This window comes from Mytilus californianus, unplaced genomic scaffold, assembly GCF_021869535.1.
Source record: "Mytilus californianus isolate M0D057914Y unplaced genomic scaffold, xbMytCali1.0.p SCAF_3, whole genome shotgun sequence".
NCBI lineage: Eukaryota > Metazoa > Mollusca > Bivalvia > Mytilida > Mytilidae > Mytilus > Mytilus californianus.
In genome coordinates this window covers 63,176,322-63,665,603 of record NW_026262679.1, presented here as the reverse complement: position 1 = coordinate 63,665,603, position 489,282 = coordinate 63,176,322, and the positions used below count along the sequence as shown (strand labels likewise).

General features: G+C 32.8%; 12 protein-coding genes and 2 long non-coding RNA genes across 21 annotated transcripts; 5 read left to right on the top strand and 9 right to left on the bottom strand.

The window, feature by feature from the left end:
* The first annotated feature begins 5,169 nt into the window (after positions 1-5,169).
* Positions 5,170-303,606, top strand: LOC127733159 (serine/threonine-protein phosphatase 6 regulatory ankyrin repeat subunit B-like). Of its 3 annotated transcripts, none has more exons than XR_007996808.1 (6): positions 5,170-5,269; positions 7,689-7,923; positions 8,777-8,891; positions 10,187-10,313; positions 10,813-13,717; positions 303,159-303,606. XR_007996808.1 is itself a non-coding variant. In XM_052242501.1 (5 exons), exons 2-5 carry the CDS (start codon positions 7,690-7,692, stop codon positions 11,309-11,311), a joined length of 975 nt encoding a protein of 324 aa, XP_052098461.1. In that variant the 5' UTR covers positions 5,170-5,269; position 7,689; the 3' UTR covers positions 11,312-15,445. The 3 variants fall into 3 exon arrangements, 1 of the variants encoding a protein (XP_052098461.1); XR_007996807.1 differs by lacking the exon at positions 303,159-303,606 and adding an exon at positions 13,871-15,445; XM_052242501.1 differs by lacking the exon at positions 303,159-303,606 and having other exon boundaries at positions 10,813-15,445.
* Positions 30,474-40,010, bottom strand: LOC127733167 (probable serine/threonine-protein kinase irlF). Its single transcript, XM_052242518.1, has 5 exons — positions 39,903-40,010; positions 35,209-35,254; positions 33,872-34,009; positions 32,371-32,637; positions 30,474-31,298 (listed from the first exon to the last, which is right to left on the bottom strand). The coding sequence occupies exons 2-5, from the start codon at positions 35,228-35,230 to the stop codon at positions 30,859-30,861; spliced, it is 867 nt and encodes a 288-aa protein (XP_052098478.1). The 5' UTR covers positions 35,231-35,254; positions 39,903-40,010; the 3' UTR covers positions 30,474-30,858.
* LOC127733124 (tripartite motif-containing protein 59-like) lies at positions 88,695-90,697 on the top strand. Its single transcript, XM_052242432.1, has one exon. It carries the CDS (start codon positions 88,833-88,835, stop codon positions 90,675-90,677), a length of 1,845 nt encoding a protein of 614 aa, XP_052098392.1. The 5' UTR covers positions 88,695-88,832; the 3' UTR covers positions 90,678-90,697.
* LOC127733123 (tripartite motif-containing protein 2-like) lies at positions 90,721-93,683 on the top strand. Its single transcript, XM_052242431.1, has one exon. The coding sequence runs from the start codon at positions 91,286-91,288 to the stop codon at positions 93,251-93,253; it is 1,968 nt and encodes a 655-aa protein (XP_052098391.1). The 5' UTR covers positions 90,721-91,285; the 3' UTR covers positions 93,254-93,683.
* LOC127733557 (uncharacterized) lies at positions 190,400-222,693 on the bottom strand. The gene is made up of 5 exons (XM_052242902.1): positions 222,456-222,693; positions 216,903-217,145; positions 215,291-215,653; positions 193,027-193,174; positions 190,400-190,493 (listed from the first exon to the last, which is right to left on the bottom strand). The coding sequence occupies exons 1-4, from the start codon at positions 222,691-222,693 to the stop codon at positions 193,164-193,166; spliced, it is 855 nt and encodes a 284-aa protein (XP_052098862.1). The 3' UTR covers positions 190,400-190,493; positions 193,027-193,163.
* On the bottom strand, positions 227,331-239,098 carry LOC127733219 (uncharacterized). Its single transcript, XR_007996920.1, has 4 exons — positions 239,028-239,098; positions 238,265-238,387; positions 237,950-238,030; positions 227,331-227,390 (listed from the first exon to the last, which is right to left on the bottom strand). It is a non-coding gene; the product is annotated as an uncharacterized LOC127733219 (long non-coding RNA).
* On the bottom strand, positions 240,451-252,455 carry LOC127733168 (uncharacterized). Its single transcript, XM_052242519.1, has 9 exons — positions 252,261-252,455; positions 251,767-251,862; positions 251,378-251,499; positions 250,571-250,771; positions 249,724-249,762; positions 247,106-247,263; positions 246,725-246,901; positions 241,074-241,211; positions 240,451-240,633 (listed from the first exon to the last, which is right to left on the bottom strand). Exons 1-7 carry the CDS (start codon positions 252,307-252,309, stop codon positions 246,760-246,762), a joined length of 807 nt encoding a protein of 268 aa, XP_052098479.1. The 5' UTR covers positions 252,310-252,455; the 3' UTR covers positions 240,451-240,633; positions 241,074-241,211; positions 246,725-246,759.
* LOC127733556 (zinc finger protein 862-like) lies at positions 242,446-244,354 on the bottom strand. Its single transcript, XM_052242901.1, has one exon. It carries the CDS (start codon positions 244,352-244,354, stop codon positions 242,828-242,830), a length of 1,527 nt encoding a protein of 508 aa, XP_052098861.1. The 3' UTR covers positions 242,446-242,827.
* On the top strand, positions 263,387-469,267 carry LOC127733126 (TNFAIP3-interacting protein 2-like). The gene is made up of 8 exons (XM_052242436.1): positions 263,387-264,120; positions 275,960-276,250; positions 276,841-276,918; positions 277,661-277,825; positions 278,490-278,747; positions 279,491-279,598; positions 283,558-289,098; positions 465,995-469,267. The coding sequence occupies exons 1-7, from the start codon at positions 263,695-263,697 to the stop codon at positions 283,924-283,926; spliced, it is 1,695 nt and encodes a 564-aa protein (XP_052098396.1). The 5' UTR covers positions 263,387-263,694; the 3' UTR covers positions 283,927-289,098; positions 465,995-469,267.
* LOC127733158 (casein kinase I) lies at positions 306,123-323,819 on the bottom strand. 4 transcript variants are annotated; one of them, XR_007996806.1, is made up of 9 exons: positions 323,571-323,819; positions 323,372-323,478; positions 321,681-321,807; positions 320,576-320,674; positions 318,819-319,046; positions 314,455-314,529; positions 311,344-311,563; positions 309,398-310,626; positions 306,123-309,097 (listed from the first exon to the last, which is right to left on the bottom strand). XR_007996806.1 is itself a non-coding variant. In XM_052242496.1 (8 exons), exons 1-8 carry the CDS (start codon positions 323,694-323,696, stop codon positions 310,619-310,621), a joined length of 990 nt encoding a protein of 329 aa, XP_052098456.1. In that variant the 5' UTR covers positions 323,697-323,819; the 3' UTR covers positions 306,123-310,618. The 4 variants fall into 4 exon arrangements, 3 of the variants coding, with proteins under 3 accessions (XP_052098456.1, XP_052098459.1, XP_052098460.1); XM_052242496.1 differs by having other exon boundaries at positions 306,123-310,626; XM_052242499.1 differs by having other exon boundaries at positions 306,123-310,626; positions 311,350-311,563.
* Positions 335,444-437,496, bottom strand: LOC127733110 (tudor domain-containing 6-like). 2 transcript variants are annotated; one of them, XM_052242392.1, is made up of 23 exons: positions 437,353-437,496; positions 408,587-408,695; positions 405,629-405,677; positions 404,623-404,714; positions 391,398-391,536; positions 389,279-389,377; positions 388,031-388,077; positions 387,443-387,531; positions 382,790-383,347; positions 377,142-377,210; positions 368,631-368,727; positions 367,779-367,848; positions 366,102-366,219; positions 365,000-365,178; positions 364,079-364,180; positions 360,403-360,618; positions 355,307-355,569; positions 353,115-353,318; positions 348,647-352,236; positions 345,083-345,196; positions 344,584-344,754; positions 342,890-343,105; positions 335,444-337,250 (listed from the first exon to the last, which is right to left on the bottom strand). In XM_052242392.1, the coding sequence occupies exons 2-23, from the start codon at positions 408,685-408,687 to the stop codon at positions 337,180-337,182; spliced, it is 6,654 nt and encodes a 2,217-aa protein (XP_052098352.1). In that variant the 5' UTR covers positions 408,688-408,695; positions 437,353-437,496; the 3' UTR covers positions 335,444-337,179. The 2 variants fall into 2 exon arrangements, with proteins under 2 accessions (XP_052098352.1, XP_052098353.1); XM_052242393.1 differs by having other exon boundaries at positions 387,506-387,531.
* On the bottom strand, positions 397,592-401,536 carry LOC127733196 (uncharacterized). The gene is made up of 2 exons (XR_007996888.1): positions 401,244-401,536; positions 397,592-398,383 (listed from the first exon to the last, which is right to left on the bottom strand). It is a non-coding gene; the product is annotated as an uncharacterized LOC127733196 (long non-coding RNA).
* On the top strand, positions 437,910-469,267 carry LOC127733118 (protein FAM184A-like). 2 transcript variants are annotated; one of them, XM_052242414.1, is made up of 18 exons: positions 437,910-438,110; positions 440,440-441,312; positions 442,596-442,716; positions 444,087-444,268; positions 444,778-444,984; positions 446,846-446,968; positions 447,503-447,514; positions 448,499-448,660; positions 449,534-449,655; positions 450,871-451,021; positions 451,570-451,782; positions 452,355-452,508; positions 453,238-453,365; positions 453,738-453,922; positions 457,404-457,550; positions 459,344-459,461; positions 460,226-460,333; positions 462,150-469,267. In XM_052242414.1, the coding sequence occupies exons 1-18, from the start codon at positions 437,970-437,972 to the stop codon at positions 462,312-462,314; spliced, it is 3,312 nt and encodes a 1,103-aa protein (XP_052098374.1). In that variant the 5' UTR covers positions 437,910-437,969; the 3' UTR covers positions 462,315-469,267. The 2 variants fall into 2 exon arrangements, with proteins under 2 accessions (XP_052098374.1, XP_052098376.1); XM_052242416.1 differs by lacking the exon at positions 447,503-447,514 and having other exon boundaries at positions 437,912-438,110.
* A 13,452-nt stretch (positions 469,268-482,719) lies between these two features.
* On the bottom strand, positions 482,720-489,197 carry LOC127733135 (potassium voltage-gated channel subfamily B member 1-like). Its single transcript, XM_052242453.1, has 2 exons — positions 488,505-489,197; positions 482,720-487,078 (listed from the first exon to the last, which is right to left on the bottom strand). The coding sequence occupies exons 1-2, from the start codon at positions 488,943-488,945 to the stop codon at positions 486,050-486,052; spliced, it is 1,470 nt and encodes a 489-aa protein (XP_052098413.1). The 5' UTR covers positions 488,946-489,197; the 3' UTR covers positions 482,720-486,049.
* Between the last annotated feature and the right edge of the window lie 85 nt (positions 489,198-489,282).

The following is a 489,282-nucleotide window of genomic DNA, read 5'->3' as shown; positions in this document are numbered from 1 at the left end:
ACTAAGAATTTGATTATTTTGAAACATGATGCAAAAGGAAAAGTAATTTATATAATTGCCAAAATGAAAGAAAAGAAACATTATCAAATGCATTTTTTTTTTTAATTCAGAAGTAACTTTTTGAAATCATTATCTTAATGGTATAAAGTGTGATATTAAAAATTTAAAATTCATTAAACACAAAATTGTTGAAAACAAGATGCCAGAAAATACACAGATAGACGGTTACACAGACATCAAAACAGAGACCACCGCCAACTTAGCAGATACTCTAAAACATATTCTTTCTTTTCGCATTCTTTCCTTAATAAACTATAATTTCAATTTCACCCATAGGTGCCGATATTTGAGAAGCAAAGATCGACAAATGAATGGGAGAAACTATCCTCAGTTGTATTTCCCAGAGGTGTACCTTCTTGAAGGAGGATACAAAGCTTTCTTTCAATCACACAAGGTATGTTTTGTAACTAGTCTGGGCTTTGAAATTTTTATCATGTTTTTTACATGTTCCGTCTTCGACAGTTATTTTTAATGCATTTGATTTGGATTGGCAAGCAGAATTTAAACCAGAGCCAAGTTGTTCACTTTAGCTTAAATGCAAAACATTATATTTTTTTTTATTTTAAAAAGTATGTAGAAACAACTTGTTGCACGACCAGGAATTAACGTTAAATTCTATTTTTGTTCGAGATCATGTTTAGCTCATTAGCGATTTCAATTTTGTAAGTTTTTTTAAAAGGCCATTTGTGGTCGTATTTTTTTTTTATTTCTATATAAATATTTGAAACATATATTGCTTGCTTATCACGCATATCTCATGCCCAGAAGTTTATCCGACCGTCTTGGTAACTGCTGTACAGTGACAAATTATAACTCCATACCCGTTATGATAGCTTATAAGTAATATGTGCTTAATATTAAAAAAATAACTCGTATAAAACTAGAATAATTGTAATAAACAAACAAGACCCCTTCACTCACAATATAGATTATTTATGATAACATATTTTTGAAATACCTGGACACAAGACAATTTGACTCTGTTATAAATTATTGACTGATCTTTATTTCAGTATTTCTGTGAACCCGTTGACTATGTTCCGATGTTGCACGACGAGTATAAAGTGGACGTACGACATTTTCGATCCAAGACCTCAACCCTTAAAAGGAACTGCTCACATGTAAAGAAAGTGGAACATTGCATTGCACCGCAAAAACTCCTTTTTTCTATGTGCTAATGAGCTAATGTGTCACCTTCTTACTGTATATCAGAAACAATCTAGTGCTATTATATATGTTATATTTATTTTGTTATTCGTTGAAATCTTATGATATATTTATTATTCATTTATTGAAATTGGAATACTTTACGTGATTTCATTAATAAATATATGTTCATTTATATAAACTTGAATTTGCCTAGTTGATATTCCTAGAGCCGTATTTTGCCAGCCTTTCGTATGTTTAACGAACAACTTTTATTTTCGAGACTTTGTGTGAAAATGCAAAAGTTTTTATCAGTGCGACATATCCTTAACCGACAGGACCAAATCAAAAATGATTTGCACCACGAAAACGCTATTGTTCTAACCATATTTGATTAAACCTTTAAAGCCCCAAATGTTGCAAAGCACCTGTCCTACCTCCATGACAAATATGTTGTTGTCCCCGCAGATAAATCCCCAAACAACATCGTTTTTATGTGTAAATCACATTACATAAACTGCTTGATAAGGGCATTAGGTATCTACAATTCACTTGGAATCTCAACATATACCCCGAGACACTTAAAGAGGAAATCTTGAATCATCATAGTTCTGTTCTATGTTCCTTTGAAATTTCAACCAAAAATGAAGAACAATTTCTTTCTTCATTGTATTGGATACCTAAATTACATAAGTATCCTCACAAACAACGTAATATTGCTGGGTCTTCCAAGTGCTCCAGGAAACCTCTTTCTAAATTATTAACTTCAATTTTATCAGCAATCAAAGCCAGGCTTCAGAATTGTTTTGAAACTACCAGCTCTAGGGGCCGAGAGAATTAATCGGATGTGGATACTAAAAAAATCCGAAGATCTGTTAAGAGTACATACAATCTAAGTCTATTTCCTCTTACACTAGTATTAAAAACTTAACTTTTTACCCTTTACACAAGTATTCTCGATTCCAAATTATTAGACAAATTGAAAAATAATAGTCCTGTTTTGTTTTTCATAAAACATGGACCAACGTAGAAACAAATGTCTTGTTTTAGGGAGGGATAATTGGTACTTTCAAAAAACATACTGATTCAAACACAAAATTATCTGAAGCTGACATTACCAAGACGCTCAACTCCTTTCTTGACAACATATTTGATACATTCGGAGGACTTTTTTTTTTTAAAAAGGCATTCCCATTGGAACAACTGTGCTCCTCGTTTTGCCGACTTGTTCTGTTATTAGGCAGACTTCATACAATAGCTTCTAAGGAAGAATAAAAAGAACCAAGCATTATCCTTTAAGGTAGATAGGGTGTCTTCCTCCATCTTGGATTTTGAAATACCAGAAAATAATCGGTCTAGATCTTTAATAAAATGTGCAAATTTTGAGAGTAGTTGGTAATTCATGTGTAAGAATTTTCATTTTAATATAGAAAATGACATGTTTTATTATATTTATGGTTGTATTTTACAAAAAACAGAATACTTTTGTTTGATTCAATTTTTTCCAACTTTGCCACATAAGGGGAGGCAACTCAAATGTAAGGGCAGATAATTCAGATAAAGTTACTTTTACAATAGAATGTGTTAGGAATTTACCTATTTTATTATGTAGCAAGAAAACGGGTCCCGTGACCCCATTTTTTCTTTTCTTATCTGAAAGTATAATATTAGAGCTATCTTCTCATATTTTATCTCGAAATTCTATGGTGTAGTTTTCGTTTTATTGCAGAAAATTGCGTTTTCCATGCATAATCTATACAAAATCTGTCAATTTTGCACAACCTGTAGCGTGAAAATAAGCCCCGTGACCAATTCTTTTTATTATTTTTTTTAAAAAAGCATGATATAAACTACATTTTGACAAATTATTAAAAAATTCTATGGATTATAATTTCGAATCCCCATCTGCCTTAACCTCACGTTCCGCTAAACAGATTATGCCCTCTCACTGAATGATACAAAATTTGGTACCTGTAACTATGTTGAACGCATCTATCCTATTGAGAAAATGATACAACAGATACAGTTAAGTCTGCCGCATGACTTTCATCTACAAATTGACAATGAAGGTCAGTTGAGAACAAAATTTTACAACAATAGAGATGATTTCCGCTTCTCAATTGCAAACTTTCCGTTTCATTATATCTAAAATTCAGCAGCGCCTGCATTTGCGTGGAGTACATATCTCTCAGTTGAAACGATATTCGGGAGCTTGCATTTCCTATCATAATTTCATTGACAGAGAGTTGCTGCTCACAAGGAAGCTATTAAACCAAGAGTTCCAAATGGTGAAGTTGAAGTCATCCCTTTGAACATTTTACGGACGCCATCACGAGTTGGTTGACCGTTATGGAATATCTGTTTAACAGATGACGACGGATATGTTCCAATTGTAACCATAATCCCTTCCACTTTTCCTCGAATGTGACCTACCGAATTAGACTTATCACCGGGGTTGTATTAACATGAGCAACACGACTGGTGCCACAGGTGGAGCATTACCTGCTTACCTTTCCGGAGCAACTATCATTACCCCTTGTTTTTTGGTGGCGTTCGTGTTGCACAGACTTTGTAGTTTAATATGTTGTGTTTTGTAGATTGTTGTTTGTATATTGTTCGTTTTTTTACCATGGGATTGTCAGTGCGTTTTCTACTGATGAGTTTCACTATCCCTTTGACATCTTCCGCCTCTCTTTTATGTGAACCTTGAGACTGTGCAATGTAATGATGAACTTTATGAATTACATGGTACAACCCTGAAAGTAAGTTTTTATGAAACATTACGGAGAAACGACGGTAACTGTTTTGAACGAAAGAATCGTGATCAAGTCAAGCCTGATGTAATCAGAAGTGATTTGTAGCAATTCACTTCATTTATTTACACCATTTTTGCTTTTTTCGGTAGGCCAATTATCCTGCTTGGCCTTAACAAATACTACATACACCAAAAGAATAAAAATATCAAGAAACGTTGTCCAAAACGGTAAGCTGCTGTTATAGGAGCACGGGTAAAGCTCAGTCTAGATGGTCTCGGTTTGACTATGAAAAAGGTTATTGCTACAAATAGAGTCCAATAAATGTAAACCACCATGGATACTACAATGTCACAGTTATAGTAAATCGCAGGGACATTCATGTAGACCCTAATATTATGGTTTTTGTTTGTTCTCGTCGTAAACAGGCATGTGATATTGATCTCTGGACATATAGTAAAAATCAATCCTTCTTTCATGATATGAAAATTCCATATGGTCACATAGAAATTGTACAAAATTATATAAGACCAAATATCACACATCTATAATGTCTTAGACAAATTATGATATATCAACATGAAACCCTCAGGCCTTGTTATAATCCGGTCCATTGTGAGTGTTGTTTTTTTTTTGTCAGCTGCATTTTTTCACAAAATGGCAACTGTTTCTTTCGTTCTTTATGATGATTTTTAAATATTTTGGTATTTTGCTTAACTTTAATGATGACTTTTACAATTAAATCAAGAAAAATATTGTGGAACAAGAACAGAAAGCACTATATTCATTATATACTATACTACGAAAAGTTTATCTATAGGTTTGCAATTAAAGCTATTTGATGCATTAATGTACCCAAAATTGAAATATTCATCTGAGTTATAAAGGTTTGAAAATGAAACATACAAGGTTTTGAAATAGAAAATGTGTATATGTTAGGAATGCAGTGGAACTGGGACTAATCATCAATGAATACATTAATTTAGTCCCAGACTGTAACAAGCACGCCAACCTTTAAGGTGTGTGGCGAAATTGGGCGATCATGATCATTAAACACCTGGCATTCAAAGTATGACCATGAATTAGGGGTTGGCTGCTTATATGATGTCTCTGGTTCTATATGGACTAGGGGAAGTAACAAAGGAAAGGAATACAAAAACGGAATATATTTCGTATCCATTCCGACGTATTAATAAAATACTGGTGTCGACATCTGGTGACAATTTAATAATGAGCAAAATGTTTGTCAATAGTTGACAGAAGGATCTACACCCTTTTATTTATATTATTAATTGAATTCGCCCGTTCAGGTATTTATTGCATACGCCCTTCTTTACCTTTGTATCTTCGGGCTAGATGCTGACAATGACAGGTGCTGCACATTTTTAATAGACATCGCATTATGACGTCGTTTTTTGCCATATTTTGCCTTTTCTAAATCGTCTGAAATTATGGTCGTGTTTTAAGGAAACGCTTACCCATAGTAATGAGGGAACGAATAATGAATTTGTCAGTTTTTCGGGAAAACGTGTAGCTGAAAATTAAAGAGATCTAGGTATGATCATGATGATAATTTGTGCATGTTAGTCTTGCATTAACAATAACATACCTGTTCATTACGGTATCTTTATCAAATAAAACACCGATGGTTATACAGTGTAATCTTTTTCTTCAATGGGTATCCAATGTAACATTACCAGGGAGTGACAACATACATCAAAGGATGTCACAGTTGGCATTGTGACATCAAAGATGTTCAGCTGCTGTATAATTTTCTGGCCAACGAAATGCAACCAGATTAAAAAAAGCAGCAGCAAGAGGGTTTAAGGCAAACAGTTTCTTCTCTTTGATTTGAAAATTAATTCTGTGTGCACTTATGAAATTTTAATTCTCCCTACAACTGAAAATTCTAGAATGCTCAATGTCATAAATATTCATATTTGTTGCTTACAAATGTTGATGCAAACACATATACATCCAATTGTGTATGAATGTTGTCTTGTCTGTAAATTTCACCCTTCCAGATCGTTTTGTTTTTCGTTTAATCATAACTTACTATTAAACAACAAATCAAGGCTTCATCACAATACAAAGGTTTTATTGTGATTAGAATTGTCCCCCTTTTCCCAGTTTAACAGGAAAATTCAAATCTACAAGATTTCAAACGATTTGTAAAAAAACCCAAATAAATTACTGATATAATGATATTGTTCTATTTCCGAATATAGAGCTACAGTACAAGTTAGGACATATTATGAAAAATGTCTGACTCAGACAAGTCAGAAATGAATAGTCCGACAAGATTATGGAACACAATGCAATGTATTAATCTCAGCTGCAAGATGAGAAAAGAAGATTTGTAGTAGATGTGAATCGACTGTAAGACAATTTAATAGGCATAATATTGTTCTACTGGTTGAATGCAAGAATGCTTTCTAAAAATCAAGTTCACTTGTTGCATGCTCACACTGGCATCTAGTCACAATTTTCTGTATTAAATATGATAAACAATGATAAAATATGGTTAGCAAAGTTAGTCACCTGCTTTTTAATATGGTTGTTAGTTTCCCCAAAATTTATTCATCTGCTAGTCTAAAGATGGTTAGTTCAGTGAGTGTGATAATAAAAAATTTAAGAGTTCCAACGATATAAGCTTCTAACATACAGATTAGCTTGAGTCCGCCTCTATCAGCATGCATGGTACAATATTCTTAATATTTCACGCAGTTATACATGTTGTAGAGAGTTATGCAAAGTTTTATTTCCTCCTCAAAATATTTTGAGTAGGAGTTTGGGAACAACTTGGCTTTCCCACTGCTTTAGAAAAGGGTAGGGTAATTTTTTAAACAGAGTGCAACTGATAATGAAATCCGTCAAAATGGCACTTATTAAATTTTGATTGCAACCAAAAAGTAGATAACAGTACTGATCATATATTACCACAGGATGCTTACCAGTTAGGGCAGAGTGATAAACAAACAAGTCAAATACATATATTTACTGGGAGCCATGTCTTTCCAAAATCTCATCCAGTAAAAAATAAACGACATTGTGGTGTTCCTATAAAGCTGGAATTTTCAGACAAATTTGAAATTCTGTAAAGTCCTGCAAATATGACCATTTTGGAAACTATATAAAAATAAGGAGGTACATGTATGGTATGATTGCCAATGAAACAACTATCAACCAGGGACTGTTCAGGACAAGGATGTAAACAGCTGAAGGGCACAGTGAGGCCTTCAACAATGAACAAATTTATACCATATAGTAATCTACAATTAATGTACATGTACAATGTATGATAGGCCCCAATATGACAAAATGACAAACAAGTAAAAAGAGAAAACCAATAGCCTGAGGTTTGCTAAAAAACAAAGGAAAAACAAGTAAGGCAGACAACAAATTGCAATAAACATGAATTACAGGCTCCAGACTTGGGACAGGCACATAAAGTATGTGGCAGTGTTCAACATATTTGTTCAGGTAAGATATGGTTGGGAATTGTGTTATTTTCATGACCAGCAGGTAAAAATGTGGTGGGTTAAATAAGAAGGTCTGTCAGGTAACCATGATAACCAAAAACACAGCATATTCATTGCTTGCAGCCTATGATGTACATGTTGTGTATTTTATGCATGTGTCATTATTTGAGTGTGAATAGACATTGGTGCCAAATGTTATGACTTAATTTTCTGTTAATTATACTGACTAATTACTTGTTTTTCAAAGCATGGGCAATTCAAAATCCACAAAATGTGCAGAGACAGTTTCTCTTGGGATGCCTCAGAAGGAAAGGGATCTCCATCTGGCTGTGATGGCTAATGATAAAGAGGGAGTAAAATTATGTGTTACACATGGAGCTGATCTGAACTATCCCTGGAGTAATCCTGATGTACCTAGTGTTAAAGATAGTACAACACCTCTGTTGGCAGCTGTTTCTCTAAACCATGTAGAAATTACTGAGGTATGTATCAAATTCAAGATTGTTCAATTCATACAAAGATCTTTAAGATATAACTTGTAAAAATTCCATTTGTTTTATCACGTTTGTAGTCACTGTTGACTAACAGACGTACTTGTGGTCACTTTTACTTTGAATAGAACAAGGTGAGTTGCTTTATACTATACTTTTCTTCTGATATATTTTGTAAAATATAAACATGTTCATTGTTATACTGTCATTGCCTTAACAGATCTAACGAAATAACGATCATTTTCATTTTGTGGCATTCTGCGTAAAAATTGAATATTCTATATTTTTGTCAAACATGGCTCCCACTTAAGTTGTTTGAACATTATCTTGGTAAAGTTTAGGTGAACTGGTTCCCTTCTAGATTTTCAAGTACATTAATGCCCTTCAGTATAAACCAGTATAGCATTAAGCTTTACATTAAGTGAAACAATTTTCAAACAAAAATTTATATGGTACAATTAATTTGATAGATTTTGGCAGGAATAGTCTTACAGTTGTCCCTGTTTGAAATTATTTGTGATAAACATATTGGACATCCAATTAAAACTCCCAACTCTGTATGTTGGTTTACTATAAAGCATGATTCTTAAATATCTAAATAAAAAAGTTCTTGTCTTGAATAGGACATGACTGTCTTCAGAAGAGAAAATGCATATGTGATAGAAATTACAATTTATATATGCCTTGCTAATACATTCTGTTAATATTTCAGCTGAAGCATAGTTCAACTTGTTATTTTAAACTTAGAACAATGGATTTGTCAGACAGTGTATGATATTTTACTTCTCTCTGGGTTTTGAGGCACTTGTATTCACATGTGTTGTCTAAATTTGCTTTATTTCAGATTTTGATAAGAGCAGGGGCAAAGATAAATTTGACTGATAGAAATGACTGCACACCTCTGTATAAAGCTGCTTTCCATGGGAGACCTGTCCTGCTAGATATTTTGTTAAAAGCTGGTAAATTGAATATATTTTTGAAAATAACAGTTATGAACAAGTTTTTTTTTAGTATTGAAAAAATTTTAAATCACAAAAATTTTCTACATTTGTATTTTCCCTGTCAGTCAAAATAATTAAAGCCTGAAGAATTTATCAGAATTTTGTTTGATTTTAAGATTTTTTTTTACATTATTCACCAGTAACTGCTACAGATGTTTAGCTTCATCATCATATATCACATATCTACAAATCATAAATAATCATCATACATGTGTATATCATGTTATGAGAGAGATCATATGATTATTTCCATGCACACATCATATTTTTCTGGAAATCACCTTCATTAGGTACTCTCATAACCAAATGTTTGGAGAGTCGAAAACTTTAATGTTGGAGGGCGCAAAACCAAAAGGTCCTAACCAGAACAGCCCAAACCTTTTCAGGTCAACATTGCCTGAGGTAGTTACAACCTTAGCTTTACCATAATTGCATAATTTTAGGAATTTGAATTTTAGAGACAAAATGTGTAATAAGAATCATGCATATACTGAAGCACTGGGTACTTGATCAATGGTATCTTTGGGGACAAATAGTCCCCCACACAATGGCACTGACCCAGTGGTAGTGATATAAAGGGTGATATGATTTCTGTGCACACAGCACATGTTTATGAAGTAACCTTCATCAGGTGCAGTTCAGACAAAAAGTTTGAAAAGCCAAAAGTATAAAATGATGGGGAGCAGCATGAAAACCAAAAAGGTATAAATAGAATAGGGAAAACCGTCAAACATCAACTTTGCATGAAGGAGTTGCAATCTTATAAAATAATATTTTAACAAAGAATTTCCTGACAAAATGTATCATAATCAGATGAGGCCTTTTCTAGAAGTTTGTTGTAAGCAAGCATAGTTCATAGTATTTAAAAAATATATATTACATTAACAAATTATAAACAATAAACATTGAAACAATCATTGGCGCAGTCAAAAATATTCCATGGATATTTAAATTAAACAATCTCGATACATGATATTAAAGAAAAATTCTGATTTTTATTTCCAGCCCAAGATAGTAAGACAAGGGGACATTGTGTTTTCCGATCTATGTGTTCGTCTCTTATCTGGGCTTAAAGTTTTGGTTTACCATAAAGATATTGTCCCATCAACTTGAAACTTGCTACACATGAACTTTGTAAATAATATGACCCATATTTTGGGGTGCATCAAATCTGATAGTGCAAGCAGGTTATGGTGTCCTATTGACACATTTTCTTGTTTTGATTTATTATCAAAGTATGATTTGGATTTCAGGTGCCGACATTAACAAATGTGACAAAGCTGGACAGACTCCATTGTATATATGTGTACAGAATGCAATTGTACATTCCAGTTATAGAGCTGTAGAAAGACTTCTCAGTGGTGGGGCATCATTACAGTTGTAAGTCCTAGTTTCTGATTGCATGTTGTCTTCTTTAACCCTTGACCTCTTCAGAAAGACGTGATTGATAGATCTCTTTTTACCTTAAGGTCTTGTAGCAAATATTACATGCATATTTAGGATGAAAACATATGTAACAATGAGTCAGTTAGATAGGCTAGATGTAAAATTAGTTGATGAGATGAAGGTGTACTGCTGCTTGAAAAAGGTGGTATGTGTGGTACAAATGTATGGTAAGTACTTTTTCCATCAAAAAAGATCATCTACAGGTCAAAAGAAGAGTTAATGCAAGGGTTTTTTCAAAGGAAATTTTTGAAAAAATGCAATGATGCCGATATAAAAAAATCAATAGAAAAGATATCTTTATTTCTTGATTTTTTATCTTGTGACTATTTGTTTCATGAGTAATAATGCAAGAATATTGAGAAGTAAACAGCAATTCCAACAAAAAACCATATATGTATAACTTCTTTTGATGATATGTAGTTGTATTTTGCAGGTCTGACAATGCTGGTAAATCTCCATTGCATGTAGCAGCCCACTGGAAACTGAAAGATATGATTAAAATTCTTCTCAGAGCAGAAAACGATGTTAATAAACTTGATAACAAGGGTCGTACCCCTCTGTATGTATGTGTCAGCTCGCTCAGTACTGGTCTATACAAGGAAGATTTGAAATACCAAGTTCCATGTATCAAGGTCCTGTATTCTGCTGGGTGTGATATGTTGAACTTGACAGACTGGATCAAATGGAAGGGGCCCGGCATTCCAGAGGAACTGATGGCTGATGATCCAGCATTCCTGGAATGGTACAAAAGTAATATGAACTCGCCACATAGTCTGGCTAATCTTAGTCGTCTAGTCATACAAAAGAGACTTTACCAGCACCGAAAAAGAAATATTGTTCAACTGGTTCCAAAATTACCAGTTCCTTGTAAAGTGAAGACTTATTTGAGCCGAGCTATGTTTCATCTTCCCACTCCCACCACATCTATCTAGCCTACAACATATAACAATGTTTGAAAACATTGTCAGGCCAGTGGTCAAATCCATTTTTTGCACACATAATGCATAAGAAAAGAAAGTTTATGTTGTAAATTCTCAGTATGAAATGGCAAGGATTAGCAGTGGCCAGAAGAAAATAGACCTTTCGACATCAGATTCGATTAGATATCCTTTCATTTTAACTATTTTGATGTGTAAACTTAGTGTTACAGGCAGTTATTTTAGTGCAAAGGTTCTTTTTATGGAAAACCCATGATGGAAAATAAAAAAGCAGTTTCGTTATCATGATTAATATTAAATCAAACTAATTTCTTTAAGGTTTCTTATTGTAAGATTTATGTAAGGATATCGACGAAATATTATCCAGTTCTCAGATAAAATGGCATAAGGGAAAAAATTTCACTGGCTGTGATTTAATGGTGATTGGAATTTAACATAAAATTGTGTGTATTTAAATTTTCAAATTCTAAAATGAGAACCAAATGTTGATGTAATGCTGGCTCTCATTCTTTGTTGTAAAAACATATATCTCAAAACCATTATGAAAACTTTTATCATGTGCAGGAGGTTTTTTTGCAAAAAATACTAATCAAGAGAAGCTAAAATTTCTGGTGAAGGAAATTTTTACGTAAATCCCCCTCCTGAACATAATTTATCTGTTTAATTACACTGAATATCAATAGCAATGGTTCAGTTAAACATTCTTAAAACTTAATTCCATTATTCTTTCGCTATCAACATTTTCAAGACATTAGCAAAACAGTCCCATTTAAAAAAGCTCACAAATGTTCAAGAGTCTCAATGAAGGTTAAAAAAGGCATATATTGATATGGCAAAATCCACCTAAGAGAGGGGGTTAAACATGTAAAAGGCATATCCTATGAACAAAAATTAATAAGATGATAAAAAATTACATGAAAAATGCACTAGCTATCAACCAATCAAAATCTAGGATGCTGAATGAATTTCAGTTTGGCCTTAGAAATAAACAAAAGAGAAATGATATATTTTACATCAAAGCTGTTGTATTCTCTAGAATTAACTAATGTTGCAATGTTAAAAATCAGACTATAGGATCTTTTGTGATTTTGTAGACCAGAAATAAATTATAATGTAAAATTGAAAAGAGGCTGGTCCTCTTTTGCTCTAGATCTCTCTCTTTTGCCAAAAAATTTTTATTGACAAAATTCTGATAAAAAACTCAATGTCAACTTGCATAAACATAGTTTTTGTTGACAGTTTCTTAAATAATTTTGGAAGATTTAAAAGCTTTGATGTAGAATGCATCATGCAGATTTACTTGCAGCCTTTTTCTAAAAATAGATAGATTCAACTCTAACGCAGTAAGATATATAAATTGCTATGGACATTTTAAAACATAGATTTTTTCATTGCCCATTTTTTTTCTTCAAGTCGATGAGTTTATTTTTAGTCACTGAATCAACTACCTTGTATGGATACATTCTATTAAGCTGATTTTTGGGTTTTTTTTTAAAGTGCTTAGGGCTATTCCAGGAAAAAAATTATTCCATCAGAGATTAAACCCTGGGGAAAATACAACAGAAATTTTACACTTGTGTACTTCTTCCAAAAGAAAAGGTGTATTGATTAATGACTGTTTCAATTTCATGGCTGAAAAATTACTGTAAATTCAGAAATTATTGTGTGACAAAAATGCGAAATTTATTATTGCGATTTCAGGATAATCTGCATACAGATATATACATCAGATATCAGAGTGCAAGTTCTTATTATTGCGATTCTCACCCAGTCACATTTTTCGCAATAATAAAAACCTCCCAATAATTTCTGAATTTACAGTACCTCAAAGTAGTGAAAGCAAGAAACTTTTTCTGGTTCATACTATTTATGGAACATTGTTTAGGCTGAAATCAAAATTTTTTTTTCATTTGGCATTGTTAATGACCTGATATATAAAATTTTTATTTCCCTGTAATTTAAATATTGTGAAATTTAATATCCCAGGACTGAATTCATCGGATTTTGAGCAGTGAGTAGCTATAATGTTTAGCCTCAAAGAGTTAAAAATGATTCGTAAATATTAACTACATGTATTATATTGTTTGATTTTAAAAGTGACGATTTTTGCATTTTTATACGACCGCAAAAAAATTTTTGTGGTCAAATATTGGTATGACGTTGGCCTCGTCGTCGTCGTCCGAAGACACATTAGTTTTCGCACTCTAACTTGAGTTTAAGTGAATGGATCTCAATGAAATTTTACCATAAGGTTCAATACCACAAAAGAAAGGTGGGGATTGATTTTGGGGGTTATGGTACCAACAGTTAAGGAATTAGGGGCCAAAAATAAGCATTTTTGTAACTTCCAGACATAACTTGTGTGTAAGTGTATGGATCTCTCTGACATTGTACCACAAGGTTCCATATCACAAAGGGAATGCTGGGATTGATTTTGGGGGTAATTGCCTCCAAATTTTGGGAATTAGGGGCAAAAAACAAGCATTTTTCTAGTTTCATGACAATAACTTGTGTGTAAGTCTATTATGGATCTCTCTGACATTGTATCACAAGGTTCCATATCACAAAGGGAATGCTGGGATTGATTTTGGGGGTAATTGCCTTCAAATTTTAGGAATTAGGGGCCAAAAAGAGACAAAAAACAAGCATTTTTCTAGTTTCATGACAATAACTTGTGTATAAGTGTATGGATCTTTATGAAATTGTACTACAAGGTTCCATATCACAAAGGGAAAGCTGGAACTGAGTTTGGGTGTAATTGCCCCAAAAGTTTAGGAATAAGGGGCCAAAAATAAGCATTTTTCTAGTTTCCAGACAATAACTTGTGTTCAAGTGTATGGATCTCTCTGAAATTGTACTGCAAGGTACCATACCACAAAGGGAAGGCTTGGAATGATTTTGGGGGTAATTCCCTCAAAATTTTAGTAATTAGGGGCCATAAAAGGGCAAAAAAACAAGCATTTTTCTAGTTTCAGGACAATAACTTGTGTGTAAGTGTATGGATTTTTATGAAATTGTACTGCAAGGTTCCATATCACAAAGGGAAAGCTGGGTTTGAGTTTGGGGGTAATTGCCCTAAACGTCTAGGAATTTGGGGCCAAAAAGGGGCCAAAAAACAAGCATTTTTCTAGTTTCCAGACAATAACTTGTGTTCAAGTGTATGGATCTCTCTGAAATTGTACTGCAAGGTACCATACCACAAAGGGAAGGCTGGGATTGAGTTTGGGGGTGATGAATCATAAGGGGGTTCAAAAAATTTTGGGGGGGATTTTTTTTTCTTTTTTTTTCTTTAAAATTTTCCATTTTAAATTGGTTATTTCTGATTTATATATAAAAGCAAATAATAATGATATGGTGTGAATAGGTAGATTAAAAATTTTTAAGTTCTTAGACCACTTTCATTCTGTGTCAGAAACCTATGCTGTGTCAAATATTTAATTACAATCCAAATTCAGTGCTGTATCAAGCTTGAATGTTGTGTCCATACTTGCCCCAACTGTTCAGGGTTCGACCTCTGCGGTCGTATCAAGCTGTGCCCCAGCGGAGCATTTTATTTTATCAAGATATTCATTATTGTGGGGGAAATATTTGCATTTAAATTTTACATGCTAATTATATAGATGTGTACTTTGTATATAAAGTTTGGATTGTTCCTAAATCTTCAAAGTGAGTTGACTATCATCCATAGAGAATCTCATTAAATTTATTCCCTTCCATTTTTATACAACTGCAAAAAATTTTGCGGTTGCATATTGGTATCAAGTCCTAGTCGTCGTCGTCCGAAGACATTTGGTTTCAGGACAATAACTTTAGTAAATGTAAATAGAAATCTATGAAATTTAAACACAAGGTTTATAACCACTAAAGGAAGGTTGGGTTTGATTTTGGGGTTAAAGTCCTAACAGATTAGGAATTGGGGGCCAAAAAGGGGCCCAAATAAGCATTTTTCTAGTTTCCAGACAATAACTTGTGGAACGGTGTATGGATCTCTCTGAAATTATACCACAAGTTTCCATACCACAAAGGGATGGTTAGGATTGGCTTTGGGGGGTTTTGGCTCAAACCATTTAGGAATTAGGGGCAAAAAAGTGAGAAAAAACAAGGATGTCCTGGTTAATGGACAATTACTTAACCCTTTCCTCCATAATGACGCCTTTTGACGCCACCCCCTTTACTCCATAATGACGCCTTTTGACGCCTCTGTATAGTACCTCAGTTGAAACACTTTGACTACGAAATGTCTGTATCAGACTTAATAAAATTTGTATCCAATATAAAACGGATATTCATAAGAATATCTGACTTGAATTGCATTGATGAAATATTTGTTTTCGCAATGCATTAATACTTTAAACGTGCCGATTTTTTTTATAAATAGCCGTCGCCATTTTTTCGAGGTTCTTGTTGACAACCAAGTTTCAGAACACTGACATTGTCACGTTAACTACATTTATTGTTGGTTATTAATACCAACTGGTTATAAAATACCTAATAATCAATGTTTACGATACAGTTTGCGTAAAAAATTATTTTCCGTAAGAAAAACTTTATTTTGAAACTCCGATCGAGTGTTCACTGCCGCTTTTCTCGCTTTGGATTCGTACATTATTGCAACAAAAGCATTTTATTTTTAAACTTACGTTGAAATATCAGAAATTTAATGAACAACGCGGAGATATGCAGTCGAGTCCATACAATTCTTTTCTGACCCATTGAGTGAACAAATATAGCAACTTGTAAAATGTAAACATGTGTTTGGGGAATCCCATTATACGACTTCCGGCGAGTCATTAAGTGGGCGGGAACATACAAATTTTAATGACCACAAAAAAATCATTCAACGTACAATCTTTCAATGTTTTTGCTTATAGAAAGTGACATTTAAGTTTCAATCATAATTATTATAAGTTCTTCAATTAAATTAACGAGAATAGCGAATTATGCAACAATATTCAGTATCCGTAAGTTGTGATTATAAGCCCCGCCCACCAATAGAATTTACCGTTTTTACAGTGATGTTTACACAAACAAAAGATGATGAATATTTTTTCCGCGATGTTTATTTCAACAATCATGAAGGCATATGGTTCCGTGAACCACTTTGTTTTAGTAGTAACAATTTGACTAACAAATTACAGAGCCTTAAATTTGCGGTTCACTTCCCATTTATAAAATATGTCAGACTAAAAGAACAGACATACGTGCATTTTTCTCTTCACGATTTTCGCCGTATTTCGGGTTTCAGAGAATCAAAATGCGAGATAGAAGTAAAAATGTAGTTACTCGTTTGATTAAAAGCTACCTTAAATTTAAGCAACCAACTGATCAGCACATTTTATTATTAATGTTTAGTAGAGGAACAAGAGGGATATTAAATAATATTAGTATCCTAAACTTTGATGAAAAAACATGTCATGTTCATACATTGTATGTTGCAAATTTTTTTCAAGTTGATTTTTGAGGAACTTGTTTTCTACTTCCACTGGCTGTTACTGACTAATATTTTGTTAGTCTGGGAGAAAACAAAATACCTATTGATAGTTATAATTAATTGGCTTTAAACTAGCTTTCAGTAACTGTGTACTCTTAGATCAATACTCACTCACTCACATGTTTTGTTTTTTTAATTTTTTTTATATGTACTTCTTGCCAATCTAATGAGTCAAGTCAGCCATTAAAGAGCAGGAGTTTGGATGGATGCTTAGCACTCCTATCGATTCAAGCCATTCAAAGCAGACTTTTACATTTTATTCCTTTTTTTATGCCCCTGCCATAGCGGTGGGAGCATTAAGTTTTAAACTTGTCCGTCTATATGTATGTACGTACGTACGTACATCCCAAAATTGGTTTCCGTTCTCTAACTTGAGTTTGCCTCAACCAAATGTTATGAAACTTATACACAATGCTTATTACCACAAAACACAGATCAAATTTGAATTTGGGTAGTGTCACTTTAACCATTATTGAGTTATGCTATACACAATATTCATTACCACAAAACTAAGATCAAGTACAAATTTTTTGTTTCCGTTTTCTAACTTTATGTTGCCTCAACAAAATGTAATGAAACTTATACACAATGCTTATTACTACATGATACAGATTAAGTACGAAATTTGGTGGCGACACTTTTACCATTCTAGTGTTATGTCCCTTTATTATCATAAAAATTGCTGAATTTTTTAGTTTGTCTCAACCAAATGTTATAAAACTTATACACAACCGTTCTAGAGTTATGCGTGTTTACAAATAGAAAAATTGCTGAATTTTAGTTTCTGTTCTCCACTTAAGTTAGCCTCAACCAAATTTTATGAGACTTACACACAATGCTTATTACCACAAAACTCAGATCAAGTTCAAGTTTGGGTAGCGTCACTTTTACCGTTCTTCAGTTATGTCTCTTTATAACTATATGATATGCAAGCGGGGGCATCATCTGTGTCCACATGCGGGAATTTCTCGCTGCATTGAAGACCTGTTGGTAACCTTCTGCTGTTGTCTGTTCTATGGTCGGATTGTTGTCTCTTTGACACATTCCCCATTTCCATTCTTAATTTTACTATCCACATTTATTGTCTATTTGAATCACTGCCCAAGTTTGTGTTGCTCAGTCTTAAGTTTTCTATATTGTGTTTTGTATACTGTTGTTTGTCTTTTTTCTTTTTCGTTGTTTACCATTGTGTTGTCAGTTTATTTCGACTTATGCGTTTGAAAGTCCCTTTTGCCTCTCTTTGGGGAGTAATGTGCGCTCATAATCATAATTAACACAACCACATTATGTATGTTTCTGTCCAAAGTCAGAAGCCTATTATTCCGTGGTTGTTGTTGGTTGCTGTCTATCATCTTTTTGTTTACCCTTTTAGCATAAATCAGGCCGTTGGTTTTCTAGTGTGGATTGCTTCACATTTTGTCATAACATGCATAACACATAAACTATGAATGGTCATTGTCTTACATCCACATCATTTGGACTGTTGAAAAGTTGTCACATTGGCAATCTTACCACATTTCCTTATTTCATTATTGTATGCAAAACAGTCTACAGAAAGGTCTTTAGAAGACTAGCATTGAGAAGAGGTAAACAAATAAGGATTTATAAGGACCTCCTTCTGAATATGCATGAAATATTTGCCACTGGACGTGAAACAAGGAAGGGGTTAGCTGAATTCTTTCAAGTTAATGTATTGTTATTTCTGGAGGGGAAGGGGTTTGCCTTTATAGGAAAAAACCTAAATTGAAATAATGTTTTTTTTTATAAATTCAAATTGTGATGAAACGCACAGCAGGATATCAACATAGGAAAAAGTTTAATACCCTTCTAGATTTCAGGATTGATGTTACATTTTCGAGAGGACTTTACAAAGAGAAACAGGCATATGCATAATCAGCATGTAACACCATTAACAATAACAGTGTCAGTGTTCCATTGAACACAACTAAAACCAGATGCAAAATGGTGTACAAAAATGTAATAAAAAGAAACTATACCACATGCTATTATTTTCATATTGCCTTTTCAAACTGTGATATTTATCACTACTAGTATACAAAAAGGTCTTTGTTAAACAACTTCACAAACATCATAGATTTTCTTTTAGAAACAAGATATCTGATAACTAATAATGCATTTTCTAATTTGTTGGCCTAAGCACCTACTTTTTAGTCTGATTCTTGGGCCTTATTTGGATGCTAGGAGCACACATATGATAAATCTTTTTCAAGTGCAATGTTGTGATAAAAAGTTTCCATTTGTTATCATCCAAAATATCTAACTGTCAACTGTTCATTTTTTACTTATTATACAGGATTTCAGTTGGTTGCTATGAACAGAAACTGTTGCTAGGGAAAAATAATGTACAATATTATTTTCCATAATATATTCCAATATATGAGTCATCTTGATTAACCTGTAAAAACCTTATTTTTAAATATTTTCACCATTTTTTTTTAAATTCAAAATTTAATCACAATTTTTTTTTGGTTGTTACGGAAATACTTCTGTTGCTATGAGGAAAAAAATAGACAATTTTTAAAGAAAATAAAGTTTCCATTCAGATTATTTATGTACATTCAATTCTCTCATTGTTACTTAGAAACAAATTGACATTACAAGATTTAACCCAAAATTTAACCATTTTAATTTTATATTTGGATAAATCTCATTATCTGTTACCATGGCAACAATATTAAAAAATTTTTTTTTAGTAAATTTTGAAGATCTGACTTAAATGTATAACTGACAAAAAATTTCAAATGTCTAACTGGTCTATTAGAGGTACAGTTAATATTTCATTAAAGTAAGCATATTTTCAGCATTTTAATGAAAAATGCTATGCAAATCAAGTATGTAAAATAAAAATTTCCATGGAGGAAAGGGTTAAGTACAAATTACAGTGTAGGGGAGGTAATTCAATGTTGTGTTTGAATTACCTCCCTTACACTGCTTTTAAATTATGTATACAAAAATGTTGTATTGTCTTGAGGTGATTAGCTGTCAATATTTTGATAATTTTAAAAATGCTGATTAATGTAAATTAATTTTAGCCATGATTATGTAAGTCATTTTCTATTTTAAGACTTTTATGATGTATTAAAAAGGTTAATCATGGTTGCAAACTCCATTGGAAATTTGAATTGAGATTATGACCATATTTTGAGGGGAAGAATTTTTTTTTGGAAAAGGGGGGGGGGGGGGGGGTTAAAAAAGAAATGGGGGGGGGGGGGGGTGGGGACAATTTTTTCTCCTCAAGATTTCAGAAATCAAAAAGAAAATTTCTTCAGATATTTATTTTTGGAAAAAGGGGGGGGGGGGGGATTGGTGGTGGGGGATGGGGACAATTTTTTCTCCTCAAGATTTCAATTCGCAACAGCATAGTGTATTGCACAAAAGCAAAAAATTGAATATAAATTCAAATCATATAACCAATTCTAAGTTCTTTGACTACAGTTATTCTGTGTCAGAAACCTATTGTGTGTCAAATATTTAATTACAATCCAAATTTAGACCTGTATCAAGCGAGAATATTGTGTCCATTTTTGCCCCAACTGTTCAGGGTTGGACCTCTGCGGTCGTATCCAGCTGTGCTCGGCGAAGCAATTTATTGTTTTTAAAATAGGTTTTCACATAAAGATCTGCTGTTAAATTTTATTCGTATTGATAAATGTATCTGTTAAGAAAACGGTTTGTAGTTCTGTTGATAGGTATGATTTTTGTAGCTTTCTTAATTATTATATATTGAAAAAATACCATGTTTTTTGTATTTAATATTAAGATAAACTTAGTTAGCTTAATTGGTTAGAATAATTTTAAAAACTAGATTTGATTTTACTATGTTTAAGGTGATTCAACTGTGGAAACTAACTGTGTTAAAAACTACTGTAGCTTTTTTGACACAGGTTAATGTACTCTGAAGTAAAAAAAAATAAAGCAGCAGGTAAAATTCTTGTGAGATTCATACAATTTGATTTTTTTAAATGTGTCTATATGGGTAAAGACCAAATTTGAGGTTTTCCATGTTTGGATATGGGATTTTTTTTTATCCTATTCACTGGACAGAACTGTTTTATTATGTCTGAAAATACATTGTATTTTTATTTTTTACAAACTTGAGAAATTCCTGATTCCAGTGATATCCAGTTTTATATAAGTATCTTTATTTCAAATCATAGATGATATTTGTACAATCCTTGTATTTGTATTTCTTTTACTTGTTTTGACAGGTTTCACTGTAAGTGTAATGGTTTTTCTGTTTGTTTTCTTTTTATGCCCCACCTACGATAGTAGAGGGGCATTATGTTTTTCGGTCTGTGCGTCTGTCCATTTGTCCATCTGTCTGTTCGTCTGTCCAGCTTCAGGTTAAAGTTTTTGGTCAAGGTAGTTTTTGATGAAGCTAAGTCCAAATAACTTGAAACTTAGTACACATGTTCCCTAAGACATGATCTTTCTAATTTTAATGGCAAATTAGAGTTTTGACCCCAATTTCACGGTCCACTGAACATAGAAAATGATAGTGCGAGTGGGGCATCCGTGTACTATGGACACATTCTTGTTTAACTCATAAAATGACAATGCTTTACAGTAAAACAATGTCTTATGGTAACTATTTTTGAATATCTAACATCTTCATGATTAGGAAGCTACAAGGCTTCATATTCCTAGAAATATATATTTTGACATATGATTTTAATGGTAACAAAAACATCGTTCATTACTGAGCTCTATTTTGTCATCAAATGAAAAAAAAAATTCATCCAACAGGGATAACTAATATTAACTGTTACAAATTAGTATTGTTTGTTGATAAGCAGCCCCTGGTCCAGTTTCTTCTCTGATCAAAAGGGATAACTAACATTAAATGTAACAAACTAGTATTGTTTGTTGTTAAGCAGCCCCCCGTTCCAGTTTCTTCTCTGATCAAATGGGATAACTAGCATTAACTGTTACAAACTAGTATTGTTAGTTGATAAGCAGCCCTTGGTCCAGTTTCTTCTCTGATCAAATGGGATAACTAGCATTAACTGTTACAAACTAGTATTGTTAGTTGATAAGCAGCCCCCCCCCCCCCCACCCCCCGTTCCAGTTTCTTCTCTGATCAAAAGGGATAACTAGCATTAACTGTTACAAACTAGTATTGTTAGTTGATAAGCAGCACCCCGTTCCAGTTTCTTCTCTGTTCAAATGGGATAACTAGCACTAACTGTTACAAACTAGTATTGTTAGTTGATAAGCAGCCCCCCGTTCCAGTTTCTTCTCTGATCAAATGGGATAACTAGCATTAACTGTTACAAACTAGTATTGTTTGTTGATAAGCAGCAGGTCTGCTTTGTAAGCCAAGTTGGCGGAAAGAAGAATACTTTATTTTATTGCACAGTTTTAAAATGTTATATAACCACATAAACTTATATATTTTATATTACTTTATTAATTTTACATGATTATGCATGGCCTGCACAGCTGCCTAACAGGATGTTGCAAATCACATTTTCATACAAAATTTTGTTTTATAAATGCTTGTATTTGAAAAGAAACATGAAAAGTAATTATTAATTTCGATATCTTTGTTGTATCACATTATTCTCTATCAAAAAAGACAACATTTTGGCATAAATTTTTTTTAAGTGTATTCTAATTATTGTAAAGATGAACAAGGATATGTAAAATGATCAGAAACCAGTTTTAAAATCCATAAAGTTCAAATTTCTTTGATAGAAACCCCTTTCAATGAAGTAGCTGTGTTAGCCATGTGGGATTAGGTCAAACTAATAATGTAATATTAGAATTCCATTTTCTTCCAAATGTTGAACAGGAATATATTTGCATGTTCTAGTGGAGAATTTCTGCTTTAGGTTTACTAGATAGACATATCCTTTTCATTATCTAGTAGAGGATTTAAGTGTTTTTTACATCAAAACTTGGTGTTGTTTAGAAGGCAACATGAACAAGTTTGATTTTTATATAAAGAAAACATTGATGAGGGCTTTTGACCTATATAAGTCTATCATGCAAGGAATTTCTTGTAACACTAATCCAAATAATTCAGTCATTATATTCTGCTGCTCTGCAATGGCTACATTAATGCCTGAATGCATAAACAATGAAAAATCGTCTGTCAATCTATTGGAATTATCTCAGGATTTACCTATCTCTAAAAAAAATTGAGCTGACTGCTGATTGGTCACCTCTCCAAAAGAGCACCAATCAAATCCATGATTTGTGAAGAGTCTTTAGAAAGTTTAGTGTAAAAGGAATTCAGGCCTTCAGAAGTAGGAGAGATTGATTACGGGGAGGGACTGAATTAATGTAACATCTGCTAAGAATTCATGATAGACTAGTAGAATTTGGTACATAGTTGTGTTAATATCTGTACATCTTTTTTGATTGGATGCATTTCAAATTACACTTAGGGATAACAACATAATAGGATACAATTTCCCATATATCATGTATATAGATCAATAGGGTACACAAATGAACCCAAAAATTGTAAATAATTATTTTTAAGTGGAAACAAATATTTTTCTAAAATGCCATCTAAAGATAAAGATGCTTTGGAAATAAATGAAATTCCACGGTATGGTTATAAATATATATACTACGTATACCATTTCTTCAGTATTCTTCATTTGGTTGAAAGTGGAATCATGTTTTAGAAGATTTTCATACTTTTAATTGATATAATATATTACTGAGCACATTGTTATGCTTTATGTGTACTATTAAAGAAAATTTTGATGGATAATGGGTATTTATTGCCCTGTTAAATCCCCATATTCGGTGTACCATATGCATTTTTCCTTATTGTTAATTTCCCATTCCTGATACTACATGTTACAAGTTGTAAATGTTGTTCAGAATATGAATTGATTGTATTATGTACATGTTATTTAAATATATCTCATGTTTTTCCTAGAATTCTGAATTGGATTTTTTTTCATTGTTACATTAGATTTCCTAAGAAGGTAAATATATGAGAGAGTTGAACTCTATTGAATCTTGTGTATATTTTTTAAACAAGCTTGAATTTTGCATTTTATAACATTTTGGCTTTATGCAATTTTACATTTTTATACGCCCGTTTACGGGACGTATTATGGTATACCTCTGTCCATCCGTCCGTCTGTCGTCAACATGTCGGACATTAACTCAAAATTGCTTTAACCAATTTGCATAAAACTTTGGTGAATTGTTTATATCTATTGACGTGAGCTCCCTTTTGTTTTTTATAAAATTTAGATTTTACGTTTCCGAGTTATGGGGTTTTATTCATTAAAAAAAAGGGGGATTTTCCAGTTTTCAGACAATAAGTCAAGAATGCTTTCAGCAACTTGCAAGAAATTGTGGTGAATTGTTCATATCTATTGACATGAGCTCCCTTTCGATTTTTATAAATTTTAGATTTTACGTTTCCGAGTTACAGGGTTTTATTCATAAAATAAGGGGGGATTTTCCAGTTATCGGACAAAAATGCTTTCAGCAATTCTTATGAAACTTTGGTGAATTGTTTGTATGTATTGATGTAAGCTCCCTTTAGAATTTTATGAATTTTACATTTTACATTTCTGAGTTGTGGGGTTTTATTCATTAAAAAAAGGGGTGATTTTCCAGTTTTCGGACAATAACTCAAAAATGCTGTCACCAATTCTCATGAAACTTTGGTGAATTGTTTATATCTATTGATGTAAGCTCCCTTTTTATTTTCATAAATTTCTAATATGACATTGAGAATTAATTGAACTTTATTTGTTTATAGTCTGACAACAGATTTACTAAGTATTGCACAACAGCAAGAAATCTTTAATTGAACATAAATTCAATTCATATAACCAATTTCAAGTTCTTTGAATACATTTATTCAGAAACCTATAATATGTCAAATATTTAATTACAATCCAAATTCAGACCTGAATCAAGCTTGAATATTGTGTCCATTTTTGCCCCAACTGTTCAGGGTTGGACCTCAGTAGGCGTATCTAGCTGTGCTCAGCGAAGCAGTTTATTTTTAAGGATATATATTGCTTTTTCTTTGTTGTTTGTTAATCATGCTAATCCTTCCAAATTGTTTATTTAATCCTTACCAGCCAAATATTCTAACGAGGTCTGGTAAGACATATCGTTATAATTTTTATTCTTCATCAAATTCCAGCATTAATAAATCTTGTAGCAAGTACAGTTCAAGAAAAACTATCCAAAAAGTATATGATAAGTCAAATATATTTTATGCAAAAATTTAATTAAGATTTGTGAAAACTGGATTAAGAGTAAAATAGATTTAATTATTCTTTTTAATTAACTGTATACAGAATTTCTCTTGCCATACAGATTTGAGAATTTATCAGCTTGGTTGTCTATAAATGGAAAATCTTTATATTGAGGTGCAGTTTTGAATTTTACTTTATTGTTATTCAATTTATCAAGAATCCAGTTCTGCTTTATTTAGTTTTGTAATGTAAAAATGCATACTTTCAAATAAAAAAACTATGAAATTATTTTATCAAAATTGGATATTTGGGATCAACACAAAAAATGTATTTTATTGAGATCATGGAACTTTCTTTGGAACCAAATATTGATATAAAAAAGTCTTGGTAATTTCTAACTTAATGTTTTTGTTTTACTGCAGACCAAAAATAGAATATTTATCATGCAAATAAGTGAATATGATGTGGCTTATGAGATGGGCAACACATCTGCAACAAAACTAACTTTGATTTTAAATGGCACAAAAATAATTTCTTACCAAAAAGGACTAGTTTCAACTTAAAACTGCTGAACCTTCAGGGATCCAATGGCCCTATATAGACTAAATTGTATAATTTTGGAATAACTTAAGAAAGTTGGTAAAACTTACCGCTTTAAAGCAGGTCACTTTACTGTGTTAATACCAAATGGATGTATAAAGCATGTGAAAATAAAAATCATTGAAAAGGGCATTACAGTATTTCAAGTTATTTTCACATCAGGTTTTGTTCACGTTTTTAGCTTTGGAGGGGACAGTTTTGCTCTGTTCATTTTTTGCATTTTTACAGCCTAAATGGGCATTGAAATATTTTGGTAGTATAAATTTTGATTGAAAGGCGTACCAGGAGTATAGTAAAAAATTACTGATATATACAATTGCACTAGCAATTGGGTGCAACTTTTATCACAAGATTAAGAATAAATTATTTTGAAGTCAGGTGTGCATCTAAGAAAATCATGACAGCTATGAGAAAATTCCTTTTATATCTATTAAAAACAGTTGATCTACACTGGCTTGCCCATAGGTACCATTTAAGGAACATCTTTATATCTAGAATACTTTTGTATGAAAGATTATTTCAAATATGTTGTTAAAATTATGCAGGCTTATTAGTTATTAAATATTGCTTCATTTGAATCACTTTTTCATGTTTTAATATATGAAATACAGTTTTATAGTATCAGAGTGTCAAAATTATGAGGCCCTTGAAGAATGAATAATTGGTGACCTTGGTTTTGTTTGAAAGACAATGTAAAGTACCAGGTACCAGTTGAAGTTATTGTTACAGATACCAGTTATCCAGTAGATCTGGAACAGAATGGCAGAAATGTTGAATTTGAAGTTTTTGTGTATCCATTTCATGTTTGTTTTTTAACTTGATAATGTTTGTTTTTTGCCATTTTTGCATTTGTTGATTGATACCATGTGCTTGTTTCATTATTTTTTAAAAAGTTTTAAATATCTATTGCTGTTGATATATATGTGTGTGTACTAATTACATGTTTTAAGTGAGTGGTATTATTGGGTAAGTTTTGTGTAATTATGTCTATTTCAGTACAGTTGTACACTTTGAACTTTACTTTCATGATAATTAGTCAGTTCACTTTCATTATATACACATATTCTGAGCAATTTTCAAAATATCAGCAGTGGAAATTCTTGAAATTACATTAAATTGCTAAAACTACTTACATGTTGTTGTATTATTATCATCCTTACTGTAAACCCCCCTCTTTTCAGAAAGCAAGTAAAAAGGAGATAAACATGCTAACAGGGCAGTCATAAACCAAATTACCAAGAAAAATAGACAATGTCATTGCCAAAAGAAAAAAGATGAAAAAACAGAAGTGAACAAAACACTTCACAGAAAACTAGACAGAACAGCATGAACCCCTCCAAAATCTTGGGCAACTTATATGCTCTAGAATGGTAAGCCGAGTTCCTGATCCACTAGTAAAGTATTTTTTAGATATTTATGACAAGCTATGACCCTTTATTTATCCTCAGCTGTTCTGTGTAACTCATCAAACACCAGCAATTGTTTTCAAGGATACTTTGTTCTTATGTTTTTATTAACTTAAAGAAGTACCTAACACATTGGGTAAAAACTTCCTGTCAATTAATATTTCTGACTTTTTCTCTCGTCCCAGGATGAAAGTTGAATGTGAAACATGTGTTTGCTAATATAGAGACAGCAACCGTGTAAGCTTATTGCATAAAGGTTTATATTTCAGAAGATATAAGAGTTAAACAGCCATATTTTGTATATAGGTTGCATATTCTATCTAAAGCTATAAAACGTTATGCATAATGACAGGAGAAACTTTCTTTGGATTGGAGTCAGTCTTGGATATTTGGTCATGTATAGTAAGAGAAAAATCCTTGCCAATATTGATGTCAAGTTGTTGATAGTTAGGGTCACAGATACCAAAGATAGACACAAATTACTTCATAAAGGAGGTTTCTTGATGATAATTCAAGAGCCCTTGTTGTTGGAATTGGAATGAGACTTGTACATGTGGTCGCATGTAATTTGAGGAATATCCCTACATATAATGATGTCAAGTCATCTTTGGTCAAGGTCACAAATACTAAAATTAGGCTTAAATCAGTGCAAAAAATATGGTTTCTATATGAAAAACTTAGAAATGGAACCAAACTTTGATATTTGGTCACTTATAGATAAACTAGTATGAGAAAGATTCGAAATTCCCTATCAGTTATAGTCAACAGGTCCAGGGTCAAAAGCTCTTAAAGATGCAAAGACCAAATCAAGTTAACGGAGAAATGGGCTCCAGATCACGAACCAAGAACCTAATTTTAGAATTTCGCCAAATTTGAATATATGGTAACATTTTAAAAGAGCAGTAATTTTTATTATGAGAGCAATACATCCAAGGTGACAGTTATTAAAATAGTGCAGAAAATTGGGTTATAGATTTTCAAAGTTAAATTTTAACTCTAGTTTCTTACTTGGTATTTGAATCCAACTTAAGTAAATGGTCACATGTAATGAGAAGATTCGTATTGACTTAGAGGTTAACTCCTCTTTGATGTCACACTTGTGTGCTCTGTCTGAATTCTCAGAACTTTTCTTTTTATTGGAACCAAACTTTGATATATAGTTGCATATATTAAAAGGAAGATTTGATAATGTTTAGATCAATACCTCGAATGTCATGCTTATAGAAAGAAAAAGTAGTCATATGTGCAAATTAAGCATTTTGAGATTGGTCTCTGGCGGACAGTTGTCTCATTTGCAATCTTTTTTCTTCTTATATTTGATGAAAAGAATGAACTCACATAAATGTTATTGTATACGTAAGAGCATTGATGTATAAACGTAGGTTTACACACCCATAGTTAGAGTGAGAAGAAGGCTTAGGAAAAATTCAATGACCTTTGAAGTAAAACTTTCGTATTTTAGTCAGTTTCTCGAGTACAAAAAGTAATATGTCAACTTTATTTGGTCTGTAGAACGGTTTAAGATGTTAGTTAGTGCAAAGATCAACATTGTGTTCACACTTAGGTTACTTTCTCATTTACTATGAATAGTAGATCAACTATATTTGGTCTGCAGAAAGGTTCGGTGATCAATGTAAATGTTTAGTGTTTAGGTCAGTTACATAAGAACTAGGTTACTTATATTCAGTTCATATAATCGCTGTGACTTGCTATCTATGTTGGTAAGTTTTGAATTGAACGAACGATGACTGCGTATTGTTCAGCGGCAAATATTACATGCATAGTGTAGGACCGAATAACATACTATTTGCATCTAATCACTATTTTTTAAATAGCAATTATACTTAAATTGTGGAATTTTTCTTTCGACTTTTGCTAGAACTACTTCTTTCAGTGTTCAAACCTGTATCATACCTAATAAAAACCCTTTTGGGTAACACTGCCGAACGAATCAATCAATCAATTTGTTATCAAAGATCAAAAGGAAATAACTCTAAAAAACTGAGATATTTAACAATGTACTAAGTTTTATGTATTTACAATGGGAGTTGGTATTGTGCAGTTGTTGTTGTTCAAATGCCGCGTCTTTTGTATTTTTTGGATGGATATGGATACTAGTATGCAAAAAGCTTTGCTATAGAGAATATAGCGTAACCCAACAACATTTTCATGTGTCTATCTCAAGTCAGGAACCTCGTCAGCAGTTGTATGTTATTTCTTAATGTTTTTAGTTTATTAGAGAATTGGGTCTTGAAAGGAGATCTTCGATTGCTCCAATTCAATTCATTTTTTATTGTTATAGACTCGGGACGATTTGCAGCTACCAGTCTATTGTTTAAGCACTCTAAATATCTTTTGGTTATTTGGTTGCTGGCTAATTGATGTATAGCCCACATCTCCTTTCATTCATATTAGTTCTCATACTTAGTATATTCTACGAGTTTTATAATCATATATAATTATATGCAATGATGCATCGAAACGAATATTACAGCAGCTTACAAAAGAAATACATATTGATGCCTCCATTGCTAAATATCAGCTACATTTCATGCTTTTCCATAAAGATTTAAATATCGTGACAATTTTAATGACTATTCGAAAGCCATTTTGGAAAGAGACCTTTGTAGTTAGATTTTCAATTACTAAGTTAATTTCAATATCGATAGCAAAAACTATATATCATAGATAATAGTGTACTTTAAAATTCATCCTATTGTTTATTATAAATTGTTGTGAATACCTCGAGAAGAATCAATTGTAACTATTTATTAATTTATGGAATAAAACGACATTTCCACATCGTACACAGTTTGAATGCAACAGTTGCATTGGCAAATTGCCTGCTCTGTAGAGATGGCTTTAGAAATTTGATTTGAAATGTGTGAAATGATTTTCGACATTTATAAATAAAAAATTCCAATATTGTGGGAGTAGACAATACACCTCCAAAAGATTAGTTGAAATCGATCTCATTAACATAAAGATGTGGTACGCTTGTCAAGAAGAAAACTATCCGGCTACAAATATCAAAGAGTCGAGAAAGAGAAGTCTATGGCTCCAGACATGTCAACGCATTGCCCTTCGCAATAGACAAACAACCTTATCATTAGGTAACCTGGCGGACAACCAAACGTTAAAAAATGAAAATTAACTGACTTGTGTATGCAAGTAGAAAAAGACAAAAACTGGACATTATGTATGTGGCGAGGTTACACATTTGTCGGCACTCTTAAATAGCTTCGTCATAGTCAAATTACTAGACATGAATATTCAAATACACATATTAGTATCAATGGAAAGGAAGCTTTGATGTGTGTGTGTGTTTATCAAGTGTTTCCTTTACTTTTTCTTGTGTCAGTCATTCAAGGGAATCATTTATATAAATACCAAGTCATGGGGTTCATACAACACAGCCATAATGATAATTAAAATAAAAAAAAAAGTAGCCGTTTTAAATAAACAAATTGTATAATTGTGCTTGCAATTTCATATTGTTACAATTCATTTACAACAGAACAAATAAATGCGTAGTTATCACAGCTCTCAAAATATATCACAGAAATTATAAACCATGATGCGTAAGATAGCTTATTGCATTTGAATATACATTGATTTGTAATGCTTATTTAAAAGCAGGTGGTTTTTATTAGCACCAGCTGGTGAAGACAGAAGTCAAATCTACAGCACCATATCAGTTTCTTTTACATACGTAAGGATTCCATTGAAAGATTCCCATTTAAATAGTTATAGTGTTTCCAGGCCCCCCTAAAACATCAATATTGTCAATGTATTTATCCTGAATTGTTTAAAAGATACCAACTGATTTCACTTTTTTCAAGAATCAGTTTGTTCCGTTTTTTGAGTTTCTGATTGTTCTTCTTCAGAGTTTTCGGTTTTTTGCTGTTCAGTTTGTTCTTCTGAATTTTCAGTTTGTTCTTCTGTCTTTTCCGTTTGTTCCTCAGTATTTTCAGTTTGTTCCTCAATTTTCTCCGTTTGTTCTTCGGTGTTTTCTGTTTGTTCTTCAGTATTTTCAGTTTTGTCCTCGGTATTTTCGGTTTGTTCCTCTGTGTTTTCTGTTTGTTCTTCAGTATTTTCAGTTTGTTCCTCTGTATTCTCTGTTTGTTCTTCTGTTTGCTCTTCAGTAGTTTCGGTTATTTCTTCTGTAGTTTCGGTTTGTTCTTCTGTAGTTTCGGTTTGTTCTTCTTGCGTTTGTTCCTGATTTTCTTCTTCTGCTTTGACTTCCTGACATTGTTCCGTTAGAAAGTTTGCAAATTCTAAAAAAATACATATTTTTTTACAATTTGAGCAAAAGAAACAAACTGTGATTCAAAGAACTTTATTGCATTTGAACAACGGCACAAGGCCTTACTTTTGTTTGTTTGCAGATTTCTTTAATTTACACCGGCTGTGGATTCGAAAAAAGGACAGTTCGATTTATGTGATATTAGTCTGAAGACAAGTGTGACAAAAAATGACAGCCTTTTAATCTCCGTAGCACAATATGATAAGATGTCAATTTGTAACACTTCGATTTCTAAAGTGGAATATCTAAAACAAATCATTTGGATCAAAAATAAGTGTGAAATTTATAGACTGTCTTTTCATACTTTTGATAGCCATTTTTATGAAAATTAAAAGGAAACCCAGATAAAATCATACAAAATGGTCTTTTTGTATCATGTTACTGTTCCTCTGAAATGAGTTCAATATTATTGCATAATTTACTTAAAAGTCAACGTTGCGTATTTAAAAAAAACAAACCTGCAGTAAATATAAAGATAAGAAGATGTGGTATAATTGACAATGCGACAACTCTCCATCAGAGACCAAATGACAAAGAAGTTAACAAATACAGTAAAAGAAATAGAACATTAATATAATGGAATATGTAGACAGCTCTCTCACAAGCAAAAACCTAACTGTAAAATATAAAGACATACACTACAGGCACGGGACACATTCTACTGCATCCACACAGCACGAGTAGCACACCCTGCAGTAAATATAAAGATAAAAAGATGTGGTATAATTGCCAATGAGACAACTTTCCATCAGAGACCAAATGACAAAGAAGTTTACAAATACAGTAAAAGAAATAGAACATTAATATAATGGAATATGTAGACAGCTCTCTCACAAGCAAAAAAACCTAACAGTAAAATATAAAGACATACACTGCAGGCACGGGGACACATTCTACTGCATCCACACAGTACGAGTAACAAACCCTGCAGTAAATATAAAAATAAGATGTGATTTGCATATTTTTGCATACTTTTCGCTAAGAGTCACCTGTCCATGTTTTTGCACATTCACTTGAAATCATTATATAAAAGTTTCATATACCTTCTCCATCGATGAAGCCGTCTTCGCTTGTGTCAATTATTTCCAGTTCCTTCTGAAATATTTCAGCATCTTCATCTGATAATGGTTCACTCCCTCGATTTTTTAGTACTTCAACTAAACTTGCAATGCAGCAGCGTCCATCAGAATCTTCGCTTTCAGCAGCCAAAATTTTAAATGCTTCTACAATTGCCTGACGTGCCTGGGCTACCGGAACCCAACATTTATTGAACCACTCATCAAATTCGTCCTTTGATAACCCGGTTGTTCCTAAAGAGAACATTATATCACTGAATAAATAATTGTGACAAAATATTTGCGAGCGGTACTGCAATGCTTGTATATTGGACATAGAGGTTAATTTTCGGGAGGAGAAAAGCGGTGGCAAATTTGATTGATATGTAGTGACTATTTAACTATGATATTGTTGCACTTATTATATTGCTTTATACATCAATACCCACAAATTGCATATCTTTTTTATCAATAATTGTTATTGCTATGTTAATGTATGTTTTCTGTTGTTTACCCACATGCAAAGATTACTATAGAAAAATCGACTGTTCTGTTTAAGCCTGTTGTTGTTGTTTATATATATAATTGTCATGCTTAAAAACGTATCATATATATAGCTTTCCAAACTTTTGGTCTTGAGCTTAACGGAGGAGGTTTATTCCAGAAACTCGTTTCATGCGCACATACATTTTTATAATTTTTATAATACGTTAATTTTACCAGGAAGGCTAGTATGCTGGTGTTGTGAATGCGACCATTTTGAGGTAAACTTCACAATCAGTAGTGTAACCTACGTTTGATTGCTTTCACCGTCTTACAAATTACGGAAGTTACCAAATCGTGTAAAACAATTGTATTTTTTATTATTATAGTGTTGACTAACACCATTAAACAAATTGTATTAATTATAGTCCTCACCACCATTGTAAAGAATGAATTTTGGATTATTTTCTTTGATCAAAAAAATTTCAAATTTGGCAGGTTTATGGAAAGGAAAATTTGCTTTCATTCCACGGCACAGGTTTTATATGCGGGGTGGAACCCTTACAATCGTGGTGTTGAACACCATTGTGTTCTGAATGCTTCTGTCCACCGCCAGGGGCCTGTTCACAGAGATCGACATATTCTTCCAGTATTTGTTATTATTCTAAATGCTATTAGTTGCCACTGTATATTTGTTATTAGTTTCTATTTGTATATTTTAACTTTATGTCATTCCGTATTTATTGGAGGAAATAAACTGACAATAAAACAATCAATCGATATACCAAAATCGTAAAAAAATATTAGCTATAAAATTGATTCATTCCATGCTCAGGTAAAATCATCTGTTTTAATTTTGTGGTAGATTTTTTAATGATTCTAATCTGACAGATTGCAGATCCCTACTTTTAATACATTTTTCAGGCTTTTTTCTATACAAATTAGGCGACAGACACTAGTGAATTATCTCCTCTTAAAGTTAAGAAATTGCTCCCTTGAAACATACCATCAGCATCGAAGTTTGCGAATACTTCGTCAATGGACTCGTTAGTTGGATTGTTGCCCATGCATTGTAATATTGTTTTAAACCCATCTCGTATGACTACACCGTCTGTACAGTTTTCCGAGAACAACACATCCAACCCTGAAAAAGAAGACAATCAGTTACCGAGATGTGTCTGTGGGAAATTTGGGATTTCAATTTTTGTATAAACTTTGCTTATTTTAGTCACATGCGCTTGGACATCAACCCCTTCTTTCATAATTCTTATCTATTCGTATTAAAAATGAAGGACAGCACACGTTAATTGATTGCGTAAGTATCAACAGGAATACTTTTATTAAATGTAACAAAAGTAAACTGATATAAAAAAGAACTTTATTGAAAATAGGTTTCACAGAAAAAACCTTTATAAAGGGTCAATGTCTACGCGTCTGATTTTATCGCCTATTCACACAAACGTTTCTTGCTCGTTTTGCCACAGCTTTATGATAATATATTGTTCATTATTTGATAGCAATAGGTTTACTATCTGAATCCAAGAATAGATCACAAACAAAAGTATTCTGGACAAAGTTAACTAGAAATTCAAGTTCAGTTATGCGCATTGAAAACATATATAAAAAATGTTACGAAAATTTAAATAGATTTATGTTATTCCAAGATATAATCAGGACTGTGGCATTGTTTTCATTAAATCTGCATTAAATCTGACTGAGTTGATTTCTTAATAGATTTGCAAATAGATTTTCATATCAGATATGTTTTTATATTAAACAATGAAAAATAATATATAAGCTTTATTTTAAGTCGGCATTTTTCAAAATAAACCCGCTGCATTTGTTTGCACCTGTCCTTAGTCAGGAACCTGATGTTCAGTGGTTGTCGTTTGTTGATGTGGTTCATAAGTGTTTCTCGTTTCTCGTTTTTTAGATAAATTAGACCGTTGGTTTTCCTGTTTGAACGGTTTTACACAAGTCATTTTTGGGGCCCTTTGTAGCTTGTGGTTCGGTGTGAGCCAAGGCTCCGTGTTGAATTCCATACTTTGACCTATAATGGTGTACTTATACAAATTGTGACTTGGATGGAGAGTTGTCTCATTGGCACTCATGCCACATCTTCTTATATATCTATCTAGACAAAATATTTTACATTTTTTTTTGGTCAAATGAAATAGGGAAAGTACTAAAAATCGTTTAAAACTGGAAAGACAATTGTAATTTAAATTCACCTGACCCGCTTTCTTAAAAGTAACGATACATAATTTCCTTTCAACATCTAGGTTTTGATAAATAGAACAATAAATGGGCATACATGTCCTCCTGTACTTTAGTGTTACTTACTTTGTCTATCTTGTTCTTCCATTTGTGATTATACTGGTGTCTACCTCTGAAATAAAGAGCACCACTAATAACAGTAATGAAGTTTTAAAAAAGCAAAGACAATGATTTTGGTGCTCGTCCCAATCTACCTTTTATTTGTTTAATTGTTATTGGTGTTTTTCGTGGTTTGATTTAGATGTACGAAAAAAACAAAGAAAAAAATCACTGATTATGCGTATAATGGTTAAGATAAAAGAAATGCAGGCATATTCTATTAGTCATATTGCCCGACCTAAATATATTGATGATTTACTGTTGGATGCTTTACGTCCAGTGGCAAGTATTTCATGCATATTCAGGGCGAGAACAAATTAACAAAATACAATAGGTGGGTCCTGTAATAGAGGCCATAAGGGATTAAGGTCGGGGAAATTTTGACTGCCAGTGGAAAATGAGGGTATATTGGATAGGGACATACATTTTGCATTGCAAGAGGCCACTTACGGACCCTCAAAGAGTTATTGCACGGGTTCTTAACGTGCAGAGAGCGAGGTACTCTCCTTACACGAGGCATCGGTTTTAAAGTCCTTATTCTGACCGGATGTGGCTGTGTACTTGTATATCCCGCACAGCCAAAAGAACGCCATACTTCGACATGGGTTTAACTGCCGGTCATCAGAAGATCAAACTGACCATATTTCTACTCCCCAGTCACCCTTGGGACCTATATAGTATCGACACTCCCATTATAAAAAAACCATGTGTTAAGATTGTATGTGTGATCAAGCATACACACATGCATACATTTACAGTGAACAAGATGCAAACTGGCAAACTGAAGCTGTAATAACATTTAAAGATATATCCTCAATTTGGGTCACACATTTAGATTCTATTGATCTTTAATCTGTTTTATAAGCCTTTTCGGAGCATATCTCCTACGAAGAATAATGTAATCTATACGCGTAAACAGTTTTAGGGTCGCCATTCTTCATAAAACAATGCGTAGTAGCTATAAAATAAATTAAACAATTACGTTATTTAAGCTACGCGTTATGGTTCTGAATAGTTTGTGCATCTGATTTTTTTTTGGTTTACAGGAAAGGGTTAATTCTAATTTTATTTGTCGGTAAAAAAAAACGTGTTAAATTTTATAAGTGCACAATACAAATTTACATTTGGATGAACAGAGCTTACCTTAAAATTAAATCCTTACTTATCTTGTCGTAAAAATGTCGGTGCTTAACTTTCTAAATACTTCACTTTATTATAAAACTTTCAATTAACGCAATTTTAACATATTCAAGTGCCTTTTAAGTTCCTTGCACGGGCGTTACATTATTATTAAATCTTACTTTGAATTTAACCCCGCAATGCAAATATTTATTCAAGCAATGTATATTTAAATGTACATAGAATTTAAATACCAGTGCCTCCCCTTGCAAACAGATTTCATCGTCAATAACTACAAAAGGTTTGTTTATAAAATGTTCAAACATCTACAATTTAATAAAAGTCAACAGTTAATAAATAAATTTAAAATTATTAATTTCAATTTAGAAACATAATTCTTTATCACAAGTTTTAATTAGGATTTTTAATAAGAAATTATTTCGCTTTTTGATTTATTTTATTGATCTGATAAAAGTTGCTACAAACAGACAGGTGAAATAGTATACAAATATTTAAATATGTCCTAGCTAAGTGATACTTTAATGGGTAACACAAAAACAAGTCAGGAAACTTCTAATCTTCAAATTTTTAGGGGGAAAGCATTGAATTTGGGGATATAATATATTTTTTAGGAGCCCTATAAATCCACGGCCATTTGGTTCTTGGATACAGAATTCCTCTTTTTTTGAAAGTTCGATTGCCATAAAGACCCCCCCCCCCTTTTTTTTTCCTCAACCGACAAGAAAGTGAATCTATATAGCTGTTTTGTCGAAGAATTCATATTGTTCATCAAAGCTTTTTTGTTGTTTTTAGCTGAATGTGTGAATATGGTTAACTGACCGGTCCAATGTGAGCTATTGCTGCCACCTGTAATCCCTCTCTTCATCCCAAAGAGCAAATTGGGATGATATATGAACCATGACTCTCCTTATTAAAGTATCAAAACTATATCAAATATCTGCGTTTATACCAACTCATTTAACTGTCATCACAACATTATAATAGAACTATAAAGTTAAAATTAGTTTTGACCATATTAGTGAGCATATTAGGACCAAATGTGTGGAGGAAGTACTTTGATTGACTTATCTTATTAATATGACGAATGAACCCCGTCGCTTCTATTTGATCAAATGAATTTAGGAAATGCATATTTTTCAATCTGAACAAAATATTTTTTTTTTTTTTTTTACTTGGCAAAATTACTCATTACTGCTGAAGTAGCTGATTTTAAAAGTAATATCACACAACCCCAACCGGCATCCAATTCTGGCCTTCTACACGGAACATAGTTTGTGTATAAAAAAAAATAACGAGACTGCACGTAAAAAAAAATTATTGAAAAATGCACTTCACCCATTTAAGCAAGACATGAATCATTTCTAGGTTTCTTATCGAAAGTTACATGGCCTCCGTTACAATATAAAAATTGATGATTACCACTTATGATAAATTTCCTTAGTTATATCTGGGATTTCCATCATATTATTTTATAGAGTTGACTCAGGTTACATGCAACTGTAATGACGAGACGTGGAGTTATGTATAATCATTGAGTAAACATGTTGGTTTAACCCATCGTCCATTTAAAGACATAACATGAAGATTCACTGAAGATACTCCTGATACGCATTGATAAAAAAACTCATAAAAGATACCAGGCTTTTAATTGTGATTGCCAGACCCACGTTTCGTCTACAAAAGACTCACTAGTCATGAATGCTCGAATCAAACAAGTAAAAAGGCCAAATAAAGTACGAAGTTGAAGAGCATTAAGGACCAACAATTCCAAAAGGTTTTACCAAATACAGCTAAGGTAATATATTCTTGGGATAGAAAATCTCGAACAATTCAAAGTTTTGTTTTAGAGTTTTATATTTAGGGAGATCATCACAGAAGGTTTTTTCTTCAAATTTCAGTACCTTAACCTCAATCTTTTTATTTCGTTATGGAATCACAAAAGATATACAAACAAAACATATTCGACAAAAATATCTTACAAATAACTCACAAAGGCGTTTTAAGAATCATTACAACTGTGTATCGTTTCTAAAATAATATATGTTGATATCACCAACGAATCAAATTGGCCATTTAATGATAACGTACCGTAAATAGAAAATAATAGAAAATTTGGGGAAATTACTTGTTGAAATAATTTGTCTCCTTTATAATCTAATAATACCATTATTTCATTCTATTATTTGGTCGTTGCATTACGACTGCCTTTGCTGTACATAACATGTTTAATACAATATGATTAAGACAATAATTGGCTACAAGAAAACGAAATGTGGACACAAGATTTGTATTTCAATCATGGTAACGTAGAACTTGGATTTCACACAAGTATGTTCTGTCTTTTAACCGAAAAACACAAATTTTAATACAAAATTTCTTCTTTTTTTGAAAAATATATGTCATGATCTCAAGTTGGGACCTACTACAAGAGAACATAAACTGACATTACTGGAACTCAAACCGAGTCGGTGTAGTGCACATGTCCCTCGGTGAGCGATACGAGTGCCTCTAGTTACCAAAATTAACCTTGTTTGGTATAGATCGGTACATTTATTTTAAATATAATAATGACGAAAGATCTACTTTTTGTTGTATATCAAGTGAGCAAAAAGTTAAAGAAAATTATGATATGATAATACGAATCATTACCAACGGAAATTAATTTCATTTCTATATTGGGCGTATTCTTCACACCCAAACAAATCATGAAAAGAACAAAAGTATCCAAATATGTTTACCAAATATATCCTGTGCGATGATCATTATTTAAAATATTTGCAGGCTTGAAGCCTCTAAACTATTCCTTCTTTCACCATTTTTCGTCTAAAAACCCGTTCAGAACAATTTTCGTCGACTTTTTTTCTGACTGTTTGTGAAACTGAACCTTAGTAATAAACATGGTTCTAACGGCGGCTTTGTACATTTTTGTATTATTATTGATGGAGTATTAGAAAAGGAACAACTGAACATATTGTCAAATCTGCCTAATATTTGTTTGAGTGATAGGATAATGCTACAACTATGAAAGCAACAAATGTGTGGTTTTATTTATCAAACCTATCTATTTACCGCAAATGCTTCAAACGCTTGTAATTTTTAAAATGCACAGAATTGCGAGACCAAGAGCGCTGCAGTAAGTCAACTCATACTACTAAAAGGAAACAAATACATGAATAAAAAAGAAACTACAACTGTTTGAAAATAAAGAAAACGAGGTCAAATATACTTAAATTGTAAATCTTGAAATCGAAATACATTTAAGAAGCCCGATATACTATTGACATATCTTATTTCAAATACCGTTATGTAAATCGTAAATTTTGTCTATTTAAATTTCATTTGACCCGTTTCTCGGATCATTTTTCATTGATATCTGATAGACAATTACATAAAAAAAAAAACAATTAAAATAGCTGCTCAGATTTCCATTTTCATGTGTGTTACATTTTACTTTAACAATAATTAAAATAATACTAATTAACATAAAAAATTAATAGAAAACAATATTTTATACAACCTACCGTGAGATGAGTTTTCCGTGGTTGGTAAGAGAGGAGAGTGTTTTGACAACAAAGAACGATAATTTATTCATATTATCTACATAGTTTCGCTTAACTAACTCCTAAAGTAAACTGTGACGTGGGGTAAGATTTAAAAGGGACTAAAGGCGTCAAATCAGATAGCCCACAATTGAAATTTATTGACTTTTTATTAGAAATCGGTGATCGAGTACTTTCAAAATGAAATGTTGATTTGACTTTTTAAATACCCCCTTTCGCCTCTGGTTAAGTAAAGCGTTCGTAGCAACCACATCATCCTTTCACAGAGAAATATTTAAATTATTTAAACTTCTGTTCAGTTAGTATTAAATGAATCGACGTGGAGCACTTTCATTCGAAAATTTAATCATTATCTTTACAAGTTTCCACGTACTAATGTAAACAATAACACAAGTTCTTTAAGAAGAAGTGCCTCTACTTTGGTCTAATTTATTTCAGTAGTATGATGCTATTTTTTTAATTTAAATAATTTTATTTTTATAGACTCACCCACTGCATCTTTTGAATTTCAATTACATAACGCAAATAATTTATTGATGGTAATTTAATTGTAATTTTACCATGGTCATTGAAATATTTCTTTGTACACCCAACATATTTTATTACGAATAAGGATATTGATAGTAATACCAAATCATAATAATTTAGTAATTAAGGGATAAAAATACTATATTTGAAGAGATGCTACTGTCAAATACCCAGTTGACGATGGAAATTCTTCAAATACAGTAGTATTGTTCATATTCTAAAGCAATACAAGAAAATGAGGAATATACCAGATACTGGGGAACACTGTCTGATGCAATTCCGCTTTTTAATTTTTATTTGTTACTACTAGTTTATAAGTAGAAGCATTCTGACAATACTTGCATATTGAGTACCAGTATATCTCTATCAGATCATACAATATTACAGAACTTGTGCTTCTTATCTAAACTTCGTTGATATTGGTTTGCTGTTTACAGGGAATCTACTGACCAAAAGTTTCCAGTGGTAGAGTTAAAGCAATGACTTCAAAATATTTACTGACGCCATGATGAATTGATTGACCTTACGGATTATCTTCATCATGTGTACCTAATTTCAAGGTGATGTGTCCATGCCTTCATGGTAAACTATCTTAAACCAGGGTCAACTGATTTCACACTATCACTTTTTTCATTAACAATGTTATATTCGAACATGTGTACTAAATTTCAAGTTAATATAAACATGATACCATGGTAAACTACCCCTTCAACCAAAACTTTAACATGAAAATGTACTTACATGTATTTCTTTCTGTTAAGTGAACCGCTTAAATTTTGGTCAAAGCCCTAATTTTGCATATTTTTTTTTAAAAGTTCACATCATTATGAACATGTTTCAACTGATTTTTATAGTTTGATTTATGCTGTGCTGTTATGCCACTGTCCAAGTTTTGAGCGCCCGCTAATATGTTTATTCCAGTGTTATTCTGTATATGTCTGTCTCAAATCAAGATCCTGAAATTCAGGGGTCATCGTTTGTTCTTGTATGTCATATTTGTTTTTCTTGTTTTGTATATAAAAAGGCCGTAAGATTTCTCGTTTGAATTGTTTTAAATTTGTTACTTCTGGGCCTTTTAATGCTTGCTATGCGGCATGGGGTTTGCTCATTATTGAAGGCCGTGCGGTGACCTATGGTTGCTTCTACGTCATTTGGTCAGTATCGGGTGGAAAGATGTCTTATTGACAATCATACCACATCTTCAAATTTTAAATGTGTTTTAAGCTTTCAATTGATGTGACCTCAACTTCATGCCGGGTAAATTACCTTTAACTTAAATCTTAACCAGAATGGGACAGCCAGCCCAAAAAGGGAGAAGACTTTATTAAGTTATTAACTTGCATCTCATCCCTTTTGCATTTTAAGCAAATAAAATATGTTTAAACTAAACAGACGAAAAATACGGATTAATGAAAGAATAGATGGACACACAGACCGGGAAACATGATGCAACCTTTATCATAGTAGGTGGGGGAAACAAAACAACAAAACGGATATTAAAAGGACAGTAATTGTATGTAGTGTCGACGGCTGCCTTCCTTGTTTGAAGTATATGAAGAAAATAAAAACGATGTGCAACAAAAACCATTACGTTCAGTACATGACTAAGAAAGAAAAAACAGAATATCAGAAATTGGTGCCATCAAAATCGCTTTGCTTCCAGCAAAAATAAATAAGATATCAAATCTTATATTGGACATGCAAATACAGCATATCCAAAACGTAGACGAAAAGACAAATAATGGTTCATAGAACATTAAACAGAAACTTATTGGACAATACAAACACTGCTCAAAACCTTTGCATAAACTCAGCTGCTATGGAGGAATTTATAATGAATAAAGCTTTGGTAAAAGTAGGAAATTTATCACTAGATCAATCAAGTAACACTGGCAATTATCCTTGTTAAAGTCCAGACAGACAGTGATATAACCATGAAAGTTCTATGTTGCCTTTTATGAATTAACCGATACTTTCAAAAATTATAAGTGACCCTAGAACTGTGCTGATAATATAAGATGATATATATTATTTATGATCAGGCCTAACTCCATTAAAAAAGAGGCGGACGACACCAAAGTATATTCAAACTCAAAATTCGAAGACAAACTGACAACACCGGGGCAAAGAACTAAAAGACAGACAACAGTCTAAAAAACACGAAAACTCTAAAAAAATAATCATCGGAAGCGACTTTTCAATGAAATTTTACTTCTAATTTGCAAAAAGACGGGCATTAGAGCTGGAGCGGGAACGGTTTGCTCTTTCCGAACACCTTAGTTTACTTAGTTCAATCTTTAGTTTTCTGTGTAGTTTGTTTTCCTTCTTTCTTTCTTTCGGCCATGGTCTTTGTCTTTCTTTGATTTAGTGTTTTTTTTTTCATTTCCATATGGTATTTTCTTGCAGTCTTTTAATGATTATATAGATCTATGCCAAACCATACGTTTTGATGTTCAAAACGAAAACCTTTATTTTCATCGACTAGTTCAATATCAACAAATACACTCTTTTTCGTAAATCAATGAATTAAGGTTCTTTGACTATTAATACTGCATCGGTCTCTAAAAACACCGCAAAGGACCTCCTTTGTGCACAAAGGAGCACAAAGGACCACAAAGGAGTATGATAAGTGCACAAAGGACCTGAAATTGTTTCACGAAAAAATATTAATTTTTATTAAAATACTCGAGTTAAATCGGTGTAAATTTGAAGATTTACGAAACCGTGTTCCGTAACCGGTACGGATATGCATATGATTACGGCCATTTTCGATAAGATGTTAGTATACCTATAATTATATATTGAAAAGTATTGAGAAAACATGAACATATAAATAAAGACTGGACATTAAACCGGAGAGAAAAAATTAAGCTAACACTGTTTGTAAAGATTTCAATTTCACAATTAATAAGTTTTGTATAATGAGGACTTGATTGCGCTTGGGATGAACAAAGCGTTATATATTCTTTACAGTTAATTATCAGCGTTCAAAGACCGTCTTTAAAAACAATAACATTGTTGAAAAAACAATTAGATGAAATATAAACCATTTTACTCAAAATTTTATCAGAAATAAAATAATATAAAATAAGAGAGTTCTTCACTGAAACATTCAAAGCTATACAAATTCAACATGAATCACTCTCAATACGACTACGTGTCAACTCTAGGTATATTTTTTTTCAAGTTTGTTTAAAATTATGTTTAATTTCAAACCAATTTATGATTTTTAAATTAAATATTTTATTTTCATCAGCATTGCTTTAAGGAAACTGAACTCCTTCTTATTTTTTTTTTATCAATTATCTCAATATATGATAAATCTAATTAACAAGCTACTTAGCGTAGATGATTCTTTATACGGTATTTATTTCTTTTCGTATAATTATTTTAATAGTTAACCATATGCAAAATATCTACTAGCTATTGCAAAAAGTCTAAATTTTATTTCAAATTTTGATTATCCATTAATCAGGCTGATAAAATACAAATAAATGAATTGAGAAGATGTATATATGTCAGTAACAAGCAACCCAACGACACAAATAACTAAATGACAGCTCTACAGACTTTTCTTCATTGTGCTGTGTATACATTTTTGTTCTGATTAAGATTCGTCAAGTAAGAACATTTCGGTAAATACTTTGTTTTTGTGCAGAATAAAATTTGATAAAACAAAGTATATATTGAAATTTCTGAAAAACGGATAGCAAAATTCAACCCCATTTGCTACTTTTAGAATTACTGCCATACCGTTCCCCTTGGTGCCTTTAGATTCTTTCCGTCATAGCACTTTAAGATTCGTCAAGTAAGAAAATTTCGGTACATACTTTGTTTTTGTGCAGAATAAAATTTGACAAAACAAAGAATATATTGAAATTTCTGAAAAACGGATTGAAAAAATTCAACCCCATTTCCTATCTTTAGAATTACTGCCATACCGTTCCCTTTCGTCATAGAAATATATTATTAGTCAAGTAAGAAAATTTCGGTAAATACTTTGTTTTTGTGCAGAATAAAACATTAAAACACACTTGCAAGCTAATCCTAGTACAGTCCTTGGTGTTGGCAGAACTTTCAATTTAGGTTCAGTTTTTTTTACAAACTTTGTTTATAAAAACAAAAAGGTCATTTCGAAGTCAACTCGTGACCATCCAATATTCATTGGGCCAGTGTTTTTCCATTGGGACGGTTCCATGGAGACTTACCACACTTTCTTTTCACACTTCAAAGCTCGGATACTAACGGAAGTGCAATGTTTCGACGTCAAACTTGGTAGCGACGATGAAGGTGGTTTGACAGTTGCATAAGACAGCGTATTTTCAAAGCCGGACAGATTACTCTGCACAAAGCACATAAAAGACAATGTAACAGATTACATAAAAAAACAAGCTGCCTCTAACATCTAATCAAAGATCGCAGATTATGTCCGACATTTTTAACGACAATGGCATAGCAACAGCTGATGACACCATAGATTTCGACACCAAGTCCAATGAACTTTGTAACATCTTTCCGTGTTTTGCCAATTATTATGAGATAAGACTTAAAAACCGCTTGTTCATTTATGTTATGGTCAACGTCACCGGCCAAGGACAGCTGCAGTGAGGACAAAACCAAAATTTTAAATGTTATTGTTAAATCATATGTATTTATTTATCATGTTTGTTTTATCTTAATAAATCATAATTGGAAATATAAAGTTTTGACTTTTTTGTTATAATGCAAGTATTCTTATACTTCACTTAAAAATATCATCATACGTAAGAAAACAAAGTGATGATATATGAGACAACAAAAAACAACAACAACACATTGCTATCCTATATAATTTTCGAAGTTTTGGTAATGCTTTACCCTTGAAAAATTACAACAATAAAATATCAAGAATAATAATTGACATTTTTATCATTTATGTACAATATCTAAACTATTTAAAAATTCACATACACGAACTTTCACTTAACCCGGATATAAAGTCGGTTCCAAACCGATACCGGTGATAACTAAAAATCGTACATTATTAAAATCGCAATTTTTTATTGAAATTGATTTTTTTTTTTACATTTTTCTTCATGAATTATATTTTTATGTTTTGAAATGAATTTCAGGTCCTTTGTGCTCATATCAAACTCCTTTGTGGTCCTTTGTGCTCCTTTGTGCACAAAAGAGGTCCTTTGCGGTGTTTTTAGAGACCCTTGCAGTATTGCATTTCCCTACTTACCAAACATTTATTATCTACTTAGAACTTTAGAAGGAATTTTATTTGATCGTATACTATACTGCCTGTTAAGTGCAGATCTAAGCGTGTATTTCATTTGAACATTTAGGGTTTATAGGATGGTGGAATAAAATTTGAGAACTCCACTACATATATCACTACAAAAGTCAAAAAGTCTGAAAAGACCAGTTTTTGTCTGAATTTGCATGAATTTTTACTCGACATTCTTAATTTGTCTGAATAATTTTTAAAAATTCTTGACATAGTATGAATTTGTCTAATAAGGTTCTTGATTTTTCTTGACAAGTGTCTTGACAGTATGAACATTGTCTTAAAATTTCTCGACACTTCCTGTATCATCTGATAAGAGTCTGGATTAGTCTCGACCAATTCTTGACTGTCTTAAATTTGTCTAGATCTGTCTTGACATATTCTTGACATTCTTAATAATGTCTGAAATTTGTCTCGACATATTCTTGACATTCTAAATAATGTCTGAATATGTCTCGACACATTCTTGACAGTCTTAAATATGTCTTGACACTATCTCAACAGTATAAATTTCGCCTGAAATGTGAACAGACTTATTCTGCACTGTTTATGACATTCTATTGCTGTTATATACTCCTTTTTATTATGGCTAAACTAAACTTTGAAGAATCAAGGATTAATTTGGTATAGTAAGATACCCTTTTGGTGCAACTAAGTTGGAATACCCTGAATAATCCCCCATGTAGTTTAATTTTGATTTTTTTTAATTAAACATTTAAGTAATTTTTTTCACTTGGAATATAAGTCGAAGCGGTACGTCTAAACACTGCTAAGGAGTCCTTAGTGCACTAAGGACGTATACTATGCCACTAAGGACTAGAAGGGGTGCTGTTACATGTACAATTTTTCCATTTTAAGTTAGAGATTGATTTTTAATGCATAAATTTAAAATTTTATAGAAAAATTATCACAAATAAACGAGTTATTAAGCATTGTTTAAGCACGTGCCCGTTTTTCTTTGATATGCCGAAAATCAGTGAACCGATTGACACGTGCCATATAACATAACAACTTATTAAACAATCATAATCTTTTTATTTTAAGTAATTAACAATTGTATCGTAAAGATTAATGCTCAATAATTTATAATTGAATATGCTGTTCTTATTTGCAATGATTAAAAGGACAAATAATTTTATTTATTTTCTATTTCTTTATCGACAAAGTTATTTGCCATTTGTGCACGACTTTGATGTGCGCCAACTAATAAGTTACGGGTGTGGTCAGCTTGTTAAATGTTTATGTAAGAGCATGGAAGTAATATTTAGAGATACCAAGACAAAATGAATAGAAATATTTATAAGTTTTTTGTTTTAATTTTAATTCCGACAAAGATGGGTGTAAATACAAATGGTTTCACTAACAAATATGAGTAAATTCTGCAAAAAAAATATCAAAATCTGGTGTTTGCTTTTCCACTTTCTATTACTGCTTCATACTTAGTACGAATTACGATTGAAAAAAAAAAAAAAAATCATGTGACGTCCTTGGGGTTATTCAAAAACCACTAATTTTCAACCAGTTTGATAGCTGTTTACAAAGGCTTCATACCGTACTTATTTTTTTGTAATTGTTCGACATTTGTTTTTTTCCAAAAGTATAAGAAGTTTAAATATCATTTATCGAACTTCGAAGTTTCATTTTCAAATATATAAAGGAGACAAATGTTTTTTAAATTATTTACGAAAATTATCTCGTATGTGTTAATTTAGAGCTTTAGATATAATTTTGACATAAAAAGGTTATGCTTCGTAAGAATGCCTTGAAATATTTTCAAATACAATTTCTTTAAAATCTATTTTTCTTTAAGAAGAACAAGTATGTCAGAAGGAAATCCGATTTGTATTGTTTTAACCAAATTGTCTGTTTAAGATATTGTATGAAATAATGACTATGTGGTTGGTATGTGCTTTATTCATTTTTGAAGGCCGTACGGTGACTTATAGTTATTAATTTCTGTGTCATTTTGTCTCTTGTGAAGAGTTGTCTCATCGCCAATCATACCACATCTTCTTTCTTATATTAGTTGCATGTAGTAAAAATTTATCATCATATTGAATTCGTTTTTGTCCAGAAATATATTGCTCAAACGTGTTCTTCATATGATAAAAAAATTGAAAATGAACCATAGAAAACGCAAAAGATATAAACTCTGTCCAAACTGTTCATGTTTTAAATACGTCTGTTTACATGTAGCTTGCTTTAAATAAGTTTGATATTACGTAGTTAATATTTTTTATCATATTGAATTCGTTTTTGTCCAGAAATATTTTGCTCAAACGTTTTCTTCATATGATAAAAATTTAGAAAATGAACCATAGCAAACGCATAATATAATCTCTGCCTAAACAGTTCGTATTTGAAATTAGTGTGGTTGCATGTAGTAAAGATTTATTATCTTATTGATTTCGGTTTGTCCAGTAATACATTGCTTAAAGTCTCCATATCATAGTTCATATATGAAAATAAATTAAGATATATTGCTCTGGAAACAAATCTATTATTTACAAGAAATAATTACAAAAAACTCTTGAGAATCTGAAAAAAAAACATGAATAAAATTTCAACAACTTATTCAGTGCGAAGTCAAAGCAAAATTTATCACTGAAATATAATCTGAATAATAATTCATGTACAAGTATCCAACCTTTCCAATATTGTCGATTAAACACAACAGATAACAGGATTCCCGTGTAATCAGTTATGTAATTTGACACGTGTCTAACGGTTCATTGAATTTCGGCATATCAAAGAAAAACAGGCACGTGTCTAAACAATGTTCATAAACTCATTTATTTGTGATTATTTTTCTATAAAATTTGAAATTTATGCATTAAATATCAATATCTACCATAATATGAAAAGAAATTACATGTAATAGCACCCCATCTAGTCCTTAGTGGCATATCATAAGTCCTTAGTGCACTAAGGACTCCTTAGCAGTGTTTAGACGCACCCAAGTCGAAGGTATTGACAAACAGCATTTAGATTTTTGCTGTTCGCAAAACTGCCAGTCAAATTTGCTTTACTAAAATAGGTGTCTTGTATCTCTTTTGGACCCCACAATTCATCTTTTGGGTTCGTGTGGCTAAAAAAAGAGGGGGGGGGAGGGGCTTTCGTTTAGGTCAAAGAATTTGTTCCCATCTTGATTCAAAAACCTTATTCATTTTTTAGAACAACCCAAAAACATTTTTTTTTCAAATTTGAGTGTTGAATTTTATAATTTTTTATCAAAAATAAATATTTGTGATAACTCCTTCCTGAAAAGAAAAAAATGTTTAGATCTATATTATGCATGTCTGTTTGAGAACCATTTCATAAGACCGATGATTTCTACAGAAATCATTGATGGGACCCATTATAAATACATTTTTTTATTATTCCTGGAGTAGATAATAATTTTCTTTTAATCTTTGGAAATTATTCAATTTGTTTTTATGTTAAAATAATTAACTTCATAATTTTGATGAAGAAAATCCATTTCAATTCAATTTTTTTCATCAAAATGATGATTTCCATTTTCATCTATCAACAAACTTTTTAAATTGTAGTGGCATGGTCGGTCAACTGATAAGTTGTATGGCTGATTACAGGTAAAGCAATAACTTCTATTTGACAGTTGCGTGTACTCTGGGGTGTGGAATACCTTAATTTTATGGGGAACATCCTGTCCATGTGTAAAACTTAATATATTCCAACAGATGACATTACACAAATTTTTCTTCTGTTAAATGAATGATTTGTATATCATCATAATTTGCTATTTATATAAACCACATTTTGGTATAATAATTATTTACCATATCAACATTGAATATTATGAATGTAGAATGAAATATGTCTACAGTATGATTGGTTTGAATCATTTAATTTATAAGATTTAGGAATCAAAATTTGTAATTATTTAAAAACCCACATTGAAATTGTTTTATATCAACACACCCACATTTGAATTATTTTATACTTTAGATTTCATAGCCATATTTGCATTTGTAAAAATATTTATATACCCAAATTTTCAATTATTTTACATGCCCAACTTTTATTTTTGTTGTAAAGAAGTGTAACTTGAAACAACAGTATATCATATAAAGAGAAATAAAGATTAAAGTTATATCATGAATATTGGTCATGATTTGTAAAACTCAGAACTGTCAAGTAAATTTAAGACACGATTCAAAATGTTCAGAATATGTCAAGCCATACTGAGAAAAAATAAGAATGTCGAGAATATGTCGAGAAATTTCAAGACAGTATTCAAATGTCAAGAATTTGTCAAGAAATTTTAAGACCATATTCAGAATGTCGAGAATATGTCGAGTAAATTTCATACAAATTTAATATAAATGAGAATTTGTCAAGAAAAATTAAGACACAAGTCATACTTTTGGAACATGTCGAGTAAAAGTTCATGCAAATTAAGACAAAAACTGGTCTTTTCAGACTTTTAGACTTTTGGAGAGTATCAAAACATCCATTTTTTTTCGCGAAATATCCTTTAAGTTAACAACTGAAAAGGTTTCAGGTTTTAGCCAAACGTATATATATATATATATCGTCTTAACTGTGAAGTGTAGTGACGTATAATGCAATTTGTTTCTGCGTTAAAAGTCCGTACGACGATGTCAGAAGTCGAAGGAAAGACAATAGCTTGGTAAACGGAAAAAGACGAAAATACTAACAATAATCTCCAAAAATTATACAAAAAACTAACGACTAAGCAACAGAAAACCCATTCAACAATCCAGTTCCATCCTCAACAGTGATGAAGCCTCAAAAGAAAAATACACAAATGAATATTAATTTTCGGTATGGCTTAGGTAAAAAGGCAACTTCGAATCGAAAAAGACTAAATGTTGATAGTAATAGACAAAAAGCCGCGTGGCACCTCGTGTGAATCAGAACATTGATGTGGAGGCTACTTCTTCTACCCAAGGTAGCTGGAATACAAGCAGAACTGAGTGTATTGCTTCCATTCAAAACCAAACTAATCATGCGGAGTTTCACCCAGAAACAGAAGTCAATCCAGGACAGGCGCCAAATTGTGAGATCTCATGTCGAGGATAAATTCTCAGTGCACAGAATTCCAAGATGTCACTACAGTGATTCGCAGTAGAGCAGTTGATAGCGATAAAAGGATATTTTCTCAAGACGAGATTGATTCGCCGATTCAGCAAAAATAATGGTATGTATATCCTTACAGGAAATCAATAATTCACCCCCCCCCCCTTTAATCAAATAAACATTTCTCTACAGTATTGAGTCACGTTCCGAAAAGCATTCCTAGTATATTTGATCCAATTGGGGCTCATATCCCGGGAAAGATTAAGGAAAAACTGGCTTGGAGAGTTTATTTATTTAGAAGTATTGACTATTGTCAAAATCGGCTAAAGATTTGGCTTCCGATTCCTTCTTGGATGGTGATTGTGTTTTGAAAGGAGGTGTTCTTACAGTGAATAATGAGAAACCAGTTTCTTTAAGCTATATAGAAACTTGGACTTCTGCCTTTATGATTTACTTGGCAATTATTTTTGAAAATGGCCGTCAAAAGCCCAAGAGTATTTAAAATATATGCGTTTTGAGGGACATTACGCTTTTTTCAATTTTACTCAGTCGTTGTTGCTATTCAATTGTGGGGCCGATAAAGTTATAGTTTAAATTGACAACCAATCAGTTATAGTGTGTGTACATCAATTTCGAATAAATCCTGTTACTTCAGAAATTTTGCGCAAGATTATACAATCAGGTGAGCTCACGGTCGTTACTAATATGATATTGGAGTCCAACCAATTTTTATTAACGATTTGTCATTTAATATTTCACATAATATATATAAATTGCATTTGCAGATTCGAAGTTTGAAAGCTGACCAAAGAGGTATCTTTTACGACTTTATTATTCCTCAAGGGGAGGCAGATCTTTGTCCTATGAGCATGTTACGTGCCTTTTTCAAATTAAATACCCTTTTACAGAAAAACCCCTGTTTTACATTTTAAATGGGTCTCCTTTGACTCGTTTTTCAGTTTATTTCCATACTTAAGAAATCCCCTCCCTTTTTGTGGCGTTAAAGACCAAACACTTGCACATTCGTAAAGAATTATAGATGGAGCATCGCATTTGAGCAGAATGGGATGTCGGATACAGAAATTAAAGTTGGGTGTCTGGTGCATACACGAGCTACATTCGTATTTGGTAAATTATAATAGATACGAAGAGCATGAAAATATATTCTATATGCTTTGTATCAACTTTAAGCAAAACTACATTTTTGTCGAGCCTGCGACTTTTGTCGCAGAAAGCTTGACATAGGGATAGTGATCCGGCGGCAGCGGCGGTTTTAGCTTACCTCTTTTAAAAGAGCTTAATATTTCAGAAGGTAGAAGACCTGGATCCTTCATACTTTGTATATAGATGCCTTATGTTATGAAGTTTCCGTCTGTCATGTGTCCATTGTCCTTGACCTCATTTTCATGGTTCAGTGACTACTTGATAAGAATAGTTAACATATTTAGTATTTTTAATATTTCTCTTAATAGGTATGTGCGTACCTTGCAAGGTCCTCATGCAGTCAGTTTTCGTGGTTAAGTCCATATCTCATATACTAGAAGCAATAGATCTACTTTATTTGGTGTATGGAATGATTGTAAGATGTACATGTCCATCTGGCAGGTGTCAGCTGACCTTAACCTCATTTTCATGGTTCAGTGGTTAAAGTTAAGTTTTTGTCTGTTTTTATACTGTATGCAATAGATCAACTATATTTGGTGTATGAAATTATTTTTCGATTTACATGTCAGTCGGGCATGTTTTATTTGACCTTGACCTCATTTTGACGGTTCATTGCTCAATGTTAATTTTAGTTTTTTGGTCTGTTTTTCTTATATTATGAGCAAACGGTCAACTGTATTTGGTGTATGGAATGATTGTAAGGTGTATATGTCTGTTTGGAAATTATCATCTGACCATGACCTCATTTTCATGGTTCATTCGTCAATCTTAAGTTTTTCTTGTTTAGTGTTTCTCTCGGAGACTTTATGTAAAATGTCAACTTTATTTAAAGCATGTTATGATTGTAAGGTGTACATGTCAGTCTGGCAGGGTTCACCTGACCTTGGCCTCATGTTCAGGGTTCATTGATCAATGTTAAGTTTTCCTGGTTAACTTTGTTTCTTCGATGCACAATAGGTCAATTATATTTAAAGCATATTTGGTGTATGGAATGTTTGAAAGGTGTACATATATTTCCAATTGGGTTTATTTGACCTCGACTTCATTTTCTTGGATCATGTTAAATTGTTGTGATAGTTGTAGCAAAGCTTAAAATTTAAAACTATTAACATAATATCAGTGGTAAGTAAAGCAGGTGAGACATTTGTTTACATTTAGTGTCATTGTAGAACTGAACACTGTCGTATTTAGGTCGTGAGATCATAAATTGTTTATCGGACGGCCAGAAATGTTTAGAGAAGATTTAGGGGTTCAAAACTTGGAATACAGTCGAAAGGTTAGGTTTTTCATTTGTATTGCCAGCGAGGGATGAAATGGAAATGTTTTGGTACTTTCAGTCGAAGAGAATCTTGAACTATTCGCCTCCTCAAATCATTTGGGTTCACACGATTAAGGTCTTATCAAAAGAAAGGCGCTTATGGAATAAATAAGGTAAGATATTATTCGTTTACACGTGTTAATGCCAAATTTCTCCTTGGTTTGGAGTGACATTGCCCCGTAGCTATTGGCACTTGGCAGATAATCAGATGGCTATCAATTCAACTCAAAAGAGTTAATCTAGTTGATTGTATTATTATTAAAGATGAAATAAATCATGGCCTTGTCATTTGCCATTCTAATATAACAGCTCAAGAAAGAGATTTGTTCAGCGGCTCAGGAATGATGGAATGCGCTTGTCAGTCAAAGGTAATGATGCTTTCTTGAACAATGTACAAGGAGCTTGAGTCTGAGTTCAGAGTTTGCAAACTCTGTTCGTCGAGTATTTTTTAATTGATCAGCATTACCATCTACCATGTAGTAAACTCGTTTTGTTGGGGATGAGTGTGTATAGACCTACTCATTTTGGCGGGATCTGGCAAGATGACAGGGGGGTCATGACCCTATAATTCTACGTTAGACCATATGCTACAATATTTTTTTGTGGTACCACAGCGAAGTTGTGTTTTTTATAAATGGTTTTCTCTTGTTTACCAGAGCGGCCGGTTCATTTCTGGTACCAGTTTTGGATTATTTTATCCTCCGAGTACCGGGGAAGCGTTCAATTCAGGTTATGGCCTAGCGTCAGTGAGGGGTCGTGCTCCTCGTTCACTCTAATTCCATTAGAGGAACTTTTGTCACTTCTGTTACCAGAAGAACACCTACTTGCCAATATTACAAATGCCGGCGGTTTGTATCGTCTTGCCAGACCTCGTTTACTGTTTTTTCCTGCGGCCGATATTATTCCACATAGTATTTCTTGAATTATTTAAATCTTTGATCAGAATATAGGAGATGTGGATTGATTGCCTATGAGACAACTCAACTGTATAAACTACGTGGGTGTAGGCACCCAAAGGTGACCGTACAACCTTCAATAATGAGCCAGACCAATACCACATGAGGCCGATTTTATTCCACACAGTATTTCTTGAATTATTTAAATCTTTAATTAACCAGGCGTAAACTCAACATTGATCATCACATAAAATGTATTGACCGGTATATTCAACTATAAGTCATATGCCTCACAATGATGTGAACTTTTCAAAAATATATACCAAATAAGGGTTTTGACATATCAAATCCCGCTACTTTTGTGAGTTCATGCAAACATTCCTTCAGTTTTTGTCTGTAACCTTAATTTGCCTTCTTAATCGATTCATGCTATTTAAACATCGTTAAATTGCGTTTGCCTTCATTTGATCCAAATTTTGCAGCTCTCTGAACATGGAAATGTGATAGTGCGAACGGGGCATGATGTCTAGTGGACGAATGATCTTGTTTTTTTTTTTTGATATCTGATATCCTGATTTTGGCTTTACTTATTATCCTTTTTTTGTTTTATAAGCTCTTCAACGTTAGTCTTTAAAATATTGTGGTCTTGAGCATCACTGAAGACACATTAACTGTCTGGTGCAATTCAGTTTGTACCGTTGATTTTATTAAAATTTAAAATTGTATTATACAAATAAGAAGATGTGGTATGAGTGCCAATGAGACAACTATCCATCCAAGTCACAATGTATAAAAAGTTAACAATTATAGGTCAAAGTACGGCCTTCAATACGGAGCCTTGGCTCACACCGAACAGCAAGCTATAAAGAGCCCCAAAATTAGTGTAAAACAATTTAAACAGGAAAACCGACGTTCTAATCTATATAAAAAACGAGAAACGAAAAACACCTATGAACCACACCAACAAACGACAATCACTGAACAACAGGCTCCTGACTTAGGACAGGTGCATAAAAATGCTGCGGGTTTAAACGTTTTAACAGGCACCAACCTTCACTCTAACCTGATACAGTAGTGTAACATTACAACATAAAAAGACACACTATAAAATATCAATTGAAATGGCTTAACTCGATCAAAAAGACATTAAAACAAAAAACAAGTAAACATACACTAAACGAATAAGCTTGATCTATGACACAATATAAATACAATTTTAAAACGTAGGTGCCTATATAACATAGACGTTACAGGTATTAATAAAAAAAAAAGATGAATAAAAGTGTCAATAAGCCTACTCTAACCTGGGACAAAATGGCGTTATTATTATGTCCATTTGGGTTATGATGCTCTTAAATGTCTTTGTGTATTTGACTATAAACTTATGGTCCTTAGTGTATTGTAAGAATGTTATTGAAGAAAAATGTTTCGTGCGAATTTTGTTTTCGAAACTCCAGTTCTAATGCCCATGTATGAAATGTGTGCAATGCCAATAAAGTAAAGAGATGACTCAAGCTTAAAATGTAAGCCATGACGAGCCATATTATCCAAGAATAAAAGAATAAATGTCTTTTAAAAACACAATAAGATTATTTTGTAGTGACAGAACGTAATACTAGTAGTGGAACAGAAAAAAAAGCTCCAATCATAAAGTCTTTTTCGCTTTAAATCATTGTAACTCGAAGGCGAAATGCATCAATATTTTCTTCTTGGTTCGAATTTATATTCCCAACGACTTATCATAAATATTTAAATTAGCGTGGGCATAGCTGGAAAATTTCCAAAAGCACCAAATCCATAAAGGGTTGAAAAAATCATAATCATTGGAGTAAAGATATCTAGACATCAAATTATCTTATTGTTATCAAAAAATGTTAATATGACTTTAGAAATGTCAAAAAAACTCTGAACAAACTGAAGACGAATCTATTATTAACGATCTCCGTCAATCACATAGATTGCAATTTCAAAAAATAAATAGTCCTAGATTCAAGTCTACAGACAATATGATTATCTTATGAAGTAAATAAATGCAATAAATGACCCATCGAAACAACATCTGATACAAACATTAAAAAAAACTTTTAGATATTTGGATGATATATTGGCTCTCAATAATGACGACTTCAGTATGTATACTAAAGAAATTTATCATGTTGAACTTACTTTAAATAAAGCTAATACTAACAATGACCACTGTCCTTTCCTCGATCTTGATATCTATATCATTAACGGGAAGCTTAATACAAAAATTTATGATAAAAGAGATGATTTTTCATTTCCTATCGTTAATTATCCATTTTTAGATGGTGACGTTCCCTTGTCACCATCTTATGGTGTTTATATATCTCAACTTGTACGATTCGCTCGTGTATGTAACAACGTATTAGATTTTAGCGAGAGAAATTTATGTATTACTGAAAAATTATACCAGGGTTTTCGATATCATAAACTAGTCAAAACATTTACTAAATTTTATCATCGGTATAAGGACATCATTCGTAAATATAACTCAACAATGCAGACATCTTATACGTTCGGGTATTTCACATCCAATCTTTTATGGTAATATTCTTTACAAAGCACAGAAATGTCAGTATTCACCTCAAAAGCTAACAAAACCTTTAAACAGACTTATTAAGAAGGGATATAGTTACGATACTGTTGTCAGGTCATTAAAGATTGCATATTTTGGCTTTAATATTGATTCACTTATAGGGTCTTTGCATCGGAATTAAACATATTTATTCTAAAACCAGTTGTTGGCATGACACGGGTTATGTTCTTCTCATATATTTAATGATGGTATAATACTAAACCCCTAACAGGAGGGATTGTGCCTGATATTCATATGATGAAGACATAATCTTTCAATCAGTTTAATTGAGGTCTGGGGCTGGCATGTCAGTAACTGCTAGTAGTCTGTTGTTATTTATGTATTATTGTCATTTTGTTTATTTTCTTTTGTTTCCTATTCTGACATCGGACTCGGACTTCTCTTGAACTGAGTTTTACTGTGCGTACTGTTGTACGTTTGTTTTTTCTACATTGGCTAGAGGTATAGGGGGAGGGTTGAGATCTCAAAAAACATGTTTAACCCCGCCGCATTTTTGCGCCTGTCCCAAGTCAGGAGCCTCTGGCCTTTGTTAGTCTTGTATCATTTTTAATTTTAGTTTCTTGTGTATAATTTGGAGTTTAGTATGACGTCCATTATCACTGAACTAGTATACATATTTGTTTAGAGGCCAGCTGAAGGACGCCTCCGGGTGCGGGAGTTTCTCGCTGCATGGAAGACCCATTGGTGGCCTTCGGCTGTTGTCTGCTCTATGGTCGGATTGTTGTCTCTTTGACACATTCCCCATTTCCATTCTCAATTTTATTTAACAGAACACAATTATTAAAAAAATGTTGTTACAAACTTTACGCTCGAAGTCAAATAGGATGACTGTCGTTGAGGGAGCGGCAAGTTCATACATATCAATGGTTATAAAAAACTTTAATTGTTTTTGTGGCTTCATTTTATGGAATGACCTCCAGAGTCCAGTTGTTATGCAGTGAATTTTATTACCACAGTCAGTGAAGCCTTAAGATTTGTGTAAATCATTATAGAACAATTGTTATACGTAATAACGTTGGTGGCTTAGAGATTAAGTTTTCGAAGAATTTAAATAATGATTTCAAGGGAAAATCAAAATTTGTGTAAATAATTTGTTATAGCTTTTAAAAACAGGAGTGATAAAGCATCGAAATCCAGAAGAAATACAGGAACAGGGCAAAGCAAAAAAACAAACAAAAAAAACAACACCAAACGATAGATTAAGAACAGCAGACACAATAAAAAAAGAATGCATTGTGACTCCAATGGATATCACATTTTCAGAATCACTAAAAGTGGAATAAAGGGTTCTCCTGTGACTGTTTATCGCCATAACACAATAGTTCTGTAAATAGTAATAATTCTGTACCGTATCTTTATCTATGCATATTTCTTTCTCATATAACTGTGTAATATGTACAGCCTTGGATACCTTATAGGACATGATTTTTTCAGATATTGATTTTTTTTGTAACCCTGTCCTATATTCTATTTTGCAATGGTCACAGTTTACTGAAGAGTTGTTTATATAAAAAAGAAGATGTGGTATGATTGCCAATGAGACAACTCTCCACAAGTTTCCATTTCAATGAGCCCCTAGTTATATCATGACAGAAATCGTATCTAAATATTGAAAAATGTAAATATCGAGAAAATAATTGCTGTCAACTGATCCATAGCAAACAGGTCAAATGTTAATATTAATTTTCATCAATATTAACAACCCAATATAATGTTGCTACTCTTGTGTCAATTATTTGATAAATATTTTATTGGGGATAACATGTCTTCAAAGAGGATTTTTTTACTCTTTAACTTCAAATATCATTTAGGTAATCCGTGTGAAACGAAACATACCATAACAAACTACGTTATTAATGAGTCTTCTGGAGCCTTTTAAAATATATAATTGATAAGAAAATAATATCTTAGATTTTATCAAAAAGTGCGTTGTACAATTTTAAATACATTAAGACGCGATTGCCTTTCCATTCGTTCCGTTGGTCGATAAAGTTTATTTTATCAGATTTTATGGACTTCCCTTTTTTGAATTTACCTGGAGTTCAGTATTTTTGTTATACTTTTTAACTTTCAACTTTAGATGACCAGAAGTAATAATTAACATAACATTTGGACGATTTGGTTAGTCAATAGAGTGTTATTTTTACCCAGTACTGAACATTAAATAAGATATTTAATTATTTTTGTATATTTTATTGGTTTTTCCTCTATTAAGACAATGAACTTTATTTTTCTTCGTTAAATTTATATCAAAAACATAACTGCACCATTGGCAGGCTTTCTCCAAAGAAAATTCAAAGCCATATATAAATAATCACAGAAATTTGGCATTACTAGTGTTGAACATATTCTTCTAGGAAAGATTCTTTTTAGTCATATCTGCCAACCGGTTTGTTCTTCTTCTAAGTTGGTTGTTCATAAATAGTTTTGGAACACAAAAATGTGAAAGGAACAGAGTATAACAGTCAAACCGCCCGAGGTAAACTTTGCCTGAGTAAGTATCAATCTTAGTTTAAGAAGATTTCCAGAATAAAATACTGTCAATTGCAGTAAAATCTAAGTTAATTTCTAATCGTATTGTGGCGTTCTAAGCTGTATCGCTGTAGAAGTGCTTTAGTAAAATTCCAAAGGTTGCCAGACATGAGTGACAATTTGAAAGTTATGAAAAGAAAGTTCACGAAAGAGTTGTAGAAGAGAAAAATGAAAACAGCACGTTATAAAATTCATGCTTCTGAAGCGTTTTTCTGGATTTACCTTCATCAGGAGCTCAAAGCCGAATATTTGAAAGCCAATGATGTATAAGAACCGAAGCAGTTGAAGAGCTATATAACCAATAAGGACCTAAAAAAAATAGCAGTTGGAAAAAATAGAAGGCATTAACAATACCCTCACACAAGTGAATGGACTATCGTATTTAGCATGAATACAGATCCAAACGAGACGGATTTTTTTTTTTTATTTAGTGATACAACCATTTTCCAATTGAATACACTAGAATTACCGTGCTTATGGTTGTGTCGTTTTTACACGTTTACATATAATATGACGTCACAATCATTTGCAAATCAGAAAGAGGATTTTGATTGAAATCATTGGTACTCTAGGGCAAAAAGAATTCTTCCTAATTCGTCTTTTTTATTCTGAACAACGTATTATAAATATTTGTAGACATAGCTCGAAAATATTTGAACACCAAATCCTTAGTGCGCAAAAAAAAATAGATAATGATTTAGACATCGCAATATTGAATTCATTTCAGGAAATGTCAGTGTTATTTCGTTACCTTCAAAATATCCTCGACAAGTTGAAGATGAATCTGTTACAGATTGAAAGTGGAAGGGATTATCATGGGCTACTATGGCTTTTTTGTGTGTTGGACGAGGCCAAAAAGCTGTGTTGATATGAACAATGCGACGTCATTTGTATTGCAGATGCTGTTTTATCAGTATTAGAAATAAGAAGATGTGGTATGAGTGCCAATGAGACAACTCTCCATCCAAGTCACAATGTGTAAAAAGTAAACAATTATAGGTCAAAGTACGGTTCAATACGGAGTCTTGGCTCACACCGAACAGCAAGGTATAAAGGGCCCCAAAATGACTAGTGTAAAACAATTCAAACAGGAAAACCAACGGTCTAATCTATATAAAAAACGAGAAACGAAAAACACCTATGAACCACAAAAAACAAACGACAACCACTGAACAACAGGCTCCTGACTTAGGACAGGTGCATAAAAATGCAGCGGGTTTAAACGTTAGGATTGGTTTGATCATTGCAATCGCATTAATACAGAACAAAACAATCTATATGTTTGTGCCTTGTCGCAGTACCACACTAGGACATTTATATCGATTTAAACTATATCGGTTCACTTTAGATCGGTTTAAGGACTTATGCGAACGGTTTGAATCGATCTTCAATCGGTCTTAACTAAAACACCAAAAGAGGTAGTTTAGTTTGAATCGATCTAAAGTGAACCGATCTAACTTTAAATGTGAACGCAAAGATCGGTTTAAACTAGTACGATTGAATAGAAAATAATATATGCGCATGTATAGCGACAAAGCTACAATTAAGTGTAATAACATAACACCCCAGTATATATCGGTGGTTCGTTGTTTAACCAATATTTCTCTGTTTAAAAACAGACCTTTGTGTACATGCAAGTAAAAACAAACGGAAAAAAAGTTGTCTTCGCCGTACCATAAATTTGTGTGCCTTCTTTTCTTCTGTTGTTTTTGTTGTTTTTTGTTTTTTGGTTTTTTTTTCAGAACCGGAGCATTTCTTCCTTGCTACAGTTTTTTGTTTCAAAATTAATGAAAACTACAAGAACACCAGTATAAAAATTTGAACTTGTGATTCAAGAGAAACAATAACTTCATCCATTTTTTTAAGAGTGTGTTTCAGTGCACGAACACATAAATTTGATTAATTATTTCTATTTATACACAATGTTTACAGTTTTACGGGTAATTAGGTCAGATCGATGTAGTGTGAACGCAGTGGTTCAGATTAGACCGATAGAGATCGTTATGGTTAAAGATAATGTGAACGCTAACTGGTTTTATTTAGATCGATTCAAATTAGAACGATAAAAAACAAATGCTAGTGTGAACGGGGTCTATGATAGCGCACAGCCTTTTATATATTTATTGTCCTCTGTCCTGAATGTTCTTGCATTTATTTGTACTGTATTCCTGTCACGTAATGTTGTCATTTTGGCGGTATTTTTAACATTGCCGGCATATAAGCGGGAGGTTTGGCTAGCCATAAAACCAGGTTCAACCCACCATTTTTTCTTAAAATGTCCTGTACTAAGTCAGGAATATGTCAGTTGTTATCACATAGTACGTTTCTATGTATGTTGGCGTTTGTTTTTGTAGCAGTTTAGTGTTTCTGTTGTTCCGCTTTGTTTCCTCTTATAGTTGATGTGTTTCCCTCAGTTTTGGTTTGTGACCCGGATTTGTTTCAGTTAAATCGATTTATGACTATTAAACTGCGGTATACTACTATTGCCTTTATTGATGACAGTTTATAATTCATAGAAATATTCGTTATTCAGATATATGATCGCAATTTTCACAGTTTGCGTAGGAGCTCCTACCTTTTCAATGAAGACTTAGCACTTGTGTGACTACCAAAAGTAACGCATCTCAACTCAATATACAGAAGCAACGTAATAGTAAAGGGGTTTTGCCTCTCACGTTTCGGACATTCCACAAACATTTTGAAACTTCCAGTCTTTTCCCGCGTATTAAACAATTTGACCTAGCAACCCTTACTTTTATCATTTTTTTTAAAAGCTTGCATCTCAAATGCAACGTTGATAAAATGTTTGGAAATTCGTATTTCAATTTAACCTTCATTTCTATTTAAAATACTGAAAAATACCCCATTTATTAGAATATTGTTATATTGTATTTCAGTAGCACTTATTTCCAATAGTCCGAAAACCTGGTACACATGCAGCCTTTATTTCGTCATCTAGTATCTCATTTCCTGAGCTTTTCACAAAAAAGTTTCAGTTCAGATATGATCAAGTTGTTTTTACGTTAATGAATTTTTGCCATCACATTACAGGTTTTAAAATAAAATATATAATTCAATCATGTGTGCATCTCATATTAATTAGAGTTTTTAACATATATAACAAAGATCCATCTCCAGAAAATAAATGCTGATAAACTCTTTATCCTCAGCAATCAAGTAAAATGTAAAAATGTATTTGCTTCATCATTATGAATATCCCCATATGTTATGTTGCTTCTATCGTTTCAAGTGTTTGATAAATTTTTAATTGGGGATATTATTTCTTCATTGAGTCATAATTTGTCTTGTCATTGTTTATTTTTAATCAGAACTTTTTAACTTCAAGTATCGTTTAAATGGGTCTTCTTGTGACTTGTGAATTAAATAGTTGATAAGACAACAATAGCCTAACTTAAACTAAAATGTACACTTGGCAATTACTTATACCTGAAAACGCGATTTCCATTAAACTTTTGATGAGCAGAAGTAATAACGGATATATCATTAGAATATAACCAATAATTTTTACTTTAATCAATAAAGTGTAATATTTACCAAGTACTAAACATTAAAACAGCAATTTTATTATCTATGTATGTTTTATTGGGTTTTTTCTCTATCATTACAAATGACAAACCAACACGTCGAAGTTGTAAGTAATAGCGAAATCACAGATCTTATTTTGGTAAGATTGACCCTTCTGTTTTCTTCGTTAATATTGTGTGACTGTATACTTCTTTCTGTACCAACGACATGCTTTAAGCTTTAGTTACCCAATGACGAAATTTTAATATGAAAACAATATAGTCAACCATATAGAATCACCGTAATTAATTGAACGTGTTCATCTCATATTAATCATAATTAAAAACGAATTTGTAAAATACTTTTGCATCATACTTGCCAACATTTTTGTTCTTCATGAACAGATGAAGGTGATGACAATCAAGTATAACACTGTGTAAACGTATGGTACCTATACCTTTTTTGCGGCATATTTTCATCGTGTTCTCTGGCGAAAAAAGTTTGGAAAGACAAATACATAAAGCGTTTGAAGTTTCTACAAGTTATGAATGATGTATGTTTAAAAGTACATAATAATACATGAAAGAAATCTTAGTTATTGAGGTGGCTTGATTGTACAGCTGTTAACACAAGTGAAAAAATTCTTGTATCTTATAGAAAATTGCAAAAACTCTCAAAATAGCCTGACTTTAGATCATGTCATAAGTATTTAGACTATTTTCGAAAACTATCAAAATATGAAATAAGTTTTACATAGGTTTCAAAGCCTTATATCGATTTCCAAAAATTACAAGGAGTCTATTTTACCTTAAACAGTTGGCCATTTCTTGATTCCATTTAATAATAAAGTTTTGTGTGAGAATTGCTTTATAAATAATGTGTTTTATTAATATAAAAGTTACAAATATAATCCAAAATGTATGTTTGTTAAAATATGTCATTTCTAATTGCACGTTATGATAAACATTCAAGTAGAATATTGAAACCAAAACTGTTGATCAAATATGCCATATTTGAAAAAATACCACAGTATAATCATAAATGTTTACATTACATATTTGTTTCATAAGATTCCGTAAATTTGATTGGCCTTGATTTAACTCATATTTTCACTGTTATATCACATAAATGTAATTGTGAGATTTGACTGTTTCTTTTTTATTATTTGTATAGGGAGTGTAACATTTCAAAGAGAAGCATTCAGTTCTTTAAAAACACTTTGAATTTATCTTAAAAAAGAATGATATATAAAAACTTCTCTGCTAAAGTATCTAAACGTCAACATATAGTCTTCAAACAGATGTTCAACTCATCATCATTTGGATACAAAAAGTTGGTATCATTTTACGCACAACCACAAGGAAAAAGAAAATAACCATTAAAGTTACTTTCCGGAGCACCTGAGATCACCCCCAGTTTTGGGTGGGGTTCGTGTTGAACTATAATTCAAAACATATGCTTAAACAAAATAAGATATGAAGTATGTTGATATCAAAAGTGATCTCATCTTTTTCGTGGAAGTTTATATGTTTATGTTTTCTTATATTTGTGTCAGGAAATGCATTAAACGTTTAAATGTAGATCAAATATGTTTAAAGTGTGTTAGTAGCTGGTGCATTGCAATGGTGAATTATAAGCAAATGGAAAAATTCTTCTAAATTTTTGTACATTTAAACAATGAAAATAAATTACATCTAAATAGTTGAATCCAGAGTATATGAGCAAATAATACCAACAGTATATTTGATGCGCACTTCACTTATTCATATAGCCTAATAGTTACAGTCGGTGTTCAATTCATACAAATGCCGATCTTTTAATGGCTTACAAATTTATGATTTTTATTATGATTCCGTCATATACTTTTATTTCGTATGAAAACAACCCATGCCGTGTGAAAGCAGAAACATATATGTCTCCGATGAAAGCAACCTATGATTATAGAATTATAAGCTTCGCCTCCCTAATTTATCAGTATCGTGGTAGGTATAGTGTCCGGCGGAGATCGTGTTTTTTCGAGTGAATCGGTCCACTTTTTAGCTCACCTGGCCCAAATGGCCAAGTGAGCTTTTCTCATCACTTGGCGTCCGTCGTCCGTCGTCCGTCGTCCTGCGTCCGTCGTCCGTAAACTTTTACAAAAATCTTCTCCTCTGAAACTACTGAGCCAAATTTGACCAAACTTCACCATAATCATCATTGGGGTTTAAAAAATGTGTCCGGTGACCCGGCCAACCAACCAAGATGGCCGCCATTGCTAAAAATAGAACATAGGGGTAAAATGTAGATTTTGGCTTATATCTCTGAAACCAAAGCATTTAGAGCAAATCTGACAGGGTAAAATTGTTTATCAGATCAAGATCTATCTGCCCTGAAATTTTCAGACCAATCAGGCAACACGTTGTTGGGTTGCTACCCCTGAATTGGTAATTTTAAGAAAATTTTGCAGCTTTTGGTTATTATCTTGAATATTATTATAGATAGAGATAAACTGTTAACAGCAATAATGTACAGCAAAGTAAGATCTACAAATAAGTCAACATGACCAAAATGGTCAATTGACCCCTTAAGGAGTTATTGCCCTTTATAGTCATTTTTTTACAATTTTCATAAATTTTGTAAATTTTTGTAAATTTTTACAAAATATTTTCCACTGTAACTACTGGGCCAAGTTCATTATAGATAGAGATAAGTGTTAGCAGCAAGAATGTGCAGTAAAGTAAGATCTACAAACACATCACCATCACCAAAACACAATTTTGTCATGAATCCATCTGTGTCCTTTGTTTAATATGCACATAGACCTAGGTGAGCGACACAGGCTCTTTAGAGCCTCTAGTTTCGAGTGTAGATCAAGTTTTTTCGAGTGATATTACATGCGATCAGATCAATTTACTGCTATTTCGCGTATATAATAATTTTATTTATGACTGTTCATCTTATTCTGAATACTTAAACATGTGTTGAGCACAAACGACGTACAATTTCCTTGTAGTTCACTCATAAATCAGTGTTTTACATTGTCCGTGTTTTTTCGAGAGCAACATTTAAAACGTCCGGGTTTTTAGACAAATGGTCCGGGTTTTTCAAAGAAAATATGAATAAGAAAGAAGGCATTCTTGGGCTTAAAAACTAACTTTTTCTAGTTTGTAACTGTAATTTAGCGAAGGGCAATATTATATATTCCTAATAAGTAACAAAAGACATTACTTTGTTGATCAGATTTAACCCTTTTAAATTCAATGATAATTTTCTGTTCTGAAAACATTCAATCATAACCTTGCAGTACCAAGATATATTAGAAATTACTGGATTCTTTGTAAAACTGTCTTTAGAACCGAGAGCAGGGGACTCATACATAGTCTTCATGCTACAATATTTTTACAATAAATAATAGTTTATGATTTATATATATTACATTGGTTAAGAAAACAAAGGGACAGAAGTTATAAATTCAGTAAAATGCAATATGCCAAAAAATATTCTACTAAGAGAGGCCTGGAATAAGCCACGCCCTCCACCCCCACCCCACCCCTAATACAAATCACTTAATCCACCCCTGTACTATTTCCGATTGACAATAAATTTTGAATTGAATGGAATATATAATAAACAATGAAATAAATAATCTATATGAACTTCAACATGATCCTTTTGAAATAACGATAGGAAAAATTTGTATACAATAGCGTACACTTCGTGTATTTAATTCAAGTCTTCGCAGAGTTCCGTAGATATACATTAGTAATTGTAATGTCTAGATAGAGATCCGTATTTTCATTTATTAAAGCACTGCTAGCTGATGGATAGGACGCTATCATGGTGTTTTATTGCTGTGTGACCAATTATAGCAAACGCTTGATCATACTCCTCATCACAGTAGTAGCATTTGAAATATTCGTTTGTCATCAAGGCAAATGGTAAATGAAACATTTAGGATGTATTTTCTGTTAAAAAAATAAACATACCCGCTTAACACACACAATGTACGTTCGTCTCAGTCCAACATTGTACTGCTTGATACTTTAGTCTGGGAAAACATGATTTATTTATTAGTTGTAACTGGCTTTGAACTAGCTTTCAGTAACCGTGAGTACTCTTATATCGATACTTTGTATCTATTGTTTTTATGTTAGTTGGTTTGTTTGTGCTTCGTACCGATCTATTGAGTAAAGCCATTTGTAACTGATTTTTACAGTTTGTTCTTAATTTGTGCTGTAACACCACTGTCCAAAGTTATGGGAGGGTTGAGGGCACACAAACATGTTTAACAACGCCACAATCTTTATATGTCTGTCCCAAGTCAAGTACCTGTAATTCAGTGGTTGTCGTTGGTTCATGGTGACCTATATCTACTTTTATCTTCGTCATTTGAACTCTTGTGGATAGTTGTCTCATTGGCATTCATATCACATCTCCTTTTCTTTGTATATATATGCCTGTGCTCACATTAATATTGTTTACAACACGAATATTTACTGTACGATATCCATATTTGGTTGAATCGACATCGATATAGGTATGTTTGGATCGATACAACATGTGTACCTGTGCGTTGACTTGTTGGATAGCTCCACCATATTTAAATAGGCTAAGACATGTTTGATCTATCCAAATATACCAATGCCGGTGTCCATGCAATTTATAAGATGTGGCAAACAATAATATAAACAAATATACGATGCTTTTTACGAATGTACGTGTTACGTACTACATTATTATCAAACTGGTTAAATGCATTGGTTTCGTACTTTGAGAAGTACTTAGTTTATTTGAACCTTTTTCATTGTTTTTAAACGTAATTGCACTGACATATAACATGTTACGCCATTGTAATTTTTGTTTAATCACTCGATCAAAACACATATATCATTATGTACAATATATACAAAATGGGGGTTATGTTATTGCCTAGAGAACAAATGATTTATTTATTTTGCGTATAAATCTGCATAGTTTTTCTAATTTAAACTTGTTTGTACAACTCATAATTTCTTTGAATTTCAAAATATTTGGTCTTTGCCACACATTTTTATCTTTAAGGATTTTTCTGTCAATTTCAAATGTTTTACATTCCGGAATATTATGATATTCATCACCAAAACAGTTATTATTACATTTCAAACATATTCTATTTTCCCTTTCTATACCATTCCACCGTCCTGTGTCTATAGGTAGTCTATGATTTGTGTGGTTCTGACCTTACAAAGCGTATAAATATCTTTATTATATACTTAGTAGTAAATACAGATAAATTGTATGTGTTATACAATCATTGGCAAGCGTGCTGTATCAGCCACCCGTGATTATATCGATATCAGCACGGTTGCAAAGGCTTTATCACACCTTTAATCTGTATGAAGTCATGTCATCGATTGCAGTTACTGTTGCAAAGGCTTTATCAAACCCCTTATCTGTATGACGTCATGTCAAACCTATAATCTCTATGACGTCATTTCAAACCTCCTTATCAGTATGACGTCATGTCACATAAAAAACATCTAGGGGAAGTATATGTATATAATAAAGTGTATATGATATGGCTTTTTCAATATCACACACCGTATCAACCCTCAACCAATATAATCCCTCGAGCAGAGCTCTTGGGATTATATATATTGGTGTCTCGGGTTGATACGGATGTGATATTGAAAAAGCCATATGATATTCTCTATTTATTATCTTCCAATATATTCAAAAAGTTTTCAAACTCAAATGTTTCTTTAGATAATCTTTAATTTATAGATTTTGGTGAATTTAACATAAGTGAATGCCATTCCTGTCTAAATTGATCATGTAGGCGCATCATTATCGAAGAAATAAGCCAATTTGAGCTAGGAAAAAGCTGATCTGTCCAAATATAGGAATAGCCAGTATCATCAAACACTTTTCGTATGAACTTTAACCATGGCGATTCAAAATGATTGTCGACCGACAATTTGTATAATAATTGATACGCCAAACAATTATGCCTTTAAAATTTGCATTTGAAAAATGAAGTTGACAATATATCTTGTAAATATGGATAATAGATAAAAATATATATATATATATAATAACACTTTGTAGATACTGTGCGTCCGATGCGTTTTCTGGATTAATCTTCATTAGGAACGTTCAAAGCCAAAAACTTTAAAGACCAGGGATTTATAAATATGTAGAAGCGATAGGAGCTATCATGTATTACCCAAACGTGCATAGAAATAACCAAATTCACATTAGGTCAACTTTGACTGAGGATGTTGGAACTTTTGTTTCCTAATAATTTCTTTATTTATCAACAGGGAAATTTCGAACAGTATGTTATAAATCATGTCAGTACAGAAGCACTGACTAAGAGCTGATGAAACCCTCTGAGACTAATAGTTTACCATGCAGTAGTGGTATCGACCCAGTTCTAATAAAAGAAAATAACACATAAGTAATTACTTGCGTCCGAAACGATTTTCTGGATCTATCTTATTCCGATCGCAAAAACTTTAAAGGCAAGGGATGTATAAATACAACAACAAATGAACGACTGTATAAGTAGATTTACTGTGCAAAAAAAAATAAATTCTAACATGCATGAACAAGGCTGGTTGTTTGTTTGTACTACTTGAACAGTTTAACAATATCACGAGTGTTTTCTTTGATCTATTATATTTTGGTAATACATGGCTTGTCTTTATTTCTTCAATCAATTAATCCAAAGACTGTCAAGTAAATCAGTCTATTTGATATGCGTTTTGACTCGTTAAACTCGTGTAAAAATATTCACGGTGTCTGCGTAAGATACCTTTCTATGAGCACAGTTCAGCATTAACACGTTCAGGAAGCCTGCAGATCAAGAATTCTGAAAATAATGAACAACTATTTTTAGTTTTAACCATAGCTAATGTTTAAAGTTTGGAATTTCAGCTGACAACAAGGGATGTATATGATTCAAATTATGTCGTTTTAAATGACTTTTTAACAAAACTTTGTCAAAATTGGAAGAAAATATATGCAATATACATGTTAATATTTCATGGTTTTGTTTTCTTGATGTAATAGTTATACACCGAGGGATAGGTGTGTCTGGATAAGAAACCCCGACGGCCGGAGGCCGGAGGGGTTTCTTATCCAGACACGCCGTATCCCGAGGTGTATAACTAACTTACACCCAATGCTAAACCCTATATTTGTTAACATTGATCATTGAATGAAAAAGAACGGATAGCATATTTATTGACAAAATCAAACCACGATTTATAAGAAAAACATTTTTTTTTTACATGAAACCCCACTAGTAACCTTACTTTGGCTATGTCCGTTCAAACTTTGACAAGTGAGTAGATTTTACAAATGTCAAAGTTGCTGTTTTGCATATTCCCATTAAATCCTGGTGCTAATATGGATCAGCAGGTCAAGATTGACCGTTTCGTGCATTCTTGTTACAAAATAAATACATCATGCTCCTTGTATGCAGTTGTCAATATGGACGGATATAAGACGGACGACATTTTGAGTCAAGCGTTGAATTTGGTAGAAGAGACTAAAGATAAAGGCAATATCATTACCCAAAGTACTTACCTGTATCAGTTTAATGAAGGTAATCATAAAAGTATTTTTATATAACGATTTCAGTATAAAAAAAGGAGCCCCCCTTCTCGAGAATAAACAAACATACATTCATATTCGGACTCCCTTTTTGGGGGCACTCCAGGGGGGGGGGGGGGTCCGGGAGTTAGAATCCCCGTTTTTTAAAGATCAATGCTTTAGAATAGAGACATATGACTGGGATCAAACATTTTACCTTCAAGCAAAGGAGTATTTAGGGAGCAACCATTTTTACTTCAAAAGGGGGGGGGGGGGGATGGTTTTTTTTGTCGGAGTCAGAAATTTTTTCTCTCTCGCAAATCGCGAACAATTTTATTTAGTTTTTTAAACGCTATTAATCAAATTATTTTTCCCTTAAAGGATTTTTTTTATTCAAAATAGATACTTAATATTTTTTTCGCTATTGGAATTTCCTAAAATGTGTTTTTTTAATATCTTGAAACAACTTGTAGTGAACACTATTAGTAATTTCTTATGTTCATGCTATTTAAAAAATAATCAATTTCTATTGTAATGAATAACAATGGACTTTGTTTTCGGGATGTAGAAGCAGGGGTTTCCAGAAACCCCGCTCGTCACACCCTGTGGTCAAAATCCATTGTTATTCGTAACAATAGATCTATTCAATTTACACTTGTTTCAGAAATAGAAACTATGAAGTATAACAATAGAACTGGGGTGTAAGCAGTTGATATTCGTGCAATTCATGCATTAGCTTATAAAACCATTTCGTTTTGATAATTTCTGTAAAGTATCCGTACATGAACCTATTCACTAGTGCAACATAATTTTATACGTTTCGACATCACATCCAATGAAATTCAAAAACAAAAACTTTCCGCCTCTGATTTGAATTGGTAAGTGTTGAAATGTAAATTCCATATTAATTATTCAATATCGAAAAAGATAATTACCTGTTTTTGTAATTACAATATTTCATTGTTCATTTGTTATGAATAGATTTTAGAATTGTTCAGAGATTGAAAATAGGAGACAACGATTAATGTCGAGACACTAGCGATTTATATATTTTTGGTAATAAAAAAAATAAAATATTTTCTTGTCACTCAATAACTCACATGTCAGTGAGTGCTTACATCTCATATATCCAAGTGAACTAAAAACTCATGATACTACCGAAACTATAAGGTATGCTTCATATCTTGGTCTTTTTCATGATATTGAAACATATGGACGACTTCCGACTAGAATCTATGACAATCGTGATAATTTCAGCTTTCAAATTGTAAACTACCCATTTTTCAGCAGTAACAGACCCTCTGGCCTATCGTTTGCCGTTTGTATATCTCAATTGATACGTCACGCTCGTGAATGTTCACGGACTTTATTAACAGAGATGTGGCTTTCCATGCACTATAAAATGCTATACATGAATGACTTTTCATTGTAGATTTATTATGAAAGTGAACTCTCAACTGCAATAACGAAGTGTATTACAAACTCTTGAGGCAATTTCCATAGAAAAACAGCAAAAAAAAATCATGAGTACTGTTGTTTGTCAAATTATTTTAAATGAAAACAAGATAATAGAATTATAGAACATCTTAACTTGAGTTTTGAATATTGCAAAAGTTATATAATGGTACATATATAGAACACACAAACAATGAAAAGGGGTTAAAGGTGTAGGTTACATGATATTTAATCAAATTTTTAAACGAGACCTTAAAGTCAATGATTTGTAAGAAACAATGACTGTTGATCTATGAGGCAAAGACAATTTTGTGAAAACCAATACATTCGTCAATAGAAAAGTAAACATTTGATTTTGGAAGGATAGTGCTTTTATCTATTTATTAAGTTTTATCATTAATAGACAAATATACAATTTCCGAAAAGGTGATTTTTATAACATTATGTGCTTTTCAAAATGAAGGAATTTGAGATATAAAAAGGTATCAAAATTTACCTGAAGCAGAAAAAAACTCCATTTTTGAACAATTCATCCTATTTGTCATAAAAAAAACTATTTCAGTGCTATTACATTGCACCTGTTGAAATGACCATTAAATATATGATTTACATACCTTTAATTAACCATGTTAACTATTAAAGTGAACTCATATTAAGGTCTGATTATTACAATTAGAAAGGATGATTTTTTTAAATGTCACTTGCAGGATTGAATATGTTCTAAATTGGCCAGACAATACTTGGTCATGTTTTATGAACATTCAAAACCCTCGGCTACGCCTCGGGCTTTAAATATTCATAAAACATGACCAAGAATTGCCTAACCTATACATAATGAATTGGTTGACCGATACGATATGTCTGTGTTGCAACTCATTATCGACATTTCTCGCGGTCTTTAGATACTAGAAAATGCGTCTGATCTAAAAATATACCGATTTTGTCCGGTTTCCCTATTTCTTTATTGTGACATCTTGACTGAGTGAATTAGCATGGCATTTGACGCGCGCATGACAGGTGATGTCCGCATAGCAGGAGACGCTTACCCTGTCGACGCACCCGGACTCGCTCATCATCAGTTTGAGTTTATACAATTCCCTCAGTTTTTGTTTTTATTTACTTTGATTTGTATCATCTAAAGACTTGTGAGATTTGAACAACGGTAAACTATACTGATGACTCTATTTCAAAAATTTTGAAATATCATTTTTTGCTTCTTTATTTTTTGTGAACTGTGAAAGTCCAACCGTTTTGATGTACTTCGTCTCACTTGTTAGCTCACCTGGCCTAAAAGACCAAGTGAGCTTTTCTCATCACTTGGCGTCCGTCGTCCGTCGTCGTCGTCGTTAACTTTTACAAAAATCTTCTCCTCTGAAACTACAAATTTAACCAAACTTGGTCACAATCATCATTAGGGTATCTATTTTGCTAATACCAAAGCATTTAGAGCAAATTTGACACATGGAGTAAAATTGTTCATTAGGTCAAGATCTATCTGCCCTAAAATTTTCAGACAAATCAGACAACCCATTGTTGGGTTGCTGCCCCTGAATTGGTAATTTTAAGAAAATTTTGCAGTTTTTGGTTATTATCTTGCATATTATTATAGATAGAGATAAACTGTAAACAGCAATAATGTACAGCACAGTAAGATCTACAAATAAGTCAACATGATCAAAATGGTCAATTGACCCCTTAAGGAGTTATTGCCCTTTAACGTCAATTTTTAACAATTTTTTGTAAATTTTTGTTATCTTTTACAAAAATCTTCTCCTCTGAAACTACTGAAACTACTGAGACAAATTTAATGGCCACAATCAAGTAACTTTTGAATAGTGTAACATACAATGAGCTATTGAATTATTAAAAACCAATGACGACTCGGAATGATAATAAAAAGCATGACTTATAAAAATATACAAAATCTTAAAAGTGAACTTTGAACGAACAATTTTCGGGTCATATAAAGATGAGGAGATTACAAACCATAAGGACCACTTTAACCTTTACTTTAAGTCGCCTTTGCATAATAAACCAGTCATGAATTAGTTTTAATTATATTTCGGGATTGTCAGTCATGAATTTTTCATGCGGTTTAACTTCATGCTATCTTTTATTGGTAACATAGTTAGAAGTTTTATACATTTTTAGAACAATGGTATCGTTCGATGACTTGAAATTTATCATTGAAAATAAAATATAAGACAGAGAGTCTAAAATTCTGGTTCTAAGGATTATTTGTTTATTATTTTAAATTCACACCGCGTGAGACTTTACCTATCGTGCAATAATTTCTATATTTATGAAAGAGCATTATCTTTCGGAATACATAAGATGTAAAGTGTACAGGATACGAAAAATCCCATAAGCAAATTTTATCATGTAATCCATTAGTACTTTTATTATTTTTAGAGAGCTAAATGGAATTTACTGCTCAATGGACACTTCGTTATTAATTTCACGTGAAATAAATGCACAGATACAGTGCATAAAAATAGAAAACACGTATGCTTTCTTTCTTTGACAAGTCGAATGCTGAAGAAGAGAGGCGAAAGATACCAAAGGGACATTCAAATAGATATAAGAAGATGTGGTATGAGTGCCAATGAGACAACTCTCCATCCAAGTCACAATTTGTTAAAGTAAACCATTATAGGTCAAAGTACGACCTTCAACACGGAGCCTTGGCTCACATCGAACAGCAAGTTATTAAGGGCCAAGTCGAAAATAAACTGACAACGCCATGGCTGGAAAAGAAAAAGACAAACAGACAAACAATAGTACACAGAACACAACATAGAAAACTAAAGACTGAACAACACGAACCCCACCAAAAACTGGGGGTGGAGCTAATGAACAATACTTTTAATATCTGAGCATGCAACTTGAAGATTATGTTATATACATTACATGTCTTACAGTAGATGAACAAAAAAAATTAAACATGAGATTCCGAGAAACAATACCAAATGACACATTTTAACTAATTCCACGTCTTACTAAGTGATAGTAAACTCGTAATAGCCCACAATGCAGTATGGTTCATTGAGTCGATTGGCCAATTTCTCAGGGCCATGTTTTCATTTTGTATTTGGGAACACTATCAATTTATGAGTTATTGATTTATGGACCGAAGTTTTGTCAGGGGGGGGTGGGGAGGGGTTTTGTCGTCTTCCTGGAAAATTCATCGTATAATACCATGAACAGATAAATATTTGAATATATTCATAATTTTTATAGGTCGAATTTCATACAATTTTACATAAGTATTTTTTGTTCAAATTGCTTAAGTCACATGGCAAAATGTCACCTTAAGAAGCTTTCTGTTCATTGTATACATATAGATTATTACATTGGTACCAGTGGAATATCGGATTTATTGCACGGCGAGGACTTTAAAATATTCGATAATTTAGCTATCGGGATTGATAAATTCGATAATCCACGAGTAACCATGTAAGATTGATCGCCCTGAAGATCATAAAAAACATTTTATTAAAATAAAGTATGTCAATAAAGGTTTTGATTTTGTAAATATTGCCGGTATTTTTAACGACCATTCTGTTAAAGAACAAATTCCTGGATATTTTGATAATACTGAACTCCCTCTTATTTGTTATATTTACAAGAAATCTACCCGAAAATTTGTGTTTAATTATAGCCAAGTCTGTAAAGATGTAAATATCAGTGAAAATACACCTACGTCATGTAATTGTAGTAATTCCGAATACACTTATGGCCCCATTTCCCATGTTATAACAGGAGACCTTAACATCGTTCGCGACCGCGAGTTAAAATCATTCCTCAGTAAAGGACCTAAATATCGTCCCCCGTCAATTATTAATTGGAATGAGTGTCGTAATATCATCCACGACTCATTTCGTGCTTACTGTTTGAAATTGATAAAACGGGAAAAAGCTGACAAAAAATCTTTGGACTCTTTTTTTAATTCAGTAATGAAGATAGTTGATATACGTATACAACATTTTAAAGAACATTTTACTCTTAACAACAACCATAAAAATCATATTTCTCGTATCAAACATAAACTAAAAGAACTAGCCAAGGAATTTGTTTTTGTCCCGGCTGATAAAGCTGCTAATAATATCATTATAGTTTGACGTAAATTTTACATTGAGGTTCTGCAAAAGGAAATCACAAATTCACCAACATTCCAACTGACTTCATTTTCAGAAAACGATATCTGTAACAAACATTAACTATTAGCTACTTCTTTACAAGCAGAACCAAATACAATGAAAGTCCCAACTATGTACTGGCTTCCACAGCTACACAAATCACCTTACAAATATAGATTTATTTCGTCTTCAAGTCATTGTTCCACTACTAAATTGTCTATTATATGCATATATTGGTGATTTTGAATCTGTTCAAAGTTTTGATTTTTCTACCCTATATACCACTTTGCCTCATATTCTTATTAAGAAAAAATTCACACACCTAATTAAATGGGCATTTAAAAAGTCGGAATGCAAATACATATGTTCAAACTCTTTTAGGTCATTTTTTAGTAGCAACAAACAAAAGAACTATGTCAATTGGACATGCTTTGATACTATATCTGCTCTTGAATTGTTACTTGATAACATTTTTGTTCGCTTTGGAGATTCCGTATATCGTCAAGTTATCGGAATTCCAATGGTGACTAACTGTGCACCACTTATTGCGGACCTGTTTTTGTATTGTTATGAGTTACAATTTCTGACTAAAATCAGCAAAGATCCATCGAAACAACATCTGATACAAAAATTTATCAATACTTTTAGATATTTGGATGATATATTGACTCTCAATAATGACGACTTCAGTATGTATACTAAAGACATTTATCCTGTTGAACTTACTTTAAATAAAGCTAATACCAATCGAATTTTTACATCCTTAGCATTTAAACTTTTGGAGTATTAGGATTCCAGATGTTGGTAAATACAGAAAAGCGATTTGGACGCACCAAATTCATAACGCGTTATTTGCATTTTCAAGTAAATGAAAGGTTTTTTTTTAATTCCGCAAGAATTGAAACGGATAACAAATCTACCAATAATGATAGCAATGTATGTGACTGGGTAGGAGATCAGATAGGATGCAAGGACCTTCTAAGCTTTTCTCAAATAAACAAATAAAACGTGTTTGTCCAAAAGGGACCTGGATGTCTATCATATATTTCTTTTTATCTTTAAATCTAAGATAAAGTGTACTTAAAATATTCATCAATAAAAATCGGCTACTGCGTGCTTAGATTAAAAAAAATGTAATGAAACTTAAAGACGGATACCGTTCATTTTTATAGGTGTTATAATAGAACTGAACATAAACCCGTGTCAATCCAGTTGATTTTGATCCACACATGAATAAGAAGATGGTGTATGATTGCTAAAGTAACAACTAGCCACAAAAGACAAAATGACGAAGATGTCAGTAACTATAGTTCACCGTTCACCGTTCAGCCTTCAGCAATGAGCAAAACCCACACAGCAATAGTAAGCTATAAAGAAATGACATGATAAAATGTAAAACAATTCAAACGAGAAAACCAAAGGCCCAAATTTATGCACAAAACAATAAACGAAAACCAATTAAGTTAGACAGCGACCAACAACAACCACTGAATTGCAGACTACTAACTTGGGACAGGCACATACAATATTTTGCAGAGTTGGTCCAGAATTATTTAGTTGAAATTAATGAATAAATACATATATATTTTAGGGAACGGTGTATTTGAAGAACTGACGAATACCGTGATGAAGATTAAATGTCAATGTGGTATGTAATTTTACAAATTTAACATGTTTAAGCTCAATGCAACAGTTCAATTTTATGTACAAAATGAATTTAAAAAGTATAGCACTTCTACCTTAGTGCATAGAATTTATATGAAATTTAATACCAGTGTCCCTGTCGAAACAATTATTCTCCATTCGTCATAGAAACTTAAGACTGAAAGCTTTGTTGTTACTCACAAGAGTAAGATATTACATTCTACACATGAGTTGAAATTGTACTAGTCGATGACCTTTTCAATTTGCCATTACTTTGTATTTTATAACATAACGGGAAAAATTGAGCTACTGTTAACGTCAAACAAACATCACTAACTTCATTTGTGACAATTCGGAATTGTTTGATTTGAAAATGGAAAGCCGAGTTTGCTGCCTATAAAACGCGTTAAAACATCATAGCGTTATGAAGATCTTGATCTTTTGCATTTTAGACAAAGTAATGTTCAAGGGCGCTTCACAATGCTTTTTCTATCAAAAAACTAAAAAGGTACATTGTATACAAATCTCAAAACTGAACTTTATGATCCCTTTTAGTAGTACAAGTGACAGAGATTTCTGACTTATTTAGATTTAGAATTCAAAAAATAACGGACAGAAGGCGTACCGTGTTTGGTTTATTTTATGCACCTTCTTCTCTTCTTGATACATTCTAGTAGTAGGGAAATGTCATACAGAAGGTTGAACTAAGAGACAATATCTGTCATTTGATGTATATAGCAGCATTTTGTCCAAGGTTATGGTTGTTCTTCTGATATTGTTTTACATCTAACCCCTTGTTTTATTAATTTTGTATTTACATTGTGTCATAGATCAAATTTATTCGTTCAGTGTATGTTCACTTGTTTTTGTTCATATGTCTTTTGATTGAGTTAAGCCATATTAATTTTATAGTGTGTCTTTCTATGTTGTGATGTTACACTATTTTTCAGGTAGGGTCAAGGTTGGCGCCTATTAAAACGTTTAAACCCGCTGCATTTGTTTGCACATGTCCTAAGTCAGGAACCTGATGTTCAGTGGTTGTCGTTTGTTGATGTGGTTCATAAGTGTTTCTCGTTTCTCGTTTTTTATATAGATTAGACCGTTGGTTTTCCGGTTTGAATGGTTTCAGATTTTACACTAGTCATTTTTGGGCCCTTTATAGCTTGCTGTTCGGTGTGAGCCAAGGCTCCGTGGTGAATTCCGTACTTTGACCTATAATGGTTTACTTTTACAAATTGTGACTTGAATGGAGAGTTGTCTCATTGGCACTCATACCACATATTCTTATATCTATTCATAAGTGACGGCCACTAGTCCTCCTAACAATAGAATATCACGCTTATGGCTCCAACTAGACTTGATGTAGAACAACAAGGTGGTTGTAAGGAGTCATGCTGTTTATGCTCAGGTTACGTCAGGATCGCTCCAAGCCATCCTTGAATTGCAGAAAGGCGACAGAATATATATCAGCCATCCGCATAGTTCGGGACGACTGAACGGTGACCATTATACGATGTTTTCTGGACATTTAATGTAAATAAGATATAGATATCTAATAAAAAATATCTGATGAAATCATTAAAGACAAATGTAGTTCAATAAGGAAAAGAAAATGAATCTTAAAGTCAAATCAACACCTAAACCAACATTATTATTTATTTATTTTTTTATGATATTTCTCCACTTTGTAATATAGTGAAGTAAACGTTTAGTACTAAACCCAAAATGATATTTGTTGGCAAATATTTATATGGTAATCACAAGTTACATAACTTGTCAATGGTTCTCGATATTTGTCCAATGTCCAAAAGATTTATAAGACGTATATTCTATTTATAAAAGGTGACCTAGGTAGAAAGCAAAGCGTCTGTCTATTCTTGCCGTATTTCATGTCCGAATCACTATACACTTGGTCGACCTTTACATTCTAGCAAACAAAGTTTGGGATATAAAAGTTATATTTTACGTCTGTCTATTCTTCCCGTATTTCATAAAGTCATAAATTTTTAACGCAGCCAATAAGCGAAGACTCTATCATGATATGTGTCAGTCGTGGATACGACAAATAAAAATATTAAAACATAAGTGGATTTAAAGAAATAGCAGTTATACTTCTGTCTTAAATATCAAGTAATAGTGTTCCAAGAGCAAGAATATGCCGATCGATGCATAATAAAGGAAATTTTTAAAACCAACAAATATTCATGATTAATTGTTACGATCAGACATCTGCCCGTCAGTCCGTCATTAAATTGTTTTCAGTATGATTGCGCAAATTTGTATTGCGGCATGCAAAGCCATTCTACGCACATGTCTCAATCTGTAATAGTTATCCCACTCGGACTTGGTGTGTCAGTGTAAGATCACTCCGACGGCCGGAGGCCGAAGGATGATCTTACACTGACACACCAAGTCCGAGTGGGATAACTATTTTACATCCCAGCTCTTCTAGACTATATGAAAAAAAACATTTACGCTTCATAACATCTAGTTCAGAATGCCATACAATAATTTTGATATACTTTATATATTACTATATAGTATATACCCTTTATGAACCCCGGATACAATGTTTAAATATGTTAAATTAACCGTCAGTTCGTATCCAGTCGTCATGGTGTAGGGGTATGAATCGTGGCTTCATATGCTTACGGTCTTGAGTTCGATTCCCCGCATAGGCACTGGAAATTAAGTGGATTTTTTCTTCATAAATTTAGAAAGTTTGTCTTTAGTTCTAAGTTTTATTGTGTATTCGACATTCCCGCCAAAATGTTACAGAACAAAGGAAAGAATGCAGAACAAAGAAACTCAAGGTAGGGTGATCTGGTAGGGATGATCCGACTCAGATCATCGGAGTTTTGAAGTTAAGAGTTGATGCGATTCTGATTGTTGTTAATCTCATATTTTGCTATTCAAATTTTTTTCCCAGCAGAAGTACTATCTTCATATTTAAGTTAAAGTATCGATGCTTGTAGATAATGCAGCTGATTAATTTAGCAACTTTAATCATTCAATTTAGGTATAAGTGCAATATTTTTGTTTTAGTTTAGAGGTTTTTGAGCCTAAAAGCCCTGCAATATATTTGAACTTTGTTTTTTACACCTTTGTTATTTGATGGTTGTCCATTTGTTTGTATAAAAATAATAAGATGTGGTATGATTGCCAATGAGACAACTCTCCACAAGAGACCAAATGTAGTTTGTTTTTTTCGGACACAGTTTTATTTGTCGGTCTTTTATAATATCCTATATAAAAATTTGGGTTCCAGCTTACCGTATAAAGGTTATTCCTGGAGCACGTATGTACACTAGAACTGCCATCGGTATCATACACCTATACTTGTTTTCCGTTGATTGTATCAAATTTAGAAGGGGGCCGTCACTTCATTATCATTTATCCATTAGTCGACGGATTTGGCTATTTTTTTACGTACTTAAAAGTCTTTTTAGTCATATAGCTCTTCAACTGTTTATGCTCTTATTATACATCCTTGGCTTTCCAAAACTTCGGCTTTGAACGTTCCTGATGAAGGTAAATCCTGAAACGCGCTTCGGACGCATGGAATTTATAATGTGTTGTTTACATTTTTTTAGTGTTACCATTTATTCATGTTTTTTTTTTTCTCTCCAATGACTAATGATCACATTTTTTTATGTGTACTTCAAGTTTAGAAGATTATATTTTGCGTAATTTCATTTTTACTGTATTTTGATTAAGTGTTGAAGCTGTTTAACTATCACTAAAATGAAAGACTATGGTTTATATAAGGCGATAGTCAACGATTCAAGGAGATTGTGTTCTTGTCAGTATATACTTGTAGTGTAGTAAAGTAAAACTAGACAAAAACTACTTATAGCCATGATTTTAAGGTCATTGTATAAAATAAAATACTCCAGTTATTTTGATTTAGATGTTTCTTTTCTTTTCGAGTGATACTCTACAGAGTATGTGCGTTTCTATTTTGGAAAGACATTATCATTAACGCATTTGAATACTAATATACTGTTTTTATTTATATTCCTACTTCGTCAACAAACAAATGGTAGATCAGTAAACACCTTGAACCTTCTTAACTAAAAAAGAAAACAAATGAATTCAATAAAACATGCAAACAAAATTAAAAAAAATTAAGTTCGAAATTTTATTTACCTACCTTGCTTTTTCCTAAACGGAAGACAAATGCTTAAAACAGCTTTTGGTGACATACTTTAAACAAAACAAAATAATGGAAGGTGAATAACAGAAGAAAATATATTGGCAACGTCAGATTACCACATTTACAATTCCTGTTCAAAATTGAAAGACGGTATGGGATTATTTAAACAACCACTAGTACTCATTCCCTGCATGCTGACAACATACAAGTAGTTAGAAGAAGAATTTGGGCATGGTTTACTTCATGTGTCAGTTACGGTTAGTGCTAGGTTTTAAGAGTAGGGCTAGCAGTAGGGTTATGTTTTAGTATTAGGACTAGTGGCAGGATTATGGCAAGGTTAAGAACAGAAACAGTATCAATTTTACTGTACCAGATGCGCATTTCTTTTCAATGATGCTCGTGGCCAAAATATTTGAAAAAAACAAAACCCTAATACGAACGTTGAAGTGCTGATAAAGCCAAAAAGGACCTGAAGTATAGCCAGATCCGGACAAGGAATCAGAGATTTGCATGAGGGGATATATTCCTTAATTTAAAATGATATCCAAAAATTTTATAACAGGAAATTTCAATCAAAACAATATTCGTATTAAGAGTTAGGGTTGGCCTAGTGTAGCTTAATATATTGGGAGAGGGGTGGGGGTAAAGAAAGGAAAGGCCTGTATTTGCACTGTAAATACCGTTACATGTTAGCTCCACCCATAACATTTATGATTTTGGTGTCGATCATATCTCTAGATTAAGTATAAAAGGTCAAATCATAAGAAGCATATATTCGATGAAATCATATGGTATAAACTTCGTCAAATATTTTCACTAAAATACAAATATAAGTAATGTCTCTTTTAAATAAAATTTATATGCCCTCTCTATGTTATTTATACAAGTTTGATGTCCCGTAACTCGCTTTTGGTTGGTTTTTTTTTCAAGATTTATGATATTCCAAAAAGATAGAATTTGAGAAGAGTAAAACTCCATTCAAAATAAATGGGTATCCAACATGCGCTTTCCATTGGAGTCGATACGAAAAATCGCTAGTCATATACCAAAAGGTGCTTCAATGTCGCAGATTTTCACGACAGTTGAGTTCAATCATGATTTATAATACCGTTACTTTCAATGATATGGTAAGACATGAACATTAGTCGCAAAAAACGTTGCACACATCATAATTTTTGCAACTTTGATACGTGTATGTACAATGAATTTCGATTTTACTACAACATATATGTATGTTAAATGATATAATTATACATGAATACATAGATTTCATGCAGATGTACTCTTACCATGTTTGTTTTTACCATACAGATGAAATCCACCAGGGTATAACTTTCCTGCAAAGTTCCCTCTTCTTGATTGGAATGTACCAAAACCAGCTGATCCCGAAACCCCAGTTGCTCTGGAAAGTCGCATAGGATTGTCAAAACGACTGTTAGGACTAGGTGCAAATATGTTGTTTCCAGTAAATTTTCTCGTTGGACCCATCTGAAACCTGTCATTGCCGATTTGGTCTCCGCGAATCACTGGAAAAGGTCCAAGTCGAGCAAGACCGGGGTATCTTACCGTTTCGACATCAGAATCAATTCCTCTAAATGTGCTGAATGGTTCATTTCGATCATTTGAAAAGGCTCCAGATGTAAATGGAAATCTGACAGAGATTCCTAGAAATTGCTGAGATCTAGATATCGGTGACATATCAACGGTTCCGGGAATGTTTACAAAAGGATCATTTACTCTAATGCGCCTTGATGGAGATGGTAGAGCAGACATTAAGCCACCAGTTACCATATTGCGATTTGGCAGAGATGATAGAGATAAGATGCCGCTATCTGCACTGAAGGCATTTCTTACATTTGAAAAGCCATTAAACGTAGGCGGAAATCTGACAGAACTACCAGGAAAAAGTGGTTGAGATCTACCCATTGGTAACAAATCAACATTTCTGGGAGTGTTTCCATTTATTATAGATGTTTCAAAAGGATCATTTACCATATAAGGACTGTATATAGACGGAAAAGATGATCTGGCGCCATCCGGGTTGAAGTCCCTAAACCTGTAACTTCGACCAGGAACGTTGTATCTTCCTATATCGTTTTCCGTGTAAAGATTTGCCCTGTGCATCGCATTTAGATTTGGACGTGAGTTTCTAATATCGGAACCTGAACCAAACCTTGGTCCATTTGACATTGGAATTCTAGAACCAGTAAATGAATTTGTACGATCAAAACTATCAAAATTAAAAGACGGGCCACCAACTGGATTCAATCGTCGATCAGTGTTAAAACATACTATTTCATTTATGATATTCATTAATACCAAAAATAGTACACTAGATCGTAACATGGTGAAAATCATCTGAAATATATTTAATAAGTTTATTAACAAATAATATCAAAACGACATTTGATAATCTTAAATAAATTGGAAATTTGAGGGGTGGAAACAGAAAAATAAACAATATTTTAAGAGAAAGGTGGACAAAGAAAGGAAAATAAAATGGTTCAAGACATTTCAGTAGACTCGTGGACATAATGGACTGACTTACAATAAAGGTTCCATCAAACGTTTTCGCATTTGTTCCTTCTAATATTCGGTTTTAAATTTGATTAAAATGCAAAAGCCATCAATATTTTTTTCCTGGTACTTTTTATTGGAATTTCTTTCTCTAAATTAACAAACTGGTCCAAAATTTCGGCTTAAGTTTAAGGAACAATACTTCAAAATGCTGGTTATGCTCTGTTTAAATTGAAACTAAACTGTTAATAGAAATATAAACAATATCAAAACAGTAACTAATATTCTGATAATTATTACAATTTGAAGATATTTTGAAAAAATGTGGTATAATTGCCGATGAGACAACTTTCCATTAGGACACACAGCAACCAACGACAATCTAGGACAATGGTGGAACAGCAAAACATAAGAACAATCTGTAAAGATTAGTTGGAAAGTGTACTTTTTTCCCTCCAAAATTTGAGTTTGGTCTTACTCCCAATGATATTTTTTACACTTGCGATTTATTTTTAAAAAAAGTCCTTCAATCTTTCCTTAATGTTCCGAATGTGTATTATAAGGTTGTAGCAAAATTATGTCGTATTTCGGACTCTTATAATCAATTGTAAATGCACACGGATGGCTTAGATAAATCTTTAAACAAAATCTGGATGCTGGTTTTCTCTTTCGAATAGATTACATTTTATCATGCCGGTTGCCCTCTATATCTTACTATATAGCTTACTATACGATCTTGCTCATATTGTAGGCCGTGCCCTGTAGTTGTTTACACCCTCGTCACTGGTAGATAGTTGTCCTATATATAGGCAACCAAATCAAATCTCTTTATTTCTATATCAAACTGCAATCTTGAATGATTCAGGCAAGTTTCGAGTATTAATCCAGGAAATGAACGAAAAGAACATTCTTAGCCAAAACTAAAACTATACAAATAGTAAAGCTATATATTGTTTTATCAGATACAACTAAAAATGTCAAAAAACACATTAATTTTCAGACTCTTTTTTTTCGATTTGGACTAGGTTTCAATGACTTTCGGGTTTACAGTAAAATTAGCTATACTTTCGATCAGTATTGGAATATGAGTAACAGTATGACCCAACAAGGCACTTTGAATAAGACAATTTTTCCTTAACTAGTGCTGACAAAGTATGATTTCAGAGCTCACGGCGTTTGTTTCTGGAATAGCCTTTATCTGCAGGTAAACTCTAAACCAAAATATTTAAACGTTTAAAAACATAAAAGCCAACAAAAGCCTTAAAAGAGCAGCATAAACTCCTCAAAAACCAGGGGAGTTGCAATTTTAGTTCTGATACATTTGCTTTTATTGGAAATTTACAGACATCATTTGAACCACTCGTTCGGTTCTCTCGGGGATTTACTTTTCGTGTAAAGATAATTTTCATACCAACTTACATGTGAAGTTTCATGAAAAAATGTACATAAATGACCCTTTCAATGTAAAAAATATTTAACCAAGAGTAGATATTCCATAAACAAATACATCCATGCAATCAAATGACTGGAAAACAAGTACAACTTTTCTAAATACTCAAATACTTAGTTAGCACATTTTTTCCGGAGTTTAGTTGACATTTTTTAAGATTTCATTTCAACTTCTATCAATTTTAAAACCTCTTATAGAAATTGAAAATAATCTTGTCAGTTGCAAATATTGCAAGATTATAGTATTTATGATGTGAAGATTTTCTTTTGAAAATATAGCACTCATAAAACTCATACCTTGATGCTTATTTTAGTTTTCTAAAACTTACTTGTCAAGACTGGAACAATGTTCAAATAAAAATAGATGTGACGTTTAACTCATGAAAATTTCTATATATAGCAGTTCTCATTTCCATTGTGGTTATGTGTTAATTGTCAAATACATCGAATACATCCAATAGGTAACCAAACTTCATTTTTATGTGGTCTTTTATATATTTCATCAATCATGAAGATAAAAGAAAACTTTATTTTTTTTAACAATTTTACTTGTTAAGTAAGCAGATTTAGTACTGAAAAAAATATGTTTCTTCTCAATACACCCAAGCAATTAATCATCGATTAGTCATCGACCAAATTCTACCAAAAAAGTGCCTGTTAATGATTACCAATTTTTCGGTAATCTATATTTTGTAGATATTAACAATTGGTAAAAAAAAATAACCACTTCTAGTTTTGAACGTTTGAACTAAGGTTTGAACTACTCATTCAAAGTTGACCTTACATGGTTTGGCTATCCATTTAATTCCTCTTTTAGTCATATAGCTCGTCAAGTATTTGTACTATGCTATCATATCAGTTTTCAATAAATTATCTGTTCTTACTTGTCGTAAATTATAGATTAAAAGAGGAAATGGAATTGTCTTCTAGGGCGTTACAATATGTTCAAAGTCTTAAATCTCATAGAATTTTTCAGTATGTACCAGTTTCTATCGCTTAAATGTGATCCCTTATTCGAAATGTATAAATAAGCTTTTTATGTTCAAAGTTTTGGATAAGTGCGTTTGGTTCAAGGTTATAACTTTTCTTTTCTTCTTTTCTTTGTAACCTTGAATAATACTAACAACTAACATAAAAACAAAAGACAAAAAGCATTGATCTAAGAATAGTCGCAGTTACTGAATTACTGTTTGCACGATACACGAAATATAAGTAAAAATATTTGTGATTTATTGGGTTGGCGGAGAAAATAATTTTATAATCACAGGTTTTTATTCATACAAATTGGTTATTTATGAAAATCGAAAACATATGACGGAATCAAATGAGTCAATAAAAGATCAGCCTTGATAAAATGTAATCTATTCGAAAACCTACTGTAATATGTTGCAGTAACCTATCATCGTCCTGAGTACGCATGTAATAGTTGCCACTGGACTCATCATAATCATCTTCATCATCATCATCATCATCCAGAAAGTTATTCTTCCATGTAACAGTTTAAGATGCATCACATATATGTACGTCGCAGTGAAGCAATGGACAAAATATTCCAAGAAATAAATAAATAGATAATAGTGAAAACAATATTAAGTGGCCATTTACCAATCTATAGGAGCTCATATTTGTCTTTTGCCGATTTAAGACCCCCACTAAAGCTTTATAACAATTCAAAAGAAAATGAAAGGATATGGAGTAAATGTACATGGGACAAAATCGCACACAATACATAGAAAACATAGAAAATTATCAATGAACAGGGCTTTTATTCCTGTTCTTCATCTTGACAGTTGATGTAGGGTCTTCAACAATGAACGAATCATTCATACCCTACAACAAGGTCAAGACGGCCCCTAGCGTCGACTTAAGCGGTACTATTGATTAAAATAAACCACAGTTCACCTTCTTGCTCCCCACCTGCCTCGGAGTGCCAACTTGTGCTATGCTTGTGTACGACAGTTGTCCAGTCGAACGCACCAGGGATACAAGAAAAGTGCAGTAATTTTGAATGACATCGATCGCCGCTAAAATATGCCTTGAAGTTACACATGTCGGGAGCGGTCAATGAATTACATAATTATAATTACGGGCTAGGTTTTTCAACATATATTTGTCATACATTGCCCAACAAAGAACCAATAATTTCGAAACAACAAATGATAGACAATACATATAAAACTGAAAAACAAATGATAGACAGCACGGGGCACATCGAAATATATGTAAGAAAACCTAGCAGTTTAAAATAGTATGAAAGGGCAATATACAAAACAGATGACCAGACCAGTATTTTGAAGAAATTTAACCAAACATGAAATTTTGACGGTGTATTAACATTAACAAAGTTGACTACAAATCCGGAAAACAGACAGGTTTCATTTCAGAGAATGATACATTAACCCCGCGTCCCTAGGTTCTGAATTATCCCTTATATTTGCAGTATACCGTTAAAAAGTAAAAGTATTAAAGCCATTCCATAAATTGATACATGGAAAATCAAAGATAACCTTGAATGTAAAAGGAAACAGCTTATTGACTAAAAAGTAAAGATAAAAATCGCTGAAAATTAAATATATATCCTGCGTCATATGTTGCACTTATGGTTTTGACACATGGTTACATTCAATAAACAAGAAAGATTCACAAATGCCCAAGAGAAAACGTAATATGTAGGAAAGTCAGAAAGAAACCTTAAGCTGTTTAGAATAAAAATAATGATCTTTTATGAATTATTAATTAAAACTCATTTTACGTAGCTAGTATCCGGTAAGTTCTCAAATGCTGTTTGGTTGAATTCATTATTTCAATGAAATATTGATATTTGAATTTAAATTTCGTAGAAAATCATTATTTCAATGACATATAAATATAGAATTCAAGTTTCTAAGAAAAACAAATTACAAATCGTCCAATTCAGAAAGCATGTTCAATTACCTAAATGAATTAGAGAGACGTCATGTAGTGTTTCCAAAGAGGGTATATATGCATGACAAAAACGGTATTTCGCTATTTTTTAGTCATTTGGTGTCATTTTAAATTACATCTCACTTGTTGAGACATGGCGTTGTCCCGATTTTCAAGAAGTTTTGCCGATCTTAGCTGTTCGATATGTATATACGATTTTGATGACCCTCGACTTCTTCCATGTTTTCATACTTTCTGTAGACGTTGTATTGATGGCGTTATTGCAGCTGAGTATAAAGATGGGAATTTAAAATGTCCTTTATGTCAGGAAACGACCAAAGTCCCAAGAAACGGCTCCAAAGGATTTCCCATCAATACATTCTTAGAAAAGGATTTTAGACTTAGAGATATACAATGCGACGTTTGCGACGAAAGAGAGTATGCTGTGTCTAAATGCCGTGAATGTGATCAAAACTTCTGCCGCAAGTGTATAGATATACATGAAAAAATGCAAGGTTCCTCTTCACATATCGTCCATCCAATCCAGTCAATATCAAAACCTCGTTTACCGTCCTGCAGGCAACATGCTAATGAAAAATTGGAATATTTTTGCGATTCTTGTAATGTAGTCTTATGTGAAGTTTGTATCAAGTATGGTCACAAATCTCATTCAATCCAGGACGTTTCTTCCGTAGCCGACATGTATAGGGATAACATCAATACATATCAACAAAAATTGCGAGAATTGCCTGATTCAAACAATTATAAAATACAGGTTGCTAGACAACAAAAGAAACTAGATCGTGATGAAAATGACGTAATGGACGCAATAAATGAACAAACAGAAAAGTTTAAACGTGTAGTTGATGATGTCCACAACGATTTTGTCCGTCAGCTTTTAGAAGCTCTCTCTGACTATAAGAATGAAATCAAAGATAACACAGGTGTTGTTAATAAAAAATGTGCAGCGGTTAATCACTTAAACCAATTTGCCAAGCTTTTCATAAAAAATGCCAATCACTGTGATGTCATCAAGTATGGGCCTTTCTTAAAAGAAAAGTTATACAATTCAGAGTACGGTAATACTGGTCTACTTAATTTAAAGAAGATTGAATTTATACCGAAGGATGTATCACTAAATGATGTTAAGAGGCTCTTCGGATTCTTTAATCCCGCAAAGTACGATGTTTCATTCACTGGTGGTGTTAATATCGTTCAGTCTTTCCACAGCTCTCTAGAAGACTGCACTATAACATCTTTGGAATTCATGCCAGACACCAGCTTGTGGATTTGTATGGGCAACAATGGTGTCTTAGAACGATACAGCTATAATGGCCAGAAGAAGGCGCAAATTCGATTGGAACACAGAATAGACGCAATTGCGTCAGACAGTCATGGGATCCTCTATGTAACATGCAATGCGGAAAAGAAAATAATAATGTTTAACAAGAAAAAATCAAACAAAAGAGAACATTTTATTGACACAGAAATGTGTGTTAGAGGAATATCAATAGATAAGAACGACCATATTGTTGTAGGTTTGACAGAACGTGATGTGTTTTTTGACTCCACCTATCCTCAGGTATGTTCTGTGACGCTTATTTCACGAGAGAAAACCGTAAACAAGTTACACGGTGACGATGTTGTGCAGTATCCAGCTCGTGTAGCTGTCAATCATACTGGTGCTATTGCTGTATCAGATTGGATAGGTCTGTGTGTCAAAATTTTCAAGAAAAATAAAACAGTTGGCTTTTTTGATGGAAAAAGAAATGGTTTCCGACATTTTCTTCCCAGAGGAATTTGTTCAACCAACGATGGAAGTTTTATAACTGTTGATACCTCTTCTAATTGCCTTCACTGGATAACCGAAGATGGCAACCTTCAAAGAACCGTAGAAAGTAAAGGTAAAATGGGTGAACCGTACAGCGTCACGGTTGACAACCATGACGGGATATGGATAGGCACTAAAGATGGAAGAATTGTACAGTTGTGTATTTGATAAACTTGAACACATAAAAAAGAATAAAAATCATTAGAGGAAAAAATCATAGTAATGATTAAAATAGTGCACCCTTTTAACTGCTTTAATTACTTATCGATAGTGTTTTAAATAACATATCCGTTATTACATCTATTCATTAAGTACTTGTTTGTTGTGCGATGCAGTTTTAATAGAATCATTTTACAATAAACTTCAAAAAGCTTCAGTAGAATAACTTAAAACAAAAAAACAAGCAAAGACATGTTGTTAGTAACAATATGTTTTGTTGTCATACGGGTTGCAAAACCACTTTGAAGTCCATTACTTTTAATTGAGGATGAACGATGAATATGAATATTCCATACGAGAGCGATAATATTCCCCATTTAATATTGATTAAATCCTCGTAACGAAAGAAGATAAATACTATTGGGTTATTAATATTGATGTAGTATGTTAACTTAAAGTTGATTTTATGAATGACAAAGGCGTTTTAATTGGGTCAAATGCCAAGTATATATTTTCCGGAGATAGTTTTTTGTTCGTTATTCATGTTGACAAGTCTCTAGTGATATCAGATGCACAATTGAATAATTTTTTATTACGTTAAAACTGCATGTGGTAACATGGATTCATTAACTTTAAACAGTATGAAATTCATAGGAAAACTGAAAGCAGGTGTGAATAAGCGACGGACGAGGATGAGTTACTTTTGTACGCTGTGTAAAAGGGACTTCAAGGATCCTCGACTCCTCAACTGTTACCATTCTTTCTGTAGATTTTGTTTAGATGAGTATCTGATGGTCAACTATGAGGATGGAAACTTCCCATGTCCACTTTGTAAAGAGATGAACATTGTTCCTGTCAATGGAGGTAGAGGTTTACCGAAAAACCAATACATAAAGATCAGTGACAGTAGCTGTCCAACAAACTGTGACCTTTGCGAACATAGAATAAAAGCAGATTCGGTATGCAGAGATTGCAATAAAAATTTGTGTAAATCTTGTCTTATAAACCATATAAGTATGCAAGGATCTAGATATCATAATGTCATAAGTCTAGGGAACGGACGAGAACAGATAAGGACATGTTCTATACACACAAAGGAAGAACTTTTATACTATTGTGATACATGCGAGAAACCTATTTGTAACTCGTGTAACACAACGGAACACAAAACTCATCGCAGTAAAGATATTGCAAGTATGGCTACCATTTTGAGAGAGCAACTTGGAACATCGCTGAAAAGGGTCACATCGAATACGGATGCGACTGACTTTCAAAATAAAGTTGCTGAACAGAAACGAAAAATCAAAGCGTATCAAGAAGATGTTATCGCCATGATTGATGAACGGACGAAAGAATTACATAGACTAATTAATGAGATACGCGGCGAATTTGTAAGGAAAGTTGTTAACGAAAATGAAGAAAACATGAAACAACTAGAAGATAATATGAACACTCTGAACACGAATGTAGCTGCAATTGAAGAACTTCTAAAGTTGGGAAATATATTTTTACAACACGCCTACAATATAGATATTGTAGTCCATACACCGAAACTTCAGAGACAATTTGAGAAATTACAGAGAATGGACGTTCAAATTTCGGAAATTAAGCTTAAAAACTTTTATCCATCGCAAACTGGCATTACAGATTTTGAAATAGAGAAAATATTTGGAATATTTGATAAATTGAATAAAAGACCAAAACACATTCAATCCATTTCCAGGCTTTCAGAATTTCGTCGTTCCTACTCCGACGAAGATCACCGAATTAATTCAATTCGCTCACGTCGTTCATTTGATGTGTCATCTTCTACACGCAGTAAAAAAGCATTCTGGTGTTCAGAAGGTACAGTTACTGGCCTGACATTACTACGAGACGGGTCTGTTTGTGTTTGTCTCGGAGGTGAAGGTATTCTTGAAACCTTTACCACAACCGGTCTTCGAATTGGACACCAGAACTTCCATCATCCAATTGACGATTTAGTTGCAGCCAGAAATGGATCTCTTTATATTAGTTCAAACTCAGAGAAAAGAATATTCAAACTTGTAAAAGAAATTAAGGAGACATTTGCTGAGACACGTTCTTGTGTACGGGGACTTGCAATTGATTTCGACGAGAATTTGATAACTGGAATGACAGAAAAAGGTACTTTCTTCGACAGGCACCAAGTTGGATATGTCACTGAAATATCAAAGACACATAAGATTAAGAGAGTAGTTAAAGACAGCAAAATCAGGTATCCAGCTAGAATTGCGATTGGTCAAGATCGACGCATTGTCGTTTCTGATTGGATACAACTTTCTGTCTTTATCTGTAATGGGGACAGAATTATTGGAAATTATTCTGGTAATGTTGACTCAGAAAAGGAATTCATACCACGTGGAGTTTGTTGTTTTGAAAATGGTGACATAGTTGTTGTAGACATTTCTACAAACTGTCTTCACTGGCTTTCACCTGAAGGAAGACTTCGACGGGTTGTGTCCCTTGAGGATCAAGAGGCTTGGAGTGTAACAGCCGATCAAAATTATACTGTCTGGGTAGGCACAAACAATGGTTATGTTTTCCCGGTTGAACTACTAAGTTAATACTTTAAGGGGAAAAAATTGAACTCAATATATACATGTATTACTATAAATTTTCACTTCGTACTATGAACATCAAAATTATATATTTTGTAAAAATATTTCCTTTCTCTATTTGAACTGTACACGTATACCTAACAACAAAATTATTTTCATTTACCTGTGTTTAAAGTAATTGCAAATGGCTGATATTTTTGTTCGAGCATATTGTTTTTCTTGAATTGTAAATGGCTGATATTTTTGTTCGAACATATTGTTTTTCTTAAATTGTTTAACATTTCACAGCGGTATAACATGTTACTTTTATTATTCTTCCCTTAGCTTATTTATTTTGTATTTACATTGTATCATAGATCAAATTTATTTGTTCAGTGTATGTTCACTGGTGTTAATATGTTCTTTGAGTGAGTTAATAAAGCCATTTCAGTTGATATTTTATAGTGTGTCTTTCTATGTTGTGATGTTACACTATTGTTTCAGATAAGGGTGAAGGTTTGGTACCATTAAAACGTGTAAACCCGCTGCAATTGTTTGCACCTGTCCTAAGTCAGGAATCTGATGTTCAGTAGTTGTCGTTTGTTGATGTGGTTCATAAGTGTTTCTCGTTTCTCGTTTTTTATATAGATTAGACCGTTGGTTTTACACTAGTAATTTTTGGGGCTCTTTATAGCTTGTTGTTCGGTGTGAGCCAAGGCTCCGTGTTGAATTCCGTACTTTGACCTATAATGGTTTACTTTTATAAATTTTGACTTGGATGGAGAGTTGTCTCATTGACACTCATACCACATCTTCTTATATCTATGATATGTAAAAGCTTTTTGATTCATTCAGACACTTTTTTCATAAGCCTTTTTCCTTGTTAATAAACTTTATCAACTTTGTCATTTGTCGTTGAAATGAATTTTAGAAGGATGAAAATTGTTCTTGCTCTTTGTCGCTATAGCATCAGTATATCCATAGCGAGAACATGAGAAAACCACACGTTACCTTTAAAAAAACAGAGTTCTCTTTATTTCTACAAATGATCAGCAATTAATATTATTGAATCGGAATTCTTTATGTAATCACTAAAAAATAACCCGAGCTCAAGAGGGTTAATGAAGAAGTTGAAAATTTACTTCTAAAGAACTAAACAGTTAAACATCTGAGTTGTAAAACTCTATGTTGGAATTGCCGGAATGTTTTTCTTACTGGGTGTTAGTATGATTCAACAGATTTGTAAAGGAGAGACTCGCATTGCAGATCAACATCTTCATTACATTAATATTATTTAAATGAAAAAAGGGCTATTAAAATTTTGTAATTATGGTACGCCTGCCCAACATCCCTTTGAATGGATAGAAAACCCGTATAATCTATCACGGTCTTGATAAACGCCGATGATGGTTTTTAATTTTGAATAATTCATGATCAAACCAGTGAAATTTGGAAACATAAGCAAACGTCTAAGGCCTTTTTCAACAACCAGCCTCCTTATTACATTAACTATGATATCTTAGGACTCTGCTTTATTCATAAATATCTATTGAAAGTGTCCTTAATAATTGTGGCGAATGCTAATCATCACGACATTATAGCTAGTGTCATTTGCGAAGTAATTATTTGGTCCTTGTTTGATGCATATTTGTATTATTTGTGTGTATTGCTTTTGTCCATATGGACAGAACACTGTACTGGCCATTGCTTTTCTTTTTTCGACTGTTTCGCACTTGATCACACCGTGGCATATTATGCTAAGGGTTTTGCTAACTGTTGAAAACCGTGCTATCTGCATTTTCTCACATCTTCTTTTTACCTCACCTGGCCCTATGGGTCAAGTGAGCTTTTCTCATCACTTGGCGTCCGTCGTCCGTCGTCGTCGTCGTCCGTCGTCGTCCGTTAACTTTTACAAAAATCTTCTCCTCTGAAACTACTGGGCCAAGTTTAGTTTAATTAAACTTAGCCACAATCATGATTGGGGTATCTAGTTTAAAGAATGTGTCCGACGACCCCGCCTATCAACCAACATAGCCGCCATGGCTAAAAATAAAACATAGGGGTAAAATGCAGTTTTTTGCTTATATCTCTAAAAATAAAGCATTTAGAGTAAATCTGACAGGGGTAATAATATTCATCAGGTTATGATCTATCTGCCCTGAAATTTTCAGACGAATCAGACAACCCGTTGTTGGGTTGCTGCCCCTGAATTAGTAATTTTAAGGAAATTTTGCAGTTTTTGGTTATTAACTTGAATATTATTATAGATAGAGATAAACTGTAAACAGCAATAATGTTCAGCAAAGTAAGATCTACAAATAAATCAACATGACCAAAATTGTCAATTGACCCCTTAAGGAGTTATTGCCCTTTTAGTCAATTTTTAACAATTTTTCGTAAATTTTTGTAATCTTTTACAAAAATCTTCTAATCTGAAACTACATAGACAAATTCAACCAAACTTGGCCACAGTCATCATTAGGGTATCTAGTTGAAAAAATGTGTCCGATGACCCCGCCTGCCAATCAACATGACCGACATGGTTAAAAATAGAACATAGGGGTAAAATGCAGTTTTTGGTTTATATCTCTGAAACTAAAGTATTTAAAGTAGGGATGTCAACGAGTACTCGAGTATTCGAGTATCGCTCGGTAGTACTGAGTATCGAATACCAAAACGATACTCGACTAATCGGTTTCCTGTTAGAATGTTGCTGTCTTCTTTATATAAAATTGATCTTCTTGAGAACTTCTTTCGGAAAATTAAATAGGCATCACTGAATAATCATACTAGTAAATAAATATATTTGTTTCGAATGCTTGCGCTTAATTATCATTTCCGTCTACATTTGTTGCATACAGACTAATAATCGTCAAAAACAGGAAAGGGTCAATAAATATGACATTTCCGAGATAACGTTTTCAGACATAAAACTTATAACGTAGATAGAATCTGCTTCTGAAATGACGCATTCTCACTATCTCTTCGTTGTAGATGTTGATATAATGTGAGATATGGGGTAAATATCCAAGAAATGACCAACCCGCCACCCACAAAATTCACAAGATAATAGAGGGTTCTGTAAATTTTAACTGAATAAACTGGCTATCATAATGTATGAAAAGCTTTAACCCCCCCCCCCCCCCCCCCCCCCCGTTTCCTCATAAATAATGGTTTACTTTAGAAGTTAATACAATAATTTACAAAATAAGACGATGTGGTATGATTGGCAATGAGACAACTTGTCACCAGAGACCAAACGGACGTGCATGGTGGAAAGCAACTATCAGTACTGTATGGCCTTTATTATGTTTATCAATGAGCTAAACCCATATCGTATAGGTAAACGGACAAAAGGTCACAGGATAAAAAGTGAGCGGAAAAAAGTCACAAGAAAATAAGTAACAGTAAAAAAATATATGATTGAGTAAAATTAATAATAAGAAGTACGTTGGAATGCACTTGAAAAAAGTCACAATGAACGTGTATGAAATAAAAAATTAAAATGGAGTTTTTTAATGCATAGAAAAAAGTCATAATAAACTTGGTTTAATATTGGCCCCGTAATTTAATTAATAGCAGAATGCTTTTGTAAAGTTTACAGAAATTACCAATAAATTCATTGAAATTGTAGAAAATGACTTTATAAGGACAATAACTCCAACAAGATGTCAATTGACAATCCATTTAGTTCTTCTCTAAAAGAAGACAGTTGTATGCATTTCACATACTGTCCTATGTTAAACTATGTCCCTCTCTAGCGGCCATCTTGGATGATGCATCGGCTTCACAGTAACAACACTCGGTCAGCACCTCATGAGAAACATTCATGCCATGTTTGGTTTCATTCCATTCAGTGGTTCTCTAAAAGAAGACATTTGTATGTATTGTCCATATGGTCCTATGTTAAACGAAGTCCCCCGCTGGCGGTCATCTTGAATGATGGATCAGCTACAAAGTAACAACACTTGGTCAGCACCGCATAAGGAATATTCATGCAATGTTTGGTTTCATTCCATTCAGTGGTTCTCTAGAAGAAGTTCAAAATGTAAAAAGTTAACGAACGACGGACAACGGACGACGGAATGACAAATCAGCTACAAAGTAACAACACTTGGTCAGCGCCTCAAAAGAAACATTCAGACCATGTTTGGTTTCAATCCATTAAGCGGTTTTCTAGAAGAAGACATTTGTATATATTTCCCATAGAGTCCTTTGTTAAACTAAGTCCCCCGTTGGCAGTCGTCTTGGTTGATGGATTTGCTACAAAGTAACAACACTTGGTCAGCACCTCATAAGGAATATTCATGCAATGTTTGGTTTCATTCCATTCAGTGGTTCTCTAGAAGAAGTTCAAAATGTAAAAAGTTAACGAACGACGGACAACGGACGACGGAATGACAAATCAGCTACAAAGTAACAACACTTGGTCAGCGCCTCAAAAGAAACATTCAGACCATGTTTGGTTTCAATCAATTAAGCGGTTTTCTAGAAGAAGACATTTGTATATATTTCCCATAGGGTCCTTTGTTAAACCAAGTCCCCCGTTGGCAGTCGTCTTGGTTGATGGATTTGCTACAAAGTAACAACACTTGGTCAGCACCTCATAAGGAACATTCATGCCATGTTTGGTTTCATTCCATTCAGTGGTTCTCTAGAAGAAGTTCAAAATGTTAAAAGTTAACGACGACGACGGACGACGGACGCCAAGTGATGAGAAATTATTTTCAAAGCTCACCTGGCCCTTCGGGACAGGTGAGCTAAAAAGGACACTCTCCAACATTGTAGACGAGAATAGAATTCATGACAAAAATCTCGGTTTTGCTGATCTTGTAATGCTGATCATTTAGTCTGTATAGTTTCGCTCTATCTTCTTTAGCTTTTGCTCAAAACACAAAATAGGGTAAAAAAAAAACCATTTAAGGGCAAAAATTAACTCGTCAAGAGTGACAGTCTTCTAACTATATCGGCAAAACTTGACTTGTTAGTAGATCTTGCCTTGTTGATCATTTTTGTGATTTAAAGTGTCTATCTATATATCATAATTTTTATCATGTAAGACAAAAGGCCAAAAAAATGGTGAAAAATCGTCATTAAAGGGTAATAACTCTAATAAGGAGTCGTCTGAAAATTTTCGCCATATTGTCTTAAATGTAGATCTTGTCTTGTTGATCATTTTTACTTATTTAAGTTTCTATCTATCTATTATAATTGTTAAAATATCAGGCAAAAACGCAAAAAATTGGTAAAAATTGTCATCAAAGGGCAATAACTTTAATAAGGAATCGACTGACGATTTCAAACATGCAGACTTGTTTGTAGAACTTATCTTGCTAATCACTTTTGCTATTTAAAGTTTCTCTCTAACTCTTATAGTTTTCAAGATAATAGGCAAAAATGAAAGAAAAAAAAATGGTAAAATTTGTCATTTAAGGGCAATAACTCCAATAAGAAGTTATCTGACACTTTTGAAATATATGAACAATTGGTATAGAGCTCAACATTTTGAATATTTATTCTCTTGTCAGATTTTCTCTATTTATAACGGTTTTCAAAATAATAGACAAAACTTGTATTTTACCCCATGTTCTATTTTAAGCCATGTCGGCCATCTTGGTTAGCAGGCGGGGTTAATGAACATATTTTCTAAACTAGATACCCCAATGATGATTGTGGCTAAGTTTGGTTAAATTTGGCCCAGAAGTTTCAGAGGAGAAGATTTTTGTAAAAGTTAACAGACGACGGATGCCAAGTGAGGTAAAAAGGGAAAGGTACGGTGTCATCTTGGTTTGCCCACATTTAATTGCAGGTTTATAAAAACATAGGGTGTTTTGTTGTTTTAACAATTATAGTTTATTTCTGAATTAAAGTCATATTTTAATCTTTATTTTACCTGTAAAATTTTATACAAGATACTTAATTTTACTGTTAAATCAAGGAAAAGTTGCAAAGATATTTTATAAATTTACCAGAAAATTGTATTGAATTTGACAAATATTAAAACAAAAATACAAAAAAATGTTTATAAGTTTGACAAATTATTGACATTTTTTTTTAAATTGTTGGTACATTCCGAAACAAAATATGTAAAAAGTAAATAAATGAAACTTGACAATAAATAAGTGTCATTTAAAATTCTTTTTATTTATTCACTGTATTTATTTTTTTTGATTTGAATAAATACTTTGTTCTGAAACTTACATCCAAGCTGTTAATAATTTCACACACAGAAGTAGCACCATGCTGCATAAACAAAGAAGCTTGCCCATTGCCAGAGTGCCATAACTGAACATGCTAAATCAGCAATAGAAAATGACAAAAAAAAAGGAAATGTGGACACTGTAAATTAGCTGGACATTGTAAATAAAAAAATAGGAAAAGTACATGCCCAGCACTGCCTCAACAATAAATTATGAGGATTGTTAGATATATATAATTATTTCAAATCCTTTACTTCATTATTTTTTAAAAGAGATATGTTGACAGGGTATCATTTCTTTTTGTTAATTGTTTAACCTAGATATATCTTTTATACATATATATATAAATAAGTCTAAATTGAAAACAACGTTCAAACGTATGATTGCTTTGGATAAAAACCGCAATTTTTATACGTGTGCATGCAAAACAAATTTCTTGGTAGAGGGGTCTAAATACAGCACAAACAACATTTTCCAAAAGAACAAAAAAGTTAAAAAGTATATTTTAACAAAACGCATTTGACAAACAGGTCTCAAACCCTGATGACTGCCATTGGCGATTGCCAAATAAACGGATCACAAGATGTAACAAAAAGGATCTTTATTATTAATTCAATACCAAACAGAAAACAATAAACTTGCGATTTTATTTCAATTAGACAGATGTAATAACAAACACAGCTGTTGTATTATGTGTTTTTTTTTTAATTTTTCACCAAATACCAGAAACAAGGGCAAAATTGTTATTTTTCACTATTGAGATAAAACATTTGTAGCAAAAGGCTATTTCTTATAAAACTCGACCGTATTACTCTTAAAATTTGCAGTAATGTTTCTCTTACAAATAGGTACTTATTGAAAATAAATCTCATTTTGCACCATGGACCTCATTTGGACCCAAAATTTCATGTTTGGTCACATATAGTGCCCCTTATTACTTGATTTTTACCATAGTGCTTAATTTATTTCCTTATGCAATGCATGTATAAATTTGATTCATAAATAATATAAATTATGTCTGCAATAAAAGACAATTTTATCATATATTGGTGTATTTATATTATAATTGTTTTGTTATTAGTTGTATGTCAAATGAATCACTTGAATTGATATTAAATTATTGAGAAACAAATGTTCGATTTATCTATCATTTATCTATAGAAATATAAACTACAAAATGAAAAATACCTGAATGAAAACACAGATAAACTATAAACCTATTAAGTTGGAACAGACTATACAATTGTATGCTCATTAAACCTTTTGTCTTTTTTGTTTTCTTTACTAATAGATAATTGGTATAATTAAATGTGGGCAAACCAGGAGTAAACCAAAGGTACCACAAGAAGCCATCAATTAATTTCAACAGACTCTATCAATAATTGTTGTAATTACTTAACTATTATTAATGGGTATGATTTGTTTGTCTAACACTAAATTGAAGGATTCTCATGTTATTGGTAAAAACACAGCTATAGCAAAAAAAAATTCAAAATAACATATGGTTAAGCCATATAATAGAATTTCTAAATTTGACTCCAATTAAAGTAAAACGTTGACATGTCTACTTCACATCTCCTTCAAATATTTGTTTTGTATGAAATAACTATATTATACTCCAGTATGAAAACAATTGTATGTCCTTTGTGCTCTTATTAAACTCCTTTGTGGTCCTTTGTACATAAAGGAGGAGGGTCCTTTGCGGTTTTTAAAGAGACCGTATTTATATGTGACCTTATAACCATTTTCATACAAAACATATAATGTTACTTTTTTTCCTATAAACATGTATATGTGTAGACCTTTTGACAATTTACATACAAAATATATACTGTGACTTTTTATCCTGTGACTTTTTTCCTGTGACTTTTTCCCTGTGACTTTTTTCCGTGAATTTTTTTCCTACATGCATCGTATAGTAAGCTCTTAGGATAGAATTGAGAATGGAAACGGGAAAGAGACAACAACCCGACCAAAGAGCAGAAAAAAGCCCAAGGCCACCAATGGCTCTTCAACGCAGCGAGAAAATACCGCACCCGGAGGCGGGTTTCAGCTGGCCCCTACACAATAATGTATACTAGTTCAGCAAAAAGGACACCACACCAAACTCCAAAACATATAAAAAAATGAACCAAAATTTAAAAAACACTCAAGACTAACAAAGGCTAGAGGTTCCCGACTTGGGACAGGCGCAAACATGCAGCGGGGTTAAACATGTTTTGTGAGATCTCATGTTAAGTTTTGAAACAATTAAAACGAAAAAAATAACGAACTGGTTTGTGCTAAAACAATAACAACAAGAAAATAAATATTTCAGACAGCAACAAACGAGAACCACATAATTACAAGTAATTTGTATATATGAGAAATATAAACCATGTTGCGGAGTGTTCAAACCTATCTTAATCCCACTGAACCTGGGGCATAACAGCACAACACAAGGCCAAACTGTTGAAATTAGTAGGAAAAGGCTTCTTTGTCAGATGGGCACAAAACTTAAAAAAAAAACTCTACAGAAGACAAAAGATCTAAAATACCGATCTGAAGATAAATTATCTACCAATACACATCCAACATACATATAAAAATAAGGTGATGAAGTGGATGTAATCATGCAATTAAAGGCAACCGTACAGCATTCAACAATGAGAAAAACCCATACTGTATAATAGTCGGCTATAAAAGGCCCCAACATTAAAAATATGAAACACTTCAATTAAGAAAACTAACGGCCTAATTTATAACAAAACAATTTACGAAAAACAAATATGACAGACATGAACCAACAACTGTCACAGTTCACTTAACTCGAGGAAATGTGCTGTTATCCTCAATTAATGTATACTGTTCAATTCAATAATTATGAACTGTCAATGGATGTTTGAAATTAAATAGTATGCCTGACAGACATTCCGAATTCTCGAGGTACCAGTTTAATAAAAAAAAAACCAAAAAAACCGTAAGACAACGACTATTTGGCCAATTATATGTGAAATATTTGAATTAAAATTTCAATTACATTTCTATCAGTTTTATGCTCAATTCATCTTGAATAAGAATATCTATTTTTATTTATTTGTATTTTTCATTTACTAATTTGGGTAAAACATCTCGCGCCGTTTCAATGTTTTAACTGGGACTGATACATTAATTCAGTAGTCCGAGGTTTCAACAAAGATCGAACAGGAACTCCGGCCTTCAATTAATTTTACCATGGAAGTATTATATTGACAATATACAAGTGTGGACACAGATCAGTGTGGATAGTATGTTTGGATGTTTGACAGTGTTTTCTGACAAAGGGAGTTCTCTGGTTTTTCCCAAGGGTTCCATATTATTAACTGTGTTGCACAATGACAGCCAACCTGACCATAAGGAGTATTGTTTATTTAATATTTAGTTTTTTATGTTCAAGACTGTCATGGAAGAGACACTTACTGCATTGCCTACCAAATTATTATGATAGAATATGTTCCACATCTTTGATTTTGGATACATTTTGTAGATAGGAGAGGAACACATATTAGTTTCAATTATCATGATGTAATTTTTTTATATGGGAGATGGTATCTGAGAACATGTATTTGCGTACTATTTGTATGGTTCTATTTATGTTACTTTGAGGTGGATCTTCCCAGTTTCACAAGTAAAAAAGTTCGTTTAAATGTCGAAATTGTTTCTCAGATTAGAAGACATTTAATGGTTTTAAGTAATGGCAATGTCTGACATAATGCTTGGGGCTAGATGAGCAAGAAAGTAAACTTCTGTGTTATTTTTTTTAATTAATTCTTCAAAAATATCTTCTCCAAAGCCTGGTGAAAGCAAAAAAAGTTTTGACCAGTATGAAAATAATATCAACCTTAACTTTGTGAGCATGCTTCAGACTCATAACTGCTACAGAAGTCATCTGACAAAATTTCTAGTGGATATGAACATCTACTTAATATGTCTAAATATCTAAAAAGTTATAGTATTCAAAATGAAAAAGGTGTTGCAAAAATATTCTTGTTTTCAATTTTTTTTTATATATATAGATACAAATATAAGTGATACCAGTACAGTAAGGCAGTATTGTGGTATGAAAGTGCAGTAAAACATTTACTGTTAATTCACACAAATTAAGAAATAAACGAATAAATGATAAATGTTGAACAATGAAATATAATTTTAGAAATCAATTAGGCCAGATAGGCCTTATGAATTTTGTTCTTTTTTTGTTATCATACTGAATGACCATTTACACTCAGGACTGAGTCGTCAGAAGGTAGTACAGATGTATAAAAAAAGTGTAACAAAACCACAGAGCATCATATTGCTAGTAGCACGAGAAGCATTGTTTGGTAAATTTGTGCTTATTTTTTAACTTGGCTTCTGGACAAAAAATGTTTGGTTCAAATCTAAATAAAATGCTTTAATCTCCCCATTACTACTTACATTGTACACAGAATGGATACTTCTTTGACAATTCCTTGTGCAGATGAGAGTTGTCTGTCAAATCTTTATTTCACAAAGAATGAAATGCATAACAATGAACTGAGCTCAAAGCAAAGCACTTTAAAAACACACTTAGACAAAGAGCTCAATCCAGTGAAATACTTTGTACTACAGGTCCTTCATAAACATCCATCCGCCATAACCACATCTCACAAACATTCCATACCACATGGTTGGATCAGAAGTCCTGAAAAAGACATGAATTTTTTTTATCATATTTTCAGTATATACATACACCGGTTAAAACTTTCACAAATTTGTGGTATAATCAATCGGTATCTAGCAAGTAACAATCGCTTCATGCGCAAATTGATATTGGTTGAGTGCCCCTCTGTCAGAAATAAGAACATACCTCCACCTAATCTTAGTTAACAGTTGAAGAAACATTCAAAACTATAAAATGTTATTAGACTTCGTCAGTGTCTATTTACCATCACCACTGAATCAATAATATATGTATACATATATAAGACTAAAATTGACTCCGGCCTTTACTCAAACTTCATTCTTCAAGTCGATGTTCAAATCTTACTTCATAATAAAATAAGATTTCAAATCTACAACCAATGAAATACCCCTCTAATAGACTAGCCGCAAATAAGTCACAGTTTTCTAAAATGGTAGGTGGAACCTAAAACTCTAAAAAAATTTAAACAAAATATTTCAAATCTTGCAAATACATGTAATAATTGCTCTATATGTCTTTCAGTTACATCCAGTTTGTTGGGTTGATGTCTGATTGTTGTACATGTAATATATTGACGTGGGATTTGTTATTATAAATAACAACTATTCCCTTAAATTAAAAAAAATGGATGTAAGAAATTATAGGCAACCATACCACCTTCAAAATTGGGAAAACCCCAGAATGTATATTTGGCTGTCAAAGAGCCCAACATGTTTCTATTGCGATACAGTTTTAAACTTTATATTGATAAGATTTAAGATTTATTAAATAAATGTGGATAGTGTCCACATGTGGACACAGATGATGCCCCCGCTTGCATATCATATAGTTATAAAGGGACATAACTGAAGAACGGTAAAAGTGACACTACCCAAATTTGAACTTGATCTGAGTTTTGTGGTAATAAGCATTGTGTGTAAGTCTCATAACATTTGGTTGATGCTAACTTAAGTAGAGAACAGAAACTAAAAATTCAGCAATTTTTCTGTTTGTAAACACGCATAACTCTAGAACGGTTGTGTATAAGTTTTATAACATTTGGTTGAGACAAACTAAAGCTAGAGAACGGAAACGAAAAATTCAGCAATTTTTATGTTTATAAAGGGACATAACTCAAGAATGGTAAAAGTGTCGCCACCAAATTTCGTACTTAAAAAATTATGTAGTAATAAGCAGTGTGTATAAGTTTCATAACATTTAGTTGAGGCAAACTAAAGTTAGAAAACGGAAACAAAAAATAGTTTCATTATGTTTGGATTGGGGCAAACTTAAGTTACAGAATGGAAACTAAAAATTTTGCAATATTTCGATTTATAAAGGGGCATAACTCAATAATGGTTTAAGTGACACTACCCAAATTCAACTTGATCTGTGTTTTACCAGTGGAAGTCAAAATTAAACATTGCATTGATTGTAGCTGATTCAACTATAATCATGAACAAAGGAAGATAACTCCAATTTTAAAAATTACTTGATATTTAGAAGAAAATAAAAATTTTGCCATTTTTCCAATTACAAAGGGGCATAACTCTAGAACAGTTAAAGTGACGCCACCAAAATTCCAACTTCATCTGTGTTTTGTGGTAATAAGCATTGTGTATAGGTTTCATAACATTTGGTGGAGGCAAACTTAAGTTAGAGAATGGAAACTAAAAATTTTGCAATTTTTCCATTTATAAAGGGGCATAACTCTAGAACGGTTAAAGTGACACCACCAAAATTCACACTTGATCTGTGTTTGTGGTAATAAGCATTGTGTGTAAGTTTCATAACATTTGGTTGAGGCAAACTTAAGTTGGAGAACGGAAACTAAAAATTTTGCATTTTTTCCATTTATAAAGGGTCATAACTCTAGAACGGTTAATGTGACGCCACCAAAATTCAAACTTGATCTGTGTTTTGTGGTAATAAGCATTGTGTATAAGTTTCATAACATTTGGTTGAGGAAAACTCAAGTTGGAGAACGGAAACCAATTTTGGGACGTACGTTCGTACGTACGTACAGACGGACAAGGGTAAAACTTAATGCCCCCACCGCTACGGCGGGGGCATAAAAATCAAATTTAACTATTGAACAGGACACTTAACACTATATTATGGTATTATGTCTAAGAAACTATGATTACTGATCTGCAAACCTACAAACAGACACAGAAATATCATAAAATAGTGAAATATAAGATTGATTGCACCTTGTTAATGTATGGATAATTCCGACACGTGTTACATGGGGAGCCCGTTTGTTTACAAATAATAATGTCACGTGTCACGCACTGACATCACAAATTTATATCGTCCGCCACAATTCACACATACATTACCCATTTATCTTGCAAACTTGCAAATGGTATGTGCACGGTTATCAAAAAATACAATAATATTGCATGTACAGTTAATGAAGAAATTATTCCATCAAATAGATGATCATGACACAATGATCGACTGGGTTGACATTTCTGTCATCGCGGATAATTGATAAATGGGATTAAACTGACCGTCAAGAAGGTCTAGAGAACCACCTCTGGCCGAGAACCGTAACATTAATAAGTAATACTTACCAAAATTACTCTATACTAAACGCTATTTTCTATTGAGGGGGGGGGGGGGGGGAGTCGGAGGGGTCCTGATCCCGAAATCCCGGGCTTAAAAACATGAAATCCCGACATCCCGTAATTCGAAAAAAGAATTCCCGGATCCCGAAAGGATCAATCCCGAAATCCCGAGCTTAAAAACAACCGATCCCGGAGTCCCGATAAAGGTCCGACCCCCCCTCTCTTTTGGAAATGTCGATGTACTATGTCTATGATTAAGTACTGTGATGCAGGTTATTTTCTTGTTTTGGCGCGAAATATTCTTACTCCTATTGATTGACGTAACAAAATTTGTATAGAATTAAATTTAACTAAAGTTCAGCGTAAATAAAAGTAAATATGTAGAAGCATGACAATACATTAATGATAAAATGTGTATATATTTCTGTAAAAGAATATACTTTTACTTTACCAGTATATTTTACTTAGAATTACATTTGAGCGCAAGAAAATCTCTGTTTGTGAATCGGTTTAACCCCGGTTGAACCCGGGGTCGTAGTTCATCAACATATTAACGGAAATTTTTGCGTTGCTTTACATGCTACAGCTTTTCAACCAATCGGGGAATGTTTAGTTGGGGCATACATCATACATCTATTTTTACTGCAGGTTTTGAAATATTTAAATCGGAATTATAGAAAAAGGAATATTGTTAGAAGATACAAAACAGAAAATGATGAACACTTGATCATTTTTAGCAAACGATAAATTAGATCGGGGGTCTGTGTATTCACATAATTTGTACAAATGTATTTATTAAAGTTGAGCATACACGTGTTTTCTATTATGTAAACAATCACACGTGATTGTGTGTCCGCATAGTGGTCATCTATATGGTGTTTATATTGGATAAACAGGTTTGTGTTTTAAATATATGATATTTCGGATTGGTCAATATTTGTCGCGTTGCGTAAATATATTGAGTATGATATTTGTTATGTAAATAGCACGGGATTTTTAAAGCGCGAATAGTTGTCTTGTTTAAGTAATTTAAGATATATGGTCATTCGAAGCTCGTATACCGTTTAGTAAGGCAGCTTAGTTTAGGTTAAGACCGCTCCCCCCCCCCCCCCCCCCCCCCCCCCCCCCCCCCCCCCCCCCCCCCACCCGGATTAAGATGCTTGTATATTTGAAATGTTTTCACGCATAGATAGATAGATATTTATACTATCAGTAGGACATTGTTTGTTTGATTATTAAGTTTTATATGTATATATGATTTCTGATTTTGTTTTTCTATTTTGTAGGCTGTCGTGTACTACGCAGCGGTGTTGCCGATATCATGACATCGGGACTCAATATTTTGTTTTAATAAAATTTAACAGTAAGCTGCACATGCTGGCGAGCTATTCCTATGTAACAAGTGTTTGTTTTTATTTTATAAATACTTTATATGCGTTTGAGGTGACGAATTATAATATAACTCTCCTTATTCTTGTGAAGCGTACATGCTTTACATCGAGCCTACTTGCGTTGCTTTACATCGACGCCACACTAGTTCAACCAATCGGGGAATGTTTATTTGGGGCATGTGACCTATTTTAACTGCAGGTTTTAGAATATTTTAATCGAAATTATAGAAAAATGGAATGTTGTTAGTACATACAAAACAGAAAATGATGAATACTTTTAGCAAAAGATAAATTGGATCGGGGTTCTGTGTATTCACATCATTTGTACAACCATAGATATAATAGCCTATGGTACAACTCTCCTTACTGATGCCATATTTTGGAATTTCTGTGACCTAAATGGTTCGCGAAAATTAAATATTTTTATATATAGTATAGTAAATACTTCCGATGATTTTACCATGGAAGTATTATATTCATTTTACTTCCATGATTTTATAAACTGCACTAAAATACAGAAAACATTAATCTAAATTATCTTATCGATAACATCTGGTATTGGTTTTCACTGAAGTTATCTTTACAGATCAGCGGGTGTTCAACCCCTTAATTGTGCGTCTTAACGCATATGTCAAATTACCAATTAAGTGACTCCATATGGAGCGAGGACGGGTTATCGTCCTTGTCGATACAAAGAATTGTTTCAAATTGGTCTATCTCCCTTAAACCGGACAGATTCTTGGAATTATTCGGCTTTGAGCGTTCCGGATGAAGGTAAATCCAGAAAAGCGCTTCGGACGCATGCCATTTGTAACGTGCTGTTTTCATTTTTCTAAGGATTATTGCATGAATATTGATGCATATTGTCCCAAGTATATATTGTAGGGTTTGCCTTTTTGTTTTACTCAAAACTCGTCCTGCCTTTTTGTTTTACTCAAAACTCATCCTGCCTTTTTTTCAAATTTCATCCTAGCCCCCCATAACAATCAAATGGTAGCTCCCTTAGTGATATAAAGTACTTAATCACGAAGAAAGGTATTATCATTCACATATTACCTATTACCTGTTACCTGTTACCGGTCTGGTATTTTCACCCTTTCTAAAGATCCACATGTATTTGTACCTACCACAATCGACTGTTTTGAAAATTTGTCTATAATTTAAAAGTTTACAAATATCTTGAAGCTCCATACCACAATTTAACTAAAAACACATACACAAGACGCAAAAAATCTTAAATTAGGCACATTCATTAAACTTTTTAAGCCCATAGAAACAGATGTAAACATTCAAATTTACCAACTTGGCCTTTTTTACCTTCTCTAACAAAGAGTTCCATTTCTTTTGTTTAATTTCAACTGTGTTTCCGCCTGTACCTGTGCAGTAACACCATTATTATACCCAACCGAGTATCTCCATTGTATTGTTGTTATTGTCTATGATTGTCACATAAATTTTCACTTCTTGCGTAATAGTAACGACGACCGTTTGGTGTGTAGACCATAACAAAAAGATCTTGTAAGGCATTCTAAGTCCCTTATGTTGTCACACTTTAATTTAACTATATGATGTAACTTTTGTGAGGATGAATCAAGTATAAATTGTAGGAATAAGTCCTCTTTTTCAAGTCTATCAATTTTACTCCCACTGTAGTTGTTTCTTATGTACTGTTCTATTTTGAGCAGATGTTTTTCTCTAATGTCTTTAAGTGCAGTACATTCTAATAGGAAGTGCTTTGTGTCTTCTTTACATAGGCTGCATAAAGTACACAGATCAGATTCTTTGTGACCGGTGAATTTTGATTTGTCATGTTGGAGCGTATATGTTCTTGTCACTAGTTTCGCTTCAACTTCAGCCTTTTTTACATCTAAAACTGTTTGAGAACATTTTCCAGATTTGATGAGGTTTTCCAAATGGGTTGTGCTTTATGTCCAAAAATTTCATTGTTGATTTTTCTGATTTTTCTGAATTCCATTTCGTTTCCCCAAATTTTCCAATTGCATGTTTAATTGTTTTTTTCATTTTTGTAGGAGCTGTTTCAATCAATTTATCAGTTTCAAAGCAGTTCGTAATCTATTAATAAATGAGTTTGATTGTTCCTTTGACATAACCAATTGTCTTTCGATAATTTTGAATTCAATGCTACATTTATCTTGAAGTATACCTCCAAAAACAGCCTGTATTGGCTCCATTACAAGCATGACATATGTTGTGGCATTAGCTGTTCGTGCTGGTAAGCTCTTATTTATCGACATATTTGCAGCTGAAGTCGCTCTAATTTCAGAATATCGGCAGGTGTATAATTAAGTACGTCGATACCAAAGAGACTTCTAGGTAGAGCATATGTCTGCCAAAGCTTAGCGGCTAAAAGTGGTGACATTCCCTTACGAGCATGTAGTCCTGGTCCAAGAAGTGCGTAGATAAATCGTCTTGCAGTCCTTATTGCCTGTCCTCAATATTTAGGTTGTTTCTTACGGTGCGAATTAAACCAAGATGTTTTGTTTCTGTTTTTTGATCTATTTTGTCATCTCCAAAGTAAATGTTGAATTCGTGATCAGTTTTTGTAAGTGGTAGAATGTCACACTTAGTAGGATTGATAGTAACTAGGTCTTGTGCAGTTAGGCTATGGGCAATATTCAGAAGTGCCTGAGCTTTATGTTCTGTGTCTGTAAGGATGGCTAGTATATCGTCAGCACATGTAGGGGCTGCAACATTGATATTTCCTATTGATGCGCCTAATTTTGATCTCTCTAAGGCTTGTAGAATAGTATTATTGTACCTTTTATAGTACAGTAGACATTTGTTTACTGATGTAATATAGTAAGAAAATTAGTGCGAAGGACATTTACACCATAACTTCTGGTGGTGCTCCTAACGAAAGGAGGCTTATACGTAGCTAGCATAATTACATACTTTGCCCCAAGCACCTATTTTCAAAGCATAACCTATTCACTATCCGATTTAGTACATACTTACAACTCGTGTTATCTAACAATTGATCTATTGACCGTTAATTGAAATCTTATTATTGATCTATTGATCGTTAATTGATGCTGATTACTTTTTTCACACGTGGTTTGTTAAAAGAAGTTTATAAAACGAGACGTATATATACATTCACTAAGTTTCATGTTTTGTAAAATCTACTCACTAATGCAATATGTGTAGTATCTATGTAACTTGTGACAGTCATTTAACTGATATTGAGTTTAAAAATGCAGGAGACTCCGATACGAAACTTGACCGTTATATGCCAGTCAAACATAAACATTGGGGATTCTAAAAGGCGCCCGACTACAGAACATGCAGAATGAACAGTATGTTAGCTACTGGTGTATGTATGTAAAGTATATTAATATAACTAGGTGTATATTTCTTACACATTTCGAGAACAGAACACATAGATATGCGTTTTACATGTTTTGTTTTGTTTTTCTGATTTTACAGTAAAAGTAAAGCTATATAGTAAAATAGTGATATATGTTAATTGCCCTTAGATAATCTAAGTGTCACGAAATAGAAGTTCCTTCATAATATAAGTTCCAAATGGAAAATATATTCTGGAATATTATTTCCACAGGAATAAGTACTACAGTATATGTTCCTAACGGAATAAATAGTATAGAATATTTGTTCCAACAGGAACAGGTATTATGAATTTGTTTATAACAAAGTTTCCACTGGAACTTCTGTTAGGCGGAACAAATATACGTTGACATAGTGGCATAAGCATTAAAATCAACAACGTTACATATAAAAATAAGAAGATTGCCAATGAGACAACTCTCCACCAGAAATCAAACGACGTAGACGTTAACAGCTTTAGGTACAGCCTTCAACAATGGGCATACGAATAATACGAATACGAAAGTTTTATTTTGATTCGGTTCACATATAACAGTACAAAAATAAACTCTTGAGAGCCTTTTACCGAATATAAATAACATATACATAACATTAAAACACAACATGCAGATAAGATATATGAGCAGCAATTATTTCATGTATGCATAGATACAGCAAAGGCATATTGAAATAAATGCAAAGCACTACTACACTACACATCTTAAACATGCCAAACCTGAAGCATAACTAAAATTGAAGCACAACGAAAAAAATGTCAAAAAATAATTTTAAGCACAAATAAAAAATGAAGCACATATGCAAAATTTAAGGCATAATGCAAACATTTAGAGCTATAACTAAAAATGATTTTATGAAAAAGTTATCTACATGCAGAACACCGGCATTCCGATCCATTCCAGGACTGTTTAAGGCTCTTAAAAACTATTTTCAGTCCTTAAATGGTCAGGTAGGCTGTTCCACAGAGTAGCAGCTGCAAGTATCTATCCCCTTCCCTGTGGTACTGTGGGCAAAACTCATACCGCATATTCAGCTTTAAAAGGCCCCGAAATGACAAAAGTAAAACAATTAAAAAGAGAAAACTTACGGTCTGATTTAGGCACGAAACAATGAACGAAAAACAAATGTGATATACAGCAACAAACGACAACACCAGAATTACAGGCTCCTGACTTGGGACAAGCACATACAGAATGTGGCAGGGTTAAACGTGTTTGCGGGCGCCCAACCTTCCCCTAACACGGGACAGTGGTGTAACAGTACAATATAAGAACAAACTATGAAAATCAGTTGAAAAGGGCTTCTTAAATCTACAGATCAATACAAAGCAGAAAAACAAATAACAAAAACGCAGACTGGACATCTTTTTAAATTTTTATAGTAAAACAGAAGCTATAATTTATCAAAACAAAATAAAATTAGCGATGGTCGTTAATATCACAAAATAAAACCGATGCACTTGCACAAGTTTTAGACATGTCCGTGAATAAGATACACATGCATTTTATGTTCCAGAAAATTAAAAAATCAACTAGATTTTGATGTTTGAGCTTGTTCGACTTATACCGAATTACCCAATGATACATTATGTAAGTACACCATTTTCTTTCATCTTGTAAGTATATACCCCCTTCCCTATTATATAAGTATCTGTCACCTTCCCTGTGGTACTGTAAATAACTGTCTTTTTCCCTAGGGTACTGTAAGTATTTCCCCCCTTTCCTATGATACTATAAGTATCTATTTCCTGCGTGTATGTATATCCTTCCCTGTGGTAATGTAAATATCTATCCCCTTTCCTATGATACTATAAATTTCTATTTCCTGTGTGTATGTATATCCTTCCCTGTGGTAATGTAAATATGTATCCCCTTTCCTATGATTCTATAAGTATTTATTTCCTGTTAGTATGTATATCCCTCCCTGTGGTTATGTAAATATGTTTCCCCTTTCCTATGATACTATAAGTATCCATTTCCTGTGTGTATGTATATCCTTCCCTGTGGTAATGTAAATATCTATCCCCTTTCCTATGATACTATAAGTATCTATTTCCTGATAGTATATATATCCTTCCCTGTGGTAATGTAAATATGTATCCCCTTTTCTATGATACAATAAGTATCTATTTCCTGTGAGTATGTATATCCTTCCCAGTGGTAATGTAAATATGTTTCCCCTTTTCTATGATATTATAAGTATCTATCCCCTTCCCTGTGGTACTGTTAATATATTTCAGTATCCGTATGGTACTGTAAGTAAATATATACCCTGTGAGTATATATATCCTTCCCTGTGGTAATGTAAATATGTATCCCCTTTCCTATGATACTATAAGTATCTATTTCCTGTTAGTATGTATATCCCTCCCTGTGGTTATGTAAATATGTATCCCCTTTCCTATGATACTATAAGTATGTATTTCCTGTGAGTTTGTATATCCTTCCCTGTGGTAATGTAAATATGTATCCCCTTTCCTATGATACTATAAGTATCTATCCCCTTCCCTGTGGTAATGTAAATATATTTCAGCTTCCCTATGGTACTGTAAGTAAATGTGCCCTTCCTTGTGGTAAAGTAAATATGTATCCCCTTTCCTATGATACTATACGTATTTATTTCCTGTGAGTATATATATCCTTCCCTGTGGTAATGTAAATATGTATCCCCTTAACTATGATACTATAAGTATCTATTTCCTGTTAGTATGTATATCCCTCCCTGTGGTTATGTAAATATGTATCCCCTTTCCTATGATACTATGAGTATCTATTTCCTGTTAATATATATATCCTTCCCTGTGGTAATGTAAATATGTATCCCCTTTCCTATGATACTATAAGTATCTATCCCCTTCCCTGTGGTACTGTAAATATATTTCAGTTTCCCTATGGTACTGTAAGTAAATATTACCTTCCCTGTGGTAATGTAAATATGTATCCCCTTTCCTATGATACTATAAGTATCTATTTCCTGTGAGTATGTATATCCTTCCCTGTGGTACTGTTAATATATTTCAGCTTCCCTATGGTACTGTAAATAAATGTGTCCTTCCCTGTGGTAATGTAAATATGTATCCACTTTCCTATAATACTATAAGTATCTATTTCCTGTGAGTATATATATATCCTTACCTGTGGTAATGTAAATATGTATCCCCTTTCCTATGATACTATCAGTATCTATCCCCTTCCCTGTGGTAATGTAAATATATTTCAGTTTCCCTAGGGTACTGTAAGTAAATTTTACCTTCCCTGTGGTAATGTAAATATGTATCCCCTTTCCATTGATACTATAAGTATCTATTTCCTGTGAGTATATATATATCCTTCCCTGTGGTAATGTAAATATGTATCCCCTCTCCTATGATACTATAAGTATCTATTTCCTGTTAGTATGTATATCCCTCCCTGTGGTTATGTAAATATGTAATGTATCCCCTTTCCTATGATACTATAAGGGAGCTACCATTTGATTTTTAGGAGGGGGGGCTAGGATGAAAAATTTTGTCCTGCCTATTTTTTTTTTCCCTCTATTCGGTCCTGCCTTTTATTTTTCACTCTATTCGGTCCTGCCCTTTTTTTTTATTTATCCTGACTTTTTTTTTACATAAATTGTCATCCTGCCTTTTTTTTTTGCAAATAATCTCGTCCTACCTTTTTTTTTACTAAAAACTCCTGTCCTGCCTATTTTTTTTTGAAATTTCATCCTAGCCCCCCATAAAAATCAAATGCTAGCTCCCTAAGTATCTATTTCCTGTGAGTATATATATATCCTTCCCTGTGGTAATGTAAATATGTATCCCCTTTCCTATGATACTATAAGTATCTATTTCCTGAAAGTATGTATATCCTTCCCTGTGGTCATGTAAATATGTATCCCCTTTCCTATGATACTATGAGTATCTTTTTCCTGTGTGTATGTATATCCTTCCCTGTGGTAATGTAAATATGTATCTCCTTTTCTATGATACTATAAGTATCTATCCTCTTCCCTGTGGTACTGTAAATATATTTCAGTTTCCCTATGGTACTGTAAGTAAACATTCCCTTCCCTGTGGTAATGTAAATATGTATCCCCTTTCCTATGATACTATAAGCATCTATCCCCTTCCCTGTGGTAATGTAAATATATTTCAGCTTCCCTATGGTACTGTAAGTAAATTATACCTTCCCTGTGGTAAAGTAAATATGTATGCACTTTCCTATGATACTATAAGCATCTATCCCCTTCCCTGTGATAATGTAAATATATTTCAGCTTCCCTATGGTACTGTAAGTAAATTTCCCTTCCTTGTGGTTATGTAAATATGAATCCCCTTTCCTATGGTACTATAAGTATCTATTTCCTGTTAGTATGTATATCCTTCCCTGTGGTAATGTAATTATATATCCCCTTTCCTATGATACTATAAGTATCTATTTCCTGTGAGTATATATATTGCCTTACCTGTGGTAATGTAAATATGTATCCCCTTTCCTATGATACTATCAGTATCTATCCCCTTCCCTGTGGTAATGTAAATATATTTCAGCTTCCCTATGGTACTGTAAGTAAATTTTACCTTCCCTGTGGTAAAGTAAATATGTATGCACTTTCCTATGATACTATAAGCATCTATCCCCTTCCCTGTGGTAATGTAAATATATTTCAGCTTCCCTATGGTACTGTAAGTAAATTTCCCTTCCTTGTGGTTATGTAAATATGAATCCCCTTTCCTATGATACTATAAGTATCTATTTCCTGTGAGTATGTATATCCTTCCCTGTGGTAATGTAAATATGTATCCCCTTTCCATTGATACTATAAGTATCTATTTCCTGTGAGTATATATATATCCTTCCCTGTGGTAATGTAAATATGTATCCCCTCTCCTATGATACTATAAGTATCTATTTCCTGTTAGTATGTATATCCCTCCCTGTAGTTATGTAAATATGTAATGTATCCCCTTTCCTATGATACTATAAGGGTGCTACCATTTGATTTTTAGGAGGGGGGGGGGGGGGGGGGGGCTAGGATGAAAAATTTTGTCCTGCCTATTTATTTTTCCCTCTATTCGGTCCTGCCTTTTATTTTTCACTCTATTCGGTCCTGCCCTTTTTTTTTTAATTTATCCTGACTTTTTTTTTACATAAATTGTCATCCTGCCTTTTTTTTTTGCAAATAATCTCGTCCTAGCTTTTTTTTTACTAAAAACTCCTGTCCTGCCTATTTTTTTTCAAATTTCATCCTAGCCCCCCATAAAAATCAAATGCTAGCTCCCTAAGTATCTATTTCCTGTGAGTATATATATATCCTTCCCTGTGGTAATGTAAATATGTATCCCCTTTCCTATGATACTATAAGTATCTATTTCCTGAAAGTATGTATATCCTTCCCTGTGGTTATGTAAATATGTATCCCCTTTCATATGATACTATGAGTATCTATTTCCTGTGTGTATGTATATCCTTCCCTGTGGTAATGTAAATATATTTCAGTTTCCCTAGGGTACTGTAAGTAAATATTCCCTTCCCTGTGGTAATGTAAATATGTATGCCCTTTCCTATGATACTATAAGTATCTATCCCCTTTCCTGTGGTAATGTAAATATATTTCAGCTTCCCTATGGTACTGTAAGTAAATGTGCCCTTCCCTGTGGTAATGTAAATATGTACCCCCTTTCCTATGATACTATAAGTATCTATTTCCTGTGAGTATGTATATCTTTCCCTGTGGTAATGTAAATATGTTTCCCCTTTCCATTGATACTATCAGTATCTATCCCCTTCCCTGTGGTACTGTTAGTATATTTCAGTATCCCTATTGTACTGTAAGTAAATATTCCCTGTGTGAGTATGTATATCCTTCCCTGTGGTAATGTCAATATGTATCCCCTTTTCTATGATACTATAAGTATCTATCCCCTTCCCTGTGGTACTGTAAATATATTTCAGTTTTCCTATGGTACTGTAAGTAAACATTCCCTTCCCTGTGGTAATGTAAATATGTATCCCCTTTCCTATGATACTATAAGTATCTATCTCCTTCCCTGTGGTAATGTAAATATATTTCAGCTTCCCTATGGTACTGTAAGTAAATGTGCCCTTCCCTGTGGTAATGTAAATATGTATCCCCTTTCCTATGATACTATAAGTATCTATTTCCTGTGAGTATGTATATCCTTTCCTGTGGTAATGTAAATATGTATCCCCTTTCCTATGATACTATAAGTATCTATACCCTTCCCTGTGGTACTGTTAATATATTTCAGTATCCCTATAGTACTGTAAGTAAATATTCCCTTTGAGTATGTATATCCTTCCCTGTGGTAATGTAAATATGTATCCTCTTTCCTATGATACTATAAGTATCTATTTCCTGTTAGTATGTATATCCCTCTGTGTGGTTATGTAAATATGTATCCCCTTTCCTATGATACTATTAGTATGTATTTCCTGTGAGTATGTATATCCTTTCCTGTGGTGATGTAAATATATTTCAGTTTCCCTATGGTACTGTAAGTAAATTTAACCTTCCTTGTGGTAATGTAAATATGTATGCCCTTTCCTATGATACTATAAGTATCTATTTCCTGTGAGTATATATATCCTTCCCTGTGGTAATGTAAATATGTATCCCTTTTCCTATGATACTATAAGTATCTATCCCCTTCCCTGTGGTACTGTTAATATATTTCAGTTTCCCTATGGTACTGTAAGTAAACATTCCCTTCCCTGTGGTAATGTAAATATGTATGCCCTTTTCTAAGATACTATAAGTATCTATTTCCTGCTAGAATGTATATCCCTCTCTGTGGTTATGTAAATATGTATCCCTTTTCCTATGATACTATAAGTATGTATTTCCTGTGAGTATGTATATCCTTCCCTGTGGTAATGTAAATATGTATCCCCTTTCCTATGATACTATAAGTATCTATTTCCTGTTAGTATGTATATCCCTCTCTGTGGTTATGTAAATATGTATCCCCTTTCCTATGATACTATAAGTATGTATTTCCTGTGAGTATGTATATCCTTCCCTGTGGTAATGTAAATATATATCTCCTTTCCTATGAAACTATAAGTATCTATTTCCTGTGAGTATATATATATCTTTCCCTGTGGTTATGTAAATATATATCCCCTTTCCTATGATACTATAAGTATCTATTTCCTGTGAGTATATATATCCTTCCCTGTGGTAATGTAAATATGTATCCCCTTTCCTATGATACTACAAGTATCTATTTCCTGAAAGTATGTATATCCTTGCCTGTGGTTATGTAAATATGTATCCCCTTTCATATGATACTATGAGTATCTATTTCCTGTGTGTATGTATATCCTTCCCTGTGGTAATGTAAATATGTATCCCCTTTCCTATGATACTATAAGTATCTATTTCCTGTGTGTATGTATATCCTTCCCTGTGGTAATGTAAATATATATCCCCTTTCCTATGATACTATAAGTATCTATTTCCTGTGAGTATATATATCTTTCCATGTGGTAATGTAAATATATTTCAGTTTCCCTAGGGTACTGTAAGTAAATATTCCCTTCACTTTGGTAATGTAAATATGTATGCCCTTTCCTATGATACTATAAGTATCTATCCCCTTTCCTGTGGTAATGTAAATATATTTCAGCTTCCCTATGGTACTGTAAGTAAATGTGCCCTTCCCTGTGGTAATGTAAATATGTACCCCCTTTCCTATGATACTATAAGTATCTATTTCCTGTAAGTATGTATATCTTTCCCTGTGGTAATGTAAATATGTATCCCCTTTTCTATGATACTATCAGTATCTATCCCCTTCCCTGTGGTACTGTTAGTATATTTCAGTATCCCTATTGTACTGTAAGTGAATATTCCCTGTGTGAGTATGTATATCCTTCCCTGTGGTAATGTAAATATGTATCCCCTTTTCTATGATACTATAAGTATCTATCCCCTTCGCTGTGGTACTGTAAATATATTTCAGTTTTCCTATGGTACTGTAAGTAAACATTCCCTTCCCTGTGGTAATGTAAATATGTATCCCCTTTCCTATGATACTATAAGTATCTATCCCCTTCCCTGTGGTAATGTAAATATATTTCAGCTTCCCTATGGTACTGTAAGTAAATGTGCCCTTCCCTGTGGTAATGTAAATATGTATCCCCTTTCCTACGATACTAAAAGTATCTATTTCCTATGAGTATGTATATCCTTTCCTGTGGTAATGTAAATATGTATCCCCTTTCCTATGATACTATAAGTATCTATACCCTTCCCTGTGGTACTGTTAATATATTTCAGTATCCCTATAGTACTGTAAGTAAATATTCCCTGTGAGTATGAATTTCCTTCCCTGTGGTAATGTAAATATGTATCCCCTTTCCTATGATACTATAAGTATCTATTTCCTGTTAGTATGTATATCCCTCTCTGTGGTTATGTAAATATGTATCCCCTTTCCTATGATACTATAAGTATGTATTTCCTGTGAGTATGTATATCCTTTCCTGTGGTAATGTAAATATATTTCAGTTTCCCTATGGTACTGTAAGTAAATTTGACCTTCCCTGTGGTAATGTAAATATGTATGCCCTTTCCTATGATACTATAATAATCTATTTCCTGTGAGTATATATATCCCTCCCTGTGGTAATGTAAATATGTATCCCTTTTCCTATGATACTATAAGTATCTATCCCCTTCCCTGTGGTACTGTTAATATATTTCAGTTTCCCTATGGTACTGTAAGTAAACATTCCCTTCCCTGTGGTAATGTAAATATGTATGCCCTTTTCTAAGATACTATAAGTATCTATTTCCTGTTAGTATGTATATCCCTCTCTGTGGTTATGTAAATATGTATCCCTTTTCCTATGATACTATAAGTATGTATTTCCTGTGAGTATGTATATCCTTCCCTGTGGTAATGTAAATATGTATCCCCTTTCCTATGATACTATAAGTATCTATTTCCTGTTAGTATGTATATCCCTCTCTGTGGTTATGTAAATATGTATCCCCTTTCCTATGATACTATAAGTATGTATTTCCTGTGAGTATCTATATCCTTCCCTGTGGTTATGTAAATATATATCCCCTTTCCTATGATACTATAAGTATCTATTTCCTGTGAGTATATATATCCTTCCCTGTGGTTATGTAAATATATATCCCCTTTCCTATGATACTATAAGTATCTATCCCCTTCCCTGTGGTATTGTAAATATGTATGCCCTTTCCTATGATACTATAAGTATCTATTTCCTGTGAGTATATATATCCTTCCCTGTGGTAATGTAAATATGTATCCCTTTTCCTATGATACTATAAGTATCTATCCCCTTCCCTGTGGTACTGTTAATATATTTCAGTTTCCCTATGGTACTGTAAGTAAACATTCCCTTCCCTGTGGTAATGTAAATATGTATGCCTTTTCTAAGATACTATAAGTATCTATTTCCTGTTAGTATGTATATCCCTCTCTGTGGTTATGTAAATATGTATCCATTTTCCTATGATACTATAAGTATGTATTTCATGTGAGTATGTATATCCTTCCCTGTGGTTATGTAAATATATATCCCCTTTCCTATGATACTATAAGTATGTATTTCCTGTGAGTATGTATATCCTTCCCTGTGGTAATGTAAATATGTATCCCCTTTCCTATGATACTATAAGTATCTATTTCCTGTTAGTATGTATATCCCTCTCTGTGGTTATGTAAATATGTATCCCCTTTCCTATGATACTATAAGTATCTATTTCCTGTGAGTATATATATCCTTCCCTGTATTTATGTAAATATATATCCCCTTTCCTATGATACTATAAGTATCTATTTCCTGTGAGTATATATATCTTTCCATGTGGTAATGTAAATATATTTCAGTTTCCCTAGGGTACTGTAAGTAAATATTCCCTTCACTTTGGTAATGTAAATATGTATGCCCTTTCCTATGATACTATAAGTATCTATCCCCTTTCCTGTGGTAATGTAAATATATTTCAGCTTCCCTATGGTACTGTAAGTAAATGTGCCCTTCCCTGTGGTAATGTAAATATGTACCCCCTTTCCTATGATACTATAAGTATCTATTTCCTGTAAGTATGTATATCTTTCCCTGTGGTAATGTAAATATGTATCCCCTTTTCTATGATACTATCAGTATCTATCCCCTTCCCTGTGGTACTGTTAGTATATTTCAGTATCCCTATTGTACTGTAAGTAAATATTCCCTGTGTGAGTATGTATATCCTTCCCTGTGGTAATGTAAATATGTATCCCCTTTTCTATGATACTATAAGTATCTATCCCCTTCCCTGTGGTACTGTAAATATATTTCAGTTTTCCTATGGTACTGTAAGTAAACATTCCCTTCCCTGTGGTAATGTAAATATGTATCCCCTTTCCTATGATACTATAAGTATCTATCCCCTTCCCTGTAGTAATGTAAATATATTTCAGCTTCCCTATGGTACTGTAAGTAAACATTCCCTTCCCTGTGGTAATGTAAATATGTATCCCCTTTCCTATGATACTATAAGTATCTATTTCCTGAAAGTATGTATATCCTTCCCTGTGGTTATGTAAATATGTATCCCCTTTCATATGATACTATGAGTATCTATTTCCTGTGTGTATGTATATCCTTCCCTGTGGTAATGTAAATATATTTCAGTTTCCCTAGGGTACTGTAAGTAAATATTCCCTTCCCTGTGGTAATGTAAATATGTATGCCCTTTCCTATGATACTATAAGTATCTATCCCCTTTCCTGTGGTAATGTAAATATATTTCAGCTTCCCTATGGTACTGTAAGTAAATGTGCCCTTCCCTGTGGTAATGTAAATATGTACCCCCTTTCCTATGATACTATAAGTATCTATTTCCTGTGAGTATGTATATCTTTCCCTGCGGTAATGTAAATATGTTTCCCCTTTCCATTTATACTATCAGTATCTATCCCCTTCCCTGTGGTACTGTTAGTATATTTCAGTATCCCTATTGTACTGTAAGTAAATATTCCCTGTGTGAGTATGTATATCCTTCCCTGTGGTAATGTCAATATGTATCCCCTTTTCTATGATACTATAAGTATCTATCCCCTTCCCTGTGGTACTGTAAATATATTTCAGTTTTCCTATGGTACTGTAAGTAAACATTCCCTTCCCTGTGGTAATGTAAATATGTATCCCCTTTCCTATGATACTATAAGTATCTATCTCCTTCCCTGTGGTAATGTAAATATATTTCAGCTTCCCTATGGTACTGTAAGTAAATGTGCCCTTCCCTGTGGTAATGTAAATATGTATCCCCTTTCCTATGATACTATAAGTATCTATTTCCTGTGAGTATGTATATCCTTTCCTGTGGTAATGTAAATATGTATCCCCTTTCCTATGATACTATAAGTATCTATACCCTTCCCTGTGGTACTGTTAATATATTTCAGTATCCCTATAGTACTGTAAGTAAATATTCCCTTTGAGTATGTATATCCTTCCCTGTGGTAATGTAAATATGTATCCTCTTTCCTATGATACTATAAGTATCTATTTCCTGTTAGTATGTATATCCCTCTGTGTGGTTATGTAAATATGTATCCCCTTTCCTATGATACTATAAGTATGTATTTCCTGTGAGTATGTATATCCTTTCCTGTGGTAATGTAAATATATTTCAGTTTCCCTATGGTACTGTAAGTAAATTTAACCTTCCTTGTGGTAATGTAAATATGTATGCCCTTTCCTATGATACTATAAGTATCTATTTCCTGTGAGTATATATATCCTTCCCTGTGGTAATGTAAATATGTATCCCTTTTCCTATGATACTATAAGTATCTATCCCCTTCCCTGTGGTACTGTTAATATATTTCAGTTTCCCTATGGTACTGTAAGTAAACATTCCCTTCCCTGTGGTAATGTAAATATGTATGCCCTTTTCTAAGATACTATAAGTATCTATTTCCTGCTAGAATGTATATCCCTCTCTGTGGTTATGTAAATATGTATCCCTTTTCCTATGATACTATAAGTATGTATTTCCTGTGAGTATGTATATCCTTCCCTGTGGTAATGTAAATATGTATCCCCTTTCCTATGATACTATAAGTATCTATTTCCTGTTAGTATGTATATAACTCTCTGTGGTTATGTAAATATGTATCCCCTTTCCTATGATACTATAAGTATGTATTTCCTGTGAGTATGTATATCCTTCCCTGTGGTAATGTAAATATATATCCCCTTTCCTATGAAACTATAAGTATCTATTTCCTGTGAGTATATATATATCTTTCCCTGTGGTTATGTAAATATATATCCCCTTTCCTATGATACTATAAGTATCTATTTCCTGTGAGTATATATATCCTTCCCTGTGGTAATGTAAATATGTATCCCCTTTCCTATGATACTACAAGTATCTATTTCCTGAAAGTATGTATATCCTTGCCTGTGGTTATGTAAATATGTATCCCCTTTCATATGATACTATGAGTATCTATTTCCTGTGTGTATGTATATCCTTCCCTGTGGTAATGTAAATATGTATCCCCTTTCCTATGATACTATAAGTATCTATTTCCTGTGTGTATGTATATCCTTCCCTGTGGTAATGTAAATATATATCCCCTTTCCTATGATACTATAAGTATCTATTTTCTGTGAGTATATATATCTTTCCATGTGGTAATGTAAATATATTTCAGTTTCCCTAGGGTACTGTAAGTAAATATTCCCTTCACTTTGGTAATGTAAATATGTATGCCCTTTCCTATGATACTATAAGTATCTATCCCCTTTCCTGTGGTAATGTAAATATATTTCAGCTTCCCTATGGTACTGTAAGTAAATGTGCCCTTCCCTGTGGTAATGTAAATATGTACCCCCTTTCCTATGATACTATAAGTATCTATTTCCTGTAAGTATGTATATCTTTCCCTGTGGTAATGTAAATATGTATCCCCTTTTCTATGATACTATCAGTATCTATCCCCTTCCCTGTGGTACTGTTAGTATATTTCAGTATCCCTATTGTACTGTAAGTAAATATTCCCTGTGTGAGTATGTATATCCTTCCCTGTGGTAATGTAAATATGTATCCCCTTTTCTATGATACTATAAGTATCTATCCCCTTCCCTGTGGTACTGTAAATATATTTCAGTTTTCCTATGGTACTGTAAGTAAACATTCCCTTCCCTGTGGTAATGTAAATATGTATCCCCTTTCCTATGATACTATAAGTATCTATCCCCTTCCCTGTGGTAATGTAAATATATTTCAGCTTCCCTATGGTACTGTAAGTAAATGTGCCCTTCCCTGTGGTAATGTAAATATGTATCACCTTTTCTATGATACTATAAGTATCTATTTCCTGTGAGTATGTATATCCTTTCCTGTGGTAATGTAAATATGTATCCCCTTTCCTATGATACTATAAGTATCTATACCCTTCCCTGTGGTACTGTTAATATATTTCAGTATCCCTATAGTACTGTAAGTAAATATTCCCTGTGAGTATGAATTTCCTTCCCTGTGGTAATGTAAATATGTATCCCCTTTCCTATGATACTATAAGTATCTATTTCCTGTTAGTATGTATATCCCTCTCTGTGGTTATGTAAATATGTATCCCCTTTCCTATGATACTATAAGTATCTATTTCCTGTGAGTATGTATATCCTTTCCTGTGGTAATGTAAATATATTTCAGTTTCCCTATGGTACTGTAAGTAAATTTGACCTTCCCTGTGGTAATGTAAATATGTATGCCCTTTCCTATGATACTATAAGTATCTATTTCCTGTGAGTATATATATCCTTCCCTGTGGTAATGTAAATATGTATCCCTTTTCCTATGATACTATAAGTATCTATCCCCTTCCCTGTGGTACTGTTAATATATTTCAGTTTCCCTATGGTACTGTAAGTAAACATTCCCTTCCCTGTGGTAATGTAAATATGTATGCCCTTTTCTAAGATACTATAAGTATCTATTTCCTGTTAGTATGTATATCCCTCTCTGTGGTTATGTAAATATGTATCCCTTTTCCTATGATACTATAAGTATGTATTTCCTGTGAGTATGTATATCCTTCCCTGTGGTAATGTAAATATGTATCCCCTTTCCTATGATACTATAAGTATCTATTTCCTGTTAGTATGTATATCCCTCTCTGTGGTTATGTAAATATGTATCCCCTTTCCTATGACACTATAAGTATGTATTTCCTGTGAGTATCTATATCCTTCCCTGTGGTTATGTAAATATATATCCCCTTTCCTATGATACTATAAGTATCTATTTCCTGTGAGTATATATATCCTTCCCTGTGGTTATGTAAATATATATCCCCTTTCCTATGATACTATAAGTATCTATCCCCTTCCCTGTGGTATTGTAAATATGTATGCCCTTTCCTATGATACTATAAGTATCTATTTCCTGTGAGTATATATATCCTTCCCTGTGGTAATGTAAATATGTATCCCTTTTCCTATGATACTATAAGTATCTATCCCCTTCCCTGTGGTACTGTTAATATATTTCAGTTTCCCTATGGTACTGTAAGTAAACATTCCCTTACCTGTGGTAATGTAAATATGTATGCCCTTTTCTAAGATACTATAAGTATCTATTTCCTGTTAGTATGTATATCCCTCTCTGTGGTTATGTAAATATGTATCCATTTTCCTATGATACTATAAGTATGTATTTCCTGTGAGTATGTATATCCTTCCCTGTGGTTATGTAAATATATATCCCCTTTCCTATGATACTATAAGTATGTATTTCCTGTGAGTATGTATATCCTTCCCTGTGGTAATGTAAATATGTATCCCCTTTCCTATGATACTATAAGTATCTATTTCCTGTTAGTATGTATATCCCTCTCTGTGGTTATGTAAATATGTATCCCCTTTCCTATGATACTATAAGTATCTATTTCCTGTGAGTATATATATCCTTCCCTGTATTTATGTAAATATATATCCCCTTTCCTATGATACTATAAGTATCTATTTCCTGTGAGTATATATATCTTTCCATGTGGTAATGTAAATATATTTCAGTTTCCCTAGGGTACTGTAAGTAAATATTCCCTTCACTTTGGTAATGTAAATATGTATGCCCTTTCCTATGATACTATAAGTATCTATCCCCTTTCCTGTGGTAATGTAAATATATTTCAGCTTCCCTATGGTACTGTAAGTAAATGTGCCCTTCCCTGTGGTAATGTAAATATGTACCCCCTTTCCTATGATACTATAAGCATCTATTTCCTGTAAGTATGTATATCTTTCCCTGTGGTAATGTAAATATGTATCCCCTTTTCCATGATACTATCAGTATCTATCCCCTTCCCTGTGGTACTGTTAGTATATTTCAGTATCCCTATTGTACTGTAAGTAAATATTCCCTGTGTGAGTATGTATATCCTTCCCTGTGGTAATGTAAATATGTATCCCCTTTTCTATGATAATATAAGTATCTATCCCCTTCCCTGTGGTACTGTAAATATATTTCAGTTTTCCTATGGTACTGTAAGTAAACATTCCCTTCCCTGTGGTAATGTAAATATGTATCCCCTTTCCTATGATACTATAAGTATCTATCCCCTTCCCTGTGGTAATGTAAATATATTTCAGCTTCCCTATGGTACTGTAAGTAAATGTGCCCTTCCCTGTGGTAATGTAAATATGTATCCCCTTTCCTATGATACTATAAGTATCTATTTCCTGTGAGTATGTATATCCTTTCCTGTGGTAATGTAAATATGTATCCCCTTTCCTATGATACTATAAGTATCTATACCCTTCCCTGTGGTACTGTTAATATATTTCAGTATCCCTATAGTACTGTAAGTAAATATTCCCTGTGAGTATGAATTTCCTTCCCTGTGGTAATGTAAATATGTATCCCCTTTCCTATGATACTATTAGTATCTATTTCCTGTTAGTATGTATATCCCTCTCTGTGGTTATGTAAATATGTATCCCCTTTCCTATGATACTATAAGTATGTATTTCCTGTGAGTATGTATATCCTTTCCTGTGGTAATGTAAATATATTTCAGTTTCCCTATGGTACTGTAAGTAAATTTGACCTTCCCTGTGGTAATGTAAATATGTATGCCCTTTCCTATGATACTATAAGTATCTATTTCCTGTGAGTATATATATCCTTCCCTGTGGTAATGTAAATATGTATCCTTTTTCCTATGATACTGAAAGTATCTATCCCCTTCCCTGTGGTACTGTAAATATATTTCAGTTTCCATATGGTACTGTAAGTAAATATTTCCTCCCTGTGGTAATGTTAATATGTATCCCGTTTCCTATGATAGTATAAGTATGTATTTCCTGTGAGTATGTATATCCTTCCCTGTGGTAATGTAAATATGTATCCTCTTTCCTATGATACTATAAGTATCTATTTCCTGTGTGTATGTTTATCCTTCCCTGTGGTAATGTAAATATATATCCCCTCTCCTATGATACTATAAGTATCTATTTCCTGTGAGTATATATATCCTTCCCTGTGGTAATGTAAATATATTTCAGTTTCCCTATGGTTCTGTAAGTAAATATTCCCTTTCCTGTGGTAATGTAAATATGTATGCCCTTTCCTATGATACTATAAGTATCTATCCCCTTTCCTGTGGTAATGTAAATATATTTCAGCTTCCCTATGGTACTGTAAGTAAATGTGCCCTTCCCTGTGGTAATGTTAATATGTTACCCCTTTCCTATGATACTATAAGTATCTATCCCCTTCCCTGTGGTACTGTAAATATATTTCAGATTCTCTATGGTACTGTAAGTAAATATTCCCTTGGCTGTGGTAATATAAATATATATCCCCTTTCCTATATACTATAAGTATCTATTTCCTGTGAGTATTTATATCCTTCCCTGTGGTTATGTAAATATATATCCCCTTTCCTATGATACTATAAGTATCTATCCCCTTCCCTGTGGTACTGTAAATATATTTCAGTTTCTCTATGGTACTGTAAGTAAATATTCCCTTCCCTGTGGTAATGTTAATATGTATGCCCTTTCATATGATACTATAAGTATCTATCCCCTTCCCTGTGGTAATGTAAATATATTTCAGCTTCTCTATGGTACTGTAAGTAAATGTGTCCTTCCCTGTGGTAATGTAAATATGTATCCCCTTTCCTATGATACTATAAGTATCTATTTCCTGTGAGTATGTATATCTTTCCCTTTGGTAATGTAAATATATATCCCCTTTCCTATGATACTATAAGTATCTATTTCCTGTGAATATATATATCCTTCCCTGTGGTAATGTAAATATGTATCCCCTTTCCTATGATACTATAAGTATCTATGCCCATCCCTGTGGTATTGTAAATATATTTCAGTTTCCCTATGGTACTGTAAGTAAATATTCCCTTTCCTGTGGTAATGTAAATATGTATCCCCTTTCCTATGATACTATGAGTATCTATTTCCTGTGAGTATGTTTATCCTTCCCTGTGGTACTGTAAATATATTTCAGCTTCCCTATGGTACTGTAAGCAAATGTGCCCTTCCCTGTGGTAATGTAAATATGTACCCCCTTTCCTATGATACTATAAGTATCTATTTCCTGTGAGTATGTATATCCTTCCCTGTGGTAATGTAAATATGTATCCCCTTTTCTATGATACTATAAGTATCTATCCCCTTCCCTGTGGTACTGCAAGTATATTTCAGTATCCCTATTGTACTGTAAGTAAATATTCCCTGTGTGAGTATGTATATCCTTTCCTGTGGTAATGTAAATATGTATCCCCTTTTCTATGATACTATAAGTATCTATCCCCTTCCCTGTGGTACTGGTAATATATTTCAGTTTTCCTATGGTACTGTAAGTAAACATTCCCTTCCGTGTGGTAATGTAAATATATATCCCCTTTCCTATGATACTATAAGTATCTATTTCCTGTTAGTATGTATATCCCTCCCTGTGGTTATGTAAATATGTATCCCCTTTTCTATGATACTATAAGGGAGCTACCTTTTGATTTTTATGGGGGGGGGGGGGGGGCTAGGATGAAAAAATGTTTCCTGCCTATTTGTTTTTCTCTCTATTTGGTCCTGCCTTTTTATTTTTCACTCTATTCGGTCCTGCCTTTTTTTTTAATTTATTCTGACTTTTTTTTTACATAAATTGTCATCCTGCCTTTTTTTTGCAAATAATCTCGTCCTGCCTTTTTTTTACTCAAAACTCCTGTCCTGCCTATTTTTTTCAAATTTCGTCCTAGCCCCCCATAAAAATCAAATGGTAGCTCCCTAAGTATCTATTTCCTGTGAGTATATATATATGCTTCCCTGTGGTAATGTAAATATGTATCCCCTTTCCTATGATACTATAAGTATCTATTTCCTGTGTGTATGTATATCCTTCCCTGTGGTAATGAAAATATATATCCCCTTTCCTATGATACTATAAGTATCTATTTCCTGTGAGTATATATATCCTTCCCTGTGGTAATATAAATATGTATCCCTTTTCCTATGAAACTATAAGTATCTATCCCCTTCCCTGAGGTACTGTAAATATATTTCAGTTTCCATATGGTACTGTAAGTAAATATTTCCTTTCCTGTGGTAATGTAAATATGTATGCCCTTTCCTATGATACTATAAGTATATATTTCCTGTTAGTATGTATATCCCTCTCTGTGGTTATGTAGGTCTTATCTTTAAACTAACGAAGAAAGGTGATCTTGGGATTTGTGACAACTGGAGAAGTAAAACATTACTCTCAATCCCAAGTAAAGTGTTTTGCAGAATACTGTTAAACAGGATAGACTCCGAACTGGATGACGGGTTAAGACAGGAACAAGCTGGGTTTAGGAAAGGGAAAGGATGTATTGATCAGATCTTTGCTCTAAAGAACATCATTGAGCAGTGTATAGAATGGAAGACACCTCTATATATCAACTTTATTGATTTCAAGAAAGCATTCGACAGTTTACATAGAGACACTCTTTGGACAATCCTTATATCATATGGAGTACCACACAAGATCGTAACACTGAGAAAATGCTTTTACACCAACTTTGAATGTGCTGTGATACTTAACAACAAGAAAACTGACTGGTTTGAAGTAAAATCTGGAGTACGACAGGGCTGCATCATCTCACCCATCTTATTCCTGGTTGCCATTGACTGGGTGCTGCGGAAGACCACCAGTGACAAAAAAAGAGGCATCACATGGTCAATGTTTACAACACTAGAGGACCTTGACTTTGCTGATGATATAGCACTTCTTTCATCAAACCAAGACAATATGCAGGAAAAGACAAATCGGCTCAGCCATTTTGCAAGCCAAATTGGACTTGAAATGAACGCAAAAAAGACTCAAGAAATGCGACTTAACACAACATCAAACTTAAGAATAAAAGCTGAGGGCACAGAAATCCAACAGGTAGATACATTTACTTATCTAGGAACTGTGGTTAGTACAGAAGATCCAACACAAAAAGATATTAAAAGTAGGCTAGCCAAGGCAAGATCTGCATTTCAAAGACTACGACCCATTTGGAAGTCCAAACAATACAACAGGAAAACAAAGATAAGGCTATATAACAGTACTGTTAAATCTGTCCTTCTGTATGGAAGTGAATGCTGGAGAGTAACGAAAACAGATATGAGATCGCTCTCAAGTTTCCACCACAATTGTCTGAGGCGAATCTGCAAAATCTTCTGGCCAAACCGTATTTCAAATGAACATCTCCTTGAAATGACTAAGTCCTCATGTATTCTGAAAGAAATTCGACAGAGGCGCTTCAGATGGCTGGGGCATGTTCTCAGGATGCCTGTATCCAATATCACCAGGATAGCTCTAAGATGGATGCCCCAGGGAAAGAGACCAAGAGGGAGACCCAAAACCACCTGGCGTCGAACGATTGAAGCAGAACTGAAAGAGCTTGACATGACCTGGGGAGTAGCCGAAACAAAGGCTAAAGACAGAGTTGGATGGCGAAATCTTGTGGCGACCTTATGCTCCGCCAGGAGCGAAGAGGATAGGTAGGTAGGTAGGTGGTTATGTAAATATGTATCCCCTTTCCTATGATACTATAAGTATGTATTTCCTGTGAGTATGTATATCCTTCCCTGTGGTAATGTAAATATATATCCCCTTTCCTATGATACTATAAGTATCTATTTCCTGTGAGTATATATATCCTTCCCTGTGGTTATGTAAATATATATCCCCTTTCCTATGATACTATAAGTATCTATCCCCTTCCCTGTGGTATTGTAAATATGTATGCCCTTTCCTATGATACTATAAGTATCTATTTCCTGTGAGTAGATATATCCTTCCCTGTGGTAATGTAAATATGTATCCCTTTTCCTATGATACTATAAGTATCTATCCCCTTCCCTGTGGTACTGTTAATATATTTCAGTTTCCCTATGGTACTGTAAGTAAACATTCCCTTCCCTGTGGTAATGTAAATATGTATGCCCTTTTCTAAGATACTATAAGTATCTATATCCTGTTAGTATGTATATCCCTCTCTGTGGTTATGCAAATATGTTTCCATTTTCCTATGATACTATAAGTATGTTTTTCCTGTGAGTATGTATATCCTTCCCTGTGGTAATGTAAATATGTATCCCCTTTCCTATGATACTATAAGTATCTATTTCCTGTTAGTATGTATATCCCTCTCTGTGGTTATGTAAATATGTATCCCCTTTCCTATGATACTATAAGTATCTATTTCCTATGAGTATATATATCCTTCCCTGTATTTATGTAAATATATATCCCCTTTCCTATGATACTATAAGTATCTATCCCCTTCCCTGTGGTATTGTTAATATATTTCAGTTTCCCTATGGTACTGTAAGTAAATATTTCCTTCCCTGTGGTAATGTTAATATGTATCCCGTTTCCTATGATAGTATAAGTATGTATTTCCTGTGAGTATGTATATCCTTCCCTGTGGTAATGTAAATATGTATCCTCTTTCCTATGATACTATAAGTATCTATTTCCTGTGTGTATGTATATCCTTCCCTGTGGTAATGTAAATATATATCCCCTTTCCTATGATACTATAAGTATCTATTTCCTGTGAGTATATATATCCTTCCCTGTGGTAATGTAAATATATTTCAGTTTCCCTATGGTTCTGTAAGTAAATATTCCCTTTCCTGTGGTAATGTAAATATGTATGCCCTTTCCTATGATACTATAAGTATCTATCCCCTTTCCTGTGGTAATGTAAATATATTTCAGCTTCCCTATGGTACTGTAAGTAAATGTGCCCTTCCCTGTGGTAATGTTAATATGTTACCCCTTTCCTATGATACTATAAGTATCTATTTCCTGTGAGTATAGTATATCCTTCCCTGTGGTAATGTAAATATGTATCCCCTTTTCTATGATACTATGAGTATCTATCCCCTTCCCTGTGGTACTGTTAGTATATTTCAGTATCCCTATTGTACTGTAAGTAAATATTCCCTGTGTGAGTATGTATATCCTTCCCTGTGGTAATGTAAATATGTATCCCCTTTTCTATGATACTATAAGTATCTATCCCCTTCCCTGTGGTACTGTAAATATATTTCAGTTTCCCTATGGTACTGTAGGTAAACATTCCCTTCCCTGTGGTAATGTAAATATGTATCCCCTTTCCTATAATACTATAAGTATCTATCCCCTTCCCTGTGGTAATGTAAATATATTTCAGCTTCCATATGGTACTGTAAGTAAATGTGCCCTTCCCTGTGGTAATGTAAATATGTATCCCCTTTCCTATGATACTATAAGTATCTATTTCCTGTGACTATGTATATCCTATCCTGTGGTAATGTAAATATGTATCCCCTTTCCTATGATACTATAAGTATCTATCCCCTTCCCTGTGGTACTGTTAATATATTTCAGTATCCCTATGGTACTGTAAGTAAATATTCCCTGTGAGTATGTATATCCTTCCCTGTGGTAATGTAAATATGTATCCCCTTTCCTATGATACTATAAGTATCTATTTCCTGTTAGTATGTAGATCCCTCTCTGTGGTTATGTAAATATGTATCCCCTTTCCTATGATACTATAAGTATGTATTTCCTGTGAGTATGTATATCCTTCCCTGTGGTAATGTAAATATGTATCCTCTTTCCTATGATACTATAAGTATCTATTTCCTGTGTGTATGTATATCCTTCCCTGTGGTAATGTAAATATATATCCCCTTTCCTATGATACTATAAGTATCTATTTCCTGTTAGTATATATATCCTTCCCTGTGGTAATGTAAATATATTTCAGTTTCCCTATGGTTCTGTAAGTAAATATTCCCTTTCCTGTGGTAATGTAAACATGTATGCCCTTTCCTATGATACTATAAGTATCTATCCCCTTTCCTGTGGTAATGTAAATATATTTCAGCTTCCCTATGGTACTGTAAGTAAATGTGCCCTTCCCTGTGGTAATGTTAATATGTTACCCCTTTCCTATGATACTATAAGTATCTATTTCCTGTGAGTATAGTATATCCTTCCCTGTGGTAATGTAAATATGTATCCCCTTTTCTATGATACTATGAGTATCTATCCCCTTCCCTGTGGTACTGTTAGCATATTTCAGTATCCCTATTGTACTGTAAGTAAATATTCCCTGTGTGAGTATGTATATCCTTCCCTGTGGTAATGTAAATATGTATCCCCTTTTCTATGATACTATAAGTATCTATCCCCTTCCCTGTGGTACTGTAAATATATTTCAGTTTCCCTATGGTACTGTAGGTAAACATTCCCTTCCCTGTGGTAATGTAAATATGTATCCCCTTTCCTATAATACTATAAGTATCTATCCCCTTCCCTGTGGTAATGTAAATATATTTCAGCTTCCCTATGGTACTGTAAGTAAATGTGCCCTTCCCTGTGGTAATGTAAATATGTATCCCCTTTCCTATGATACTATAAGTATCTATTTCCTGTGACTATGTATATCCTATCCTGTGGTAATGTAAATATGTATCCCCTTTCCTATGATACTATAAGTATCTATCCCCTTCCCTGTGGTACTGTTAATATATTTCAGTATCCCTATGGTACTGTAAGTAAATATTCCCTGTGAGTATGTATATCCTTCCCTGTGGTAATGTAAATATGTATCCCCTTTCCTATGATACTATAAGTATCTATTTCCTGTTAGTATGTAGATCCCTCTCTGTGGTTATGTAAATATGTATCCCCTTTCCTATGATACTATAAGTATGTATTTCCTGTGAGTATGTATATCCTTCCCTGTGGTAAAGTAAATATATTTCAGCTTCCCTATGGTACTGTAAGTAAATTTGACCTTCCCTGTGGTAATGTAAATATGTATGCCCTTTCCTATGATACTATAAGTATCTATTTCCTGTGAGTATATATATCCTTCCCTGTGGTAATGTAAATATGTATCCCTTTTCCTATGATACTATAAGTATCTATCCCCTTCCCTGTGGTACTGTTAATATATTTCAGATTCCCTATGGTACTGTAAGTAAATATTCCCTTCCCTGTGGTAATGTAAATATGTATGCCCTTTCCTATGATACTATAAGTATCTATCCCCTTCCCTGTGGTACTGTAAATATATTTCAGATTCTCTATGGTACTGTAAGTAAATATTCCCTTCGCTGTGGTAATATAAATATATATCCCCTTTCCTATATACTATAAGTATCTATTTCCTGTGAGTATTTATATCCTTCCATGTGGTTATGTAAATATATATCCCCTTTCCTATGATACTATAAGTATCTATCCCCTTCCCTGTGGTACTGTAAATATATTTCAGTTTCTCTATGGTACTGTAAGTAAATATTCCCTTCCCTGTGGTAATGTTAATATGTATGCCCTTTCATATGATACTATAAGTATCTATCCCCTTCCCTGTGGTAATGTAAATATATTTCAGCTTCTCTATGGTACTGTAAGTAAATGTGTCCTTCCCTGTGGTAATGTAAATATGTATCCCCTTTCCTATGATACTATAAGTATCTATTTCCTGTGAGTATGTATATCTTTCCCTTTGGTAATGTAAATATATATCCCCTTTCCTATGATACTATAAGTATCTATTTCCTGTGAGTATATATATTCTTCCCTGTGGTAATGTAAATATGTATCCCCTTTCCTAAGATACTATAAGTATCTATCCCCATCCCTGTGGTATTGTAAATATATTTCAGTTTCCCTATGGTACTGTAAGTAAATATTCCCTTTCCTGTGGTAATGTAAATATGTATGCCCTTTCCTATGATACTATAAGTATATATTTCCTGTTAGTATGTATATCCCTCTCTGTGGTTATGTAGGTCTTATCTTTAAACTAACGAAGAAAGGTGATCTTGGGATTTGTGACAACTGGAGAGGTATAACATTACTCTCAATCCCAAGTAAAGTGTTTTGCAGAATACTGTTAAACAGGATAGACTCCGAACTGGATGACCGGTTAAGACAGGAACAAGCTGGGTTTAGGAAAAGGAAAGGATGTATTGATCTGATCTTTGCTCTAAAGAACATCATTGAGCAGTGTATATAATGGAAGACACCTCTATATATCAACTTTATTGATTTCAAGAAAGCATTCGACAGTTTACATAGAGAGACTCTTTGGACAATCCTTATATCATATGGAGTACCACACAAGATCGTAACACTGATAAAATGCTTTTATACCAACTTTGAATGTGCTGTGATACTTAACAACAAGAAAACTGACTGGTTTGAAGTAAAATCTGGAGTACGACAGGGCTGCATCATCTCACCCATCTTATTCCTGGTTGCCATTGACTGGGTGCTGCGGAAGACCACCAGTGACAAAAAAAGAGGCATCACATGGTCAATGTTTACAACCCTAGAGGACCTTGACTTTGCTGATGATATAGCACTTCTTTCATCAAACCAAGACAATATGCAGGAAAAGACAAATCGGCTCAGCCATTTTGCAAGCCAAATTGGACTTGAAATGAACGCAAAAAAGACTCAAGAAATGCGACTTAACACAACATCAAACTTAAGAATAAAAACTGAGGGCACAGAAATCCAACAGGTAGATACATTTACTTATCTAGGAACTGTGGTTAGTACAGAAGATCCAACACAAAAAGATATTAAAAGTAGGCTAGCCAAGGCAAGATCTGCATTTCAAAGACTACGACCCATTTGGAAGTCCAAACAATACAACAGGAAAACAAAGATAAGGCTATATAACAGTACTGTTAAATCTGTCCTTCTGTATGGAAGTGAATGCTGGAGAGTAACGAAAACAGATATGAGATCGCTCTCAAGTTTCCACCACAATTGTCTGAGGCGAATCTGCAAAATCTTCTGGCCAAACCGTATTTCAAATGAACATCTCCTTGAAATGACTAAGACCTCATGTATTCTGAAAGAAATTCGACAGAGGCGCTTCAGATGGCTGGGGCATGTTCTCAGGATGCCTGTATCCAATATCACCAGGATAGCTCTTAGATGGATGCCCCAGGGAAAGAGACCAAGAGGAAGACCCAAAACCACCTGGCGTCGAACGATTGAAGCAGAACTGAAAGAGCTTGACATGACCTGGGGAGTAGCCGAAACAAAGGCTAAAGACAGAGTTGGATGGCGAAATCTTGTGGCGACCTTATGCTCCGCTAGGAGCGAAGAGGATAGGTAGGTAGGTAGGTGGTTATGTAAATATGTATCCCCTTTCCTATGATACTATAAGTATGTATTTCCTGTAAGTATGTATATCCTTCCCTGTGGTAATGTAAATATGTATCCCCTTTCTTATGATACTATAAGTAACTTACTATAAGTATCTATCCTCTTCCCTGTGGTACTGTAAATATATTTCAGTTTCCCTATGGAAATGTAAGTAAATATTCCCTTCCCTGTGGTAATGTAAATATGTATGCCTTTTCCTACGATACTATAAGTATCTATACCCTTCCCTGTGGTAATGTTAATATATTTCAGCTTCCCTATGGTACTGTAAGTAAATGTGCCCTTCCCTGTGTTAATGTAAATATGTATCCCCTTTCCTATGATACTATAAGTATCTATTTCCTGTGAGTATGTATATCCTTCCCTGTGGTAATGTAAATATGTACCCTTTTTCTATGATACTATAAGTATCTATCCCCTTCCCTGTGGTACTGTTAATATATTTCAGTATCTCTATGGTACTGTAAGTAAATATTCCCTGTGAGTATGTATATCCTTCCCTGTGGTAATGTAAATATGTCTCCCCTTTCCTATGATACTATAAGTATCTATTTCCTGAAAGTATGTATATCTTTCCCTGTGGTTATGTAAATATGTATCCCCTTTCCTATGATACTATGAGTATCTATTTCCTGTGTGTATGAATATCCTTCCCTGTGGTAATGTAAATATGTATCCCCTTTCCTATGATACTATAAGTATCTATCCCCTTTCCTGTGGTACTGAAAATATATTTCAGTTTCCCTATGGTACTGTAAGTAAATATTCCCTTCCCTGTGGTAATGTAAATATGTATCCCCTTTCCTATGATACTATAAGTATGTATTTCCTGTGAGTATGTATATCCTTCCCTGTGGTAATGTAAATATGTATCCCCTTTCTTATGATACTATAAGTATCTATTTCCTGTTAGTATGTATATCCCTCTCTGTGGTTATGTAAATATGTATCCCCTTTCCTATGATACTATAAGTATGTATTTCCTGTGAGTATGTATATCCTTCCCTGTGGTAATGTAAATATGTATGCCCTTTCCTATGATACTATAAGTATCTATACCCTTCCCTGTGGTAATGTAAATATATTTCAGATTCCCTATGGTACTGTAAGTAAATGTGCCCTTCCCTGTGGTAATGTAAATATGTACCCTTTTTCTATGATACTATAAGTATCTATCCCCTTTCCTGTGGTACTGTTAATATAGTTCAGTATCTCTATGGTACTGTAAGTAAATATTCCGTGTGAGTATGTATATCCTTCCCTGAGGTAATGTAAATATGTATCCCTTTCCTATGATACTAGTATCTATCCCCTTCCCTGTGGTACTGTAAATATATTTCAGTTTCCCTATGGTACTGTAAGTAAACATTCCCTTCCCTGTTGTAATTTAAATATGTATCCCCTTTCCTATGATACTATAAGTATCTATCCCTTTCCCTGTGGTAATGTAAATATATTGCAGCTTCCCTATGGTACTGTAAGTAAATGTGCCCTTTCCTGCGGTAATGTAAATATGTATCCCCTTTCCTATGATACTATAAGTATCTATTTCCTGTGAGTATGTATATCCTTTCCTGTGGTAATGTAAATATGTATCCCCTTTCCTATGATACTATAAGTATCTATCCCTTCCCTGTGGTACATTTAATATATTTCAGTATCCCTATGGTACTGTAAGTAAATATTCCCTGTGAGTATGTATATCCTTCCCTGTGGTAATGTAAATATGTATACCCTTTCCTATGATACTATAAGTATCTATATCCTGTGAGTATGTATATCCTTTCCTGTGGTAATGTAAATATGTATCCCCTTTCCTATGATATTATAAGTATCAATCCCTTCCCTGTGGTACATTTAATATATGTCAGTATCCCTATGGTACTGTAAGTAAATATTCCCTGTGAGTATGTATATCCTTCCCTGTGGTAATGTAAATATGTATACCCTTTCCTATGATACTATAAGTATCTATTTCCTGTGAGTATGTATATCCTTTCCTGTGGTAATGTAAATATGTATCCCCTTTCTTATGATACTATAAGTATCTATTTCCTGTTAGTATGTATATCCCTCTCTGTGGTTATGTAAATATGTATCCCTTTCCTATGATACTATAAGTATGTATTTCCTGTGAGTATGTATATCCTTCCCTGTGGTAATGTAAATATGTATCACCTTTCCTATGATACTATAAGTATCTTACTATAAGTATCTATCCTCTTCCCTGTGGTACTGTAAATATATTTCAGTTTCCCTATGGAAATGTAAGTAAATATTCCCTTCCCTGTGGTAATGTAAATATGTATGCCTTTTCCTATGATACTATAAGTATCTATCCCCTTCCCTGTGGTAATGTTTATATATTTCAGCTTCCCTATGGTACTGTAAGTAAATGTGCCCTTCCCTGTGTTAATGTAAATATGTATCCCCTTTCCTATGATACTATAAGTATTTATTTCCTGTGAGTATGTATATCCTTCCCTGTGGTAATGTAAATATGTACCCTTTTTCTATGATACTATAAGTATCTATCCCCTTCCCTGTGGTACTGTTAATATATTTCAGTATCTCTATGGTACTGTAAGTAAATATTCCCTGTGAGTATGTATATCCTTCCCTGTGGTAATGTAAATATGTATCCCCTTTCCTATGATACTATAAGTATCTATTTCCTGAAAGTATGTATATCCCTCCCTGTGGTTATGTAAATATGTATCCCCTTTCCTATGATACTATGAGTATCTATTTCCTGTGTGTATGAATATCCTTCCCTGTGGTAATGTAAATATGTATCCCCTTTCCTATGATAATATAAGTATCTATCCCCTTTCCTGTGGTACTGAAAATATATTTCAGTTTCCCTATGGTACTGTAAGTAAATATTCCCTTCCCTGTGATAATGTAAATATGTATGCCCTTTCCTATGATACTATAAGTATCTATTTCCTGTTAGTATGTATATCCCTCTCTGTGGTTATGTAAATATGTATCCCCTTTCCTATGATACTATAAGTATGTATTTCCTGTGAGTATGTATATCCTTCCCTGTGGTAATGTAAATATGTATCCCCTTTTCTATGATACTATAAGTATCTATCCCCTTCCCTGTGGTAATGTAAATATATTTCAGCTTCCCTATGGTACTGTAAGTAAATATTACCTTCCCTGTGGTAATGTAAACATGTATGCCCTTTCCTATGATACTATAAGTATCTATCCCCTTCCCTGTGGTAATGTAAATATATTTCAGCTTCCCTATGGTACTGTAAGTAAATGAGCCCTTCCTTGTGGTAATGTAAATATGTATCCCCTTTCCTATGATACTGTAATTATTTCCTGTGAGTATGGATATCCTTCCCTGTGGTAATGTAAATATGTATCCCCTTTCCTATGATACTATAAGTAACTATTTCCTGTTAGTATGTATATCCCTCCCTGTTGTTATGTAAATATGTATCCCCTTTCCTATGATACTATAAGTATCTATTTCCTGTGTGTATGTATATCCTTCCCTGTGGTAATGTAAATATCTAGCCCCTTTCCTATGATACTATAAGTATCTATTTCATGTGAGTATATATATCCTTCCCTGTGGTAATGTAAATATGTATCCCCTTTCCTATGATATTATAAGTATCTATCCCCTTCCCTGTGGTACTGTAAATATATTTCAGTTTCCCTATGGTACTGTTAGTAAATATTCCCTTCCCTGTGGTAATGTAAATATGTATCCCCTTTCCTATGATACTATAAGTATCTATCCCGTTCCCTGTGGTAATGTAAATATATTTCAGCTTCCCTATGGTACTGTAAGTAAATGTGCCCTTCCCTGTGGTAATAAAAATATGTATCCCCTATCCTATGATACTATAAGTATCTATCCCCTTTCCTGTGGTACTGAAAATATATTTCAGTTTCCCTATGGTACTGTAAGTAAATATTCCCTTCCCTGTGATAATGTAAATATGTATGCCCTTTCCTATGATACTATAAGTATCTATTTCCTGTTAGTATGTATATCCCTCTCTGTGGTTATGTAAATATGTATCCCCTTTCCTATGATACTATAAGTATGTATTTCCTGTGAGTATGTATATCCTTCCCTGTGGTAATGTAAATATGTATCCCCTTTTCTATGATACTATAAGTATCTATCCCCTTCCCTGTGGTAATGTAAATATATTTCAGCTTCCCTATGGTACTGTAAGTATATATTACCTTCCCTGTGGTAATGTAAACATGTATGCCCTTTCCTATGATACTATAAGTATCTATCCCCTTCCCTGTGGTAATGTAAATATATTTCAGCTTCCCTATGGTACTGTAAGTAAATGAGCCCTTCCTTGTGGTAATGTAAATATGTATCCCCTTTCCTATGATACTGTAATTATTTCCTGTGAGTATGGATATCCTTCCCTGTGGTAATGTAAATATGTATCCCCTTTCCTATGATACTATAAGTAACTATTTCCTGTTAGTATGTATATCCCTCCCTGTTGTTATGTAAATATGTATCCCCTTTCCTATGATACTATAAGTATCTATTTCCTGTGTGTATGTATATCCTTCCCTGTGGTAATGTAAATATCTAGCCCCTTTCCTATGATACTATAAGTATCTATTTCCTGTGAGTATATATATCCTTCCCTGTGGTAATGTAAATATGTATCCCCTTTCCTATGATATTATAGGTATCTATCCCCTTCCCTGTGGTACTGTAAATATATTTCAGTTTCCCTATGGTACTGTTAGTAAATATTCCCTTCCCTGTGGTAATGTAAATATGTATCCCCTTTCCTATGATACTATAAGTATCTATCCCGTTCCCTGTGGTAATGTAAATATATTTCAGCTTCCCTATGGTACTGTAAGTAAATGTGCCCTTCCCTGTGGTAATGTAAATATGTATCCCCTATCCTATGATACTATAAGTATCTATTTCCTTTGAGTATGTATATCCCTGTGGTAATGTAAATATGTATCCCCTTTTCTATGATACTATAAGTATCTATCCCCTTCCCTGTGGTACTGTTAATATAATTCAGTATCCCTATGGTACTGTAAGTAAATATTCCCTGCGAGTATGTATATCCTTCACTGTGGTAATGTAAATATGTATCCCCTTTCCTATGATACTATAAGTATCTATTTCCTGTTAGTATGCATATCCCTCCCTGTGGTTATGTAAATATGTATCCCCTTTCCTATGATACTATAAGTATGTATTTCCTGTGAGTATGTATATCCTTCCCTGTGGTAATGTAAATATGTATCCCCTTTTCTATGATACTATAAGTATCTATCCCCTTCCCTGTGGTAATGTAAATATATTTCAGCTTCCCTATGGTACTGTAAGTAAATGTGCCCTTCCTTGTGGTAATGTAAAGATGTATCCCCTTTCTTATGATACTATAAGTAATTATTTCCTGTGAGTATGTATATCCTTCCCTGTTGTAATGTAAATATGTATCCCCTTTCCTATGATACTATAAGTTTCTATTTCCTGTTAGTATGTATATCCCTCCCTGTTGTTATGTAAATATCTATCCCCATTCCTATGATACTATAAGTATCTATTTTCTGTGAGTATATATATCCTTCCCTGTGGTAATGTAAATATGTATCCCCTTTCCTATGATACTATAAGTATCTATCCCCTTCCCTGTAGTAATGTAAATATATTTCAGTTTCCCTATGGTACTGTTAGTAAATGTGCCTTTCCCTGTGGTAATGTAAATATGTATCCCCTATCCTATGATACTATAAGTATCTATTTCCTGTGAGTATGTATATCCCTGTGGTAATGTAAATATGTATCCCCTTTTCTATGATACTATAAGTATGTATCCCCTTCCCTGTGGTACTGTAAATATATTTCAGTTTCCCTATGGTACTGTAAGTAAACATTCCCTTCCCTGTGGTAATGTAAAGATGTATGCCCTTTCCTTTGATACTATACGTATCTATCCCCTTCCCTGTGGTAATGTAAATATATTTCAGCTTCCCTATGGTACTGTAAGTAAATGTGTTCTTCCCTGTGGTAATGTAAATATGTATCCCCTTTCCTATGATACTATAAGTATCTATTTCCTGTGAGTATGTATATCCTTCCCTGTGGTAATGTAAATATGTATCCCCTTTTCTATGATACTATAAGTATCTATCCCCTTCCCTGTGGTACTGTTAATATTTTTCAGTATCCCTATGGTACTGTAAGTAAATATTCCCTGAGAGTATGTATATCCTTCCCTGTGGTAATGTAAATATGTATCCCCTTTCCTATGATACTATAAGAATGTATTTCCTGTGAGTATGTATATCCTTCCCTGTGGTAATGTAAATATGTATCCCCTATCCTATGATACTATAAGTATCTATTTCCTGTGAGTATGTATATCCCTGTGGTAATGTAAATATGTATCCCCTTTCCTATGATACTATAAGTATGTATCCCCTTCCCTGTGGTACTGTAAATATATTTCAGTTTCCCTATGGTACTGTAAGTAAACATTCCCTTCCCTGTGGTAATGTAAATATGTATCCCCTATCCTATGATACTATAAGTATCTATTTCCTGTGAGTATGTATATCCCTGTGGTAATGTAAATATGTATCCCCTTTCCTATGATACTATAAGTATCTATTTCCTGTGAGTATGTATATCCTTCCCTGTGGTAATGTAAATATGTATCCCCTTTTCTATGATACTATAAGTATCTATCCCCTTCCCTGTGGTACTGTTAATATTTTTCAGTATCCCTATGATACTGTTAGTAAATATTCCCTGAGAGTATGTATATCCTTCCCTGTGGTAATGTAAATATGTATGCCCTTTCCTATGATACTATAAGTATCTATCCCCTTCCCTGTGGTAATGTAAATATATTTCAGCTTCCCTATGGTACTGTAAGTAAATGTGCCCTTCCTTATGGTAATGTAAATATGTATCCCCTTTCATATGATACTATAAGTATGTATTTCCTGTGAGTATGTATATCCTTCCCTGTGGTAATGTAAATATGTATCCCCTTTCCTATGATACTATAAGTATATATTTCCTGTGAGTATATATATCCTTCCCTGTTGTTATGTAAATATGTATCCCCTTTCCTATGATACTATAAGTATCTATTTCCTGTGTGTATGTATATCCTTCCCTGTGGTAATGTAAATATCTAGCCCCTTTCCTATGATACTATAAGTATCTATTTCCTGTGAGTATATATATCCTTCCCTGTGGTAATGTAAATATGTATCCCCTTTCCTATGATACTATAAGTATCTATTTCCTGTGAGTATGTATATCCTTCCCTGTGGTAATGTAAATATGTATCCTCTTTTCTATGATACTATAAGTATCTATCCCCTTCCCTGTGGTACTGTTAATATTTTTCAGTATCCCTATGGTACTGTAAGTAAATATTCCCTGTGAGTATGTATATCCTTCCCTGTGGTAATGTAAATATGTATCCCCTTTCCTATGATACTATAAGTATCTATTTCCTGTTAGTATGTATATCCCTCCCTGTGGTTATGTAAATATGTATCCCCTTTCCGATGATACTATAAGTATCCATTTCCTGTGAGTATGTATATCCTTCCCTGTGGTAATGTAAATATGTATCCCCTTTGCTATGATACTATAAGTATCTATTTTCTGTGAGTATATATATCCTTCCCTGTGGTAATGTAAATATGTATCCCCTTTCCTATGATACTATAAGTATCTATCCCCTTCCCTGTAGTAATGTAAATATATTTCAGCTTCCCTATGGTACTGTTAGTAAATGTGCCCTTCCCTGTGGTAATGTAAATATGTATCCCCTATCCTATGATACTATAAGTATATATTTCCTGTGAGTATGTATATCCCTGTGGTAATGTAAATATGTATCCCCTTTTCTATGATACTATAAGTATCTATCCCCTTCCCTGTGGTACTGTAAATATATTTCAGTTTCCCTATGGTACTGTTAGTAAATATTCCCTTCCCTGTGGTAATGTAAATATATATCCCCTTTCCTATGATACTATAAGTATCTATCCCGTTCCCTGTGGTAATGTAAATATATTTCAGCTTCCCTATGGTACTGTAAGTAAATGTGCCCTTCCCTGTGGTAATGTAAATATGTATCCCCTATCCTATGATACTATAAGTATCTATTTCCTTTGAGTATGTATATCCCTGTGGTAATGTAAATATGTATCCCCTTTTCTATGATACTATAAGTATCTATCCCCTTCCCTGTGGTACTGTTAATATAATTCAGTATCCCTATGGTACTGTAAGTAAATATTCCCTGCAAGTATGTATATCCTTCACTGTGGTAATGTAAATATGTATCCCCTTTCCTATGATACTATAAGTATCTATTTCCTGTTAGTATGCATATCCCTCCCTGTGGTTATGTAAATATGTATCCCCTTTCCTATGATACTATAAGTATGTATTTCCTGTGAGTATGTATATCCTTCCCTGTGGTAATGTAAATATGTATCCTCTTTTCTATGATACTATAAGTATCTATCCCCTTCCCTGTGGTACTGTTAATATTTTTCAGTATCCCTATGGTACTGTAAGTAAATATTCCCTGTGAGTATGTATATCCTTCCCTGTGGTAATGTAAATATGTATCCCCTTTCCTATGATACTATAAGTATCTATTTCCTGTTAGTATGTATATCCCTCCCTGTGGTTATGTAAATATGTATCCCCTTTCCGATGATACTATAAGTATCCACTTCCTGTGAGTATGTATATCCTTCCCTGTGGTAATGTAAATATGTATCCCCTTTGCTATGATACTATAAGTATCTATTTTCTGTTAGTATATATATCCTTCCCTGTGGTAATGTAAATATGTATCCCCTTTCCTATGATACTATAAGTATCTATCCCCTTCCCTGTAGTAATGTAAATATATTTCAGCTTCCCTATGGTACTGTAAGTAAATATTCCCTTCCCTGTGGTAATGTAAATATGTATGCCCTTTCTTATGATACTATAAGTATCTATCCCCTTCCCTGTGGTAATGTAAATATATTTCAACTTCCCTATGGTACTGTTAGTAAATGTGCCCTTCCCTGTGGTAATGTAAATATGTATCCCCTATCCTATGATACTATAAGTATCTATTTCCTGTGAGTATGTATATCCCTGTGGTAATGTCAATATGTATCCCCTTTTCTATGATACTATAAGTATCTATCCCCTTCCCTGTGGTACTGTAAATATATTTCAGTTTCCCTATGGTACTGTTAGTAAATATTCCCTTCCCTGTGGTAATGTAAATATATATCCCCTTTCCTATGATACTATAAGTATCTATCCCGTTCCCTGTGGTAATGTAAATATATTTCAGCTTCCCTATGGTACTGTAAGTAAATGTGCCCTTCCCTGTGGTAATGTAAATATGTATCCCCTATCCTATGATACTATAAGTATCTATTTCCTTTGAGTATGTATATCCCTGTGGTAATGTAAATATGTATCCCCTTTTCTATGATACTATAAGTATCTATCCCCTTCCCTGTGGTACTGTTAATATAATTCAGTATCCCTATGGTACTGTAAGTAAATATTCCCTGCAAGTATGTATATCCTTCACTGTGGTAATGTAAATATGTATCCCCTTTCCTATGATACTATAAGTATCTATTTCCTGTTAGTATGCATATCCCTCCCTGTGGTTATGTAAATATGTATCCCCTTTCCTATGATACTATAAGTATGTATTTCCTGTGAGTATGTATATCCTTCCCTGTGGTAATGTAAATATGTATCCCCTTTTCTATGATACTATAAGTATCTATCCCCTTCCCTGTGGTAATGTAAATATATTTCAGCTTCCCTATGGTACTGTAAGTAAATGTGCCCTTCCTTGTGGTAATGTAAATATGTATCCCCTTTCCTATGATACTATAAGTAATTATTTCCTGTGAGTATGTATATCCTTCCCTGTTGTAATGTAAATATGTATCCCCTTTCCTATGATACTATAAGTTTCTATTTCCTGTTAGTATGTATATCCCTGCCTGTTGTTATGTAAATATCTATCCCCATTCCTATGATACTATAAGTATCTATTTTCTGTGAGTATATATATCCTTCCCTGTGGTAATGTAAATATGTATCCCCTTTCCTATGATACTATAAGTATCTATCCCCTTCCCTGTAGTAATGTAAATATATTTCAGCTTCCCTATGGTACTGTTAGTAAATGTGCCCTTCCCTGTGGTAATGTAAATATGTATCCCCTATCCTATGATACTATAAGTATCTATTTCCTGTGAGTATGTATATCCCTGTGGTAATGTAAATATGTATCCCCTTTCCTATGATACTATAAGTATGTATCCCCTTCCCTGTGGTACTGTAAATATATTTCAGTTTCCCTATGGTACTGTAAGTAAACATTCCCTTCCCTGTGGTAATGTAAATATGTATCCCCTATCCTATGATACTATAAGTATCTATTTCCTGTGAGTATGTATATCCCTGTGGTAATGTAAATATGTATCCCCTTTCCTATGATACTATAAGTATCTATTTCCTGTGAGTATGTATATCCTTCCCTGTGGTAATGTAAATATGTATCCCCTTTTCTATGATACTATAAGTATCTATCCCCTTCCCTGTGGTACTGTTAATATTTTTCAGTATCCCTATGGTACTGTAAGTAAATATTCCCTGAGAGTATGTATATCCTTCCCTGTGGTAATGTAAATATGTATCCCCTTTCCTATGATACTATAAGTATCTATTTCCTGTTAGTATGTATATCCTTCCCTGTGGTTATGTAAATATGTTTCCCCTTTCCGATGATACTATAAGTATGCACTTCCTGTGAGTATGTATATCCTTCCCTGTGGTAATGTAAATATGTATGCCCTTTCCTATGATACTATAAGTATCTATCCCCTTCCCTGTGGTAATGTAAATATATTTCAGCTTCCCTATGGTACTGTAAGTAAATGTGCCCTTCCTTATGGTAATGTAAATATGTATCCCCTTTCATATGATACTATAAGTATGTATTTCCTGTGAGTATGTATATCCTTCCCTGTGGTAATGTAAATATGTATCCCCTTTCCTATGATACTATAAGTATATATTTCCTGTGAGTATATATATCCTTCCCTGTTGTTATGTAAATATGTATCCCCTTTCCTATGATACTATAAGTATCTATTTCCTGTGTGTATGTATATCCTTCCCTGTGGTAATGTAAATATCTAGCCCCTTTCCTATGATACTATAAGTATCTATTTCCTGTGAGTATATATATCCTTCCCTGTGGTGATGTAAATATGTATCCCCTTTCCTATGATACTATAAGTATCTATTTCCTGTGAGTATGTATATCCTTCCCTGTGGTAATGTAAATATGTATCCTCTTTTCTATGATACTATAAGTATCTATCCCCTTCCCTGTGGTACTGTTAATATTTTTCAGTATCCCTATGGTACTGTAAGTAAATATTCCCTGTGAGTATGTATATCCTTCCCTGTGGTAATGTAAATATGTATCCCCTTTCCTATGATACTATAAGTATCTATTTCCTGTTAGTATGTATATCCCTCCCTGTGGTTATGTAAATATGTATCCCCTTTCCGATGATACTATAAGTATCCACTTCCTGTGAGTATGTATATCCTTCCCTGTGGTAATGTAAATATGTATCCCCTTTGCTATGATACTATAAGTATCTATTTTCTGTGAGTATATATATCCTTCCCTGTGGTAATGTAAATATGTATCCCCTTTCCTATGATACTATAAGTATCTATCCCCTTCCCTGTAGTAATGTAAATATATTTCAGCTTCCCTATGGTACTGTTAGTAAATGTGCCCTTCCCTGTGGTAATGTAAATATGTATCCCCTATCCTATGATACTATAAGTATCTATTTCCTGTGAGTATGTATATCCCTGTGGTAATGTAAATATGTATCCCCTTTTCTATGATACTATAAGTATCTATCCCCTTCCCTGTGGTACTGTAAATATATTTCAGTTTCCCTATGGTACTGTAAGTAAACATTCCCTTCCCTGTGGTAATGTAAAGATGTATGCCCTTTCCTTTGATACTATACGTATCTATCCCCTTCCCTGTGGTAATGTAAATATATTTCAGCTTCCCTATGGTACTGTAAGTAAATGTGTTCTTCCCTGTGGTAATGTAAATATGTATCCCCTTTCCTATGATACTATAAGTATCTATTTCCTGTGAGTATGTATATCCTTCCCTGTGGTAATGTAAATATGTATCCCCTTTTCTATGATACTATAAGTATCTATCCCCTTCCCTGTGATACTGTTAATATTTTTCAGTATCCCTATGGTACTGTAAGTAAATATTCCCTGTGAGTATGTATATCCTTCCCTGTGGTAATGTAAATATGTATCCCCTTTCCTATGATAATATAAGTATCTACCCCCTTCCCTGTGGTAATGTAAATATATTTCAGCTTCCCTATGGTACTGTTAGTAAATGTGCCCTTCCCTGTGGTAATGTAAATATGTATCCCCTATCCTATGATACTATAAGTATCTATTTCCTGTGAGTATGTATATCCCTGTGGTAATGTAAATATGTATCCCCTTTTCTATGATACTATAAGTATCTATCCCCTTCCCTGTGGTACTGTAAATATATTTCAGTTTCCCTATGGTACTGTAAGTAAACATTCCCTTCCCTGTGGTAATGTAAAGATGTATGCCCTTTCCTTTGATACTATACGTATCTATCCCCTTCCCTGTGGTAATGTAAATATATTTCAGCTTCCCTATGGTACTGTAAGTAAATGTGTTCTTCCCTGTGGTAATGTAAATATGTATCCCCTTTCCTATGATACTATAAGTATCTATTTCCTGTGAGTATGTATATCCTTCCCTGTGGTAATGTAAATATGTATCCCCTTTTCTATGATACTATAAGTATCTATCCCCTTCCCTGTGGTACTGTTAATATTTTTCAGTATCCCTATGGTACTGTAAGTAAATATTCCCTGTGAGTATGTATATCCTTCCCTGTGGTAATGTAAATATGTATCCCCTTTCCTATGATACTATAAGTATCTATTTCCTGTTAGTATGTATATCCTTCACTGTGGTTATGTAAATATGTATCCCCTTTCCGATGATACTATAAGTATGCACTTCCTGTGAGTATGTATATCCTTCACTGTGGTAATGTAAATATGTATCCCCTTTTCTATGATACTATAAGTATCTATCCCCTTCCCTGTGGTAATGTAAATATATTTCAGCTTCCCTATGGTACTGTAAGTAAATTTTACCTTCCCTGTGGTAATGTAAATATGTATGCCCTTTCCTATGATACTATAAGTATATATCCCCTTCCCTGTGGTAATGTAAATATATTTCAGCTTCCCTATGGTACTGTAAGTAAATGTGCCCTTCCTTATGGTAATGTAAATATGTATCCCCTTTCATATGATACTATAAGTATGTATTTCCTGTGAGTATGTATATCCTTCCCTGTGGTAATGTAAATATGTATCCCCTTTCCTATGATACTATAAGTATATATTTCCTGTGAGTATATATATCCTTCCCTGTTGTTATGTAAATATGTATCCCCTTTCCTATGATACTATAAGTATCTATTTCCTGTGTGTATGTATATCCTTCCCTGTGGTAATGTAAATATCTAGCCCCTTTCCTATGATACTATAAGTATCTATTTCCTGTGAGTATATATATCCTTCCCTGTGGTAATGTAAATATGTATCCCCTTTCCTATGATACTATGAGTATCTATTTCCTGTGAGTATGTATATCCTTCCCTGTGGTAATGTAAATATGTATCCCTTTTTCTATGATACTATAAGTATCTATCCCCTTCCCTGTGGTACTGTTAATATTTTTCAGTATCCCTATGGTACTGTAAGTAAATATTCCCTGTGAGTATGTATATCCTTCCCTGTGGTAATGTAAATATGTATCCCCTTTCCTATGATACTATAAGTATCTATTTCCTGTTAGTATGTATATCCCTCCCTGTGATTATGTAAATATGTATCCCCTTTCCGATGATACTATAAGTATCCACTTCCTGTGAGTATGTATATCCTTCCCTGTGATAATGTAAATATGTATCCCCTTTCCTATGATACTATAAGTATCTACCCCCTTCCCTGTGGTAATGTAAATATATTTCAGCTTCCCTATGGTACTGTTAGTAAATGTGCCCTTCCCTGTGGTAATGAAAAAATATGTATCCCCTATCCTATGATACTATAAGTATCTATTTCCTGTGAGTATGTATATCCCTGTGGTAATGTAAATATGTATCCCCTTTTCTATGATACTATAAGTATGTATCCCCTTCCCTGTGGTACTGTAAATATATTTCAGTTTCCCTATGGTACTGCAAGTAAACATTCCCTTCCCTGTGGTAATGTAAAGATGTATGCCCTTTCCTATGATACTATAAGTATCTATCCCCTTCCCTGTGGCAATGTAAATATATTTCAGCTTCCCTATGGTACTGTAAGTAAATGTGCCCTTCCCTGTGGTAATGTTAATATGTATCCCCTTTCCTATGATACTATAAGTATCTATTTCCTGTGAGTATGTATACATATATATATCAATCCCTGTGGTAATGTTAATATGCATCCCCTTTCCTATGATACTATAAGTATCTATTTCCTGTAAGTATATATATCCTTCCCTGTGGTAATGTAAATATGTATCCCCTTTCCTATGATACTATAAGTATCTACTTCCTGTTAGTATGTATATCCCTCCCTGTTGTTATGTAAATATGTATCCCCTTTCCTATGATATTATAAGTATCTATTTCCTGTGTGTATGTATATCCTTCCCTGCGGTAATGTAAATATCTAGCCCCTTTCCTATGATACTATAAGTATCTATTTCCTGTGAGTATATATATCCTTCCCTGTAGTAATGTAAATATGTATCCCCTTTCCTATGATATTATAAGTATCTATTCCCTTCCTTGTTGTACTGTAAATATATTTCAGTTTCCCTATGGTACTGTAAGTAAATATTCCCTTCCCTGTGGTAATGTAAATATGTATGCCCTTTCTTATGATACTATAAGTATCTATCCCCTTCCCTGTGGTAATGTAAATATATTTCAGCTTCCCTATGGTACTGTAAGTAAATGTGCCCTTCCTTATGGTAATGTAAATATGTATCCCCTTTCATATGATACTATAAGTATGTATTTCCTGTGAGTATGTATATCCTTCCCTGTGGTAATGTAAATATGTATCCCCTTTCCTATGATACTATAAGTATATATTTCCTGTGAGTATATATATCCTTCCCTGTGGTAATGTAAATATGTATCCCCTTTCCTATGATACTATGAGTATCTATTTCCTGTGAGTATGTATATCCTTCCCTGTGGTAATGTAAATATGTATCCCCTTTTCTATGATACTATAAGTATCTATCCCCTTCCCTGTGGTACTGTTAATATTTTTCAGTATCCCTATGGTACTGTAAGTAAATATTCCCTGTGAGTATGTATATCCTTCCCTGTGGTAATGTAAATATGTATCCCCTTTCCTATGATACTATAAGTATCTATTTCCTGTTAGTATGTATATCCCTCCCTGTGATTATGTAAATATGTATCCCCTTTCCGATGATACTATAAGTATCCACTTCCTGTGAGTATGTATATCCTTCCCTGTGGTAATGTAAATATGTATCCCCTTTCCTATGATACTATAAGTATCTACCCCCTTCCCTGTGGTAATGTAAATATATTTCAGCTTCCCTATGGTACTGTTAGTAAATGTGCCCTTCCCTGTGGTAATGAAAAAATATGTATCCCCTATCCTATGATACTATAAGTATCTATTTCCTGTGAGTATGTATATCCCTGTGGTAATGTAAATATGTATCCCCTTTTCTATGATACTATAAGTATGTATCCCCTTCCCTGTGGTACTGTAAATATATTTCAGTTTCCCTATGGTACTGCAAGTAAACATTCCCTTCCCTGTGGTAATGTAAAGATGTATGCCCTTTCCTATGATACTATAAGTATCTATCCCCTTCCCTGTGGCAATGTAAATATATTTCAGCTTCCCTATGGTACTGTAAGTAAATGTGCCCTTCCATGTGGTAATGTTAATATGTATCCCCTTTCCTATGATACTATAAGTATCTATTTCCTGTGAGTATGTATATATATATATATCAATCCCTGTGGTAATGTTAATATGCATCCCCTTTCCTATGATACTATAAGTATCTATTTCCTGTAAGTATATATATCCTTCCCTGTGGTAATGTAAATATGTATCCCCTTTCCTATGATACTATAAGTATCTATTTCCTGTTAGTATGTATATCCCTCCCTGTTGTTATGTAAATATGTATCCCCTTTCCTATGATATTATAAGTATCTATTTCCTGTGTGTATGTATATCCTTCCCTGCGGTAATGTAAATATCTAGCCCCTTTCCTATGATACTATAAGTATCTATTTCCTGTGAGTATATATATCCTTCCCTGTAGTAATGTAAATATGTATCCCCTTTCCTATGATATTATAAGTATCTATTCCCTTCCTTGTTGTACTGTAAATATATTTCAGTTTCCCTATGGTACTGTAAGTAAATATTCCCTTCCCTGTGGTAATGTAAATATGTATGCCCTTTCTTATGATACTATAAGTATCTATCCCCTTCCCTGTGGTAATGTAAATATATTTCAGCTTCCCTATGGTACTGTAAGTAAATGTGCCCTTCCTTATGGTAATGTAAATATGTATCCCCTTTCATATGATACTATAAGTATGTATTTCCTGTGAGTATGTATATCCTTCCCTGTGGTAATGTAAATATGTATCCCCTTTCCTATGATACTATAAGTATATATTTCCTGTGAGTATATATATCCTTCCCTGTTGTTATGTAAATATGTATCCCCTTTCCTATGATACTATAAGTATCTATTTCCTGTGTGTATGTATATCCTTCCCTGTGGTAATGTAAATATCTAGCCCCTTTCCTATGATACTATAAGTATCTATTTCCTGTGAGTATATATATCCTTCCCTGTGGTAATGTAAATATGTATCCCCTTTCCTATGATACTATGAGTATCTATTTCCTGTGAGTATGTATATCCTTCCCTGTGGTAATGTAAATATGTATCCCCTTTTCTATGATACTATAAGTATCTATCCCCTTCCTTGTGGTACTGTTAATATTTTTCAGTATCCCTATGGTACTGTAAGTAAATATTCCCTGTGAGTATGTATATCCTTCCCTGTGGTAATGTAAATATGTATCCCCTTTCCTATGATACTATAAGTATCTATTTCCTGTTAGTATGTATATCCCTCCCTGTGATTATGTAAATATGTATCCCCTTTCCGATGATACTATAAGTATCCACTTCCTGTGAGTATGTATATCCTTCCCTGTGGTAATGTAAATATGTATCCCCTTTCCTATGATACTATAAGTATCTACCCCCTTCCCTGTGGTAATGTAAATATATTTCAGCTTCCCTATGGTACTGTTAGTAAATGTGCCCTTCCCTGTGGTAATGAAAAAATATGTATCCCCTATCCTATGATACTATAAGTATCTATTTCCTGTGAGTATGTATATCACTGTGGTAATGTAAATATGTATCCCCTTTTCTATGATACTATAAGTATGTATCCCCTTCCCTGTGGTACTGTAAATATATTTCAGTTTCCCTATGGTACTGCAAGTAAACATTCCCTTACCTGTGGTAATGTAAAGATGTATGCCCTTTCCTATGATACTATAAGTATCTATCCCCTTCCCTGTGGCAATGTAAATATATTTCAGCTTCCCTATGGTACTGTAAGTAAATGTGCCCTTCCCTGTGGTAATGTTAATATGTATCCCCTTTCCTATGATACTATAAGTATCTATTTCCTGTGAGTATGTATACATATATATATCCTTCCCTGTGGTAATGTTAATATGCATCCCCTTTCCTATGATACTATAAGTATCTATTTCCTGTAAGTATATATATCCTTCCCTGTGGTAATGTAAATATGTATCCCCTTTCCTATGATACTATAAGTATCTATTTCCTGTTAGTATGTTTATCCCTCCCTGTTGTTATGTAAATATGTATCCCCTTTCCTATGATATTATAAGTATCTATTTCCTGTGTGTATGTATATCCTTCCCTGCGGTAATGTAAATATCTAGCCCCTTTCCTATGATACTATAAGTATCTATTTCCTGTGAGTATATATATCCTTCCCTGTAGTAATGTAAATATGTATCCCCTTTCCTATGATATTATAAGTATCTATTCCCTTCCTTGTTGTACTGTAAATATATTTCAGTTTCCCTATGGTACTGTAAGTAAATATTCCCTTCCCTGTGGTAATGTAAATATGTATGCCCTTTCTTATGATACTATAAGTATCTATCCCTTTCCCTGTGGTAATGAAAATATATTTCAGCTTCCCTATGGTACTGTAAGTAAATGTGTTCTTCCCTGTGGTAATATAAATATGTGTCCCCTATCCTATGATACTATAAGTATCTATTTTCTGTGAGTATGTATATCCCTGTGGTAATGTAAATATGTATCCCCTTTCCTATGATACTATAAGTATCTATTTCCTGTTAGTATGTATATCCCTCCCTGTGGTGATGTAAATATGTATCCCCTTTCCTATGATACTATAAGTGTCTATTTCTTGTTAGTATGTATATCCTTCCCTGTGGTTATGTAAATATGTATCCCCTTTTCTATGATACTATGAGTATCTATTTCCTGTGTGTATGTATATCCATCCCTGTGGTAATGTAAATATGTATACCCTTTCCTATCATACTATAAGTATCTATTTCCTGTGAGTATATATATGCTTCCGTGTGGTAATGTAAATATGTATCCCTTTTCCTATGATACTATAAGTATCTATCCCCTTCCCTGTGGTACTGTAAATATATTTCAGTTTCCCTATGGTACTGTAAGTAAATATTCCCTTCCCAGTGGTAAAGGAAATATGTATGCCCTTTCCTATTATACTATAAGTATCTATCCCCTTCCCTGTGGTAATGTAAATATATTTCAGCTTCCCTATGGTACTGTAAGTAAATGTGCCCTTCCTTGTGGTAATGTAAATTTGTATCCCCTTTCCTATGATACTATAAGTAATTATTTCCTGTGAGTATGTATATTCTTCCCTGTGGTAATGTAAATATGTATCCCCTTTCCTATGATACTATAAGTATCTATTTCCTGTTAGTATGTATATCCCTCCCTGTTGTTATGTAAATATGTATCCCCTTTCCTATGATACTATAAGTATCTATTTCCTGTGTGTATGTATATCCTTCCCTGTAGTAATGTAAATATCTATCCCCTTTCCTATGATACTATAAGTATCTATTTTCTGTGAGTATATATATCCTTCCCTGTGGTAATGTAAATATATATCCCCTTTCCTATGATACTATAAGTATCTATCCCCTTCCCTGTGGTAATGTAAATATATTTCAGCTTCCCTATGGTACTGTTAGTAAATGTGCCCTTCCCTGTGGTAATGTAAATATGTATCCCCTATCCTATGATACTATAAGTATCTATTTCCTGTGAGTATGTATATCCCTGTGGTAATGTAAATATGTATCCCCTTTTCTATGATACTATAAGTATGTATCCCCACCCTGTGGTACTGTAAATATATTTCAGTTTCCCTATGGTACTGCAAGTAAACATTCCCTTCCCTGTGGTAATGTAAATATGTATGCCCTTTCCTATGATACTATAAGTATCTATCCCGTTCCCTGTGGTAATGTAAATATATTTCAGCTTCCCTATGGTACTGTAAGTAAATGTGCCCTTCCCTGTGGTAATGTTAATATGTATCCCTATCCTATGATACTATAAGTATCTATTTCCTTTGAGTATGTATATCCCTGTGGTAATGTAAATATGTATCCCATTTTCTATGATACTATAAGTATCTATCCCCTTCCCTGTGGTACTGTTAATATATTTCAGTATCCCTATGGTACTGTAAGTAAATATTCCCTGCGAGTATGTATATCCTTCCCTGTGGTCATGTAAATATGTATCCCCTTTCCTATGATACTATAAGTATCTATTTCCTGTTAGTATGTATATCCCTCCCTGTGGTTATGTAAATATGTATCCCCTTTCCTATGATATTATTAGTATGTATTTCCTGTGAGTATGTATATCCTTCCCTGTGGTAATGTAAATATGTATCCCCTTTTCTATGATACTATAAGTATCTATCCCCTTCCCTGTGGTAATGTAAATATATTTCAGCTTCCCTATGGTACTGTAAGTAAATATTACCTTCCCTGTGGTAATGTAAACATGTATGCCCTTTCCTATGATACTATAAGTATCTATCCCCTTCCCTGTGGTAATGTAAATATATTTCAGCTTCCCTATGGTACTGTAAGTAAATGTGCCCTTCCTTGTGGTAATGTAAATTTGTATCCCCTTTCCTATGATACTATAAGTAATTATTTCCTGTGAGTATGTATATCCTTCCCTGTGGTAATGTAAATATGTATCCCCTTTCCTATGATACTATAAGTATCTATTTCCTGTTAGTATGTATATCCCTCCCTGTTGTTATGTAAATATGTATCCCCTTTCCTATGATACTATTAGTATCTATTTCCTGTGTGTATGTATATCCCTCCCTGTAGTAATGTAAATATCTATCCCCTTTCCTATGATACTATAAGTATCTATTTTCTCAACATTGCCAATTTTAACAGAACAGATAACAAACAGTGGGTTGAAAACAGTTAACAGTTTATATATATTTCAAATAACAGTGAACAACACCTTGAAATAGCTCAAAACAGGTTAACAGAAAAAGATATTGCTCCCCCCCTTTTAATATGTCAAAACTAGTCCAAACAACTTTATTGAAACCTGATGTATTTCAATCCATTATATCAGTGAAATATAATAAGAGCGTGTTTCAGAAAAAAAATCAACATTAAAATCAGCAATTAATGAAGTCATACAAAATGCTAATGAGTTCTGAAATAACGGCAAACCTCTTATTATTATCATATAAATATTCAATTGTACACATATACATTTGTGTACACAATAAGACATAAATTATCCTTATCAAGTATTATTTTATCTCTAAAAACAATAACAATAATGTTACCTACCTTTAACCTAATAAATGAATACATTCCTCAACTATCAATCCAAAATTTGAAAATACTTGCCACGTGTATAACTGTTTATTTACCTAGCTCGTTCAAGCTTGTGAGGTGAGTGACCCGCTTCAAAAAGGCTCACTCGATTAACATAATGTTGAGTTGAAAAGAAAAATAATATACGAACATTAATTCCAAACTAAAAGTTTCAACCATACTTTTCTCATTCTCTTTTATTTTAAAGAAACAAAATATTTAGTATGTGTTTTTTTAGCGCTTTGTAAAATCTTACAAAACATTTTTTTTCCCTTCCTTATAATATTCACTACATTTAAAAACATTCAGATGTTTCAAGCATTGATTTGCTTTCCTTTTTTATTAATGTCTATTTAACAACTTTATTTTATAACGCAGCCTGTACATTTAACTCCACAACCTGAATGACTGTACATATGTTTTGTTCTGTTTTTGACTGGAGTGATGATAGAGGTTTTAGATATAGTTATTGTATTGCTTGACCTATCGTTTTCTTGCTTAGCCACATTCGTATTTGACAATGATTAATGATCTTCAAGCTTATCGCTCGTCGATAGGTCAATTCAGTTTCTACTGTAAACTTTATTCAGTATTCTGTTGTATTTATAGCAGAATGACTTGAGTGTGTAGGTAAAGGTAAAATCTTTGGTTTTACATCCCAACTCCTTTGTTCTAACAGGGGTGATCTGAGTCTGAGTCGGATCACCCCTACCCAGTCAGGATTCTACTTCGTCAAAATTATCTCCCCATTACGCCAAAAATCGATAAATTTATCCACATAGTATCATTACGATTCTAATATGCCTGTTGTATTTTAAAAGACAAATGTATCCACTAGCTATTGAGCATCATTTAATGTACTTTTATGCATTTGTTCAACTTAAAACTATTGTCTGCTCGGTTGTCAGTGGGAATTTTCGAAAGTTCAAAAATATTTTAAAAAATTCTAACTAAACATTTAGTGGAAGGGCAGACTAAAAAAAATTCAGAGGTTGAAGACTAATTACCCTAGATAACACACACAAAAAATGAAGCTTTTTTGAAGTTATGCATTTTTAAGATTCACTTGAAAAGTCTGTCGTCAAGTACGTTTAGTAAAAAATTGTTATTCGAACACACCTACTTTGTTGTTATGACTCATTAGAAAGGTATTTCACTTGACCCATATATTTCATTTTTTAGTACTGTAAATTTTTACTGTTATTATAACAACCTAGAGCCTAAATATATAAAAATAATAGAATCTGAAGCGAGATGATGTATCAAATATTTTTCTTTAATGAAAACACGCATGAACATAAAAAGGTGTACTCGACTTTCTCTTTTCGGTGAAATTATTGCCCATTTTGGGTACTTTTCCCAAAAAACTGTCGCCGGGGGCAGAGATGCAAATTAATGCTTTAAAAAGATATATCTTATCTTTCTTTGGAATTCTTTTCGGCGGAATTTATGCTTATGCACAAAAAAGATCCACATGTATTTGCACCTACCACAATCGACTGTTTTGTGAAAATTTGTCTATAATTTAAAAGTTTACAAATATCTCGAAGCTCCATACAGTGACGTACCTACACATAATTTTTAACAAATATTTTTTTTATTAAAAAAAAAATAATAAACATTGTTATCTGTAGATGCATGTGAAGTCGTCAAAACTATGTCTTTTGTACACTATAGTCTATTATCCTTAGTGAATCAGTGGAGTATTGGAACTGCATGTCATTATATTCCACCTTATATAGAAACTAAAAACTAGAACTTTGGTTCAGATCATTTCACTTCTATCAACAAATACTTGAATGAACCTCAACTTAGATAAATGATTTTTTTTTTAATTAGTTGTTGGCCCAAGTTCAATCTAATGCCTAGTGTAGAGAGAATGCCTCGCTCTCTGCACGTTAAGAAACTTGAAACAACTCTTTGAGGGGTTCGTAGGTCGTCTACTGAAAGGCAAATTTCTGTTCCTATCCAATAAGCCCTCATTTTCCAATGCATGGCATTTCCAAATTTCCAGACCTTTATCCTGGACGACCCCTATTTGTTTTAGTCCTGAACATGCATGAACTATTTGCCACTGGACGTTGAGCAATATATCTATCAATCAACTAACTTTCAGTAACTTCGAGAACTCACAGATCTACGTGTAATGACCATAATTATTCAAATCCTAAGCAGGTAGGGATTTAACAGTACAGGATATAAGGAAATATAAATTTCTTGAATTTTGTTAGATAGTATGAACAGAACAGAACTTCTGCATGACGTATCGACTGTGTGTGTGTGTGTTTGTGTGGCCGGGAGGAGGGCGATGGTTTAAGAATCAAAAGATGAATGGTCGATGCGTAGTTCAAGAGTTAGTATTATTATGTAGTAGTCTCAGTGTTTACGTGCCTATTTTTTTTAATGTAGGATCGTCAATATGTACTGTCAATTGACGTATATATCAATTATACTCATTCAGAAACAGGTTGTGCTGCTTAATAAAGGGCTACGCTGATCCACGCTGGGCAATGCATATTGGAAATATTGATTTTTTTTATATTTCCGATTGTTCGGTTCTGCCGGTTAATTCTTTAGTCAGATGTAATTGTAGAAATATGATTATTTTTTCGACATTTTTTCATGTATATTATCATGATAAAATGGCCAGTAAATTTTGTGTTTTTTTGTACACAAAATTTTGCAACTAAAATGGCTGAAAACCGTTTTCCGTCGGGGGGCTTCGCCCCCCTGAACCCCCTACCAGGGCTCTGCCCTGGACCTGCCGGGGGCCTTTAATGGCCTCCAGATCCCCTGCCGCAATTTGTGCCTACAGTTTATTGGATACCTAGCTACGCCCCTGGCAGTGATATATTCTGCTGAATAAAAATGCTATTTAGTGTATAAATTTTCAGGAAAATGCATTTCTTTGTTGTTACATTGTTATTTTTCTAATTTTGTGTGGGTACTAAGATTCTACACATTCAATTCAATTTTTTATTTTATGTATGTTTGTTATTATAAATGTTTAATTTTTCATGAAGTTCTTGCTTCCTGACTGATGAACCTTTGTGTTCCCATTTTCAGAAATATGTAGAATATTAAAGTTGTAATTTCTGGAAATGGGAGACCCTGGCAGGAACTTCTTGCCACATTTACTGCTGTATAAACAACTTTTTTCAACCGACTTTGAACCATAAAACACACATGATTTTAAAAATACAAAAAATCTTTGTTTAGATTAATTTCTTACATTAGTCGTTTTCTTCAGAATCAGTTATTCTTTATTACCTACAGAACTAACCAAGACAGCTTTAAATGTGGCTCAATACATGTCCATTCTTGATGGCATTAGATTTGTAAATAACATCTTTACATTTCAATTAAAATGTTGTCCTGAACTTGCATGAAATATTTGCCAGTGGATGTTAAGCAACCAACAATCAATCAATTAAAATGTATTATTATCCAAAGGTAACAACCCTCAAATCTGGGCATGTATAAAATGGGTCGAAACTTTCTTGGTGATATCATTTGGAGATTTGAAGATCAAATTTGTAAATGTCTTTTACATATAACTCTATGTGTAAAGAAGACATAATTGGAATTTTAATCAATATATATTGTTTGAAATGACTACTGAAAATATGTATTTTTAGCCAGTCTTCATAAACAGCCAGTCTATCTTGAAGGTCATTCTTTATATTAAATTTACTGTCACCAGGAAGGTCTCAGGGATTTAAAAAGAATTAAATGCGAACTAGTTCGATAATTTTTTTATGCAATAAAAAAAATTATTTGTTATCCATAAATTTATGTATATATGATAAATAGAGAAAATCCAGCTAGAAGTCATACTTGGACAATGGGTGTTTGCTAACATATGATCATAAACATCATAACCCAGCTACCCAGACAATGGTCTTTGCTAAAATATGATCATTGAAATCCTAATTCAGCTACCCAGATAATGGGTGAATGCCAACATATGATCAGAGAAATCATATTCCAGCTACCCCGACAATGGTCTTTGCTAAAATATAATCATTGAAATCCTAATCCAGCTACCCGAATAATGGTTCTATGCCAACCTATGATCATAAATATCATAATCCAGTCACTCGGACAATGGTCTATGCTAAAATACGATCACAGAAATTCTAATCCAGTTTCCTGGATAATGGGTGTATGCTAACATATGATCAGAGAAATCCTAATCCAGCTACCCGGATAATGGGTGTATGCTAACATATGATCATAAACATCATAATCCAGCTACCCGGATAATGGGTGTATGCTAAAATATGATCATAGAAATCATAATCCAGCTACCTAGATGATGGGTGTATGCCAACATATAATCAGAGATATCATAATCCAGCTACCTTGATAATGGTCTATGATAAGATATGATCATAGAAATCATAATCCAGCTACCCTGATGATGGGTTTATGCTAACCTATGATCAGAGAAATCATAATCCAGCTACTCCAACAATGGTCTTTGCTACCCGGATAATTGTCTCTGATAAAGTCCAGCTTCCCGGATAATGGGAGTATGCTAACATATAATCATAAACTTCATAATCCAGCTACCCGGATAAAGGTTTTTGTTAAAATACGATCAAAGAAATAATCAAGCTACCTGGATAATGGGTGTATGCTAACATATGATCATAAAAATCATAATCCAGCTACCTAGATAAAGGTCTATGCCAAAATATGATCATAGAAATCATAATCCAGCTACCCAGATAATGGGTGTATGCCAACATATAATCAGAGAAATCATAATCCAGCTACCCAGACAATGGTCTAGGCTAACCTATGACCATAGAAATCCTAATCCAGCTACGCATAATGGGTGTATGCCAACATATGATCAGAGAAATCATAATCCAGCTACCCAGATAATGGATGTATGCTAACATATGATCAAAACAATCATAATCCAGCTACACGGATGAAGGCCTATGATAGATATATCATAGAAATCATAATCTAGCTACCCTGATAATGGGTGAATGCCAACATATGATCACAAAAATCATAATCCAGCTACTGGGACAATGATCTATACTAAGATATGGATGTATGCTAACATATGATCATAAAAAATAATTTTTCAGCTACCCAGATAATGGTGTATGCTTACATATGATCATAGAAATCATAATCCCGTATAATGGGTGTATGCTAACATATGATAATAAAAGCCTGTTGTTCAGTGGTTGTCGTTTGTTGGTGTGGTTCATAGGTGTTTCTCGTTTCTCGTTTTTTATGTAGATTAGACCGTTGGTTTTCTTGTTTGAATTGTTTTACACTAGTCATTTTGGGGTCCTTTATAGCTTGCTGTTCGGTGTGAGCCAAGGCTCTGTGTTGAAGGCCGTACTTTGACCTATAATTGTTAAATTTTTATACATTGTGACTTAGATGGAGAGTTGTCTTATTGGCACTCATACCCCATCTTCTTATTTATATAACGCAATAACATTTCTTCTCACTGATGGACTTGATGGTCGTACGGTGACCTATAGTTGTAAACTTCTATGTCATTTGGTTTCTGGTGGAGAGTTGTCTTATTGGCAATCATACAACATCTTATTATTAGCTCACCTGACCTAAAAGGCCAAGTGAGCTTTTCTCATCACTTGGCGTCCGTCGTCGTCGTCGTTAACTTTTACAAAATCTTCTCCTCTGAAACTACTGGGCCAAATTTAACCAAACTTGGCCACAATCATCATAAGGATATCTGTTTAAAAAATGTGTCCAATGACCCTGCTTGCCAACCAACATGGCCGACATGGCTAAAAATAGAACATAGGGGTAAAATGCAAGTTTTGTCTATTATCTTGAAAACCGCCATGAATAGAGAAAAATTGACGGGGCTAAATTTTCAGAATGATGCGATCTACACATTGCGTATTCACTTCCAAACTGTCAGACGATTTCTTATATGAGTTATTGCCCTTAAATGACGAATTTTACCCATTTTTTAACATTAATTATAATGAAATGGTAAATTAAATTTATTTGTTTATGATTATTGATTTCCAGGAGAAAATTTGATATCATGACTATAGTATTTGACTGAATTTGAAATGGAAAAAAGTAATGCAGAATCAATTTTGTTTAAAAAAAATTGTCTTGTGGGGAAAGATATAAATAATGAACCCTGAAGGAAAATGTTGTTGAAAATAGGAGCATTCAGTTTTTACATAATGAAATAATAATAGAGCAGTGCTGTTAGTACAAAAAATTTAGATTTAACAAATAAGTAAACAATGTAATTTAATTTTAGAAGTCAGTTAGGCCTTGTGAGTTTCGTCCCTTTACATAATAATGATGTATAAATGAATGACCATTTGCACTTGGGACTCCTCAGTAGGCAGTACAGATGATTAAAAATGTTTGTCAAAAACACCTGGCATCATACATGTATTGCAATAAGCATTTTTTGTGTATTTAATTGTGTTTTTCTTTAAATTACTTTGCTGTCTGGCAGAAGAGAATGTTAGGTTCTAATGCAAGTATTATCTATAATTTCACTTTATAGTTAATGTAATGCTTCAATAGTACCATGTGCTGACAGTTGTTAAAGAATTCATAGATTATACAAATGTTCCAACCATCTTACCTTGCAGTTCATATCATGTACATGTAGATATGGGTTGTCTGTTTTCAAATCTGAATTCCATACTTAATGTATATACATATCAATAAAACAGAGGACTATAAAACTGCACTTAGACAGAAAGCTCGATTCAGTGATATACTTTGTAATATTGGCTATAATCATGATAACTTGAATAATTTACAACTGATTGTTACCAAACTGCATGGAGATCTTAAAAAAAATTTAGAAAATATTTCTATTATATGTAGAATACAAAGGAAGCTATAGCAAAAATATTCAGTGCTAATCTAGTTGTAGTTACTACTCGCACAACATTATATGCCAAGTATTGACCATGCCTCTCATTTTGACACATAAACTGACTTCAACCTTTTAACAGTAAACACTAGGTAACAAACATTGGATTTCAATGTCTATAATTTTAGTCTTTTTTTTGTCTTTGGTTTGTTTTACTCTACGCCACAAAAGTACCAATATATATTCATTGCATTTATATAAAAAAAAATGTAGTTAATGTCTTTAAAAGGACCGCCTGACGGTTGACTAGTCTGGCAATTATGCTGTTGGGTTGAGAAATATTGGCAATTCAATGGTCTAAATGCCCAGTAAGGGAACGACTGTTAAACTCTGAGGTGGAACTCTGAGGTAAAATGAGTTTGAATATCCCTTTGGTATCTTTCGTCCCTATTTTCAAGAAATAAATATTTTGATCAAGCAGAAGGGAAAAAAATAATTGTCTGATCGGGAGATTTTGCCATTAAACTCAAAGTTAATTTCTAAATAAAAAAATTTAACTTATTGTGCATCTTGAAATTGTTGTAAAATTGTAACAAACATTGGATTTCAATGTCTATGATTTTAGTCTTTTTTGTCTTTGGTTTGTTTTACTCTTCACCACATAAGTGCCAATATATATTCATTGCATTTATATAAAAAAAAATTGTAGTTAATGTCTTTAAAAGGACCGCCTGACGGTCTGACTAGTCTGGCTATTATGCTGTTGGGTAGAGAAATGTTGGCATTTCAATGGTCTAAATGCCCAGTAAGGGAACGACTGTTAAACTCTGAGGTGGAACTCTGAGGTAAAATGAGTTTGAATATCCCTTTGGTATCTTTCGTCTCTATTTTCAAGAAATGAATATTTTGATCAAGCAGAAGGGAAAAAAAATAATTGTCTGATCGGGAGATTTTGCCATTAAACTCAAAGTTAATTTCTAAATAAAAAAATTGGACTTATTGTGCATCTTGAAATTGTTGTAAAAATTATATTCGATATCTAGACATTGCTAGAAGGAATTTAATCAGAAGCAAAATAAATGGCTGTGTTGAAACACATGCATGAAAATACCCATCTAGATATATAGTTTTATGCCAATTATGGTTGTTAATAAGTCCACAACTCTGGAATGACAAACCAGAAACTTTTCAAAATCTAAAGTTTATTTTTGTGTACATTCACCAATTCTAACAAATATGTAATAAATTTGGCAATCCAAGTCCTGTAACTGAAATGGAAAAACAGAAAGTTCCAAAAAGCGTCCTTTTATCAATCTCAACAAACTTTCAGTTTTAAGAAATCAATCCAGCCATTTTGTATTAGTGCGAGGTATATGTTAAAAATTGCTTTAATTTCAACGGTTAAAGTCCAGTAAGTCTTGAACGGAAAAACAAAAAATTACATAATCAAAACAACATTTTGCCCCAACGAATCAACTAAAACATAATAATAGAACGTGCATGCATAGATGAAAATCCAGACAACAATTTATATGGACATTGATATTCAATATATATAATGTGGAAGACGTTGATCCACTGGATCTCATTGCCTTATTACTTTCATATCTATATGGATAAAAGGAGATGTGGGTACATGTATATACATCACTGCAACAGCAACCAATGAACAACGATAACCAAACGATATCTACAAAGTGCAAAATACATGTACAGTCTTCAATAATAGACAGCTGTTTTATATAATGTGGTAATTTTTAATTGAAAGTACTGTAAATTCAGAAATTATTGCAAAGTTTTTATCTATGCTAATTAAGCGACTGAATGAGAGTCACAATCATGTTTTGTATTCTTGTCTTTCATTTTTGCTTATGTGCTTTGTCTATATGCCATTTTGTTTTTCTTTGTTGACATATTTGTTTGTTTTATAGTGATTTAGATTATAACACAATGTTGTACCCCTATTTTTTTTTACATTTTTACCTGTTAAGTCTGTTTGTTTTCTTCACACATTATTGTCAATATAATGGAATTTTAAATGACTGTCATACAAGTGAGAGGTTTGGCTAGCTATAAAACCAGGTTTAATCCACCATTTTCTACATAAGGAAATGCATGTACCAAGTTAGGAGTATGACAGTTGTTTTTCATTCGTTTGATGTGTTTGAGCTTTTGATTTTTCCATTTGATAAGGGACTTTCCGATTTGAATTTTCCTTGGAGTTCGGTATTATTGTCATTTTACTTTTTTCTTATATTTGATACATATAACTGTATGTAGATTTTCATAAAATTTTTATAATTAATCTTGCATTTTAGTCCATTCTACAAAATTCGCAATAATAAATGCACCCAATAATTTCTGAATTTACAGTAAGGAATATAGAGCTAATTTATCCAAATTTATCCAACTACCGGTTACTAAAAATATTTGGATATGACATACGATAACTCTTAAATTAGGACATGGACATAGTTAAATTGGAAAAAAAAATAACTGAAATCCCAAGTCTTCGTGTATACTTCAATATATAGCGTTATTGTCATGGCAAAGGATCAATACTATAATAGTATTTCAATTTAAATAGGTATCATTATTTGTTTATTAGATCTAATCAAATGATGGAATTGTGAAATCATATTCTTTTTTTTAAATAAGGGGCATTTGCTATCAAATTCATGTTCACCGATTTAACTCAAATTCTCATAATAAAACATATATCCAAATTAAAAACCAATTGTTCAGAGAACAATTGAAGGTCTTTCCACTCATAAAGATCTATTTTGAAATAGAACTATTAAAATTTGGTTTAAAATATCATATTCAGCGTCTAATGATAGTTTATTGTACACTGATTCCAAAAATACATGGTTTCTATACATTTTTTCAAAATAAGGGAGATAAATTGTTACTTCCGGTTTGAAAGATGTCACTTCCGGTTTTATTAGATAGTTTACTTGATACTGATTCCAAAAATATATGGTTTAATATACTTTTACATTAAATAAGTACAAAACATAGCTACTTCCGGTTTACACAAGGTCACTTCCGGTTGGCTTTTCCATGGTCAAGTGGCTTGCAACGTAATGCAAAAAGTCCTATGGCTTTATCACGTATACTAACGAGGAAAAAGCAAAGGTCAAAATCTAGAACGTCAAATTTACCTATGACCTTTAGCTCAATTTCAAGGTCATAAACCGAGGGCTTCAAATCAAAAGACCATAGGTCTTAATTATATATGGTTAATGAGTTATATCACTTTACGCCTAATTTTTAACATAAGAGGGGAGAAAACTCCAATTTAATGTTAGCATACCATTTCAACAAAAATTTATGTGTCACGACATGTCGCAACTTACAATTTAGTAAAAATATGTTGTCGATATCTTATACGGTTTTTGAAAAGAAGTGAAAATAAGCCAAAATCAAAATTTAAAATATGACCTTGACCTCTGACCTTGACCTTATTTTCTTTTTTTTGGACCAAGGACCTCAAATCAAAAGATCCTAGGTCTCTATCACTTATGGTTTACAAGATAGAAATGCATATCACTAATAACAAACGCATAAGGGGAAATAACTCTCATATGGAGTGTTCATATCGCTTCAGTCAAAATAGGACAAATCATGCGAAGGATATAACGAGCAATTTTATAAAATAAATTTGTCGCTTTCTTTTACGTTACAGAGGAGATGCAGTCACAAGGAAAACAGTGTTCGGGGAGATAACTCCTACAAAGAAAAGTATTCGGTTACGCAGGGTGAATTTCAAAGGCGCATAAACTGTTCGATATTATATACCAAACATCTAAGCGACATCTTGCGAAACAAAATTTATACGCAAGAAATAAAAGTGGCGGAAGAAGAAAAAAAATAAAAAAATTAAAAACCAATTATTCAGAGAACAATTGAAGGTCTTTCCACCCATAAAGATCTAATTTGATATAGAACTATTAAAATTCGATTTAAAATATCATATCCAGCGTCAAATGATAGCTTATTGTACACTGATTCCAAAAATATATGGTTTCTATACATTTTTGTTCTAAATAAGGGAGATAAATTGTTACTTCCGGTTTGAAAAATGTCACTTCTGGTTTTTTTTATAGTTTACTTGATACTGATTCCAAAAATATATGGTTTAATATACTTTACATTAAATAAGTACAAAAAAATAGCTACTTCCGGTTTACACATGGTCACTTCCGGTTGGCTTTTCCATGGTCAAGTGGCTTGCAACGTAATGCAAAAAGTCCCATGGCTTTATCATGTATACATATGAGGTAAAAGCAAAGGTTAATATCTAGAACGTCAAATTTACCTATGACCTTGAGCTCAATTTCAAGGTCATAAACCAAGGGCTTCAAATCAAACGACCATAGGTCTTAATTATATATGGTTAATGAGTTATATCACTATATGCCTAATTTTTAATATAAGAGGGGAGAAAACTCCAATTTAATGTTAGTGTACCCTTTCAACCAAAATTTATGTGTTACGACATGTCGCAACTTACAACTTAGTAAAAATATGTTGTCGATATCTTATACGGTTTTTGAAAAGAAATGAAAATAAGCCAAAATCAAAATTTAAAATATGACCTTGACCTCTGACCTTGACCTTATTTTCTTTTTTTTTGGATCAAGGACCTCAAATCAAAAGATCCTAGATCTCTATCACTTATGGTTTACAAGATAGAAATGCATATCACTTATATCAAATGCATAAGGGGAAATAACTCTTATATGGAGTGTTCATATCGCTTCGGTCAAAATAGGACAAATCATGCGAAGGATATAACGAGCAATTTTATAAAATAAATTTGTCGCTTTCTTATACGGTTACGGAGGAGATGCAGTCACAAGGAAATCAGTGTTCGGGGAGATAACTCCTACAAAGAAAAGTATTTGGTTATGCAGGGTAAATTACAAAGGCGCATAAACTGTTCGATATCATATACCAAACATCTAAGCGACATCTTGCGAAACAAAATTTATACGCAAGAAATAAAAGTGGCGGAAGAAGAAAAAAAAATTAATTATCAGAACAAATACAATAGGTCTTTCCACCGAAAAGTGGAAAGACCTTATTACAAAAAAATCTAAAATAAACAATTAATAATGCATGGACTCGATGATATGTATCAGCATTTAGTGTGTATTTTTGTCTTGGCGTCATCTTATTAACCACCAAGATGACCTCCGAAGACTGCCGACGGTCTTATAACCCGATTTAAACATGAAAATAAATAGAAAGCGACCACGTGCAATTGGATTTTCTAGTTCTGCTTGATTTCATATTTTTAAAAAGTATGTTTATCATCGTTTTTACCTGTATACGAATAATTTTTTTTGTGGATCGAATCAGTCAACCAAATGGTTCACCCTTGTTTCACTTTCCAGGCGTGGTTTTTATATTACTTACCATCTATGCAAATTAATTATTTCGCGTGTCCAATAAGAAATTTCTGCATAAAAAAGGGGGAAAATTAGATGAAGTCAAAATGATTAATAGAACAACACCATTGAAACGAAGACTTGCTTTTTTACTATCTCTCAAGTTTGGATTTTTTTTTCGCATGATTGTTTTACCCACATCTCCTTTTAAACATATTTTACAGTAACTGCATGGTTTGGACATTTTTGCTTTAAAACCAATGACCATTAGATTCCAAATCAACACAATGAAGGAATTCTACATGAAAATAAACAAATTAGTCTCCAAAGTATGTTGCAATTGGTGAGATTTTAATGACATCAATGCTATCTGTTTCCCGATAACGCGTGAGCTTCTTGTGGCTAGCCTCCTCGCTGGAACCCCAGGAAAAAATTACCTTAGCTGTATAATTTGATTATCATGGTTATCTCCTCCACTTTCTGGTCCATTTTTCCTTATTCGGAAGTTCCACAAATTTTTTTCTAATTTTCACATTATCAAGATGGATTGCACACGATTTTGGAAGTTCCGACCTGTTAGTTCTGCTTTGTTTAAAAAATTGTAACATGTGATATCAATATCAATAAGAAAGGTCTTGACATGTAAAAGATATGTTCATGATAACAATCTATCAAAAAAAAAGTAAATCCGAATGAAAATGTTTGTGACCCCAATCTTGTTTCTGTTGCATGCTTATTTCTCTTTACAATAATGATATTTCTGTAAAAATGGATTATAACTAATTGGGCCCCTAAATGAGGTTTACTAAAAGAAATGTTGGAATATTGGTCTGCGGACTAGATGTTGGAAAAGATTTTGGTGTAGACTGTGAGGCTTAATTGGCGGAAGACTTACTCTGCACCATCACTTAACAAAAACTAAATTGTGGAAGAACTCTTTTAAAGCAAAACAGGTCCTGTTGTTCTTGGTACCATAAGAAAATACCCTGCAGGTACTTAAACTTGATCAAATGGTACCAAGATTTATGTGTAGTGTGTAATAGTAACAGGTTAACTTGGAAGGAAGAAAAGTATCCCAATCATTTAGAATTTAAAAGATTTTATTGATTCCAAGTAATGCTTAGAGTTGAAACCGTAAGGACAGGTTCAGCTTCATCAACTTTTGAGTTACCAAAAGATTCCGAAAACAGCAACCTGGGTACGCTTTTGAGATTGAGGTAAATTTAACCTGAATACCTTTAGCAGCTTTAATCTCATCTGAGTACTTTTCCTACTTTTAAAACGTACCCAAGGTATACAGGGTTCGTTCTTATAGTACCCACAGTGCACGTTTAGCTTCATAAAACCATTATAGTTGAACTTAATAAGTTCGTTGAAAAAAATATAAACATACATCTATCCATCTATCTATCTTCGTATTTCCGCACTCAGTCACAACTTTGACTATTTCGTGCTGTTGCATGCCTGGATTATGTACAATGTAAAAGAACTAAATTGTTCAGTAATACTAGTATAACGTTACATTGGTGAACAGAAACAAAAATATATTACAGTGATTTATTTTATTTTTTTTGTATTGTTATCCAATATATATTTCTTGGTAAACTATGTACATGTTATGCAGTATTAAATTATTTTTGAAAGAGCAGATTTCTATATCTGCTCTTTCAAAAATATTTTAAACACTGCATAACATGTACATAGTTTACCAAGAAATATTTTGAAGCCGTCAACTGTTGTACAAAGGTTTGCTTATGTTGGTAGTAGGTTCCATTGTACTATTGTGTGTGGATAAAATGGGAATTTATAAGAATCTTTATTGGTTTGAATTTGTTTTAGTGGTTGGTATGTTTATGTCTTGTTTGCTGTCTGATGTAACAAGAAGATCTTTTTGGTAGATTGCTAAATGTTGGTGAATAATTTTATAGAATACCACTTGTTTGTATTCGTCCTATTTGTAATGTAGGCCACTGTAGGTGTTCGAGCATATTTGAGACAGAGTTGTTATTGTGGTATCTGTTACATTTGTAGCGGGCAGCTCTCTTCGTTGGACCATCTCAATTTGAATGTGTCGTGAGGTTCCTTGACACAAGAGCTGTACTCAAGCTTGGGTCTAACTAATGACATGTGCGCCCTTTCTTTTATTTGTTTGGAAGATACTTTTAGGTAACGTTTTCTTTTACTGTAGGATACGTTTTAGAAAATTTAGCTGTCGATTTGCATTTGCTGTTATATTATCTACACGAAAAGTAAATTTCAATGCAGATATTTGCAGACTTAAATGGAAATTATAGTAAAAATAGAATGCTTTTAGTAGATATAAAACAGGGAATAATGAACTCGTTTAGCAAAAGAAGGATTGAATCGTGGTTCTGTGAATTTACATGATTTGATTTTCTCTTCCTACTCTTGAATTTTGTGGTGGAATTTTCCGACTCAAATGATTCACCAAAACATTTATTTTTATATAAGTAACAATATTTAACTTTTCTTCCAGCTGCAGTTTATGATCTTATACATTTTTGGGATAAATACTACAAAATTGCCAAAATCAGTCAAAATTGCGGGATTGGCGTATCTTCAGGCACTTACAACTTGGTTATCTGTTTAGAAATAAGCCATCATGTTGATAGAATACCTAAAGTACACAAATTAGGTTGTGATACTGCAGAGTCGTAACTTCCCTTAAGGCAATGAGGCAATTGCCTCACCAATTTTTTTTTATAAAAAATTGAGAAGATTAAGATAGATAAAATACGTAATATGTATTCAAAACCATATACATTGTAGTTGAGAGTGAAGATGGTTCAAAACATTTGACTTCTCTATCCTTTAAGCGAGCATCCTCAATTAACTTAAAAAACTAATAATCAATTATACTTTCTGAAAAGATCAAGGTAGATACAGATTTCTTGTTTTTTTTAAACGGACAATGTAAACCTTGTAACAAAAGTGATGCAAACAAGAGATCAGAGCTGTGGAACTGACATGATGCTTGATGTTTCTTAACGTTTAATAGATGTGGCTTTCAACAGACATTTGATATTCCCATGAGAACCAACTGTTCTGCCCTTCCACCGACATGTTCCTTAATTCATATGAGCCAGGCTTTATATTTCACCCATGCATCTAGCAAACTTATACAGTTATAAGACATAGTTAAATTTAAACTTAAACATCACTGAATCTGTACAAAAGCAATTTATGGGTGGCCAACTTGCAAGTTATATGTGTTTTGATCAGTCACTGTTTTTGCTTTGAATACCGAAAATAAAAGGTTAATTAATAGTTTCATTCAAATGCATTATATGATCTTATGCACATTAGAAAATACTACAATTTCATGATATATATATATATATAATACCGAAAATTTGAATGTGCGATAGGAAAAGCTCTTGTCGACTGTTAAAGGGATCTATTTTTTAATATTAAATATTATTTTTTAATATTAATAAATCGAATTTATAATATTAAAAAATGAATTTTTAATATAAAAAAATAAAACCTATTTATTAATATTAAAAATTGACTATTTTTTAATATTAAAAAATATTTTTTGATATTAAAAAATATTTTTTAACATTAAAAATTCGATTTATTAATATTAAAAAATAATTTTTAATATAAATAAATGATTTATTAATATTAATGAATAGGGAATAAAATTCCACAACGGCTTGTCATAACTAGAGAACAGATGAAAACAAACCTTTTTTATACTAGTATGTATATATATGTAGAAGGTACTTACTATATGTTATTTCTTTGGTTCTGATGAATAGCCTATTTTTCAATTTGGACAAAATACATTTAAGTAAGGGCTTTAGATTTCTATGAACCTCTAGTTCAGATGTTTATTAAGAGCCTGGAAATTAATTGAGAGAATGTAATCTTTGTTTTTCATTAACTTTCGACCGTTAATTTCAAATTTGAACAACTTGTTCCGTAAGCGTTCTATTTGTCACCTATAAATACCATAATCTGTATAGCTAATTCAGATACCCAATCATCTGTATGAACTTTTTAAAGAAGTAAATATAATGAATGCATGAACATTTTATCATTTGTAATTTAATTTTCAATTTTCACATTTACAGATAAGGGAAAGTTAGCGAACCCTCATTTTAACATCTGAATCCGCCACTGGTTATCTTGATTTATGTATAGAAGAAGATGTAATTTAAATCAAAATGTATTCTCTCTTTTGTCTAGTAATGATATTTAATATTGGAAACCAAACACATTGTGACATTGTGCGCATGAAAAGGTGAAGGTGAATTTTTATAGGCTTTTTTAAAAGATAGACGGATTCCATCTCGTTAAATAATCAACAGGCGACAACAGTATTTGATGAAACGTTGTACTAAATTGAAACAATTCATGCAATTAAAACCTCGACATTTGATTGTCTTAATCGATTTATTGTCATAGTATGGAAATATTTTATATTAATTTACTATCTTTAATATGATGATGATGGAGGGCTGCTTAACGTCCAGCGGCAAATAAATATGCATATTCAGAACGAGAACATGTTAATGTAATATGAATATTAACCCTGCTTTGTACTAGACCGACACGCTGAGTCGGATTCGTGTGCTAGTTCACAAGATAATAGTCCGAAGGAAGACATGTCACCTTACGCGGACACTTTATTCTGACTCCGAGCCAACCAGTCTTTGCTCTTACTCCTTAATGCCGCGTGCTAAGCGGAGAAGCAGTAAATACATATTTTAAAGTCTATAGTTTGACCCGACCAGGACCTACCGCACCCGTGGCGAACACGCTACCACGAGACCACCGAGACGGTCTTTAATATGACGCCATATGCAAAACAAAAATTTTCTGACTTCAAGGGTAAAATCAAAAACTATGATTTGAAAAGAACAAGGACAACCCTATTGTTAAAAAAAAAGACATTTTCATCTTTTATAATATGTGAAAATGGTATAAGATGAACAGCTAAGGCGTGGTCTTGGGTGACGGACCAATGGGACACGGGGACGGGCCCTCCCTTGTGCTTTTTGCCTGAGTAAATTTTTTTTAAATACTTCAACTTAATTGCCCTGTCGCAACGTGTTCTTGTTCGTATTGGTTATAAAAATAAGAAGATGTGGTATGATTGCCAATGAGAAAACTCTCCACAAGAGACCAAATGACACAGAAATTAACAACTATAGGTCACCATACGGCCTTCAACAATGCGCAAAGCCCATACCGCATAGTCAGCTATAAAAGGCCCCGAAATGGCAAATGTAAAACAATTCAAACGAGAAAACTAACGGCCTAATTTATGTAAAAAATAATGAACGAAAAACAAATATGTCACACAGCAACAAACGACAACCACTGAATTACAGGCTCCTGACTTGGGATAGGTACATACAGAATGTGGCGGTGTTAAACTATTTTTCTGGCGCCAAAACTTCCCCCTAACCTGGGACAGTGGTGTAACGACACAACACAAGAACTATACAAAACAATAAACGAAAAACAAATATGAGAAACAGCAATAAAAGACAACCACTCAATTTAAGGCTCCTGACTTGGGACACGCACGTAAAGAATGTGGTGGGGTTAAACTAGTTTGAAGGCGCCAACCCTCCCCTAACCTGGAACAGTGGTGTAACAGTACAACATAAGAACAAACTATAAAAATCAGTTGAAAAGGGCTTAACTCATCAGATGGATACAAATAGAAATACATCTAACAAAAACACAGCGTGGACGTGGCAGGGTACCCATACATCCCCACATCAAAAAGACACTAAGTACTGATCTGAGAGTACTCGCAGTTACTGACAGCTAGTTCAAAGCCAATAACAACTAATAAAAAAAATGATGCATCTAAGACTAAAATATCAATCAGTACACATCCAACATCCAATGGATTTAGTTTACAGACGTCATTTACAGTCAGAGAAAAACATGACATTGTGCAATGCCAAGATACAGGTATCGACAGATTGTAGAGCCAGGAATGTGCATATGTATATAAAAATAATATTGAGTTTGATTTTAATTTACTGATAACAAAATCAATATTAATACCAATAAAAACAATATTCAAAGAACTAATTACAGTGCTGAATTGGTAACCTTTTAGAATCAGTTTATTCAAAGGATTGATAAGTTTACCCGGATTGTTTCTAAATATCCGGGCTCGGTAAACAACATCTCCGTAAAAATTAGGATGTGCTATCCCGTTTGAAATAAGTTTTCTACTGGTACAACCAAACTTCAAAACCAAATCTTTATATCTATGGAAGAATTTAGTAAAGGTTTTAAGTAATTTGTTGTAACGAAATCCCTGACTTAATAATTTACTAGTAATACATAGATTACGTTCATTGAAATCCAAAACGTCACAACAGACATGTGCATAGCGAACGAGTTGTGATATATAAACACCGTAAGAAGGTGTCAAAGGAACATCACCGTCCAAAAAAGGAAAATTAACAAAAGGGAACGAAAAATCGTCCCTTTTGTCGTAAATTTTAGTGTAGAGTTTCTTCATAACAGTACAAGAAAAAGTCTGCTATTAAAGGGACGCAATTGGTGCCCATAGGGATACCTACAACATGTCGATAAACTTTATTGCCAAAACGTACATAATTTCAATTGATATTTTATAGTGTGTCTTTTTATGTTGTAATGTTAGACTACTGTCTCGGGTTAGGGTGAAGGTTGGCGCCTGTTAAAACGTTAAAACCCGCTGAATTTTTATGCACCCGTCCTAAGTCAGGAGCCAGTTGTTCAGTGGTTGTCGTTTGTTGGTGTGGTTCATAAGTGTTTCTCGTTTCTCGTTTTCTATATATAGATTAGACCGTTGGTTTTCCTGTTTGAATGGTTTTAGGTTTTACACTAGTCATTTTTGGGGCCCTTTATAGCTTGCTGTTCGGTGTGAGCCAAGGCTCCGTGTTGAAGGCCGTACTTTGACCTATAATTGTTAACTTTTTATACATTGTGACTTGGATGGAGAGTTGTCTCATTGGCACTCATACAACATCTTCTTAATAATATATAAATATTAGCAAGGAGAAAATTAACAGCTTCAATCATCTCATCACACCTCCAGTAAGTATATCTAGCATATTTACCTTTCTCATTAGAGAAGAAGGCTTTAAATAAGTTGCAGCAAATATATTTGCATTCAGATTTACCAAACGACCAATCAATTAAATAGGAGTGTTAAGAGTTAAAAAGTCAAAAATGTCAACAGAATCAAAAGGACCATCAAAAGCACGTCATTTATTTAAAAAATCCAAACAATTTTTTACACTCGAAAAATAGTTAATTCCACTATTTTCACATATTTTATTAAAAAAGTTAATGATAAGTTATTTGATAGTAGTTAAAGAACAAGTTAAAAACACTGAAAGATTAGTTGTAGAACACTTACTAGAGGCCGAGATGAAACGATATTTTACTGGATTTTGTGTAGTTTAAGTAACCAATACATAGTAGGGACCTCAAATATAAAAATAAGGAGATGAGGTATGATTGCCAATGAGACGACTATCCACCAAAGTTCATATAAAGTGGATGTAAGCAATTATAGGCAACCGTACGGCCTTCAACAATGAGAAAAACCCATACCGTATAATCGGCTATAAAAGGCCCTGACAAAAAAAATATGAAACAATTCAATTGAGAAAACTAACCGCCTAATTTATAACAAAACAATTAACGAAAAACAAATATGACAGAAATGAACCAACAACAACCACTGAACTACAGGCTCCTGACTTGGGACAGGCACATAAAGAATGTGGCGGTGTTAAACATATTTGTGAGCGCTCAAACCCCCCCCTAACCTGGGACAATGGTGTAACAGTACAACATAAGAACAAACTATAAAAATCAGTTGAAAAAGGCTTAACTCATCAGATGGATACAAAGAAGAAAAGCATCAAACATAAACACAAACCGGACGTGACAGGGTATTTATCCATCACTAACAACAAAAAAAGACACTAAGTACAGATCTGAGAGTACTGACAGTTACTGACAGCTAGTTCAAAGCCAATAACAACTAAAATAAAAATGATGCATCTAAGACTAATATATCAATCAGTACACATCCAACATCAAATGGATTTAGTGTAAAGACGTCATTAACAGTCAGAGAAAAACATGACCTTGTGCAATGCCAAAATAAAGGTATCGACAGATTGTAGTACTGTTAAAGTGCATATGTGTATAATAAAACTATGTTAAGAAGAGGCCCTAAGCTGTGATGTGGTTATGATATGATTGTATACTATATGAATCTCTGTGGAGCGTACGGACTTGAATATAGAATTTAAAATTTCATTCTTAAGAACGTCCGTTTGTGTATAACGTCAAGGTACCCAAATTGCACCGAGTACCCAAATTGCACCTTTTCAACAAAAATAGCTGAGGGAATCTTACAAGTTTTCTTTGAGACTAAACAATTTGTATTTTTACGATTTGACATTATACACATTTTTCAACATAGGTAAATATATTTAAATATACACAAAACGTTCACAGTATATATCAACAGATGAAGCATTCCTTGGAAAAAGTAAATCTACAGAAACGTCGGCGACGTTCTCAAAATGTCATCTTTTAAAAATGAGCAAATTAAACATGTTACAAGCATCCATTTCTTAAAAAACTAATAGTAAGCATGGAATATTGTCAAATTGTTCAAAATATTTGAAGAAATAAAACAAAACATCTGGTATTAGATTTTTAAGGATGTGAATTTAAACATGGATGCAATTTGGGTACTCCTCATTACAGAATCATTAATCGTTTGGAGGTCAGTTCAAACCCATTTTTCTATGATTCAATATGAATTCAAAATTAAATTGGTGTAACTATATAGTAAATAAGGATACGTCTACAAAATAAACACAGAATGGAAACTTTTGTCTGGATCATAAAAAAAACATAGGTGCAAAAACTGTCAAAATGGGTGCAATTTGGGTACCCTCACATTACACATCTGCATGTGCTGACCCCCTTGTTTTATTCAAATTTTACTGAATTATTTCATATAGTTTAATCGTTTTCCATGTTTAGTTTAAATATCTTAAATTGCCATTTGATGATGATCTCTCCGGTAGCAGTGGGGATAAGGCTCTCGTTCACAATGCAGATAGCAATGCAGCGAAAGGGGGGTAACGGTTCGAATCCCGTGCAAAGACGGTTGATTTCAAAATCACAAGATGACATAATTTTTGCATTTTCCCTTACGTTTTAATGTTGTCTTCCTATCTTTAAACATAGGTAGAGATGATGAAAATTGTTGAACTTTTGTCTCTATAGTGTCGTAAATGGTTCTGCTCAGTATAGCATTGTTCCGAGAAACAAATGATTTTACGCTTGCTTAAGTACAAACATTCAGATATTTCTACTTCTTTCTCCGTGTTAATTGACAAATTTGTTGGGACATAATTGACAATTGAATGAATGTTTACATTAATATATTTTTTTTCTAATAAAAATCGTTTTGGAAAAATATTTTAACGAACGTGTCCTGTAAAGTTTATAAAAAGGACTTTTTGTACCTTTTTGCATGAGCTGGCTCATATCATTTTCAAAGTGACAAAAAAAAAAAAAAAAAAATTGCCGAAAAAATAGGAAATAGAAAATACTCATAAGACCTCATATCGAACGTTACAATTTTATGCGAATTTTGAAAAAAAAAACAATTATCCAAGGCAACTAAAATTCTACCCTTAACAACCACACACCAATCAGCAAAAAGTCCATATTTCCAATGAGTTAGCAATAATTTGAAGCCGTTTCCAATGGATTTGGCATCTATCAAAACATATAGTTTGCAAAAAACAAACCTAAGATATATTGATGTCAATAAAAAGTTATGGCAAAATCACTTATTTAACTTACTTGGTACTCTCGACGATATCACCTATATGAGCCAGTCCATGCAAAAAGGTACAACAACGAAAAAATTACCAAATTCTTAAGTGTGCATAATTATTGGTAGCAGTCTTGTGATCTATGAAACTCAGTAACTTTTCCCAATACCCTTAAGCTGTAAGTTATACACATCTGCATGTGCTGACCCCCTTGTTTTATTCAAATTTTACTGAATTATTTGATATAGTTTTATCATTTTCCATGTTTAGTTTAAATATCTTAAATTGCCATTTGACGATGATCTCTCCGGTAGCAGTGGGGATAAGGCTCTCGTTCACAATGCAGATAGTAATGCAGTGAAAGGGGGGTAACGGTTCGAATCCCGTGCAAGGACGGTTGATTTCAAAATCACAAAATGACATATTTTTTGCATTTTCCCTTACGTTTAAATGTTGTCTTCCTATCTTTAAACTTAGGTAGAGATGATGAAATTGTTGACCTTTTGTCTCTATAGTGTCGTAAATGGTTCTGCTCAGTATAGCATTGTTCCGAGAAACAAATGATTTTACGCTTGCTTAAGTACAAACATTCAGATATTTCTACGTCTTTCTCCGTGTTAATTGACAATTTTATGGATGTTTACATTAATATATTTTTTTTCTAATAAAAATTGTTTTTCAAAAATATTTTAACGAATGTGTCCTGTAAAGTTTATAAAAAGGTCTTTTTGTACCTTTTCGCATGGGCTGGCTCATATCATTTTCAAAGTGACAAAAAAAAAAATGCCGAAAAGATAGGAAATAGAAAATACTCATAATACCTCATATCGAACGTTATAATTTTATGCGAATTTTGAAAAAAAACTATTATCCAAAGCAACTAAAATTCTACCCTTAACAACCACACACCAATCAGCAAAATGTCCATATTTCCAATGATTTAGCAATAATTTGAAGCCGTTTCCAATGGATTTGGCATCTATCAAAACATATAGTTTGCAAAAAAACACATCTAAGATATATTGATTTCAATAAAAAGTTATGGCAAAATCACTTATTTAACTTACTTGGTACTCTCGACGATATCACCTATATGAGCCAGTCCATGCAAAAAGGTTCAACAACGAAAAAATTACCAAATTCTAAAGTGTGCATAATTATTGGTAGCAGTCTTGTGATCTATAAAACTCAGTTACTTTTCCCAATACCCTTAAGCTGTAAGTTATACACATCTGCATGTGCTGACCCCCTTGTTTTATTCAAATTTTACTGAATTATTTCATATAGTTTAATCATTTTCCATGTTTGGTTTAAATATCTTAAATTGCCATTTGATCATGATCTCTCTGGTAGCAGTGGGGATAAGGCTCTCGCTTACAATTAAAGAGAATTGTGATTCGGATATAACATTTAATGAAATTTCTGAGGCCTTATCATCTATGTCTAAGAATAAGAGCCCAGGTTCAGATGGACTTACTACAGAATTTTATTGTACATTTTATGATTCGCTTAGAGAACTATTATATAAAGTTTTTAATGCTGTTTATGATGAAGGTATTTTATCAAGATCAATGAGATCTGGTGTTATCAGTCTAATTTTTAAGAAAAAAAGGTGATAGAAGAGGTATTTCATTACTGCAAGTTGATTACAAAATTTTAGCTCGTGTCATGGCAAATAGATTTAAAAAAGTATTTCCAAAAATAGTGTCTGAAAATCAAACATGTTGTATAGTATGAAGAGATATTTCTAACAGTATTGCCAATGTACGAGATATCATAACTTTAGTAGAAAATGATGATATGGAAGGATATATTGTAAAAGCTGATCAAGAAAAAGCCTTTGATAGGCTAAGTCATGAGTATATGTTGAGTGTATTAGAGAAATTTGGTTTTGGTGAAAGTTTTATTAAATGGATTACAATTTTTACAGAGGATGACCTTGAGGTCACTCCGATGTATTGCTATCGCCTAAATTTCCATTATGCAAATTAGTTTTGGGATTTCAACCGATCTATAAAAATTATAGATCCGCGGTCATTACAAGGGAAAAAAGTGCATTTTTATACCTGCGATTCCGTTCTCCGTTCGTACGATGTTTCATCAAAAAATGGAATCATTTCAGTTGTTGATTTAGTACTGAAAATTTGACTGAATTATCTCCTTATTAAATACGGTTTTATATGTTTAATAGGTGTTTAAGAAAGAGGTCAGGTGCTCATGTTCATTCATAAAATTATCGTTCATTCATGAATTTATCGTAAAATCAAAATCACTACACAGGTCACACAGGTTGTAAAGATTACCTGTATAGTATCTAAAAATAGACAAACTTAACTGACTCCCCTTACTGTAGTGTGTGATAACATTTTGTGAGGGAATTCGATGTTTGCTATACCACTGTTCATTTCAACGCACTTTATGACGATACCACTTTATCAATATGAATGAAATTTTTTGCATTGTTTTAAGAAATAATTTTACTTTAAAATCGCGTATCATTTGTGAACTATTAAATATTTTACAAGGACGAATTTTCTGTATGAAGTCAATAATTGTGTGAACTTTTGAAGCCCAAACTTTTTATAGCCTTAAATACGCTAATGAAAGATCCGAAAACTATACCCATACAGAACGACATGTTTTTGAAATTGTAGCAAAACTTTTGGTTGACAAATTTTAATTCGTTAATGCATAAATATTAACTTGAAATATCTGTCATTTTCTCCCTACCCAGTTTACCTCTATTACTCATTATGATGTGGACTTGACATTGTTATTGAATCTTATGCAATTTGATTGGATTAAGTTATTATTAGATTACCTTCAAACTGTTCATGCTTTTTCGTACGAGTATATTGATTAAATCAGAGCGTGCATGAATGTGTACAGAAAATTAAATGACCTGCAAACTGGACACTGGACCAGTCCATATTACGTTTTATCAATGAATAGATTTTTTTTTATTTCCCAAATTACAGGGCCCATAAAGGGCATAAAATCAGATACAATTGATTTACATAATTGGTAACAACAACAATAATAGCGGCATATAAATAGATATTTAGTATATAAGCATTGGTCAGAATTAGATGAACGAAACTTAAGGTATGAAAGGTAACAATTGCCACTTTTTATCTTTTCACATAATTTTCCACATACACATTAGATAAATTATTTTTGATAGCCTATTGCGGAGTAAAAAGAGAAAGTTTACTGTATTAACGTTCTATTCCATTAAATACGCCATTTTTCGAAGATAAATGCAGAAAAACATTTATGAACGGCTACGCCAGGTAAAATTGTTGTTTATCCTAAAAAAAATACAATTTTCAGTTTCATTAGAATATTATAATAATAATAAATCCCAAATTTATGTAGTCATTAGATAAAGTCCTTATATGTCCGATCTGCCTATTTTTGGACATCAAAAGACAATACGATCGTTTTAAGGTCAATTTCGTCTACCTCACGCAATCTTGTTAGGCACTATAATGAAATGGACCTGAAATTTATTTCACATGTTTCCTGAAAATTGATAAATATCAAAGCAACATAGAGCTGTTTGTTCTAGTTCGTATAATGACAATTTAATGTCATGTTTGTTTGTGATGACCCCCCTTTTCGGGATTGCATGAGAATTATAGTTATCTCGTATCGCATGAGGATGACACATGTCAACTGAGCAATTATGTTTGGGACTTAGTTTTAAGGAATGATGTCAAAGTAACATTATGAAAATATTTTTAGTAAGCTGAAATATATATTTATTTTTTACATGTTTATGTCTTGTAAGATATTATATTTCTGTCCCGTTTTTCAACATTTGCGTCTGGAAAGTTGAAATGTTTTAACTGAATGGTTAATTTAAATTAATTATGAAAATGGTAAAAATTAAATCAATAAAGGAAATTATTGCCCAGTTACAAACACTACCAGGGGATAATCCATAATGATTTTTTTTTCAGTTATATGTTTCAGCACATGTATAATTAACCCCAACTTTAGCCTGGTAAACTTGTTGTCTCCTTGTAAAATATAAAACATATTTAAAATGATTTCCTGCTAAAGTCTTATATTGATATAAAGTTAAAACCGTCTTGCTTCTCACTAGTCAACACTCCTGTCCTGTCAGGTTTAATTCTTATATATATGGATGAAAAATAAAAGTCCACAAAACATTAACATGGCAGCAATTGCTTTTACAGCCTTTAAGACTTTGATTTTTTTTTACAGAAGAGTGTCCACCATGCACTTGCATTACACTATAATAATAGTAGAATAGTATGATATACATATAGAGAAAAATTATATATACATGCAACCGTAATATTAATATAATATATAACAACAAACCAGTGTATTCTCTGGAACTATTATTATATTAGTATAATAGTCTAAGGTATACTGATTTGTATCACTACAATATAATAGTTATTACGGTGAGGTTGAATTTCCTGTCATTTATTCATCATCCAAGCACGAACTTGTATAAAAAAAAAATCTCTGTAAATTAACCTCAGTTTCAGGTATAGAGATGTGATCTGTTTCTGTGACATGTGCTTTTGACCATCCACAAGAACCTGCGGTCATCCGATGTTCAGTACTTCAGTACTTTGATTTATAATGAAATGAATAGCTCTGTAAAATGTAATGGGGTTTTAACCAAATATTTTTCTATCAAGAATGGGATAAGGCAAGGCTATCCAATTAGTGCTCTCTTATATGTTTTGGCAGCTGAGCCTTTACAATGTATGATTAGTAATAATTGTAATATTTTCGGAATCAATATTCCAATGTCAGAAAATGTGTGTAAAATGTTTCAACATGCTGATGATACTACTGTAACTGTATCTGATAAGAAGTCAATTGATGAAGTATTTAATGTTTTTGAATTGTATGGTAAATGCTCTGGTGCTAAAATAAATAGGCAAAAGTCAGAAATAATGCCTATTGGAAAAGGTTGTATGACAGAAAATGAACAAAATTGTCATGGTCTCAAATTTGTGAAAATGAAATTTTGTTATTAGGTGTTTATATTGGCAAAAATGAACATGTATGTAATAAATTGAATTGGAGAGGAAAACTAAATAAAATTAAGATGTTATTAAATATGTGGATACAAAGAAAATTGACAATACATGGTAGAGTAAATGTAATAACCTCTCTGTTAATGTCTAGATTGTGGTATAATTTATTTGTTACTTCTATGCCTGAATGGGCTATTGAAGAAATGAAAATACTATGTGTTAATTTTGTGTGGAATGGTGGTGCACATCTTGTACAGTATAATACTATTATGTGTGATAAAACTAAAGGTGGTTTACAACTGCCTGATATTAAATCAAAGCTTTGTGCTTTTAGATTGAAGTTTTTAGCCAGATTTTTAAATGAAGATTATAATGTAATATGGAAAGACATTTTTAGGTATTTTATTTCCAAAATATTGAATATGAAATTGGCAGAAGAAATTGTATTCATGTCTTTAAAAGATAAATATTTGTCTTGTATTCCTGTGATATACAAAGAAATGTTACAATCATTTTGCTTTATTAGAGAAAATGTATCCTTTGATTATACGATAGAAAATATTTATAACCAACCGTTATTTTGTAATTCAGAAGTTTTGATATGTGGGAAAACAATTTTAATGAATGATTTTATAGAGGCTGGAATAATTCAGTTGAAGGACATTTGTTATGGGGTGATACCTGGATTTTTACCTCAAAATGCTATTGTAGAAATTTTTGCTAGAGGGAATGATGAATATGATATAGATAGTATTATAAAACGTTATCGATCACTTCAGTCTGCTTTACCAGAATTGTGGACTAAAACTGTAGGGACTGAGGTGTATCACAGAACAAACAATAGAAAAATTGACATTAATTTGAATATGAATTGTAAACTTGTTGAATTTAAGATGTGTTCATCAAAACAGTTATATTGTCTTGTTATAGATAAATTGTGTCAGCAACCAAAATCTTTTGACAAATGGATGAATATCTTTCAAGAGGATGAAAGTATTATGGATAAAGTATGGAAAATTGTTAATATGTTTTGGAAACCGTCAATAATGACGGAGCTTGATTTTAAAATAGCCCACTGTTGTATATTTACAAACGAACGTTTATTGAAAATGAAGTTGGTAGATAATGATTTGTGTGATATTTGTTGTAATGAAATAGAGGATATTATGCATTTGTTCATAAAATGTTCTGAACTGTATGACTTTCATCAGTATTTGATTACAAAAGTAGAGTTATTATTAGATACTTGCGATTCAGATCAAGTTAATTCTGTTGTATATGAATAAATATTTATGCTAGGTTTAACTGTAACAATCAATGGTGTAAATGCCAGTTTTGTTAACTTTATGTTATCAGTTGCACGTTACTGTATATTTAGAAGAAGAAATCTTGTAAAAAATAATGTAAAGGGTATTGATATTTTAAGATTTTTCCAATACACATTGAAGCATTATGTGACTTATTTTCATGAATATTTGTGTCAAATGAAGAATATGAGTAACATATTTGAAAAGCACTTCCTTCTGCATAATTCTATACTGCAGAAAACAGACAGTGGTGTGATTATATTTGATCTCTGATGTACTAAATGAATTATAATCTTAGTAAACTTTAAGATGGAATTTGTATTCTGTTATTAGAAATGTGTTGTATTGTGTAATTTAACTGTGATATTAGATACATTTTAATGATTTTATTTATGTAATGTGATGATAGATTTTAATAAAGATAAAAAAGGCTCTCGCTTACAATGAAGATAGCAATGCAGTGAAGTGAAAGGGGGGTAACGGTTCGAATCCCGTGCAAGGACGGTTGATTTCAAAATCACAAAATGACATAATTTTTGCATTTTCCCTTACGTTTAAATGTTGTCTTCCTATCTTTAAACATAGGTAGAGATGATGAAAATTGTTGACCTTTTGTCTCTATAGTGTCGTAAATGGTTCTCACGGCTCAGTATAGCATTGTTCCGAGAAACAAATGATTTTACGCTTGCTTAAGTACAAACATTCAGATATTTCCACGTCTTTCTCCGTGTTAATTGACAATTTTATGAATGTTTACATTAATATATTTTTTTCTGATAAAAATCGTTTTTCAAAAATATTTTAACGAATGTGTCCTGTAAAGTTTATAAAAAGAACTTTTTGTACCTTTTCGCATGGGCTGGCTCATATCATTTTCAAAGTGACAAAAAAAAAAATAGCCGAAAAGATAGGAAATAGAAATCCTTATAATACCTCATATCGAACGTTATAATTTTATGCGAATTTTGAAAAAAAAAAACAATTATCCAAAGCAACTAAAATTCTACCCTTAACACCAATCAGCAAAAAGTCCATATTTCCAATGATTTAATGGCAATAATTTGAAGCCGTTTCCAATGGATTTGGCATCTATCAAAACATATAGTTTGCAAAAAACACATCTAAGATATATTGATTTCAATAAAAAGTTATGGCAAAATCACTTATTTAACTTACTTGGTACTTTCGACGATATCACCTATATGAGCCAGTCCATGCAAAAAGGTACAACAACGAAAAAATTACCAAATTTTAAAGTGTGCATAATTATTGGTAGCAGTCTTGTGATCTATGAAACTCAGTTACTTTTCCCAATACCCTTAAGCTGTAAGTTATACACATCTGCATGTGCTGACCCCCCTTGTTTTATTCAAATTTTACTGAATTATTTCATATAGTTTTATCATTTTCCATGTTTAGTTTAAATATCTTAAATTGCCATTTGATGATGATCTCTCCGGTAGCAGTGGGGACAAGGCTGGTTAATTCTATTGGTCATGAACAGATATTTTTACTTGGGTTTTTGAAACGTTCACAAGTTATTAATACTTATTTTCTAAATTTTTTCTTTAGTGTAGCCCGACATTGCATATTCAAAACACGGAATTTAAGGGAGCTACCATTTGATATTTATGGGGGGCTAGGATGAAAAATTTTGTCCTACCTTTTTTTTAGTTGTAATCTCTGTCCTGCATTTTTATTTTTCACTCTATTCGGTCCTGCCTTTTTTTTTAAGTTTATCCTGACTTTTTTTTACATAAATCGTCATCCTGCCTTTTTTTAATTAAAACTCCTGTCCTACCTATTTTTTCAAATTTCATCCTAGCCCCCCCCCCCCCTCCCATAAAAATAAAATGGTAGCTCACTAAAAGTTTTTCATGACAAAGACATAGATGCACTTCGTTTATTCAAGTACACAATTAAAAAATACATTGAATACGCATACACGTATTATAAAATGACACGACAAAGACAATTATTCTATAAGTATTTTTTAAACAATAACACTTTATTGGATATTCAAAATGACAACATAGTTTTGTTTTACTAGACAGTTACTTCAATTTGATTGGTTGTTAGAACAAAAGATCACAGTCCAATGTAAAATTATCGATCGCATTTAGGTGTGTTCGACTTTTGAAAAATATTTTAGAGTTGTCTCGCTTTCAATATATAACTCCTGTTCAATTCATATACATTTTTGATAAAAGAATCACTATAAAATAAATTGGGACTAATATGCTATACTATTTTTAAAGTTTTTAACGTGTATCATCTAGATGTATTTTACTTTTTTACTAATGTAGGAGGATAACTACTAACAACTCTGTAAATAGAAAACTTCTCACCAATGAGGAATGTCTCATGGTGACAGTATGTAAATATGTAATAAAAATTTTATTAATGATAAAAAAAAAGGCTCTCGCTCACAATGCAGATAGCAATGCAGTGAAAGGGGGGTAACGGTTCGAATCCCGTGCAAGGACGGTTGATTTCAAAATCAGAAGATGACATAATTTTTGCATTTTCCCTTACGTTTAAATGTTGTCTTTAAACATAGGTAGAGATGATGAAAATTGTTGACCTTTTGTCTCTATAGTGTCGTAAATGGTTCGTTTAATGTACAAACGGGAACGCATTGAAAAGAAAAGAAAAAACAATATTATGGCTCCACATGCTCTGTGTTGATTGTTTATCAATGTAACGATGCGGTAAATTTCGGCAACAAACTTGAAAGTTTAATAGCTTGCATCCTTTATTGCTGATTTTTTTTGCTGTTTATAGTCTCTTTTTATACGTTTTCAAAATAATTGATAAAAACGTTAAATTTGGTAAACAAAATATGGTCATGTAAGGACAGCAACTCAAATAAGAAGTTAATAATGGTTTCATTAAAATTGGCAATTATGTATATATTCTATCTATTATGGCTTCCATGTTATGGTTATGATTGGTGGCTGTTCAACGTCAAGTGGCAAACTAGTTGCATATTCAGGATAAGAACATGTTAATGTGAAATGAAGATGAACCCTACTTTGTACAAGACCAGCTTGCTGAGCCAGATTTTAACATGCTATTTCACAAGTCCACAGGAAGATTATTCTGTCTCCAGGCCAACCAGTGTTTGCTCTTACTCCTAAATCCTGTGTGCTTAGCGTAAAAGTAGCAAATATCAATTTTTAAGTCTTTTGTTTTGACGCAGTTGGGGATCAAACCAAAAATCTTCTTCACTGGAGGCCATCACTCTACCAAAAGACCACTGAGGCAGTTTACAAGATAACAGACAAAAAACTAAAACTGCTAGATTTTATCAAGGTAGCCATGATGGTTAATTGGCAGAAACAACAAACCAAAAGTTTAAACTAGATACACTAATAGTTAATTCAGGCCGATTTGGTTGAAATTGGTCCAGTAGTTTCATAGGATACTAGTAAACATTTTTTAACAACTGACACTGAATGATTACAACAGCTAACATGGCCCATAAGATAAGGTGTCAAGTGAGTTAACAAAAGTAGAATATCATCAATCACAACAATGGAATCATATCTAAAAGGAAGATCAAATAAAATGAAGAATGATAAAACAAACAATTTATTTTTGTCATGAATCTGGAGATCTGTTTCTGTGAAGTTGTGGTCGTAGTGATGATAATGTGATCAAAAAGGCTTCCTAAAAAGAGAGAAATATCTTTCAGTATAAAGCATAATAATTTGTTTACATATGTTCACCTAGAAATGCATGAATTATTTTTACAAGAGCAATTACACATGTAATCAAAATATTGTTTATGTCTTGAATCAGGATGTATTGTTTTCAATGAAAATAAAAACTACCAAAATAGAAAAGTAACCAATGTTTATTAACTCTAAAATTTGCCGAAGGATTGTAACAAAGCAAACTTATCTTTTGTGCAATACTAGAAAAAGTCCCATAATTCTGGTATTGACAAACTGAAAACTCGACAAATTTTGTAGGGATTTTCAACTTTCGTAAATTAAAAGGTGAGTAAAAAACTATGGAAGGAGTGTTTTGGGCCTGTAAATATAAGAAAAAAATGAAAAAAGGTTCTCCTGAACACTTTGTCTCGTCTGGACTGCTGTTGGCAGTGTAAATTGAATGTTGACTGACAAAAAATAAGTCCTTTTATTAGTAAAATACTGAGAACAGAAAAGAAGAAAACTTTGCTTAGGATGCTATGTCTTGATTATAAAGAAGCTTCTGTCCAACTTTTGTAACATTCCATGAAGAATAGACAAAGATATTTAAGTTTTAAAATCGTTTACCACAGACTGTACCTAAATATTTAAGGTGAACAATAAGTCCATTATTTAGTTAAGTATGTAGCAAAGCGATGAACAAAATGTAAATTTTACTCTTGATAGTAACTTTTGAGTTTTGAGATGCTTCTGTAAAAAATTCAAGAAATTCTATGAAGGTTTGAAAAAGGTTATTAAAGTTTTAAAAACTTTTAAAAAAAAGGTATCTGAATATTAACTGCGAAAAAATTTATCAGTAAAACACAGAAAAGTTAAAAAAAAATGTTTAAACTTCAGTTCTGTCCAAGTTATTTGATGTCTAAAAAACTTTAACTCCAGAATGTATCTAAGTGGTAATTAAAAAATACTATTCCCATCTATCAGTAAAATACAGAAAAATAAAAAATATGATTTCAAAATCTTGTATCAGATGCTATCTCTTATTAATACAGAAGCTTCTGTTCCGATTTCATAAAATTCAATGATGGTTTGACAAAGTTATTGATTTCTACCGTAATCGGCCCTGCATAGTTTGCACTGTTACATTGTCCGCATCCCCTTCTCGTCACGAGAATTCAGGTAAAAAACTGTTTGTAACTGTTCGAAAATGTCCAATGAAACTCCGGTAATTTCAAATCGAGGTTGATCATTCGCGGTATTTTCATGGAAAAATATGTTTTCCATCATCTAATAGAAGTTGAAATTCTTGTAAATGATTCTAAAACACTTCACGAGTGTTAAAATAAGTCAAAATCACAAAAAAAAACAAATAATTGAGAAACTTGTATTTGTTTAAACAGCAACTTCGAATAGCACGTGTAAATGAAAATAAATACGGTGAGAGTGTTCAGAAAATATGTACTTAATAAATATCACTAGAATACGACTTTGAAAGTAAAACAGTTCCATCCTCAAGTAAAATAATGTTTAACATATCTATCACCTTAACGTGTGAAGGATCTTAAGCTAAAACAAACATGTGTTAGTACGAAACACCAAAACGGAACGAATAACTGATTATGTTTTGTAGTTTATACATCGTTATGCATAAGCTGGTTCCTGGCTGACTTATTACACTTTTTCGTTTTGTTAAATTTAAATGGATTCCATTTTCTTTTATGCAATGCAGTGAAAAGAAACGAGAAATTTGTAATGAAGCATTTAATTTTGAAATTTATCAGTTTATATTATATGGAATAAAAAGTGCATATTAATATGGATTAGGTATATTATTAGTTTTGAAAATCATAAGATCGCCCTCTACAATTTCAATAACAAACCTGGTGGAACTTAAAACAAACCTTGCGAAATCTATTTTTTCTCTTATTTCTTGCTTATCATTCTCTATAATCTGCACCCCTTGTGGCAGATTCAATTTTGGAGAATAAAACCGCGGACTATACAAGCCTGAATTGGGTAATAAAACTTTTACCCTAGACTATATCTATACATTGTGCATATTCAAAAGGCTGTGTCCTTTCACAATACTAATTTTCTAAAATGTTTTTCCTTATTGAAGTTTGGATTCATCTTTTCAAATTGATCAACTGATAACATATTTTAGCTAACTGATAGTAAAAGGTTATTTTTTGGGTAGCAATAACTGTGCTTTATTCTATTTCTCTGTATGTGTATGTATAAAGTCAAGGATTAGTATAATTTTGTCACTTTGCCACATTTATTGTTATATCATGTCCATGTAAATCATGAAAAGAAAATAATTAAAAAAAACAATCTTGTATTGTAAAACTCTACCCTAAAGCAAGAACCTTCTTTACTATTAGTATACTCTCTTTAACATAATAAAAACTGAATATTTTTAATCTTTTACGTTTGAATGATAACTTTAACGCCTTCTATTTTTTAATTTAAAAAAAAATTTAAATTTAAACTGCATTCTGTAAACAAAAATATCTGTTTACAATTTTTCTTTCTCTATAACTCACTTCAGTTCTGATGGTGCGACTCCCTTGACACGGGCAGGTGTTGAGGTAATGTTGGAACAACAAGCTGGGATTATCTACATTCAGCGCTTCATCTGCATCTAAACTTGTCTGTAAGCCTATAACACCACCAAATACTACTAGTGCATGTCTGAAAACAGATGTTACAAATTGTCAAAAAGCAAGTTTAAAAAACCTATATAACTGAACAATCTGCTCCATGTTCCTTTTAGATTGATAAAAACTGAACAATCTGCTCCATATCTTAGATTGATAAAAATGATAAAAAAAATAAACAAATGTAATTTGATATGATGAGCTGCATATAATGACAAAATTTTGAAAGGAAACATGAGAGCTATCTAACCAAAAGACCTAAACAACAGAAACTCTTGCTAAAAATCAATATATCTAAATGGCAGAACAATATGGTGAACTCTTAACATAACCAAACATCTTACAAATAAGACATCTTCTTTACAAAAGTCCTTGGAGAGATTGTTTAGTTGTCATGTGACCAGTTTAATACACATAAATTTAATGTGGTTAAATATCTATAATCTAAACAGAAGACATGTTTAATTTTGTACTTTTCATACTGTGTTGTATAAATAACACATAGCTGAGAGGGTGATAGAGCAGATTGTTACCCAGAGAAAACAGTACTAACCCTCTTAGGTATGTGTTATTTAATTTCTCAAACTCAATGTTCTGTCAATATTGTCTTTTAAATTTTTAATTGGAAATAATTAACTATGACGTCATGGTCATAACGTTGCAGTTATTGGAAAAACAACAAAAGTGAAGCAAGATGTATCTTTTATTTTGACAGTCTATGAAAAAAGTTCGGAGGCCAAAACATAGCAATTGAGCATTTTCTTTAAAATTATTGATGTAAATTCTATTCATTGTCCTTTATATTATCAATTTTGATTTGTCTGAATGGGAGGATAATATTCAAAAATTGAAATAGAGTAAACAAGTTAAACTGCAAGCTACTGCTAACTGATGATACCCCTGCCCAAATATTTCAGTAAACAGGAAGTTGTTGAGTGATGAATCTGAAAACACATCACACTGTATAGCCGACTTATATAAACCCTGAAACCAAATTTCAGAAATCCTTGTAGTGTAGTTCCTGAGAAAAATGTGCCGACAATTTTCAACTTGGCTATCATGTGTAAAATGATACAAGTGTTCAGTAAACAGGAAGTTGTTGAGTAATGAATCTGAAAACACATCACACTGTATAGCCGACTTATATAAATCCTTAAACCAAATTTCAGAAATCCTTGTATTGTAGTTCCTGAAAAAAGTGCGACGAAAAATTTTCATGGGACGGATGGACAGACTGACGGACTGACGATGGATGGACGGATGAATGGACAGACAGACAGAGGTAAAACAGTATACCCCCACTTTTTTTAAAGCGGGGGTATAACCCCACTTTTTTAAAGCGGGGGTATAATTATCTCCCTCATATTAGCCAATCAAAATCTGGCATTTTAACGTAACGTATAACAAATTTTATTAACATATATTTTAGCATTCAATGTTATAACCAGTAGCACATCTACATTGGATCTTTGTCTTTTTGTCTAGGTCATTGAATAGAATGACTTTCTATATATAGAATAATGGCATTTTTGTTTTTAATAATGACTTCATCAGCAAGAATATCAAGCGAGCTCGTTAGGACAAGTTGATGAAGTCGGTAGCAAAAAATAAAATGCCATTATTCTTTTTATCAGCAATTTCTCTTAACCGTATTTTTTTTTGCTTGAGAATATGAAGTAAAATGAAATAATAAGTAAAACTACTTTTTCGCATATAAAATGTTTGGATAGTTGTTCGGTTGTATGAATGAAGTCGTGTGCATTTCATTGATAAATTGAAGCGGATGGACACGAACATGTGACGTTGCTGTACTTATACATTTTGGCATTAACTAATATTTTCGAGTATCAAGTCCTGTCCATGATCTTGAAAATATTAGGCAGTAAGATCAAAGGGAAATGTAAAAATTGCCGATAATTAGACAGCACAGTGAGGAATTATCATAGTTTGTACTGAAGAATTAGAAATTTTACTTCTACTTAAAGACAAATCTTAAATATAGTTAAATAGATTTTCCTTACTGATAACCATCCAATGTTGTAAATGTATCTATATGTGATCCTTTTTCTGAGGTACCAATGGTCAGATCATAACCAGATTTTTATGGACACTCAGTAAAGCCTTTTATACCAACTGGCCCCGCTAAATTATCTTGGAAGGCACTGTGATTGTTTTCTCACCACTCAGTGTCATTCTAGAAGAGCAAGTTAAAGAATTGAAGGCCTCGGCACTGAAAAGTTGTATTTTGAATACTAGGGTAAAAATCTAGTTTTATTCTTATAGTCTTTGATCAGTTGATTGTGTACGCCAAAGAACAAAAATGCGCCGGGGTAGTCCAAATAAAAGCGTCTTGAGTTGATACTAAGGCCATTTTTTTGCTTTTGCATAGGCGGATTTTGGGAAGTTAGGGTGGCTTGGTCCCCATTCTGTGGTTAAAAAAAAATGATAGATTATATAAGGAATCACTGAAACATGACTGGTGTGGACCCCCTCTTAGACATTCAGTGGGCTCCCCTTCCTCCGTATCAGGTCTGTTCCTCCTCAAAGGCAAAACACATTCGCACCCTACACGTTCGTCTCCTGGGTCTGTTCTCACCCTATTTTTATTCAAATACCAGGTGAATTATAAGATGTCAGTGTCAACATTTTTATATTTTCATGAATAAAAGATCACTAACCGAAATATTTTGCTTAGTGAATAAATGATTAATTATTAAATTATTAAGATTACTGTTAATTGGTATTATTGGCATGTGTTGGTGTAAGGTAAAATACAAGTTGTTAGCTTGGTAGGAGTAAAAACAATGAAGATTTTAAATTAAAAAATGAAAGATAATTATTTGACAGCTTGTGACCAGTTTGATAGCCATTTGGAATGTTCTGTCTCTCTTTTACAAGTCTTGGAGACGAATGACTTTGTCTTTGATCATCATGGCAATATTCATTATCCATTTTGTCAAATTTAATATAATTCACAAAAGAAAACCTGTTTACGTTTTTAGAATGTCACTTTATTTCAAAACAATCAAAAAAACATATTTTACTAATTTTTTGTAGCAATACATTGACTAAAAACTTATTCAACACAAAATAATTGAAAATGGGTGCGAACGTGAAAGGGGCTAATGGTCATAATTATTTGGACTGGGTAGGGGGGTAGGTGGGTGGCATGGGGGTTAAGAATTTTGTTTTAACTGATTTAAGGTTTATTCATAACAAATCATGGTTCCATCAAATACATTTTTATACGACCGTAAAAAAATTTGCGGTCATATAATGGTATCACGTCGTTGTCATCCGAAGACAGTTGGTTTCCGGACAATAACTTTAGTATAATTAAATAGAAATCTATGAAATTTAAACACAAGGTTTATAACCACAAAAGGAAGGTTGGGAAAGATTTTGGGGGTTATGGTCCTAACAGTTTAGGAAATAGGGGCAAAAAAAGGGGCCCCAATAAGCATTTTTCTAGTTTCCAGACAATAACTTGTGGAACGGTGTATGGATCTCTCTGAAATTATACCACAAGTTTCCATACCACAAAGGGATGGTTAGGACTTGCTTTGGGGGGTTATGGCCCAAACTGTTTAGGAGTTAGGGGCAAAAAATGGGGAAAAACAAGGGTTTCCTGGTTAATGGACAATTAAGACAATTTAAAAGCTGTGTAAGGGAGGTAATCCAAACTCAACGTTTTGATTACCTCCCTTACACTGCTTTTAGATTATGTTTAAAGAAAGAAACTCAATTTTCCAAAGAAAAAAATTGGGGGACACAATTTATTTTGCTAATTCATTGTATATAGTCTGAAAACAGATTTACTAATTACTGCATAACAGCACAGTGTATTGCACAACATCAAGAAATCTTCAATTGAATATATTTTCTAGTTTCAGGACAATAACTTGTTTATAACTATTTTGATTGCTCTGAAATTGTACCAAAAGGTTCAATACCACAAGTAGAAGGTAAGGATTCATTTTGGGGGTAACTGCCCAAACCGTTCATGAAATAGGGGCCAAAAAGGATCTAAAACAAGAATTTATCTAGTTTTCAGACAATAACTTGTGGTTAAGTGTATGGATGTCTCTTAATTTGTACCACATTTTACAAAAAGAAAATTTTTCAAAATTGGAGGGGGTTAAAAAAAAAATTTTGGGGGGTTCAATTTTTTTTCCTCGATTTAAGAAATTGTAAATTTTCCAGAGAAAAAAATGGGGGGTCACAATTTATTTTGCTAATTCTTTGTATATAGTCTGAAAACAGATTTACTAAGTATTGCACAACAGCACAGTGTATGGCACAACAGCAAGAAATCTTCAATTGAATATAAAATATCATACAACCAATTTCAAGTTCTTTGACTACATTTATTCTGTGTCAGAAACCTATAATGTGTCAAATATTTAATTACAATCCAAATTCAGACCTGTATCAAGCTTGAATATTGTGTCATTTCTGCCCCAACTGTTCAGGGTTGGACCTCTGCGGTCGTATCCAGCTGCGCTCGGTGAAGCAGTTTATTATTCATATTTCAAGAATTAGATGCATGTTATATGTGAGCCAAGGCTCAGTGTTGAAGACCATACTTTGACCTATAATGGTTTAATTTTACCAAATTGTGACTTCGATGAGACAGTTGTCTCATTGGCACTCATACCAAGTCTTCTTATATCTATATACAAGACCAAAATTTGCTGGATCAAGTAACAAAAATGATAAGACTGCATTGATTAGTGGCTTTAATGTCACTTACAGCACGACTAGTATAAATAATAAAGAATTATGAGTGCAAAGAGATGATCACTGACTAATCCCTTTTCTGATTTTCCATTTATAATTAATTACATATAACAAATAACTGTAGTGGTAGCCTAAAGCCACCTGATGAGTACCCTTGACAGGGACGAAACAGTTTTACTAACATGTCCAAGAAAAGATAACTGCTATTTAAAGATTTGAAGATACTCATGTCTGTCTGGTAGGGTTCAACTAAACTTAAACCTCCTGTTCATGGTTCACCAGTTAATTTGAAGTTTGTTTTGTTATGTCTGTTACTCAGATACTGTAATTTATATGTCAAGTTGTCAACTATATATTTATATATATACAAGTGTGGACACAGATGAATGTGGATAGTATGTTTGGATGTTTGACAGTGTTTTATATGACAAAAGGAGTTCTATGTTTTTCCTACATGTTGTTATTAACTGTATGGCACGATGACAACCAACCTGAGCATGAGGAGTGTTGTTTATTTAATATTTAGATTTTATGTTCAAGACGGGCATGGAAGAGACACTAATTGCATTAATTACCAAATGATTATGATAGAATATTTTCCACATCTTTGATTTTGGATACATTTTGTAGCTAGGAGAGCAACACATAATAGGTTCATTTTTTCATGTGATTTTTTTTTAAATGGGAGATGATATCTGAGAACATGATATCAGGAGGCTGTAATTCAGTGGTTGTCGTTTGTCTATGTGTTACATAATATTTGTTTTTATAACATAAATGACTATGTGCTATGGGCTTTGCTCATTGTTGAAGGCTGTACAGTGACCCGTAGTTGTTAATTTCTGTGTCATTTTGGTCTGTTGTGGAGAATTGTCTCATTGGCAGTCATACCACATCTTTTTTATATGTATTTGCTCAATATTTGTATGGTTCTATTTATATTACTTTGTGGTGGATTTTAAGTATCATTAGTAAAATATTTTGTTAAAATGTCGAAATTGTTTCTCAGATTAGAAGACATTTATTGGTTTTTAGTAATGACAATGCCTGACATGATGCTTGGGGCTAGAAGAGCTAGAAAGTAAACTTCTGTGTTGTTTTTTATCAATTCTTTAATAACATCTCCTCCAAAGCTGGCAGAAGCAAAAAAAAGTTTTGACCAATATGAAAATGATATCAACAAAAAAACCTTTGTGAGCATGCTTCAAAGACTCATAACTGCTCCAAAAGTAATCTGATAGAATTTCAAGCATGTCAAGTGGGTATTATGAAAATCTACTTAATATGTCTAAATATCAAAAAAGTTATAGTATTCAATATGAAAAAGGTATTGCAAAATTATTCTCTTTTCAATTTTTTTTTTGTTATATGGATACAAATATAAATGATACCAATACAGTATTTGTTGTGGTATGAAAGTGTAGTAATTAACATTTACTGTAACAATGTTAATTCACACAAATTAAGAAATAAACAAATGAATGAAAAATGTTGAACATGTACAATGAAATATAGTTTAAGAAATCAATTAGGCCAGATAGGCCTTATAAATTTTGCCCTTTTTTTTTTAACATACTGAATGACCATTTACACTCAGGACCGAGTCATCAGTAGGTAGTACAGATGTATTAAAACAACCTAGCATCATATTGCTAGTAGCGAGTGTAGCATTGTCGGGTAAATTTGTTCTTTTTTTTAAATTTGGTTAATGGACAAAAAATGTTTGGTTCAAATCAGAATAAAATGCTTTTATCTCCTTATTACTTACATTGTACATAGAATGGATACTACCCTGACAAATCCTTGTACATGAGAGTTGTTTGTCAAATCTTTATTTCACAAAGAATGAATTGCATAACAATGAACTGAGCTCAAAGCAAAGCACTTTAATAATACACTTAGACAAAGAGCTCAATCCAGTGATATACTTTGTACTACAGGTCCTTCATGAACATCATATCCACCAAAACCATATCTCACAAACATGCCATACTACATGGTTGGATCAGAGGTCCTGAAAAAGACATGAATTTTATTATCGTATTTTAATTATATATACACAGGTTAAAAGTTATATACTCCAATGGCAGTCTTTCCTGCTAAAATGTCATGTGTAGAATGTGATATATCATTTTTGGGTCTATATGGGTACTGTTCTTTATATTTATTAGGTCATTTTGACACAGCAAAATATATAGAAAATGTTAACTTTGATCTGGAAATTGAGTTCTTTTTCGCAAAATAAACCCACTAAAACTAAACTTCGAATGCAAAAGACCCCTAAATGGCTAACAGATATTGCTATAAAGAATAGTCCATGATGATTCTTGTTATTAAAGAGTTCATGAAATGTACACCGATTCTGTCAGTTGAATGGACTAGAATGAGATAAGTTATATAAACATAAAGGTTTTTTCAACAGTTGTGGTGTAAATTAAATCAGTTTTATTTTATGGTTGACATATTTAAGTATATATGTAGATCATTGGCTTTTCAACACATTGATATTTTACAATATCGATTATCTATTTATTGTTATGTTGTTGGTATTTTTCACCTTCCTTAAACAGTTTTAACGCAACATGAACACAAGCTTGATAGGGTGTCCTCACATATTTTGACGTTGCTGAAAAATTTTGGTTGACATATGTATCCTCTTCTCATCATTTTTTGTGCTATTAAGAATGCATACTGTCGTCACAATTTCCATTGAAAAGGCATGCATAGTACAAATTCATATGATGTACGAAAACATATGATCTGACCATATAAATGTACATGTATGTATAGGTTATCAGCTTTTCTACACATATTAGCCAGTAAGCCGCAACAAACCTATTATGGCGAGTGAGCACAGGTAATGAGCTAAAATGAATCAAATTGTGTCCTCAGTGGGGGATATTTTAAGGGATCTATATGAAGAAAACCTGATCATCTGTTTATCGTTCTATTACTGGCTTTTTCACCTCCCTAACTTGGCCTGAGACAGTTTTTACAGACGAAAGGAAGCTTGATAACTACTCCTCACACACATGTATAGATTATCGGATTTTCTACAGGAGTCATGAATATCGTAAAATGTTAGCCAGTGAGCAGGCCTGCAATGAACCTTTTTAGCGAGTGAGCCCAGCTAATGAGCTAAAATGAATCAAATTGTGTACTCAGTCACAGTTGGTGATATTTTAAGGAACTACACAAAGAAAACCTGCTTATATAAATCTCAGTGGCGGATCCACAACTTTTCATAAAAGGGGAGTGGCCGCTGACTGACCCAAGGGTTGCCCACTCCCGTCATGCTTCCCCAGTGGCGGATCCAGGGGAGGGTTCCGAGGGTTGGAACCCCCCTTTTTTTGGACGATCAATGCATTTGAATGGGGACACATAGTTGGAACACAACCCCCACACCCATTGTCCTGAGTTGGGAACCCCCCTTTTTATAAAATGGCTGGATCCGCCCCTGCTTCCCTATAAAATCAACAAAATTTTCCCCACCCCCTGGATCCGTCTATGTAACTGTTTATCGTTCTGCGTAATACTGGCTTTTTCACCTCCCTTACTTGGCCCTATAGACAGTTGCTTATCTCAATATCTGTTTATCGTTCTGTCACTGGCTTTTTTTAGACTAGAGACTCCATGTGTACAAACCTGACGTCAAACTCGTGTACTATAAAAGAAGAGACAAATGATTTCACATTAAATCCTGTAACATTACATCTAAAGATAATTATAATCCAAAGTAAATTATATTACGATGTCAATGGACTAAATTCCCGCGCAAATGTCATCACTGGGATAGACCAAAACGAATTTTAGGTTTATGTATCATTCACATAAATTTTCGATCAATTTACTCAGTTACATAAAATATATGTGTTAACTATTTTTATATTGGTTTTGAATTTAGTTAATATATCAGAAAAAAAGATTTATTTCTCGCAGATAGCCCTCAATACTATATATATATACACCAACTCGACACTGAAGCTAAAAAACGCTAAAACATAATGTATATGGAATCGTCCAAACGGATTACCTAATATTGATATAGGTGAAATATGTAGATTCAGAATTGTGTACACAGAAATAAGATCAGAAATAAAGCCCTATGTAAGGTGAAAACAATAACACAACTGTATAAAATCATTGTTTATTAAATTTGCTTGCATAAGAACCATGAAGTTAAAATTTATAACGATTACGTTTATCCTGTCAACCCCTTTTCTTCATTGCATCAAGGCTTCCGTTGCTTTACATCGAGCAGCAATTCAACCAAACGGGGAATGTTAAGTTGGGACATACCTCTATTTTTGGAAGCGTGATCTTTACATCGAGGCTTGCGTTGCTTTACACCGAGGCCACAGTAGTTCGACTAATCGGGGAATGTTTATTTGGGGCATGTGACCTATTGAACTGCAGGTTTTATAATATTTTAATCGAAATTGTAGAAAAATGAAATGTTGTTAGTACATACAAAACAGAAAATGATGAATACTTTTAGTAAAAGATAATTTGGATCCGGGTTCTGTGTATTCACATCATTTGTACAACTCTCCTTACTGATGCCATTTTTTGGAATTTCTGTGACCTAAATGGTTCGTGAAAATTAATATTTTATTATATAGTATATTAATAATTTGTCTAAATATCAGCCCAACAACGTTAGATCAAATTGCAAATGTTTTGTTCTTCCCTGGCCAGGATTCAAACTCATATATTTATATATACATATATTTTGGTATATAATGTCAGAGACATATAATACATTGTATTATATGTCTCTGATAATGTGTACAAGGTTTATTGTTAATCTGTTGGGAAACATTTAACATTGACCTCGCTTTTATAAGCCTTACAAGTATGTTCAAAAGTATTTGGTTTCGTCAATAAGGTTAAGAGTAGTTTCTGATTCATTGAATGATACATAAATTTGATAAAATATATTCATATGGCTTGAACCAATTATGACACTTGATTGTTGGCTATATTCTTCTGTTTCAGTATCTTATAATTCTTGGCTGGTAGTTTTGCCTAGTTTGAACTGTAGATCTTTTATTCCACAGGGAAGACTGTTGACTGCAGGGAATGAGGAAGATACCAAAGATCTTAAGTGTGATATAGATACTTCAGATATATCTAAATGTAATTTAATATTTGCCCATCCAGAAGCCTTCTTCTGCACATCAGAAGGAAATTATCTTTTGGATTCCTCTAGGTATAAAACTATTTATATAGATATAAGAAGATGTGGTATGAGAGCCAATGAGACAACTCTCCATCCAAATCAAAATTTATAAAAGTAAACCATTATAGGTCAAAGTACGGTCTTCAACACGGAGCCTTGGCTCACACCGAACAGCAAGCTATAAAGGGCCCAAAAAATTACTAGTGTAAAACCATTCAAACGGGAAAACCAACGGTCTAATCTATATAAAAAACGAGAAACGAGAAACACTTATGAACCACATCAACAAACGACAACTACTGAACATCAGATACATATACATGTATTTATTATATATTTAAAAAAATAAGTTATTGACATATCACTTTTTTGTCCTGTTTAATGGGTCTTTAAAGCAATAATGCAATTGAAAAAATGGAATGTTGGTTTACTTCAACACAGTTTGGTTAAAAACAAACAGTCCCCATAGAGTTTAGTTTTTCAGATTTTTTTTTCTTAAGGATGTACACCTCTGAGGAGCCAAAAAATTCTAGAATTAAACTTTTTTTCTTAACCTGATTTTTGGGTTTATATGACTGTAAAAAAATAATTAGTGAAGAAAAAATCATATGGTGGTGTTCTTCTTTTTTTGCTACAGCCCTTTGAAAGTACCCAATTTTGATGATCTTCCCATTTTTCATCAATTTTTACCTATTTTTGAGCTATTATTGTGAAAAAAAACACAGTTCCACAATTAAACTTTTTTTCATACTTTCAATAAAGATGAAGTGGACCAATCTGAATAAATTTAACTTAAAAAAACTATAGGTATGTGTTAATATAAGAAAGTTTTATCATATTTTGATGCTTTTTTGTGTCAAATTAACCATGCTGTCAGTTTTGTAAATTTGTGATTTTTCTCTGTTTTAAGAACAAAATGCATATTATTTCAACTTCTTTGTTATAAATGATTGAAAAAATACATATCTAAGAAATTTGAAAAGAAAAAAGTGATATGGGATGTACATGTTTCTGGTAAAATCATTTCTGGTACCCCTCACCCATTTTCTCAAAATTTTAGCTAAAAAGACTGACTTGATTGGTAATAAAATTTGAAAAATTGATTACTCAAAAACTACTCATTGTAAATATGCAATTTTTTCACAGAGTTAAGTTTGATTATAACATTTTTTAAATTCATTGATATTTTCCACTTGTATCACATGTTTTGGAAATAATTCTAGAACAAGATTTCAACGAGACTGTATTTTATCAAGCATTGTCCATTTCTTTGAAAGTAAAGTCTGGCTTTTCACCCTTCTTACCAAATTTGTAACTTCATCTGAAGATTGTGCATTTTGATTTTTTCCAATTTTAAAAATCAATTTGTCTTATATAATCTCAATAATATTTTGTTGTTTTGTTTTACATTTAACCATTGATTTGAAGTTCACATCTTGACATGATGTTTTTTGGAGTTGATTTGATTTTCATCAGATTTTACTGATACTGTTTGAAATGTGTTAAACAGATAATGTAAGTATGAAACAGAAAGAAAGGTAAGTATGAAGTGTTATTAAGATATTCTAGCATTGGGTTGATTACACTTCTGCTGGAATAATTGTATCCATAGCCAAGTAGTTCCTGTTTTAACTGACAATGTTGGATTTTTGGTTATTAAGATGTTTTCATCATTAATGCATAAAAAGACAATATCCGTTGTAACACATTTCCATTATATATTCATATTTAATTATTCATACAAGACTTAACATATATCTATTTGTCTATTAATTATTTACAGCAACACTCCTTACAGGTGGAAATTATCTGTAACAATACATGTACCAAGACATTTCTTGAACAAAGCAATGAGTAATAAATTCCTTGTTACCATGTTCTGTCTAATATTGATCCCAAATGTCCATTTTTTTATTAATTTCTTTTCATTGCATGTCTGCATTTTAGTTTATGGTTTAATTTTCTGTTTTCATCCAATATTAACTTTTATCCTGCAGTCAGCCAACTATTGTACAAATAACAGGTACACAAATAAATTTTTGCTTTATTTGTACAAGTACAAATAAAGTCTCCTGTTAACCCTCTTCCATGTTGAGCAAGCAGTAATGTGGATATTTCTTTTTGCGTACCAGTTCATTTTGGGGTCCTCTTCCCGGTCCGCTTTTAAACTATGTCGATTTCTTTGAAAATTAGAGACAATGATTTAGATTTTAACAACTAAAGTTTCAAGTGTTGGGTGTTAATTTCAGGATAAAAACAATATATGTACATTGTCGGAAAATATAAAATTTATTTGTACTCGCTGCGAAACAGGAGAAAAGCTTGGCGAGCCTCGCTTTTCGTCCTGTTTCTAAAGCTCATACAAATAAATTTTATATTTTCCGACAATGTACATATATTGTATATCTATAATGCAGCTATAATAAGCTTATGATGTTAACATTTGATAATTAATGCTTTTGTGTTGCTTTAATCTGAAAATTTTATTGCCATTTTATTTCCACCTTACTAACAACATACATTATATAGAAGTCTGTATCTTTTGGGTAATACACTTGCTGTATGTTGGTTCAATTCCAACTGCGGACAACCAATGTATATTATTCCAGCTATTAACTTTAAACTGTGAAAGCATTTTTTCCTGATGTCTTTAACCAGTATTGTTTTTAAAATATAATAAATATTATGCATTTTTTGATATTTAGATTCAGTGATTTTCTTTTAAATTAATATCATGTTGATAACTATAAATATTACAAATAGAGTACACAAATTACAAGATTATATTTTATGAAATCAGAGTTTTAATGGGAAAAAATAATTTCACATTGCTTATCTCCCCTTTATTTGGTGGTGGTGAATTTAACCTTATTTTTGGAATGGTTATTATCAAAATGTATTACCATTACTTATTTTTATTTACTGAATAGGGGGAAATCATTCAGAAAAGCATTTCATCACTTGAATTAAGGAGCTTCCAGGATTTTTTCCGGGAATCAAGATTGGGACTCAGTGCAACCGTTACAAAGCAGGAAGAGAAGACAGTTACCACTTCCATAGGAATGAAAAATCCAAAAGTAATTCGGGAAAGTTCCGATAGGGAAAACATTTATTTAGTTATCAGACTTTAAGAGGCATCCCTTGATATTTATGAGGCCTATGAAAACATCTATAAGCCAATTTGTGACAATTTATTAGAAAATGGGGAAAACTTCCCAGTAACCTTATTATTCATGCCATTGCAATACATAGGTAATGCAGCTGCCTACTGTAAACACATTTTCAAGAAACCTACACTTGAATCATGTGTATATAGTATCTTATGCAGTGGTCAAGACGAAAGTGTCAAAAATTATGTTATTAAAGAGTTGTCAAGTGAAAACCCAAGAATAAAACTTGTGTTTTGCACATCAGTTGTTGGTATGGGGTTTAATTCTCCATCAATCATGAGAGTCATCCATGCACGGCCACCAAGGTCTTTGTCTGATTATGTGCAAGAGATTGGGCGTGCTGGTCGTTCAGGAATTGCAGCCAAAGCTGTCCTATACTACAGCAATAGGGATATTGCTGCAAATGTAGTGGATAGAAAGCCTGATATTATTGGTTTCTATAGGGAAAAGGGTTGTCTTAGAGAATACCTTCTGCAGCAGTATGGCTTTGAAAAATCAGCTGTAAAGAGTCATATTTGCTGTTACAACTGTAAACCACTATGTTCATGTATTGAATGTGAGATGCTGAGAATAGAATTGTAAATAGGCAATAACCCTACCAAACTCACCCCCCACCCACTCCCAATTTCAAAATTATTAAATAGAATTATAAAACACTTTTTCCGTATATAAATTTTATTCAAGTTTAGAGTGATACACAATAAACTATTCTGAAAACTTAACATTCTTAGTCTTACAAAGCATTGAAGTTCAACATTTATACTTAATATTAGGAGGCAATGTATAAAAATAACTTACATTTAAATGCTATACAATTGATACAACATTTCATTGACTTTTTTAAATATCCCATAAATAGAGACAAAAGTTCATATTTTTGTTGTTTTTTTTTTTTGCTTTAACCATTCAGTGGACAGGTTTAAAAGCTTACAAACGATCAATTTACTGATTCAAGTATACTAGTTTTAGTGAAATAAAATTCCAATGATAAGATTTTTGTTCTCATATCAATACATTAATATTACTCTATTGTTTTATGTAATGGTAATCTTCAAATCCTTTTTTTACCCTAAAAAAGGTATTCATAAGAGATCATCTGCCCTAAAAACATGAATTTCATGCTTTTTATACGACCGCAAAAAAATTTTTGTGGTCGTATATTGGTATGACGTTGGCATCGTCGTCGTCGTCGTCGTCCGGCGTCGTCGTCCGAAGACGCATTAGTTTTCGCACTCTAACTTTAGTTTAAGTGAATGGATCTCTATGAAATTTTACCATAAGGTTCAATACCACAAAAGGAAGGTTGGGATTGATTTTGGGGGTTATGGTACCAACAGTTAAGGAATTAGGGGCCAAAAATAAGCATTTTCTAGTTTCCAGACAATAACTGTGGAACGGTGTATGGATCTCTCTGAAATTATACAACAAGTTTCAATACCACAAAGGGATGGTTAGGATTTGCTTTGGGGGGTTATGGCTCAAACCGTTTAAGAATTAGGGGCAAAAAAGGGGGAAAAACAAGGCTGTCCTGGTTAATGGACAAATACTTTAGTACAAAACATAATTTAAAGCAGTGTGAGGGAGATAAATCAAATACATCATTGAAATTATCTCCCTTACACTGCTTTTAAATTATGTATAAAGTAATGGTTAATGAACAATTAAGATAATTTTAAAAGAGTGTAAGGGAGGTAATCCAAATACAACGTTTTGGTTACTTCCCTTACACTGCTTTTAAATTATGTTTAAAGAAATGCATATTTATAAAGGAAGACCAGTAAAAATATCTGCAAATGTTGCATCTTTTTTTTTTACAAAAAAATCCATATGAAAGATTTGACACTATATTTTAAATTCTATTATAAAATAGATTAAGTTAGCACTATGGTAAATTTAAATGGGTAATTATGGTAGCAAACTCCATTGGAAATTTGAATTGAGATTATGACCATATCTTGAGGGAAAGAATTTTTTTGGGGAAAAAAAGGGGGGGGGGGGGGTAAAAAGAAATTGTGGGGGGTCAATTTTTTCTCATTTCAGATTTCAGAAATTAAAAAGAATTATTCTTCAAACATTTTTTTTTCAAATTTCAAATATTGAAAAATTTCAAGAAGTAGTCTTTAATTGCACAGTATGACGCATTAGATTTGTAAAATCTTTGACCACATTTATTTATTTGTTATGCCGAATCTAACCGTGTATTTAGATTTTTAATTTTGGGTCCAGTTTTCAAATTGGTCTACATTAAGGTCCAAAGGGTCCAAAATTAAACTTAGTTTGATTTTAACAAAAATTGAATATATAGGGTTCTTTGATATGCTGAATCTAAACATGTATTTAGATTTTTGATTTTTGGCCCAGTTTTCAAGTTGGTCCAAATTGGGGTACAAAATTAAACTTTGTTTGATTTCAACAAAAATTGAATATATGGGGTTCTTTGAGATGCTGAATCTTACCATGTATTTAGATTTTTTATTTGTGGACCCCGCTATCAAATTGGTTCATATTGAGGTCAAAAGGGTCCAAAATTAAACTTTGTTTGATTTCATCAAAAATTGAATTACTAGTATTGGAGTTCTTTGATATGCCAAATCTAACCGTGTATTTAGATTTTTAATTTTGGGTCCCGTTTTTTTAAATTGGTCTACATTAAGGTCCAAAGGGTCCAAAATTAAACTTAGTTTGATTTTAACAAAAATTGAATTCTTGGGGTTCTTTGATATGCTGAATCTAAACATGTGTTTAGATTTTTGATTATGGGCCCAGTTTTTAAGTTGGTCCAAGTTGGGGTCCAAAATTAAACTTTGTTTGATTTCAACAAAAATTGAATATATGGGGTTCTTTGATATGCTGAATCTAAACATGTATTTAGATTTTAGATTTTTGGCCCAGTTTTCAAGTTGGTCCAAATTGGGGTCCAAAATTAAACATTGTTTGATTTCAACAAAAATTGAATATATGGGGTTCTTTGATATGCTGAATCTTACCATGTATTTAGATTTTTTATTTGTGGGCCCGCTATCAAATTGGTTCATATTGAGGTCAAAAGGGTCCAAAATTAAACTTTGTTTGATTTCATCAAAAATTGAATTATTGGGGTTCTTTGATATGCCAAATCTAACCGTGTATTTAGATTTTTAATTTTGGGTCCCGTTTTTTAAATTGGTCTACATTAAGGTCCAAAGGGTCCAAAATTAAACTAAGTTTGATTTTAACAAAAATTGAATTTTTGGGGTTCTTTGATATGCTGAATCTAAACATGTGTTTAGATTTTTGATTATTGGCCCAGTTGTCAAGTTGGTCCAAGTTGGGGTCCAAAATTAAACTTTGTTTGATTTCAACAAAAATTGAATATATGGGGTTCTTTGATATGCTGAATCTAAACATGTATTTAGATTTTAGATTTTTGGCCCAGTTTTCAAGTTGGTCCAAATTGGGGTCCAAAATTAAACTTTGTTTGATTTCAACAAAAATTGAATATATATGGGGTTCTTTGATATGCTGAATCTTACCATGTATTTAGATTTTTTATTTGTGGGCCCGCTATCAAATTGGTTCATATTGAGGTCAAAAGGGTCCAAAATTAAACTTTGTTTGATTTCATCAAAAATTTAATTATTGGGGTTCTTTGATATGCCAAATCTAACCGTGTTTTTAGATTTTTAATTTTGGGTACCGTTTTTTAAATTGGTCTACATTAAGGTCCAAAGGGTCCAAAATTAAACTTAGTTTGATTTTAACAAAAATTGAATTCTTGGGGTACTTTGATATGCTGAATCTAAACATGTGTTTAGATTTTTGATTATGGGACCAGTTTTCAAGTTTGTCCAAGTTGGGGTCCAAAATTAAACTTTGTTTGATTTCAACAAAAATTGAATATATGGGGTTCTTTGATATGCTGAATCTAACCATGTATTTTGATTTTGGACATTGGACCATAATAGGTAAATTAAAAAAATTGAAGTTCTTAGACCACATTCTTTCTGTGTCAGAAACCTATGCTGTGTCAAATATTTAATCACAATCCAAATTCAGAGCTGTATCAAGCTTGAATGTTGTGTCCATACTTGCCCCAACTGTTCAGGGTTCGACCTCTGCGGTCGTATCAAGCTGCGCCCAGCGAAGCATTTTATTGGCCAATGTTTTTAAAAATGGTGATGAACAATACATAATAGCAGAAATCAATTTCAAAAATCATTAGCAAAAACAGATGTTTCTCAAAACTTCCCATTTAAAAAAAAACAAACATATTTTTTACAATTTGCTTCAACTTGGTATAACAAAATATACATTCATTTTAACTTCTTATGATCCATTTACAGGACACATCACTCAAATTCATTTTTAAGTCAGAACTACACATTTTTTAAATCAATTTCACTTAATATATTACAAGTACTTACAAACAAAGAGGCAAACAGACTTGATGATAACTATAAATATTCTGGAATGGTTTTTTTTTTCATTCAATATACAATACAAGTCAATATCACAGTTTATATCACAGTTATTTCAAAATTGAACACTTATAATGAAAAAAAATATCACAGTCAATGTAAATTTCTCTTTCACTGAAAGAATTATTTAATAACCTATACAAAATGGCTACTTCCAGACTATAACAAATTCTCATCTAAACCCAGTCATAATAATAATTACAAAATTTTTGGTTAATGTTGTCCACAATTATTAAAAATGTATTTTTTCATTCCAATTTTTGTTTTGATATGATATGTAAATGCTTCAAATTAAAACATTTACATGATAAAAACAGCAATATTTTTTTTAGTCTAAATGCAATTCAACTTAAGTCAATGTTTAAAAATTTTATTAATGGTGCCTATATCCATTACAGTTCTTTGTTTTCTAAAACTAAATTCCTTCTATCAATTCACAACTTTTTTGAAATTTTCTTTCCATTGTAATTAATTTGGTGCTATTCTCAATTGTGTATATAATATGATAATAATGGACAGATAAAAATATAGCAGACCAGCATATGAATTATTTCAAATTATACATTCTTGAAAGCACACTCTTCAGTTCATATTTAGTTTCATAATATGATGCCTTGTTGATTTATTATCTGAAATGTATTGTTGAAAATTAATGAGAAAATGAGATGCATTCATTTTCTGGTGTGGCAAATATAAAGAACTAAAATATTTCATTTTGTACATGTAAAGTTAAATTTTAGTTGTTATTACAATCAATGAATCATGTACAACAAATACAAACTGACAATAGCAGTGAAAAAATAAACTGAAGGAAGATGTACAAGGAAATAACAATATTATATATTTTTAATATTTTATAAAAATATATTACATTGTATATTATACATTCAAAGTTTGATTGTATATCACTAGTTAGCATACCATTTGTTAAGAAATATAAGGTGATAATATGTATTATTTTATATTGATTATAGAGATGGGAATGATATTTTCCTTTGGAAACTTGAACCCTACTCATGTTTCTTTAATTAAATATTTACATATTATCATGATAATGTAGACTTTACAAGACAATTGAGTAATGTATTTTAGAAAAAAAATGCTCAATGAAGGGTCATGGAGAGACTCGTACGAAAAAATTATGTAATGTCTTTTAGAAAAAAATGCTCAATGAAGGGACATGCAGAGACTCGTACGAAAAAATTAAGTAATGTCTTTTAGAAAAAAATGCTCAATGAAGGGACATAGAGAGACTCGTTTGAAAAAATTAGGTAATGTCTTTTAGAAAAAATTGCTCATTGAAGGGACATTGAGGAACTCATACAAAATAATGAGATGAGATTTTTAGAAAAATATTAACTTGAGGAAGGGAGATGGAGAGACTGGTACAAAACAATAAGGGAAGGTCTTACAGATTAAAATTACACAATGAAGGGACATGGAGAGACACATTAAAACAATTAAGTAGAAAAAAATTAATTAAGGAAAGGATACAGAGATTAGTCATACAGGGAAAATGTATTTAATGCCAGCATTAAATTGATAAAGACTTAAATTTTGGGTGTAATAAATTATTAACATAGCTCACTATAATTTCATTAATTAACAAAGAATATTTAAATAACACAGAATGTAAAAGTCATTGTTTCCTGATATTTTAATGAAGAAGTTAAACTTAACTTTATCTACAATATCAATTCCCATTGATATAAAACATTGGGAACTAACTTATCTCCCCTTACGAAATGCCAGATTTCTAAATTTATTTGTAAAAATATAATTCTTACACTATTTTAAAATATAGAAATAAATGTAGCTTAAATAATTTTATTACTAAATATAGAAATAGATAAAGCGTAAATACTTCAACTATAAACTGCTGTTACCTTCATAACATTTGCTAATGCGGCGTAAAGCAACCAACAATCAATCAATCATAACATTTGCAGTATTAATGGAGACAAATTAGTAACATACACATGTACATGTATTAAAAAAAATTATGGTTATAATTTATATTTTATTGACATTCAGTAAGTAAGGTATTCCCATTTAATTTTTTAATAGTGACACAAAGTACAATTGATACAGGCAGATGATATTCAATAAAACCATTAATAACAGACTATAAAAAAACTTATGAATTTAAAAACAACTTTTGAATTTTTTTCTGGATGGCATGTACAAGATCTTTCTTTGGAACAACTAATTTGGGATTCTTTGCTATGGTTTTTAAACTTTAAAATTGCCTTCCCTTAACATAATTAAAAGGTTGAACTTTCTTTAAAATGTTAATTGCAATTTCAAGATCTTTGGATGAAGTCTTCTTTGCATGGCTTGTGGTAAGTTTAGGTATATTTAGCAAATGATCTATGTTGTCTCCAATTCTATGAATAATATCTGCTGAACTGCTTGCTCTCCTTGAACCATTCTCAGTTTTATTTGCTCCTAAATTATTAAAAATTAGACTCAACTATAGGATCAACAAGTAAGACAGATGTGACTGATGGACATCTGTATGCTATGAAACTGTCCAAGGTTTTGTCTGCATGTATTGCTTCGAAGATCTTACTGTTTAGAAAGTAATCTCTTTATCTTTTTTAATAGATTTAAATGATCATAAGCAATATTAGTTACACAGTGTGCAATTCTCCTAATACGAGAATTTATCGGGTCAACAAAATTCATATCGGGTTCGCCTCACCCGATATGAAATGTATTTACCCGATAAATTCTGAATTGGGACAATTGCACACTGTGTAACGAATTTATCCTGATTTTGTTCTATTCAAATTCAATTATTAGGACAATATCAGCCAAATATATTTATTAATCTAAAACTGTGAAAAATTAAAAATATTAGGACTATAAAGCAACTCAAAATTATTTTTTTTTATTAGGTCAATGGTATAAGGGAGATAATTCCAATTGGCGTAACAAAAAATTGTACTGAAATTTATTAGGACAATATCAGCCAATCAAATTGCTAGAAATTACTCTAAATCAGGATAACATGAAATATGCCACCACTAAGATTAGGTTTCCTGATCAACTGAATTAATTCATCATTTAGTAAATGACTTTGTGATCCTTTTGCTTCAACTTTGTGTGTTGTTTTTTATAAGACCATATTGGTATCACGTCGTTGTCGTCGTCCAAAGACACATGGTTTCTGGACAATAACTTTAGTATTAGTTAATAGAAATCTATGAAATTTAAACACAAGGTTTATAACCTCAAAAGGAAGGTTGGGAAAGATTTTGGGGGTTATGGTCCTAACAGTTTATGAATAAGGGGCCAAAAAAGGGGCCCAAATAAGCATTTTTCTAGTTTTCAGACAATAACTTGTAGAACGGTGTATGGATCTCTCTGAAATTGTACAATAAGTTCCCATACCACAAAAGGATGGTTAGAATTGGCTTTGGGGGTGGGGTGTGGGGGGGGGGGGGGGGATAATGGCTCAAACCGTATAGGAATAAGGGGCAAAAAGGGGGATAAAACAAGGGTTTCTTTGTTAATGGACAATCACTGTTAATTACAATGTTAAATTTGGATTACCTCCCTTACACTGCTTTAAAATTGTGGATAAAGAAACTTTGTATTGTCTTGAGGTGATTAGCTGTCAATTTATTTTTAGAAGTTACTAATAAAAATGCAGATTAAAGACTTTTATGATGTATTTAAATGGGTAATTATGGTTGCAAACTCCTTTGGAAATTTGAATTAAGATAATGACCATATCTTGAGGGAAAGATTTTTTTTTGGAAAAAGGGATGGGGGGAGGTGAAAAAACAAAATTGGGTGGAGGAATAAAAAGAAATTGGGGGGGGGGGGCAATTTTTTTTTCTCATTACAGATTTCAGAAATTAAAAAGAAAATTTCTTCAAATATTATTTTTTTTTTTATAAAAAAATAATTTTTTGCCCCCCAAAAAAAGGGTGGTGATATTTTTTTTTTTTTTTGGGGGGGGGGGGGGGGGGTCAATTCGCAACAGCATAGTGTATTGCAAAAAGAAAAAAATTGAATATAAATTCAAATCATATAACCAATATTAAGTTCTTTGACTACAGTTATTCTGTGTCAGAAACCTATTATGTGTCAAACATTTAATTTCAATCCAAATTCAGACCTGTATCAACCACGAATATTGTGTCCATTTTTGCCCCAACTGTTCAGGGTTGGACCTCTGCAATTCATTATGTTGATGTTACATTCTTTGTTTTATATGTTGTTGTTACATTCTTTGTTTTTAATAACAGCATAATAAGTATACAATATATGTACATTGTCAGAAAATATAAAGTTTACTTGTAAAAGCTTTAGAAACAGGACGAAAAGCAAGTCTCGCCGAGATTCTATATTTTCCGACAATGTACATATATTGTTTTTATCCTGCAATTTACATTCAACGCTTGAAACTTTACTTGTTAAAATCCGAATCATTGTCTCTAATTTTCCAAAGAAATCGACATAGTTTCAACGTATTCCGTGAAGTGGAACCCAAAATGAACTGTTACATGAAAAGAAATATTCACATAACCATTTGCTCAAAATGGAAGCAGGGTAACAGGCTGATTGAAGGCTAAATCTATTTTTCTTACCTAGACCTCTTATTAAGTCTTTCTGGTTTCTAATGGCATGCTCCTGCACAAGGTCTGCTTCCATTTTTTTACCATTTCCCCCTTTAGTATTGATGAATGCCCCTTCTAGCTGTCTCATTTTCATACGAGGGGATGAAAGGTGATCTACTTGCAAGATGGTATTAATGCATTCAGAAAAATATTTACTCATTGCTGAGTGGCTGTAAAAAAAGGCAGCATTTTCCTTCATATTCATTATGAGTCTCTCCATGTCCCCCTCCTTTGCTGTGTCATTCATATTCACAATTTGCATCCCCAGGTTAATAAATTTGTGAAATAGTTGTAAACATAATCGTCTGTACTGTATCCTAGACCTAAGAATAACTGTTTATCTTAATTTACATACCTCAACAATTTTATCATGTGTAACGATTCATCTTCATCTTCTTCATCATCTGTACCGATTACTGTGGATTCATTATCATTCGTTAGATACCAGTTTTCGTGGATTTAGTGGGTACAGGTGAACCACGAAATTAAATGTTCAACGAATATCAAATTTTCTATAGGCTTGTATGCAGACTTTGGCAAAACCATGAAATTAAATATTCACGAACATGTAAGTTTTCCTTAATCAACGAAAATTGGTACCCACGAAAATAAATGAATCCACAGTATCAGGTTGCCTGCATATTGATATTGTAAAATATCAGCTGCAAGCCATAATATGAAGCTTTTTGTCGAGTGAGCGAAGCAAACGAGTTCAAAATGGATTCATATTGAGTTGAGCAGCTGATATATTACCATATAAATATGCAGACAACCAGATAATTGATGTAACGGGTTATATTTGCGTATTTTGCGTGAGAGAAACAAGTGTTTTCTTGGTTTCACCAGCAAACCTGAAGATGACTTGATAAGTTTGGATCAAACTTATCAACGTCGGTTCATACATTATGACGTCGCTGATATGTTCAGGTCAATTTTATTAAGGCCGGGTCAACGTATTTGACGTCACAAAGCTGTGGTATGCAATTTTATTCAGAGCTGAACAGTGTGATATACACAGTAGGACGACCGATAAGTTTAAATATTAAGCTGATTTATGTATATGTATCCAGATATGTATATCTGCCATTTCATTCCTATAATTTATTTAGCTTGGTCATTAAGTGTACATAGAAATGCATCCAATGTTTTATTTTAGCTGTAGAAATATGTAATTTTAAATAGTGTGGACTCCTTGATTTTTTCTAGGGTACCAATTTTCATGGAATGTGGAATACTTGCATTTTCTCAAATACTTGATTTCATGGTTGTGTCAAAGTCAGCATGCATCCATGTAGAATTTGAAAATTTAAAATTCAATGAAGATAAATTTAAAATAATGTTTGCCACCGTACCAATGAAATAATTATATGAAAATTGGTATCCAACAAATAATATTGTTGGCACTGTATTTTAAAATGTATTTTATTTGATACACAACTCTATAGCAATATTCAATGTTAATGTGATGTCCTTCAGTTTTCTGAGATATGACATGCATATAAATGTAAAGCTCACGATTCTTGCTCCTTAATATGTATGTATTTAAACAAAAGGTAATTTTAATTATTAAACTCTCAATTGTACAAACCATAAATCTTTGAAAAAACACTACTAAGCACAATGTCTCTGTTTTGTTCTCTGCAGTCCTTGATTTCATCTGAAGCTATGTGAATTAATGCTTTAACAATTAGCAGAAATAGTTCTTCATGGGCTTTGTAGTTTGATTTTACATTTCCATTAACATCATTCCTCCTTAATGCTGTCTTCATGTGAAACAAAGTTCCACACTCTCCCAATGAATCGCTTTTAAATAAGGCTTTATATGCTTTTTAAAAAATTGACATAAAGACAGTGTTAAAATAACTTCAATTTTACTTTTAAATATTGGAACTTGTTTTTTTGTAAGCCTATAAATCCAACATTAAGGATGCACTTAGGTGAAATTAAAAAAATCAAGAATATAGATTTGATGCTATGAGAGAGCATTACTTAAGGAACAAAATAAGAACAAAGTTGAAGGGGACTTTAGGTTTCCATTCTGTCAAATCAGTTTTCCACACTTTTTCTTCGTGCTTGAAGATATTGATTTGATATTTGGTATATTGTTTTATCATGACAAGTTACAGATAAAGTTAGAATTTTGTTCCGGTCTAAAGATTTTGTGCAGAATTATGGTCCTTGGACTCAGAATGCTTGTTGATAACGAAATTACGAAAGGGAATAAGTATGAATACAATAAAACATACAGATAGAAGATCTTGCTTCACATGCCAAAGTTCACAAGTGACCGGGGACAAATGTTCAAATCGACCCTTTGGTGTTGGTGCTAAATATGTAATGTTTTTAGCATTTTGCAGTCTCTCCCTGGTCAGCATATCTCCTCCTAAACCCACTCCATTTTATCTAATACATCCATATTTCCTGTAATAGGGATATTACAAACATTAACACATTTTGGATTTCAATCAAATTTTGATGGCTATCATAAACAAATGCACTGCTTTTTTAAATTAGGAAAAAATCCCAAGTGCAATTAGTAATAGAAATGATACTGAAATCCAAATCAAATACAAAAAGATGTTATGAACAGTATGCAATGTAAACTAATGCCTTTATTACCATATGCCTTTGTGTGCAAATCAATTATTTGATCCTCATAGTTACCCATTATATCCAGACAGTCTTCATTTTTCGATTCATTCTTGAACATTATTTTCAACCTAAAGACCTGCTGTTTCTTTGACATGCTGTCACTGTAACTTAAAATTAAACAAATGCCAAATGAAGTATTATTATAGAAGATAAGGTACTGTATTGATATGATATTTCTATTACTTCTGTAATTCTTTTATGTAATATGTTAATAAAAGTCAAAGAATTAAAATCAAACCAGTGCTAGGGGCCATCTGATCTTATACTTGCAGTGAGGTGAGAGTGTTTGCTTCATGTTGAAGTCCTCACTGTCGCTTTGAAATGAAGAATAGCAATAAATACGTTATTCCATTGCATTTTGTGTTTTGTTGTACAGGAGTTTTGTGTCAATATATGAAAGAAGATGTGGTATGATTGCCAATGAGACAACTCTCCACAATAGACCAAATGACACCGAAATTAACAGCTAAAGGTCACTGTCAGCCTTCAACAATGTGCAAAGCTCATACCACATACTGTAAATTCAGAAATTATTGCGTGCATTTATTATTGCGATTTTGTCATTTTACACTTAAGTGCGATTTTAATTTTTACGATTTTAGAAAAATCCTGTTTAGTTCATATAAAATATTTCAAAATGCGAGTTTAAATTATTGCGTTTACAACTCTGTCGCATTTGTCGCAATAATAAAAACCTCGCAATAATTTCTGAATTTACAGTAGTCAGCTACCCATATCCTTTATTTTTTTTCTATTATATTTAACATGCAACCATAATTATCTTGGCAATAAAATGCATTTGGTTTGCAGTAAAAATCAAGGAATGTAGAAATATGTTCAACATAAACATGATATAAGATGTAATCACAATGTTCTTTTTCAAAATTTCAACTTGGATCATGAATTTCATTTAAAATTTATAACAAACCTAATTTTCACAGAATAATAAAATTTCCTTTTAATCTACATGTTACTTTGTAATAGTCATTCATATATACAGTTTATAGAAGATTGACTAGCTGGTTAAGTATTACAATCGTTAACTTGTCTCAACAGACTGTAAATTGGCACTACTTAAACCCATTCCATTGAGGGCTGGTGTAATTTCGTTTTTTTCCCTATATTTAGACTTAATTTTGTACCGATGTGGTATATGTTGTGGTAGTTTATTTTTAAGCCACTGAAATTCATCCCTGTCACAAAGAAGACGACTTATCAAAACCTTCTGTACATCATTCAGCTTCAATGTTTCACTTTCATTCAAAACAAACATTTCTGCATCTATGTCTTTCAGTCTTACCTAAAAAAAGACATAATACATGTATAATTAACCTTGCATAATGTTATAAGGTAATCTTAACCTCCACTTTGTCCGGGGAAAAAACATATTGAAATGTAAAATGGATTCAATTTTCCAATCCATCAAGAACCATAAATCTGACGATGATGAACAACAAAAATGAAATAAGTCCATCTGGAAATTTACATTTTCAACTTGACTACACTTACAACATATACTATAACCTTGAAAACTTGAAAAATTCTCTTTTAATGCACTTAATTACTACAATTTAATCATCAATTTTTTACATAGGAAAACCCATTTAATAAAAATAACACATAGTGACCACAAATTAACACCTCAAAGAGTAATTAGAATATGTAACCTTTAAGAAAACAGCAGTCTGAAAAACATAACTCAACAAAAATGGTTTGAATAACATGTTGTGTTAATATAAGTTATCTACGTTCATATCCGTAGATATGGGCATAACTCTAGAACAGTAAAAGTGACGCCACCAAAATTAAAACTTGATCTGTATTTTGTAGTAATAAGCATTGTGTATAAGTTTCATAACATTTGGTTGAAGCAAACTTAAGTTAGAGAACGGAAACCAAAAATTTTGCAATTTTTTCATTTATAAAGGGGCATAACTCTAAAACGGCTAGAGTGACGCTACAAAAATTTCATGTAAGAGAACAGAAACCAAATTTGGGACATATGTACGTACGTACGTACGTACGTATGTATAGACGGTCAAGGGTAAAACTTAATGCCCCAACCACTACGGCGGGGGCATAAAAATCAAAAATGTCATTTATCTTAATAAAATGTCTTTTAACAAATCTTTAATAAAATGAGTTATTTCCCTTTGAACAGAAATCTAGTAATTAATAAGTATTTCATTAAAAATTTAATTCTAGGGAAAGGGCTTTAACTGAACAAGGAGAAAAGCTAAAATCGTGAAAATTGAATTTGACCTGTAACTTGTCATGATAAAACAATACACCAAATATCAAATCGATATCTTAAAGCATGAAGAAAAAAAGTCTTGCCGGACTGACAGATGGACAGACAGACAGACAGACAGAGTGAAAACCTAAAATCCCATTCGACTTCGTCGGTAGGGGACTAAAAATAAACATTTCTTAAATGTTTGCAAATTGTTAATCAATCAATAGATTATGATAATGGATTTGTATTGAAAAGCACAGTGTCTAATTATATTTCAATTTGCCAAATAGATTGTTAGCTTATGGGATAATAAAAGATTTAAACATCTTGAAAGTTGTTTAATATGAAATTTATATGATTTCATCCTGCAATCGACCTTTCTACTATACTAACACAGGTGTACAGATAACACGAAGCGATAAATGTATACTAGACGTTTATAGTCTCCTTTTATCCTGCTTTTGTTGCGAGCTAATGTTTTTGTCAAATTTCTGTTGACATCACAGTTAAATTTGGGGTCCTCATTGCAGTCCTGTTTAAGTCATGATTTCATAAAAAATTACTTAACAATTGGGCTGGAAAAAAAATTTAAAATTAATTGCTTGATAAAGACACTAAACAGTTACTGTCTATGTAATTAAAGAAATCAAATGTACAATCCATGAAAAATAATACTTCAAGTGTTCAACCAATTGAAAAAGAAATTAATAAATGTGGACACAGATGATGCCCCCGCTTGCATATCATATAGTTATAAAGGGACATAACTGAAGAACGGTAAAAGTGACGCTACCCAAATTTGAACTTGATCGGAGTTTTGTGGTAATAAGCATTGTGTGTAAGTCTCATAACATTTGGTTGAGGCTAACTAAAGTTGAGAACAGAAACTAAAAATTCAGCAATTTTATTATTTGTAAACACGCATAACTCTAGAACGGTTGTGTATAAGTTTTATAACATTTGGTTGAGACAAACTAAAGTTAGAGAATGGAACATAAAATTTGGCAATTTTTATGTTTATGAAGGGACATAACTCAAGAATGGTAAAAGTGTGCCATCAAATTTCGTACTTAATCTGTATTATGTAGTAATAAGCATTGTATATAAGTTTCATAACATTTGGTAGAGGCAAACTAAAGTTAGAAAACGGAAACAAAAAATTTGTACTTGATCTTAGTTTTGTGGTAATGAATATTGTGTATAGGTTTCATAATGTTTGGTTGGGGCAAACTTAAGTTACAGAATGGAAACTAAAAATTATGCAATCTTTCGATTTATAAAGGGGCATAATGATTAAAGTGACACTACCCAAATTCAACTTGATCTGTGTTTTATCAGTGGAAGTCAAAATTTAACATTGCATTGTATAAAGCATTGATTGTAGTTGATTCAACTTTAATCATGGACAAAGGAAGATAACTCCAATTTTAATAAAATTACTTGATATTTAGAAGAAAATAAAAATTTTGCAATTTTTCCATTTCTAAAGGGGCATAACTCTAGAATGGTTAAAGTGACGCCACCAAAATTCAAACTTGATCTGTGTTTTGTGGTAATAAGCATTGTATATAAGTTTCATAACATTTGGTTGAGGCAAACTTAAGTTAGAGATTGGAAACGAAAAATTCAGCATTTTTTCCATTTGTAAAGGGGCATAACTCTAGAACTGTAAAAAGTGACGCCACCAAAATTCAAACTTGATCTGTGTTTTGTGGTAATAAGCATTGTGTATAAGTTTCATAACATTTGGTTGAGGCAAACTTAAGTTAGGAATTGGAAACGAAAAATTCAGCATTTTTTCCATTTGTAAAGGGGCATAACTCTAGAACTGTAAAAGTGACGCCACCAAAATTCAAACTTGATCTGTGTTTTGTGGTAATAAGCATTGTGTATAAGTTTCATAACATTTGGTTGAGGCAAACTAAAGTTAGAGAACCGAAATGATAAATTCAGCAATTTTCAGTTTGTAAAGGAGCATAACTCTAGAACAGTAAAAGTGACGCCACAAAATTTAAACTTGATCTGTGTTTTGTGGTAATAAGCTTTGTGTATAAGTTTCATAACATTTGGTTGAGGCAAACTATAGTTAGAGATCGGAAACCAATTTTGGGACGTACGTACGTACGTACAGACGGACAAGGGTAAAACTTAATGCCCCCTCCGCTACGGCGGGGGAATAAAAAGTTAAGAACAAGTCAACCATGCAAACAAAAGTAGCAACAGAACCTGGACTAAATTCTGGTGTACTCTCTGGAAGATTTTGGTAATTAAGTCTGGTGAAAAATGCATTAGAGGCAAACCAGTGTATATCCTGGTTGCTATTATCTGTCCTTTGGTGGTTTGTTCTGATATACATATCCAAGTTATCACCGGTTATTTTCATTAAAGGGTATGTACGAATTGCCTCAACCAACATATTGTGTAAAGCAATGACAGCCTTATCAAGAATCCTTAATTTTCCAGAACAGGAAAGGCTTAATGACATCCTGTTCAATCTTCTGATAAACTATTAAATAGAATATAAAATAAAACATGTATGAAATAGTGCTATCATAATCAGTTATTACTTATGTATTTGGGGCCAGGTTAATAATGCACCATCACCAAAAGTAGAAATAAGCACTGTGAAGCCATTTTTATCAATGATAAATGTTTTTGTTCCATTTTGTAATTGTTGAAACTCAGAAACGCTGTAAAATATATAACAGAAGCTAATTTTTCATTTATTTGCTTTTTTTTTTTTTTTTTATCAAAATGGAAACATAGGAAAAGATCATTTTTTACTTTTATATTGAATAACATTTGTTATATTTCCCATAACAAAATGTTGATAAGAATGCTTTCACAGTTTAAGTGTTAATAGCTAGCTAGACTAAGATACATTGGTTTGTCTGCAGTTGGATTCGAACCAACATACAGCAAGTGTATTTCCCATTTAATACAGACTTTCATATAATGTATTTTGTTAATGTAAAAGCAGAGTAATGCTGTAACCTAAAAGAAAAACAAAAGTATACTGTAAATTCAGAAATGATTGAGATTTTTATCAATGTGATTTATGAAACTTGGTAAGTATCGCAGTAATAACAACTGTAGTATTCTGATATCCAATACATATATCTATAAATATTAAACTTTTCCTGAAATTCCAATAATTAATCTGACTATCTCATATATTTGTTGGTCATGGGATATGTCGATTAAATGTCTGAATTTACAGTATACAATAATGGAAAACATAAAATCTATTTGTATTCATTGCTATCATAATTGGTGGAATAACAGATTTTATATTTTGAGACACAGCAAAAAGGGAAAGGTTAGGCACTATGCAGTAATAATTGTAGCAAAATAAGCATTGAGGTAGCAAAACAAGTGGCATAAAAGTATAAATTCATGTAAACCTGGGCATATCCCGGTGTAGAGTACAATTGCAATCATAAGACTGTTTAATTTACTGAGATTTAATAACCAAACTCCAGCAATAAAATGAGCCCCTACCATTAAATAATCATTACTGGGTCTCCTGCTGAAGAAAAGGTATCTTATATAACCTTTAAACAAACTATATTGCATAACATTACTTCTTACCTCATCATTTGCATCTCCTTTTACAGCTAACATGGTAATGCATCTCTGTATACCAGAGTTTTTATTGTTTCTCGCAAACATCAGACAAAGAGCATGCCACTGCAACACTGGTAATTTGCCTTAAAGTCACTTTGGTTTCATCTTTCACACATACTGATGCTAGTGTTTCAAGTAAATGTGGACATCTATTGGTATTTAAATATACAAGTGAATTAATATTAAATATTAAAGTACAAATGTAGTAAGAAAGATTAGTTCAAAGAATTTCAATAATAAGTAATGATGTCTTTGCTATATACACAAAATTGTTTTTTAAGTCTGTTTATTTATTTGACTGTGTTTCCTGCAAGACTGAAGTCTCTTGTTGTGGATTTTCAAGTATTCTGGCCTTGAGCATCAGTGATGAGACATTTATTGTCAAAATATGCAGATCTTCTTATATCTATATATTGTGTTATAAAATTGGTACCGTTAATGATTTGATCTTCATCATCAATATTTAGAAATAAAAAAACAATAATGTTTGAAATTACTGTTTAAAAAAGTAACTTTAAATTGAAAATGTATTACAGGAAAGTACTTATTCTGGTAGATAGATATGTTAAAAGTTCTGTAACCACCTGTCTCTAGCCATGAATGTGTAATAAATTAATTGAAATTTGGGTTTTTTTCTGCCACATATGTTTTTCAATCATTGATGTGGTATCTATCAGACTGCTGTGTTTTATTTTGAATGTTTATTTTATTTTCTTCATGGTACGAATTTTGCTTATTGTTGAAGGTTGTTGGATGACCCTTAGATTGTTTGTATCTTTGTCAAATTATATCTACCGATAGTTATCTCATTGGCAATCATGCAACATTTCCCTATTTTCATATTGAAATCCAATTTGAGAAAATCTGACCTCAAAATGCTATGGTGAAAATTATGATGATGTTAATAATACCGTGTTTTCATTTCTTGAATAATGCCCATGAAAATGTCTTGTTCACTTAGGTCTGTTTGACTACACATCCTTAACATGCTTGCATAGTCGTAATCTGTATTACTCTTTAAATTCAGCATTTTTAATAAATTTTTCATCCTATCATGACATAAAAAATTGACATCTTCATCATCTTCTTCTTCTTCTTCTGTGTACAAATGACAATAGTATTCATGGTCATTTGAATTTGAAGCACTAGCATTTTGTCCTTTTTGCTTGATATATGAATGATCACTGAAACAATGAACATTTAATGGTGGTAAATGTTTTTTTCATAGACATTGACTAAGTCTGCAAGAATTGCCCCTTTATTTAACCAATATATACATGTTTAAAGAAAATTTCATTTTGTGTGCAAGTAAGTGACAGATTTATAGTACAAATGACAAATTTGATGTTACTATGTATGCAATGGTTATTTTCAATCTCATAGATATGACATCTTTATTGACATAGATTTTAGTATAAGAGTTAAGAGTATTATTACTAAACTAGTGATGATTTTTACTGGTTCTACTCCTCGATTTAACTAATTAATCTATGGCAACTTAAAGAGATTCTTCCTAAACCACATATTTATTAAAAAAAAACTGATGGCAAATTTTGGTAATCTTGTATATCTAGTGTTCAAAATACTAAGCTTTTATAAATTATGAAAGCATGTACTATTAACAGTCAATTTAACAAGCATTCTGAGAGTATTGCATGGCAATACATAGTCCCCTACCGGGTAAAAATTCATTTTACTGGAACAAAATGCTAACCTGTTCTATAACTTGTCATGGTGTAAACAAAAAGTAAATATCATGTCAATATCTTCAAGCATGACTAAAACAGTGTGGAAAACTGATTATATGAGTGAAAAAAACATTAGATATGATTAATAGTTCTCTAAAATTAGATATGATGTAATACAGTGTATATCTATTTTCAAATTATAATCAAATATAATAAATAGTTCCAAATATTTTTTCTTTCATTTGTCACAAACTAATATAGATTTGTAACTTATCTATAAAATGTCAACAACTTTTATCTACCTACACAATGTAATGTATTGAAATATATACATTAATAAAAATAGATTATTATCATAATTTTTTTTTATATCTATAGCATTCAGAAAATTAGTTTATACTAAATAACAAACAAACCTGCCAAAAAATTCTTCAAATAATTTAACAAAGAATGCCTTTATGAGTTATCTCCCTTTGTACAGAAATATGGTTTAACATATAGTACTCTAACATTAGATATGGTCCAGAGTTATGGTCCATAACTCTGGACTAAATCATCAGACGGGAACAAAATTCGAACCTGATCTATAACTTGTCATGATAAAACTATAAACCAAATATCAAATCAATATCTTCAAGAACGAAGAAAAAAAGTGTGGAAAACTGATTTGCCGGACTGACGGATGGACAGATGGACAGACAGACAGACGGACGGAGTGCAAACCTAAAGTCCCCTTTGACTTCGTCGGTAGGGGACTAAAAAAAAAGTTGACAACTATCATAAAGTGGCATTAGTTCTATAAATCAGAGTAACATGAGGCATTTAGAAGATAATTTGTAAGTATAAAATCATAAATGATTTAGGTCAAGCTGGTTTATGTACATTCAGGACTGAAAATAATGGATTTGAAATGATGCAAGAAAAATTGACCATATGACCTAAACATATAAATATTATATACTCTGTAGTAGGTCTTTTTACTCCTGATGATACTTTGCCAGCATTCTCTGGAATAATTGTGTCATTAATACTGAAATAAAGTTATATAAAACTATTTATATGAATATAACCACATATGTTTATACTCATATTTTCATATTGTGTAAAAATAGTATAAAGTAAAAGGTGATACAATTTATTACATTTTTTAAAAATTCCCATAAATGACCGATATTCCATTTTTTGCTACAATTATTCTTCTGGCCATAGACTTTTATGCTAGCATGTTGCTTTGCGGAATAAATTTTAAACAATCAACTATAACATTATGTTGGTGTTTGAAGACCTTTGTTATGACACTGGATATGGATTAATGGCTTCTAAATGTTTTTGTCTTTTCTTATTGTGTACTGGGTAGCTATGTCATTGACATGTAGCCCACATTTTATGTCATGTACATGTTGTACTTTTACACCACTGTCCCTGGTTAGGGGGGGGGAATTTTAACCCCGCCACATTCTGTATGTATGTGCCAGTCCCAAGTCAGGAGCCTGTAATTCAGTGGTGGTTGTTTGTTGCTGTGCTACATATTTGTTTTTCATTTATTTTTTTGAACATTGATTAGGCCATTAGTTTTGTCATTTGAATTGTTTTACATTTGTGATTTCAGGGCCTTTTAAAGCTAACTATGCGGGCTTTGCTCATTGTTGAAGGCTGTACAGTGACCTATAGCTGTGAATTTTAGTGTCATTTGGTCTCTTGAGGAGAGTTGTCTCATTGGCAATCATACCACATCTTCTTTTATATAATATAAAATGTGTTGACATCACTTATTTAAAAATTCCTACAGATAATTACTTACTCTGTTTTGTCTATACTACCAGCATCCCTTGCTGGACCAACTGTATGTGATAGACCAGGTTCTAGACTTCAAATATATATATCATTGTATTACTTTTTGAATAAGTATAATTTTCTAGGTACAGCCACCTAAACCATAACATATGTAAATAATATATGCAGCCTTCAATATATGCCTTAGAAATAAAGGTACATTCATTTCCAAAAATGTTTAATAATTTGATTGTGCCATGATGCTCTTACATTTAAAATTTTGAAAAATTTACAGCTCTTCTATAAAAGCATGCAAAGCAAACCTTTGATCAACTTGCTTGCTATGTTTGCTTGGATGTTTGCAAACAATAGGTAGGGGGAGTTTCAGTCTGTTTTGTATATACTGGAATTTGATTAGACAATAAATAAAATGCTCCGCAGGGCGCAGCTTGATACGACCGCAGAGGTCGAACCCTGAACAGTTGGGGCAAGTATGGACACAACATTCAAGCTTGATACAGCTCTGAATTTGGATTGTGATTAAATATTTGACACAGCATAGGTTTCTGACACAGAATGAATGTGGTCTAAGAACTTAAAAATTTTAAATTGGACATTCACCTATTATGGTCCAATATCCAAAATCTAAATACATGGTTAGATTCAGCATATCAAAGAACCCCAAGAATTCAATTTTTGATGAAATCAAACAAAGTTTAATTTTGGACCCTTTTGATCTCAATGTGGACAAAGTTGATAACGGGGCCCAAAAATCAAAAATCTAAATACATGGTTAGATTCAGCATATCAAAGAACCCCATATATTCAATTTTTGTTGAAATCAAACAAAGTTTAATTTTGGACCCCGATTTGGACCAACTTGAAAACTGGGCCCATAATCAAAAATCTAAACACATGTTTAGATTCAGCATATCAAAGAACCCTAAATATTCAATTTTGTTAAAATCAAACTAAGTTTAATTTTAGACCCTTTGGACCTTTATGTAGACCAATTTGAAAACGGAACCAAAAATTAAGAATCTAAATACACGGTTAGATTCGGCATATCAAAGAACCCCAATAATTCAATTTTTGATGAAATCAAACAAAGTTAAATTTTGGACCCTTTGGACCTCAATGTGGACCAATTTAAAAACGGGGCCCAAAATCCAAAAACTTAATACACCGTTATATTCAGCATATGAAAGAACCCCATATATTCAATTTTTGTTGAAATCAAACAAAGTTAAATTGTGGACCCCGATTTGGACCAACTTGAAAACTGGGCCCATAATCAAAAATCTAAATACATGGTTAGATTCAGCATATCAAAGAACCCCATATATTCTATTTTTGTTGAAATCAAATAAAGTTTAATTTTGGACCCCGATTTGGTCCAACTTGAAAACTGGGCCCATAATCAAAAATCTAAATACATGGTTAGATTCAGCATATCAAAGAACCCCATATATTCAATTTTTGTTGAAATCAAACTAAGTTTAATTTTGGACCCTTTGGACCTTTATGTAGACCAATTTGAAAACGGAACCAAAAATTAAGAATCTAAATACACGGTTAGATTCGGCATATCAAAGAACCCCAATAATTCAATTTTTGATGAAATCAAACAAAGTTAAATTTTGGACCCTTTGGACCTCAATGTGGACCAATTTAAAAACGGGGCCCAAAATCCAAAAACTTAATACACCGTTATATTCAGCATATGAAAGAACCCCATATATTCAATTTTTGTTGAAATCAAACAAAGTTTAATTGTGGACCCCGATTTGGACCAACTTGAAAACTGGGCCCATAATCAAAAATCTAAATACATGGTTAGATTCAGCATATCAAAGAACCCCATATATTCTATTTTTGTTGAAATCAAATAAAGTTTAATTTTGGACCCCGATTTGGTCCAACTTGAAAACTGGGCCCATAATCAAAAATCTAAATACATGGTTAGATTCAGCATATCAAAGAACCCCATATATTCAATTTTTGTTGAAATCAAACTAAGTTTAATTTTGGACCCTTTGGACCTTTATGTAGACCAATTTGAAAACGGAACCAAAAATTAAGAATCTAAATACACGGTTAGATTCGGCATATCAAAGAACCCCAATAATTCAATTTTTGATGAAATCAAACAAAGTTAAATTTTGGACCCTTTGGACCTCAATGTGGACCAATTTAAAAACGGGGCCCAAAATCCAAAAACTTAATACACCGTTATATTCAGCATATGAAAGAACCCCATATATTCAATTTTTGTTGAAATCAAACAAAGTTAAATTGTGGACCCCGATTTGGACCAACTTGAAAACTGGGCCCATAATCAAAAATCTAAATACATGGTTAGATTCAGCATATCAAAGAACCCCATATATTCTATTTTTGTTGAAATCAAATAAAGTTTAATTTTGGACCCCGATTTGGTCCAACTTGAAAACTGGGCCCATAATCAAAAATCTAAATACATGGTTAGATTCAGCATATCAAAGAACCCCATATATTCTATTTTTGTTGAAATCAAACAAAGTTAAATTTTGGACCCTTTGGACCTCAATGTGGACCAATTTAAAAACAGGGCCCAAAATCCAAAAACTTAATACATGGTTAGATTCAGCATATTAAAGAACCCCAAGAATTCAAGAATAAAACCCCATTGAAATTGATCAAGAAATAAGCAATTTATACAAAGTATATTCTTTTGCACAATACTGTGCAATTGAATATTTCTTGCTATTGCGCAATACTGTACAATTGACAATTTCTTGCTATTGCGCAATATTGTGCTATTGGATATTTCTTGCTATTGCGCAATACTGTGCAATTGAAGATTTCTTGCTATTGCGCAATACTGTGCAATTGAAGATTTCTTGCTATTGTGCAATACTGTGCAATTGAAAATTTCTTGCTATTGCACAATACTTATTGTATAATAATTTACACATCCTGTTTGGTGTGTATTTCCTACCATATCATTATTATTTGCTTTTAAATATAAATCAGAAATAACCAACTTAAAATGGAAAATTTTAAAAGAAAAAAAAAAGGAAAAAAAGAAAAAAAAAGAAACCCCCCCCCCCCCCCCCCCCCCAAATTTTTTGAACCCCCTTATGATTCATCACCCCCAAACTCAATCCCAGCCTTCCCTTTGTGGTATGGTATCTTGCAGTACAATTTCAGAGAGATCCATACAATTGAACACAAGTTATTGTCTGGAAACTAGAAAAATGCTTATTTTTGGCCCCTTTTTGGCCCCCAATTCCTAAACGTTTCGGGCAATTACCCCCAAACTCAATTCCAGCTTTCCCTTTGTGATATGGAACCTTGTAGTACAATTTAAGAAATATCCAAACACTTACACACAAGTAATTGTCATGAAACTAGAAAAATGCTTGTTTTTTGCCCCTTTTTTGGCCCCTAATTCCTAAAATTTTGAGGCAAATACCCCCAAAATCAATTACAGCCTTCCCTATGTGATATGGAACCTTGTGGTTCAATGTCAGAGAGATCCATACACTTACACACAACTTATTGTCTGGAAGTTACAAAAATGCTTATTTTTGGCCCCTTTTTGGCCCCTAATTCCTTAACTGTTGGTACCATAACCCCCAAAATCAATCCCAACCTTCCTTTTGTGGTATTGAACCTTATGGTAAAATTTCATGGATATCCATTAACTTAAACTAAAGTTAGAGTGCGAAAACCAATGTGTCTTCGGACGACGCCAGACGACGACGACGACGACGCCAACGTCATACCAATATACGACCAAAAAATTTTTAATTTTTGCGGTCGTATAAAAATTACATGCAATGAAGTTAATGTTTATTGTCCAATCAAATTCCAGTATAAAGTAAACAGACTGAAACAGACTACCTACCTTTTGTTTACAAACATCCAAACAAACATAGCAAGCAAGTTGGTCAAAGGTTTGCTTTGCATGCTTTTATAGAAGAGCTGTAAATAAAAAATCTCTTATAGCTGTAATGCATATAAAAATAATTTGTAAGGGTTCCACGGAACCCAGTGTCTCGCCTACTTTTGCTGTTAGTCGCAGGCTCAACAAAAATGGGGAAAAAATTATTAAAACTTTTTCTCTAGATACTATCTTTTGATTGTAAGAAGTTCTGTTCAAGTTTGGTAAAAATCCAAGAAAGTTTATGAATCTAATAAATGTTTTAAAAACTTTAACTGCTGACTGTAGGTAATGTTAACTGGAATAAAACTAAGTCCATATAAGTAATATACGGAAAAACAGGAAATAAATTTTTACAAAATTTCCTTCTAGATACTAGCTTTTGATCATAAACAAGCTTCTGTCCAAGTTTGGTACAAATCCAGGATAGTTTAAGAAAGTTATTAAAATTTTGAAAGCTTTAACCACAAAGTGAATGTAATGTTAACTGGCAGAAAAACTAAGTCCATTTATAAGTAAAATACGGATAAACAGGATTTTTTTTTAACAAAATTTACTTTTGAATACTATCTTATGATCACAAACAAGCTTCTGTCCAAGTGTGGTACAAATCCAGGATAGTTTAAGAAAGTTATTAAAATTTGAAAAACTTTAACCACAGAGTGAATGTTATGTTAACTGGCAGAAAAACTTAGTCCATATATGAGTAAAATACGGATAAACAGGATTATTTTTTACAAAATTTTCTTCTTGATACTATCTTATGATTATAAAGAAGCTTCTGTCCAAGTTTGGTACAAATCTAGGAAAGTTTAAGAAAGTTATTAAAATTTGAAAAACTTTAACCACAGAGTAAATGTAATGGTATTGCGAACCCAATGATACTTTTCCACAGATTCACCTGCAAGTTACCTGTCGATTTAAACTTTTGTAAGTTCTTTTGTCCCATCTAATAAATACAATAGCTATTGTTCTCTGTGTAGTTTATTTGATGGGACCTTTAAATTTCTTCCAAGAGAAATCTATCACTCACTGATTAATTTACCTGAACAAAAAATTGAACTGTCAATAATGAAAATACATGTACAAATACTAAATAAGGACTCAAAAAAACTGCAGGTGGTGTTGTATTTATTCAATATCAATAATTCATTTTTAATAGTTTCAATATAAACACTGATTGTTTTTATCAGGATTAATTATGATCTGTTAACCTTTGACACATTGTTTTCTTAGCGGTCAAGTAAAGCGCCAGCATTTTGACTATATCTGGTTTATTTTCAACACTAATATATTGACTACTTATTAATAATTTTTCGTAAACAATATATATTTTTTGCATTTAAACTAATTAATTTAATAATTATTTTTTTATTTCAAATCCACCAATTTTAACAGTATTATATTATATATGCTGACTTGTTTGCCGAAATCTATTGTCTACATTCATGTACCGAATGCTTATTTACTACGTGACACGATAAGCTGTCAATCAAAACAAAAAATCAATAATCCGCTATCGGGGCAATGAAATCTCAACAGATTGATCAGTTTCCAGTCCCGTTAGTATAATAGTCCCAGGATAATTACATAATTTTATAGTCAAAGTTTTAACAATTATATTTCCAATTATAATGGAAATCAAAGCTTCGTCAATGTTGTGATCCAGCCATTATATTTATAGCTAGTCTGATATTCTTTCTGACCATACTTTTTTCAATATTTTCTTCTCTTTTCATTTTCAATCTTACTGTAAAATTTTTATGTTATTTTCCAAAGGAAACAAAAATATTAAAGCAAACATTGATATATATATTGATATTTCAATTTTAGACTCTGTCAGATTTTTTTTTGACAAGAATGGAAAGGGAAATCGTCAAATAAGTAATATATTTTTTTATATGCCATTTATAATAACTGGCTTTATAATTTCCAGAAAGAGGCCTTAGAAATGCACTTTCTCAACAACAAAAATAACAAAAAATAATAACTATTTTTTTATCTAAATTGGTGTTCATTCTTCATTAAGAAAAAATGCATTTCCTGTACTCGAATTTAAATGTACAAATACCTAATGATGAGATATTTCCAATTACTGTTTAATAGCAATATAATGGGATATAAATGTAGAACAAACAAATAAATTTTATTGCAGAAAATGCTCAGGTAAGAGTTATGCAATTTTGTATATTATTTCAACCAAATTTCTGATAATTGCAACTAATTAATTTGAACTTGATTATTGACTTATGTCAGATGATAATGACACTCTGATTTTACAAGTGAAATAAAATTTGCTTGCATTTTTGATACATATTTTTTGAATTTTTTGTCTTTTCTTTGAAAAAAAACCACATCTGATTAACCATTCAGCTAGCTAGCAAAACTAACAGAATATTTTAGTGTAGATTGAAATAAATAAATACATTTTTAGGTTTACTATTGTGAATGTGTGTATTCAGTTAGGTGTGTAAATAAATTGTGTCTTTTTAATTATGTAACAGGTCATGAGATATTAACTGTGGTGAATTAAGCCTGGGGTCGTTTCCAATTAATACTTACACCTTTGATTGTAATTATTTGAAAATCATGACAGTTGATAATCATACTGACTCTTACTTGCCTATGGAAAGAATTAGAGTAATACCATTTCAAAATAAAATGCTTCGCTGGGCGCAGCTTGATACGACCGCAGAGGTCCAACCCTGAACAGTTGGGGCAAGTATGGACACAACATTCAAGCTTGATACAGCTCTGAATTTGGATTGTGATTAAATATTTGACACAGCATAGGTTTCTGACACAGAAAGAATGTGGTCTAAGAACTTCAATTTTTTTAATTTACCTATTATGGTCCAATGTCCAAAATCAAAATACATGGTTAGATTCAGCATATCAAAGAACCCTATATATTCAATTTTTGTTGAAATCAACCAAAGTTTAATTTTGGACCCCAACTTGGACAAACTTGAAAACTGGTCCCATAATCAAAAATCTAAACACATGTTTAGATTCAGCATATCAAAGTACCCCAAGAATTCAATTTTTGTTAAAACCAAACTAAGTTTAATTTTGGACCCTTTGGACCTTAATGTAGACCAATTTAAAAAACGGGACCCAAAATTAAAAATCTAAATACACGGTTAGATTTGGCATATCAAAGAACCCCAAGAATTCAATTTTTGATGAAATCAAACAAAGTTTAATTTTAGACCCTTTAGACCTCAATATGAACCAATTTGATATCGGGGTCCACAAATAAAAAATCTAAATACATGGTTAGATTCAGCATACCAAAGAACCTAATATATTCAATTTTTGTTGAAATCAAACAAAGTTTAATTTTGGACCCCAATTTGGACCAACTTTAAAACTGGGCCAATAATCAAAAATCTAAATACATGTTTAGATTCAGCATATCAAAGAACCCCATATATTCAATTTTTGTTAAAATCAAACAAAGTTTAATTTTGGACCCTTTGGACCTTAATGTAGACCAATTTGAAAACTGGACCCAAAATTAAAAATCTAAATACATGGTTAGAATCGGCATAACAAATAAATAAATGTGGTCAAAGATTTCACAAATCTAATGCGCCATACTGTGCAATTAAAGATTACTTCTTGAAATTTTTCAATATTTGAAATTTGAAAAAAACATAATATTTGAAGAATAATTCTTTTTAATTTCTGAAATCTGAAATGAGAAAAAATTGACCCCCCACAATTTCTTTTTACCCCCCCCCCTTTTTTTTCCCCCAAAAAATTCTTTCCCTCAAGATATGGTCATAATCTCAATTCAAATTTCCAATGGAGTTTGCAACCATAATTACCCATTTAAATTTACCATAGTGCTAACTTAATCTATTTTATAATAGAATTTAAAATATAGTGTCAAATCTTTCATATGGATTTTTTTGTAAAAAAAAAGATGCAACATTTGCAGATATTTTTACTGGTCTTCCTTTATAAATATGCATTTCTTTAAACATAATTTAAAAGCAGTGTAAGGGAAGTAACCAAAACATTGTATTTGGATTACCTCCCTTACACTGTTTTAAATTATCTTAATTGTTCATTAACCATTACTTTATACATAATTTAAAAGCAGTGTAAGGGAGATAATTTCAATGATGTATTTGATTTATTTCCCTTACACTGCTTTAAATTATGTTTTGTACTAAAGTATTTGTCCATTAACCAGGACAACCTTGTTTTTCCCCCTTTTTTGCCCCTAATTCTTAAACGGTTTGAGCAATAAACCCCCAAAGCAAATCCTAACCATCCCTTTGTGGTATGGAAACTTGTAGTATAATTTCAGAGAGATCCATACACCGTTCCACAGTTATTGTCTGGAAACTAGAAAATGCTTATTTTTGGCCCCTAATTCCTTAACTGTTGGAACCATAACCCCCAAAATCAATCTCCACCTTCCTTTTGTGGTATTGAACCTTATGGTAGAATTTCATAGAGATCCATTCACTTAAACTAAAGTTAGAGTGCGAAAACTAATGCGTCTTCGGACGACGACGACGTCATACCAATATACGACCACAAAATTTTTTTTGCGGTCGTATAAAAAGTGTGGGAATCAACTTAGATATATTAATACAGATGTTGACCTACATTTCATTGAAAAACAACTTACACAAGCATAAGATCAAGGGTCCGGAAACGGTCATATTTGCCAGTCATGTCCTAAGATGAAACTATTTGTCCTAAACGAGTAATTGGGATTTAGGACAAATTTTATTTTTCTACAGAAGTAATATCGGTCATTTCATTGACTCAATGTTTGAAATCGGATTTCTTAATCGCCATTTTGCACTTGTGATCACTTGTTTTTGTTTATAATCCCTTTCCTGTAATAAAACTGCCACTACAGTATTTTGATAATCCTGAGGGCCCTCCTAATATCTATATCAATGCCTCCGGGAAACATTGGCTAATGATCGCTAATCACTTTTTACCTGAGGTTTTAATTCACACCTGACAGTGATCACAAGCTCAGAATAATATCTTTAAAACATTAAAGTTCCCTGACAAGTGTATTCATTATTTATTTACTTTTCATCAACGACAGTCATCAATTCTGATTTAAAAATTAAATCTAAATTTACGTAGAAAAAAGTAATTTTTCATGAGTAACACATGTGCTTTATTTACTATGTAATACGCATGCGTGAAATTGTCTTCAGCAAATTTAATATTTAATCGTAAAACCATTTAAATGCAAATTGATTTCATGCTAAATTTAACGAGTGCAACTATTATCTATTATATTCAAACATTTTTAAAGGTAATAAAATAAAAAAGCCATAAAAAGCCCGTGATTTCCTGTCAATTTGATAAACAAAACAAATCCCGGAAATGAATCCGGAATTATTCGTACTTTAAAATATCGCAAACTTCTAGTTTTAACTTTTGTCAAATCGAAAGAAACGTAAGTAATGTCTGAGAAATTAACCATTTTGAGTCATTAAAATCATTTTAATTTTAGACTGTTGCCTTCCCTAAACTGTCCTTCATGGTAATGGTAAGACATTTAATTAGTAAATGCGATGAAACAGCAATACAAGTTCGTCATGTTCGTTGATGCTATGAATATAGTCAAGTTGATATCGTCTTATCGACAATTTGAAAAGGGGCACCAACTTTTCAAACATCTCAAAATGACCGAAATTGTCTGGAAAAATTTCCGGATCCTTGCATAAGATACTAATATAATACTTTCAAAATTCTTATCAACTGATTCAATTGATGTACAAATACTTTTTCAAATTAATTCATAAATAGTAAATCATTATAAATTTTGATTTACAAAGGAACTATATGCAAGTGTATATCTAAAATAAAAGGGTTGTTCGACCAATCTTTTCTTGATTTAAGGACAAATAACATGATGATGATTAAAATGGAGTAGAAAGTTTCTGCAAGTCATAAAAACACATAATTAGTTTTATATCATGTCTTCAACTTAGTAGTCTTCACCATCTCCAAAAACAGAGTGATCACATAGATCCAGCATGGCTGAATCAAAAATGAGTCATATATATGTTATCAATTATTGGGTTCCAAAAAAGGTTTTGTGTGATAAATTTGAGTGACATTTTCAGCTAAGGATTAATATTTTCAAATAAAAAAGTTGATATTAGAGATTTTAAATCATAAAACAAATTTAAATATATGGATCGTCACTTTAAATATAGGTTTTTCATCAATATGTTTTGCTACAAATATCTACAGATGAAAATGAAAATGGAAGTAACAATGATATACAGTGGTTAGCATGATTTATGTCTCAGAAGAACCAGTTCAGGCACAAGCCTGTTTACTTCTTTTTCACATAGAACTTGTATCAAAACCTAAAAAAAAATAACAAGAATAATATGCTAAATAAAATACGTCTAAAATTAAGCCAAAGGAAAAAAATATCAACACAATCATTTGATTTAAAAAAATAAGAATTTCCAATTTTAACCTAACAAATCAATTATACTTTGATTTTCCCAAAGTAACAATTCTAAATATCCCTTTTAGTCTGACTTCAAATTGAAATAATAAATGAATGTTCTAGTTTTGTATATATCAACTCATTTTCTATCTACATATAAACAAGCAAGCCTCATTTTCGCAAAAGATTATTTTGTTCAAGATTTTACAATTGAATAAGAGATGAATATAATTAAAGCATACTTTTCATATGTAAAACAAATGTTATTTACCTCAGGCATAAATAAATCCGGTATAAGGTGGCGCTTTTCTACTCCAACATATGTGATCAAACTGGTATTCACAGTGTCAACCTGAAGAAGATAAAAAATACAACAATCAGATTTTGTAGCTACCTCCAAATTTATTTTTTTCTCATTTTTCAGAAACATTTGAATACAATTATTATAAAAATGATTTCTTAAAACTTTTTATTGCTGAGGTAAAAACATTGTTATCAAATGGCATGACTTTGAAGATACAAGGAACTACAACTTTTTTTATACTATTTGATATATACTGCAATAACATTAATTATTAAAACTTACAAACTCTTCTGTAAACGGACCAAACCGACCACTTCTCAAAGCCCATTTGAGTTTTCCATTTGCTTCCCTGGAAAAAACCTCTTTTCTCAGGCTGTGCATTTGTGCCACTTTGTCGACTATCATCTGAAAGTATAAGTTTGAAAACTTTTTTCACTATAATTCAATCTGTATACCAATATCACATTTCAACATGTATTCCTCTTTGATTTAGAAGTTTACATGTCAACAGAATGTTCTAATATTGAAATTTCATCTAAAATCAGTACTCTGTGGACCTTAAAAATGCCTTTAGGTGGTACATAACACTACAGGGAGATAACTCTGTAAAAATCAGATGAACGTTTAAATCAGATTTTATTGTTAAGGAAATATTTAGCTTTTGAATAATCAAAATTAGTGTGTGTCAAACTGCTATAGATCCAATGAATTTTTTTCGATAAACTGTGTGGTTCCAAGTTTTTTGAAATTTTTATATTTTTGTCAAAGGCTCAAAGTAAATTTTTTTTGTCCAAATTTTATGAAAATTAAACGAGCCAAATTAGTTTTAGTCAAGGGGTTTGGTACCACATTTATCTAATATTTCATCATCTGTAGAACTGAAGCACAAAAAAATCATATTTTGGCTATTTACTAGATACAAAAGACAAAATACATATTATTTGCATAACTTGTGTTTCTTCTAATTTTAGTGGTCATTTATAGTGGTCTGAGTCAGCATCATTTAATAAATGGTCATGTTTGTTCTTTCATAATATACACTTACATTGAAATCAATATCCAGGTCTTTAACCTGCAACTATTCGACATTGCATACTTATAATTTGTGTAGTATTCAATGCTGAAATATAAAAAAAAAATATAAGTATGCAATGTTAAATAGCTAATACAATACAAAATACTTTTTCAAAAGCCTAAAACTTATCTCTAAATGGTGTACATAAAAATAAAACCAACTTACATTCAACAAAAAATATAGAAAAAACTTTTAGAAACATTTTGGTACAATTTCCGTAAAAATGAAAGTACTAAGTATTGAGTAAATTAGACCGGATAAAGGAAGAGTTTTTTTTACCTTTTCAGTTTTAACTCTATATTTTGCAGGCAATCACATCCACATGGGAAATCATTCTGCAAGCTAAAGGCTGCTGCAGTGACACCCATGCATGTGTCATGAACCCACTGTCCACAAAGGGTACATTCCACCCAGCCTATGGTTATATCCTTGTGGTGGCTGTCCATAAAATAGCACAACCCAAGGCCAACGAACGCACAATCCTCAATACTGCTTCCATATGGTCCCAATGAGCAGACAGCTGGAACCACATGGTTGATAGATGCAAAACTGTATGAAGAAAATAATAAAAAAATTATTATACAAGTATAACTAAATTCAAAAGTAAAAAAAGTATGCATTTAGGTGTCTATAAATATATTACATTTTACTCCAAAATGCTTTTTGATGTAGTATACTTCAATGTAATTAGGTTGAATTCAAGTCAGATAAATTTTAAAAACTTCTTCAGAAAATTTGCTGAACTCCCTAGAACATAATATATTTTTTAGTCACTCCTAAGGAACATGAAAATCACACTTTACAGCAACACTAATGAAATTGTAAGCCTAAGTTTTGACATTAGAGATACATAGCCATTTCACACACTATATATTTATTGGTAAATGATGTGAGTGATGCTTGTAAATAACTTTACAAATGTAATACACAGACATTGTTAACATGATATATTTTGAGTGAATATCTTTGGAATAAGCATGATAAATATACAATATATGTACATTGTTGGAAAATATCAAATTTATTTGTATGAGCTTTAGAAATAGGATTAAAAGCGAGGCTCTCAAAGCTTTTCTCCTGTTTCGTAGCGAGTACAAATAAATTTGATATTTTCTGACAATGTACATATATTGTTTTTATCCTGCAATTTACACCGACACTTGAAACTTTAGTTGTTAAAATCCAAATCTATTTTTTTCTGAGAAATCGCAGACTGCGAAGAAGTCCCAAAAATGAACTGTTACGCAAAAAGAAATATCCCCATTACAGCTTGCTCAACATGGAAGTGGGGTAACAGGAGACTTTATTTGCACATGTACAAATAAAGCAAAAATTTATTTGTGTACCTGTTATTTGTACAATAGTTAGTTGATTGCAGGATAAAGTGAGGCATACAACTTTGATATCTTATGCATTTCTTGGATTGGCAGGCACCCAAACCAAGTATAAAGATGATGGTCTAGCTGGGGGTGTCTCAACGGTGGCAGAATCAGCTGCTGGTACTACTGGTATTTTTTGCAGTGCTGTTGTATTGGACGTGACAATAAATGGGACAATAGATGTAGATGGAAAACAGCTGAAAGAAAAATAACAAGGCTATAGATAATATACATAGGTAACAAAATTAAAAACAGAATACTTGGTCTACTATTACATACATTGATCATCAGAAAAAGTCACACAGTAATGATATACAGAACAGAACTATAACTATTGGTGCTAAATAAATATGTGCATTTTTCATTCATTATTTTGTACATAAATCAGGCTGTTAGTTTTCTTGTTTGAATGGTTTTAGATTTGTCATTTTGGAGCCTTTTATAGCCAATTATGCAATATGAGCTTTGCTCATTGTTGAAGATTGTGCGGTGACCTGTAGTTGTTAATTTCTGTGTCATTTGGTCTCTTGTGGGAAGTTGTCTCATTGGAAATCATACCACATTTCCTCATTTTTATATTAATATATTTTTTAAACATTTAAATGATAAAAATTATTTTAAGAAACATTATACTTACTTCCGTCCCTGTATGGATGTTGAATAGTCGAGACCAGCTCTTTTCGGCATCAATACTCTACCTCCTCTGCTGTTGAGGCTGCATTCACCTGCAGTAGGGTAGATTTAACCCACAGATCAGTTTTCTCTTTAAATTCTTCTACGATCTAAGAAAAATATTACAATAATATAATTAAAATAACTGTTACTTTCCTATAGGCAATTCTGTCAGTGCACAAATTTAAAACTAGAGGCTCTTAAGAGCCTGTGTCGCTCACCTTGGTCTATGTGCATATCAAACAAAGGACACAGATGGATTCATGACAAAATTGTGTTTCGGTGATGGTGATGTGTTTGTAGATCTTACTTTACTGAACATTCTTGCTCCTTACTATTATCTTTATCTATAATGAACTTGGCCCAGTAGTTACAGTGGAAAATATTATGTAAAAATTTACAAAAATTTACAAAATTTATGAAAATTGTAAAAAATTGACTATAAAGGGCAATAACTCCTTAAAGGGACAATTGACAATTTTGATCATGTTGACTTTTTTGTAGATCTTACTTTGCTGTACATTATTGACGTTTACAGTTTATCTCTATCTATAATAATATTCAAGATAATAACCATAAGCTGCAAAATTTTCTTAAAATGACCAATTCAGGGGCAGCAACCCAACAACGTGTTGCCTGATTGGTCTGAAAATTTCAGGGCAGATAGATCTTGACCTAATGAACAATTTTATTCTAGTCAGATTTGCTCTAAATGCTTTGGTTTCAGAGATATAAGCCAAAATCTACATTTTACCCCTATGTTCTATTTTTAGCCATGGCGGCCATCTTGATTGGTTGGCCGGGTCACCGGACACATTTTTTAAACTAAATACACCAATGATGATTGTGGCCAAGTTTGGACAAATTTGGCCCAGTAGTTTCAGAGGAGAAGATTTTTTTAAAAGATTACAAAAATTTATGAAAAATGGTTAAAAATTAACTATAAAGGGCAATAACTCCTTAAGGGGTTAACTGACCATTTTGGTCAAGTTGACTTATTTGTAGATCTTACTTTGCTGAACATTATTGCTGTTTACAGTTTATCTCTATCTATAATAATATTCAAGATAATAACCAAAAACGGCAAAATTTCCTTAAAATTACCAATTCAGGGGCAACTACAAACAACGGGTTAAACGATTCATCTGAAAATTTCAGGGCAGATAGATCTTGACCGGATAAACAATTATACCCCATGTCAGATTTGCTCTAAATGCTTTGGTTTCAGAGATATAAGCCAAAATCTACATTTTACCCCTATGTTCTATTTTTAGCCATGGCGGCCATCTTGGTTGGTTGGCCGGGTCACTGGACACATTTTTAAAACTAGATACCAGGGTTTCAGCTAGGATTTTGAGACCTTTAGTCACTTTTGCGGAAGACAAAAAATTACCTCATAAGCATATAAATAAATAAAAACCACATCATTATTTCATGTTTAGTATTTTATTTTCTATTTCAGTATTTCATGAGTAAACAGATACAGATATAACAATAAATCCTGAAATAAAACAGTATTCATGCATAAATAACATATATATATATTACACAATACATAAAAATAGTTACTATTTGATCTACATAAAAGCTACTATTACACTATCACATAAAAATAGTTACTATTTGACCTACATAAAAGCTACTATTAGCATAAAAAAGAGTTGCTTAACATTCTATGACAACTAGATCTAACTACATCAAACTTCACACTAGAGTCCACTAGTAAAACAAAATCCTCCTGTCCTTAGCCTTGCACCACAACTCAAAAGCCCTTCTAAACCTAAAAGACCTCAAGTCAGAAGGATGGAGACAGATCTTGAGAAGAGTGTTGACAGATGAGACCCTCAACCTGTTCCTGAGATATGTCTTAATGAGATTGTACCTACTGAAACCCCTCTCACAATCAACTGAAGATAAAGCAGAAACAAGACAGATAGAAAGAAAGTTGGCTACATTAGGATAGTCCACAGCAAAGGAATCCTTACACAGAAGTGAAGACAAAGCACTGTCCATCCTAACACCTTTGTAACCTGGTAAGACCTGCTTGAACATCAACCACTCCTCCCTGAAATGGACCTCACTAATCAGAGCCTTGTGACCACCCTTATCCTGACCAAAATGCTTGCACAGAAAATCTACCTGCTCCTTACCATAGGAAAGCAACTCCTGACTACCAGCACTGGGAACAAACTGGGGGTCAAAGATGGATAAACTCTGGAAAATCTGCTGAGAAGGAAAACGACTCTGGAGATTCAAGACCAGCTGATCAATGAACTTGACCCTAAGACTCTCAAAATTCGACCTCTGACTGGGACTGTCCTTGATAAGATTGCCACCAAATAGAAAGTTACCACTCTCCTGAACCTCAGAGGGGACTTCAGACAGAAAGGATTCCAACTTAGGCCCAGCAGTAGACTTCATACCAAGAATAGCAGCACAGGCAGGGTCAATAACATCCTTGATAACAGAAAAAGTCAGATCCTCTCTCTGAAATACACGACTCACTCTACAAGTAACAATACCCATAACATCACCCATGAAGTGAGAGACAGCTAAAAACTCATAAGTAGAAATAAACCTAACCAAGCCACCAGCAACAATGTTACCACCTTCCTCATCCACAAGCAAACAGCCAATCAAGATATCAAAGTTATGCAAAAGAGAGGAAACAGAACCTTCAAAGGACAACCACCTTGTACTGAACACCACCTGAAACCTTTTCTCTGCCTTGTCAAAAATAGTAGCCATAGCTTTTAACTCTGACATGTGTTTACATGAATGATGATAATATGTGTATACCTCATTAAGAGTACCCTGGTATTTCTTCAAATAATTAATAGAATTGGCTGCCTGTGATGATGCTAAGGCTAGCCTGTGTGCAATACAATGTGTCTTAATTATGAAAGGGTTTTGCTCTGAAAACTTAGTAGTTACACCTGACCGTATACCAGTCATTACACTAGCACCATCTGTAGAGATGGATATACACTTTGAAAAATCTAAGTCATACATATCAAAAAGCGTTTTTACAGCAGTAAATATAACATCAGCAGTACCACCAGACAGTTCAAGAACAGATAAAAATCTTGTTACAGACACATTTGATTTTATGTAACGTACATATAACATTAAAGTTTTTTCTGTTGTACGGTCAGTTGATTCATCAAGCATGACTGAGTAGTAAGCAGAGGCTTTCATGTCTTCAATAATTTCCTCGTCAACGACCTTGGCTAGTGCAATCTGCATGTCCTGTCCAGGACGGAGTCTGAGCTGGTATATTTTGCATTCTTTGCTTTCTGAATTGCAGACACAGATTCTACACCCTGAAAAAAGAAGTAGAATATTGTAAAATTATGCATAACGTAGTTATCACTAAGACATAAGTATTTTAAATAATAATTTACATTTTGTTTCTGTCTCATTGGCAATTACCACTAAGCAACACAATTCTATCATTTAATTTATCTCTTGAACATTTATACGAATTTCGGCATTTCGTCATTTGTAAAAAAAAATCTTATTTTTCTTTATTTAATCTTTCACATTTACCCATTTTCCTCATTTTCTGAATTAACATAAGTCTCATTGACAACTTACTCCATATTAAGAAAATCGCTAATATTTTATTGAGGGAGGGACGAAGGCAATTTTTATTAAAACAAAATAAAGCAGACAATCACCACATACATGGAAATCAAGTAGATCATTGACGTCGTTGTACAGTGATGTGGACAGGTTGTGTTTTGCCATCCAGAAAATGTTTGACATAGCTGCGGTAACTTCCTTCTCGTGAGTTTTGTTGGCTGTAGCAATGCCTTGGTCCCAGTCAGTTCTCATGATCTTGGTTTGAATGGCCTTCTTATGGTCGGCGCTCTTTATGTGTTTTTGGATGTTGTCTTTTAACATCGTCTGGCATCCAATCGTAAACGAATTAATCATTTTGGCTGTTTTGCAGTCTTTGCAGTACATTGCGTCGGTATCTGCGTCAAAGTAAATGCATGGGAAAATCTTTGACCATTGTGGTTTAAATTTTGAATTCTGAAGACGATCTGATCTAGATTTCTTGTTACTGGTTTGAACTTTGGCCGGAACCTTTGACCCCGGGTCATGTGATGAAGTGAAGAAGTTTGTAATCATGGCGGATCGTAACGTGACAATCGTGAATAATTGTGGAGTTCATAATGTTTGGCTATTTATCACAACCAAAGGCATTTTGAGAAATTTGAGTTGTTTGTCTAACTATGAGCAGTCTATTCATGATAGCATCCAAGCGGACTTTAATGTTCCCGTTGATTGAATGATTACTTAAATGGATTATTTATGAGAACCGTTAATGACCCAATTATCGGATTATCTATACCAACAGTTTATGACACCTGTTGAAACCATTAATTAGCTTGGGGTCATAAACTTGTCTGAAACATGTAACAAGGTAACTTTAAGTGAAAATTTTATGGCGAAAATTTTTATACTTTAAAAATTTTAAGTGACGAAATTGATTTGAAAAACTTTCGTCATTTCGAAAATCCTTTCGTATTTTGCGAAAGTGACGAGCGCTAGCAAAATCACTGCTAGATACCCCAATGATGATTGAGGCCAAGTTTTGTTAAATTTGGCCTAGTAGTTTCAGAGGAGAAGATTTTTTTAAAAGATTACAAAAATTTACGAAAAATGGTTAAAAATTGACTATAAAGGGCAATAACTCCTTAAGGGATCAACTGACCATTTTGGTCAAGTTGACTTATTTGTAGATCTTACTTTGCTGAACATTATTGCTGTTTACAGTTTATCTCTATCTATAATAATATTCAAGATAATAACCAAAAACGGCAAAATTTCCTTAAAATTACCAATTCAGAGGCAGCAAACCAACAACGGGTTGTCCGATTCATCTGAAAATTTCAGGGCAGATAGATCTTGACCTGATAAACAATTTCACCCAATTCAGATTTGCTCTAAATGCTTTGGTTTCAGAGATATAAGCCAAAATCTACATTTCACCCCTATGTTCTATTTTTAGCCATGGTGGCAATCTTGGTTGGTTGGCCTGGTCACCGGACACATTTTTTAAACTAGATACCCCAATGATGATTGTGGCCAAGTTTGGACAAATTTGGCCCAGTAGTTTCAGAGGAGAAGATTTTTGCAAAAGTTTACGGACGACGGACGCAAAGTGATGAGAAAAGCTCACTTGACCTTTCAGGTCAGGTGAGCTAAAAATGAATTAACATTGCCAAGCACAATCAAAGATAACCCCTTAATGGTGATTAACATAATTTTGTTAATGTATGTCCTTTTTGTCTACATTTATGTGCTACTCTTTTATCATACTACATTATAGTGATATTGATTGTAACACCAGATTGTGATCATATAAATGGTTTGTGAATTGCAAATATAAAATCTTTTCAAATAAACAGGTCTTATGGTTGAATTTTTTACTTGCTTTATAATGATTTTACATATAGAACCGTTTAGCAAACAAAGATTTCCAGTAGGGAACCTCATTAGGTTGGATTTTAAAATTTAAGAGCAACAAACAATTCTATATTCTATCTGTAATAGAATGGTATAAAATGATGAAAAAACAAATAAATGAATATATTGTATTCTTACATATTTTGAAAATGGTACTATATCGTCCACCATTTTCAGCACTGAAGCCAGCGTACCACAGCCATATCTTCATTTCCATAGAGGATAATGGACACTGCATTATAAATGCAATTTCCATTTGCTGTGGACTGGTAAGCTGTACGTTCCCCTATGGAAAGTGGTATTAAGTCTTTATACCTGAAAAAAAGGACATCTCTAATATTACCTGATTTTCAAAGAATATTAACTGTAAACAAAGCAAGATAAACAAGGATTTATTTCTAATCTTGATATAGGATTTAATTCAGGCTATATTGAAAAATTATTTTAAAACCAGCACTTACATGTAGGTTATCAACTCAAATTCTATGCCCACTAGATGAAACTTGATTAATAACTTACTTTTTGTTGGTATCTATTAAGGTGTTGGGCCTCCAAGTATTTGACAGGGTGTCTGGAAAAACAGGAATGTATTCCCAAATAACTCCTGCCAAACCCCACAAATCATCCCACGACGTAATCAAACACCTCACTTTTAAACATTTTTCTTCTAATGTAATCTAAATAAATATAAATGAAAACAATTGTTAACTTAAGGAAACAAATTTTAAAAAAATAAAATGCTCTGCTGGGGCGCAGCTTGATACGACCGCAGAGGTCGAACCCTGAACAGTTGGGGCAAGTATGGACACAACATTCAAGCTTGATACAGCTCTGAATTTGGATTGTGATCAAATATTTGACACAGCATAGGTTTCTGACACAGAATGAATGTGGTCTAAGAAGTTCAAATTTTTTAATTTACCTGTTATGGTCCAATATCCAAAATCTAAATACATGGTTAGATTCAGCATATCAAAAAATCCAAAGAATTCAATTTTTGATGAAATATAATTTCCAATGAAGTTTATTAAACTAAAGTTATTGGCAAATTTCCAATGGAATTTATTAATAATAAAGTTTTTGGCAAATTTCCAATATACATAATTTAAAAGTAGATTAGGTGAGATAAACAAAAAAGCTTCATCAGCAACATTTTATATTGGCAAATTTCCAATGAATTTCATTAAACTAAAGTTATTGGCAAATTTCCAATGGAATTTATTAATAATAAAGTTTTTGGCAAATTTCCAATATACATAATTTAAAAGCAGTTTAGGTGAGATAAACAAAAAAGCTTCATCAGCAACATTTTATATTGGCAAATTTCCAATGAAGTTCATTAAACTAAAGTTATTGGCAAATTTCCAATGGAATTTATTAATTATAAAGTTTTTGGCAAATTTCCAATATACATAATTTAAAAGCAGTTTAGGTGAGATATTCAAATGAGTTTCAATTACCAACCTTACACTGCCTTTTAAATTATGTTTTGTACTTAAGTAATTGTCCATTATCCTGGAAACCCTTTTCCCCCCTTTTTTGCACCTTATTCCTTAACAGTTTAAGCCATAACTCCAAAGACAATTCTTACCATCCCTTTGTGGTATTCCAATATCCAAAATCTAAATACATGGTTAGATTCAGCATATCAAAGAACCCCAAGAATTCAATTTTTGATGAAATCAAATAAAGTTCAATTTTGGACCCTTTAAACCTCAATGTGGACCAATTTGATAACCGGGCCCAAATATCAAAAATCTAAATACATGGTTAGATTCAGCATATCGAAGAACCCCATATATTCAATTTTTGTTAAAATCAAACAAAGTTTAATTTTGGACCCCGATTTGGACCAACTTGAAAACTGGGCCCATAATAAAAAAACTAAGTACATGTTTACATTCAGCATATCAAAGAACCCCAAGAATTCAATTTTTGTTAAAATCAAACTACGTTTAATTTTGGACCCTTTGGACCTTAATGTAGACCAATTTGAAAACAGGACCAAAAATTAAGAATCTAAATACACGGTTAGATTCGGCATATCAAAGAACCCCAATAGTTCAATTTTTGATGAAATCAAACAAAGTTTAATTTTGGACCCTTTTGGCCCCTAATTCCTAAACTGTTGGGACCAAAACTCCCAAAATCAATCCCAACCTTCCTTTTGCGGTCATAAACCTTGTGTTTAAATTTCATAGATTTCTATTTACTTATACTAAAGTTATTGTGCAAAAACCAAGAAAAATGCTTATTTGGACCCTTTTTTAGCCCCTAATTCCTAAACTGTTGGGACCAAAACTCCCAAAATCAATCCCAACCTTCCTTTTGTGGTCATAAACCTTGTGTTAAAATTTCATAGATTTCTATTTACTTATACTAGAGTTATTGTGCGAAAACCAAGAAAAATGCTTATTGGGCCCTTTTTTGGCCCCTAATTCTTAAACTGTTAATTGGGACCAAAACTCCCAAAATCAATCCCAACCTTCCTTTTATGGTCATAAACCTTGTGTTTAAATTTCATAGATTTCTATTAACTTATACTAAAGTTATAGTGCGAAATCCAAATGTCTTCGGACATCAAAGACAACGACACCAACGTCATACCAATATACGACAGCAAAAATTTTGCGGTCGTATAAAAACTGTTTGTTACTATATATGTGATGAATAAGTTTTAGCAATTAAAAACATTTCAGACATTTCAAAATAAAAACAAAGGAATTTTCTAGGCGCAGCAAGAAACAAGGAAATGTTTTACAGTTATACACAAATGACTTTTTCAAATAGGTGAAGTGCTTCTAAGATCTCAGAATATACATGATAGCATTTTTCAAGTGTGTCTCTTATAAACATGCATCATTTATTATATTTGTCATTTATTTTGTCATCCTGAACATGCATGAAATATTCAACACTGGATGTTTAGCAACCAATTTTCAATCAATCAATCATTTTTTTGTGTTAATGGTGTTTTTTTGCATATACCCAACATTTATGTTTCAACTGACCAATTTACAGCTTTCTTTGTACATTGAATTTAGTTAAAGTAGAAGGCCATAAAAGTGGCCTCTATGTGTTTTTGTTTAAAATAACCTTAAATTTGTGCATTATAAAAAATTCAAGTTATATTTTACCTCTTCCGTGAAAATTGAGTGTATTCTTTCTCTTTTCACCTATAAAATACACTTCAATCTTAAAATGTTTTCAGTGCATCTACTTTTATATAAAAAAAAAACCCACACATTTTGTAATATTAACAAAAACATAATAAAAAATAATGAAAAATTTTCCTGCTACTTAATATCTCCTGTTGCTGAAAAGTTAAAGACTTCCTTAAAAATAATGTGACTGTTCATATTGATTTTCCTACTATACCATGTTGTTTACCGAGCCTGGAAAATTTAGGTATGCTCTGGGTGAAGTTATCAATCGTTAAATAAACTTATTCTAAAAGGATAACAACTTAACACTGTAATTAGATCTTTAAATATTGCAGTGTTTATATTGGAATAAATATTGACTATTCCATCAGTAAATTAAAATCATACTAAATCTATTCGCACATCTGTTGATACTTGTATCGTGTTATTTCACAAGGTCATGTTTTTCTCTAAATGTTAATGACTGTTAATGATGTATTTACACTAAATCCAGTGTAATTCATTGGTTGTCTTTTGTTATCATATTTGTATATTGTTTTGTACACGAATCAGGCTGTTAGTTTTCAAATTTTATTTGTTTAACATTTGTTATTTCAGGGCCTTTTATGGCTGGATAAGCGGCATGGGTTTTGCTCATTGTTGAAGGCTGAACAGTGAACTATAGTTGTTAACTTCTATGGCATTTGGTCTCTGGTTGAAAGTTGTCTCATTGGCAATCATACAACATATTTAATTTTTTTTTTAATATATACAATGAATGACTTTAATTATATATGAAAAATTAAAAGTTCCTAAACATAAACAGACATAAAAAAAACACCTGTATCGAATGATCTTCATATCTAACGTGTGTTTCCCCCTCCAGCTTTTGCCCTTTCTCCTGTCCCGTCTCTTGAACTATTACTCCCCCTTGTTCTTCGTCGGTCTCCTGCACTACCTTGTCCCCTTCTCCTGTTTCCTGAGGCTCTATTTGATCATGGTGGCCAGTTTCTATACATTCTTCTTCTGTACCATTTATATACTAAAAAAAGATATTCAAAAGCAAGTTGCATTACAACTGATTTAGGAGACTACAAAATTTGATTGATGGTGTAAAAGATAAGTAAAATAATGATTGTTAATTTTAACACTGTTCCATCAAAAGATTATGCCCATGGAATACACCAATTTTAAAATAGTTAAGTGTGTTGCTGAAAGAACAATTAAACCCAAAGAGCTGTATCTTAAAAGAAATATGTAAATAACATAAATATGAGCAAAAGGCATTACAAAGGATTAACTGCCCAAGGGAAAAGAAATGGGTCAACATGCTGATGTTTTCTAAGCCAAAGGCTTTCAATATCACAATACACAAGACCAATAATCACTGTACATTAATAACAAAACACTGTTATACAAAAATGGCATAAAATAACAACAAGTAGATAATTTAAGGAAATAAATGTAAATGACTTGAACACTTCTTTTTCGGTTATGTGGCAGTTACTCTGACAACCCCATTTTGAAGGGAGAGGATGCTTCCACATTATCTAAATATATCATTAATCTTATGATATAAATGTTGTGAATGAAAATTATGATTCATTCTTTATTTATACAAAATGTAAGCTGTATTATAAATACTTACACGAAAACGGCTAGCAAACATAGATTTATTAATTTTCTCTGGTCTTGTAGGAGAGATTCCCTTCTGGTGTTGAAGGGATTCAACCAGGGTCATCAACCCAATTTGCTTTATACATTTTTTGCCTAAAAATTATAGAATGTATATAAACTGCAGCCAAGTGCCAAAAATGTCATGGAATTTTTTATTTACTCAGTTCTGATTTATTCATTTGGATATTTTATCTGTTATCTATTCTATTTATCTTGAAAATAACATATTTATATATACATGAATAAAGAAAAACATTGTCAAATTCTATTATCTTTCTATCTTGAGTTTATCATTTGATATATCAAAAAAATTGCCAGAGACAATTTTTCTCTCATATCAATCCATCTTTGTTATCTCACCATCAGACTGATCTACTGAAACAAATGGTAAGCCAGTTTCTTTCCAACAAGATGGACAATTTTCTGGCTTATACCAATTTCTTCTTCCATCTTTATCTGTAATGTTGAAAATAAATAAATAAAAGTTCTATCAGAGATGAGATGTAATGACATAGGGCTTGCAATGATGAAGAAATTTCTATAAAATATAATTTGTAAGAATTATTGTATATAATACAATAATTACACACTATACATGCTATAGGGATATATATACAGTAATCTGATGACAAGTCCATCAAAGTTTTGATGTATGACATGTCATTTACTCTTGCATCATAGCCCCTTTATCAAGGTTAAATAGAAACTTACTATATCCTATCAGTAAGTTATAATGGTAAACCATTAAGAATGTGCTATTATAAATGTTTTCAAGTTACAAGGATATAACAATGGAAACCATACGTTATTAATATTAAAGAAAGGAAAATACATAAAAATATATTGTGTCATACTAGATAGAGAAGTCAGTGGTCCAGCTGATTGGGATATCAGCAATCTCATGATGCCAACATCCAAATCATAGACGTGAGTTTCCAGCACAGAAGAGGATGGTATTGAAACAATATTATTATCATCTGGAGCCTAATCTGGAGTGTTGTCTGCCTCTGAAAAACAAACACTTTATCAGTATCATAAAATTATGGTTTAACAGCTCTAAGTTACATTATGCCACTTTTCCCTCCCACTAAAAAGACTCATTTCCCTAACCATAAACATTTATGCATCTATTTTTCTATTTGAAAAATATTGCAACATGTAGCCATATGTGCATTATGCAATAAAATCCAGCCAATAGTTTAAAAGGGGTCCAGTTGTTGTAAACAGTGAAACATAACTTGTGTAAGAAAATAAATGTGGAGCAGAAAAAAAAGGAAAAAATTACACATGTAGATGGATATATTATATATATAAAGAGACCATGGCATGTTACTTACAGTCTAATTGGTCCACGGTCTTCTGTTTCATTGTGATCCAGGATGTGTTAATAGATAAATAAATTATAAGTCCATGGTCTCATGTGTAATATGTATAAAAGAGACCATGGAATGTAACTGACAGTCTTATTGGCCCTCTACTGTTTCTTTGTGGTATTAGATTCCATGATATGCTTATAACAGATATATAGGTCCATGGTCTCATGTGTAATGTGTAATATGTATAAAAGAGACCATGGCATGTTTCTGACAGTCTAATTGGTCTTCTGTTTCATTGTGGTTTAAGAGTCCATGATGTGTTGATAACAGATATATAGGTCCATGGTCTCATGTGTAAAATGTATAAAAGAGACCATGGTATGTTTCTGACAGTCTAATTGGTCCATTGTCTTCTGTTTCATTGTGGTATAAGAGTCCATGATGTGTTGATAACAGATACAAATGTCCATGGTCACATGTGTAATGTGTTTAAAAGAGACCACAGCATGTTACGGTCTTATTGGTCCATGGTCTTCTTTTTCATTGTGTAAAATGCATAAAAGAGACCATGGTATGTTTCTGACAGTCTAATTGGTCCATGGTCTTTTGTGTCATTGTGGTTTAAGAGTCCATGATGTGTTGATAACAGATACATAGGTCCATGGTCTCATGTGTAATGTGTATAAAAGACACCATGGTATGTTTCTGACAGTCTAATTGGTCCATGGGCTTCTGTTTCATTGTGGTTTAAGAGTCCATGATGTGTTGATAACAGATATATAGGTCCATGGTCTCATGTGTAAAATGTATAAAAGAGACCATGGTATGTTTCTGACAGTCTAATTGGTCCATTGTCTTCTGTTTCATTGTGGTATAAGAGTCCATGATGTGTTGATAATAGATATATAGGTCCATGGTCTCATGTGTAATATGTATAAAAGAGACCATGGTATGTTTCTGACAGTCTAATTGGTCCATGGTCTTCTGTTTAATTGAGGTATAAAAGTCCATGATGTGTTGATAACAGATACATAGGTCCATGGTCTCATGTGTAAAATGTATAAAAGAGGCCACACCATGTTACTATCTAATTGATCCATGGTCTTATGTTTCATTGTGGTATAGGAGTCCATGATGTGTCAATAACAGATGTATAGGTCCATGGTTTCATGTGTAATATTTATAAAAGAGACCATGGTATGTTACTGACAGTCTAATTGGTCCATTGTCTTCTGTTTAATTGAGGTATACAAGTCCATGATGTGTTGATAACAGATACATAGGTCCATGGTCTCATGTGAAATGTGTATAAAAGAGACCATGGCATGTTTCTGACAGTCTAATTGGTCCATTGTGTTCTGTTTCATTGTGGTATAGGAGTCCATAATGTGTTACTAACAGATCTATAGGTCCATGGTCTTATGTGTGATATATATAAAAGAGAAGGCCACAGCATATTACGTTCTAATTTGTCCATGGTCTTTTGTTTCATTGTGGTATAAGAGTCCATGATGTGTTAATAACATATGTATAGGTCCATGGTCTAATGTGTAATATGTATAAAAGAGACCATGGTATGTTACTGACAGTCTAGTTGGTCCATTGTCTTGTTTTATTGTGGTTTAGGAGTCCATGATGTGTTGATAACAGATATATAGGTCAATGGTCTCATGTGTAATATGTATAAAAGAGACCATGGTATGTTACTGACAGTCTAATTGGTCTATGGTCTTCTGTTTCATTGTGGTTTAAGAGTCCATGATGTGTTGATAACATATGTATAGGTCCATGGTCTCATGTGTAATGTGTATAAAAGAGACCATGGCATGTTACGGTCTAATTGGTCCATGGTCTTATGTTTCTTTGTGTGTTGAAAACAGATACATAGGTCGATGGTCTCATTTGTAATGTGTATAAAAGAGACCTTGGCATGATACAGTCTAATTGGTCCATGGTTTTATGTGTTATTGTGGTATAAATGTCCATGATGTGTTAATAACATATGTATAGGTCCATGGTCTCATGTGTAATATGCGTAAATGAGACCATGACATGTTACTGACAGTCTAATTGGTCCATGGTCTTCTGTCGCATAGCTTTATAAGAGTCCATGATGTGTTGATAATAGATATATAGGTCCATGGTCCATGGTCTCATGTGTAATATGCATAAATGAGACCATGACATGTTACTGACAGTCTATGGTCCATGTTTTTATGTTTCTTTGTGGTTTAAAAGTCCATGTGTTATAAACGGATATATATGTCAATGGTCTCATGTGTAATATGTATAAAAGACACCATAGCATGCTACTAACAGTTTAATTGGTCTATGGTACTATTTTTCATTGTGGTAAAAGAGTCCTTCATGTGTTTCTAACAGATATATAGATCCATGGTCTCATGTGTAATTTGCATAAAAAACGGAAACGGCAGAGTCAACGATATCTAGTCTGATTAATCATTTTACAGTCTTAATAAAAAAAAAAGTGCAAGAAAAGGGGGGGCGTACGCCCTCTACGCCCCCCTCTGGATCTGCCACTGACCAGTGCTGATTATTCCCTCTCAAGGTTATAAACTGTTTTTTAAATTTGAAAAATGTTATCATCATGATTATTCACAATCCCAAGCCACAGCCCAGTAAAATTTTCCTCAAAAAAGGCCATCATTAATTTATAACAGACAAATTTTCTGCGTTTATTCATTCTGGATCTTACAAACATTTTTAGGTGTTGTGATTAATCATCTTACATAGAAGATATATATAACTGCCCTCCATTAGCTATGCTTACTTAACTCAGTTTGTATAGCAGTGGCTTACTATGCCAGGGGTGCTAGGTTCAAATCAAGGCTGAATCAGTAATTTACTTTATCAGACAAATCATGCTTTCCTGTTACAATTGTTGTCTAACTAAAAAACCAAGTGTGTTTAAAAGTAAAACCTACAGCCAGAGTAAGTGATGTTGATATTGCCGGTATGTCATTAGGTATGTTGACGTGGGGGAGTGTAGCCGTGCTTCCCCTTCGGTACCTCGAATGAGCAAATAACACCGTTATTATCCGAGTAACACTTGTAAAGACCGAATAACACTTGATTATTAAATAATATTATATTATAAGTGTATTTTATAACTTAAAAATGATTTACATAAAGCAGGTAAGTTCATAAAGATCATTATAAATATAGTGTGTACATCCAACATGGTGACCAAGGAAATCACAATGGGAAGAATAAAAGAATGATTGCATACGATCCCTCAACGTGTTCATTTTAGACCACAAAAGTGGAGCCCTCATGCCACTTCAAGGCACTACCCCTTCCCCTTAGTCTCACCTTGTCAATACTTAACCATGTGCTTGTGGATTACTCATTTATCTGAGTTGGTAGAGCAGTGACTTTCTGTGCCAGGGGTCACAGGTTCAAATCACGATTGGTTCAGTAATTCATTTTTGAAATCAAATAATGATCTCTGGGTTACGTATTATTCCTATTAAGGGGATAGAAAAATCAATAAAATTTTTTTTAAATCGGGAAAAATTCCCAAAATTTTCATTCTATTAACTTTTTTGTTTTCCCGCATTAGCGCAGAAATCTACTTCCTTTCTCATGTCTCTTTGCATGAGTCTTTGAGTAAAATATATATTTATCAGTCTAGTAAAATATAGGAAGGAACGCAATTCCAATTTCATTTTTAATAATTCATTGAATGGCTTGATATGAAAAACCGTTACCTGATGATAGTGTTTCTTTGATTACATTGAATATGACGTCATAACATAAATAACGTCACAACTAAAATCCATAACAACAGAACCGAAATCGGAAACGTTACAGTATTTCCGTTTCTTTTTTAACAGATTTTGAAGTTAAAATATGTTTGAATTAAAAAAAAAAAATCATACAGACTTCGTCCCCATTCACAGGTTATGCCTGCCTCATATTAATGACAATCATAGTGAAGTTAATCATATTAAGTTTAAAGTCATGCACAGCTGTGGGAGCGGTACAGCCTCTTTAAAAGGCAAATCCTATTTATTGTCGCGCGATCTTTTTATGTCTTATCCTAGTCTTTTCTTATATTTCATCAATTAATTTCTGTCATTGTTTGGGGTATCTGTAGCCGTAGATAACTTCAGTAGGCGACGGTATAAAACTATGCTAATAACTTTTGTAAGTGCTTTTTAGAGAAATCCAATTGAAAATAAATTGCTTCGCTGAGCGCAGTTGGATATGGCCGCAGATGTCCAACCCTGAAAAGTTGGGGCCAAAATGGACACAACATTCACGCTTGATACAGGTCTGAATTTGGATTGTAATTAAATTTTTGACACATAATAGGTTTCTGACACAGTATAACTGTAGTCAAAGAACTTCAAATTGGTTATATGATTTGAATTTATATTCATTTTTTGGTTTTGTGCAAAACACTATGCTGTTGCGAATTGACCCCCCCCTCTCCCAAAAAAAAAATTTTACCCCGGTTTTTTGCTTTTGTGCAATTCACTATGCTGTTGAATACTAACCCCCCAAAAAAAAAATATTTGAAGAAATTTTCTTTTAATTTCTGAGCTTTCCCTTATTCCAAAAAAAATTCTTTCCCTTAAGATATGGTCAGTATTTCAATTCAAATTTCTAATGGAGTTTGCAACCATAATTACCCATTTAAATACATCATAAAAGTCTTCAAATATAAAATGACATACATAGACTTAGTAATGGCTAAAATTAATATTTATTAATAGTAACTGCTAAAAATAAATTGACAGCTGATCACCTCAAGACAATCATCATTTCTTAACACATAATTTACAAGCAGTGTAAGGGAGGTAATCAAACATTGTTCTTTAAAATTGATTTGGATTACCTCCCTTACACTACTTTTAAATTGTCTCAATGTCCTTTAACCAGAAAAACCTTTGTTTTTCCCCTTTTTTGCCCATAAATCCTAAATGGTTTGAGCCATAACCCCCCAAAGTCGATCCTAACCATCCCTTTGTAGTATGGAAACTTGTGGTATAATTTCAGAGAGATTCATACACTTTAACACAAGTTATTGTCTGGAAACTACAAAATCAATCCCAACCTTCCTTTAGTGGTTATAAACCTTGTGTAAAAATTTTATTGATTTCTATTTATTTATAGTTATACTAAAGTTATTATCCGGAAACCATCTGTCTTCGGACGACACTGACGACGACGACGACGACAACGTGGGGTCCCGGTAAAGTGAGAAACGGAACAGAAACGAAACAGAGCGAAACGAAACGAAACATGGCGAAACGAAACGAAACACAGCGAAACGAAACGAAACACGACGAAACGAAACGAAACATGTAAATTGAGAAACGAAACACAACGAAACGAAACAAAATCTGTATTTTGAGGAACGACCTATAGAAAATCTTCCTGACATAGCTGAAGATCAATGTGGGTTTAGAGGGCCCTTTTGATTGATGTCATCTAATCGTTTGCTTAAAAATCGTCAAAAAACAACATTGGTGGTATGTTTATCTTTTTGGACAATTATGCCTCCCCCTTTCCTTAAACTCTGGATCTGTCTCTGCTTTTTTTTATATATGTATACAAAAGATCTCGTTTAATCCAAAGAGAACGTGTGATTAACGGTTTATTCGAACACACATTACACACTGGGATTAACTTCACTGATTGCCGCACTAGAAAGAACGCATTACATACCAGTTCTATTGTGCTTTGTATTTTTCTATGCTTTATAGTCCCACACATTGTTATCATTAATAATATTATGATATATTATTATGTATAACTTTTCATTCGATCACGTCTGTGAATATCATTGTATATGCAATAATCTGCAATAGGTTTTTATCATTTATTGTTTATGAGTTTGTGCCAAGAAAGGTATTTGATTCATGAATGAAACACTTACATGTACGTATCCCAAGTGAAATAACAATAGCCAAAATATGTAAATGGTATGGGCACTTTGCCATACATAACTTTAGGTAGTAGGATCCAAATGTTCAAGTTGGATGCATTCACCCTATATGTGGCTACAACATTGTCAAGTCCGACCTGGGACGTCAAAGGGGGGGATTGACCACGTTGCGACCTGACGTCTCTTTTGAAAGTACATGTGACTTTTCAAATGTTTAAACCGAGAATCAAATCAGTTTAGAACTGAATAGTTTGCTTAAAAGTGACCTGGTGACCCGAGGCAATTTTTAATCGTGACCTTGTGATCTAAAGTGGTACTGGAGCACAGTCACCTTTCTCCTTTTATTCATACAATATTGTATGTTCGACTCGTCATGTTCTACTTTCTTTTTTAAACTTACGGTACCGAATATTGTGTTTTGTTATTCGCCATTTATCTTGACAGACGCGTGTTACTAGGTATAGTATCTACCACATTTTCAAAAGATAAGCTACGAAGTACATACGGCATCTCCATACAGTTGAAGTCGATGGTACCTGTTGTAAGTAGTTTAAAAGGTTAATATGAATTGAACTTGTATCAAACGAGATTATGTCTTGCCTGATTTGCAACAAAATGAAAGAAGAAGAATGTCATCATGGTCATGGACTGCCATAATAAAAAATCTTTGAAACTTAAAAACAAAGAAGAAACGAATACAAACTAGAATATGTTATAGTGACGAATTAGAAATGGACATGTTGTGTAGATACCTATCTATTGTTGAAATTATACTATATGTTGCCTTCTAGATGTCCGTAGTTTGTTCTTGTCGTTTGGTTGCTGTCTTATTGACGTGTAACCTACATTTCATACAGTTTTAGTTCCGTTGAGTGTACTTTAGAATCGGTGCATGAAAAATCATAACTAAACTGGTTATTGTGTATAGATTAATTGTCTTTCATTCCCTCAATAATTCTAGGAAGATGAACCAAAGAGAGATGTACACAGACACTTGTTTCTATTAATATATAATATATATGAATAGTCGACCTTCCCATGTGGAGGTGTACCTAAATTAAAAATATTAATATGTAAACAGAAAATAATGTTACACTTTTCAATCTTTAACTTCCCCTCCCTCCATTTTTTTTACTGTATAAATTTTAAAGACATGTCGCTTCTAAACAAAATCCGATTGATCTGTAGCTTATCCCCCAAACCTGCTTTGATACAAACTTGAATATGTTCCTCATTCAATTCGATCCCAAAACTTAAAAGGCATACATATCTAAATAGTCGTAATTAATTCCATTGAGCACGAAACTATAATCAAAATCAGATTTTATTTATTTGGATATTCTAAAGTACATTTCTTTTTCGGCAGAAATTACAAAAAAAATTATTATTATCTGGTTTGACTGGGAAACACTGATTTCAGATGTACATTGTACACAAAATATTATAAAATATTTTATGTCCCACCCTTTGAGTGGAAAACATATCATGTTTTAGCATAAAATCGTCTATTTTGGAGTGAAAAAAATTGGATGATTTAAATAAACTAGATGTTTTTGATGGTCTTTTGGATTCTGTTGACAGTTTTGACTTTTCTACTCTAATTAAATGGTCGTTTGGTAGATCTGAATGCGAATTTTCTACTCTTTGCACTACACCTCCACACAATCTTATCAAACAAAAGTTTTCTTATTTAATTAAATGGTCGTTTGGTAAATCTGAATGCAAATATATTTGCTGCAATTCATTTAAAGCCTTCTTCTCTAATGTGAAAGGTAATTATGCTAGATATACTTACTGGAGGTGGGATGAGATGATTGAAGCTGTTAATTTCCCCTTGATAATATTTATGTACGTTTTGGCAACAAAGTTTATCGACAGGTTGTAGGTATTCCAATGGGCACTAATTGCGCCCCTTTAATAGAAGACTTGTTTTTGTACTGTTATGAATCATAGTTTATGACGACACTAAGTAAAGACCCGTCAAAATTGCATTTAACTGATAAATTCAACAACACTTACCTTTATCTTGATGATATTTTTTCGTTAAAAAATCAAGAATTTTCTAAATATACTGCCGAAATTTACGACAAAAGGGACGATTTTTCGTTCCCGATTGTTATTTTTCCCTTTTTGGATGGTGATGTTCCATTGGCACCATCTTATGGTGTTTGAATTTCACAACTCGTTCGCTATGCCCGTGTCTGTTGTGACGTTTTTTTATTTTAACGAACGTAATCTATGTATTACTGGTAAATTATTAAGCCAGGGATTTCATCACCACAAATTACTTAAAACCTTTACTAAATTCTTCCATAGATATAAAGATTTGGTTTTGAAGTTCAAATGGGATAGCACATCCTAATTTTTATGGGAATGTTGTTTACCGTGCCCGGAATTTAGAAACGATCCTGGTAAACTTGTCGATCCGTGAAATAAACTTATTCTAAAAGGCTACCAATTCAACACTGTAATTAGATCATTGAAAATTGTTTTATTGGTATCAATATTGATTTTGTTGTCAGTAAATTAAAAGCAAACTAAATATTATTGTTATATAGTTCATATACACATTCATGGATCTACAATCTGTCGATACCTGTATCTTGGCATTACACAAGGTCGTGTTTTTCCTCTAACTGTTTATGACGTCTGTACACTAAATCCATTGGATGTTGGATGCATACAGATTGATAATTTAGTCTTAGATGCATGATTTTTTTATTACTTGTTAGTGGCTTTGAACTAGCTGTCAGTAACTTCGAGTACTCTCAGATCAGTACTTAGTGTCTTTTTGTTGTTGGGATATACAAGTACCCGGCCACGTCCACTCTGTGTTTTTGTTAGATGTATGTTATTTGTATCTATCTGATGAGTTAAGCCTTTTTCAACTGATTTTTATAGTTCGTTCTTATGTTGTACTGTTACACCACTGTCCCAGGTTAGGGGGTATCCCGCTAATATGTTTAACCCCGCCACATTCTGTATGAATGTGCCTGTCACAACTCAGGAGCCTGTAATTCAGTGGTTGTCAATTGTTGAAGTGTTACATATTTGTTTTTCGTTCATTTTTTGTATATAAATTAGGCCGTTAGTTTTCTCTTTTGAATTGTTTTACATTTGTACGTCATTTCGGGGCCTTTTATAGCTGACTATGCGATATGGGCTTTGCTTATTGTTGAAGGCCGTACGGTGACCTATATTTGTTAATAACTATGTCATTTGGTCACTTGTGGAGAGTTGCCTCATTGGCAATCATATCACATCTTCTTTTTTATATTCGCTACATGTACACTCGATGATATTTTTAAAATTTTATATGGAATTACACTCCTTTCAAAATCGAGGGTCCGCCCCAAAAGGTAAGAGTACTTTTGAACTGTGCAGTATATCTGAGGTAGTAAATGCACACATTTGCTGTGCATTATCCAGATTATAGCACAGTAAGAACAAAGAGATTTTACTTATGTCATGTGTTAAGTATCCATAGGACAGTATGACTCGCTTAAAATATCAAATTTTCATGTTCATTGAATCGCAAATTATGGTTCAAATTCCTAATTTGGCATACATTTCAAAAAGAACATGTCATAATGAACATGTGTAGATTCAAGTTGACATGAACACAACTCCATTGTAATTTAATCTATCTTAACAAACAGAATAAACCTAGTATCGGACGGACGGACTGACGGACGGCAGCACAGACCAGAAAAGATTATGCCCCACTACCGTAGGCGGTACATAAAAATCCTAGTCACAAAGGTAAGAATGGCCAATTTTGTTTGAGGCTGATATTCAGACGATCCCTGTAACAGTAACAGCTATTCTAATTTCAATGTTCCCTCATTGTTGCACGTGACAAGAAGCCTTGATATAAGAACAGGCTCTGTAGCATAGCTGACGCACCTAAGCCTCACATTTAACAAAACAAGTTGACTAATTGCAACTAATGCACGAAGATACCAATGTAAATGAAGAGTAATTTTTTCAAAGTTGAATGGAATATTCGGTGTCTTCGGCTATGCACATATCTCGTCAGGAAGATTTTCTATAGGTCGTTCCTCAAAATACAGATTTTGTTTCGTTTCGTTGTGTTTCGTTTCTCAATTTACATGTTTCGTTTCGTTGCGCTGTGTTTCGTTTCGTTTCGCCATGTTTCGTTTCGTTTCGCTCTGTTTCGTTTCGTTTCGCTCTGTTTCGTTTCTGTTCCGTTTCTCACTTTACCGGGACCCGACAACGTGATACCAATATACGACCAAAAAATTTTTAATTTTTGCGGTCGTATAAAATTATGACTGTTAGTTTCCTCTGCCACTAAAATACCTTATTGTTCTCCTTCTGATGACTTGGCACCGCTAAAAACCCCAGGGGTTTCGATGCAGGACCGTTGCCATCTTAATTACAGCTTCACCATAATGCATAAGTATCTGCATCTCCGATTGGCTCCCTGAAAGTGACGTATTAGATATCCTTATTTGGCATTTGCAGGATATTTCCCAACTATCTAGTGCCATACTGTATTCGTCCTGAAGAAAAATTGATATTGTCAATCATTCTTTTTTTTTGCACTCGATTATTGTATCAATTGGGGCCACATTCCCCAAATTTCAACAATCGTAATTTTCTTATTTTCATCCTGTACGGAAGTTTTGTTGTCGCCAGTAAAATTTCTGTAAATTCCCGTGTTTGTCCTGTTTACTGAAATATACTATACCCCAATCATTTATTTAGAATAGACTATTGGATAGACAAGGGGAATTCCCCTGTTCTAATTAAAGGATTGAGAAAATGAGTGTGCAGTTGTTCATACCTTTTCATGTGTTGATACGTGTTTATGTGTGATAAAAGAAGTATACTTAGAAGAGAAACTGCGTGCTATTCCCGAATTTTAGTGGAAAAAGGAAATTTGCGAAGACCTTAACTTAAAAAGTTGGTATATCAAGTTGTTGAATATTGACTTATTGTATAGGAGTGTACGGTTGTTATGAAACGACTTTCGAGAATTAGAGTTATTAATTTAAATTAATTATTTATTATTATTTATCATCAATCACAATGAGCCAAAAATCTTCGTCGCCAGAATCGTCACTGATGACGCTTAGTGTTGAACAAGAACGGGATTCTTACAAAGAAAAAGTTGAGCATATGAAACTTATGATTCAAAAATATAAACAAGAGATTCAAGCTCAGAAAATACGGAGAGAAGGAGTAGAAACTGTATCCAGATTATTGCATGAATCCAGAGAAGAAAATGCCGCTTATCAGAAAAAGAATATCGCTCTTGAAACGGTTGTGAGAAATTTGCAGTCGCGGTTATCTATGAATGGAATTTCAGACGGAATGACCTTGGGAGAAGGGGACGTTTTTATTCCAGGCTCATCTAAACAAGTTTTGGACAATTTAGCTCGAGAAAATAAAAGACTGCGTTCTCTTTTGCAAGGGGCTTCTACAGATCCGGAAGAAATAATTAAACTGCAGCAGGTTAGTATCTTTTATTTGATTGGCTAATGAGGTCACCAATCAATAGGCATAAAAAGTATTTCCTGGTCTAGGGGTTTTCTCACAGGTTCGGTTTTTGGTGTTTCTATAATTTACTAGGAAGACCTTCCCCTTTTTTTGTGAATGAAATTTTCAAAACAAAATATCTTTCATGAGGATATGGATGGGGTTTGCAGAATAGAGAATAATGGGCAAAAAAAATAAAGAATAGAGAATAATGGGGTGCTAACAAATGTAAAATATAAAGAATAACTGCAAAAATTTAAGAATTGGGTAAAATTATACTGACTGATTACAAAAGAGGACAATGTCCAGAACACAGTTATCAAGTAATTTTAGAATGGCTATTATTTTTAAAGATAAAGAATAATGAGTGAAAAAATTAAAGAATACAGAAATCAAGGACCCCCCCATCCACACCCTCTTTCATGTTGCTCAACAATGTTCATGTGTCTTATCATGGAAGTATCTTTCATTTTACTTTCATGGTCTTATCAAAAGAGGAATTGTTTATTTCTTTCTTACTTTTCCAAAATATTATGAAAATTATTTTTTGTCGTTTGAATTTCAAAATAAATTCCCCTACAAAATTTAAAAAATAAATTCCCCTACAAAGATATGTATATTTACAAGTAACAGCTTTGCTTAGTCAGTTTTTTTATTTATTTTTTAAACAAGAAAACTCTCAAATAACTGCTCATCCCTCAATACAACTATTTAACCATTGGTCATTATGACAAAGTTAAAAAAGCTAAATGTCTTTTTTTTTAAATCCTGTTGAAAATTTGCATGGTATAATTTAAGCTATTGCTGAATTTGTATTTTTGTTCTGTTATTTGTATTCTACACTAAAGTTTTATGTAGGTCAGTAATAATGTCCTGTCATTTTCATAGTAATGTCCTTAATTACCAGCATGAACAAAGCAAACACATTTTATTCATTGTCTTTGTAATTTTCATTTGGCAGGCGACATCGTATTTGTTTTATATGTATCTGATTTGGCTTAAAATATACTGTATTGATAATCTTTTGTTAAGTCTGCATGTACATCTTTTTTTTTTCTCTCGATTTTTATAAATTTATTTGTAATTATTAAATGCAAAATAGATGTGGGGTAAATGGGTATGAGACAGCAACCCAATGAAACAAATAAACGAAAAATAGGAAACAACAAGACCTGTGGCTATATCATATATATTTCAAGCTTTGAATTTTTTCTGACATGCCCAAGTCTAAAAAATTAATTAATAAAAATATATGCAAAGACCAAATTCACCCCAAAAATAAACAAGAAATGACATGAAACAACAACTGATCAGGTATATATATATATACACTTGAAGAAAGTTACAAAAATGTTTTTATTAACAAATTCTTGTTACCTGTTTTTTCTACAGTTTGATTGTGTTGCACAGATTTATTATGGGCATTTGCTTTATTTCATATTCTAAACATATTTTAAAAAACTATGTAAGTGTATGTCATGTATATTTCTACATGAAAAATTCATTTGGTTTTTAGATGCATAAAAGTGTCAAAATAATGATTTTTTTTATACTGAAAAGACTCATTTAGCCCACATACACATGTAACTGTATTACTGTTAGCATTTTTATGCCCCCGCCGTTGCGGAGGGGGGCATTAAAACCCTTGTCCGTCCGTACGTCCCAAAATTGGTTTCCGTTCTCTAACTTTGGTTTGCCTCAACCAAATGTAATGAAACTTATACACAATGCTTATTACCACAAAACACAGATCAAATTTGAATTTTGGTGGCGTCACTTTTACCGTTCTAGAGTTATGCCCTTTACAAATAGAAAAATCACTGAATTTTTCGTTTCTGTTCTCTAACTTTAGTTTGCCTCAACCAAATGTTATGAATCTTATACACAATGTTTCTTACTACAAAACACAGATCAAGTTTGAATTTTGGTGGCGTCACTTTTACCATTCTAGAGTTATGCCCTTTACAAAAGGAAAAATTGCTGAATTTTTTGTTTCCGTATTCTTTCTTAAGTTTGCCTCAACCAAATGGTATAAAACTTATACACAATGCTTATTACCACAAAACTCTGATCAAGTACAAATTTGTGTAGTGTCATTTCTATGGTTCTTGAGTTATGTCCCTTAATAATGTTATATGCAAGCGGGGGCATCATCTGTGTCCCATGGACACATTCCCCATTTATCTTTTTGGAAACAGTATTGGTATTGTTTAAAAAAAAATTTATGATGGTATGTTTTTGTTGTTGGTGATTCAACTATCAAATTCATGGGTTTAATTTTTAGCTCACCTGGCCCAAAAGGGCCAAGTGAGCTTTTCTCATCACTTGTCGTCCGTCGTCTGTCGTCTGTCGTTGTCCGTTAACTTTTACAAAAATCTTCTCCTCTGAAACTACAGGGCAAAATTAAACCAAACTTGGCCTAAATCATCCTTAGGGTATGTAGTGTAAAAAATATATCTGATGACCCCGCCCATCAACCAAGATGGCTGCCATGGCTCAAAATAGAACATGGGGGTAAAATGCAGTTTTTGGCTTATACCTCTGCAGCCGGTTGTACGGACGTGTCATTAGTCTAATAACTCATTAAGTCTTCATTAGCCTAATGCATCATAAAGGCTTGATGAAGACTTAATGACCCATTAGGCTAATGCAACGTTCGTACAACCGGCTGCTGAAACTAAAGCATATAGAGCAAATTTGACAGGAGTAAAAATGTTTACCAGGTCAAGATCTATCTGCCCTGAAATTTTCAGATGCATCAGACAACCGGTTGTTCGGTTGCTGCCCCTAAATTGGTAATTTTAAGGAAATTTTGCAATTTTTGGTTATTATCTTGAATATTATAATCAGATAATAGATAGAGATAAACTGTAAACAGCAAAATTGTTCAGAAAAGTAAGATCTACAAATAAGTCAACATGACCAAAATGGTCAATTGACCCCTTTAGGAGTTATTGCCCTTTAAAGTCAATTTTTCACAATTTTTCGTAAATTTTTGTAAGTTTTTACAAAAAATCTTCTCCTCTGAAACTACTGGGCCAAATTGAACCAAACTTGGCCTAAATCATCCTTATGGTATCTAGTTTAAAAATGTATCTGATGACCCTGTCCATCAACCAAGATGGCTGCCATGGCTAAAAATAGAACATGGGGGTAAAATGCAGTTTTTGGCTTATATATCTGAAACTAAAGCATTTACAGCAAATCTGACATGGAATAAAAATGTTCACCAGGTCAAGATCTATCTGCCCTGAAATTTTCAGACGCATCAGACATTCTGTTGATGGGTTGCTGCCCCAGAATTGGTAATTTTAAGGAAATTTTGCAGTTTTTGGTTATTATCTTGAATATTATAATAGATAGAGATAAACTGTAAACAGCAAAATTGTTCAGCAAAGTAAGATCTACAAATAAGTCAAACATGACCAAAATGGTCAGTTGAACCCTTTAGAAGTTATTGCCCTCATAGTCAACTTTTAACAATTTTTTGTAAATTTTTGTAATCTTTTACAAAAATCTTCTCCTCTGAAACTACTGAGACAAATTTAACCAAACTTGGCCACACTCATCAACAAGGTATGTAGATAAAAAAAATGTGTCAGATGACCCCGCCTACCAACCAACATGGCTGACATGGCTAAAAATAGAACATAGGGGTAAAATGCAAGTTTTGTCTATTATTTTTTGAACCGTTATAAATAGAGAAAATCTGAAAGCAACAAATATGTTCAGAATAATGAGTTCTACCAATTGTCCATATATGTCAAAACTGTTAGACAAATTCTTATTGGAGTTATGGCCCATAAATGACAAATTTTACGTTTTTTTTTTCTTCATTTTTGCCCATTATCATGAAAACTATGATATTCAGAGAGAAACATTTTTATGCCCTCGCCGTAGTGGAGGGGGCATTAAGTTTTACCCTTGTCCGTCCATTCGTACATACTTACGTACGTACGTCCCAAAGTTGGTTTCCGTTCTCTAACTTTAGTTTGCCTCAACCAAATGTTATGAAACTTATACACAATACTTATTACCACAAAACTCAGATCAAGTACAAATTTGGGTAACGTCACTTTTACCATTCTTTAGTTATGTCCCTTTATAACTTTATATGATATGCAAGCGGGGGCATCATCTGTGTCCCATGGACACATTCCCAATTTATTTTTCTGTTATGCCTCATATGATTTAAATTATAATAGAAAAATAAACACTTTGAAAAACAAAAATGATCAGCAAGGCAAGATCGTTTAATAAGTCAAAAAAATGATCAGCAAGGCAAGATCTTTTAATAAGTCAAAGAAACTAAACAGACTAAAAGATCAGTAATACAAGATCAACAAAATAGAGATTTTTGTCATGAAAAGTCTATTCTCGTCTACAATGTTGGAGAGTGTGCTTAATGTTTGATATTCCCATAGACCAAGGTGAGCAACACAGGATCTTTAGAGCCTCTAGTTATAAGCTTTTGAACAGTTTGTCTTTATGCCTTTTTAAAGGTTTAGAATTTGGTTTTTATTGAACTGTCATCTCACGAGGGTAGGGATGGGATACTTTATCAGATTGATATTTGCTAAAAATTTGCTAAAATAAGGTAAACACAGTGTTCTCACTAAGGCATTTTGAAGACAAGTCCAGGGACTCATCATTTTCGGCCATGGTGAGTCCAACAGTGAGAAGATGAAACTTTATTGCTATATGATTTATCAATTTAGTCCCCATGACAAAATAAAGCAAGGAAAAGACATGAAGTTTAGATTATTTTTAAACTTTTGTCATAAAATGATGATATTTGTGCTCAGTTGATACAACATTTTACAATCTTGATGCATCTTTGGACTGGCTTGTTTTGAAAATGATGAGTCCAGAGACTCCAGACAGATTTTCATGAGTCCAAGATTCATGGACTCGCCTTAGTGAGAAACCTCTTAAACAATTAACTTTTTTCTCCATGGTAGCTCAAAAAGACAATGTGATGAATGGCAATAAATTTTTAGGCTCACTTGACACTAATAATACTGTTGATTGATGATAACTTCTTATTTACTACTTGACTCCACTCTGAATGTTTCATGTTTTCAAGTTTGTGTGTAGTGTTGTCCATCCAAAAGTCCATACAGTAGCCCCTTTTAGTGTGTTTTCTACTGAGTTGTGTAGTTAAGTTGTTGTATTTTACTCCATATCTCCTTTGTGTTCATAATTACTGATATTTTGATAAAAAAGTATATATATATACAATTGCATATGATGTATATGCAAATTTGAACAAAATTGTATGTACGTTATGCATGTACATACTTCAAAACTTACTCTCCTCAATTCAGTCGATTGAGTTTCAGGATATATAATTTTTTTAAAGGACATCCTAAATATAAATGGAATTTCATAGCATGTGAAGAGGGAAATAATGCAGAAATATTAAAGAGGGGCGGTGAAAGATACCAGAGGGACATTCAAACTCATAAATTGAAAATAAACTGACAACACCATGGCTAAAAAAGAAAAAGACAAACAGACAAACAATAGTACACAAAACACAACATAGAAAACTTAAGACTAAGCAACACGAACCCCACCAAAGAATTTCTATATTAATTTTTGTATGGGTGTAAATCATGATAAGTTTAATTATATTAAATGTTCTGATATCCTGGATATAATTTTTTTGATTAGAGACAACGGTTTGATATTGTGAATATTCTGAATAGAACTGAAAAAATATTACCCTGCACTAAACAGGATCCAGCAGAATGCAGGAAGTAAATGTGTTCAAAAGTGCATAAAATAAGCTATAGACTCTCTAAATGAAATTTTTTTATTTTGTCAGATAAAAAACCTACCTGTCCCCTCCTCCCCGTTTTTTTGCCCCCCACCCCTCCCCCACTCATGGAATATCAACTGTTGTCTCCTAAGTGTATAAACTTAAGTTGGGTGAGGGGAATTTTAGGATGAATTTATACCAGTCATTATATCAGAAGTCAGACTTGCAAATTTTTAAGGGGTTTTAAAACCTAATTTCCAATTTTTAAAATGATTATCAAAAAATCTGAAGAAAAAAAGGTGGCAGAGTGTTATGAAATGGATCTGCTAATGAATTCAATTAGTGATACTGGCATCATCTTCACCAAACATTGTTATTATAAAAGAAGCTATTTTACAATTTTATTTGGGTGAAAATACAGCAACATAGTTTTTTCTAATATTGTCTTAGTGGGAAGGATTAGATACTCTTTGTTGCAAATTTGTTTATTCCAAAAATCTGTAAGGCATGGGCTAGAGCATGGAAACCATCGTATTGTCTGGACAAGTCTGGGAATTTATATTCTCAATCAGTTGTGCTGAGTCTGAACCGGACATTGTCATGAAGCTTGGGTTTGCAATTAAAACATAATTCAAAAAAGAAATTTGAGGTTTATGTGATCTTTTTACCTGACCTTTGCCTCCAACAGCCACACATTTCTGGTCATAATATTGACCTGATGAATAAGTACTATAAAAACAAGCCTTATAGCTTCCAAAATAAGTATCGTGACTCTATATTTTATAAAATGTGTACAGTTGTGTCATGTATAGATACTTATAGAATAACTAATCCAAGAAGTCAAATATAGAAAAATATTCACCGAGTGACAGAACAACACATTAATTCACGAATATGCATGGCTCATGAGTAAATTATCAATGTTGTTTTGTCATTAGTTGAATATTTTTTCTGTATTCTAATTCTTGGATTAGATATTCTTTTTATTACATTGACCATGGACTTTTTAATGGAAATAAAGAAAAAAAGGAACTACATGTATATCTTTCTCTATGCATTCTTAATTGTATTGATTCAACGTCATTGACAGCATCTTGACAACACCAATGTTGTATGACATCAGTGGAGTGAAATTATCTGATATACTTCCCATGTACTAGAATATATAGGTATTGGGTAAACAGGAAGTTGACAAATGCCGTTTCAGAATCTAATGCTTTCTGGGTAATATTTTCAAAAGCATACACCAAAACATTGTGATTGGTTTAAAACGTACTAAACAATTGAAATTCAACCAATGATGTAAAGTTATTTTCATTTTGGTGTACGAGCAATGAGATTACCCATATATATAGTCCTTTAGATTCTGAAAAGGCGAATAGATGAATCTGAAACTGAATCACACAGTATAGCATGTTCATATGAAAACTGATAACAAATTTCTTGAAGCTAAGCTCAATTAGTAGTTCCTGAGAAAATTGTGATTGAATTTCTTAAGACAGATAGAGGTAAAACAGTATTACACCTCCTTCAGAGCAAGCCTCAGTATTGTTACCCCATGATTGACCTTCTGGGGACAGGAAATGAGAGACTTTAAAGAGCATGTGTTGCTCAACTAGGTCTATGGATGCTCTCCAACATTGTAGACTAGAAATTAATTCATGACAAAATTCAATTTTTTTGTTGATCTTGTATTGCTGATCATGTTTCTCTCTTATCTTCTTAAGTTTAGTTATTTCACTGGGAATCACTGTAATTCATTGCAACCAATGTAATATTAATGTTATAATACCTTGTTAATAAGAAAGATAATCTGACATTACTAGTAAACAATCAAATGTGGCCTGCCTCCAGTTTATTTATTTCCTTAAATAGATATTAAATACTATATTGTATTGTCAATGTGGTTAACTCAGCTATGCAGTATCTTGCCCGTTATTTGTCTAACTTCCTTATCCAATAAAATATAAATATTATAAGTGATGTAAATTAAACTTACATCACACATATTAAACATATTTTAGCCCACATGCATGACATTATCATTAAATATATAACTGTAGCAAAATGTCATATGATATTTATAAGCATTGAGAATGAGACATTGTTACAGGAGAGAAAATTCTAATGACTTCTGAGAACATTCTAGCACTCATTTCCAAATTTAGCTGTACAGTAAAGAAACTAGTATTCAACATATCTTGGGTGTGTTTGATTGTAAGGGAAATCTTCCTTTCTTTTTAGACTACACATATATTAAACCGTTTTATTTGATTAAGGTTAAAACAGACCATTTGAAATAATTTTTAGGATAGTACTGTCATTGCACATAAACAACTTTTAACAGGTTTTGTCCAGAACTAATCAGAGCTTTTTATACGACCGCAAAAAAATTTTGCGGTGGTATATTGGTATGACGTTGGCGTCGTCGTCCGAAGACACATTGGTTTTCACACTCTAACTTTAGTTTAAGTGAATGGATATCTATGAAATTTTACCATAAGGTTCAATACCACAAAAGGAAGGTTGGGATTGATTTTGGGGGTTATGGCACCAACAGTTAAGGAATTAGGGGCCAAAAATGGGCCAAAAATAAGCATTGTTGTAACTTCCAGACATAACTTGTGTGTTAGTGTATGGATCTCTCTGACATTGTACCACAAGGTTCCATATCACAAAGGGAATCCTGGGATTGATTTTGGGGGTAATTGCCTCAAAATTTTAGGAATTAGGGGCCAAAAAAAGGGCAAAAAAAACCCCATTTTTCTAGTTTCATGACAATAACTTGTGTGTAAGTGTATGGATCTTTCTGAAATTGTACTACAAGGTTCCATATCACAAAGGGAAAGTTTCCAGACAATAACTTGTGTTCAAGTGTATGGATCTCTCTGAAATTGTACTGCAAGGTACCATACCACAAAGGGAAGGCTGGGATTGATTTTTGGGGTAATTGCCTCAAAATTTTAGGAATTAGGGGCCAAAAAGGGGCAAAAAACAAGCATTTTTCTAGTTTCATGACAATAACTTGTGTGTAAGTGTATGGATCTTTCTGAAATTGTACTACAAGGTTCCATACCACAAAGGGAAAGCTGGGTTTGAGTTATGGGGTAATTGCTTTAAAAGTTTAGGAATTTGGGGCCAAAAAGGGGCCAAAAAACAAGCATTTTTCTAGTTTCCAGACAATAACTTGTGTTCAAGTGTATGGATCTCTCTGAAATTGTACTGAAAGGTACCATACCACAAAGGGATGGCTGGGATTGAGTTTGGGGGTGATGAACCATAAGGGGGTTCAAAAAATCGGGGGGGGAGGTTCCTTTTTTTTTTCTTTAAAATTTTCCATTTTAAATTGGTTATTTCTGATTTATATATAAAAGCAAATAATAATGATATGGTTTGAATAGGTAAATTAAAAATTTTTAAGTTCTTAGACCACATTCATTTTGTGTCAGAAACCTATGCTGTGTCAAATATATAATCACAATTCAAATTCAGTGCTGTATCTAGCTTGAATGTTATGTCCATACTTGCCCCAACTGTTCAGGGTTCGACCTCTGCGGTCGTATCAAGTTGCGCCCAGCAGAGCATTTTATTTTCTATTGGCTCCTTTTGACTAGCTTTCTTGCTGCAAATAAATATTTTTCCTGGTGAAAAAATTTCTCAACATTTGATACTTTATTTGCCAATTACAACGCCCAAAATGACCAGAATAATTACAATATAATTTTCAAACATAATATAAAAGTAAAATAAAAATAGGCTGAACAAAGTACAACATAATTAGTTTTGATTTTATTGATTAACATCTAATATTATACTGAAAAGTTCATTACTTTAACTTGCAAATATTTTTTCTCTTAAAAATTATACTTTTATAGTGAAATGAATTTTTTAGGACATTAAAGCCTTATTTATACAATAAATATGTGCCCATCCATGCCAATAACTTTATCCTGATTTTTGTCATTGATTCATTTCAATTATAGCCATGTAAACAAATTTTTATAATAACTTTAATCTGAAAGCTCAGTTCATTTTCATACAAGATATAGAAGAAAAAAAAGAAGAGGAAAACTCCCTTATTACATCCATTTAAGAAATGATAAGATTCTAGAATTAGGATTTTTGAAGACCTAAGGTACTCAGTTCCACTTAAATACTTTAAGGTAGCAAATGTATGAAATTGAAATTTGTGAATGAAAACTGTTTCTTTCCAAACATAAAACTTCCTTTCAACTCTGAGTTCAGGAAGACAAAAATGAAACAAAAGAATGATAAATACATATTGATTGCTTAATAATGGGAATACCAGGTAAGTCTAAATTAGGCAGTATTTATCTATTTTATAAAAACATAACTTATTAAAAATATTGGTACATTCCCTTTAAAAAGTAAGATATACTCTCATGTATAAATTAAGAAATTTATTATTGGAAATATCTAATGACTGACAGACAATGACAGATTTATGAGGTTATCAAATATTATGATTGTACATGATAAATATTCATTTAGTACATATTGTAATTAAAAATACTAAATTATACTACAAAAGTAAAATTGTAAGTTTTAAATAATTCATTTCTTATCCTAAAGCTTTTTATACGACCGCAAATTTTTGCGGCCGTATATTGGTATGACGTTGGCGTCGTCGTTGTCGTCGTCCGAAGACACATTGGTTTTCGCACAATAACTTTAGTTTAAGTGAATGGATCTCTATGAAATTTTACCATAAGGTTCAATACCACAAAAGAAAGGTTGGGATTGATTGTGGGGGTTATGGTACCAACAGTTAAGGAATTAGGGGCCAAAAATAAGCATTTTTGTAACTTCCAGACAATAACTTCTGTGTTAGTGTATGGATCTCCCTGACATTGTACCACAAGGTTCCATATCACAAAGGGAATGCTTGGATTGATTTTTGGGGTAATTGCCTCAAAATTTTGGGAATTAGGGGCAAAAAAAGGGGCAAAAAAAACCCATTTTTCTAGTTTCATGACAATAACTTGTGTGTAAGTGTATGGATCGTTCTGAAATTGTACTACAAGGTTCCATATCAGAAAGGAAAAGCTGGAATTGAGTTTGGGGGTTAATTGCCCAAAACGTTTAGGAATAAGGGACCAAAAAGGGGCCAAAAATAAGCATTTTTCTAGTTTCCAGACAATAACTTGTGTTCAAGTGTATGGATCTCTCTGAAATTGTACTCAAGATACCATACCACAAAGGGAAGGCTGGGATTGATTTTGGGGGTAATTGCCTCAAAATTTTAGAAAAAAGGGGCAAAAAACAAGCATTTTTCTAGTTTCAGGACAATAACTTGTGTGTAAGTGTATGGATCTTTATGAAATTGTACTACAAGGTTCCATACCACAAAGGGAAAGCTGGAATTGAGTTTGGGGGTAATTGCGTAAAACTTTTAGGAATAAGGGGCCAAAAAGGGGCCAAAAATAAGCATTTTTCTAGTTTCCAGACAATAACTTGTGTTCAAGTGTATGGATCTCTCTGAAATTGTACTGCAAGGTACCATACCACAAAGGGAAGGCTGGGATTGAGTTTGGGGGTGATGAATCATAAGGGGGTTCAAAAAATTTGGGGGGGGGATTTTTTTTTCCTTTTTTTTTCTTTAAAATTTTCCATTTTAAGTTGGTTATTTCTGATTTATATATAAAAGCAAATAATAATGATATGGTTTGAACAGGTAAATTAAATTTTTTTAAGTTCTTAGACCACATTCATTCTGTGTCAGAAACCTATGCTGTATCAAATATTTAATCACAATCCAAATTCAGAGCTGTATCAAGCTTGAATGTTGTGTCCATACTTGCCCCAACTGTTCAGGGTTTGACCTCTGCGGTCGTATCAAGCTGCGCCCAGCGCCCAGCTGAGCATTTTAAGATGGTTTCTAACTTTTAATAACTTTTTATTTTGAATATGTTTTTTTTTTCATTGGAACATTGTATTCACTATTGCTATTACATGTTATATTTTACAATGATTTAATTAATGAAAATAAATATATAATAATATTATATTTTATTTGTTTTTGAATTACAGCTCCTAGAAAATAAAAACATAGAGATTGAGGACTTAAGACATACCATTGTAGGACTTTCTGAAAAATTACAAAGTACAGGAAGACTAATGAAATCGAGTGATGACGAAAAACTATCTGAAATAAAAAAGTTACATGACGAGATCAGTTCAATGAAGAATGAATGTGAAACTAGAGACATTTTGTGTTCATCACTTGCGGAAGAAACAAATACGCTAAAACAGCAGTTACATGATGTAGCAGTTCATTGTCAAAAGCTGGCAGTGAAGCTGGAACGTAGTGAAAAAAGTAAAGTAAGTATGCTAAAAAAATTCTGTAACGGTATCAATATAAAAATAAGATAGTATGATTGCCAATGAGAATCTTGACTATTCCACCAGGATGAGGATGTTAACAACTATATCTCTTGGTGTAAACATGGCAATTTGAATAGCCAGTCATGCTCCATTATTCATAAACTGAACAGATTTGAATATTCATCCTTCCAATTGTTTGGCAAAAGACTGGCATTTCTAACTGCTTTTAAAATTTGGTTAAAACCCATTTTTTCTGAAAAGCAAATATTTTCAAGAATAGGAAATTTAAAATCAAATGTCAAAGAAATGATGAAAAATCATTGACATTGTACATGTACCCAATCTGTTGCAAATAGTCTAACATCATATATGGATTAAAAATCGCCTTTAGGACACAAATACAATGTATTATCAAAAGTCAAAAGCTCAATATTTGAAAGGTTAAGTATACACCAACTACATTGCCCTTCATTCATGTCCTGAAAATGCATGAAATAATATGCCACTGGATGTTGAGAAATTAGCAATTGCTCTTTGTGTTTATTACACTTATCATACAGGGAGATAACTCATTGTATTTATTACAGGGAGGTATCTCATCAGGTCAAACAGATGTAGAGAAGTTACAGGAGGAGAATGCTAGTCTGAAAGACAAATTAAGTGAGGTGAGTTGTATAAAACAACAACAACATAGGAATGGTACATGATAATTTTTTGTACTTTAAATCATTATCCATATAACTTTGTTGTAGCCTGTGTTCAGAAGTATAATTTTTATGCCCCCGCCGTAGCGGAGGGGGCATTAAGTTTTACCCTTGCCCTTCTGTACGTATGTACGTCCCAAGTTGGTTTCCATTCTCTAACTTTAGTTTGCCTCAACCAAATGTTATGAAATTATACACAATGCTTATTACCACTAAATACAGATCAAGTTTGAATTTTGGTGGCGTCACTTTTACCGTTCTAGAGTTATACCCCTTAACAAATGGAAAAATTACCCTTCCTAAAAATATTTCAAAGTCTTCTTTTTATAAATTTCCGTACTTAGAGTTACTAGGCATATTGGAAGAAAACCTTATTAGGTTTCCGGTCTCTGGGTTTGTGTAATTTGCTTTCTAAGTGATTTTCCAAATTGAATGTAAGAGCCTTTCTGATATTTGATTCACATTACTTTAAGTAACATAAACTAGACAAGGATTTTTTTTTTTTAAATCAAGAAAAACAAAAGGGTTATAACATGGCTAATACAATTTTAAAAATGCCAAAGAAAATTTGAAAGTTTACTAAAATTATTGCCATGTATCAAAAATGAGACAAAATTTTTATGAAACAAGACGAAATAAAACAAATAATGAAGGATTCTTACTTAAATAAGGTGTAAATTTTAGTTTCATTATATATTTTCAGTTAGTGAAAATGAACAAGAGATGGCAAGAATATATGTCACAAAAAGAAAGATACTGGCAACAAATAGAGCAAAATCATGTTCAGCCCGATAGAATTCAGGCAATAAATGCTGCTTTGGAAGATGCTAGCAGACGCCTACAAAAATTGGAACGAGAGAAGAAACAGGTAAAAAGAGGAAGCATCAGTTCTGTTATTGTATAGGTCACATGCTACTATTGAATTCTTTTAACTGAGGCCACCATAAAAAATTCCTTGTTTGATGTTGATTTCCCATTCCTTGTAGGGTTGGGTAGGTAGGTAGGGATTTATGTTTTTTTACCAACAAAAACAAGTTACATGTTTTACACAAGAAAACTCATTAGAGCAGGAAAAAATCTTTTAAAAAAAAAATTTTAAACGATTTGTGTCATAAATTTTTTTTGGTAGGCTGCTTTTTAGGTGGGTAGGTAGGCAACATCAAACAATTTCAATTTTATTTTTGACCTGAAGTTAATGACATTTTGGTATTATTTTACCAATAGTAATATAATATTTATTTCCTAGACAAGGCAAAATATTTCATACCAAAGAAATATTTCAAGATGATATACTGTAACTAAGTAATATGGACTTACTAGTTCATCTCACTGAAAGCTTGACTCTTGTGTAGGAGGTCATTGGTTTGATTCCTAGCTGGTCTTAACTATCCAAGAATTAAACCAATGATATATTTAAGACATCATCTTTGGAAATTAAAATACCTCAGAAACAAGATTCACAATGTGCAATGCATGCAGAAATTTAGAGTCATTTAATACATTATGACAAAAAAACTTTAAAAATATTTTAGTGCCAAGAAGAACTAGATGAAAGAAATCAACAACTCATAGCAAAGTCATCTGAACTGACGCGACTGCAAAATGATGTTCAATGCGGTAATTTAGGACATGATGATGGCCACCTACGTAGTGATGTAGAGACAATAAGTGCATTGAAGGCTCAAATTCAAATCTGTACTGAAGACTTTGAATCAGAAAGAAAAGATCGAGAGAAGGCGCAAAATAGAGTGGCTGAACTGGAAGCTGAAGTCTCTCAGTATAAAAGAATGGTACAGTGATGATTCTTATTCAATAGATTTTGTTAAGAAAATAAATATTTAGCATGCTTGTGTTTAAATAAAGAAATATGAATAGTTTGATTCATGAATTTTCCTAAAAAAGGTAAAAGTGTAAGGAGGAAAATAAAACTATTTTATTATTCACATTGATTTAACTTAAACAGTAAACATAGATCATTTAGGAAATAAAAAAAAAACTTACTTATGAAATGAAGCAGCATACAGGGTTTTTTTTAACATACAAATATCTTTTATTGATGCATGAAAAATAGTTGTCTATCTTGTCATGGCAACCATATGAATTTCATATATTTATAACAAAGGTAAAGAATTATCATGCCTTCATTCAAATCAAAAACCAGCAAATTTAATTATTACACATGTATTGCATTTTTAGCTCACCTGGCCCAACAGCCATTACTTGGCATCCGCCAACTTACACAATAAACCCTTGATGTGGTAACCATTTTTTTGCAAGTGGTAAATTTTATTTAGGTTGTTATAGAAGCTGTTCAAATAGGAATTTTAGGTGGATTATATAAAGGTAAAGTTACCTGAATTGAGCTGTTTCTTGTGTGCATGTTTGATTTCAACAACTAACAATTTTTTAGAGAACTGTTGTAACAATTTAAATTAAATTGACCACTTTCAAGTAAATAAATTAACACTATAAAAAAAAATAGGTTAACAGATAAATGATCTATGGTTTAAATGGTGACTTTTATTTTCTGTAGAGGCCAGATGATGGACGACTACCTCATCAAAATTTGTTTGAACCAAGAAACCCTAGCTCACCTGAATTATATGGAGGTTTCAACCTTCAGGGACAGTATAATAGAGAGGTCAGTAGCTTTTTTGGTAATGTAATTTATACCACTATGGACTTTGAATTAAAGAAGATGTGGGGTACACATCAATGAAGCAACAACCAAACAATACACAGATAAATCACAGAAGATATTTATCAGTTTTTGATACATCACAAAACAAAGCATGCTTGGTTTAAATTGCAAGATAAATCATAATTTGATTCCAAATAAACAAATATTTCATGCCATACGAGAGCAGATGGACTCAGCATATTCTTACAAAAAGGGTTTGAACTGAAATGAAGCTGAGGTTCATATTTTATTTGGAAATGACCAAATGGTCCATAAACTGCCATTTGGCATCGTAATTTTATGATGACGATGATGATGATGATGATGATGATGATGATGATGGGTGACTGTATAACTTCAAGTGGCAAATTAAATGCATGTGTAGGATGAGAACATATTAATGCAATATTATTATGAAGCCTGCTTTGTACTAGACTGACATGTTTAGCCAGATTTTTAACATTCTGACTCCAAGCAGACTTTGCTCTTACTCCTTAATTCTACGTGCTTAGTGGAGATGTTATTTATCATTGATTCTAAAATATTTAATTTTTAATTCACAATCCTTTGAGTTCTTAAGAAATCGTCATTGTTTAAACATGGAATGCAAATGGAACCCAAATTCCAATATTACTGTTTACTCAAAATAAAAGCAGATTACTAGAAAACAATATCTGTATACATCTTTTACTAAATGTATGTGTATACTTTTTATTTTTACAATAGTTTGCTGATTTCAGCATAGAATATTTGTTAAAAAATATTGATGAATTTTAACATTTTTAATTTGTCCAATTTCAGTTTGATACCTATTTAATCTTTCCCTATTAATTGTGATTCTAGGAGTAACAATATATTTAGTTGTATATAGTGGAACATGCACAAACAATCAGTTCAGAAAAAAATCCACTTAACTCTATGGGAATAACAAAAGATATAATTATTATACTAATGGTTGATAAAACATGTTAACAGATTCATCAAATTCACTGTCATCTACTATTGTTCATGAACAAACACTTATGGAAAATGACAACTTTTCATTTACAATAATGTTAATGCATTTGCTTTTGTTATTTGATTCCCGTTTATACTGAAAACTATTTCAATATCAGATAATGTAAATTCATTTGACATTCATTTGGCCTCAATTTTTTAGAAGTTAAAAGTTAAAATCCTTTTGAAAATCCAATAAACATAATTCCATGCATGTATGTGTCTTTGAACAAGATCAAAACTTGTTATTCTATTATGTTTTAAAATACCATGAGCAGATCCTCATTCCTATATTTCTGTTTTTTTTTACAGAAGTTAAGATACAGGTTGTTCAAAATGATTCTGTACCACATAGTTGTCAGATATAAATTTTGTACTGGTCTTTTTTTAATCTGTACATGAATATATTTTAATAAAAAAGGGTATTGATTTGAACAGTATTACTTCCCAACAGTATACAGACCAAATGGAATGATTATGATTCTGATTTTCTTCTTTTCAAAAATCTATTATTAATGCTCTTAGATACTGCTACTGCATACCATGGCATTTTTGTGTACAAAAAAGAAATTTTGTTGATTTATTTATTTGAATTTTGGACAACACTTTTAAAGTACTCAATACAAGGACTTACATTTTTAATACCCATAGCTTATTTAACTCATAAACACCATAAAAATAAGAAACATAATAAATGGTATAAAGTGAATGAAATGTTGAGAAACTGAAATTAATTATAAATATGGATTACTAGAAATTTCTGTAGAGGCTTTATAGACTTTATTATTAGCATAACCAAATATTATTAGTGATCAAAGGGAGATAAATCTTTAGTTTAAAGGTATTGCTTTTTATATCTGAATTATTCAGTAATATTCAAATTAAGAAACAATGTTTGGAAATAAGCTAGCATGCATGTCAAAATTCTTAATAACATATTCTGATCATATTCCTTGATCAGTTTTAGGTCGATTGTCTTTGATCATTTATTTCATTATAATAAGACTTTTGGATTGTATATACAAGTGATGTTCTGATTAATTTAAATGACACTACTATATGTGCAATAAGATTGAATTCGCTGTCATTTTGACAGCCTCTTGTTAACCTTGGTTGGGGTGTAATTTTCATTATATGTACTGTTATGTTCAATAAAAAAAGTTGTTAAAATTCTGATTGTGGTAAGGAATTTTGACCCGTCAGGCATTTTTTTTCAGACAGCCCTCCTATTATTTTCCGTCCTATTCCCGTCACCTATAGAAAAATGCCAAATTTTTAGTCCCCTACAACGAAGTCGAAGGGGACTATAGGTTTGAACTCTGTCTGTCTGTCTGTCTGTCTGTCCGTCTGTTCATCCATGATTGGTATATAGTTTTACCATGACAAGTTACAGATCAAGTTCAAATTTTGGTCGGGTCTAATAATTTTGTGCAGAGTTATGGCCCTTGGACTTAGAAAATTCACTCAAATAATCAGTTTTCCGCACTTTTTTTTGTCATGCTTGAAGATATTGATTTGATTATTGGTAAATAGTTTTATCGTGACAAGTTACAGATCAAGTTTGAATTTTGTTCTGGTCTGATGATTTTGTGTAGAGTTATGGTCCTTGGACTTAGAAAATTCACTCAAATAATCAATTTTCTACCTTTTTTTTCGTCATGCTTGAAAATATTGACTTGATATTTGTTATATAGTTTACACCATGACAAGTTATAGATCAAGTTAGAATTTTGCTCCAGTACAATGAATTTTTAACCAGTAGGGGACTATGTATTGCTAGGCAATACTCACAGAATGCTTGTTGTTTTTGATACTGACTTTTATTAGCAAGAATATGATATCAAGTGAGCCCACATTATTCTTTATATTGGCAATTTGTCTTAGCCATATGTGTTTTTGTTTGAGAATATAGAATAAAATGATTTAGTTAGTAAAACTTTTTTTCACGTTCATAACAGTGTGATAGTTGTTTAGTTGTATGAATGAAGTTGTGTGGTAAATTGACGCTATTAGACATGAACGTGTGACGTCAGTGCATTGATACATCACACCATTGCCTAGTATTTTTCATGTATCAGGTCCTGTCCATAATCTAAAAAATATTAGGCAGTTAGATCAAAGGGAAAAGGTACAAATTGCCAATAAAAGTATATATTATTTAAAAGATCATGTTGATATACAAATTTTATTAACCTTAGCCAGATGGATGGAATGGGGTTGACAAACTCTACTCAATTCTTGGTGGTGGTACCCCAATTGAAGAAAGTAGTTCCCTCCCCTAAGGTATTTTTTTTAAGAAGGCCCTAATAAAGAAAAGATCATAGCTGATAATTAAATCAGAGAATGCTGTCCTTTTATTTTCCAGTCAATTCCAACACTAGTATATACTAAGTAAAAGATCATGTTTACATACATATTAATCAGAGTTGACTTTCCATATCATGCCAAATAGATCATAGAACCAATATTAAATGGTGTGATATGCTGATACATATATCAAATATGCTTTATAAATTGGTATTTAATAAACAGTTCATGCCTACATAAGCACTAGGAATCCTTTTTATATCGTTCCATTTCGCACATAAGCCCTTGAAAAGTTAATGATTATTTTTTTTAAATAATAAAAACTTTGACTAATTTTTTTTGTCCTGAAAAGAAAAAGGTTCAATGTGGTTTTTGTCATTATTGAATTTCAAATAAACGTATTTACACTTTTGGTATTTAGCTATATTTTGCCTCCGAATGACCTTAGATCTACTCCGGATCACCTTTTGACGTCAGACAACAATCACTTTTTAATTGTGACGTCAAATGTTTTGAATTATGATGTCAAAGTTTACGGGAACCTGTGTGATTTTACGTAATGGCGGACAAATTTGCATACAAGTGTAAATACGTCTATTTTGTACATTTAATTTCAGTCGCAGCTTGCAGCAAGAGGTCCAATGAGAAGAAGGGAAGAAAATGTTTATGATATGTACAATGTTGTCGATGCTATACAAACTGATTCTGCACACATGTCAAAACACGACAAAACAGACAAGGAAGGAACAAATCTAGCCACAAAATTAAAAGTGAAAAAAACGGATACAGACCCAGATAATTTATTAGATACCGTTCCAGATTTAAATGACTTCAACTCTGTGGACAGTGATACTGAATTAGCACTTGAAATTACTATGAGAAAAGTAGACGATATTAATTTAACTCATTGTCCTCGGTGTGATCACAGTTTCGAACTTGGTCATGACCAGGAAACTAGAGAACATCTCGAAAAATGTTGTGATTAAAATTTTTTGTAATGTGATAGCTATGTTTTACATTGGTTTGTTATGCTTCCTCTTTCATAAATTACTTCCCTTTTGTGGGGGATATTTAACATTTTGTAGGTTAGATTTTGTATTTACGTAAAGAAAGACTTTAGTCACGTCACTGCCAGGGCTTTATAATGATCTTCTTGCTATAAAAAAAAAAACATGCTATTACTGTGGGGTTATTGTTTTTGTTTCATTTTCTACTATGTATAGACAAAATTTCTTTTCATGATTTGAAAGGAAGTGTTTCAAATCAGTTAATCATCATCTGATTCAAGTTAATGTCAAATACACTGTTTTCATAAAAAATAATCATATTAAAGAATTATGTCAATTATTTTTAATGTATCGGATAATATTATAAGGTGAATATTTTATGTAAAAAAAAAATAAAATGTTTTAAAGATATGAATTGTGGAAAATATCCAATTATATTAAAAGTATTAATTTAAAACTGCATATCTGCTCCTTTTTAAATGTCCAGCAATTCAAACAAAGAAAGAAAAAAAAAAAGAAAAATTCATTTCTGAAATATTTGTAACAAATTGATGTTTATCACTTTATTGATGGTAAAGGTAAAATGTTTTAATAGGGTCAACTCAATGATTGGGGAAATGTTTACTGTTATCTTTAAATTATCATTCATTGTGTAGCATAACTGGTATTCTAAAGTATATGCACCCTTGTAAAGAAAACTTTATTGTTCAGTTGTTTAACAGGTGTATAAATTTGCATAACTTTTTATATAAATTTAATTACTCTGAAAACTACATGCATTAATTAATTCAAAATGTTGTTTACAGTAATGTACCCAAGTACATTACAAAAAATAAGTACCGGTATTCATACTAAATCTCAGTTGAAGGTTGAAGTCAAAATAGGTGAAAGCACCTCACAAAAGGGAAGTAATTTATACTAAATAAAACTAGTGTTTGTATAGGAGAGTCAATGAAAGGGGAAGTACCTGGTATTGCTGTGAATTCACAATTGAAAAAGGATAAGATTTTTGTTATTATCAATAGTTTAAGTCTTGTGATATGTAAAGTTTCCCATTTCAAAACAGCTGCAATATTTATGTCTGTTTTCATGATATAGAACTTAACTTTTGTTAAAGTACAAGTGTTATTACATTTGTCTGTTACCTTGGTGATAAGTAAATAATTTCATTCCATGAGAGTGATGAGACTACTTTTCACTTCTTTATCAATTTACATAGTTTACCATTATTTCTAATTGTTTATCAAAATTACTGTTTTTGAATTAAAATTTGGAAAAGGAAAATTAATCATTATTTGCTAAACTACCATCTGAATTTTTTTACCAAAATTCATGAATAACACTATCTTTGTTTTGACCTCCATATTAAAGGTCAGTTTGTTTCATACCTTTTCTTATCTGAATGTCATTGGAATTTACTTCATTTTTGCCAGACATTAAAATAAACCATTCTGTTATACATTTTGATGAACAACAATGTACTACAATTTATTACATTCCATAGAATTCAAAATGCTAAATTCCAAAATACCAGAAGCGGGAAGCGATTACCAGAATTTTGGAATAACACAAATTGGAACTAATATTGGTCTTAGTATTCCTAATGGTGTTAAGGTTCAAATTTATTTCTGACGATCCTGGCCACCAACCAACATGACTTTAATATTTCACATAAAATATATGGGAAACACCAATTATGCCTCCTTTATTAATCAAATCAGTGAGTATTAAGGGAATATTGTATTTTCATGGATATTTGTTTTTGTGGTTTTACAAACTTGTATATAAACCTTTAGATTATTACTTTGTTGACCATCTAAATTTGTGGTATATCTATACCCACAAAATTTGGTAATCTACAAATGATAAGAATCCACAGTAGTATAAGAATTTCAATCCTTTCCAAACTATGTCAGTTTATTGATAAAAGTATAGGAAGATATAATCGGGACACTTCAGTACAGAAATGTAATTTTTGCTGTCACTATATATGAAGATATAACCTGGTGGAAATAGACATATTTGACATAAAATGTCAATTTTATGCATATTATTTTACAGAATGAAATAGTTGGTTTATTGAATTGATTGTCTGTGTTTAACATCACTTTCAGCACTCTTGGCTATATCATTGCAGCCAGTTTTTATAGGTGAAAGAAGCAGGAGTACCTGGAGAGAACCACAGACCTTCAAGTGTAAAACTGGCATTGCTAGTCAATTGAGATAAAAGTCAAACACACCTGCCAACAGCTGGGTTCTTATCCACAACCTTAGTGTTGACAGGCTATTGATCACTGTAGATGAACTACTTAGACCACTTGGCCACCAAGTGTCCCAAAATTAAATTTCACCCAAAGGATTACCCAAAAAAGATAATTACCCACATCAACATATCTATACAAGATGTCCTATAGCAAAATATCTTTTTGGGTAAGGCTTTGACTCATATCTAAATGTTGTTTATGTAAGACCAAAATTTAAAAATAAGATTACTGATATCAGACAGACTAATAGCTTGTGAACATCTGCAGAATTTTAATTGTTAGATTTATGATACTATTTTATTTTCTAATTCAATGGGCCAGAAAAGTGACCTTATCATACCTTCTTCTTTGTACAGTGTATATATTCATATGGACATAATGTATTTGCTTTAAAGGTATGCTCTTAAAATGTAAATCGCCAAATACAAAATAATTTTTTTTTAAATATGTTCATTGTACATAAAACATCCCCTTCTGTGAATGTTTCATTAACTCCATCAAAGCAGCAAACATTTATATATGATTACTTTCATTTATGCATCACACCCAGGGCTGGTTTCAACAAATAACACTTAAAAACAAAAATACTCTTAAAAACTATTAAATTGGTGTTTGACTATTAAAGTCCCAGTGCCACGATTCCAAATGAACTCTCTTAGAGGCATCCTTGCTACAGGCCTGGGAGTAAACTCAATGGAATGAAAATGAGGATATTGTGCAGAGAACCAATGTTAGTTTAGATTGTTAAAAAGTTATCATGGTGTAAGTGTGATGGTTGTGTGTAGCTCAAAGGGCTATTTATTTTTAACTTTTGCTATCATTTGGTATTCACTATTGTCTTTTATTAACTGCCAACATTTTCATCTGAAATCACTAGACCAGTTTGAAGCAAAATTGACTGACAGAGTGTTTAGAAGGTCCTAAAATAAAATTTAACACAATAAATCACAACTGTATCTTATCTGAAACTCCGATGTATGGAAGGTTCTTTAAAAAATATCCTGAATTTCTTCTTACAGACAAATGAAAAACATTTGATTCTGATTGGTCTACAAGGTCTAATCTTTTCCAATCTAATTAAAATTAAATCAATTAAATCCTTTAATTGTTCCCGTTATGTTGCACCAATGTTTTGGTAATGCACACAAATGTGATGCACCGTCTCATTTTGTTACTTTTAAATAATTCTGATATCATCTTTAGTTGACAGTTGACTAATAAATTTAAGTTTATCTATGTTTTTGTTGAGTACTGTTTAAAATTGAAAAAAAGAAAAAAAAACAGTAGACTATTGTTACAATAAAAAATATTGTCAAAAACATTTTTTTCTTTTTTAAATGACAGGCTGAAGTTGTGTTTTCAGATCACATGGCCTAATGTGAGCTATTGTCAGCACTTTTTTCTGTCCTCTGTAATTGCAATCCATCTGTTTGCAAACTTTCTGTCCTACATCTTGTTGATACTTATATTTTGCATCTTTACAGAAATCCATTGGATGTGTACTGATTGATGTTTTAGTATGGGAAATATGATTTTAAAATTATTTGTAATCGGCTTTAAAGTTTGAAATAGGTTTCAGTAACTTTGAGTACACTTAGATTAGTGCTTTGTGTCTTTTGCAGTTTTGGTGGTTTGTGTAGATCCTTTTTCAACTGATTTTTACAGTTTGCTCCTAAACTGTGCTGTAAAACTTCTGTCCCAAGTTAGGTGGAGGGTTGAGTGCTCACAAATATGAATAACCCTTCCACATTTTGTATGTGCCTGCTCATTATATAGTCACGATGCATGTAATTCAGTGGTTGTAGTTAATTGCTGTCCATCATATTTGTTTTTCGTTTTCTGTTTTGAACATAAATCAGACTGCTGTTTTCTTCATTAAAATGGTTTAACTTATTGTTTGAAAGGGCCTTATGTTAGTTGCTCATTGCTGAAGGTCGTAATTTGGTCTCTGGTGGATATTTGTCTCATTGGCAATCATACCCCAGCTTCTTATTTTTATATTGTTCAAAAATCTTCTCCTGGAAACACATGTCAAATAAAACTAACCTTGCTCACAATCTTCCTTAAGGCATCATGTTTCAGATTTGTGTACCTATCTTGATAAAATTGAGCTGGAGGTTGATTATTACTCTCTCCCAGAGGGTGCCAATCAAAACCAAGGATTCAACAGATGTTTCAATTGTATAAAGGGTTCAGGCCCCTCCAAATAAGAGAGGTCGATAACAGGGAAGGAATGAATAATTCAGGGAAGGATCAGGCCTGATCCTATAGATTAAATCAAAATTTGATGTCGATTTGTTGAAGCAGTATGTCTGTCGGTCTGTCATAGATTGGTATGGTGACTGGGACCTAATTTTAGTGCTTTAGAGGTCAGCTCCTTAGAAATTATACATGATAGTTATAGGTCAACAACACTTGGTATGTAGTTTAATTGGAACAAGCAGATGTCTATCTGACAAATGACATCATTTCCAGACTCAAACAATCAGGATAAGTTTTTCAGTCATTTTTATACGACCGCAAAATTTTTTTGCGGTCGTATATTGGTATGACGTTGGCTTCGTTGTCGTCGTCCGAAGACACATTGGTTTTCGCACTCTAACTTTAGTTTAAGTGAATGGATCTCTATGAAATTTTACCATAAGGTTCACTACCACAAAAGGAAGGTTGGGATTGATTTTGGGGCTTATGGTACCAACAGTTAAGGAATTAGGGACCAAAAAGGGGCCAAAAATAAGCATTTTCTAGTATCCAGACAATAACTTGTGGAACGGTGTATGGATCTCTCTGAAATTATACCACAAGTTTCCATACCACAAAGGGATGGTTAGGATTTGCTTTGGGGGGTTATGGCTCAAACCGTTTAGGAATTAGGGGGAAAAACAAGGTTGTCCTGGTTAATGGACAAATACTTTAGTACAAAACATAATTTAAAGCAGTGTAAGGGAGATAAATCAAATACATCATTTGAATTACCCCCCTTACACTGCTTTTATAAAGAAATGGTTAATGAACAATTAAGACAATTTAAAACAGTGTAAGGGAGGTAATCCAAATACAACGTTTTGTTTACTTCCCTTACACTGCTTTTAAATTATGTTTAAAGAAATGCATATTTATAAAGGAAGACTAGTAAAAATATCTGCAAATGTTGCATCTTTTTTTTTACAAAAAAATCCATATGAAAGATTTGACACCATATTTTAAATTCTATTATAAAATGGATTAAGTTAGCACTATGGTAAATTTAAATGGGTAATTATGGTTGCAAACTCCATTGGAAATTTGAATTGAGATTATGACCATATCTTGAGGGAAAGAATTTTTTGGGGGAAAAAGGGGGGGGGAATAAAAAGAAGTTGTGGGGGGTCAATTTTTTCTCATTTCAGATTTCAGAAATTAAAAAGAATTATTCTTCAAATATTATTTTTTTTTCAAGTTTCAAATATTGAAAAATTTCAAGAAGTAATCTTTAAGTGCACAGTATGGGCATTAGATTTGTAAAATCTTTGAGCACATGTATTTATTTGTTATGCCGAATCTAACTGTGTATTTAGATTTTTAATTTTGGGTCCAGTTTTCAAACAAATTGGTCTACATTAAGGTCCAAAGGGCCCAAAATTAAACTTAGTTTGATTTTAACAATAATTGAATATATGGGGTTCTTTGATATGCTGAATCTAAACATGTATTTAGATTTTTGATTTTGGGCCCAGTTTTCAAGTTGGTCCAAATTGGGGTCCAAAATTAAACTTTGTTTGATTTCATCAAAAATTGAATTATTGGGGTTCTTTGATATGCCAAATCTAACCATGTATTTAGATTTTTAATTTTGGGTCCTGTTTTTTAAATTGGTCTACATTAAGGTCCAAAGGGTCCAAAATTAAACTTAGTTTGATTTTATCAAAAATTGAATTCTTTGGATTCTTTGATATGCTGAATCTAACCATGTATTTAGATTTTGGGTATTGGACCATAATAGGTAAATTAAAAATTTTTAAGTTCTTAGACCACATTCATTCTGTGTCAGAAACCTATGCTGTGTCAAATATTTAATCACAATCCAAATTCAGAGCTGTATCAAGCTTGAATGTTGTGTCAATACTTGCCCCAACTGTTCAGGATTCGACCTCTGCGGTCGTATTAAGCTGTGCCCAGCAGAGCATTTTATTTCAGATGTCATCACTATTTTATGTGGAAACTTAACAAGTCAGTGAATCTGGTATTTGACCACAGACATTCAACAGGTGTCTGTAAAATAATGTTTTTTTAATCAATGTTTGCTTAATTTTACTAGCAGTAAAATTTAGTTATGTAGGCATTCCAATAGAAAATTGTATTTAACTTTTACTAACTTGGCAGGAGGATTTTGAAAATAAATAACTCATCCTTAATAATAACAAAAAATGAATGGTTAGTTTGAAAGTTTGAAAATAAATAACCTGACTTACAATGTATTGAAAATAAATAACTCGGCAGGTCTTGTAAGCCATTTCATAAATGCTATTCTAAAGTATGAGATGGCACCAGATTCTTCCAAAATTCGTCTTTTTTCATATTTTTTTCGGGAAAAACTTCCCAAATCTTTTAATAATACAATGTATAAATATTAATGTACTTGAAATGTCTGAAAATAGGTTTCATTTAACTTGAGGTATATTGTCTCAGGAACATTTACCTCACTTTTAATACAGGGCCGTAACTACATTGAGGCAAATGCCTCATGTAGGAAATTTAAAAAAAAACAAAAGCTTGTCTTCAAATCAAATTGTTTTCACGGCGAGTGTCTTGCAAGAAGCAAGTTCTGTTCACCCTCTGACGTAGCCCCCGTTTTTTGGGATCAATGTTTCTCATTTATTTTTAGTTTTCAGTGTTGTTTGTCTATTGTTTGTCATTTTGTGTTTTATCTGTTCCCGGGTTTGTCTTTTGTTCCTTGATTGCCCTTCTTTATTTTATTAGTGTTGCATTCCATTTGTAACTTAGTCATTTTGTTATAAACTTGAGTTTTATTTTATTTAAGGACTTATTATCTAATTTTACAAACTACTTTAAATGGTATCCCAGTTAGGAACTACATCAAGTTGTAATTGAAATGTGTTATAAAAACTCTCTTGACATAGTTATATCAATGATAATTAGCCCCCTCTTAACTTAATTTGAAAAAAAACACATAATTGACAGGTATAAAAGATTTTCTGCAAGCCGAAACACAAAAAAAAAACAAAAAAAAAACAGCAGCCACATACTTAACTATGTGAATTACATGTTTTGCTTTATCCTACATATTGGTCTTTTAATGTTGTCCCTAAAAATTAAAAGTTTTACACTGAATCTATATATTTTGCTTTGAGACCAAAATATTGTCGAAAAAATAATTAAAACAGAACTTGCGTTTCAGATTAAGAAAGGGTCTGGGGATGCACGATTTTGCATCATTTCTTCTATAGCTTCTTGGGGCCTTCAGCGGCCCCCAAACCCTTCGCACTACTTTTAAAAGAGGCTAGTTAAAGCCCAACTTTAATACCTTGTACATATGCAATATATGCAGTTTGAAATTCAGAAGATTCACTTCCAGAGGATGATGATTAATTCTGATTAATTGGTACATAATGACTTGACTATACATGTATTATTTATTTAAGAATAAAAAGATGAATTTAACAAGAGGCTGTCGAGTGACAGCAAACCGGATTTTCCTGCAGAGGTGGAACCTTGAACAGTTGAGCAAGTATGGACACAAAATTTAAGCTTAAAACAGCTCTGAATTTGGATTGTGATTGAATATTTAAAATAGATTATTATCTAATTAATAATGAAAATGATATTTGCAAATCTGAACCCCAAACAGGATCATGAAAAAATTAAACATTAACACACACAACAAAAAATAAAATACCACATAACAACTGTGACATCTACCTTCAGAACACACATGACTTAAAAAAAATAGTTATAAAGAAATTTTGATGTTATCATTACTGATTCATGGAATAAGTTTGAGTTTGAACAGAAATATGGTTTAACATAGTACTCTAACATTAGATATGATTTAATATAGTTCTCTAAAATTAGATATGATGTAACACAATGTATATCTATTTTCAAATTATAATCAAATATAATCAATAGGTCCAAATATTTTTCTTTCATTTGTCACAAACTAATATAGATCTGCAGCTTATCAATCAAAGTCAACAAATTTTTCTACACAATGTAATGTAATGAAATATATCCTTTAATAAAAATAGATTATTATCTAATCAAAGGAGTTCACTTCATAAAAAAAAAATTATACATATAGTATTCAGAAAATTAGTTAATACAGAATTATAAACAAACCTACCACAAAATTCTTCAAACAATTTATCAAAGAAAAGAAAAAAAAATCCAAAATGTCATTTATCATAAATACAATGTCTTTTAAAAATCTCTTAAAAAAATGAGTTATTTCCCTTTGTACAGAAATGGATTAATTCATCAAAAATAGAGTTCTTGGGAAAGGGCTATAACTGAACAACGAGAAAAGCTAAAATCATGATAATTGAACTTGACCTTCATTTAGTCACAGGAAACAACATATCTAAATTTGAAAAACATTCTTCAAAGCGTTTTCATGTAAATGACTGTTTGGCAGCCGCCCGCCCACCCGCCGTACATCCCCAAATCAATAACCGATTTTTACTTCGAAAATCCGGTTAAAATTGCATGTTTTCAAATAGTATAAATATAATTGTGAAAATAAATAATCAGTCCCTTGTTTTAATGAAAATGAAAAATCATGCTTCAACAGTGCAGAAAATAAATAATGTCCTTTTAGTCCACAAAAATAAATAACCAATCCAAAACAAATCCTCCTGCCCCCCCCCCCCCCCCCCCCCCCCCCCCCCCCAGAATATCAAATGGTTGTCCCCTTAAAGGTGATGATTTCTAGACAAAGTAGCGCAAGTTCCAACTTTATATTGTTTACTTCTATGGTTATTGTGTTGTATCATAACAAATGAAAATGAGGTCAAGGTCAAATGAACCATGCCAAATAGACATGTACACCTTAGATTCATTCCATTGATACACCAAATATAATTGACCTATTGCCAATAGTACCAGGAAAACAGACCATACCACAAAAAACTTAACATTGATCAATGAACCATGAAAATAAGGTCAAGGTCATATGAACCCTGCCAAACAGACATGTACACCTTACAATCATTTCATACACCAAATATAATTGACCTATTGCTTATAGTATCTGATAAACTGACAAAACCATGAAAATGAGGTCAAGGTTGAAACCTTCCTGACAGACACGCACCTTACAATTATTCCGTACACAAAATATGGTGGCCCTATTGCTTAAAGTTTCTTAGAAATAGACCAAACCACAAAAAATAGACATTGTCCACTGAACCATGAAAATGAGATCAAGGTTAGATGAAACCTGCCAGTCAGACATGTACACCTAACAATCATACCATTCACCAAATATAGTTGACCTATTGTTAATAGTATTGGAGATGAGGCCTTGATCCCATAAACTTAACCTTGATCATTGATCCATAAAACAAGGACCACTTCAGGTGAACCCTGTCTGACAGACATGTAGACCTTGTAAGGAAGCCATAAACCAAATATAGTTATCTTATTACTCATAAAAACCGAGTGTTTCATATGACAAAATAAATGGGGAATGTGTCCATGGGACACAAATGATGCCCCCCGCTTGCATATAACGTTATAAAGGGATATAACTCAAGAACTGTAGAAGTGACGCTACCAAAATTTCTACTTGATCTGAGTTTTGTGGTAATAAGCATTGTGCATAAGTTTCATAACATTTGGTTGAGGCAAACTAAAGTTAGAGAACAGAAACAACAAGAGGCTGTCAGAAACAGTTGAGCAAGTATGGACACTACATTTAAGCTTAAAACAGCTCTGAATTTGGATTGTGATTGAATATTTGACACAGCATAGGTTTGTGACACAAAATGAATGTGGTTTAAGAACTGAAATACTTGAAATTGGACATTTAAATACCTATTATGGTCCAATATAAAAAATCTAAGTACATATTAGAATCAGCATATCAAAGAACCCCAAGAATTCAATTTTGATGAAATCGGACAAAAGTTTAATTTAAGACCCTTTGGACCTCAATGTGGACCAATTTGATAAAGGAGCCCACAATCCAAAATCTCTCAATACATGGTCAGATTCAGCATTTCAAAGAACCCCATAAATAATTTTTTTGTTGAATCAAACAAAGTTTAATTTTGGACCCTGATTTGGACCAACTTGAAAACTGGGCCCAAAAATCTAATATTTAAATACAGGTTTAGATTCAGCATTTGAAAGAACCCTATATATATTTAATTTATGTTGAAATGAAACACAGGTTAATTTTATCCATACTATTTTCTGTGCAAAGGAAAATGACTCAAACTGGATAAATAGTTCTCTAAAATAAGATATGATGCAATTTTTCAAATTATAATCAATAATATAATAACAACCAGTGATGACTAAGTTCTCTAAAATTAAATATGATTTAACACTCAAACATTGCAAGAATCAGCATATCAAAGAACCAAAGAATTCAATTTTTGATGAAATTAATCAAAAGTGTAATTTAGGACCCTTTGGACCTCAATGTGATATTATCTTATTAATAATGAAAAGAAATACAGGTTTAGATTAAGCATTTCAAAGAACCCTATATATATTCAATTTATGTTGAAATCAAACACAGTTTAATTTTGGACCTCAATTTGGACCAACTTGAAAACTGGGCCCAAAATCAGAAATCTAAATATATGTTTATTAATAGACAATATAAGCTTAGTTTTTAAAGGAGTTTACTTCATCAAAAAAAAAATATATATAGCATTCAGAAAATTAGTTTTTACAGAATAACAAACAAACTTGCCACAAAATTCTACAAACAATTTACCAAAGAAAAGAAGAAAAAAATCCAAAATTTTATTTATCATTAATACAATGTTATTTCAAAATCTATAAAACTTATCAGTAACAAGAAATAATTGTAACAGAATGCTGTTACGAAGTCTCCAAAACAAAGCTCCAATAATTCGTCATTCCCATTGTCGCTTGACATTGGGCAATGTCCAGTACAAATTGGTTTATGATATGCATTAGTGACGCCTATGGATTGACCCTGTATGTCATTCAAATCTTCTTGAAATTACGAACAGGAATTTATATGGTTTAGGGGTGGATATCTCTACCGTTTACAAGTTCTCAAAAAGGGGGGGGGGGGGTGATCCCCAGGGGAATCTCCCTTTATTTCATATGATTTGTTTTTTTGTCCTGTACAAGAATATATATGGTTTAGGGGTAGGGATCTTGACCGTTTACAAGTTCTTAAACAGGAGGCGGTTGGGGTGACCCCAGGGGACTCGCCTTATATTTCATTAGATTTGTTTTATGGTCCAATACAAGAATATATATGGTTTCCACATGGGGATCTTGACCGCTTACAAGTTTTCAAAAAGAAGGGGGGTAGGGGATTTCCCCTTAATTTCATTTGATTTGTTTTATTGTCCCATTCAAGAATATATATGGTTTAGGGGTGGGGATCTAGACCGTTTACAAGTTATCAAAAAGAAGGGGTGGGGGTGACCGCCATGGACTTCCCCTATATTTCATTTGATTTGTTTTATTGCATACAAGAATATATATGGTTTAGGGGTGGGGATCTCGACCGTTTACAAGTTCTCAAACAGGAGGGGGTGGGGATCTCGACCGTTTACAAGTTCTCAAACAGGAGGGGGTGGGGGTGACCCCAGGGGACTTGCTTTTTATTTTTTATTTGATTTGTTTTATCGTCCCATACAAGAATATATATAGTTTTAGGGTGTGGATCTTGACCGTTTACAAGTTTTCAAAAAGAAAGGGTGTGGGGGTGACCCCAATGGACTTCCCCTATATTTCATTTGATTTGTGTTATTGTCCCATACAAGAATATATATGGTTTAGGGGTGGGGATCTCCACCCTTTACAAGTTCTTAAACAGGAGGGGGTGGGGTGACCCCAGGGGACTCGCCTTGTATTTCATTTGATTTGTTTGATTGTCCCATACAAGAATATATATTGTTGCAGGGTGGAGATTTTGACCGTTTACAAGTTTTTAAAAAAAAGGGGGGTGGGGTTGACCCCAGGGGACTCCTCATCAATTTCATTTGATTTGTTTTATTGTCCCATTCAAGAATATATATGGTTTAGGGGTTGGGATCTCGACTGTTTACAAGTTATCAAAAAGAAGGGGTGTGTGGGTGACCCCCATGGACTTCCCCTATATATCATTTGATTTGTTTTATTGTCCCATTCAAGAATGTATATGGTTAAGGGGTGGGGATCTCGACGGTTTACAAGTTCTTAAACAGGATGGGGTGGGGTGACCCCAGGGGACTCGCCTTTTATTTCATTAGATTTGTTTTTTTAGTCCCATACAAGAATATATATGGTTTCGGGGTGCGGATCTTTACCGTTTACAAGTTTTCAAAAAGAAGGGGGATGGGGGTAACCCCCATGGACTTCCCCTATATTTCATTTGATTTGTGTAATTATCCCGTACAAGAATATATATGGTTTAGGGGTGGGGATCTCGACCGTTTACAAGTTCTCAAACAGGAGGGGGTGGGGGTGACCCCAGGGGACTCGCCTTTTATTTCATTTGATTTGTTTTGTTGTCACATACAAGAATTTATATGGTTTCAGGGTTCGGATCTTGACTGTTCACAAGTTTTCAAAAAGTAGGGGGTGGGGGTGAACCCGGGGACTCCCCAAATATTTCATTTGATTTGTTTTATTGTCCCATACAAGAATATATATGGTTTAGGGGTGGGGATCTCAACCGTTTACAAGATAAAAGCACATTCTCAAATTGAAAGGGGGTGGGGGTAAGAATATATATATGGTTTAGGGAGACTTAATTATCTACAAAATGTCTAATAATGAACAGTAAATTTCAAATTTCATTTATACAGTCCTACTAGTAAATTTCAAACTTTATATATACAGTCCTACAGATCTTATCAGGAAACAGAAAATTTTCAAATAAATCTGTCACTCCAATGATATTATATGCTAAGATTTAACCCAGATATAATTAATAATTAATAATGTCATTAACTTCAAAATGTCTAATAATATAGCTTACAAGTTGCTTTCTTTAAAAAAAGAAATGCAGTCGTAAACCCAAATGCTTGTTTGGCATTAGATATAAGATAATTGTTTAAAAAAAAGATTTATTGTTTTATATCATTTTTGTTATATAAGAATTAGAAACTGACAGTGACTGTTTACTTAAAGTAAATACTGTTCAATGTGGGGTGAAATATTCTTGTTAAAGGAATATTTTTTTCTCTCCTCTCTCCCAAAAGACATCATGTTAAGTCACCCACTTGATGTTCCATTCTAAGATGCTGGTTTTTGTTTTTAAATTAGAGTTAGTTTTTAGGCTAAAGTTCAAATGCAAATGTGAAGAAATTTAATCAATAATTATTAATGATTATATGTGTTGAAGAAATGCAGTACGTGAACCTGTAAAATAGCCGTTTTTATTGGAATTTGAGATATGTTCATGGTTATTTGAACAATGGCTTGATATTGATCAATATTAAGATCCTTACACCTGCTCTGCAAGGTTTTTTTATGCTTAGGGTAACAAGCATTGGCAATTTTAAGTTCTGTGCTTTGTGTATGCTCTTAAAAGTTTCAGATGACAAACCTCTTTTGTTAAAAACAAACACTTTTAAAACCTTTAAGTCGCTTTGAAGATATTTTCCGGATGTCCCTTTTTATTTTGATGTTTTCTCATATTTCAAATTGTGGATCATGAAAAAAGGCCTGCAAGTTTTATTGTAAATATATACAATTTGAATCGCACTGTATCCTCTTCACCTTGATGACCGAAACCAATTCATTAAAAAAGATATTTATAGCCTAGACAAAACAGCTTACACCTTGTACTTATAAACAAACAAACAAAATTGAAAACAACAAAAAAACTAACATGGTCAAGCCTGAAATTACCACTGATCAGTATACCCATCACCTAAATATGAGTTTGTTTAAAGGTCACATTTATGAACTGTTGTAAGGTGTTCCTTTTTGTCGAGCCTTCGACTTTAGTCGAAAAAGCGAGACAAAGACGTTACGCACGATATTGCGTCTCAAATGGTAACGTCATTTTTTTACGTTTTACGGCGATTAATGATTATCATGATTATATTGGGGATATTTATTTTATTTCACTTGCAATTTCTGTTTTGCACATCAATATTGATACTTCTTAATGTTTGGTTGTACTGAATATGCATGAAATATTTCCCACTGAAAGTAACGTAAGCAACAAACAACAAAATATATCGTATTTGGGTAATGTATATAAGTCTATATGAAAAAAAAGATATACGGTATGATGAGTGCCAATGAGACAACTCTCTACCAGAGACCAATTGACATAAAACGTAATAAAATGCAATGTTTCCCCATTTTGATCCGAAAAAGAAGAAGATATATATTTTGATTTAATTAAAAAATGTTTGTCGGGAATTACAAGTTAAACGGGTCTTGCTTATAAAATTCACTGTACTTTCTTTAATGATTAAGAGATGAAACGATTTTCAGAAAAAAGGTTAATTCTATTCATCTCATATGTTTACAAGCCTTGTATATTATGGAGAGGTATATAGCCACGCTTCAGGTCGAATTTTATTTTTACTTTCAAGTTCTATACATATGAATCTTATTGCAGAGAAATAAAAAAAATCGCAGTTTTACGCTCCCCAAATTTGAAAATTTGAAAAAGATAATTTTTTATCCTCTCGTAATACACAATTTTTTCACAACTAAAGAACCTCATCTAAACGAACAACCCCAGCCATCGGATTTTTTTTTTATACTTTGTGGTCTTTTTGATAGTATCTGACTATCAAGAAAATTCTATCTGAGGAAATATATACAGATGATCCACCATAAATAGCGTCCCGAATTTACAACGTTCAAAACGTATCAAAATCGTCCAGTGGACAAACTTGCAAGACATTTCATTTCTTTGAAAACGAAGTCGCTTTGACTACGCAAATTATCAAAAAGTATGTAGCTGTTTCGTAGAGTTAAAGTACAATTACGGAAAAGCAATATTTAGCATGCACCAAATCTCAATTTTCAATAATAACGTCGCAAATGACAGTTTATTTGTAAAAAGCGACGAAATCCGACATTGGACATCTTGCAAGACATTTGCCAGAAGCCGTTGCCTTTTTATATGTGGTGTGAGTGCTGCAAAAATTCGATTTTGATATGGTCTATATATGTACTTTTGTGAGCATAATTTACACAAACGAAATTTCATATAATCTTACATTTTGAAACCTATAAATTTTGATAACTTAAGATTTTCCTAAATCTGACCATAATGGACACTTTTTGTTTTTGCCAAAAAATAACGTTGGTTGTTACAGGAACGCATATTCAGTAATATTGTAATACTTTATATATAAAGCATATCATTCGTTCAAATTTTCGCGGATATAACACTGTTTTGAAGAACACAAACACCCCTGCTAAAGTTATTATGCGTATAGTCTGTTACGTCTGACACGCATATTTTGTACGTTTTGTCAATATGTTGTCCTTATTTTAGACTATTGTAAAATATGATAAAACAGTTTGTATTTTTTTTTTCGGAATAGTTTTTACTAGTCTAGTCTATGGATAAAAAATTTATATAACTTCACTGTTATGATTTTATAGAAAAGCTGTTTATTAGTGTGGTTGCTAATTTGCTGGTTGATTACACGGTATTGACGCAATAACGTGCGTAACGTCAATTTAGCAAATCTACATTCCGTCGGTGTCGTCGGCGGTGGCGTCCACAAATATTCACTCTGTGGTTAAAGTTTTTGAAATTTTAATAACTTTCTTAAACTATTCTGGATTTGTACCAAACTTGGACAGAAGCTTGTTTATGATCATAAGATAGTATCCAGAAGTAAATTTTGTAAGAATAAAATTCCATTTTTCCGTATTTTACTTATAAATGGACTTAGTTTTTTCTGCTGGGAAACAAAACATTCACTCTGTGGTTAAAGTTTTTAAAATTCTAATAACTTTCTTAAAACTATCCTGGATTTGTACCAAACTTGGACAGAAGCTTGTTTATGATCATAAGATAGTATCCAGAAGTAAATTTTGTAAAAATGAAATTCCATTTTTTCCGTATTTTACTTATAAATGGACTTAGTTGTCTGCTGGGATACAATACATTCACTCCGAGGTTAAAGTTTTTTTTTTATTTTAATAACTTTCTTATACTATCCTGGATTTGTACCAAACTTGGACAGAAGGTTGTTTATGATTAAAAGCTAGTATCTAGAAGGAAATTTTTTGTTAAACTGTTGTACCTGTTTATCTGTATTTTACTTATAAATGGACTTAGTTTTTCTTCCAGTTAACATTACATACAGTCAGAAGTTAAATTTTTTAGATTTATAAACTATCCTGGATTTTTACCAAACTTGGACAGAAGCTTCTTAAAATAAAAAAAAATAGTATTGAGAGGAACATTTTTATTGATGTTTTTCCTCATTTTTGTTGAGCCTGCGATTTACAGCAAAAGTAGGCGAGACACTGGGTTCCGCGGAACCCTTACGATTTTTTTTTTTATCTGAACACGATTTTTCATTAAATATAAATAAAAGGGTGTCTTTTACATGGTAAAATTACACTACTGTCTTATGGTATGTATGTAAATCTTTTAAACCAGGTTTATTCATAAGCACATGCCCCAAGTCCGAAGCATGTTGTTTAGTGGTTGTCTTTTTTTGGTGCAGTTCATATTTGCTTTTTGTTTCTGGTTTGAAGTTAAATTAGATCTGTTTGTTTTTTCCTGTTTAAATTGTTTTATAACAGTGTTTTGGGGCCCTCGGTAGGATGCTGTCCAATGTGAGCCAAGCTTTTGTGTTGAATTATAACCTTCTTACACTATTCTACATTTACGTACTTAATATATTAAAACCGAAAATTCATCATCTGATCGTCTTTATGAAATAATAATTATTTATTTTTATTTTGACGAACATTTTGAAGAGCATTAATTACTACAGGCCGAACACATAGTTAGATAATCTGTTCCCTGACCAAGATAACTATAAATAGAAATTATTTTTTCTTATCTCTGCCTGCATCTGTCATCACTCGGTGTCTATTAATTAATAAACATTTGATAAGGAAATAACGTTGCAATATTTAAACAAAGAAAATTGCAATTTTAAAGAAAATAAAAACTATTCAAGGACGTATATCAATTTAGATTATATACGTCCTTGGTCTATCCTAGACGTAAAATTTCAATAAAGTGCAAGAAAGACTTCATTTTAATTTCAGTATTGTCCTTTAGTTAGTCCCACAAGGACGTTGAGGTATGGAAATTATGAAATAGCCTGCTTCGTACATTATGTACATTTTCCCTAGACTCGGAATCTTAAGTGAAATGCTAGTAATACTTCTTTTATAGATTTTAGTTTAACAAATCTCGTTTCGGATATAAATCGCATTGTTTACGTGAAATCTTATCTCATATCTAAACACAGCTGGTTTCAACGTTTGACTCTAATTAGAATAACTACGCGTTTATGTTAGCAGCTTGTAATTGCGTGCAAGGAAGTATTCAAATGCTTATTAAAGTAGCTTGCGTCATAATAAATTTCGCATCATATGTAACATATCTCTATAGCAACTTAAGATGCTAATGATTCAACAGGTCAAATAATTAGCTATTGCGCATGTATATGAAAGGTGGCCATAGAAAGAAACAGATGTATTCCGAATAACATTCGGTGTTCCGAAAGACTACGGACATCGTCCAATATATACTGCGTAAACCCTCAGGGGTTTACGCAATAATCATTACCACTTAGGAAATAGATAATTTTCAAATAAATCTGTCACTCCAATTTTTATTGTGAGATAAGACATTATGCTTAGTCATAAAAAAGATAACAAGAGTATAATATTTAAAAATTCCACTTTTGGATATTAAAAATGGCGATAGCTCACAACGGAGATATACTAATATATTGAAAATTGACCTAGACCTTCATTAAGTCCCAGGAAACAACACATTTAAATTTGAAAAAAAATTGTTAAAGCGTTTTCATGTTATTGTGCTGACACTGTTTGGCAGCCGCCCCTAGATCCGCCCAGCCGCCCGCCGTACATCACCATTTTAATAACCGATATTTCCTTCGAAAATCCGGTTAAATATTTCAGGAATTTTTCCATTTGTAAAGGGGCATAACTCTAGAACGGTAAAAGTGATGCCACCAAAATTCAAACTTGATCTGTGTTTTATGGTAATATGCATTGTGTACAAGTTTCATAACATTTGGTTGAGGCAAACTAAAGTTAGAGAATTGAAAGAAAAATTCAGCAATTTTTCCATTTGTAAAGGGGCATAACTCTAGAATGGTAAAATTGACGACACCAAAATTGAAACTTGATCTGTGTTTTGTGGTAATAAGCATTAATTGTGTATAAGTTTCATAATATTTGTTTGAGGCAAACTAAAGTTAGAAAATGGAAACGAAAAATTCAGCAATTTTTATACGACCGCAAAAATTTTTGCGGTCGTATATTGGTATGACGTTGGCGTCGTCGTCGTCGTTGTCGTTGTCGTCATCGTCCGGCGTCGTCCGAAGACACATTGGTTTTCGCACTCTAACTTTAGTTTAAGTGAATGGATCTCTTTGAAATTTTACCATAAGGTTCAATACCACAAAAGGAAGGTTGGGATTTATTTTGGGGGTTATGGTACCAACAGTTAAGGAATTAGGGGCCAAAAAGGGGCCAAAAATAAGCATTTTTGTAACTTCCAGACATAACTTGTGTGTTAGTGTATTGATCTCTCTGACATTGTACCAAAAGGTTCCATATCACAAAGGGAATGCTAGGATTGATTTTGGGGGTAATTGCCTCAAAATATTAGGAATTAGGGGCCAAAAAAGGGGCAAAAAACAAGCATTTTTCTAGTTTCATGACAATAACTTGTGTGTAAGTGTATGGATCTTTCTGAAATTGTACTACAAGGTTCCATATCACAAAGGGAAAGCTGGAATTGAGTTTGGGGGTAATTGCCCAAAACGTTGAGGAATAAGGGGCCAAAAAGGGGCCAAAAATAAGCATTTTTCTAGTTTCCAGACAATAACTTGTGTTCAAGTGTATGGATCTCTCTGAAATTGTACCACAAGGTTCCATATCACACAGGGAATGCTGGGATTGATTTTGGGGGTAATTGCCTCAAAATTTTAGGAATTAGGGGCAAAAAAAGGGGCAAAAAACAAGCATTTTTCTAGTTTCATGACAATAACTTGTGTGTGTTAGTGTTTGGATATTTCTGAAATTGTACTACAAGGTTCCATATTACAAAGGGAAAGCTGGAATTGAGTTTGGGGGTAATTGCCCGAAACGTTTAGGAATTGGGGGCCAAAAAGTGGCCAAAAAAACACATTATCTAGTTTCCAGACAATAACTTGTGTTCAAGTGTATGGATCTCTCTGAAATTGTACTGCAAGGTACCATACCACAAAGGGAAGGCTGGGATTGAGTTTGGGGGTGATGAATTATAAGGGGGTTCAAAAAATTTGGTTGGGGGGATTTTTTTTTTTTCATTTTTTTTCTTTTTTTCCTTTTTTTTTCTTTTAAAATTTTCCATTTTAAGTTGGTTATTTATATTTAAAAGCAAATAATAATGATATGGTAGGAGATACACACCAAACAGGATGTGTAAATTATTATATAATAAGTATTGTGCAATAGCAAGAAATTTTCAATTGCACAGTATTGCACAATAGCAAGAAATCTTCAATTGCACAGTATTGCGCAATAGCAAGAAATCTTCAATTGCACAGTATTGCGCAATAGCAAGAAATATCCAATAGCACAATACTGTGCAATAGCAAGAAATTGTCAATTGTACAGTATTGCGCAATAGCAAGAAATATTTAATTGCACAGTATTGTGCAAAAGAAGATACTTCGTATAAATTGCTTATTTCTTGACCAATTTCAATGGGGTTTTATTCTTGAATTCTTGGGGTTCTTTAATATGCTGAATCTAACCGTGTATTAAGTTTTTTGGATTTTGGGCCCCGTTTTTAAATTGGTCCACATTGAGGTCCAAAGGGTCCAAAATTAAACTTTGTTTGATTTCAAAAAAAATTGAATTATTGGGGTTCTTTGATATGCCGAATCTAACCGTGTATTTAGATTCTTAATTTTTGGTTCCATTTTCAAATTGGTCTACATTAAGGTCCAAAGGGTCCAAAATTAAACTAAGTTTGATTTTAACAAAAATTGAATTCTTAGGGTTCTTTGATATGCTGAATCTAAACATGTATTTAGATTTTTGATTATGGGCCCAGTTTTCAAGTTGGTCCAAATCGGGGTCCAAAATTAAACTTTGTTTGATTTCAACAAAAATTGAATATATGGGGTTCTTTGATATGCTGAATCTAACTATGTATTTAGATTTTTGATTTTTGGGCCCCGTTATCAACTTTGTCCACATTGAGGTCAAAAGGGTCCAAAATTAAACTTTGTTTGATTTCATCAAAAATTGAATTCTTGGGGTTCTTTGATATGCTGAATCTTACCATGTATTTAGATTTTGGATATTGGACCATAATAGGTGAATGTCCAATTTAAAATTTTTAAGTTCTTAGACCACATTCATTCTGTGTCAGAAACCTATGCTGTGTCAAATATTTAATCACAATCCAAATTCAGAGCTGTATCAAGCTTGAATGTTGTGTCCATACTTGCCCCAACTGTTCAGGGTTCGACCTCTGCGGTCGTATCAAGCTGCGCCCTGCGGAGCATTTTATTCCATTTGTAAAGGGGCATAACTCTAGAATGGTAAAAGTGACGCCACCAAAATTCAAACTTGACCTGTGTTTAGTGGTAATAAGCATTGTGTATAAGTTTCATAACATTTGGCAAACTAAAGTTAGAGAATGGAAACCAATTTTTGGACGTACGTACCTACAGACGGACAAGGGTAAAACTTAATGCCCCCTCCGCTACGGCGGGGGCATAAAAAAAAAAATGTTTTCCAAGCAGACACTGAAGCATGAAAATGAGGTCACTACAATGGACATATGACAGACGGAAACTTCGAAACATAAGGTATCTGCATACAAGGTATGAAGCATCCAGTTCTTCTACCTTCTGAAATGTAAAGCTTATACAAATAGTTTACACTGCCACCACCAGATTGTAACCCCTATGTCTCTCATTCTGTGACTTTCATGGCAAAAAACCACAAAAATTGGTGAAAACTGTCTTTCAACAGTGTTAACTCCTATTAGAAATCAAATGAAGATTTGGCCAGGTATAACTTATTTGCAATCTCTTCCCACTGATCATAGTTACTAATTATAGTTTCTCTCAATCGACTATTGTTTCCAAAAAACTAACACAGAAATAAGCAAAATCCGGAGTCAACTGACAAAAATAATTACCCTAGAAATTGCCAAATTTAAATTGAGCAAATATAAACCACTTCATAGTATCAACCTTATAGATAGATCATGACTGATTTTATGTGTATGGCCATTGGGAGTACTGCAACTTATTCTTCAAACAAAAACACAGAAAGTACAAATTATTCTCTCTTAGTAGATCTTTCAAATCAAATTGTAATCTAAACAGCACTTGACCACTCATCATTTAAAAAGACCACAGGACTGGCTAATCAGTGAGTTTTACTACCCAATAGCAGTTTCTATTTGTCTGGGCAGGTGGCTAAGTGTTAACTTTTATCCCTATAGCTAAATACTAATGGACAGCTAGTACAATGCAGTTCAGAATGGCAATATAAAGTCAATTAAAAAAATCTTTAAAAATTATTTTATTCTGAACTTTCAAGTTCATAAAATGGCAAACAAAACAAAGGATATATAAATTAGTGATTTTTTCAAATACATTGGTAAAAATCTTTTTGTTCCCTTCCAGACAACATAAGATCCTATAAAATACAAATCCTGATTTATTTAATTACATAAACGTGAATAAAAACTGTCATGGCAGTCATCTTGAATCACATATATAAGAAACTTAAAAATTGACTGAACTCTCATGTCACAAAAATGATACTTTTTCACAATATGTTAACAATATCTATACATTTTCAACATAACAGCCAATAAAACTCAAAGTGCAATTTCTTATAAAAAAAAATCAAACATTTAATGCAAGAAATCATGGTTTCAAAATATTATGAATAACGTGATTAGCATGTACAAACACAAGTCATAACATTTTCTGGACAAATAATTTTCTTGTACAAATATAACTTGTGTTACCATCTTTTTTCAGAAACCTTTCGAGAAACATTGTATTTTTCTTAAAAACTTATCCCACAAAAGAAATAACTCAAAAATTATTTTTGAGCAATTGCACACATCATCAATTTAAAAAAAAATGTTGAAAGCATTGTTTTACTCCTCTGATTCATTGTCAAAATGGCAAGGAAATTACTTCAGAAGAATTATTTAGAAAGTCTTTTAATAACTAAGGCAAAGTAGTCAACTCTTCAGATATCATTGTGAGCTTATAAATTGTTCAAATTTCTAACTTCCATTGTTTATCTTTTTACTAATATTTTAGTTTTTATGGTAAAAACTGACAAATTGTTGTCAAGACATGTCTGTTTACATTATAAAAACTCACACATACTTACATTTTGTTATAGCTTTTTAATTTAAAAAAATGATAAATTTCTTTTAATGTCGTTTTTTAGAATATGGTAAACACTAATAATTAAACTGCAAGAAGTACATGTACAATTTAAAAAAAAAAAACCAATAAGATCTGTGGCAATTTTCTGCCAAAATTTTTCCTCTAATAGAGATCTCATCTTTGGAGGTTGGAACAGTAACAAAGAATACAGTCAATAATGTTGTTCATTTTCAGGTCCGAAAAATCTTTTGACCTAAAATGGTATTCAAAAAAAGAATCCACAAAAATCAATGAAGAACAGATATTATTTCATTAAAGATGGCAAACTGACTTTTATACATGTACATAAAGAACCACTATTGGGTAATGTGCTAAATATGCATAAGTGAGACAACAATAAATGGATGTAAATGTAATCATGTCAAACTATATACAACATATCAACTCTGAATCAATCGGGCAAAAAAAGAAAAGTAGAAAACAGTACCTTATCAAAGCAAGATAAATTAAAATTTGAACATGAAATCCAACAAAAGCATAACTACAAGCAATACCGTCTGCATCTCTTTGTGGGAACACAAAAGAAAACAAATCAATTCATAGTTTGTGAAAAATAAAAGTCAATTTTTAAGTATGATAGAACAATTTGAACTGTGAGAGATACCCCTGTTATAAGTTTACGGTAAACAGGATGTTGAAAAGAAAAAGATGTATTAACACATGATACAGTAAATAGTACACACATGAAGCTTGATAACAAATTTCAGGAATGTCTGATTCATAGAAACAGGATTCAACAGTATCATGTACTATTCTAAAAAGTTACAATTTGAACTCTGAACTATTTCTGTTGACTAAACGAAGTTAAGAATATTATTCCTGACCATTTATCTTTTTTGATTGACTCCACAGTTTCAAGATTTCCTCCAGTATTATTTTATACTGTCGTTTGTAGAACTGTGTTTATTGACGGATTGTCATCACATTATTTTTATCTTTCTACACATTAACATTTATTTGTGTGTTCTTATGGCAATCAAATATTTCAGAAGAAAGCTGGATTATGTATGAAAAATCACTAATCAAATTTGACTAATTGTACGAATGTTTTCACAAAATCAGTCAATTCCCTATTTGGTCCAGTTTTTCATCATTTCATTACGTTGGGAATAAAAGAAACTTTTTGTAAACTGATTGGTTCCATAATCACATAACAGATTGGAAATCCCTCTTATCTGCACACAAAAGTACACACATAATATTATTTCTATACAAAACTGAGTTTCAAAAACTGATAAATGATAACAGTACTGCTGTCAGTTGAATAAGTGCCCCCTTTTCATCTTTACAAAGAAATCATCAAATATTAAATTTTCAAAAAGAGAATGAACGCAGTAGAAAGTCCACAATTCATGTGCATTATTTATGATTTGAAGTGATCTCCCATATTAAAGACTTTTTCTATTGTAACATTTTGCAATGAACAATAGGAAATGTGGGTATTGTAGTTCCTTGACTATGTTTCTAGTATAAGCAAAGAACTATTTGGACTTCATGTGATAATGAAAGTAACGGCTCAATCGAAAATGAGGAAAAACAAGTTCTACTTATAAAACAAAATATAATAAAATGCTCCGCTGGGCGCAGCTTGATACGACCGCAGAGGTTGAACCCTGAACAGTTGGGGCAAGTATGGACACAACATTCAAGCTTGATACAGCACTGAATTTGGATTGTGATTAAATATTTGACACAGCACAGGTTTCTGACACAGAATGAATGTGGTCTAAGAACTTAAAAAATTTTAATTTACCTATTCAAACCATATCATTATTATTTGCTTTTATATATAAATCAGAAATAACCAATTTAAAATGGAAAATTTTATAGAAACCCCTCCCCCCCAAAATTTTTTGAACCCCCTTATGATTCATCACCCCCAAACTCAATCCCAGCCTTCCCTTTGTGGTGTGGTACCTGCAGTACAATTTCAGAGAGTTCCATGCACTTGAACACAAGTTATTGTCTGGAAACTAGAAAAATGCTTGTTTTTTGGCCCCAAATTCCTAAACGTTTAGGGCAATTATCCCCAAACTCAAACCCAGCTTTTCCTTTGTGATATTGAACCTTGTAGTACAATTTCATAAAGATCCATACACTTACAAACAAGTAATTGTCCGGAAACTAGAAAAATGCTTGTTTTTGGCCCCTAATTCCTATAATTTTGAGGCAATTACCCCCAAAATCAATCCCAGCCTTCCCTTTGTGGTATGGTACCTTGCAGTACAATTTCAGAGAGATCCATTCACTTGAACACAAGTAATTCTCTGGAAACTAGAAAAATGCTTACTTTTGGCCCCTTATTCCTAAACGTTTTGGGCAATTACCCCCAAACTCAATTCAAGCTTTCCCTTTGTGATATGGAACCTTGTAGTACAATTTCATAAAGATCCATACACTAACACACAAGTTATTGTCCTGAAACTAGAAAAATGCTTATTTTTTGCCCCTTTTTTGGCCCCTAATTCCTAAAACTTTGAGGCAATTACCCCCAAAATCAATCTCAGCATTCCCTTTGTGATATGGAACCTTGTGGTACAATGTCAGAGAGATCCATACACTAACACACAAGTTATGTCTGGAAGTTACAAAAATGCTTATTGTTGACCCCTTATTCCTTAACTGTTGGTACCATAACCCCCAAAATCAATCCCAACCTTCCTTTTGTGGTATTGAACCTTATGGTAAAATTTCATAGAGATCCATTCACTTAAACTAAAGTTAGAGTGCGAAAACCAATGTGTCCTCGGACGATGACGACAACGCCAACATCTTACCAATATACGACCACAAAATTTTTTTGCGGTCGTATAAAAATGCTTATTTTTGGCCCCTAATTCCTTAACTGTTGGTACCATAACCCCCAAAATCAATCCCAACCTTCCTTTTGTGGTATTGAACTTTATGGTAAAATTTCATAGAGATCCATTCACTTAAACTAAAGTTAGAGTGCGAAAAACCAATGTGTCTTCGGACGACGACGACGCCAACATCATAGCAATATACGACCACAAAAATTTTTTTGCGGTTGTATAAAAAGTTAAGATGCAGAGAACAAGACTTAATGTTGTGGTAAAAATAAATCACAAGGTCATGGTCATGCTCCATGTATCACCTATCAATAATTTTTTCAATTCCATGAAATGAAATAAACAAATGATAATTTCACCCTCACAAACAACAAAACTGTCCAGACTGTTAACAAGTGACTATGCAAGTGCATGTAATGAACAACTACACATTTTGTAAATCACAATCTCTATACAAATGAATGATTAAAAACATTTATACTTTACAATCTCTGCTTGCACACACAAATGTTAATCACTAAAAACTAAGCTTTACCAATACACCTCCTTCCACACTTACTTAAGGACAATGATAAAAGATTGGAACACATAGTAAAAATATAAGGTGGAGTTTTTAACAACAAAAGAATACACCTCTTGACAAGAGATCTGGTATTTAAATGTTGATTTCACAAAATATTTTTGGTGTATTGATTGATATATAAAATGGCAGTGTCACACTGTGATTGTGTGGTAGCACATTTTGGCATCTTGATCCCCTTTGTCTCAAACCATTTCATCACCTCCCTGAAACAAGATTAAAAATCATATTTGGTATTTTTAACAGAATGACTTTAAAATAAGAACAAAATTATACTTAAAAGATGCTTCGTAAATATCGAACACAAATTTTATTTAGTCTGTATATTTTTCTTAATATATTTTCACCTAAATAGTTATCAGTTGTAGTCTGGGTAAGCATTTTTGTATGGTAAAAACAAATAGGATAAAAATTATTTTATTTGTCATCAAGTTATATTATTCATCATATTTCACCCTATTTCAAAAAATCCTTTCCACACATCACTGTTCATTCTCAACACATTTTTTTGTAGATTTTATGAAAATAAATGATGCACAAAAGAAGATAATTAAGCATCATAAAAGTGCTAGTTTCTCATTTTCTTAAATTTTGTGCATCATTTGATTACATATATAAAGGTTTACAAAGCTGGTTTGAGTAACTTTTTTGGAATGTCAACTATATCAATGAGGTGCAATTTCACTGAGGTATTATAACAATGGTCGAAATTTATATGTCAATGGGTCATAAACCTTCTTCATCTTCTGTTAAGATGTCTGCAAAAACTGTGTGCTGATCTTATTTTTTTATAGTGTAAATGATGTTTACATGGGGGTGTTTTTTAAACCCTAGTCAAACGTCTGTACCCAAATTTATAAGTTGAGACCTCCCCCTTCCCTGTGCCAAATGCATACAGAATGAAATTAATATGTTGTTTTTACCTTTACCTGCGGTGGCATTCTGTGATGTGGCTGCAATCCCTGTCCCAGCAGCAGCTGCTTTTTGTTTGAGCATAGTCCAATCAAACACATAGTCATACTGATAATTAAGTGTCCTGAACAAAATACGGAATAACTGTCTTAAATACATATAATCTGGAGCTTCTTCAAATCGCAAACCTCGACAGTAATTCAAATACATGGCAAATTCTGCTGGGAAACCCTACAAATAAAATATAAATATTTTCTTTTATGTGAACAAAGGAAATAAATCTTACTACATAATCCAACTCATTCCATTTAAATATAATAAAATGCTTCGCTGAGCGCAGCCTGATACGACCGCAGAGGACGAACCCTAAACAAGTTGGGGCAAGTTTGGACACAATATTCAAGCTTAATACTCTCTGAATTTGGATTGTGATAAAATTTTTGACATAATATAGGTTTCTGACTCAAAATAAATGTGGCCAACGATCTTAAAAATTTGAAATAGGACATTTAATTTACCTAGAATGGTCTGATATCCAAATTCTAACAACATGGTTAGATTCAGCATATAAAAAAAACACAAAAAATTTAATTTTAGTTGAAATCAAACAAAGTTTAATTTTGGACCCTTCAAACCTTAATATTGACTAATTTGAAAACAGGGCCCAAAAAAAAAAAATCTAAATGCACAATTATATTCAGCAAATCATACAGCCACAATAATTCAGCTTTTGATGAAATAAAAAAAGTTTAATTTTGGACCCTTTTGACCTCAATGTAGACCAATTTAAAATGGGGCCCAATATCCAAAAAAATTATACAAGGTTAGAACCCCCAAAAATAAAACACTTAATTAATCCCATTGAAATTGGTTAAAACATTTGTATTTGTTTTCAATTGAAGATTTCTTGCTATTGTGCAATACTGTGCAATTGAAGATTTCTTTCTATTGGGCAATACTGTGCAATTGAAGATTTTTTGCTATTGTGCAATACTGTGCAATTGAAGATTTCTTGATATTGCGCAATACTGTGCAATTGAAGATTTCTTGCGATTGCGCAATACAGTGCAATTGAAGATTTCTTGCTTTTGCCCAATACTGTAAAATTGAAGATTTCTTTCTATTGCGCATTACTGTGCAATTGAAGATTTCTTGCTATTGCGCAATACTGTGCAATTGGAGATTTCAAAAATTTAAAATTTCAAAATTTTGAAGAAAAAAAGTTAACCCTTAAAAAAATTGAAACCCCCCCCCCTCCCCCCTTTGGAGTAATTATCCCCAAACTCAATCCCAGCCTTTGCTATTGTTATTGTCTGGAAACTAGAAAAATGCTTGTTTTGGCCCCTTTTTTGCCCCTAATTCCTGAATGTTTGGGGCAATTACCCCCAAACTCAATCCAAGCCTTCCCTTTGTGATATGGAACCTTGTGGTACATTTTCAGAGAGATCCATACACTTAAACACAAATTATTGTCCCCAAACTACAAAAATGCTTGTTTTTGGCCCCAAATTCCTAAACTGTTGGTACCATAACCCCCAAAATCAATCCCAATCTTCCTTTTGTGGTATTGAACCTTCTGGTAAAATTTCATAGAGATCCATTCACTTAAACTAAAGTTATTGTCCGGAAACCAAATGTGTCTTCGGATGCAGATGACGTCACCGACGACATCATAGCATTATAAGACGCAAAAAATAATTTGCAGTCGTATAAAAATTGTAGCATTAAGAATATAAGGAAAATAATTTTTTAACACGATGTTGTAAAAAAGTTACATGTGATTCAGTTATTAGAAGTAATACATGCAGTTACACATTTGTTTTCCATTTTTGTGATTTCAAAATATGCTATAAAAAGAAATCGTCATCTTTAAATGAACTATTGACACAGAAATGTCTCGCCTTTTTGCAATTTTAATAGTTAATGCAAATGTTGAAATTAAAATGGCAATATATGAAAATGTTAACTAGGCAAACAACGGTATACCATAATACGTCCCGTAAACGGGCGTATAAAAATTCAAGTCAAGAAACCATAACTGGGGGTTCAAGGCAAAATATCCTTAACGGAAAAGATAAATGCCAATGCTAGTAATTTGTATAATAAGTACCATTGATTATTCATAAATGATTTCCTTTAAACTGAAATTTAGTTTTGTGTACACAAAAACATCTGAGATTTAACCACAAGGATAGGTGCAGATAATGTTTAATTCAATGAATTTTCTTAACCTCCTGAAATTTACCTAAAATTCTTCACTGTCATTAGCAGGATTCTGTAGGACAGGATCAGGTTGCATTTGTAAATTTTAAAATCTGCATGCTAAGAGATACAACCAAATTTTCAAGCTTTTCTCTATATTCGCACAAGCATACACATATCTTAATTACCAGAAACATCAAATTTTATTGGCATATTGGATTTAATAGATTTTTAGTAAAAATTAAATCATCTTGAAGATTTATTGTAATGGTTTTGCCTTCTTAACATTTAAATGGAACACTTTGAATAAGGGTTATCTCCCTTTAATTCGTAATTGTAGTTGAATCAGAACTATGTACGTCTTAATAGAATAGTTTTCTTAACAAGTATAGTTATTTACATACACATCATTTTGTAACTTGAGTATCTGAATATATATTTATATTAATAAACATGGATATGGATCTAAAGAATGTCCACCTCACTGCATAGTGTTGCTTCAACTCTCAAAGCTAGAGATGAAACTTGGAAGACAAGTGACATCTTGAAACTTGGAAGACAAGTGACATCTTTACCCCATAAGCAACAATTCTGGCAAAAAAACAATGTCTGTTATATTTTTTTGGAGGGGGTTTCAAATTTGAATGGTTTCTGTCATGTATTCTCAGATTTTTGTATTAACATACTTTAAACATGTTAAACATAAGTATAGTGTCACTGCAAGACTTGATAGTGATGCATATGTGCTAACTCTGCAGGCAACACAAAAATATGAAATGTGAAACTTAAATCATAACATTTCTTTCTCAAATTTTTTGAAAGTGGTATTTCTTCATTTTATTATAACACAGAAATTTGGTATCAACTCTAGTCTGATTTGTAATACAACTCCATGCTGTGGAATTTGGCATGTCACTTACTTTACATAGCACTTCCACTGGTGTTGACATTTTCTTTTCACTGATTTTTTCATATTTTTGTTTCTTTGTGGCTGCCTAGAAAACAATAAAACCAACCTATTCTACAATATGTTAAATGAATATAAAAGTTAAATAAAATGCTCCGCTGGGGCGCAGCTTGATACGACCGCAGAGGTCGAACCCTGAACAGTTGGGGCATGTATGGACACAACATTCAAGCTTGATACAGCACTGAATTTGGATTGTAATTAAATATTTGACACAGCATAGGTTTCTGACACAGAGTGAATGTGGTTTAAGAACTTAAAATTTTTTAATTTACCTATTCGACCAAATCATTATTATTTGCTTTTATATATAAATCAGAAATAACCAATTTAAAATGGAAAATTTTAAAGAAAAAAAAGGAAACCCCCCCCCCCCCCCCCAAATTTTTTGAACCCCCTTATGTTTCATCACCCCCAAACTCAATCCCAGCCTTCCCTTTGTGGTATGGTACCTTGCAGTACAATTTCAGAGAGATCCATACACTTGAATACAAGTTATTGTCTGGAAACTAGAAAAATTTGTAAGGGTTCCGCGGAACCCAGTGTCTCGCCTACTTTTTCTGTTAATCGCAGGCTCAACAAAAATGAGGAAGTAAAACAATAAAAATATTTCACTTGATACTATCTTTTGATTGTAAGAAGCTTCTGTCCAAGTTTGGTAAAAATCCAGGATAGTTTATGAATCTAATAAATGTTTAAAAACTTTTACTGCAGACTGAATGTAATGTTAACTGGAAGAAAACAAAATTTCCTTCTAGATACTAGTATTTGATCATAAACAAGCTTCTGTCCAAGTTTGGTACAAATCCAAAATAGTATAAGAAAGTTATTAAAATTTTAAAAACTTTAACCACAGAGTGAATGTGTTTTTTCCTGGCAGAAAATCCAAGTCCATTTAAAAGTAAAATACAGAAAAAATGGATTTATTTTTTTACAAAATTTCCTTCTAGATACTAGCTTTTGATAATAAACAAGCTTCTGTCCAGGTTTGGTACAAATCCAAAATAGTATAAGAAAGTTATTAAAATTTTAAAAACTTTAACCACAGAGTGAATGTGTTGTTTCCTGGCAGAAAATCTAAGTCCATTTAAAAATAAAATAAGGAAAAAATGGATTTATTTTTTTACAAAATTTACTTCTGGATACTATCTTATGATCGTAAACAAGCTTCTGTCCAAGTTTGGTACAAACCCAGGATAGTTTAAGAAAGTTATTTAAATTTTAAAAACTTTAACCACAGAGTGAATGTAAAATTTCCCGGCAGAAAAACTAAGTCCATTTATAAGTAAAATACGGAAAAAATGGAATTTTATTTTTACAAAATTTACTTCTGGATACTATCTTATGATCATAAACAAGCTTCTGTCCAAGTTTGGTAGAAATCCAGGATAGTTTAAGAAAGTTATTAAAATTTTAAAAACTTTAACCACAGAGTGAATATTTGTGGACGCCGACGACGACAACGACGCCGACGGAATGTAGGATCGCTATGTCTCGCTTTTTCGTCTCAAGTCGAAGGCTCGACAAAAATGCTTGTTTTTTGGCCCCAAATTCCTAAACGTTTAGGGCAATTACCCCCCAAACTCAAACCCAGCTTTCCCTTTGTGATATGGAACCTTGCAGTACAATTTCATAGGTCCATACACTTACACACAAGTTATTGTCCTGAAACTAGAAAAATGCTTGTTTTTTTTGCCCCTTTATGGCCCCTAATTCCTAAAATTTTGAGGGAATTACCCCCAAAATCAATCCAAGCTTTCCCTTTGTGCCATGGTACCTTGCAGTACAATTTCAGAGAGATCCATACACTTGAACACAACTTATTGTCTGGAAACTAGAAAAATGCTTATTTTTGGCCCCAAATTCCTAAACGTTTAATGCAATTACCCCCAAACTCAATTCCAGCTTTCCCTTTGTGATATGGAACCTTGTAGTACAATTTCATAAAGATCCATACGATAACACACAAGTAATTGTCATGAAACTAGAAAAATGCTTGTTTTTTGCCCCTTTTTGGCCCCTAATTCCTAAAATTTGGAGGCAATTACCCCCAAAATCAATCCCAGCTTTCCCTTTGTGATATGGAACCTTGTGGTACAATGTCAGAGAGATCCATACACTTACACACAAGTTATAGTCATGAAACTAGAAAAATGCTTGTTTTTTGCCCCTTTTTTGGCCCCTAATTCCTAAAACTTTGAGGCAATTACCCCCAAAATCAATCCCAGCATTCCCTTTGTGATATGGAACCTTGTGGTACAATGTCAGAGAGATCCATACACTTACACACAAGTTATGTCTGGAAGTTACAAAAATGCTTATTTTTGTCCCCTTATTCCTTAACTGTTGGAACCATAACCCCCAAAATCAATCCCCACCTTCCTTTTGTGGTATTGAACCTTATGGTAAAATTTCATAGAGATCCATTCACTTAAACTAAAGTTAGAGTGCGAAAACCAATGTGTCTTCGGACAACGTCATACCAATATACGACCACAAAATTTTTTTGCGGTCGTATAAAACAGAGATATACTTGGCTTCTGTACATAGTCAAAGAAAACAATGCAAAAGGTAAGAGAACACTAATAAACGGGGAATGTGTCCATGGGACACAGATGATGCCCCCGCTTGCAGATAACGTTATAAAGGGATATAACTCAAGAACTGTAAAAGTGACGATACCCAAATTTGTACTTGATCTGAGTTTTGTGGTAATAAGCATTGTGCATAAGTTTCATAACATTTGGTTAAGGCAAACTAAAGTTAGAGAACAGAAACAAATATTTCAGAAATTTTTCCATTTGTAAAGGGACATCTCTAAAATAGAATAAGTGAAGCCACCAAAATTCAAACTTGATCTGTGTTTTGTGGTAATAAGCATTGTGTATAAGTTTCATAACATTTGGTTGAGGCAAACTAAAGTTAGACAATGGAAACCAATTTCGGGACATACGGACAGATAATGGAAAAACTTAATGCCCCCTCCGCTACGGCAGGGGCATAGAAATGGATCTTTTTCTTCTAAATTGAGATTTCTGGAAACAATAACTGTGTTCCAATAATTTCCTTTACAATCTCTTAAAAAATGCATCCTTGTTGAACCCATTATTTGTTCTGGTCGTATATTGTGTATTCTATCCCCTGTAAAGCTTGTCCTCCTATCCAAAGTCAACATTACAAAAACATTACATTTAATTTTCATAAACATGAGCACACACCACAGTCTAGGTAAAATTTTAATGGCAGATAATAATCTAAAAACAAAGAAGAAATATTTGGTGTATAAACTTAGGAAGCAAAATCCCTATATGCACTTAACCATCCTGGATGCATAGGAATAGTGAAATAATGCTTTTATTGCTATTCTTCATCTCAAAATCGCAATAAGGCCGTACATATAGAGAAAATGCTAACACCTCCAAGGTCAAGTCTGCCCCCTTGCTCAGTTTGAGGGAAATTCTTTGATGGATGTCCACAACAAAACAAGGTGCATTTAAAAACATATGCTTGGTATATCAATAAATTCCACACTAAAACTGGCATTGCTGATTATGTACTGCTCTGTATCAATAACTATATATTTTCAGCTATGGATCACAATTTGACATAGCTCATCTTGAGATGAAAGAGCCATTTTTTCAATGATACAAATTAATTCCACACTAAAACTGGCATTGCTGATTATGTACTGCTCTGTATCAATAACTATATATTTTCAGCTATGGATCACAATTTGACATAGCTCATCTTGAGATGAAAGAGCCATTTTTTCAATGATACAAATTAATTCCACACTAAAACTGGCATTGCTGATTATGTACTGCTCTGTATCAATAACTATATATTTTCAGCTATGGATCACAGTTTGACATAGCTCATCTTGAGATGAAAGAGCCATTTTTTCAATGATACAAAGTAAAGTGGACTCATTGAAAATCAATCTATGTTAAGTTAATATACATACCATTTATTATCCTCAATTTCTCTTCAGTAGCTATTTTCACAATAAAGATTGTCAAGTCATTTTCTTAACACAAGACAACAATGACATTATGGACATGGTGTAAATTACTTTATGAGGGAATGATGTTGAAAAAACCCTTTAAAGGCATCGTCTTTAATTCAAAGTTAATTATGCTAATTTCTCTACCAATAAATGGAGTGAGGATCATAGCAATCAACTGTGAGCTTCCAAGGATGCTTTCAAAGCTGTCATGATCACAATGTTATCTTGAACAAAAAAAAACATTGACTGCTTTGATCATGAACTTAACCACTGAATAGAAATTAAGGACAGTATTAGAGTTGATTTTATACCTTATTTACCTTCAGACCTTGCCACGGTAGAGATCCTCGGTTGAAGTACATCAGGACATACCCCAGTGATTCCATATCATCTCTTCGACTTTGTTCTATACCTAAATGAGCATTTATACTCGCATATCTAGCTGTTCCTGTCAAATTTTTGTCCTCTCTGTAGGGAATGTGTTGTCTTGTTCGACTATCTCGATACTTTTTGGCTAAACCATAATCCACTAAGAAGACCTAAAATTCAGTAAAATTAAATGATTAACACTTTACTTCATAAATAACTGGTAAATTCTATCAGTCATAAAAATCTGCAACAACAAAATTTAATCTAAATGTAAACAAATGATGTCTTCACACTTAATTCGTTGGTGGTGGTGTACTCATTGACATTGTACTGAGAGAAAACATGGTTTATTCATTAGTTGAAATAGGGATTTGAACTAGCTTTCAGTAACTGTCAGTACTCTTAGATCGACATTTTGTGTTTTTGTAATTTGTTATTTGCTTTGGTGCTTAGTGCCGATGTGTCAAGCCCTTTCCAACTAATATTTACAGTTTGTTCTTATGTTGTGTTTATACACCACTGTCTAGGTTAGGGGAGGGTTGGCCCCCATTAAGATGTTAAACACTATCAAATTCTTAAAGTGACTTTACCAAGTCAGGTTCCTGTTAACTAGTGGTTGTCAATTGGTCACTGTTTGCTGTATTTGTTTTTGTTCTTTGTTGTAGTATTAATCAGGCATTGTTTAACATACATAGAGTTTACTTTATGGAATGAGATTTGCATATCTGTGGATGCCATACAATTATTCACATCTTTGTCCTTTAGTCTTTTTGGAAAGTTAATGTTCTTTATTTTTATATGATACTGATTCCAATGTAAAATGTTCTTATAATGCTTAACTATCACTTTTTCACAGAAAAAAAAGGTAATACCAGACAAAACAATAAAATGTATCAAGAAAAATCAAAGCATCTAATGAACTAGTGTAAAAAACATAAGTTCTAAATGTAAAACAATTCTGTTGTTCTTTTGTTGGCATATTTTTCTTTTTCCTAAAGTATATTAATTTATTTTCATATCTTTCCATACACATTTAGGGTTTTATACATGTTTTTCTTAGTCCTAACTACGAGAGTTTTCTTGAACAGTATTGTTACCTTTTTCATCATACAAGGTATATGTATATTAAAAATGATACTGTTTAATCAAATCACAGAAAAGAACCAAAATGGCTCTGTGTTGAAGGCTGTACTTTGACCTATAATTGTTAACTTTTTATACATTGTGACTTGGATGGAGAGTTGTCTCATTGGCACTCATACCACATCTTCTTATTTTTACTACATGGACTTGACAAATCCAAAGAAAAGAAACATCACTTTTATTGTTGTTTTTCATCAAAGTGAGGCCTTCAATTCACATTTAAAGTAAACACCTCAAAGCTATGCCAATGCTATGGCAAGTTGAAATTGTTTGATGGATGTCGATAAAACTACAATAGCAAATTGAAGAATGCATGGTCCTAATACTGTGGATTCATTTATTTTTGTGGATTAAGAAAAATTTCAATTTTCTTGGATATTTCATGGTTTTACAAAGTCTGCATAAAAGCCTAAAGAAAATTTGTACTTTGTTGGACATTTAAATTTGTGGTTCACCTGTACCCACAAATTTTAGTATCAGATGAATAGTAATGCATCCACAGTAACCTATATTTTGAAACAGATCATCAATATCACTTTTTCTTTACACAATTCACCTTATTGCAGTGTCGCCCAATACCCATCAGAAAATTATCTGGCTTTATATCACGGTGTATGAAGTTTTTATTATGAACATATTCTATTCTGTTAATCATCTGAAATAAGAAAAACAAAATCATGTGACTACAATATAGATGGATTTTCTGACCAGTGAATGTAGTATGCATTAAATATACAATCCAGTTATTTTTTTTTCTCTGATTCTCAAAATAACATTGTTCGCCTTATTGTGTATGAGATACTGTTAACCCATTTCTTACATGTTCACCATTTGGACTGTAAAACTCAGATGAATGAATTAGTAGCCACTAGAAATTATTCCGATGTTTTCCCTTTTCTATAAACCCATCTGGTTTGCAGTTTTTCCTACCATAACTTGTCTATTTTCCTAGTGTTAGATGAGATTTCTATACACATGTCAATAATTATATTTTCCTTTTTTAATGGGAGAGAAAAAAATGGAGGATATGATAACAGAAAGGGGAGAGATGGACATGATGGACAAGACAATTTTCCTGAATTCTTACATGTATATCTAGCCTTTTTTTTCTTTTTTGAGTATGTGTGAAATGGTAATAATACCTTGCCCTTTTCAGCACCATTTTGTTGCCCAACACCCTTATCAAATGGTGCTATGGCTTTAAAAGTTACCATGGAAAGGTGTGATTATGGTCATTGAACTGTAAAATGTGCCTTTTTAAATGTTTTTCAGTTTAAATGTAAAAATTCATGTTTAAAGCAATTTTGAGATTATATGTTGTGTATCGTTAAGGCCCAGTTTTAGTTGCAAATACTATTCCATGTGTTCTGTTACACTCATTGTGTGTCCTTTTCATTTCTGTTTAATAAACAGTGTTTATGAAAATCAAATGCCATTTCACCTGCTCTCATCTGTTGATCTCTAAAGCACTGATGTTAGTAAACAATTTATTTATGTGTCTTTTGCCAGTAAAAGTAAATCATGTCAAAATTTGATCTTCCCTCATATGAATACATTAATAAAATTAAAAATCACAAAATATTATTGCTGGCTAAAAAAGGCCAAACATGAAAAAAAATATGATCCAATAAAAAGTTATTTCAAACATTTTTTTTAATTACCTGATCAGCAAGCATTAATACTGTTTTCATGGTAAATTTCCTTGAGCAGAAGTTGAAGAGATCTTCTATACTTGGTCCTAACAAGTCCATTACAAGAACATTGTATTCTCTCTCTTGTCCCCACCATCTAAAATTATTCAATTTTAGTGAAATAAAAGGACAAATTCACATGTTTATGTAACCAGATGTTCGATTAGCAGTTGATCATTACTTATACCCTGTCCCAATTTCCTAGACTACATGGGGAGATATATTCATACATGAACATGACCTTAAAATTCAAAGAAACTGAAAACTTAGTATGGCACAATGGGATGAGGCTTGGTGAGATATATTAAAGACTTGTATTTGCTGAAAAATATGTGACAAAAATTTCATGCATATGCATGGCATTTTAAACATATATAAGCTTTAGGCAAACAAGAAGTAGAACATGGAACTGAAAATGCATTAAACAGTATGGCATACCCAGTTGAAGCTTGGTACCAATGAAGCCAACTGATTTTTATCAAATATCTTTTAATTATTCATATTGTTTGTACTAAATGTTACTGGTACCCTTAATGAAAATGATACATTATGGATTGTTCATCAATAGGATGTATCCTAAGTCCCTTCGTGTATTTTAAATTGAACAAAATCAGAAAAAGAATGACATTGATGTTGGTAATGTTTACTTCAACTCTCATGAATCAAATACTTGTCAGCTTATGCTGAAGAAACAAAATGTTTGCTTTTATTTTAGAAAAAACTTCATCGAATTACTTTTTACAAACCATTATGTCATTATTTTAGATTAACAGGGCACCCATACTTAATAACCTTATGAAAGGTAAAATTATACAGCCAATTTTGTGTCAAAATAAGGTCATCTAATTCCTAATTCTCAGGAGTGCCCAATCCCCACTAACATCAAATCCAGGATCAGTGCCCGACCAAACCATTTAGACTAAAAATGTAAAACAGAACTCCTGTAAATTCAAGAAATCTGAATTAGGAGAAAATAAAATACAAATAGACTTCCTTACAGCTCTCCAAGTGTACAGGGCATGATAATATCCGTCCGTTTTTAATTAAATGATACAGGTCAGTTGTACAGTGTCTATATTTTTACTTAAAACATTTTCATCAAAAATGTGTTGTATTTTAGATTTATATCAAGCAGAACAACAACAATAAAATATATTGGATTTGGTAGACTATCTTATTTTTTTCAAAATTCTACTTCTAAAACTATTATTCTCTATCAGAAAACAATCACAATCCTCTTACAACACATACATATATATCCTGTGAGTTTTGTATATACCTGTCCAAAGCATCATAAACTTTTGACACCATGCATGTTAATTAAAACAACACCTAATTTGCTACATGACCCATTATATTTTCCCTCCTTTATAATCCCAAGACTGTTTATTCAGATACATCAATTAGTAAATTAGTCTACTGATCAACAAATCAATGTGTCTGATCTATTCAATGACAATAAACATGTAAATTGCAAATTACAACAATGTACATTTCTTTTGCGACAATGTATCTATTTTATGACATGTTCGTAACATGTGCTTTATTTCATTTTGACAGCCAATGTTATTATTGGCTAATGTATATAATTAGATCAACACCATGAACTATATGACATCAGCAACAACTGTTATCAATAAATGTAGTTGGGGTACACTCACCGTATATGGGGTATTCCGACCCCGCCTTGCAAGATTTTGTATAATTTGCTTTCATAAATTAACTGTGGGTGTCTGGCCTTTTGAGATTCCAGTTTAACTGCAACTTCCTGAAATATTAAATAAATAAATAAATTCGTTATTATATATAAACGTGAATAAATATCATTGTTATTATCAAACAAAGAAACGCCATACGTACCTCTCCATTTGCGATATTTATAGCAAGGTAAATGTCTCCAAATGATCCACTTCCTATTTTTCTCACTAAACGGTATTTTCCCCCAACATGAAATTCCCCTTTTGAAGAACTGGAAGCACTCGCCATGGCTATGATACAGAGGTGATTTTTTATCAATTCATTGTGTTGAATCAGTACTCAAATTCGTCATGATCGTGGCTGCTCAGTCGTAACACGATCAAGTCGTACATAACAAAGCCAGGCAATGGAATTATGGGATCGAATTTAAATCAGCTGATTTAGCGTCTCGTTGCTAAGGGCAATTTTCCTTTCCGCGCGGGTATATATAATTAATTGTAATATTATTTATTTATAAAAATTATTGAGAGAACGAAAGCCCAAATGTGTTGTTGATATGAACATCAGTAAATAAATATATATATTATTGTATATAATTGCGCAACTTGCCAGAGAATGTGGACAGTATTTGGAAGCAGAAGAAGAAGAAATATAATTCTGATTAAAATATGCGTAATGATGCGTGTTGAAAACGATAAGCATTTCTCAAGTTGAACCATTAGTTTAGGAATGTGTTGTTTCTCTAATTATGAGTGTTTGTATGTGTCGTTTTTTCCCGCACTTTGTACTGACTTATGTTGGACCTGGCACCTAATATATTATGTCCAATGTTGGCCCGACTTATGAAATTAAGATGGTATATATATAGGCCTAATAAATTTTTAAATAAACTTTTGTTTTTAATGATCATTAACATTTATTTCTCCACTCCCCTTTAAAGTACCTCTTTCCTGTTTTCAGCCAAACAATTCTACCGGTCCTTGTGCCGGACTTTTGGCTTAAATATTAGTACTATATTTAAGCCTCTGAAAATCTATATAATTACTTCTCTATACAGCTTTTTTCAATTGTTTTTTTCTTTCTTTTTTGCTTATTTTAGTTTTTGCTTGATAACAAATCTTAATTCCAACTCAAAAGTATGTCGCATCTCCTTCAGATATCCCTGGGACTATTATACTTAGTAGAATAGTCTCAGGATATCCCTATCTTCTTGAAATTGGAAGTAGTTTTTTACTGTTTGTTATTAGAATGTAGGTATTCAGTGTACGACATTTTGTCATTCTTCTGCATAGAGTCATTCATTTCAGGATAACTAAAAAAATAAAATATTATAGGAAAGATTTCTCGAGGGATTTGAAGACATTTCAGTATTGAGTCTAGATGTCAGACCTATCAACTTTTTTTACATGAACAACCTCTGAAATCAAAATGTTTTTTAAATTTATTCCTGAACCTTAATTACAATTTCATAAGATTTTTTCCTTTTCCTTTTTTATACAAATTTCCGAAAAGAGGCAGACATCAATCTTTAAGCAAAATTAATCATGATTTTTATCATGTTTTCAGAAAATGACATGCTGTTGTTCAAACTGCCTTGCTTTTCAAAGCGAAATCGGTCCTACCACTTTCAAAAGAAACACTAAGAATCCCAGCACTGCCAGCGAAAATGGTATTCATCAATCTTATTAAAATGAACTTGAATATCCGCACTCGCTCTTTATTATGCTTACTCGCTCGCAGCGACCAAGCATGAACAATGTTTTGATTTTAATTAGATTGGGTATTCATGCATTTAAAATGTAAAACTGGAAGACAAACGCATCTCATTTTTCATTAAAACGACACCGTGTAAGACGAATACAACAAAGCAATATAACTAATTAATTATTACAAAGTTCGCCTCGTTCTAAAACTGACCGTACCTCATGACTGTATATGCTTATTAGTTTATGAGAACTGGATGCCAACTCGAACGTGGACGGTGGATTGGTGATGGGTAGAGGGGGTAATTTGTAGTTTTTCTGAAATTCGTGGATGTGAATTTTGAAAGTTGACAAAATTTCTGCATATCCCTCAGTTGAACTATACAAGGTTCCGGTGGAAAATTTATGGGGATTTTAAAATCTTCTTTAAGCAACTAATAAACAGTGATAATTCACAAAGTAGCAATCTTTCAATTTAGTATGAAGCATAATTCATAACACGAAAAGACTGCTGTTTGAAAATAGAGCTAGTTTACATTCCTATTTCTCATCTACGATCGAGGGTGTGTGTGTGTGTATCAAGAACACGTTTGATAAAATATAAACGTAAAAAAGTTAAATAGAGGCGTTGATTTCCTATTTGTGCAGTTCAAGGACGCGCATTAAGTTCTTTTAATGATGCACAAATGTCTGAAGGTGGTCTGTTATTAGTAGGGACAAACCATTTATTTTTCTGGAGTAAGGTTATGTTAATCTCCGCACCACACATTCTCACAATTCATTTTGTTTGTAGTTTTGAGATTTCATCAGAAATAATGTCGTTTGATATTGCAATTTATAAAACATCAACATCATGGCTTTGATATTTGTCCTTTGGAATTGGTGGACAATCTCTCCAGTCCTGTATACTAGTATACAATGTTATTTAATACTGGAAAGCAATCAAATGGCGATATTTCATATATATCTGGCCAATTACGATTATCAAAGGTTTAACAGAGTATACGATCTTTTATATATACTGGGATATACCGTCGTCACCTTGTACGTTGTCCGTCGTTTGTCGTCCGTAATTTTTTGAAAACGCTTCATCTATAGTATATGTCGACTTTAAAGATTGTGATTTTCGTCCAGGTTGATGAACCAACATGGACGCCGTGGCTAAAAATATAACACAGGGGTCAAACTGCAGTTTTTGTTTAATTTCCTGAAAACTGCAGCAATAAGTGAAAAACTATCAGGATAAAAATGGTCAGCACAACAAGCCCTAATAACCCTGAAAATTAAAAAAAAAAACGTTTTTTTTATAGAGTTATAGCCCCTGGAAATGTTGATTATTAACGTTTTTTGGTAGTTCTTGGCTATAAGTTAGAAAACAAAGAACCTATGTTAAAAGTGTAAATTGGAAAAAAAAGATAAACTTGCAAGTTAAATATACCCCAAAAATTTCAGAAAAATCGGAAGACCCTATATAGAGTTGTTGCCCCTGAAATTTAAGATTTTATAAATTTTTAGCTTTTGACTGTCATAAGCTAAAAATTTATAAAATCTTAAATTTCACTCTGGATAAAATACAGATCCTGTGTCCATACTCTTACAATGATTTGACAACACTCCGCTCCATTCATTTTTTGTTTGTTTTAAATACCTTAAGGGATCCTATTGGTTTTGTCCTAACAATACTCATCTAAAACATTCTAAAGCTGAAATCATTCATTGGATGATGTGATTTCATTACCAGAGTGAAGTGTTGTCATATCATTGTAAGGGAGGTTGGACAATCTGTATTTCAATAATGATTGCCATATACATACATACTATTGAGGTCAAGAATTGTGTAGTGAGTTGTGTAATAAAGTTATGAATTATGTAATTCAAACATTAGGTAAATTTGGTCAATCAAGATTGGCATTAAAACTAGAGGCTCTCAAGAGCCTGTGTCGCTCACCTGATTCTACTTTGGGTTTGGAAATCATGTAAAAATAGATTAAAATCATAACAGATTCCCTAAAAATGATTGAGGCCAAATTTGGTTTAATATTGGCCCCATAATTTAATCAAAAGCAGAAGACTTTTGTAAAGTTTACAGAAATTACCAATAAATTCATTGACGTTGTAGAAAATGACTTTATAAGGACAATAACTCCAACAAGATGTCAATCTGAGACTACTATAATGTGTTATAGTAGTCTCAGTGTCAATTGACAATTTTGCTCATGTTGACTTATGTGTAGATCTTCTTTTCTTGATATTTTTGCAGTTTACAATATATCTCAATCTATAAAGATAAATGTATTAAGGTATTCATCAGCACCTCATAAGGAACATTTATGCCATGTTTGGTTTCATTCCATTCAGTGCTCCTCTAGAAGAAGCATTTGTATGTATTTCCCATTGGGTCTTATGTTAAACTAATTCCCCTGCTGGCGGCCAATTTGGATGATGGTTTGGCTACAAAGTAACAACACTTGGTCAGCACCTCATTAGGAACATTCATTCCATGTTTAGTTTCATTCTATTCAGTGGTTCTCTAGAAGAAAACATTTGTATGTATTTCCCATTGGGTCCTATGTTTAACTTACTCCCCCTGCTGGCAGCCATCTTGGATGACAAGTCAGCTACAAAGTAACAACACTTGGTCAGCACCTCAAAAGAAACATTCATACCATGTTTGGTTTCAATCCATTAAGCGGTTTTCTAGAAGAAGACATTTGTATGTTTTTCCCATTGGGTCCTATGTTAAACTTACTCCCTCTGCTGGCAGCCATCTTGGATGACAAATCAGCTACAAAGTAACAACACTTGGTCAGCACCTCAAAAGAAACATTCATACCATGTTTGGTTTCAATCCATTAAGCGGTTTTCTAGAAGAAGACATTTGTATGTATTTCCCATAGGGTCCTTTGTTAAACTAAGTCCCCCTTTGGCAGCCATCTTGGTTGATGGATTTGCTACAAAGTAACAACACTTGGTCAGCACCTCATAAGGAACATTCATGTCATGTTTTATTTCATTCCATTCAGTGGTTCTCTAAAAGAAGACATTTGTATGTATTTCCCATAAAAAGGGAATTCCAATTAAACTCCATCTTTGTGTCTTATAATTAGTAATTTGTTTATTGATTATGTCTGTTGTCATTCATACCAGTATTGTATACTCTTACTTTATAAGAAAAGAAACAAACTAGCCAGAAAATTGACAAACTATTGGTATTCTGATTTGAATAAACTGCTCTACAACCAAAATTTTATACAGTTCATTTGTGCATTTGTACAGACATAGGGTATTATTAAGAGCTATATTTCAGTGTAAATAGTTTTAGTGGCTAACACAGCTACATCCTAGCTGGTGGGTGAGATGATGCCTAAGGAAAGAATTAGAACAAAAGTTTGAATATTTTCAAAAACTACAGGCTCCAAAGCTGATTCGCTCACCTGATATTTTTGCATAAAATTGATGCAATGCACCAAGAACAGTGTGGGCAAAAGTCTGATCTTGCTGATCATTATGACTGTAAAGTTTCAGTCTATCTATTTCAGTTTTCACGATTTTAAGTAATAAATTGTGGACACAGAGATATGTCTAGCCTATCAGCATAAAATTCAGAAAAAGACAATCTGATGGACAGCAACATTGCTTATTAATTCAGTCACTGGACCATGATCAAGTGGGCAGGGCCTGAAAATGGTCGACAAACTGATATGTACAGACAGTAATGTAACTTAATAGAAAATATAGTTGTTTATTGTAAGTAGTTCCTATCAATATATTAATTATAATTAATTCAAAGTCACTGGACCATGACCTAAGGGTGCGGGGCCTCAAAATGGTCGTCAAACTGATGTGTTCTCATAGTAATGTAACTTCATACAAAATATCATTGATCTATCACAAGTAGTTCTTATCAAACAGACTTAAGCAGAAAAACTTCACATTGAAAATTGCTAATTAATTCAAAGTCACTGGACCATGACCTAGGGGTGCAGGGCCTCGAAATAGTCATCAAACTGATATGTACTGATAGTAATGCAACTTCATACAACATATCATTGATCTATCACAAGTAGATCCTATCAAACTAACTTAAGCAGAAAACTTAACATTGAAAATTGCTAATTAATTCAGCCCAATGTCCAAGGGGGCAGGGCCTCAAAATAGTTGTGAAACTGATATGTAAACCCCATCCACACCGTCACGTCTTGCCTGTTAAAAAAAAAAAATGCAAAACAATTTGAGTGGCAACATTGCTAATTAATTCAAAGTCGCTAGACCATGACCTAGGGCCTCGAAATAGTCTGAAAACTGATACAGAAAATATCATTGATCTGTCACTAGTACATCCTATCAAACTAACTTAAGGTAGATGGGGTGTCTAAATTAAAATCCATAGAATTTTTTAATAATTTGCCAAAATGTAGTTTATATCATGCTCTTTTAAAAAAAATAATTAAAAGAATGGGTCACAGGGCTTATTTTTCACGCTACATGTTGTGCAAAATTGACAGATTTTGTATAGATTATGCATGGAAAACCAAATTTTCTGCCATAAAACGAAAACTACACCATAGAATTTTGAGATAAGATATGAAAAGATAGCTCTAATATTATGCTTTCAGATAAGAAAAAGAAAAAATGGGGCCACGGGACCCGTTTTCTTGCTACATAATAAAATAGGTAAATTCCTAACACATTCTATTGTAAAAGTAACTTTATTCGAATTATCTGCCCTTACATTTGAGTTGCCTCCCCTTATGTGGCAAAGTTGGAAAAAATTGAATCAAACAAAAGTATTCTGTTTTTTGTAAAATACAACCATAAATATGATAAAACATGTCATTTTCTATATTGAAATGAAAATTCTTACACATGAATTACCTGCTACTCTCAAAATTTGCACATTTTCTTAAAGATCTAGACCGATTGTTTTCTGGTATTTCAAAATCCAAGATGGAGGAAGACACCCTATCTACCTTAAGCAGAAAACTTAACAATTGTTGACCCTGCCTAACGTCAACGCCAGATAAGCAACACCTATGTTCCGCCTTTCATGACTTTCGTTGCAGAGAGACAAAAATGGGTAAAAATCATCATTTATTAAAGGGCAATGACATCTGTAAAGAGACGTCTGCCAATTTTCTTCAAGTTTGACTGTATTTAGATCTTGAATTTTTCTGGACTGATGTTTTCAACAGTTTTTAAGATATAACTTGCATTTTAGCACTATGTTATATTTATAGCATAAGCAGTCATGTTTTTTTTTGTATATTAAGATACTCCAAGGATGATTGTGGCCAAATTTAGTTCCAACTGGCCAAATAGTTTCAGAGGAGAAAATTTTGTAAAAGTTAAGATGACACAATACAACTGCCTACCAAATATCATTGATTTCCCTTCGGAGGTTCCTCTAAAAGTGGCCTTATCATTGACTAACAAAACTCTTGACACTGCCAACACTATCTCCTATGTTTGAAGTAGAATGCTAAGTTTTCCCTTTGCAAGTTCTTTGTGCGAGAATAAAATAACACCACATTTTAATTAAGTCATTGCAATAAGTAACCAAACAAAACAAATATTTACTGAATTTTATTTAAAACAGTTGAAGCAATTGTACATTTAATTAACATACAATAAGCATTGTCATAAGGCCAAAAACCATAAATTTTTAGATTCTCGTCCCCTATTCACAAAAATTCAAGCAGTCAGAGGGTGCATCTTTTTGGTAGATTTTTACTACAATCATTGTAATTTTAACCAAATATTTTAAAAATAATTTGTTTGGCAAGGGGATAAAAAAGATCAATTATTAATATGAAATTCAAGAAAAATTTGTTATGGGTTCTGCAGAATCTTGCAATTTCTGTTTTCGAGGTAAAATTGCAATGGTGATTCCCAAAAACCAAGTCCATTCAGCAGGAAATTACAGGAATAGAATAGTAAAAACATTTTCTTCTTCAGATGCTTTTCTTGATCACGAAGAAGCTTCCGTCCATGTTAAGTATCATTCCCTGATGATTTAACAAAATTATTGATGTCTAAAAAATTTAACCCCAGACCATGTAAATGTTAACAAGAAAAATAAGTATTTTCAAAATTGTATCATATTTTATATTTTTATCAAGGTTTGACAAAGTTATTGATGTTTAAAAAATTGAACACAAGTGTAAACTGCTAAAAAAAGGTATTAGCATACAGGGGAAACTTTGGCCAATAATCTGAAAAATATAAAAAAAAAAAAAAATATTTTCTAAATTTTGCTCTGGATACTGTCTTTTGATCATGAAAAAGCTTCTGTCCAAGTTTCAAAATTCCATGAAGTTATTGATGTCTAAAAAAACATTAACCGCAGACTGAACCTTCATGTTGACAACAAAAGAATGTAGGATCAGTAAGTCTGGCTTTTGTGACTATTGTCGTAGGCTTGATGAAAAATGTTCAATGGATGGTGGTGTGAGAATCTAAAAGTTAATAGAAATAAGAAGATGTCGTATGAGTGCCTTCTTTTTTTACATTTAATGCTAAGACATGGAGCCGGACTTTCAGAATTAGATTAAACATATTGCATTATTGCATTAAATATTATAATACAGAATACAGAATCACTTTACTGCTGTTTGTCAACATACTGTTCCAGAGATTTTAGTCTTCAAATTCATTTACACATAAATTGTTCAACTTGCTGTAGTTGGGCTAATAATAATACTCTTTTGGAGTAGTAATAAGAACAGTCAACTTCATATGTACATTATAACAAAGAAATATTCAGACAGATGAAACAAAACAAAAGACATAATTTTTATTCTTTAAATATTAAGTGATACATCTAAATAGAAGAACAATTAAAAGCAGGTGTCTGAAGCTGGGTTCAGTCCCAACCATATCTGTTCAACCAACATGGATTAGAGATATCCACAGAGCTCGTAGAATATTAATTGTCAGAGGTTTTCTGTATTCCATAATGTTCTTAATCTATCAAATTTAGGAAAGTAGGAAACATATAGAAAAGAATGACATGCCAAATCATACAAATGTTTTCTTTTCTTAGAAATCTCACTTGGAGGAAAATTACTCCTGGTAGATTGGCAGGAGAATTTATTTCAGTGTTTTGTTTTTAATATATGCAAGTTTTTGCCTTCGATGACCTATAATAAATGAATGTATTAGCAAAAGTAACAGGTAGCTATGACAAATTATATTTTGCAAGCAAAAATAATGTTATGGCTTTAATTGTTTCAATTTTGTAGAAGAAATGACTACTTTTGAAATAATAAAGAAAAGAGAAAATTAGTTGATTTGACTTCCGTCAGATTTCCAAGTTTTCAAGAAAAAAATATTGCGAGTCTCTCGCATTATAAATAGAATTGGCACATATGTTTATTTCATAGATGTGAATGAATCGATTTAGCATCAAAGTTTATTGTGAATGACTTGGCAGACTGCTTTATAGTAAACTGAACCTAAATGTAATGTTACAAAACTTGTCATAAACTCAACATAAATTTTTTAAATCTATTAAAGACTTCAACCACATTTTTCATACTTAAGTATAATTTCAGTAGTTTTATGGGGAAAGCTTCCTGGAGAATTGAATCTTTAATTAACAATACAAATGCTTGGGTGCAATTTTGCAAATTACAAGTTAATTTTTTGATTAAGATGACCAATAATAATATACATGTAGGTGAACTTACTAATGATGAAAAATGGATTTTGTTTTTCGTGTATCAGAGGAAAAAAGTCATATCATTTCTTCAAGATAAAAATAAGATGTAGTATGAATGCCAAGCAGCTTTTATGGTTGGCCCAGGTAGACATGATTATTTGTTGATCGCTTAACATCCTATTGTAAAATTATTGAATGCCTATTCCAGAAAATTTAGACAGCCACTCCAAATAGAGAATATGTTGGACAAGAGCAGAGTTTTTTCCTTGCAACAATTATATATCGACTCTTCACAGAGTTGTTGCTGGAAAACAGGAAGTAGGTGTGTGACAAATCCAAAAAGCACACACACATAACAACTCCTCATGGTTGAGGTGCTGACTAAATATGAAATTATTCTGTTCTTAGTTGTACTTGAGAAATGTGTGACAACAAATTTCCATTAACATGTTGAAAAATTCAAAGTATCGGTAAACAGGAAGTAGGCATCTGGAAAAGTGTTCACATGTTACAACTCGAGACTGTCAAGCTCCTGACCAAACATGAAGTCATTCAGTTCAGTAGTTTCTGAGAAAAGTGTGATGTGCCAAATATTTCAAGTATATTCTGGATAAACTTTAAGTTATAGTTAGTTAAATTCACAGGATATGATGTGGAAAGGAATAATTGGCAGATAGTTTTAACTGCATAATGCAAAAAAAAAAAAAGGATTCAATATACTCGAGTAGTCCAAATTAGCATTTTATAAGGTGTTGATATACAGGTACTGTAGTTGAGAAGAGCATACCTTTCTTCATACATGTGCCAAAATTTGTTGGTTCCTTATCAGACTGGGAATTAGCAGTATAGCATTACAATTACAACTTCAAAAATACAATTAAAAAAAAATACCAAGAAAACTCCTTCTTTTGAGAATACATACAATGAGAATCATAAAATGAGTCTACAAATGAGAAAAATGTCTCAAAATTGCTCTAAAGATCAGATTAATCTGAAATCTCTGAACAGTTCATGTTCAGGTAATTAGTAACACATGAAAAGTTGTAAATATGCATCAAATGTTAAATGTAAAAAAGAGTACAATACCTGAAAATTATACAGTTAATGTTTCCTTATTTTTTCTTCAGTGGACAATGAAGAGATCTGCTTCTATTTGATTTGCAGGGTAGACTGTGCAAAGCTGAACATTCTTGGGACAAAACAATGCACTGCTATAGGAGTTTTCCCAAAAACTTAACATACATTTTCAGAACAAACTGTACAAAGCATCAGTTGAACTAGGTAGAATTTGTTAATCTGTTTCTATTTGATAAAACAGATACAAGCAGACTGAATAAATGGAAAAAAGTTAGCAGTTTTTTCTTCATAATCACCAACATGCTTAAAATTTCACACCTGTATTCTTGTCAAAACAATGACTCACGTCCAAAATATTTTGACAAATGCTTTCCATCAAAAAAGGAAAAGCATAATATTAACCACATCAGCACATTTAGATTAACATACACATGCCAACTGCAACATATTTTGTAGAAGAATAGTTCTTCATCTTATAAACTAGTCAGTTGAATTTCAACATAGTTTAACCACCATAAACCTTCAAAGATACAGAATAAAAATTTAGAAAGCTTATAAATAAATGTTGTACATTTTCAGTAAATAAAGTTTAAGTCATCTTAAATACAATGCTAAAATATTAATAAAACATTGCATTTAAAAAAAATTTCAACACTTTGATTGAAGGTGTGCAGATAATAGGATCAACACTTGAAGAAACAAATTTTGGAGTTAAAGCAGTAGAGTTTGGTTCTTTATTTTAAAAACTATTTTGATTCCACAAAAACAGAGCGCTTAAGAGTTGTCTTTCTTGACATAGTTTAAAGAAAGTAATTTTTGAGCTGGTCCAAAGAATGTAGGTAAACAGTAATTTGGCAGAGAAAATAAATTTCAATCTTTATCATATAATAGATTTTTTTTGGTACTTTGATTAAATAAAAAAAAATTACAAAAATTTCTTATATATTTTTCAAAAACTTTCATTTCTCATACTTGATTTATAAAATAAAACTGACCAATTGACAAATTTTTTTTAAAGTCTTTTTCCTAGACATCATCTTTCTTGTTATAATAGCAGCATTTATAAACAACAAGACCGTTGAACAAATAAAATTCAATGAATCTATTTGACATCACTATTGACATGACATTGACTTAACCTAGACGTGATTAATCATAAACATGGTTAAATCATAAAAATAAAGAAAATACATTTACAAGACAGGTGCAAGAGACAATGAACTAACAAAATGTCAACTTTGAAAAAGTTTTAATAACAAAAGTACATTCCTCCCACCCGCTTAATACTGTCTTGACTCGAATATAAAATACTAGACATGGGTGGATATAGTAAATTCTAACATGACGTTCTTCAAACGCTTTGAGTACACACCCGTGGTAAAATATGAATATATTGTTTGGGCTGTTCCGATCGTACTCCCGCGTCATATGCTTTTTTATGAATGAGCTACCCGACGTCATAGAACGATGACGTAAGAATATAAGCATTTTACGGGAAAATACACGCTTGTGAAACCGAAAATCATCACACCAAGGAAACGTAAACAAACGATGCAAAAATGTGTTATATAAGCCATTTTTTGTATACATATAAGACATATAAGTACAATTATCATTTAGATTCATCCAAACCTATCTAAATATGTTATTGTAAATAGTTATAGTTTAAGCATGTCATTTATTCAGTTTGCTCCGGTCTTTTACGTCAATTTAATAGTGCGTTTATTTATGGGAACGGCAAATTATGCCTTCATCTAGAGCGCTTCGATCCAAAACAATTGCCGTATTTTTTCCTATTAGAACCGAAATAATTCATGGGGGCTTGAATATATCGTGATTTTACCACGGGTTGTCCCTTTATGCCGATATTTTACCCATCGCTATTGCTCAGGGTAAAATATTTGTCATAAAGGGCCAACCCGTGGTAAAATCACGATATATTCAAGCCCCCATGAATTATTTCTTAATTGATCTTTTGGAAAAATGTACTTACTGGTATGGTTTCCATCATTGCAAACACTTTTATTCACAAAAAAGGTCTTGGCTAGCACCAATAAAGAAATAACAAAATTATCAAATTTATAACATTCTTATCACCTTATTTTTATATTAACAAGAAATATAAAGGATTAAGATAATAACGCTTTGATTTCAAACGGCAATAGAATGGTTTTACACAAAACTTTCGTTGCACAATAAAACTGTCAAATATTCATTTTCCTTGAAGTTATAATCCAACACAAATAGTGCTTTTTAATAGACATTAACGTTATCGCTATACATGAAGATCTTCTTTTTTTATTCCTTTTACATTCAAATACGGACAGCATGTCACTATGCTATTAGACAAAATATTTATAAAGTACTAAAACAAAATAAAAAAATAATACTGCACTGCATCTTAGCATTGTCTTTTTAAGAAAAAAAGAAACCCATACAAAACAGCTTGTTTTTTTCTATCTATACAAAATACAATACAATAAAAAAAATCCTTCTATAAATCCAAAACTCTTCAATAATTAACAATACAAACAAATCTCATCAACATATAAACAGTTTTAAAGTTTGAGTAAATGTGAATAGAAAAATGTATTGAAAACAATGTTTTATATTACAGTGTCTGATGCAGTACCTGAACACAACACTTCAGGGAGATAACTCTAGCAAGTCAACACAGCATTTCATCAGCACAGTGCAGTAAAAGATACACAGAATACACTTTTCAGAGCAGACAAATATCTACTATTTTAGCAGTTGGTAGATTTTGTTTACAAAAGAGGGTTTATTTCAATTAAATTTGAATTTTCCCCCTTTCAATAGTTATTATTTTTTCTCAAATAAAGTGTAAATAAATTGTTCTCCCTTCCATGTTAACAAAGCTGTGTTTTTTATAATTAAAGGCAAAATTTTAAACCAGTTTTGACTAGATTTGTGATTACAAAATACCCATATGAACTATCCTTAAATTTCAGTAAGCATCATTGGACAACATTATAAAACATAATAAATTCAAAATGGCTATCTGCCAGTACATTATGATTACAATAACAAATGCATAAAAATAATATCAATAATAAAAATGTAATGCAACAATGCTCTCAAAAATATTTACAAAATATAATGAAAATACAATCAATGGCTTACATAAGCAACATGAAAATTTCTAGCTTTGTAATTTTAAGTTTTCATTTCTGTATCCAAGTCATCAGTTTTTCTTCAAGACACTTTTGTGAATTTAGATTTTGTTCTCCACATCTCCACAGCTGCATGTTCCAGTTCTGCTTTATATGTTCCAGTGGAAACAAAGTTTAACAAGGATTCAATCTCATATTCATTTCTTTCCCATGGAAGCTAGCTGAGCTTGTAAAGCTGCTATCTGTTGTTGGATAAGGTTGGCCTCATCTGAAATGATAAGTATAAAAAAATTACAAAACTAAATAGTTTTAATAACATGCTATGTGACTACTTGGAGATGTTTTTTCAATATACAAATACATCACTAGATTTAATTTTTTGGGGGATTTATGGGTCTAAATAATGATCGTACAAACATTTGTATAAAGAAATTGATTAGCTATAGATTAACAGTTTGGTATCAAAACCCCTATTATTACAAAGCCGTAGTGCGATATACTTAAAGATATGTAAAAGATATGTAAAGACATGTACCAGACATTCAATTACAAATGTTGATTCACTTCATTTTTTGTTTTGTTTTGTTTTCTTTCCAAATATACAGCTGTAATTCCAGTCTGATTTGTTATTGCAACAAGCAACTTCCTTTGTTGTAGATTCATTTATTTTTGTGGGTACCAATTTCTATGGATTAGGAAAAATTGTACTTTCCTGGATACTTTATTTTAATGATTTTAACAAAACTGCAAGTCTGATTAAGGAAATTTATACTCCATTCAACTTTTAAATTATTGGTTCATTTAACTCATGATATTTGGGAAAAATTAATACTCCACAAATAAAATTATATCCACAGCATATGAATTTGATTTGGCTTTATAGGTCATAGGGTCAGTCCTTTTTAGCATATGTCCTGAATGAACCATTAAGGATGTTCGCGCCTCTTGTTTTTTGTCAGATATTCAGAATTCTCTGATTTTATCCATGTAGTGCCAATACATATTTGCCCGCTAACCCCTACTTTTCTTTTCGTAATTTATTACATATATTTGTAAATCTAATAAAATCCTTATTTATTCATAGTTTTTGAAAGAAAAAAGGTGCCAATGTTAAATGTATGAAAAATCTAGAGAATCATTTCCCTCCAATTTTTTAATGGCTTACATCTCGAAAACAAGGTAATGGATCCTTCATTTTTTTCTGCTTTTTTAGCTCCATTATTTATATACTATCAATTTATAACAGCATACATGTGATTCTTACGGCGAGAGTCAAAATCTCCCGCTTTTCAGACCCTCTTCCGTCACTCCCGTTAAAATTTGAAATCTTCCGCTTTTTGAAAATTTAAACCTCGAAAAATTTTCAGTAGACATTTTTGTTTATAAAATTGATACGGACAGAGAAAAAGTCAGAGAAACTCGAAATTGCTATGGGAAAACTCTGAGAAAAACAGAAGTCACCATTTCCTGTTATTGATATTGTGACAAAGGTAAATATAGGGCAATTAGCGTCAAGTAATCAATAAAGGTGTTTAGGATTAGACTGACACTGTATATACAGCAATAAAAGTTGATTGGTAATTACCAGGTGATCAGCTGGCTAGTTTAAGACACACGCCTTGATGATTAAAAGTGAAAGACTGACAATGGATTAATTTGTATAAACAACGACTCGGCGATCTTTGATGCTGTTGAAAACACGGAACTGAACCTCAAAGAAATATGAAATCAACTCAAATATGATATTTATGGCTTGTTTTCTATCCAAGCCAATGGAATACCTATATAACAATGTTTGTCTTGGGCAATTTTATAATTTGTCAAAATGCCGAAACGTATGTTATCACCAAATACCCCAGCAGCAAAGAAGACCAAGTATCTTGCCAAATTCAACACTACCTGGAAATCTGAATTCAAATGGTGCAAGGCCAGTGCCAAGGGTACAGACCATGCCTACTGCACTTCATGCAAAGCTGACTTCAAAATATGCTACGGTGGCCGTAATGACATGACCAAACATATGGAGACAGCTAACCATCAGAAAGCCCACAACTCCATCAGCTCAACACCTTCTGTTAGTAGTGTGTTTAGTAGTGGTACCAAAGTTGACAATGTTGCTTATGCTGAGGTACTTTTCGCCAACTATGTAGCTGAGCACAACTGTGCATTCCTGATGGCTGACCACTTTAGTGACCTAATCAAGGCTATGTTTCCAGACTCTGCAACTGCACAGAAGTTTGCCTGTAAGAGGACCAAGACAACCCACATCATCACACAAGCTTTAGCACCACACTGGGACAGTAAAGTAAACGACATGTGCCATAGTGAGAAATTCACAGTTATGATTGACGAGTCAAATGACAAAGGTGATAACAAGAAGCTCAACATCCTTGTACGTGTATACAATCAGACTTTACGCAAAGTGTCCACACAGTTCCTTGGTATCCCAACCTGCAATATTGGAACCAGCTCATCAATATTCAACTGCCTGAATCAGGTGTTCATGTAAGTACATTTTCTACATTTTCTAAAGATTAATAAAATGATGTGGGTATACATCAGTGAGACAGCAACCCATGTACAAAAATAATTAAAAGACATCAAGAAGGCATATTACAGTCTGAAAATTGTATCCTGAATAAATTTATTATTGGTATAAAAATAAGATAATATTTATTAAATTTACTAAATAAAACTTAGGATTTAATTTAATATTTTAATTTAAAATTAAATTCAGTTGAATAAAATTTAACATGATGAATATAAATTGTCATATACCTCACATGTACATTTATTTGTAAGTGATCAAAATGTTAATCTTTTTTAAAATTTTTTCAGTGATAGAGATATTCCTTGGGCCAACTGCATTGGATTCTCATCTGACAACTGCAATGTGATGATAGGCAAGAACAACAGTGTCCTGACCCGTATTCAGCAGATGTCACCAAGTGTGTTCAACATAGGGTGTGTTTGCCACTTAGCCAACCTCTGTGCACAGAAGGCCATCAAGACCCTGCCATTGCCAGTTGATGACTTCTTGGTGGACATCTACTACCACTTTCATCATAGGTATCACATTGTAGTTGTTATCTCTATAGATGTTTTGAAAAAAAAAATGTTTGAAATAAAAAAATTAACGAATGGATTACATGTTTCTTTGTACATGATTTATATACATGTGTCCTAGTTTTAAAAATGAACAATAAGATATCAAATTAAAGAATGTGACTGTCACTGACATGATTGCCAGTTTGAATAAGACAAATGTAATAATATTATTTAATCAAATATAAAACTAACACAATGGTATTCATAATTCTTTATTTTTGAATTTTATTTTTCAGTTCCACCAGAAGAGAGAATTACAAGCAGTTCCAAGAGTTCACAGAGACTGACCCAATGAAGATCATCAAGCACTGCAGTACCAGGTGGTTGTCTTTAGAGAGGTGTGTTCAGCGTACCCTACAGCAGTGGCCAGCTTTAAAGAGTTACTTTCAGAGCCATGCAGAGTGTGAGAAGCCAGGTCGTATCAACAGATGTATGCAGTACTTCACCAGTGACCAGATGTGGTTGTATTTTGCCTTCCTAGAGTTTGTCATGCCTATCCTGAATGACTTCAATGTGATGTTTCAGGTATTTTATTTTGATAATATGTATATTGTACCTATTTTAAGGCATAATTTTAATATTTTTTTAGATGTGAGGTATAATTCAATGAGACAGCAACCCAAAGACAAATATATGTCAACATACAGTCTTCAACAGTTTACAGATGTCTATATAATATTTCAATATATATAAACTATTCTAAATCAGTACAACTTGTGAATGTTTCCTTTTTGTCAATTGATATTAATAAATATTTTAATTTGTAGGCTGGTGAGTCCATGATTGGTTACTTACACACAGAAATGGTGCGACTTCTTCGCAAGATGATGGGTAAATTTGTCACTACAAGTACCATCACAGCACAGTCAGACATCACAAAGGTAGACTTCAGGTGTACAGACAACCAACACGACAACACCAGAATTGCAGTTGGTATGAAAGTCAGAGAGTTCCTTAGTGACAATGATGACCTACCACCACAGACAGTCAACAACTTCTTCAGGTATGTTTATTATGTGTTAACAAAGAAAAAATAATCTAGGGTATATGTTCATGCAATACATGAAATATTTTGAAGAGAAAATAATCCCATCAGATGTAATTGTTCATTAGTTTCCATTTCCATTCACACAGAGTATACTTGCTTAAGGTGTATATCAAGTTTTGTACATTTCAATAAATGTTTTATTTCTTTTTCAGTACAGTCAGGGAGTTCTACTGCACTATGACTGAAACCATGATAAAGAAGTTCCCATTCCAAGACAAGGTTCTCCGAGGCATCAGTTTTCTGAATCCACTCAGCAAAGACAAGTTATCTCCAAATGAAGGTGAGTTTTTTGATAGTATAGTAAGTCAACACTGTCCAAAAGATGAAAGTGAGTGCTTGTTACAAACAGAATAACATAATATTGTGTCATGAGTCATAACAGTATAATAATTTACATAAAATTGATCAGTTGTGGGGTATATGCCAATGATACTGAACTGCCTATAGCTTATAGAGAAGATATAATATTACATAGCACAACATTTATTGTTTGAATTATGATTGATCATTGAACTGTTTAAACTTAGTACTTATTATTTTTTTTCTTTTTCAGTTATCAGCTTGTCTGATAGGTTCCTCAACTATAATCAGCAAGAAACCAGTCAACTAGAAGATGAAGCTGCTGAGTATATTCTTACTCCTCTGTGTGATTTGCCAGCATTTGATCCAGATACACCTTCACTCAACCAGTTCTGGACCTCTATTGGCAACCTGAAGCAACCAAGTGGTAAACAACAGTTTCAGCACCTGTTTGCACTCAGCAAAGTTGTACTAGCCCTGCCACACTCCAATGCTGACACAGAAAGAACTTTTTCAATGCTAAAGAAGATCCAGTCTGACCCCAGAGACAACCTAGCTGATAAGACCATCCACAGTCTACTTAGTGTAAAGATCAACAACCCAACAGACTGTCACCAGTATAAACCAGAACCTGAACTAGTCAAAGCAGCAAAGTCAGCTTGTGCCTTATACAAACAGTCTCTTTCTTAAATTGTGTTTGAACTCATGTTTAACAATGATTAGTGCTCTTGCTAATGTAAAAACTGTGCTTTATATATTTATTTAAAATCATGTTCTCTTGTGACATTTAAATAGTTTGCTTCAACTGTTGTTTAAGATAACTTTTTAATTTAGTGCTTTAGTATAAACATTATAAGAAACATTCAACATAGTGACTATTGTTTGAAATTTTATATTGTTCTGTTATTGTAACTTGTTATAACATATCTGGAACTATATATGATGAATAAAAATTTGAAAACCCTTATCTTCTATCATTATCAAGTAAAAATGGCTATACAGGTGTTTAAAGGTATGGAATCATTGTTCTTTTAACAAAAAAGGAAGATATGCAGTTTCAACACACCCAAAAAACATTGCGTACGACGAAAAAAAGGTCGATAAAAAATCTCCAGTTATGAGATCCAAACTCCAGCTGAAAATTTTCAAATCTCCAGTTGTGGCTTGACAACTCTGTCACATGTCTGTAACAGTCTTTTAAAAAGCTTGTTATTTTGAAACAGAATGGAGAACATCCTTAACTTGTTTAAATCATTTTTTCCAATCATACAAGACCCTAATTGGTAGTCATGTCCCCGTAGCAGTAGTGATGTTATTTCCATACCCCCCAAAAAAAAAATAAAATGATGGGGACTTGATATATGGTTTATTAGAAAATGTACTTGTCAGACTGTATATAGTAGTTATTCATTGTGAAAATTCATGTGATCTATATTTCCCTTTTATAATACCTGCAGCATTGCCTGATGAAATTCTAGCATGACCATCAGTAATAAGCTGTTCTGACACATCAATGATCTGTTTTGACTCCTCTTCAGTGTGGGCTAGATTAACTATATATGTTTCTCCCTCTCTTCTCACAATTTCAGCATCTAGTGATACTGCTTGAAAAATCTTCAGTTTCTCTTTTGCAGCTGTATCCCAACTTGGACCTACAGGAACAAGATCTGTAAAACAGTAGAAATATTATAATAAATGAGTCAGGACTACAAGATTCATCTTGAAAATAAGCAAGGCCAAAAACTGAAATTTTGTCTAAGGACAATCAAAATGCAGAAACCAAGCACATGATTTACATCTCCTCTCCATTGCACTAGTGAAATATCTTCAACTGTACCCTGCTGTGAGATTAGCAGACTGTAGTTTATCATAGTTTAATCTCCATATTGACTTTTGTCCTATTAACAAGAACACTTCAGTGGTGACATTTCCAAATGTCCACCAGACTTCACCAAATCAGAAAGAATAAAAGAAGAGTTTCAATGTCCCCCGCGTTGCACATATTTTATCTATCCAAGGTACAAGGGCAATAACTAAAAAAAAAAAAACAAAAAACAAATCAATATTTTCAAGGGGCATAACTCTTTTAAAAATAATTGATCGACACTGACTTTTGAACTCTTCAAGTATATTGATGATATAAACCTATAATATAAATTTCATAAAAATCTGGGAAGAATTGTACATTAGAGTGCTCATTAGGCAATTTTCCATATAATTAATATTTCCAAGGGGCATAACTCTTTAAAATTTATTGATCGGCACTGATTTTCAAATTCTTCCAAGACATTGCTAATATAAACCTATGATATAAGTTTCATAAAAATCTGGCAAGAATTGTACACATGAGAGTGCTAACGATGCAATTTTCTATAAAATTAATGTGTCCATGTGGCATAACTCTTTTAAAAATAATTGATCAGCACTGATTTTCGAACAAGTCCAAGATATTGCTGATATAAACCTATGATATAAGTTTCATAAATATCTTGCAAGAATTGTACATGTGAGAGCACTAACAAGACCGGATGGATGGTATTTCCATGTCCCCCGCAACGTGTCACGCGGGGGACAACTATGGACTTAATGGACAGGGATAAATTAAACTGACCATCCACATATGTAGCAGGTCATATAACAATTTACCCTATTTTATTTATCCTACTGCAATAACAACAAGCATTCTGAGAGTATTGCATGACAATACATAGTCCCCTACCGGTTTAAAATTCTTTGTATTGGAACAAAATGCTAACTTGATCTATAACTTGTCATGGTGTAGATAACAAATAAGAGTCCAAGGACCATAACTCTGCACAAAATCATCAGGCCTGAACAAAATTCCGACTTTATCTGTTACTTGTCATGATAAAACAATACACCAAATATCAAATCAATATCTTCAAGCATGAAGAAAAAAAGTGTGGAAAACTTGCCGGATTGATGGATGGACAGACAGACAGACGAACGGAGTGCAAACCTAAAGTCCCCTTCGACTTCGTCGTTAGGGGACTAAGGTAAATATTGTTTACTGTAAAACATGGTTTGATTTTGTCAAGCGGTGGTAAGGTATGATTTCTTGCTCTAGATGATTTACAAAGTTTGAGCTGGAATTCTACAGAACATAAATATCAAGATAGCTAACCTGGCAAAGAGCATTTAAATGCCAACAGTGGCATCTCAATATATTCTGGAAGCATAGATCTAATCTGTTTGGCTTCTAACAACTCAGAATTTCCGAAATCCAAATAATGTACCAGATAGGTATTGTTCTGATAAGCTTCTACCACATTTCCTCTATACCAGTTACCATCCGCTGAAATTATAAACAAGTGTTCACATTTTTAGGTAACTTCCAAAACTTACTCTACTCTGTACTGCCAGCAATAGCTAGAGTAAGAAGATCAAAACATGTCACAAAGTATTCAATTCATTACTAAAATTTCTCGATTTCATGATATTTGTTTGCTTTCAAAATATTTCAACATTTCGCAAACTGAAGTGTGAAACCAGAATCCGGATCCTCTATCTCACACCAAGTAGTAATGGCAAGGATAAAAGACACAGAAACAGATCTGTAACATGGAATGTGAACTCTGTATTAGAATTGTCAACCTCACATCAATACATCAATAAGAACTTACAAGGATAAAAGGCACAGACAAGATCTCCAATCTGTGGTCTGAAACCTGGATCAGGATCTTCTATCTCACATCTACACATCATCCCCTGCATCAATGTAGCCAACTTCTGAATTTCTAAAAATAAGTTTTTATTCATACAATTAATCACTACAAATTTTATCACAATTTTCCTTTTAACATGTTTAAGATTCATGAAAGTTACTTACATGAATGTATTAGGGCTATTCCATTACAAAGAATGTACCAGGGTCGGATGGCAATTATAAAAAATCCCATTGGTTGTTGATGTGTTGAAGCGTTTATGGCCAGTGGTCCTTGGTGTTTAGAGAAACTAAGTATTGTTGGTTGTTGGTCTTCTTTGACATTCAGTTTTCGTGACTGTCGGTTTCATTGTGTTATTTTTCGTTAATTATTATTATTTGTTTTTGCAAGGATTTATATAACCGATTGTTTTTGTCTCCTGCTCATATCGTGATATTTTGGAAAACATAACTGTTCCCACAACTTACGCAGCGGCAGGCGCAACGTTGTATTCTACCTACGGTTACCAGTTCCGGAAGTGCAAGAGTTACTTCCCTATAATGACAAGCACATGACGAACGATGTCAAATTCTATTGAAAGAACCTTCGATTTGAAAGAAAATAAAAATTAACTTTGCCGACCTTTTTAACCATCAGTATGGTCATTTTAAAGCCATATTATTATTGAGATCGTATACACCTCCAGGGATTTTTCTAGTATTCCACAGGGTCCAAATACCGGACCCATTCCTATTGGCTACGGCAAATACCCTACGTTTTTCCCAGTTTTCAATTTAGGATCAAAACTTCCAAACGATCTCAAAATTTATTTTTATCTTTATTATTCATGACAGCGATGCTCATTTTGTTCAACCGCTAGCTTTATACTGAAAATCGCCAACAAGTAATGTGTAAATACGAGTAAAAACGTATCTGACTGACAAAAACAACATTGAAAAACAATGGATGTCATAAACCGGAAATGAAGACGATTACAATACCGGATCAGATTCCGTGGTCGGATGAGGGTAATTCCGGGTTTGCCGATCAAATACAATAAAAAAAATAATAATTCCAGGCAGGTGACAAAATACATCTATGATGATGAAATATAAACACTTGAATTGAAAACCAAAAGATATATGGAAAAGAAAGAAAAAGCATGAAATATTTTATACAGAAACTCAAAATAACTTTTAGTTCACAAATTTTCATGTCAAAATCCAATGAAATGTGACAGTAATTTTCTTTATCATTAATAAATGTTGATATTACATGTAGATGTTTTTATAGAGTATACATATATCTACAATTCCAAGAGGTAATTTCTTCTCAATTTTGAAGGGCCAGTAAAAAATAAGTTAGATATATTCCAGTTGGTTCTTGTATTATCATGAAATGACTTCCTGTTGGTTGGTGTTAAGATACATGGTACATTCCTCTTGGTCATGGGGGTACTTAAAAATTGCCTTCCGACCCTAGTACCTTCTTTTTAATGGAATAGCCCTTAGTAAAAATTGAATTGTATGATTTGTATTAAATGTTTTCATACTGTGGATTCATTATTATTGTGGGATACCAATTTTCCTGGATTTCCTGGATTTTATGGGTATAGGTAAACCTTGAATTTCAATGCTCAACTACAATGCAAGTACACATTTTCTATAGGCTTGTATGTAGACTTTGGCAGAACCACCAAATCAAACTTCCAAGAAAAAACAAATTTTTCCTCAATCCATGAAAATTGGTACCCACCAAAATAGATGAATCCACAAAAGTTTCCAAACTTGACAAAAATCTTACTTTTTTTTTTTTACATTGTCTACTGTATATGTGGGCATATAATATATGTGGCAAATGGCTATGCAACAATGGAAAAGAAAAAACTTTAAATAAATCAAATAAGTTTTTTGGTTCATTTCAAACAGTCGTAACTTTTAGTATCATGCCCAAAATTGAGTTCAGAACAGAAAATTCATCTTTCAATACCTTTTGGTTTGGTAAGACAATTTTGTGAAATGTGTGGTCTGATTTACCCCTTATATTTATTGTTGAAATGAAATTTCTTCACTCTTTGTCTTCATGATTATTAATAATACATATCCTCGTGTATTGTGTTTTCGACCTACTTACATATTTATCAATATTTCCCCTTTTATATGTTTGAACATATACATGCCTAATATTTTTTAGAGTCACTAGTATACTTGTACATGAAATAATTGTATCTAAAATATATTTCGATCTTAAATTTTTTTTTTATTTGAGTTCATTAGATCGATGGCACCTTTGTTGACAAAAACTAGCGTCTTGTGTTTTCGACCTATCTAAGAAACGGGTCCAAAGTCGGAAATGACATGTCGTACAAATCCGGAATTGGTTATAATTTGATGCCAATGTTTATATCAAATTATTTAAAGTTTTAGAGGCGATCAAACTTATGACTTAATGAATTAAATGGTGACATATACAACTATAAGATATAAAATATTATTTTGATATCTTTATTTGACTAGTTGTACACATTTCACATGAGGCACTTTGGAAACCTTGTAGATCCTTGTAGGACCTTGTATACATTCATGTTTCTGTTCAATATACTTTAGTGAAGGCATTGTGAAGTGAGGTTGGTGAGTATTATCTGTAATCTCCCCTGACAGACTGCTGTTTCTGTGAATTAAAATCAATTGATATTTTATTTTTTCAGCAAAAAGCTGTAAGGATCATCCACATTTCCGTATTAAAAATAACTTTAAGTATTACAACTAACCACATGACAGCCATGTGACGTAAAGACCTTGATGTTAACTTCACATGCTAAAAGTCCTCGGCCATATTTCTGGAATATTTGTTTATTTTTGATAGATTCTTGTGGAAGGTAAAAATAGTATTAGTGAAAAGGTACAAAAATGTGAAATCAAATAAAATAACGTAAATACTTAATTATAATAACTTTACTTGAAACATCTTCACCACACGTGGTATTATTTGCTATTGTTACTAAATATAGCAGCCAAATGTGACGTCACACAGGCATGCGCAGCATACGGGAAGTGAAAGTACAATTAGGTCGAAAACGTAAGACGGTCGAAAACACAATACGAGACGATACAGAGTAAAGAAAATAGTAACTATTGAAGAAATCAAAGAAAAATAACAGCTTAACTATTTGAGAGAGCACTTAGTGAATTAAAGTGAAGCTTGTTTTTTGCTGAGTGAATAATGAATTCTTTACTATCTATTGCAAATAAATATACAAACTGGACAATGTTTTCAATCATCCTTTTGTTTCTTGTCCAATGATTTGATTTGCTAGCAAAACTTGTGTTACTCTATCAATTAGTAGTGAACAAAGGGGATATAAATGTATGGTTTACCAAACAAACATGCAAACATTACTCAACGTTGTTTTTTGTACACAACCAATTATACATGCTGAAAGAAGAACTTGAACATCCATGTTATTTGGACTCAGGTGGATAGTTTTCTTATTGGCAATCATACCACATCTCCTTATTTCTATATTTAAAATTTTATATCTACCATTGGGATCAGCTATCTGGCAATAGAATTCTGTAGGATCAACAACATAAGTTATAAGAAAACGGTTCTTTCCACTTGGTTCTGTCTTTGAAATATCTCTTAATGACAGGTAATTACTGCCTCCCCTAGTCGTCATGGGCTGAGTCTGACTAGCTTCATCAGTTTTGACCTTTGGTGATGTAGATTTCTGTAGCTGATCACTCACTTTTGGTCTTCCGGCCCCCGGTGTCTTGCTTGATCTTTTCAGTTGATCATTGATGTTTATGCCATTAGATACGATAATCAAATGATAGAGGTCATTCTCTTCCTTGATGACCTTGATATTTATTATGACTCCCATCAGACTGTTTAACGTGTTTTTCACCTCCTCAGTTTTTAGTACATCATGCAGACAACATTTAACACAATGACCTGGATCCACAGCTAGCGATGGATCTATTTTCCTGATCGACAGTTCTGTTGTCAACTCTCGGTTGCCAAAGTCAATGTAGTGAACGAGATATTTGCCATCATTTGTATCCTCAACATTGGCTCTATACCATACTTTATCACTTGAAAACTGAGCACAAACGAGCTCTCCTTTCACAGGTTTATAAGGAGTATTGTTAGATGAACAATATTGATGTGACTGCTCTAAAATTTTGTCAAGACTTTTTTTTGTTTCATCAATGTTTGCTTGTAAAAAGAAAAGACAGTCTTCCATAACTTCTGTTATCACAGCATCCATCTCTACATTTGCTGGTAATGATTTTCTTGAAATGCTACTGGTTAGAATAATTGATTGTGTTTGTTGTGGGGCAACTTCCCCCAACATTTGTAGGTTCACATTCACCCCTTCACTTGTCAATAATAGCACATCATAACATCGTTCTTTCAATTCTACAGCTTGAACTTGCACAGGTTTATTCTCTCTAACCAAATTGATTAGAGGTTGGAGTTTTTCTGGTGAAAACACTTTCAGGTCAACTTGGTAAAGTCGACAGCAGACAGCTTGTGAGGGTGGAGTTGCCAATGTTTTGTCTATTTTACTTATTTGATCACACCTAACCTCTGAAGTATTACCATAATCTACATAACGTACTTTGAATCTGTCTCCAATGATTTCCATTACCTCTGCTCTATACCAATCCATGCTATCCCCGCTATCAAATATAGCAAAGACAAGTTCACCTTTAATTGGTTTATATGGAGAAGCTTTTTCTTGACAATACATGTTAATGGCCTTATGCAAATCAACCATCATCTCTTGGTCCTCAACTGTACAATATTGTAAGTAAATTGTGTCCATACTAGTGGCATCCATAATAACCATATTCACCTTTGAACTGTCTAACGGTAATGTCTTCATTGGCAGTTCTAATGCCATATACATTTCGGGAACTGGCTCTTGAATTGAAGACGGGAACATGAATTTCTGATTAATATTTTCTCCATTAGATGTAAACACTACAATATCATAAGAGTTCTCCTTATTTTGCACTGCCTGAACTTGAACTGTGTCACTTGTCAATATCGTTAAACATTCAAAAATCATTTCCTCTGGTAAGCCTTTTAAGTCAATTCCTTTTAAATTACAGCAAACACCCAATTTCGGTATAACTGTCAATGTTTCATCAATTTTACGAATATTACTGCATTTTGTTGTTTCACAATTTCCATAATCAACAAAGCGATGTTCATAATCATCTCCAGATATATTCAAAACTTCTGCTCTGTACCATGTACTGTCTGCAGAAAACAAGGCACATACAAGCTCACCTTTCACAGGTTTATGTGGAAGCGGATTATCTTGACAAAAGCTCCCTATCTGAGATGACAAGAGAGACAGTGTGTGCTTATCACCATGAACATCAGTCTGGAAGTACATATTTTCATAGTCACCAGGGTCAATCAATTTCATACTTATTTTTGTTCCGTCTAAAGGCAATTCGAAAATTGGCAAAGACTTGGCCATGATAACCCCGGCAGAAGCATTTGTCAGCTGAGGTGTAGTTTCTGAAGACGGTTGAACTTCTTCCTGTACTGACCCAAACATGGCATTAATATTCTCACCACTGAGTGTGTATAATTCAACATCATAATACCCATCTTCCTTCTTAAGACCTTGCAATTTCACTGGTTTACCCTGCATTGCCATGTTAGCAAATTTCAACAGTTTCTCCTCTGGTAGACTCTTCAATTCAACTCCCACTATATTGCAGCATATGGACTGCTTTGACATTGAAGAAAGTGAACTGTTGATCTTACGGATTGAGGATGATTTGACAAATGACTTATTTCCGTAATCCACAAAATGTACTGTGTAGTCATTGCCACTGATATCCAGAACTTCAGCTCTGTACCAAACTTCATCATCATCAAATTTAGCACATACAAGTTCACCTTTGGAAGGCATATAAGGTTCATTGTTAGATTGGCAGTAGCTCTGTAACTTTTGTGTCAAAGCTTGTAAATTCTGGTGATATTTTTCTTGATATATCTGAATGTAAACATGTTTCATATCTAAGGATTCTGTGATGAGCACTTCAATTTGGGAACCATCAACTGGAACAGGCTCCATTGGAACAGAAGAGGCCACAATTATTTTCTGACTCTCGCCTGCAGTAGAAAATACCTCTGCTTCACTAAGCATACTGTTAATACTTGTTCCGTCTCCTTTTTGATAAAATGTGGAAACATATGCATCATTTTGTATTTCATGAGCTTCAACTGCTATTATTGCATTCATTGCCGAATTTGAAAATGTAATTAACTGATTCTCTTTCAAGTCAGATAACACTAAACTTTTAAGTGTACAACAAACAGATTGTTGAGGTAGTTCAACAAACGATGGCAAGATTTTACGGATGCCGGCTGGTTGAACCACAGCTTCATTTCCATAATCAACAAACTGAACTCTGTACATGTCTCCCTTAACTTCTAAAACATCTCCTCTATACCACAAGCCATCATCTGGAAACAGAGCACAAACCAATTCTCCTTTTACAGGTTGATAAGAGTTTGAATTTGACTTGCAAAACATGGTCATTTCCATGCGAATAGCTTCTATTCTTTCAGCATTTTCTTGTATTGCCTTTTGTAAGTATATTCTGTTTGAAGGAATTGACAGTTCAGTTATCATCATATCCTCTTTGGCTCCATCAACTGATAAAGTTTCCTTTGGAATTGAGGAAGTCATTATGACAGAAGAAGGGCCTTCACTAGCCATTGTTTGACGAATCAGAGCAGAAGCAGACTTTCCTTTCTCATCCACAAAATCAACTTCCACTATGTCAGAATTTATAGATTTCATTTCCATTTCAAATAATTTAGGCTGATCCATATTTATTAAGTCATCAAATACATTCAATGTATTCTTTGTCCATGTTTGCGGTTCAGATAAACCTTCAATTTTCATTTTTACACCAATTTGTGGAACAGTCTTGCACAGTGATGAAGCTTTCTGTATTAACGAGAAATTCACTGTTGCTTTATTTCCATAGTCTATAAATAGACAACATGCATCATTGCCAGAAATGGACAATACTTCTGCTCTATACCATTTCCCATCTGTGAACTTGGCGTAAACAATTTCTCCAAAACATTTTGGTCTGAAATAAAGCAAAATCAACATTTTGAAAATATAATCAAATCTTTGTACTTGTGAAGCATTTTTATTTAAGGTTATTCCATTACTGTTTGCATAGGGTGATGAAATACAGCACATTCAAGGTGATTTTGTGGAAAGTCACTATTTCTAGCAATGAATGAATGAGGTACGACTCTGTCATATAATACTCATTAAATATTTAGACTAGAGTGAAGCACCCACAATTGCTTAGCACCATTTACTATGAAAAATCCCATAAAAAACTTAACTTTGAACTGTGTCTACTGTATGTAAAAAAAATATCCTGCATGGGTATTGAAATGTTCCTCGTAGGTAACTTCGGATCTTTGATTGCTATTGACATTATGTATCATGATAACATAAACATATCAGTAGTGCTCGGTGACAGTTTCAGATAAAATTAAAAGTTTACATATAGGTTGACATACAAGAGGCTGTTAAAATGACAACAAAAAAGGTTTATTGCACATAAACAATTAGTCATCCACCCACCATATTACTCAAAATCCAATAACAGGATTTCCTTCAGGAAACCATGTTAATAGAAACACAAATGTCAAATTCAATGGAAGTTTTTAATTTCTGAACAGATGACATATTTCATTTTGGCAAATTTAGGTCTTGCTACTCTTTTAAACTTTTCTAGTACACCATATCAATTTAGGGATGTAAACAGCCATTTTTGTCATTTTGTCTAGATAAAAATACATAAATGTTATGGTTGCCCTCCACCAATGTAATTTTATGATAATTAGACTTGGAAGGTAACAGTACTAAAAATGCTTTCTCAATAAAGAATTATCTAATGATCAGCCTGATTCAGTCAATTTAAACAATATACATCATTAAGGTACCTACCTATAAGGCACAATTTCTCTCAAGCTAGTCATTTCCATGACCAGCTCCTGATCAAATGTGGAGAATCTTGTAATTATCTCTTCTTGTACTATCTGCCCATAAAATAAGACAGGAGAATTCTTTTCAGTGACCAACACATTTTCTTTGCTTCCTACATGAAGACTTTCTGCAATCTTTTTCAAATCTGAAGACATTATTGGTGTTCTGAAACAAATTATTTTAAATGTACAAATATCTTATGTTCTTGAGAGCTATTACAATTGTGAATAAAATCAACACCTAAGGAAAGCATACACAGATGGCTTCTCAAATGACTGTCTTTTCAAATTAAACAGAACAGAACTTTATATGGATATTTATCTAGGAACTGTAGTGGACAAGTCTTTATAAAATGGTGGTATTTTCTGGTTTTAATGGATAACTTTTACATGTCAATGACTTAAAACACATTATAAATTGTTCATTTATTGCAATTCCATGTGTATGAGAACTGCTCATTTACAGAAATCTAATAAAGAAAAAACCCAGATCTAAAAAGAATTTCAGGTGGTCAAATACAGGATTTAAACTTTTGGTCAGAAAAGGAAACATTGAGAAAATGGTAGTGTCCCCCTTCAGGAATTGAACAAGCTAATCAGTAAATTAAAATGGACTATAGTAGGTTTTCAGAAAATTGAACATTCTTGAATAGACGACAACAAACAAAATGGAAGTCTCTGACATAATTTTGGACAAGGATGCACAGTTGGGGAAGATATGATGGAAATGTTGGCTCATGACTCTAGTCTTTGGTGGAGAATTGCAAGATACAAGCATTGGTGGTAGATAGATTTGCTTATGACCAGCAGTTTTCAATTCATACACAGAATGTCATGGATTAATGTGATCATGATGATTTTATCACTGATGACCAAGAAGACAAGGTAAACAAGGACCAAAAAAATGTTCCAAGTTGTCTCTTTAGGACCGTTACATTGGAAGAAACAGATCAGGTCCTTAAAGGCAATGTTAATAAAAATTGTACTATAAAACAAAATTTGACATGAAAAGTTTCAGATTGATGGACCACAAACAGGAATCTCTGAGAAGTAAAGGCAATCTCACATTCAAAATTGGATTCTTTATACTGGCATTACATTATTTGTTTCTCATATGAGTATAATCAATGAAATTGTTTTGTGATACCAGTAGATATCAAATCCATGTTTTGCCCTGAATATGAATGAAATAATTGCCACTGCTAGTAACAATCAATCCATGTTCAGAACTTGTACAACTTGAAATGGCTGTAGACACCTTAAACTTTCCTGCCATAGTTAATGATTTATTCCATAATGAAGGACAATTTAGTTGCTTCATAGATCCAAGTTTTACAGTTAAGGTGGAGGGGGGAGGGGGGTTAATGAAATAACAAAGTTCAACAACTAGCCATTAGTGGAAAATTTAAATAAAATTAGTATATGTACTAACACCCTGCATAATATAAAGGTTCTAACTTCAAAACTGTAAGAGGAGTTAGCCTGACAAACCATGTACCTTGCATGCATAATTTCACTAAAAAATTAACAAAGTTCAACATCTATTTATTTGTGGAAAATTTAAAGTAAAATCAAAACCCTGACAATGTGCCCACCTTTAGTATATGTTTTAACACTCCACATAATATAAAAGTTGCTTTAAAACCATAGGAGTAAGCCAGACAAACCATATACCCTACGAGGAATGGACGGACAGGGGGTAAAAGAATTGCCCCCCCCCCCCCCCCCGACATTTTATTGACATGGTTGAGGGGGCATAAAACCGACAAAAGTTTTAGTCAATTCCGACAAGTTTTGATCCCAAAAAGAAAGCATCTGAAAAGTGAGGGAAAAGGAAGCAAAAAGAACAAAACTGAGCAATTGACCAGAAATAAACAAGAAAACTATGAAAAACAAATTCTTAGATCAAGTAAGTTTTCTGAAGAAAGATATATATTCAGCTGTCTAAAAATTATGAAAACTGTTGCCTTGATTGATATAACTACTTAATATAAAGCTGGGAATGATATGACACTAAATGGTCACCATCTGGGTCCTTTGAAATCTACATCAAACTCTGGTCAGGATAGTGTGGTTATCTGACTTTACCTTCTAATAAAATGTAAAATAAAGAAAACCTTCTTTCAATATAGCTCAAACTGGCAATGTTCTTACCTCATTTCACTTTTTGTATGCGACAGATCCATTGAACCTCCCATCCTAGCAAACCCATCGTTAACCAGGGTCTGTCCAACATCAACACCATTATTATCCATAACTTTGACCTTATGGATTCTGTTATGTACTGAAGAAGCTATGACTTTGGTTAAAACCCCACTGACTATTACTGGGACTACTAGTGTTCTAAACTTGTCAATAGCTTCTCTACTCCAAGAGCCTCCTACTGCTTGTACACCATCAAGCTGACATATAATTGCCTGTAAAGAATGATCAGTGTGACAAAAAACAAAATCATTAGATAATTATTTATATTGGCAAAGTGGATTTTGATGTTAAGATTTAAATATTTTTAAGTCAACCTATTCAAAGTGTCCATATCAATTTGAGCTGAATAATCATTTATATATACAATAATTATTGGTGGATAGCAAAACTGATTTAGCTGCAAACATAAATAAAATGCTCCGCAGGGCGCAGCTTGATACGACCGCAGAGGTCGAACCCTGAACAGTTGGGGCAAGTATGGACACAACATTCAAGCTTGATACAGCTCTGAATTTGGATTGTGATTAAATATTTGACACAGCATAGGTTACTGACACAGAATGAATGTGGTCTAAGAACTTAAAAATTTTAAATTGGACATTCACCTATTATGGTCCAATATCCAAAATCTAAATACATGGTTAGATTCAGCATATCAAAGAACCCCAAAAATTCAATTTTTGATGAAATCAAACAAAGTTTAATTTAGGACCCTTTTGACCTCAATGTGGACAAAGTTGATAACGGGGCCCAAAAAATCAAAAATCTAAATACATGGTTAGATTCAGCATATCAAAGAACCCCATATATTCAATTTTTGTTGAAATCAAACAAAGTTTAATTTTGGACCCCGATATGGACCAACTTGAAAACTGGGCCCATAATCAAAAATCTAAATACATGTTTAGATTCAGCATATCAAAGAACCCTAAGAATTAAATTTTTGTTAAAATCAAATTTAGTTTAATTTTGGACCCTTTGGACCTTAATGCAGACCAATTTGAAAATGGAACCAAAAATTAAGAATCTAAATACACGGTTAGATTCGGCATATCAAAGAACCCCAATAATTCAGTTTTTGATGAAATCAAACAAAGTTTAATTTTGGACCCTTTGGACCTCAATGTGGACCAATTTAAAAACGGGGCCCAAAATCCAAAAACTTAATACACGGTTAGATTCAGCACATTAAAGAACCCCAAGAATTCAAGAATAAAACCCCATTGAAATTGGTCAAGAAATAAGCAATTTATACGAAGTATCTTCTTTTGCACAATACTGTGCAATTGAATATTTCTTGCTATTGCGCAATACTGTACAATTGACAATTTCTTGCTATTGCGCAATATTGTGCTATTGGATATTTCTTGCTATTGCGCAATACTGTGCAATTGAAGAGTTCTTGCTATTGCGCAATACTGTGCAATGGAAGATTTCTTGCTATTGTGCAATACTGTGCAATTGAAAATTTCTTGCTATTGCACAATACTTATTATATAATAATTTACACATCCTGTTTGGTGTGTATCTCCTACCATATCATTATTATTTGCTTTTAAATATAAATCAGAAATAACCAACTTAAAATGGAAAATTTTAAAAGAAAACAAAAAGGAAAAAAAGAAAAAAAAGGAAAAAAAAAAAATCCCCCCCCCCCCCCCAAATTTTTTGAATGAAACCCCTTATGATTCATCACCCCCAAACTCAATCCCAGCCTTCCCTTTGTGGTATGGAACCTTGCAGTACAATTTCAGAGAGATCCATACACTTGAACACAAGTTATTGTCCTGAAAGTAGAAAAATGCTTGTTTTTTTCCCCTTTTTGGCCCCTAATTCCTAAAATTTTGAGGCAATTACCCCCAAAATCAATCCCAGCCTTCCCTTTTTGGTATGGTACCTTGCAGTACAATTTCAGAGAGATCCATACACTTGAACACAAGTAATTGTCTGGAAGCTAGAAAAATGCTATTTTTGGCCCCTTTTTGGCCCCTTATTCCTAAACGTTTTGGGCAATTACCCCCAAACTCAATTCCAGCATTCCCTTTGTGATATGGAACCTTGTAGTTCAATTTCAGAAAGATCCATACACTTACACACAAGTTATTATCATGAAACTAGAAAAATGCTTGTTTTTTGCCCCTTTTTTGGCCCCTAATTCCTAAAATTTTGAGGCAATTACCCCCAAAATCAATCCCAGCATTCCCTTTGTGATATGGAACCTTGTGGTACAATGTCAGAGAGATCCATACACTAACACACAAGTTATGTCTGGAAGTTACAAAAATGCTTATTTTTGGCCCCTTTTTCCTTAACTGTTGGTACCATAACCCCCAAAATCAATCCCAACCTTCCTTTTGTGGTATTGAACCTTATGGAAAAATTTCACAGAGATCCATTCTCTTAAACTAAAGTTAGAGTGCGAAAACCAATGTGTCTTCGGACGACGCCGACGACGCCAACGTCATACCAATATACGACCAAAATTTTTTTAATTTTTGCGGTCGTATAAAAACTAGAGGCTCTCAAGAGCCTGTGTCGCTCACCTGTATTTACTGATGCTTTGGAAATCATGTAAAATAAGGTTAAAATCATAATTAATAATATTAGCAATTAGATATTATAATGATATCTAAGATAATAACAAAAAATTGCAAAATTTCTTTAAAATTACTAACTCAGGGGCAGCAACCCAACAACGGGTTGTCGGGTTCGTCTGAAAATTTCAGGGCAGATAAATCTAAATCTGATGAACATTTTTGCCACCTGTCAGATTTGCTCTAAATGCTTTAGTTTCAGAGATATAAACCAAAAACTGCATTTTACCCCTATGTTCTATTTTTAACAATGTCGGCCATGTTGGTTGGAAGGCGGGGTCATCGGACAAATTTTTTAAACTAGATACCCTAATAATGATTATGGCCAAGTATGGTTAAAATTGTCTCAGTAGTTTCAGAGAAGAAGATTTTTGTAAAAGATTACAAAAATTTACGAAAAATTGTTAAAAATTGACTATAAAGGGCAATAACTCCTAAAGGGGTCGACTAACAATTTTGGTCATGATGACTTATTTGTAGATCTTATTTTGCTGAACATTATTGCTGTTTACAGTTTATCTCTATCTATAATAATATTCAAGATAATAACCAAAAACTGCAAAATTTCCTTAAAATTACCAATTCAGGGGCAGCAACCCAACAACGGGTTGTCAGATTTGTCTGAAAATTTCAGTGCAGATAGATCTTGACCTGATAATCAGTTTTACCCTCGTCAGATTTACTCTAAATGCTTTGGTTTCAGAGATATAAGCCAAAATCTACATTTTACCCCTATGTTCTATTTTTAGCCATGGCAGCCATCTTGGTTGGTTGGCGGGGTCATTGGAAACATTTTTAAAACTAGATACCCTAATGATGATTGAGGCCAAGTTTGGTTAAATTTGGCCCAGTGGTTTCAGAGCAGAAGATTTTTGTAAAAGCTAACGACGACGGACGCCAAGTGATGAGAAAAGCTCACTTGGCACTTTGGGCCAGGTGAGCTAAAAAAGGTAGATAGATGTTAGGTACTAGTTCCCGAGACATTTATAGTTATCAGGTTAACCTTATCATTCATGACAGATGTTTACTTGATCTACTTCTCATTTGATTTTTATGACCACAGAAAGGTTCCTTTGCTACAGAAAATAGTCAACCAATAAGTTGTCAGAATCTCAATTTTTTAAACGTAAATCAGTTGAAATATATTTCAAATTGTGTTTAAGGGAAATTCTATATCATAAAAAGTAAATAACATCAATTATGAAATTTGTTATAAATTATGTCTTATCTATTAGTAAATTTGATGCAAAAGCAGAAATTCATGGCAAAACTTTTAACATATTACTGTGGATTCAATTTATTTTCGTGGGTATCAATTTTCGTGGATAGAGAAAAAAAGACGTTTCGTGGTATACGTAAATTCGTGGATCGCTGATTACAAAAAAAAAATCAGCTACGTAAATCGTGGATTTCTTTTTGATTTTGGAGATCATATAACCTCCTTGGTTTGATCAATAATAAAACAAACAAAAAGGAAGGAATTCATTGAACAAGTTTTGAATTGTCAAAATCCTCGCTTGGTCATTCTAGGTTAAAGTGTTCATTGAAAACTTCTATTACAATAATGGAAAGAGAGACAACTAATTATTTGTTTGTTTTACAATTTATAGATTCTTGTCGGAATTTCATAAGGCATTCAAAATTCTATGATTGAAAGCTCAGTTCCCTAATCATGATGTAATAAACAGTCATATAAGTAAAAGGTGTGAAAATAAATGTTCCTGTCATAAACAATATTACCTACGGGCAATAACCCCATACTTAATCCTATTGATTTTTAATCACCAGTAAACCAAACTATGACACGGTAATTAACAACTTACAGTTATTTTCCATGAACAGTTTTAATCAATTTTAAAAAGTAAATTATCACTGATATTCGTTATATTAATTGTTGATTTAATCAAAATACTTGTATCTTCTTTCAATAAAAACACGTGTTATGTTACAATGTTTATCGCTAATCAACACTATACTAGAACTGCATATAATAACCGGAAATAAACATCCGACTCCATACACATTTCTCGGGATTATTCTTCGTTGAATTCTTAAATTCGTGGTTCGCTGTGACCCACGAAACCCACGAAAATTGGTAAACCACGAATAAAAATGAATCCACAGTATAAGTATTCAAAACTTCAAAGTCAATGGACCATGACAAAGAATACAAAACATGACAAAACTAAATTATCTCCATGGAAATGAGATATGCTTGTGCTAGTAAAACTGCATACCAAATACTCTGAACATTGTTGGTTATCCTTTAAATGAACTTTTCACAAACTTTAACAATTTCCTGATGCCACTGACAGCAATTATACTGTAAAAGTGATTTTGTAGAATTACAAACTTTATTGAAGAGACAATTTCTTGGAATGACAGTACAGACAAAAGAAAGAAAACATAAGTTCCTAAGTCTTTCTCTAAGAGGGAGAATGGTATACTTACTGCAGACGTCATACTCGTCATATCAATAGATAGTAGTCTAAGTTTCTCTGCTAATAAGTTTTCTGTATTGCCATAATCAATATATGTGACAGCGACAGAATCTCCAGTGATAGAGTCCACTCTGGCCCTATACCAGTTGTTATCTGCACTAAACTGTGCTGCATACAGCATCCCAATATTGGGTGACTGTACTTTCTCGCCACCAGTGTTGTAAAACTGTTGAATGTTGAACAAAGTAAGTTATCAGATATTAATTTGCAAAAGAATAAAAGAACTGCAACATGCTTAAATTATATATCTACTTTGTTAAAGCTTAATCAAGCTCTTATTTGACAGGGTTGTTTCTCCAATTCAGCACTTGTGGTAGGTCAGTCTGGAGCCTGGAAACCCACATAATTTTTTTTTTGCCTATGTGCATAGGCACATAATTAAGGGTTGATCCAATGTTTGTGGACAAGTTGACTTAAATATGCATTTTCTGTTCAAATTAAGTATTCCTTTGATTTTTTTGTAGCAATATTAGATAACCAGCTGTTATTAAGATATTTTATTCCAAATTTTAGACATACATGTACATTTACTTGTTTAGATAGGAAATATTTAAAGTCCAACTTGTAAAACTTTTCACAATGTGTATATATACTACTCTTTTTATTGGCTCTCTGCCAGACAGTTGACGCCTCTCAAGGAAAGTAGTACCTTAGTTAACAAGAGTGCACACGCTGAAATGTCTCGCCTGTTTTACTGACCATTGATTTCATGTTGAAAGTCTTAAAGATAAAGGTTTTACTACAAGTATCACATAAACTTAACATTTTTAAAGATCCATGACAATGAGGTCAAGGTCAGATAAAAACTGTCACACAGACATGTACACCTTACAATTATTCCATACACCAAATATAGTTGACCCATTGCTTATGGTAATTGAACAAGAGTGCACACGCTGAAATGTCTCGCCTACTATACTGATCATTGATTTTATGTTGATAGTCCTACATATAAAGTTTTACTACTAGTATCACATTAACATTTATGATCCAAGAAAATGAGGTCAAGGTCAGATAAACCCAGCCAGAAATACATGTACACCTTTAATACAATGATTCCGTACACAGAATATAGATGACCTATTTCATATAGTATAAAAGAAACAGACCAAATCATGGAAATTCTATATTGACCAATGAACCATGAAAATGAAGTCAAGGTCAGATGAACCCTGCCAGACAGATATGTACACATTAAAATCATTCCATGCATCAAATACAGTTGACCTATTGCTTATAGTATCTAAGACACAAAGTTAACCAGGAAAACTGAACATTGATCAATGAACCATGAAAATGAGGTGAAGGTCAGATGATACCTGCCAGACAGACATATACACCTTACAATCATGCCATACACCAAATACAGTTGTCCTATTGCTTAAAGTTTAAAAAAAACAGACCAAAACACAAAAACTTAACATAAGCAATGAACCATGAAAATGAGGTCAAGGTCAAATAAAACCTGCCAGACTGACATGTACATCGTAAAATATTTCCATACACCAAATATAGTTGACCTACTGCATACAGTATTAGAAAAACAGACCAAAACACAAAAACTTAAAATTGAGCAATGAACCTTGAAAATGAGGTCAAGGTCAGATGACACCTGCCAGTTAGACATGTACACCTTACAATCATTACATACACCAAATATAGTAGACCTATTGCTTATAGTATCTGAGATATGGACTTGACCACGAAAACTTAACCTTGTTCAATGAGGTAGATGTCAAGTGAAAACTATCTGACAGGCATGAGGACCTTGCAAGGTACGCACATACCAAATATAGTTATCCTATTCCTCATATTAAGAGAGAAATTAACATTACAAAAAATCTGAACTTTTTTTCAAGAAGTCACTGAACCATGAAAATGAGGTCAAGGACAATGGACATATGACAGACGGAAACTTCATATCATAAGTCATCTATATACAAAGTATGAAGCATCCAGGTCTTCTACCTTCTGAAATATTAAGCTTTTAAGAAGTTAGTTAATGCCGCCGCCACCGGATCACTATACCTATGTCAAGATTTCTGCGACAAAAGTCAAAGGCTCGACAAAAACAGACCAAAACTGGCTAGACAGACATGTTCACCTAACAATCACTCCATACACCAATTATAGTTGACCTATTGATATAAGTATTTGAAAAACAGACCAAAATACAAAAACTTAACATTGACCAATGAACCATGAAAATGAGGTAAAGGTCAGATGAAACCTGCCAGTCTGACATGTACCCCTTACAATTATTCCATACACCACATATAGTTGACCTGCTGCTTGTAGTATCTGAGAAACAGACCTAATCACGTAACTTTAACCTTGATCACTGATCCATGAATTGAGGTCGAGGTCAGGTTAACCCTGTCTGACGGACATTTAGACACTGCAAGGAACTCATATACCCAATATAGTTATCCTATTACTCATAATAAGTGTGAAATTCACATGACAAAAAAAACTGTATTTTTTTTCAAGCAGTCACTGAACCATGAAAATGAGGTCAAGTACAATGGGCATATGACAGACGGAAACTTCGTAACATAAGGTATCTGCATACAAGGTATGAAGCATTCAGGTCTTCTACCTTCTGAAATATAAAGCTTTATACAAACAGGGTTTAAGCTAGGATTTTGAGGGCTTTAGTCACTTTTGCGCGGGATGAAAATAAACCTTATTTTGGGTAGCAGCAAGAGACCGAGGATGTATATTACTATCTTTACATCTTTGTAAGACTTTGAAGGACTTAGGCATACTAGGCAGTTACTGCATGATTTGACTGATGTGGCACATTAATACGAAGATTAGGATATAAGATCTAGAAATCTAGTTTACAATTTTACTTCAGTTAGTTTCAGGGTATATTCCTAATCAACAAAAGTTGGGATCCATTTTTTTTAAAACCAGGAATCACAGCATAAATGAACTTGTAAGGACTATTTCACTACATTATTCATACTCATTATCCTTAAAAACGTTTTAAAGCGATATTTAGAATTAATTCTAGTAAGTTGGAACCAAAGATTTGTACAAATCCTTATTGGAACAACTCTAATGACTTTAAATTGTAATTGTAATCACGTTTACTTTCGATTTCCAAATGAAATGAAAACGGGAAGTGACAAGTGGATAATAAATTCAGAATGAATCTGGATTCATCTACGGATTGGTTCGTGTTTTAAAAAGGCAGGAAATTATCATTTTTTAAATTAAATTTGCTTAATAAGAACTATATTTGTCTCTCTCGTTTAGTTTGATACTTAATTATTTCGTATTTTACGTTTTAGTGTCTTTAAATTCATAAGAATACTTTCGTGCATGCGCAGTTCATCGTAAAGGAAGCACCTGTTTGACTCGTGAAAACATTTCTGAATGTTATGAATAAAGTTCTATTTTTTTAATCGCCGGATAGTACTACCTATGTCTCGCACACTGCGACGGTGAGACAAAAATGATTTCATTTTCAGCTAAAAAGCAACTTTTACCTTAAATCTTGATTTTCAATTATATACTTAAATATATTTGCTGTAACTAAGACAGTTTTTTCTTTTATAAGTTTTTAACAAATATTTTCCCAATTTTACTGAAAAGTGCATCAATATATTACGACTTACATCATTCATTCTTTTCAACAGTTCGTCTGTAGCTTCTAATATCTCTGCGTCGTGAAATTGTACTGCAAAGTGGTCTGGTGATGTGTTGTCCGCCAGTAAAACCTATAAAATCATGTATAAACCATGTTTAACTACCTGTATAACTTTCTGGTATCATCAAACCACCACAATTCAAGTAATTGACTTATGCTTATCACAGCTTCAGATTTACTGTGGACATTCACTTTCTGAATGGTTGAATTGATGTGTAATGTCCCAAGATTTGTTTTTCAGCCATTCAACTATAATTTTCTCTAAAGGAAAGCTGTAGGCCTAAACCTTACAATTTGACAGTAATATGTATTCTAATGCAATCCTTTTGTATCAATGGTTCTGATTGGACAACAACAAGTGTAAAATCCTCTATCTACCTGTCTGTAGCTAAGGGAAGTCGACATATTAATTTCTGGAATGTATAAACATGTTATTCAATAATAAATTTTAAAAACTAAAATATAAAAAAATAATGTTCTTATTATCTAATTTTATGGCATACAAGAAGCCTTAAAATGCTGTGTGTTTACATTTGACGCCGGAAGCATACATATGAGGTCTCCTTGTTAAGTTGCCAATAATATCACTTCGAGGAATTTTTGTTTTATGAAATTTGACACCGAAATAATGACTGAAATGGAGTAATTAGTTTTATTTTGCATTAGAATAGAGATACAGTATTGTATTTGAAGCTTGGCCTATGTAACACTTGGTTTTACTGTCGCAAATATCCGTTTACCAGCTCAACTACACTAGGTAAACTCAATTTGCGACAGTATTATATATGGTTATCTCTTAATTGCATTCACCTATTTATGTGGAAATTGTTCATCTCAATATTTGCATAAAAAGTTGTGTTATTTACACAAAGCGTTTTTTAACACTTGCCTCAACTTCTGAATTAAGTGGTAGGGTGCAGTAGCTAATATCCTGCTTTAGAGCTTCTGACTTTGGTGGACTCTTCTTTGGACTATCTTTTCTAGGTGCTGGACTCACTGGTCCTCCTGTTCTTGGACTCATTTTTGATTGCTGTTTCAGTGGGGACTTTGACATTGTCTGTTTTCCACCTATATAAATATGTATGCTGTTAGATAATATAAAAGAAATGTCAGACAAGACAGTACGACTCCAGGATCTAATATCTCTCTCCTGAATTCTATGCAAAACTTTGGCCTTTTTTGTCACGGCAATAATCATAAGAGTGCGTTTCAACATAATTTTTATAAGAGATCCAATTATATATCTATTTTTGCAGTATTTTGTGCCAACAAGCATGGTTGATTAAACAAAGATGGCTACTCCATAGCGAAATTCCCTGTGAGCTGTATAATTAAGGAATTATGTGTCATTGTGGTACAAGAGTCAAAAGGTGGTTAAAGTCCCACAACTTCAAGAAAAATATTTGGATCAAAATGACAATATGAAATGGTCAACTACACATGAAGGCAAACTATTCTACCAATAATGAGAAATGGTCTCAGAGGAGTTGCGTTCACAATAAGCAATAATTCTTAAAGCTGAAAATACATATATTCCTTAAGTTTTGCAGGTTTTTAATTACGGTATCTATTTTTTTAAAGCTTTGTCAAATTCTATGTTAGTAGTATGAATGATAGCAATTTTAAAGTTGTTGTGTTGATAAGCAATAGTTCTCAAAGAGAATAATTAATACATTATTTGTATGGTAATTTGGTTGTAATTCTTCCTATGTATGACTATAAGAATCATTTTTGAAATTTTTCTCCTTCCAAGAAATAGTTGCAGCCATTTTTGATCTGAGTCACACATCATGATGCATGTTTGCAACATGTAGAATTAGTTTTTCATTTTTTTGGGGGGTTAAATGTCTCTAAGGTTTGTTTTGTTTGGTTGCTGTCTTCATAACATATAACACACATCTCCTTATATATATATATCTTATTAAGCAAAAGAAACATTTATGCATAATATTCTATAAGCCTAAGTTAAAAAATTATATTTCTGAAACAACCATCTGAAGATTTAGGACTTTTCTGTCCATGCTGCTTGATTGGTGACTTCTGTGAATCTGTTTTTGTCTTGTAGTCCACTTTGCCACCTGTACTTTGTTCTAATTTTGTCTTCATTTGCTGTAATGAAATATATGATTTTATATCATACAAAATGAATAGAAATTCACTTTTAAAACCATATATTTTGTTGAAATCCATTATGAATATTTCCTTGCATAAAAAAAGAGGAAATAAAGTTTAAAGCTGTAAACTGGTTTTCTTGAACAAGCTAAGGGTTCTACACATCATGGTAACTGTCTAATACCAAGCATCGATCTTGAGTACTTTCTACTATAGACCTAATCACAATCTCTGGGGTTAAATAATCGAAATGGAAATAAAGTGTACTATAGTGGATTTTGGTTATTTGCATAGCCTACTTTCCTTGATAGAGGGTTGTTGTTCACAAGGAATCTATTAAGCCAAGAGTTCCAAATAGTGAAGTTGAAATCATCCCTTTGTAAATTTTACGGACACAATCAATCTGCTTACCCTTCCACAGCATCTGAGATCACCCCTGGTTTTTGGTGGGGTTCGTGTTGCTTAGTCTTTAGTTTCCTATGTTGAGTTTTCTGTACTGTTGTTTGTCTTTTGGTCTTTTTCCTTATTTTGCTTTGGTGTTGTCAGTTATTCGACTTATGAGTTTGAATGTCCCTTATGAATCTTTCGCCTCTCTTTTCCAGAAAAGTCATGTAATTTAACAAAGTTTGATTGGGAGTTATACCAGATGGGAAGTTAAAGTGAAGTAAGAAGAGGAGCTGGGATCCACATGTACATTGTTGAATGTCCAATAAACTATACATGTCTGATGTTGTTGTTTAGTGTTAAAACTCTTTAAAGAAAGATTATAAATATTGTTGTGCATTGTCATTTCCTTTACTGATGAAATATTAAAATAGCACTGGCTGATGATCTTTAAATAGACTGTTTTCTGTGACACATATTCAAAATGAAATGGTACCTCTTTTTTTATGAAGACTATGTCTCCACAAAAATAATTCTAAAGTGTAAATTATCTTTATGGTAATAAAAATGTACTTCTGTGCTTTTAACATCCTTCATTTACTGTGTATATTTTTCAGTGAGCAAAACTGTATCATTGACCTCTATAAACTGTAAATTCAGAAATTATTGAAAGGTTTTCATTATTGAGAATAATGCGACTGACTGGGTGTTTTTGCAATAATAACTCGCATTCTGAATTAGCTACATATATCTGAATGCCTATTTTTCCTGAAATCGCAATAATAAATGCACCCAATAATTTCCGAATTTACAGTAGTTTCCATATGCAAAGTAGCAAATGGGCTTCTAGGTTTTCCAGTAAAAAATTAACAGGTGCAAAATTTTATATTAGCATATCTCAAGGTCCATTTTTTTCTATGCAATAAACCTAAAGACCACTTACCAGGCAATGCAAATGATCAGGAAATGGTTTTGAGCAGGAGAAAGTTCAGCAAATAACAAATTACGCAATCAAGTGGAATTGACTGTATTTGTATTGCTTATGCAACATCATATTGAATATCACTGACTGAATGAAAGTGATGTTTTATAAATTGATATAATCTGAAAACTTAATGAATCAAATTGCTGATGTCTCTAATGATGAAAGAGAAAGACATAAATGATAATACCTCTACAATTTCTTCTCCAACAGAGATTTCAAACTGGTCCTCAAATTTTGAAGCAAATTCATTCTCTTTCCTGAAAAATACAAAATTTTCAAAGTTAAGTCACATTCAATTGTAAAAAAAAAACCAACAAAGAAAGAATATGTATTCATAGTAAACTATGCCCACTCACACCATCACAATTCCATGATCAGCAAACCATGAAATCTGTATTATTTATATTATTACTATTGTAGGCAGGACTTAAAACAAGAAAAAAAGAAAACCCAAGCCAACATAGTTCTCTGCATTATCATATGACTGGCCCAACTGCTGGAAACTTAAGATTCCTGAAAGTTTCAATGAAATCCATTCACCCTTTAAAAAGAATTTTAAATACAAAATAAGGATATGCAACTTAATAGACAAACAAACACACCCATCACTGTATATATTTTGCATGCTTCATTCACTTTGCACTTATGGTCAAATGTCACCGTTGATGGTATGTTAGTAATACATCATATTAGAATACAACCACATACTAAATATCTTGTCCATGTCAAAACAATAATTCCAGATAGGACATGTTTGTATATACATTGTATATAAAAATGTATTTGACCTTGAGGTCAAAAGTCAAGGTCATGTCAGTAAAGATGGATAGCAACACATTAAATATTGACATAAAAATTGTTTAAATTTTGTGCCAAGACTTAATGAGAATAATGAAAATTCATGATATGAAATCTAAACATCTATATTCCTGAGACATAATTTAGCCTTTTTGTTTAAAAGCAATATTGTGGGGGGAAAAGATCATCAGCGTATCATGATATATACAGCATTCATAAATATGTATATAATAAAAAGTACCTAAGATCTTGACAAAACTGTCTATGTCTTTCCCAGTCACACCTCTGACATTCTTCACTACAGTATGGAGTCTTACATCTACTGCACTGGAAGCTACCTGAATGTAACATACAAATTTAACTCTTGTGTAGATTTTGGTCAGTATATATTGTTCATAATGAATTTCTAGTTTAGTTCATTAAAATTTCTTTGACAACTTCATAAACAATAGTAGCTTTACTTTTTTGCAAGTTTAAAGTCCTTTTAAGTAATACACATTTCAGTTTTCTAAGAAAATGATACCATCATTTAAAGACCAAACAGCCTATTCAGTTCTACCAGTGATTTTTCCTTAATATTTTGTGTGAAGGTATTTCGTGATTTGAAGAACAAAATATGATAAAAAAAATTGGGGGTCACCGACTTAGTTTTGTCACTATAGCAACCTCAGTTTCGTGTTTTCCCGAATATTAACATGATATTTGCTTGTTATTTAAACTCTCAAAAAATCCCATTATATCAAACCTACAAGCATAATTCTTGTTTCATGTTAAATAGTAGATTTGTGTCTATCAAATACAGGTTCAAGAGTTTAAGACTCTTATTGTTTTGATCTTAAAAAATATGATTTATTTCATTCCCGCCAAAAATAAAACGCAAGAATGAAAAATGTTTCAAGTATTAAAAAATATCTACCAGTGATTTTTTCATAAAAATTTCAAGAAGGAAAGTGCCATGTGTACTCTTCAAAATAAAGCAAAAAAATGTATATGTCACCGACCTTTCAAAAAAGTTATGATTAATTTTCATGTTTTTTTTTCTCGTTCGTTTTGAAGAAAAGAGTTGTCTTTCTTCAGAACATCGAATCTGACGTCATAGTACAAGTTTTCCTTGCTGGCGTACTGTTTGAAAAAAATTGCAAATTGGACGTTTGAAACCCACATTTAAATTTTCAAGAATCAAGAAAAACAACTATATTCACCTACTTTATTATCCGGTAATACAAGAGATCACATTTATGTATCAGTATCAGATCCATGATGTTGTTGCCGCACAAAATTAACCTTCAGAAACACCATCCGTCGGAAAGAAAAATTGTTCGAAATAATCTTTTACGACGCTTTAGAAAGGAAAGTCTGTTTTTGTCCTCTCCCTCTCATTAGCAAAATCATTGAAAAACAAGAAATGATTGTAACAGGATGCTGTTACGAAGTCTCCCAAACGAAGCTCCCATAATTCGTAATTCCCAGGGTCGCTTGACATTGGGCAATGTCCAGTGAAAATTGGTTTGGTCCAGTAAAGTTATATGCATTAGTGATGCCTGGGGACTAACCTTGTATATCATTCAAATCATCTTGGCATGACAAACCAGAATATATATGGTTTAGGGGTGGGGATCTCAACCATTTACAAGATACTAGAATATTGGGGGTGGGGAGGAACCCCTGGGGACTGGCCCTATACGTCATTCAAATGTTCATTACATGACGAACAGGAATATATATGGTTTAGGGGTGGCGATCTCAACCATTTACAAGATATTAGAACATTGGGGGTGGGGGGAACCCCTGGGGACTGACCGTATACGTCATTCAAATGTTCGAGACATGACAAATAGGAATATATATGGTTTAGGGGTGGGGATCTCGACCATTTACAAGATATTAGAACTTTCTCAAATGGCAGGGGGTCGGGATGACCCCTGGGGACTTACCCTGTATATCATTCAAACCATCTCAACATGACAAACCAGAATATATATGGTTTAGGGGTGGGGATCTCGACCATTTACAAGATATTAGAACTTTCTTAAATGGCAGGGGGTGGGGGTGACCCCTGGGGACTTACCCTGTATATCATTCAAACCATCTCAACATGACAAACCAGAATATATATGGTTTAGGGGTGGGGATCTTGACCACTTTCAAGATATAAGAACTTTCTTAAATGGCAGGGGGTGGGGGTAACCCCTGGGGACTAACCCTGTATTTCATTTGATGTGCTTTATCATGACAAACCAGAATATATATGGTTTAGGGGTGGGGATCTCGACCATTTACAAGATATTAGAACTTTCTCAAATGACAGGGGGTGGGGATGACCCCTGGGGACTAACCCTGTATATCATTCAAACCATCTTAGCATGACAAACCAGAATATATATGGTTTAGGGGTGGGGATCTCAACCATTTACAAGATATTAGAACTTTCTCAAATGACAGGGGGTGGGGATGACCCCTGGGGACTAACCCTGTATATCATTCAAACCATCTTAGCATGACAAACCAGAATATATATGGTTTAGGGGTGGGGATCTTGACCACTTACAAGGTATTAGAACTTTCTTAAATGGCAGGGGGTGGGGGTGACCCCTGGGGACTAACCCTGTATTTCATTTAATGGGCTTTATCATTTAGAACATTTTCAATTAAAAAGTTTGTGTCTATCAGGAACGGTTTTCAATTTATAATCATTTGAAAATTTTAAAAAATAAAATCCCATAGGGTTCTATAGTAAAACCCTCTTTTCTTTTTGCCCCTCAAAGTACCCCTTTATAAACCCCATTGCAAAAACAAAACCCTGATTGCACCACTAGACATGTTAGTCTAACATATTGTGAAACCCTAAGTTAATCCGACAAGCGGTTTTGGAGAACGGGTGCGGACAAGTTCAAATTTAAAAGCGGCGGAAGAAGAAGAAGAAGAAGAAGAAGAAGAAGAAGAAGAATAATAATAATAATAAGAACTGAGCAAAAACAATAAGTCTTCCCAAACTTCGTTTGGGAGACTTAATAAAAAGAGAAATGAAAGATGATACTGGCTAACTTACAGACTATTTGACTATATTAGACTAGATGTGTGGGTTTTTTTGTCACGTCAATTTCAGAACTTCGCCCTAGCGCACTCTTTCGCTACTGTTGACAGACGGACAGACATTAGCACGGACGGACTTCTTTATACCATTATGTGTCCCGACTAAGACGAGTGTATACAAATTATTCCATCTAGTTTGTGGATTCATTATTTCTGAATATTTAAAATATAAGAAAATTAAAATTATAGGTATAATATGTGAATTGAAGTTTTTGATTCTAAAACGTTTTACATCAATTTAACCTATCATAAAATACGATCCCCGTTGTTACTACCTCACGTGTTTTGAATAAACGAGACAGTAAATATAAAATACAAATAAGTTTTTAATTCAAAAATTGGTTTAGAATCTAAGAAATAATTTTCCGTTGAAAACTATACAGTATTTCTCAAAACAGGATGAAATATTATGAATCTAAATAGCTCATTTTGGAAATTAAAACAACGACAAGGTGGTATGTATAGATTGTCGGCATTGAAAATCGAAATTTGTTTTCAATCTTTCCGGTCATTGTAGCTTTTTGAAAGTGAGAAATTTTATGTTGGATTTTATTCTTGAAGCAATTGTTTTTTGTCATAAGTTAAATTTACAACAAGTTTAGTTTTCAAAACCGTAAATTTTTATTTTAATTCACATTCACTGAGTATATTAATTTCTTATATTTTTTGCCTTAAGCTTCTGTGAGATCAGGCGAAATCTTTATCATTTCTCCTTGAGACAATTTGAAATGAAACAAATGACAAAAGACAATGAACCTTTATCATTTTTATTTTTACTATAATATTTTGTCAATTAAGCAGTATAGATAAAATTTAACTTCATTGCAAGATCACCATTATTTTACGAGAATCTTAAAGAAATAAGTTAATCTCAACATGCATACGTTGCCAGTATATCGAAATTCCTAGAAAGTATTGTTTATCGGCCATTACCTTCTGAAAACTCAGTTTTGAAAATCACATATTAAGTTAAAATTCTAAGCGTAAGTCATATAAATTTACCAGTGTAAAGTTACACGGGCGTACATGATTTGCGCCGATTTAAAAAAAATTTCGATCTTTAATTTGCGCCGATTTGATTCTTTCATTAGCGCCTATTTTCTTTTTTTTATCACTAGCCCCGATACTTTATTTGCTATGCGAGTAAATAATGTATATGTAGCAAACCTAGAATGTATATTGCATGGTAATGTATGGATATAAATAGTGTTCCCTTATGTTTAAGATAATTTTGGTCATATTGTTCGAGAACTTCGTTTTGACACGAGAAAGAAAAGATGGACTTCGTTATTGGCAAGTACAACAAGTATAGAAAAGATAAAATGACAAGAAAGGAATATATCAGATGTGTGGCATATAAATTCTCGGCAAGATAATAATTCATTGTACTAGTATTACATTTTAATGGATTTTATTGTGGTGCTTTGAAATGCTGTAAATAGAATTTTACTCCGTGATTTTAGTGGATGTAAACAGAGTGCACAAATATCTTTTAAATTGACTTATCCTGCTCGAAATTCCACTCCCACCTCCCCTTTGTGAGCAGGGGACAACAGTTATATACATGTTATAATTGACAATTCGGCATAACATATGTACAACTGGCTAATGGAAGAGGTTTATTTGATAGATAAAAAAATAACTTTCACCTATAATTTACCTGTACACAATCGGCGCAAATGAAAGACAAAATCGGCGCAAGTGAAAGAAAAAAAGTGAAATGAAGATCGGCGCAAATGCAAAAAGCCGAGTTCAAAATTTATATTTTTATTATTATTTTTATTAGAATGGAGGTTACAGATAGTGTAGTATCTTTTGTGTCCATTTGTGTTTAATTTCCACTAGGTAACAGTGCGACGCTTAATTCCACTTTTCTTGGAAGACGTAGTTTTCAGCGTACACCATGTTGGAATCCGTGAAAAACGCGAAATAGGACGTTATAATTTGACGTTTTTTTTCATGGCTAGAAACAACGTCATAGAGCTTTTATGTCACTACCAAGTTGCGTTAGTTGATGCGCATCAACAATAGGCTGTTTGGTCTTTAATTCATTATGCTGGTCAATTTTAAAAGATATCTATGATACCTACGATTAACCCTTATCACAACACCAATCATCCTTAATAAAAGACACTTGTTTTGGTTTTCTATGTTGTGTTTTGTGTGCTGTTGTTTGTCTTTTGGTCTTTTTTTGTCATGGCATTGTCAGTTTATTTTCGACTTATGAGTTTGAATGTCCCTTTGGTATCTTTTGCCTCTCTTTGAAATAGTATGCCACAATATAAATTTGAATACATTTCACATGGAATTGAAATTTTGAATGTTACACTAGCAGAAGTTATTGTTGTCAAGCATGGTTGTCTTTGTGTCTATTGAAAAATGTTACAATAGAAAACAACAACAAAAAGACCAAGTATAAGTGAACCAAATAATGGCAGGGCTCATGCTTGCAGGCAACTGGGGCAACAAAGTCGCTTTCCTGTCCGTCACTTCGCTTTGCCTGACCGTCAGAAGTGAAATCTAGTCGCCCTGTTGTTCACCATACTCGCTTTCAGTCCCTTTCGTCATCGGCAATATTCAACTTTTACCAAGTTGATGAAACAGCAATTTTTCATTTAAAAGTAAAGAAATTCAAAGACATAAACGATTTATTTTCTTAAGAAAAGAGGTTAAAGCATTGATTTTAAAGTTGGTTGCATGTTATTTTCATAAAGACAAATTTTTTATCATTTCCGGTACTTGTTACTCGAGAGCATACATCAAATCATTCTAACTTTCGGCAAAAAAAGTTTGTAACACTTCATTAGAACGTGATGAAATTTGCCTGAAGTAAATTTGTTATCCTTATATTGCATTGAAAACGTCATATTCCCTTCCAAATAGCATGTCAAACTTCATTTATTTTTTGTAAATTTTCTTCGTCCGCCATTGAAATTATTGGGCAAATTATTGTACAACTACGGATTGGAGTCAGGATTTCATCGAAAATCCGGATTCTTGCGATAATGACTATGGACGCATGAATGGCACAGCTGACAGAGAAAATTGATCCCAAAAGGAAAAATTACGCATTCCACAAGCATTAACATACTTTTGGTTAGATCTACTTGATTAATGCATATATTTCCATGTATATGCATTGTTTCAATTTATAAATTAAAGTTGCTCAACTCTGGGACTATTACACTAAGGCCGCAATTAAAAATATCTTTGTTTCCCCTTACCCTACCCACCATTTTGGAAGTGGGTAGGTAGGTAGGCTTTTTTTTTTTTTTTTAGAGAAAATCCCTGAAATATTTCTAACACACAGGAAAACACAGAAAAACAACAAATTGAACTTTATTGATACTTAAACAACATACTGTATAACGTAATATGCATGACTAGAAGACCTTACAATTTCAGACTAGAAAATGTTTGTAAATATCAATGTCTTTGTGACTTAGAGTAGACCACATATAAATTGAGACACGGTTCTATATTTTTCTTATAGTTTTATTAATTCAATTGAAAATATAAAACCCCAACGAGACTGCTACCTAGTAACATTCGATGCAAAAAATATGTACACTTGTTTTTCATTTAAGGAAATACTAGAAGCCACAAACTGTGATCCAAGCGAGTATGACTACGCCTATTAAGGCTTATTCTACAAAACTATGAATTTATTTTTAACAATAAACTTTACCATGAAACCTTGGGCGTGTCTATGTGCAGATCAGTATTCGCTGAGTTAGCAGACCTTACAATGTTTGTTAATTCTTGAACACATTTTACAACGCTTTCAACACAGAGAAACAAAATGATAATGATAGTTGAAGTTCACCTACGAATTTTCCTGTAATGAAACAATATTCTTAGACACTGTCATAATTATACAAAGGAGAAAGATTCTTTAACAAAGGCATAGTATGATACAAGACATTAAAACCAATATCAAACCAACTGAAACATATCAATATCTGCACAGACACTGCTCACACCCAAAAAGTGTTTTCATTGAAAGGATTTATCAAGGGTGAAGTATTGAGGTATCTCAGAAACACAAGCAGCAAAACTGATCTTAAAAAACAGTAAGAAGCTCAAACGAGGATATCAAATATCTGAAATCAACCATTTTTTTTATCAAACACAAAATACAGAAAGGGAAAACTTGCTAAAACATCGCCCAGTGAAATGGGAGCAACCGCTAGTAATGTTAACAAAATTCAAACCATCTATACAGAAACTAAAAATATAATAAACACTGGCATCTTATTTCACAAAACCCTGAATGTGTGACCATATTTAATCATCAGCCCCAGTCTTCACGATGAACTTTGAAATCTACAGGCCCGCAGCTCAATTTTTTGAAAATTTTAGTTAGATTCTGTTGGCCCGTATATATGATATTACAGGCCCAAGAGCAATTTTACAAGCCTGGGCTGCTGGGCCTGTGGTTTAGCGTGAAGACTGCAGCCCATTATAGCTTATAAAAGACATAAGAACTTACAAGAACTTTTATCAAAGCATTAGCTGGTATAGTCATCTCGACTTTTCACAACACAATATGATACTGAGCTCGAAAAAAATCAACTACTATTTTATCCAAAGACAACTAGTGTATGGTCCAATATCACATACGAAATGAAACAAAATAGCATAAATAGCACGCCAATATACAACTTATTGAGTCAACCACTGATAAAGGCAAACTCAGGGATTTACCACAAACACGGCAGAAACACCAGGCCTAACATTTAAGCTCAAGGGTGAGCTCGGATGCGCAATCGTAACTACTCAGCCATTCTCGCTACGCATTTTGTTATTGGAGGCGTAGCTAGAATGGAAGAGTAGTTAAGATTGCTCGGATGCATTTATTTAAAACATTATTCCATTCCAATTTCAGTATCCTTGCATACATTGTTTACCCTTTGCTGCAAACACACGGGCGACAATGATTTCGCGGAATGTTGAAAATACGGACCATTCAAGGAAACGAAATTAAAAAAACGAACTTTTGAGCGAAACGAAAAAAAACAAAAAACAACGTGATTTTTGAAAAAAAATATTTCAGTCGGCGGATTTTTAGAGGGTCGGTCGGGTAAGGGGAAACAAACTTAATTTTAATTTTGGCCTAATATAATTATATTATGTCCAAGCTTAACTGTGTTTAATAAAACTGTTAAATTTATATATCTTTTTAATGAGATTACTTAATTTCATAAACATGATAACAGAGAGGTTTTTAATTGAATTTTAATTGATAAAACAACTTTCTTCTCCTTTTTGATATAAAAAAAATCTTTTTTATTTATTTGTTTTTTACTGACAAGAGGACTAATATGATTGTGCAACTAGATATGATAAAATTAAACAACTTTGAATTTGAACTGTTACCATGGTTACCTTAATTGTATAACCAGGTACAAATTGAACAATATAAAAAAAAAAGATACATATGGCCCTTTGTATTATAAAGTAAAAACCAAACATTGTAGTGCCCTCTCAGTTTCAAAAAGAGAAGTCACTTCTCCCTATGATTCTGAAGTAGTGTGAGCCCTGAATGGTCTACCAAATATAATGTATAGGGATTAAAAGAGCCTTTAGCATTGTACTTTACACTTCATTTCCTTATTTTATTGGAAGTATTTCTTCTCTGAATAAAATCTACATGTACCTGTTGTACTACACACATTACATGGTCTTGGGTCCACTTTTATAGCTCTTTTGACATCTTTTCTTGGACCTAATATAGATACAAAACACTGCAAATAAACTGTTTCTCTCTTTAAACATATTTATACTTCAAGAAAGTAGGAGAAGACTTGACAATCTGATACTTTTAAGTTGAGTTAAAAAACTATACCATTAAAAACAAACCAGTACCATTAGGCAACCTCTGTATGTATGGATAGTTGGTGATTAATACATCATATTTCAGTTTCTGAGGCTGTAGTATCAGGAATCAGTCCATATTCTTTGTAAGGTCACAATTCAGATTTGACAACTGACCAATTTATCATAGCAAAATTAAGGTTAAATGATCTATATCTATTAATAATTTTTTCCAGAAGAAAGGCATATAACCTTGTGTAATTCATATGGGATATTTTTACCAGTCCCAATGCCTAAACTAGAGGCTTTTTAGAGCCTATGTCGCTCACCTAGGTCTATGCATATTCAACAATGGACTCTCTGCAACATTGTAGACATGACAAAAATCTCTTTTTTGTTGATCTTGTATTGCTGATCATTTTGTCTGTTTAGTTTCTCTTTATTTTCTTTAGTTTTTGCGCAAAACACAAATGAGGGTAAAAAAAAAAAATCCTCATTTAAGGGCAGTCACTCCTCTGAAGAGTGACAGTCTACTAACTATATTGGCAAAATTTTACTTGTTTGTGGATCTTGCCTTGCTGATCAGTTTTGTTATTTAAAGTTTTTATTTATCTATTATAATTTTTATCATATAAGGCAAAATGCCAAAAAAATGGTAAAAATCATCATTAAAGGGCAACAACTCTAATAAGGAGTCATCAGAAAATTTCCTCCATATTATCTTAAATGTAGATCTTGTCTTGCAGATCATTTTTGATAATTTAAGTTTCTATCTATCTATTACAGTTTTTAAGACATTAGGCAAAAATTGTCATCAAAGGGCAATAACTAAAATAAGGAGTCGACTGACGATTTCCACTAGGCAAACTTATTCCTACATCTTGTCTTACTGATCATTTTTGCAACTTAAAGTTTCTTTCTATCTATTATAGTTTTCAAGATAATAGGTAAAAATGAAAAACTAGAGGCTCTCAAGAGCCTGTGTCGCTCACCTGTATTTACTGATGCTTTGGAAATCATGTAAAATAAGGTTAAAATCATAATTAATAGTATTAGATATTAGATATTATAATGATATCTAAGATAATAACAAAAAACTGCAAAATTTTTGTAAAACAAGAAATGATTGTAACAGGTTTCTGTTACGAAGTCTCCCAAACGAAGCTCCCATAATTCGTAATTCCCAGGATCGCCTGACATTGGGCAACCTCCAGTGAAAATTGGTTTGGTCCAGTAATTTTATATGCACTAGTGATGCCTGGGGACTAACCTTGTATATCATTCAAATCATCTTGGCATGACAAACCAGAATATATATGGTTTAGGGGTGGGGATCTCGACCATTTACAAGATACTAGAACATTGGGGGTGGGGGGAACCCCTGGGGACTGACCCTATACGTCATTCAAATGTTCATTACATGACGAACAGGAATATATATGGTTTAGGGGTGGGGATCTCAACCATTTATAAGATATCAGAACATTGGGGGTGGGGGGAACCCCTGGGGACTGACCGTATACGTCATTCAAATGTTCGAGACATGACAAATAGGAATAAATATGGTTTAGGGGTGGGGATCTCAACCATTTACAAGATATCAGAACTTTCTCAAATGGCAGGGGGTCGGGATGACCCCTGGGGACTAACCCTGTATATCATTCAAACCATCTTCGCATGACAAACCAGACTATATATGGTTTAGGGGTGGGGATCTTGGCCACTTACAAGATATAGAACTTTCTTAAATGGCAGGGGGTGGGGGGTGACCCCTTAGGACTAACCCTGTATTTCATTTGATGTGCTTTATCATGACAAACCAGAATATATATGGTTTAGGGGTGGGGATCTTGACCATTTACAAGATATTAGAACTTTCTCAAATGGCAGGGGGTGGGGGTGACCCCTGGGGACTAACCCTGTATTACATTTGATGTGCTTTATCATGACAAACCAGAATATATATGGTTTAGGGGTGGGGATTTCAACCATTTACAAGATATAAGAACTTTCTCAAATGGCAGGGGGTAGGGATGACCCCTGGGGACTAACCCTGTATATCATTCAAACCATCTAAGCATGACAAACAAAAATAGATATGGTTTAGGGGTGGGGATCTTGACCACTTACAAGATATTAGAACTTTCTTAAATGGCAGGGGGGTGGGGGTGACCCCTGGGGACTAACCTTATATTTCATTTGATGTGCTTTATCATGACAAACCAGAATATATATGGTTTAGGGGTGGGGATCTCAACCATTTACAAGATATTAGAACTTTCTCAAATGGCAGGGGGTCAGGATGACCCCTGGGGACTAACCCTGTATTTCATTCAAACCATCTTAGCATGACAAACCAGAATATATATGGTTTAGGGGTGGGGATCTTGGCCACTTACAAGATATAGAACTTTCTTAAATGGCAGGGGGTGGGGGGTGACCCCTGAGGACTAACCCTGTATTTCATTTGATGTGCTTTATCATGACAAACCAGAATATTTATGGTTTAGGGGTGGGGATCTCGACCATTTACAAGATATTAGAACTTTCTCAAATGGCAGGGGGTGGGGGTGACCCCTGGGGACTAACCCTGTATTACATTTGATGTGCTTTATCATGACAAACCAGAATATATATGGTTTAGGGGTGGGGATCTCAACCATTTACAAGATATTAGAACTTTCTCAAATGGCAGGGGGTCAGGATGACCCCTGGGGACTAACCCTGTATTTCATTCAAACCATCTTAGCATGACAAACCAGAATATATATGGTTTAGGGGTGGGGATCTCAACCATTTACAAGATATTAGAACTTTCTTAAATGGCATGGGGTGGGGGTGACCCCTGGGGACTAACCCTGTATTTCATTTGATGTGCTTTATCATGACAAACCAGAATATATATGGTTTAGGGGTGGGGATCTCTACCATTTATAAGATATTAGAACTTTCTCAAATGGCAGGGGGTCAGGATGACCCCTGGGGACTAACCCTGTATATCATTCAAACCATCTTAGCATGACAAACCAAAATATATATGGTTTAGGGGTGGGGATCTTGACCACCTACAAGGTATTAGAACTTTCTTAAATGGCATGGGGTGGGGGTGACCCCTGGGGACTAACCCTGTTTTTCATTCAATGGGCTTTATCATTTAGAACATTTTCAATTAAAAAGATTGTGTCTATCACAAATGGTTTTCAATTTATAATCATTTGAAAATTTTTAAAAATAAAATCCCATAGGGTTCTATAGTAAAACCCTCTTTTCTTTTTGCCCCTCAAAGTACCCCTTTATAAACCCCATTGCACAAACAAAACCCTGATTGCACCACTAGACATGTTAGTCTAACATATTGTGAAACCCTAAGTTAATCTGACAAGCGGTTTTGGAGAACGGGTTCAGACAAGTTCAAATTTAAAAGCAGCGGAAGAGGAAGAGGAAGAAGAAGAAGAAGAAGAATAATAAGAACTGAGAGCAAAAACAATAAGTCTTCCCAAACTTTGTTTGGGAGACTTAATTACTAACTCAGGGGCAGCAACCCAACAGCGGGTTGTCAGATTCGTCTGAAAATTTCAGGGCAGATAAATCTAAATCTGATGAACATTTTTGCCACCTGTCAGATTTGCTCTAAATGCTTTAGTTTCAGAGATATAAACCAAAAACTGCATTTTACCCCTATATTCTATTTTTATCCAAGTTGGCCATGATGGTTGGAAGGCGGGGTCATCGGACAAATTTTTTAAACTAGATACCCTAATAATGATTATGGCCAAGTATGGTTAAATTTGTCTCAGTAGTTTCAGAGAAGAAGATTTTTGTAAAAGATTACAAAAATTTACGAAAAATTGTTAAAAATTGACTATTAAGGGCAATAACTCCTAAAGGGGTCGACTGACAATTTTGGTCATGACAACTTATTTGTAGATCTTACTTTGCTGAAAATTATTGCTGTTTACAGTTTATCTCTATCTATAATAATATTCAAGATAATAACCAAAAACTGCAAAATTTCCTTAAAATTACAAATTCAGGGGCAGCAACCCAACAACAGGTTGTCAGATTTGTCTGAAATTTCAGGGCAGATAGATCTTGACCTGATAATCAGTTTTACCCATATCAGATTTACTCTAAATGCTTTGGTTTCAGAGATATAAGCCAAAATCTACATTTTACCCCTATGTTCTATTTTTAGCCATGGCGGCCATCTTGGTCGGTTGGTGGGGTCATCAGACACATTTTTTAAACTAGATACCCTAATGATGATTGTGGCTAAGTTTGGTTAAATTTGGCCCAGTGGTTTCAGAGGAGAAGATTTTTGTAAAAAAATGACGACGACGCCGCCGACGGACGACAAGTGATGAGAACAGCTCACTTGGCCCTTCGAAAATGGTAAAAATTGTCATTTCAGGGCAACAACTCCTATAAAAAGGTTGATGGACAGTTTAGACGTCAATGAACAATTGGTAGAGCTCAACATTCTGAACATTTTTGCACAGTCAGATTTTCTCTATTTAAAATGGTTTTCAAAATAATAGCCAAAACTTGTATTTGACCCCTATGTTCTATTTTTAGCCATGTCGGCCATTTGACACATTTTTTAAACTAGATTCGTACCCCAATGATGATTGTGGCCAAGTTTGGTTAAATTTGGCCCAGTAGTTTCGGAGAAGATTTTTGTAAAAGTTAACCGATGACGACAGACACCAAGTGATGAGAAATGCTCACTTGGCCCTCTAAGGGCCAGGTGAGCTAAAAATGCCCTCCTCCTTCAGAATTTTGTGATTATCGAACTAATTAAGAGGTTTTGGTCAGTGGAAACCTTTGTACAAGTCTGAAGAAGATCTGATGAAAAATGAAGTTGGTATTTCTACAAGAAATGATAACGGTCGTTTTTACAAATCCCCCTCTATAAAAAGAAAAGTTCCACATTTAATATTTTTCTAATTGTAAAACTCATAATTTTTTAGTTGTGAGGGTTATATTTATCGCTAGGAGTAAGTTTTCAATTGAGAAACAGGAACTATATATGTATGCACTTTGAAGGTACTATTAACCAACATCATCTGGTGTTTTAATGCAGTTGTTATTTTTTACCCTGCAATGATAACATTGTCTTCTCAAAGAGTCCAACATTCAGTTTAACACTTAACATATTTTGTCTCAATACATCTATTTAAGTAAAATTTCTATAGATTATTCAAAATTCTTAAAATATTTGGTCAAGTAGTGCTGAATCAATTCACGGTTAATCATTTGAAGACAATTTACTGCGGATTCATTATTATTCCTGGATTATGTTGGTATAGGTAAAACATGAATTTGAATGTTAACGTAGTACACATTTTCTCTTGACATATATGCAGACTTTGGCAAAACCATAAAATCAACTACAAACGAAAATACAATTTTTCCTCAATCAACGAAATTTGGTATCCACGAAAATAGATAATCCACAGTACAACACAAATTACATGTAGTTATGCTTACCTGCTAGAGATTCCATGCTTGCATGCATATTTTGTCTTTTACCATAATCCATATTACCCTTTCTGTGAGCTCCATAATTAGGGGTATTATGATAGTTGTCCTGGTATGTGTATCCATAATTGTTATTGTTATAACTATGATCTTCATAATAACCTCCCCCATAACCTTCATATCCATTGTAATAATCCCCACCTGGGTAAGGTTGGCCACGCCCAAAACCTCTGTAATCTATGTTATTTCCATCATTATAGTATCTTGGTTGCCTGTTGCCATGCCCATACCCATCACCAAAGGGATTTCCATAGCCTGGATTTCTCCCACGTCCATATCCTCTGTCCCCTTGTGGCATCCCACGCCCATAACCACCAGAGTTGCTGTTCCTAAAATCTTGTGGACTAGCGCCACGTCCTCGTCCTCTTGCACCAGCATAGGATCCACAATCAGACTGTCCATCATATTCCATTAATCCATTTCCATCAAATTGGTTAAATCTTTGACTCAGTTGTGATGGCCCATGTTGTACAGGCATATATGAAGGGTTTGGGGTCACTCTTCCACCTGGAATAATACTCCTACTTAGTTATCACTATAAATACAGATAATTTCCAGAAAAAACTAGTGTTTTGTAAAGAACAGGAAGAAGACTATATAATGCCTTTGATGTTGAAATATTTTTCCAACAGCTTTCATAAAAAGATAACTGTTTCAATTACTCAGTCTGGCCTTTTAACATAAAAAGTGTGTTACATACAAATACCTACCTTGTTAGCTTACATCCTTTATTTCATATGTACTAAGCTGTTTATCAAATGAAAGAATCTTTAAATAAAATTAAAAAAAAACAAATACTTTGACAGTCAGATTGCTGCCCATTGCTGCTGAAAAGAGCCATAAGTAATTTTTCATTGCCATTTAGAGCTTACTGTATATCAGGAGTTTGCTTGTTCTTGACTACAGGAAGGGAAAAATATTGTAGCAGTTTTCCTTGTATTATGTTATGTTTTCAAATAATGAACAAGTAAAACTGTGAGCTACTGCTCACTGATGATACCCCTGCCGAAATATTTCGGTAAACAGGAAGTTGTTGAGTGATGCATCACACGGTATAGCTGACTTATATAAACCCTGAAACCAAATTTCAGAAATCCTTGTCAAGTAGAGTTCCTGAGAAAAATGTGACGAAAATTTTCAACTTGGCTGTCATGTGTAAAATAATACAAGTGTTCAGTAAACAGGAAGTTGTTGAGTGATGAATCTGAAAACGCATCACACGGTGTAACTTACTTATATAAACCCTGAAACCAAATTTCAGAAATCCTTGTCAAGTAGTTCCTGAGAAAAATGTGACGAAAATTTTCAACTTGGCTATCATGTGTAAAATAATACAAGTGTTCGGTAAACAGGAAGTTGTTGAGTGATGAATCTGATAACACATCACACGGAGTAACTTACTTATATAAACCCTGAAACCAAATTTCAGAAATCCTTGTCAAGTAGAGTTCCTGAGAAAAATGTGACGAAAATTTTCAACTTGGCTGTCATGTGTAAAATAATACAAGTGTTCAGTAAACAGGAAGTTGTTGAGTGATGAATCTGAAAACGCATCACACGGTGTAACTTACTTATATAAACCCTGAAACCAAATTTCAGAAATCTTTGTCAAGTAGTTCCTGAGAAAAATGTGACGAAAATATTCATGGGACCGACGGACTGATGGATGGACTGACGGATGGATTGACGGAAGGACAGACAGAGGTAAAACAGTATACCCAGTGTTCTACAATTCTCCTTTCCTGTCACCCGTGGTAAGTTGATTAAGGTCACAGGAAAGTGGAAATTTAAACCTTTGTTGTCCGTGGGCAAGTAAAATTAAATTACAGAAACTTCCTATTCATACAGATTAAAGATCGATGTAACTGTTTGTATTCTTTTATTTCAACCAAAGTCTCAAAGCCAGATCATTGTTGTTGGTGTAAATCATGCAGGGGTTTTAAAGTGTAGGGAGAAAAACGTGTGTACGTATTTCGCAATCAATGTCATAAATACGCTTGATAGCTAAGCAAGGAAAATCCGCAATGTCAAGTATCCATCCGATCTAGATGCAAAAACCGAATAACCGGAACGCAAACGGGAAAACATGTAATATCCGGACCAGACATGTAAAGGGTCAAAGCATCAATCCTTCCTTGTCACTTCCAAAGAAGACAGTTGCAATAGAGCCAAAAAGAGGACAAAAAGAATTGTGTCAAACTAAAATTAATATATTTCAAAATAAAATTAATACATTGTATATTCCATCAAATGTTTTGTATATCTACATGAACATTGAATTATCAACAAATCACAAGCTGGTTAGACAAACTAATTAATTTCAAAAGAATTAACAGAGTTCATAATTTCAAATTAAACTACATGTATAAACATGGCATGCGATGAAAGGAATAAAAAAATTAGGAAAACAATTTTTAAATAGTATAAAATTCAGGGAAAATTCATTAAACTTGTGGGAAAGTGAATTTTTGATATCAACTTTCCCTTGGAAAGTTGCATATGTATAAAAATCCTAAAACACTGATACCCCCCCCCCCCCTTTTTATAAAGCGGGGGTATAAATATCAAAGGAGATTATACCATTTACACATTAAATAGTAAACAAACATGCAATTTTTTTTGTAGAAAAGCAGAATGATGAAATTCAGAATAAGCCAGATAATTTATGCCATCAATATAATTTTAAAACACATTGATGTTTTATACATGACCATTAAAAGGTTTCCCATTGCCTCTGAAGGTGGTTGTACTTTCAATAAAAATGCCCACATTATTGTGCTCATCATACCTCCACTCACAATTCTAAGTAATGTGTCTTCACTATTATTTGTGGGATACCAATTTTCATACATTTATAGATTTAGGTAAACCATGAATTTACATGTTCAATGAAGTACAATTTTTTTATAGACTCATATGCAAACTTTGGCAAAACCATGAATATCCACGAAAAATATTTGTTTTCCTAAATCCACAAAAATTGGTACCCAAGAAAATAAATAAATCCACAGTATCTGAAAACAGCAAGTAGGTGTTTAACAGACAAAAAGAAAGCTCACAAGTTACAACTCATCACTGTAAAAATGCTGACCAATGACTTAGTCATTCTGATTTCTCTTTGTTGAAGGACGTACTCTGACATATAATTGTTTATATCAAAGTCACTTGAACTCCGGTGGATAGTTGTCTCATTGGCAATCATACCACATCTCCTTATTTTTATATTGATATTAGAATGTTCAAACAGTTTCAAACAAAAGTTAAATGCTACAAGTTCAGCATTAACCCCTTAGCTCACCACACTTCGTTTGTGTTCCTGGATAATAGCCAAGAAGTCCTGGTCTGTTATTGTATCCTATAGCAAGTAAAAAACACAAGATATCAATTTTAATGTCATGTACATTCATTCAACTGATTTTACTTCAAAACATTCCCTCCCCTTTTATTTTTCTAGCAACTTTAAAGATCAAAACTCAATTTCTAAAAATTAAATAATACAGGTTGTTTACCATCAACATATTTTCGTCCAGATTAAAATTTTCTTAGTTTCTGAAAATATCTTCAGTTTCTGACACAGAATAACTGTAGTCAAAGAATTTAGAATTGGTTATATGATTTGAATTTATATTCAATTTTTTGCTTTTGTGCAATACACTTTGCTGTTGCGAATTGACCCCCCCTCCCCCCACAAAAAAAATAAAAAATTTATCCCCCCTTTTTTTGTGCAATACACTATGCTGTTGCGTATTAACCCCCCTCCCCCCCCTCCAACACACACACTTTTTTTTCAAATCTTTCATATGGATTTTTTTGTAATAAAAAAAAGATGCAACATTTGCAGATATTTTTACTGGTCTTCCTTTATAAATATGCATTTCTTTAAACATAATTTAAAAGCAGTATAAGGGAGGTAACCAAAACGGTGTATTTGGATTACCTCCCTTACACTGCTTTTAAATTGTCTAAATTATTCATTTACCATTACTTTATACATAATTTAAAAGCAGTGTAAGGGAGGTAATTCAAATGATGTATTTGAATTACCTCCCTTACACTGCTTTAAATTATGTTTTGTACTAAAGTATTTGTCCATTAACCAAGACACCCTTGTTTTCCCCCTTTTTTGCCCCTGATTCCTTAATGGTTTGAGTCATAACCCCCAAAAGCAAATCCTAACCATCCCTTTGTGGTATGGAAACTTGTGGTATAACCTTAGAGAGATCCATACACCGTTCCACAAGTTATTGTCTGGAAACTAGAAAAATGCTTATTTTTGGCCCCTAATTCCTTAACTGTTGGTACCATAACCCCCAAAATCAATCCCAACCTTCCTTTTGTGGTATTGAACCTTATGGTAAAATTTCATAGAGATCCATTCACTTAAACTTAAGTTATTGTGCGAAAACCAATGTGTCTTCGGACGATGACGACGACGTCATACTAATATACGACCGCAAAATTTTTTTGCGGTCGTATAAAAATTGGTATCATTTGAATAAAAGTACGTTCAGTGTAGACAAACGAAATAGAATATAAATATAGAATAAGGAATATCCAGTCAGAAGTTAATGCTATGAGTTCAGCATTAACCTCTGTTCTCACCACATTTCATGTGTGTTCCTAAATAACTGCCAAGAATTCCTGGTCTGCCATCGTTTCTTATACCTTGGTTATTCATCTGTTTATGAGCTCTGAAAAATTAAAAAAAAAATTAATTCAATTTGCGCTGATATTTAACTAGATCAACATTAATTTTTTTGCTTTCTTCCTTTTGAAATATTCTTATAAATTGTTCATTTTTTAGCTGTTTGGATATTTAAAAGAATGCCATCATTGCAGTTTATTTGGGCTAGTTTTGACATATTTGTTCCTCAAATATTTTGCTTTAATAGTGAAAATTTGTAGCTCCAACATTGAAAACTTTCACTTACATTAAATCGTAAAGTACATCTTTATATCAAGATTCACATTCGACAAAGTTTAAACAGAATTGGACACAAAACAAAGAACAAACACCAAGATGCACATTGTTTGAATTCTACATATCTTCTCCACTTACAAAAATGTCTGTCTACCATTATTTGAAAAGAAAAACACTCTTCTGATTAATATTTTTTATTTGTCTTTAAAAGTCATACAAGCTGTACCTTATAAATGTTTTGAATAAAATTTCAGTGAAACAATATTTACCCATGCTGTCCATGATGACCGTTGGTTAATACAATTCTTCTTCCAGACTGAAAATAAAAATAGACAATACAATCAATATGACTGTGCTTTTTCCTTAGAATGCTTATCTATCCACATGGTACTTTTATGACAGTTGTTATTTCCTGTCTTAGTCGTGGCACTCTGTTCATGAAATTTATCAAAGTGCTTGTGATCAGAGAAGAGTCAAGATTGCATTCATTTTGCAGTGGGAACTTAAATTTGTAAATATTTCAACAACAATGAAACCATTGATATTCTTAGGACAGTTACTAGATTAACATGGGCAGTTTTTCGTAACTTGATTATCTGAGTAAATATTTCATTGATAAATTTCTTGAAAAGTTCATAAATAGGATGTATAAAATGTTGTGCTTAATGCAAAATGTTTTTTTTTATTATCTCAAAAGTATAGATAAAATCTGGAAAATCGAAAACTAAGGGTTTTGATTGCAAGATGCAATTTTAACTACAGAAGTTAATCTTTTGAAATATTTTACCCTCCCCCATTCAAATAGATACCTGAATATTGATATTAGAAAATTTTGAAGGGTAACACAATGACATATATTTTGCATCAATGGTTAGCTTTGTTGGTGACTTCTGAAATATTTTAAAGCCATATTGACTTTACAAGTTCAATGTTGATATCCTCAATTATAGCATACATGAATGACTACACACCATCTTAAAATAATTAATGATTTTTTCAACTGGCATATATGGAATGCTATTCAAGAAATGAATATAAAATTATAAATGATTACTTTACACATGGATTTATTTTTAGCAATCACGAAAAAATATCACATGCACAACTAGTTCATAGAAATCAACAATTTTAAAATGAAAGGAAAATGGCAGGGTGCAAACATAATAACTCTCAGAAGTGCATTGTTTATCTTGATCAGCTGAGAAATCTTTTCAAAGGATTTTGAAAGCCACTGATGTATCATTTCAGTATATGTTTACATAACTGACAGATAAATTTAAGTCTTGAAAGATGGAAATGTGATGAAAAGTGTTCATGCATACAAGGTAAAAGTATAATTTAGCAATATGCAAAACATTTTTTCCCTTAGGATGCCATATAATATATAATTACAGGAAGAAAGACAACTGCTTGCATTCAGCCTCTCGTGATAATTACACAAACAAAATATATCCTTAGTTCAAACGATAACATGTTTTTCTAAAAATGTTTTGTAATGCATTCCTTTTTGTTTTTACCTTTACTGAGCCTTTATCACTGTCGCTGTCTGAACCTCTGGGCCGGGATTGACCACCCATTCTACTTGAAGGCAAGGAATTAAGAAACTCTTCTTGATCCTGATTAAAATACAATACAATAACTTATATTACTATGTATTACTATCTTTTTCTTTTTAAACTTAAATTAATACCATAAAACATAACACAAGTCTAGTGACCTTTTCCTTGACGCACAAGACCTCTCTGTCACTTTTTAGCACCTTGCAATTAAGAGAAATAAAGACTGACCAATATGGTTTCATCAACTATTGTTTAAGTGTGGCTAAACATGCATTCCTGAGGACTGTTATCTTGTGAGTTGCATGTTTATAATCAGGCATGATTGCTTTGTTCATAGGTCAGGCCATTATTTTTTTCGCTTGAATAGTTTTACAATTGTTATGTCAGGCCTTTTATAACTTGCTATGCAGTATGGGTTTTAGTCATTGTTGAAGGCCATGCAGTGACCTTTAATTGCAAACTTTTACAACATTCAGTTTCTGGTGGTAAGCTGTCTCATTGGCAATCATAACACATCTTATTTTTATATAGCGTAAAGGTATAAAATAAAGCAGGGTTCATATACATGCAATATACACATGTTCTCTCAAAGAATATAGTAGATAGTTTGCCCAATTGATGCTAGACATCCAATTTCATATATATATATAGTGGTCTAAAGCGATGGACACAGTGCAGGTGGTGTTGTCTTGATCTCCCAATAGCATGAGTTCGAATCCCGGCGAGGGAAGAACAAAAATTTGCTTCCGCAAATTTGCAGATTTAACATTGTTGTGCTGATATTTAGAGTAGTTATGAATATAATATGTGTTTTCAGCCGTGTACAATGGATGGATCTGTTGTAGAGTTGTCACTTGTCTAGACATACTTATCAAAATAATTATTTCTGTGACTGTATCATACGATCCTTTACGATAGATATTTAGCTAATCTGCAATCAATTCCATCTTCATGCCTAATATATCATGTACTGTGTTACAACTCTAGACTCTACTGATGCGGAAAGGTAACACAGCTGAATTATTAGTTCAGTCTAGGTGGCCGAGTGGTCTAGAGCGATGGACACAGTGCAGGCGGTGTTGTCTCAATATCCCAATAGCATGAATTCGAATCCCGCCGAGGGAAGAACAAAAATTTGCTTTTGCAGATTTAACATTGTTGTGCTGATATTTAGAGTAGTTATATATATATATACACTGTACTGATTATATATATATATATATATATATATATATATATATATTGAAAAGTTTTGAATTTTGTCCACGCTGTGCATAAAATAGGGAAAAAAAAGTAAGGCTGAAAATGCACCAAATATTTATATTCAATATGAATATTCACATTTTGTCTATTACAACAACAAATTGTTCAAAAATGTTCTCCATAGTATCCTACTGGTTTCACTGTTTAACAGATCTTCAAGGATATGGTTGCTGGCGACGTCGTCAGGGGTAACGTCCATCAGTGACATTATTATTTAGTCCTGAACGTCATAATATAGCACAACGTAGGTACTTAAAACGAAAGTGAAAGTACTAAATAATAATGTCACTGATGGACGTTACCCCTGACGAAGTCGCAAGCAACCATAATCCTTGAAGATCTGTTAAACAGTGAAACCGGTAGGATACTATGGAGAACATTTTTGAACAATTTATGTTTGTACTGATACCTATTTTTCCATTGCAAATTCTAACTTCCTGGCAGTCAACATATTTATGGGAAATTGAGTACTGTAAAATATCTCAAAAGTTATATGTGGGTAGGTAGTGATAAATTTTATATGTTTTTATTGTAATAAATATTTTGTTTGATAAATAAAAAAAGTCTTGTGTATACTTCTAGGTAAATCCATGTTGAATCCATTTCTGTGTCATTACCCTGATATTAACTGAGTGACCTTAGACGAGGAACACAACTTCAGTTTTAGTTTTCAAGAAATCTGGTTTTTTTTTACATTGAACATATATATATAGATAAAAGTATGTACTTCCATATCAGTTACAAAAAAATCTGTGTTGTTAGAGCTACCTCAGCAACTTTTAGCATGACTTTTTCTTAATAATTGCATAAAAACCTGTTTTTCGTTCTTTCTCCTTTGTCTGTCCTCATCTGACATAGCAATAGCAACTTTTAGGGTATGTTCTCTCAATTCAAATTTATTCAACTGACGTATGGCATCTTCTGCTTCGGCCAAATTAGACATGGTCACAAACCTTTTGGAAAAACGTTTGAAAAAATTATGTGTAAATTACTATAATGAACTACACCAACTTTACAGCATTGGTCGTATAACCACTGTTAAGGATGCTGTAAACCAATGTTTTTGTTTACATTATTGAAAATATTACCCATGATGTTAGATTCTGCAACAGTGAATTGCAAAAGCTGGGCAGAACTCTTAATATGTAATATATATAAACCATCATTTAACCATGTTCACAGATACAAACTAACATTTATATGAATCAATACATATACAATCATAGTATTATCATACCATAGATCTTTATCTGTAAGGCCAATTTTTTTTATCAGGAAACTATTTTTCACCTTTAAAGGAGAACATATCACTTCAGAGATATCTCTTTATAAGCAAAATTTGAATAAATTTCTTAGAAATTTGATTTTCAATTGAATGTTTTACCGGTGTGTATAGTACACTGGTTTTTATTCTGGGAATGATTTCTGAAAGGGGGGTGCGTATTATGTATGGCTATACTGTTCTTGAGACTTTCTTTTCAGGTCAAATAATTCTGATCAAGAAACCAGGTGGTCTGAAGGAAAATATTTTCATAGCATAAACTTGATTGTTGTTATGTTTTACATGTATATTTGTACCTTCTTGAATCTGATTTGTAATGATAAATGCAAATAAAAATCATTTAAATGCTTTAGTAGTTGTTTTTTGCGTTTTCTTGTGTTCTTCGTTGCCGCCGGGAAGTTGCATTTGATCATGTCCAAATAAGAAATGAAGGATTCTATCAATGGCCAAATTAGTGTAGGTGTAACTGTTTCTCGAGTTTATAACTTACTTTGTATATGTGTTCTAACAAGGAAAACGGAAGGTAAATGTATGAAAATTGAACGAAACACGCCCGTTTGATGATAGCGACCGCCATTGTTTTTTTTTTACTTTTGTAGTATCAGGTGATCATGTGTCATGTGTTTTTTAACAATTGTAAAGTTGAATAAAGTGATAATTTTAAACACGTTTTTACTTTGTAACATTTTAAAAAAAAAACCTTCATACAAATCATAATTGCAGACATGTCAATACCATCTTGTAAACTGTACAGATAAGATTAAGGAACAAAATTAATCTGTCAATATTGAATTGTTTTGACAACGATTAGACTTCCTAATTGACATTCAATAAGAGTGTGATAATTTGGATTATACGATTAAATGAGTACCAACAAACAATAAATAAAATTAGCAGAGATTAATATTTGTTTAGTAAGTCCATTCTACCTATAAATCAAATGAGTGAACAGATGATCACATGATGCAAATCAGAACGAGGTTGATCCTTTGTTATGCAAAGTTAGACTTTTTATTCAGGAGACAAAATTATTTTTTTTTTATATATGTTAGTAAAATTGAGAATGGAAATGGGGAATGTGTCAAAGAGACAACAACCCGACCATAGAGCAGACAACAGCCGAAGGCCACTAATGGGTCTTCCATGCAGCGAGAAATTCCCGCACCCGGAGACGTCCTTCAGCTGGCCCCTAAACAAATATGTATACTAGTTCAGTGATAATGGACGTCATACTAAACTCCAAATTATGCACAAGAAACTAAAATTAAAAATGATACAAGACTAACAAAGGCCAGAGGCTCCTGACTTGGGACAGGCGCAAAAATGCAGTGGGGTTAAACATGTTTTTCGAGATCTCAACCCTCCCCCTATACCTCTAGCCAATGCAGAAAAAACAAACGTACAACAGTACGCACAGTAAAACTCAGTTTAAGAGAAGTCCGAGTCCGATGTCAGAATAGGAAACAAAAGAAAATAAACAAAATGACAATAATACATAAATAACAACAGACTACTAGCAGTTACTGACATGCCAGCTCCAGACCTCAATTAAACTGATTGAAAGATTATGTCTTCATCATATGAATATCAGGCACAATCCCTCCTGTTAGGGGTTTAGTATTATACCATCATAAAATATATGAGAAGAACATAACCCGTGTCATGTTTTTGGATAGTCAGGAATTGTTCGTAGTTTGAAAGTTTTACTATAGTGATGTTATTAATAATCTTTATTTGAAATTATGTTTGTAAACATTTTTCTTTGTTTGGATGTTTTTGCGTTGGTGAGTTTAGGAAGTTCAGAACAATGGCAGAGGAATTTATTATTGTGGACCCGGTGGTGGAAAATTGCAATGTTTTCCAAGACCAGGCAATAGTGGTGAAGGATGATGGTTCCCGTCCGTTGATTCATACTGGAGCTCCATCATCATCAGTCCATCTGTTTAAATTCTGTTCCGAAACGAGCGACAGTTGAGAAAAACAACAAGAGGCTCTCAAGAGCCTGAATCGCTCACCTGTATTTCAGAGGAGAAGATTTTTCAATGTTAGCAAACTTGATGAACAAATTGTGTAAAATTGTCTTTAAAGGGCAATAACTCCTTAAGGGGTCAATTGACAATTATGGTCATATTAACTTTTTTGTAGATCTTACTTTGCTGAACATTAATGCTGCTTACAGTTTATATATATCTATAATAATATTCAAAATAATAACAAAAAACGGCAAAATTTTGTTAAAACTACCAATTCGGTGGCAGCAACCCAACAATGGGTTGTTCGATTCGTCTAAAAATTTCAGAGCTGATAGATCTTGACCAATTGAACAATTTGACCCCATGTCAGATTTGCTCTAAAAGCTTTAGTTTTTGAGATATAAGCCAAAAACTGCATTTGACCCCTATGTTCTATTTTTAGCCATGGCGGCCATGTTTGTCGATGGATCAAAACTTCAGATACAATTTATAAACTAGATACCCTAAGGAACATTTAGTTAAAGTTTGAAGGTATTTGGCCCAGTAGTTTCAGAGGAGAAGATTTTTGAAATAGTTTACGACCACAGAAGACAACAGAAGACGATGACGACGACAGACGCCAAGTGATGGCATAAGCTCACATGGGCCCCTCGGGCCCCGGTGAGCTAAAAAGGGGGCGGAGCTTAATAATGTGCCTTTTACAAGTGTGGAAGTTAATCAACAACGACCAGACTTGTTAGCTCTATACAATGAGCTATTAATAAACAACCAAAAACTTTATTTGGAACAACAAAAAGCTATTAATGAGCTAACCAAATCAGTAATTGAAATTAAAAATGCTGTTAGTGTTATTCAGAAAACAGCTGATCCGAATGCGCCGACACAGTTGATAACAACAAACAATAATCGGGGCAAATCTCCAAAAACATTTTATGATAGCATTTCTGAGGAAGAATCAGAACGGGATTATGAATCCTCTCAGGAGGATGAGGAGGAAATGACAAAGGAACCACCAGAAAAGAGGATGAAAGTTCCTATGAAAATGTCAAAAATGAAAAAAGTTGAAAACATTTTGTCAAAGAAGCAAAAGTTAGGATCGCCGGTGTATGACGAGATTGCAAAAATTGTAAATCAAGGGGTGGAGTCTGCCATTGATCATAAAAACAAAGAGGTACACAAATTAGTTGACAAATATGTATGACCAGAGAATTGTGAATTTTTAACTGTAGGTGGAGTTATCCGGAAACTCTATGCACCTCTTATGTGAGTATATACTCCAAAATGACAAAGTTCAACTATCTCCCAAAAGAGCAAATATTAATAAAAATCAAAACCCTGACCACATGCACACCTTCGATATATGTACAAAGTGTGAAAACTTCCTAGCATTCAAACTGTAGGAGGAGTTATGTGGAATAACTATATACCCATAATGGGCGGTACGGAATGACGGACGGACAGGGGTAAAACAATATGCCCCCCAGTTGCGGGGGCATAAAAGACATGAGATTGGTGGCTTTCAAGATCTCCAGAATAAAATGTGTGAGAGAGGAGTATCAGCAGAGGCTGCCGACATCATCATCATCAATTCATGGAGAGATTCTACAAAAAAAACAGTATGGGACATATATCAAAATATGGCTGCTTTTTAGTGACAAAGAAAAAACTGATCAATTTGATCCATCTGTAAACAATGTGTTAAAATTTTTGTTAGAATTGCATATGAATGGTTTAGGATATAGTGCCGTTAATACTGCTAAATCAGTAGTATCTAGTTTTGTTTACTTAATTTCTAATGTGCAAATTGGAAAACATTTTCATGTGAAACAATTTATGAAGTGGATATTTAACAGAAAACCTGTCTTACCAAAATATAATTGTACTTGGAATGTAGAAATTGTTTTAAGTCTATTTAAGACTTAGAAACCAGTTAAAGATATTTCATTAATAAATGTGGATAGTGTCCACATGTGGACACAGATGATGCCCCCGATGGCATATCATATAGTTATAAAGGGACATAACTGAAGAACAGTAAAAGTGACGCTACCCAAATTTGAACTTGATCTGAGTTTTGTGGTAATAAGCATTGGGTGTAAGTCTCATAACATTTGGTTGAGGCTAACTAAAGTAGAGAACAGAAACTAAAAATTCAGCAATTTTTCTATTTGTAAACACGCATAACTCTAGAACGGTTGTGTATAAGTTTTATAACATTTGGTTGAGACAAACTAAAGTTAGAGAACAGAAATGAAAAATTCAGCAATTTTTATGTTGACAAAGGGACATAACTCAAGAATGGTAAAAGTGACACCACCAAATTTCATACCTAATCTGTATTATGTGGTAATAAGCATTGTGTATAAGTTTCATAACATTTGGTTGAGGCAAACTTAAGTTAGAGAAACAAAACTAAATATTTTGCAATTTTTCCATTTATAAAGGGGCATAACTCTAGAACGGTTAAAGTGACGCCACCAAAATTCAAACTTGATCTGTGTTTTTATGGTAATAAGCTTTGTGTATAAGTTTCATAACATTTGGTTGAGGCAAACTCAAGTTAGAGAATGGAAATCAAAAAGGCGGGGGCATAAAAAAGTTAACATTTAAATTGGCCATGTTATTAGCATTGACAAGTTCAAACTAGAGGCTCTCAAGAGCCTGTGTCGCTCACCTGTATTTACTGATGCTTTGGAAATCATGTAAAATAAGGTTAAAATCATAATTAATAGTATTAGATATTAGATATTATAATGATATCTAAGATAATAACAAATGAAATGCTCCGCAGGGCGCAGCTTGATACGACCGCAGAGGTCGAACCCTGAACAGTTGGGGCAAGTATGGACACAACATTCAAGCTTGATACAGCTTTGCATTTGGATTGTGATTAAATATTTGACACAGCATAGGTTTCTGACACAGAATGAATGTGGTCTAAGAACTTAAAAATTTTAAATTGGACATTCACCTATTATGGTCTAATATCCAAAATCTAAATACATGGTTAGATTCAGCATATCAAAGAACCCCAAGAATTCAATTTTTGATGAAATCAAACAAAGTTTAATTTTGGACCCTTTTGACATCAATGTGGACAAAGTTGATAACGGGGCCCAAAAATCAAAAATCTAAATACATGGTTAGATTCAGCATATCAAAGAACCCCATATATTCAATTTTTGTTGAAATCAAACAAAGTTTAATTTTGGACCCCGATTTGGACCAACTTGAAAACTGGGCCCATAATCAAAAATCTAAATACATGTTTAGATTCAGCATATCAAAGAACCCTAAGAATTCAATTTTTGTTAAAATCAAACTAAGTTTTATTTTGGACCCTTTGGACCTTAATGTAGACCAATTTGAAAATGGAACCAAAAATTAAGAATCTAAATACACGGTTAGATTCGGCATATCAAAGAACCCAAATAATTCAATTTTTGATGAAATCAAACAAAGTTTAATTTTGGACCCTTTGGACCTCAATGTGAACCAATTTAAAAACGGGGCCCAAAATCCAAAAACTAAATACACGGTTAGATTCAGCATATTAAAGAACCCCAAGAATTCAAGAATAAAACCCCATTGAAATTGGTCAAGAAATAAGCAATTTATACGAAGTATCTTCTTTTGCACAATACTGTGCAATTAAATATTTCTTGCTATTGCCCAATACTGTACAATTGACAATTTCTTGCTATTGCGCAATATTGTGCTATTGGATATTTCTTGCTATTGCGCAATACTGTGCAATTGAAGATTTCTTGCTATTGCGCAATACTGTGCAATTGAAGATTTCTTGCTATTGTGCAATACTGTGCAATTGAAAATTTCTTGCTATTGCACAATACTTATTATATAATAATTTACACATCCTGTTTGGTGTGTATCTCCTACCATATCATTATTATTTGCTTTTAAATATAAATCAGAAATAACCAACTTAAAATGGAAAATTTTAAAAGAAAAAAAAAAGGAAAAAAAAAAAAATCCCCCCCCCAAATTTTTTGAACCCCCTTATGATTCATCACCCCCAAACTTAATCCTCACCTTCCCTTTGTGGTATGGTACCTTGCAGTACAATTTCAGAGAGATCCATACACTTGAACACAAGTTATTGTCTGGAAACTAGAAAAATGTGTTTTTTGGCCCCTTTTTGGCCCCAAATTCCTAAACGTTTAGGGCAATTACCCCCAAACTCAAACCCAGCTTTCCCTTTGTGATATGGAACCTTGTAGTACAATTTCAGAAAGATCCATATACTTACACACAAGTTATAGTCATGAAACTAGAAAAATGCTTGTTTTTTGCCCCTTTTTTGGCCCCTAATTCCTATAATTTTGAGGCAATTACCCCCAAAATCAATCCCAGCATTCCTTTTGTGATATGGAACCTTGTGGTACAATGTCAGAGAGATCCATACACTAACACACAAGTTATGTCTGGAAGTTACAAAAATGCTTATTTTTGGCACCTAATTCCTTTACTGTTGGTACCATAACCCCCAAAATCAATCCCAACCTTCCTTTTGTGGTATTGAACCTTGTGGTAAAATTTCATAGAGATCCATTCACTTAAACTAAAGTTAGAGTGCGAAAACCAATGTGTCTTCGGACGACGCCGGACGACGACGACGCCAACGTCATACCAATATACGACCACAAAAATTTTTTTGCGGTCGTATAAAAACTGCAAAATTTTTGTAAAATTACTAACTCAGGGGCAGCAACCCAACAACGGGTTGTCGGATTCGTCTGAAAATTTCAGGGCAGATAAATCTAAATCTGATGAACATTTTTGCCTGTCAGATTTGCTCTAAATCAGTAAATGCTTTAGTTTCAGAGATATAAACCAAAAACTGCATTTTACCCCTATGTTCTATTTTTAACCAAGTTGGCAATGATGGTTGGAAGGCAGGGTCATCGGACAATTTTTTTAAACTAGATACCCTAATAATGATTATGGCCAAGTATAGTTAAATTTGTCTCAGTAGTTTCAGAGAAGAAGATTTTTGTAAAAGATTACAAAAATTTACGAAAAATTGTTAAAAATTGACTATTTAGGGCAATACCGTTAAAAGGCTTGTAAAGTCCGCGGTTTTATTCTCCAAAATTGACCCTGACAGCAGGGGTGCTGACTATAGAGTACAATAAGCAAGAAATAAGAGAGAAAATTTCAATTTCGCGATGTGGTTTGTTTACGTTCCGCCATGTTTGTTATTGACATTGTAGAGGGCGCTCTTATCATTTTTCAAACCAATAATTTTACCCAATCCATATTAATAAGTTATTTTTATTCAATATCAAATTAATACTGATAAATTTAAAAATTAAATGCTTTATTACAAAATTCTCGTTTCTTTTCAATGGACAATGGACGACGAACGCCAAGTGATGAGAAAAGCTCACTTGGCCCTTCGGACCAGGTGAGCTAAAAATGCAGAGTATTATTTTAATAGATATTAGAAATTTGGAACTTGATACACGTATCAAGTTCCAAATTTCTAATATCTATTAAAAATGTTCTGTTAAAATAAGATATAGAGACTTGCTTAAGCAAACTAGACCTGGATATCAGTTACCAGAGATATTTATAGAAGCATTTAAGCCAGATTTTAGGATTTGCGTGTTTCATACGTTACATGAATATTTAGGATGCACAAATAAGTTGAGACTTAATAATACTCAATTGTTTTTGAGTTTTCAAAAACCTTATAAACCTGTTAAAAAGGGTACTATTGCCAAGTGGATTAAACAAGTTTTAATTTTGGCTGGAATAGATATTAAAATCTTTACACCTCATAGTACTAGAGGAGCTGCTACTTCCTATGTTAGTGGATGAATTCCAATAGCTTCTATTCTTCACACAGCTGGGTGGAGGAAAGATAGTGTGTTTAGAAAATTTACCAAAGACCAATTACGAATGACAGCTCCTTCAGTAAAGAAATCTTATTGGCTGAAGGAAAATAAGATAGATTTGTGTATATATGGATGCATATAATTTTTTCCAAAAATTTAGAATAATTAGTGTTTTCAAGTAGTGAAAGTATTTAGTGTTTATAAGTATAACTGTTGCTACTTAACAAAGATTTTGACTGAAAGAGCAGAAACTGAACTCTAAAGACTCATGTGATCTATAGGTAGATTGGACTTACTAAATTACCATCTTTAGGTGTGTATAGTACGCAGAACTTTACCCTGGGATAGATTTCTGAGAAGGGGGGTGCGTATTAAGTATGCATACATTGATTTTTAGACTTTTTTTCAGATACGGAAGTCGGCCATGAAACCAGGTGGTCAGGAAGAAAATATTTTCCTTGCAAAACAAATTGATTGTTGTTATGTTTTAAACGTATATTTGTACCTTCTAGTATATGATTTGTAATGTTATATGCCAATAAAATGCTCCGCTGGGGCACAGCTTGATACGACCGCAGAGATCGAATCCTGAACAGTTGGGGCAAGTATATATGGACACAACATTCAAGCTTGATACAGCACTGAATTTGGATTGTAATTCAATATTTGACACAGCATAGGTTTCTGACACAGAATGAATGTGGTCTAAGAACTTAAAAATGTTTAATTTACCTATTCAAACCATATCATTATTATTTGCTTTTATATATAAATCAGAAATAACCAATTTAAAATGGAAAATTTTAAAGAAAAAAAAGGAAAAAAAAATCCCCCCCCCCCCAATTTTTTGAACCCCCTTATGATTCATCACCCCCAAACTCAATCCCAGCCTTCCCTTTGTGGTATGGTACCTTGCAGTACAATCTCAGAGAGATCCATACACTTGAACACAAGTTATTGTCTGGAAACTAGAAAAATGCTTGTTTTTTGGCCCCTTTTTGGCCCCAAATTCCTAAACGTTTTTGGCAATTACCCCAAACTCAAACCCAGCTTTCCCTTTGTGATATGAAACCTTGCAGTACAATTTCATAAAGATCCATACACTTACACACAAGTTATTGTCATGAAACTAGAAAAATGCTTGTTTTTTGGCCCCTTTTTGGCCCCTAATTCCTAAAATTTGGAGGCAATTACCCCCAAAATCAATCCCAGCATTCCCTTTGTGATATGGAACCTTGTGGTACAATGTCAGAGAGATCCATACACTTTCACACAAGTTATTGTCATGAAACTAGAAAAATGCTTATTTTTTGCCCCTTTTTGGCCCCTAATTCGTAAAATTTGGAGGCAATTACCCCCAAAATCAATCCCAGGATTCCCTTTGTGATATGGAACCTTGTGGTGCAATGTCAGAGAGATCCATTCACTAACACACAAGTTATGTCTGGAAGTTACAAAAATGCTTATTTTTGGCCCCTAATTCCTTAACTGTTGGAACCATAACCCCCAAAATCAATCCCCACCTTCCTTTTGTGGTAACGAACCTTATGGTAAAATTTCATAGAGATCCATTCACTTAAACTAAAGTTAGAGTGCGAAAACTAATGTGTCTTCGGACGACGACGACGACGCCAACGTCATACCAATATACGACCGTAAAATTTTTTTGCGGTCGTATAATAAAAATCATTTAAATGCTTTAGTAGTTATGTTTTTTGCGTTTTCTTGTCTCTGTTCTATGTTGCCGCCCGGAAGTTGTACTTTCATATATCCGAATTAGAGATGATTCTGTCAATGGCCAAATAAGTGTAGGTGATTCTCGAGTTTATAACTTACTTTTGATATGTTCTAACAAGGAATACAGAAGGTGAATGTACGAAAATTGAATAAAACACGCTTGTTTGATGATAGTGACCGCCATTGTTTTTAAATTCGTAGTATCAGGTGATCACATGTCATGTGACTTTAACATTATGAAGTTGAATAAAGTGATGATTTTATAAGTTTTGACTTTCGTGACATCCTCATACAAATCATAAATTGTAAGCATGTTTTTAAAATGCCATTTTAATACCTGTACAAATTTGATTGAGGAACATAGTGAATCTGTCATTTTGTTTTGTTTTGACAACGATTAGACTTCCCAATTGATTATCAATAAGAGTGTGATAATCTGGATTTAACGATTCAATGATTACCAACAAACAATAAATGAAATTAGCAGAGGTTAATATTTATTTTAAATCTAATTTATCAACATAAATATTACAATCTATTTATTTATTGTGTATTAAAGAATATTCATAATGAATCCGAATTCCGTACAAGATTCACCGACTACGATTTGCATTTAAACAACTTCCCGATTTAACCCTTCCTGTTGTTCTCAATCAAACACATCTGTGGAAACAATAAAGAATCAAACATCATTTGCTAATTTATTTATTCTGCAACAATGTTTTCATTATCCTGTAATCAACCAGGACTGAAGTTCAATTTGTCCCCGAAAAAGAAATCATTTTCAATGGTCGCATTTTACCGAGTTTCAAGTTTGGATTTTTCCAGAAAGTCCTTGCGTGTAAAGCATAAGAAGAAACTTTTTTTCTCAAGTTTCAAGGGTGAAAAAGGGAGTGTGTGCTATGCATGAGTGCGTTTTATACACACCTAAAGACGGTAATCTGTCTCATAATGAAAATCAGGAAAGTCAATAAAAAGAAACAATATTTGTTTAGGACATTTTGCTCTGCCTGCACAATCACAATGAAAGAACCTTAGTGAGCGCGCTCTCATACCCCAGGTCCCCACATTGTCATTGGAGAAATAACATAATTGTAAAAAAAAAAAATTGTATCAGAAAAAAAAATTGAATCGTAATTTCCTGTCAATATGCACATCTACATAGTATGTCCTTATTATCTACACAGTTTCATGAAATTCTGTTGTGTGGTTTGAGAGGAGTTGTGCTGACAAAAGGTTGCAGTAGTATATTGGGCAAATAAGTTCAAAGGGGCGTAACTCCTGGAAAAAAATTGAATCGTAATTTCCTGTCGATATGCACATCTACGTAGTATGTCCTTATTATCTGAAAAGGTTTCATGAAATTCTGTTGTGTGGTTTGAGAGGAGTTGCGATGACAAAAGGTTGCAGTAGTATATTGGGCAAATAAGTTCAAAGGGGCGTAACTCCTGGAAAAAAAATGAATCGTAATTTCCTATCGAAATGCACATCTACGTAGTATGTCCTTATTATCTGAAAAGGTTTCATGAAATTCTGTTGTGTGGTTTGAGAGGAGTTGCGATGACAAAAGGTTGCAGTAGTATATTGGGCAAATAAGTTCAAAGGGGCGTAACTCCTGGAAAAAAAAATGAATCCTAATTTCCTGTCAATATGCACATCTACATAGTATGTCCTTATTATCTAGAAAGGTTTCATGAAATTCTGTTGTGTGGTTTGAGAGGAGTTGCGATGACAAACTGTTGCAGTAGTACATTAAAGTAAATAAGTTCAAAGGGGCGTAACTCCTAGAAAAAGAATTGAATCGTAATTTCCTGTCGATATGCACAACTACATAGTATGTCCTTATTATCTAAAAAGGTTTCGTGAAATTCTGTTTTGTGGTTTGAGAGGAGTTGCGTTGACAAGAAACAGGACTGACGGACTGACGGACGGGTCAAAAACATTATAAAATGTCCATTGAACTGATAAATCTTAAGTCAGAAGCTTCCCATATATTTAAGCCTTCATCATAAATAAGACTATAGTTGAAGTGACCACAAATTCATGGTAGACTACTCAAAACTAACTTTACAAGGGACTGACACACAGACCCAAAAACATAATGCATCATACTATCGTATGCAGGGCATATGATAAACTAGCTGCGGAACAGTAGCTCTTAGGTCCTTATGTTATTTTTTGACTATTTGCGGACCATAGAGCTACGGATTTTTCCTATTTCAAAACGTTCAGAATTGTGACCCAGGTTCAGGTTGCACTTATTTCCCCAAAATTTATTGTTTATCGTCCATGCAAAGCTTGTCAATATATATAGTTAGTTTCGTTAGACATTTTTCTAGGATATGACGTACCTATTTATGTTTGAATATTCATTTCCTTAATACTATTATCTAATTATTCCCATTTGTATACATTCTCCGCCTATTTTGTTCAGCCATATTGAATCTCGTAGTGACGTCACGAAAAACAAGAAAAGATAACTCTAATATCCTCGATCTCCTATGTTGGAGGTGAGGAACGCCTACGAAAAACAAGAAAAGATAACTCTTTTAATAAAACACGTGTTGGTTTGTTTACTTATTTCTAAGCGAGAATTGAGTGTTTTGAAGGCTTTACAACATTAATTCATACGAAATATTTAAATTGCTGGGAAAAATTATTATTTCCGTTAGTATTTAACTTTAATGACAAGTTATTTCATTCAAAAAGTCATGAAAATAAAATAAAAGACAACGTAAACAAACCAACACGTGCTTTCTTCCAAGAGTTATCTTTTCTTGTTTTTTGTGACGTCACTACGAGATTCAATATGGCTGAGCAAAATAGGCCGAGAATGTATACAAATGGGAATAATTAGATAATAGTGTGAAGGAAATGAATATTCAAAAATAGATACGTCATATCCTAGAAAAATGTCTAACGAAACTAACTATATATATTGACAAGCCTTGCATGGACGATAAACAATACATTTTTGGGAAATAAGTGCAACCTGAACCTAGGTCGCAATTCTGAACGTTTTGAAATAGGAAAAATCTGTAGCTCTATGGTCCGCAAAAAGTCCAAAAATAACATAAGGACCTAAGAGCTACGGTTACGCAGCTAATGATAAACTCAATTTCATTTGTCTCAACTATTGGTTACCCCTCCAAATTTGCTGTCAAAACAGTCAACATATCAACTTACCCAAAGGTGCTCTTTAAGTCTGCTCGTTTAGATACCATCATCTTTGCATGTAATACGTTTCCAGCTCTACTAAACAGGTTTGATAGACCATCCTATAAAATTGATAGCAAAATAGGAAAGTGATTCTCAAATTTCAGCAACAATAATATGATTTTTAAAGAAAATTCGTAGGACAGGATTTCAAGAATGTTAATTTTAAGTCAAAATTGCTGAACTTTTTCACGATATTTACGTGCATTCTTTACATTTATAATACTATTTTCCAGATGTTTTATTTGATATATTTTAGAAAGTATTAAGTTGTACATAACATTTTTCAATGTTCATGAGCATTTTTTGTGCAAAATTTCATAAAATTTTGAGAGATCATCCATCCATTTACGTACCGGTTACCTTAAGCCTGCCATTTGTTTATGATCATTCACCGTCACAAAAATGCTTTTACAATAGTGCATTTGATTTTGAGACATGCTAAGGGAAGAGCTTTTTTTTCACGATAACAGCAATTTTGGGATATGTTGAAAGAGATTTTTTTCTATCACTACGAAAATTACCAATTTGTAATTTAATTTTTTTGAAAAAGAAAAGTTAGGGTTGGAGCATATAAATTAGGGTCAGTTGGGCAACTGGAAACACCTTTTTTACGGGGGTAGTTATACACACAAATTAAATAAAAGCATTGCAAAATAGAACAATTAACAGGAAATACTTTCTTATTTGAATGGACAGGTAGGAAACACTGGCAGACATGTGACAAAATTGTCAAGTCACAAATGGAGATTTGAAGATTTTCAGCTGGTCTCATAACTGGATTTTTTTTTATGATAGCTTTATAGCTGTAACTTATCTAATGCTGATACCACTTACCCTATGATTAACATTCTGGGGACATAGACAAAAGATACCCATATATCTTTGCATTTTTCGGACTAAAAAAAAAGTAGCAAACATCAAACAAAAACATTGTATTGGTTTTATAGAACCTATAGTAGTCTAAAATACTTACATCTGACAGTTCTTTAGGTATGCCTGTAATATACAATTGGACCCCTTCTCTGCAAAATTAAATGACAGATTAAGGTTTAATAAAAACTACAGCAGTTTCAAATTAAAATGAACCAGAATTTCAGCTTTAAAGGCTTCAACTTTCCAACAAAACTATATATCTTAAATACAATACAAACAAGTCTAAATTGAAAACAACGTTCAAACCTATGATTGTGTTGGATAAAAACTGCAATTTTTATATGTGTGCATGCAAAACAAATTTCTTTGTAGAGGGGTCTAAATACAGCACAAACAACATTTTCCAAAAGACCAAAAAAGTGAAAAAGTTTATTCTAACAAAATGCATTTGACTAGCAGGTCGAACAACGGATGTTCTTAAACCCTGCTGACTGCCATTGGCGATTGCCAAATAAACGGATCACCAGATGTAACCAAATGGATCTTATTTATTAATTTAATACCAAACAGAAAACAATAAACTTGCGAAAAAGATGGTATACCGCAAACAAAAGGTGCAAAAATTAGTCAACACTGATTTGCAGGTCTGTGCTTGAGTTCTTGTATCTAAAATTAACACTGTTCTTTGGATATGATATACATTGATAGCATGATCATAATATGTCTATGAAAGAAAACAGTTCACAGACAGTGTATAATGAAAAACTAACTCAGACTCTCAGAAGAGCACAAGGTTTTGTTTTAAGTCTGAGACCACTGAAACCTTAACCTTTGTTCTTGATTTTTCCTTTTGCATGAGCAAGAACTGTGAACTCTTCTTTAGCACCTTTACTGTTTTTTTTATCCCAATTTAAACAACATATCTGGTAATTTCTGCATGATTTATGGTACATGTACATATGTAATTTCAAAACTTTTTCACTTGATTTTAGTCAATCTTCTTTCAACTTAGACTGAATAATTCAGCAAAAATAGTATTCAGTCTACTCAAATAACACAAAACACTATTTCTTGCATTCTTTTTTGATTTGGCAATAAAATTTGAAGGGTCAGCAATCAAACTTAGAAGTTAGAGGTAGGAAACAGACATATTTTTATTGGCCTTATCACAAATTTTGCCCTTTTTGGGTGAATATTTTTTTATTAAACATCTAAAATACAATACATATATATCTAAGTGAAGACTGGACTCCCAAATGTATGCTGAACTTTATGTTTGAGAAGCAGAAATCTGCAACATTGAACAAGTGAATGAAATTCAGTATTTTCTGGGGTTGCTTCATGTACTCGAACAAAATGTATGTCTTACAAAATAAGCAATGAAGTTTTACCACATCTATTAAAAGATACTTACAACATTGTATTTCTCTTTGCAATTCATTGTATTGAAAATTAAACATCTGAATATTTATTCTATCATTACTTGAATAATATCAATAAGAAAATTCTTCAACAAAAGTGAAGTGCAAAAAAAATAAATGGGGAATGTGTCCATGGGACACAGATGATGCCCCCACTTGCATATCACGTTATAAAGGCACATAACTCAAGAACTGTAAAAGTAACACTACCCAAATTTGTACTTGATCTGAGTTTTGTGGTAATTAGCATTGTGCATAAGTTTCATAACATTTGGTTGAGGCAAACTAAAGTTTGAGAACAGAAACGAATATTTCAGCAATTTTTCCATTTGTAAAGGGGCATAACTCTAAAACGGTATAAGTGACACCACCCAATTTCAAACTTGATCTGTGTTTTGTGGTAATAAACATTGTGTATAAGTTTCATAACATTTGGTTGAGGCAAACTAAAGTTAGAGAACGGAAACGAAAAATTCAGCAATTTTTCCATTTGTAAAGGGGCATAACTCTAGAACAGTAAAAGTGACGCCACCCAAATTCAAACTTGATCTGTGTTTTGTGGAAATAAGCATTGTGTTTAAGTTTCATAACATTTGGTTGAGGCAAACTTAACTGTTAGAGCTACGGCGGGGGCATAAATAATAAACTGCTTCGCTGAGCGCAGCTGGATACGCCCGCAGAGGTCCAACCCTGAACAGTTGGGGCAAAAATGGACACAATATTCAAGCTTGATATAGGTCTGAATTTGGATTGTAATTTAATATTTGACATATTATAGGTTTCTGAATAAATGTAGTCAAAGAACTTGAAATCGGTTATATGAATTGAATTTATATTCAATTAAAGATTTCTTGCTGTTGTGCAATACACTGTGCTGTTGCACAATACTTGGTAAATCTGTTGTCAGACTAAAAACACATAAAGCTCAATTTCTTCTCAATGTCATATTTGAAATTTATGAAAATCAATAGGGAGATTACATCAATAGCTATAAATAATTCACCAAAGTTTCATGAGAACTGCTGAAAGCATTTTTGAGTTATTGTCTAAAAACTGGAAAATCCCCCCTTTTTTAATGAATAAAACCCCATAACTCAGAAATGTAAAATCTAAAATTTATAAAATTCTAAAGGGAGCTTACATCAACAGATATAAACAATACTAAAGTTTCATGAGAACTGCTGAAAGCATTTTACAGTTATTGTCCAAAAACTGGAAAATCCCCCTTTTTTTATGAATAAAACCCTGTAACTAGGAAACGTTAAATCTAAAATTTATAAAAATCCAAAAGGGAGCTCATGTCAATAGATATAAACAATTCACCAAAATTTCTTGCAAGTTGGTGAAAGAATTCTTGAGTTATTGTCGGAAAACTGCAGTATCCCCCTTTTTTAATGAATAAAACCCCAAAACTTGGAAACGGTAAATCTGAAATTTATAAAAAACAAAAGGGAGCTCACGTCAATAGATATGAATAATTCACCAAAGTTTCATGCATATTGGATAAAGCTTTTTTGAGTTAATGTCTGACATGTTGACGACGGATGGACGGACAAACGGTCAACAGTATACCATAATACGTCCCGTAAACGGGCGTATAAAAACCTGACTCCAACTCTGTAATTACTGTCACATACTTCTTATCCTGATTCTTTCGGATGTTTCTTCCTGGTCCTCTGTCATATGAGTTGAACTGTTTGTTATCAAAGTCATCTCTTCTTGGATCCCACGAATCCATTTTCAAAGCTAAAAAAGCAACATTGAGTTTATAATTTAGGCCCTAACACACATGTTTTCACTTGATGTCTGTTCCCTTTTTATAATGTTAACTTTGTATCATGTACATATTTGTACAGGCATAAATTTAGAGGTGCTAGGCTTCAGTGTAATTTGAGTGTTTCTTTTTTTGTTATTATACTGATGCTAAAGTTAACCACATTGATGAAATAGACCTGAAATTATCAAAATATTTCAATATCCTGGTCAGTTTATTTTCGACTTCCATGTAAAAATGTCCCTTTGATATATTTTGCCTGTCTTTGGTAAAGGAAGGACATATGCATGTGCTAGTGTTTAATGATGTGGTCATTAGGGACTTTCCTTTTAGAATTTTCCTCGAAGTTCAGTATTTTTGTGATTTTACTTTTCAGACATTGATCCACCATTTTCTAGTAGACTAGTGCGTAAGGTGAATTAAAGAGCCTGTGTCTCTCACCTGCATCTTCAACATGGCCACTTTTAAGTAAAAATCATTATTATTATATAAAGGTAGACATGGTAGATTGGGGTCTAAATTAAAATCCATAGAATTTTTTAATAATTTGTCAAAATATAGTTTATATATATATATCATCTTTTTTTTCAAAAATATAATAAAAAGTATGGTTCACTGGGCTTTTTTTCACGTGACAAGTTTTGCAAAATTGTCAGATTTAGTATAGATTATGCATGGAAAACCCAATTTTTTGTGATGAAAAGAAAACTTCCCCATAGAATTTTAAGATAAAATATGAGAAGATAGCTCTAATAATATGCTTTCAGATAAAAAATAAAATGCTTCGCTGAGCGCAGCTGGATACGACCGCAGAGGTCCAACCCTGAACAGTTGGGGCAAAAATGGACACAATATTCGCGCTTGATACAGGACTGAATTTGGATTGTTATTAAATATTTGACACATAATAGGTTTCTGACACCGAATAACTGTAGTCTAAGAACTTAGAATTGGTTATACGATTTGAATTTATATTCAATTTTTTGCCCCCCCCCCCCCTCCCCCTTTCCCCTATTTTTTTAGCTTTTGTGAAATACACTATGCTGTTGCTTATTGAACCCCCCCCCCCTCCTTTTTTTTGCCAAAAAAATAATATTTGAAGAAATTTTCTTTTTAATTTCTGAAATCTGAAATGAAAAAAAAAAATTGCACCCCACAATTTCTTTTTTTACCCCCCTCCCCCCTAAATTTTTTTTTCACCCCTAACCCTCCACTTTTCTTCCAAAAAAAAATTCTTTCCCTCAAGATATGGTCATAATCTCAATTCAAATTTCCAATAGAGTTTGCAACCATAATTACCAATTTAAATACATCATAAAAGTCTTAAAATAGAAAATGACATACATAATCATTGCTAAAATTAATATTCCTTTAATAGTAACTTCTAAGAATAAATTGACAGCTAATCACCTCAAGACAATACAAAATTTCTTTATACATAATTTCAAAGCAGTCTAAGGGAGGTAATCCAAACATACACAACATTGCACTTTAAATGTGTTTGGATTACCTCCCGTACACTGCTTTTAAATTGTCCATTAACCAGGAAACCTTTGTTTTTCCCCATTTTTTGCCCCTAATTCCTAAACGGTTTGAGCCATAACCCCCCATAGTCAATTATAACCATCCCTTTGTGGTATGGAAACTTGTGGTATTATTTCAGAGAGATTCATACACCATTCCACAAGTTATTGTCTGGAAACCAGAAAAATGCTTATTGGGGCTCTTTTTTGGCCCCTAATTCTTAACTGTTAGGACCATAACCCCCAAAATCAATCCCAACCTTCCTTTTGTGGTTATAAACCTTGTGTTTAAATTTCATAGATTTCTATTTACTTATACTAAAGTTATTGTCCGGAAACCAAATGTCTTCAGTTGACGATGATGTGATACCAATATACGACCACAAAATGTTTTGTGGTCGTATAAAAATGCGCTCCGCCTGGAGCAGCTGGATACAACTTGCAGAGGTCGAACTCTGAACAGTTCATGCAAGTATGGACACAACATTCAAGCTTGATACAGCTCTGAATTTGGATAGTGATTAAACATTTGACACATTATAGATTTCTGGCATAGAATAAATGCAGTCAGATAACTTAATAAAATGCTTCGCCAAGTGCAACCTGATACGACCGCAGAAGTCGAACCCTGAACAGTTGGGGCAAGTTTGGACACAATATTCAAGCTTGATACTGTCTGAATTTGGATTGTGATCAAATTTTTGACATATTATAGGTTTCTGACACAAAATAAATGTGGTCAAAGATCTTAAAGAGGTACTAAAACGCACATAACAAGTTATTCTTATCTAAAAGTTCTAAATAATTATAAAAAATGCAAAAAAACAGAAGCAATTTGGTCCACTAATTATGGAGATAATAGCGTGGAAAGTTCAACTATTTTTACCTTTGGGAAAATCCAATCAACGCTACTTCCGGAAACAGCACTAAAACCAAATCCACCGGAAGTGACGCACTGTGGGTCACTTCTCGTTGTTTAATAAATGAACTTTCTTCTGATCGTTGACTTAAAGCACTGCCAATAAATTTCACTACCCATTCAAGGCTCATTCTTCATTATGGCCAATTTGTCAAAAGGAACAAAATATGTTTCAGAAGGGATGTGTATTTATAACGTGTTTCAACAGAAAAAGGGGGGATGGGGTTGGGATAATTCAACATTGAGTTTTCAACTGAAAACATTGTTCCTGATCGTAGAACTGAGACAAATTGACGGTCAATATATTATTAATCTAGCTATTAATTAAAAAAAAAATATTGAGTCTTGAAAAAATATAGTTTATATTTACATGTACGTAAAGATGCATAACATCTTGACAAGATATGACGGTAGAGGCTTCTGTTCCATGTAATAATAATAATTAATTGCCAGTTAAAAACCGGGTATGTGTAATACCTTTTTAATAATGTTAATTATCAAAGTATAAAGTTTATCACTTTATAAACAACAGGTGGCATTTCTGCATGGCCAAGTTGTTAATTACCTGATTGGAGGGATAATAGCTACCGTTTGATCTTTATTACCTTACTGTATACAGGATGTTTACTTATCAGTAGTATCAAAGTGCAGACTTTTAATTATTAGGATCAAAAGGTGATTGAGAGGATTAATATTTTTCTTGTTTGGTTATTTATTTGTCATTGCTTAAATTTCGAATGAAAGAAAAGTTCAATATTTTAAAAGCAGTATGGTATATTTTTTTTTTATTTAAAAAAAAAATTGGTGTGATCATAACACTCAGGATTTAGGACACAAGTTATTTTGGAATGCGCACCCCTTTTTCTAAAGATTTTATATCAATGGTATCATAGGCCTGTGATGACAAACGTACTGAAAGTTACAGGACAGAAAGTAACAAATTTGATAATACAAAAGTCACACATACTATTTGTTTAGTTTTGTTTGAAAACATAGGAAAAATTTCTACAATTGTTTTTTTGGTTACTTGCATATATTCATTTTTCAATTTATGAAATAGTTCATTTAAACCTAGAGTGATGAATAGATGTTAAATTTTATGCATGAAAAGGATATATTTATTGGCACTATGTCATAATGAAACCATTTAAGTACCAAGCCACTTTGACAAATTGTTATCTTTACAATTATTTTTTATTATTGATTTTTCAGAATAAATTTTGTTTACAAAGTTGCCATATATATAAAAGTTCTAGAAAAAATACAAAAATTATTTTGACAAATGTTTTCTACATTTCAACCCACTAAAAACTGAATTTTGAATTTTTGTACTGTGACTTTCTATCCTACATTCGTCCGTAGGTAGGACTATGCTCATGATGCTGGGATCTGATATAACTTTAGTATATATGACACATATAGCAATATTTTTACATAAGGTCCAAGGACTATGACAATCATATATACTTGTACTGATTTCCATTTTAAAATTTTGTTTGATTTTCAAATCTCCGTATAGGTTAATTACAAGTCTATCCAGTATTTCATTTTTAATGAAATAGCTTGATCAATACATATTCAGGTTTTTGCTAAACCAGTCAAGCAGATTACTGTGACTGACAGTTCTCAATTCTTCACATTATCTGGAGAATAAACTTATATAATTTTGAAATGCTGCTGTAGCCAACTAAAGTCGTAAGAAAGAGAATTTTTATTTTTTTGTAGCTCAGAAAAAATCGAACTCCGTCGTCTTTTGGAAGCACGTGTTGGGAGTGTCTTATTTTGAATGCCGTTTTCAACCATGGAAAATAACATGCACGGTTCTACTTCTGCTTCTACGGCCACTTTAGGATGCACATGTTAATATTTTATAGAAAAAAAGGTTGATTTGTGCTTTTGGTTTTTCAATACTTTTCTAATTATAAACATTTGATTAAAATATTTATGAGATTATCAAGCCTCGATAAATGGTTATCAATATTCTCAATGTAATAATTGTCACCGTTATATTTCAACACTGTTTTTTTTAATTTAGCAAGCCGTGATCTGTTTGCATACGATATAACACACGTATTTGATCAGGGTTACCCACTGTGCGTTACTTCCGTTGGGTATAAGTAGTGCGTTGTAGTGGCATGTTTTACTAAATCGTTCAGGTGTTCAAATGATAAACTGACAGTAATTTGCAAATATCTCCATAATTACAAGATGAAATTTTATCGGGTTTTTTGCATTCTTAAACGTTAATTACGAACTTTAGAATAAGACAAACATGATTATAGCGTTTTAGTACCTCTTTAAAAATTTGTTTTTGAAACACTGCTTCGCTGAGCGCAGCTGGATACGCCCGCAGAGGTCCAACCCTGAACAGTTGGGGCAAAAATGGAAACAATATTCAAGCTTGAAACGGGTCTGAATTTGGATTGTAATTAAATATTTGACATATTATTGGTTTCTGAATAAATGTAGTCTTAGGACTTGAAATTGGCTTTATGAATTGAATTTATATTCAATTAAAGATTTCTTGCTGTTGTGCAATACCCTGTGCTGTTGCGCAATACTTAGTAAATCTGTTGTCAGACTATAAACAAAAAAAGTTCAATTTCTTCTCAATGTCATATTTGAAATTTATGAAAATCAATAGGGAGATTACATCAATAATTATAGAATAACTAACAGAAGAATTCAAATAGAGAAAAATATTCAACGAGTGACTGAACAACACATTAAGTCACGAATGCGCGTAGTGCATGAGTTAATTATCAGTGTTATTCGGTCACGAGTTGAATATTTTTCGATATTTGAATTCTTTGATTAGTTATTCTTTTTATTACATTGGCAAATGGCTTTTTTATGAAATAAAGTAGAAAATGTAAGGAACTATATCTTTTTCTACGCATTCACAATTTGTTTTGATCCGACGTTATCGATGTCTTGACAACGCCTATTGTTGTGTGACGTCAGAGGAGTGAAATAACCACGTTTATTTCACATGTGAAATTATCGGTTTTTATTTCACTGGAAAATCAATGTAATTCATTGCAACCAATGTAATAACTATAAATAATTCACCAAAGTTTCATGAGAGCTGCTGAAAGCATTTTTGAGTTATTGTCTAAAAACTGGAAAATCCCCCCTTTTTTAATGAATAAAACCCCATAACTCAGAAATGTAAAATCTAAAATTTATAAAATTCTAAAGGGAGCTTACATCAACAGATATAAACAATTCACCAAAGTTTCATGAGAACTGCTGAAAGGATTTTTTAGTAATTGTCCGAAACTGGAAAATCTCTCTTTTTTATGAATAAAACCCTGTAACTCGGAAACGTTAAATCTAAAATTTATAAAAATCCAATAGATATAAACAATTCACCAAAATTTCTTGCAAGTTGGTGAAAGCATTCTTGAGTTATTGTCAGAAAAATGGAAAATCCCCCCTTTTTTAATGAATAAAACCCCAAAACTTGGAAACGGTAAATCTGAAATTTATAAAAAATGAAAAGCTCACGTCAATAGATATAAACATCTCACCAAAGTTTCATGCATATTGGTTAAAGCTTTTTTGAGTTAATGTCCGACATGTTGACGACGGACGGACAGACGGTCAACAGTATACCATAATACGTCCCGTAAACGGGCATATAAAAATATGAACCCTCACAAAAATTTGAAGAAAAAAAATTCCCCCCCACCCCCTCCCCCAATTTTTTTTTGAAATTATGAAGATTATTTTCTTTTCAGGAAAAATGAACAAGTTCAGAGAGTTCTATAAACTTTAACACAAGTTATTGTCTTGAAACTAGAAAAATGCTTGTTTTTGGCCCCTAATTTCTAAACGTTTGGGGCAATTACCCCCAAACTCAATCCCAGCCTTTCCTTTGTGGTATGGAACCTTGTAGTACAATTTCAGAGAGATCCATACACTTAAACACAAGTTATTGTCTGGAAACTAGCGGAACCAGACTACTTTTGCTGCTAGTCAAAGGCTCAACAAAAATGGGGAAAAAATTATTAAATTTTTTTTTATAAATACTATCTTTTGATTGTAAGAAGCTTCTGTCCAAGTTTGGTAAAAATCCAGAATGGTTTATGAATCTAATAAATGTTTTAATAAAATGCTTCGCTGGGGCGCAGCTTGATACGACCGCAGAGGTCGAACCCTGAACAGTTGGGGCAAGTATGGACACAACATTCAAGCTTGATACAGCTCAGAATTTGGATTGTTATTAAATATTTGACACAGCATAGGTTTCTGACACAGAAAGAATGTGGTCTAAGAACTTGAATTTTTTTAATTTACCTATTATGGTCCAATGTCCAAAATCAAAATACATGGTTAGATTCAGCATATCAAAGAACCCCATATATTCAATTTTTGTTAAAATCAAACAAAGTTTAATTTTGGACCCCAACTTGGACAAACTTGAAAACTGGGCCCATAATCAAAAATCTAAACACATGTTTAGATTCAGCATATCAAAGAACCCCAAGAATTCAATTTTTGTTAAAATCAAACTAAGTTTAATTTTGGACCCTTTGGACCTCAATGAAGACCAATTTAAAAAACGGGACCCAAATTAAAAATCTAAAAACACGGTTAGATTTGGCATATCAAAGAACCCCAATAATTCAATTTTCGATGAAATCAAACAAAGTTTAATTTTGGACCCTTTTGACCTCAATATGAACCAATTTGATAGCGGGGCCTACAAATAAAAAATCTAAATACATGGTTAGATTCAGCATATCAAAGAACCTCATATATTCAATTTTTGTTGAAATCAAACAAAGTTTAATTTTGGACCCCAATTTGGACCAACTTGAAAACTGGGCCCATAATCAAAAATCTAAATACATGTTTAGATTCAGCATATCAAAGAACCCCATATATTCAATTTTTGTTGAAATCAAACAAAGTTTAAATACTGGACCCTATCTTGGACCAACTTGAAAACTGGGCCCATAATCAAAAATCTAAACACATGTTTAGATTCAGCAAATCAAAGAACCCCAAGAATTCAATTTTTGTTAAAATCAAACTAAGTTTAATTTGGACCCTTTGGACCTCAATGTAGACCAATTTAAAAAACAGGACCCAAAATTAAAAACCTAAATACACGGTTAGATTTGGAATATCAAAGAACCCCAATAATTCAATTTTAGATGAAATCAAACAAAGTTTAATTTTGGACCCTTTTGACCTCAATATGAACCAATTAGATAACGGGGTCCACAAATAAAAAATCTAAATACATGGTTAGATTCAGCATATCAAAGAACCCCATATATTCAATTTTTGTTGAAATCAAACAAAGTTTAATTTTGGACCCCAATTTGGACCAACTTGAAAACTGGGCCAAAAATCAAAAATCTAAATACATGTTTAGATTCAGCATATCAAAGAACCTCATATATTCAATTTTTGCTAAAATCAAACAAAGTTTAATTTTGGACCCTTTGGACATTAATGTAGACCAATTTGAAAACTGGACCCAAAATTAAAAATCTAAATACACTGTTAGATTCGGCATAACAAATAAATAAATGTGATCAAAGATTTTACAAATCTAATGCGCCATACTGTGCAATTAAAGATTACTTCTTGAAATTTTTCAATATTTGAAATTTGAAAAAAAAATAATATTTGAAGAATAATTCTTTTTAATTTCTGAAATCTGAAATGAGAAAAAATTGGCCCCCCACAATTTCTTTTTATCCCCCCCCCCTTTTTCCCCCCAAAAAATTCTTTCCCTCAAGATATGGTCATAATCTCAATTCAAATTTCTAATGGAGTTGGAAACCATAATTACCCATTTAAATTTACCATAGTGCTAACTTAATCTATTTTATAATAGAATTAATAAAAATATAGTGTCAAATCTTTCATATGGATTTTTTTGTAAAAAAAAAAGATGAAAACATTTGCAGATATTTTTACTGGTCTTCCTTTATAAATATGCATTTCTTTAAACATAATTTAAAAGCAGTGTAAGGGAAGTAACCAAAACGTTGTATTTGGATTACCTCCCTTACACTGTTTTAGATTATCTTTATTGTTCATTAACCATTACTTTATACATAATTTAAAAGCAGTGTAAGGGAGATAATTTCAATGATGTATTTGATTTATCTCCCTTACACTGCTTTAAATTATGTTTTGTACTAAAGTATTTGTCCATTAACCAGGACAACCTTGTTTTTCCCCCTTTTTTGCCCCTAATTCCTAAACGGTTTGAGCCATAACCCCCCAAAGCAAATCCTAACCATCCCTTTGTGGTATGGAAACTTGTAGTATAATTTCAGAGAGATCCATACACCGTTCCACAGTTATTGTCTGGAAACTAGAAAATGCTCATTTTTGGCCCCTAATTCCTTAACTGTTGGTACCATAACCCCCAAAATCAATCCCAACCTTCCTTTTGTGGTATTTAACCTTATGGTCAAATTTCAAAAAGATCCATTCACTTAAACTAAAGTTAGAGTGCGAAAACCAATATGTATTCGGACGACGACGACGCCGGACGACGACGACGCCAACGTCATACCAATATACGACCACAAAATTTTTTTGTGGTCGTATAAAAACTAACTACAGACTGTATGTAATGTTAACTGGAAGAAAAACTAAGTCCATTTATAAGTAATATACGGAAAAACAGGAAATATATTTTTACAAAATTTCCTTCTAGATACTAGCTTTTGATCATAAACAAGCTTCCATCCAAGTTTGGTACAAATCCAGGATAGTTTAAGAAAGTTATCAAAATTTTAAAAACTTTAACCACAGAGTGAATGTAATGTGAACTGGCAGAAAACCTAAGTCCATTTATAAGTAAAATACGGAAAAACAGGATTTTTTTTTACAAAATTTACTTCTGGATACTATCTTATGATCATAAACAAGCTTTTGTCCAAGTTTGGTAGAAATCCGGGATAGTTTAAGAAAGTTATTAAAATTTCCAAAACTTTAACCACAGAGTGAATATTTTTGGACGCCGCTGCCGACGGAATGTAGGATCTCTATGTCTCGCTTTTGCGACAAAAGTCTCAGGCTCAACAAAAATGCTTGTTTTTTGGCCCCTTTTTTGGCCCTAATTCCAGAACATTTGGGGCAATTACCCCCTAACTCAATCCCAGTCTTACCTTCGTGATATGGAGCCTTGTGGTACAATTTCAGAGAGATCCATACACTTACACACAAGTTATTGTCCGGAAACTACAAAAATGCTTGTTTTTTTACCCCCAATTCCTAAACTGTTGGTACCATAACCCCCAAAATCAATCCCAACTTTCCTTTTGTGGTATTGAACCTTCTGGTAAAATTTCATAGAGATCCATTCACTTAAACTAAAGTTATTGTCTGGAAACCAAATGTGTCTTCGGATGACAACGACGACGAGGATGACATAATAGCATTATATGAACGCAAATTTTTTGCGGTCGTATTAAAAAGGTAAAATTGGGTCACCGGACTCGTTTTCTTGCTACATAATAAATAGGTAAATTCATAACACATTCTATTATAAAAGTTACTTTATCTGAGTTATCTCCCCTTATGTGGCAAAGTTGAAAAAAAAATTAATCAAACATAAATATTCTGTTTTTTGTAAAACACAGCCGCAAAATATGATAAAACAGTGACATATTTTCTATATTAACATGAAAAGTCTTACACATGAATTCCATAATACTTTCTAAATTTGAACATATCATTTAAGATCTACACCGATTGTTATCTGCTATTTCAAAATCCAAGATGGAGGAAGACACCCCAGCTACCTTAAAGGGGGACTATCCACACCTGTACGAAAAATCACAAGGTAGCTAACGAATTTCTATGTGTTCAGTTCAACCAATATTTCTAACATTCCCTTGCATTTCTCACGAATAACACACATCAGTCTGCCGGTAATTGATTTATCTTTACAATAAAACATGTTTCATGTACCTTGAGAATATCCCTCTAACAGAATAACACACTTGTGACGATAATTATTGACATTTTCCCAGACTATTGAATTTCTAATTCCTCGACTTCCGGTTAGTACTGAATACATTTTAAATAAATAAATTCAAACTGATTTGAAAAATAAAACCTTTATTCTTTTGCAAAGACTGAAATTAATAAAGATATACATTATATTTATCTAAGAGACTTCAAACGTGGTTATTTTATTTAGTATAAAGTTTAGTTTTTGATCTGGTAACTAGTAAAATGAAACAGGTAACCAGAAAAATTTGACCAATCAGATTGCACCGTCATATTTACTTCATACAAAACGAAAGTTTACCGGAAGCAGTGATTTTCCTGCCTTTATTTTAGGGCCGAATATCGGCCCTGTTCCCAATCAGAAAATACCTGAAATTTTCCCAATTGAACCCGTAAAATTCCTGATTCAATCAAGTTATAGCGGAAAGGTAATTGATAATTTTATTGTTTGTATGATTTGGTTCAAAATATAGGTTGTTGTACTGTTTCCAAAGAAAATCACGTCGAATATAGACAGGTAACTATCATATTTCGTAAACCAGTTTTTACAATGGGTAAGCTTAGTTCAGCATTTGGATGACGTCCGGTGGTTAACAGTAAGAATTTAGAATGGTATGAAGTGATGGTGCTGTGTTATTATCTGAGTAACATTGTAAATATATGCCTACATGAAAAACTAAAAGGTTTTCATTATTTTCTCATAAGTAAATTTTTACTATATGTTTTTTGGCAATGTCGTACAAAGCAAAGATATGCCTGTCTGGTTTATTTTTTCGCTGTGAATTGAGCATGCCCAAACAGACAAAATGATGATCCTCCTCTCGTAATTCAAAATATTAAGTTCGCAAATTAAAATAAAATGCTCCGCTGGGGCGCAGCTTGATACGACCGCAGAGGTCGAACCCTGAACAGTTGGGGCAAGTATGGACACAACATTCAAGCTTGATACAGCACTGAATTTGGATTGTAATTAAATATTTGACACAGCATAGGTTTCTGACACAGAATGATGAAAGTGGTCTAAGAACTAAAAAATTTTTAATTTACCTATTCAAACCATATCATTATTATTTGCTTTTATATATAAATCAGAAATAACCAATTTAAAATGGAAAATTTTAAAGAAAAAAAAGGAAAAAAAAATCCCCCCCCCCCCCCCAATTTTTTGAACTCCCTTATGATTCATCACCGCCAAACTCAATCCCAGCCTTCCCTTTGTGGTATGGTACCTTGCAGTACAATTTCAGAGAGATCCATACACTTGAACACAAGTTATTGTCTGGAAACTAGAAAAATGCTTGTTTTTTGGCCCCTTTTTGCCCCCAAATTCCTAAATGTTTAGGGCAATTACCCCCAAACTCAAACCCAGCTTTCCCTTTGTGATATGGAACCTTGCAGTACAATTTCATAAAGATCCATACACTTACACACAAGTTATTGTCCTGAAACTAGAAAAATGCTTGTTTTTTTGCCCTTTTATGGTCCCTAATTCCTAAACTTTTTGGGCAATTACCCCAAACTCAATTCCAGCTTTCCCTTTGTGATATGGAACCTTGTAGTACAATTTCATAAAGATCCATACACTTACACACAAGTTATTGTCATGAAACAAGAAAAATGCTTGTTTTTTGCACCTTTTTGGCCCCTAATTCCAAAAATTTGGAGGCAATTACCCCCAAAATCGATCCCAGCATTCCCTTTGTGATATGGAACCTTGTGATACAATGTCAGAGAGATCCATACACTTACACACAAGTTATTGTCATGAAACTAGAAAAATGCTTGTTTTTAGCCCTTTTTTGACCCCTAATTCCTAAAATTTGGAGGCAATTACCCCCAAAATCAATCCCAGCATTCCCTTTGTGATATGGAACCTTGTGGTAAAATGTCAGAGAGATCCATACACTAACACACAAGTTATGTCTGGAAGTTACAAAAATGCTTATTTTTGGCCCCTAATTCCTTAACTGTTGGTACCATAACCCCCAAAATCAATCCCCACCTTCCTTTTGTGGTATTGAACCTGATGGTAAAATTTCATAAAGATCCATTCACTTAAACTAAAGTTAGAGTGCGAAAACTAATGTGTCTTCGGACGACGACGACGACGCTAACGTCATACCAATATACGACCACAAAAAATTTTTTGGTGGTCGTATAACTAGAGGCTCTAAAGAGCCTGTGTCGCTCACCTTGGTCTATGTGAATATTAAACAAAGGACGCAGATGGATTCATGACAAAATTGTGTTTTGGTGATGGTGATGTGTTTGTACATCTTAATTTACTGAACATTTTTCCTGCTTACAATTATCTCTATCTATAATTAACTTGGCCCAGTAGTTTCAGAGGAGAAGATTTTTGTAAAAGATTACTAAGATTTACGAAAAAATGGTTAAAATTGACTATAAAGGGCAATTACTCCTAAAGGGGTCAACTGACCATTTCGGTTATATTGACTTATTTGTAAATCTTACTTTGCTGAACATTATTGCTGTTTACAGTTTATCTCTATCTATAATAATATTCAAGATAATAACCAAAAACAGCAAAATTTCCTTAAAATTACCAATTCAGGGGCAGCAACCCAATAACGGGTTGTCCGATTCATCTGAAAATTTCAGGGCAGATAGATCTTGACCTGATGAACAATTTTACCCCATGTCAGATTTGCTTTAAATGCTTTGGTTTTTGAGTTAAAAGCCAAAAACTGAATTTTACCCCTATGTTCTATTTTTAGCCGTGGCAGCCATCTTGGTTGGTTGACCAGGTCACGCCACACATTTTTAAAACTAGATAACCAAATGATGATTGTTGCCAAGTTTGGTTTAATTTGGCCACGTAGTTTCAGAGGAGAAGATTTTTGTAAAAGATTACTAAGATTTACGAAAAATTGTTAAAAATTGACTATAAAGGGCAATAACTCCTAAAGGGATCAACTGACCATTTCAGTCATGTTGACTTATTTGTTAATCTTACTTTGCTGAACATTATTGCTGTTTACAGTTTATCTCTATCTATAATAATATTCAAGATAATAACCAAAAACAGCAAAATTTCCTTAAAATTACCAATTCAGGGGCAGCAACCCAACAACAGGTTGTTCGATTCATCTGAAAATTTTAGGGCAGATAGATCTTGACCTGATAAACAATTTTACTTCATGTCAGATTTGCTCTAAATGCTTTGGTTTTTGAGTTATAAGCCAAAAACTGCATTTTACCCCTATGTTTTATTTTAGCTGTGGCAGCCATCTTGGTTGGTTGGCCGGGTCACGCCACACATTTTTTAAACTAGATACCCCAATGATGATTGTGGCCAAGTTTGGTTTAATTTGGCCCAGTTGTTTCAGAGGAGAAGATTTTTGTAAAAGATTACTAAGATTTACGAAAAATGGTTAAAAATTGACTATAAAGGGCAATTTCTCCTAAAGGGGTCAACTGACCATTTCGGTTATATTGACTTATTTGTAAATCTTACTTTGCTGAACATTATTGCTGTTTACAGTTTATCTCTATCTATAATAATATTCAAGATAATAACCAAAAACAGCAAAATTTCCTTAAAATTACCAATTCAGGGGCAGCAACCCAATAACGGATTGTCCGATTCATCTGAAAATTTCAGGGCAGATAGATCTTGACCTGATGAACAATTTTACCCCATGTCAGATTTGCTCTTAATGCTTTGGTTTTTGAGTTATAAGCTAAAAACTGCATTTTACCCCTATGTTCTATTTTTAGCCGTGGCGGCCATCTTGGTTGGTTGACAGGGTCACGCCACACATTTTTAAAACTAGATACCCCAATGATGATTGTGGCCAAGTTTGGTTTAATTTGGCCCAGTAGTTTCAGAGGAGAAGATTTTTGTAAAAGTTTACGGACGACGGACGACGGACGACGGACGCAGGACGACGGACGCAGGACGACGGACGACGGACGCAAAGTGATGAGAAAAGCTCACTTGACCTTTCAGGTCAGGTGAGCTAAAAAGGCAAAGATGCCTATGATTGTAAAAAACTTGATATGTCAGACTACACGAATGAATTTTATTTTTACAGGATATTCGGTCTGGTATAAAACAACCTAGTTACCAGAACGAATGAAATTTTACCAGACCAATTATATTTAACATTTAATTGTATATTATCTGACAAAATACAGCAAACTTATGACTTGCTGTGCCCTACTCCTCTCCAAAATGCACAAAAAAAAAATCATGTGACAAGAGTGTATATTTTGATGAAAGTTGTGCACAATTGCTTGAATGCATTTCAGGAATATGCACTGATCTTTCTGTTTGTACAGCCTGTTATAAATTTGTTTTGCCCCTGTAGGCCATTTGAACCCTGTTTATTTATGTTGCTATAGTAATCTACACAGACAGAGCAAGTCATTGTGTCATTTTCAAACTTCAGCCACGGCCAATTTTCTTGCCATTTTTTATTCAATTTCCATGATGGTCTGTGTGTCTCATATACTTTGTTTTTTTCTTTCCTTTCATCGTCCGTTATTTTCTTTTTTGCAGCTTTACCAGGAATGGCTCCTTCCGTATATTTTAATAATCCAATCATGTTATCCTTCAGGGCTCACACTACTTCAGAATCATAGGGAGAAGTGACTTCTCTTTTTGAAACTGATAGGGAGAATTGGTGAGATTTGAAACGCTCGCGGAGATACAATATTTGGTTTTTACTATAATATAAAGGGCCATTATCTTATTTTTTTTTTATGTTGTTCAATTCATACCTGGGTATATAATTAAAGTAACAGTTCAAATTCAAAGTTGTTAAAGTTTATCATATCTAGTTGCATAATTATATAAGACCTCTTGTCAGAAACTACCAACTTAATATCTATCACTAATAAAAAAAAAAGAACTTTTTTAATATCAAAAAGGAAAAGAAAGTTGTTATATCAATTAAAATTCAATTAAAAAACTACTCTGTTAAATTATTATGAAATTCAGTGTTTCTCATTAAAAAGATATATAAATTTAACAAAGTTAAACTGGGACATAATATAATGATATTAGTATAATAGTCCCAGAGTTGAGCAACATTTATTAATAAATTGAAACAGTGCATATACATGGAAATATATATATTAATCAAGTAGATCTAACCAAAAGTATGTTAATGCGTGTGGAATGCGTATTTTTTCCTTTTGGGATCTATATTGTTCTGTCAGCTGTGCCATTCATGCGTCCATAGTCAACATCGTAAGAATCCTGATTTCGGTCATAGCTGGTCCGTTTCAGGTGAATCCCTACTCTGATCCGTAGTTCATACATATATTTCAATGGTGGATGAAGAAAATTTACAAAAATAAACGGTGTTTGACATGCTATTTGGAAAGGAATATGACATTTTTAATGCAATAAATGGATTACAAATTTACTTAAGGCAACCTTCATCACGTTCTTATGAAGTAACAAACTTATTTTGCCTAAAGTTAGAATCCTTTCATATATAAATTTGAAAATACAACGTAAGTAGTAATCTACCGGAAATACGATAATAAAAAAAACAAAACCAGACGATAAACAACACTGGACATTCGGACCGGAATTCAACAAAATTTTACCAGACCAATCCATTATTCACCGGATTTGTCCGACGAATTTCGTGTGGTCTGTATGTTTGGCTTTGTAAAATCCAAAATTAGTACTGATACTACAGGGACTGATATCTTGAACGAAAATGTTTCTACTTTTATGGATGTAGAACAGGCTGATGCCGTGGTTGTGGAGGATTAAGGCACTAAAGCAGTCACTTCAGACCCTAGTACAAGTTCTGAACAAATTGTTTCTACACAAACACCTGAGCATAATTCACTTGAAATGAACTCTGCTCCTGTGCAAAGTGAAACTGACCGTCAATCCCACTCCCAGTGCCACCCTCATGTTGATTCTATTCCTCTCTGGTGTGCAAAATGTTATTCATGAGACTAAATTTTAGTCTCATGAATAACATTTGCACACCAGAGAGGAATAGGCTGATACATGATCACCTGGGTGTCATAATGAGGATTTGCAGAGAGGGCCCTGGAACTCTCACAGATGAGAATCTAAACAAACTGGTTGATATGTTCAAAAGTCGGTAATATGAATTGTAGTGTATAGAAAATATAAAAGAGTTAACTTTACCCCTAAATTATACAGATTGAAAGCTTTATTTTACTTTTTTACGTTGCTCTTAGTTGACCGAGTACCAGGATGTCCAACCAAAGAGTAGGTAACCTGTCGAAAAAAATATAAACTCTGGAGTCAAAAGTCGGTAATATGAAAATAGTCTAGGCTTAAATTAAAATATTGTTTGTTTGCAGTTTACCGACCGACCTTCGAAAATCCACCCGACTGTGAACATTTTATTGCTTTTAATTTGAAGAAATTATTTTTAATACTTCTATTGACTCGATCTGGAATTTCGGGTAGTTTCCGGAATTGATTTTGAGTCTAGGTCAATTGCATGTTTGAAGTTCGGTTTTTCTTCCCTCCCTGTCAAGCATTAATCGGACCCTTTAATGGTAAAGCACATGGAGATTGTTTACAGGTATCCACAAAGTCATGAAGGAGTACTTTATTCTGTCATCTTCTGTCAATTTTAAGACAAATAATACACAGAAAAGTTTCATAGTAAACTGTTTATACTGATTCAGGCAGAAATGCACACGGAATGATGTCTTGGATGATATGATTGACGATGATGCAGCGGATATTCATAAAACCGACACAATAACCGTTTCCGTCTCAAACAAATCGGATACAGAATCTTTTGAGACTGACTTTATGGAACCAATATCAGTGGTTCAACAATTCGACAGCAGCCTGAAGTATGCCATATTTTCTTTAAATCATCGTGAAGACGACAAAGATGTAACCACTCCTCCATGACTTCTTGGATACCTGTAAACACACCTGTACGATGGAAGGACGCATTTGAAATGTTAAATCAATAAGAAGCCACACAAACTACACAAAGATGTAGAGAAAATGAATGGTTGGCTTGAGAAATAAATATATTCTCTCTGTATCAAATCTATTTTCGATTGCAATGAGTATGCTCCTTTAGGATAAGGGGGGGCTGTCCCACTCATTGCAATTATTCTCTCTCTTACAATATTAAATATACCCAAACTGTGTGGCCTGTGTGAATTGAATTGAAATATGTCCTTAGCTAGGAGCTATGCTGCCAATTTAATTAAGCAGTCAAAACATTTCAGTCCAGACCATTTACTTTTAATGGGGTGCTATGGATTTCACCCCAAAGCTAGTCTTAAGATTTTTGTTTGTTTTAATTAAAGTCGGGCATCAACATATCTTTCAAAATATAACCTTTATAACAGTCAGATGTCTAATATATTTTTTTAAGTTGTCTTTTTGTCGAGCCTTCGACTTTAATCGAAAAAGCGAGACATAGCGATCCTACATTCCGTCGGCGTTGTCGGCGGCGGCGGCGTCCACAAATATTCACTCTGTGGTTAAAAGTTTTTGAAATTTTAATAACTTTCTTAAACTATCCTGGATTTCTACCAAACTTGGACAGAAGCTTGTTTATGATCATAAGATAGTATCCAGAAGTAAATATTGTAAAAATAGAATTCCATTTTTTCCGTATTTTACTTATGAATGGACTTAGTTTTTCTGCCGGGAAATATTACATTCACTCTGTGGTTAAAGTTTTTAAAATTTTAATAACTTTCTTAAACTATCCTGGGTTTGTACCAAACTTGGACAGAAGCTTGTTTATGATCATAAGATAGTATCTAGAAGAAAATTTTGTAAAAAAATAAATCTATTTGTTCCGTATTTTACTTTTAAATGGACTTAGATTTTCTGCCAGGAAACAACACATTCACTCTGTGGTTAAAGTTTTTAAAATTTTAATAACTTTCTTATACTTTTTTGGATTTGTATCAAACTTGGACAGAAGCTTGTTTATGATCAAATGCTAGTATCTAGAAGGAAATTTTGTTTTCTTCCAGATAAAATTACATTCAGTCTGCAGTTTTTAAACATTTATTAGATTCATAAACTATCCTGGATTTTTACCAAACTTGGACTGAAGCTTCTTACAATCAAAAGATAGTATCAAGTGAAATATTTTTATTGATTTACTTCCTCGTTTTTGTAGAGCCTGCGATTAACAGAAAAAGTAGGCGAGACACTGGGTTCCGCGGAACCCTTACGAATTTTTTTTCAATTGAGGAAGATTCAATGGTTGATTTTTTTTTAACACACTCCTAAATTGTCTTGAATCTTAAATATCTACATTTTTCTGATGCAAATACTCTACTCATGAAAACATTCTAGTAAAGATGCATATATGTCAGTGAATATGTTTCTTTACAACAATTCTAGTCATTCCTTGTTTATAAGTGTTCCAGTATTTCATAAAACCATAAATTTATGTCATAAATTGTATAATGACACTATGTTAAGTTTCAGTTTTGGTTATAAAGCAGACCAACCCAAACATCATAAGCCCGCAGGTCATGACCTGTAAAAAACTTGGAGGTCCGCCACCATCCTGTGAACTACAGGACCTCCTGTCCTGTACATTTTTTGCAGCATGCAGTATTAAAATTGGGAAAAATGTGCTGCTATATCAAACACAAAATATTGTTTTCCTCCCGAGATCAATGAAAAACAATTGTCCTTATATTAATTAGGATCGCGGAAATACCCTTGTCATATTTATAGAGATATATGGGCAACACAAATAGTAACCAAATCCGAATGCAATAATATAAATAAAATGCTCCACTGGGGCGCAGCTTGATACGACCACAGAGGTCGAACCCTGAACAGATGGGGCAAGTATGGACACAACATTCAAGCTTGATACAGCACTGAATTTGGATTGTAATTAAATATTTGACACAGCATAGGTTTCTGACACAGAATAAATGTGGTCTAAGAACTTAAAATTTTTTAATTTATCTATTCAAACCATATCATTATTATTTGCTTTTATATATAAATCAGAAATAACCAATTTAAAATGGAAAATTTTAAAGAAAAAAAGGAAAAAAAAATCCCCCCCCCAAAAAAAATTTTTTGAACCCCCTTATGATTCATCACCCCCAAACTCAATCCCAGCCTTCCCTTTGTGGTATGGTACCTTGCAGTACACATACATGTGATGGACTGTGAAACTAAGATCAGGAGTTTTGGAGATTAGGACTCAGATCAGGATGTTTTTAATCGACATAAATTCTGTTGTAAATGTAACCTTGTGCTGTAGAAATTGTCTGTTAAAGTGTGTTTTCTTCAACTTTCCATCCGAATGTATTATGTTTATAGTACCTTTGTACTTATAAATTTTCTCTATCTTTTTAAAATTTCAACTTGTTCAATCTAACATTCTTCTTTTTCAGTATGTTCTTTTAATTTTTTAGGTCATATCTTTTTTACCATTATTCATTGCAATCAGAACATTTGCTTATCTATCTGCAAGTAGAGCTTTTATTTTTATCTTTATGCAAGTAGATTTTTTAATGCATGATAAGCAACACATTCAAACTGTAATTGTGGGTCAAAGTTATTATATAAATTTCAATTTAAGCCTTGAAAGGAAGTATAGAACCCTCAAATAATTTTCAAATTATTATTTTTTTATTTGTCCTAAAACATTTAAAATCATTTAATTACCATCCTTTTATGATTATTTGTTCAATTTATATTTTATTTATATTCTTTTAAAAATTTACATTATTTAAAAGAAAGTTACTTAAAACAGGATAAATCAAGGGAAGTAACCCAACATTCATTTTAAATAAACAAAGTTTTATTACACAACGGCAGTTAGCCTGAGGTAAAAATCGTTTATTACCAGTATGTTTGACACCCAAGGTGACAAGTGAGGCCATATAATTATGCATGTTAATTGATTTACAGGTAAAATATAACTTCAGTAATGTCAGTTACACCAGATATGTTGGGCTGAAATTTTTCATTCATGAAATATTTCATACACGGGATTTTTTTGTCTTCAACGGGAGGTCGGACAATTACCCCCAAACTCAAACCCAGCTTTCCCTTTGTGATATGGAACCTTGCAGTACAATTTCATAAAGATCCATACACTTACACACAAGTTATTGTCCTGAAACTAGAAAAATGCTTGTTTTTTTGCCCCTTTATGGCCCCTAATTCCTCAAATTTCTAGGGAATTACCCCCAAAATCAATCCCAGCCTTCCCTTTGTGGTTTGGTACCTTGCAGTACAATTTCAGAGAGATCCATACACTTGAACACAAGTTATTGTCCTGAAACTAGAAAAATGCTTATTTTTGGCTCCTTTTTGGCCCCTTATTCCTAAACGTTGTGGGCAATTACCCCCAAAATCAATTCCAGCTTTCCCTTTGTGATATGGAACCTTGTAGTACAATTTCATAAAGATCCATACACTTACACACAAGTTATTGTCATGAAACAAGAAAAATGCTTGTTTTTTGCACCTTTTTGGCCGCTAATTCCTAAAATTTGGAGGCAATTACCCCCAAAATCAATCCCAGCATTCCCTTTGTGATATGGAACCTTATGGTACAATGTCAGAGAGATCCATACACTTACACACAAGTTATTGTCATGAAACTAGAAAAATGCTTGTTTTTTTCCCCTTTTTGGCCCCTAATTCCTAAAATTTGGAGGCAATTACCCCCAAAATCAATCCCAGCATTCCCTTTGTGATATGGAACCTTGTGGTACAATGTCAGAGAGATCCATACACTAACACACAAGTTATGTCTGGAAGTTACAAAAATGCTTATTTTTGGCCCCTTTATGGCGCCTAATTCCTTAACTGTTGGTACCATAACCCCCAAAATCAATCCCCACCTTCCTTTTGTGGTATTGAACCTTATGGTAAAATTTCATAGAGATCCATTCACTTAAACTAAAGTTAGAGTGCGAAAACCAATGTGTCTTCGGAACACGACGCCGGATGATGACGACGATGACGCCAACGTCATACCAATATACGACCACAAAATTTTTTTGCGGTCGTATAAAAAGCAGCCAATGAAATCACGCTGCCATTGCCACGTGGCGAGATTTTCTTGTCAACTATTTTATGCATTCCCTGAAAATCAGCATTTCTAATGCGACTTCTTTTTTTTTAAAACATATTATAAGACGATTTTAAGGCTCACTGGCTTGTCCCCTACTGCTAAAACCCTTTTAATTTGAATATTTTGAAGATTTTGTATCTCGATTGTCATGTCCGCTGCGTCAGTTTCCTGCATTTCTTTTTTACCCAGTTCATTACACATGCGCCGGAAACATGTTGTAAACAATAACATGAGTTTCCTCCGTTTTTATGATAGACCACAGGGGTTTGTTACAATTTGCCGAGTTTACTATCCATACGAACCCCGAAAAAATTTGTATGGATAGTAAACCTGGCAAATTGTAACAAACCCCTGTGATGGGGCTGTGCCTGGTCAAAAACGGAAGGCCGATGATGAAAGTACAGGATGAATCCATGAACTCAAATAAAATACTAGATTATGCCAAAGAGGAATAAATTAAGATAAAGTCTTAAAAATGAAGTTTTATTCAATGTGATTAAACATGCAAAAGAAAAGTGTAGTACGAGATAGTAGTTTTGGTTACTTCATTTATCATAGTCAAAGCACTCAGAATGCAGGATTTTGCATCTAATTTTTCAAAAATTTTATGGGGGGGGGATGCCCCTATACCCCCTAGCAAGTTCGCAGCACTTTGCGCTGCTCACCGGTGATAATAAGTAGGTCCTGTAACAGCAATGAAGGTCCAGTAAAAAATATTTGTTACTGGACCTCCTGACCTGTTAAAACAATTTAAGTTTGGCTGGGTCTGCTGAAGTTTTAAAGGTGTTTACCTGAAAATGCCTGTTCAGTTCATGTTGGTTTTCAGTGTTTGTAATTTTAAAATGTTTTTACTTCACAAGAAACTTGGTTTGTGTTAAACTGCTTGTTTAAACTTTATTCTGGCTGATAAAATAAAATATTTTTCCTACCTACCAACCCTGCAGTCTGAAGGTACAGTCGGAAAACTGCAAACAAACATATTTTTAAGGTTGGCCCTATTAGAACAATAAAGAAAATTGGAATTTTAAAATAATAAATAACATCATTAAAATATGTTGAACACAATGATTTATTTCTTCCCAATTCATACGTTATACGACACATTTTACCCAATTGCCTAGGGCCCAGGCCCCATTTGAAAAAGGGTAGGAAAATCACTGGGAAGCAAGGTTGGGCGGTAAATACCACCCCAGGTATTTACCAGTGGTATTTACCGGTATTTACCGCCCCGGTCAATACTCCTCAAGTGGTCAATACTGGCAAATACTGGACAATTGAAATTTTCGTTGTTCTTTTGACAGATTTTACTATCAATGTTAGTTAAATCTTAGTTGATGGGGGAAATTATTTTAACTTTATTCATATGGCATGATTCAGTTTATAATAAAATGCTCCGCAGGGCGCAGCTTGATACGACCGCAGAGGTCGAACCCTGAACAGTTGGGGGAAGTATGGACACAACATTCAAGCTTGATACAGCTTTGGATTTGGATTGTGATTAAATATTTGACACAGCATAGGTTTCTAACACAGATTGAATGTGGTCTAAGAACTTAAAAATTTTAAATTGGACATTCACCTATTATGGTCCAATATCCAAAATCTAAATACATGGTTAGATTCAGCATATCAAAGAACCCCAAGAATTCAATTTTTGATGAAATCAAACAAAGTTTAATTTTGGACCCTTTTGACCTCAATGTGGACAAAGTTGATAACGGGGCCCAAAAATCAAAAATCTAAATACATGGTTAGATTCAGCATATCAAAGAACCCCATATATTCAATTTTTGTTGAAATCAAACAAAGTTTAATTTTGGACCCCGATTTGGACCAACTTGAAAACTGGGCCCATAATCAAAAATCTAAATACATGTTTAGATTCAGCATATCAAAGAACCCTAAGAATTCAATTTTTGTTAAAATCAAACTAAGTTTAATTTTGGACCCTTTGGACCTTAATGTAGACCAATTTGAAAACGGAACCAAAAATTAAAAATCTAAATACACGGTTAGATTCGGCATATCAAAGAACCCCAATAATTCAATTTTTGATGAAATCAAACAAAGTTTAATTTTGGACCCTTTTGACCTCAATGTGGACAAAGTTGATAACGGGGCCAAAAAATCAAAAATCTAAATACATGGTTAGATTCAGCATATCAAAGAACCCCATATATTCAATTTTTGTTGAAATCAAACAAAGTTTAATTTTGGACCCCGATATGGACCAACTTGAAAACTGGGCCCATAATCAAAAATCTAAATACATGTTTAGATTCAGCATATCAAAGAACCCTAAGAATTCAATTTTTGTTAAAATCAAACTAAGTTTAATTTTGGACCCTTTGGACCTTAATGTAGACCAATTTGAAAACGGAACCAAAATTTAAGAATCTAAATACACAGTTAGATTCGGCATATCAAAGAACCCCAATAATTCAATTTTTGATGAAATCAAACAAAGTTTAATTTTGGACCCTTTGGACCTCAATGTGGACCAATTTAAAAACGGGGCCCAAAATCCAAAAACTAAATACACGGTTAGATTCAGCATATTAAAGAACCCCATGAAATCAAGAATAAAACCCCATTGAAATTGGTCAAGAAATAAGCAATTTATAGGAAGTATCTTCTTTTGCACAATCCTGTGCTATTAAATATTTCTTGCTATTGCGCAATACTGTACAATTGACAATTTCTTGCTATTGCGCAATATTGTGCTATTGGATATTTCTTGCTATTGCGCAATACTGTGCAATTGAAGATTTCTTGCTATTGCCCAATACTGTGCAATTAAAGATTTCTTGCTATTGTGCAATACTGTGCAATTGAAAATGTCTTGCTATTGCACAATACTTATTATATAATAATTTACACATCCTGTTTGGTGTGTATCTCCTACCATATCATTATTATTTGATTTTAAATATAAATCAGAAATAACCAACTTAAAATGGAAAATTTTAAAAGAAACAAAAAAGGAAAAAAAGAAAAAAAAGGAAAAAAAAATAAATCCCCCCCCAAAATTTTTTGAACCCCCATTATGATTCATCACCCCCAAACTCAATCCCAGCCTTCCCTTTGTGGTATGGTACCTTGCAGTACAATTTCAGAGAGATCCATACACTTGAACACAAGTTATTGTCTGGAAACTAGAAAAAAATGTGTTTTTTGGCCCCTTTTTGGCCCCAAATTCCTAAACGTTTAGGGCAATTACCCCCAAACTCAAACCCAGCTTTCCCTTTGTGATATGGAACCTTGTAGTACAATTTCAGAAAGATCCATACACTTACACACAAGTTATTGTCATGAAACTAGAAAAATGCTTGTTTTTTGCCCCTTTTTTGGCCCCTAATTCCTAAAATTTGGAGGCAATTACCCCCAAAATCAATCCCAGCATTCCTTTAGTGATATGGAACCTTGTGGTACAATGTCAGAGAGATCCATACACTAACACACAAGTTATGTCTGGAAGTTACAAAAATGCTTATTTTTGGCCCCTTTTTGGCCCCTAATTCCTTTACTGTTATTACCATAACCCCCAAAATCAATCCCAACCTTCTTTTTGTGGTATTGAACCTTGTGGTAAAATTTCATAAAGATCCATTCACTTAAACTAAAGTTAGAGTGCGAAAACCAATGTGTCTTCGGACGACGACGCCAACGTCATACCAATATACGACCACAAAAATTTTTTTGCGGTCGTATAAAAAGGATTGATATTGGTATGTTTTATCAACTATTAGCATGAATAATCACTTATTCAGTTCTTATGGGTAATGATATAACATAGTTTAGGTAGGGATATAAAATTGCTATATCAGTTATTCAGGAACATATATATTGACGGGACTTGACACTACCTGATTGTAGTCGATTTTATCATCGTGCCATAGTTAATAAAGATACGATACAGAAACGGACATGTGTTAAAAACGGACTCGCTATTATCCTAATAATTTTTGATATTATCAATAAAATGTCATTCAAACTAGTTTTACAGTGATGCTAGTGTATCAAACTTGTATTCTGTCACTTCAAATTTGTTAAAATCGAAAGCATTTCATCACAGAATTGTGCAGAATGCAAACCAGGTAATAAAAAAATGGCGGCCATTGCCGCGATGATTTACAAATTCCCAAACTATTGTAAAACACTTCACATCAAATAAATCAAACTTATTTTGGTAATTTTATATAACAAAATATATCTACTAAATGATAAAACTTGTATTTATTTACAAGTAGAGTTATGTGGTTTATTAGTTGAGCAGTTCTGATAGTTTTTCAGTCAGACGCTACCAAAATCCGTAAATCTCGGGAAGTCTCGGGGAGTCCGAGATTTTATCAATTTTATACTGAAAAGCGTATCAGATTCATTTCCCGTTAGATATAATGTTCCCAGAGTTATTTCAACATGTATAAAATATATATATTTTTTTCTTGAAAAGGTTTGATTTTTACAGGTAAATAGAATTACAGGTGACTAGATTATCAGGGCATTACCTATTATATGGCAAGCAGGTGTCAAAAGTTTATTCAATATTACAACTGTCCCCTAATAAATATTGACATTATAAACAGGAAAAAAGTCATAAAAGTTATTTTTGAAGACTGTTTAAAACAATTATTTTATTCCTGACTATTCAACTGCATGATAAATATCTTCTAAAACTAAATACAGAAAATGGAAATTTTGAAGGATCTATACTTTGGCTGCTGTTTTTCTTTTTCTTTAATTTTATTCTAATAATCACTGTCCATGGTGTGTTCATGTAAAATTTCAATTTATATAAGAAAAGATAACATTAAAAAAGTCTAATTTTGACTTAAAAACTTTCATATTTTCATGACTAACAGTTATTGAATGTAGGGCTAAATATCACAGGACAGAAAGTCACAATGTAATTTTGAAAGAACTGTTTATTTGATTAAGAAAAGACTAATTTTCAAGACATTGTTTTATTACATTTGATGAAATAACTGTTAAGAAAACAAGCTGTCATAGTCTTTTTCTTGACTGGCTTCATGGTACCAAAAAATATCCTTTGTAGGATTAATATTTAATAAATCTTCATTTAACCATGTTCATTATCAATCTCATAAACATAACAATGAATTCATTTCAAGAATTTTCCCTTACATATTCAAAAACTTGTTAATTAATTGTGAGTTTTTGTCCTTACAATGTAGTAAATAAGTGACTTTCTGTCCTGTGAATATATTTGTCCATTTACCCTGTAGTTGACCAGGTAGTGACTGTATTTAATAGTAATATCTTATCAAAATTTCAATTGACCAGTATTTGCCAGTATTTCCCGGTATTTACCGCCGGCCTGGTCAATACTAGTATTGTCCGCTTTTTTGCCAACCTTGCTGGGAAGTCAAGGAATTAGAAATTCAATGGTTTGGAAAAAGGTCAGTAATTATCGTCACAAGTGTGTTATTCTGTTAGAGGGAAATTCTCAAGGTACGTGAAACATGTTTTATTGTAAAGATAAATCAATTACCGGCAGACTGATGTGTGTTTGTTCGGGAGAAATGCAAGGGAATACTAGAAATATCGGTTGAACCGAACACATAGAAAATTTTCGTTAGCTACCTTGTGATATTTAGTACAAGTGTGGATAGTAAACCCCCCATTGGCAGAAACAAGTGCCTGTGATTTTTGTCCTTACCTGTTCAACTACTATGGGCGTTGCTATTTGAGTATAAACAATATATATTCATGCTGAAAATATAGTCAAAATACGCTATTTTAAATAAATACAAGTTTTAAGACAATAATTCTTGGGAGGTCACATAGGCTTACAATAAACTGCTTCGCTGAGCGCAACTGGATACGCCCGCAGAGGTCCAACCCTGAACAGTTGGGGCAAAAATGGACACAATATTCAAGCTTGATACCGGTCTGAATTTTGATTGTAATTAAATATTTGATATATTATAGGTTTCTGAATAAATGTAGTCAAAGAACTTGAAATTGGTTATATGAAAGATTTCTTGCTGTTGTGCAATACACTGTGCTGTTGCGTAATACTTAGTGAATCTGTTGTCAGACTATAAACAAATAAAATCTTATAACTCTGAAACATAAAATCGAAAATTTATAAAAATCAAAAGCATGAAAAGGGAGCTTACAAAAATAGATATGAACAATTTACCAAAGTTTCATAAAAAATGCTGAAAGCACTTGAGTTATTGTCCGAAAACTGGAAAATTCCCCTTTTTGTAATGAATAAAACCCCATAAATCGGAAACGTATAGTCTGAGTTATAAAAATCAAATGGGAGCTCATGTCGATAGACATTAGCAATTCACCAAAGTTTCTTGCAAATTGGTGAAATTGTTTTGGGGTTATTGTCTGAAAACTGGAAAATCCCCCCTTTTTTAATGAATAAAACCCCAAAACTTGGAAACGGTAAATCTGAAATTTATAAAAAATGAAAAGCTCACGTCAATAGATATAAACATCTCACCGAAGGGGAGCTTAAGTCAATAGATATCGAACAATTCACAAAAAATTCTTGCAAATTGGTGAAATTGTTTTTGAGTCATTGTCCGAAAACTGGAAAATCCCCCCCCCCCCCTTTTCAATGAATAAAACCCCAAAACTCGGAAACAGTAAATCTTAAATTTATAAAAAACGAAAGGGAGCTTATGTCAATAGATATAAACAATTCACCAAAGTTTCAACTTTCATGCAAATTGGTGAAATTGTTTTTGAGTTATTGTCCGAAAACTGGAAAATCCCCCCTTTTTAAATGAATAAAACCCCAAAACTTGGAAATGGTATATCTGAAATTTAACAAAAAAGAAAGGGAGCTCACGTCAATAGATATAAACAATTCACCAAAGTTTCATGCATATTGGTTAAAGCGTTTTTGAATTAATTTAATGTAAGACATGTTGACGACGGACGGACGGACGTACAGCCGGTCAACGGTATACCATAATACGTCCCGTAACCGGGCGTATAAAAATGACCATTCTTTCCCGCCATAAAATTTCAGGAAACCGAAAGTGTCGTGTGGTTATAATTTACTTTCCTTTTCAGTTTATCTTGTTTTAAGTTGTTAACATATAACATTTGTATGTTAATGGCTATAACCAGTCATTACCTCATCTATTACAACTCTTCACAAACAAATTGAAATTGTGTTCTTTTCCAAATTTTTACTTTAGTATGCAACTTCTGCAACTTGACAAACTGATGGAGCACATGCAACTTTGTTGATGAGAAAAACGTTTGAATGGAAGGAAGTGCCAAGATACTCTTCAAGCGTAAAAAAGAATGAGAACACATATTTATTTCTTATGATAAAGACAAAGAATATCGAATGTCCTCGTTATTTTATGGAAAACACCAAAAGAGTTCCTGTCTGTTGATTTCGACGCATTGTGCTTGATTTATAAATTAGTTATACTTTTAGCGAAAATATCAAGCTGCTATTATTTAACTAAACAATTACAGTTTGTCCATGATATCAAAAACTATATGTGTTCATTTATGTATTGCTTAGCAACAAGTACACTAAAGAACTAATTTTTAGCGTATGAATATGAGGAAAATGAAAATAACAGAAGAAATAAAATGTTAATAACCACTAAAAAGTGATGGTTCTAGTCACATTCATTGTTCATACTTGGTTCTTGCGAAATATTTGTAAAATGTAAAAAATCAAAAGATTTGACAAGTAATGTTACTAAGAACTATTTCACCAACCGAATTTTAATCATGGCGGCCAGTGCCAAAATGTCATTCAACTATTACCAAAATGGAAAATATGGAACTCTACCTGCTAATCCACAGAAGGATATGGAGGTCACAAATGACATGCATCTTAAGATGTCAAAGAAAATTGCTCAGCTCACAAAGGTTCCTCACATTTGTACTTTTCGTTTATAACAACAACTTTGTAAAAAAAGGGGGAAGTGTTTATTTTTTTTTTTACACGGTTGACATTATTTTTGGAATATCTGTGATAGGGTTTGACAAAATAAGGAAACTTTGGAATGGGGAGCGAGGCTGGAGTAGAAGGGAAGTAAATAATGTCTGTGAGGGGTTTGACAGGGATAAGGGAGGGTGCAAGACAACTCAACCCAAATACAACTTGGACTGTCATAAAATGATTAAGTCAACTCAGAATGTCTACACTTCCAACTTAGACAATGTATGAAAGAAAAGTATTGACTATATAATAATGATCAAATGAGCGTCTACGAAAAAGACAACTCAGACCGTCTATGACAGCTATTCCCATGAAACTAATTGTCATAACATATATGTAATTTTCATTTTTCTCTATTTTTAATTTGTATATACATTCTTTAACAAAAGTGATAAACACCACTTACGAACTTTAGTCCTACATACCTATGTTATTGCCATATACATGTAAGATATATATTTTCGTCTGTATGCACTAATTCTTCAATAAACTTGTTTGGTGTTTCAAAAAATGACAGCATCAGTTGCTTTAAAGAAAACAGGTACTTAATAAATGTTCTTTGTATGTTGGCTATACGCAGATTGTACATTTTTTGGCATACTATCTATTTTTGAAATTCTACTTTGTCCTAAAAGAGATATTAGATTTCTCTAATATATCATTTTTGTAAGTTTTGTGTTAGGCTATAATTTGGGTAGAAACAAACATAGATTTTCTTTCATCCCTTTTTTTTTTTATCTTTTTCTGAGATCAGGATTGAATACTGTTGCCACTATAAATTTAGTACCAAAGGTTTATTTACTATTTTATTAGTTTCTTTAAACAGGGTTTCTCTGTTTGTATTTATTGTCTGCTTACATTGAATTAAAGAGACATGAGAAGAATTCATTGCATCACAGATCAACAGCAAATCATGCCTGTTTGTCTCTTTAATTTGAAAATTTTGAAATTAAGTGCTTTGCAGTGTTCTAGGATTTTTATACATATGCAACTTTCACTTTTCCAAGGGAAGGTTGGTATCAAAAATTCACTTTTCCACAAGTTTTATGAACTTTCCCTGAATTTTATTTTATTTTAAAAATGTTTTCATAATTTTGTTATTCCTTTTATCGCATGTTTATACATGTAGTTCGATTTGAAATTATGAACTCTGTTATTTCCTTTGAAATAAATTAGTTTGTTTAACTAGCTTGTGATTGTGTTGATAATTCATTGTCATGTTCATCTAGAGATACAAAACATTTGATGGAATATATTAATTTGATTTGAAATATATTAATTTTAGTTTGACACATGTCTATTTAGTTCATATAAATGTGACATTACATCAGTAATTCAAATATATTGGCACAAAAAAGGGATAATATCGTCAAACATTACACGCAAAAAATCATAAATTTGAGATCCGGATATTAAATCTTTTACCGTTTGCGTTCCGTTTATTAAGTTTTTGAGTCTAGATCGGATGGATACTTGACATCACAAATTTTCCTTGCTTAGCTGGCAAGCGTATTTATGACGGTGATCTCGAAACACATGCACACGTTTTTCTCCCCTAGACTTTAGAACCCCTGCATGATTTACACCAACAACAACGATCTTATTTGAGACTTTGATTGAAATAAAATAATACAAACGGTTACAACAATTGTTTGAATTGTATGAATAGGAAGTTTCTGTAATTTAATTTTTCTTGCCCACGGACAACAAAGGTTTGAATTTCCACTTTCCCGTGACCTAAATCAACTTGCCACGGGTGACGGGAAAGGGGAATTCTAGAACACTGCTTTGAAGTTGCTGTTTTATTTTCAGAACTATTAAACAGCTTGATTCATCGCTTATGTTGGTGATGACCGTGTATAATAGTATAATTATTTGTTCCTGGTTCACCCAGTAATTTAGTATAAAAAAACTTAAAAAAGGTGTTTTAGGTATGGTTGAGAAAGGGCAAAACATGTCATTTATATCAAACAATGTTTTTTTGTTTTGCCATCAATTTCTCTTCAAAATCTCTGTATTATGTATGGGATATGACAGGTATTTTCCATTCATGTATTTGAATACCTGGCTTTCAATTATAATGAACTAATTCAGCTTTTATAAAAAAAATATTTGGGTCTCACTAAAACGAAAAGGGTCTGACAAGGAGGACAAGTCTGTCTGTCCTACAAATAAAATAAGATTTCAACGGCGCTTTGGTTAGTATTATGATTATAAATCTTCAGTTAACAATCAATAAATTTATTTTATTTCTAGGTCATTTATGCCCTTAACACCAAGAATGACGAACATGACGGTGCAATTCAGAGTCTTAAAGACCAACACGAAGAAGAAATGCAAAAAATTTTGTCTGAAACGAAAGATAAAATTATGGTATTCAAACGGAAACTTGATGAGGACATTGACTACAGAAGTAAAATCACTCATCTAGAGAACACACTTTTCGAACTTGAAAAACACAAAAAAGATTCTATGCAACAATTTGAATCATTTAAACGTCAAGCTGACGACAGAGAGATGAAATTAAAGAAAGAAAATTCAGAAAAAATGCTATCAGTGTCACATGATGTTTTATTGGCAAAGAAAGATTTTGAAGACCAGTTAGCTAAATTTGATGCATGGAAAAAAGTGGTTGATTTAGAAAAAGAGAAAAGTTTACAAGACTTGAAAAAAGTACATGAAAAAGAAATGGAGGATGTTAGACAGTTTCATCGGGGTCAAAACAGTGATTGGTTAAATGAGGTGGCAAAGGTCGAAAATAAATACAAAAGTGAAGTTGAGGAATTAAATTCAAAAATTGAACAGTTAAATGCAGACAAAAGTAAATTATCAGAAGACTATGAACAAAAACTGAGCAAAGCTCAGGCATTTTATGAAAAAGAATTAGCCGCTATTAAAAATTCTAAAGACGTAAATCAAGAACAATTGTCAGCTGCGTTACGAGAAGAACAAGAGCGATTGAAAAAGGAATTTGCAGTACAACAAAATGAAATGAAAAAAAGAATTGACAGTTTAGTTGAACAGTTATCTTTAAGTGAAGATGAAACTGAAAAATATAAAAAACAACTTGCAGATTTAGAATCAAGTTTAAATGATAAGGATGAAAATTCTTCTGCATTGCAACAACAGGTTTGTAAACACGAGATAACAAAAGCGATAATTTTCCTCTCTCGGACTCATGATCTACGGTTCTCTAATTCTAGTTTAAGTCAAAATTTACAGTGTATATATGCACATTTTTCTTAACTTTTTAAGTCCAGATACAATGTAACAATTTCAGTAAAATTCATAGGAGTATGATTATCATGGTTTATAGTCATGGAATTGTAATTTCTAAAGTAAAGTTTCTACAATATAGATAGCTGCAATTTCTTTTTCACTTAGTCCAAAATATCTTTTTTAGTTCACATTCAAACTTACATGTATAAAACCTAAATTATACCAAGACTTTTATAATGATCTTTTTCTTTTATTTACTGTCAGCATATTCTTTCAACATTAAATTTTAGGGCAGAGGGAGGGGAGCAAAATTCCTTTAAATCTGTGTGTATTTTTGAAAAGAATGTAATTGGCTAGTTTATTTTAAAACAAAAAATAATAATAACAAAAAAGTTTATCATAACAATGTTACATCCATGTACTATTACCAATGGGCTACCAGTTTGCAAATATCTACCTCTACTGTGAGTAAAACAAATACTAATTCTTAAACAATGTTTACAGGGGCAGATGTAGGGTTTGATAAAAGAGTGAAATTGTCTTTAACGTTACAAATAGGTCTGAGCATAGAGACGAATGTTACGTCGATTGTATGGAAAAAATGATTTTTTTTATTCAGACATTTGTACGTCCTCTATACCCCATCTGAATCTGTTGATGGCGAAAAAAGAGGTGAACATGATAAAATACATCTGTAATTAATGTTATTCATCATGACAAAGTTTAAAGAAATTGATTTAAACTGAAGAAACCATTATAGGGGTTACCATTTATATATTCATGAATATCAATAAAAGGAGATATTAGATAAACATCAATGAAACAGTAACTCAACAGCCTTAAAAAACATCCACATTTCTGTGATAGTCATTTACTAAGTCACTTACATAAAAATCTCCTGCCTGTCTAAAGTAAATTTAAAGATGTTATTTTGTATAAGTTTGTTCTGGAAACCAATTGATTGTTGGTGTTTTAACGCCACTTTTAAGCGCCACATTTGGGCTATTTCGTGGCGGCCAGTTTTTATTGGTGGAGGAAGCCGGAGTGCCCGGAGAAAACCTGGAAACCAATAGTCATATCTTTGGATCATCAGGGGGAATGCAGGTTTTGACAAAAATTGTAACCATAATAAAGGGTTTTAAATATGTACATGTATAATGTATCATATTTATTATCAGTTAAATGTTTTGTAGCTGAAGGATGCCAAACAGAAAGCTTCAGAAGCAATGACAAAGTTAAAAGAAATAGAATCAGAATTGATGGTAACTAAAGAAAGATGTCAAGAACAAGCCAAAGACTTACTCACCAAATCTGGTAGGTTTTCGGAAAGCATAAAAATGGAATCAAAATCTGTCAAACTGAAAGGATTTTCTTGATTTATCTTTAGTGTTAGGATGGTGAAATGTTGATAACTAGGAACTCCAAAGATGTATAAACAATACAAGTAAACGAAAGGGACATAAATGTAAAAAATTCTACATGTATACATGAAATGAAAAATATAAACATCAATTTTGACAGATTAATGTGGTCATCATGGTCATGGTGGTAATACATGTTTTTAAATACTGTTATAAATGTACATATAAGTAATGTGCTCTGAAAGTCTTTTTTATTGTTAAAGATGACCAAACTGTTCAATTGAAATGATAGAGAGGCAAATCATTATAATACAAAACCAAAATAATAAGGACTTGCAAAATATATTGCATCTTTATCATGTTCAATACATCTTCAAGGCTAAGTCTTTGTAATCTTTTTGCAAGAATATTGCAATGAATATATATTCTTTTGTCAATGTTTTCTTGTCCAAACACTTTAGTCCTGGGGAAATCATCTTCAAAATCAGTGACAGCTGCTATTAGCTACTGCTGTCACATTTATTATTTTTGTATTTGTAATTTGCAACATAAATTTAAAAACATGTATGTTCTAATGCAATGTTTGACACAGTCTATGCTAAAAACTATATACACACAAGCCTCTGAAAGCTCATTTCAAGAATATACTCCTATATGTCTAACCAATTTTTTCACCAGCCCCAACCAATTTTTACTAGTCAGCAACTGAGGGCTAATGATTTTCAGCACAAACAGAAAACAGTTAATAACACTATAAAGCAGTACCAAAACAAGTAAGCTTTTTTACCATGTGAGCATCTTTATGAATAATATCTCTGCTGCGAGAATATATTAAAGTTTCATATCTAATGAATATACTATAAATGGCATTTCTGGTCAAATTTTCAATATTTTTTATCATATTTGCACACATCCAAATTAATTATCACTGTGATGCAAACCAAATGCATAACAAGCCTTTGCATACCCTCCAAACAAATACAATTACATTTTATATTGAAGTTCCAAGTTGCCAGTTAAGGCCATACCACACCTGAATTAACACTGTATAACATGATCAAAATGAATACTCAAACTTTCACATATATGGTAAAGTTCATCACTATAAACATATTTCAATCTGCAAAAAGTTCATGCATATTTAGAATTGAGAGAGTTACGTAAGGTTTTTCTCATATGTTTGAAGCCTTGAATAACTAGAATCCAATCCAGTTTTCATGGTACAAAGTCTAAATCTTAACTAAATTTGTATAATGTAGGGAAAAAGATAATCTTCAGATTGATAATTAATAGTATTTACAAAATTATTTTTTTTATTTTCAGGTCAAATTGGAGAATTAGAAGGTACAAATATCCAAAAAACATCCAAGATTGCAGATTTACAAAAGGAAATAAGTCGGTTAAAGGACAGACTATCATGGCTAGAATCAGAGAGAAAAACACTTGAAAGTGAAAAAGATTCATTGTCTGAAGAAAAGTTGTCACAACTAAGATCTCTTGAACAGGTATCTAATTTTTGTAATGAAATAGAATTGTTGTTTGTTAATCAAAAACAAAGTCAATAATTAAAGACTTTAAAATAAAATTACATTTATGTTTCTTCGAAATATAAAGTTTGCAAGTAGTGCTAAAGTAAAATGTCTTGAATACCATATCGACTTTTCATTGTTATGTTTTTTGGTAAACAAGCTATTTTATTTTCAGTCTTATATGTTTTCAGTAGCATTTATTTCAATAAGTCTTGTCTCTGTATAAGTTAAATCAGTAACTATTTAATGGAAATAGTAAGACACACATTTAGGGTCGAAGTTAGAATATGAAATTGCCTACCATAAGTAGCTTTGTTAAGGTTTCATATTAACCATCTTCATATTTTTACATTGAGTTTTTACTTTTTTCTGATCTTTTGACAAATCTGATCAAGATTCAATAAATTGATTTCTTAATTCTGAAAATAACGATTACTGAATTGATTTAGAAATTTTAATATGAACATAAACATTGAAATTTTCAGTCATTGGAGGACCTGTCTTTAGAAAAAGAGACATTAGTCACACGTTATGAGAGAGAAATACAGAAACTAGTAGAAAAATCGGAAACACAGATCAAAGAACTGGCAGAGAAACATGCAAGAGAGATGCTGGAACTGAAAAAGTCAACTGAGACAGAAATGACTCAACAAAAACAAAAGGCAGAGAATGACTTATCAGAATGTAAACAGGTAATTGTTCAGTGTTGGCCACAAACAGAATGTTTCAGGTAGGCACAAACAAAATGTAAACAAAGAATTTTTCAGTTGTTAAGGTCTTTGGGTTGGAACAGCAAGTCCTTTAGAGTATGATAAGCCAAGTCAGCCATTCAGTTTTCACAGGGATGATTTTGATATTTGAGAAATTTTAAGTTGAAATAAAATAAGAATTTGCACAGCTTGTTCCTTAGAAAATGTTTGCATCTTCTGTTATGCTTTCTATTGTTAATTGCTCCTACATTTGATGTTTTTGACTTTCCATTATTTGGTACTAAGCTCCACTGACAAGAAATTAATTTTCAAAATATGCATAACAACAAAATTATTTTCATTTACCTGTGTATAATATGACGCAGGTTTCTTCAAAAGTGATGATTTTCTATAAATTGTTTGAAATTTCACAGTGATATTATACTTTAACTTTGTTTAAGCCTGTTTATTTACTTTTGACTTAATTATTTATCCCTTGTAATTTTTCATTAACTGTGTATTTGCATTCAGGTGTCACAGGTCAAATTTATGCGTTCATTGTGTGTTAATTTACGTTTTTTGATTGAGTTAAGCCTTCCAATTGATATTTTATAGTATGTTTTTCTATGTTGTGATGTTATACTATTGTTTCAGAAAAGGGAGAAGGTTTGGTACCATTAAAACGTTTAATCCCGCTGCAAATGTTTGCACCTGTCCTAAGTCAGGAATCTGATTACAGTAGTTGTCGTCTGTTTATGTAGTTCATACGTGTTTCTCGTTTCTCGTTTTTATAGACCGTTGGTTTTTCTGTTTGAATGGTTTTACACTAGTAATTTTTTGGGGCCCTTTATAGCTTGCTGTTCGGTGTGAGCAAATGCTCCGTGTTGAAGGCCGTACCTTGACCTATAATGGTTTACTTTTATAAATTGTAACTTGGATGGAGAGTTGTCTCATTGGCACTCATACCACATCTTCCTATATCTATAAACATAGTGCATCAAATAAGCTTTGATATATAATGGCAGCATGCTTAATACAATTGCAAGAGATTTTGTGTTCAATCTGAGCCCAGTCACCTCAATGACTGTAAATCGGCATTTTCTGCTTCCTCAGCAAGTAAATGACATTTAGGAGTAAAGTAAAATACTGATTAGCTCATAGTCACAATAATGTGTCAAGGTAGGGTGACATGTTTTCCTGAGGACCTTAACTTGTGAACTTACACACATTTAGAAGGAATAATAATGATGACACTGAACATGTCATTCTTGATAACAAAATTCCATGAAATCTTGTAGAATCTGCTATATTAACTTATGAATTTTATAACGAATATCCCAAAAACTTTAATGAGCTATATTTTTATCAAAACGGATATCTCATGTTTATTTATTTTTTTTCGATTCAATGATTACTACCAATTTTTCTGAAAATGAAATTTATTTTCATAGATTTAATTTATAAATTTATGGGATGGAAAAACATATGAAAATTCCCATGCTTTGGTGAAAAAGAAAAATGTTGCAGGGGTTAAAAGAATAAATGTTATCATACTCATGTTAAAAAGTTACTTTAATCTAATGAAATTTATTTATCAACAACATATTGTTTTTTAAGAAATCAGTTATAGTTCAATGAGCCAAAGTTGTATGCAAAATTTGAGCAAAATCTGTGACATAGCCCATTTACTGTAACTTGAGCTTAAAAAGTTACTTTAATCATGCATAGATAATAAAAAAAAAGTCAACATGGTCCTAAGTGAATTTTATGCACTATGGAATCAGTTAAACATTTTACAAAACTCATGTAAGGAATAAATTTTGTAACTTCTAATTATTTTAAGTGCTATTTTGACTGTTTTCAGCAATTGAAGAAGAAATACACTGACGACACCACACATCTGATATTTGAAAAAGATAAACTGAAGGATGAATATGAAAGGATAAAATCAGAATTGACAGTTAGATTAGAAAATTCTGAAAAAGAGGTAGGACTTACAATCTTAGTATATAAATGATAGCAAAGAATCTTTTAATTACTAGACATCCTTATAAGAAGTTAATAAGTAGCAGATTCGTTTGTGTGGAGTGAAAGCTTTATTTTAACAACTGAACTAAGGGCTCCAGTCTAAAAAAAATTAAGGTTATTCTTAGGACTTTGTTATTTGTTTTGCCTTCACTTTATAATTACAATATTTGATGTACAACTGAAAATCATTGCATAGTCTTGCAATGAGGTTTTATACTCAAAATTAACTAACGGACACAAACTACAGTATTCTCTTTTATTAGAATCAGAAATTATAAATCTCTAATTGTATATGCATGAAAAAATAAAATTGTAATATTTAACAAAAATAATTGAAAAAAGCCTCTACGATTTCAACAGTAATATTTTATAAAAGGTATAACATACGATCAGAAGTTCATAACTCGGAGTTCTGCTATGGTATATTAGATAATCGTAAGGCTTGAAAAATACACTTTTATAACTATTAACATATAATGATCTATTTATACAGTTAAGCAGAACGGTTTGTTTTTTATTACCATTGTGGGGATAAGTTTTCGGCTGAGGGTTATTAGAAATTAGAATGGACGATCACACCAAATATAAGATAGATCACAACAAATAAATTTGGAACTGTTTTATTGTGCTGAAATTAAAAAATTTAGCCTACATAATAATGTATGTTTATTCAATATTCAGTTTTCTTTTTAATAATTTCTATTTAAACAGAAGTATATCACAGATTGACAATCTCTTTACAACTCCTTAGCTTGCAGGTGTACTGTTAACCAATTGCCAAAATAAAAAATGCCATAACTTTTTATATACTTTTAAAACCTTAACTGCTAAATTTGACACCTGCAAAAATTACCTGCTATATAGTATAATACATATCTCAAGTTCTTTAGCATTAAATACTATTAGCACATAAATTGTTTTTTCAGCTTGGGTTTTTATATCAGTTGTGATGTTGAATTTTGTATCTTTATTGATTTGATGGATTTTCTTTCTGCACGACTATAGTTTGCATTTATATTGAACATAAATGTTTATAAACAATATCAGATTTTTCTGCAAAATTGAATTAAAAAAAGGAACATCAAATATATCTGGGTGATTATGTTATGTGCACCTATTCAAATCACAGTATGTATATAAAGTATGAGGTTTTTTAATGGTAGATCTTTAAGAATGACACATCAGATTTATTTCAGACTACTGGGCATGTCTATGTGCAAATTTTTCTAAGAGTAAAAAGCAGAATAAATTTTAAAAAAAAAGAGATAATTCCAAATCATTGTATGTGTTATAGTAAGATTTTGAATTCACTAGACTGATTTTTTAAGGAAAATGGTTTTTAAATGTTTTGAAGAAAGAATTTATTTGAATGAACATTTTTGTTGAATTTGTGATGTCAATGAAATACTATTTAAGCAACGAAAATTTTCACAAATAAATGTTTTATAAAAGTATTACATTGTAAAGTAATGACAAATATCTCTTCCAGGTTGCAAGACTGAATGCTATACTACAAGACAGTGAGGCTGGTCTGGGATCTGCATCAAGTAAGATAAACAGTCTAAAAGATGCTTCAATGCAACTTCAGACAGAACTGGAGAAGACAAGAAATGAACTTAGAACAGCCAAAAATGATGCCGCAACTTATAAAGTGAGTCATTGCCCTTCTGACAGGGTCAAAGTTGAAGTTGTCTTAAAACTCCATCACTTTAACGAAAAGTATTGACTAGGAAAAGTAAGGGGGGGGGGGGGGGGGGGGGGGGTTGTCAGTGAGAGTTGAATTTTAATGAAAAAAAATGTACTCTTGAATGTATAGTGGGTGAGGGCTTGGATGATAATATTTATAATATGAAGCATATTATCTAAATATTTGAAGGAAAATAAATTATCTTGAAAGTAAGATTATTGGAAATGTACTCTGATGCCTTGTCTAAATGTCTCATGAGTCCTGACTCCTGTGGTAACATGCTAACTGTAATGAATTTGAACTATATTGTAACATTAAAAACTTAGACTTGAAAATTGGAATTTTTAGCTTCTTCAGGAGGCTTGCAGCATATAGGAGCCATAGCAAAGACAAACCTTTATCTGTTATTATTTGACCTTTTTCATTTGAAGTCTAGCTTAGCATCTTCATTTAGTACAAAGTTAGCCAAGACTAATGGGCTCATAGTCAGAATAACATGGATGTAAAGGTTGTCTTATTGCAGACTTACTCCCATGAGCTGGTTCCTTTAAAATCTAACGTAGCACATCACAGAAATATTCTTTTATTTTGATATATAAATATGGATTGAATAGATAGCATCCTATTGACCGTTAACATTCTTTATGATACTTTTTCATATCTTATGATATATTATGATTTTTTGACCACCGGTTTTTATTGTTTTTTGGCTCCCTTAAGAGCACTGTCAGATGACACTTAATATGAAATTTGCAATGTTAATGATTTTAAATGTAGGATCAATTAGTTGTTTTATACATTTTGTGAAATAGTCTTATAAAAATTGTATAATTTCAGGCTGAACTTGATAAATTACGAGCAATGTATGACAGTAAAATGAAAGAAGCCAAATTAGATCTACAGAATCAACTAGATAAATTATCTAAGGATTTGGAGGGTAAATGGTCAGAAACATTAAGGTAAGCAGTTATAGGCAAGATATTCAAGAAAGTGTCGAGATGAAGAATAGCAATAAAAGCTGTTCCTTTGCTAAATTGTTACTGGTATCTCATTTCCATCCATCCCATATCACTTTATTTCCTAGAAAGAAATTTTTATCTTATTATATTGGAGATCCCTTATTTATGGATATCTATTTTAAGGAAACTGAACAAAGAAGTGTATGTATAACCTGATGAAATGATTTTTTTCTGTGATTTGTCATGTAAAATTTTTGAATCCACAAGTAAAAGTAGTTTTACAGAAATTTAACATGCTCAGATTAAATGATTTATTATACCCCACTCAAAATAAGGGGGTATATCGGTTTATGTATGTCCGTCTGTCCCATAATATTTTGGTAGCATTTTCACAGGAACGGAGCTATCTGAAATTTGGTATCATGCTTCATGTTAGCATGCTATACTGTGTGATGCATTTTCAGATTCATTTTCATAATTACTAGCTTTACACAGTGAAAATGCCAAAGAATGACAAAAAAATCAAAATATGAATGCACCATTTAAAAAAAAGTTGCAGTTTGTCTGATGGGGTAATAGTCACTTTCTCAAATTCTTTAAATTTGTTCACCTTCAAGTCTTTCTGTTTTATTGATGGTGGAAACTGGAATGCTTAGATAATGATTTACTAAGTAATTGATAAACTAAAAAAAAAAAATACAGATATATCAAGTCTATTTTGGGGTGTTTGCAATTGACTGGAACAAGTCTCATACCCATATTTCAATTGTTATAGGTATACACTTTGTCTATTTTTGAAGACTTTTTTTTATATTGTTGGGTTGCTGTCTCATTTACATATACCCCACATCTCTTTTTATTCATAAAATTATTTGTACAGGTAGATGTAAATCATTTACATTTACCAGTGGACTATTGAGTCACCTTGCATAACATTTTACAATTACTCTGCATTTATAAATACCACTGAAAGATCATAATCTTAATGTAGATCAGAATATTTCACCTTTTCTTCTTATAATAAGAAAAAATAAATATCTTTTCTGTAATTGATGACCAGATAATACAGTTAGACCCATTTTTCATGGCTCAAAAGAAGGCTGAATATGTGGTCAAGGAGATTATATTGTTAACTTTATCTTACCTCTGATAAGGAATTTTCTGTGCAATTTGAGAACGTAATGTAGAAGTTTAGATGTCTTTTTTTCATTCCAGAACTGAAACATCTAGATTAAAACATGACATCACACAGCAGAAGGATGATGAAAGAAAAGCTGCTTTGCAGCAATTGTCAAAACTTAAAGATGAGGAAATGAAAGCAAGCAAAGCTGGCTGGGAAAAAATCATTGCTGAGATGCAGAAACAGGTAATCCCATAAAATTGGACTGTTAACTTAGTTTTTGTCTCCTAAGATACTTATTTTTTTTCGCAATTTGAATTGAACTCATAGAATTTAAATAAGACTTCTTTGTATAAACTTATGAAACCATTGATAAATAAAGATTTGAAAGAAATTATTTTCAAATCTGAACTATTGTTATTGTAATATCTTGGTTATATAGGTAGACAGATCTAAAGTATCACTTTTACACATATGAAACATATGTAAACTTTTGAAATTTATTTAGTTTTGCCCTGTTATGTAATATTAGTGCCTTAAAAGACAACATACTGTATGAGAAGTAAAAAGAAATTTAATATTTGTGTCTGGATATTTATTTGAAAAAGCAACATGCATATAATAAATGATAGACTCTTGGCAAATTTTGCTTTGAGGTCCAGTAATAATGATGCTTTGGAAGGTTATTTAAATTTTGCTTTAGTGCATTCATGTATCTATAAAAATCCTGGTTAAGTTGTAAGCAACTAAAAATCAAAGAATCCACAGTTCTTAATGATAGTTACCTTTAACAGATGGCCATTATGGAAAGTAAAATATCAAAGAGTTACTCTGAATCCGCTGAGGAAATAGAGAGATTGCGGAAGGAGGCTGAAGAAGAGAAAAGAAAACTAGAGAGGAAGATTGTCGAGGCTGAAGAAGAATATTCACAAAATGTCAAACTTATGGAGTCCTCACATGAACAAGAAAAAGAAAGGTTACTGAGACAGAAAAATCAAGATGCTGAGGTAAGAATCATTGCTTAAAATAACAGGTCATTTACCTGTCTATATTCCTGCCTGAGGCAAGTAATATTCTTGGCAATATAGACAAGTGTGATGGTATAGTGAAAGATATATCATACTGTGGCTTCATTAATATTCATGGGATACCAATTTTCATGGAATTCGTGGGTAAAGATAAACCACAAATTTAGATGTTCAACGAAGTACCGATTGTCTATAGGACTATATGCAGAGTTGATCAAAAACACGAAATCAAATATCCACGAAAATACAATTTTTTTCAATCCACGAAAATTGGTAACCACGAAAATGAATGAATCCATAGTAATCATTTATGAAAATATTGTTTTGGACAGACTTGCATTTTATGAAAGTTTATTATTAAACTCTGAAAGATTTTGCTTTCTTTTAAGCACTTCTTAGAACAAACATTAACCAGTCAGAAGCATAAAGGAATATATCAGTTGGTCAGCAACCTAACAACAAAATTCAAAACATGTTGCTTGGTTTTTTTAGAAAGAAAAATAAGAAATATTCATTTACATTTCAAAAACTTATTTATGACTTTATTCCAGGAATTAGAGAGAAGAATGAAGTCAGCACATATGGAAGATATGCAAGTTCATTTGACAGCTCATAAAGCAGCTGTAGAAGGAGTAAAATCAGAAGCAGAAGATAAACGTCTGGCTGATCTGGAATCACAGTCAAAGAAACACAATGAAAAAATTGGTATGAATTAAAAGATATGTGAACACATTAATGAGATATTAGTACAACTCAATAAATATCTAAGATCATAATAATCTTTAATTGTCGGGCAAACATCCATATCATATTGCAATCTCTAAATGGAACTAGTTTTAGATAAGTAATTTTTTAACTTGCAAGTTTTACTTTAACCATTGTTTTAGGTATAGTTAAGGTTCTAATCAATGAACACTGACTTATATAATAATATGAGGGTTTAACTTTTATTTTATAAGTATTACTTTTCTTTGATTTTAATAATTAAAAGGTACATATATTCTTTGATTTTAATATAAATTTAGTTATTACTGTTCTGTGATTTTGATAATTTATACAATAAAAGTAAGAATGTATTTCTTTTTTTTTTTAAATTAAATCCAGAAATTTTGAAAGCAATTTCTTGTACCATGTATAGATTCACATTGTAAACAAAATGAAATATAAAAAAGAAAAATTTGCCTTTGAGATGGCAGGAAATTAGACTACAAAAAAAACAACAGAAAATCCTGAAACTTCATTAAAGGGACCTGTGAGTGAAGTCTTTGGGTTACTCTTTTCATGAACAATGAATATATGTATTATTTTGATGACAAAAAATAAGAAGAATTGAGATGAAATAAAGAATGCTTTTTGTATAAAACAGACCGAATAAAAGGGGTTCAGGTGAAGTTTTTTTTTTGTGTAATGTAATATTGGTATTATAACTTTTAGCTAATGTACGAGATGAGCTATCCACTCAGCATCAACAGTTTGTAGATGAAGTAGAAAAAAGCCATGCTTCACAGATGCATACAGCTAGGATAGAATTAGAGAGATCGATAGAAATTTCAAGGCAGAAGGTATGGACTTATTTTCTACATTAAGAAAGAATTTGTTTTACAATAAAACTTGCATAGAATAAAGCAAAGCATACATTTTTGCAACAAAATAATTTGAAACATTTCAATGCATGAAGTAGTGTAGCATTACAAATGATAAAAAAAACCTTTACCACTGGGGTCCCTCTTTTGGCAATGTTAATCACTGCCTCCTACTTCATACTCATACAAAGTGAACAAGATATAGGCTAATAAATTGTTTTCATGGATTTCTTGCTGAATAAAAGAATAAATTTACCAATGAAATACACAATTATCATTGGTTTAAGATGTGCAAGGTCTGAACCACAAGATAAGTGAGCCTTAATGTATGAATTACTTCTGTGTATTTAGGACAAAGATCATCAAATGAAAACAGAAGAGTTACAAAGTGAAATAGGCCATAGAGAAAGACATATAAACAACCTGAAAGATGAAATACATGATCTGAAAGACAATATTGAAAGATTACTTAGGGAGTTGGAGGGCAAAGGGAAAGAAATACTCAAAGTCAGGAGTGATGCTAACCTACAAATCAAGTATGTACATTAACTCTTTCAAACTATGAAAATAATTAATTGCAGACACAGATTCATAGGAGTCCGCAACAGGGCTTCCAAAATGGTCACAATTGCTGGACAAATATAAATTTATCGGACATTGTTTGTTTGGGCCAAGCATGAATCAGACATCCTATTTAGGTTTGCCATTTTAACGTTCGTGTTATTCAGAAAAATCAACCATTTTGACTTGACCTTGTTCCTTAAACAGTATCACACTTTTCTGGTCATATAAGTGACAGTACCCTATAAACAAGCCCTACTATAATTCCCTCTCATTACAATCAAGGTTAACTTAGTGTCTAACAGGTATATTTACATGGGCGCGTTGCATTTGCGCCAATTTTTGCAAAATCCAATCTTTCATTTGCGCCACTAGGTTATATTTCATTGGTGCCAAAAAATAAAACTACAGTTGCGCCATTGTACAGGTAGCATATAACGGAAAAGTTTAAAATATTCATTGCTACATCGTGAATAAGAATCTTTTTTAGTGTACATGAGTACATACAAGCTGTTGCTTACATGTCTTGTTCCAGAACAAACTTTTGGTTTTACTCCAGTGTATAGTGCTTTTTTTTAGATTTTATGATCTTGTTAATTTATAAGAGAACTGTGTTTTAACATTATTATGAAAAGTTTCTTTTGAATAAAACTATTTTTTATACTATTTACCTGTATTTACCTGTTTTATTGGCGCAAATGAAATGTTTATTTTGGCGCAAATGAAATATAGTTTGTTGCGCAAATGAAAGATTATTTTGGCGCAAAAGCAAAGCACCAATTTACCTGTGATCACCTGTGTCAAGTAAACAAATTGTACCGGACATCAATCCAACATTTTGGAAGCTATTTTTTTTTTTATCAAAATTAAAAAAATTCCTGGTTTAAATCTAATTTTAGCAAAACTGATTTAGACTATCAGAAAAAACATATTTGAAACAAAAAGATCATTTATTTACAAAGGTGGTAAAAAAGTTTAACAGACAGAACTAGGTAGATTGAAATATTACAAGTGTGCACATGTACACAAGTGTGATATTTATTATTTCATAATGTCTCCGAATTCATCCAAATTATAAAAATGTCACTTACACCCCATAATCTTACGTTCATCTCAAGTATTTTTCCTAAGAAATAACGTGGAAAGAACTGCTTAATCTCAATAATGCTAGATAAAAATACCTGGATTTTGCACAAATGTCTCCGTTCCGCGTTCTATCGTCGTCAAGTAAATATCCAGTATTGGAAAACGTGTTTATCAAATAACTAAGCTGGTCCTCGACTGACTAATACACTATGTTAAGTCTGCAGATATATGCCAATTCGAACCATACACTATCAATTTGATTGTTAATGTCATACATGGAATTTATATAAAATCTGAAAAAGTATGAAGTCTATGAAGTTTATCTTCCTTTAATAGCTTGATGGCTTTATCATATGGTTATTTCCATCTTTTGTTATGGGGGAACCTGTCTAAAGGGATAAAAAAACGGGATTGAAAAAAATGTCCTGCTGGCTCAAATATTTTTTGGAAGCCCTGGTCAGCAACCATATTCATCACTCTAGAACAAGATAACTGTATGAAAAAATATGGTATTTCTTATTGGGAATAAATGTTATTTAAAAAAAAAAAAATTTCACATGCCCTTAATCTGATTCTTGGAATTGTCCAGTGTCTGGAAAACATAATTATACTGGCAGTGATAGGGAAGGACATGCGCCTTGTGCCAATTGCGCTTATCGACCAGAAATGGCGCATAGAGTGACAAATGTAAGCGCCCGCGTGGCGCATGATATTTTTCACTTCGTTTTGAAACGTTGAGATATCGTCAAATGGATTTCCGATCGTATTTCGTACCGCCATGTGTGAGTACACAACTGTGTAGTGTTTACTCCAATGATAGGAGCACCTATATATTTTTGGGACGTCTCGGGTGTTTTCCTATGGTAATAATAGCAACATGCGGTATGACTGATAACCCAAAAAACATAATTAACCATTATTCATGATATAATTTTTTTATAAACAACTTTAAATTTGTGAAAATTGGCTAGTACCTAATTATAATCTTTTAAGTAAGCTTGCTATTATTTCGATTGAAAAATCCAAAAGCCTTTTTATGAATAGCATAGTATTTGTCTCCATAAAAGGGGCTTAACTGTCCTTGTCAATTTTTTTGGTCTTTGGCTCGTTTTGACATTTTGTAAACATGCCTTCAGCGAATTTTTGTTGTGTCTTATCAATTAACGTTGCTCTCTACTGTTATTCTTGTCATCGTGATAAAGTAATAATAATACAAGTGCAGAGGAAATGCCAGAAACGTCCTCTAATACGGAACGTCTGGAATAAGTATGGTATCGACGAAGACCCAAATTTAATGTAAAAAAAAAACATGAACATGAACAAGGGAACAGTACAAGTTTTAACATTGTAAATAAAGGTTATCGTAAATATTGCCCGGTTTGGAAGAAGTTATTGTATATTCATTGAAATTGAAATTACAAAATCACAGGAACAATATCCATGATATTAATTAGAATCATACTTGTAAGTACAGTGAAATATACACTTTTTTTTATTTTTTTTTTTATTGTAAATGAATATCCCTCTCATTTGACAACATGGCCCATTAATTCAGAAAATGGCTCATTGAATTTATTTTTGGGGGGCCCTGGGCCCAAAGAGAAAAAATCCTTCCAGATCACTGTACTGGCTCATCAATATTCACATTTAGAAATTTCTATTTTAAGAAATATTGGAAGGAATAATTTGTTACTTATTAACAAATGTTGAAAATCTGTTAATCAGCTGAATTGTATAGATATTTGACATCTTCTGTTTGTTTTAATAATTGCAGCTTTTTAAAATTGTGTTTGGTAAATTAGGTAGTTCTTAATTTCATTTCTTTAATTTAATTCTAACCAATTTGAAGATAACGCTATAATAAAAAAACAGCATTATTTATTATGCTTGCATTGAAAATGACCGCCAAGATAAACTAAAAAATTCTACAATCTGCATCATAATCTTTGTTTAAAAAAGAGAAAAACAGTGAAAAATTCTTCCTGTCTTTTGCAACTAAACAGTTTGAGGTCATAAGTATGAATATGGTGTCAAACATAAACATCAGAATTTTTCAAGCTTTTTTGACTGCTTAAGAATGACATCAAGTTTGTAAAAAAGAAATTTTAGGTGAAACATGAGTGTTATGTTTGTCATTAAAGAAATCACAAATCATCATTGCCACAAGGATGAAGTATTCTGTTACAGGCCATAACTGTAAGAGAAACTTTATGCCATCAAAACATGAATAAAAACAATGTTGTTGAATTCACAGATTTTCCAGGGTGAATTCTAAATATACAGTTATAATTAATCTAAGTAATAAGCTATGAAAGGCAAATTTTCTGTGATAGAACAATAGTCATTAATAATTCTGTACATTTTAAACAGGAAAAAAGAAGAGGTTATGACAAAACAGTTTAAGAATGATTTAGAAAATGTGAAAACTGACCACAACAAGGAGATAGAACAAATGATGGAAGATTTTACTGAAGCTCAAGAAATACTCAAAGATAAAATCTCAGAAACTCAGATAGCGTAAGTATGGAAGGCTCTTCTGTATTTAGACTAAAAAATTTAAAATATTGAAAATTGGTAAAATTGTCTTGTAGGCACTATAGTACTTTCTTTGTTTATATCTATTCTTATCAAAAACTTATACATATAAAAACAAGGAGATGTGGTATGATTGCAAATGAGACAACTATCAAATGCAGTGGATGTAAGCAAATATAGGCCACCGTATGGCCTTCAACAACGAGAAAAAACCCATACTGTATAGTCTGCTATAAAAGGCCCAGACACTTTATATATATACTATCTCTCACTTGAATTTGAAAATAATGTTGGTGAAAATTTTTTTGGAAAACCTAAGAAAATTTCAAGAACTTGCCATGTACAAGTTTTTACAAGCTTTATCTTGACCAAATTAAAAAAGAGTGCCAATCATTTTTTTTGTAGGAGCTACTGCAGGAATAATCTTTAGACTGCCTTGTTATCATTCTTCCTTATAGGAAACATATTTGACCCTCATGTACATTTTTTTTTAAACAACAGAATACTATTGTTCACTATAAACAGTGATCTGGAAGGATTTTTTCTCTATGGGCCCAGGGCCCCCCAAAAATAAATTCAATGGGCCATTTTTAGAATTAATGGGCCATGTTGTCAAATGAGTGGGCCATTCGTTTACAATAAAAAATAAATAAAAAAGTGTATATTTCACTGTACTTACAAGTGTGATCCTAATTAATATCATGGATATTGTTCCTGTGATTTTGTAATTTCAATTTCAATGAATATACAATAACTTCTTCCAAACCGGGCAATATTTACGATAACCTTTATTTACAATGTTAAAACTGGTACTGTTCCCTTGAATTGTTCATGTTCATGGTTTTTTTTTCATTAAATTTGGGTCTTCGTCGATACCATACTTACTCCAAACGTTCCGTATTAGAGGACGTTTCTGGCATTTCCTCTGCATTTGTATTATTATTACTTCATCACGATGACAAGAATAACAGTAGAGAGCAACGTTAATTGATAAGACACAACAACAATTCGATGAAGGCATGTTTATAAAATGTCAAAACGAGCCAAAGACCAAAAATATTGACAAAGACAGTTAAGCCCCTTTTATGGAGACAAATACTATGCTATTCATAAAAAGGCTTTTGGATTTTTCAATCGAAATAATAGCAAGCTTACTTAAAAGATTATAATTAGAGAAGAATTCTCGCCTGTACTAGCCAATTTTCACAAATTTAAAGTTGTTTATAAAAAATTATATCATGAATGATGGTTAATTACGTTTTTTGGGTAATCAGTCATACCGCATGTTGCTATTATTACCATAGGAAAACACCCGAGACGTCCCAAAATTATATAGGTGCTCCTATCATTGGAGTAAACACTACACAGTTGTGTACTCACATATGGCGACACGAAATACGATCGGAAATCCATTTGACGATATCTCAACGTTTCAAAACGAAGTGAAAAATATCATGCGCCACGCGGGCGCTTACATTTGTCACTCTATGCGCCATTTCTGGTCGATAAGCGCAATTGGCGCAAGGCGCACGTCCTTCCCGATCACTGTATAAAAACCTATTCCATAAATTTAGATTTTATCAATGATTTAAGGTTTTTGTGTGACTTTCATATCCTTAGTCATTGTTGAGAGTTGTAAGGGAGTTACACTTCTTGTAAAGGTTGGTGGCATCAGGCTTGTGGCATGCATGTGGCATTCTTGTCTGATTTTATTGCTAATTCAAATTATTTTGAAATATTTTCTGTAAACTTGAAGGTTTATATATTTTTTTCAGTTTACAAGAAGCCTCAGAGAGGTATCGTAATAGGGAATCCAGACCAGAGGATCTAGAATTGATAGAACAACTAAGACATTCAATCATTGAAAAAGAACAGAGAATGAAACAATTAATTGTAAGTTTTAAGTAATTGGATAATACATCAAAACGATAACAGGAATAACCAAACATATTTGAGAGTACAACAGACCACAGCGACATCCAATTCATCTGAAAAAATAGATATACAACATAGACAAAAAAGCATTGAATAACACATGGTCAAGGTAGCCTGACATTGTACAGGCTAAAGGTGGTGTGGTTAAACCAGTTAAATGTACACACAAACCACCCACTTTGCCTTTCAAGACCCTGTGTTATAAAAGTGAAACTCATCAAAAACCTGCACAGTCCAGCTATCAACAGGATGACCACCAACTTGAACATGAAAATAAAAGTTAGGACATGATTTTTTTATTGATTTTTGGTGTTTTAATGCCACTTTTAAGCACCGCTTTTGGGCTATTTCGTGGCGGCCAGTTTTTATTGGTGGAGGAAGCCGGAGAAAACCACCGACCTTCGATAGGAAAATTGACAATCCTAGTCAATTAAGATTGGAGTCGAGTACAAATACAGGAAGCTAGTTAAGGTAGCCACAGCATTTAGCACCATAACAAGAACAACTATATCTGATGTCTGCTTTCTTTGCACTGTCAATATTTCAAATTAGTGAACCATAAAAAATAGGTCATGTGGTCATGATTTTCATCTATGTTGAAACTAAACATGTTTTACTTGTATTGAAAATGTGTATTATTAAATCCTTAACGAGATATAACAGACACAACACTGCATATATTTTAACAAAAATTGCCTGACTTATTTTTTCTTTTATATCAGGATGAGAAACGGTATTACCAAATGGAACTAGTCAACAGAGAAACCAATTTCAACAAAGTATTTAACACAGCTCCCAATGTAGGGGTCATGAACCCGTTGCAACAAAAGGTAAGCTATTGTTATTACTGCAGTTTTACCATTTTATGTAGAATTATGGAACCCCCCCCCCCCCCCCCACCACCAATATACTTTTGAGTAATTTTACATACATCAAATGGATATACAGTTATAAATGACACATGTCCGAAAAGACAAATCAGGTGAGGAAAATATAGTGAATATAACATATGGACAAACTAATGATGAGATTTTTTTTTCAAAAGTTTTTGTTTTTAATAAATGTAAAATTTTCTGTACTTTCTTGTATGTGTTCCTCAGATGATTTTGACCTCCTTTTTGTGCCCTGCATACAATATTAGGGGGCATAAGCTTTTCCAGTTTGAGTCTATTTGTTGTCCTTTGTAAGGTTGAAGATATGGTTTAATGTTTTACTTTCAGTTGGAGTCATATCAGCTTGAAACTTCGTACTCTTGAAGTTGTGGTCACATCAGCTTGAAACTTCGTACTCTTGAAGTTGTGGTCACATCAGCTTGAAACTTCGTACTCTTAAAGTTGTGGTCATATCAGCTTGAAACTTCGTACTCTTGAAGTTGTGGTCACATCAGCTTGAAACTTCGTACTCTTGAAGTTGTGGTCTCATCAGCTTGAGACTTCGTACTCTTGAAGTTGTGGTCTCATCAGCTTGAGACTTCGTACTCTTGAAGTTGTGGTCTCATCAGCTTGAAACTTCGTACTCTTAAGTTGTGGTCACATCAGCTTGAAACTTCGTACTCTTGAAGTTGTGGTCTCATCAGCTTGAGACTTCGTACTCTTGAAGTTGTGGTCTCATCAGCTTGAAACTTCGTACTCTTAAGTTGTGGTCACATCAGCTTGAAACTTCGTACTCTTTAAGTTGTGGTCACATCAGCTTGAAACTTCGTACTCTTGAAGATGTGGTCACATCAGCTTGAAACTTCGTACTCTTAAAGTTGTGGTCATATCAGCTTGAAACTTCGTACTCTTGAAGTTGTGGTCACATCAGCTTGAAACTTCGTACTCTTGAAGATGTGGTCACATCAGCTTGAAACTTCGTACTCTTAAAGTTGTGGTCATATCAGCTTGAAACTTCGTACTCTTGAAGTTGTGGTCACATCAGCTTGAAACTTCGCACTCTTGAAGTTGTGGTCTCATCAGCTTGAGACTTTGTACTCTTGAAGTTGTGGTCTCATCAGCTTGAAACTTCGTACTCTTAAGTTGTGGTCACATCAGCTTGAAACTTTGTACTCTTGAAGTTGTGGTCATATCAGCTTGAAACTTCGTACTCTTGAAGTTGTGGTCACATCAGCTTGAAACTTTGTAAATCTTGAAGTTGTGGTCACATCAGCTTGAAACTTCGTACTCTTGAAGTTGTGGTCACATCAGCTTGAAACTTCGTACTCTTGAAGTTGTGGTCACATCAACTTGAAACTTTGTATTACCCATGTTCATCATGATGTGAACCTTTTAGAATATTTGCCACAGTAGGGTTTTAAAAAACTCCATCATTGATACTAGGCTCATAATTAATAGACATGTGTTTACTCTGCATAAGACTCATCAGTGGTGCTAAAAAAAAAAAAATTTGACCCTGATTTCGCAATTCACTGAACATGGAAATGTGATAGTATAAGCAGGAATGGCATCCAACGTACAAATATGCGTGTTTCATCATATTTTAGATTTATATCAGACACTTCAAATTGGTATTCAGTCTCTCAGTATTTTATGCTTAGTAGTAACTGAAATAAAGCTGTTGTCTCTTCAGCTCATTAAAAAAAGGTTTGATATTTACTGAGCAGCTAATTCTTTAATCACTTATCATCTTCATCTTTTTCTTTTATTTCAGAAACCAAAGAAAGGGGAAAAGAATCTCCCAATGAAACATTCAAGTTCGCCAAATCTGAATGGCAGTCACCAAAAACTGGATCCATTACCAAACTCTCCTTTACACAATGGCAATTTAAATCCATCACGGCCGTTACCGAGTTTTACGAAAAAATTTGTGAAATGATAGGATATTGTTACTATTGATTAACATAATGTGTATGCCATGCTAGCCAAGTTCTCTGGAAAGTGACATCAAAGTGTATTTTATATAAATGTGTGATATAAGTAATCAATACAGATGCCTTTTATATTTGCTAGCCAAGTTAAATTTATATAAAACTGTTGATAATTCAACTTGCTGTGTAATTCAGAAAATTATCACTAGATACTGTATAATTGTACAGAATAATGCAGTAGTATGTGGCAAAAAATAAACAGATGGAAATTTGGTTCCAAACTTTCTTTGAATAAATATATAATGCAAAGGACAATAACTTTTTACAGGGTTTTAAAATATATTGGTCAGAACTGTATCCTTTTGATTTCACAAATTTTAAAAAGAAATTCAGTTTTGAAATATGTGTGTATGTAAATCAAGCATAAAAATGACAACAATCATTAATAAAAAAAATTGGAACCACTATTCTAAAATTTAATATCAGAGATTTTGACTTTTATGTATGAATTATTTATGACTGTTAGCAGTTACATGGCAAATTCTTGTCTGACAATTTTATAAATCTAGATCAAATAAAGAGTGAAAATTTTCTATAATACAATACATTTCATCACTCAGGTCCTAAATTATTTTATAGATGTTTATATTATTACATGAATATTTTAAGTGCTAATGTAATTTCCATGTTATTCTGTTTTCTCCATTATTTGCCTTTAGTTAATTTCTCACTGGATTTGCAAAATACATGTCATTATTAAGCAGATAAGATATGTTTAGATATTGTAAACTTGTATGTTATAACAGTATATAAAAACTCCTTCAAAATCATTCTTATATGGGGCTGTGATAGCATTTAGGTTGTATTATTATGATAAAGTTGTAGAGTTTATACACAATTTTTATATTCAATTAAGCGTAACTGTGATACTTTTTGATGTACATGTATAGTTTATTTGCTATTTATATGTTTTATTATCTACTGTGCAAGAAGTTTGATTCATGTAGTAACAATGTTTGTGGATTTCTTGCTATTTCTTTATATACTTTATAGTTTACCTTGGTTTATATACTTTATAGTATAATTTGGTTTTTATTCAAGAAATGTATCAAATTAATTAAGCTACATCGCAACCCTGTTTCACAAAAGATGAACCATATTGTTATCTAAGTGTGTATATTATTTTAACACTTATTAAAACTACTTATTACTTAATACTATTAAATATTGTAGCATTGATTTGTTATGAGCAAAGTTTGAAACCAAGATTTAAGAAAATTCACGAAGCAATGATTATCATCCACTTGGATTGAATATCTTTAGAGATGATAGATATCATGTCGTTCAACATTTGAAACAATTGTTTGTCATCTTTTAATACATTTTTGAATTAAGGATGTATAAGTCGTGCAACTTTTACTATAAATCTCACATTTTTCACTGCAGACAACTCTTTAAGTAATAAGGGAAAATTGTATACATATATGTAGATAAAGGATTAGTTGGTAATACAGTCAAAGATGTAGATGTAGAGACATGAATAGAATTGTTTCTTTAATTGGAAAGTAATATATTTTGTTGTTGAGATTTAATTTATTTTACTTCTTGTATAAAATAACGAGACATGGTATGGTATGATTGCCAATTTTTGTATGTAATTGTTTTGTACAATATATTGTCCTTTTGTTTCTGCATTTAGTATTTTAGCAACAATATTGACAATCCTTGGGGAAAAAAAAGAATATTCTTTATTGTTCAAAATCATACTATAGGGAAGCTGAAATTGGCCATTCCCAAAGTAAAAAGAATGGGGCATTTGAAATAGAAATATTAGAAATGTTATGAAGTCATTGGTTTAAGATACTTTTTTAATATTTTCTGACATGCTTACTTGTCTCTGTTATGATGTAAGCTTTTATAGAGATACTGTTTGTCTGTACTCAAAAGTGCCTAAAACAGGGAATTCCTTTTTGTATATATCAGTATTATTTGATTTGTTTTTGGTATTGGGGGTTTCTAGACATCAATCTGACCCAATCTTACAAGTGTCTTCTTAAGTTGAAATGAATGTGTATAATATCATAACTTAAATTAGCTATTTTTTAAAGAATGAGATTAATTGTTTCTGTCTTTGGTCATGAAAATGAATGAGAAGTATTATGTGTATCTATTATTTATTGAGTTGGACATGTTAAAATGGCTTACACACCAGGATCCTTTTTATACACTAATAAAAAAAATTGATGAATAATGATTGGAAAAAAGAGATGTTTTCCTTGATATTTTGTGTTGGCCCAAAATTTTATTAATGTTTTGATAAATTAAAAGAACACAGATGTTTGCCTTGATTTTTGTACTGGTCATATAAGTTAATGACTATCTTTTTTTGATATCTTGTACAGGTCAAATAATTTAGTAATGATTTATGAAAAGACCAGATATTTTTAGCTCACCTTTCCAATGGAAATATTAGCTTTTGCCATCACTTGGTGTCCGTCCAGTGTAAACTATTTCAAACATCTTCTCGGAAACTAGTGAACCAATTCCAACCAAACTTAAGCTGAATGATCCTTAGGGTATTTAGAATAAAGTTTGTGTTTTATTTTCTGTTTCGTCAAAAAAAATGGCTGCCATGGCTATAAATAGAACATAGGGGTTATATCTCAAAAACTAAAGTATTTAGAGCAAATCTGACATGGGGGTAAAAATGTTCATTAGGTCAAGATCTTTCAGCTCTGAAATTTTTAGATGAATCTAACAACCTATTGTTGGGTTGCTGCCACTAAATTGATAATTTTAAGGAAATTTTGCAGTTTTTGGTTATTATCTTCAATATTATTATAGATAAAGATAAACTGTAAACAGCAAAAATTTTGAGCAAAGTAAGTTTATATGACCAAAATTGTCAATTGACGCCTTAAGGAGTTATTGCCCTTTAAGGACAATTTTACACAATTTGTTTATCATGTTTTCTAACTTTAAAAAATCTTCTTCTCTGAAATTACTGAACCAAATTAAACCAAACTTAAGCTGAATGATTCTTAGGTTATCTAGAATAAAGTTTGTGTTTTATTTTCTGTTTCCTCAGAAAACATGGCCACCATGGCTAAAAATAGAACATAGGGTAAAATGCAGTTTTTGACTTGAATCTCAAAAACTAAGCATTTAGAGCAAATCAGACAAGAAGTTAAAAGTATTCATTAGGTCAAGATCTACCTGCCCTGAAATTATCAGCAAAATCGGGTATCTGATTTTTAGGTTATTGCCCCAGAATTTATGTTTTTAAGGAAATTTTGCAGTTTTTATACGACCGCAAAAAATTTTGCGGTCGTATATTGGTATGACGTTGGCGTCACCGTCGTCCGAAGACACATTGGTTTTCGCACAATAACTTTAGTTTAAGTGAATGGATCTCTATGAAATTTTACCATAAGGTTCAATACCACAAAAGGAAGGTTGGGATTGATTTTGGGGGTTATGGTACCAACAGTTAAAGAATAAGGGGCCAAAAAGAGGCCAAAAATAAGCATTTTTGTAGTTTCCAGACAATAACTTGTGGAACGGTGTATGGATTTCTCTGAAATTATACCACAAGTTTCCATACCACAAAGGGATGGTTAGGATTTGCTTTGGGGGGTTATGGCTCAAACTGTTTAGGAATTAGGGGAAAAAAAGGAGGAAAAACAAGGGTGTCCTGGTTAATGGACAAATACTTTAGTACAAAACATAATTTAAAGCAGTGTAAGGGAGGTAATTCAAATACATCATAGTGTATTGCACAAAAGCAAAAAAAAAGGGGGGATAATTTTTTTTTTTTTTTTTGTGGGGGGAGGGGGGATCAATTCGCAAAAGCAAAGTGTATTGCACAAAAGCAGAAAATTGAATATAAATTCAAATCATATAACCAATTCTAAGTTCTTTGACTACAGTTATTCTGTGTCAGAAACCTTTTATGTGTCAAATATTTAATTACAATCCAAATTCAGACCTGTTTCAAGCGCGAATATTGCGTCCATTTTTGCCCCAACTGTTAAGGGTTGGACCTCTGCGGTCGTATACAGATTGCTTACTTTAAAAAATCTTCTCTTTGAAACTGCTGAATCAATTTCAGCCAAACTTGGGCTGAATGAGTTTCAGAGTATCTAGTATAAATTTTGTATTTTATTTCCTTGTATGTCAAGAAACAGCCACTATGACTAAAATGGAACATAGGGGTAAAATGCATTTTTTTGCTTTTGAAGAAAATATGACAGATACAAAGAACATTTAAATGGCATTTTTAAGCCACTCATTAATATATATTGAAAAGCAAAAATAATCATTGATGAAAGATTTAAGCAAAAAATTATAGGTGAGCGATTCAGGCTCTCGAGAGCCTCTTGTTTGTTTTTCTCTTAATATTTTGTACTGTTTCAGTTCTTTTTGTACATCACTGTTATATTTATGATTGATTTTAGTCTGTGATATGCAACTAATTTGGGTTCAGTCTTGCCATTCTGTTTCAACTAACATCTTTGTTTTATTTTTGAAATAACATATGGAAACTTTGAACTACTTATGTTTAACTCAACTGTGTTAGTGCTAACATTGGAGCTTTATTTTAATTGTATATATATGAGCATTTCTAAAAGTCTCCTATTTATTCCTTTTTTGTACAAATTCCAAAATAATAGAATCCAAATGAATTGTTTCGTCGTAAATGTAAAGAACTTAGTGTTATTTTCTGCTCAAGATTTTTTCTATACTTAACTCTTAAAAAAATGTATGTAGTTGCATCCATTTATGTCATTAAACAGAAAAAGTTTTCCCGTAGACCATAATGTTTTAGCCAGTTAGTTCAAGAAATCACAGGTCTTTCTGTATGAAAATGTAACCCAAGTGTAGTCTTTGTGAGAAGTTGATTTGTTCTTTAAATAGAACATACACTAATCAGTACGAGTCTGTTGGTGATATATATTCATTAGTCTTAGGTTTGGATTCTATTGAGACTTATAATTTATTGCATGTAGATCTTTGTTTAAAAACTATTAAAAACAGTTAATTTGTGATATGTTAATTTACACTCATTGCCAGAAAGGATCAAAAGAGAAGGTACATTTTGTGGCCTATTTATCACTGTATATTCACCAAAAATAAAAAATTGTATGAATCAAATTCTTTAATCTTCAAAAGGGAAATTTTGGATATTTGCAAAGCATTGAAGACAAATTTTGCTTTATGTCATAAAAGTGACGCCATAAGGGAGATTTTCAGGTAAATTGCAAAAATTGACTAATTTCAGAAACATTTTGGCTAAATTAATGAAATGAAATTCTCCAAAAATTACTTTTTTGCAATTGAATAAGATAAACACAAGGTGTACTGACGGCTGTATATATATCTTTTTGTGGGATGGTTGTGCTCTATTCCTGAGCATCTGCAAGTCAAATAGTCACAATTGTGCTTGATACCTGTGATTTGAGGTAAAATTTTGCTCAAAATCGTACCGCCACCTTTAGGAAATATCATATTCATATGTATTTAATAAATCTTGGGTTATGGTATTAACCAATCTATGAATAACATATACCAGTATTAATGACTGCTGTAACTAAACATTAGTTAATTTAGAAATAAGGAGGTTTATTTAAAGCATACTTTGGCTCCTTAAATAAAGTTGTACAAAATAAAATGAATTTGTATATCAAAATGTTAGTGCTAAGTCTTTACTTCAAGGTCTTTCAGAGATAATAAATATTCACTAAGATTTCAAATGTGAAAGATGGCATAGATTTATTTTTTTGCTTAGTTTTGACATGTTTTTGTTAATACTTGAAAAAAATAGAGCAGGTTAAAATTTAGATATTTACGGGAGAGTAGTGGTTGACAAACACTGATAAATTATCTTGTTGATTTTTAGCTGTGATATTAAGTGGTTTTAATTTACCTTTTACAACAGAACAATATATAATCTACAGTCAATTGCATTGTATATGGTTGTTAACCCTTTCCCCATAATGACACATTTTGATGCCTACCCCTTTCCTCCATGATGACGCCTTTTGACACAGTCCCCCTTTTACTCCATAATGATGCCTTTTAAATCCTCTATGTGGTACCTCAGTTAAAGCATTTTGCATTAATAAATCTGTAGTAGACTTTATCACATTTGTATCCAATATAAAAGGTATAAACTTGGGAATACCTGACGTGAGTTTAGATGACAAAATAATCTATTTCTTCATGCATTATTAATTTAAACTTGATGATTTTACTTTCAATCACTTTCACCATGATTTCCTTTCATTACAGTTAGCTTATTTCCAATATTTCATAAATAAATATCCTATGCAAAATAGATTAATGCAAGAAAACAAATTCATCATGGAGGAAAGAGTTTACATATTAAATTATAAAATTCCTTAATGTAAAAATAAAATTTAAATTGCAAACGAAAATACATAATTTAATGATATTTAGTAACAAGAGCATTGTTTAATGGTGTCTTCATTTATAATTTACCAGAATTCGTCCAAATATTATTGTATTGTATTTATATACCATTTCAGTTTTTGTATTGATTGGTAGTTAATGCTATCTCATCTGCAGGGTTTCTCCTATACTGAGGTCAGAATGATGCTGATTTTTTTTAAAATTTTATCTGGATCAAGAGCAAGAAATGTAAAAGGATCTTGCTTTGGTATTGTGTGGTATTAGTTATAAAAAAAATTAAAATTCAGTTGCAAATTAAACAGTTTTTGTTTGTTGATTTTTTCATGAGATGAAAATTTCATATTGATTTAGTTTGACCACATATATATAAACCTTTCTAAAGTTTCTAAGTCATTTGTTAATTTTTTATTTTTTTTTACCTGTTGTATGATTTAACACATAACATAATGTTGAGTTGTGGCTAAGTTTATTTGTATGTAAGTTTTTATAGTTGAAATGGCTATAAATAAATACAAACTATCAAATTTGTCATGGTTGTACTTCTTTATATGACCAAAAACTGGCTGTTTTAAATGGACAAGTATAAGTAAATCCCCATCAACCTTTGATCAACAAGGGACTGATTGAAAGATTTCATATGTACTTTATTTTAAAAAGAAATTCTCTGTTTCAACTTTGAAGAAACGCTTGTTCCATATATATTTAATTTGATACAAAGTAACTTTGACAGGGTTCCAGGGTTAATTGAAAGTAAGTAAATGTTTTGCCAAACAAAAACAGAGATCAGTTGCTATGTCTTGACATAAATGCATGAAAAAAACTCATCAAAGAGACCAGGCTTATGATTTTGTATGCCAGATGCGTGTTTTGTCTACAAAAGACTCATCAGTTATGCTCAATTGAAATCATATAGCTAATACTCTAACTCCTAAATTATGAGAGCTATGGGGGGAACCAGCAAATACCAATTTTTATGCCCCTTGAAAAAATTTCTAGAGCATATATTCATCACTTTGTCCTTCCTAAACAAATGGTTTCCAAATGGTGACTTGAGTTTCCCTTACTTGATTAAAATGAAACCTATACAGATGGAAGTCAAATAGAAGGGGAAAAGGGTATTGTTTTTGTGCAAACGGTCAAAAACAAAGGAGTTCGGGTGACATATTGTTATTCAACGTTTCTTTTTTTCTTATTATTTTTATTATGGCATCCTCAAAGGAGTTGGGGTGACATATTGTTATTCTACATTTCTTTTTTTCTTATTATGGCACCCTCAACGGAGTTCACTTGACATATTGTTATTCTACGTTTCTTTTTATGTCACCCGATCGACAATGTCGGGTGACATATTGCTTTTCCTCTGTTTCTTTTTCCCTATTATTATGGCACCCTCAACGGAGTTGGGGTGACATATTGTTATTCCACGTTTCTTTTTTTCATATTATTATTATGGCACCCTCAACGGAGTTGTGGTGACATATTGTTATTCTACGTTTCTTTTTTTTCTTATTATGTCACCAGATTGACAATGTCGGGTGACATATTGCTTTTCCTCTGTTTCTTTTTCCCTATTATTATGTCACCTGATCGACAATGTCGGATGATATATTGCTTTTCCTCTGTTTCTTTTTATACGACCACAAAAAAAAATTTGGGATCGTATAATGGTATGATGTCGTCGTACGAAGACACATTGGTTTTCCGACAATTACTTTAGTTTAAGTGAATGGATCTCTATGAAATTTTTTAATAAGGTTCAATACCACAAAAGGAAGGTTGGGATTGATTTTGGGGATGATGGTCCCAACCATTTGGGAATTAGGGGCCCAAAACAAGCATTTTTCTAGTTTCAGGATAATAACTTGTGTATAAGTATTTCGATTGCTCTGAAATTGTACCACAATGTTTAATAACACAAGTAGAAGGTTGGGATTCATTTAAGGGGTTATGGGGCCAACAGTTTAGGAATTAAGGGCCAAAAAGGGGCCAAAAACAAGCAGCATTTTTCTAGTTTCCAGACAATTACTTGTGTGTAATAGTACGGATCCCTCTGACATTGTACCACAAGGTTCCATATAACAAAGGGAAGGCTGTGATTGAGTTTGGGGGTAATTGCCCCAAACATGTAGGAATTAGGGGCCAAAAAAGGGCCAAAAACAAGCATTTTTCTAGTTTCCAGACAATAACTTGTGTTTAAGTGTATGGATCCCTCTGAAATTGTACTACAATGTTCCATACTATAAAGGAAAGGCTGGGATTGAGTTTTGGGGTTATTGCTCCAAGGGGGGTTTCAAAAAAGTTGGGGGGGGGGGGTTCCCAATTCTTTTAAGGGATTCATATTTTTTTTTCAAAATTTTTCAAATTTCGAATTTTTGAAAAGTTTTAAGAAGAAATCTTCAATTGCACAGTATTGTGCAATAGATTTGTAAGATCTTTGACCACATTTATTTTGTGTCAGAAACCTATATTATGTCAAAAATTTGATCACAATCCAAATTCAGACAGTATCAAGCTTGAATATTGTGTCCAAATTTGCCCAAACTGTTTAGGGTTCGACCTCTGCAGTCGTATGTGGCTGCACTCAGCGAAGCATTTTATTCTCTATTATTATTATTATGGCACCCTCAAAGGAGTTGGGGTGACAAATTGTTATTCTACGTTTCTTTCTTTCTGTGTTTTATTTTTCTTCCACTTTTTTTGTCCAGCTTATATCTTGGAATTCTATGAACCAATTGTTATGGAACTATACCATAATGTTAACCAGCATGTGCAGATTTGCAATCGGGGTATGGCATTTTCAAGATGGCTGCTGTTACCATGGAAACAGCAAAAATGTCCAAAATTTCAATATGGTCCAAAGTTAATGAAACTTTACACAAATATTGAATGGCATATGCAGATGTCCAATTTGACAAAATGGCCACCGCTACCATGGAAACAGCAAAAATTAAAAAAAATTCTTAATTATCCAAACTCAATGAAACTTTACAATTATATTAATAGGCATGTTTAGATGCGCTCTTTGACTTTGGAATTTTCAAAATGGCTGCCATTACCCTGGCAATGGGGGAACGAGGGTGCCATCAGTTATTGCTAGCAATAGTTCGGGTGACATCTTGTTATTGTTCGTTTCTTTTTTTTCTTATTTTTATTTTTCTTCCACACATTTTGTCCAGTCTAGTTCTCGGATATGCATGGACCAATGTTGATGGAAGTATACCATAATGTGGACCACCAAGTGAAGTTGTGCACCTGACTTTGGAATGTGCAAGATGGCCGCCGTTTCCACGGAAACAGCAAAAATGTAAAAAATTTTGAAAATTCTAAATCTTTTATTTTAAGACCCAATCTAATGAAACTTTATGGAAATGTTCCCTGCTATGCCTAGGTGGCAATACATGTACAATATTAAGACCATCCAAAATGGCGGCCATTGCCATGGAAACTTGGGAAAACTGAACATTGAACTCTATGGGAAAATTTTTAAATAACATTTTTCATATGGAATATGGTACATCAAACCCAATAAAACTATATGGATATGTTACATTCCATGTGCCACCGTTGCGTCTGTCTTTGGAATTTTGGAAATGGTCACCGTTACCATGGAAACAGCAAAAATTTCAAAAATTTCAAAATGGTCCAAACTTAATGAAACTTAATATAAATGTTAACTATCATGTGTTGATCTGCCTTTTGACTTTGGAATTTTCAAAATGGCTGCCATGATAGTGGCAATTGGCGGACCAGGGTGCCATCCGTTATTGCTTGCAATCACAAATCTAGTTATGTCACCCTGACGGAGGTCGGGTGACATATTATTATTGTTCCATTCTTTTTTTTTATTTATTATGGCACCCTCAACGGAGTTGGGGTGACATATTGTTATTGTTCCGTTCTTTTTTTCTTCTTTTTATTTTTATTCTTCCACACTTTTTGTCCACGCTATTTCTCGGAATTGGATGGAACAATCTTGATGGAACTATGCTATAATGTTGACCACCATGTGAAGTTGTGCAGTGGAGTTTGGAATGTGCATGATGGCCACCGTTACCATGGAAACTAAAAAAATGTAAAAAAAATCAAAATTCTAAATCTTTCATTACAAGACCTAACTGGATGAAACTTTATGATAATGTTACCTGGTATGCCTAGATGTGCAGACATTATTTAGAATTTCCAAAATGGCTGCCATTGTCATGGAAACAGGGCGAAAGTTAAACATTGACCCTATGGGAAAACACATTAAAGCTGCATTTTCTTAAAGAATATTAAATCAAGCCCAATAAAACTGTATGTATATGTAACAATTTTTCGAATTGGCTGCCGCTAAGTGGCAATGGGGGAAGGGTGACATCCGCTATTGCTTGCAATGGCAAATCTAGTTATTAGTTGTTTTCTTCTACCTACTTTTGTCCGGGAGTTTTCTCAGAGTCAATGGAACCAATCTCAATGATTGTTCACTATTACAAGGAATCCCCAGCGGTTTCCCCCACCCCAAATATTTTAATATCTTGTAAATGGTCGAGATCACCACCCCTAAACCATATATATTCCTGTCATCATGTCACAAAGATTTGAATGATATATAGGAGAGGTCCCCAAGGGGTTCTCCCACCCCTAATGTTCTAATATCTTGTCAACGGTTGAGATCCCCACCCCTAAACCATATTTATTCCTATCCATCATATCTCGAGAGATTTAAAATAATATATAGGGTCAGTCCCCAGGGGTTTCACCCGACCCCAATGTTTTATTATCTTGTAAATGGTCGAGATCCCCACCCCTAAACCATATATATTCCTGTTCATCATGTCACAAAGATTTGAATTATATATAGGGCAGTACCCATGGGTTTCCCCCACACCAAATGTTATAATATCTTGTAAATGGTCGAGATCTCCACCCCTAAACCATATATATTCTGGTTTGTCATGCCAAGATGATTTGAATGGTAAAAGGGGTAAGACCCAAGGGGTCATCCCCACCCCATGTCATTTAAATTTGTTTAAATATCTGTAAATGGTCAAGTTCCCCACCCCTAAACCATATATATTCCTGTTCATCATTTCACAAAGATTAGAATGAATTACAGGGTCAGTCCCCAGGCGTCACTAATGCATATCACTTTACTTGACCAAACAAATTTTTACTGGACTTTGCCCAATGTCAGGCCTGGGAATGACGAATTATGGGAGCTTCGTTTGGGAGACCTCGTAACAGCATCCTGTTACAATCATTTTGTTAGCAATATTATTGGTCATGTGCCCTAAACCTGGTTGGTTAGCCACAGAATCCCTGTCAAAATGTGTGTCCCTAACGAGTTCTTTTCCAAATAATGAGGCTCTGGAGAAAGCATTTGCAACAATTTTGGTTCTAGAGATCAATTCTACAGTAAATTGCAAGATTTCTATGTGTTTCATATCTGGTTTGACCTCCATCTCTATGAGACGAACAAGAAAGTTCGTCTAAGGGAATCCTTGTCACCTGGTCCTTGATATTGTGTATGAAAATTAAGAGTTATTGCTTTATTTTTATATATTGCCATCCAGAGACGCAGAGACATATTTATTGTGTCTTTATCTTTTGTTCTTATTTATATCTGTTAGCAGCAGCAGTGTTAGCTTTTTGAATAAAGCTTAATATTTCAGAAGGTAAAATAGTTAGATAATCCATATTTGGTATAAAGAGAGCATATAGACTGAATTAAGTTACCGTTTGTCTATTGTCCTTGACCTTATTTTCAAAGTTTAATGACTTGTTAAAGTCAATGATAAATTTCATGCTCAGATCAGTTATCTTTGTTCACTCATGAATTCTATCAGAGACATATATACACATATGTCTCTGATTCTATTTAGTCTCTAGAATTATTTTAAGTTGCTCTTGACTTGGTTAGTTTGACCTCAAATCTATCGATGCCTCAATTAAGTCAGTGTATCAGTTACTTAGTTATATCATGGAAGTATTATATTGAATATTCAATATAATACTTCCATGGTTATATGGTGGTACATATTATCACTGATCAATATCATGAATATTGAGGTCGTATGCTAAGGTGACCTACACAGTTACAATAAGTAATCGTTAACTTGCGAATAGAATCATTGTCCATCTCACGATCAACTTCATTTTCATTGTTCATTGATCAACCTCAGGTTTTTGTGATTACGATGAACTTCAAAAAATTTGATTGAACCCATGCATCGATATGACATGTCGAGTTAGTTAACAGATACTTAACGAATTTGCGGCATAAACGTTTGAAGTCGGTTTGTTGGAGTTCCTGTCAATATAATACGTCCATGCTTAGATATTATCACATCTTGATCTGTAAAATAAATGTCCATCTGATATGGGTGTTCAGATCTTGACACGATAGACTTTCCACATAATATTTGGTCATAATTTATGAAGTAATAATATTGTCTTGTATTTCTTAAATGGAAAATGCCAAATTCAACACAACCAAATTAATTGAGTATTTGATTTTTGTCTGCTTATTGGTAAATAAGGTCATGCTAATTCGTTCTAATAGACAAAATGTTTTTGAAACAGAATTCAGTATCAAATTTGATGAGTGTCGTTCATAATCAAAAACTGCTAGGAATCCATATTGACAAATCTCTTTCGTGGGAAAATCAAATTGATAAACTTTGTGCAGAAGTGTAAGCAGACTGCATCTTATGGGCCGACTTAAAGCATATCTTCCAGTAAGTGTTCTCAAACTAAATTATAATGGATATATACTTTCAATTATGGACTACTGCTGTATACCGTGTGGGGAAATGCTTCAAAAACTAATATTGACATACAAGTTACAAAAGAGGGCAGCAAGAATCATTTTAAATGCAGGTTTTGATATCTCTTCAAAGAACATTTATGTATTCTGGAACCTTGATGTGGAATTCCTTGCCTTTGACTTTGAAAGAAAGTAAAAGTATAAATGTTTTAAAACAAAATGTCAAGCTTATCTCTTGAAAATACAAGAAGAGAACATTTCGCATTCAGTTTAATGTAACAATTTTACTACAAATATACTTTTTATTTAAGTAAATTGTAATTGTTTACCTGTACTATATATGTGATCTTGTATGCAGTGTAGTATGTTTTTGCTTTATTACCCTTTTGTTTATGTATTATTATCTTTTTAAAATTGTGTATTCTTATATGTAGATTAGGAGGCCACGGGGCGGATTAACTGTTTTGTTAACTGTGTAACCTTCTGAAAATAAGAATTTGTTATTATTATTAAAAAAAGGCAACCCACTTAATTTGTATATTATAATCTGTGACATTTCTAAAAATATCAAGATTTAGTTAGTTCAAACATAGATATAATATCTCGGGTTCAAATGATACTTTATGAACAGGAAACGAAAACTGAGAGAACAGACAAACATGAAAATTAAACTTCTAATGATGTAAGATTACTATAATGGTATAATCCAACTGCATTTAAAAAGGAAATAATTAACAGTCACTAACAACTGAAGTATACTGAGTTAATATGGGTTTGTGGGCTTTGCCCATCCTTCTGTCCTTCCTATAAAAATAGTTTCCGAAAGGGGACCTTGTTTAAAATTAAAGTTGTACAAATAAAACCAAAGGGAAGGGAAAAAGCATATCTATTTTGTGGTCAAAGGGAAAGGTCACTGTTACTAAACATATTATACTGGGGAAAAGAATTCAAACGGTGGCTAGAGTTTCCCTTTTCGATAACAGAGGGAAAAAATAGAGTAGTCAGGGTAGGAGAAAGCGCCTATGGATTTTGGAATCAATAAGTGCAAAGTCCAAGGTCACTTCCCAATTTGTAACGCACGAGGCATATATTGGGTATAGAGAGAAGTGGCTTACACGCAATAGCAAACAATGTTAATCGACTAAACATTTCTGTGGGTGTGTTTCTGAATTAATGTCTCAAGAAAAATAACTCGAGACATTAAGAACTAAAAAATGTTTTATTAGAGAACAGTCCGAATTTTCTGAAGGCCCCTGAATGTAAGGAGTTTAGATGTATTTGAAAAAAATATAAATAGCCAATTTCTCGCAAAATGTAAATTATACAATGAGATTCAATTTTATGAGGTTTTCGTCTCACTTGCGACGAAATGCGAGACTTAGGGATTACTACCCGGCGGCGGCGATGTAAACTATTTGTATAAAGCTTTATATTTCAGAAGGTAGAAACCTGGATGCTTCATACCTTGTATGCAGATACCTTATGTTACGAAGTTTCCGTCTGTCATAAGTCATATGTCCATTGTCCTTGACCTCATTTTCATGGTTCAGCGACTGCTTGAAAACAAATAATAGTCTTTTTGTCATGTGACTTCTTTCCTATTATGCGTAATAGGATAACTTTTTTTTTTTTTATTTGGTATATGGATTCCTTGCAACGTGTACGTGTCTGTCAGACAGAGTTCACCTGACCTTGATTCCATTATATGGATCATTGGTCAAGGTTAAAGTTACGTGATTAGGTCCGTTTCTCAGGTAAAATAAGCCATAGGTCAACTATATGTGGTATATGGAATGATTGTAGGGGATACATGTCAGTCTGGCAGGTTTCATCTGACCTTGACCTCATTTTGATGGTTCAGTGGTCAATGATAAGTTTTTGTGTTTTGGTTAGTTTTTTCAAATGCTATAAGTAGTAGGTCAACTATATTTGGTGTATGGAATGATTGTACGGCGTATATGTCTGTCTGGTAGTATCATCTGACCTTGACCTCATTTTTATGGTTCATTGGTCAATGTTATGTTTGGTGTTTTTGTCTGTTTTTCAAAAACTATATGCAAGTAGGTTACAATCTGACCTTGACCTCATTTTCATGGTTCATTGGCCAATATTAAGTTTTTGTGTTTTGGGTCTGTTTTTCAATTACCACAAGCAATAGATCAAACTTTATTTGGTGTATGGAATAATTGTAAGGTGAACAGGTCTGTCTGACAGGATTTATCTGACCTTGACCTAACTGTTATGGATCTTTAAAAAATGTTAAGTTTATGTGATACTTGCAGTAAAACCTTTATTTTTAAGGATTTCAACATAAAATCAATGGTCAGTAAAACAGGCGAGCCATTTCAGTGCGTGCACTCTTGTTACACTCCTTCGAACAATCTTTTTAGAGAAAGAAAAATAGAAATTATATTACATGTTAGTAATTCATTGTAACATGATCGATCTTTGGTGTAGAATTTGTAAGTTACACAAAAATTGCAAGCATTGAAACCCCTGTGGATCGAAGTCATGATTAATGTTTCACTTTACTTTTATTAACAATCAAATACATATATTATTTATGTGTATTAAATCAATACAAGTCTGTAGTTAGATTTGAATGCATTTATAAAGCATTTATAAAATGTTTTCATGCTGAAGGTCTGTTTGCTGAAACTGCAAATGGTTTTTTACATGATAATAGTGACATTATTTTGTTTATTTTTAATCCATTTTTGTATAACAATAATTAATCAAGAACGCTGTTTATTGATCATAAAATGCAATCATAATTAAAATTCGTCGCTTTGTTATTTTAAGGAATCGGTCTATCGAAGTCAAATTGATCGGTCACTTTTTCATCGCAAACAAATGGAATTTCTTACCTTGGTATGGTCTCAATCAATTAATTGCAATTCGTTAGGGTTTTTATGAGTTTTATTTTCCTTAATTCAATTATCTAAAAATTACAGTCAAATCAGAATAAGGACATGGGAAATATTTTTGCAATTCTGTGATACTTTATGAACGATTCCATCTCACCAATAATGATTTACCATCGGCTTTCAGCATGAGAAACCTGACGGGTGTCACCAGCATAACAGGAACTGCTAACCCAAAGAATCTTTCAAAGCAAATTAGTCTACGGCACTGTTTTCAGTTTGTTTCTGTGTTTCTGTTTTAAATCAGATACATGTTTATATCAAAACCAAATTCTGTATTTAAAAAAAAAAAAATCCATCATATGATCAAAAACAACAACTGTCGAGGTACCCTGAGAAAATTAACGTGTGTTATAAAACTCCACCACTCCCCCTCCTTTCAGGTGCAATGTACTCAACAGAAAGAACAATACACATCAGTTTAGAAAATACACTTTTTGATAGGGGTTTTATAGACGATAAAAACACATGACAAGTGAAATAATAGTAAATGCAATGTCGGTATCAAGAGACATCTGAGGTAACATAAGCTTTGCTATTTTGTTTCTTCTTTTCAAGAATGCTTCAGACGCTCAATTACTGAATACGTAGTTGGCTTATAAAAATGATATACTTGAAGTGAAATGGCAATTTCAAAATATCAAATATAAAGGAATAGTCTAATCTGAGAATAAAAACCAGTTATCTAACACCAAACGTTATTGGAATATTTCACATATTAGTAGTACACATACTGATGTTGCAAGACATTAAAAGGATACAGCATGTCGCGAAATGTTTTGCGTCAGCTTTTTTTTTTGCGATTGGCGCAAAAATAATAACAAGTCAAAATTTCGCTAGGATTGACTTACGCTATATTTGAAAGTATTTCCATGACAACTACTTTATAAACAAAAATTCTGCGGCGGTAAAATTAAGTGATTTTTCGCATCCACGAAAACACCGTGCATGTCCACACATGCAATAACCCGATACACGATAGAGGAAAATATTGGACAGTTCAAGACCACATCAAATACCAACAACACACTCCTCTGGGAAAATAGATGCACAATCAAAGAACAAAACATGGTTCAATAGCCTGACATTATACCGGCACACAACTTGGAATGGTTCAAACCAGTTCTATGGGCGAACAAGACTTTCCTCTACCTTTTAGAGAATGTGTCGTAAAAGTAAATCACAATATCAACCTGCATTTGACATTTTGAATTTTATAACAATGAAACCAATTGATTATCAATCCTTTGCAAGTGCAAACAGTTCAACTTTTACCGCATGTAACACGAGAAAAGGTATCGCTTAATATAACACACTCTTACGCGAAAATAGATAACGTATCGCTTTGCAACAGTTTTGATTCGAGCGCCCCTGGTGAGTCTTATGAAGACGAATAACGTGGCTGACCTACCAAATTATAAGCCTGGTTGGTATCTTTGATGAGTTTTATAGTTTTAAGTATAGCACATTCCAACGAGAAGGACTGATTGCAATATTTATACACTGTAGTGCACAATGTGTACGATATCAATTGTTGCTGAGTTTATGAAAACAACTGATCGGTATTATGAGGAGAAATACTATTTTTGTTCTAGTTAAAACCAAGTGCAAATTGAAACATTATTGATTCCCGTACCATATTATAAGGATGGCAAGCATCGAACGTATTCATACGGACCAGTGTTAATTGAAATATGCCTTTAATGTAGTGCATGCACAGTGTATAATTTCTTTAGTAAATTAGTTCAAGTAAATAATTGCATGATCAGATATTAATTAGTGAAAAGCTTTAAAACAAATCGGCGAAAACATGTTAATATATGTTTGTATAATTTAATATTTCTTCAGTTGTCATTGTATGAACACGACTTGTCATTGTATCGAAGGTTTCCTTAAAGATCAGTTTTTAAATTGACATATCAAAACGGTAAACAGCTATATATATATGTATAATCTACATTTATAATTCTCAATAAAAGTGGTCTTAAAAGGTATTTAATAGAAAAACAAAGGATATGGGGTATCCGTCCATGACTCAAAATCAGAACATGCACAGCAAAAAACACACAAAAAGCAAAGGAACAGCACTTTCATTGCTGTTCTTCATCTCAAAGTGCATAGTTTTACATGTCAGCGGGGGAAATAGATCATAGATCATAACAATTAATATAATGTAATAGGATAATAAAACTAGAAGATTAATTGCTTTTTATTCCGAGCAGTAACTGTTTAAGCAAAGTAAAACGTTCTATATATTTTTGGCGAAGCAAAATCAAAAGAGTTATTTTCATTGTTAATTTGTAAATTTACTGTTAATAAAACGTTAAAATCATCCAAAGCAGTAATGTTTGTCTTCACCCAGGCATTGATGGCCTAAGCCATTTCTTGTACAAATTTTGGGTCATATGATTTTTACAACCGCTGGGTCGATGCCACTGCTGTTTGAAGATTCTTCCCAGAGGATATCTTAAGCCAAGAAGTCAATTGTGCTGACATGACATGTCATTGATTATTTCATGCGGTCTTTTGTAGATTACATATATTGTTAATAAGACATTTTAATCGTTCAAAACACGAAGATTTTTCTATGCAAAGACATACATTGATAACCTTAGCCACAGCGTTTTGGAATTTTTGATTTTCGATGCTCTTCAACATCGTAATTAACTTGACTTTCTAATTTGTTTAATTCGACGCCACTAACCAGTTTAATGAATACGAAACGCGCGCCTGACGTATCAAATTGTAAGCCTTGTATCTGCGACAACTTTTCTAAAACAATTTCTTATGGTCCCCTCATTCACACCACACACAAAGATATCCTTCTTCATTTTCATGTATCTACTACAAAAGCATAGTCATATAAACCACCATAGAAATCAACAGTTTACAAAAAAACAACATCGAAAACAAGAGAATGAGTAACACAAACCCCACCAAACACCAAAAAAAAGGGGGGGTGATCTCAGGTGCTCCGGAAGGGTAAGCAGATCCTTTTCCACATGTGGCACCCGTCGTATTGCTCATGTAAGTAAAGACCCGGTAATAAGTCTAATTCGGTAAGTCACATTCGAGGAAAAGAGGACGGAATGTTGTTACGACAATTTTGAAACATATCCGTCGTCATCTGTGAAACAGATATCCCATAACGGCAACCAACTCTTTATGGCGTCCATAAAATTTTCTAAGAGATAATTTCAACTTCACCACTTGGAACTCTTGGTTTGATAGCTTCCTTGTAAGCAGTTACCCTCTATATCAAGTAAAACATGTTAGGAAATCCAAGCTCTGGAATATCATTTCAACTAATAGATATATACTCCATATGCAGATGCTGCTGGAATGTTGCCACATGGAAATGTTAAGTTCACAATTGGGAAGCTTAATCATCTATTTTGTCGTAAAGTTTTGTTCTCAACCGACTCCCATTGTCAATTTCTGGATGTAAGTCAAGATATGAGGCAGACTTAACTTTCTTTGTTGTATCCTTTATTTCAGGTTCGCTGAGAAAGATGCGTTCAACATAGTCACCAAACTTTGAATTATTTGAATGCTCTAAAGATATAGTTTTGGCTTTCCAATCTTTCAGTCTCGAGTCTACACGATGAAGGTTATTCAAGAAACTCATGTCGTGCAGCAACATTATATGTTTATGATACAAAAAGCGGTAGAAGATAAAAGGGACAATAAAAAAAACACAAGTAGAATAAAACCATGGCGAAAAAGAAAAACGACGAAAACACTACACAGATAAAGATTGAGCAACACGAACCCTCCGAAATACCGGGGTGAAAGCTGGTGCTCTGGAATGGTAACCGTATCCGCTCAACTAGTTGCACCCATCGTGCGTGTTGTTACTGATTGCAAGTAAAAACTCGATGATTCTGGATGTTATTGAACTAACATATCATGCATCATACTGTGTTATTCTCATTCTCAAGCAGTCAACTAATCGGGTATGATTACTTGTTAGGTGTTGCTGGTATGCACAAACTTTCATTTCAATATTTTTATAAGGAACTGATGTTTTGTTTTGCTCAGGAATTATCATTTACTAGTGCTTCTGCTTCTTTCTTGAATCAGCCCTATGTCTAAACATCTCTATGATGCAAACATTCTTGCAATGGATCGACCCATTCTAACATGGGCATAAGTGTGCCCTAGAACGAAATAAATTCTCTGGAAATTGGTTCTTCCTCTTTCGGTATCGTAGTATTATAAAATAGTTAGTACTATTTCTCTACAGTCCCTGTTCAAGCTGGACAAGATGAAATTGCGGGAAAAGAGATGTCATACATATAAATGAGACATATTCAATTTTATGTTATTTATTTACCTCAATACAATATACAAACTATAACATAATAAAAAATGACACAGGGCAATTCCTTATGAAAAGTGCATTATTGAGAATATGATTCAATAATGATTCAATAATCAGAAATAAAGTAAAGTACTTTTAGAGAGCTTTTAATGAGAAAAGCTATTTGTATTCAAATAAATGTCAATGTATTGATAAAAATAGAAAATGAATAATGTCATATGTCATATGTAGCACATTAACCAAATCTATACTGACAACTTGTGAGAAAAGTTTGAAACATTTTAATAGTGCAAAGATGAAACATTGTTATAAACAATATATGGATGCCTGGATGGGGATCACAGATTAGAGAACAATAGGCAAAAATTACAGGAAAAGGGCCGAAAAAATAAAGAAAAGAGAAAAACATACCAAATAAATAAAAAATAGAGAATAATGCGCTACAAAAATAAAGGAGAGAGAAAATGGCATAAAAATAATACAGAAATAAAGGATCCACCATCCAGACTAGCCCTCTTGTAGGCAAAAACCAAAATACAGTTTGATGTACTCACATTGCTAAAGCCAGAAAGCTGGTATGAATTCATGTTGATATTTTTATACGTGTTTTTGACTATTCAATGCTTTTCGTTAAAGAGAGGCAAAGGATACCAAAGTGACATTCAAACTCATAAGCCGAAAATAAACTGACAATGCCATGGATAAAAAAGAAAAAGGCAAACAGACAAACAACAGTACACAAAAAAAACAAAGAAAACCAAAGATTGAGCAACACGAACCCCACCAAATTCTGGGGGTGATCTATTGGTGCTCCGGAAGGGTAAGCAGATCCTGCTCCACATGTGGCAGCCGTCGTGTAGCTCATGTAAGTACAAACCCAGTGATATCTAATTTGGTAAGTCACATTCGGGTGAAATAGGAAGAGATTGTAGTTACGACAATTGGAACATATCCGTCGTCATCTGTGAAACAGATATTCCATAACGATCAACTCGTGATTGCGTCCGTAAAATTTACGAAGGGATGATTTCAACTTCACCACTTGGAACTCTTGGTTTAATAGCTTCCTTGTGGACAGCAACCCTCTATCAAGGAAATCATGATAGGAAACGCAAGCCCTGGAATATCGTATCAAGTGGGAGATGTATACTCCGTATGCAGGCGCTGCTAGAATGTTGCTACATAGAAATGGAAAGTTCACAATTGGGAACCTGAAACCATCTCTTTTGTCGTTAAGTTTTGTCTTCAACCGACCCTCATTGTAAATTTCTAAATATAAGTCAAGATATGAGGCAAACTTAACTGTATCTGTTGTATCCTTTATCTCAAGTTCCATGGGATAGATGCGTTCAACATAGTCACCAAATTTTGAATTATTTAGTGAGAGAACATCATCTATATAGCGAAGTGAAGTTAAAGGATACTGCTAACTTCTTTTCCTTCTTTCTAAGAAGTTCCTGTATGAGGTCAGCCTCATATGAATAAAGGAACAAGTCGGCAAGAAGAGGAGCACATTTGGTTCCCATGTGAATGCCGATTTTTTGTTGAAAAACACGTTCTCCAAACGTAACAAATATGTTGTCAATCAAGAAATCAAGCATCTTGATAATGTCAGTTTCAGAGAATTTTTTGTATGAATCAGAGTGATTTTTTACAGAGTACGATTTATCCCCAACCCCTTAAGTCAAGAAACTTGTATCTACGTAAGCCATTCTTTTTTTATGAAACAAAGCATGACCAACTCTTTCAATTTGTCTTTTAGTTTGGAATGGGGAACACTTGTGTAAAGTGTAGTAAAGTCAAATGTTTTAATACTATTGCAAGATGAAAGAGTCTTAGATTGTATGTATTTTGGAATGTTTTAGTATCCACATCTGATTCACGCCACTTCTAGAATAGGTAGTTTCACAATAACTTTGAAGCCCGGCTTTGGTTGCTGATAAAATTGATGTTAATAATTTAGAAAGAGGTTTCGTTGAGCACTTGGAAGACCCATCAATATAACGTTGTTTCTAAGGACACTTATGTAGTTTAGGTATCCAACACAGTGAAGGAAGATCCAGTTCTTCATCTTTTGTTGAAATTCCAAAGGAACATAGAACAGACCTATGATTATCCAGGATTTCCTCCTTGGTAATTTTCGTGAGGGTATATGTTGAGTTTCCAAGTGAATTGTCAATACCTAAATCATTTATCAAGCAGTTTATATAATGTGATTTACACACAAAAACTATGTTGTTTGGGGCTTTATTTGCGGGGACAACAACATATTTGTCGTTGAAGTAGGATAGGTGTTTTGCAACATTTGGGTCTTTAAAGATTGATGTAGCATTGGTGTTCATAGACCCATTCAGTTTTTTAATTCTGATTTGTATCAACGACCACACAACCTTAATCCATTCTGAAAGAGTATCTACGTCTTCTTTTTCGCGTTTAACCCATTGCCTGGCATAATCCTCGACTGAATCCATCAGTATTTTGAAGTTGTATTTTCAATTGATGGATTTAGGCTCACGATATTTCTGGCCTTTGGATAACACATTTCGCAGAGAAGTGTTATCGACAATGTTTAGGTCACCAGTAATAACGTGGCAGCCGGATTATATATGAATGGGGAACTAGCACAGGTGCAATCAGGAGGTTTATATAAATAAGAAGATGTGGTATGAGTGCCAATGAGACAACTCTCCATCCAAGTCACAATGTGTAAAAAGTAAACAATTATAGGTCAAAGTACGGCCTTCAACACGGAGCCTTGGCTCACACCGAACACCAAGCTATAAATGGCCCCAAAAAAGACTAGTGTGAAACAATTCAAACAGGAAAACCAACGGCCTAATCTATATAAAAAACAAGAAACGAGAAACACTTATAAACCACACCAACACACGACAACCACTGAACAACAGGCTCCTGACTCAGGACTGGTGCATAAAGTCGTCAATATTGAGATCCTGCAACACGTGTTTGTACTTGAACATTTTTGTTGCAATTGGTAGGGTATAGGTATAAGAAATGATAGGTAAAGACTGATCTTTAAAATAAGGAGGTATTTTCGATCGAACTGATTTATGATGAAGGATATTGCCCAAGTTGATGGCATCGACCCTTTGATGGCAAAGGAAAGTTTTAGAAAGGACCTTTTCTCCTTTTCATCTTTTCCAATGCGAACTGGTTTAAAAAGTCTGTGACTAGCAATATCCGAGATGATAGCTGTAAGTATGTACTGGTTTGAATCGGGGTTTGTAACAATGGTTTCCGAACATAAGTTGTACAGAGAATGAAGTTTTGAAAGTTGAAATAAAAGCTTACTTCAGTTCAAATCTTAGTTTTCTTTATTTCAATGAAATCAGGATATCCATTTTCTCTATTTTTCTTCGAATAATGATCCCACTTTCTGATACGATCTTCTTTTGATACTGTGTCAATCTGTGCTACACCATATAAAGACATGAAAGTTTCAACAAATATAGAAGTTATCAGTGCAAGAGTCAAAATACCACATAAAGCGCAAGCGGAGCATATGATCTTTCCAGCCACAGATGTTGGTACCACATCACCAAAGCCGACCGTTGTTATAGTTATGACCCCAAGCCACCACCCTTGTGGAATACTGTCGATGTTGTGTCTATCCTCAGACAGGTACACTATGTTTCCAAAGATCAACACAATGAGAGATATATGAAAGAAAAGTAAAATAAGATCTTTGACATTTTTCTTTACCGAAAAGGTAAGCACGCGAACTGCTGCCAAATTTTGACAATATCGCAATAGCCGAATAACTCGAATCATTTTGATAAAATCCATGAAATCTTCAATGACACTCATTAAATCAGTACATGTAGGTCTTAATTTCGAATTTGAAATCGCTATTACGACGTATGTTCCGACTAAAATGAACAGTTCAATCAAATTGAGGATGCTTGTGAAAAAAGCTTTCACATTAGGACACACAGACAGCCTTATAAAAAATTCAGCTGTAAAGAATGCTGTAAAAAAGTGGTCAATTTTGACAAATGTTTTCAATTTTTGAGTAACTCCTGTATGATTTCTTGCCAGAAATTGTTCGAACTTTTGTTTAAGGGATTCATTATTATCTGTTTGGTCTTCGTCATAGAAAGACGGGTCCATATAATACATGTAGGATTCGTCTTCCTTATATTTCGCTTTAAGGTTGTTGCAGTCTTGGTCTGCGTATGCTGTGGCAATGTTGCATTCTGCCTCACTAAATGACATGTATTTAAAAGCCTCACAAAGTGGAACGGGACTTCTGAAGGCTGACAACGTACTCAAGGCCAATACTCCCACTGATAGTAACACGATAGTAATCCCAACAGTAAGGTACAACTGAAATAAAAAAATAGACATAACAATAATAGTTACAATTTTGTGTGTTGACTTTTATTACCAGTTAATCGCAAATTTCAGTTTAGTTGCGAGGCCTTGTAGTCCAAATTCAATGTTAAACATAAGCAGATCAATATAAGGAATATTGGCGGTTATTATAGTGATCTCGTCATAATATTTTTTTATGATACATTTGAAAAAGACACCTTTGATATTTAATCTGTACTATTATTTTTACTAATTATCTGCATGCTATTTCAATGTGCCAACATGATTTTGTTCTCTTGCAAAGTATGGTGCAAAGCGTTAGTATGGTTATAATATCCTGTTTTCACATTCATCCGATCATCTTTGACCTTAGTACAAAGTCCCCCTTAATCCTTACATCAATGGTATATTTCAGAGATAGGTGAATACAGACACGAGATTTGTGTGGGGATGGCAGCGTTTTGAAATCATGCTTAAAAGTGTGAATCAAATATCCATTTCTAAAATTGTTTTACATTGTTGGGTCGTTAGACAATTTTGTTTCGATGGATATAAAACTTTCTTAGTGCATGTGAAGCGTTTTCTGGATTAACCTTATCATGAACCCTCAAACCCTAAAATTTTAACGCAAAGGATGTATATTATTACCAAAAGTGCCAAAAAAGAATAGCTAAATCCACATAAGGCCAACTTTGTGTGAGGGAGTTTGAACAATAGTCTCTTTCTATTATCTAAATTTATCAACAAAGAATCTGAGAAAAGCTTGTTTTAAATTATGTGAGTGCCGAATCGGAAAACTATGCGTAACTTATGATAAGATCGTCTGATATAATTATTTTTTTGTAATTATGGGTCGTTTTTCTATAAAACAATTATTTTGGTACTTGACATACGTCAAAAATAAAGAAAACCAAATACATTATTTTTATTAAATATTTGAAGCAATAAAGCTCATAGTTCCTAATCGGGACACCCGTCTTTAAAAGAACAACATTGAATAATGTGTTATAATTTCACAAAGCAGCAGGATTTTAGGAAATTTATCTCTAAACTACCGCAATGTACATATATAGAATTTAACCTCTATCTTGTCATGAATAAAAGAACATTTTGACTATGCGTCAAGGAGTATACTACCGAAAGTAAAAGTTGAAATAACATTTGATGGAATATTATCCCCTAGAGTATCAGTACATGATACATTTTGACTCTTAGAATTTCAGTTTCTAAGCTATATAAATCTACTAAAACTGAGGTTGTAATTCCCTAGGGCAAAGTTAAGCTTGTTAGGTTTTGGCTGTAATGTCTAGACCCTTTTTGTTTGACGCGCATATATGTATTATGAATTTGGCTTTCCAAACTTTTAGTCAAGATATATCTGATGGAGACTTTTCTAATTGCAATCAGTATCAAACGTTTATTATTACAAAGTTCCTACCTTTGCTATTAATGTTGCCTCATGGTAGTCTATGATTTTCCAAATACGATTCCTCACTGCTGAACATTTCGATACCACAGTTTTCGATAAAGTTTCATTCTGTTCATACTGGAATTCTACTCTAGCTGTGTGCATATCCATAAATTGAATAAACGAATATAAACAGCATTTGTCTAAGTATTCATAGTCAATCTGCCAATAGTCTAATTCTTCCTTGAACGAGTTAGGACATACGTTTGGTGGCATATGCAGTTTCCGCGTCTGGTAAAACGTCAGAATAGATTCAAATGCTGTTGCAGGTCGATCAAAATATAGCTCTTTCTTTTCGGAAGAAGTAGATGATAAAGCAATTTTCCCCAAACGCGTATCAGGCCATGTCAACAGCGCTGTCTTGCTGGTTTCAAATTTGGTTCCAGAAACATTTATACGAAATCTATCCATGTCTGCGTGTGACAAACCAAAATTTGAACGTATGCATTCATTTAGATAACTAGATAACAAAAAAACAAACAATTTGATTCAGATATTCGACATTAACTAATGAACTGTTTGCTCCTTGAATTATTGATGCTTGATAATTATATACTAGAATTGTTTTTTTCCCTCTGGATCAAACAGCATTACAGATATAATTCACATTTGTCAGCTCTATGGTGACATATCATATTTTCTATATGTGTTTCCAGGTAAAATAGAAATATTATTTGTTCACCGACAAGTATCAAGTTTCAGTTTAAAGATTTTGCAATCAAATTTCCTGCAAATGAGATATCTTTGT

What these genes read in the sequence shown, in the direction of transcription:
- LOC127733159 (XM_052242501.1), top strand. Translation starts at nt 7,690, where the DNA reads ATGGGCAATTCAAAATCCACAAAATGTGCAGAGACAGTTTCTCTTGGG. An exon ending in AGATATTTTGTTAAAAGCTG is followed by an intron (nt 8,892 to 10,186) that starts GTAAATTGAATA and finishes TTTGGATTTCAG; the next exon opens with GTGCCGACATTAACAAATGT. An exon ending in GGTGGGGCATCATTACAGTT is followed by an intron (nt 10,314 to 10,812) that starts GTAAGTCCTAGT and finishes TGTATTTTGCAG; the next exon opens with GTCTGACAATGCTGGTAAAT.
- LOC127733167 (XM_052242518.1), bottom strand. Translation starts at nt 35,230, where the DNA reads ATGGAAGAACAAGATAGACAAA. An exon ending in CGCAAACTTCGATGCTGATG is followed by an intron (nt 32,638 to 33,871) that starts GTATGTTTCAAG and finishes TGTTCTCTTTAG; the next exon opens with GAACAACCGGGTTATCAAAG. An exon ending in CGGCTTCATCGATGGAGAAG is followed by an intron (nt 31,299 to 32,370) that starts GTATATGAAACT and finishes GTATTTTTTTAG; the next exon opens with AATTTGCAAACTTTCTAACG.
- LOC127733124 (XM_052242432.1), top strand. Translation starts at nt 88,833, where the DNA reads ATGGCGTTGTCCCGATTTTCAAGAAGTTTTGCCGATCTTAGCTGTTCG.
- LOC127733123 (XM_052242431.1), top strand. Translation starts at nt 91,286, where the DNA reads ATGGATTCATTAACTTTAAACAGTATGAAATTCATAGGAAAACTGAAA.
- LOC127733557 (XM_052242902.1), bottom strand. Translation starts at nt 222,693, where the DNA reads ATGTCATTAAGCCTTTCCTGTTCTGGAAAATTAAGGATTCTTGATAAG. An exon ending in TTACCAAAATCTTCCAGAGA is followed by an intron (nt 217,146 to 222,455) that starts GTACACCAGAAT and finishes TTTTTTAAAAAG; the next exon opens with CATATAAAGCCTTATTTAAA. An exon ending in TTCAAAGATTTATGGTTTGT is followed by an intron (nt 215,654 to 216,902) that starts ACAATTGAGAGT and finishes TAAGATAAACAG; the next exon opens with TTATTCTTAGGTCTAGGATA.
- LOC127733556 (XM_052242901.1), bottom strand. Translation starts at nt 244,354, where the DNA reads ATGCAGATTGCACTAGCCAAGGTCGTTGACGAGGAAATTATTGAAGAC.
- LOC127733168 (XM_052242519.1), bottom strand. Translation starts at nt 252,309, where the DNA reads ATGAGATTGCTGATATCCCAATCAGCTGGACCACTGACTTCTCTATCT. An exon ending in ATGAAGATCATTCGATACAG is followed by an intron (nt 249,763 to 250,570) that starts GTGTTTTTTTTA and finishes TGTATTTTATAG; the next exon opens with GTGAAAAGAGAAAGAATACA. An exon ending in ACTCAATTTTCACGGAAGAG is followed by an intron (nt 247,264 to 249,723) that starts GTAAAATATAAC and finishes ATATTTATTTAG; the next exon opens with ATTACATTAGAAGAAAAATG.
- LOC127733126 (XM_052242436.1), top strand. Translation starts at nt 263,695, where the DNA reads ATGAGCCAAAAATCTTCGTCGCCAGAATCGTCACTGATGACGCTTAGT. An exon ending in TGGAACGAGAGAAGAAACAG is followed by an intron (nt 277,826 to 278,489) that starts GTAAAAAGAGGA and finishes AAAATATTTTAG; the next exon opens with TGCCAAGAAGAACTAGATGA. An exon ending in AGGGACAGTATAATAGAGAG is followed by an intron (nt 279,599 to 283,557) that starts GTCAGTAGCTTT and finishes ATTTAATTTCAG; the next exon opens with TCGCAGCTTGCAGCAAGAGG.
- LOC127733158 (XM_052242496.1), bottom strand. Translation starts at nt 323,696, where the DNA reads ATGGCGAGTGCTTCCAGTTCTTCAAAAGGGGAATTTCATGTTGGGGGA. An exon ending in GTCGGAATACCCCATATACG is followed by an intron (nt 321,808 to 323,371) that starts GTGAGTGTACCC and finishes GAATAATTTTAG; the next exon opens with ATGGTGGGGACAAGAGAGAG. An exon ending in TTGGGCGACACTGCAATAAG is followed by an intron (nt 319,047 to 320,575) that starts GTGAATTGTGTA and finishes ACTGAATTTTAG; the next exon opens with GTCTTCTTAGTGGATTATGG.
- LOC127733110 (XM_052242392.1), bottom strand. Translation starts at nt 408,687, where the DNA reads ATGGATTCGTGGGATCCAAGAAGAGATGACTTTGATAACAAACAGTTC. An exon ending in CAGTTTTGTCAAGATCTTAG is followed by an intron (nt 367,849 to 368,630) that starts GTACTTTTTATT and finishes TGTATTTTTCAG; the next exon opens with GAAAGAGAATGAATTTGCTT. An exon ending in CATACAAAAAGTGAAATGAG is followed by an intron (nt 353,319 to 355,306) that starts GTAAGAACATTG and finishes AATTTGTTTCAG; the next exon opens with AACACCAATAATGTCTTCAG.
- LOC127733118 (XM_052242414.1), top strand. Translation starts at nt 437,970, where the DNA reads ATGGCGGCCAGTGCCAAAATGTCATTCAACTATTACCAAAATGGAAAA. An exon ending in CTTCTGCATTGCAACAACAG is followed by an intron (nt 441,313 to 442,595) that starts GTTTGTAAACAC and finishes AATGTTTTGTAG; the next exon opens with CTGAAGGATGCCAAACAGAA. An exon ending in AGACTTACTCACCAAATCTG is followed by an intron (nt 442,717 to 444,086) that starts GTAGGTTTTCGG and finishes TTTTATTTTCAG; the next exon opens with GTCAAATTGGAGAATTAGAA.
- LOC127733135 (XM_052242453.1), bottom strand. Translation starts at nt 488,945, where the DNA reads ATGGATAGATTTCGTATAAATGTTTCTGGAACCAAATTTGAAACCAGC. An exon ending in AGGCAACATTAATAGCAAAG is followed by an intron (nt 487,079 to 488,504) that starts GTAGGAACTTTG and finishes TTTTTATTTCAG; the next exon opens with TTGTACCTTACTGTTGGGAT.